At 39.5% G+C, this 576,716-nt stretch overlaps 4 protein-coding genes and 2 long non-coding RNA genes across 8 annotated transcripts; 2 read left to right on the top strand and 4 right to left on the bottom strand.

Moving 5' to 3' along the window:
• Nucleotides 1–138,975: 138,975 nt before the first annotated feature.
• On the bottom strand, nt 138,976–155,936 carry LOC310917108. The gene is made up of 3 exons (XR_014591394.1): nt 155,767–155,936; nt 150,084–150,173; nt 138,976–139,030 (listed from the first exon to the last, which is right to left on the bottom strand). It is a non-coding gene; the product is annotated as an uncharacterized lncRNA (long non-coding RNA).
• Nucleotides 155,937–173,175: 17,239 nt separating this feature from the next.
• On the bottom strand, nt 173,176–187,760 carry LOC310917103. The gene is made up of 3 exons (XR_014591393.1): nt 187,721–187,760; nt 177,480–177,609; nt 173,176–173,342 (listed from the first exon to the last, which is right to left on the bottom strand). It is a non-coding gene; the product is annotated as an uncharacterized lncRNA (long non-coding RNA).
• Nucleotides 187,761–188,042: 282 nt separating this feature from the next.
• CTNNB1 (catenin beta 1) lies at nt 188,043–209,760 on the top strand. Its single transcript, XM_083875083.1, has 16 exons — nt 188,043–188,246; nt 201,402–201,462; nt 201,849–202,076; nt 202,215–202,468; nt 202,559–202,797; nt 202,882–203,083; nt 203,427–203,571; nt 204,034–204,137; nt 204,222–204,560; nt 204,818–204,976; nt 205,874–205,993; nt 206,145–206,295; nt 206,385–206,506; nt 207,664–207,724; nt 208,476–208,696; nt 208,987–209,760. Exons 2-15 carry the CDS (start codon nt 201,450–201,452, stop codon nt 208,682–208,684), a joined length of 2,346 nt encoding a protein of 781 aa, XP_083731209.1. The 5' UTR covers nt 188,043–188,246; nt 201,402–201,449; the 3' UTR covers nt 208,685–208,696; nt 208,987–209,760.
• Nucleotides 209,761–211,347: 1,587 nt separating this feature from the next.
• ULK4 (unc-51 like kinase 4) lies at nt 211,348–424,730 on the bottom strand. Its single transcript, XM_083863372.1, has 37 exons — nt 423,846–424,730; nt 422,251–422,448; nt 419,911–420,010; nt 416,936–417,075; nt 414,969–415,128; nt 413,322–413,423; nt 412,418–412,501; nt 411,729–411,804; nt 410,990–411,085; nt 409,119–409,243; nt 408,930–408,999; nt 406,929–407,028; nt 406,376–406,480; nt 404,229–404,289; nt 402,208–402,389; nt 400,754–400,800; nt 399,864–399,942; nt 389,118–389,225; nt 384,416–384,499; nt 376,475–376,636; nt 369,542–369,724; nt 364,662–364,789; nt 357,647–357,780; nt 354,695–354,816; nt 354,323–354,379; nt 351,282–351,333; nt 351,097–351,191; nt 342,015–342,066; nt 341,773–341,917; nt 336,595–336,687; nt 326,872–326,920; nt 298,287–298,392; nt 277,069–277,235; nt 273,667–273,765; nt 265,431–265,616; nt 214,564–214,652; nt 211,348–211,656 (listed from the first exon to the last, which is right to left on the bottom strand). Exons 2-37 carry the CDS (start codon nt 422,386–422,388, stop codon nt 211,572–211,574), a joined length of 3,861 nt encoding a protein of 1,286 aa, XP_083719498.1. The 5' UTR covers nt 422,389–422,448; nt 423,846–424,730; the 3' UTR covers nt 211,348–211,571.
• An 8,795-nt stretch (nt 424,731–433,525) lies between these two features.
• On the top strand, nt 433,526–558,789 carry TRAK1 (trafficking kinesin protein 1). Of its 3 annotated transcripts, none has more exons than XM_083859906.1 (17): nt 433,526–433,569; nt 478,301–478,593; nt 493,242–493,436; nt 519,003–519,083; nt 522,290–522,402; nt 527,987–528,087; nt 528,888–528,996; nt 530,785–530,863; nt 531,256–531,386; nt 531,918–531,992; nt 533,235–533,372; nt 534,961–535,037; nt 537,055–537,291; nt 538,252–538,568; nt 542,793–543,122; nt 551,767–551,869; nt 555,811–558,789. In XM_083859906.1, exons 4-17 carry the CDS (start codon nt 519,029–519,031, stop codon nt 556,607–556,609), a joined length of 2,664 nt encoding a protein of 887 aa, XP_083716032.1. In that variant the 5' UTR covers nt 433,526–433,569; nt 478,301–478,593; nt 493,242–493,436; nt 519,003–519,028; the 3' UTR covers nt 556,610–558,789. The 3 variants fall into 3 exon arrangements, with proteins under 3 accessions (XP_083716032.1, XP_083716030.1, XP_083716031.1); XM_083859904.1 differs by lacking the exon at nt 433,526–433,569 and adding an exon at nt 457,320–457,445; XM_083859905.1 differs by lacking the exon at nt 433,526–433,569 and adding an exon at nt 457,321–457,445 and having other exon boundaries at nt 542,793–543,008.
• A 5,050-nt stretch (nt 558,790–563,839) lies between these two features.
• Nucleotides 563,840–570,124, bottom strand: CCK (cholecystokinin). Its single transcript, XM_083873094.1, has 3 exons — nt 570,060–570,124; nt 568,189–568,443; nt 563,840–564,170 (listed from the first exon to the last, which is right to left on the bottom strand). Exons 2-3 carry the CDS (start codon nt 568,439–568,441, stop codon nt 564,034–564,036), a joined length of 390 nt encoding a protein of 129 aa, XP_083729220.1. The 5' UTR covers nt 568,442–568,443; nt 570,060–570,124; the 3' UTR covers nt 563,840–564,033.
• Between the last annotated feature and the right edge of the window lie 6,592 nt (nt 570,125–576,716).

The raw sequence follows: 576,716 nt of genomic DNA, 5'->3' as shown, positions 1-576,716 counted from the left end.
GAGTGGTTACTCATTTTGGTCATTACACCAGGAACTGGCTGGTGGTGGACACAGGAGAGCACTTCTCTGTGTTTAAGGTGCAGTGCTTTGAGTAAGTTTGGGATCCCCTCTCTGCTGAAAACACCTGCGTGGTGGTGTATCATTTCTGTTTGGATGACAGGTTCAAATGAAAAGAGGTTAGAGGGACTTACCCACCCAAAAAAGGTTTTCCCCATCCTAAATTTCTACAACAGTGACCCTAGTCTTCCATTATAGTCAGGATACACAAAAATAACATAGTCTTGGGACTTTCCCTTCTTGTCCTCAACCCTAAACTGTGTTGTTCTTCCCCTTTTTTATAAATAGAGATGGGATGAGCAGCTTAGCAACAGATTTTTCATTGCAATGTGAGTAGTGAGAGAGTCCTATTTGCTCCCATTGGGATAGGTTTTATAAGACTGGGGGCCATCCCTGGCCTTTGTAGCAGCCTTCCTCTGACAGTCTTACCAGCACTTACTGGTCCTGCTGTTACTGTCTGAAAAAGAAGCACAAGTAGAGTGCTTTCTGGCCTCCTAACAGAGAGAATCAGGCCCTGTGCTCTTCAAACTGGCTATTGGAGCTGTAGCAAATTTCTCCAAAGCCTGCTAGAGCCTCATTGCAGCATCCTCAAATTCCTAATTGCACCCCTTACTCCTCCTGGGAGCCACACTGCTCATAGCTGCTTCTTTGCTCTTCCTTCCCACTCACATCTCTGTTTGGATGGGGAGAGTGGAGAAATAGTGACAACCTTCATAATTATCAGCACAGTGGATGACCTAACATGAGCCTTTTCTCCTCTTATCGCTGCCTTGAAGCTCACAAGAATCTGAAGAGTCTGTCATTTGGCAAACCTGGCTGAGCCTGACCAGCCAATCCAGAAGTTGTCTGGGGAATTGCTCTGCAAATCTCGTTTCTTCAGGAAACCATCCTTTATTTAAAACTCCTCTTCATTAGAACAGAAATCTTTCCTCTCCTTTGGATACTTCTTGCTTTTAAAAGGTCCTTCGGACTGGAAGAAAAAGCATATAATGCCATCCATAAAGGGTTTAACATCTGTTTAAAAGCCCCTAAAACTTGAAAAAGTAGTCTGCTTCCACTCCTCTTGCTGCTCTCACCTAGGTATGTCAACATAAGACATCAAGCATAGGAACCAGAAGTCAAAGACCCAGATGAGCCTTTTACAGTCTGTGTTGGCATAAAAGGAGAGAGAAAGGATAGAAAAAGGAGGAGGGGATAGAATAGGATGGAGAGAAAAAACACTCACATTAAGATGAATTCTAGATGTATTTTTTCTAGTAATTTTTCATGCTGAGGTGGCTTCTGATCGTTGTACATGGTAATTCAGCCAGACCTGTTAAAGCAAAAGCCCACTGTGCAGCACAATTTAATTACAAAAAACCATTGTAGGATTCCCAAACCTCCCACCACCTCTGCAGTGTGGGAAGTTGTGCAAAACTGGGGGCTGGACTGTCTGCTGTCACACAGCACCTGCATCCCTGGAGTCCACAGTGCCTCTTTTAGTCATCATATAATTTTTCTTTGCTGTGCACCTCACCTCTCCTAAGGCTTTGTTGCCTCATGCGTAGGCAGTGCCTGGTGTTTTTATGGTTGGGTTCAAGCTGTAGGAATCAGGGAGGGGATGAATGAGAGGGCTGGGCACGCTCCAGCAGTTTGCCCCTGGCACCACATTAATGTGCTGATTTGGGGACCATCTGGCCGTGTGCTGCCGTTCCCTTCTGCACTGGCATTTAGTGCTGGAAGATGTGTGGGTCAAAGCACAATCTCACATTGTTCTGAGAGAACCTTTTAGGTTTTTTTGCCAGCCAACAAAGTGACCCTGCCATCGAGTTGGTAAAATGCCACTCCACTGTTTGAGAAAGGAGGAAAATTCCCATTACCAACTGTAATGAATTTATTCCTGGGTTTACACCTGTGTAAACATGAGGACAAAGAGGCCAGGCTTGGCATGACAGAGGCAGAAGAAGATTTGTAGCTGAGAGAAAACTTTAAAAAGATGGTGTTGAGAATAGTATTCTGCCTCTGCAGCCAGGATCATTATCTCTTATTGCTGTAACTTTGGTGTAGGCTGCTTGTGTCTGTGTAGCTGTTTACCTTCCAGATGGCCTAAAGGTGCTATACAGAATCAGCATTAAAGTCTGTTTGCATAAGGTATTAGGGAGGGAACATTCTCTTGAAAAACAAACCCCAGCTTCTCAAAATGCATAAATAGTCTGTTGTGTCATGTTATTAAAATGCAGAGATTGGTCAGTGGATATTTTTGAGCCAGAATCTAGATTTTCAAATGCTTTTTTGCTTAAGAAGGGGGATAGGCTTTAAGAAGATGACCCTTCTTGCCTGGTTTGTAATATCAGAACAAGGTCTGCACCAATACCAGGTGTTTGGCATCATGCAGGGAGCTGCTCAAGGCTAGAATTTCTGCTTTGCAGAAGGCAGTGGATAATTTTGAAGTCTGATGTCTTCTGAAAACATGTCTGGGTTGTTCTTCAGTGAGGTACAAAGACCTGAGGATGTCACTGGAATGCCTGGGGAAGGCTCTTTCCTCAGCCCAGCTTCTCCTCTCTGGGCTGCAACTTTGGAGGCTCTCCCCATGTTTCTTCTCCACCCAGGTAAGTGAGGATATTTTTGCCAGGCTCTCAGTCCTGGGCTGTGTTTTGGATTTCTGGAGTGGATTTCTGCTGACAACACTGCAGTTTCTCTTCAGTACTTAAGACTTTGCTGGGGGTACGTATTTTTTTCCAGAAGTCCTGTCGAAACCATTTTCTTCTATCTGTCAACTTCTTGGGAGTGTGGTTAGGCTGCATGTACCTGCTGTGTTTCTAAGTGAGCACAGCACAGGATTTGTCTTCCACCTCCTCTGGCTTTAGTGTCCACTGAACACATTTGAACACCCAATAGATGAGAGACCCTGCCCTGGAAGCCAGCAGCACTCATTCACACAGGCTACGATAACTCAGCAGAGCACTTTCCTTCCTGACAAAGCCACTTGGCTTCACCTTGTTTCTTCAAAGATCTCTGATGCAGTACCATAAATCATCATGGTCAGAAAATACCCTTTTGAATCCCACAGCATAATTTTAAAGCTCTGGACGGTATGTGGTCTTCTGGCAAATACCAAATGTATGCTTAGAAATTGAAGGGCATTTTTCCCCCTGACTGTGGTCTGGAAAGGAGCAGATTGTCCTTGGACTGTTTGCAGAAGCTGAAGTTCAGCAGCTGTCATTTCTCCCAGCCTTCTCCCAGGCTTCTCCCAGCCTCCAGGACTAATATCCTTGAAGGCAGGAGTGAGGTATGGTTTGGAGGAGGTAGGGCAAGTGGAACAAGGTTTTGAAATTGCTAGCATTTTAATACTTTCACATCCAAACTATCTCTCTTCTCTCACCTCTTGAATGTATTGTGCCCATTTACTATTTTCTTTGACCAGAGGCCAACAAGCAGCAAGCAACACATATACATTTTGCAGAACAAAATTAAGAAGTGGTTTCTGGTAATAAGACTTGAAGAATTATCAAGGTGTCTGTGTTCACGCTGCATGATAGAATGGGGGGAATCAATGCTGCAATTGCTACTCATAAACAACCCAAAAAAGCACAAAACTTCCACCCTTTAAAAAGGAACGTGAAAAGGATTCTGAGCAATTTTAAATTTGGTTAACATCTTGGAAGATTTGAAACAAATGACTACAGGAAGCTCAGAATGGAGCAAACTGTGGTTCACTACGGAGAGATTTTTGTAAAAGACTGAAATTCGGTGAACTTTGTGCTCCTGAATGTGTTAAAAGATTAAGAACCCTTATCATATGCTACTTGAAGACAATGGAGTTTTTGACTTGGTCAAGCAAGGGTCAGACCTAAATAAAGGACTTAGGTTTTCAACAAAGCAGACGTAATGTCTTGCAAATTGTGGACAAAACACCTCTGGCTAATCAAGCAGATCCTGTTGGCCTGGCAAGAGGCCAAAGCTCATTTCTTCAGGGAATGCCTTTTTCTTGCCATAGGAGAGCAGTCTCCAACCGCAGCTGCCCAGAAGAATATCCGATTGCAGAAGGCATGGAAGTCAGTATCTACTGCAACCATCCCACCACAGTAAATCCACATTCTATTTCTACCTAATTCATCTGCTACACACCCTTTTAAACAAATCAAGGGGGCTACAAAATTTGCTCTTGCACAGACAGCCCTTTGCCCTTGCTCGTACAGCACGGTGAGAAGCTCAGAGAATCTGGGCAGGGAACAACCTAGCTCCCTGCCTTTTCCAAAAAGGAGCAAATTCCTTTTCTTTGATATTCCATGCTGGACCCTCATGTTAGTGGGCTATTAATAGCAGCAGATCAATCCAGGAGAATGAATGAGGAGGGTGATAGGTATAGCACACAGGTTTGCATGTTGAGGGATGCAGCAGTTGGTTCCCAGCATCTGGGTCTCTCTTTCTGCTCTCACAAGATTTGTCTGTATGAATCTATACACTTGGAATAGTCTGTACCAGCATTTTCAGTCACTTTGGGGCTTCAACTTCAAGTTGTGCAAAACTGCAGGCCTGATTGGTGCAAAACTGTCTTTAGCTATTTGTTAAACCAGGAAGAGAAAAAGCAAGATGTGTCACCATCCTGACATCTAGCCTAGTACCTGAGCTTGTCCTGAAGGCAGCCATATATATGTTTGTCTCTATATCAGAGAATCTAAGTTAATTTAGTTGTTGGGGTATTTCTTATGCCAAAGATAATAAGCCAAAGGGCTGCACACCCAGCAGTGATTTTGTAGAGTGGTGTAATGAATGTGGATCAAGTTTACAGAAACTGATTTTTATTGTGCTTATCCTTTTTTTGGTAATATCTAGATTAACGATACAGGCCATACAATCCATAAAAGCAAATTCTACATCACCATAGTCTCACCAAAATTAAACTCCCCTGTATAATGGTAGAGTGGCATAGACATGTATTAGAAGTGAATGTATCTTTCTGACAGTTAAAAAACAAAGCCCTCCCTCACCTCTCTTTTAATAGCAGTGGCTCTGAAAAAGGCATTAGTTTTACTGCTGTCCTTCAGGCTAAAAGGAGAGCACATGTGACTCTATGGTCTTTCAAATAAAATGAACTTTATTGCAAAATGTTTGTTCTTTCATTGTCTTGCCAGTTGGGTGGCTTCAAGAGTTTGCATAATACATGGACAGCATTGTACAGCAATTGTTCTCCATCCTCAAAAATTCACAGGTTATGAATTCATAGATTTTTTAATGCAGCTGACTGTGGCTATGAGTTTCTCCATAGCTAGGAAAGACTGAAACCAGTGCAGACTGCATGTGTGCGGCGTCATTGAATCCAGATTTCATATTTATCCTTAGCCTGAGTTAGTGAAAAATACATCAACTTCAAGTGTAGTACAACAGGTACCTCAGGGTGGCAGGGTGTGAAGCCCAGATTTATCCTGGGTACCCTTAAATAAAGGGAAATCTAATTGAGGTGCCTGGTTCAGGAATATCACCAGAGCTACAATACCTACAGCCAGTGTAAGTAAGTCCACTCCAGAGGGCAATGAGATCGGGGTGCATCACCCTACAGGACCTCTTTATCTATCTAGTGAGAAGTAAAATGGAGCCCTTAGGTAACCAGTCAATAAAGCAAAGTACAGGTAATGTGTTGAGTTGACATGTACCAGGGCCTGTGTGTCTGAAAGTGTTTGGATCCTGCCAGAGAGGACTGTCAGATTAGCTGCTGTTATATTCCTAGGACTGCTGAGACCTAGGCAGGAGAATGACCTTGCAGCTGGAGGTGGGAAGGAAAAAGGGAAAACAGTAAGATAAAGACAGAGGAGCAATTAGGAATAAGAAATGTGAGAAAAAGAAGCAGAAAATGCAAGGAAAGCTAGAAAAAAGAAGTTGAAAAGGACTCAACACCATGGTAAGAGCACTTTATAGTGGTGTATATATCTACAAACCTGCTCTGAGCAGTGTGTTTGTTCTTCTCTCAGCAGAATGCACGGGTGCTTCAGTTCCTCACCACTGAGCATCTCTAATGAATGCTCTTTTGTAGCCTCCTGAACACCTCCCATGGCTAATGCAGGGTATGCTAACATATTTGTAAAGGTTTGCTTAGCAATGAATAGATCTGCCCTAACTTCAAAATACATCAGTGGCATGTAGCCTCAGGACCCCCTGTATCTTAAACACGTCCCCGGTGGCAAGCCAGATTTAACTGCACACAGAGCAATGCTGCTTTCCTTCTTTAGGACACTGCCTCCACGTTCAGGCAGAGGAGCTGCAGCCATGCACAGCACATTGCCCTGACGTGAACCCACAGGGAACAGAGGCGTTCTCCTCATAGGTGAATTTGTCCCCATGCACCGCATTGTGGGCACAGGCATCAGCTTCAGCACTGAAAAGGTTTATATGTGACTGCTCTTCTTTTAAAAGAATGTCACCCTCAGAGAGAATTTCAGTGCCTGGGGGCAAAAGGGAAGGATTGTTTTGGTTGTTTTGAATTGAGTGTTGGCTCTTTGCATGTCAGGGTACTCTGCTTAGGTTTCCTACTTGTGGGCTCTCTGTGCACATGCTGGAGTCTTTCAGCAGACCTCCCTGGTAGCAGGGCAATAGTGGAGTGGGTTAGTGACAACTTTGAGAGGGTTTGTAACAGAGCATTTCTGTCTCTGAAACAATGAAGTTATGCCTGCAGGGAGGTCCTGAAGACCTGGCAGGTATTCTTGGTACAAGAATTGGAGAGAAGTCTCAATCCTACATCTCATCCCACCATATAAACACAAGTTCTCCATGGAGGATTCCTTTAGGATGGATGCTGTTCATGAAGAAGTAGATTTTGCCAGGTGAGATTGACCTCTGCTGCCTCTGAGCACTGTGGATGAATGAGGTGGGAGAGGGAATGGTACTGGGGGAGCTGCAGCCTGTCTGTTCTAGTTGCTGCCTCTGGAGTATAACTTGGAGCAACCTTATAATAACATCTTGAGCAAGGGGATATGAGAATCTCCTCTTCAGTTTCTTCATTTCTCTAGTACTGAGATCTGAATCCCAGAGGTCTGAGGATTTGAAGAAACCATCGCCCATTCCCAGCTTCACAAATCCACAAGGTTACTGAACTTGGAAAAACTGCTGATGAATATCTGTAAAAGGAGGCGGTGGCTTTAGAGTGAGGATTTGCTTAAGCAGAGTGGCTAAAAAAAACTTAATCTGAATTAACAAAATATGTGAATTGAAAGTGGATTATCAATGCCATATAAATGGATGAATTCCTTAAATTCTTCTCTTCAGAATTAAAATTATCCTAATTTGTTTCAGTATAATTATGAAAAGGAATGTTATAGAGGTCTTTAATGAGATATAACTTACTGACCGTAAAACTTAGCCTGGGTTAATTTTTTTGTGTCTCCCAGTAGGGGTGAGATTGGAATACAATCTTGGATTTTCTTTTTTTAGTAGGAAGCTTGTATTGTCTTTACTGGGGATTTTAGTAACTGATTCTGGTAAAGTAAGAATTGGTTTTTATTATGATTATTCTATTTATACATTAGGATATGAAATCTCTGAAAGAGCAATTAATTAATCCTCACCATGTCCCTGTGAGATTGGTAAAGGCTTTGTGGCAACATCTCTGTTCATTTCTCTGCTATGTCTGCTTTGTAGCATGGAATACAGCAAGGCAAAGCAGTGCTATGAGATATGGCAGGGAAGATGAGAATCAAATCTTATTGGACACATGGGAGGAATTAAACAAGAAAAAGTGTTACTGCCCAGCTTAGAGTTTGGTCAAGCCACTGCGAAAAAATGTCGGGGGAGTTTTAGCAGTCAGGGTGCCTGCTTTATGTCTAACCAAATCCACACATGAGGGTGCCACACACACAGTGCACTCTGGTGAGGACCAGCTTAATAACAGGGTAAATACTGTAAAAATAATTGTAAAGATGTAAAAATAATTTATCTCGTTACCCTCTGTTTGAAAAGAGTATTTAAAATAAATTCCTTTTTAAAAATTAAAATAAAGAGGGAAAAACCCCTCTGAAAAGATGACTGCTTTCTGAAGGCTTAAAGGCTTATTCTCTGTTGTCGTAACTTGCTCCATCAGTGTTGCAATGCAAAGTTGTACTCCTCACTGTCCCTTCTCTGTACAGGCAGCTTCTCCTTTTCTTCACAAGACAGTTTATTTTCTACCCAATGCTAAATCTCATGTTTGTCTTACTTCTTTGAATGAGCACAAGCACTGTGCTTTTGTTCTTTTCATGTTCCAGTGCGTATTTGCTGATCTTCTCTGCATGTATCTGAAAGGTCAGCAAAACAAATCAATATGGAAAAGGACCTCCTGCCCCTTTTAACCTAAACTGTAGGAGGTAGGGAAGGGAAATGGCCACTTACGTGAAAGGGAGCTTTAAATATACTTGAAAAAAGCACTGTGGGAGTGAGAGTTTGGAAGGACAGGTGTTGACAAGACCATTCTCTGCAGCTCACAGGGTGCCTTTATGAACTCATGGTCTCCTCCTCCACAGTAGTGTATACAGACTGATCTGGAGAGCTGAAGCATGTCCCAAGAAAGAGGCACTCAAGCAGGGAATGGCTCTCTCATTTCAGCATCACTGACCATGAAGGTCAGGCACAGGGAGCTGAACTGGGACTCACCACGTACTTTGAGGGCTACCAAATGCTGACCTCTGTCTTCTACTGCCTGGGTTTTCTTCAGTACTTTCTGGTTATCGCTCTCTTATTTTCATTCCTCAAGGTCACCAGCTCCTTCTTCTGCACATAACTCCCCATGCACATTCCAGAGCATCAGAGAGTCTCCACATCTGCATAGCAACTAGATTCCTGCTGCACCATCACTGGTGCAGTGAGGCCTATAATTGAGTTCTTGTCTAATCTCTAGCCTGAATACAACAGACAAATTTACTTATCATGGCCTCTGTTGCCAACTTGCAGCCTTAAACATTCCTCTCAGAGGGTATTCCTAGCACTCCTGGACCCTCCTTGGCAGTCAGTGAAGAGGAGGGAGCTATCCCTTTACTTTCCAATGATGAATACTTCTTGATTGCTCATATGTGATCTTCATACAAATGTCTTATGATAGCTGCTAACAATTCAGGCCTTAATCTCTGAAATTATTTTAGTCTTTAAATACCAGTCTTTGAATTTAGCCTTTATTGATCTATCAGGTGCAAGACTCTTGAACACCCTGCTAAGGTACCTTCTTTTCCCTTCAGCCCCATCCCAGGTGTTTTTTAAAAGAACAGCTGTTCACTTGCTGCTTATTTGGCTTGCTTATTTTGAGAAGTACGGGTGTGGAAAAGTGGCTAATTGCTCTGCTCTCCTTCCAGCATCAAGCTTAGAAAACAGAGAAATGCAGAGAGAAAAGGGAGCCCCTCTTTTAGAGCATGGAATTGGGTTTTTGAAGCGCAGGCATCCAGCCTGGATAAACAGCAACATTTTGCACAGGTATCAGTGGGTTCTGCAGCCCACACTACCTATCTGCTTCATTTGTGGTCTCTCTTTTGTGTTGCATTTGTCTTACCAAATCAGCAGTAGCAAACAAACTCTTCCTTTTTGCATATATATACACATATAGCCCTCTTGCAGGGGAAAACAACAGTACCCACATGTCTCAGAAAGCTTAGCATTTGTGCTGCTGAGTGCAGGATGGTGGTGCTCCTTCTGCACACTGGTGGTGTCAGTCACCAGAGCAGAGAGACAGAAGCAGGGGAAGGGTGGTGTAAATGTATTTTACCTCTTCCTGGTGTCATCTGTTGTGCTACTGAAACTGCTTTTTAAAAATACCTTTAAAAGCTAAAAGCTTTTTAAGAATACCTTTGCAGCAAAAGCCTTTTGCAAAAAAAGCAGCTGTTGGAAAAAGAGCATTCTTTTGCAGATGATAAAAGCAGAAGTCCACAAGGTAGATGTTTTTCAGTCTTCACTTTCCTTCCTCATTTGTGTCCTGCATCAAGCCAAGCTACTTTGGGCCCATTCTGGCCCTACAACTGTCTGCACAATTCTGAGGGCAGAGCCAGGTTGAAGACAGATAATGCTGGTGTGCTGCACCTTCCATTTTGAAATGTCTCATGTGGGTAAGCTGCTGACATCTGTTCTAAGTTTGCTGTGCCTCTTGAGACACTGCTTTCACACTAAGATTGAATGATAGGACTGCAGAAGAAGAGACCAAGTGAGGAAACCATTCAGGCTCTTGAGCTTGTTGAGTGGAATTTCTTACACTGAAATGTCCAGTGTTGTCAGAAAAGGGAGCCTAAGATTTATGCCCTCAGAAATGGAAACTGAAATTGGTGCATTTGAGTGAGCAGAGAGCAACTTGCAGATGCCTTTACTCTAAATGAGAGCACAGACATTTCACTAGGCAGAATCAATAGACTTTGAGATAAGATGGGACCATGAATTTGGCTTCCTGTGCAGCTCCAGGCGGCTCTGGTCTTCTTTCAGGTCTCTGAAATGCTTCAAAAAGCTGATACTAAAGAATTACTAACAAGAAGGTCCCTTACTTTGCTGGATCACAGACACCTTAATAAGCCCTCCCTATGGAGGGGGGCCAGGTTTTGATCCCAGTGGTGTAAACCTGGAGTTGTGGATTTTAGTGAATTTCAGTGGGATTCCTCTGGAAAAATCAATGTATAATGAAAATGAAACATTTTTAAAGCAATACATTTTAATACTGCTTAGCTGCCCCATCCTTCAACCTTAATTTTTTTTTTTTTTGATTCTCGTGTTGGTTTGATATTGAAGGGCAAGAAGATATCTAATTAATCACTATTCACACTCTTGCAAGAATTTCCTTCTTGCAGTCCGCTGTACCTCAGAAAATGACACTGAACAGCTCAGAATCTCTCTGAGGTGATGGTATGGTCACCCATCTGTATCTTGCCTGGAAGCGTTTTGCAGACCTTTTGAGGCTTAGCTGCTCAAAACATCATAAAATTGTGTTTTGCCTGAACTTCTGCACATCTTTATCTCTCAGTGGATACGGCAGTAGCAAAGCAGTAATCCCCCCTGGGACTCCTTACCTAATGCACGCTCTAAGTGATCAAGACATGCTGCCTACCTGCTCATCCACAGAAAGAGAAGTGTGTGGCTTACTAAGACTTGAGCGATGAAAGTCAGAGCAAAAGGCTGTAATGAAGCAGACTGATGACAGTAAAAACAGATAATTAACACGTAAAAGTTAATTGTTGAAGGCATTACATGTGGACTGAGCCATTTTATGCAGACACAAGCTTGGCTGTTTGCTGGGATATAGCAGGGTACACTGAGCACCATGGGCTTAGACAGCGTCTTCACACCACAGCTTTGTGTTTATCCTGATGATCAGATAACTCTGCTGGCAGTTACTGCCATCACTCCATGAAGTTTAACTTGTACCATGTGCTGAAATGCCTGTGCTATGGCACAGCCCTGAGGCCAAGACCTCAAATCCTATGTTCAGTTTTGAGCCCCTCACTACAAGAAAGACACTGAGGTGCTAGAGCGTGTCCAGAGATGGGCAATGAAGCTGGGAAAGGGTCTACAGCACAAGTCTGATGAAGAGTGGCTGAGGGAGTTGGGATTATTTAGCCTGGAGAAAAGGAGGCTCAGGGAAGGTCTTGTCACTCTCTACAGGAGATTGTAGTCAGGAGGGAGTTGGCCTCTTCTCCCAAGTACCAAGCAATGGGACAAGAGGAAATAGCATCAGGTTGCACCAGGGGATGTTTAAATCAGATATTTGGAAAAAATTCTTCATTGAAAAGGTTGTAAAGCATTGGAACAGGCTGCTCAGGGAAGTGAATGAGTCATCATCCCTGCAGGTATTTAAAAGATGCATAGATGGGGACATGATGGACCTGACAGGGTTAGGTTAATGGCTGGACTCAATCTTAGAGGTCTTTTCCAAATAAAATGATTCTATGATTCATCTTTCCTCTCCTGCTATTTTAACTCAGACTGCTGAAAATTTGGCACCATGTTGCAGAAGCTAATCAAGCCCTTGTCTACTCTACTTTGCTCACTATTTTCGTTTAGAGAAATGCTATGAAGAGCAACCCACCAGGGAAAATGTTATAAAATTATGCTGAAATCCCATGCAATGTGAGCCTGAAGAATTGAGATCTAGATACCTCTGATGGTTTTGATTAAAGACTTTACCTTAAACCACCAGCAGTATATTCTGTGTCTATGCATAACACAATAGGGTTTTTACTGCAGACAGATTCATATGTACAATGAGACAGAGCAAGCTGTCTGTAAATTTGGATTCAGGAAACAGATGTGCCTGTATCTTGAGATGTCCTCAGATCTCTAAAGGAGATAAACTGCAAAGATCAAGAAGATAAATTACTTTAAAAGTGGATCTCTGTTATTCCTGAAGAGGGCAGGAACAAATAGTAGACATTTGCTCTGAAAATGTACATGGTGGTTTCTAATCTGCAATATAATAGCACTTGCTTATGTCATAACAGAGGATCCTGAAAATTTTAGACCTAGTAAGTGAACCTCAGCCATCTTCTTCTTTGAAATCCTTGAAAAGGTGAGACCCATGTGGCATGGCTTGGGGTCAGACTCCTTCATGGAAAAGAACTGACAAAGCTCTGGGCAGCTTCTTGGAGGGTGTGGAAAAGGCCTTTTATGGTTGACTGGACTTTTAAATTCCTAAAACCACCAGAGATTTCTGCAACAAATCTAGACATTGTTGATACACTTGTCCATGTATTTGCTTACATTGGAGAGGTAAACTAGGACCTTTTTGAGAGGTAAACTAAGACCTCTTTTTGGAGTCCTCTTTCCCTGGCAGATTGTTGGGATACAGATATGATCAGATCTGGATTTGAGTAATCTATGGTTTGAGGTTTAATTTTGCAAAATGTGACTCTCCCACTTGAACTTTCCCAAGAGCATCTTCCAATGTTATCACGTCTTATTTTCCCTTGTGTTGGCAGGAGTGAAAGCATCCAAAGTGATGCTGAATTTTCATTTTGGCCAAGCTAGTGCCCTTGGAAAACACAAAAATCTCAAAAAGTAGTGCACAACAGCACTTAGCTTCTTTAATATGTGAGCAGTGTTGGGTACCACCTTCATTCTCACTCTGCATTAATAGCAGTAGTAGTAATAAGAGCAACACTAACAGCAACAGCAACAACAATAATAACAATAGTAATAATAAATATAATGCTCTGAAAACCTAGTTGGTGTCCTTCATTGTGAGCTAGATCTACAATAAGCGACATCTGGGTTTTGTGTTTTTCCTGTTCTGGGTTTCCAAGAGCTGTTTGCAAGCCTTATTAGGGCAATAGCCTGAATCCTTGAGAGAAGAATTTGTCTTTCCTTGTTCTGAAGCAACCTCTCTAACTAATCCAAGGCCTCACCTAAAGTAGCCCTTGGGGTGTCTCCTGGATGGTGGAGAGCTGGTAAAAGGTAGTGAGAAGTGGAGGAGTCTCTGAAAAAGTAACCTGCTTCAGACTCATCACTGTGAGTGGTTTCATGTGGTCTAGGGGTTTATCCCTCAATCAGGTGCAGAGCCTGACAGTGGAGAGGTTGTGTCACTACAAATTACACCATGCTTCTGCTGTCATTACTGCCTGTAATTTGTGTCACAGCACAGCCTTATTGTTAATTTTTCCTCCTCCTTTTATGATATAGTCCTCTTTTTGTCTGTAGGCACATCAGGCAGTGAGCTTTTCAGTGATGACAGCAGGCCGCAGTATTTACTGGAGGCAACACAATTGTTGGTTTGGGGACACATGGGAAGGGAAGGCTGAAGGAAAAAGGAGGCCAGTCCCACTCTGTGCCTCAGCTTCACTCAGGTTGGAGTCTTGGAGGTCTGAGTGAGTCCTAGGGACTCTGAAGAAAGCAGGCATGAAGAAATCTAGAAGGGCTAAAAAGTAAGTCTGTGTATGATCACTCAGCAGTATTAGGGTTGTGTCACTCCAGGTATTGAGGCAAATGCGTGGGAATGAAGTGCCAGTGTGATTGAATTTGGGTTGGCAAAAGCTAGCCAACACTGACAGGAGGAGCCATAGAAAAAACCAGCAGGGTCCTGCTGCACAGGATGTCCATGGCAGGGCAGCCTAGCACCGCTGCCAGCAAGAGGCATCACCACCAGAGCTGTGGATCCAGCACAGCCTGGTCTCTAGAGGAGAGTTCACTTCCACCGGTGACCCAGGAGTGCTCAGTCACCGGCAGTCTGTCCGAAGCTGTGAAGGATAGGGAGCTGGATACATGTGGAGCAATTTGAAGCATCTGGAATGCTTCTCTGGGTTCTTCAGAAGAGAAAACACCACTGCTAAAGTCAGCGTTGGGTCCATAGATAACCTAGCTTTGGAAGAAATCCCAGCAGTTTTGCTGGTCGATCATTTCTTCAGGGCTGGGAGAAAAGCATGAATTAGGCTTAGAGGTTTCATTTTCTAACTATAATTTTGATTTGCTCTGACTTCATATGGACAACAAAATCTGTTAAATGTCATATCTTATAACCTACTTACTTGGTGGAGAGTCAGACAAACATTGCCATACAAAGTTTGAGGATAGAAATGATTGATTTTTAAATGAAACTGCTTTGATGACCTGGTTATTATACACTTTACTTGATTTTGGTATCCCCCTCCTTGAAACCTGAACACATGCTTTGAAATAATGGCAGAGATTCTGTCTTTTAAAACACCTACTCTGAGCTTTATTGACAACACAAATTCCCCAGTCTCAGTCAAATTCAGATTTTGGCAGTTGCTTTTTATTTGCACCGGCAAATGCAGGAGCAGAATGGAAGCCTGATAATTAAAATCTCTGTAAGGCATTCCTTACCCTCCATAACTTAAGGGAAGAGGCTGTAAACACTGCATCCTAAACTCCTTGTTATGCTGGCTCAGAAAGTGTGGGCTGTGAAACGATTAATTTTCTGCTGTGGCACTAAGAACTAAATTTTACTCTGACACTGGAAAAACGGTGCAACTCTGGATTTACATGAGTGAGGTTATGTTCTGTCTGAGACCTTTGTAGTTGAATAAATTGGGGAAGATGTGGCAAGAACTACTTTTAAGTGGAAGAGGATCAGCTTACCTTAATTCTGAAAAGTGGGCTGAGGCTGAAAGGTACAGTGATCAATTCCTAGTACTGCAGAATAATCTAGGAAGAGGAGGCATCCTCCTCATTTCTGTACTACATAGAAAAGAAACAAATAAAGGCAGCTCCAAAGAACACTACTTTTTGCCTGAACTTTAAATCCCTTAAAAAAAAAAGAGTAGGATGAGTTGACAAATACAAAGCAAAATTCTTTGGGAAAGAGGAAAGAACTGGAGTTATTGACACTGTTTTCCAGCTTTTGGATGTAGTCAGGTTGAGGTTCCTGGAACCCTTGTGTTGTGGTATTTCAGCAATCAAGTAATATCATCACAATGACGTGGCATGACGGGTGTCTTATCACACACAAGCTGTGTGTGTTGTCTGCAGAAACAGGCTTATCTTGTGTCTCACAATAGATGCTGGCACAGGGGTGCCAGGTTCTCTGTCCTTAGTGGTAAAGCAATATTAATCCCACAAAAGGCCTTACATGAACCCTACGAGTCAGTCAAAACTGGTTTTGCATGGAGTAGCTGCTACTTGTTTTGATTTGTTTGGTTTTGTTTTTAATTCGTATTCCTGTTCCAACATGACTTGCAGAAGTTGCCTAGAAACCATCTCGCGTCAGCTCACTCATCCAGGACACACAGCTCCCCATATGCAGGCAAAGAGATAAGCTGAACTTCCTTATTTTTTAATGAAATGCAATTAACTCCCCTCTTCCTCCTCCCATGGATGTGATATCTGAGAACTTGGTTAAAAAACTCCCAACATCACTGAGGCAGAGAAGTCTGGCACATGTTACATGGGGAGTGGAGAAATTGTCTTGAGGGGGTGACAGAGTCAGAGCCACGTTTGTCCCCACTAGAGGGTCCAGCAGGCTTCTAGGGGATCCTTCACTGCTTCTGGTGACACAAAACAGCCATAGTTTGACACTTTCACACTTTTGCCTCCTGGCATGTAAAAATGCCAGTTATTTCCACTGCTCTGTATTCTGTCCAAAATATCCCCTTGGCTCTCCCGACATCCTACTCGTGACCCACTGCTCTTGTGAGGCCAGTACATGTTAGGGAGCCAGAAGACTCACGGAGTTTCTTGTGTTCTTCCAGGATAAAATACTTTATATGTGATAAATCCAGAGGAGCTGATAGCACTAAGCACAAATGTGGTGGTGAAAACATCCTGTGCAAATAGAGCCTGGAAAATAAAGGGCTTGTCTGGGCACCAGCTGGCCTAAAAGAATTTGGGTCTTGAATCAAATCCCAAAGGTTTTATTAGGTTCTCTGGGAAAATACAAAACCAGAAAAATAATTTTGGGTTGACCTGTAGCACTTTATTTGGAAAATATTTATTTTGAGGTGCCTAGCCTTTTCGCTTGTAACTTGGGACACTTTTCAAATGAAAAATATCATTTCAGAAAAAAGTGTTGAAAGGAATTAAATACTTTTTAAGTTGAAAATTAATGTTTCAACACTGGGAAAAAAAAAGAGCACATTTTGTGGGACTTGAAACAATTAAATTTGGATTGAATTTCCCAATGCTTCTTGTCTTCCCAAAACTGCACTTTCTGGCGAGATTTGCTATGACTTGGCTGTGTTTAATGTGTATGCAGATAGAAGTAGAGGTTTTAAGGACAAGTGTGAACACCTGCAAAATAGGAGGGCCTGTATTCCAACTTCCAAATGCAATTCACTGCCAATTCTAACCTGTACCCCCTCACTCCTTCCTCTCTCTCTTACTGCCTCTCTCCTGCTGCTCTTGCTGTTTTGATGGAGTGTTTTAACCTGTTCCCCATGCAATGAGCTTTCCCACCAGTACCTGCTGGGGCTGATAGAGGTGGCTTGTGCTCCCACACCTTTAAGCTCTGGGGGCCACACCAGGATGTGGTTTGTATAAAGGAGTCTAGTACAGAAAAAAACTAAAACTGTGCTGCCCTTGTGGTGTAGTGGAGAGGGGCAGGGATGAAGGCCTGAGCTCCCCAGGGTCAGAGCTTGGGGGAAAGAAGGGGAGAGCCCCTCAGTCACCAGTCAGGCATGTTGACAGAAGCTGGACAGCATGTTCAAAGTAGCAAATGGTTTAAAAAAAAGTGTAAATGGCTATTGACCAACTAACTGACTGGCCTTCAGGTTTTAAGCCAGCTTCTCTGCTTGCCAGGCAGTAGTCTGGGTCAATTAGCACCAGGATGGCATGCAAAGCTTTCATTTAGAGATGCTGGCTGAGATGGCGTGGCTGAGGATTTCTGAAAGCCTTGGCAGCTTGAGTGATCTGCAATATAAGGGTGAGTGCTTGGTTATGGTTTGGATTGTTTATCTGAGCTCTGATCCTATTTCCTGAGCATTTTATCTGGTGTTAGAGTTGGGAGGAATGGGGACTATGATAGCTTTAATTGTTAGATCTTAGTGTTTGTCTGCAACTCAGAAACCACGGGTAGATTTTGATCACTGCAGGGTAACAGTGTTCACTTGGTTCTCCAGGTGCACCCAAAATGCAAGACTGGCTCTCACCTGTTCCAGAGCTCGTGGGCAGCCCTTCAGGAGGATGGTAGAGAAAGTCTTTCTTGATCAATGCTTTAGGGAGCACATTGTCCTGGACTCTGAAATGTAAGGGACCATCTGTTTATACCTTCCTCTCCTTTAAGAGTGATAATGAGCTATATGAGTACATGACTGAGGCTTTTGAGCTTTCATTTGTGGCTACTGATTTTTGGTAACACGTGAGCTCTGGAGAGACACATGGGATTTACATGCATGGTAGAGGTCAGAAAGCAAGACATTGCTGTTTGGAAGAGGGATGCTAAATCTCCTTACAGATTTAAATTCACACATTGCTCCTGGAAAGCCATTCCATAAGTCTTGAATACTGAAACTAAGGAAATAATTATAATAAAGCAGATAATTTCCTGGAAATAAGGGCACATTATGGACTTTTGTCTGAAATTATGCAGAATATCATTGTTCTGATGATCTCATATACTGAAGACAACTTCTAATTGCAGTGCCAATGGCACTGCTACCACTGAATAAAAGCTCAGCTCCTCTGAGCTCAATAAATCTAGAGTTATTTAAAATGGAGTGTTTATTTCAGCAATTCAAAGATGAAAAGCATTCTAGGGAACACTTGAAAGAAATCTTTGTATGTTGCTGCAAAAATGATACAGATTAAATCTATTGAAAAAATCCTAACTTTACCCTGAAAAAAATTTCTATATTTTTAAGTAAAAAAAACTGATCTGGAGCAATAAGTGATCAAGTCCTCTCTTGTATGGTTGTGTGGCTTTGACATAAACATATGGTGTCATGTTCTCCCTCGATTGCTGCTGGAGAAAACTTTGGAAGCTAATTTAGACTAGGTGCAAGGGGAGCTAATAATCCACAAGGAGTCTGAGTGCTCTTGGGTTGCCACAATGCTCTGACCACAGGCCATGGCACGTTACCATCTAGTGTTGCCAAGACAGCATTACTGCTGGTAGCTGGGCACAGACTCTCAGGCAGCTGTGGAAATGACTGATCACCCTGCCAGCAATCTATAACCTTATACAGATTTATGTAAACTTTTATAAATCATTACCAGCTTATCTTTGTTACAAATTAATGCCTTCAAATACATTCTGGGAACACAAGGGTTTCCTTTTTAACTGTACAGGAATGTTGAACAGAGGACTGGCAGAAGGTTAAGCATCATAGAGACCAAGACTTTATTTTTAACACAAAGTGTTGTCGTAAATCTCCTGAAAATTCACTTGACACTCAACGTGCTGCAGGTTTTCAGAAGTGTGAATGCATTAATCATGGGTAAGGAGATGGAGTTGCAGTTTGCAGCAGAAGTAGGGAAGTTGTATCTGAAGATCAAGGCGTGGCTGGTGCTCCCCCAGTACAAACAGCAGTCCCTTATGGCTGTTTTCTCTGTGGTTTCAGTTCCCTTCCAGTTATATCCCTCTATGTGTCCTTGGTTATACAGGCTATATGTATATAAAGAGTCTCCTACAGAAATTAATCAAGTTTACAAGGCATAGTTGAACACTGGTTAAACGAGTTTTCCTTGACAAGAGCCAATGAATGGAAGAGCCACAAAACTAAGTTGGGAAGCTAAATGCAGTCCCTGGAATTTGCCATCTGCTTTTTATAGAAGGAAAACGTATTATATTCCAGAAATGTAGTAAAACAAGTGCTGATTTGGCTTGATAGTGCTGTGGTATATTTGTATATCCAAACCAGGTCTTTGCTACTGAATCTCTGAATGCTGGGGCTAATAGGTCATGCTGTTAATAGTTTCTAAATAAGCAAACAGCTAATTAAGTTCTTTGGTGAAAATTCACGTATGCCTTTTGCTGTGTCTCACAGCTTCCCCTACACCAGTAGTTAAAAGTTTTAGTTGCTTTTTTCTCTTGTTTTGTTTGCAAGGAGCACTCTGGTTACTATCAAAGGAGCAAAGTTCAGAACGATCACAGTGCAAAACTCCAGAGCTAAAAATAAAGAACAGGTTAAATGCTCAACACAAAATTGGGCACAATAACCACTGAAGTCAAATGCAACTCAGCTCCAGTTCTTGCCCATGTCTCTCTGCAGGAACTCTTGTATCAGGTTTGGTGGCCATAAATTGTACAGTCAAATTTGAATTTAATAAACCTTCAGGAATATATTTCACAAAACTCTGACTAAACACATCCTCCCATGCTGTTTTGGCAGCTGCTTCCTGTGTCTCCCAACCCTACAAAAGCAACCTGAGTAAGGTGTCTGGTTGCTTGGACTCAGCAAACTGGCCATAAATCCCTAGCTGTCATTCCTGTGCTGAAAGCTGTCAAGGGACTGCTAGAGGAAAAATTATCCCTAGCTTCAGCCTTGCTTTCAGTCTAGACATATTCTCCTTACCTGGCATGCTGTGGAAGTGAGAAGGTATTCTGGAGTGTTCACTGATGCTCCATCTGGGAATCATGATAAATAGAAAATATTTGAGAACTGAAACTCAGCTCACAGCCCCTAAGTGCACCAGAGCAGCTCAGCACCTGCAGCCTCAGAAGCTGGGCTGGAAGATAAGTCAATTTTTTCGTACACTCTGTAAGGTTGTTAGCAGCCTCCTCATTATGTGAGATAGTTTAGGTAGTGAAATAAAATTCAGGAATCCAGGCTCTAATGAACAGTGCAACAGATCCGTGGATGGGATAAACTGGGGTGGATAAATTGTAGCTACAGCATCTGGGAGCAGAGGAGGAAATAGCAAATGTACAGCCATGGACTGAAGTGAGGTCTGTACTTAGATGAAACATATTCCTTAGCAATATCAGGGCTGCTGTTGTGGACTCTAAATGGGTTCCTGTGATGAGCCCGATCTTTGATGGTATTGGATTAACATCACTGCTCATTCCAGCTTATTATGTGTCCTGCAGTACCTGTCATGTCTCTGCCATCTACTGCAAGTAATGACTCCAGCAATTATGAAGGCTTTGTATGCCTGCAGATCAGAAATACTATCTCACAAAGGGCAGACTTTCCTCATCTCAGCACTGCAGATTCTTCCTCCACATAGTGATTTGGCCCTTTTCGTCTCCCTTTTCCTCTGCACCCGCTAGTTTGTGAAACAGCAGAAGCTTTACAGAAAAGGAAAAAAAAAAAAAATAGAGACAGCTTCATCTCCTATACTTCCCACTTTTCTACCCAACCCTCCTCTTTCTCTCTGGAGACAGAAGAGTTTGGTATCAAACATGCAAGTTCTGCCTCACCCAGGGTCTGATCAAAAGTGCACTAAAATCAATGGAAAAATTCCTGCGGATTTGGCTGTTCTCTAGATTATTTCCAGCCCCCCTCTGGCTATGGCCTTTTGACTGTACGGGCATGCAGGGTGGCTGTGGGAGCTCAGAGGGGAGGATTTTCAGCAAAGCAGCCCACAAAAGGGAGTCTTGTCTCCTTTTGCAAAGCATGAGGCTCTTGAGGTTTCCACTTGGTCCAAATCTGCAATTCATCTGCTTTCCCATGCTCCACTCACACTGTAACACACCACCAGCCAGGCACTGTGCTGAGAGTGAGGCAAAGTTTTTCCTTGCTGCCGTTTTTTCCTCTCATCTTTGGTTGTTGCTTCCTGGTCCCCCTCAACCCTCGTTTCCTCAAGTCTGTCCATCCCAGAGCAGGAGTGATCCACTGCCCCACCTCCAGCACATCCTCCATCTCTGCTGACGTCTGAGATGGATGTTGGGTTACTGCTCCCTAATGTGATTGTGAACTCCAAATCAGAGCTTGCTTTGCCATCCTGTCCAGCTGCACCTCCCATTGTCCCTGAAGCAGTGCCACTTTTTTGACTGCATCTTCACAAAATGATCTTGAAACCAGACATGGAGACAGAACAACAGGGGCACATTGTCTGCTCAGAAAGAAAGTATTGGAGGTAATTCTTCGCATTTGACACAGATGGCTGCAGCATGGGAGCTTTGGTTTGGCAAAAATATGGAAATAATAATAGCATTTTTGATCTTCAAAGGGCTCTTCATTCACTAACTACGGAGTGTAATGTTAGGCTTTAAAAATTGGTCATACTCTGAAAATACATTTGGTAGCAAAGACAAAGGGTCAAACTTTCTGCTACTGTAATGCCTTTGAAATGTCAGTGCCAATTTCGTGGTGTGAAAATTAAGGACCAAGGTCCGTTGTAAGGGTACAACGTCCTGTTTAGTCAATGGGAATTTCATGCCTGTTAATGAGAGCAGAATCAGATCCTAATTAATTTCAGGCTTCACACATATATTCTTCCATTTTAATACATAATTATTTGCAACATCTGCCCTCACATGTGAACAGATTTGAGCTTTGAAAAATATGAATTGGATATTTGTCTTAATATGAGATTTAATATTTCTCATGGTTTTGCTGGCCATGTCTCCAGTCATTCCAACCAGGATTGTAAGAGGAAGGGCCCCACCCTAAACACAGTGGGGAAAGGGCAGGGGCTTTCTCCAGGAGCAAGACGCAAGTCCCAGCCTTGCAAGCTAAATATGAAGCAATGTAGTTTTAAAGTAAAAAAAATTATTCAGGATTGAATAATTCAGCTCTGCAAAGCACAACTTCCCTGCTTGGAATCATCAGAGCAAGGTAAAGGCTGGCTCATGGCAAGCAGGCCTAGATTGGCTGCATTTAAAAGCTGCAGACACTGATTCCCAATTCTCTTGGGTGAGAGAGAGATCAGCGTTGTGTTTGTGTTTTCAAGATTAAATATCTCAAATCATAAATGTCAATAGAATTATGAAGTACCTTGAAAGCTTCCAAGTTCTTTAAAATTAAATAATAACCCTGTAATGCAGCCAAGCCGAGTATTGCTCAGATCCATTCGACCCTTACAGGAGGCAAAGGAGGCTTTCAATTTCTTTGCTCAATCACTTCATTAAATTCCAATTCCTCTTAAAAGCTTGGCAGTCTTAATTCTCTCCCACTTACTTCTGATACAAGTCCCCTTTGTCTGCACTCAGATTTCTCATGCCTTCTATGCTTATCCACCTTCCTATATGCCCAAGCCGCCCCGAGCCTCAAGGCAGTGCTCTAGTAAGGACAGTTAAAGGCATTTTTGCTAGAGATTTACTTGTCCTGGTAGCTACTGCATTAGGCTGTGACGTGTCCATGTGCAAGCAAGAGAAACTCTGCTCCAGCTTTTTGTGGGATTTGTGATGGGAGGTGTGCTGCATCCCCCAGCAATGCCTTTGAATGAGATGGAAGTGTATTGGCCAGCCCTTGTCCTCAGCAATATGCTCCCCTTAATGTGGAAAGAACTTGGACTGAGGGTCAGGGCAGTCATGTCAGTGGAGTTACATGATAAAGATAAAAGTTGTGACCTCAAGAACATCATTATTGCACAAGAGGCAGAGCAGGGCTGAGCCAAGAAATGGCCTGTAAAACCCCAGCACTGCTACCTGGCAAATGTCCCTGCCACCCTGGTCAGGCACCTGTAATGTGGTTTTTGCCTGTGAGAAACGCCACTGCAAGTGTCCATGGGCTCTCCAGTACCAGGATGTAGCTCTAGCCCATGGCAGGCACATTTTTTCCTGTATGTTTCCCTCTGTAGAAAGGATTGGTGTTAGCATACTCAGTGGTAATGGGGAAATACAACCAACAGGCTGCAGCTCAGTCTGAGCTTGTACTTTCGTGCATAGGGTTCATTAGCTTTCCTTTCCCAGGTACGCAGGGACAGGCAACAGCAGAAGAATAGAGCCACAAGAAATAAACCACAAGTCCCAAAGGATGCCATTTTTCTCTTTCTAAAAGAAATTCTATTCACAGCTGAAGTCGCTTTACACTTTGACTTGCACTTAGAGCAGCCTGAAGAAGTAGTGGGCTTTACAGCCTCTGATGTTTTCTCATTTCTACTGGGCCATCCCACCATCACAACTGTGGTGCCTGGGCTTATTTTCTTTTATAATCTCTTTCTAGGCTCTTGCTGAGATTTCCTGTCTTGGGGGATCTTGCTTAGGCTGGATGGATTACTCAAATGTTCTTGGTCCAGCTCCAATTTCGGCTTTAATTTATCTCTAGCTGTTAGGGTTTCTGACTGGAAAAAGCTACCCTATAGATTAGTGAGTTCTTACTGAATGCAGCCCAGGAGCTGACATGCAGCAAATGAGTTGGGATCCCTATGGGCAAGGCTCACCATTAATGCTATTGCAGAAAGAGCTTGCCCACGGTATCTGCCTGAAGGGCTCTTGCCACCAGCAGGGCTGGTCCTCCCAGGAACAAGGAGACCCATTCAGCCCACTCCCTGAAGCAAGCAAGAGGGTCTAAGTTGTACGGCTCCCTCCCCATGGGCTTCCACAGCACCATACCCCATCTTCATGGGGAAGAAAGGGTCAGTGTTGCACCTTGCTTTGGACACTGTTAATGAAGAAAAATCAGATGTAGAGAGAGGAAGTTTTCAAACCCTCACCATGTAAGGTGAGGGAAGATCTCATGTCTGCAGTAACAGGGAGTTTTCAGGCCTGCTGCTGGATGCACACATCTTATGCCAATCCCTGTTGATTCAGTTCAGGGTACAATTCCTAGGCAAAGCCATATGTGAAGGGTCTGCAGAAATTGGCATGGGAGGATATATACTATTTTCCTACAGAAATCACAACACAAATTATGGTTTGTGATTTTGTGATTTGTGCTGAGCTTACAGGTCTCTCAGTTAAGACAGGCATTACTAATGGCTTAGGACAGCAGTTTTGCAATGGCCAGTGAACTCAGATACCTTGGTAAGGCTGGACATGAGGCTGACTTGGCAAACTGCTCCCAGTACCAGTGCTTGAGGCATGGGCTTTGTTCAGTTTATGTCTCGACATGGTACCTGACTTTCAGTAGTTCAGTGCAAGATGCAGATCACTCAAAGTTTGTCTATGCAAATCCCAAATGTTTTTCAAAAACTAAAGCTTCATGACTTGCACACAGACTGAGATAACCTGTGGTTCCTACCAAACCTTTTGCCTCTCCTTATCTGCCCTCACATCTGTGATAATTAAGTTTAAATGTTTGCCAGTGCCAGACGTAAGTTAAATAGGACATCAAGGGCTCAACATACTCCTGATACTCCTAAAACTCTATTCCACCATGCTATAGGAAAACATATTTTGTTTATTATGTGTGGCCAACAACATACATTTCAGTAGCCTAAATTTACCCAGCAGGGGCCAATAATATATGTAAATCTACCGGAGTCACTGCAAGATTTCTGAGAGGTGATGCTTTAGCTCTCTTAGCACGTCTAGGAAAAGACCTTGTGATTCCCCTCCAGGGAGATTGTGTACAAGCCATACTAACTGCTGAAAGAAGTGGTCCCAGGACTGTTCCAACTGGCTGATCTAGTGACATGAAAGTGTTGTCGTTTACACACTCTGGAGAGCTTCAGGATATAGGGAAGATGGATGGTTATTCTTCTTGTGCCCGCCTAAACAATATATTTGATCCTGTCACCTGCCCTGTGTGAACTGCCTTCTTTAGAAGTCAGTATTAATGATGCAGATCAAATCTAGATGCTGTCACTTATCCAACTTGCTCCAACAGCCTTTGTTAAAAGAAAAAACTAGTCTTTTTGACCTTAAAAAGTGGAGGAAATGTTACTTTTGTAAAACTCTTAGGAGAGGTTCTAAGGACTAGAAAAGTGTTTCTTTGGAAGCATGTATTAACAAATGCTACTTGATCACAGGGACACTTGTATCCTTGGGAGGAGACATAGAAAACAGACTTGTCATCAGCTTATATTCCTCACACATTGGCATCACTTGTTCTCACAGTGAATCTTGCTCTGTGGTCTCTCAAGACCCTTAAATAAGCACTGCTTGACTATGCAATGAGTGTATGTGTAACAGGTAGTGCTCAAGGTCCATTACCACCTTCCTCCTCTGCATCCCACAGTCTTGCCCTACATCATTACTACCCAAATGAATCGTCTCTTCATCACTTTCTCAGCTGGAACTGACACAAGGATTTGAATTAAGCATCCATCTCCTCAGGTGTGTAGGCTGCCCACCACATCTGTTTAGCCAGGTGTCAAGTATCTCTCTAGTGCCAGACCAAGCAGCTGCTTAGTGCTGAGTCCTGCTTCCACCAGTGGCCAGATGTGGCTGCCTGAGGAAGTCTTTGAGCATGTCAAGCATGCATTTCCTGAGGGTGCTCCTGGCCTTCAACTATCTTCAGGGATTTCCTCAATCAAACATGCTTTCTATGTATTAGTAACACCCAAGGTATTTCTCTTCCATGAACTTGCCCACTCTCTTCTTAAATCCCTGTTTCAGCTGTTGACCTTGATGACTTATTTCAGCTGTTGCTCTAATTCTTTTCTCCTCTCCTCTCCTCTCCTCTCCTCTCCTCTCCTCTCCTCTCCTCTCCTCTCCTCTCCTCTCCTCTCCTTTTTCACCACATCCTTGTCATCAGCTGTTATTGCTGTGTAACTTTACAATACCTGTGTAGCTTTGAATTGTGCAGTGATTAAAGATCCAGCAATTTTTTTTTTAAATTAATAATGATATGTTCTGTCTTTTATTATTATTTTATTTTAATTTTTTTTTTTTGTAATTATTATTATTAAGCTGGAGAGTTTACAGGTTTGAGTTTGGAAGTAATCAAACAATCTGCTTAAAGTGGATAGAAAAGGTCAATCTGATAATTTCCCTTAGGGTGGGGAAATGCTGGGACAGTGAATTGTGCTTGGGAGTGGTAACCTTTTCATCTCAGCAGCAACTGGAACAGTTTGCTCTCAGTCTGCCTGGCTTGCTAAATATTCAAATACTCCATGAAGAGTGGAGTTGCCTGAATTTACAAATAGCTTTGGCTACCCTGAAACAGCAGTTTTTATTTATTTATTTTTTAATATTCAGCAAATAAATTATTTTCCTGCCAAAAATACCAGAAGCATCTATCACAACACAACCAGTGTCTCCTGGGCGTCTTGGAGTTTACAGCAGACCTGGTAGTCTTACAGTGGAGGAGGTGGTGGATAAGTACATTTGTCCAGGTGTGGCGTACTTCCTACCAGAACACTGCTGATGGAGGCCGGGCTGCCTCCTGCTGCTTAGACCAGAGGGAATTAACTCTTCCTTTTCATGCAGATACTTAGACTCCACTGCTCTCCACAGAACTAATAATAGCAAATGGACACAGTGTGCAAACAATTAGGAGGCTGAAATTTGTTTGCCTGGAGTACTTGATAGGAGAGGTTAGCTAAGAACAGGGAAGAGGTCTGTATAAAAAAGAGCCTTGCTTGCAAACAAACTGTCAATGTTGAAGGCTGAAATATCTAAAATTATTTGTAACAAATAACTTTGTCAGTTCTGTGAGCCTCTGTCTGACTCTTGCACAGAGGGGAGTCACTCCTTTCCAGAGTAAACAGAGCAGCCCAGTGTACTCTGGGGTTACCAGGCTGGAAGAATGCAGTGCATTTTCTGTGAGTATTTGCTCTGACTTAAAAGCATGCTTGTCTTATCTGTGCTGACACCTCTCCTTCGTTCATGAGCTGTGAAGACTCAAAACAGTCAAGATCTACTCCTCTGAATATCTATCGAAAGCAAAATTAAACCTCATTGTTTGCAAATGGAATAATAGTTTTTAACATAGAATCCTGTTTCCAGGAAGCCCTGCCAGGTCTCTGGAACAAAGGCTAAGAAGTGAGCCAGACATGGGTGTGCCAGCCTTTTGTAAATAAAAACATGCATGTACATAAGTGCGTCTAACAAGTACTCAGACAGAATTAACTGTAAGATCCATATCTTGCCAACAAATCTGTTGAGCAGATTAAGTTTGGCTTTTTTTTTTTTTTTTTTTTTTTTTTCTGTAGCAATGCCTCGGGCAAAAGTCTGTGTGGCCCAGAGAGGAAAATCTGAAAATGGTCTATGCAAAACTTTTAGTCAGGCTTATCTGCCCCCTGTTCCTAAGCAGCAGAAGCCACCAAAGGTCCTTTTGCAAAACCTTCTCCTAATTATTAAATTTGTGCTCATCCAGGCAGGAAACTAATGCTGCCATAGGACTTGGGTGGCCTGTTGCTGCCAGAGAGGACATTTGCAAAAAACTGGTTGGCAGTCCTTCTCTAAAAGCAGAAAAAATACCTGTATCTTCATATAAATCTGGGAGGCTGCAATCTGCCAGAGGCTGATGTGTGATGAGTGCCCAGTCTTGTCAGGTAACATGTTTCTGGACAATGTTACACACTCTTTAAGCATGCAGAGCAGGGGGGGAAGCTCATTCCTTCATTGGCTGTTAATTCAGTGCGGTGATTGAGAGGACATATCTACTGGTTGGTGGAGAGATAGCTCACCCAAACCATTTGGAAAGGGTTAGAAGGATGGCAGCAGTAACTGTTGCTGCATACTTTTATCCAGTATAATTCTGCTGCCTCTTCCCAAACCTCCCAGAAGCCTCACCAGAGCAAAAACATTGATATTGTTGCTTGGGTACCCTGCCTCCATGACTCAGATGATGAGTATAGTGCTGTTCTGCCTGGGAGATGTATTTTCTCTCTGCTCTGTAGTTGGCTGTCTGGCTTGCACAACCTATGTGGCCTCCCTGCTCCCAACAGAGCTCTGCACACTGGTGGTAGACTGGTGTGTGTCTGTGTACGTGTCTGGATCAACATCCTGACACATACAAACTGGAAAAGAGGGCTCCTGCAGTTATAGAGTCCATTGATCAGAAGTCAGGAAGTGCTGTAAATGGCTGTTCACATCTAGGTTCTGCTCACATTTACCTCCATCTTGGGCTAAAAATCAGGCTGTGGAAAAATACAGAATTTCATTGCATGTGTGTATGTAGAAGAAAAAGTGTTGAGGAAAAATTGATGTTTCTCAAGTCTCAAGTGTTCATAACCTTCTTGACATTCCTGCAAGGGAAGTTTTCTTGTGTGCAGTTTCCCAATGGCAAACAACATCCCTCAAGCCAGGCCCAAGAGTAGCTGCCATGACAAAGTCCTTGTTTCTAAGTTTCTGTCCTTTACTTTGTTTTCCTCTCCCTTGCTTTTCTCTTCCCTCAGTGCCCAGCATCTGCAGTGCAGTATGCAGCACCAGTGTTCAAGCAGCGTGGGATCCCAACATCTCTAAAAGAAGGCACTGGTTTGCTCTGGGGTGTTTTGGCTCAGTGCTAGAAGGTTTCTGTGGCAAACTCAAGTGAGCAGGGGGAAGAAAAGTAAGGAAGGGAGTGAGGGGGAGCAAAAGTTATTCATTTTTAATGCTTTATCTGCAGACAAAATTGGGATAGCAGTTCACAAGTCTAGGAAAAGGCATGGCTTTAGCCTGAGGGCTCTTACCTGCTGCACTTGAGATCTGCTGAAAATAATAGTCATCTGAAGCATTTCAGGAAACTTTCAGCCTTTGTTTATCATGCAAAATGTTAGGCAGGCAAAACACAGGAGTAACAGCCTGAATGATCATGCCTCAAACCGCTTTTTATGCCTGTTTCTGAACCAGTGTTTACGTGCTCCGAGCAAGTGTTGTCCTCCCCCGCTTTACTCTGGCTGGCTTATCAGCATTTGGGGATCCTACCTGCTACTTGCACACCACAGAAAACTCCTAATTTGGTGGTCCCAATGATATGTATCCGTGTTTCCTGTTCCATGGAATCGCAAGGTAAGATAGGTATCAGGGCAGGAAGTTTTTTGAAAGTCAGTGCTGGCTTGGCATGACTGAGGATCATGGTAGTAATGGAAACCTGCTGACTAAAAAGGGTCTTGGGTGCCACTGCCTGTCTCCAGCTGGGTGAGTTGGAAAGGTCAGCACCAGTGATGATCTGTGAACCACCTCAAGGAGATGAGAGGATGCATAAAATAGGGTGGTTGGCCTAGTGCAGGAGGGCTGGGAAGCTGTTCTGTAGGAGCTTGGGAGCTGGACAAATTCTTTTTTGTTCATTGGTAGATGGTATCAGGAAAAGGTGTTTGCAGAACCTAAAAGAGAGCCTGGGGACACAGAGAGATGAAGTAAACAAAGCACATGGGTGGCTGTTGTCCCAAGCCAGACCAACATCTGGACCTCCTCCTTCCGTCACTCTGTCTCATCTCAGAGCATCCACTGCTCCTTGTCCATAAATTGTGTCCTTTTCCACCGGGTGGTCCACAGCAGCCTCCATTAGCACCCAAATGCATCCTTTTGATTGTAGTTCTTCTTTTAAAGGCTGTACCCAGGAACGCCTGTGAAAATGCCTTATCACAAGGATGCAGGTAGCACATATCTGTGCAGAAAGGGGATATGGGTGAGAAGAAACTCCAACGTGAGACATCAGAAGATCAAGGCTGTCAGAAAAAATAGTAGCATGGAAATTACTGTATTAAGGGAGTCTGGTGTCCTCTCCAGCCCAGTGTTTTGTTTGATGTGAAATGCTCATAGAAACAAATGAAAAGCCCTGGCAAAAGGTAAACAGGGCCTCTTCTACATGTCCATTATATGCATCAGTGTAATCATGGGACATGGGCTTTTGTTCCACCTGAAACTCTTTTGGTCTTTAGTTGTGCATATGAAGATTTTGTGATATGAGCCATGGGAAATATTTCCCACCCTACTGTTTCTTCAGAGAAAAAGCCCCAAACACATTCATCATTTCCCAGTATTTCATAGAATCATTTAGGTAGGAAAGACCTCCAAGATCATAGAGTCCATCCATTTCTGAGGGGTTTTGCATAGATGGAAATGAATGCTGCACAGGAAGCTAGATTGCCACTCTGTCCTAATGCTCTGTGTCATCCTTTTCATGATCCCTAGGAGGGGTTAGTCCTCACAACTAAGCACTCTGTGAGGTGACAAGCACTGGATCCCCTCACCTGAATACTTTACACTGGTGGCTCTCAGCTAAACCATGGATTTGGCTCACAGTTACCAACTTCCAAAAGCTGACTTTGGGATTACTGCAGTCAAATGAGCACAATCACACCAGTTCCTCCAGGTCCTAGGAGCAAGAATGTGGGCTTGGGCAAGAGCAGTGAGTGCTTAAGCATGCCTTAGAGCTTGACCTGTGTGCATATGTGACTGCAGGCATCAAATGGAAATAGTGAGTCTGGAGCTGAGAAGATGTTTAGGGTGAGTTCAGGTGTATGCTGTGTGCAGATGAATGCAACACACATGATCTAGGGCAGAGCATCAAACCTTTATTTCCACATTCATTCTGCCTGCCAAATCCCCCTAGAAGCAGACCTTAGCTCTTGTATTAATGCTCCATAGCCTGTGAACCACAGTAAACCCCTCCTTGCTCTTCTCAAGACATGGTTCATGTCCATTTTGAGCCATGTGGGATTCCAGCTTATTTCTAGACATATGGTCTCATCCTATTATATCTATTTTTTTCCATCTTTCCACTGACAGACAGTCCTCACTTTTACATCTTGAATTCCAGCTGTCTGGAAAACAATCAGCAAATAAACCTTGGAAGAAATATTAGGGGAAAAAAACCCCAACCTGTGTCTAGCAATTGGGCTTGCTGCCTCCCTCCCGACAGGTGCAGGCTGCATGTGAACAGCAGCAATTCACACAGCAGTGCTTTTGAAAGCAAGGAGCTGATGGCACTGGGAAGGCTGAGTGATGTGACGGGTCTGGGGCCAGGGAAGCATTGTGTGTGTGTGCCAAGTAGATGGCTGAATTTTAGATGCTGCTAATTTTAGTTCACTGTGATTTGCTTCACTGAGCTCTCCTGGTGCTTTGAATGCTGTCATTCAGGCTAATCATAATTCTTTACAAGGCTTAGAACTCCTTAGAATACCCAAAAATCTGATCTGAGCTTTTCTTTTTCCTTAAGATGCTGTTTTCCTGTGTGTTTTGACTTTATCAAGAATGCATGTTAGACCAATACCAGCAATCATGAACCTGCTGTTCCATATTCTCTCCTCCTCGTGGTATTCTTTAACCTATTTTACATGTAAAGCATTTCATAATATGCAGCCAAGTGTTTAAGCATTCAATTCCCTTCCTTCACCGGCCCCTCCTGTTCCTGCAGTTGGTTGCAGATCACTGCCTGGAAGTGAGCAGAGAGAGCAGGCAGCAAGGTGAGTTTTGTTCCTGTGAGAATAACCTCTTTCAAGGAATTCTTTTTCCAAGGTGACCAGTGTGCACTGATACCATATCTCAGCGGAAAGCATGGCAATTTCTGACAGTGCAGACATCTGACCCTACCCTCAAGCAAAGCTGGGCTCTGGTCCCCAGGCAGGATTTCTGCAGAGAGAGGGACAAGCACAAATCCTCTTTAAATCTTGTAACTTTTCCCTGTGTTAGTCTGCTGGGCTCATCTTCCCATATATTTGCAGCAGGGAGATGGTCTGCATAAAAATGGCTCAGGTGTAAAAATGAGAGGATGGTTAAAACATGATTCAAAAATAGACCCAGGCTAATAGAGTTTCATTTAATCACCCGGTTGCCATTCAAGTTCAAGTTTGTGTAGGTTATGATGAAATGTGGTTTTCAACAGACAAGTTTTCAGTGCTTTGCATAATGAAAATTGGCACTTTGCAGCAATTTCTAAACAGGTGCAACTGCAGCTGCCATGGGAAGGCTGAGGCCATCTGTTCCTCCCAGAAGATGCTGGCCTCTTCCCATGGCCCTCCTCATCTCCAGCCCCACTGAATGCTTCTGGAAGTATCCATGGGCATAGGGCAGGCAGTGAGGAGGTTCATCACACAGCAGTGGTCAGAGGCAGAAATGGTTTTAGAAACCCGGGGCTGTGGTTGCATGATTCCCATGTATTCCTGGGATTTCTTACTTAAAAATCCTATGTTTTAAGTAGGAGTTGATGTACAACAGCAGCAGGAAATCCATGTCCTTGCCAGTCTTCTCTGCTTGCCCTGTGTCCATTCAAAGCTGACTACTTTGCCTTGTGTTTCTGGATTCAGACTATCAGGCTCCACAGGCTTTCCTCGATTCAGATTTACATCAGAGCCATACCTAGAGAAGTTGTATTAATTTTTTTTTGTTTTCGTCTAGCAATACCTACTCAGTAATCAGGGTGTCAGGAATGCTGGACCCCTCAGGACAGGAAAGACTTGGACCTGTTGGAATGAATCCAGAAGAGAGCAATGGGAATGATCAGAGGGCTGGAGCACATCTCCTGTGAGGACAAGCTGACAGAGTTGGGATTGTTCAGTCTGGACAAGAGAAGGACCTGGGGAGATCTTTTAGCAGCCCTCCAGTATTTGAAGGGGTGCTTTCCTATAAGAAAGATGGAGATAAACTTTTTCACTTGGGCCAGTAGCAATAGAACAAGGAGTGATGGTTTTAATCTAAAGGAAGGTAGATTCAGACTAGATATAAGGAAGAGTTTATTACAGAGAGGGTGGTAAAAGAGTGGCACAGATTACCCAGAGAAGTGGAGGATCCCTACCCCTGGAAACATGCAAGGTCAGGTTGAACAGGATTTGATTCTCCTTGTAGATATATTCCTAGCTTGTATTACCATCTAAGTTTTAAGTAAAATTTCCTGGAGATCAGGTGCACAAAGCTGGTACAATTTTCATGCAAATATGAGCTGTAGCCATCAAACTTTAACAACTATAGATCTATAGATTTCAAGACTAGCTCATTTATTAAAAAAAAAAAAAAAAGAAAAAAAAAAGAAAAAAAAAAAAAAAAAGAAAAAAAAGAAAAAGTGCTTTGTAGTAGCATTCTCCCTTTACTTATGAATCTCCACATGATGCAAATTTGTCTTTCAACCTGCACAGAATCACTGCTTGTGTCAGCTGGGCTCCTGCCCATGTGGGGGTAGGGAGAGAGGAAGGTGAGGAGCCACCATACAGTGCAGCAAGCAGAGGTTTAGTGTAATGCCTTTGTTAATGGTGTTTCTGGGAGTTGGTCCAGGGCCTTTTCATAGCATCAGTATAATTTTACTGTTTTTTCTCAGGTTGAATTTTGATCCATGGGGCTTTATCTTTGGAAACAACCATCTCCCAGAACAGTGTCCCCATCCTCATGATGAAAGGCTCTGCAGCACATCCTTTGGTTCTCTAAAACATGACACTCTTCACACCTAAAGCATTTCCTAGCTGATTGATGGCAACTCATTTAATGCAGCGTGTAGGTGTAAAACGATGAATACATCAAGCTGCGGAACAATATCTTTTTTTTCTCCTCGGGTGTGCTTATCGTGCATTGTTTTTACCTAAAATGGAGGGTGCAAACACATTTTATCACCTGTTTGCGAAAACTCATTACTAGAGGCTAAAAAATTTACAGGCAGAACACCCGAAATCTGATGTCTTGACACACAGTATTTTTATTGTTTGCTTTATAGCCCTGAGAGAGGCACAGGGAAAGCAGAGTCCTCTCTGGCCAGGCAAAGGTGTGCTGTCAAGAAAATAAATCAGTGCGAACTGCGGGTAGGTTGGCAGCTCCAGAGCACCTGCCTGTCTGCATCCTGCCACCAATGCCACACAGGAGGCTGATGATCACTTTTTAATGAAAGGATGGTAGAAGAAGACGGTCAGAGACAGGCTGCATGATCCAAAGATGATTGTGGCAGACAGCAGATGGGAAAGGTTACCAGAGGAGATGTGAGTGTGCATTGAGAGGAGGTATAGCTTTAGTGCTGACCCTGGCTCTGTCCAAGGATGGATCCTTTGTCTTGCAAGCTAAGAAAATTACTCCTTAATTGCTCTTCAACAGTTTGTGGGCCAAATGTATATCTGGAGTAATCAGCTTTGGCTTCTTGGGTGTAAAATTGAAAGAGGTTTCAAGCATTTTGTCTCTTCTGTCATACACTTGTAAGAATAACCACAGATTTGGATCCTCACGATTGTGGAGTCTGAAGGAATGAAGTTAGTATTGTCTGGCTAATCCAGGGCTCCTTTTAAACACCACACATCTCAAAAGTTGAATTTTATTTATGTTCGTAGTAGCCTGGGCTGGGCTCAGCTTGCAACCTCCTGGGTTAAGTGTCAGTATTTTTGATAAAAACTTGACTGAGTAGCTGAGAGCTTTTTAACTTGTCAGGATTTGCAACAAATAAATTACTAATAGACATATATAAGAGGGGGTGAATCCTTCAAATTTCAATATGCACTCATAGCTAACATCTTGGTTTATACTAAACACATACTGCATTATTAGCAAATAGCAATGATCTACACAGTGACTGAAGGGTTCTGTGCATCTGAGGATGTTGCACATTCTTACCAGTGTTTAGGGAATGAAAATAAGCAAACAGATCAGTATGTAGTTTTCAAGCAGCCATCCCCCAGAAATTACTCTCCCAACAGATTAGGCCTCAGCACTGTGCTCGGGTTATATTTTCAAAGAGATCCCCGAGCCTATGGCTGCCTGTGTTAAATACACACCACTCTTATGCACAGAGGCTCAGTTCCAGCTCCTGCGGCCACTTTGCTGAACGTTTGCATTTCCTTTGCTCTCTGTGACCGTAACCATAGAATTACTACAACACTTGGAAAAATATAATCTTTGGCATTTTGTACAATTTCTCCACCCATATGCATGTGCACTTTTGAAGAAGCAAACAGAAAATCCACGTAACTCTGGTGTCTATGGCCAAGAAAGTTATGACTGGGGAGAATTAAAAAAAAAAGTACCATTTATTGAGGGGAAAGGCATTAATTTGGGGAGTTACAGCCCCGCGTGCTGTGCTCTGCCAAGTTGTGTTGTGCCATTCTGGCAGCACAGAAAGGCTGCTATGGCAGAAATGGTTTAGGGGGTTGTGCCCTGCATCAAGGTGCTCAAAGCACCAGCCAAGTGGGGTTTTGACACTGCACAGGACTTGTACTGGCCATTATGGAAGGGATGAGTTTTAATGGAAAGGAACATAAATAGCTACTATGAATGGCCCCAGGCTAAATGCCCAGGTTATTTTGGCAAATACTTAGGAATGAAAAATGTATCCATCCATCAGGGCTGGCTCAGCAAATAGACTGGATTAATGATAATGATTTCAGTGAATAATTCAGCTGGATCTACTGGACTGAGAATGAATTGCAGGGACAGAGAAAATAAGGAAAATCAGATGGATTTCTTGGGTTTTGGATGGCAGGTAAAGAAAAAGAAGGAGGCAAGAAAAAGTATTGAACAGCTGAGGCACTCAGCTTGGGATGCAAGACACAGATCTACCATATTCCTGTTGGAGCTGGGCAGAGCAGTGTTCAAACTGTGAAGCTGCTCCAATGTTTTTCCTGGCTAAAAAATGCAGAGGAGAACAATAAAGACAAGTCAGTCAAGACCAGGTCCAGACAAGAACCTTAGGAAATTTTTCTATACATGGATGCATTTCCAGTTTTTTTGAGTCAGGGTTTTCAAAAGTCAAGCCATTTTCTTCAAAGGCACTTGCCCAGCAGTTCAACTCCATCACTTTTGCATTTCATTAAGTCCTTATAGTTGGTACCCTTATACCATTTGAATGGGCACGACCTCAGCTGCACTTTGGCAAATGTTTCCACACCTATTTCCTCTTCCTTTCCCTTCCCAGCCTCTCCATCTCTTCTGACCATGACCTGTTCCCTGACCAGCCCCAGGAGGGCCACTGAGATCAAAAGGGTTTTGCCTGGGAGTGGTGATCTGCTCACGCAGAGAATGTTGAAGAATTTAGGGCTGAGCTTGTTAACACAGTCCTGGGAGTGAGAAGAAGGGGTCAAAGCTGCCAGCATGCTCCTAAAGCTGCTCTTTGCAACAGATTTAGCATTGGCAGCACATCCCTTTTCACTCCATCCCTCTCTCCAGGCTATAGGGCTAATTCATGCACCAGTCTGGAAAAAGTCCTCCTTTCAGCTTCATCTTTTACTGTGGCACAAGGAGCTTTTATACTCATTTTGGTTAATCAGGCCCTTGTGCTGCTGCTTCTAGAGGACTAAAATGTAAAGGACTCACAAAAAGACATGTAGGTCATCACCCATGGTTTCTGCTCTTTCTTCTGGCATCACATTTTTGGGGATCCCCATGTTGTGTGGCTGTGTAGGGTCTCTTTTAAATGTTTTCTGCCTGGAGAGGAGCAGCTCTCTTTTGCTTATAGACACCTTCCTGGTGGGAACTGCCAGCTAATTGGGACAGATAATGAGGCTGGCAGAATGGATTTATAAATGGCCAGGTTACTGGTAAGGTTACTTTAACCACAGATCCTAGCCTTGCGTGGAGAATGGGAGCTTGGCTCTTCAGTGTGGACTACTGCAGGCTCTAAAGATGAAGAGGGCAAACCATGCTCATTCCCATGAGAGAAAAAGGAACAGGAATGGGTTGGGGCAGCAAGCTGCTCTTCTCCACACACGGCTGCAGGTCCTGTATCTTCTGATGCTCTCCACCAGGATGCTAGTTCTGAGTAGGGGTAGTTGGGGTGCTTTTACTGTTTCCCTGAAACATCAAGGAAGGAATCAATGCTGCTCAGACCAGCTTTTGAAGGATTGCTCCCCCAAACTCCTGTACCAGGATGTTGCCCAGGATGCTTCAATTTTTCTCCAGTGGAACCCAGGAGAGGCAGTTCAGCGATCCTGGAGAGCATATGGGTCCCAGTTTTTGTTTATCTCTTCTTGCTTGGTGAGGACAGGGACAGAGTGAGATGGGGTCCAACTCTAGGACATGTGGTGTGAGTCCTGGAAAGGGCTGTGTCCCTGGCACAGGGACAGCCAGTGCACAGAGCAATGCCTGTGTGCAGCTTAGGGGAACTATGAATGAACTCTTGCACTAATAATAATAATAATAATAATAAATAAAATGCCTCGGCCTGTATTTCATATTTCTCTCTGCCCTTCCAGCAACCCTTCCTTGAAAAGTTTATGTCTATATTACAAGAAGCAGTTGCATTCTGAGGCAGCCAAGTCCTCTCCCTGATGTTTTCCATAGCTGGGCTGGCCTTTGCACAGCCTCAGCAGTCGGGTGCCTCTCACGGACAGAGCTGTGTTTGTCTCGGAGGCATGTTGAACTTGGCAGGTGCCGTAAGTTTAAGTCCAATTTAAACTACCATCTTTCCGAAGAAAAAGGCTCTGCAGTATGCAACAGCAGCCACCACAAGGAAAATCTGCTAGCCCGGCTGGAAAACCCAAGCAGGGTCATAAACAGCAGTCTCTCTATCTTTTCACACAAATTTACTCCACAATCTCGTAGACACTGAGCTAGCTGCCTTTTGCTTCCAAGTATAAGAGGCTAAACCAGGACAGCTTGATTGCCAGCAACACAAATAGACTAATATTTGCTAAACCAGGCAGAAATACAACCTTAAAAAACACAGAGCAGGCTGGCCCCTTCCCCCTGAAAATATCTGTGGTGCATGTGGATCTGAAATCAAGCCTGCAGTGCTCCTTAGCAGCCTAATTCATTCCTGTGGGTTCATCACTTCCCCTGAGCCGCAGCAGAGTCAGTGGTGTGTTTCTTTGGAGCTCTGCCTAGGGGATTGTTCCCTCTTTCCCTAGGAGAAATCACAACCTTGTGACACAGCCCTGGAAAAAGGATGGTGGGTCTCCAGAGGTGGCAGGTCCTGTCCCAGTTAGCTTGCTGGTGGAAAAGTGGAAAGCTGGTCATCCTGCACGGGAAAGAAATATTTCTCCTTGGAGGAGCAGCTTTGACGAGGAGCAGCCCTGCTCAGAAATCTCCTTGGGGCACACACCGTGTCTGGGGGCAGAGAGGAAGACAGCTGAGTCTGAGCACTGAAGGCTGCATGTGCCCCACTGAGGAGTATGATTGTTTTCCATCGCGGTTCCCGCCTCCTCATTAAGCTTGCCATCAATAATACAGTATTTCTCATGCAGCTGAGAGTGGAGAGGGCGGTCTCACGGGAGCTGACTCACTCTGACTCACATCTCCTGGGAACACGGGGTCATTTGGGTTAATCTCAGCCTGCTGCTCGCCTAGAGACCCCCCGGGAGAGCGAGGGCATCCCCTCTCTGCTCGCTGCCTGCGTGTCTTTATGTGACCTGCAAAGCCAGCTCCTCCTGGAGAAAGGAAAACTCCCTTCTGAGGACGGGGATGCAGAAATGGATGAGGGAGCCTGGTCTGTGACACCATTTTTCCCAGTCCTCCTCCATCAGTTGCCTCCATTAGGAGTGCCGGGAGCAGCACTGGGATGGGAGTGCTGTGGATACCCTGGGTCAGGCAGACTGCCCTGGGTACTCTGGGGCAGCATCTACACCAGAGAAATGCAGCTGAGCTCACTGTGCTGTTTTTTCTACTTTTTTGAGCTTGCCCTTTTGGGAACAGCAGAGAGACAGGGCAGTACAAGCTCCCAGGGAACAAAGTTTAATTTCCTACACTTTATCATTTAATGGTGTGAATCCCGAGGTTGATCTCTGCTCAGACAGAGCAGAAATTTATTATACTCAATTTCTTAGGAGAGGAGGGTTTGGGGGAAGGGAGAGCACAGGACAGCCTGTGTGGCTGCTGGAGCAGTGAGTGTGCTGTAGTGCTGCTGTTTGCCCAGGCTCTGGACTCCAGGTGCAGCCTGGGCTGAGGGCAGCAGTCACAGAAAGTCACTGCTGGTCTTTATGTGACTCCTGAGATAGCACCTCAGGTTGCAGAGATTCTCATGTTCATTTTTCTCTTTACTTTTGTTTCTCTCCCCAAACCAGAGGGCTGATTGAGCAGAAATGTGAAAGATCAAACCTAACCTGTATTAACCATCTTTTCTGGCAGGTGCCATGATGCAGAGCCCATCAAATAGGCACAGCTGGGGTTAGGGAAGGATCAGGAAGGAAAAAGGAGTGCTTTCTGAAATGCTTGTCTCCAGGCAGTCTAGACCAAAATCCAAATTTTCTAGTTAAAAAAACACCCTGGCAGTCTGCCTAAACATGTTTTCTTTTACAGGAACTGCTAAGTTTTGGAACAGGACAGCAACTGTGATGGAGCAATAAAAAAATGTTGAAGTAAATGAGAATGATTGAGACTGTGGTTGTACACTGGTGATGCCTTCCAGATCCAGTTACATTTTCCTGTTAGTGGCATGATTCTCCCTCACTCTCTCCCTTTTTTGCCTGCCCACTTCCTATTTTTTATTTGCCCTCTTTCCAATCTATTCCTTCTGCCACTGCTTTGAACCTTCGTCCATACCAACTTTTCATGTAGCCCAAAGGTCGTGGTAGTTCAACCAGTGCAAACACTGCTTTTCTAAGCCTCTGAGAGGTTTTCATGCCCTTCTCTGAGGCTGTGAGGTTTTTTTCCCTCAGTTCACTCTGCAGACAGGAGACCACCACAATTCCAAAGCACAACTGGATGCAGCAATCTAGGTCCAGTCCAGGTTTAGCAGTGCTCAGGTGCCATCACTGGCAGTGTAGTCATTTTAAGTCAGAGCTCAAGGAGGGCTGCACCCTGTTAGCAGTGTGAGCTAATTCTTTGACAGGTTAAGGTGATTGCAGCCTACCAGAGCCCTTTGGCTCTCAGCATGCTGCCCAAAAGATAACCAGGCTGCACCTCTGCAGCCTGGTTGATAGGAATAGATTTACCTGCTGGTCCCCTCATTAGTTAGTGAATGTTTGGTTATTACTCTCTATTGTCCCACCCCACTAACTTCAAGCAGCAGTGTTGAGCCTAGGGCAAGGAGGGGCCACAAACCCACATGGCAGAGCAGAAGCACAGCAGTGGTAACAGCTCTCCAGTGAGAAGAGTGAAGCCTCTATCTCCCTCAGCTCATTAGGATGCCTTGCATGGCACCCTGGAGAAATGTTGCTCACACCAGCCTTTGTGTGTTGTTGCCTTGGATGTGTAGCAAGACCCTGTTATAAAGGTCTCCTCTTCTAGATGGTAACAAGGGCTCTGATGCACAAAATTAAAAATCCAGTGGCAGTTGACTTCTCATCAGGGGAAAAAGCCGCGAAACCAATATACCCTTTGAATTAGCCTGTTGTATTAATAATAATATATGGCTTGTCCTCTCTCTCATCCCTGTCTCAGTCTCTTTTTATGCTGTTTCCCTGCACTTTTGATTTCATGTGCCACAGCTGAAAATCCTGTGTTACTTTTTTTCCTCACGTGCAGCCGGTGCCAAAGTGCTGTGGCAAAGCTTCTGTAGGGAGGGAGGGAGGCAGGATATCCCAGAAGCCAGGCTCTTCTCACTGCAGGGATGAGGGGGCAGCTTTGGGCTAGGCACTGTGAGGAGTCCAGTTCTCCTGAAGTGATGAGCCCTTCCATATGTGAGAGTGTTGAAAGTCATAGGGTCACACTCAGCTTCGAAGGTCACACTGAAGGATCTACCTACTATATGCTTTCAAATCCAAGGTGATAAATCATGTTTTCATTTACTTTCTAGTTCTTGAGCTTATTGTCCCAGCACTTTTAAACCTTTCTCTGAAACTGAGAGGAAAAACCATGATTTTCTCTATAGAGAGCTGAGCTTGTTCTGTAAAGGTCTGCAGAGTCAGGGCTTTGAGGGAAACACAAGTGTTGTCATACTTGCAGTGTAGCTGTGGCACCCCACAACATTTGCCTCATTTGTGTCCTGGTTTTCTCAGCAGCCTCTTCCAAACTTAGGGAGACTGATGAGAGTTAGTTCAGCTTTTAAAAAGAAGCACTATGTGTTTCAGCTAGAAACTGTAAAACTTAAGTGTCCAAACTACTTCATTAAGTTTTCGCAGCAGAAGCTGGATTCAGTATCAACTGAATTGTTCCCTAAAAGTCATTCCTCTGCCACAGCATATAGGTATATTTCTGCTTTCAGAGAGTAAATATTGCTCCATAGTGCTGCATTCTGTGCTCCTGGGGAGGTTGGCACTAATGCAAATATGCTGTGAAGCTCTGTGCTTCCTGCTCACTCTGAGTATCAAATTATTCCCGCCTTGAAAAAGCTGGATTTGTTGTTATTTACAGAGCTGGTCTCATCAGCAATGTACTTCCCTGGAAACAAAGTTTCTTCCAAGAGTTAAAAATATGCATAACCCCATAAAGAGTTTTAAATATATCCTAGTACCATTCAGTGAAAGTGCTAATTGGTACTCCCACACAGTGCTTTGCAATTAATCGTGATGCTGCTGTTTAGAAAAAATAGGGGAGAGTCTCAAAGTCAGAATACAAAAGACAATAACATCCTGTCTGAAAAGATGGCACACAACTACAGATTCTGTCAGATATCTTTCATCACCATGTCTCCTGATCATGATAAGACCTACTCTTCTCCCAGCCTACTCTGTGTGTGTGGGGTGCCTTGTTCTAAAGGGGAGTCTGGGGGCTGTACAGATGAACTGCAGCATGTGCTCCTCTTCCCTGCTGTCTTCCAGGTCTTCCTTGCTGTACCATTTCACTGGGCACCTGCTCAAAGGCTCCTGAAACTGAAGATGCTGCTTTGGGCGGAGTGGGGGAGAGGACTGGCTGATGCAGAATCCCTGAGTCATGTCCCAAATTCCCCTCTGCAGCAAGGCTGCGGGCTAACCTTGAGCTGTGCTCCTCTCAGCACTGAAGGTACAGCAGGATGCAGCCCTGAACTTCTGCATGGGAACACCTGCATGATGACCTCCTCCAATGCTCCTCAGCTCAGGACTAGCGAAAATCCAGCCAGTGAAAAGCCAACTTCATAATGCATTGAGAAAGAGCATCCTTCATTAAATCACAGAGGAACACTGCTGCACAGAAGGACCTATCCTGTAGGCAATAAGGGCTTCCTCCCTCCCTAGTCCTCTAGATTTCTCTTGTGTTCAGGTCTGCTTCTCCTCACTGACCTTTGTGAAGTTTGCTTGGGATACGGATATTGAGGGTCAGTGCAAGTGAGAGCCAATAGCACCTTTATTTGTCTTCTTCACGCATAACTGGTGACCTGAAAAAACAAAGATCACAGTCATGTGGAATTATTAAACATTATGAAGGGAGGGGCCATTTGACACCAGTCATGCTATCCAGCAACCGTATGATCTTAGGCTTTGGTGCTGCTATTTTGCAGGGCATATGGGAGGAGGAAGTCCAGGGGCACCTGGGCTTTGCCTTGTTTGCCCCAAACCCTCCCCTAGATTAGAAAAGCAAAGAAACCCTAAACCCAAGGACAGGAATGTCCTCCTTGTCTAGATCAGACAGGCTGAGCAATGCCCAGGGGCTTTCAGGAAGCTAACCACAAATTTACTGTTGAGGTTCACCGTCTGAGAGCAGCATGGGTAGAAACTACTCCCCTCTGATGCCGGACCTTAATCAATTTTGTTTTCAGTGTATCTGTCCTCGTTGCCATGGCTGTTGCAGCTTGCAAAGGTGAAGTGGTGAGTTAGTGCCAAGAGAGACTGGAAGCAGCCTGTTTCTTCCTCCTGCCTCCTGAAGCTGCACCCCACCCACCGCCTGTCCACACCGAGGTCTGACCGTGGGGAGCTGCACTCAGTTTGCACCAAAACATCCCCACCACATGCAGCCGTGCATAGCCCCCCATCGCCAGGGCACGGGGACAGCCTGTGTCCCCACCACCTGTCCCTGCAAGCCTAGTAAGAGTCTCACAAGCCAGCCAAGCCCTTTGTGCAGCTCTCGGGAAGGCAGTGTGTGCAGGGCTGGTGAGGATCAAAGGCCGGCTGTGAGTCACTTCACATCCAGTGAGTGATCATTGGCTGGGGAAGAGGTAATTAGGCTGGCTTCAGTATCTTGCTCTTATGCTCAGGAGAGTAACGGGGTGGTGTTGCTGCCATTGAAAAAACTTTATTTGTTAGGAGTGACTCATTGCATATGAGTCACAGATTACACATGGGAAAAACTACCCGTGCTCTCTGCTGGGAGTTAAAAGTCCAGTGCAATGTGCTGGTACGATCCTGGCAGCCGGCTGATAATGATAGCATCACCTGGCGAGCATTCTCTTCCTTTCATCTCACCCAGGGAGAATCAGTCAAAGCCAGGTCTGCTCTTGCTTCTGCTAACTGCATGGGCTATGTGCCTGCCCCACTGCAGAAGGTGAGGGGGAAATGACTTTAGACAAAACCAGCAGAGAACGAGAAGAACCAGATGCAGACCCCTGGTATCTCAGGCTGCCAAGATCCCTCAAGGACTTTGTAGTCCTTGAAAAGGAATTTACCTGCTGATCCAGGTCAGAACTTCATGATCGCTCTGTTTTGGTAATAAGATGCAGCAAACTTTGACATTTACAGTATCCAAAATCTGTCCTCAGATCTGAATTTTGCAGTAGAATTGGGCCGTCTTTTGTTTTTTAAAACAGATTGGGTCAACTTTTATTCTGATTTTACTGATTTTTATTGTGGGGACTTGCAATCTTCAGTTGAACTGTGTCTTCTTAATAAACACAATAAGTTTTTAAAAGATATGTTTCCTATTATTTCTGCTTCCAGAACAACCTGAGGTTTAGAAAGACAGAGGCAATCAACAATAAATGAGATAAAATAATTGCTTGGATCTTTACTTTTTTTTTTTTTTTTAAACAAAAACACTCTAATTTTAGATCTCAGCTGAGGCTTAGGGTTTGTTCTTAATTTGCCCAAACTGTTTTTCTTTCTTGCAGTAGAATAAACCCAGTCAAATTGTGTTTGCCCTTCAAAACTTAGGTCTGAGAAGTGCCCAGTGCAGTTACTCAGTGTAATGAATGCAAACACTGGGAAGATTACTTATTTCCTTTGTACATGTTCTTTTGAGATGGAATTTGATTGCATCACTTGGAGAATATCCTCTTACTGTATAAAAAAACAAGTATGGAGATCTGATCCTCAGCCTCACTTCAGAGGATGAGTAATGCAAAGGTGTGTGTCTGTAAAGCAGGCATGTCATGTCTTCTGCGGGGATGCTGTGCTCTTTTGGGATCACTCTGTGGTGTCTGCCTTGAGATGGTGGACCCCAGTCCAGATATTTCTGCTTTTTCATGAGAACAGCCTTTGCATAATCTCAGACACCCTGAGTGGCTGTCAAAGGACTTGGCCCTGAAAAGATGTAGCTGCAGCACAGCCAGAAGGTGGATGAACCTCTCTGCTGCCCACGCTGGTGACCCCAAAGCAGAACCCCTTTTTCTGTGAAGGTGCTCCTCACCTCCTTTCTTTGCCCCCTGCCTAACCTGCAGCCATTGTTTTCCTGTGCAGGAACACCCAGAGGGGATCTGTAGGTGTCTGCACTGAGGCAGCATCCAGCCCAGCAATACCCAGCTGGTCCCCTGCAGATGTGTTGCTGCAAGCCATTCACATCCACTGCAGCTGTCGGGAGTGCCTGGCAATTGCAGCCTCTGCCATGATTGATATGGAAATAGGTGAATTAAAGCTATCTGTTTGCTGAACACATGCAAACACATCTCTCTCTCAGACACACTCCCACATGCAAAGCTAGATAAAGAAAGAGCCAGAAGTGCAGAGTGTCATGTCCTGAAAATCCACTGGGGAAAGCTCAAATGCCTGATCTGCCAAAATTCCTCAATTTTCATCTCAATGTCCAAGAAAGAGACTGGTGAAACCAAGAGGTCATTTTTCCAGGAGTCTTGGGAAGAAGGGAGATGTTGCCTTGGTTGCAGGCTGGTAAGACACTTGGGAAAAACATGGCATGCCCTGCAAGATATGTGCTGCGTTTTGGTAAACCCTGTTATATTTTCCAGCCTCAGAGTTTCTCTGGTTTTAATTACTCACTGAAGCACAGACCCCACTCCCAGCTACTAGAGAAGCTGCAGCCCATAGGGTGTGCCTGGCAGACACTGCCTTGGCCAGGCTGGAATAGCTGTTGGTAAGCTCTCCAGGGCACCAATAGCCTTGCACCAGGGACTGGGCACTGTGCAGACACACCATAACTCTGATCTCTGCTGGTTAGAGCCTCTGGGCATTTTCATAACTCAGTGAGGAATCCTGTTCTGTTTTCTATCTGTCTCCAGAGTGATAGCTCATTTTGCTTGCCCTTCCCCCAGCAGCATGGGTGGCTTTGTTTAGAAGAAATTATAAAACTGAGTAAGAGCCAGTATGAAAGGCCAGATCTTGAATGGATCCATGGGCACGACTGCACCGTGATGTGAGGACAGGCATATCTCTGTGAGGCTGATCTGCTGAGCACAGAAAACAATAGGAGGGCAGATGTAGCCGTGGGGCTGCAGAGTGAGCTGTCAGAGGGACACCCAGAACCAGGGATACATGTTGTGTTTTCCTGCTGGTGGGAAGCTCGTGCTGTGCTGCTGGTATCTCTGCTGATGAAGCCACGTCTCGGCCAGATGTCCCTTATTTTGCTGTGAAGATCTCTCTCCTGTGGAAGAAACTCTCTTCTCCCCTCCTGTTTCTTTCACTGCTTTCACTAAACCACCTCTGTATCACCTGTTGGTGACATTGCTCCTTTCTGAATTCATACCAACAGTAAATCAGGAAATCAGGATGGATGGAAGCTAATTCTAAGTAAGGAGGAGCATTCACATCTGCACATCAAAGCAGAGGCATGCAGGCACATACCCAGAGCTTGCACTGACTGCTGCTCCTATGGGGCCACTGCTGCCAAGGGCAGGGTGGATTGCCCTGGTCACTGTCCTGCATGGGACACAGAGCAAAGGCAGCCTCTTGGGTGGAAGGGGAGGGAAGGAGAGATCAGATGCTGCTGTGAGTTTTTGCTAACATGTTGCTGAAAGCTGCAGCAGATGTTGGAGTTTAAATTGCATCTTCACACTCTTTCATTTTTGTGGTCAGTTTTGCCAGAATTTCTGTGAAGCCACAAAAGGCAGTTAAGAAAGGCAGAACTAGATCCTGAGCTGGGTATGGCTGTTACACCAGATTGCCCTCACCAATTTTCTGGCATGCAGTTTTCAGTCATGCTAAAAGTGCAGCAGACACAAAGTCTGAGTATGCAGAAGGGGACATTGTAGATCTCCAGCAAAATATGTGTAAATCTTCCTGTCAGAACTAGGGACAGGATTTCACAGAACTTACTCAAAAGACAAAGATGACAGGGAGAAATTGTGTTAACCTACATCTTCTTGCATTTTCAAGACTGAAAATTTTGTCTTCTTCTAATCCTTTCTGAAGATTTTTTTATTTGATGTTTCTTTTGCCCTGGCACTAAGCTGCTGCTGCCATCTGCCAAGGGACTGTCAGTCTGTCCCACACATTAGCCAGGCCTTGCATAGTTCCTCTGTTGGGAAGAAAGGAATGGTGATGGGGAGCAGCCTGATAACAAGTCATCCATGATCCTTTCCTATGGGCTGTCCAAAGCATACTCACTGGCAGACACATATACTTCATCTTTTGGATATCCTGAAGCCTCAGTGAGCCAGGGTTAAACATCCCCTCTCCCTGCTTCTTTATTCTCCACAGAACAGAGAAGCAAGTGGGGTCCATTCTGCCTTGAAATATTAAAAGTTTCAGGTGGATTTCAGTAAGGGAGGTCCACAGCAGAGTTGCATCTCACAGAGATACAGGATATTTATTGTAGTCCAGTTTTCTTTTCTTGCCAACTGCAGACTTTTGCATTGATACAAAAGGAAAACAATTTTTAAAAGCCTGGTAAATTTGACACCAATTATTATATCATTATCATGATGCTAAATGATTCTAAAGTACATAAAGGATCTAGAAAATAAGGTTTTATTTTTTATCAACGTGTTTTTTTTAAATAGAGTTTATTTGATGCTAACTAGGCACTGCCTGACATACCACATTATTTTTAATAAGCCAAAAATCTTCCCCAGGATTGTTGTGGCTGAAGAATTAATAAGATAATGTTTCCATTTTAGGAAATCCCCTGAAAACCAAATATAAGAAAGCATAAAAGCCACTAGTCTGATTTTCAGTGATCCTTATTGCTCAGGGCTCCCATCAGTCTCAAGCTGGAGGCAGCACAGCTTCTCCCAGATGTCAGCTCTACAGTGCTGAAGGGTTTTACTGGTGTGGATTGAATGAGAGACTGATTCATGAAATGAGGCAGAGTTTACCCCCAAAATTCCCATTTCTGTATTAGTTCTGCCCCGATGAGATGTCTCTCAGTCTGCCTGGCTCCCTGGTGATGGAATGCCCATGGGGTGCATAAATGAGCCTCTCCAGTTGTTTTGCCTAGACTTGATGCTAGAAAAGCTTCTCTGAAGAGGCAGCAGTGGAGACCTGAACCCTCAGTGAATGGGAGGGGAATTTATTAAAAACAAAGGAAGACTGCAGGTGTAAAATGTTTGTCATACTAACACCTGAACAAACATATTGGGTGCCCTTGCTTATCTCCTTCCCACTCACTGCCTTTATTGAGTCCTGTGCCCTGCTAACTGCAGAGATATTAATCAGGTAGCTTGATTAGAGCAAAGTCACTGCCTCTGGATTGTCTTATCTAGACCACATAAATGTGTCATTATATAGATCAGGGCCGGGCCAGAGTGTTTTTTTTATACTTTTATGTTGACCAAACTTCTCACTGTTTCCTGTTTACATGAATTCCCTGTGCCTCAGAGGGAAAGCCAGCCTTCTCAGGGACTGCAACAAAGTCCTCTGTTGCCCCATTTCTAAAAAATAGATACAAATACATGGTATTTTTCTCCTATTTCACCTTTATTTCATCACTTGCATTCCTTTCCCCATGAGTGTCCATTTTCTTCTCAAGAAAATAGTTTGATGAAGCAAGGTCTGCTTTTGACCCCACACATTTTGCAGCCTGTAGTTGCATTGGTGTTTTGCAAACATCTCTCAGTGATTTCTGCTGTCCTGCACTTGTTAGACCCTGATTTGTTATTGGCTGTCCCTTTCTTTCCCCACTCCCCAGTTGTGCTATGTACCGGAATGAAACTATCCCAGCTGCACAGGGAATGGTTTGCCCAAGGTGGCATCAGGACAGGGTGGAGGAGGAAAGAAGGGAAGGCAGCTGGTGCAGGCAGTATCACTTTACCCTCACCATGGGACTGCATGGTGTGAATGCCTCCTTTCTGCTTGTCTTCCCTCCTCTGCCACTGCAGGCAGAAGCTTGGTGGCTGTGAGCTCAGTTTTGTTCTTTCTCTCAAATCCTGGGCTTACCCTCTAAGGCAAGGTTGGACTAGATAGTCTTGGAGGTCTTTTCCAACCTTAATGATTCTGTGATTCTATCCACTGGATTTGTCTACTTAGCCCACAGCCCTGGAAGTAGTGCCAGTTTCTCCCATCATGAACAAAGCATGAAACTGATTTTGCATATACTGAAATCCCCAAATCTCTTCCTTTTCCTGTCCCCTTTTTACATTTTTGATGACAGTAGATAAAAACCGTATGCATACAAGCACTTTGAGAGTGTCACTGCCTTCATCATGTGCTAAAGGCACATCCAAGATGGGTATTTGACACACAAAATGCTTCTATGCTAAAATGAGTTTTTTGTGCTAAAATGAGTTGCAGGCACCACAGCAGCAGCATACTGCTATGGTTTAGCTGGGTTTCCTAGTCCCCAGCCATCAGAGAACCTCTGGATAAGCTGACCTGGTTTTCAATCACCTTTTTCCGTTCCTTGTTCCGTTTCTGGTTCATTAAAATTAGAGGTGGATTAAAGGTATATCCTGGGAACTGAGAGTCCTCATGCTTTGGAAATCTCTGAGTCACAGCTGAATGCAGGAGATGAGTAAGGGGGTCATGGCTGAGTAAAGGGGATGAGGTCACAAATCAATGAAGCAATTTTATTATTTTTTATAAACAGCCAAGAAAAACACAGCAAAATCCTCACCGCTTACTGCATGGATTAGTACTCATGTACAACGTACATGGTTATGATATTCATAATCAAAATAAATATGTTTACCAGTTCTGTAAATCTCCATAAATTCCTCTTCCTCTTCTGCACGTAATGTAATTCTCCAAAGACTTGAAAATGTGCATGGTGAGTCTCTAATGCACATTTTATTTGCTGATTTCCCGTGGCTCTGTACAGACATTTTAACTTCAACAGAACATCTCAGCAGGAACTTTCTTATCAGGATTTCTGAGACTCACAACTGTATTCAGAACATCCAGTAAAAAGATTCCTATGTCTCTGGAGACATTCCCGCTTAAAACCATATTTGCTTTCCTGGCAGTTTCCTCTGAGAGCCTTTGAATACGGGGAACAGTGCCATGAGTGTTAAGCTTTTCTCTCCCCATTGCTACAACTCCAGCAGGCGTCGAGTCTCATGCGCTTGTACTAGCCATGCTGCCGGGGAATCTGGTGTGCTGCGAAAATGACTGAGATTATTATGACAAAAGGTTCCCTCCACCTTTTGTACCAGGAACCTTTTTTGCCCTAGGAAATGTCTATGTTTCTGAAAAAGGCTTAGCAGTAATCTTGCTGCAAATTGTTCTCTTAAAGGAGCCTCTCCTGTTCACAGCACCCTGCGCTGTCAGAGGGAGTGCACGGGAACGGATCCATCGTTCCTGGGGAATTTTGAGGTGCTGATTTCTACCACAACAGTAGTTTTCTTTGAAGGCTTTTCTGGGATAAAATAGAATGAGAATATCCAACATAACCTGCTAAATATAAAGGGAAGAATTGTCCTTTGTGCAGATACCGTGTGGTCCCCTTGCTCCTTTCTGTTTCCATTTCGTTCTCCGTATGTGGCAATCTGATGGCCCCTCAGTGTTGTGGGTGACATTACAGGCAGTCCACGAAGGCTACAGGTCTACACAGGACCTTGCATTGGAGGTATTTCATATAGCTCCCAAATGAGTGGAGTGCCTGAATGTGCTTGAGAACTGCTATTGGCTACATAAACTTTGAGGACATAACTTTGAGTGCCTGTTAAGTGACAAGGAGGTCCCCAGAGTGATTTTGGTCATGTATTCCTTCCAATGCAATGTGTGCTATTTTTGGCTTGTTTGCATAATAAATGTCCCTCATAGGTTTTTGCCTTTTAAGTTTCCCCCCTCCCAGTGGCATTTATGAAGAGTGAGACTGTCTCTGTCCCTGAGAAGCCTGTGAAAGGGTGATGCTGCCACTACTTCAGTAATGGTTGTGCACTGAAAGCAGGTTTTAATGCCTTCAGAGAGAAGTTCTTTTTGTAAGCAGGACACCATGTAGCCTCCATGATACTAAGGCAGGCAAGTCTTAGCTTTTTCTGCAGTGGAGCCAGAGGAGTAGAGGGAAACCCTGCATCAGTTTCAGGACAGAGTCAAGCACCAACACCCAGCCCTTGCAGGTATCTGTGAAGCAGAACTCAGGTTTCTGAACCCAAAGCCTCCATCTCTCAGGCAGGAAATCATTCCCTTCAGGCAGGTGTCATCTTGAGCTTTCAACTCTACTATTTGCATTAAATGATCTCATCCTGCTGTCAAAACAGCCAAGTCCTCACAATTTGTACTCCATCACAAACTAGTAAATATGAAATGTATTCAAATGCAGAAGGCATTCTGTTACCTCCTTGCAGAAGCTGATCAATATCTTCTCTCTCAGCTAAACTGCTGCTTCAGTTAGCAGCAGACAAGCTGTTGGATTTAGGCTTCCTGGACTGACTTTATTTTTAGCTGGGAGTGGCATTTTTCCTCTGGAAGCTTTCCCTGTCTCACATCACGCAGTGAAAGCTTCTCGCTGGCATGACACTTTCCCCTCCTTGCTACTACATTCCCTCTGCTGACGTTGTAGCCTTCAAAACATCAGTTTGCTTATTAGATTACCATGCTGCCTGCAGTGAGGGAGAAAAAAGCCCTAGAGCACAGCTTGGGCTGAGCATCATGCTGGGCACCTGCATGCAAAGGGGCTGGCTGGCACTGAGGACATGGCAGGATGAGGCAGGCACTGGGGACAGGCAGGACAGCAGCTGCAAGGGGCTGGCACAGCAGCTTGGCAATGCTCTTGACCCCACCAGCACCCAGGACCCTGCCCTGTACTGGGTCAGAAATCTTCCTGTTCACATCTGCTGGAGGGAGGTCATGGTGTGCTATGCATGGGTGCAAACAAATTATTTTTGTTGGAATTCACAGGGGAAAAAAGTTTTGTCACTCATCTAAGGATTTTGAGGGGCAACACAGTCAGCTGTGATGAGAACTCAGGTTGGTCCTGACAAAAGCAATGTGAGGATGTGCTGTGAGAGACCCCCCACAGCAGCTACCGCGTGTCTGGGATTTTGGCCAAAGACCTCAGTGGGAGGAGCAGACCCCACAGCCTGAGCTGATGGAGACAGGAGAGAATAATGGCATTGTCTCATGCATGTGGTTTGCTCTCCGTGTTGAGACCACGTGCATTCCCCAGCAGGGTCATGCTGGTTTCTGTTACCCCTCTGATAGAGTTTCCACCAGCTCCACCTCTTGCAATGAGTCATAGTTCAAAAAGCACACTTCTATTAAAGAAGAAAACAAAAAACAATGGGGGAAAACAAGAAGTCATCACAGCTACAAAGAAATATTTAACTCCATTTCAACATCAAATAAATCTTTAGAGCGTGCTGAATATCTATGGGAGGTGGATGAAGTCACCTCCATCTCTTAAATCTAATGACAGTTTATGGTGAAATGATTTGTGCGCTTATCTATCTGTTCCAAAATATCTGTCCTTCAATCTCAAAACTCCTCCCTGCCCTTAAAAGCTGTGTCTCCAAATATTCCCTGCACAGATGCTGGTGTGTCCAGTGTCCACTGCTGTGATACAATTATGCACAGTAAATATTAGCACTGAGGAGTACTGAATACCCAGGTGCTGGGCAGAATTAATGCAGTTCGTGCCTCCTCTGTAGTCCAGGCATGCTTCCTAAGAGAGCAATGATATCCTGAGCAGGCAGGTAATAGCAGGCTTTGTACTGAAAAGATGCACAGATGATCCTTTGTCCCCACCTCTAAACCCCACCAAATCAGATGCACAAAACTGGCTGCTGCTGCTGCCTTCTGGAGGAGCATGCTGCAAAAGCCAGAGTCTTGGCAAGCAGAGTATAAATCATCTGTGATATTCGAGCCTGTTTGAACTTTGCACTTTCTTTTCCTCACTAGATAACGTTATTGAAATCCTAGTGTTAAAGACCCACAAGGTCATAATGCAAAACTGAAAGGAAATAATTCTGCACATCCCTGACAGTCTCTTCTGCCAGGAGGATCTGCAGCTTGGGTCTGTGAACACATGAGCCTGTGTGCCTGTGTGTTTTAAAATCTCTGCATTGTTGTAGCTGGATATGCTTCTAGGTCCATATAGTTTTCTGCTCCTACCATAGTCCCTAAATGCAAATTCAGGGGTTTCTTTATTATTTGTTTATATGAAATAAGCCCCCTTGAGCCTGAGCTTTGTTTCCAGCTCAGGTCTTCTGAGAGGAGCCTTTACTCCTGTTATTCCCCCCTAAGACTCTCCTCCTTTAGTATTTAGGGCAGTAAGAACTGCCTCCTCTGTCACATGGGATGAACTGATGTAATGCTTCTTCATCTCTGTGTAGGGGGGCAAGTACTCATCCATGGTGGTCAAATGGCAGCCACCACACATGTGAGACACGGTGTGTTTGGCTACAATTGTGTTTTAGCATCTCAGAAAACAAATGCTGCAGGCCAATAAACTCTGTGGCTTGGACATTTGACTCAGAAAGGACCACTAGAGTGGAAAATGTATTTCCTTTTGTGGTTTTCACCAGCTCACACTTAATTTCTCTTTGTCTCGGTGTCACTGATACTCTTGTCACTTCCCATGTCACTGATATTCCCAGAGTATTCTGAGAAACACATGATATTGTGCAAGCACATGCTCCTGCTTACTTAGAGCCAGCCGTGCTGATTAGCCAGACTGTGGGCAGCACAGAATATCCAGCCTGCTGCTGTTTGCTGTATTGCCCCAGAGGGGAGAAAAAAAGCGGTACTAGAGCCCCCAAATCCTGCTGGATCCTTCCTCCAAAAAAACCTCAAAACAAAAATTAAAATTATATTAATTAGTAATATGTTAATTAAAATAATATTAATTTAACAGTACACTCCATTAGGAGTAAATTTAGGTTCTTAGAGGGCTCCATGATGAAATTTAAATGCCTTATTAATATTGGATATATCAACCTGGGAGCAGAAGCAAAGTCAGAGAGAATAGTGACTGGCAATACAATGGGTCCACCAGACCCCACGCAGAGACGTTTCCTTTCGTTGCTCAGCTTGCATTCAGATACAGCCTGCTCTCCAAAGACACCATCTGTGCAGACTTCCAGCACCTGTGTTGTACCTCTGCAGCACAGCCCTGGCTGGATTCCTCTGGCTTTTCAGGGCTTTTTGACCAGGGAAAGAACTGTGGGCAGGCTGAGTACAAGTCAGACCCCAGCTGACCTTGACGCTGTGTCCCACAAGCTGTAAGTACTGCTTTCTCTCGGGATGCTGTGGGAAGAGTTGTCCTGTAAGAAACAGCAATTCCTTGGTCTTCTCAGCTCTCCAGCCCTTGTGATCTCCAGAAGTAACTGCTGGGAAATCTGTAATACCCTGCTCTGAGCCAAGCCTGGCAAGTGGACTGTGGCTCTTTCATGGCAGCACAGAGCTGAGGTAACTCACCCATCTCAGTGCTGCTGTTTAATGGCTTCTTTTCCAAAGAAAAGTAGGAGGTTTCTGGAGAGGCAAAGATGGATGAAGGTCACAAACTGGGGGTGGCTCCAGTGAGCACTGAGAGGGGTACAAACTCATGGAGGGAGCAGAGGGGGATAGACCTTACAAGAACAATCCTTGCTCCCTTCTGGCTCTTCCTGGGTAGTAGGGAGCAGAGAATTTCTCTGTCTTCTCCAGGGGTTGTCTACTGGAGGTGACTTCACCTGGTATTTCTTTTGGAAGGACTCAGGTGGTGGCAATGGAGGAAATACCCAGATATTAGTTGCTGTTTTCAAAATCTCTTTCCTTCCAACTCCTGGAGAAAGACTTCAAACAAGTAATATTTCTTTCTTGGGCTCAATTCAAACGTGTGCACTTCAGCTTCCTCTGCTCTGGCATCTTTGAGTTCCTTAGAGTGCTCTGTGCTGAATGAAGCATCTGTGACCACTTAATTCTGTTTCTCTCTACACACCTGGATCCTTCAGGAGGAAGAATTAGTGGGAATCTCCTTCAGTATGGATAGATGATGATGCATCTTCACTGAGTCATTCCTGTTCCTAGAGAGGGCACAGATGCATGGCTTGCTCAAGGGTAACCATGTTAAATTTGGAACATCTGGCCCACACCTGTGATCATCTCCCATACAACTGGTGATGGTTTATGTGGGTGTTCACAGAGCCTGGATGTCACAAATGTCAGTAGGGCTTTCCCAGTGATGTGGGGGGTCTGTCCTGCCCAAGCTGTGGGCAGTCCTGTTTTCTGCCACTGGTGAGCTCTTCCTGGACATTGACACTGCGCTTGGCCATGGTCCTCCCCTGCATAAAGCCCTTGTAGCAAGGCCTCTGAGGAGGAATCTCTCTCTATTCCTTGCAAGATAATTCCCTTATGAATATGTAACAGGTTACATTACCTTCTTGGATCTGATATGCTTAGCATAACTAAACTTCTGTTGTATATAATGGGAAAGTTTCAGTGGAAAATAGCATTGCTGATGTCTAACATCCTTCTCTAATTAACAAAGATAATTTTCTGCAATGTATGTGCACCTAATTACCATTCCGCATGATCATTAAGATGTACACACAGTTAGCAGGAGCCTTGCTGCTCACTCATCTGGAAAAACCTTATACCCCAGAGAGGGAAACAAGGGTAGAGGAAAGTGCCTGGAAGTCCAGTATTGTGCTCTGAATGTGCTCCCATCCATTAATGATGCTTTGCCCTACCAGAGGGAAACGGCCATGAGTGGTCTTGGGGCGCACCTAATAAACCAAGATACACATTACCAAGTCAGTGATGACTGTAAGCACTCTCAGTGTTTTTTGCTGAGGTGTTTATGTACCTCTCACTCTATTTTCACTGAGGCTTAGCATGATGTCCATCCTCTCCCACATTCCTCATGAAGCTGGAAACTTCTATTACCAGGCACACAACAACTCAGGCACAGTCTGTTCCTTCCTCTGCTGAGCTGACTGCTATCTGATTGTCTTGCAATCTCCCCTCTTATTAATTCAGCTCTGGCAGGCAACTAAGTACTTCTTACTCTTGCTGAGGTGCTAAGTCTGGGAGAGGGAATGCATCATGTTAATTGTTGCCATATCTGACCCATGTCTGGTTTCCATAAGGTGACGGGGTGCGTGAGAAGGTGACTGCTATGCTCAGAAACGTGGGAAGCATTTGTGGGGAGGAGTGAAACCATGCCAAGATAATAACTGGGAATGACTTTATTTCCAGAAGCCTGTAGCGGGTCACAGCACAAATATATAAGGTTAGTTTTTTCCAGGTACACTGCGTTGGAGTGACAGCACCTTGTAAATGCTGACTGATGTAACACCACAGCCTCAGTGGGAGGAGAGATTTTAAGGTGCCAGCCAGCACCATGTCTGAGTGTGACCCTGAGACCACACATGGCATCTCAATCCCTGGCCCGCAGAGCAGCTGGCAGCTCACTCCTGCCCCATTCACCACGTTTTAACTAGATCTCTGCCGTGAGTTGGGAATGGTGAGCTGCGGGGGTTAAAGATGAAGAGCACATTTATTCAGATTCCCACAAAGCAAAATTTTTCAATTTTGCAGATGACTTGTTATGGCAAGCACCTTTTTTGCTGGAGGGACAGAGTGAGCTAAGTCAAGGAAGGAGATGCTTTTGCCATACTCATTAGTTCAGAAACTCTGGAGGACTGAGAGTAACTCCAAGAGCACATGGGAAAAGCAGATTTGCTGACAAGTAAAGACCAGATGCCATTAGTAATTTTCCAAAGCAAAAGAGACAAATGAACATTCAAGGCTTGTTCCAAATCATGGTGAAGTCCAAAAGAATATTTTCTCTAGAGTCAGTGGGTACTGGAGCAGGCTGCCCATAGAGTCCAAGAATGAGCTCATCTCAGTTCCTCTTTGTCAGCTTATTTATTTGTTTATTTTTGCTCAGGAGTTGCAGAGGACTTTCTGCTGATAACGAGTGCACAGCTGACACATCTCACACTGTGCCTGAGAGCCACAGTGAGTGACTTGTGAGGGTTTTCAGCCACCTCCGCCCTCACGAACGCGGCTGCAAACCCCTGAGGGAGCTGCTGGGAGAGGCACTTGTTTCACCGCTGTCTCTCCCTCCTCCTCTTCAGCAACACACAGACTGAAAATCCCACCCTCGGTGATTCAGATCAACAGACGGCCCTGTTATTTCTCAGACTGAGAACTCCTAACATTTCCTGCTGACAGCTATTTTGGGAATATTAAGCCTGAATGTTTTGGTGGAAAGAGAATTCAAAGGGCCACAAGAGCAGGGGAATGAGTGAATGAACCCAAGCAACTCAACAACACAAAAAATTTTGTAACGCTTTTTTTTAAACACAGAGGGAGCTTTGATAGCTCACATGGCAACAAAGACTTTTGTCATGCAGGCTTCTTGGAGTTAATATGAAAGCATCTCCATTGTGCCAGCCTTCCCTTGCAGGAAGCAAAGCTTGTAGTGGAGCGTGAGATAAAAATATTTGTAAGGCTCATCACTTTTTGACATCTCCATTCCAGCACTTCCTCCCCAAAGCGGTGTGTGCAGACAGCTCTGCCGTGACTGCTACTTCTGATCTTCAGCCTCACCCAGCAAACACGCTTGGAGCACATGTGCTGATGCAAGCCCTGCAAGGAGGTGGAGGAACTTACAGTGACAGCCTGAAACCAATGGGGATAGCTCATCTGCTCAAGGTGAGATCCGGCCTCCAGCGAGCAGTCATTATTCCTCACGCTGGAGCACAAAGGAGCTGAATCTGTCTATGAAATTACATTATTCTACAGCAGTGGAAAAAAAATTGATGTCCTGTGGTCACAATTACACAGGTGCTGGAAACCACTACATGGTTTTGTTTTGATTTTTAAAAAGCAGCTGAGTGTTCAAGTCATTCAGTAAAACTCAGCTGAGGTAGTGCAGGCACTGGATTAAGATCTGTGTGACTAAATTCAAAAGTGTTGCTCTTTTGGAAGAAAAGTACTATGCTTTTTATTTCTCCCTTTTTGCTACCTTCTGCCTCAAGATCTCAAGGCAGAGGAACATTTGTACAAATTACTAACCAAGAACATACAATATTTATCCACAATAAGTGCTTTTACTTCAAGAGTTCTTTAGAGTAAAATTGTGCATAAAAATTTGCATTTTAGGAGAAGATTCAGCCTTTTTGGGTGTGTGCAGTGAAGACCCTGCCCTGCTAAATATTTCCCTGTAGCTAAAAAAGCCTTTAGTATCATCCTGGTGCCTGGTCATCGTGAGCTTGGGTAGATGACATTGTTCACAGGGGAATGTTTGAAATGCAGTGTGCAGTACAGTTACAGGGAATATAAAGGAAGGTTTCAGGGCTTGCTACTGCCTAAGAGTGCAGAGTATACGTCTTAAACATTTGGAAAGCCACAGGTTTCCCAAGCTCATTTTCAACCTCCAGGTCTGTATTTTTGCACATACCACATGGTAGGACATGTCCATCCTCATAGTAGATAGTGTGGCTTGTGTAGGTAAGCCAGAGACTGACTTTCAGGTGGACAGACCACAGTTCGTTGACATGCCTGGACAGTCTGGAATTTGGAAAAAAGAGAGAAAGATTCATGAGACTATTCTGGACTTGCAGTTGCTGTGTGTAGTACTTTCTTGCTACTCTGCAGAGTGGACTGAGTAGGAAAATGAAAAAAAAAAGTATGTAATAATTTGAATTTGAAAGTGAATTTTGATTTGATTGAGTTCAGCAGTCCTTCTGTGTTTGACTTCTGCATTTATTTGTATATTCAAGCTATACAAGATTGGGGGCTTGCTGAGAGAATTTTAAACAGACATGTTTATGTACTGACCATCAGTGAAGTCTGAATAATTTGTTATTATATTCTTGTAAAGTTTACACTGTTCTGTTTTGTTACCTGACTCCCCTTACCAGGGAATAGAAAGGGAAATAGATGGCTATAGCAAATATTGCATATTATAATTTATAATGGACTGCTCTACAGGGAAGACATTATTTGCTGATGTTACTATTGAACCTAAATAATGAATAAATTAGAGAATGTTACAATCTGTTTATAGAGAGTTGTCAGACAAAGGTGAAATTCATCCAAAAAAAATTAGTTGCAAATGGCTTGCTGAGCTTTAGTTCTTACTCCTGTGTCTCTGAGGCACCTTGACTATGCACAGGCCAATAACCTTCAGTTCCAGCACGGCAGGCTATAAACTCCTCTACCTGACTCAGAGAATCAGAAGAATTTTAATTAAAATATTTGTGAATATTCATGCCCTCCTTCAGCACCAAAGTGACCTCAAAGCAGAAGGGGGCTTTGGTTGTCAAGGTAAATTGGTCATCCTCCTTTCACCTCTCTTGACGCTGAATCTCGTGTGAAAATTAATTTTGCATTATGTCAGAGTAACAGCAAGGGGCTTAGTCCTACAGGTCCTACATTTCGGGTGCTGAAGCTCATTTGTGCCTCTCGACTCTCAGTACAGCCTGGGTGGAGTGAAAATAACAGGCTAATGTCATGTCTAATGTAGAGTAGTGGTCGTTGCCACCTGGAAAAGGGAGACTTAGATCAGTGATCACTCAGCCAGGGTAGAAGGCTGCAATCTCATGTCAGTGCTGATGGGCTTGCTTGTGTTAACCGGCTGCTGTCAGCATAACTTCCTTTGAGAAAAGTCATTTGGATACAGGACATCTCTGCTGTGTCAGAGGCTTACAGAAAAAAAAAAAAAAAAAGCCATTTTGCCCAGATACTTTAGGTTTTAAAGCACTAGTGTAAGTCCTTAACTTCCTGTCATTTTTCCTCATTATGTTTGTGACATCTAATTATCACATGGATATGAATTCTGAAGCGGCCCATGCCCTCTCCCTGCCTATTCCTATTTCAATAAAATAAAGATTATAATGTCTACTGATCTCACAGGGGTGCTGTGAGGGACCATTTTATGGCCTTTTGTCTTAGAAGAGAAGCTATAAAAGTTCATAATGTCTTATTAGTGATGCAGATCAGTTTGGAGTGTCCATAAAGGTTTTTCAAGACATTTTGTATGAAGTGTTTTGAACCAATGAGGGCCCCCCATACTTTGTAGTCCTGCAGGTCAATGGGGTTCATCCTACCTCAAGCACCCTGGGATGGGAGACATAGATTACATTTATCTTCACAGACATGCATGGAGAAATGGGGGAAACTGTCTGTCGGAAGAAACAAATCAGGCCACTCATTCTTCCCACCCAGTTACCCTAAACCTGCTTGTCTCCCTGTTCTTATCAAGGCTTGCATTTTATTTTATTTTATTTTATTTTATTTTATTTTATTTTATTTTATTTTATTTTTAAAATCCCCCTCTCTGTGAACAGTCTCTAAGGGAGGCACTGGGTTATTGTCCTTTTGGCTTTCCCATTTGAGATTGAGCTGAGATTAGTCGGGGCATAACTCCTGCCTTGGTTGCAGTGCCTTTACTTTGATGCAAATATTTCGACTTTAAAGTCATCATCTCTCCCCAGCAGCTGCAACCACACCCCCACCCTCACAGGCTGTTGTGTCCTGAGATTCACATGGGCAGAATAAATAGACATTTGCTCAAGTTTCTCACATACAGGTTTGGCAAAACCAACCCCACCCTTCCATACCCTCTTTGGTCTGGTTCGCTTTCTCTCTGCCCGACTGTTCTCCTGTAGGAGCCTGTTGTGACTTCCTCAAGTGAATCCTTTTGGGAGAGTCACTGGAGGACAGTGCCATAATTGAAACAGCATACCAGAGCCGAGCGAACATTATAAAAAGCTCTTCTCCAACCTGGGGCCTAAAAGAAGCACAAAAACAAAATCTGAGGGGGGGCAGGGGTTGCTGTTATGTTATAGAGATTGATTTCCCTTGCTGTGTTTTGCCACTATCTTGTTTTTCACTTTCCACCTCTGCTCTGTATGAGATTACAAGACTTCAAAAGCATTTAGCTATTATCCAGAATATAAAATCTCAGCATGACCTGCTGGTAAAATCATAATCCACTATGATACAATATGTGCCATCTCTTCTCTAGGTTAAATCTAACCAGGAAAGAGGAGCCTGTAGCATTTCCTCATCCATCCTGCGAACACCAGCCTGGTGGGAACAACCAGGACCACTGCTGTGAGCATCCTACTGCCCATGTCTGAACAGGATGTGTGGGAGAGGTGTGATCTAGTACAAACAGCTGAAGTTCTGGTGTGAAGGAGAAAGCAGCCCTGTCTCCTGCTGTTTGCTGTATTTTTCTTGCCCTACTGCTCTCAACAGCACCATGGAATGCTGCTGTCTAGTGGCCCATTGTAAACACTGGGAATGCAGTTTTGTGTTGTGAGAATCATTAGGGAGGTGGGGAGCAAGCCTTTGCTCCCACCACAGTGTAATGCTGTGTGGCCTGGATCTAGCTCCTGGCCCTGCTCAACCAAGATAATGCTCACCTTCTTTGAGGAGGTTTTTTCCTTTCCCCAAAAGCCAGTTCCAAAAAGGAAAACTGTTCCATCTTTAGTTCTAGCCAGTGTGAAAGCCTGTTTATAAATCAACAACCTACACAGCATTATGAGGGATCAAACCTTATTCTTTCAAGGTCACTGGAACTGGCTTATTGTAGTGCTGGGTCTTGTGGTGTGCAGTCACAGCCCATTTTTAAATATTCAGATACTGTCTCTCAGAGCAAGTTTGTGTCTGGCTGTGTGGATGAAATGCCCTGCATGAGCTTTCAGTGGGCATCCCATTGGCAGCATCTGCTACATGTTCCCACACATAGGCCAACCACAGGAACAACTCATCCCATCACAAACAGAAGGCTGGAATCAGGCCTTGGTGTGGTCTGCACAAAAGCTTCTGCCCCTCTCCCAGGGTTTGCCAGAGCACAGTGACAGCAAGGGGCTCACCCTTTGCAGGTGGAGATGGGGTCAGCCCCAAGGATGCAAGTGCAGCTGCTGAGGGGAGGAAGGTGAGGAAGGATTTATCTTCTGCAATCAGTGAAGGGGCTTTTGCTTTAGAAAGGTTTACTACTTTGGAGGGTACAGGTACTGAGAGCTGGCAAGGAGCATGGAGGTGGAGTCAGTGAGCCATGAGTAAAATACAGGCTCTTGGGTCCATAGTATATGTGGTTCAGCACCACTAGTCACAGAACAGGTTTGTTTTCTTCCTTGTCACACTTCCACAGTATATTGCATCCAAATACCACTAAAGAAATGACATGACACAGTATCAGAACATTTTTCCCTCCTCATAGCAAGAATATATAATAATCTCTCTGGAAAGTACATCTCAGACTATTTCCAAGAACAGTAGATGCTTGTAAGGCATCCAGTGAAGTCAGAATAGCTGGAGGCTGCAAGTCACATAATAACTTTTTGTGCTTGCATAGTGTTTCATTTTCAGACTGATCTGAGTAGGAGTCAGGAAATAAACAGATTGTATTTTTTTTTAATGACTACTTTTCAAGTGGTGATTTTTTTTTTTTTTGAAAACCAGGACTTGCCATCTTAATTATCACACTGGTAAAAACAGGATCATGCCACAGAAACAAGGCTCCTCTGTGGATGCTCCTGCTCTTCAGAGGAGACCGTGGGAGCAGAAGGAGAGTACTGGGAGTTTGGAAGAGGATTTATACGGCACCACACATTGTGTAAGATGGAAGCAGGTCTCTGAAGTGGTCTGAGTGGTACCCAGCTCATGCTGGGAGTGAAGCCTCCAGCAGATGTGGGCTGTAAAGGTGCTCTCTCCTTAAACGTTGCATGATCATTTCTAGTGCTAGAGAAAAAGAAATAAAAGATCATCACAGAAACTCATGGGACCTGATTATTCTTTATTATGACTTGATAAAGTCAGGGAAAGGAAGGTCCTAATATTTAATATCCATTTTGCTACCTATCTATGACAGAAAATCCAGGTTTCACTTAGCCTGGCTTGGGAAATGAGATGATGTTACTAGACACCCTTCAGGCTGGGATTAGGTCTCTAGTGTTCTTTTCAATGGTGTGGAAAAAATCACAACAGGCTCTAAATCAGTGCTATTATATATTGCTGCTAATTAAGGTTGCATAGACTTGGATTTGAGGAGGATTTTGAAGAGACTGAGAGCTTATTTGTGTTTGCTTTTTCTGCTGAAAACCATTAAAAAAATTTCATTAAGCTATAGAAAACCAGATCATAATGTACAAAATCATATTTGCTGGAGAGGGTTTTCAGCACTCCCTAGGAAGAAGTCATTTATGATAATCTGAATTACCAGGATTTGGCAGGAGGAGGAAGAAATGGGGGAATTAGTACAATTCCAGGCCCTGTTTTCTGACTGTACCACTGTCACCCATACTCTGGGCAGCTGCCTTGTACTACCAGGCAGAGTAAAGTGGGTGCAACAAGACACTGCTTTGAACAGAGGCCAGGTAGCCAGAGTTAAGGCACTTTAATCACTTTTCCTTTACATGATTTTCAACAGAAGCTGGGTATCTATGTATGTGCTTGGGCACAGGGGCATGGTGCTGTATTCTACATGGCTGGTGTTTAATAATATTTATTTGAAATATACAGTATCTTCTAGACTCAGAAAATACTTCTATCAGCAAGTCATTCATTTCAGTGTCAGCACAGGAAAAACAGTTCAGCAAATATTTTCAGGAAATACGAAAACATGGAAAGCAGATGAATTGAATGGGCTTGGTAGTAGTATTTTCATCCCAGAGACTTTCTTTGTGCAGTTTCTGTGACTTGACAATTGGAGTATTTATTGGTAAAGAAATCCACTTTTACCTCCTTCTTCCCTCTCCCCTCCAATACATCCTTACATATATCTCTACATACATACTTGCCATCCAAGTGTGAGGAGACACATTAGGGATAGGGGAACGCTGAGCTCCAGGCCCTTCTCTGTCTGATTTGGAGTTTTGAAAGGAAACTTTACTATTGAGCTTAGGATACTGATTGTCTTTTCTGTTGAAATTCTTTCACTCAAGTTAAAAATACTTGAATATGCAGATCCAAACATACTTGAATATTTGGACCAAAACCTGACACTCAGCTACCCTTGCTGGAAAAGCACCCAGTCCTTTTCACCTTGTCTGAGCCAATGTGTATTTACCCATTTCAGTCTCACTCCACTTTTTGATGTTTGAAATTTCCCCTTTTTCTGTCCCTCCACCACAATCAATTTATAGCCCACTGACAAAAACTAGGCCCGCTCTTGTGTTTCAGATCATCTCGTGTCCACTCCACCCTCTGTTGTCCACAGAGTAACCCCACATTTCCCATCTACCTCTCTGGAGCCTGACCCTGTGCCAAGGTTCTTCCTCAAGTGCTAACCCACACCTAAACCCCTTCCTGAAGCTTTTCTTCACATGGCTTTTAATCATGCCCTGGGTCAAAAATCAGGCACCCAAGGATGCCTGTTCTCTGGATCACATCTCCATGGTGGTAATGGCCTGTTCCCCTGTGCATCTTTTCACAGAAGTTACAGCACCTGGCAAAAAGAGTGGATGGGGCTTTTCATGCATCTCCAGCTCGTTGTCCTTGCTGTCGGGGTGGTTCAGTATCCATCCATCCCTACTGCAGGGAGGGACTCATCCACAGACCTTTGGAGGTGAAAAGGAGCAGCCTTCTGACCACCTGCATCCTCCTCAGTATGGGGAATAACCCTGGAGCCCAGATAGGAAACTGGCCCTACACTGACCTTTTCTTTTCCCTTGCTGAAAAAAGAGGGGAAGAGAGATTTTGGATAATTCAAATGGTATTTTTTGTTTTATTTTGTTCTGGTCATCTTACTGAAAATATCAATTATTTCCACAGCCACAGGCACTCTGCCAAACTCCTGCTCTTCATGACTAGCACTCCAGTGGAACTTTATAGATTTATTATCACAGAAGATTCAGCCTTGGCTTTTTGGTTTCTATAAACAACATTTTACTCTTCTTTATGGCTACTCACACCTCTTCAGAACTCAGTGATAATAGTACTGCTCCATGTACATCTGCACGTCTGCTACCTGAGGTTCAAAGCTCTTGACCCAGTCATGACCCAGCCACTCCTCTTCTGTTGGAGCTGTGCCATTCTCAGCTTTTGTGCTTGTGTTTTGTGTAGTCCAAGGTGTAATTCAGCTGTTGCCACCATTCCCCAAACACCTACACTGCTTTTATTTCTTACAGCTGACACAGAGGCCAAAATACTTCACTCTAGTAACCAATTCTGTGTTTAGCTTACTAGGTTGTAGGACTACCTTGCCATTAAGGCTACCTTTCCAGGAAAGGGCACAGCTGGAGTGTCCTTGGCTCTGCCTCCCTGTGTGCAAAACTGGAGTGGAATAGCTGGGATTAAACGTGTCACACCTTGTGGTAAATTCCGATGTGTTGGCAAACCCTCCTGTCCAGTTTGCTGCCAGTAGGAAAGGCATGACCGGCTACCAAGTGAGAGAACATAACATGGATGTGGGACACCATCCTCAAAGGCTCCAACAACAGATGGAACTTTCAAGGCTTAAAAGATGACCTCTTTCCTTGAGAGATGAAGGTATGTATTTTTAACAAAATTCCTCTAAAGTGCTATAAAGGGAAGAGCAAAGCCGTCAGGGAGGTCCCAGAATTTGGGGGCTCCCCAGAGCATATACTATGTGAATTTTGTGCTCACAGCTGGATGAATGCACAATTCTTTCCTTCCAGAGCAGGGGTGGCCTGGCATCTTTAAACCTGGACTTGGTGTTTTGGTCAGTTTGTGCTATTTTTGATCTCTATATCTTTGGATTACGTATGAACCACCCAGGATTTGGGAATGGCATTCCTCAAACAAAACCAAGGGTCTGGAGCATGATATCCTGATGAAAAAAAATTATGTGTTCCCTGATTGGCACATGCTTATTTATGGAATTAATTTCTTCTGTTGTTTAGAAGTCTAGTTGAAGTTTGACTGCAAACTCAGTAGTTGGTTGGTGACACATCATCTGTGCTGCAGAAGTCAATAAAAATACCATTTCTCCCACAAAAATTCATCATGAAGCAATGTACGTTTTCCAGCGCTTTTGTTCATACTACACTTTAATGCATAATGCAGGGGTTTTTTATTCATTAGATAATAGATACTTCAGGTAATGAAAATTCATTCTGTGTAGCAGAAATACCAAGAAGAAGTGGATTCTTATAGCTGTTCAAGGGCTCAAAAGTGGATACTTGTATGCTTTCATGTTTGATTCTTGTTCCACATCACTTCAGAAGCATAATTTTTGTTGACAGAAAATTGGCCAGGCTTAATAAAACAAGGTATTTCTATATCAGCTTCTGAGTTCTTTCTAATGTGTTGTCATTTTAGGAGCTAATTGACTTCATAGGCAAGTTACATTGGGACCAAATTTTCAAAGGCTTATGGCTCTGTGGAAAGATAATCCATAGGAAAAATTTTACAATAATACTAGCAAGGATTAATCTGTTTTATTTCCCAGGTTTGCAGGATGAAGAACACCAGTGAATGTTATTTTAGGGAAAGAAAACACATAGTTAAACTCCCAGCTCGTGTGATTCTCCTGGCTGTCACACATGGGTGGTGCAGGGGCCATTTTGTCACTGTCTGGAGGAGTGGAGCTTCTCAAAGCACCTTTTGGTTGGTGCAACAGGAAGCTGGAGAATTGACCCACTGGATGTAATTCCAGATCCCTTTAGAAGTTTACTGCCTCCATCTCCCATTGGCACATTTTCTGAACTTGCTACCTCCAGAGGAACCTGAGCTCCAAGAGCTGAAGTGGTTCCGTTCAAGGGAAATAGATACACTCGTTCCCTTCGATGTTACTGTCTCCCATTTTGTTTTGCAAAGAGAAGCAAATCACCCAAGAAGACTTCAGAGTCAGCTTGTCAGAAGATATTATGCAAATTACCAAATCACATGGGCTCATATTTAGAGCAGGCAAGTGAAAAAGAGAGAAGTGTTTAGCTGTAACATAGTCTGAATTAACTGCCTGACTTTGAGGCACAAGATTGTCAAGTGACTTGCTCACTCAGACATGTAAGGTTGGAGGAAACCAATCATGTATCAGAACTGAACTTTCCAGTATAAGCAATTGTATGTTCTACACACATACGTATGCTTAAAGAAATTAGGACATACACACACACAAAACCACATACATATACTGCTCAATTGTACCCTCTTGTAAAGTCATTCTGATTGAAATTATCATGTAGTTCACAAAGTCAGGGATTATTTCCATTTTAAAAACTCTCATGCAATCCCTCCTGTCTCATGACATTCAAACCTGTGGGCCTCAAGAGCAATCCAGCAAAGCTTTGGAATGGGAATTGGCTAAATGTGCTATTGTTTCTACTTCCAGCAGGAGACCCCTTAGGCCCCCTGTTTTACAGATTTGTGCAACTCATGTTTTGGATTACATTTCTTGCTAAATGTCAGAGGCAGCACGAGGATGATTATTGAAAGGGCAGTCACTCCTCCCTGGCGAGCCCTTCCTCCTTCAGACAAGAAGACCACTGCAAATTCTCAAGGTTTGCAGGTAAAAAGCAGAAGTGCAAAATGCATAGTGCATAGCCTCTAATTTGAGATTCTCCATGGCTCTTCCCTGACTTGCTCAGCAGCTCTGGAAACATGTTTGGACAGAATGGGAAGCCATTTCTGCTCAACCCCTGCTCAGCACTGGCTACCCAGACAAGCACATTCCTTTGTTTATCATAAACAAAAGTCCTATCTCCCACACACTGCAGTGCCTCTGTGAAATGTGAAAGAACAGGACTGAAGAGAAGCAGCCTGAGGTCCCGAGAGATCAGGCTGAGGTGCAGGAAGAAAAGCCACAACAGCAATTGCCACTATGGTGCAGCAGTTTGGGGTCCTGCTGAACTACTGATCAAAACCACCCCATAAACAGGGGCAACTTCTTCTTGCTCTGTGAGTATGAGAAAGCAGCTCAGGCTGGGCAGGGGATCCTGAGCTTAGTGGACCCTCATCCAAAGGGCTCTCCTCTCCTGGACAGTCACACAATTACTGGCTGTTGTGGCCACAGAGCTGGGAACCCTGCTTGTGGTCCTGCACACTTGGTCACATCTTGAAGCTGTTGCCTTCTAATGGCTGATACAGAAACAGGATCAAGTCCAAGAGGGAAGGTAGGTGGGCATGTTTCCTTGAAGCCAGAGTTCCACAGGTTCACAGAATAGTAATACTAATAATATTGCTAATAAAAGTGTGCTGGAATTACTGAATTTTGCATATCAGATTTTCCCAAAGAATTCCATACATATGTTACAGTGAATTACAGCTTATTTATCTATTCTGTAAGTACTCAAGTTCACGGGCAGGCCTTGACTTCCTGTGAATGATATCAGGTTCCCCACACTCCCAGTGCAATCTCTGAAACAGTTTGTCAGTGTCCTCAAATGAAAATATGGCAAATACTCCCAAAACTCCCATCAGGGACTGTATTGTCCTTCCTGTGCTGCAGTCAGGTAGCAAAGACTCCTCAAATGGGTGGAGGAAAATCTCCTTACACAGGCATTGCACATACTGGCTTTGGTCTGTCACTTCCTGACACCATCATATCCCCACCTCCCACCCCCCACTGCTCTCTGTAACCTGGAGTTAAGAAAGCAGTTCATCTGATAACTCCAGGAAAGGTCATAGCATTTGGTTTAGCATTTTACTGAAAGAATAAGCAGCCTGATTCTCTGGAGTGCCAGGAATGATGATCTAGTGGCCTGTGCACAGGACCAGGAGTTATAAATTCCTAAATCTTAATCCCAGCACTGACAATTACTTCTCTGGCAACCTTGAGCAAATTGTTTAACCTTTCTGCTTCTGCCTCTTTCCACTGAAAATTTGTGAATTCTGCCTTACCAGGTTTTTTGAGAGTTAATTTTTTAATATTTTTAATATGTGTGTTTGTCTGTCTTCTGATGTTGGTTGTGCTCTGTATGTTTGTCTGTGTCTAACACAGTTGATATCTGCTTTGTGTGGATGTTCAGAGCCTGATGGAGAAACCTCAGACAGAAGTTTTGCCTCACAAAGAGGTCTTCCAGGAAGCTTGGGACAGGAAGAAGGAATGATTACAGGAGGCAACAGGAGACCATTGAGCTGTCAGATTGCCTTTCCTGTAGGAAACTTTCTTGGTTATTTCAGCGTGGGGGGAGGGGGGTATGGGCATCACTGTCTGTTGATGCTTCAGACCATAAGGATCTCTACCTAATTGCCTGCTGCAGAAAGTGGGGCTGTGGCTTGGAAGAGGAATGATGCTATAGATGAGCAACACGATATATACGCTGTAGATCTGCTGTCAAAACGTAACTCAAAAAATTTAACTTTTAAGAAGTATGAAATTAGGCCCTTTGTGACAGTTGCACTCTGAAAAGAGGATGAGTGAGGCAGCAGTGTATGCTCTGACAGTTTCACTTCTCTCCACACTCACCTATCAGTGTTACTTCATGTGCCATTAATTAAACTTAATAGTCTATACTTTATCTCCCTTGTCATAACAAATCAAGTGTGACAAAAAAAAAAGCACTCAAGTGATCTCAGTATTAACAAGCTCAGTTTTCCTGACAATCTGAATTCATCAGAGTGCTCCAGCACCTTCTTCAAGTTCAGCATGTGCTTAGGTGTTCTGTAGGCTGAGATAGTACCAAGGGAAGGGCAAACCTCCAAGGTTAGGTTGCTCAACCTTCCAAATTGATGTTAGTAGTTCTGCCCTGGGCAAGTTATTGTCTCCATTCCAGTGGCATTGTTTGCCTAAACAAATAGACGATGTGTGCCTTTCATTTGTCACTGATCTTCAGCTTAAGGGCAAGTCACTCATTTGGAACCCAAATTTTCCAGCTCAGTGGCTACATTTTTGCTTCCAATCTGGCTGCTTATATATGAATTTTTAGTTAGGCAGGAAATCAGCTCTGAAAACTTTGGCTCCAGGCAGCAACTGCATTTCAAATAAGCTAGTTTGAGCATACATCACAGAAATGTGCTACACTCAGAGCTGGGGATGGGGAAAGCTCTCAGAGATGCTACCCAACTATTTTTGGTTCCATCTTGGGTCATTATATACTCACTTTCACATTCTCAAACTTGAAGGACATGAGCCATGAAAATTGAAAACCTAGAAGACAGAAGTGTCACCTCCATTCAGCCAACAGTTCCCCAGATCTTACTGAAAGCTCTTAACACCTTGATGGGTCAAAATTGTATGCTATAAAAATATCGTCTGGAGCTTTAAAATATTTTGGCTTCCAATCCTGGCCCAAATATGGAAGAGCGAATGAATTCAAAACAGGAAGGAAAAGATCCCAAACCAAAGTGTTCACATTTTCACTGGATCTTGTGGGGTTTGTCTTGAATTTTGTTGGAGGGAAATTGTTCAGCTGCACTTCTGTTTTTATTCAAAGTGTCTTCGTGCACTCCAAAATGAGCACTAATACAAGAAGTAGCACGGCAGAAAATTATCTAAGTTTATGCCTTCAGAACAAAGCCCAGGAATGTGTGCTGCCGTAAAGATTCCTGCTGTGCTGAGAATCTTTATTGGCAAACTCCTGCAGGAACAAAGAGCACGCAAAGGCATGACTTGAACCAAGTTGCTTCTCACTGATGCAATGAGAAGTCAGTCCCTGCTGCTGCCAATTAGAGGGCTAATTGAGAAGTGGATCCTGAACCCTTGGAGAATTGCTGTCTCAAGGATATTTCCTGCTGCTGTCAATGGTGCTGTGATACAGAGCCAGGCAAAGGCTGAGCTAACAGTTGCTGGGATAAACATTTGTGAGGGAAAGTGCTGTTTGGGAAGAAAAGTATGAACCTTCATTATTTATGCAAGGTCTAAAGAGTATATGAGAGTTGGAAGAAAACAAGAATGCAGGCTTGCTTTCTTGCGATTCAGGGGCTCATGTCTCAAAGACTAGCAGCAGGTTATGTCTGAAATTGCTGGGTATTTGTCATTAAAAATTTCCTGAAATGTGGCATGCTGGACTTTTCCCATGGCCAGAGCATTTCAGGCTTTTTCCTGGTGAGGCCTAAGATAATGTTATTTGTTTATAAATTCTTCCAGAGTGTCTATTTTGTATTAACCACTGACCTTTGTCAACTTCCCTCTCTATCTAGGGTCTCACCTCAAAAGCCAGCTGAGCTGATTAATTGTTAAGAGCTAACACAAATTCAGGACTCTCATGTGAAATCAGAAGATTAAATCTAGATTAAATCTGATTGCCCACTGGTGCAACCTCACAGAAATTGTTTAAGCTTAAACTAGGGATGAATTTGTCTCAGAGTCATTAATTGCTTTGGGTACTTGCATTTCTTTGCCTGAAAGACATTTAATACTCATTTATTTGTTGCAAAAAGGTTTTACATCACAGTCAGTATCTGGCATAGAAGGAAAGATAAGCAAACTATCCCAAATTTCCAGGAAGCTATAATCCTCAGGGAATTTTCTCCTATCTAAATTGGAACTACCTCAGTAACAGAAGGTTACTGAGGGATACTTTAATAGACAGGAGTGAAACAGATCTTCCATTATGATTGGCCATGCAAGTTCTCTCTGTTCTTGGTAGAAGTAGGGCTGAATCTCAACACAGGAATATATCTGCATCACCACCCAACCCTGTACCATCATTTTGCCTTTCAGAAGGGTTCATTTTTTTTCCCTAGATGCTTTTCCAAGTTCCTTTGCCAGGCTTTGCACTTTAAACCTATGACTGGCAACAGATTCACAGCAAACCAGTATGAAGAAAGAGGATTTTCTCCTAGGATTCCTGACCTGAGCAGAAATAAGCAGTACTGGAAATAGTGCAAAACCCATCTCCTTGAAAACTTTCCAGCCCATTTTTGCAGACTGTAGACATTTGGGCAGTACAGATGAACTCTGGATAACCACCCAAATTTTTGGGTTTACTCATCGCTAAAAATATCACAGACTGGAGGGCACTGTCCTGAACTGAGTCTCCAGGCATTTTGAAATTCACCCAGCCCTGGCTGAAGTGATCATTAAATTCTGGCAAGGAAAGCAATCTGGATTCCAAACTGTAGCTATTTTTAAAATCATCTTGCCAAAGCCCTGTTGGAGCCTGAAAAGAAAACCATTTTAGCTGAAAAGGGTGATCAGTAATTTCTTACTCTTGATGTAGCATTTGTTTGTAAGAAGCATATAACTCTAGGTAAATGGCATACATCTTATCAACTGTTAAGATTTGTAATCTTGCTGTAGAGTCCAAAATAATAGTAATAATGTTTTAAAAAGCCTCCAAACTCTGATACAAATTTTAGTTACCACCTACTCATGGCCTCCCACACGCTCCAGGAAACCAGCTAGATTTCCCAGCTGCTCTGCAGCAAGCTCTTTGCCAGCACCAGCACAATTATACTCCAAACAAGGCTGGAGGTTTCCCTTACAGATGACTTTACTATCTTTTCTCACAGTAGAATAGGCCAGGGATGTCAAGCCATATGGTGGGCACATGCACCTGCGTGGTCAGGTGAAACAACAGTAAAGAAGTCTGGTTGCATTTAATGCATTTGGGAATTCCCTCCCCAAATAAGCTTGTTATTCCTGAAAAGAGACAAAATAAAATGTTCAAGGCCAGGTTGGATGGGGCTTTGAGAAACCTGGTCTAGTGGAAGATTTCCCAGTGCATGGGGGGGTGGGGTTGAAATGGAATAATCTTTGAAGTCCCTCCCAACCCAAATAAATCTGTGATTCTGTGAAAAGCGCCATTAAAGAGCAGCTTGCAAAGGTGGTAGTGGATAGGCTGTTGTCAGCAATACCCATCCTGGGAAAGTCGTTTGTGTAAAGAGTGGGAGAGAGCAAGGGTGATAGGAGATCATGATCAATGCAAAGAGGAGCCTAAACAGAAATAAATGAGCAGGGTGTGAAATCCAGAGAAAGGACACTGTGAGCCATAGTACAATGATTGAGAGTTGAAGATAACAGCAGTATCACCTGTTTTTAAGTGTGTGAAAGGAGGGACTCGAAGATAGGGGTGGATTGCTGGCAAATCTTGTACTGTTTTTAACTTCTATCTGCATGAAACAACAATGGATTAATTTAATAGGAATTTATGACCCAATGAGTGATATTTAAAAGACTCAATGATGCATTTAATAACCAAACATTCTTCCTGATTAATCCTCATTTGATCTCTTGAGGATAGTGCTCCATCTGATTGAAATTTTTTAAAAATGCCTTTGTCTCCCTATAGGTCATGCCAAAGTCCAGGGAAGCTACAGACCTCACAAATATCTGGGGAATTAACTTTCTTAGAATGTATGAATTATATACTTTATACTTGGTTGTTCTCTCTCTCTCTCATAGCATCCTTTTAGAAGGATGCAGAAGTTGGAAGGAAGAAATCCTGCTGATTCTTCATTAAAGTTGTTTTTTCCTTTCTTTGTCAGATTTATGAAGACTCTTGGAGCATTAATGCAAATTCTTAGCCATTTGCAAAGGTGAACAAAATTGATCTCAAGTAATCTGCATGAACTCAGTAATTTAAATAAAACTGAAAAGGAATGAACTTGTGCCATTTGGCAGAGGCTGTGTTTCTCCTCTTTTCTGAGTCACATTTTCAAAAATATGCTAGCTTGGATTCTCAGCTCTCCATGTGAGAGGCAAAGAAGAATCAGAGGTATAGACAATGGGAAAATAACCACTATTTTTGACATTGAAAATTCACTTCTAGAGAGACTACTCCTTGTCTAATACTTCAAATCCTGAAGATAATCAGGAACATGCAGTATCCTAGGAGAAATGGATTGCTGTGTGTCTCTGGTCACATCTCTTCTTTGATATCTTTTATGCTTTTTGGGATTTCCACAAAAGAGAAGAAATCAGCCTTCCCCTTAATCTTGCAAAGGTTTCTCTTTTCCACTCTAAACCCCTCAAACCCATTTAAATTGGTTTCAGGGAAAGGGGCAGGAGTATACCCTGGTCACCCATCCCACTGCTGGCCTGAACTTATGGGCAAACACAAAATGTCTGCTGCAGTCCAGGCAGTGCCTCATTTTTAACCTTCTGCTGTAGGAACTCTGAAAGCAGGATTTGTATCCAGAAGCCACCAGCTGATGAATGGTGGCTGTTTCCTTCTCGTTTACTCTGTGACTACCTTCCAAAGTTAATCACCATTCGACAGACATGGACAAACAAACCTTAGCCCATCTCAACAGCCTTGTGTTCTCCTTTAGCATAGGTTACTGTGACTCAGCAGGTGAGGGAAAACACTGAAGTACTTCTTTAGGTTTTCCTACAAATCACCCCATCACAGAGAAGGATTTAAACACCCACAGCGGAATAGGAGTTGGTTCCCTTTGCAGAAGCCCCTTGTCTGCATGCTGGCTTTGCTGCCTTTAGCTGAACTTCTCGAAGAAGAGTTGCATAGGCAAGTACATCAATACCAACCAGATCGGCCTTAATTTAATAACCATTCTTCCACAGTAAGGAGAAAATGCTATCTCCCTGAATTCCCCATGCCTGCTCCTGCCATCTCAGGGACTCCCTCCACCTCCCATGAAAACCTTCTGGCTGCAGCAGCGCAGGAGCTTTCACCCATTTTATTTAGCACAGACCAGCCTCCACCACCCGCCTTTGCTTTATTTCCTCATAAGAGTCACAAAACTTCTGATGACCTTCCCTTTTGCTCCTGAAAAAAGGTTAACAGCCCTTGGGGCTTTTTGTTTTTCCTTCCCCTTCAAAAGTCAGCTTAGTTTTAATGAAAAAATAAACAATACCATTGAAATGTCCCCATGGATCCAAGCCTAGTTTAACTCAGCAGAAGGGCACTTCTCCTCCTTTCTTTTGTCCATTAGGCCTGTCACTGAAACCTGTACATGAATTTCAATGCTTTTTTCATATGGGCATGATATATCTCCAACTTTATCCTGCCAAGTTTGTTTTTCAAGCTCATTCTTTATGGCATCACAATAAAAGCATTATACAAATCATGGCTCTCTAGAAAAAAGTTTCTCAGACCAGTTAACACGAGAAGACATTCATGAATTTAGCAAAAAATACTTGTACTTTCTGTGTATATGCAGTTTGTAGACTGTGTTATTCTAATGACCTATAAATAAAAAGCTGTATATTTGTCCACAGCTCGATCTAGAATAGTAATGCCCATTCACAGAACCAGCCCTGTCCAGTGTGTGACAGGTTGACACATACAGAAATTCATTCTTATTTGAAATACCAAAATAAAAGTGCCTTCTGTACTTTCTACAGAAAATTCTACCTTGAAATGGGTCCAGATAGTTTCACTGTAGATGCAGATGAATTTTCTGCCATTCGTATCACTGCTTAAATGTATTATTCATTCAGGATGATTGATTTGGTGTTCTGTCCACGTTGCTAAAATGCTACTGTCTGTTCCTCTGTCTGTTAATCTGTTTTGGCATCTTACAGAGACAGACCTATAGAAAACACTTTTTGTTTCTGTTGAAGTAATGACAAAAAAAAAAAAAAATCCTAAAAAAGGAACTGTTTGATCTTTGAATCCATATGCATTAAAAAATATATAAAAAAATCTATACCACTGAGATGAGTGAATAGCCAAAAGGACAGATTTTCATATTCTGCCAGTGGTGTGCTAGAAGCACGGTGCATTTGTTTCTGCCTGATTAGTCAGATGCTGGGGCTGGGGAGCCAGGAGGAGGCATCACAGCAGAGGAAGGAGACGCTTTCCGTAAGATCATGACCTCCATTCCAGTGTCATTTCACACCTCAGGCAGTGATCTTGTTACATCTCATAAGCTAAGCAAGGTCAGCCCTGGTCAGGCTAAACGCTTGAATAGGAAACTTCTAAGGAAAAACTTAGGCACTGTGGAAAGCAGGGCTGGTGGCTGGGTAGGTGACATTATTCTCTTGGAGTTGGTACAAAAGATGTGCTCTTCTAAGAAGCCTCTGTGCATCTGCTGCAGCTCTGCTCCGGCAGCTAAAGGCACTGCCTCTCAGGTGAGCCAGACCCAGAGGCTGCAGCAGCTGAAGTTATTAACAGCATTTCTTCCTGTTTCCCCGTAGAGCAGAGGTGCTAACCCCACTGGCTGCCCAAGCTCCACGCTGGGTGATTACAAGTGTCCCCAGAGCTCCCCGCTGCAGTTCCCATATCAGAGGTCACACTTCGCTCTGTGGCTTTGGCAAGCTGGCCCAGGCAGCACTGCTGGCAGACTCTATCCCCAAGCGACCCGCAGCTCAGGAGGAGGCAAACTGAACATATGTGCTGGGAAAGAAAACTCTGCTGTTTTGGAAGAGTGCTTACGCATGAAAGGGAAATAATGAAAAGCCAAGAAATGCTCACGTGAAAATCAACTTGGTGCCACCAGCTTTCCTGATCTCTTCCCTCGTGTTCCCAGTCATAGTCTGTCTTCTCTTCTGAGAAGTCTTGACTCATCTGAGACACAAGCCCCTCTGATGTCCACTGTCTGCTGCAAGAAACAGTGTTACACCCCTCACATCCTGGCAGGAAGCTCCTTCTGCTGTTATGGGGTTAATGTATCCTGTTGCTGCAGTTTTTGACAGTAACATCAGGATTCTGGAAAGACAGGAGGGCAACTGTGGTGTGCTTTGCTCATTGAATGAGATGCAGGACACGCTGCAGGAGAAACCAGATGAGAAAAAACTCTCCCCAAACCCACAATTCTAATGCCAACTACACTTGGAAGTGTGCAGCTACATGGTAACATGTTTAAAGAGATGACTAATGTGGGTATTTAATGAAGACATAAAAACCCTCTTAGCTTTATTAGAGTGGTCTACATTTTAATGCTGCATTTCATGCCTTAAAGTACTCTCCTCAAGATTTCAATTGTGAATTTTCTGAAGTGGAAGGTGTTTCCTAACGCCACTTTCCATCTCTCAGTTACAAAACGAGAGATGAGGTGAACACATAGTCAAAGTCCTAAAAATAAAGGAGTTTTGGGCTAGCAAAATCAGCCAAAATATTTTGCTTGGTCTTCAGATTTAAGGCTTGTTAGCTTTGGTCAGTGCAAAGAAGTTTTTCAGAAGACAAAGGCTCATTGCTGTCTCTGCCCTGTTGGTGTGGGCACTGCCCTGCCAGTTTGCCCCATAACTAAATGTGCTCCTGTCTGAGCAGTCGTGCACAGTCATGGGTGCCTCTGGGCTGCAGGCACAGCACAGGTGGCAATGGTGCTATTATGGACCTAAAGTCTGAAATTTTTTACTTCATGAGCATTTCAGACATAGCACAGGCTCCCTGGATGGTGTCTGGAGTGGTTCTTCACAGTCCCACCGCTGGCACAACAAACAAACAGTCAGAAACAATCGAAAATTCTTCTTGAGGGTCTTTAAAAATACTCCTTTTATTTGATGTCCGCCTTCCAGGTCATCTATAACATGCCATGCCCCAAAATGGCATTAGGTGAACAATAGTCATTTTCTGTGATAGACATTTTCTCAAATCCCCTACATTTGTGTTTGTTGCTGTTGTGATTCTTCACCTGCTGCCCTTTATCTAGCAAAGAAAGCTGAGTTCAAAGACTGCTCTGGAGGTCTGTTATGGTTTTAATGATGAGGTGAAGTTGGAAGGTCTTGTGTATGATGAACTTAATAGGGCATTCTTCTCATTTATGCTGACATCCTTTACATGGAGTTGTGAAAAGGAAAAAGCAAGGACAACTGATCACAAGCAATTGATTTATTAAGAAATAGCTGCCCCTTAGCAGTAAGTGAAGGTCCAGTAAGGGAAACAAATGTTTAATAAGCCCATATAATCCCACTGGAGTCACAATGGCATTATGTCCCCATTGTCTTCTCCCACTTGCTTTACTTTACTGTATGAAGCCATCAGATAAGAAACAATGATGAGAATAAATAACAGAGCTGTGTGAATAACTGAGATTTTTATTTTTCCTGGCTATGATGAGAAATCATGAGAAAAATTCATTTGCAGATGTCCTGCAATGACATCTTTCCAACATTTTTTGGCAATCAATTTAAGTTAACTGTAGCATTTTCTTCAGCCTCAGATTATTTTTTTTTTCCTCTGACTTAAGCATCTACAAGATTTTTAATTACAAAATAAATTGAAAGAAGTATCAGAAGTGGCAGAAATTAGTGGAACAGAAGTGGCACTAATTTTTTCTCAATACCAGAATGAAAGCTTTAGATTTTACTGAATTTTGTTTTACAGCAGCACAAATCCACTGAAAATTTCAAGCTATTTTATTTTCACCAAATCACTTGTTTTCTCTGAGGAAAAGATATTGCTGTGAAGGGATTTGCCACTTACTACTTGCATTCCCAATGTTAATGGTGTAGCTGTTTATTCCAAGCACCCCATGCTCCTGTAGCAAACCCAGAGTGATATGCATGAGACTGATATAGATACACAGCCAGGAATTTTATTATGGAAAATTTTGAAGAGGTATGGCTCTTTCTTTTGGGGTTTTGGGGTAAATCTGTAGAGATAAAAGTGATCCCTGAAGGACTAAAACCACCCAATTTTTCTTTTGATGAACTTTTTGTGGTTTTGCGATTAAAGTACCACACAAGTTTCATCATGGATATTTTCTGCAACAATTCCAAAAAGCTAAACACTTTTCAGACAGAGGTATAAATCCATCTGTGCCTGCTTTCACAGAGACCAGGACAGGCTATTTTAAGATTGTGGTAGAAGGCAGACAATGCATAGGGGTTGGTCAGGAAACAGAGTCAAACCTAGAGCTCCAGTTAGCATTGCCAGACAAAAATAAGTAGCTGAGTAGCTAAAAGTTACAGAGGAAACAGTGTAATACATTCATTTTGTTCCAGGAAGTGATGTCCAGCTATTGTGAATGGGAAGTGGTGAAACCCAATGGGGAATGCAATAGAGGGAAGTCTGTAAGGGTTTGTACCACCTCCCCAGTGCCTTCTGGATGAACTTGGCTGCTCACCTCCCCTCTGCTTCCACCCTCCCCTATTTATTACCACAACACCGTGTCATGTGTGAACCTGAGACACTGAGAAGCAAAACAACTTCATGAAAGTCATGCTGAAAACCTGGAGTACAGCTGTCCCCTGGGCTCTCTCGTCATAGGCTGGCATGCAACCAGGAGACCTGTTCTTTTCAGCAAGATTTTGGGTCTGCCACACTGAATAAATAAGATTGTTTTGGACTGCTTGCTTATTTATCCTTTTACAAACCAGTAGGGAAGAAAAGAAACAAACAAACAAACAACAGCAGTTTGCCTTTTTCTTTTCAGGTGCTTCCTGCAATAAAAGCCACCAGATCTTTGTCTTCACTTACATATGCTTACTTGTAGTAGGTAGGCTGCCCCACAATTTTGGTAAAGTAAATGTCAAGTTGAGGAAAGGCAAACAGACAGGCAAGTTAATTGAAGGGTTAGTGCCTGAACAGCTGTTTGATAACATTAATGCATCATGACTGCAATAGAGTAACCTCTGAAGAGGGTCATCAGGAGCTCAGCCATGTAGGAAAATACACAGCTAGACTTGGTATACCATACCAATTAATCTGGAAATGTCTGAAACAGCAGCTACCAAATGAGAAGGGGGAGGCAGTGGAAGAATGGGGCTGCTTCTGTAGGGAAAATTCCAGCAGCTCTCCTGGAGTAAGAGCTGAGCCAATCCAGGGCTAAGCAGCCACCCATGCAAGGAGAACAGCCATGATAAATTTGTCAAATTTTGTCACAAAATCAGCAAATTTGCAAGAAGTATGTCTGTCTCCTCATGGTCACCAGACTCCAACAGAAAGAGATGTTTCTGAGCCTGAGGAAGAAGCAGAGCCCTGTGACAAAGTGATGCAGAGCCATGAAGAGAGTATTCTCTTTCCCTATGGATACGTTTCTAGATGCATTACTGGGCAAGGAAACCTGGCAGCCGGGCAGGCACTGAAATTTGCTGTAACTTTGTTCACAGTGGGACACACACTTGTGCTGACCAGCAGCCGATGGATCCACCTCTTGGTGTGCCTGAAACAGAGCTTTTCATGTTCAAAGAGGACAGAAGGTTTGAAGGTTTGGGAGCTGGCGCAGGGTATGAAGGTGCCTGCCTCTGATCTTCATATGCCTCAGTTCTTCCAGGAAAACCCAAGCCAATTCCTGCTTTAAAAGGCTATTTAATTTTAAAACCTCCCCCATAGCCATTACTAAGTCAGCGTGATTTTCAGCACAGAGAAGGTTTGTGCCATGTGAAAAGAGAGTGAGGAAACGTGAGGCAGGCCCTTGCATGTACTAAAAATAGTGTGTGGGGGGACACAGCCAAGGAAGTCACTTCACAGGAGATAGGGATTGAGTGGCTTCCACTCTATGAGGCTTTGCCGAGCCCAACTAATTAATGTTTGCAAAGCACTTTGAAGATGAAAAGCACCAATTTATCGCTAAGTTTAATTATTTGGATCAAGTTACTTAAGACTTTCTCTAGCTACCTTCAAACACCACCAAACTCTTCCCTCTAAATCGTGAGCAAGCTCAAGGCAGAGTTTTGGAAGTCAAAGCCACAGCAGTACCTTGCAATGACGGCTCTTGTGGGTGGAGGTTTGGCTGAATATATACACCTTGACAGTGACTTTACTGTCACTGGGACCTGGGGTTCTCAGAGACACTTAAAGAAAGATTCTTGTTGAGTTCCTAATTAATTTCAGCTGCCTTTAAATTTACAGTGAATAATTAGGGCTTTTTAAGGCTGTCAATTAGAAGGAAACCAATTTTTGATAGAATCACATTTACACTGCACAATCAAGTTTCTAATACATGTGATTAGCACCAGTGATAGAACATGAACTCTTGATAATAGTGTTCATGCTAGTTGGCAGTCCTGTTAGGTAATAGATATTAAACACATGAATACAAACACAGACGTAGATACACCAGCTGGAGGAAATGCAAGGAAAATAATCACTTAAACAGCATATTCCACTCTTTGGAAGAGATGGGCTTTAAGCAGACAGGAATGAAATCTTTGGATAGCTCATCAGGTGAGATAAATGAGCATGATGCCTTAGACTGTAAATTTTATTTTGAGATGGACCAATATTGTTCATGCTCATATTGCTAATACTCTCTCTTTTCCAGATGAAGTAGTTAAAAGATTCCTCATCACTTTACTACACCTGTCTTTGCAAGTGAGGCATTTTTCTTTTTCAAATAGCATCCCCAGGGGACATTTAATTCTGAATGATTTTCTCATTAAAAATATGGTTCTACTTATGAGAAAAAGAATGTTCTAGTAAAATAGGGCATGTCAGGGCCAGAGATTTATGGGCTCAACACCAGGATTGAAATCTTGATTCCTGAACAGAAGTATCTACAGAATTAACGATGATTTTGGGATCTCCACTCATCTCAGTAGGATGCTGCTCATCATTTTCTGATGATTAAATAGGAAAGTGTTCCTCATCACTTGTAAACTCTAATCACAAACACAACATTAGCTCTAAGGATGAAAAAACATCATCAAACATAGATAACTCTGGGGTTTGCCCAAACTGAACTTGGAATTAGTTCAGGAAACACTTTTGCTGCATCACCTCTGCACCTTCTAGTTTTGCTGTAGACTGGAAAGCTGAAACATGGAGGGCTTCTCTATATCTATCATTTTCTCAGGAATTTCCTGGGAGACTTTGCAAGATTTCCAAGCTAGCATTTAGCTCAGCGAGGTTTGCACACACACAGAAGCTCTGGAAATTATGGGCCTGTTCTCCTGCCATTTGCAAGAGACAGCACCCAGCGATATTTGCCTTGAAAGCGCTTTTAGGGTAGAAGCTGCTTGCACCCACAGCATTCACCTGGGAGCAGCTGCTCACTGACAATTGACAGTCAGATCTGACCTTCTGCTTTTAGGAGGAGATTCAAAGGGGCTGACAGGGAAGCCTCCCTGAAACAAAGAAGAAAATTGGTGCACAGGGGCCAATATTTGTTCTTTTCCTTCTTTAAGGAAGACTCTCGTCTGTAACACCATGGAGAAGGTTCCAGTTAGGGAACTGAGACTGGATCTTTCTTTTAATGCATTTAGATTTTGACTGGGGTCCACTCCAGTGGTGATGGCCTTCTGCCATGGACAATAGATCCATAGATGTGGATTTTTTTACCTCCTTTTTATCTGCAGTGCAGTTCCATTACACATTCTGCACTTGTTTCATACACACACACAATTTCTGTAGAAATCAATGGAAGTCCTATGTGCAGAAAAGCCACAGAAAGTGCAACAGAGATTTGCACCATGGATTAAGAGATTTTCAGTGCTGATCAAAGAAGAATTTTGTCCGAGGTTTGTAAAGCACTTTTGAATCCTTCTTGATGAAAGGCGCTATAAAAATGTAAAGCTGCTGTTGTTGTTAATGTTCCCTTGGCACACAACAGGAGGAAAGATGCTGAAATTAAAGTCACATATATTAATATTGATTAAGAAATGAGGAAATTCTTTTAGAATTTCATCTGCCTTTCATTATGTGCACTTGATCTTCCATTTTCAAACAGGGCATAGTTATGTCCTGGAAAATCACAGCCTTGAACTCCACCAAATCAGAACTACAGATTATATATTATTATATATAATTTTGGAAATCTGTCTGGAATACACCATAAAGCAGGAATAAAAGAAAAACTGTAAGGACATTTGTATTTGTCAGTGTCTCCCCAGACAGAGCCCCGAGGATATGATATTCTTAGAATAAAGCTTTCATTTCACAGTGCATCAGTGGGAAAATTAACAAGCTCTCCTCGTGCTGTTCCATAATTCATTTTCTTTGTTTTAGATATTGAGCTGAGCTGGTACAGTAACTTAAATAGATAGGGGAGATTTTAAGCACAGATTTGGATTCTGGCTGGTTTGGGTTGTTTAGTTTTGTTATGCCTTTTTCCTTCTTTATCCTGCAACTTCCTGGTATCTAAATAAGAAGTTGCTTCAATTTATTTTAGCACTTGCCTTTTAAATGGAAAGTGCCAAATGCTGCTATAATAATTTAAAATACATCAGAGCAGGCTCCCTTCAGTTAGTTTAAGGGGTGTAAGCTGCATCTCCTGCAGCACCAGAAGCAGTGTTCAATCCTCAGAGAAAGTCTGCTCTTCTCCACCAGTGGCAATAGCAGACTAAGATACCACAAAGCTCAGAGACATATTCCTTGGGGTGAGATCAACCATCACTTGCTCCAGCTGAACCTCAATTAACAACAGGCGATTACCTTGAGAGACAGCAATTTTTGCTGTTGTTTTCTGGAAATGCATAGTTACATTTTTGCAGAAAATCACACAAATGCTTCTGAAGTAAAAGTGGTATTCCTGACTGTGTTTTCTACCAAGAAACTCCTTCTGTCCTTAGAAGTCCTGTGACTGCAGAAACCAAAAGGGGAGGCCAAAGAAAAGCTAACTTTTCTCACTGAGAAAACTTCTTGAACAGAAAAACATCAAAGATTTTGAGAAAAAAGTCCTCCAGTTCTACTTATTCAGGTATTGAGGAAAAAGAAACACTCCAGCAGATAACTCCAGTTTGAATGTTTCAATATGTGCTGATAATAACAGGAAGGGTGGAGAAGGTGCTGTGGTCCCCAAAATTCCAATATTGCTTCAGTAACATCACTCCTTGCAAGCCCCCCTGCCTGCACAGGAGCAGAGATCAGCGTGTGGCTTCTCTCAAACATCCCTGGCCAAGTGCTTGCCCACTTGCCAATGAAAACTCTTCTTGTCATTTTAGGAAAAGATTACCTACATCCTTGCCCCTCAGCCAAGAAAAAGTAAATTCTGGGGTAAAGTGTGATGTGCCTGGTACACAGTAGGCTGCTCGGGACTCATACAACTTTGGCTTACTTCTGGCTTTGTTCCTTGGTTCTGCCTGTACAACCTTTCAGAAAATTCAATCCTCTAAAAAAAAAAAAAAAAATCTGTCCTGCTCAGCCACAAACAGCAACTGAGCTAGAAGGACATAGTCTGAGGTGCTACCTGTCATAAATTGAGTCCCAAACAGAATTATCACTTCAATGGTCTGGTAGCTGAAGGGAGACACTAACCTTAATGCCTTAGCACCCTTATGCAAAATTTTGATAGTAGTTAGTGAAAACTGTGGCCAAGTGCATAGAAAATATCCTTGTAATGAACAAAATGTTGAGTTGCAGCTCAGATAGCTGACAAAATTAAATACTTTCTTAGGGCATCTGTACTAGGAAAGCCATCCCTGTTCCCCACAGATAACCTCAAAGACTTCTTTGCTGCATCCCCTTTTCCAGCTGCTTGCTGTTGGTAGTACATCCCAATGTCAGGCTGCTGGGTTTATAAGATGGCAATCTAAAACTGGATGAAGCTCATGTCACTCTGATGTGAGAAAATTCATTCAGCTGGTAGTTTTCAATAAGAAGTGATGCTATCTGGTCCAGAGAGATCTCTTTGCTTTTGCCCATCTGTACAGTGCCCAGCACACTGTGGCATTACTGCAACACAAATAATAGTGGAGGCAGTGCACAGTGAAAATGTATCTTCCTTAGAATGAGCTTCCTCCTTATCACAGCTAGTAATACAACTGTATTATTCTGGCTTTTGGAAGTGATAAGCCTGTTCTTGCAAAAGAGCAACTGCCCTCAGTTCCCAATGGCTTCTGGCATCAGCTGGCGTTGTTCAGTGCTCTGTAAGAGTGAAGCTCTGTGGGAGCTCTACCAAGGGAGGATGAAGATGCTCTGAGCATGGTAACCCCCCAGGGTATCTGGCTGCAGTACTGCTCATCCAAAGGGTTATTACCACAACTGTGACCCCAGTCTGTGGTGAGGTTTGCTGTGTGCTGGAAGATCTGGTTCTTCCCCATCCTGCTGACAATCAATAAGGAGCCTTGCCTCAGTCTGTAGTGCACATTTCTTACTCCACAGCCATGTTGAGGACAGACAATACCCCCTACTGTCTGATACCTGTGCTTATATAACTGTGCATACTTTGAGTGTTTGCATAAATGTTTCAGCACCCCATTAAATTATTAAAAACAAACAGGCTCCAAAAGTTAGGGAAAGATGAAGAAAAAATACTGTACTGCCATTTTCAAGTTCAATGAATCTGCTTTATGCCACAATCACAACTAACCAGTCATAACCCCAGTATTCCCTTTGATGCTTATAAAATGTATTTTTGATTTCAGTAGGCTGCTGCTCACTCTTATTTGAAAGTATATTTGAAAGAATATCTGGGAATTACGAGATTTCCTAGTTTTACTACCTCTGTCATGTCACCTCTTAATTTTCTTTTGTGTAAAATACAGTCTGAGCCTCCTGAATCATTCCTTGTAGAGAGCTTTCCTTGTCTCTGAACATTATCACCACCTTCTAGACATCTCTCTGACAATCTGCTTCTTTTACAGTGCAGGAATGAGTGTAGCCAGACGTTAACAATAGTACTGAAACCAGCATCTCCCTACATTTACAAATAACATTATAAGGTTTCTGATTACAAAATATTTATTGCAACCTCTACTACAAAGCCATGTCTCTGCCTGTACTGGCAAAGCTTCATGCTCTACCAGCAGCCTTATTTAAACAGGGGCTATTGGGACTGCCAGTTATTTTTGAGCAGAAGAGATGACAGCACCACAAAGCATCCGTGAGCTGATTGCTGGAATATCTCCTGTTAGTGAGTGGATCTTCTCTGGTGCTCCTTCTCACTCAGAGCTTTGTGCTCCCCTCACCAGATGGATGTTGGCAGATGGCAACACTGTTTTGCTGTTTAATTATTTAAAATGCTGCATACAAATCTACCTTTGGCATTCAACAATAGAACTGGGTGTTCGTTGTCCATATCCTGTCTTTGATAGGCTGTTTCCTATTTCCCTCTTTATAAGACTGTGGAGATGATTCTGGTTTGGGTCCTTACACACGTACCCTGTTCTGGTGGGTCTCCCATGCAGGGGGTTGCACACTTGCTGTTGTGGACTGAGGCTACCTGAGACACAGCACCTGGCTATAAACCAAAAGGATAGTCCATAATCTTCACTTGCACAGTCACAGAATCCTGCAGGATGGAAAAGACCTCTGAGATCATCGAGTCGAACCTTTGACCAAACACCATCTTGTGAACCAGACCATGGCACTGAGTGACACGTCCAGTCTTTCCTTAAACAGCTCCAGAGACAGTGACTCCACTGTCTCCCTGGGCAGCCCATTCCAAAGTCTAGTCACCCTTCTCTGAAGAAATTCTTCCTGATGTCCATCTTGAATTTCCCCTAGCACAGCTTGAGGCTTCATGCTCCTGTTGCTGGTTGCCTGGGAGAAGATGCCAACTCCCACCTGGACACATCCTCCTTTCAGGGAGTTGTAGAGAGTGATGAGGTCACCCCTGAGCATCCTTTTCTCCAGGCTATACACCCCCTCAGCTGTTCCTCATGTAACTCTCTGGGCACTTCACCACCTTTGTTTCCCTCTCCTGCACTTGCTCTAGCACCTCTCTGTCTTTCTTGAAGTGGGGGCCCAGAAGAGGGTGAAGTATGAGAAGTGTGTGGCTGAGTACAAAGTGCTGAGTAGAAAGGGAAAATATGTTTTTGTGTTCATCTGAAAGGTCCCTTTGACTTCAGTCATCAAGGGACAGAAGTTTGTCTTTTCAAGAAAAGCAAGAAACAATTTTTGGTAGTAAAGGTTATTAAAAATTGTTGACATTTAAAGCTACTGGAAGAGTTGAAAATGATGCCAGCTTGTCACTGGCATTGGACTGGGGATTGTCCATCCTGGCTCTCAGGACCACCTTCAGTAGAACTGGAGGCACGAGTCTGGACCGTAATCTCTAGCAGGAGGGAAGGAGTTTGTCATCAACACTAGAAGTGATGTACTTTGATTTTCTCAAAGCTTTGAATCAAGTCATCATTTTTAAAAAATTCTGAGTTTCCTTCATCTCCATCTAATCACCAGCCACTAGCATTAAAAAATTTCTATAAGCTTCTTGTTTGTGTGGCTTGAGGGTCTTGTGAGACTGCAGAATGTCAAGAGTCCATGAAACTTCAGGTCCCAAATTGTTCTCCTATTTACAACAGTACACAGGGTCACCACCTATTCTGAATCACACCTTGATTTCATGTAGCCCCTAAACTGCCAACTGCATGATCCGAGTCAGGTGTGTCCCATTGCCTGTGCTGTTGGCTGCGTGATGAGCCACTCCCAGGATTCAGGTCCTGGCACACTGCTCTGTGCACATGCAGCCTTGCATGAAAGGGCTCAGATCCTTGGGGTGAAGGACCTGTTGTACTCAGGATGTTTTGGTTCAGGGAAGGAAGAATGATTGGGAAAATGGAAGGGGAGGAGCATTTTGAAACACCACATCCAGCTAATTGGCCAGAGGTCCAGCGAGGAGTAAGAAGGGAAGAAATTATTATGTGCTGCTGTGAGGAATTAGTGCTGGGGAAAGAACCCCTTGGAACAGCTTTTATGGCAAAACCCCACAGGTTAAGTAGCAGAACTCCAGTTATCCTGTAGATTATTTTCAAAGGAAAAGCAACAACAACAAACACATTAATAAAACTTAGTGAGATAATAGCTACCCCAAGCTGCACTGATTGGAAACAATTGGCAGAGCCTGGAATATAAGGAATCACTTCCTGCAGCAATTTCCTTTTATTAAAAAAGCATTTAGAGTATTTACAAGCTTTTCATTTCTCAAGGAGCTATTTTTAACTCTGTGTTCTCCTTAAAGGCACAGTTCAGTCCAGCTGAATGCATAGCTGGGCTAGGTGGAATTTTCTAAGAACAGAGATGTTTGCCATCCCAGCATCCCTACAGAGGCTTTCACCCAGAAGATGTTACTGAAATCTTCTTAAAGCAAGAAAATTTAGATAAACCCCCCTGCTTTCCAGCCTAGGCACAGAATCGCAGAATTACAGAATGAGTAAAGCTGGAAGGGACCACAGTGGGTCATCTGGTCCAAACTCTCTGCCCAAGCAGGGTCATCCTAGAGCAATTCAGGTGGAACTCTTGTGGTACAATTTCTGCCCATATCTGCACAACAAGGTCAATTCAAACATGTAGGTATGAAGTACAGTCCTTCAAAAAGGCAGCTACTTAAATGTTGCATCCTCATTTCCAACACAATTGGAAATAGTTAAATCTTCAAGATCCATAGAACTTCAAAACATCACTGAAATAAAAGTCATAACCACCTCAACTGAAGGCCTACTATTCATTCTCTGTTGGGGCTATCAACAGCAATTGTGAGTTTGCTTATTTTCATTTGTTAATTTAATAGTTCCTTGGTCCAACACAGGGATTTAAAAAAAGATTTGTTGAAATACTTGAAATGAATTTTCATTTCTGTTTTGTTTTCTCATGTGAGAAAAATAGAAAAAAAAGTAATTTGGGTCAAAATTTGGGTCAACTAAAAATAAAACATTTTCATTGTAGAAACAGTAGGCTACATATATTTTGATTTAAGTAGTCTTCCAGCCTAAGCATGAGTTTGAAACAAAAATAAATTGGACATCCTCTTTGACTAATATGGAGAGTATTTGTTCTGGTGTCCCCCCTTTTGTTTTGAAGAGGGACAAACTGAAGCACTCTTGATGTGTGACACAGTTGCACAAATGTTTCTGCCCAAACTTTGATTTTTTGTTATGAAGAGAAACATTTGCCCAGCTCTGGCTTCAAGACTTTAAAGAACAGAGCTCTGTTCTCTGTCTTTCCTGCATGGATCATCTCCTGTGGCTTATCTCTCTAAAAAAGCAAGCCTTTGGATATCAGCAGCAGGCAGGATGGGGTGAGTTGTGCATTCTTCTGCAAAGGGACCCCTTTCTACACTTCCACCTGTCCCCAGAAGCATCCCCATGCCAGCTGGGCAGAGACAGGGCTGCCAGAACAAGGTGGAAGTGCTCAGAGGGGACAGAGGAATGTCCTGTGGAGCACCTGTATAACCCAGTGTTCCATGGCCCTACTAGAGCAGCATCACACCCTCTGCCTCTTCCATAGTGGGGCTGAATGGGGTTCCATCAAGACTGCACTGGTGAGGAATGAGTGCCATCAGCCAGCAGGACCTTCCCCTGCCACAGCTGGGACTCTTCTCCACTTGCATCTGTGTCTTCATCTGTGGAGGTCCTGAACCTCCTCTCTTATTCTCTCCCAAGAGAGAGCAGAGGCCAAAGTACAGCTTAGGTAGGAGAGGCCCAGCAACATGCACTGAGTAATTTTCCAGCTATCCTATGAACTATCACAGAAACCAGCTCTGCTGTGAGGATGGAAAGAGGAATCAGAGACCACAAAGCACACAAACACAGCACCTGGATATTGCTGGAATAGCATTGCTAAGTCACTCTTTTAGGGTGTGTGCTACTCCAAAGAAAAGTTTTTTTTTCTAGTCAAAGATGACCTTTCCTTTGTGTAAAGTATTGTTGTAACTTTAAAATAGTTGATTTGGTATCTTGAAAAAAAGTTGATCTGATAGGTATTAGGACAGACAATTTTTAGCTACCCTACTTTAGCTCAAACTGCCTCTCCTACCTCTCAAATCAGTGTCATTTAGAGGGAAATTATCCAAGTGGTGAAGAAAGGAATGAGAAGTCCAGTAACATGTTAATTTTATTGGCAACAGCACAAGACTGTTCCCCTCTTTGCAGTCATAACTGGTGTTATGTTTCCAGTGTGTGTGCCCAATTATAACTTGCAAGAAGCCATGTATCTCATAAAGAATTCAGTAAATTTTCAATATTTTCTAAAGTCCTGTAAATGAACAATGCACTTTTTTCAGGTCTTTCATCAAGGAGTTAATAACCAGATGAAGGTTCTTTTTTCATCAGTTTCTAAGTGATGCTCCATTTGATTGAAGAAGATCAAAAATTATGATCAGAAAATAAAAAGGAAGTTTTAAAGGCAGCCTTTGTACAACACTTTAACTGTCTCATTCCTGTTATTTCAGAAGTATCACTGGGTTTCTTTTAGGCTTAAAAAAAAATTAAAATTCTTGTGATGTGCCAATACTTGCCACCTTCTTACTTTAATTTTAGAAGCACTTGTGTTAATGGTGGGCAACACACCTCTGCCAGATAGTAGCCCAGGCCTAAGTGAAAGCAACACCAAGGATAGAAAAATTATTAAGATTCTGCCATTGTCTACTACAACACCTGTGGTCCTAATCTTACATCCTATCCCGTGCTAGCCTGCAGGGTGCTGTCCCACAGTGACCCTGACCCATCTCACTGGCACTCCATCAGCTGCTCTGTCTCTGGGGACTGGGGTGCAGGTGCCTTCTGGTGCTCTGCAGACCAAAGGAGGTGGGGAGGGAGGACAGCCCTCATACAGAAGTTCCTTTATCTTTAGCACAGGAGAAGAATATTGTCCTTCTGCATTTAGCTTTACCTGAAAATTCTGTCTTTTCTTCAATGGCCTCCTGAAAGCCCTCTCCATAAGTATCCCTGGCTCATTTTGCCTTTTCCCATTTGCTAAGCTCTGATTTACTGCTTTTAATTAGAAATAGGTAAATTTCCTGCGAAGATGTGAGATGCTGCTTCCCTGAACCCTGAACAGCTCAAACATGTACCTGCTTTGCTGAGCTCTTTGCAGCACAGCTTCACCTTTTTGTCTCCTCTGCCCCTGTCCCCTTTCTGTCAGGGGAGCCAGGCACCTCATGCATTCACTCCCATCCTTCCATCTAACCATGGTTCACTCCCTTTCTGCATCCTACTCTGACTGCAGCATCCATATCCAAACCAAGTATAATCCTCCTGTTACTGCCAAAAGAAGCTCCCTCTCTGAAATTTCCTGCAGTAGTTAAATGTTGGCCCCTTGTCCCCTGGCAGGGATTTGCTTCCTAGTGGGTCATTAATCTGTGGCAGTTAATAATGAGTGTTTGATGCAAGCTGGCACAACTAATTGAGACACTGGATGCTGTCATCCAAACATCCAAATTATAATTTCTGTACAGCCAGAGATGTAGCCCTGCCTCTCCCTTGCAGAGAGGGAAAATGTGGCAGAACACGACCAAAGACATGTTGCCATCTTGAGCATATTCCGTCCTGTGGTTTGAATTGTTCCCCTGAAGTGAGTGCTGGCATTTAAGGGAGGTTTCAATACAGGAGTAATTTGGGTTTCCAGAACTCAGTATTTCATAGCTTGTAATCATCCTACATAGTGAAGCCTGCAGAGAATCAGAAAATGATGCATTTAATTTTAGACCAAGTTTTTCGAAGCAGTGGTCTTTAAGAGAAGCACTATACTTTTGGGCAAACTCAGAACACAAAAGAAAGAGATATTGTAGTGCAGGTGCTTTGCACACTTCCTTTGTCAAGATCAAATATAATGGAAAAGGGGCTAGCTAAACACAAATTGAGACCACCACACATTTTACAAGATGCTTGATCCCACTGCTCCGTTATCTCAAGATCTGATTCTTAAAATCAGCTATCTTTTCAGCAGGATGTATAAATAGACCAGCAGAAGAGCCAGCTAATGACTCACTGTTGTAAATTAAATGGAATTTGTTATGAATGTGATTCATTGAAACTTTCCTAACAAATCAATTTGTTCCAATCATACTGTAATTCAATAATAATATTTAGCATTTGTATGGTGCTTTCAACACCTCATGAACTTTACAAGCATTAATTGTCTGCATTTCACAATGATATTGTGAGCTGCTAAGTTGGGTTGTCTCTCCTTTATAGGTGAGAACAGTGACACTCAAAGAGCTTAAGGAAATGTTTTAGCTTCTTTGAAAGTGTTGAAACTGAAATTACTGTTTTACCTTTTTTGGTATCTGTCCTCAGACATGGTGCACAGGGGTGGCTCAGAGTCCTGAGCATCCATGGTGGTTTTGGCCTATCATGGTAAAGCTGGCATTTAAAAATCACATCCTTCTGTTGCAGAACTTGATATCCCCTCTTTGGAAGCTTTGCTCACCACCGTGGTGCTTGTCTAACATGATTCTTCTTTCTGCCTTCCCTCCATTTAAAGGCTGAGCTCTGGTGTCACTGTGTCTGCACTCAGGGACAGTCCCCCTTGCTGCACCCCACAGACAGATCCTGCTCTGGCCCTAACCTGCCCTCTTTGTCCCCTCTTCAATGATCAGTTCACATATTCCTTTGGCAGCTCACACCTGTCCAACTGCTGTGAACATCAGCTTGAGATGCTCATCAAATGAATCCTACAGAAAAATGAAGCTTTGCATGCTGCATACAAGGAGACCAGAATAAGGGCTTAGCTTTCAGGTACTCTTTGCCTATAAAATGGACATGGATGTCATATAGGGTTTTTTGAAAGCACAGAAGAAGAAAATTTACCTGATTGTTACTCATTTCTGGTTCAGAAATCTGAAAATACCACAAGGGCTTCTCTTGGACCTATGAAACTTTGCTTCAATCAAGATGATATAAGGTGACCTACTTCTGGATGTAAAGGCAGAATTAAGACAAGCTTTGTCCCACACCCATCTCCTGTGTTCACCTATGAGATGATGTATGAGTGGTGGCTACTTGACTGCTGGTTGTGGATCCCTGTATCTGACAGCACCATATGAAGAGGAACACATGAAGCTGGTTATGTACACAACTGTAGGAATCTGTCACTGTCTACTACTGTGTAGCACTGTATGCCTAGAAGACCTGCAGTGCTCCAAAACCATATCACAACTGTGCCCATTCTCATCTCTTCTTTGAAATCAGGATGTGGCTTTTCACAGAGCACACTATTAAATTATGGAACTCACAGTGCTGTGGAGGCCAAAAGCAAAATCATGTCCACAATCTGTTAAAAAAAAAATCATGGAAGAAATGGTCACCAAGGGCCACAACGATGAGGACAGGTTCTTGTAGCTCAGGGACTCACTAAATGACAGACTTCCAGAAGCTGGGTCTTGCTAGTGGGAAAAGGTCTTTTTGTATATGCCCGTTTACTAATTACATTCTTCAGGTGCTTGCCAGAGGTTGCTGTCACTGACAGAATGCTGAGGCAGACATACCTCAGGTCTGGCCCTGAACAGCTAATTTTATGTTATGTTTTCCATAAGGATTTGGGTGGAATCCTAGCTAAAATGGGACTATGACTCTAAGGACCTGATGGTCATGATGTCTGTGGAGTTGGTCATGATGTCTGTGGAGTAGAGAAAGAAAAGCTGTCAGTGTGGAAATAATAATTTATGAATCATCATTCACTGTGTCACATGAGAGGGAAAAAAATGGGGCTTTATTGCCTGGTTTGATTTCTTTTTTAAGAAATCCCTTAGTCCCACCTCCCTAATTTTTTGCCGACACATATGGTCATCTTCAGTCAATAAAGTTCGGTGTTTCTATATACAAGTAAGGCTCTACCTGGAAGCACCTAAGGAGTAAAACTCACATAGAAATCTTGATTCCTGTGTTTACCCCCCTATCCTGTATCTACCATTTTGAATTGCAGATGTACAGCATTTCTGGCTGCCCTTGGTTTCTTGTCTTCTTGCTTGTGTCCTCTGTGCTGAACACAGTGTCACTTAGAGTAGAAAAACATGTTTGGCTCCCTGCTTATGGCAAAACACTGAACTGATGTCTGGTGCTCCCCACTGAGACCTTTTCACTATAAACTTCATAGTCAAATAAGTCACCTTGATGCCAATATTTGTCCCTGTTCCCTGATGCAATGCATAAATCATTTTGCTGTTCCTTATCAGCTTGTAGCGCTTGCTTAATGGGTAGCTCTGCTGCTTCAGCAGGGAATTAGCTAGAACAACATTACAGTGATAAAGTAAGGAGAGCAAGCATCCATCAGTGGGTCAATTAGTAATGTTAAAAAGGAAGCTCTGAAATAACTCAAACAGTAAAACATTGGTTCTTGTGCACATGTTCAAAACTGTTGGTCGGTGAGTGTGAAATGAAGGAAGGAACAAATAATCAGGGATATGTTCTTTTTTAGATACATGCCAAAACCTCCCTTTAATAACAGTATCTCTCATGGCCTTAGCAGCTTTTATCTCTAAACTCTTTAGATGATATCTACAGTCGCTCTCAGTGAAGCTGGATTTGAAGCCAACTCTCAGTTCTTATCAACCATGGACAAAGCTTGGCGAGCCGACACCAAATAGGCAAACCTTTGAGTTCAAACCCCCACCCGTAAATCACTCCTCACATGCTCACCAAAGAGAAGTCAGACTCCATTTGCATTCCTTGAAGTGGCAAGAGGCTTCCCAGGCAGTGGGGCTTGGCAGGGCCACGGCAGGGCAGCCAGGGACAGCTCTTTGCAGAGCTCTTGAGAGCCTGTCAGGCCCCAGTGAGCTGCAAACTGGCTGGAGTTCAAAGCCCAGAAAACAACCCCAGCTCCTATTTCACACAAATCCAGCTAGAGAGCTCTAAAATATGCCCAAAATAGTGTTTTTATAGTCACTGACAAGAATTTCTCTTATATTGAACCTTCATCATTTTGTTAGAATGATTCAGAGTGACACTTTTGTTCCAAGGATACAGGTGACAGCATGCTCTGTCAGTCAGTATCGTGATGCTGGAAGGCAAGGGAATGGTCAGCCAAGAACAGCAACATCCCCTGGAAATGCCCTGCTCCCCCCCTGCCTCGCTGCAAAAGCAATGGACATCACTGACATCAGTGAGCAGCTCAGCCTGTGTGTGTCAGCAGATGTGGGGAGGAGGAGATCAGTGACATAGTTGGGTTGCAATAACCTTCTGGGGAAAAAGAGGTGACTTAATTAATTTTAAAACAAAGAAAGTCAGCTGTCACACTGTCAGAGATACAGATCTGTACACAGAGGTACAGATAAGCAGGGGGCTCCCTAAACTTTCTCCAGCACCAAAACCATTGGCATTGTCCCCTTGCTGAACAGTTATTTTCCACAACATTGTTCATTAATGTTCAGAACTCTCTACACTCCCAGACCCTTTAAGTGTACAAATTACCTGAAATTTAATTGCTAAGCTAGTAGATGATAAGAATAAAATCAGGAGTTTAATTTCCAAGCTACCCCATGGTTATTGTTCATTGCCCAAAAACATCATTAACACAGCATCAAGACTGACACAGCAATGCCATGTACACTCCCAAAACATCAAATACACTTACATTTAAATGGCTGAAAATGAGGAAAGAAAAAGTTATGGCAAAAATCAATGCATACTCTGGAAATTAGCTAGATCCACAACTGCTATAAACTAGCATGGCTGCAGTGACCATAATAGAGTCACCACAGTGTGTGCCAGCTGAGGACCTGGTGTCTGTTTTTCCATTTCTGGGCATCTGTATAAAATGAAAAATACTGGAAACACTACAGTCTCTAAATGTCTAGCAGCTTCAAAATCTAATGAATCAAATTGTTGGTTATGCCATAGTGGCAATTACACTGGGTGGTTGGGATCAAGTCTTTGTCAGCAATAGTGAAAACAGGCAAACAAAACCATTGAGTGCACCTATAAATAGCTTCAGAAAAAATAATACAGTATACTTGTTGAAACATCAACCTTTGAAATACTTACGAATTGTCAATATTGCTTCTAAAGATGCAAGATGTGCCAGAGATGGAGTCAAGCATCACAACTCTACTAGAAAAAAAATCAAATTGGAAACTAACCTGAGAAAACCTGGGCAGTGTCTCTGCAAATACAGTGCACAATATGTATCACTGCTTGCTGCAGAAGAAAAATTAAATAGGCAATTATTACTGAGAGGTTCAAGTAAAAATACATTTAACCAGACATTCTGGACACATAGGCAACAATTTCAGGCATGTCTACTGTTGTGGTTTGAAAGCAAAACGAGTGAGAGGCTCCAAGTCAAAGATACAATTTAATAAGAAGAAAGGTAAAAATAAAATAAATGCAATAACACAAAGGACCACTGACAGAGTCAGAATACAACCTGAGCAGGATGGTGGAAACAATCCAGACGAGGTGGTCGTCCTGAAGCAGTGATCCTGTAGAAAGGTCTGGTAGCTCTGATCCTCTGGGAATCCAGTAGGTAAGGGCTGCTTGTGCTGTTCCAAATCCCAGCTTATATCCAGGTGAGAATGCTTGGCTCCTCCCCCTGGGCGGAGCATCTCACAATGGGATGATGAGTTGTGAAGTGGGTCCTTGATGGCCCATTAAACAGAGATAACTCCTGGAGGGAGTTACCTGTGACTCATGGGCAAGGTGTTGATGGGCCATTAGCAGAAGACAGCCCAACACTAGAGCACTGCCCCACTTGGTTTCAACAGTTCATGAAGATGGTGATAGAATAAATACTTTGTGTACATCCTACACTGCAACCCAGGACATCTACCTAGTGAATTACTTGAGCAGGACTGTGAAGATCCAGGTTATCCTCACGGATCTCCCCTGGTAGCAGGACTATCATGGTCACTAACCTTGCAGATACATCAGCATGCTACCAGCACCAACCACCAGTCCATGAAGACATGCAAACTAGTCCTTTCAGAAGCTCAGGGAGTTCATCAAAAAACCTGCTAATTTCCACATGCTCAAAAACACCTTAGCATTATCAGATATTTTTAATTAATTTTCTTAATAAAATTGCAGGTGGTTTGCTGCAGCACAGGGCTTGAGGAATGTTTCCTAACAAAGTCAGAGGAAATGATAGGGAAACCATACTTTCTTCCTTGTTTGGAATACATGCATTCATTTTATTGCAAAACTTCCTGCTATGGTTTCAGAGCTGCTCTTTGAGTGGCAGTTTTTGGCCCTATCAGCATTTTCCTCTCCTGTTTTCCTTTTGTCTCTGCTGAGACAAGCACTTTAAAGTCAAGGGCCAGGTTTGGGCAGAGACTGTGAGGATGCACAAGAGGCTGGGGAGGACCCTGGGAGCCCTGAGGAGCTGGGTTCATAGGTTGCAAGTGCTCTGTTCACTCCTGGCTTGCTCTGGGGCAAGCTAGGCAACTCCTAGTCATCAAAGATATGATGAAGAAATTGTCCTTTCTCCTTCTACAGCCTCTCTTAATTTCTTTTTTTCTCCTTTCATTTAAATAGCTGTTTTCTACAGTTTCCTTTTGGTGTGTCTTTAATCTTAATTTTAAATGCCAGCTTTTTTTTTTTTTTTTCCCTGTAACTCCTCACTTTATAGCCTTCCCAAGTCAGTAGCAGTCTAAATTTAATGAATTCCTGAAGGTCAGATGGGCATTTGCAGACCTATAGTTTGTGATGTAAAGCGAGGACTGGGGAATAGCTTCCACGCTACCCCTGCCGCTGCAGTTGGCAGTAATCAGCAAACATCTAATCAATGGGAACAGTAGCACATTCATGGGCAAAAGATATTATCTTGGCATATAAATAATGAAAGCCTCTAAAGTACTCCCAGATGTTGGAAACAAGATTCCTTCTGGGCATGTGAAGAATTTGCTTAGAGGAAAACAGAGCAGCCACACAGAAGTAGAGGGCTGTTTCAGTCTGATGAAGTTCTGTTTATGAGAAAGTACTGCTAAAAAAAGAGGAAAGAAATAGCTATATGGCTTGAATCAGCCAAAGCTGACCTCTCATCTGCCAGATACCTGTAAAGCAGACAATTGGTTTTATCTGGGGTAGATCTGCTAGATTGTCTTTCAAACAAAAGAGGCCCTGCTTTCTTACTATTGCCAAATATTCAGTTTACAATTGGGTTTTCAATAAGTCCTGGAATCCAGGCTTCCCTGAGAAAAATGAGCTTTTTGATGTCTTATAATGACAACATATTCCATGAGATAAGGCTACAAGAAAAGGAGAAAGAACAATTAACAATTAATTATTTCTCGTGAGAAAAATGCTTTAATTCACAGCTGAAGCAAGTAAAAATTTTTAACTCTAATAACTAATGTTTTGACTTTTTAAAGAAAATCAAAATCCACAGAAGAGTTGCCGAGTTGTGGCAAGTTTCCCTAGCCTTTTGGCTATCAGGATATAGTTCATTTACACAGCTCTCTTTTTTCCTTGCTAGGGACACTAGCCTTGCTGATCCAGTCCAGCTACTCACTGGAGTATATTACTCATGGCAGAATGGACCAACAGCTTCTGAGTGGTCTGACCACAAGTGATCCTTGCAAAGGCAATCCTTATGTTGCCAGCCAAACAGTTTTAGCAGATCTTATTTAATCTGAAAATGTAGAAATTGCTATCAGTGCAAACTCAGCTTAAGGTATCAGTGAGAAAATATGAAATATTGTTTAACCTTTTTGTACAACATAAAAATAAAAACCAGCCAGGGATGTCTCTCTGGGCCCTAATGGATAGAGTCTGCCTCAAAGACCTTGCCAAGTCAATTATCATTTTACCAAGACCTGCTCAGTGTCATGTGCCAGGATGGGCACAATCCTCAAAAGATAAGATTTAGCTTTAAAAGCCTCTTCATGTTTATCTCTCAACAAAACCACCATAATCTTCATAAATACAGTGGCAGGGGTTTATTAAAGCACAACCTTTGTTTCTGTAAATGAAAACATTGCTATACAGCACTGAATATCTAAAGTTGTTGATTTTTGTCAGTCTGTTTCCATGCTGTAGGACAATGGAACAATGGGAGCTGCCTCTTTTTCTCCCAAAGCCATAAAGGAAGGGTTCATCTGCCAGATGAAATAGCAGAACTTGCAACAGAAAACAAGCTCACAGAGCAGTGAGGATGGGAAGGAGCAGGACTCAAGCTGGCAAAGTCCAGTGCCTAACATGACAGGGACAAGACCCCTGATGGATACCAGATCCATGTGGTAACTAGGCACTGTTACCACAATGAACATGATCCTAATGCTGCATTTGAGAGAACTGGCTGGAGTCTTTGCAGTTTTTGGAGGTCACTGTGGTTCTTGTACTTCCAGTACTTGGGGCGTTACAAGGCACACCCTCAAACAGGGACTGTGAACAGACCCTGCAGGGATGTATGCATGTACTTTGTCTCCTCTGGAAATTTCAATAGCTCCAACAAGCCAGACTTGGAATTCTGAAAGACTTCTGGATTGGGGTTTGATTTAGTGTGGCAGCTCCTTTTTGTCACCTCCTAGGATCACCCTCTCATACATTTCATAGCAACTAAGGAATCACTTGTGACTTCCAAATCTTTGCTTTCTTCCAAGCAGCAGATACCTAAAGTAACAGAAAAATTACATTTCTGTCAAATATAAATAAATCCCCAAAATTCAAGCCATTGTGAACAGACGATTCCAGCACAGGGATAATTTCTATGGTAACATCTGGTAGTGCCCTCCTGTAGGGCTCTTGGCAAGTTACTTAAACCTCTCTGTCCTTGTTTTTTGACTTCCATAGTCACAATACTTGTCTCATAAAAGAGGCATGTGCTCTAAACAGTATTTAGAAAGTGCCAGGAGGCTCTCTGAAGGAACGTAATTGTGAATTAATGAGTGTATTGTCAGCACCTTCTTCAAAATTCCCTGGATCTAAGTCAAGCTTTATATACCCCATTACAGGAGCCTCAATGCACGCTGCCCCGTGGAAGAAATGACTGTCATCGGTACACTGCCAATTATCTGACATGCAGAAGAATAAATACTAGGTAATGGTGTAATGCTTGGGAATGTGTCATGAGCATATTTCCTTTGCTGGAATAATCTGTAGGTGGCAAGAGGGCCTCAAAAATAGTTCAAAGACACTCAGGCACAAGACTTGGGTTGTGGTTTGTATTTTTCCCAGCCTGAACTCTCATGACCTGGAGTGCAGAGGACAACCTCTGACAGCAACATGTGGAGTGCCTGACCCTGAGGCTACTCACAGCAGACGTGAGGGGATTAGATACTGCCTCTGTTTGTGCTTCAGCCTCCATTGGCTCACCTGGGGCTCCTCTCTGGCTTCGGGGTGCACAGCCAAGCCCTACCCTTGCCATATATCACTCTGAGTTTGGGATTTGCCTTAACCATCCTTGTTGCAGTGGAAAAGAAAGGCAGGAGATGTGCTTCCTTTCCAAGGGACTTTCATCCTGGCAACAGGACCCCCTGGCCAGCCTGGCAAGCCAATGAAATATTCCTCAATTCCTTGTCTAATGCTGAAACAACAGCACTTCACTACCACACAGAAAAACAACAATAACAGCAACAAAAACAAACTTAAAAGCTCAGCAGATTGATTTAGTTGTATCAGCCAGTAATTTATTCAGTAGAGAAACTGCTGTTTGCCATACTGCAAATGAACTTTGGCTTAGGTAGAATAATTTCATTGTACAGCTGTACTAGAAGTCCTTTTCCCACACCTGTGTAGACACAGACATTTTGTGCAGCTGGGAACATGTTATGGATCTGAACTGAAAGGACACCAGAACTGTGGTTCTGAATGTAGTTTTGACATAAAAATTGGTCATTTTGAAGGAATTTTCTCTGAAGAGATTGTTCAGTCTATCTCTGCCCCCCACCCAGCACATTGTGCTTGTAAGGAGAAGATACGGGTGAAGCCATTTCAGAAAAAAAGCCCTGACTTTTGTGTACTTCCATTTCTTTTATATTGCTGGATAATTTGATGTGACACATGGAAAAAAATATAGTGTTTTATCAGGTCTGTGTTCATGCAGGTGGTGCTGTATTTTGTATAAAGGACAGTGCTTAATTTAAGATTTCTACCATAGCAGCAATTCTAAATGACAGCATTTGTATTAAAAGAGCAGCTCTTCCCAGCAGCACTGTTATAAAAATACTGAAACACTAGTGATATTATTATAGATCTGCTCCAGTAACAAAAGTTCTACTGTAAGAAAATCTCTGATTTAGAAAAATTCTTGCCACCTTTTGTCAGTGATAAATGTTCCCTTGGTTTCCATACCGGCGCAATTTAATCCTCATGATTTGAAGAGCTCGCAGGAAAGCAGCTGTGTACAGTAAAAGCCCAACATGTTGTAAAAGCTCCAGTGAGAGCAAAGGTGACAAAATGGGTCCAGGAGCAGTATTCAGGGTGATAGTTCGGGGAAACCAGCTGGGAGCCAGGATGTGCTTTCCAAAAGCCCTTTGTGCACTGTGTGTGAGGACATATGTGTATGTGTGTGTGTGCAGTGGCAGGACAGACATCCTCCCATTTCTCCCCAGCCCCCAGGCAGAGGATGTAGTGCCCCTCTGCAGGGCAGGTCCCTTTTGCCTGGGGGAAGAGTTTAATTCACTGCTTGCATGAATCAGAGGAACACAAACATGCTATTAGTCTGCCCCTGAAGCCAACAGCTTTCCCATCACCAGTGATTCAGCAGTAAGGACTGGTGTGGCTTCATCCCTTCTCCCCCCCATCCACTCCACTCTGCCGGTGGCAGGGTCAAGGACAGGGCTGATACTGACCTCTCTCCAGTGAGATGGCTTGAGAGGTCCTTTGCCCACAGACTGCATGGGAATGCATTTCAGAAAACCATCTAAGACGAGAGATGACTGACCTCTGTCCTGTTCTATCGATGTGACATAGTGCAATCGGAAGCCGCAGCAAAGTCATTCATGCTCTGCTGGGTGTTGCAGTAGGACTTAGAGTGGTTCGAACCAAAGTGACTCTGTGAGTCCAAGCACGTTTCTGGTGGGCTGGACGAGGGGCTGGGAGAGGCATTTTGTGCCAAAGTTCATTCATCCTTTCTCCTTGTAGTGCATCTAAGTGATTTTTTAATTACACTAATGTTTTTCTCTCATGACATTGTCTCACAGGTCACCTTGCTTTCCAATTACTGCTCATGTAAGGAAGTGCTTCTTGACACTGCCCTCAATTTTTTTTTCACTTTATTTCTATTTGTACTTAGCTGCAATGGAATGAAAGTATGATCTACAGCTGAAATTAACTTAGTGTTATTTTTAAAAAACCCATCTCTCTCTCTCCCTTTATTTTTTAAAATTTTTTCATTTGGATCCCTATATAACAAATTCTTTTTTACCCTCACAAGCTTCATGTCTTAGTTTTCAAATTACCATTCCCAATTATGTCCTGAATCTCTCTGGTGCCATACTATTTTCCTTATAATATGGTGATCAGGAATCGATGGGTAAATTGTTTCATCTTCCTCTGACGATATTTTGGGCACCAGTCTGTACAGGAAACAGTCTTTCTTTTGAATTAAATGCTGCTGGTGGCCTACCTGAGATCTTCCGTGGCTGAGAGCTAAGTTTAGACACACACTGAAGGGTGGTGAGGAGAAAATTTAAACAAAGGCTGCATGACCAGACTCAGAAGCGGGTGCAGGGCACCACAGGTTGCTCCGCTCTTCTCACCTTGCTCAGTGTTCACCTGGTGCTTGAGAGGGACTTAACAGGGGTAAGAATCAAAATGAATCATGCAAAGTTTATCCCTATGGATATTTCATACCTGCCCTATCCTAGAAAGTTTATGTTCTGTATTGCCTGGTTACCCTCAAGTTCACATGGGAAGGCAGCTCTGAAGGATATGAGGGTCAGGGCAGGCTGCAGAAGTGGTTGCCATTCATAGGTATGATTTTGACCTTTCTTTTCCTCACCTCCAGACAAGAGGACAGGGAGAAAGGAGTAGGACTCTCCATCTCATCTCAGGTCACCTGGGCTTGCTCCGAGAAGGGCAGTCTGATCATCAATTCATCAAATGACAACCCAAGGAGTTCTCTTATCCTCTTGCTGACTCCTGAGCTGCAGAGCAGGTTAGACTTGCTCCAGCATGGAGGAAAATTGGCCAACAGTAATTAAAAATGAGTGTCAGCTCACAGAGAAGCTTCACATTATTAGTTTAAATGAAGATACTTTCCATGGACAGCCTTGCATACTGTAGTACAAACTACTGCATACAATTAGCTTGCAGAAAAACCCGTGACATGCCAAAGGAAATCTCAGGCAGGAAAACACCAGCGTCCGTGCCCTTCCTCAATAGGAAGAGGTGTGTCCCATGAGCCAAGCTGCCTTTCTGCTGACACAGGAATTGTACACACAAGCTGGGAAAGCTCCGAGCTCAGGTCAGCCCAGATGTACATGATGGATATGTGTAATCCTGTCTCACCACCCAGAACCTCTCTTCTTGCTGAAAACCTGAAACCACAGCCTTCTTCTTATAAACGGCCTGGCTCCTTCCCAGGTGAATAGCCAAGTTCACTTGTAGTCAATCTGGTGTCCTCAAGGCCGGGTTAGCTGTGTCCATGTCATTTCTGATGCATGTTTGTCTGAGCTGCTTGTAAGCATCTTCCACACTACAGACTGCAGCCTATGCCCAGACAATCCACTCCCACACCTACAGCAGCCCTGTTATAACAAACTGCTTTCTAATACCTAGATTAAACTCTCCTTGCTGCAATTTAAAGCCATTTCTTCTTGTTCTACCTGCCATGGCAGGGGAGCACAATGTTTTTTCTCAGCTTTTCAGCACAAGTCATGTTTTTCAAGACCACTAATTATTAAGACTGTCCTCTTTCTCCATTTTTTCATGTTTTTTCTTGAAGTGCCATGCTCAAACCTGGACATGGCATTTCATTAGTACTAAGGAGAAGTGAACTTTACACTTACTTAATCTAATTTACTGCCCGTGTTTTGATTTTGGGAAATGTCTTATTTGTGATTTTTTAAACCTTCACTGGATAGCACTAATTGCATGGTTAAAAAGAGCACAAGAGTCTGTGAAGAAGAGGCAAGACCTGGGAAGAACAAAATCACACCCCATCCCCCCATTACCATGCATCTTCTGCAAAGATCAGTTTCCACCTTCAACTTAGTGAACCCGAAGGATGCTCCTTCCTGCAGAGACAACAAGTCATGCCAAGGCAGTAAGAAGCAAGCCATAGTTTGAGAATTACCTAAAGCAAATTGATGCTGTGAGGCCTAAACAAGTAGTATTTAACCCACACCACTGCCTATGCTGTACAAGGGATGTACTGTGTAGCTATTGCAGCTTCCCACATGATATGTAGGTACACAGAAATGGTAGCAAAGGGAGGTGTATGAACACCTCCCATTCAGCCAAAGGCTGCCTCCAAGATCATCTCTAGGTGCAGGGTACTGCTAGAGAGAGTCCTCAAAGAGAAGACAAATGTCAATTCCAGTTCTGTGCCAGGCTCCTACATGCATGTTCTCATTCCAACATATTATACCCTTCTTGATATCAAAAGATATTTCTCCTCCAGTTCACAGACTACTGACTGCCAGTTTATGAATGTCTGATCTGGGATGTATCTGACTCAGAATGTTTTCAGAGAACTTCCCTACTTTAATATCCAATGTCCAATCTCACTGTGCATACAACAACACAGGTTCCTTAGGTGGAACACGTTACAGGTGACACATACCAAATACCTACCCATTCTTATATCATGAAGCAGACACCCAGGATTTTCTCTTAAGTGAAACTGCATAAAAATGCAAATAAGTCCATGATGCTTCAAAAAACAAAACAAAACAAAACAAAAAACCCACCCAAAACACCGCCCTGAAAACAAAACAAAACAAACCCCAACAAACAAACAAGCAAACAAAACCCACAAAAAAACCCTGAACACCAAAAGCCAACAGGACAAAACAGTGAAGACAATAGTATTAAGGCCTTTATGTCTTTTTTCTCTGTTTTACGTGCAAGTACAACCTGAAGACATAGTCTACAGCAATTACTAAGGGCATTAGAACAGCTGCTTTATAGCAGTGGGTTGTTTATGAGTACTTGTGCAGAGCACTGCAGATAAAATGAGTATGCTACTAGACTTGCAGATTACCCCCACACCTGGTTAGAGCAAGGTGACCCATGCAGGTTACCGTGATCAATATAGAAGTCTTATGGCAAAGTTATATATGTACAGCAGCTCCCACATAAAACAAATTCTTCCCATGTTGCCCATGTAATTCAGCTGCCTTTAATTCTAAATTGCCACTTACATGAACAAAATGGAACAGCATTTCTGTGGGCAGTGGATGTCTTTCTGCTTTTCATCACAAATACAACAACAGGCCACAATTTTTGCTGAGTGAGCTGTTTCCTTGCATAGCCAAGTCTCCATGTTTTCATTGGCAGGGCTACACTGCAGATTTTAGGAGCCACAAGGAGCAAATCATGCTTTAGACTCTGTAACATAAGCGTTAAATAGTTCTGTGCTGAAACACACTGTGGGTGCAATTAGATGTCTTTGCCATGCCCCAAAGAAGTAAACACAGATCTTGGCTGTTCACCTAAGCCCATGAACAAGCCTGCACAGATTGGGGTTATTCATGTGGGGCAGCCCTGGAGCACAAGCCAAGCCAGGAGCAATTCAGGGTCTCGCACAAATTTGGCAGGGCAGTAGATGGGTCAGCCCTGCTCCACACCCTCTCAACAACAGGATCAGGAATGGCTTGTGGCCTCATTTCCCAGCCTGAGGAAGGGCTCTTCTTGGCTGGACTGGTGCAAACCCTCATGCTGGTGCAGAACACTAGACAACAGCTCCTGGAGTTCCAATGACAACATGGGAAATTTGCAGTGATGTGTAGCGGTGGCACCTGCAAATTAAATGTATGACAGACTGTGGATGTCCTTGCTATCACTTCAGTAAACCTTCTCTGCTTACTTGCAGGCACCTCACATGGTTTGATGAATTTGTTTCTTAGCCTATTACAAAAGCAGCTCAGATGGGAATTATAAAAATTTTCTGAAATGTGCTCATTCAGAGACAGTATTTCATGAACTTTAAATTACTGCCACTGAAATCAGAGTTGCTTGTAATCTCAAAATGCAAATTCATGTTTTGAGGATCCTCAGGTTCTTGTGTCCCTGAAACAGTCCTGTTTTCCAGAGGTTTGAACTTCCACGCACCTGAAAGGAGCCTTGCTGCTCCTTGGCAATCCAAAGTTTTCAGGCATCTTAAAGTTTTTAGCTATTTTAGCAGCAATATTGATTTTTCTGGGAAGGCTACAAGGATTTTCCCTCAACCCCCCCTCCCCCATTCAGGCACTGCCTTCTTTTTTTGTATGCCTCGTTTTAGAATGAAGCATTCAACAAATGTTTTAGGTGTGTTGTCATAGTTATTCTTATCTTCTTCCTCAGCAGAGGGAAATCACATATAAACATTTCCAGCCTCACTCCCCTTTGCTTAGATTAACGAAGTGACCAGTACGTCACTGGTCTTGGTGATAAGCTTTGCTTCAGTTCAGGGCAGAGTAAAACACTCCTTCCATGAGAGCATTATCAGACCAAGAGCCTGGTGGTGTATTACACAGTTCCTTTGTCTGACTGTAATGCTGTTTCGACATGAGTCAGTTTCTGGCACTGAGTCACCTACAAGCGATGGAGACTCCTACCAATAAAACCACATGTATTTCACTTAACACTGAAGCTATGCCATTGGCTCTTTGGATTTTGTCCCCAGCCTCACATGGTCTGGGTTGGTTTCAGATTTTTTTGAAAAGGACATCCCAATTATCCCGATTTCTTTTCTTTGGAGCTCATGACATTTCACCAGTCCAAATAGGCTGTCACATTCTGTTGCTTCTAAGGAGGTGGAAAAGACCTTTTGCTGGAGGGCCTGCCTGCTGTGCTACTGCAAGCTGTGTACAAACAATACTGTCCATGGTAGAGAAGCTGGGCATCACCCTCCATCCCATGGACACCATGTCTCTTGCTTCCCTATCATCGTTAGAGGGGTCTGCCTCACTCTCCTCTTCCACTTCTCTCTTTCCTTTAATTTTGCGGCATGAATTCAGACTTTGGGCTGTCAGACAAACTGTGCATTCAGGAGTGTTGGTTATCATTGTCCACAGAAGAATGTTCTGCCCAAGAAAAGTTCAAAATGGAACAGAAATAGGAGCTGAAATCTCTCATTCAAGATTATAATACAGGACTTTTTTTCTGTCATTGATGTTCAGCTCTTCAGCCAGTTATCTACCATCCCCAGCCTACAGCAACCTTCGACCTATGTTCAGGACTTCATTGAATGCTTCCCCTTTCATGTCATTCCCATATTTACAGACTTATCTCTTTGCACATTCCATGGCCATCACCTCATTGAGCCAGGCAGCAGTTTGGCCGGTGGGAATACCCAGCAGTTGCTGGGCAGCCATAAGGGAAGTGGGACACATGTGAATCTCATCGAAGCTGTTGGCTATACTCCTGTAGAGTCATTCATTATCCTTTTCCTCATGTTTCTAAAAAAGACATTTGGATAGTGTCACATATTTCTCATGACTGTTCAATTTCCTCAGCATGGGTGCCCAGGTGTGTTTCCATAGGACCCACTTCCTCAGGTGAGGAGATCTCCCCATGCATTCAGTATCCCAGCCTCATTCTAACAAGACCTCTTTGAACAACTAACCTTTCTCCCACCCTCACCTGAGACTTTCAGTGTGAACTATGGGTGTTGAGCCCAGACCTCAACCTTATCCCACAGGGCTGGGACAAAGCCCATGGCTTTCATCACATCCAAGTGAGAGCCACAGCCTGCAGAAGCCCAGGGATCAGCATCAACATGGTGAAGATGGTGTGCAAAGATTATCTCACATCTTACAGGCACTGCCATCTGGCACGGATGCACATGTGGGAGATTAAACATGTAAAAGCTAGCAGCAGCAGCAACAACAACAACCATTTCCATAATAGTTCCTTTTTTTTTTTTTTTTTAAGGAAAATGCATTGGCCGTCTAATTTGGATTCATAAAGGAAACCTATTAATGAAAGGCTTCAAAGAACTGTCTCAGAACTTTTAATCAGTAGTTGCGTTTTAGCATGGAAAAAAAAAAAGCAGAGGGGGCTGGGTGGTGGGCTGTTTTGTTGTTGTTGGTTTTGTAGTTTTTTGTTTAAAGCATCAGACTATTTGAAAGCAGGCTGGATGAGGGAGCCCAGCAGGGAGCCTCTTCTCGCCCACCTGGAGAAGAGGCCCCCTGAATGCTTGTTTTCATTAGCATGGGCCTCTCTGGCTCTTCAAAACCCTTTCCACCCGTTGCCAAGGCAACCCGGAGCCGTATTGCAGCACATGGGTGTTGTGCATCAACTGGTGTGTTGCACTTAACTGAAATAAATAACCAAATAAACATGGAAAATGGCCACAGGCCAAATAAGGGCACTGTCTTTTATCATGGACATCTAACATTTATAGGGATTTCAAACACTCTACTGGGCGTATCGGCAGAAAGGTAGTTGATCAAAAAAGGAAAATGCATGTGCACGCACAGACAGTTCGTTTCATCATTTCATTTTAATGGGTCTTCTTTCTTGAATAAGGTGAAAGGAATCAGGTCTAGAGTGTGCAATCCCACTTGTGAGCCCTCAGTTACATTTTCATGCCATTTGATGGCTCTCAGCTGGGCCTGGCCTTTCCGCAGAGCTTGGCTCCTGCTGCAGCATCAGCATCACCATCAGTAGTTGTTTTCCCATCAAGCCTTGACACACAGGCTACAGCAGGAGCTTCTGAGCACTGCAAAGACAACCTCCACAGCAGGGGCTGTAAGTGTGGCTTTCAGGATCCAGCTGCTCCTGGATCCCCACCTGTGTCGTTTATACTGCCGTGTTACCCACCACAGCTGTGGCTATGTAAGTGAAAACCATGGGCTTTGGTTTCCAACCAACTTTGTGGAGAAGGATGGTGGCTGCGGAGATCCCACAGACTGCATTTGTGATTGAGGATCAGCCCCCAAAGTCGTGCTAGTGAGAGGGCATGAGGTGAGTGGATTTCACCACTCCCTGCATGAGGTCCCTGGCATTGAGGGGTAACAGCTGCAACACCCCTACAGAATATCCCAGAACAGCCAAGGAAAAACAGTATCCCTGGGAATATCTGTAGCTAGTCCTGCTAAGTACGGCTGCAAAAATAGTTTTCATTTAGACTCAGGAAGGGAGGTGCTGGCTGCAACTTCTCTCAGGGGAACAGGGAAGGGGGTGGGATGGAAAGCTCTGAAAGGAACAGCATCTATTGCCCTGTTCCACTCTGTACCTTGCCATACTGTGCTTTGCCATGCTGTGCTAGCAGTTGTCAGAGCAGCAGGAGCTTTGCAGAGGCAAGGCAGTGAGCTATGTGCAGATCCCAAATGCTGGTAGGTGCAGGTGTGAGTCAGGGCAAGCCAGTAGTGAGGAGATATGAGGGCTGTCACTCCTCAGAGGAGGCCAGAGTGGACTCCAGTAGTTTCCCATTGGAAGGAGAACAACTCAGCTCATGCTTCTCAGCTTGTGTTCGTGTCTGAGAGGTAAAGAACTGCGACTTTTGTGAGGATTTATTGAATGACTTCTGAACATGATCCTGGTGACTGAACATAGACCCAGAGCCAGACGCTTTGCATGTCCAGAGTCAGTGCTCAGTCAAGCCCTGTCTTTAGCTAACGCCTTCTGCCTCACAGTTTTGAAACAAAACAGAGGACATGGTGTGATGCCACACCAGCCATTCTCCTTCTTCTTGCTTCACCTTTTAAGACCTGCTTGCAGCTTCCCCAGGGTGAGCCCCTCTTTGCCAGCACACAGCCCCTTCAACAGGACCCAGATACCTGTGGTTGCCCTTTCTCCTGAGCACCCTCTGTCCTTTAGCTCCCTTGGGAACCTTATGGTGCCAAATGCAGCGTGCAAGCTGTTTCTCCCACCCAGGATCTGCATTTTAAGCATGTGCACAGGCCATACTATCAAACTGAGGAAATTTTGACTCTGCCTGTGAGTCTGGTGTTTGCCCAACAGCTACAGTGTCCCAGGGTGTCACCCTTCAGCACTTCCCATGCATCCTGTGGTGAATGGCAACGTACATCAAAAGGCTTCCTCCAGCCCCTCACCCCTCAGCACAGCTCATGGTTTTCCCTGCTGCTCTTGCAGCTCCTTTTCTGAGAGGACTTGCAGTGCTAGCAGCTCCCCTGGCATGCAACAGCATGGCAGCTCTGTTATTTTAAGCTCCCAAGTATTATTACAACACAGACCTTCCAGATGCAAGGCTTCAAAAGTATTGTGGTACTGAACGCAGGGACATGGATGGACTTGCATGTCTGTGCTTGCACATGTATGAATAGACAGGTGTGTATGCATTTTATATGTTGCATTTAATGTTTTTCTGTTCAATAGATATGGGTATATTTATATTTGTTTTACATGTTTATGCTCGGTGCACAAAATACCTTTAAAATGTATATGTACCTATCAGACATACAAAACATGCCAAGTATTTGTTAAGGAGTAAGTATTCAGATTATTTTACTCTAGTTTATATTTTCATTTATTTTATTTCTTAAGTGAGCTGTAACCTGTTTATTTAGGACTTTTAAATATGTAGCTATATATAACTATGGTTGCTGAAGTAAATGTAAGCATCATTAAAAAATGTATCTTCTTCTGCAAGCTGTGTAACTGTCACAGTCATAAATAAACAGATGGAAATGATGATCAATCATGGGTGTATTGCAAAAAAATATTTACTTATACAGCTATGAGACACTGTCTTGGTGTTCAGATGCACCTGAATCTGATCCTGGTAAATAGCATCTCATGTAAGCCAAAGACTGAAAAATACTTTTCCAATGAGGACTCTGACATTTTTCATCTTCTGACAAAGCTTTCATCATGTTTGAAACCTAGGCACTCAAAAAGAAAAGGAGCAGAAGGAAAGTGCTGTGGAAGGAACAACAGCATGCACCCTATTTGGCGTCCATGTTGGGTTTGGTTTGGGTACTGGTGTTTTACCCACATCCCCTGAATTAGTCCAAAACCATGTTAGGAAAAATAGGAAAAACCTCCTTCTGACATGTATGATAAGACTTATTTGGGATTGATACCACAGCCACACATTTGTGGTACACTTCTGCTGTAGCGCCCATTACTGAGTGGAAAAGTTGTGCTGTAGTCTCTCATACAGCCTGATTTTCAGGACTTGGCACTGATTTGCTGAGGATTTCCCAGTTCATGCCTAAGGACCTGGTGCAGCCTGCAGCCAGGCTGTATCCTGAGAGGTAGAGATGTAGACCTGATCCCACATAGGAAGTGGAGTTTGGGTCACAGGAGCTTGTGGGCCCACAGGCAGAGCAGAGAATTAAACCCCACAGGTGTTGTTAAAAACAAAAGACTAAAACTTCTGAGCTACCGCAAGAAGCAGGATTGCCCAGATCCTCAAATGGTGAAAACTGTTGCAAAACTCATTAACTGCACCTGAGTTTCACTGATCTGCACCAGCAGGTACATGGTGCAGAGGAAGAGAATAGACTTATAATATATGTAATGGGGTACACCTCATCCTTTTCCCCAGCTAACATCTATCAGGTTTATAAGGCTGTGGTGATACATATTAGAGGGTGTCCAGCATGATCTATGGAGTAGTTTAAATTGCATCAGACTTAAGGTGGCCTCTCACATTGCTCTCAATGGGGGAACTCAATAATTCTGAGCTGCTGTGGCTCTGAAAAATTGTGCCCATAAATCTCTTTCTCATATGGCTTATGGCGTATCCAAGGATGATCACGGCACAGCTGCATTGAATATGCACCCTACAAAGTGTGTGTGGTTCAAAGGAGCAGACTTTGTGTTTTACACACAGCAGAGAAGCTTTTCAGCTCACCTTTAGGAACAAGCTCCATCTCACCAATCTGTTTTTCTGGTAGTACATCTGTTAGGAAGGAAAAGGCATATGGGTCTGCTCTGAGGAAAAGCAGTCTCCTCTTGGTGAGCTCAGGTCCTGGAGCCTGAGAGCACCAGTTCTTTCCCACATGAGATGAAACCTAGTTCAGCAGCAAGGAGAGCAGAAGTCCTATGTGCCACTTCAGCCCTATTTAAACTTGGGTACGGGAACAGGCAGGGGGAAGAGGAGGAAACCATATGTCAGCTGTCTGTGAAAGTATCAAATTAAGCTGATAAGTAATCTTTGCTCCATGAGGAGTGTGTTGTTGGTCTAATTAAGCCTCATTTTGAGATTAGGCACATGAGTGAAGAATTGCAGGGCTTGGCAGTTTATTTGCTGATCGCTCCCTGGCTGTGTTTTCCAGGCATTTTATAGAGGGTAGGATGAGTATTCTCCATTTCACATGACTGAGGTAGTATTTCCATGGAATGAGAAAATTACCCTCAAAATCTAATTAATCTCTATTAGAAGGGAAAAAAATCTGTTAAAAACCCAAACCCACTAAACCAAATCCAAACCACAGCCTTTGTGGCTCTGAGGAGGGTCCAAAGGGTTAAAAAAAAAAGCTTCTTGTGATTTCAGCAAGCCAAGGTTGCAGTCCTGCTTTCCTCACCCTCTGGACATCACCCTGTGATGAAATCAATGACAAGTTTAAGATCAAGACACTCTGACCAGCAATGTACTTAAATACTTGAAAATCCAAACAATCCCTTTTAATTCAATGACATCACTCATGGAGTTAAAAATAAGCATGCTGTTAAGTGCCTTCATCACATCAAGGTCCAACCATTTACTCTATGTGACTAGTTCCAGAGGAGCTCCTGTCTTTGCTGTTGGGGTTGCTAAACTTAAGAAAAATAGCCTACAATTCCAATTTATATAGCAGCAAAATAAAGTTCTCTTAAAATCTTTTTGTGCAATAAAACCTATGTCAAACAGATTAAAATAAAATGACAAAGACAAATTTCCTAAAAGAAAATAAATCTTCTATAGACAAAGAAATTTTGACAGAGACCTTATGGATGATTTCAACAAATATTTTTAGACAAGTCTTGTCTTTTGTGGACTTTGATTTGCAATGTATTTTTGAAAATCTGTTGCTACTGCTGGATGGGTTTCATATGGTGTGTCAATGACGGGGAAGCAAAAATGAATACAAAATGAAACGCAGAGTCTCCACATTAATTTCTGAATATTTCTTCTGTCATTTCAGGAAAATTTGTCCCCATGCATAAAGTTCTCCAAAGCATTCTGCTGCATATTATGTCCCTAATTTAATTGTAATTATTTAATGCATGCTTTAAGGATTACAATGCTTTTGTACCCCTCATTACATCTGGTCACCTCTGGCCCAAACTGGCACAGGAGTGAAAAATCTCATCTGAACAAGTGCGTTAAAATGCTTCTTTGAGTGTTGAGATCAAGATTCCCGAATTTGGTTCTGACTGAAAGTTTTCCAATATCTTTTGTAGCCGGCGAAATCTTGGGTGAAAACCCTCAGGAGAAGGTTCAGAGGAACCTTCAGAGGAACCTCAGAGGAAGGATCAAGCTCCTCCAAGAACCCCAGTACTGCTTGCTTCTGGTTGAATTAGAAATGCTGTGAGGACAGGGTCTTACCTAATGAACAATGCTTTCAGTAATGGCCCCAAGCATGTGCCTGAAAGGGAAGGGTGGGGCAAGAGTGAAATATCTTTAAAAGTTAATGAAATCTTTCATTTAAGTCACTGAGATGAGTGTTTGATTTATGTTTGGTTCTTTCTTGGCTGGAGGGTTTCAACCAAAGCCAGTTTATCCCATCCTCCCATGTCAGGGCCAGGATTCCTCTCACAGCACACCAGGCACTTGGTTTGCAACAGCTGGGGTGAAACACAGGCTCTCCTGAGGGTGATTCACATCACAGGTGGGCTGAGGTGCCCTCAGGATGTGCCTGCCTTATCTATAATGGGAACCAAGGGCTGACAGCACTCCAAACTTAGCCACCTCAGCTATGTGCCTACAGCACAATAGGACAAATCTGGGCTTATACATATATTTTCCTCCCTTCAGGTAAAATTTCACTTTGCATTGACCTTCTGCACTGTTCCTCTCTCAAAAGCAGTCTCCAGGGCAGCATCAGGGCTCACAGAGCAAACAGACACTGCGTTGACCCTGCGGACTTTTGCCATTCATGCCCCTCCCTTGTGGGCTTCAGAGGTGTCTTCCAGAGTTTGCATCCTTTCCTTGAGATGCTAGCACTATTAATATTCCTGATCATAAACTCCAGAGAAACACAAATAAAGCTCCCACACTCCGAGAATAGCTCCAGTGCTAAATATAGGGGATTTTTACGAATCTATTTGGCGCTTCCATTAGTCAGGGCAGAAATACATTATTGTAAGATGTCTGAGCATTTTGTCATTGCTCACTGGCTGTATCAAAACCTAGTCTAAGCAGTTATCACTGTATTTCTGATTAATATTATAACAACCACCAGCTAATCACAGAGTCAGCAGTGAAAACTGCTGTAATCGTTATCTTTCTGGCTAAGTAACTTCCCCGTTATTTGTTGTGTACTGCAGATTTTGGTGCGTGGGGGGTTCTTTTTTCTTCTAATGTTAAATGTGAGATTTTATCCTCAAAGGAGTGATTATCTCAGAGCAAAATTGGCAAGGTTAAACACTATCTATAAAAAAACATTCAGCAGTGTGCCATGAAATGAATTACACAATATATCACTCATCTACCTGGCTTTTGAAAAAGTGTGAATATTGTGTTTGTTCAGTCTGGGTGAGTATTTTATATTAGGCTTCTTTTTCATGAAGGTAAAAATGACCTTGGTCATTAGAAAGCGAAGATATATTGAACCGGATAGAATCAACACAGTTCCATTTCATTTAGTCCCCTCTAAAATTGAAAGAAGAGAAATACAGATTGAATTTATTTTACTATATATTGCCTCATTTGAACTTTAGTAAAGCACTAGCCACTAAGGAAAGCCCTTTTCCCACCTCCCTTCCATAATCTCTCACAGATGGCATGTTAAGGAAATTGCCTTGACTTTATTGATTCCTTGCTATAAGGTTCAACTAACAGCTGGTGTGTTACTGGGGAAATATATGCTGTTCTATAGTTACAGCAAGGTAGCTCTTTGACCTGGAAGCTCTATGTACAAAAAAAAAAAAAACCAAAACCAAAACCAAAAACAAAAACACAAAAACAAAAACAAAAACAAAAACAAAAACAACAAAAAAAACCCCAACCCCTTGACACTTTAAAATTCCAAGTTGGTATATTTTTTCCCTCCTAGACATTAGAAGATCTTATTTTTAGGGCCCTATTTTAAAAAGCAGTATCATACCAATCAGAGTATTTTACAGAATGAAGGAAAACAGTATCCTGCCAAGATGGAAGGGCACAGGCAGAAAAGTAGCTGCTACATTCTGTTATTCTGTCAAGTCACCATAATTTTCCATTTGTTTCTTTCCAGAAATATTTGTTTTGCGGGTATTATAAAAAGGCTAGTGTGTGATGCTACACGCTACTGGCCTCTCACAGCTTAGTAATTCATCAGCTGGAGCTTCAGAGATGTCCAAATTTAAATTTCCTGTTCAAGTGAAGGGGTCAATCTGCACTCTTTCTTCTCTGTATTGTGGTTTTAGGATTAATTGGTGACTTAAAAAATCTGGGAAGTAGTTTCATCTGGCATGAACCACTCTAGTTCTAGTGGAGCCCAGAGTCCACCAATTTCTACCAGCTTAGCAGCTGGCCCTCTGAATGTGAAAATCTACATTATCACCTGTTTTATAGGTGATAATTGCTGCCTAAGTACTGCAAGAGCAGGATATTAGCACTAGTTCTGAGAAACTTCACAGCCAGTCAAATCCATCCCTTCACCGAGGAGCTGGTGGCACATCTTCCAAGCCATTTAATCTCCCAAGCTTTTCCTCAATCCCATGACTCCCCTCCATTCTTTGTCTCTTCACCATAATGGTCCTTTTCCTGCTTCCTGAGTGGCTTCACGTTGCATTGCAGAAATGAAAACCTGACTGGGAAGCTGTTGGTGAAACTGGAAGAAAGCATGAAGCACTCAACCTCCAACTCCCACAAGACATTTGAAAATCAGTGTAAATTGTATGTCTCTTTTGGCCCAAATATTTCAGAGGTGGTGGTTTTTATTTGTTTGTTTGCTTTTTTAAGTTGTGAGAAGTATAGAGTTGCCTACAATGTAATATAGCCTTAAAATACTTCTTGTTCTCATGATCCTACTTTGTCTCCCACAATATTTGCTGGTGTTACCCTGGAATCACTCCATCATGGATATATCTGCTCCAGTTTTAAAAAATACATCATTATATTTCCCCACTAGAGGGTTCAAAGGTTGATATCTCTAAACTTCCAGGTTGTTTCTGCCTCTCTGTGACACATTACCTTTTAAATTTAATTCATCTTCTTGCTGGTGCTTGTTTCAGCTCACAGTTTTTTGTCACTTTGGCTAAATTTTCAGAAGAATACTTAACAGGTATTGATGCAATGCATGGAGTTTGTAGTGAGATGGGCTGTAGGACTAGGAAGGAACAGACAATGTGAGCCATACTCCTATGTGTCAGTAGCTTGGTATTTGTCATAGGCTACTTTGGAGTCTGAACCCACTCCCTGGGAGGATTTCAGTGGGATGGATTACAGTTCAACACAGCATAGGTATACTTATATTTGACCTGTCACCACAAAATAAATATAATATATTAGTGGCATAAAGCCTCCTAAAGGCCTGATGTGAAATTCTTCCATTCATCAGTCAAATTGTGTCGCTAGTACGAAGTGTGGCTGACCTAGCCTACTGTCAGAGCCAAATTCAAAGGCAGTATATACAGCAGTGTAATTCAGATGTCTTGGCCTCATTCCTCACCTCTGCTGCAGAGCTCAACACTGCAGAGCTCACTAGCACCAGCAGGGAGAGGCTTCCCATTTTGGATATGAAGCCATTTTCACCCCCATTAATTCCCTCTACCATGCATTAAGTCTAGGCCGAGGAAAAGTTTTGCAGCCATTTGATCAGGTGCTCCCTTGCTGTTCCAAGGCAAATCTTGGGTAGTTCCCAAGAACGATCTGTACTCTGACCTTCAGCCATACCTGAAGTTCAAGTTGAGAACTTTTGTTGGCTCTGCTGATTTCACTAGCAAAATCCAAGATGAGAAAGAAAACCTTCAAGGTCAGCATGTGTCTCTTTTCACTCAACGACTTCCTTTCCTTCTACCCAGATTCCATCTTTGTCCTCCCCAATTGCTCTAGGGCTTGAGTGCCTCACACTGGTACAGCTTTCTCTTTATCCCTTCCCACAGAGCAAAATGTTATTGCTTTAATTCTGCTGGTTGAGTAACTGATCTACAGTGAGATTAAACAACCCCCTGCAAGCCCTATAATAAGTCAGTAGCAGAGCAGGTCCCAGACTCAGCTCCCATGCTGTCCCTTCCTCACAGCCTTCTCTATAGACCAGCTGCATACAGCCCTACCAGGTTGCTCCACCACAGCTTCATCTCACTGAAATCTCTGCATATGAGGGCGTACCCCAATTAGTTTCTTTTTTCTTCTGCCAGCACCAGTGGAAGTCTCTCCATACCATTATAAAGGGAAGGATTCTTTTGAAACACCTTTTAAAGCTGCCTCAGCCTGGAGATAGGAGAAGGATTCACAATTTGGTCACCCCATGGGCCCAGACACCCAGGCTGTTGTGGCACCCTCATGTCACCTTATTGCAAGACCTCTGGGGTCCCTCTCCCAGCAGAGTAAATGCCAAATAGTAGGAGGCTGGCTGGTTAAGGTTATATTATATTGTAGGCAACTCTACACTTCTCTCAGCTTAAAAACCCCCATTTTGCTATCCACTTTTACTTTGTCACTGCCTATTTGTGATGTTTAAATGACATATGACATTGCACCAAAATTCTGCCAGCGTGGCTTTGTTCCCCTCCTTCCACAAACCCCGGCAGACTTTGAAGAACAAGGAACCCAACTCCGAGAGCTGGGCCTGCTGCAGGCTGTGATATTCATGTGGCATTAGATCATGTTAACGTTAGGTATAATCCAGTACAAATCCTCTTAGTGTCACTGGCACTGTAAGGGCTGTTATAATTGCTCATAGCTTAAAACAATTTTGCAGCTTTTCTTCACCTCCGCGAGTCGGTTCCAATTAGAGGAAGGGAACTTTCCGAACCTGCAGAGTTTCTATTTAGGACACAGCCCTGTCCTGGCAGCACGCTGTCAGCCCTGCCGAGCAGACAGGAAAATGTCCACTGTATTACAGAGACGTGACAAAAACAGAAGGAGAAGAGGAACATGTGTGCTCCAGTTTCTTTCAAAGTCTCTCGGAAGTAGCTCCTCAGGAGTTTTTATTTTGCCTGACATGGTGTTCGCGGGACTGCGTGGCCTTCTTCTGCACCTCCTGTTTTTCAAATAATGTTCCTATTTCAGAAAGTTGGAGGAAAGAGAGAGGAGAGAAAGGAGAGCAAATCAAGTGGCAGCAAGGCTGTAAAAATGCCTTAGACTGGAGGGGAGGCAGGGTTTTGACCAGTGTGAGCAAGCCCCACTGCAAGAGGAGCATGGTATGGAGGAGATGGTGCCCAGCCACAATGACCTTGTGCTCCCCCACTCAGCAGGGGGATGTGGGGTCACCCTAAGGGGAGCCAGCACCAGGACTGTGGCCACAAAGGTGGTCATGTGTGGGATGCACACACTGGTCAGCAAACCCACTGCTACAAGGACAAAGACTTGGCCCCTCTGCCCTGTTGGCAACAATATCCCTCCATCCCACCTCTCCTGTCCCTAGTGCTCACAGAAGCATGTGCCCCATATCCATGGGGGAGCAGCAGCAGGAGCAGGATGGTTCACCTGCTCCAGGCTTGCCAGATACTGGCTGCCTGAGGACTGTAAGCAAAACAATGTTTCTTACCGGGCTGTTTAGCCGCCAGGGTCACTGATGCCATCAGTGTTTTTCCTAGGAGTGAGCAGATACAAGCATTGGCTTTATGTGAAGCATCAGACAGCTAGAGAGAGCACCTGCCATATCTGGGTCTGCCTCCAGGATAACAAGGGAAACCTTATGTTGCACATCCTTGTTTTCCAAGGGGCTCATCATAACAGCCTCTCATGCTCTCAAAAGAGTTGGCAGAAGGAATGACCATAAACATGACCCCATCACTGGCCAAATACAGTCTTTCAGAGAGTTCAATTTGAGGCCAGCTTTGCAGTAGTAAGCTTGAAGTACATGGGAGCTGAAGCTTTGTTCTAGGCTGAAGGGGTGGTGTTTGAAATGGATGTGCCTCCTGAGAGCCTGGAAAACAACAGTGTGCCAAGATATCAGCTGGATAAGTTATGCACAAGAGTGGGAACCAATATAGCAAAATATAATAGGAAAACTCTGTCCTCCAACGGTTCCCCCCCCACCTTCTTGCTGCAAGCATCTACTATCTCTCTTTCTTTCTCTGTCCCTCTCTCTACTTTGCCTGAAATAGCTCTGCACCAATTTGGTTTGTTAACCCAGAGAAAGGAGACTTCTGCCAAGGTGAGCTGATTCAGTTTGGTGAAAGATCCAGTGATGGGGGTGACAGAGGAGCTCATGCACCTGGCAGCAGGAATAGAAAGAGTGAGGAAATGGAGTGGGAGACAGTAGGGCAAAACTCCCCATCCAACAGAAACAAGGGCTTAGAATGGATCAGCCAGAACACTTACATAGGACAAGAAATGCACAAGTGAACAGGTACAAAGTAAATAAATAAAGACTCAGGGGTGTGAGATCCAAGAATAAACCAATGATTTTTGCTTTCTTTTCTTCCTTCCTCCCTCCCTATCCACCCACCCATAGTAACAGAAACACATAAGAGGAAATGAATTTCAGGAACCAGGTCTGGAGAGGAAGACACACTCCTCGCTGCCTCCTGTTATGCTTGGCTCGAGTTGGACGGACACACCTGGCCTTCCAAGCAGGCACTATTTATACATCTCCTTCCCCACAGTGGTGTGTTCCTCTCCCCACTTCTCCCCCCACCTTGTCTGTTGGCAGCCTGCCGGGGCAGGGTGGAGAAGAGACCCCAGTGCTGTGTGGAGCAGGCAGTGGCTGGCCCCAGGGAGGCCACTCTGCTGCTAACACATGAGGCAGTCAATCCATCATCTCCCAGCACTGGCTGAGCCTTTCCTTCTGCAGTCCTCCTGTTGCACAGATGTGGCTGCTGTAACTGAGCTGCACCTTCTTTCCCTCTCTCAGCTGCCCTGGGAGCATCAGAAGGGGACCTGATTTGTTGCTGCCCTTATTTCCCTGGTGCTGGAGCTTGTCCCCAGCCCACGGTACCTTTCACCCTCAGGTATCTTATAGCAAAAGTAAAACTCTCTAGAGGAGAGATTGGAATTTGGATACCCAGATTGAGGGTATCATTCTGGTTTCAATGCTGTACAGCAAAAATGGAGCAGGTAACTCCATGTGGAATAAAAGAAGTTTCCATTTTGCTGGAAATACTAGCAAAATGTGGCCTGTGGGACAGGAGCAGAAGAGAAGCAAGTCAATAGGCATGGTCAGCTTCATTTCTCCTAGCAAAAGAAACTGCCCAAGTGGAAGTAAAATCTAGTTTACCTATACCACTATATCTATTTTCCTGATGGTAACAGAAGCCAGGTTTAGAGGTTTTTCATGCTCAGCAACTGCAGTGGAGACTTTCATCAAGAAATGGAGCCAGTCCTTCACGTTGAGTTTGTGTCCCATGCCCAGCTTCCCTAAGACTTCAGAACAAAGTTGGCTAAAGCTGTTTCAGCCTCTGCATTGCAGCTGGTCTGGTATCAGGACCTTGCTGGTGGATCTGCAAATCCTGCTTGATACAGCAACCAGGAAAATTACCATGGGGGAAATTAGAGTGTAAACCTGCCGAGCCAGCAGCTAGTCAGCAGTATGTGCCTATTCCTACCCTATAGTACCGGCAGGGTGACCTCTCCATCAGTGGAGGAGAGCAGTTCAGTTTAATAAACCAAACTGGATGTTTCAATCACCTTGCCTTCCTTAGCAGTGATAGCTAGCACTAAAATGAGAGTATAAAGAATAAGCTAGTAAATTAAAATGACCCAGCTCTATGGTGTTGAGAAAATCTGCAGTGGAGCTCTGACTTGCTGACATGCAGAGCATCCTCAGCTCCCAGTAGCCTCTCTAGGTGTCTGAAAGCATGCCATGATAGACAACAAATTACTGGCTTCTTTCTGCACATCTCTGGAGATTTCCCAAGAATTCCTGCAGGACTTTGTTGACTTTGCAACAGAAAAGTTCACTGTTCAGGAAACCAGTGATTCGTTCTGGCAAGAGTTTGCTTCCATAAGATTTGTTAGTGAGGGGGAAGGAAGGCTGAAGATGGCCATGTAGGGAGATAGTTACTTGTGTTTGAAACATGTCTGTTTACATGAGCAGGCAGAGTGCCAAGCAAGGATGTCCTCATATTCTCCTGTAATTGAATCTTTTTCTTGTGAAATGCATCCTCCCCTCCCAGCTCCCAGGACATCCTCAGCCATTGGGTATGAGACAATGTTAGCCCAGAGGATGCTCCCTCCCCTGGTTTCTCACAATCTCAGCTCCATCCTCAGCTCCTTTCAAAATATTTTACACAAGGGAAAGTCATACATTAAAACCATTTTTTTTAAGCAGCTCTGTCATTTATACCAAAACAGACATGCTGATAAATGAGGAATGATCCTTTCCCTGTGATGTCACGGCAGCATGCATTTGAATTCATTAGATAGAAACAAATATGCTTAAACTTTTGCAAATGAGAGAAAGCTGCCTCTGAAATTATTTCCATTTTCAAGGTCAGTAAGCAGAGACGGTCCATGTTCCTTGGAGACAGCCTCCAATCAGAGAAACGGTTCCCCTGTCAGCCAGCTGTTATCTGCATAGTCCTTCTCTGCTATTTGATGTGCCACGGGCTTCTTGTCACTTGACTGTGAGATATTTTCATCATTCCTCTAGCTGACACCCTTCGCATTCCCTCTTCCCTGGTGCAGAAATCCCAACATCTAATAGCAGGAGGGGATTAGGATGCATCTAAACCAGCTCAGGCTCTTTCTTGTACTGTTACCACAATACTATTTTCCCAGAACATATTTCCTATATATCTTACTACCTCTTTAGCGCTTTTGGCTGCAAATAAATACTTTGATTGTAATAGCCACTTGAATTTGACCCAGAGGGGAACGATTAGGTTCTTAATGAGCTATGCAGGGCACATTCTCTATTGGTTAAATCTTGAGATGCTTACTCAGGCAAATCACCACAGAGGCTGAGGCTGTGCAAAACACTTCCAGATGTGGCCCCTTCAAATTAACTAGAAGACTAAGCATCATTCATTTCAGCACCAAGAAAGGAAAACCATCCTAGCTCACCGGCTGATTTGCAGACTCTGATCTCTCTTTCCTGATGCTTCCTGCCCTAATTGTGAAGGGAAAGTTGAGGAAGCACAGACAGATATTCTAGCATGATGTCCCCCCAGCTGTCAGTGTCTGTCCCTCAGCTTAACTCCTTGCAGGCTTGAAGGTGATGTGAAGCAGTTTCAAGAAGGGAAACTCCTCCCCGTGCATCCATTGGAAAATCCCAGAGTGAGCAGGGTGCCCACACCAGCCTGTGTGGCAGAGCAGCTATTTAGCTGGGAATAAAAAGCTGCATGAACACCCTGGCCCTGCTGTGGAGAAGTGTGTGTACATGTCTGTGTGTAGGTTAGCATGTGGATCCCATAGGAATGAGACTATAACTTCCTGGGTTACTGGAACAGGCTGTCCAGGGAAGCAGGTGAGTCAACATCCCTGGAGAACATGGGCCTGTTTTCTCCACGAAAAGAGAAGGCAGGATTACAGGGTGGCTCTTATACTTTCCAGGGTATGATTACACCACACATTTTCAGTGCATTAGGGGCCACTCCCTGATGTGCACATTTGGCCCTGGGTCCCCTGCCAGTTTCCATGTTGTCAGAATCATCTCCAAACCCCCCAACACCGTGAAATTACTCACTGAAGGCATCTATCTTCCTTCAGATCAGAGAAACTTTATGATATTGCAATGGACTCTCTCCCTTGTGTATCTGTCTCAAGAAAAAATGGGAAAGGCACCTTCTTATATTTACAGGCCTGGAAACATATGTAAATATGGAAACAGACTGAAATATCTCAGTTCTCTTACAGAGCTGTTTTAATTATTGATGAATACTAGGGAGAAAATATTTCTCTTAAGTTAGATCACACAGTATTTCTATTAATATCATAACATATTTCTATATTATCTATGGCTGAATAACTATAGCTAAATAGCTTGCATGTAGAGCAGAAGTAAACTCTCTGTATATCACAATTCTGCACATGATATAAACATGAGAAATGTACTATAATGCAGTATAAATCCATTTAACACCATGTATAGCCTGTGCCTGATTGTCATATATAGCAAAGTGTGATCTTCACAGCTAACACAAGAAGTGTCATGAGAAAGAACAGTGTGAATCAAGATGACAATTGTAATGTGGCCATGGGACATTCAATACAATTGCCTTTCTGAGGGTTCCTAACAGTGACAACCACTGCTGATTGAGCCTCAGCATTCCTTGAAGCCAGTGGGGCTGCTCAAAGCAACCTTAACATTGGGACAGTCTCAGAAATGCACAGGAAACTAGAAGAGATATCAATATATTGTAATGCAACCAGAGAGACACAAGCATTACTGTAGTAGCAGTGATCTTCACAATAATAGTATTATCCCAAAGAGAAAAAAGGGAGAGAAAGCTCTCTCCTGTCTGTTTCTTTTGGTGAACAGAAAGTAATAGCTGCTCTGAAAAGTGATGATGAGAATGGTTTCTCTTACTTTTTTCTTGCATGTTGCAATTTCCAAAGAGTGGCTGCTAAGCCAGCCTATGCTTTGCAATTTGTTGTATGAAAAGAGCAGCTGTTTCCTCATGTACTTACCTTCCTCTGTTATTTGACCAGTTCAACCAAATCCTGCATTACTGAAAATTCAGATGAGTTCTGGTCAAATAATAAAAACAAATAAATGAGTATATAAATACTATTGTGAGTAAAGGAGCTAAATTTGTCTCTCTTAGACTTCTAGGAAGTCACATTTATTACTGGTTTTGAATACTCAGAAACCTGTTAGCATTGATGGGAATGTTGATTTTTGCAGGATTGTGGGTCGTGTTTGGTGAATAAACACATTATGGAAATGCTCAGTCAAGCATCCAGTGCCAGAAACAGGACTCTGTGACTTGCATGCTCACTTGTGGGCTAAGAGGGCCATATTTTAGCTCAGCTGTTGAAGGCTTGGTGCAAGTGCTCTGTTGACACCTTGATGCATATCCTTACATGCAATAATAATCTTGTCTTTCTTTGTTTTGGTGCAACATCAGTTGATTGATGACTGATGTAATCAACGTAGTCAATGTAATCAATGGCAATTCAAACAAGTGGAGGAATTAATCCAGTGTGTCCCACGACTGAAATCATGACTGGCTCACAAATGATTTGTGTGTCAAAACGGAAAAATCCACTCTCTCTTAACTAAAAAAATCCCAGCATTGCTAGAATTCAAAATTAGTTCCTTCTCTTCAGACCCCAGCAATAAATAAGCCCCCTTCTCCCACCTCAGAAAGATATATCTTTCTCCATTGTTCTTGATTTTAGAGAGTTTGACTCATGAGCTAATGTGACTTCAGGATAAAGATGGAGGATATTTAGCTATTCTTTTTTTTCTCTAGAAAAATTTTCTGTGGGTCATTGCAGCTTTAATTCAGAATAGTATTGACTGATTTCTTTCTGCATCCTAAGGAGTTGCTAAGCAACATGGATTCTCTCTCACCATGCATTTGTCAAGATAGAGAAAAGTGGGAAGAAATAGGAAAAGATTCACCTCCTCTAATATATCTATCAGGCCAGAGAGTATCACTTACTTCAGTATCACCCAGACTTATACTATTGATATATTATTCAATTCCTCAGTGCTGTAGCAGGTTCTAGAGTCTCAGTTCAAAACCAATGAAAGTCTGATTTTTGTTCTCATTGATAAGAATGATGACTTTCACCCATGAGAGCATCCTTAGCCTATGGCTCACAAATCTGTTCATAAATTAGAAATAGGCAGTGGTCTATCATGCCAAATTCTTAGGTTGTTCTTCTCATGGGGAGCAAAGGGTTGGGAAATGAAGGATTGGCTGTACTCAGTCCAAAGCTCTCTGAGGTCTTCAGAAAAAGCAAGTCATTCCAGGCAGTCAGCACAGCCAGAATGCTACAGTTTGGCCTTCCAGACTCTTCTCTTATGGCTTGTGAGCCAGGGTAATAACATGATCAGTCAGAGAGGGTATGGTAATGCTGTGGTGATCACCATGCATTGTACCCTATATATTCAACAGAGGCACACTATGGTTCCATGGCCATGCTGCTTAAAAGGCCAGTCAGAAGCCTTCATGTGGTCACCAAACATACTGAAAACAACTCCCCATATATTCCATTTTGACATCCCCAAGACAGTGGTCACCAAATCTTACTGATGTCCTTATTTTCCTTGCTCTTTGGCAAAATGATTATTTGCTGAGTGGTTCTTCGCTACACTGCATGTTTCATGTCTACCTCACCTCAGAAAGGAGAGTTGGTATTTACCACCTAGTTCTCTTGCTCTTTCAGAGTTGTACTGCAAATAGATCTGTACAAGCAATAAAGATACAGTTTTGTTGTGGTTGCTGAAAGATTCAGACATAACTTGGAATATAGATATGACTTGGAATGCAGAGAAGTGAAGCCAAATTTTGCAATACACCTCACTAAGGAGAAATGGGGAAAAATCTCTTGACATAATGTCTTGATGCTATGTATAGTCAATGGAGAAAATCCTTATTCACTGAGAACAGAATTTGTGTCTCTTTGCTGTGCTTGAAAGCCAGATTTTTTTCCCTCAGAAACATCTATTTTTTCCCTCAGAAACAACTATCTATTCAGTTGACAACACATATCTGAGGGCTCTCAAAAAGTGGGCAGCAGATAAGTGTTATTGATTTACTTTACCCCTGTTGTTTGTTATATAGTAAGCTTGTCCTCTCCTAAATACCTTTTGAGGGGCAAGACCAGCAACTCCATTTCCTTATTCTGAAATTAAGATCACAGTAATGTTTGGAATACTGTGATGAAAAGTTGTAAAAATCTGCTCACATTTCAGAAACTTTGTCAAATGCCAGATGTGGCTCACTCGGTTTTATGGGACACTTTAACTGCAAGATTGAGAGTATGGCTTCAGAAATGCATTTTTATTGTTAAATTAGTTTAATTTGAATGTATTTATAGCTCTTAAGGTCCATCTCCTGTTTCTATTCCCACATTTACTGTCAGACATAGGAGTAAAAACCATTAAGTTATAAACTGCAGGTTTTAATTATATCCTGGGAGATGATGGTGTATATAGATGTATAATCACAAATGTGTACATTGAATCCCTAACTATAGAAATTAACCTAAAGCAAATCAGGAAAAGGAAGAATTACATACAACCCCATGTGTAGATTCAAAAGAACTTGAAGTGCATCTGCTAGCCCACCCCACGGCATGAAGGATAAGACAGAGATCCATATTTCTTTGGTCAATTCATTGTGGATTTCCAAATTCTCTGGAATTCTTCAAGGTGCAGAAAACTCCACCAAACTTGTCAATCTCAGTTGAAGGACTGTAGACAGATTGAATAGGTCTGTAGTACAAATGCAATGACTGCACACTGGGAAATTCCTGTCAATCAATAAATAACAAAATTTTCAGGTCTGAAAATCTGAATACAATTTCTACAATCCCAGTCCCTATTCTTATCTTGAAAAATCAATATGATATGCAACTCCAAACAGTGATGAATATACAATTCAATTTACAGGTCTGGTGGAAATTCCTATGCTTATGAGCCGCTCTATTCTCCATAGGTTTGAATACTCATATGAACAAGCCCTGCAAAAGTGATTTTGGGATTAAGCTGTATTTATTAAAAATTATGAACTCTCATAATTTCCTTATTTTTTCAACTGTACTGTCTTGGGCTGTAGTGTGCTGGTAATGTGTCTGAGTCACAGTCTCTGTCTATGTATGTGTATTTATATATGGCTTGCTGTATTTATAGCTGTGAATCTTGAGTCTGCTACAGCAACACAGTGAACAAAGCAAATTGGAAAAGCACTTTTCTTAAGCAATAAGAAGACATGCTATCAGTGCCTTTCTGCACAATTACTGCCTGCCCCAGGCACTGCTCTAAGGCACAGAGTCAAAGGTTGGCTTTCTCAACCACTCAATAAATACATTAAATCTCATTCTTATTGCTACTTTGACATGAAAAAGGGAGGGGAGGGGGTAGAATTAATAAGTACGAATTCATTAGAAGTTGTCACTGAAATTCTTTACCTGCTACCATCCTACATTTGGGAACCTCAGAGATCTTTACAAACACTATCAAATCATGTCTCACCACACCCATGAGATTTATAAGCCTGATCTTAGAGCCAACACTTGTCTTTCCATGAATGTGCCTGGACTTTGGCTCAGCCACTCATTTTTAAAAGCATCTGCATTTTTACAGACAAAAAAATTAGTAGGAAGGCTAATTGACTTAGCCAGGTTCACACAGAAAGTTGTATCAGCTGGGAAGAATTGTCTCCTGACTTCTGGTCTGGAATTCATGGCTGGGTTGATATTTGCCACCTCTCCTAGGGAAACAGACTAGGAAAATAATCTGGTTCAAAAATCATACTAAAAGTCCCTCTTCCCCAAACTAATTCTTTGAGACCCCCTATCTGCTAATGTATTTGAAGACAACCAATTTTCTGTACTGCAGTTTCAACACATTAAACTGTGGAGATATCTGCTCTATTTCCTGAGACACAAGTCAGTCTTACGAGGAGCTGTTGCCAGCCAGTAAGAACAATGCTGTCTTCAGTCATCCTGTGGCAAATGTGAAAGCTGAAGGAATTTTACCAATACCTAAAAACAAACAAAAGGAGCCAAATTTGGTCAACACGGGATGGAAGATTTCAACGTCAAATGATGTGAAAGAAATGGATGAAACTGTTACCTTTGACAACAAAACAGGGAAAGAGAAAGTGCTTTGCAACATTATTGATAATATCCAGTAGCAATTGCACACTAGGAACAGCGCACCACAATGAAAAAAAAAATTCATTAAAACTTTTAACATGCCCTAGTCTTTGCACATCATGCTCGTGTCTTTTTCCCTCTCTTCATGAATTCCAGAATGTACAATAATGCAATGATCATATCTCATTCCTTATGGATGCAGACCTAAACACCAACCTCATATTTTCCCCCAAGCAGAACAATGCTGCATAAAGTCTCCTGGAGCACAGCTATATCCCAGGCAAATGCTTTGAGTACACCATGGTTTTACATCAGTGAGAAAGAGTGGCTATTATTTAATATTTGTTTCTTTTTCTGCTTCCCAATGACCAAAGTGCCCTCTGATAGTTCCCTAAAAACTCAGAGAACTTTCTATCCTGAAAAGAAATAGATTGGTATATTAAAAAAAAATCTATTCCATTTTGGTTCTTCAGAATGCTAAGCCAAATTTCTCAGTATAAAACCTTCTATGGAGCCTTAGTAGACTCAGAATGAACATATCTCCCAGTTCAGTCCACTATAATTCTTCCCTTGAAAACCTTTCAAAATCACAGATGTGTGTGTAGCTGATGAATGTGTACTTTTTGCTTTTTGCAGAGGGGCTTGCAGCATTTTTAGGATGCAGTGCCCTTCACTGTCATGAAGTAAGGAGCTTTCCTGTATGGAGTATATCCTCTAAGCTGAGTTATAGCCAAATCCAGAGGTAAGGGCCCCAAAGCAGCCCCTTTTCTGGACAGCAGAGTCTCCAGCAGCAGTTGGCATGTGGTGGCATGTGACTCCACAGCTTTCTGTGCTGCTGGCACAGGGGCAGGGCCTGCCTTTGAGTCTCCAGCTCGCTGTGAGGCTCCTCACTGTCTCTGCACCAGGTTGTCATTGCACCAGCTTCTCTGAGCAATGCCACTATGGAAACCTTATTATGAAGATCCTTCACAAGCTGCCTTAGACCCCTATTTTGGTTATATGAATCTCATGATTTACATAATAGGCTGCTTTAAATGCACCAAGACATACATACAGGTGTGTACATTTCTCTGCATGTGTGTATCTGAAAATACAACATCTGCACCCACAAGGGTAAGTATTTTGGGATGCAGTCTGAGTTGAAATGCATTAGCCATGTGTCTCTACTGTCTTTTACTTGTGCCTGCAGCTGCAGCTGAGTGCAAGGGTTGCTTTGGTTGCTTCAGTATGCCTAGTGTATGACCACTGAGTGAGGCTGGATCCAAAGTCTGTTGAAGTCAGTGGGAATATTTTCATGGAAGCTGCTGGTCTTTGGGTTTGCTTGATGTGGCTTTGTGATCAGAACTGACATGGAAAAGGGGAGGGCCACACTACTGCCACCAGGGTGAATGTCACCTCAAACCACGGTCAACAGCACAAGGATACTGAAGGAATGATTGCCATGGAAATTTCCCAAGAGGCAGAGTGGGTTTTTCCAAAGTTTTGGGCTCAAGGATTTACTGTAACAACAACCAGGGGAAAAAAAAAATAAAATAGTTCCTGCATTTGTGAAAAAGGAAAAAAGCTGAGGAAAGAAATGCTGGCTCCTCTTCATCTCTCTCTGTAGTGGAAATAACCTCTGATTTTGCTCTGTGACCTTCCCATGAACTTCCTTTGAAATCATAATTCACCTGATAGCTACAGCAACTGCTGCCTTCCACCTCCGGCCTCTCAGGAGGGGGAAGATGTCAAAATTTTCCTCTCTCTTGGTCTATAGAGATGCATCAATCTTTTTAAAGACTGTGGGTGCTCCTCACCCAACATTTCTGTGCAGCTGGAACACCTGATGGAAAGGGTGGGAGAAGACATTTGGTGTCCAGTCACCCTGCAAGCTGAGCCACCTCCCCAGAACTCCTCCTCTGCAGGGAACACCAGGAAATTACTGGCAAAAATCAGTGCAGGTGGTCCTTGGATTTGTCAGTATACAATCTACAGTTCTTCTGTCAGTGCTGGAGAACAGAGTCTGCAGACTGTAAAAGCACATTGTTATCACAGGTACTTTTTGTTTAAATTACTGCCTTTTTGTATGGCCAGAGAGCTGCTAGTGCCCAGTGGCAGTGGAAGAGATAGAGGAGAAAACACTTCCCCTCTAACTATGGGAATTTCCCTTTGTTATTATCCAAAATTGTTGTAATAAATTGGAAGGTGGAGCGAGGTGGATTCTCACCTCATGCAAAATTGCCTCGTCCTTTGCCTTCATTGAAGTGGCAGGAGTTCACATCTGCTGAGGATGCTGACGGAGCTTGGCTGATCCTGTGGCCAGATCCCCTGGCACAGCAGGTGACAGAGCCTCTTTGAATGGCTGTTGTGGGTGAGCTGCCATGCCTCGCCATCTGGGCACGAGCTACAGATGGGGATGTCCGTGCCCTTCCCCTCTGACATCAGGAAACCAGGCAAGGATCATGTGCAGTAAAAATTTGCTCTACAAATGCGTTTCTCTTGGCTTATTACACTGATAAGTTACGCTTGTGATTTGCTGCAAAACCTGCACTGTTTGCTCTCAGATTGCCTTTAAATGCTTCAGGCTTCTAATTAACAACAGCAGCAACAAAATGTTGTCAACATTGGTGGCATTCAGCTGCCACTCTAATGCCAGCTGCTGTGTGCTGATTTCAGTGAGAACACGGTGTTCTGGGCACCTCAGCTTCCCTGAGAAAGGGGTTGGTATATCATGATAGATGATATGTCACAATGTTGTGATAGGTGACAGTAGCAGCCACACTGCCTACTGTCAGTGTCAATGCAAGGGGCAGCAATGATGAGGATAAGCTGTTTCCTCAGGAGAAGTTTGGGCATCAGGAATGTAACCTGGCAAGTCTTTAGTTAGGTGCATAAGCTAAGGTCATGGTAGAAGAGTGAAATATTTCAGAAAATAAGAAAAAAAAACTGATAGGAGACTTCCCCCAGCTGCTTCCTTGGCACTTTTAGGAAGCTGTAGAATTTCCATCTGCCCCTATCTGCCCTCACAGGATGCAACAGGGTCTTACAATAAAAACACGTACAGACTGATCAACATAGTCCTCTGTATTTTCACTCTCTATAGCCTTGTTCTCTTTTAACTCTGCTATGTTTCTGATTTAACAATGGATCCAGAGAATCACTTTTATAACTCCCACCACTTCCTTGCCCTGGTTTTCAGTTTGCCCCAATAGCTCTGCCAATCATTCTGAAGAAAAGGGGTACCTGTGCAGCACTGAAGGTCCCAGGGGGGCACATTCTCCTGGATCTGCTCCTGTGGTCAGTCCTCACTCATGCTGAGAGTTTCACCAGTGTGCTCACTCCCATGACTAACTGCAGTTCACTCCATAACGATTTAGCCTTGTCACCAAATTTACTCCAATTCTGGAGGGCAAATGACTGAGACAATTGTTTTGTTTTGTGGGAGGCTTCAATAATGCCTTGTACTGACTGCAGAGACTCTGGCTTTTAGGTGCTGGCCCTACCTGGTTTGTAATGGTTGGGTGGAAGAGACAGTGAGCTAACTCACTTCCAGAGTGCATTTAGTGCATCACAGCACATTATCTCCCATTTTCAGCCATTTGTTGTTGAAACCTTTTCTCAGGTAGTTCATTAAATATTAATGTGAAAGGTCCCAGAAATCTCTCTTATTCTTCTTTGCTGAAAGAAAGAAATAAAATAAAATTATTAAAGTGCTTCTCTTCAACTACTGCTTTCTTTTGTAAGAGAAATATTTTATCTAGCCACTGAGACAATAATTTCTGCTTTCAAAAACAGGAAGAAAAGTATAAACAATGTGCAGCCAGAACAAATAATAGAGGGGGTTTGCCAATTGCATTCCCAAATGCACATACACAGTGTCTGTGAACAAAACTGCTACAGCTCCTGATTCCTGACATTCAGGACTGTCACACCGTTTATTTTAGGCTTAAGATTTATGAAAGATTAGTGGTGATAAAGACCTACTGCTAGTTCCAAGCAGTCTCGGGATCTCCTGCAATTTGGGAGCTGTCCCCAGTGTTTATTGCATAACAGAAGTCAGAGTGATGGACATGGTACATGTGGAAACAAAACTCTCCTTTATATCCTTGCAGACCTTTACCACACTTCCCACTGCTAGGAGTAGAACTTCTGCACATGCAGTGCAGTGCAGAGTCTGCAGTGGAAAAAGACAGAAGGATTTCCCTACAGGAAAGCACTCCAGGACTCTGGTGCACAGGCTTTAGCAGATCCTGATGCTGGGGTGTGGGATGTCTCAGCCATTGGCTGTCCCCAGCCCTCTGCAAGGAGGTACCAGCCCCACAACAACATCTGCATATCAGCCCCTGTGCCTGCATTGCAGACACCCAGGGTCAGCCCTAGCTTATAAGAGCAAACTCCAGAGGAGGGTGAGTTTGTGGAGCTGAGAGTGAGAGCAACAGTGGGACTGGAGTTAACTGTGTGAGGGCAGTGGTACTGGCAGAGGGGCAGGCACAGGTGGCAGGGTTGCAAACAGTCTCGTCACTGCATGACAGTTCAGACCCTCATGCACTCTTCCTTCTGCTGAATTTGGCTGTAGCACAAGTTTTCTATTCAGATAGGGCTGCTTACATTTTCTGGGGCATGGCTCACTCTTAGATTTATGGAAATGGCCAAATGCAGGAGGATAGGCTGGTATGAAAAGCCAGTGATGTATAAATCAGGTGCTTGCTGTCCAGTTTCACCAGTGGCACATGTTGTAGCCTCTAAGAACCCTCTCTGTTCACATTAAACTTCTTTAGGTGATGTGCCCTCTCTGGCCCTTCCTTGTGCCCTATATGTGAGGTTTGTATCATATTTGTAGCAACATTGGCTTGAATCTTTCTAACCTGCGATGGGGCTTGGCACCATCAGGGCATCCCAGTAGTGCTGGCATTGGTGAGACCCAGCCATAAAAGAAAATCACATCTCCACACAAAATGGCCAAGTGCAAAATGGTGTGATAATTTGGGCTAAGAACATATTCTCATCTCTTCAGTGGATAATTATCTTCTTCATTTCTGCTTACCTGTCCCAGGTATACTCATAGGCTGTCCCAGCAAACCCTGGTCCCACTGGAACACTGCCTGTGTGCTGCAGAGCACTTCAGTGCCTGCTGCCACCACACAACGTGCAGCCTGTCACCCAGGGTGTGTCTGCCCTGCCACTGAGTGGGGACATCTCTTGTGGAGCTTCCTGTCAGGCAGTACTCACGGTGGCATTGCCATTAGCTCCTGAGAAGGAGATGGAGGGGTGACCATCAGAGGCTATTCAGTGGTCACAGCTCAGGGGAAAAATTAATTTGAGACAAAGAGGTTTTGGTTTCGTTTAAATGACTGAGAAGGAAAGAGGATATTTGGAAGTAACTAAGAATTAAAAAATAAAAGTGAGGAAAAAGCCCTCATCAGATTATTGTTTAAAGCTGAATTGATCCTGGAGGCATGAAAACTATGAAAAGGTGAGTGAGCACTCCTCCCATGCTCACTGGAAAATCGATCCTTGTTCTCAGCTATCAATTATGTATCCATAAGAAATATTGACTCATGCACTACCTCAGGACTTACATAAGTGCTCCAAACATGTCTGTTTGCAGACATTATGATCTGTGTCTTTAACTCTCTGTACCAGTCTCATTATAAATGATGAGCCAATAAATACTCTTGGAAAAGTTTTTACGATGTTTCAGTTGACATTTGGGAGCTTCAAAGAATCACATAAGGCTGCCTTCAATCTATATGCACTGTTCTTCATTGATTAGGTGAGCTCATTGATTTTGAGCAAGATCAAAGGTAGAAGACAACTACTGGAGAGGTTAAATATGGAGAAGACCTACTAAACCCATTTGCAGGTTACTTGCTATAGTAGAAGTTGCTTTTCCCGTACAGCAGCCAAAAAAATATCACTTCTACTTTTACGGGATTCCAGAAATGGTCTGAACATGTAATGACAGGGTTTCTTCCTCCAGCCCTGGCTGCTCCCAGCATTAAAAATTTTCTTTTGCACTTTGTTCTACTACTGGCCACAGATTACTTCATCCCTGCAGGAAACAGGGATGTTCACAGGGAAATAAAAGCAGTCCTATTGGACTAAACCAGAAGGATCTTATGAGAGTATTCTTAACAATGGCCAGCCTCAGATGAATTGAAGAAGCACATGGAAAGGGTAAATAAAATAAAAAAAATAAGAGCCTTTCCTGATGGCATCTGGCAGGCTGTAGGCACCTCCTGACCTGGTGCTCATGTCAGGAACTTTGAATATGAAAGCCTTTGATGGACCTTTTACCTGTGAGTCTGTCTGCTTTTTGAAATAATTTGTATTAATTGTTCACCCAAATAGGTGAGATACATTTTGCATTTACATTGCACTCCAGGCTCCTTTCCAGTCTGTAGCCACTCAGTATCCAAAATTTTTTGAGCACCATTGCTGAGTGGGGTTTTTTTAGCTAACATCTGCATTTGGGGCTATTTTCTTCAGCTCTATTAACTAGCATTTTTTGAAATGAACATCCTTAATTGGATCAATTTGAAAGGATATTAATCTTCTGTCCATTTATTCAATCTCCCATTCTCCCCACTGGGGTTCACAACCCCTCTGAATCTGAGTGCTGTCAATGAATACAAATAATATAGAGCATGCATATGATCTCAGATCATTAGTGAGAATGTTAAATAAGATCGGGTCTAATACTGATCTCTGGAGCACCTAACTTTCCAACTATTCCCCATCTAACCACACTGATGACTAACGATGCCTTCTACAGCTAGGCAAATGAGGTTTTGGCTTACTGCCAATCCCAAAAAAATCAGGAGAAAGCCAGAGAGGAGCTGGTTTCAGTGCTGAAAAGGAAAAAAAAAAAATCAACACTTTCTGGTGAGTCAAAAAACCACCTATATTCAATTTGGATCAGATAGGTTTTTTTCTTACTTGATTGACATTGTGGTTTCACTTTTGTTTAAAACATTATCAAGTGTTTTAAAACTTGCTTAGCAGCACATTAAGGGGAAGATTCAAAACAAAAAATAATTTTGAATGAGAAAATATAAAAGCTATTTCCCAAGTAGTCAGATATCAGATTTTTTAAATGTGGTTACTTTTGCAAGACCAAACAGTTTTGGACATCTCAGTCAGTAAGTACAACCTGTAACTTTGTAACTAAGAAATCTAAATTTTTCACCCTGTCTAATCATGGCCTGCTAGAAAAAGAAAAATTCGAGTTTAAAAATGTCATCCGTTTCTGATCATCTTACATCAGATTTTAATTTCTTCTCAGTTTTAATGTTTGTGGCATGTTAATGGGACAGCTAACTACAGTGATTTTTCCACATTGTGAAGCATTATTTATTGATTGCTGTTACAATTAATAGCATTTACTGTAGAAATGCCTGAGAGCCCTTATCTGTGGACCCAGGACCCTTTGGCTCTGGGCTCAGAAGAAGTACAGGAGAGTGGGCAGATGCTTCCACCAAGAGAATGAAGCTTGGACACAGGCTGCAGCAGGCTGCAAAAACAAAAAGTTGACCACTTGGTACTTTTTACTACCTCATACTTTGTTTCCATTGGATATAGTTAGTAGGGATGAAGTAGTTGAAAAAAGGTAAAGAATAAAGGATAGCTAGAGCGTCTGTGTCAAGGCAGAGGCTGCTGAGAGATGCAGGTATAAACTGAAGATGAGCTCAAAAACCTTGAGGTACCCTGAGTCTCTGCTCATTTTTGTTTTCATGTCTAGTGATACACAAATATGCTATATCATTACTGTTTTTGTATGAATATGTACCACATATTTTGTATGAATCATATAATTAAGATTTAAAAAATATAAAGCTGATGATATTTTCTCACTTCCTGCCCAATCTGTGAATTGATTTTGACTGTATCTTTAGGCTAATGTCCTCTTCTGGTCTGGTGTTAGACAGCTTTATTTTAGCTCTGAGCTTTTGGCCCTCTGGTCCCTGTTCTTAGTGAGAGCCTGAGGATCAGAGCTAAATGAGCTTTCCTCAGTGTGGGAGTTGGCTGTGGGATAGAGAAATCAGCAGTGGCTGTAGAGCAGCACTGTGCTCCTTATTATACAGCACTGCCAAGTGCTCCAGGCTGCTCTTTCCCCTCTGGGGCACCAAGTGGCCCTGAGCCCCTCCAAGATGAGATGTAGGCTGAGCTGCTTCCTCCTCCCACCCTCCTCGTCCTGCTGAAGTCCCCTTTCTGCCAGGAGTGCAGGACAGCCCTCCTGCACAGGTAAGGCAGCTTACAGACTTGCAGTCTCAGAGCAAACAAAATCTAGGGCACCTGTGTCTTTGTGTAAACTCATTCCTCCCTCAGCGGATGTGAGCGAACCCACTCTTCCCAATTACTCATCCCTTCCCATTATCCCTGCCCTCTCTGTAAAGTTTCCTCCTTGTTTTTTCTCTGATGCCCCAGTTAAGACGTAATGGGGTATAAAGCTCCAGGCAGAAAAAAAGGAGAAAGGATGCTGGAGCTCTGTCCCAAATGGCAGACCAGAGCCTGCTGATTATACCCAGCCCGAGAGCCCTCGGTACATGCGTGTGGAGGAAGGGGAGAGAAGGGAGATGCTTATTAGACCGAATGGGAGTTGTGTGCGCGGATGAGGAGCGCTCTGCGGCCCCCAGGATGTAAGGAAGATTTGCTAACTTTGCTTTATAGTATTCATGCAGATAAGGAAGACTCTCAGTCTCCAATCATAAATCGGTATTATACAGTATACTCCCAAAGGCCATAATTACTTCCAGAAGCAGAAATTTGAATGACCCAGATAATTAGTTCAGTGCAGCTGGTCCAAAAATTATTTACATAAAAGCCAGTTTTACTTGAGGGGGAAGAAAAACAACCTTGCTACCAAAAGCAAATGACCCAGTTAGCTTCATGAAATGAGTCTGAGGAGACAGAGCATGAGTGGAAACACAGTGGCCTGTGCCATCTCTTCTTCCTTCTTGTTTTCAGAGGACAAACACTGTCACAGTGAGCCTCTCTATAGACAAACATGCAGGAAGGCAGTGAAGAAACAGGAAAACTGCACAAATTTGACCTAACGCTTCCTGTGAGAGTCAGTCTCAGGTAAATGTGAAATTCCGTGGCATCCAGAGGAAAACATTTCACTTGCAAGATGCAGGCACCTAGGGAACAAGAAGCAAGGAGCAGCACAGCTCTGCTCCAGGCACTGGGGCAGCTGGCATCAGTCCTTCCAGCAGGGTACTGATGCAACTGGAAACTAGTCACTGTGGTTATCTGGATTAATTTTTAACCAAAACCAGTTTCTCTCTCCAGCTCAGCATGTAGCTGGGCAGCACCAGGGGTGTCTAGGAAGGGAAAGCCCAGCAGCAATGTGGTTGGCTTCTCCAGGGGGCCAGTACTGATATTTCAGAGGTTTCCCTCTAAACTGCTGGGTTAAAAAGCAAAGAAAGGGTATGCTTTTAGAAAGGGTTTCATTTTAAAAGCATTTGAGTGATTCAACCCATTGCTGGTGACTGTGAGCACTTTTAGCATGCACTAATGGGCACACAAACCACTGCCGGGTTTACCACTGCTGTTTATTTACAGTTGTGTCCTGTGTGGAGAACACTGAGTCTCAGCTCTGCAGTGCTCTGACCCCATTCCCTGGGCCAAATTCTTTGTCCCTGCCAGCACTTTAACCCTGCAGGCAATGAGGATGGTGGATAACTCCTTCACAGCTGTCCTCTTACCACACTGTGGGGGTCATCCCCACATGCACTTTGGAGATGAGCTGGTTCTCATTGATGGGGACATTGACAGGGACATCCTCTCCCCTGCTCACCAGTGAATCAGCATGTGCTGTGCTAGCATAGCAGGACACAGAGGTGCAGGTAAGTGTGAAGAAGAAGGAAACCTGGGCTGTAAATTCCCATTTATTGTGTCCTTGCATCTTTGCCATCTTTTCAATCAAGCTGTGGCCACCACAGAATCCGACTGTTGCTCTGCAACAAAAATATGCCAGGAAAGGTGTCTGCTGTCCTCACTGTGACACAGGCAATCAATTGGCATCACCACTTCTTAGCACTCTCTCAAGGCCTAAGTGGTCTTATGCTGGTGGTTCTCAGAAAGTTTGCTCACCTTCAGAACAGAGCTCTTATCCCCCAAAAGGAACTAGAAGACAAGCAAAATCTGTGAAACGGAATGGGATGACAATTGTCTTTTGTATTCAAGAGAGAGCACAAACATGGTTACTTAAAAAACCCCTAAATTGTTCTCCTAAAATGTAGAATGTACAAATAATAACAGTAAATTGCTGTACATCTCACCTGCACCCCATTGTTGTTTGGTATTGCCATGGATAGCACTTGTTACTTAACAGCATAGTAAATAATCAGATAACATCCTCATATCACCACTGGATCCAATTCACCTTCCACTTACACAGCTTTTATGCTAGTATGTGCCCATTGCCTTAATGGGGTTAATCTTGATTTACAGTGTAAATTGAAAGGTGAATTAGACACCACAGAAGGCATGTTGGAGAGTATATGATTTGCTGCAGGCTGCATCCTGATTGCAGCAACACTCACTGGGGGTGGCAGGATATGTCCACCAAGCTTAAGAGCCTCAGCATTGCCAGGGTAGAGGCAAAAGAAATTCAGGCCCTGCCATTCTTTGTTTACAATGAATGTGCACTTCTTCCACAGCACAATGTGCCAGCAGGTTCCTGTCCCCCTTCCCTCACCCCACCCTCTCTCCATTTGTCTCAGGGACAGAGAGAGCATTCCTCTTACATAGCCCAAACTTGTGGAGGTCTTTCATTCTGCCCCTTGCTTAAAGACAGTGCACACAAAGTTTTGGAGAAACATATTGCAGCACAAAATCCTATGAGGTGGACATGAGCTGACCTTTTGAGGTGGGCATTCAGAAAAGAGTTCACTTGAAGGTTGGCGTAAACCCTGATGCATTCCTTTTTACCTGTGTTGCAAAGTCCAGCAGAAATCCATCAAACTGGAGCTTGCTCTGGTTCATGGCTCTCATTCTCCTGACCCCAAAAGGCTGAGCTCAGGTCACCAGTATGGGCACCTTGCACCTCATATAAAGGCTTGGGATCAGCAGATGGCAGACTCCGGAGGAAAAATATTAGTGAACAGAACGTAGGGTAGCTTCTGGCAGTATCAGGAAATGGATGAGGAAGAGGTCTTCAGGAGCATTTGGGTGAGCAAGCAGTGCCATTCTCCCCAAGCTATACCGATTTTCCACTTGCTGTTTGAGGCTTTATTTGTGGAGATCTGCTGGAGTGTGTATATTTGCATCTGTCTCTCTTTCAACACCTGACAACCAACTAGCTTTTCAGATGCTATCAGGCAACAGCAACTGAGCTCAGCAGAAGCACAGCAGTCCCCACCAGCAGCAGAGCTGGTCCTCTAGGATGATAGGAGAAATAGCACAGCTTGGTCTTTGGGAAGCAGCACTGTTGGTAAATATGCCCTTGTTTTCATTTCTGATACATGAGGGGAATGTTTCCTCTCCTGGCTCCTCCTCATCCCATGCAGTAGGCATGCTTGCAGCAGAAGAGGGGACGGGATGCAGGATGCTCCCGTCCCACGGTCCCAGCCCTCCCACCACACCCTTGCCCTGTGCCGTGGCTGCTGATGGAAAATGCTTCTCTCAGTCTCTCAGTGGGCTAAGCTGGCTCCCAGTCAGGGCAGCAATTCCACTGCTGTAACAAGTATTCCCAAAATTGGTTGGTCAGTCTGAATTGCATGTTGAGCAAGTCCTGAAAGTCAGGGCAGGTCTGGTGACTGCTGTGTGCCAGGATCCCCACTGTGGGCTGGTGAATGCAAGGGGCACCCAGAGAGATGTGAGGAGCAGATCTGGACCCTGTCTTCACTCCGATGCAGAGATACAGAGCAGTGGGTGCTTTGGGGCAGCTGCTTCCCTGATAAAACTCCTCCTGTCATGCAGCAGAAACAAATTTGCCCCTCTGGGCCAGCTGGTCCCCAGCGTGGAAAGTTCAGGAACCTCCCTGAGGTACAAACAGACATTTCCAGCCGCAACAAAATATACATAAGCATTTTAAAAGACCACTTTAAAATTCTAGCTCTTCCCCTCAGCTGCTTGCCACCATCCGATTTCTAAATGAGCAGGATTTCTCCTGTGTTCAGCTTCATACATATATATATACACACACATAAGCATTCCCACCTCGTACACAAAGTACTCCCCTCTTCAAGTCAGTCTCAGCTGAGTTCAGAATTAGATCCTGACTCCACTTCATAAACTTGCCCTCTTTGTTAGATTATATAAAGTCATTTCAACCCTGAAGGAGCTGGATTCTCACATTCCTGCCTTCTGAATGTACAGAGCAGAGGAGTAAGGAACAAAATAGTGGGGGTGAGAGGGGATGTTCTGATTCTGCTCAGTAACATGAAACATCATGGAGTTAAATACCAACAAAATATTCAGTGTTAATGTTTAATATTACTGGGAACTTGTCACCTCCACTTACTGTCTTGGAGCTGCCATTCTCTCACAGACTCCCACGTCTGAGCTCTGGGCCTAATATGCTTTCACATTATGCACTAGAAAGGGGGAAAAAAAAGAAAAGCCAAGAAGTAGGAAGAGTCATTACTCTGTTGCAGCTACAAAGCTGGGTAGGGATTTTTTTCCTTTTTCTGTTTGCAGGAATAAAATGACTCCCATGGCAGAGCTCCTGAACTGCTCATTTTCTGGGGTCACCTCTTTTATTCACCCCTATTATAACGTCTGTGAGATGCTCTTGGATATACGCAGATTTGCTTTGCTGTGCTGGGACCAGTCTCATCCCCACTCTTATCCACCATTACCAGCTAGAACCTACACAGCTGTTCTGCAGACTCAGGAGCACAGAAATCGGGTGATCTGGGGACAGAACAGCTCCTAAAATAACATGAATTAAGACTTTGCCTGCCACACTTTAAAAACGACTTGAGGCTGATTTGCCTTGTGAGGGTCCTCTTGAAAAATCCATGGTTGCTGTTTCATAGAGCTCGTTTCTAACCGAGGGAGTATTTCTTGGTGCAGCTTGATGTCATCCCAAATGTCTCTCTTTCACCACTGGAAACTCAGGCACCACAAAAACAAGAAGTCAAACCTCTTCGTGATCAGTGGAAACACTCTGCATCACACTGTAAACAGAATCAGGCCATTGTGCCTGTCTGTCTGGTTTCTGTAAAATAACTTATTATCCCTCTAGGCTGAGCGGTTAATGAAAATTCAAACTCTTCTAGTTTATTCCAGTTAGGAGGACAGATGAGTGATACAATCAGGTATCTCTGCTGCAGTTGTGTTTATTTGGAAGGCTGTACAAAACCCTGCTTCTTTAAGCACAGGAGGAGCCAAAATAACAGCAAAAAATTTACTATTTTCTCAACCTCCTTTTGTCACAACCTCCACCCAAAACTGATGCCAATATTCTGCCAAAACCATCAGACTCTGTTCAAACTTTCTTCTGCTTTTTTTTGAGCTCTGTTATTCCCTCAACACCTTTAGTTTTTTTTCCCTACAGCAACAAGCATGTTCACCACACCCCTGAAACAACACTCGACCAAGACACGGCTGTGCAGAGCTGACAAATCCCTAAAAAACACCCGGGCTGCCTTTTGCAGGGAGCTGGAGAGGGGGAGGTGAGACATGCTTAATGCCTCTTACAGCTGTGTTAAATGAAAGATGCCTCTAGACTGTCTTTCTCACAAAGGCTTAACCCAGCTGTAACAACACTCCCCACATTTGTGTAATTCTTGCAGCCAAAACTTTTGGTTAAAAAGCAAACAAGCAAACAAAACCAGGTAAATTTAGATTTTTGTGGCATTTGGCAACCAGGTCCATTAGGTTTATAACACTCACTCGGGGATGTGCTGTCATCCCTCTGAGCCTGCAAACAAGCCATGGCTGCGGGAGGATTGTAAACTGCCTCTGCTTTTTCCATGCCTTTCGGCATCACTTTTGTTTTGAGCACGATCCAAGTGCCACTTCACTACTGATCATTTGGATACAAACCTGCAAAACATCCAGAGGGGTCAGACCAAATCACCCAGAAAGCTGTCTCTGGCAGCCAGTGAGAGCAGATGCTTGAGGAAATGTGCAAGAAAAGGGCAAAATTCAGATTCATCCTTCCTCTGCCACAGGCTTCCAGCTTCTGACAAGCTGAACTGAAGGATGTCTTTGTATTGTTGTATTTAACATTCCTCAAGAGTCTTTTCTGATCTCAATCTGTCCAATCGCTTTTTGATTGCATTTTGATTTTGGCCTCCATGGCATCCTCTAGCAATCAGCTTCATGGTTTAATTATGTGTGTTTGTTAGAAATTTGCTGCCTGGTCACCCAAAAACAAACCCACCCTGAGCTATTGGACACCAAATAAAATGCTGGGAAATAGTAAATACTCATTCTTTGTTCATGTTCTCTCTGACAGAAATAGTTGCATTTCTGTTGATCATGTTTAATCAATCTTACCCCCTCAAATTTATGCAATAAACTTTCAAACCTGTTTATACTTTTGCCATCTAAATATCCCGTGGCAATGAGTTCCCAGCGTAATGCTCTGCTGGTGATTTCTTTCAATTCGTTTTAAATTCACTCTTTGATTAATTCACTGGGTAACCCATTTGCACTGCCAAGAATAGTAAATAATCCTTCTGTTTATGCCTTCTCCAGGCATTTGTGCCTTTACAGAAGCATGCTGTTATAGTCCACCTTGGCCCCAAACACCTCTCTCTAGACTGAAGTGTCCTGGTCTCTTCAATAATAGATTGCTGCTAAACTTAACCATTGCTGCTGGAAGAAGTGGTGAGTATAAAGGCAGCTTCTGTGGCTGTTCTCAGGGTTTCATTTTCCTGCCTAGTTGACCTTAGACATAATGTCTTTTGGGAGGGTATTTAGGACATAGGAATGTGAGATAGAGGAAAAAATGGGAAAGCCTATGTAAAGAAAACATTTTCTAAAACATTTTGGGAAGGGAAGGAAGTGAACTTTGCTTGCAACTTTAAGAAACAAGATGTGAGAAGTGTATTCTTAAATTACATTCAGAAGTAGCACATACAAGGTTTTGTCAGGCACTCATATGAAATAATCACCAATCATTTTTTTATTAATGAACTTGGATCAGAGATGGAGCCATACTATACTTAAGGGAGCTGCTGATTGCTCTTCTGTTTACATATCTTTAAAGCAAGAGAAAAGAAAAAATGGGAAGTATCAATACCACTGACTTGCAAACAAAAAAGAAGGTCAAGATGTTTGCACAGAAAGGTACAGAGAGTATAGAGTGCAGATGCAGAAGCCATTCATGTTTCCAGGTAGATAGAGAGACTACATATCAAATATTACACCGTGACTCAAAATATTTTTATATTTATCTGAACTAATTTAGAAGAAAAATCACATAATCCTATCACTTTTGAAATCTAAATACTTCCATGGAAGTATTTACGGAAAACTCTTTCTGAAAGGATAAGCTGCACCAAGAGCATTTTGAATGGAATTCCAAGACTATTTCACTCTTCATTCCTAGAAAGAGTATTTCACTGCAACTTCTTTTCAATTTTTGCCAAAATTTCCAGTGTGTATGCATTCGGTTTTGAGATAAAATGTAGAGAAATCTTATTCTAACAATTTTTGGGAGTCATCTAGGCTAATACATCCTAATTTGTGCTAACACACGAGGGAAACTGATGGTGTTTATGGCTGTTTCTGAATCAGTTGTGACTAAAACTTTAAGGTTGTACATAGGAGTTTGAATGAGCAAGGAAATTTCTTTCTTGCTGTAGCCCTATAACTCAGTTACAACTGATCTGTGATTGACACAAGATTGCCTTGAATTCCTTGGTTTGTAGTTGCCAATTTCACAGTTTTGATGAATATCCATGGGTTCGTGTTTTCTTCATGAGCTGCTCAGAGCCATATTCTCTGGAGTATTTGATCATTCAATATTTAGGGCCTGAATTCCTGTGCGACACTGGGTATAGTTTCCTGGCTGTGTGATGCAATTTTTAGCCAAAGAAATCGAGGCTTGAAGAAACCACCTAAGCTCCCTCAGCAAAGAGAAAGAGATCTCCAACAGCCACTATATCCCAATTTAAACCACATACCTGTGGGAGGTGGCTTAAAGTGCTGCGAGGCTTTGCTTCTCTCAGCTCACTGCAGCTGTGGACACTATTTAGCTCAGGGAAAACTACCCCATCATTTCACACATGGGATGTGAAGGAGATTTCTCACGTAGATACTCCCCAAGGGTACGGGGTTAAGCAGATTTATTTAAAACAGTGCAAAGGGCTGAATGCTTCCCATTTACTTAGGCTCGTTAATTTAGGATGACTGGGACTTGACTTACAGTCATGATTCTCCTACTTCAGTTCAAGGGCAGAGAGGCATAGCTGATGGTCCCAAAACAAAGCATATTCATGGAAGAGGTTTAAGCAGATGTCTTTTGTCTGGCATTTGTATTGGTCCATACTGGTTACTACAACTGGGCTGGCACAGAAAAACTTGGCCGTGAGCCTGATGGTTGGGTGGGTTGGGCTAAAGGAAAATACACCAATCTTCCACCTGAGCAGCAAAGTTTGTCCTCAGATATGTCAGTGCTGATGTGACACCACTGGTGGGAATAGAAGCACAGATCAGGCTGTAAAACTGTTATCTATGCTGTGCATACTTTCTTATTTCAAACTGGGACCCGCTCATTTCATCTTAGCTCTGGCCCCTACATTTTCTATCCCCCCTGAGAAATGGTGAATATTGCCTATGAGAGGCAAACATTTTGGGTTTTTGAGATCTGCATGTATTTGATAGCCTATTTTCTGAAAAAAGAAAAAAAAAAATATAGAACAACTCTAATTGGAAGTCTGAAGAGAAAGCTAAAAGAGATTTTAAAAAGGCCTTACTGACCATTAATGCTGTGCAGGAGGCACACTCATGGCACACTCATGTTGGTGGGCAGTGACAATCCCTATCTGTCAATCCTAACACCCCATGAGGAGAGAAATGTGTCCCTTTACAAATCATAGTGCATCAGTGATGTATTTGAAACATACTCATCACCAGAGGACTCAAGTATGAGAAGCATTTTGTTTTGCAGCCACAAATAAGATAAAACATAGCAAAAGGCTGCCAACAAAGCAAGCTCTGTGGTGAACCGTTGCTGCTCCATGGAAGATCTGGGAAAAATATGGAAACTCTTAAAATAGGAACTAAAGGGGGAAAACCTCTGCTAGAAGGGATTACCATTAATTTGGGAATTACTGCAGCACTCAGGAGGAGGATGAGGAAGGGGTTAGTGAGGCCACTGAATGAGCAGAGGGAACAGCGTAATGAGGGGAAGATGGGCTGGAGATCCATGATTTTGGCTCTCCTGTCAGCCACAGGATGTCCTTGAGGGGGCCAGAGGCACCTTTCCACAAACCAGGAAATGTGCTGCTGCACTTTGGGAATAGGATGGGGTAAGTGCATGCCGTGGCAGCCCTCTTCTTCCTTCTCCTCTAGGGTGTGCTACAGTTGCTCTTGCACACAAGGTTCAAGGATTATGGATTCACTTTTAGGATGCTTTCCTTCACAAATTAGGCTCACATAGCCTGCCTGAGTGCCCATCCACAAGTTTTCCCTGGTAACTCTCAAAACCTTTTGTTTTCAGGCACATTGACAGAGAGGTGAGTTTTCAGAAATATCTCTTCCCTACGGATTTTGTGAAAATAAAGGACTAAGTAGAGAAGAGAGACCCTCTTCGCTTATCCTCTGCAGGACTGACTACAAGAGCTTGGCTGTTATTAGGCATCAGAAACCCACACGGATGAGTCCCTTCCTGGGCTTCATTGCTTCTGCTCCACAGGAACTCACTCACGTATTAAGTGAATTTTCTCGTCCTTCCCTTTATAAAGGTAGTGCTCCACTGTAACAGGGATAATGACATGTTTCGCCTGAAATGCAATGCTTATCAGAGCCTAGTTTGAAATAAAGATTATAAAAATGGAATGTCTAGCAATTGTAATATCATCCATGGAATGGAAGAGAAAGAGACAAACAGATATATGGGCAGGCAGACAGATAGATTTCTTAATTGAACTCTCTGCTTGGCTGTATTTCCTTTAGGCAAGAACCACAGGTGACTAACAATAAAGGACCATAAGGAAGAAGATGTAGGTTTTTTAACAAATTTAACTTATCACAGACAGGCTTTTACACTTGCATCAGCCTATACTGAAAATCCCTAAATAATTCAAAGCATTCAAACGGTCTCACATTAGCAAAGTAGTATTCTCCTCACAGGTGCTTAAAAGTAGAAAACAAGGTGGCAATATTGTCCACTTTTAAAATACTAATAATATTTCATTCCTCTTCTCCAGAGCACTTAATATCCTATATAAATCAATACCTACCTCATTATCTATCAATAAATGAATAATTACATTTCTGCCTATTCCCAGATGCTCCGAAACCATTTATTCTAGTCATTTAATCACAAAGCTGTTATTGCAGGGGAAATTCAGGCAGACGTGAATACATAAAGCCAAAAATAGAGAGCTAAGCTGAGAACTTCACCATAATAGCAGTCTCTTCCAAAGCAAGCTGCTGCTCACTTTCCCAGGAGATGTAGTAGGTATCTCTTCACTTTTCAAAACAATAACTGGCACTGTAAAGCTCAGTCAGGCGAAACAAAACTTCACTCATTTTGCTCTTCCACAGTCAACATTTGAATGCAACAGGGAGTGCTGCTGGTCTGATCAGGAACCCTCTCTTTCCCTGTCAAAGGACCTGGGGTCTCAAAATGTCCTCACACTGGAGCCTCCATCTGAAAGAGAATTGTGTATAACAAGACCCATCTGTCTCTAAAGAAAAATTCATTCATCTCAAATCAGTGCTTTTCTTTTGTGCTTTTTTTGAATGACTGTACATCTGGGAAAACTGAAAATATTCATCTTCACCTCATGGAAGTTTTGGTTTACCCACAACAACAGTATCACTCGTCCCAGTTTGTTCACTATCCTTTTGATGCCATGTGCCTGCTGTTAGGAGACCAGAGATATGTGTGTTAGTGGTGGGGGGTGTGGGGGGAAGTTACACATACAGACAACATATAAGATTCAGAGAAAGAGCCTAGACTTGATGTGAGAGTGGTGGTTTCTCATTCACTGACATTAGCACAGTCTTCCTCCAATACCTTGGTGAAAACCTTGGAGATGACTAAATTAGGCCACGTCCAAGTCAAAACACTTAACAAGTATTGACTATATAAACCACCCTCCCACCTCAATTAAAATACATGCTTTCTGTCTGTGAGAAGCATCAGACGACTTGCCAGAGTTCAGAAAGCACCGTATGTTCCCCCAGCTCCCCATCCTATGCAAACCTGTTCTTCCTTCCAGACAGGCTGGGTATGTTTACCATGTCTCTACCTTTGTTTTTGCTCACCTTCCATCCCTACAGGGAGCCCTCGAGCATGTATTTATTTGCACTTTGAACCTGTGCTTGCTTGCACGGCTGTGCTTTAGCCCAAGCTGGGACCTGATTGCTTTAGGGGAGCCAGGGATGAGATTGCCTGAGCGTCAGTAAAGCTTCAGTGCCCTTGCCCACAACTCCCCCACTCACCCCAGCACACCAGGTTCTCCTGCAGTTGATATCAACGGGAGGAAAAGAACCCTCCAGCAGTTCAGAGCAAAGGGTGTGCAGCACAGACACCCACGGGCAAGTGCAAAACAGTGTGATCAGGTTAATGTGGACTGAACATAGCTTTCAACAGCAGAAAGAGCAAAAGCTTTGATAATGCATATCCTAATGTGCACCATGAATGTTTCTGAATGTATAGATGGCTAGTGTGCCAAATTTAGCTTTGGGAGGTGTCTTGCATTCTATAAATGCTAGGTTACAAAAAACCTTGACAGATGTATGTATGTATTTGTGTAAATACAGATGTCTGGGTCTTTGTGAAAAATGACAGCCTAGGATGGCTGGATAGATAGCTAACTAACTAGCTAGCTGTACACATCCTTGAACTGTAAAGAAAAAAAAAAAAAAAAAAAAAAAAAAAAAAAAAAAAGCCTTTAAGCTACACTCATCTTTTAACATCAGCTTGACTTGTAGACCCCTAAGTATGCTGGGAGGGCTGCAGCCATCTCAGGTTCCATCAGATTTCCTTTTCACCATGCTCGTGGCCCCAGATCCTGCTCTGCAGGTCTCAACTCTCCCAGCAGAACAAGGGGAGTTTGGTCCTCCATTATTTGTCTTTAACCTGAGCAGCAACAGCAAAGCTTTGGTGGATATGCTTTGAATGATAGCCAAGTAAAGAGAAAGTAATAATGCAAAAGCCAGTTTCCTGGTTTGGTAATGTCTTTTTCCAGTCTCTGTGGTATCCACACTAGCACATATTTTTCAAGGATGAACCTGAACACATCCTGTTCCTGTCACTCAGTATCCAGTCTTTGCCCTCCACAGCTCACAGGCAGGTCAGCAACTGCCCTTGCACCCCCACAAAGACATGATATCACTCTGAAGACAGAACTGGACAAGAAAGTCCTTTCTGACCTAAGCTACTCACCAGTGCTAAGTTCAAATGAGTGGATATTTGTGGCACTTCTCAATCCCAACGTGGAATGTGCCCTGCTAATATTGAGTCATGGCAGGATACTCGTGACTCAGCAGAGAACATCCAACTTGCAAGGAAGTTGCAAAAAGACACCTATCACAAGTATTTACTTGTGATATGAGGAGACTCCTGAAACACCTCAGGCCAACTCTCTTCACTGCCATAAATGTCCACATGGATGGAAACAGAATAAAGAAAATTTGGGGCACAGCTGAAGCTTCACTACTCCTCCTCGGGAGCATGTGGCAGCTCCCATCTGTGCTGAGTCCAGGCTATGAGACCAGGAGAGCCACTATGGCTTTGTGAGGCCACAGTGCTGCTCCAGCTGCAGAGGGCAGTTTGGCAGGGGAGACACACCTGGCCTGTTGTCAGGAGCTGGGAGTTGATCCCAGTCCAAATCCACTGTTGAGACAGAAGATCAAGACTAACCCTACTCAGAAATCACCATGCTGCACAGATCTGTCTGCTTCTGGGATTTGTGCTAGCTTGATGAAAGGGTTGGCTCCTATCCTCAGCTGAACTCTCATGGTTCAAAGTTGTGCTGGCTTTTTTCTGTATCCTTTGGGGTGAAAAATGTCTTGCAGCTGGTGCTTATAATTCTCTCCCCAATGTTTCAACATTCTCCAGATGAATGTCACCCGAAGCAGTGCTCCAAGATACTGCAGTCATGATTGCCAATAGCCAACATCCAAACTAAAAATAAAAAGCCACAGCATGGGACTGAGACACAAGCAATACATCCTCTGGAAAAAACACCAATAGCTGGAAAGAAGAGGACTCTCCTCTCCAGTCCTATCTTCTGTATGCCTAAAGAAGCTTCCACCTTTAACCATCCTCTTCTGACGCCATCAAGAAATCAAGATGGCTTGTAGAAAGCACTAGGTGAGCTGACCTTTCCTCTTGCCAAGTGTTCGTGTTTAAGATCCATGAAATTTTTGGCTGGTCAGTAAATACAGTGGAGGGAAAGACAAGATTTTTCAGTGAAACATGTATTTGCCCCTTGGAGGAACCTGGGTGACTATTACAAAATACTTATTTTTGGGCCCAGAGTTAACATACTATCCTTTTTTTGTTTCCCCTGCCATGCTTTCAACAGCCACCTTTTGTGGTGGTTCATTAGACTGAAAAGATCCCACTACAGAAAGGAAGGAAACCTAAGGAAAATATTTTCTGGGAGAGAGCCACAGTTCCTGCCTCACTTCCTCCTGACAGCCACAGCCCAGAAGGGAGGAAGAAGTGCCGATGACAATGTCTGCAGGAGTACCGGTGTGGGGATGAGGAAGGGGGCAGGAAGCAGAGCCCTAGGGCTGCTTTTTCCCTGTGGAGGTGCTCAGTGCAGTGGGCGTTCTGGGGGGCACAGCAGAGCCGTGCTGCAGGGAAGGGACTGACTGGCTGCACACCTCAGTACCAGGGAACAGCAGCCCCAAGTCTTCAGGTTGCTCTGCCTTATCCCACGTGTGCCACATTGCCAGCCTGGCAGAAAGAGAGCACGACAAGCTTGCAAGGCTTCTCAAATAGCTCTGCACTACAGCTCAGGAACTGAGGCCTCAGGGTTTTGCCTAGTGTATTAAATTTTGCGTATCATGCATGAGATGGGCTGTAATATTTATTTCCCTTCTTTCTGATTAGTATTTAACACACAAGGAGAATCTGTTCATTTGTCAGGCTGACCTTGCTCAGAATGGAATCTAGAGACCAATATTTTACATGCTGCCAGTAGCACTATACTTGGGCTAAGTAAAAGTGTTTTGTGGCAGCTGATCCACCAGTTCACTGCAGTGTTAGGGCTGATCTTAGCCTTGAATTTTGTAAACAGTACCCTCAAAAGAAAAAAAAAGACACTCTAAAAAATAACTTGACACTCTTACCCTTGTGAAAATAAATAAAAGGCCACATCTTTGAACAGCAGTGGTGAGATGTTTTGTTTGTACTCATTTACCCCATGCCTGGGAGACATGAATTCTCAATCACTATTGCTACACAGTCTTAAATGTAAAATAAAGTGCTTCATGTGAATAATAATAATAATTGTTTCAAACCAGACACTAAACCCCCAGTCGAGAAAGGATAGAAAACTGCCTTTGAAACAAAACAAAAAAATGGCTCAAGAGGGAAGGAGAAAGATTCTAGCTCTTGTTTTCCATTTTCACAAGTCTCCCGAGCTCTCCATCCCAGTCTGGGCAGTCCTGGGCAGATCGTTATCCTGACGTCTTGCTCCTTAGGGAAACCACAAATCCTGGCACATTCTCATTCAATTGAAAGGATCCCCAGTTAAAACTCTAACACCAGGGCTGGTTTGATAACTTGTGGCCCACTGTTTTTTTAGAGGTTGCAGAGCTAGAAATATGTTGTTTCAGGGGAGGACTTTACTGCCAAGAGCAAGCAGCTGATAAAATATTATTTGATTCAAGACTAGAAAGAATAGAGTCTAGACATTCCCTTATTAAAAAATCAGAAGTTTTGCTTAACATTTCCTCTCTGAACTGTGAAGTGATAAGTAAGAGAAATAAGTGCCTAATATCTCAAGTCAAGACTCAGTCTCACCTTCAGCCTTCTGCTCCCTCAGAGGTTTACAGAGGTCCATGCGTTTGAAGACATGCCTCCTGGGAAAAAACTAAAGATAATATTTACAAAGTCTGTAACTGCTTTACAAGGGGCTCCCTTTTCACTTGTGATAAGACAATGGGATTTCAGGCACTAGAGGGAGAAGAAAAAGGTTTCAGATCTGAGCTGGGAAAGGAGCAGAAAAACTTTTATTTTGCTGATGTAGTGAAAGCACCTCTTTTCCTTGGTCATTGATGCACAGTACCCACAAAGAGCTTTCCTGCATTTACTGCTGAAGAGAAGCACTGAGATTACAAGTTTGCAGGTCAGTGAGGCCCATGTGAGCCATAGGAAACCAAACTTCTGGTTAAAAAAAATCGTGGTCATTTTCTTGAAGGTGTGGGAATTTCCATTAACTTTGCTGGCCAGATCAACACCATTGCAAGGAGGTAGAAGGGAAAGGCTGAGTCCTTCCTCACCTGTTCCCACTGGAGGCAGTATCTGAAAAATCCTTCCCTCCCAAGCACAGCACACGCAGGATTTGAGAAGATTCCATTTCCAAAGAAATCCTAGGAGAAAGAAATGAAAATCAATAAAAAGCAAAAGAAACAATATCCGAGATGCACATCTGACAGGTATTGCATGCTCAGACCCAACAGAGCATTTAGACTTTTATCTCTTATTTGTGCTCATAGGCTGATACAAGCAGAAAGAAATAAAAGCCTCTCTGAACCAAAACCACACAGAACAAACTCACAAGAAACAAAATGGTTTTTATTGTCTCTAGGCCTGCTTATTTAGTGACACTGTAGGCACACATATGATTAGATCAACCCCCATGAACACAGCACCTGTGCCTATGGCCCTGCTAAGCCTGCCCCTACCCTCACAAAACAGCCTCACACTGGTGTTCCATTGACCCAACCACCCCTGCTGAAATTTCAGGCAAAAACCCTTGGATGGACCATCCTATGAGGCAAGGAAATATCTCCCACATCTAATGTGAATTTTGGCAGACTGTTCAGCTTGGCCTATTCTGATGGGAATCAGAGAATAACACATTCTAAAAAATCTGATTTGGGTGCTGCATGGTTTTCACAACCAAGAGGATGTTGCTCCACAAAAATAGTTTACTATGTATAAATACTCCAAAAGTAAGTGTCTGATCAAGATATGACTGCTGCTAATATTTTAGGCACAATGGCTATGTCCAAATTCACACTTGCCAGACTACACGATTATCAAATCTTAAAGCAACCAGTGCTTCTAGTCATATTTTGTCCTAGAACATGGTTATCAGCTCATATCTATGCCTTATTTACACTAGAATTTGAAATCATATTTGCAAACATATGCTAAACTGCTTGGCTAAAAACCAGGCGTCAGCATACATTAAAACACCTTCATCCTGTCTGGAATATTCTGCAGCAGTTTAATTGTGCAAAAGCCACAGCAGCTTCTGGCCTGAGAGAGCTGAATGCTGAAGCAGCTCAGGTGAGATGTGTTTCACACAACTGCTGCAGGTTTCCCCAGAGATCACCACAGCACATCTTCCAGGCTTCTTTCTCTCACAAAGGTACAATGGAGGGGAGAGGTTCTGCTTGTGCCCACTTTCAGCAGGCCAGGTTAAGTGCAGAGATTCTACTGGCAAGAGGAGGAGCAGCCAGAGTAGCAGGAAATTCCACTTTTCCAAGTGTCTCCTAATTAGCACCATTTCTGGAGGCAGAGAACCTAATCCCAGGGTGCAGGAGTGAACTGATTATTGCAGGAAGACACTGTCTAGTCCTGGTTGGCCACGCTTTTCCCTGCTCTGGAATATGCCTGTTACACACTGGCATAATCAGCCTCTGTATTTCTCACTCAGAAACGAACCAGCTGGGGCTCAGAGCAGCACTCCTGCCCAGATGTTGTTTGATGGGGCATCCTTGCACAAATATCAGTGGTTTCATATAAACACAAATACAGGTGCCACAGGGGAGCAGTGCTCTGCTTAGGAAACACATCCCTATGAGTCTCGTGGTGTGTCTGCAGCCAGCAGTGCGGCCAGGCTGAATACATCTTAATGCTTGTCAGACAGCATGATTATCACACCGCAGAGATCACGTTTGCCTCTCTAGGCCAGGGATTATCAACCCAGCGAGCCCGTCATTCCCACACTTTTTAGGGGACTATTCCCTTTTCTCAAAGCTCTCTCCTTGTCTCTCCATGAAGTCTGGGCCTGCAGGTGGGGCAGCGGGAGGAGCCTGCAAACGTAACCAAAGCAGGCTGTGCACATCTTATCTGGGATGCCAGAATGTCGCCTTTATGAGCGGAGCCCAGCATTATCAGAAAAGAGGCTATTTTGGGCTCCTTAGCTCACCCTCTGGAGCAGCGGGTGACCGGTGCTGCAGGAGCTCATTTAGGAGTCATGAGATAGAGAGGCACAGAAAAGCAGCCAGGGATTTCTGGGAATGCGGGGTCAGCCTGTATCCGCCTCTCTGCGCGCTTCCAGCAGGGCACAACAGGTGCCCTGGAACCAGGCAGGTGCCATTAAATTGCCATAATTTAAAGCCTTTTTTTGCCTAACCTGTCCAGCTACTATTTTTTTGTTCCTCCCTGCACCAGAGAAGAGAGGGATAAATAGACATAGAAGATATTATTTTTAATACCACTATTATTTTACCAAATTAAATTTTGTTCAAAAAAGTTAAATAATTTACCTTGTTTCTATGCATAGTGCACTAATAAACACACTGTCATAGAATTTTTGACAACAGGAAACAGCTGATAAAAGAAAACCTCTTTTGTTTTGGGCTTACAGACCATTTCCCATGTGTTATGTTTGCTTTGGCTGTCTCTCTGGTATCCGCTGGTAGAGATGAGAATGAGAGGAAAGCAAGGGTGTTGCTCAAAACACAGGACCCTCAAACGTTTTTGCTCCTCTTATCCCCTTCGTAAGTGCAGCAAAGATCTTTCTAAACACTTTTCCTTTTTCCATTTTTAAGGTAACTGTGTGAGGCAGCTGTCCTAACAGAGCTCCAGAAACTCTCTGGAAATGCATCACAAATTTCCCAGGAACACACAGGCTAGGAAGTCCATATTTTGGAGACAGAGGAGCAAAAAATAGAGAATAGCCTAAATAAACCAATATGCAATTGCTCCCATGTGATACTATGCAACCCTTTTGTGCTTGGCTGGTGACTTTATATCCTGAAGGAAGCACTCCTCTGTGACTGTCACACTTGTGTCACTGCCTGTCTAACCTCCCTTTCCCCACCTGAAGAGTGAACTTCCATGCATTTTGGGTTGTGCACATCCCTGCTTTGCTGCATGGCTGGAGGGGCCTTGCAGATGCCCCTTCACAGCACCTCGGGTAAGAAACCACTTGCTGTGTGCTGAGGTTGTACCTCTGCCCTCTGCTCCAGCATTGGGCAAACAAGGCAGCCCAGCGCCTGACGAGCCTGCAGTCCATCATCTCAGACAGGGCTCATGAAGGCAAGGAAGAAGGATTTCTTGTGTTCTCTTAATTATGAGCAAAGAGGCTTTGAGAGTAGTTCCTGTGTCCTTCTTACCTGAGGAACAGCAGGACTGCTAAGCCTTGCAGTGTTTTTTTGTGTTCTTTCTTTTCCTCTAGAGAGCCTTCCAGAGGTCTCAGAGATGGGAAAAAGCAGGATATTGAATCTTCTCTGCCCAATAATCCTTAGAGCCTGAAAGAAGGGCTTGTGTACCCTAAGCTTTTCTATGCTTCCTGGCCCTCAAGAAGGTCCTGCAAAAGCTTTGACCTTCCCATGAAGGCAGGAACCACCAAAAGGTGCTGTCAAAACACTGTTGTTCACCGGGCTTTAGGGATTTTGAATATTGTGATGCAGTGATAAAGTAACTGCACCATGTATTTAAAATTGTCTGAGATTTCCACTGTAGACCTTAAACACGGTGCTAAATAGGGCAAGCAAAAATAGCTGTTACTTTGACAAGTGCTTATTTAAAGCTTGTTTTGTCAGCATTGCTGCCCTGGTTATGACAGGGAAGTTGTCTAGAAATTGCATAATTACCAATATTAAAGGAAAAGCAAAACAGCACCACACAATTCAATAACAGAGCAGGTCACGTTTGCCATGGCTGTTGCAGTGTCTATTAAGGCTACACCAGCTCCGTCTCAGTCCATGGCCTCAGGAAAATGCTGTGCTGCTGCTGCTGCTCCTTGTCTGCTCTCAGTCCAGCAGATTGCTCTCTTTTGGGCACTCAGATAGGCATAAGGGAGAGTCAATAAGGACCCTATTTTCTTGCTCATCCTCATGCTGTTGAGAGAAAGCAGCATTATTGTCTTTGCTGCTCATTCTCCAAGTGTCCAGCACCTGTCACCAGAATCTCAGTGGACTCCAATATAATAGGACCGGGGACTGGAGACTGAGGAGAGAAAGAGCCCAAAAAGATTAGGTGCTCCTTTTTGCACATAAGAAAATTTGAGACAAGTTCAGCATCTGATCTTCTGCGGAACAAATAAAATATTCGGTGTTCTTTCCCTCCATCCCCTTCCTCTTGCTTTGTCTTTCCTCATAGTGGAAAAGAGGTGAGAGAAGATGATCAGCTCGGAGATGTTTTTTAGAGGCTTGATTTCAGACTTTTTGTTGCTTACATAGCACTGATAGTCCTTCTGACCTCCAGGGGCATTTTCAGAGGGCTTTTCCTTCTATTTTCTATGAGCTCAGCAGGTCAATCGAAGGGCCTATCCTTGCGATCAGTGTATCAGTGCAAGAGTGGAAGGAAACTTTGCAGCAAGGTCCACATCACCTTTTCTCCACCTCCTTCCCTCTCAAGGTTTATTGCATGTTCCAGAGCAGGTTTCTCCCCACCAAAGCTTGTTACACGTGTCCCACTTATCTGAATGTGAGCTTAGTATCGACGTGCCCTGCACTTTGGTCCTGCTCATTCGCTTTCAGGAAAAAAACATGGGGAAACTGAGCACTGAGCTCTGCCCTGCTGGAGAGGATCCTCTCTCCCAGTGCTGCCTGCCCAGTGTCTTGCCTGGGGAGTGCAAAAGTAGGCACCCTGGAAGTGACAGCTTTGCATTTAACATCCACCAGTGAAAAACCTGCTTTAAGCGACTTAGCACCACATTCAGATGCAGCAGCAAGAGCAAATGTGCCATCCCATAGTCAGCCTCCTAAGACACCATGTAATCCTTTCCCTCTTGTAACCTGCTGCCTCATGGGCTGCACGTTTTTGTTTTCCAGCTGCAGGAGCACTTGGGGTGAGGACCCTACAGCCAAGGACTTTCTTTACCATACAGTCTTCATTAATTTTAACAGCACAGACACCCTCTGCACTACATGAGCATGGGGACTTAGGGAAAAAAAATTAACCTCATCATTTAATTAAAGATGGATCATAATAATAAAATCTTCTCAAAGGGACTGGTGTGGGATCATGAAGAAAACCTTTATTATGAAATTCTTCCTATTTGACTTTGAGTCTGATTTTTCAACAGCAATGCAATCGTTTTAACAATTTTGGCATGTAATTTCCTGTTTAAAAATATTTATGAAAGGCTGCAGTGTTATCTTCAGCTTCACTGACACCTATATGTGCCATCAGCAGTTGGAATCTCTTCTATTCAAGACTCTTCTCACTTGACCTAAAGGATTAACTGGGTGCAATGACAGGTCACATTCTAGCCTGCTCATTGCAGGGCAAATATCAGGCGAGTTTGACTAAAATACTCTCCTCTGTGGTGAGCATGTGTGCACTAGCAAGTGCTAGAAATCAAATTTTAGTAAATTTAAAGTAAACTTTCTTTCACTGACAATATAATGGTGCCAGACTTTCATCTTCAAATGAGAGACATTGCCAATGCTTTCTAAAGATAAAATTTCCAGCCTTTTCTTTTCCCATGGGTGAAAATCCCTTTCTTTCATTATGTTTGGGCGAGCTGAAACGTTTCTGCTGAAACTACCAATGTAAAAAAAACCAAAAAAAATGCCCAAACAAACAAACAAACCCCAACAACAATAAAACAAATAAAAAACCAGAACCAAAGGCTACAGCCAACAAACCATGCTTCAGAGCACATGCTGAACAGTCAAAGCTTAACAAAAGTTACACAAAACTGAAAACAGCACCTTCTCATCCAAAACACTGTATGCCTTAATAATCCACAGTGATCCCTGGTTGCTGTTGGTGTACCTTGGCAGGCAGAGGATCATCATCCTCACTTCTTTCAGCAAAGCCTTTTAGACCTCCTGGTGGAAATGAACAGTCATCATCACCAGTCCCACTGACAGTGATCATTCATACCGTCTGGAAGAAAAGCAGGGCTTTGTTCACACACAGGATTTCCTAGCAATGAACCTGTGTACGACATCCCATACGTAAGAGCAGAGCTTCCCCTTTCTCCTGGGCCATCGGCCACGTTGCAGAGCAGGCTCTGCCCCACAGGCAGCCCTTGCTGGGCAGCTGAAGGTGCTGTAAAAGGCACTTCAGCTCTGGTGAGCCAGGCATGTAGGCAGGGCTCTGCCCTCCTACTGCCAGGTGCTCTGAGCACCCCTTCGCTGCTGGGTGCAGGCAGAAGGAGACCAGGTCCCTCTGCCTCTGCCTCTCCTGGCATCCTACAAATGGATACCAGTGAAGACCTAAAATGCTGCCACTTGCACTTCTCTTGTAACGAAGCATAAAAGCAGGTGCAAATAATACTCTATTTTTTGGCACAAAGCACCTGGAGAGCAAACAGTCGTTTGCCTGTAAATTATTAACAAGCATGTTTGCAACCAAGGTGAATCAAGTATTTTTATTTTTGTGGCTACACAGATCCCTAGTTTTCTTTACAGTGCTTTTAAATTCAACAAAACAGAGGAAAGCTGCTCAAGTTCAAAGTTCTTGACGTTATTGTCAGTTTATTTCCACGAGGCTGAATGCTGAATATTATGAAACAGCTCAGGAATGCTGGACATAAAGGGAGATTTCCTTTTTTCCCCTTTCAGCTGAAATATCTTTTGGCAATAAATCCCTGCCGGAAATGTGCTTTCCCTGATTCCCCGGCTTAATTAGCTCAAACAATGTAAGATATGTAACAGTGACCACCATGGGAAACCTGATAACAAAGAGCAGTGATACAATACAAGCCTCTCAAACAGATGCAGCCAGTACCCTGCTAAGACAAAAGTGGATTCAGTGTGGTGTCAAGCCTTTTCTTCCTTCTCTGCTGCAGGAGACACCAGCACTACGGTGAGACAAGTTAATCTTTGCCATGTTTTTCCCCAGCAATGATCTAAAATTGCCAATTCCTCCGTAGTATGCAGGTCACACATTAGTATTTTCATCAAGAAAGAGACAGCAACTAATGCTGCAGCTCCTTGGCACTCAGGATGCATTTGCTGTTATTGCCATAGGGAAAATGATGAGAAAACTGACCCCAAAACTGGCTCCTCATGTGGAAATGAGCAGCACTCCTGGTTGGCGTGACTGTGTGCCCTTATATGCCCCTCTCTGAGAGAGCTGAGGCTGCAGCTTCCTCTAGATTTCTTTGCTGGGCTGTATCCTCAGCAGCCCTGCCCCCCTGTCCTTGCTGAGCACTCATTCCTACCCCTTCAGCATCCTTCAGCAATGGTTTGTGCAATGTACAGTAAGCAAGAAGGATGTGCTGACTCAGGCTGTGAATATCCTTCTTCCTTGTGCTTTTCCTCACTGCTTTACTGCTAATGGAGTGAGTTCTCCAGATTCAACCCCTGCCCAGTGCTAGGGACTGCAGTTGTTGCAAAGCTGAAGGAAAAGTGGAAGATCAGGAGCATGAACAGTGGGTGAGAAAAGATGATGGCACTAGAAATAGAAATACAGCCTCTCCTGCAGACAGGCAGAACTGGCACCCCACCTCGGTCAGAACAAAACTGATGTACAGTTGGGGTCTGGATTGGTGCCCACAGCATGGATGGTACCAGCATGTGGTAAAACTGGTCTCCCCTGGTATTGCTGAAGATGCCAGAGGAGAAAAATTGCAATAGGCTTTTGCTTATTTTTCCATTTATAGTTTTTAAATTTTGATTTCAGACTTATTTATAGATTTCCTTTTGCGTATACTTGCATTAGAACTTCTGCTCCCCAAAATACTCAGTGAACACCAGAGAACTGGCAGTATTTTATTGTCACAGAGACACATGTAGGCAAGTGCAGCAAACATAGGAATGGGGATTTCTTAATCAGAGTGTTTATATTTGCTGCTTTTTTTGGTTTTGTCATTAGCTATGTAACTCAGGCCAGGTCCACCCAGCAGAGCTCCATTGATTCAGCAATGTCCATCAGGGACATGAAACTGGTCAGAAAGCCAGCCTCCATCCATGCTTGATGCTCCAGGGCCAGACATGCCAGCAGGGCTGTGCTTTGCTGGCCCAACTTGTTTCACTTGTGCACAGGTCCAGGACTGCACTGCTGCTGAATGTGTGTGCCCTACTGAGGAAGCCTTTCCCATACACACCTAGCTCTTCTGAACGGCTGAGAAACACTAAATCCAGAATTCCTTCAGGAGAGCTTCTAGACAAAACAGATAAACAGCAAATCCAACCAGCACAGGGCCTAATGGCTTGGATGTTCCTAGTATAATATCAAATGGAGTTAAGAAAGCCCAACAGCCACCTCTTGATCTTCTTTGTTTGTTGTGAAGAACCAAAGGTCACAGGCTCACTTTTCTTCTGTGGGTTGCCTTTGAAGTGCGGGTGTCATCAGTGCTCTGCAGGGCCCCACGTAGAAGGTCCCATTTGATCCAAGTCCGTAGGTGGCTGATTCTTTTTGGCCTCTCTGGTTATCACCTTTGTTTCACAAGGCCAGTTGCAGATCTGACTGATCTGTTAAACAAATTAGATTCATCCCTCTGGCTCTGCTAAAACTCAAGTGTAGCCCTCAGCTGGGTAAAGCACAGACACTCCAGCTTTATTTATATTAATGTAATTATAGATAGACCTATATTGTAATGGCCAACTTGCACTGTAGGCAGAATAAACAAATGCCTCTTTGGTGATCAGTACATCATGGAGTCTTTTTAATTATAGCCTGCATGCTCACTCCAGACCATACCTAGAAAATGTGGCACTCTTAATTGTCAGAGACGGTAAATGTTGCTCATTTTCCAATATATCAAAGCAAGAGAGTCTACAGAGTATGAAATTATTTTATACACCAGGCATGAAAATATTTCATGCAGCTATTATTAAATCTCAGTCCCACAAAAGTCATTGGCAAAATTGCCAGTAACCAGGAGAGACAGCACTTTGGTCTAGGAGGCTATGTTTGCATATGTAGTGAACAAATGGGAGAAGCCTAAGGCAAGGAAAAGAAAAATATCAGGAATGTACAGGAGATCACAAAATCTACCATGTCAATAGTGACTGCTGGGCAGCCACACATGGCCTGCATCTTGTTCTCTAAATGAATCCCATACATGAATGCAGCATCACTTACAAAAAGATCCCACTTCATGGAGCCTTATTAAATACTGTTTACTAGGCACAGCTGTTCTTAATTTCTGCCTATATGGCCCTTGGTTTCAGCAGAGATTTTGAAGATGTTCCCATTATCACCACAACTCTGGAAACAAAACTTACATGAGAAAGCAAAGATGCAGAGCTCTTTCTTCATCAACTTTTCCAGGCAGGCAACCGACTACACTGGCTGTAGAATAACACCAAAACTCTGTTTTTATGCAGAAGGGCTGGTGTGAACATTTTCTTTGGTTTGCCTCCAGAGGGGATGACAGTCTTCCTGGGATTTGGGCCTGATTGTTCACTGTTTTCTCAAAAAGAGCTCCCCCAGGGCTCTGGCAGAGTTTGGTTTGTAACTTCTGAGGCTCTGCCCCTGGAGATCTGCCAAGCCTCTGCGTTTAGGCGATACACGCTCCCATTTAATGAAAATCTACTGCTCTTGTCCCAAACACGCACTCAGATTCAGGGAGGGGGTACTACTCTTGGAAAATTTCTTCTCCACAGGCACACAGCTGTTGTGTCTGAGCAGTCACAGGGCTGTGGGATGCATTGGCTCCACCGGGCACGTGGCACATGCCTGGGTGGCTCTTGCTCAGCAGAACCTCTGCATCCTATTGCTCACATACAGGGTGGCTCTGAACCTCAGGGCCAGTGAGCTCATCTGGGCCCAGCCTGTCTGGAGCTGGTGAAGCAGCCAAGCCTCCAAACCACTGCACAGCACTCTGTCAGTGTCACCAGGCTTCCCGTGCGCTTGGCATGATGACTCAATTAAACCAAGGTTTTCAGTCTGTTGCCTGGTGTTTCGTTGGCTCAGGTTCACTTAAACAGACGTCTCCATAAGGTCAGCTCAGGGAGGGAATGAAACACGAGCCAGAAAAAGAAGAGTGGTTGCTTAGGGCACTTTTGCCAACCTAGTAGAAATGTGCACAGGGTAACTTCACCCCTGCCTGCTTCAGCTGATTGCATAAAGTGGAAAAATGTCAAGGAAGATTTTGGATACCTGTAGATAATATGGTTAAAAAAAAAAAAAGCAAGAAATAGGTTCCTAATCTAATAAACACATATCAGTATTTAGCCGCTAAATTACATGAAGTGATTTTGCATCCAGAGGAATATCAATTGTTTTCTTCTTGAAGCCTGCAGCTGGTTAAAGCAAGACAAACACATTGAATCATTTTAGCTGACGTGTGTTATTGGGGAAAATAGAGTATTTCAGTACTTCAGTACTTCAGCACTTAAATTTACAGAGGCTAGTCAAGATGAAGATCTGTTGCAGGCTTACAAATAATCTTTCTGGAAATAGACACATCTTTACCTGGTATACTTCCAATCTTTATTTACCATGCAGCCAGAAAAAAACCACTTTGCTTGCTGAAAAAGTGCAGGGAGCACTAAACTTGCACAAAAACTTCTTCTCCAGTGGCACTACCATGGCACTGGCACTGGAGGAGGCAGTGGCTGGTGTAGTTAGTGGCTGGTGGTGGAAAGAAGGCCTCTCTAAACCAATTTGCTTATCTGAATTTTTTCTTTCTCTCTGATTCCTTCCAAATGAATTCCTGAGGTTTCATGAGAGCTATGCCTGTAGATATAAAATAGCTTGGCTTCTCCATGAGCAGAAAGCCTCATCCTGTCCCTGTAAGTTTATGCTCTATCCCTAAGTATTCACTGGGCCTAAATTCAGGAGATACCAAACAGGACTAACACAACATCAAGGAATAGTCTCCACTGATATGTGAAGGAGTCAGTCCAAAGTCTTTGGGTTGAACATCCCAATCTTTCCAAACATCAGGCTACAAATTATGTGGCTCATGGCTGTGCTATATATACATATATGCATGTATAGGAATTTTCTGTTACTGCCACCTTCCATGCATTTTAATAACAAAATCTTCCACTCTGAAGGGCAATCAATTGTCACAGAAATTATTTTCAATGCATTCAATATGTTTGTACCTGTCTCTGGGTTAACCCCAGGACTCTGTTCATACTGCTACCACTGTATTTTCAAAATTAAGTCTTTTCTCATGAATGTGGCAGAAAGACAAAATCAATCTGCCTCCCATCACACAGTGTGAATTAAAGCTGAGGTTGTAGAACGATGCCAAAGTGTGTATTTGCAGCAACATTTAAGCATTTTCTCAGCTCCCTTGGACTGTCTTGAAATTCGAGCACGTGCTTAAAACCCTTTGCACTATTGCATTTTTCAAGGTCAAAGTATTGACAGGGAAAGTGGCCAGAGAGCTGTACTCATCTAACAGGTCTTATACACAACTCTAAAAATTTTGGTAGATCAAAAAGCCTTTCACTAATTTGTTTCAACTGATGAACTAAATCCTGGTATTCCCTTTTGTCAGCTGACATTTTGAGTAACTCATGACCCCAAGATAGATGGTGTGATGATAAAAATGAAGAATGCAGTTGATGAGATTCAGTGCCCTCAACATGTTAAGTTGCTCCATGCAAGCAATATGTTAAACCCAACTGAAATGATATTTCAGTATGGACTGTGCAAGCTCCTCTTACCCAGATCAGGTCTGAAACCAACGCAGGATTCACTGCCTTATGGCATTTTATTGACGCCAGCAGAGAGTAACCCTAAATAAAATAGGGTTCTCATTCTCATTCATTGAGTAAATGTTGTTATTACCTTCCAGCTGTTTGTTACCACCCATCTGCCAGGCTACCATCTCCTGACAACAAAGTCGACAGGAACTGGTGTCTGAGCCTCAGCCATTGTAATTTAGCCACTGCACAGTCTGGCACCTTAGCACGAACCCTCCCTGCTTGGTGGTTTGAACTGAATAGACAATGAGGCACAGCCTGGTGTGGCTGAGGGGTGGGTACAGGCTACCCACTATTACTTCTGTCCCAGAGGGGTAAATGATGCCAAAGCCCCGTTCCTATGTAGGGGAACAAATACGTGTAAAAGGTAGAGTTCAATGCTATACTCCCAGCCACTGCCACTCAGATAAATACAACTGTGATTGTGGGCCCTACTGCAGCACACAGAAAATAAACCCCCACTCCTCCCATCTGGGCACTCAGCCCAGCCCACACCAGTGGAACATGCACCTGTGGGATCGCAGTAGAGCTCTGCTACCAGCCACAGCACCAGCTGCTGAAGGCACACTTGCACCAGCAGAGGAGACTGCACCCAGAGGCTGCTATCCCTATTCTGCAAGGTGGCACCCACTGCTGCTGTTTTACACCAAATCCCTCCATTCCAGATGCGTCAGTTCCCATCAGGCATTTCTCCCATGCTCACCCATCCACGATGGTAGCACTCACCCATGTTTCCAAGCCCAAGACTTGCCCTTTAAGGAGACTTCTGCCAAATGCTTTAGAAAATACAAACTCACAGCTCTACAGAGTTTTGGATGCTGCCATACTTCCTGGAGCCAGTACTAAAGAGTGGCATAGAAGATTCTTATTACAGATCCCACATTTGGATTTTAAATGTTCTTTCCATTTTCCCAGCTCAAGTTCGGAGTTCTATTATGAAAGTTTTATTATTGTAATGTATTTTTTAATTATTCTTGTTCATTATTACTTAGCTGTATTGGTTACTAGGTTCATCACTGCTTGGAAACTTCTGTGTTAGATCTGGTCTGGATAATTATCAAAAGGTTTGGATACTTTTCCAAAAGTTTTGAATATGCAAAATAGTCTATATTCCTGGAAAGGAATGGAAGTTAGCATATAAAAGAGGAAGAATCAGACAAAGCAGAGCAAATTAAAGGACAGACTCTAGTACCTCCCATCTCTGGGAGAATTTCCTTGAAACTGAGACACAGCATCCTAGTGATTCTGTTCCTGCATAGCTTGTGTTAATTTAAAGTGTGTTGTGTCATTACCCTTTGTTATCAGGCTTTCTGTAGTGGTCAGTGTTACACGTTTCATGCCATGTGAGCTAAGTCAGGAACTGCAATTTTTGGAGCAGTATCGTTATCATCATTTCAGACTCTGGCTGTGCTTACAGAAAAAGAAAACCAAATTCACTTTTGAAACTGGGCCTGGTTTAAGTCTTCACCCAGACATCTGTGCTAGGCATCCTCAACAGAAAGACCTGGGGAAGGAGGAAGACCTTTGGTGGGAATCTTAGAATAAAGTACCTGTTGATGGTCAATGCTTTTCAGCACATCTCAAAGCAACTCCTCTGGAAGAAAGCTAAATGACAGTGTCAAAAGTGTAACAGCCACTTGTGTGTCCCTCCCTGGCCAGTGAGGTGCCTCCATCCCCACCGTGGTGGTCCCCAATGCAGTTGCACAGGACACTTGCCCAGGGTAGGTGGGGCAAAGGAACAACTCTCCCCTCACCATGCCACTTGGGCCTGGAATGGATTTGAGTTTGAATTTAAATGGATTTTGTTGTGCTAAGGTCACACCAGTCCTCTCCAACAAAACACTGTCATGGTAGAGTGGACCCCAGCAGATCACTTGCCTGAGAATACAGGGATAGCCCATGAAATGCTGAAGATTCTTAAAAAAAAAAACTAAGTTTGAGAAAATCTTACACATTTTGTCTTACACTTTTTGTCTTACAAAATCTTTTATCTTACAAGCTTTTGTTCAGATGGAGTGTGAGATGAGCTGGATCAAACCAGAAAGTAGATTTATCTGGAACAGGGAAAACTCTTACAACCAAATCTCTCTGTCTGGGGAATACCAACTTTAGCAACAGCTGAAGAAGAAAGGGATGAGTCCTCATGTCATGGAGATGGAGTGGCTCTCTGGAGATCCACTGTAACAGCTGATTTCAATTTTTCAATTTCTGAAGTTACACAGAACTGTTTTGAGAAAATTTGCGCCCAATTCTGTCCATTCACTATGGCTATAGAAGAACATTTGGACTTGAATCAACCTTTTGGAGAGCCACTTTTGGAAGCATTCAGGTATTGTATCAGTTCTGCTTTTTGTACAAGGAAAAGACCCATGAAGACTGGCAGTTTAAAATCATTTCACACAAACCCACACACTTTGGCGAAAAAGTTTGCACCAAAAATTTACCAAGGTCTAGCATGATCTAAGTGTAACTGTGCAATTTCCTTGTAAATTCTGGATTTATTTTAGTTATTTCTGTGTAGAAATGCCAAGCAATTAACAGCACCATCCACTAAAGTATAAATGTTTATTTCACAAAATGCTCAAGCAGAACTGACATCGATTAACCATTTCAAATATCACCTAGCTTTTCTAGCTTTTTTTTCCTGCCATGCACACATATTTGATTCTTAATGCTGGGAAATGCTCCCTACTGAGCAATGTGCACGCAGAGATTATAAACAGTCACGGTGTGGTTTGCCTGCTGATACACAGTTAATTTTGTAGCCTCTTTCAAGTGAATTTACACCCTTCCATCTTCATGTAATGCGTTTGCCTGGGAACTTGGGACACGTATCAGTTTGATTACATTAGAAAATGCAATCCAATCTGATGAATTAATCTGAAGTAGAGGAAATTTTGATGCCAGGAACTCCTCTGCCTTCTAAAACGGAGCTGATGAAACGTGGATTATTTGTGTTTCACTATATCCAGGCAAAGCAACAAACTGTGTTCAACTTCACAAGGACAACTTTAATGAATTTTCCCTCTAGGTACAACTGAGTGGAGAATTTTTCCATGTGTAACAGACACTTTGTTTTTCTGAAGCACTTTTGCGACTGACAGCATCTTTGTATGTTTTTTTGACTTTTTCAAGAACAAGACAAAATTGTTTCACCCATTAGAGAATGTATAGTTCAATTGGATCAATTTTTCAGTTTACATCAGTGGCAAAATTAGTTTAAAATAATTTACATATAACATAGCCAAATATAGCAGTCTGAGTTGAGAATGAATTGTAATTACTAAATTACAGTTTTCTCCCAGTCAATCTTACACCCATCTTAAAGAGTACTCCCATACTTGTTTTCCTTGAGACTTAATTATTGTACAGCCTAAATATGCCATCTTCTAATTCTCATTTGGCTATGAATAAAAGTTTAAAGTATTTACTTTCTGGATTACTAAGGAGAAGATTTTCAATTTCTCAGCTGTATATTTGTGAAAATATTTGATCTGAAATAACATATTATTCATTAAGCTGTAATGAATTAAATTGCAATTATTCCTGCTGATGATGAGAGAGGTGGAATTTAAATTCAGACATGTTGGTAATTTCAAATTCCTTTCTCCCTCTTGAAAATCAATGAAAATGAAATACATAACTTATAATCCACATTTAGAATTGTACTTAATAGCTGATGACATATGATATGACCTATGGGAAGAAATAACAGAAGGACTCTCAACTTGAAGAAATTTGAGTGTAGACATCTAGGGAAAATAATCCAAAACTCAGTTATTCCTCAGAAGGGAAAATGAGGAAAGTAATGCTAGAAGAAGCCTGAGGGTGATAGTAGAGAGTGTATTAAATGTGACTGAGCAAAAAAAAAAGAGAAAGGGAAATTTTTGGCTGCAAATTCAAAGACATCACCTCCTAGAAAAGGGAAGAAAAGATCCACTCCATATGGCTTTGGTGTGACCACACTAGGAATACTAAATTCACTCCTGGGTACCTTATTAGCATCTAAAAGGGCAGGTTCAGTGGAGAGCAACAATAGTGTCTAAGGGATTGTCTGGGCTGACTTTATGGAAAGATTAAAATAGTTTAGGGGTGGATTGGGGCACCTTTTATTCCCGTGGAGTAGCACTTTAATTTTTATTCCATTCTGTTCCCCTACATTTTAACAGGCCTACTTACAAAGCAAAATATTATGGGCAAGTGTGTAAAAGTCTGGCCCTAAAGGTGTAAGTATTGGCTAAGCAATGAACGGAGGAAGTTCCAATAGACATCTGTGTGTGTCAGAAGGGTTAGTAACACCAGTGGGCATAACTTGCAACAGGATGATATTTGTAATGACAAAAATGAAAAAAGAATGAAAATTTATTGACGGGTCTTTTAGGGTATTGATTACTCTCACAAATTAAATGGTGCATCTCTTGATACATTTAAAACTATGCTTGCAGAGCACAAGTGATTGCACTCAAGAGAGCAATCCTGCTCTGGACAGGAGATGGACTGGATGGCTTAGTGGGTCTGTTTCTTTCCACTTGCACTGACTTAGAAACCTTAACAAGAGATAGGGTGTTACAAGACACTTAGTAATAAATATGCCCCACTGTCTAATGTAGTATTTGGCCAAAGCCCAGATAATTCCTGAAGTACACCTCAGGGCCTCATAATGACTCCAGTGCTAAATACCTTACAGTCTCACGTCTGCCTGGCTGGAGCACTGAAACATTACACAGTGTAAACAAGAAATCAGTCAGTATTCCTAAGCTGCAGTCTCCAATTGTAGTGTTGGGGAGACTATTTGGATCTGCTAAAAATGATGTTTAAATCAGTTTTGTGCAGGGTTTAAGTCTACTAAAGCCTGGAATTGTTGCCTTCAGAGAGCTTCCCTGCCACACCCTCTTCATGCAGCATCTTCCCCTTCCTCCTTATCCAGGCCCAGGACTACCATCAGGACGTGGATCATCACCACTTCAGTCAGGAAAAAAAACTTCAGATCCTCTGGCAGACAGACCTGCCACCCTCTGACAGCTGCAGAGACCCAGCAGTGACTGTAGGGGTTGGTCAAAGAGGGGTCCTGCACTGAGCCCTGGCAGCCCCAGTGTACCCACTGCAAGATGCTCATCACCTCTCCCAGAAAGCCCTCTCTCCTCCAGCACTCAGAAGGCTTTGTTAGCACCTTCTGCTTTTTGGCAGAATGGTTTATTTTACCTTCATAGATCATTAAATCTCTATTGATTTCAAGCAATTGGTTCTCCACGCTGTGCAGACTTTGTTATAAATTGCTGATTGGGGATGTGAGTTGCTTTGGCTCCCATCTGGTGTATTTAGCAGCAATTTTCAGTGTACACTTTTCCCATACCTCCTGTCCAGCCCTCACTCAGCAGCAGAGCTAACAAGGCAGAGGTGAGCTTTCACTCTGATCCATTGGCGGGGGAAGGAGGTGCAGTTGCCATGTTGCAGGTGGCAACAGATCTCTTGTTATCTTGGATATTAGGCTCTCATAGAAGCTCTTGCCCCGTGCAACGGTCTGATCTTGAAAAAGAAAAGAGCTTTTCCCTGGAGCTCCCTGGACAGCTGATCACCCTTTCAGAGAGGCCCAGTGGGATTTTTCATCACTATTTAGAAACCAAAATTATGCAGACTGGACCTTAGTTTAATATTGTATTAGGTAAGTGCATTGTCATCCTCCTGTGACAAACATTACATCATCTTTTTAGCTAGCAATATTTTAATGTATATATTTTGCTAGGCAACAGACTGATAAAGTATTTGGCCTTTTAAAGTCACACAAAATATTTACCAGCTTTGCTATCTGAGCCATACAAAGGCAGTCAGCCCCATGAACATGAAATGGTTCACATTCAGCTCAAGTGGTGTTCTGTGTGTCCATTACACACACACACACATAGCCACACATATATATGGGTATATACAGAAAATTACATACAAAGGCCTCCTAAAGAGAGGGACTGTATATGTATAAAATCATTATAAGTACTTGTCTCTCACACAGTCCTCAGTGTGTGTGAGTGCCAGAAACTAGACATGACATTCCAGACTGGGATGATGCAAGGAAGAAATATATTGCATTTATGGAAATCATTCATTTTCCTTGTCTGGGAACCTCTTGAATATAAATAATATTTTCATTTATAAATTTCAAAGTGCTGTCCTAAGAATGGGTAAGAATCATTATCTTCATTTGACAGCTGGAGAAACAAAGAGCAGACTGTTTTAAGCAGCAATCTAAGGTCACATGGAGTAAATGAAGTCAAACCTCATCTCCAGAGCCTGACTTTCCCTTGAGAGAGCACACCAGAGAGCACACCACTCACAACTTTATCAGCTGAAACTCTTCAGCGGGTATGCTAATAGTATTGGCAACCCTGAGCCTTCACAGATCATGACTGAGTTTTCAAATGATCAGGAAATTTGCTTTAAATGCATAAGATTAAAACCTCCAAATAAAAAACCCCTTGTGTTTCTTATATTTGTCTTTTGTTATCTGAGCCTTTGGAGTGTGCTGAGGAAATAGTTTCCAGGTATTTCTACCACCAGAAGATCCAGACTTCTTTCCTTAGAAAAAGATACAGGGGTGGGGAGGACAGGAGGAGGAAGGGCAGTAGTATGCAAACAGCTCTTAATACAGTAGATAAAATCTGGAGAGTTGTCAAAACAATGCAGAGATCATACCTATTTCTGGCACATGCTGAAGGCTGCTCCCTTTATTAAGTGATCTCCCCACTCTACTCTAACCTAAAAGGAGATCTTGCTTTCAGTTCCCAGTAATGACTCCAGAGAAGGATAAACATCCATCACCACCTCAGTCTGGATCCTCCAGATCTTTTTGAAAGTGCAACAGATTGGGGTAGAGCAATTCAGAAAGACCCACAGCTCCTGTGGCAGCAGACTGTGCCACAGGAGCTGTGGGTCTTTCTGAATTGTTTTAACCCAAGAGCTGATGTGGCCAGAGCACAGCAACTCAGAGCAGGGCACGTCCCAGCTTTCTTCTGCAATCAGAACCATTCTTCTTGTCCAGTACAAGACAATTCATCATATTCAGATTGGTAATGTGGGACCAAAGCTGCCACACAGAATGTTGGTCCAGGCTGAGCTCATTCCTCCTGCTGAAATTTGCTGGTGGGTTAACTCCATGCTGTGAAACTTTACATCAAATACTATTTATCTGCACCCTTCTTAATTCATGCCAGATGAAATTCACAACTCTGAAGCAGTGATGTTCAGTTTAAGGGTTTTTTTTCCCTCTTAAGACCTGTCTTTTTCAAATGTCTCCAAATTAGACAATCGCTAGGGGCACTGATAGTTGTTTTCCTTTTAAGTCAGAGGCACTATTTGCTTTTTCAGTTCCTCAGTTGTTTTATCTCTTATTATGTTGAATCATTTTGAAAGCTATATCTTCCATTTAAAAGTCATATCCCATTATCTAGGAGGGAATTTGAAAAGGTCGGTGTTAAAAGAAAACACAAGCTAAAACAACCCCAACACTCAAGCCTTCAACACTAACTAACCCATACGATATTGAAGGTTAATTAGACTTTAAGAAAATGCGCAGGCAATACATGTGGCACGCTACTGATAAAATGACATTGCTTATAATGAATTAAATTATTGTAGAACCTCAGTGAGGCACTAAGCATGGGCAAACCACTGGAAAAATTTTAATGTTTCTTCAGGCTGAAATCTCTTTTAGCTAATAAACAAAACAATGCAATGTACTCTTGTGTGTGGTCTTCAACAATTTCAGTTCAGTTTTACTCAGTCTTAATGCACTTGCATATATGTTGCACAAAATAACAGCTGTATTATATGACAGCCCTGGAGATACTGGGTGGTCTTTGAAGAGTGTGAATTAGCAGTATGTTGTGGGGATTTTTATGGGGAGCACAAGATATCCCAACTGTTTCTCCATGTCTGACAGCATTTAGGTATTGAAACAGACACAATAAGTACTGGGTAGAAGCACATATGAACACTTGAAAAATTAAAATCAAGCTTAACATGTTATTCAGCTTTCATTCCTCTTTCAAAGTCTTAAAATTACATGCTGGTGCACACTTGCTGGAGCATGAAAAATAGAGTGTATGTTGTGAGTGGATCTCATTTTAGCAGAAAAGGTCTAAGTGTGTGCCCTGTATATAATATGGACATATAATGTGCTCTGCTAATAAATAAATCAACCTGATCTGAGAACCCAGTCCTTGTTTTTCAGATAACTTGTTGACAGACTCTGGTAAATGCAATTGCTCAAATTTCTTCATGCTGTAACCCTTGAAAATGTTACAAACACCTTTACTACAGCAAGTCTGAAGACACAGCAGCACACAGAATCCATATTGCTAACACATGAATGGCCTTTACCATATGCAGAGCCTTCAATCAACTCCATTATGTTCCTCTCAAAGACAGACACAAAATGCATTTGACATTTTCACTGTTTCATTACCTAAAATTTCACCATGTGATCTCTGAGGCAACTCTCACCTTTAGAGGAAAATGCAGACCTTATCTATTTGACTTTGCTGTTTCTGAGAATTCAGAAATCCAGACAAATGAAAATCTTATATTTGAAAGAAGTGGGAGGAGAAGGACTCAGGGAAAAAAAGAATAATTAGTTCTACAAACTTTGGTTTGATGGCACTTGGATACACTAAGACATATGCTTCTTGAGAACCTGCTGGGGAGCAAAAGTCACAGATACTCGCAGATGTGTAATCACAACATGAACACAGTTCTGCAAAATGTTTAATCAAAAGGAGAAGGCAACATGGAGTCATCACAACCTTAATTTAAACTCTTGAAGATAAGGCATTAAAATGCCTTAAACCAGATAATGTTGCCTCCCATTTCAGTTGATCATTAAACTTATTCCATCTGTTTGGGGTTGCAGCCCTGACTGACTCCCTCTGAATAGAAATTGATGCATGAAAGCATCACAGAGGCAGTTCTGTCTGTACCATGATTAAAACACACAGAGAGATATCTGTTCGGACTGATACACAAAATAAAAACACATTTTCTTCCTTTTGCATACCTTCAAAACACATCCCTCTTTTAACCCAAACTCTTAAAAGGGTGTCCTTGTCACTGCAAAACTGAAGAAAACACTGGAAGCTGGAGCACATCTTTTAACAGTTTCCAGGCAGTCTGTTTCAGCCCAGAGCAAAGAAGGGTCTGGTAAGCTGTCTTCCATCTTCTCAACTATTCTTATCTCTAGTTCTGTTTCTAAGGTCAGTAAAAAACATACAGAAGTGATTATGCAGGAACTAGCTCTGAGGGATTGCACTATTTGTCAAAGTAGTAACAGTGAATTCAATATGCGTAAATCTCTTCTCCCTGTGCAGTAGAGCTGTGCTCTGGAATACCAGTGGGATACTGATAGGAGTCATTTCCTAGGCAGTTTACCTTTGGGGGAAGTTTGTGGTTGATATAATAAGAAACCCATTTTTTAAGAACCCACAAGTTGCAAGGGAGAGTCCCATGGGCCCTTTCTGCCAACAAAAACAGCTGATTTACTTTGCATTATTATCAGTGATCCAGAAAAAAAAAAGAAATCTTTGCTAAGAAATTTGGCAGATGACACAAAGACTGGGGGTGAAGAAAGCAGAGAGGTCACTGATGCAGGCCAAGCTATTAGTAAGCAAACAGCACATTTTCTAATCCACCCCAATACAAAGATGCAAAGCAGCTGTGACTGTAGTGGGTCATTATAGAATATGACTCTGTCCTGGAAAGCAAAGACAGCCTGATCACGGAGAATACCCAATCCCTGAGGAGTTGTGGTGGACAAAAGACCACACAAAAGACCTCTTACACACAGGTGAGAGAACTTTGGGATATGAACGTTGTCTCCTGGGATGTCCAAGGGCACTTAAGGGCTGCCAGAATACAGGCTCTCAGTGAGGAACTGGTACCAGCCTTCCATGCTGTGGTGTCCCAGAGGCTGCCATGGGGATATATGAGTCTGGTCAATAAGCCAAACAGCTTTAGCCCACCACACCACCTGGTAAGAATTTCAGGCATGGTCTACATGCAGCCAGTTCATCCCATCCTGGTGTATGTGGGCTAGAAGGGTGTTTATAAGCTGTAAAACAGAGTAGGTGCAGAAAATTTGCCTCATGTAGTAAAAGGCTGACACATCATCACCAGGAAAATGAAGGGTTGGATTTGATTAGCCTGTGAGAACAGAACTTCCTTCTGGGCTGTGTGGTACAGAAGATGGAGGTGTAACACCACCCAGAAGGCACAAGTTGAAACTGGGCAAGTTCAGACTAGACTTTAGAAGTGCTGATGTTTAACTACTAGAAGAACCTCCCAAAGGTTTTGCTGGGTTCCCTGGCCCTAGTGATGTTTAAATTTGAGATCAGATCCCTTTTAGAAGAGCACCAGATATGCTAAGCACAGCAATAGCTTTGGCTTTTGAGTCCACAATTGGATGAAGCCTTCTCTGATTTTTCCTTTCTCTTCCTCCATCCCAGAAAACTCGATTTAGAGGGGGCACCCCCTAGGAGCATCAGAGATGTTTTTGTTAACTTTCTTTCCAAGTGGATGTTTCAGAAGACAGTCATAGGCTACACTAGGTGAGGTGACAAAGGAATTCAACTCCCATGAGATACTGTATTACTGGGCATGATAAGGATTTCAGGCAGGCCTGACTGGAGAAATCAAGCCAGCTTTCTTCCTTCATACAAACCAGGATTAAATCTGGCCCTTCACACTTGAACAAAGATAGGTATTTTGCAAATACTTTTTGAATGACAGCAAGAGTGCAAACGTGCAACTATCTGAGGGCCCCTCTAGAATGGGAAGTGTCATTTGGGGCTGGGGATCCAACAGAGGCTCACCTAATAAAATCAGCTGGGGATGTCAGCATATACAGGAATTTAGTTGTCCATATATGAGTATGTGAGGCTATAAATAGGCTTTTGGAAAGCTTGGAAGCTTACATAGTTATTGCTTGTTATTTTAAAATGTTAGTGTGGGTTTCAAGCTCATGAGAGAAATGCAATTGCTGGTGAAGACCTGTCTAGCCACACGAAGGAGGAGCAAGAAATTCAGGTTCTTCCATCCCACTCAGCCTTGCCATGGAGGAAAGACCAGCTCCTGGTAAGTTATGGTTTTTATGAACAATTTAGCCCTCAGGGCCCTCCAATGGTTTGAGCCAACTTGGATGCCTCCTCTGTGATACAGATATATGTTACCAGCCACTCGTTTATTTTTCCTTATTTTCCTTCTTATTCTTTAAAAAAAAAGTGCTGTAATGCAGGGTTTGTCTGAGATTGTCTAATGCTCCCAGGACATTTACAGGACCTTCCACCACACCTGTAGTTACTGTATCTCAAGGGAGATACTTTGGCAAAATATGTCTCTTCAAATGTGCCTCTATGCATTGAATGGCGAGATCATCACTTCATGGCTGGTGGTTTCTAAAGACTTTGACTTGTGACTCCTGTCAGGTTCACTCACTGTTTGAGTGTCCCCTCCCAGCAGCACATAACTAGAGCCCAAATGGTTTCAGCCTGGCTCTTTGCAGTTTCTGTGTCTTACTGTGAAATTTTTGCACATTAATTTCAGCTAACAGGAAAAAAAATCAAGACATTCAGGAAAACATGCTTTATTTTATCTTTTACTTTAGCTTTTATCATTAGAAAAGGGCCTAAGTTGGGTCCTGGCCTGGATGAGTTAGATGGAGCTGATGACCAGTAGTACTGCATTAAAACACTGAAGTAAAAAAAAAAAAAAAATTAACAACTTCTTGTAAACATCTAGTTTAAAAAAAACCCTACACACCAGTGGTTAGAAGCTGACAGAAATTATTAGCAATAAGCTCTTTTGCATAGAAATAGGTTTTATTACCATCTTTTCCAACCTAAACAGTTCTATGATTCTATGCACTTACAGCAGCTGGCATGAGCCCAGCACGGCGTCAGCAAAGACCACCTCTCCACCTGATCCTAGGAAAAATACCAGCAATCCAGGGTGTATTCTCTTCTCAATCCTTGCATAACATACTCCCTTTGAGCCCTGCAGGAGTTTTGTGCATGTGCATGTGTGAAAAGTATGGTCCAAAAAATGAAAACTAGTGAATTTTGCCTTTTCAGTTGGGATGGGGCTGCCTTTAAAAGACTGGGGCAGAAGGGCTGTATTTTGCTACATCACTGAAAGCTAATAGAGGCTACCCAACAGGGAAAGAATAAACTAATCACAAGTCACAGCCATATGAAATTCTTATGTTAAATCAGATTTGTTAAAGAGTGTAGAGGTTTCTTCTGGGTTTTGTTTGTTTGTTTGTTTAAAATCAACAGAAACTTGCCCTCTGCATGATTGAGCATTGTCTGCTCCTGAGTCTGCCCACACTCAGATTTCAAAGCACATTTGTGGCTTGTTGAGCCCTAGTGTTGTTTGGTTGCTTTTTTTGGTCAAGGACCTTTCCGTATGATTACACTCTAAAAGTGTGCCATAGATTACATGGTCCATAACCAGGTTACAAGGAGAGAACACAAGTCTGCATTTAGGAAAATATCTTTAATCCCAATAGGAGCAGCTTCAAACATTCAGCCTCCAAACTTTTGCATTATTGATTTGGTTAAATGTAGGGACAATTCCTGCAAATGTCAGAGATATTCACAGGGGGACAAAATTGCTCAAAATTAAATTTAAAAGTGAAGCAAAAGAACCTGAAACAGAACCTGAAAGTTTGCAAGATTGGGCTTCAGGTATGGAAAGCAGAATGTTAAAAACTTGGTGTAACAAAAATCTAGTAATTTTTGCATTTATCCTAAAAGACCAAATCATGTCAGATTTTGTTAACACTTTAATTAAAAGGGGGTGAAAAATACTGACTATAAAGGAGGTGAATTAAATAGCCTGCGAGGCCTTATAGGTAACGCAAAAATCACTATTGAAACAATGATCCCCTCACAGTTGAAAATATTGACCTTTGCTGAAGAAATTCACAAGTCCTGAACACAGTGTTTGCTGCTTAGTCCAATTTCAAGTCAATTGAAGGAAGCAAAATACAAAGAGAAAGGTCATATTGACTTAGTATAACAATCTTAATGAATATTGGCCCTCTGTTTTGCACTTCCAGTGGAAATACAAACCCAGTGGCTCATTCCCTTCCTCTCTGTGCTGATTTCAAAAACACACGTAGAAGGAAAAAGCTTTTGCTCAGTGTGATTCCCAACAGCACCATGTCTCTGTTTAAACAGAGCCTAAAACACAGCCTCCTTATTTTTTAGAAAAATATTTACCAAAAGGAGCTGTTGTTGACAAGAAAAGTCACACATATTTGAATATTAAACATTTCTAGCACTGTAAGTATTAGGGGAAAAGTAAGTAATTCGAGATTTGCAATCAATAAGGAAGAGACTGTGAAGGGTTTCTCTACAGAGAATATTTCGCTGTCTCCCAATAGCATTTGTTCTGTGCTAAACCTAAGTATTTTTTGGGACTTCTGTTGCTTATAGGTGTACCAGTCACGGACCAGCACTCAGCTGAGTAAGGCACCCACAGTACAAATGCAGAACAGAAAGACAAATCTAAGCCAAGAGCTCAGAGAAGGATGCAGACAGACAGCTGGGGGAATAGAAGGAAACAGTGACATTATAATATTTGAGTCCTTATTTTAGATAAACCGTGACAGACACAATGTCAATTTTTTTTGCATTTTTTAAAAGCTGCTGCTTCCTCTGTCAGCCCCAACCCTGCCATCCCCCAAGCCTAAATGAAATAAATCAGTCTGTTAATAATGACTGAGCTGCACTGGCAGCCAAGGTCGGAAGTCTAGTGAAAGACAAATGGTTAAAGTTTACTAAGCAGTTACAAACCACCAAAAACAGGTCTTAAAATGGGAAGTGTCAGGCAAACCCTTAATAACAGGTAATACTACCAGCCCCACCCATAATTATGGTACTCGTCTCCCCACCCTCTGAATGTCACTTGTTTCCATCAATTGCAGGCTTTTCGGAACACAGACAGTGCCTTGGCAATGTCTGCACACTGCCTTGCAAAAATGGGGTGATGATTTTTATCTCAGCTTCTGAGAAGCTGCTGCAATAAATGTATTAAATAATAACAGCACAAATAATAGCAATAATAACAAAACAGGAGTATCAGCTCTGTGCACATCCAGCTATGCCGATGCTATCATATCCCCTGTACCGTTTCAGGCAGCCTTGAGAGACTGTGTAGATGTATTGAAAGGAATACATTTACAGAACATCACATAGCCCCCATTAGGAGATTTTTATGATCACATTACTATGTGCTTTGTCTTCAAACGGAGACTTCACTGGCTTTTCCACCCATAAGCAAGAAAAAATACTTGCCACACTCATTATCAGTCTCTTGGTTCAGATTTTCTCTCTGATGTACAGCTGCTTCATTTTGTTTCTCAGTTCCAACAAGATGTATTATTGTCACCTTTCCCGTAACAATTTCCTTATACTTCTGAAAATAGGCGACAGTCAAGGATAGTACTATGAGCCTGGAACAGGTACATACTAAGAAATGTTTTAGATGTGAAGAGATGGGTAAATATTTTTGTTTAGTCATTATTTTACACATTTACTACAATTTGGGGAGACCGTTTTTTTTTAAATTACATCAGATAATTATACTATCTTACTCACAAGCCTTGTAATCTGTTTGCTCTGTTTAGGGGGATGTAATGAATGTGCAAATCACATGGAAACTTCTATACTTACTGACTTGATACAGGGTGCTTTTTAAACATCTGACTTGATGTTCGAGAAAGAATAAAAAAAAATATGGGGTGAAATTTCAAATAAATAGGGGTTTGTGAAGCAAATTAGGGAAGATTTTGAGAGACTTAGTGCCTCAGTGAACAAGTTCCTGTGTATTCGTAATGACATAACTCACAAATCACAGTAAATCAAGTGTGGTTTTTGATTTGTAAAAATATGCAAGAATATCCTTTTAACTATCTGATCAGCTCCATACCGAGCCCTCACACTACCAAAAGGTCAGAATCCAAAAGGGTTAAATATTGACTGACAAGAGGATGAAAGGGAAAGCAACAGAATGTAGGTGTATAAAGGTCTTGAGGGACATTCCTAAAAGTCAGTATCAGTTTTTACACTTCTTGCACAGGACCAGATATGAATTTCAAATAATGAATAGATTCAGATCATCTGTACTTTTCAAAAACGTGAAACTCATATTTATCTGTGCCCATGCCAAAAAACTTCTCTTCTTTTTTATTGCTCAAGTCTTCATTATTTTGAAAATTCATGCCAAAAATCATTATTTTTACTCTTTTTCACCCGTTTTGACATGTTTAGAACATCATACCCTCTCCTGTATTTGACCATATGATTTGTCCAGTCACTTACTGAATTATGCAACCCAAGAGTTTACAAAACAACACAGGGGTGAAATTTGCTAGTCATTTTGTGTGAGAAATTGTTAGAAAGAAATGGGTTTGAAAGCAAAAAAATCCTCGGGTGCTGGCTATTTCCAGCACCACCAAAAAATGCTTTGGATCCTAAATGCAACAAGCAGATTAGTGAGTTACACAAATGGGGAATGTGCCCCTGCCCCTCAGTCCAGCTACAGCAGAGCCTTAAAAGGAACAATTGCCCTGTTAAAGGACCTTCCATGGTGGCAGTGGCAGGATGAGAGACTCAGAGGGTGAGGGGTTGACTACGAAAGGCCCTTGGTGATTTGTGTTCCACTTTCCTTTTCCTAGGGGAAGGATGTTTCGGCAACAGAGAGTTTGCTGGCAACCTGATCCTCCCCAGAGTTACAGAGATCTACAAAGGAGATGTGCCGGATGTCTCCCCTCCCCCTGTTGCGTTTTTCCCATTCACACCATGCATCTCTCCCACAACAGACCTCCTCATCAGCTCCTTCTTCTTTCCACAGCACAAGCTCAGCCATATTCGAGTGTCTTAGTAGCACACAACACATCAGGAAGCCTCACCATGTTGTTTATGTGGCTCCACCGTGCAGTGATATGAACCAGCTTCAAAAAAAAAAAAAAAATTTGAGAAGTTGTGTGGCTTCTAAATGGGAGCAAGAACTTGATGGTTGAGAAAGGCAATGGCAAACAGAGTAAGAGTGGGAAGACAAAGGAAAAAGCTTATGAGGAGGAAATAGCTACTAAGCCAGCCTTTAGACTTAGGGCTTCCCAGAAACCATAGAACCTTTGTCCCACAGAATTTCACATGCACCAGGGATAAATAAATCTGTTGGCAAAGTTGGCAGAGCCCTTTCCCCATTCCTGCTCTAGAGGTGCCCAGAGCTAAAAGCTTCACCCAAAGACACTTTCCAAGCTATGCCTCTATACTGGAGGAAATCTGATGCAAAGAAACAGAGCCTAACTTGTCCAGCCCTGCAGAAGAGTGAAAGAAGAGCTCAGAAACTGTAAAACCATGTCCCAGCTCAAACCCCACCAGCCATACAGCACCCATAGCCTGAGATGTGGCACAGCCCTCTCTGGACTGGTGAGTGATGTGCTGCAAGGACCCCTGGGCACACACAGCAGTACCTCCACACGTTGTCTCCCCTCCAACCCTGTGGTTGCTGCCTGAGAAATTATAGCCAGTGATGCTGCTGTAAATGGCAATATCTCTGGGAATGGCTTCATTCAAATCACACTTCTCTGGCAGTGCACAGGAGGAAAGGTGGGTGGAAGAAAAAAGGTAGACCCAGCTCAGTAGCAAATATTGACATAAAACAATAACAAAACATTATTGTACAAACCCAAACAGTGAACAGGTGAATTCAGGAATGAATATAGCCCAGGAAAGAGCTTCAGACTCATGCATTCATGTTCACATTTCTAGTGCTAAAGAATATGCTTCAGAAATGGAACCTGCATAAGCACAGGTTGCAGAAACTTAGAGGAAGTAAATAAAAAAAAAAAAAAGTAATTTATAATTATGCAGGAGGGCAGATATTACCGGATATAATAAAGCACTAATGCAACTGCTCAGTTTGGGGCTTGTTTATTTGTTAGTTTTTAATGAGGATACTCCGGCTGGCATCCCTTAACTCTCAAAAAATGCTCTCCTGATTGGGTGCTCAACTCCAGCAAGGATTAGGCTCACACTCAACATCCACAGTAAAGCTTAATCTTCAGTAACATTAGCTCATGAACAAAAAATAATCTCTACTTTGTTACAGTCATATATACAGCAATACAGAGTTGATGGTCGCACTACCTGCCTTGCACAGGTTGTCCTACGCTTAACTACCTGCATTTCTCCTCTTCATTTTTATTCTTTGCTGAGGGAGGAGTGGTTTATGATGGCAAATAAACAGCTTGTTCTACCTTCTCTCCTCCTCCATTCAATTCATCAGGTTGTTTGTGCTTTCTTAATGAAGTCAGCCATGATTTCCACTATGTAGTGTTTTGTTGTGCTAAGTCACTGTTCTCCAACACTTGCATTTCTGCTGGGTAGGCCTAGGTCAGCCACAGTTTCTGAGCTTTCCTACTGAATGCCAAGCAAGGCATTTTACTTGGCAGTGAGCAAATTTGCAAAAGCACCTGCTAGTGGGAGCGAGGGAGGGTATGGGGTACTCCACTAGCTACCTAAATAACCCGAAAACCAGTCCCTCAGTCCTGCTTCAGATCTTCAGTTTTGATTTTTATTTTCCTGCCCTGTGTGATGTGGTCTCAGCCAGGCAGTGCTTGGGTTCTGCCAGTAGCACGAAGCAGTTAGACGGATGCACAAGTTATGAAATACTGATCCAATTCCCCCACTGAAATCACTTAGCAGCAAAATACAGATATCCTTTGAGAACATGAATAGCACCCTGACTCTTAAAAGCAAAATACCAGGAATCTGAGGGAAAGAGCCTAAAGCACCACGCATTTGTGGCACCAGCTTTACCTAGGAGAAAGGAGAAACTGACTGGGCTGTGGAAATACCTGCAAGGAAGTTTGCGAAAGCACATTTTCACCCTGTGCTTCATATGCAGAAATGCTATACTATTTACTTACTTGGATGATGACTGGGAGACACATTAGCATGAACTATTATAGAGATGAATGCCTCAATTTTAGGAATTCATATCCCAGTTGTTACTCTGAGAAAATTGTTATGGACATAGATGGAAGCTGAGCCCAACTAATAACTTAAAAATCAGATCTCTGGAGTAGACACGAAGAAGCTGCAGAAAGCAGCCTTAAAACCAGAACCATTTTCACTAGTGTGGTATATACATCTTTGCTTAACTGATTATACGTTTTCTTCATTGGGCAAAAGGGATTTGAGACATGCAAATTCTAGCTTAGGGATGAGTTGTGTAACGTCACACTCGCTCATGAGTAATCCCATTGACCTCCCCAGGCCGCCTCATGCGAGCAGGCGCTCCTCATCACCGCTGCGGGCTTTCAGTGCATTTCTGCATCTGCAGCACCCTCCGCCTGCCCTGCTCCGGCACCGGGGCTTCGGCCGGCTCCTCTGAGCCCCAACGCCGCGCCCAAGCGCAGGGCACAAGTGTCCTGGGAGAGGCATTAGTCTGATTAGTTCTCTTAGGATACACACCATACTTTTTTTTTTTTTTTTTTTTTTTTTTTTTTTTTTTTTTTTTTTTTTTTTTCACCAACGTAGAAAGAACGTTTCAAGGTTAGTCTGTGAGAATAATCAATCTTTTAAAACACACGAGTTCTCTAATTACATTTGAAAAGAAAACAGAAAAAAAAAAAAAGGCGGCGCGTGTGCTGTGGCAATGAAAAAGACTAGTAAAGTCAGCACAGCTGAGCCCCTAATTTTGTCTTTTCACCCAGTTTCAGACAATTAGATCTGTGAACAGTAAAAAAAAAAAAAAAAAGGCAGGGGGTAAAAAAAAGAAAAAAAGAAATAAGCACGTGGTTAATTTTTATAGCACAGAGTCCAAATGAAAAGAGACCACTTGGCTTCATCAAACTTCCCATCTTCATAGTCTGAAGAATGCTGCAACTCTCTACTGGTACATGCCTGTAAGGTAACTAGTAACTGGCTTCCATAAACACTACATTTACCAGAAGAAAATAAAATAAAAAAAAAATAGTAAAAATCCCTGCTTAGTTCACTGCTCATTATACAAGCCAAATTGCAAAGAGATTGGTTTTTTTCTCTGCAATGAAGTAAATGGAAGAGCCAACACACACAAATATGCATCTGTTACTAATGAGATGTTTACAGCCCCTGCCTTGCCAATTGCACGTATGTAATACCTCGCTGCGTCCTTACCTATAGAGCTCTGGTTAAGAGACAATAGGTGCAAATTAATGTCCAAACAGACATTATCTCTTCAAGCCTGGACATGACTTGAAGCCTTGTTAAATATTTTTAAATGCCACAGCTTTCTACTAAGGTTTTAAAACCCTTTCTTCCACTCTTTGCTGATGGTAAAAATGTTCGGGGGACAGGACAAGATATTCATAATAACAGGACATTTTGCTCTGCACTTTGTTTTAGCATGTGGGGGGAATAATAATTGTATTCAGACTTGAAATGGCTTGGGTTACGCAGTTCAGAGCACAAGCACCTGCAGCAAATTAATTTGTTGTAGCACATTTATTATCTCATAGCTTCTATTTAGGCTGCAGCTGTTGCTATTATGTTAATAATGTTTTTTATCACCACTGTATACAACAGGTTATGGTAATAGAGAAATTTTGGGGCGTGGGGTGTTGGTTTGAGTTTTTTTAAATTTTATTTCTCAGAAAGAAAAAAGATGGGGAGAATATAACACATAAGCATTGACCAGGCATTTAGCCTTCTGTTTATTAGCCGATTTGAAAGAGAATGGGCAAGAGAAATTAGAAAAGAGTAACAATAGACAAAGATGGCGCGTGCAGAATTTGTGAAAGCAAAAAAGAAGAAGAGATGGAAAAAAAGAAAGAAAGAAAGAAAGACCGAACACCGCAGTGCTGGGGTGGTGAGTGTTCGGGTGGGGGCGGGGAAAATGCTGCAGTTTTCGTGAAATAATAAGGTGGAAAAAAAGGCATACAAAGAGTAGGTTTTTCATTGTCTGTAAAATATAAACACAGATGAATTCTGTCTTTGGTTTGTTCATGCTTTTCACTCTGCACAGCAGGGATGTTCTTAAGAAGTTGCCCTCTGCGAAATTTCACTAAATGGAAACCGTGGACCCTGCATGATGCGATTATAATCACACCAGCCATTCTTTTTACATAATTTTTTGTTTAAAATCCAGTAATGCTTCTTGTTTTTAAAACATATATCTATATCTATACATGCATCTAAAACAGTGCTGGTTTATGTCCCCCCAGCAAAGTGCAAGCTGAAGCTATAACTGGCTGTATCCCATCCGCAAATCTCCATGGACTCAAAAACAATATGAAAATTTTTAGCTGACAAGAACATGTCTGCTGCCTGCAGTCACTGCAATAGCTCACCATGTTGCCTACTAACCAAAAGATCAAAAATTATCGATTTCATGGCGCTGCGTGCTTGGGATAGAAAAGCTACTTTAAAATTTGCATTATTTAAGAAATGAATTAAGAGAAAAGACTCATGTTTTAGGGCACTTTGGAACGTAAAAATGGCTTTATGTTTTAATCTTATCAATGATTTACTATAATTCTATTATTTTTAGCAGCTGGGGTCTGGAAATGATTTTTTTTTGCCGATGAATTTAGGATTTTGCCGCAGTATACATCTGCAGTCCCAGAATCCTCTGGTAAGATAATCCCTCCTGCGATGGGGAAACGCCTTTAACCTTTTCGTGAATGAAAAATATGCAACCATTTTGAAATAAAAAGGGGGATAGAATGATGATTTCTAAGAGCTGGAATGAAATTTACTGTGAATTGAAAGAACAAGGAAAGGAAAACGTACTGTAATCGTGTTGTGGCGTTGGAGTTTCTAGCTGTTGTCTCCATCGCTCCTACCCTTTCTCCAACGGTGTCCGTAAATATGCCTGGAGTATGGTGTCACCCATATCTCACGCGGGTGGGAAATCGAGAACCAAGGTGTTCGGAAACGCAGCGCTTCCTTGCCACAACTGCACAATTGCTACAACCACCACAACCTCCACGCTGCAGGCTTTAAGGAAAATTTTGATCACCGGTCACTGAAATTCATTTGACCAGTGGATTCGTAAGATGACCAGGCTGCATTAGGGGAGCCAAGCCTCTAGAAAACATGAGGTGTTTACAGCTGCTTGGGGCTTTTAGCTAGAAAGGGAGAGGGAATTTTTATGCGGCATAAGAAAATTCTGAAGCCCTAATCCATGCACAGCCTCGTTCAAATGAAACTAAAACTCTGATAGTCTCATATTTTCAGACAGCACGGTAATTAAGAAAGAGTGGTCTGAACAGAAAAATCGTGTCTTAATGATTTACTATCTTGTGTTTTAAGATTATATATTAGAGCCAATTACTCGGAATAAAGAAACTTGGCCTAAAGCTATTGAAAAAAAAAGCAAAATTATAGATCAGCTACCTTCTTAAAGATAGCTTCCTATATGAGTATAGCTATATATTTAGAGCATTGACAATTAAAGGGTTACAACTCTCGGAAAAGAGGGGTTTCATGTGGACAGAGTTTGATTAGGGAAGGAGGAGGTCGGTGTCACACCTCTGCAACTGGTATTGTTTTTTCCTGTATTTTTGGACATCTTTTCTGCCAGGGTGCCTCAACACCACCATTGCAATTGTTTTAAATGAGGAGTGTGAGACCCATAACCATTATGAGACAGGCACACAGAAATTTTAAAGGAAAACTTAAGTGCCGCCATAGATGTGATGATGACAACGTTTTGATCGGTATTGTGGATTTTTGCTCACATGATCATGCATTAAACTTTGAATATAAGACCATCTCAATATTTGTTTGGCTAGTAGTAATTAAAATATACATATTGGGAGATGCGATGTTTCATGTTTAGTCTGTTCCATTGCTTAAATATGCCGGTAATCAGATATTCTGATGAGTAATGCCTCAGCTACTAAATCAGCTGGAGACTTTAATCTTAGTTTCTGAAACATACCTGATAAATAAACTGTTGTAGGAATTCATGTGTACTGAATTAAAGAAGGAAGCAGTAAGGCATATTGCATTTCTCCAAAATGAACACAAGGAAAAGGAGAAACTTTTTTTAAAAAAATCAAACTGACGGACAATGACAATTCTATTTCTGATGCTTGCAACATTTATAGACTACTCCAATTTATGTCATTTGAACCAGTTAACAAGATTTTTTGATCATTATCTTCTGTACTAATTTAGTACTAATTCGTAGGGTCTTTCATTCCTTCAAAATCACCCGGATACACACATACATTTTTTTAAATAATTTTGGAGAAAAGTAAAATTTAACAATTATTTTTATCTTGAATAATTCTATTTTTCTTTGTCGATAAAGAACAATTTTTTTTCCACTGAAACTGAGCCTGAATGGCATAGCTATTTACTTTAGCAGAGTAAAGACCTTAATGTGTATTAATAAAATGTAGGTCTCAAGTATGAGCCAGAAGTTACATTGATTAGTCCTGTGTCTCAAAGAGTGCTTAAATACCACAAGCATCCCCCTCTTTTCCCCTTCGCTCCCGTATGAAAGTGAGACTATGTGACTTTTTAATACACTATAACCTTTGCTGGAAGTAGATTCCTTTTCTTTTTTTCTTTCCAGTTAAGAGGATCAGAATGATGTATCTTTTTGCTGACAAGTGAATATATATTTAGTCAGTGTCTGAAAAAAGATTTTGTAGTTGATTCTTGAATACGTTGCTAGAGCATGCACAGTTAGAAGCCAATTATGCATACATTTTTAAGATCCATATGGGAAATCAAAGATTCAGGCCCAGAGCCCTAGATATTTCTGTAATTGATAATTTTGCTTTGTCCTCATATTAGGACCATGGCTACTCATTTGTTACTATGTTCCTTACAAAAACAGTTTTAACACCAGGATTTCAGAAGGAAAGGTGACCATAAGTTTACATTTAACTGTTTCTTATTTTTAATTAATGGGCTTCCTACTTTTTACCATACTAAAAGTTGACTTTCCAAAAGCAGTGCGAAGGATGGAAAAAAAAAAGAGTTAACAAAAAGATTTAAATCATTATCTTTTAAAATTTAAAACCATGAAGCTCTCCTTTGCACTGAGGATTTCTTACTGCAAGGATACACAATGGACATGTTAGGAGACTGCTTGACCTTTTGAAAAAAAATATGTCTGCAGCATATTCTTCAGTAAACTGCCACCAAAACAAACCTATTAAAGTATAAAAGAGCTCAGAGGAAACTTTTGAAGCTGCATAGACACACTCAGTGCTTCTTGGGGAGGAAAGGAAAAAAAAAAAAGTAGAAGAGGAAGAATAACCGCACTGTTCATGAATTCACTGATGAAGCCCCGCACTGTAATATCCCACAGAACATTTACTCTTCTTGTTTTGATAGTGGAACTTGACACACTGTATTTTAGAAAAATTAGGAATATAAAATGTATTTTAGAAAGATTTTTATAATATAGAGAACACCGACAAGTTAATCATAATTGCAATTCGACTATTAAGATACTTGTTTTCCTGGAGTAGGGGTTTGGGGATTTTTTTTAAGGTACAATTTTAGAAAATGTTTAGCTACCTAATAGCTAAAAATTGCAAAGCTGATACAAACCAAATTTCTATAAGCAATGTGTCTAGATGCAAAAGTATCCTAACCACTTTGCAGTGAAACAAATAGAGATTAAAATTACAACAACCCATGCAGAAGTAAAGCATCCAAAAATCAACAAGAGTTAATAATTAGGTACTAAAGGCCTTACGAAATTTATATATATATATATAAGTTGTATGTTTTAAACCTGTTTTTAAAAGGTCTAGTTCCAGTTGTCCTCGTCAGGTCAAAAAGAAAAGCGGTCCACAGTTCAGGGGCCAGAAGCAAAGACATGGACTGTACCCCTCCTGCTCCTGCAAAATCCAGGCTCCAAAAGCCCCATCCCTGCAGACCTCAGGGGGTGGGATGGCACACAAAGAGGCTCTGAAAGGTATCTGGAACCATGCAATGCATCAAGGGCGTTTGACTGATTCTACTGTTGTTATCAAGTACCCAATGGAATTGCTTATAGTGAATTTGGCAATAATGCCCTATAGAAACAGCACTTTGAACTTATATAGTACCTTTGATCCAGGGATCTAAAAGGAGGGGTTTGTCAGTATTACTATTCCCATTTTACACAGAGTGAAACCGAAGCAGAGCAGATTTTCTCAAGGTTGCAGGAGAAGGCAGCTGAGAAAGGAAGGTGGACAAAGAAATTAACTCTTCCCCCCACACCCTTTTCTCTTTTTTTATTGCTCAAACCAGTCTTCAGGAATACTTTCTTTGGCTCTTGTCTTAAATTGGAATCAAATTTCTGGTGTTAAGAACAAGGTCCTTCTGCTCATAGCTGCACCAAATAACTCCCCAGGAAGGTGATGAACACTCACAGTCCACGGGCCTGATCTGGCAGAATTTTCTTTGCCAGCTTATGCCAACAGCTGCCCTCATTCTTATGCTTCTTTCGACCAGCATTGTCTAAATGGGCAGCACGAGAAAAACAGCACAACAAGGAAAGCTGCATTTCTCAATTCTCCAACTTCAGGGTTGTCCAGGTGGCATTTCTTTTCCTTACCAGAGGGCACCAGAGGTTGCCCACAGCAGAGGGAGGCTCGTGGGTGGATGATTGCTATACCCTGCAGTGGCAGGGGTAGTGGGGAGGAAAACAGGATTTTTTAAAATCATTTTTTTACCATTGCCTTTCTAAGGTCGTATGAGTCGTGACAGCTAACCCAGCCTTGGAACCCCTCTCCAGCACTTGCCTCACTGGACTGTCCCTCTGTCACCCATCGCCAGTTCCACACCTCGTCTCTTGTATGCAGCAAGAGACTTACTTTATCCTCCCAACAAACCCCCAGCCCAGGAGAAATGCCCTGTTTTAAGAAGCTCCAAATTCAAAAGAAAGCAGCTTATAAGAAAATCAAGCAGCACTGTGAAAGAAGTTCCTTTACTCTACGTGTGACTGAATAAATCAACGGGAAAAAACCAAATCTTTAAGTGCAACTTCCTAAGTAGAAACTGTTTAAAACAGGATCATCAGTGGAAAAAAACAGGCAAAAAAGTAGCCCCTCTGTGAACCGCGGATCTCCCCGCTGCAAGAACTGCAGAAACTGGAGGTTTGTGAGGGATAAGAGGGGCTGCAAGAAACAAAACAAGAATTTAATCTCCCACATCAGCTCGTGTCAAAGCAAATTTATACTGAGGGGGGAACAGAACGGATGTTTGCCATAAGAACGTTGGTATATACAGTCCTTGTTTCATGTGGAAGGAGGTGTGAATGTATTTTTCCCTCCTGGTTTGTTAAACACTGACTTGGCCAGTGCAAGACGGCGCACGCAAAAAGTCTGTAAAACATTCTGTGTGCAAGCCCGAGCACGCCGAGAAGAGGCCGCCACGGACGTGCCTTCACACGCCGCGAAAAAAACCCTTGTGCAATTCCTACTTTCCTGCTTTTTACGACTCGCTAAAGAAACGAGGGGCGGGCGGGGAGGAGGAGGAGGTGTTGGAGGGGGGGGCGGGTGAGAGGGAAGTTCTCTTCTCCCATTAAAAAAAAAAAAAAAAAAAAAAAAAAAAAAATTGCATAACGAGATACTTTCTTTGGCAACTGCTTCCTGACAAATATTTACAAGGGCAGAGCGGGAAAGCGTTTCCGCCGACGTGAGCGGGGCCCGCCGCCACCTTGCCGGGCTCCCCCCGGGCCGGGCCAGCCTCGGGCCCCCCTCAGGGCCGGGGCCCGTCTCCCTCAGCGGCCCCAGCGCCTCCCGGACTTGGCGACGCGGCCCTTCGAGGAGACGGAGTTTCGCTACACTTGGTGCCGTGCATTAAAATAAATAAATAAATGAATTAAAAAAAATAAAAAAAGCAATAAAAGTCCAGATTAAACGGGGAGGGGAGTAGCAGAGAGAGAGCCACAATCGCCTTTTGCCCCCCCCCAGCCCCGACCCCCGCTCCCCTTCCCGAAGCGGGACTCCGGGCTGATCCCCTCAGTCGCATCCCCTCCCTCGCCGCCTCTACACCCCTCAGGGCAGCAGCAGCAACTTGGTTCCCAAGCCAGGAGCGGCGATCCTTCTTTCCCACCTCCGGAACAAGGTGTCTCGGCCGCACTCCCCCTGCCCCGTCCAGCCCAGCCCATCCCAGCCCTGCCCTGCCCAACCCGGCCCGGCCTTCCCCCATCCCGGCCGCTTCCCCGCTCCGTGTCTCCCTCCGCCCTGGGAGCCGGGCACTATTTCTCCTCCTCCCCCAGCCTGCCCTGAGCGCCGGGCGCCTATGGAATGCCGCGCGCGGGGCCCGGCCGCGGCGGCAGGATACACAGCCGGGCCCGCCGCTGCTATAAGAACCTCCTTGTGAGCGACGCCATTTTAAGGCTCTCGCTCGGTTCGGCGCTGGGAGCAGCGGCGGCGGCGGCGCTCGGGGGACACAAACACCGCCGCCCCGTACGGTCGCCACCCGGGAGCCAGCGGCGGGGGCACCGCCGTCAGCGAGGACGAGGAGGCGGCGGAGGCGGGGGGACAAGGAAGGAAAGACGGACCTGGACCGGGATCGCCCGGGCAGCAGCAGCCGCCGCCGCCGGAGCCCGGGAGGACCCTGCGCTCTCCCTTCCGACGTTAGTGCCGCTTTCTCCGCCGGGAGCTCGGCGCTGGCCCGGGCCGGGCCCCCCCGCCGCCGTGAGGGGCTCCAGGGTGTGCCCGGCGGGAAGGACGGGGCTGGGGGAGGGGGAGCGGGGGTGGGAGAGGGCTGGGGGGGCAGGAAAGGAAGGGAGAAGAGGGCTCTTGTTTTTGGGAGGTCCGGACAGCTGCGTGGCCGCAGGAGCGGCAGCTGCGGCTCCCGAGGTGTCTCTTGGGAAGCCCGTCCTGGGGCGAGGGGGCGGCTGCCCCGCTCTGCGGGAGAAGGCCAGTCCCGGCTCTCCTTTGCAGCACAGCCCGGAGTACTTTAATGACCCTTTTTCATTATTATTTTAAAGGTTTTCCCCCCCCGCCTTTTTAGGGGAGTAGTGAGTCGCCGCCGGTGGGTTGCAGATCCCCTCTGGCGATAGAAGGGGAAAGAGAGCAGGGTACGGGTTTATTTGTGCCGAATATAATTAATCACGGTCACTGCAGTCAGCGGGAGATAACTAATCTGTTGCCTTGTGGGGTTTCGGTCTTAGTGGCATTGCATATTTGCTGGGGAGCTTATGCTGCTGCTGCTCTTGGGTGTCACCGAAAGGAAGCTTTCCCGGAGCTGGGAGCAATGAAATGAAGTTTTTTAACACGCACCGTGCCAGGGTGTTGCAGGGAATGGCTCGGGCGGTGTTGGGGCTCGCACGGTGCCGGGGAAGCGCCCGCTCCTCCCGTGGCCGCCTGGGCTGGGCTGGGCTGGGCTGGGGACCACGGCGGCTCCAGCTCCCAAAGTGCCGCCTTCCCGAGGAGCGGGGATCGACTCCTTACTCCCAAAACTACCTAGGGCTCTTGTTTCTCTAGGAGCAGGGTCGGCAGCTCCAGCCTCCCAAAGTGCCGCCTTTCCCCAGGAGTAGGGATCAACTCGCCCTCACTCCCAAAACTACCTAGGGCTCTTGTTTCTCTAGGAGCAGGGTCTACAGATGTGTTGTTTTTAACAAAGCTTAATTAATCTCTATTGTGCGTGATTAGCTGCTCCTAGAGCAGCAAGCTTTCTTAAATTTAGCAAAACCTTGAGTTTTTTCCCTAGTTAAAACTCCGTGTAGGACGTTGGGTAGTTTCTTTTTGTATCTCTTCCCAAAAAACCACCTTTGAAGATTATCCTTTCTGGAAAGAAAGGACAGACTCTGTGAAAGTACCACGGGCAACTTCCTTGTGACTTGAGAAGTAGCAGTGTTGATCTTTGTAATCAGCTACTTCTTGATCTCTTTCTCATGGAGCAGCCATTGTTCTGACACTCTGTATATTCCAGACATCTGTGGTCCTCCCATCCCCCAAGTATGCAAGTGGTGAATGGAGAGAGGCTGGGCTGGTATGCTGAGGTCGGCGGACGGAAATCAAGGAGGGGTTTTAGTAAAACAGGATCTTTATGTGCCGAGACTACAGTAAAGGCGAAGAGGAGAAAACTAGCTGAAAGAGTGGCGGGGTTTTCTTGGTCCTAAGTTCAGGCACGCCAGACAGCAACTTCCCAGTTACGATTTTGCTTCTGAATGACAAAAAGATACTACTGCAAAGCTCAAAAAAAAAAAAAAAAAAAAAAGCTTAAGGAACAAAACTTACTGGTGTGCGTTGGCCCAAGTTAAAATGTGAATTTAAGTACCTAACAGTCCAGGAACCTAATGTTGATCTTGCACTTCTGATAAAAAGGTGCTGACAGCTGCAGGTATGTGATTGCTGTGTGGTTTGTCTAATGGCTGGTACTGTTGCAAATGAGGCTGCTTAGGCATTCAGGCAAGAGTTGGAGGCTCTCTAAATTCAGCTGTTCAGTACAAAATCATACTGAGTGTCTCAGTGTTCTGGAGTTGTTCTAAAGAAATGTTGTATTTGCTCATGTTAGTTCAGATATTTTCTGTTCAGGTATAACCTGATATCCAGGGGAATGTTCACTTTGGTCTGTGTGGCTGATTGTTTCACAAGGTCTAGGGGAGAAATAAGTAAATACATCATGTTGGAAAGGACAGCATGAGACCTTCTAGGAGCAAGGATTTTGTACAAAGTAAAGCTTGATTGGAAAAATCACTTCAAATACTGTGTTACAGTCTTATCAGCCTAAGCCTCCTTTTTCTTGCCTAAGCTATAAATAAACTGGGCTCTTTGCATGGTGTATGTCTGCTCTGGCCACCACCAGCATTTTGCTCTGACTGTGATGTGTCAGTAACTGGCTCGATAAACCTTGGCTGTGGAACCTGGTTGCCCTTCAGACATAATGATTTTTTTTTCTGAAACATACGTCCATCTGTTGTGACTTTACATCTGAGTTAGCATCCTGAAATACTGTGTTCTGCAGAGTTAAGCTTGAGGTTTTGGGGATGTTAAGGCAAGAGGTTATTACTGGTGGTGTTCTGATTTTGCAGTGTTTCCAGGGGTAGAAAGGGAAGTGAAAAGAATGGAGCAGGAAATGTGGCTGTCAGAGGCTTCTGTCTCAGAAAATGAAGTCTGAATGTGCTGTCTGAAACTCCAGGATAAGGATGTTTCTGCAGAGTATTGTCTAGTAGGCAGACTAGTGTGCAAATACAGCAGTAATCAAAATCACCTCCATTATTTGTGGTTAAACTGGTAATGCAGGGGTTGTGGTGATCGTGCAGTTGCCTGCAGCAAAACTCGTTCTGTGGCTGTGGTAGCCTGCATACCATGGCAGGAAAATCAGGACTGGCCTTACTTATCTTGAACATCATACTTGAGAAAGCCTGATAGAACCTGGGAGAAACTGTGCAGGCAGCTGTGAGTTACTCCTGGCTCCTCAGAAGGTGCACTTGCAAGCTCTGAGCCCAGTGCCTTGCTGGCTGACTGGGGGGAACCTAGAAATGGCAAACTCCTTGGCAGTAAGTTTTGTGTGTGACTCTTCTTGTCTCTTTAGCTAAAATTATTTTCCTGGCAGGGCAATATTTCTGATTTTCCAGTTAAGCACCTATTGAATTGGCTTGCCAACATAAGGCAACCTGACAGTGTTTAACTTTTAATATCCATTTCTGGCACTTGATTCCGAGGTAGAACTTGCTGTAGTCTGCGATCAGGCTTTAGCCCAGGAGAGTGATGTGTTAAACTGTGCTGGCACTATGTAGTCTGTGCTGCCTCTCATGAGAAGGAGGAGCCAGAAAAGTTGTTTCAGTTTTTGGGGTTTTGTGTTTTTCTTTTTTCACTGACAGGTAACTTCAAGTTCAAGGGAGAGAACTAGTGGAAGTCTGGTTCTGGCATTTCTGTCTGTGTGGAACATCAAGTGGATGAGGTGACCATGTGAAACATAACTGTAGCTCAGCCTGATCTCATGAGTCTGTTAACTCTGATGTTAAAGCAAATTCATCCTGTGTTTTCCTTGCCTGAGGAAGTATGGGTGCAAGTGTTACTTTACAGCAGAACTTTTTGTTCTTGTTCCAAGTCGACTTTAGGAAACAATTGTGGAGTCTTGTTTGAGGAATGATGTGGAAAGGTGAAAGAGTTAATGTGGTATTCTATGTTGCTGCATTTAAAAAAACAGTATGAGCTAGCTGGATTTTGCTGGAGTTGGCAAATGCACCGTGTGCACTGTACGTGTATTTGCTGGAACCAGCATTTCTGGGCTGACTTACTGCACTAAATAGACTTGTATAAATTGGAGAAGTTTGCCAACTCTGCAGCAACTGTAGCAAGTAGTTCTGTATTGTCCTGGCAACAATTCAGGTGCCCTCCAGTGGCCAGAAATCTTAACATCCTAAAGGTGCTACTAAATGCAGCTGCCTTGTTAGTTTGTATTAATAAAGAGTGAGTTGAAGAAACATCTTTTAGTGTCAGGCGTCAGTAGCATGTTTGTTGTTTAAACGGTCCTTTTTGGAGTGTTGGTGTGCCTTATTGTGAGTAGAGTTATTCTGACAGACAAGCAAAGACAGCCACTTTCAGATTCATAAGTATTTTGTCAGTGTAATTATGACTAATCACTCTGGTTTCTTAAACCGTGGAGATTAATGTTTAATCCATCAGAGTTCAGGGCTGACTGTGGCGTTGCAGTCCAAGAAGAAACTGGATTGTGGGTGACACTTCCTCGTTTGGAGGAGAGATGGTTTGCTGAGTTGTTCCTGTATTGGTGTGGAAATGAGTGTTTCAAGTTATGCACAAACAGCCAGAAAGGTATTTCTGTAACTGTGTCTGTTGTTAGTGATGCACACGATTGTGTTAAATGACTGCAGAACCATTGTTGGTTTTGATACACAAAGCTGTGTGGGTAGGGAAACATGAGGCCTGGCAATAGTTTTGTTCCTGTGAGTGTTAAATGAAATGTGGTAGAATATTTATCAGAATTATCATAAGTTGCCTCTAAATGGTCACAATGGCAACTTTTATTTTGTGTGTGACTAGGTAAGACTAAAGAATGAATTTTGATCCTGTCTGCTGCCAGCTCTCTACTACAGTCATCTTACCCAGGAATCAGTACAGGCACACGGACCAAAAGCTGTAAATCTCTGTATATTTATTACATCAGTCCTGCTGGCAGACTAAACCTTGGATAGAAACACTGTCTCATCCCTAATTAAGATGGGAGTATACATAATGTAGATATCTGAGTTCTGCAAGTAAAAGGAAGGAACTGTCTGAGCTGTGATAATAAAACTGCTCTCAATGTTGTGACCAGCCATGAGGATACTCAAACTTAGTGATGCTGCACAAAGCCCTAGTGGGAAATGTGTGCCAGTGACCCAAAGATCCCAAATCCATTGCTGAACAGAAGTGACTTAGTAACTGTTTTGAGTTTACTTGTACGTGGTGCTGGTGCTTAGTTGGTCAAAATAATTAAAACATGAGAGTAATTGGGTTGATAATCTTGTTATGACTTAATGCAAGTTCATAAACTTGAAACTGTAATGCCAGTCCTCTAATACTGAGCTACAAACGGCTGTCAGGGGATTGATACGTGAGGAAGTTCATTACTTTTGTTCTCAAGTTGGATGTGTAACACCACAGTTGTATTTGAAGCAGATTCCACACCATAACATTTAAGATTATCATCAGCTCCCATCCTGGACAGTCAGGAGGATACTTTGGTGTTGAGGTCTGTGCTGCCAACTAACAAAGTGAAAGTTTTTGCTGGTGCTGTGGTGTACTGGCTGATGAAAAGCTCTCTTAAATCATTACTTTCAAACATGATCTGATGATTTGTCAACTTGAACACAGCTGCTGCCTATAGCTCTGAGAAACAACCAGAAGTTTCTAGAAAGAACAAATAAATACTTAGGACAAGAGTGTTTTGTTTGCAGATCCTGTTAGAAGCTGCTGGTATAGTTGCCCATCATTTTGAATATAAAGGATTGGGTTGACAGGCCCCTTGTATCTCCTGAATGTTCTCTAGGTAAAAGGCAAAATAACTGTGCTGTGGATCCAAACGCTTAATTTCTGAAGTTACAGGATCCACTGCTGTGAAATTTCAGCTCCTGCAGTATAAGTATGATTTAAGTAAGTGTGTGACTATGTAAAAAGTGCTTTCCTTACATTGCACAGGATGCCCAGCCATGGGCCTCTGGCCAGCATCAAGCAAAATTATGTAGGGGACTGCTGATAAGAAATTATGGCGGTAGGTAACTGCTGTCAAGTCCATTTAGACATATCTCTGTGTCCCATCAGTCTGTAATTCTACCCAAGTTTCTCTGGAATGTCAGTCCTAAGGAGTGAAGTACTGTGCATCTCCTTTCTTCCAAAAGGAGAACCTTTATATGATATTGACGGCTTTATGTTTGGGGGGGCTTCCTAGCAGGTTCTGCAGTTTCAAAGTTCGTCTTCTAGAATGATAGTGCACATTGGTGCCAGAATGAACTTTCACTTCCTTTTTAGTAACTTTCCTGATGTGCTTTTTCTGACTTCTCTTTTGGGTTCTCATCATTTTGTACATTAGTTATCTGAGGTATTTGTTGGTTGGCAGTGTCTGTCAGACCCCCTTTAGCTCTTGCTTTATTGGGAGTTTTAATGGGTTGTTTTTAAAAGGGTACTTAAACCTTAGTACCTGTGAAGGCCCTGAGGAATTGCACAAGCTGTCAGTGCCTTCATGTTGTTGGTTGCTCAGAGAGCAACACGGGCAGGGCTGCAGCTGGAAGAGCCCCATCTGCCAGTGAAATCTCTGACCTCCACTTCAGACCTTTTGTTACCTGAGCTGTCAGTCCGTGCAGAGTTGATCTTCAGTTACTGACTAAAGCTACCCACATCCTGGGAGGCTTTCTGTACTTCAGGTGAGCAAGGTGAGATGTGGCTCTTGCTACACTTATGTCATAGTCTCAAGTGAGCTTGAAACTCGGGAATTGTTGAACATTGCAAGCTGGGTAGGAGATAGGATCCTTTACTAGCCTGCTTTCTCTTTTAGGAGGAAGGGAGAGGTAAAGCCAGGTGAGTGTCTTGCCATGTCAGAACACTCTCTAGTGCTCCAGAGGTGAAGTGTGGCAGACTGGAACTTTACAGCTGTTGTAAAGTTCTTGTGACCCCTTTCTCTCCTTTGTCACATTTGCTTAAGACTGTATTGACTCCAGAACAAGCCTTGAGTGTTTTGGAACTTGTAAAACCTCAGTATTTCTTCACTAGACATTTTTTGAGGAATATGTTCTCTTTTTAAGTACAGCTAACCCAGTGTTAAAGTCTAGTCAAGGCTACCAGACTGCCTGCATTTCTGTTCCACCAAGCAGTTGTAATCAACATGGAAAAGTCTAGCAAGAAAGAAATATTTACATGTTGTTTGCTTTAGCCAATGGGCATGTGAATAGAATCTCTCTTCAGTACTCTTGGTCTTAAATTGCTGACATAACTGAAAATAGAGAGGCAACATGTTATTTTGTGTGTGGTATAAAGTGAACTCTTACTAAGAAAAAAAGCCCTTACAAAAGCTAGTGTGGGGAGGTTTTTCTGCCTTTGTTACAGAAAGGAATTTTTAGATAATTTCTAAGGCTGAGAAGCCAGAACAATTGATGTAATAGCAATCTGGGATGCCTGAAGGAAAAAGGAAATAAAGAATTGGAAATGAAGCAGCAAAGAGTGGTTGAAATAGAGGTGACTTGCAGTGAGCTTTGGCAGATCTGCACCCCTCTCCAACTTTAAATCTGTGGATTATCTGAGCTGGTTTGTTGCTTCTTCCAGCATGTCTTAAGGATGTTGAAAGCTTGGAAACTTTTTAACCATTGAGGTCGGTGTAGCAGATATTCAGATTTCTTGATTTCCTGAAGTTTGTTAGGAAATACAAACCTTCCCCTTTCAGTCTTAATAATAAAAGAATTTAAAGACCATTTTAACACTGTTATATATTCTGGGTTCAGAGTCATATTTTTTATGATCTGGTTAGCTAAATCTAAGATAGAAGATGCCTTGCAAACAGCAATATATTCTAACTTTCTGCAGGCATCAGTAGAATTTGTCTGAAGTATTCCTGCCTGGATAAATTTGAGCTGGGTGGATTACACAGGATACAGGGTTTATCACTGGAGAGAAGAGAAATACTTCACTAAGCCAGAATAGTGTGGTGGGAGAGAAGGATGCAAACTAACAAATGTTGCTTGGAGAAACAACCAGAGTAATTTTGCCACAAGGTAAAGTTTATAAATGAGTTTGTTCAGTTGCAGTCCAGGATCAGTGAGATGGATTTCAGAGTGGGCACATGGCTGTGACATTCAGGTCAAGATTACCGGTAGCTCTTAGTTTTCAGTGGAACTTCTGAAATTGTTCAAGTTGTTGCTACATCTTGGCACAACACTTAAATATAGTAATACTGCTTCATCTCTTGCCATGGCACTTCTTCTGAAGTAGTAGTAAAGGCTATAGATGAATGTTTCTACCATGTAACTCAAAAAAACCAAAAAAAAAAAAGGTAGAAAAGCTTTAAAGCTGTGAAAGCCTATAGGCTTTTTTTTTCCCCTTTAGAGGAAAAAGACTGCATGGTTTGACTTGTTTCCTTTGCTATTACATACTGTCTAAGTTTCTTCCACTAGGTTAAGGTGTCTTGTCATAAGCCACCTGAAGATGTTTTTACATAGTATTAAAAATCACCCTGTTAAAAGCAGAAGGCAGCCTGATATTAATATAAAATATATTAAGTTATATATTCAGTTTCCTAGTACTGATAATAAGATAAACCTTAATTTTTCTGTCTCTAAAAATATCCAAGTGGTTCGTTGCTTCTTTTAATGTGGTAATTTACAGACCATACCTATTATTCAAGAGCCACTTTGCAGTGAGTTTCATGGCGGTTTTTGTCATTCAAGTCCTTACAGCAGTGGTGTGCAGATGTCAATATTGATGGGTGACTAATTTTCCAATAGTCAAGGCCTTCTAATACATATAACTAACTTCAAAATAATCTACACTCACTGCATGTGGCTATTTCTTTTAGAGGTGACAAGGTGACTGGGAATTGCAAATGCTATTATTCAAGACAGAATATGGGAATGCTCTTCAGTATTTGTTTACTGCATATAGAGATGTATTTCAGGAAAACTGTTGTAATCCTGTGGTATCTTTGTACAAGAAAAATAATTTTTTTTTAAAAATGCAGTTTTCAGGGTGAAATTCAAGCACACTCTGTACCTGTTTTCAAATAAAGTATCTTCTCTTCATTTATTACAAAAAAATTGTAAACTCCAGCTGTCATTCCTACCACAAGCTTCTAACATTCCTTAAAACACACAACACCAAAACTGTCCTTCCAGGACTTCTTACCAATCTCACAGAAGCATCTGGTACATGAAGGACCTCCAAAATTACCTACAAAGGTACTTTTACCAGAGCTCAATAAAGCCAGATAAAATTTCTCAGTTTTCTTTAGGACCTGCAGGTGGATATGGGAGGAGAGAACTTTATCCACATTTGAATAAAGATTCATTAGTTTTATGAAGACAGGTCTGCCTGTTGCAAGAGTCTTTGTATCTGGGGCTTAGGTTATACCAAAAAGTGCTTAGAGACAGTTCAGCCACTCCTGCTAAAGTGCCTTTATACTGTGGAAGCTTTTTTCCTGATGTTTCCTCTGTCAGTATTGTCTTACTTGGATGATTCCTCCTCCCCCACATTTTGTTTTCTAGAAAACAGGCTAACAACTTCCAGAGGAAGATTAAAAAGGGTTGTTTTGTTGTGATTTGTTTTTTAATTCCTTAATTGGATGTATTTTTCAAATGCCCAACTTGAAAACTAAGGTTAATTAGGAAGCTTCTGCTACATTAAGAACTGAAATACAAGGACCTGGGTCATAGAAATGAGTGCCTCTGGTGTTACTAGCTGTGGAATTGCTGTTGCTTGTATATTTTGGCTATGGATTTTTATAAAGCAGATACACAGGTACTATGATTGGCAAGCAGCTAAGACCAGTTATAAAATCAGACCCGGAGGATGCTTTCAGTAACACCTTGGGAATAGTTGCAATGACTTCAGAGCTCTTGGAGAAAAACTTTTCAGTATCAGTTTTTCAGTACCAGTACTTCTCTTCCCCTGTGTGTAGAGGATACACATTTTAACTGCTGTGACTGTCACGAGATGATCTGCTTGTTCTGTGTAAGCAAATGGATCACTCAGAACTGGTGGGTGGTTTAAAGATGCAGTTGCCTGGTCAGCCCCAGATGAGACAAAGAACAGGGTAACGTGGTCAGGAGAGGTGTCTGTGTGCAGCAGTTCATGGTGTTTGGATAGATCAGTCTGGATTTCTTGTGCAAGGTTTAGTAAAATACTTCTCTCAAATAAAGGATTTATGGCAGAATTGCGGACTTTGACTTGCTTTATAAAAGTGGCAGGGGTGGGGAGGGAACTGCTTATCACTCCGGTGTCATTTGAGTCAGTCTTAAAGAAAATAATTGTTCAGATTTCAGAACTGCTGTAGGCTTGTTGACTTTCTTGGCATATGCCTAACTATTCTCCAGAGTCAGAAATCAGTATCTAATAAAAACACCGATCAGAAGTAATACCTAATACTACTTTCATTCCTTTTAAAAATCAAGAAAATTGATTTGTCTTCTGTAGTAATTTGAAATTATTAGCTCATGCCTTCTAAGCTTACAGATCCCATGTAATAGAGCCTAGTGCAAGGTCTTGAATTGCTCTTCCCGTGAGTTAATATGTAGTCTGAAAAACTCCAGCCTTCATTTAAACCCCAAGCTGATGATGCTTGCTAAGCAAGTGGATAGTCTCATGGGGCAGGAGGAGCTTTTTGAGAAGAGTCCAGTCCTAAAGCTCCTAGCAGTACATTCATGTGAGCTGTATAACGTAATATTTATCAGAATTCCCGTTTCTGAGTACCTGCTAGCCTTCAGAAATTGCAAAGATTGCAGAGGCTTGCAGCAATGCTGAAGTGTGTTTGTAAAGTACACTGAGGCGTTGTCTCTTCCTGATGGTTGAGATGTGTTTGGCTGACCTTGTACTGGTCCTGTTTGTACTGGTCCAGTCAAGAAATGTGCAGGAGAAATGTTTGTACCCAGCCTGGTGGTGTCGCTCCCTTTGTGTGTTGGGTCACCTTGAGAGTGACAAACAGGAAGACAAAGTCAGCAGCTTGCCTGGACTCAGTTTACCCCTTTGTAAAATTAGAAAAGAATGTGAAGGAAAAGATGAGAAAACTTCTGTTTAAGTGCAGAAAACCTAAAACCAAACCCTGGCTACTTTTATTTGGCAGTTAGTTTGAACTTCTAGGATTAAATTCCCCATCTAAATAATTTTAAAAAGCTACCAGGGGTTGCTGGGGGGCTACAGGTGTATGAAAGGCAGATCAGTGTTGGAACTTGTAGATGCAACTCGCAGACTGATCAAGGGTCAGCATTCCAAAGACTGAATGTCTGACTGGTAATGCATTTCTGAGCACTTAGTTTCTTCATTGCTCTGTTGTAGGTGCTTGTCAGTGTTGTTTTAGAACAGTGCTGCTGTTCAGTGGCTACTCTGACCTGCTGGATTTTACCTAATGGTAGAGCTACTCTTCTGATCTCTTCAGGCTGCTGAAATTGAAACAGTAACGTCAGAGTGCAGGTGCTATGAGCCAGTTGCCTCCATTGATGCAGAATTCAACAGTGGAGAAAATTATAAATATTCTTCCCAAGCCCCTTATTGCATATAGAAATCTCAGGTGGTAGTAAACGTCTTGAAACCTAGTCACTGCTCTTAACATACTGGTAGATGAACCAGTCAACTTCACAACCAGTTTAGTGATAAATTTTTTAGCATAGCCCTGATGGGAGGAGATGGAGAAGTTTATAGTAGAAATAAATCTTTTTTGTGCTAAGCATATTGCAGATTTCATATAGCAGCTAGAACATGCCAAATTTTTTATTGGAAGTGTCACATCTGACTTAGAGTGAGGACTACAGGGAGCAAAGATACAAATTTGACTGTTACTGCTATTCCCTTTTTGTGTGAAAGGTGTTAATGGAACTCAAAGTAATGCAGAAGACCTGCAAAGAGCTATCAAGCTTTTGTATAGGCACTTCCTCAATTTAGCTACTCATTAGAATTTTTTAATCAATGGTGGAATGACAGTGTGAGTTAAGGTTTTCTTTCCCCATTAATACTCAAACTCCTAACAGCATGTTGGAAGAATCCATGGGTGAGGGACTGGAATAAGTGTCTGTATTTTCAGCACATCCTCCGTGCCCATTGCCAAGAACAGACTCTGAGTTGGACAGTCTCTCCCAGGCTGTGGAGTTTCCCAGTTCAGAGTTTCCAGCTGCACAGCAGGAAGCTTATTGTATGTTGTGTAATGTCTTATATCAGCTTAATGGTGTTTATCCGCTGCAGTTGCAGATCTACTGTCCATTTTAAAAGTGCCAGAGAAGGGTTGCTGCCAGAAGTTGTGGGAGTGCAGAGTCAGGACAAACAGCACTGGCATTTGTACAGCCAAGCAACAAGATTGCTCAGGAGCTGCTGGAGTATGTTGCAGCTGGCTCAGAGTCAGTGAAGTACAAGCTTGTCCCACCTATCCAGTGAGACTTTTAGAACTGCAGGCCTGGCCTCTCTTTAATTATGATTTTCAAAAAGGTGCTCCTGAAGGAAACTCTTAAACTGGGAAATCTGTCTTTACACAAATCCAGTGCCAGGTGGGCTTTGTTCTCCTGATACAGCACTGCAGACCTGTCCTTTCAGGGTTACTTCATTGCACAGCTCCAACACCTAACAGCACAGTGAAAGCTGATTGCTGCAAGAGATGGTCTTGCTCCCTGCACAAGCTACCACTACAAATGTTTCTGCTTGGCTGGCTCCCAGAATAGGCTGTCACCAGCTCAGTATCTGTGCTGGAAACAGTATGGAACTGGGAGGAAGGGAGCTAAGTAAAATAAAAGTGACCTGTTGTGGAGCTGTAGCCTCAAACCTCTCTCTCTGGGTTAGTGAAGAGGCAGGTACAGATTTATGGTACAAACACTTCCAAACTGCTTGATGATATTGAATGGAGGTGCATACTGAAAATTTAGGTAGGGCATTTGATCATATTTCAGCCTCCTTGCCCCCAGCTATCTTGGCTTTCTGTACAAAAAATAAAAGTGAGTTTGGTGACTCAGTGTGTGTGCAACTGAAGGACAGCTTTTTTCTTTTTTTAATAAGGCTGGTTCAATTTTTAGTTTTAACTTCAAGCAAGATTTTCTTTTAGGAAGAAACCTTTATTCTTTTGGCATAGGAAGGGAAAAAAGGAGGAGGTGCAGTTATAACCCTTCAGGTAGTCTTTGTGCAGTTTGCCTTGCATGGCCATTTCAGCTTTCCCCATGAGAATTCATGTTGTAGCCCTGTATCAGACAGTTTTTCTAGTATCTTCTAAGTAGTTTATCCTTGAGGGAAATGAGGAAGTCTGACATTTAGGCGTTGTCTTTGTGGCATTTCCATTTTCTGGAATTTAATGTCTGGACTTCATCTTATGCAAAGATAGGAGGAGTAAAAAATAGCTCTATCGTGGTCAGTCTTCAATTCTTGTTCTCTTGCAGCTCTAAGAGAATACCTTACACATAACCTGACAGAAGAAGTCTGGGTGATACATGGTGTTCTTTTGCATGTCTGTCTGTGGGGGTTTGCTAATTAGCATTTCAGTATACTCACTGTAGTAATGAAATGGCAAGATATGCCAAGTCTTAGTTTGCAATTCCAGTGTTCTGATGAAATCCTGTCTTACGAGCTCTGATTAGTGTTTAATAAGTTCTAACCTTGCTCTTTTTTAGGATCTCTGAAAGGGTGCAAGAAAGAGTTCTGGGAGCATAACGACGAACATGGCAACTCAAGGTACATAATGCATTACAATTTCTGTTACTAGAATTTAGAAGACTCCTTATCCCTCTCTTTTTAACTTTTCAAAGTCACTTAGATTGAATAATATCTGCTCTATTACAGTAATTAATACCTTACACTGGAAATCAAACCTTCAGACAAATTTATTCTAAGGTCAGGACAGCCACAATAGCAATGATTGTTCTGCCTATTCCTCAGGTTTACATGTCTGCACTGGTTCAACATAAAGTCTCAGTTTAAAGTTGTTGCTCACTTGCAGTGAGTGCTGAGGAAGTTTATAACAGCTTATTTTAATTTAAAATCTCTGTCATCTCTTGTAGGATTAATACATGCTGGAGTAATTGAACTAAGCTTAATTGTTCACCAATGATTTCTTACAGCTGACTTGATGGAGCTGGATATGGCAATGGAGCCAGACAGAAAAGCAGCAGTCAGTCACTGGCAGCAGCAATCATATCTGGACTCTGGTATCCATTCTGGTGCCACAACAACTGCTCCCTCCTTGAGTGGCAAGGGAAATCCTGAAGAAGAAGATGTGGACACAACACAAGTGCTGTACGAGTGGGAGCAGGGATTCTCCCAGTCCTTCACCCAGGAGCAAGTTGCGGGTAAGGCCTTTTCTATTACACCCGTTTGCTTGCACTTGCAGTTTAACCACACAGAAACCTAATACTCAGTTACTGCCAATCTGGATGATGAGCTTTTTATTCCTAGTTTGAGGTTATTATGACTTGTCTTATTTTCAGATATTGATGGCCAGTATGCAATGACTAGAGCTCAGAGGGTGCGTGCAGCTATGTTCCCTGAAACCCTGGATGAAGGAATGCAAATCCCATCCACACAGTTTGATGCAGCTCATCCAACTAATGTGCAACGCCTGGCTGAGCCATCCCAGATGCTAAAACATGCTGTTGTTAATTTGATAAACTACCAAGATGATGCTGAACTTGCGACTCGTGCAATCCCAGAACTGACCAAACTGTTGAATGATGAGGACCAGGTAAATATTTTCTTTGTCTGGGTAAAGCTTGCTTTTGGAGCACCTTCAGTGACCTTAAAACTAAAAGCTTTATTCAAACATTTGTGTTAGGTGGTGGTGAACAAGGCTGCAGTTATGGTTCATCAGCTGTCCAAAAAGGAAGCGTCTCGCCACGCCATTATGAGATCTCCTCAGATGGTGTCTGCCATCGTCCGTACCATGCAGAACACAAACGACGTGGAGACAGCGCGGTGTACTGCAGGGACCCTACACAACCTCTCACATCACCGTGAGGGCTTGTTGGCAATCTTCAAATCAGGAGGCATCCCTGCTTTGGTTAAAATGCTGGGGTATGTGCACTGCTGAGGCACTACTTGTGTTTTGCAGTTGGGTTTGCTAGGAGCAGGTACTCATGAGGATTTTCCTTTCTTTAGGTCCCCAGTGGACTCTGTGCTGTTCTATGCCATTACAACTCTTCACAATCTCCTGTTACATCAGGAAGGAGCCAAGATGGCTGTCCGTCTCGCTGGTGGGCTGCAGAAAATGGTGGCCTTGCTCAACAAGACAAACGTCAAATTCTTGGCCATCACAACAGACTGCCTTCAGATTTTAGCATATGGCAATCAAGAAAGTAAGGTAGGTGCCTCTGGTGCTGAAGTAGTTAAAATGAGCAAGCTTGTGATGAATGACCTGACAGTTCTTGTGTACTGACCTCCTGACTCTGAATCTTCAGGCACTGGCTTTCGCCAGTCAGTCCTGACCTTGCAAGAGGGGCGGGATACAGGAATTCTCTTTCAGAAATGCTGCTGTGCTTATAGTGAGACTGCAAAACTTACATTCCACATAAGCAGATGGAATTCCCAGATGGGAGTGGTTTTTTTAGGGAACTGTAACCATGAGGGGTGTAAGCCAGCAAGGTTTACTACCTGCTGACATGTGTAGGAAGTGACAGACAAATATTATTTTTGCTGTCTTTCAGCTGATTATTCTGGCAAGTGGCGGGCCCCAGGCTTTAGTAAACATAATGAGGACCTATACATACGAGAAACTATTGTGGACCACAAGTAGGGTGCTGAAGGTGTTGTCAGTCTGCTCCAGCAACAAACCTGCTATTGTTGAAGCTGGTAAGTACACTGTACTTAATGCTAACTTAAAACCCTGCATAGTGCTTTGGGATCAGTTCATTCCACCAAGAACAGGAACTGCGAGCATCAAAAAATCAGCAATGATCCTTAAGTCCATAACGGGGTTTGGAGGCCTTTAGTATACAGAAGTATGAAAGGGTGGCTGTTTTTAATAACTCCACTGTGTTGTTAACTGTGTGGTGTTAGTGGCTGAATGTTGTCAGGATGCATCCCTGAGAATATGCACACATTTAAAAGGCCCAGCATCACACAGGGAATTTCGGGGGGTTGTTATTTTCCTATGTGAAGAAGAGCTATGGCCCAGCCATCTTGTAATTTTAACGACAAGAAGGATCCAAAAACTTGTGAGATTTTTGCACTCAGATGTCAAGGAAGAGAAGGTGAGCATCACAGTATAGTGTCAAATCTGAGTAACAGTGTCAAATCTGTACCATCTTCCAGGTGGGATGCAAGCTTTGGGGCTCCACCTCACAGATCCAAGCCAGCGTCTTGTCCAGAACTGTCTCTGGACTCTGAGAAATCTGTCAGATGCTGCAACAAAGCAGGTAAAGGGCTTGTCTAAGGGATCAAGAACAAAAGTCAATGTAGTGGAAAAGAAGACTTAACTTTTTCTTCCCCTTTTTCTGCAGGAGGGCATGGAAGGCCTTCTAGGAACTCTAGTTCAGCTTTTAGGATCAGATGATATTAATGTTGTGACTTGTGCCGCTGGCATCCTTTCCAACCTTACCTGCAACAATTACAAGAACAAGATGATGGTGTGCCAGGTTGGCGGCATTGAGGCTCTGGTGCGCACAGTTCTCCGGGCTGGAGACAGGGAGGACATCACGGAACCTGCGATTTGTGCGCTCCGTCACCTCACCAGCAGACACCAAGAGGCGGAGATGGCTCAAAATGCTGTTCGTCTCCATTATGGACTCCCAGTGGTGGTAAAGCTGTTGCACCCACCCTCACACTGGCCTTTGATCAAGGTAAATAATGGTGAAAAGCTACCAGAGCTGAAACTGAAAACCGTTGCTTTTTAAAATGTAACTTTAAAGTGAAAAATACTTAGTTTCCAAGGTTTTGGGGAGGCAGTTTGTCTGATGGAGAAGTTGCTTCAGTTGAGCAACTTAGTGCTTTCTCTTAGAGATTTAAACATTTGAGATGAACTGATCAAAAAAAGAAGTCACTAACAGCAAGCACACTCCTCCTGCTGTTTTATTCACCACTTGTTCCTTACCTGCAGGCTACTGTTGGCTTGATCCGCAACCTGGCTCTGTGTCCTGCAAACCACGCCCCGCTGCGTGAACAAGGTGCTATTCCAAGGCTAGTGCAGTTGCTGGTTAGAGCACACCAGGATACCCAGCGACGCACTTCCATGGGTGGGACACAACAGCAGTTCGTGGTGAGTGCCCTCCCCTGACGCTGCAGCTCCTTGTTTGTCGGTGCACCTCAGCCCTGTAGTGCTTGGGCTAAAGTACTGTTGTCTTAGTTGTTCTAGTTCACATTATTCACTGTGTGCTGACAGCTCTGTCTTGGAAGACCTGAGATTTTTCTTAAATTATAATGCCAAAGCCTTTGTTTTTATTTTAATAACCTCTTAAGCATTTAATTCTTAATGTTAGAGCTCATATAAATTCTGGTACTGCCTACTCTGGCAAGGCAAGTAATTGTCTACCAAAAAACCGGAGGTCCCTCCTCCTTCTCAGAAAAACGGGTTTAAGAATGCTGTCACAGCTTATTGCGTATTTGCAATGGTGCTTAGAGCTGTAAAAGTACTGAGAAGTTGTGCAGGCTCCGTACTTGTTAGCTCTTTGGGTTCCAGGTCGGTGTGACAAGATCAGTCTCAATTTGATTATTTTTATCATGCTAAACACATTAACAAAAGGGGGGTTTGCTTAGTATAGCAAGTGGAAGCAACATCTACCAGTACAGGAGTGTAGGTATTTCGTGCAGAGGCAGGAAGGGACCTCTTTGTTACTGGTAACTGCTGTTTCCAGCTTAGTGACTGCCAGGCTAATCCAGGTTGTAAAAAAGAGGTGGTGTTATCAGAGCGGAAGTTCATAATAAAAGCCTGAGGCGTTCCACTGGAATGCTTCACGTCCTGAATTTGGGTGTGTAAACTGGGTTGACTCATAGCAGCAATGCTAAGTTTGAAGGCAGCACTTAGGGGAAACAGGTAAGTGCAGGGGATGAGTTTGGTTGATTAGTGGAAACTGCTGATAAGCTTTTTGACAGTCATTTAAGAAGAGAGCATACACTATCTCAAATTCAAAAATGCCTTTTCTCTCCCCCCAACTAGGAGGGTGTGCGTATGGAAGAAATTGTCGAGGGCTGCACTGGAGCCCTGCACATTCTTGCACGTGATGTTCATAATCGAATCGTAATCAGGGGTCTAAATACCATTCCACTATTTGTGCAGGTAAGTAAGAGCTTAAGACAGCACTATAGTACATATTAGGAGAAGAAGTAAAATAGTTCTTGCACTTTCTGGGTAGAACTGCAAAGTCAGAGTGCGCTGAAGAGCTCGTTTCAAGTGGAAGAGCTAAAGAACCCTTGTGTTTTGGTTGCAGTTGTTGTACTCTCCCATCGAGAATATCCAGAGAGTAGCTGCTGGTGTACTGTGTGAACTGGCTCAAGACAAGGAGGCAGCTGAAGCAATCGAAGCTGAAGGTGCAACTGCGCCTTTAACAGAACTGCTTCATTCTAGGAATGAGGGTGTTGGTAAGTGAACTTAGGGCTGGTTTTATACTTGTGTTAGAAGAGTTGATAGAAGTCTTGACCTCTACTAAAATCACTCTTCCTTTTGGCAGCAACCTACGCAGCTGCAGTGCTGTTCAGAATGTCAGAGGACAAACCACAGGACTATAAGAAGCGACTTTCAGTTGAGTTGACAAGCTCCCTGTTCCGGACCGAGCCAATGGCCTGGAACGAGGTGAGTTCTGTGGTCTGTGTTAACAATTCCCTGGGGAGAGCTCACTTATATGTTCTTCCTCCTTCCACCAGTGAAGTGTAGATGCCATCAGTGATACAGGCCCACCTTTAGTCATCTGTGTGGTGGCTGTACCTCCTTTACTCTCTCTCTCTCCATGTTCAGGAGCAGCTGCTTTTTCCCTGGCAGACAGGAAGAGTCTGTTCTCTGCTGGTGCTGCTGAAGTGTGTCATGTTCATTATGCTTGCTAGTGTGCAAAGCTGTATACAAGAACTTTGTATTTTTCTGTGTTGCTTGTCAAAACCTAATGAACTCTGGATGCAAAAATAGAAACATGAGTGATATGAGGGAAGCATAAATATAAAACATATCCTGTGAGGCTTTCATTAAGCCTACAGTGCAGGAATAGTAATCTTGGCTTGGGAATGCAACTTGTCCTGAGAACTTAGATTTCAGACCTGAATATGTTTGTAGGGTCATTATCACACATGGCTTTTTTTCATTTTTAATGGACTAGACAGTAAATTGAGACTGAAGTCAATCTGTTTGCATGGGATATGAGGAATGCTTCACTCATTCTTTGTCTTCCCACAAATTCTTAAGATTCAGGAGCCTAGCTTGTCTTGTATGGGTCTACTACATAAGGGAGAGTAGCCTTTAATTTGTACTATTTCAGTGCTTACTTTTCTGTTTTCCTAAAATTGGTATTTACTACAAGAATGCATAGGAGGAAAAGCTAAAATGGAATATCTCTTTGAGACTGAAGTTAGGTAGTTGCTCTGCAGGCAGGCAATTACTTCTATAATTGAACAAATGGGAGAGGTTCCTTCAGAACTCTTAAAAGCTCTGTTGCTGGCTTGGGAATATCTGACTTGCAGGATATGGACAGGTGTACCTGAGGAGTGTTCCTAGACCTACCCCATCTTTTTCATTCCCAGACAGAACCTTCCTTCCAGTGATCTGTGGATTCCTAAATCTGGATATTACATGCTGGATGCAGATACTTAGCTCAAACGGCATTTCATGTTGACAGCAGTGCTGCAGTGCTCACTGCAGAGTTGTTCAGAGGGAATTGGGGCAACTTTTTAAACTCAGAATTAGTGGTGCTGGCCGAAAGACCTGATGTTAAAACTGTTCTGTAATTCTTTGTGTACACACAGACAGCGGATCTCGGACTGGATATTGGTGCCCAGGGAGAGCCTCTTGGATACCGCCCAGACGGTACGTATCTTCCGTTCCCCTTGACTAAACCTTCCATTGGATGAAGTCAAGTCATAGATTTTAAAGGAGAACTGCAAATGAGTGAAGAGTGAATTTACTCTTCAGCAAGGTATTGCAAACTGACAGGCAGATGGGGAACTGCCAGTTCAAATAACCAGTTTCTGCAACACCCCTGGCGGCGCTGAAATGGGCACCATATGAACGTGCAAAACCAGTGTCTCCTGTCTGAGTCCTGTGGGAACACCTCCTGCTGAGCTGTTGTTTCCAGAAATCTTTTCCATTCCTTAAAAATGGACTTGACAATTCCAATAGTGCAGTTTTTCTTTAAAACAACAAAGCTGGTATTGAATGCGTTAGTCTGTGTCTATAGATTTGAATGCTAGCCTATCCCTGAGGATTCTGAGCTATTTTTGACTAGTCTTTCAGAAGCAAGTCCACAGTCTTGGAGCCTGGTTTTGCTGCAGTATTGTTGAGTTTTAGTACTGTTGATTGTGCAGACTAATGGCTTGGCTGGAATCTGCTCATGCTTCTGACTGCAGTGTGCTTTGTCTGCAGACTCCTACTGGAAGGCTTTTCCGAACAATGGAATAGCCGTTAAGGGCAGGCACCAGATTGTGTTGAACTTGGCTGAACTAGAAAACAATTAGATGGCTACACGATCTCCTCACACACTGATACTTGCAGCTTCTGATGCATCTAACATCTGTTAACATTATGCTTTTTTTCCCTCTGCCACCTTTAACTTTCTTAGATCCTAGCTACCGTTCTTTCCACTCTGGCGGATACGGTCAGGATGCCTTGGGTATGGACCCTATGATGGAACATGAAATGGGTGGCCACCACCCTGGTGCTGACTACCCAGTTGATGGTCTGCCAGATCTTGGCCATGCCCAGGACCTTATGGATGGGCTGCCTCCAGGTGACAGTAATCAGTTGGCCTGGTTCGATACTGACCTGTAAATCATCCTTTAGGTAAGAAGCTCCAACCTTGAATTTAAAAACAAAACAAAAAGAGAAAAACAGCTGACTGGACTGAGGACTTGGTTGGCAGGGAGGGATTGGCTCAATTGGGTCCCAGTGTGCCAGAATAAAGAATAAATGCTCTGAAACACACAATGAGCACACTCCAAACTGACTTCTGCCGTGAAGTGTGGAAGTAATTAACTGTAATGTCTTGTGCACTGGCTTCATGCAGTCTTTATGTGTTACAACAGCCCTTTGCAACCCGGGAGTCCTGACACCTGTGTTTTTTCTCTTTGCAGCTGTATCATCTGAGTGAACTTGCATTGATTGGCCTGTAGAGTTGCTGAGAGGGCTCGAGGGGTGGGCTAGTATCTCAGAAAGTGCCTGACACACTAACCAAGCTGAGTTTCCTATGGGAACAATTGAAGTAAACTTTTTGTTCTGGTCCTTTTTGGTCGAGGAGTAATAATACAAATGGATTTTGGGAGTGATTCAAGAAACGAAGAATGCACAAGAAGGAATTGCAAGATGGAATTTATCAAACCCTAGCCTTGCTTGTTAAAAATTTATTATTTTTTTTAAATCTCTGTAATGGTACTGACCTTGCTTGCTTTGGAAGTAGCTTTTCTTTTTGCAGTAATTGTTGTTAGTTTTTTTTAAAGTCTCTTGTAGTATTAAGTTATAGTGAATATGCTACAGCAGTTTCTAATTTTTAAGGATTGAGTAAAGGTGTAGAACACTAATTCATAATCGCTCTAACTGTATTCTGAATAAAGTGTAACATTGTGTAGCCTTTTTGTATAAAAAACTAGACAAATAGAAATGGTCCAATTAGTTTCCTTTTTAATATGCTTAAAATAAGCAGGTGGATCTATTTCATGTTTTTGATCAAAAACTTTATCTGGGATATGTCTGGGTAGGGGCCAGTAAGAACTGTTTATTTGGAACCTTGTATTGGACAGTTTACCAGTTGCCTTTTATCCCAAAGTTATTGTAGCCTGCTGTGATACAGATGCTTCATGAGAAAAATGCAGTTATAAAATGGTTCAAAATTAAAGTAAACTTTTAATTCATTCTGTGTCAAATTATTTCAGATCACGAAGTATATTTGTGTGTTAAGAAATAGTCCTGGACTTGCACAATCACTTTAGTGGAGAGAGCCAAGAGTAATTTACCTCTTTGATCCCACTCTGGCATAGTTACCCTTCATAGCCTGGGGGTTTCCTGCTGCCGTGCTCTGAGGCACCAGTCTGCCCCTGCTTTGCTTTGGCAGGTTCCTCAGCATGGGGCAGGTCTAGCCAGATGTGAGGCAACTCCACTGTGTGCCAGGCCTGCCAGCCCCACATCTCACTGGGCTTCACAAAGGACACAGCCTTGCCTCGGTTCCCCTCAGCGATGGCCCAGCAATAAGTTAATGAAAAATCTTTTGCCCACAGGCTCTCAGCTGGTTCACAGCCCTTTTCGGTGTCCTCAGTGTTCAGCTGCTGTGCGGGACAAGACCTGTGTGTAACTGGCTTCCCTTGAGGCAGCACCTGTGTGGCTGCAAGGGGACACAGGGCTGAGACTGCCGGCTCAGCACAGACTGCACCTGTGCACCGTGCAGCTGTCACCAGCTCTGTGGGAGCAGCACTCCCACTGCAGGCAGCAGTTTGCCTGCAGGAGATCAGAGCAGGCCCTGGCTGCAGAGGCTCCTTGCTCAAGATGCTGAGAGCTGAAGGGAGCCACAGCAGCCTGCTTCCCCTTCTGCTGCAGAGGGAGAGAGAGGGCTCACACAAGGATTTCAGCTTTGTTCCTCCCAGCCACACTTGGCTCTACTCGACTTTTACTGTAAAACACTACACCAAATAATAGCCAGCACTTAACTCTTCCCTGTTTCTAGTAACTCCAGCTGTTCAGCTATGAAATACAGTGGTATTTGAAGTAATGTAAGAAAACAATTCCTGTAAGACAAACAAGGTGAAATCTGTTTACCTGGGGCTGTTTGCTTGCATCCACATAATCTGGGTAATGGGGCTTTGAGAGCAGGGTACGTGTAGCAGCAGCTCTCACAGGCACCTGTGCTTGGTGGGTGCACTGACAGAAAGACAATCATTAACCACAGCACACATGAAAAAGAATTTAACTCTTCACACACTCTGGGTCCTCTGCAAGCTCTAGAGGACCTTTTCTAGGGTACCACGTTTTACTGGGGTTTTGACAAACTGCCAGGGCTGTTATCACACCTGTTCTCAAAGAACTGCAGCCAAGACCGTTGACAACTGAGCACAACACCCCACCCATGTAGCTTAAGCTGTGCAGTGCTGGGCACAGGAGGGGCACACAAAAGGCTGCTGAATAGAAACCTGGGTAACCTCTATCACCCTTACATGCCACACACACAGCCTCTGTATGATCACAGTAGTTGGTTCTGGTTGCTTGAGGTGAACAATATTGTCTGTCTTGATAAAAAAGTATTTTCTAGTGCCAGTCACAAGCATGAGGTGACCCCTTAGGATGAACAGCGAAGGCAGTCAGTCACCTGGTCCAAAAGATAAATGCGCATTTCTAACAGCAGCTTGAAATAGTGAAACACTTTATACTAGGAAGTAACTCTACTATTTATTTAACTTACACTTTCAGACTATCAGATACTTGAACTGCATCATGTAATACCAGCAAGGCAAAGTAGTAACCAAGAATTCATCCTTACAGGAGTTTAACAAACCACCACCCCTCCCCACCCCTGAACCAGCTTCCCTCCCTTCCTGAGCCAGCCCAAATTCTGCATAGCTCAGATGGCTAAATGAGTTACATCTGCTCAGCTCATCGGAAGGTGTTCCTGCAGGATGGAGGTGCTGAGCAGGGTACACAACCTGCACATTTCAGAAGGCTGGTCAGACACTGTTCACTTGGGAGTCTTGATATTTTCACATCCCACCGTTCTCAGAATTTCAAATGCCAAGGAAGCAACAGCAATGTCAGCATGAGAGCTAGGAATCAAAAACAGTAACATTTATTAGACATCCTCAGGAGAAAAAAATGTTCTGTTCAAATTCCACATTTGCCTTTATCTATGCTGGAAGATTCTGAGTAGCCATTAACTGCACTCTCTGCCCGCCTTGCTGCTAAGCAGTAACATGTTACCGGTGATGCTGCCTTGTAGCAAATCTTGAGTAGAAATGAATTTCAACTCAAACCCCCAGTAACTGCTACCTCACTCGACCTCCTCTGTAAAAACAAGCAGACAGAATTTATCATACATCCTGTGACTCCTGACACACACTTCCAGCTTGACAGAAGGATGCATTTTTGCACACACACACAGCCCTCTGCCTGCAGTGCTGCTCTGCCCAGGCAGACACTTCACTCCAGGTGTTGCCCACCTCCTGCAAGGAGGAGCAACTGCCCTTTCAACCACAGTGCTGCACTGGGGGCCTCTGCTTCCTCACCTAAGGTTTTATTATATATATTTTGCCTTTTTTTTTCTTCTGGAAACACCTTTTTTTTTCTAGCATTGGAACAGAGGCTCTAACACATTACTCGTAGTCCACAGAATCAAGTCTTTTTAGTTTTTTTATGGACTTCCATCCCTCATCTGTGGCTTAGAAAGGACATCAGCTGATCAATCTGCAACTTCCTTGATTGCTGCTAATGACAATATCTACCATTTCTCTGGTAGATACATTTTGGGAATACAGAGCTAACCAGAAAATCCAAATGATCAGTTCACACAGTATAAACCAATATCTTAATAAGCAGCTGTTTAAATCAGAAAATTCAGTTATCTGAAACAAATTCATCTTAGCAACTGCCTTCACTGAAAAATAAATGTCCATGATCCCATATTTTAAAGCATGGATTTGATTCCAGGTGGTTAGTAAGCAAAATGGGTGGGGCATGTCATTCTTAAAACTGCCTGTTCCAGCCAGCTCATTACTGAGAGTTTGGCAATCCACAGCTGCTACATGGTGGCAGAGGAGCACTGAAAGCAGCTTTCAATCCAACTAGTGCCCTTCTCTTGGAATGTGACTGCTTGGTTGGAATCCCCCTTCTGACACACAGGAAGAGGGAGAGATTAGAAACCTGTTTGTAAGAAATGACCAAAGCAAAAACATTCCTCAAGCAACTCAAACCAGTGGTAAAATGTGGGTTGAAGGGCCTGGGAGTTTAGACTACCCTGAGGATGGCTTAGATCCAGGATCTCAGCTGTAGCTGCCTTTAAAACACTTCCAGTTCTGCAGGAGATACAGAGAGGCTCCTTAACCAGGTTCAAAGCACAGGTGAGGAGACCAAGTTTATCAGGTCACAAGGAATATTTTGGGAAAAATGCCACATAAGGAAATCTGAGGAGAAAGCAGAATATCTGCAGCATCTATAAATAAATGTCCATTCAGCTAAGTCTGATAAAGCTTCCTAACTCCAGCTTCCTCTGCCTGCCTGTTGCAAATTTATGCATGTCTGAGTCCATTACAGCCCCAAGAACCAGGTGAATCCCTCTCAGGCTCCTCTGGAGGCAAATGGATAGGGACATGTGTTCCCTAAAGAAAGGGAGGAGGGAAGATGAAATCCATGAGTTCTCAGGCTCCCTTGTTTCTGTTACAGTGCAGGAGCTTGGCATAGCACTGGCTCACCTTAATGTATCAGAACAGTCCTCAATGGCATCAGCTGGAATTTGATCTACTGAGCATCTTGTGTTAAATTAGAGTGAGTGCTGTTTATTTGGGCTCTGTAGATTGTGTTTTTATGCATACAGTAATGTACAGACTGTAACAAACTACTGAGAAAGCCAGAAAAGCAGAACTCAAAGACAATGACTTGGCTGTCTGGTGCATCTAATGCTGAAATGCTACAAACAGAGTGAAAGTTGTTTCTAACAGAGGAAAACCCTGTATTCTCCCACTCTCATTTTCAGTGGTGGTGCCTGTATCTCCCTTGGGGAGAGCTGACATTTTATTTTAGTGAGATAATTTAATGTGTCATACAAAACCCTGTGAGTCAGCAGCTGAGTGTGTGAGAGGGATGCTGACTGCTCTCAACAGGTTTGGTTAGTCCTGGGTGTGCATCACCTTGTACTCGCCACATCCCAACATTTCCTCACAGTGTCTGCCCACACCCCTCCTTCCTTCCAACACATGGTACTCTGCTATAATGCTGAGGACCCAGTTTTCCCAAAAGCCTGCATTTGGGAGGACAAAGAGCATTGTAAAGATTATCTTAGTGTTTCAAAAACTGACATCAGAACTACAATTTATCTATGAATTTTAGTTCAACCAGGAGTGAAATGAAGCCCAACAGCCCACAGCAGAAGCATAAAATTTGTTTTGAGAGGCAGAGAACAGCCATTTATTCATTCATTCATATGTCCAAGGGGGATTAGATAAGGGAAAGTCTATTGGAGATGAGCTGAGCTTTGGCCAGTTTGTTGGGACTAGCACCTCCATTCTTGCAGAGAAGGCCATGGCATTCCCCTAAGTCTTGTGCCTCCTGCAGAAGCCACAGGTATTCTTAAACAAAAGCAGTTCTGTTCTTAAGGCGAACATTTGAAAGGAATCAGCTTGAAAGTGCATCAACCACAGCTACCTTAACATGGGGCACAAATGTTGCATTGTGCATGCAGCCCACTCGGCCAAGAACCCCTGACAGAGGGAACAAGGTTTGGAATAAAATAATAAATTTAAAAAAAAAAAAAAATCCCCAGAATCGACACACACACAGAGCCGGACTGTGCAGCAGCTGGAGATCAAAGCGTGCCGCAGGCTCTGACAGAGAGGACTTTGGAGGAGAGCAGTTCAGGGAGGGGGGCCAGGGACAGAAACCTGAGAAGCTCTCACTGCACAGAATTACAGAAGACAATTGCTCTCAGCCCTGGAAATTCCTGAAAGCCTGAGGGAACTCACCTGGCAGTTTGGGTTAGGCTCTCTAGAGCCTGGATAAGAGCATCACCATCATTCTTCAGGCTCTCTGAGTGCTTCTTGTTTGAAGTTATCTGGAAGAAAAAGAAAGAACCTTTACTAAAGGCTTAATTCTTCTCTGTCATTTTTGTGGGATAAGAGAGAAGGAAACAAGTTACAGCATTTATTACAATTAAATGGAATGTGACATTGAAGAGACCCATGAGAAAGTCCCTTTTACTGAAATTTAGGCAGAGACCATCTAAAATGTCTTGCCTTAGTTAACAATATTCACCCATATTCTGAGTCCCTGTATGTGTGCAAATTCACATATCACAGTCTGCCAATCCTGATTTCATCCTTAGTATCAATGCAAATACAAGCCCCATTTAGTCAGAATCCCAGGGATATCTTGGGGAGATAGTTATTTTCATTTCTCACTTCAGGAAAAAAGTAACCAAGCTTCTACCAGCCTTCAGATCAGGATGTGTGGGGTTTCTCTGAGAGAAACCAGATTAAAATCACTGCAAAGTTGCGAACTGCATATGGAATTTTTTCTTGGCCCTTATCAGTCATTACTCATCCTGTGTGTTACTTGCACAGGACTGTCACCTACAGAGCAGGGTGCTAAGTGACCAAAGCTATTTGCTCTTTTGTGTCAAATGAATCCTGATAATAGCTGATTTTGCTGCTGGTGTGGTTTATTACATGAATCTGCAATGACTAGTTTATTGTTTCTCCAGCCTTAAGTAGTACAACTACCCAACTCCAGACCAAATTTCCTGATGGCTAAGCAGGTGAACAGGAAGGTCATGGGGAACATGACATGAAGCCTCATGCACTGTAGCTCGAACAGACACTCAATACTTGGCAGCTTGCTGAAAACCTCTTGTATCTCAAAAAAATTATTAAAAAACTTGGTTTGCATGTCAGTTCCTGCTTGCAAAGGTAAATAAATCTTGGCTGAAAAGAAAGGAAAAGGGAAGGACCAGACCAGCTGATTATTTTGATACCGGAGGAGTTGTTGCTTGAAACGATGACTTCTAATCCCAAAATCTGGCAAGGACTTGTAAGCTTTAGCATGCTGTGGCTGGCCCTATTCACCATTGATCAAGCATCTGGGCAACACGCCTTCACATCTCCCTCTTAAATCACCACAGAAGCTGTATTTACAGCTGCCATCCCACCGTAATTTATCAGCAGTGATTCTGCAATAACAGTGTCACTACATCTATAATCGTAACATCCTGTCGTTTAGCACTTACAGGAAACAACGACCTGCCTGAAGTAAACCAAAACACATCCTGTGTGTTGGAAAAAACCCACTGATACCATTACCTAAGCACAAATCATTGGTAAATCCTGATTACAGATGGTTAAACCATTTTACTCTGTCGAGGTTTATATCTTATTCTCTCACTTTATATTTCAGAAATCCAGTCTTCTCTATTTGATACCTGATAGACACAGAAAATATTTTGGCATCTGGGTTCTGAATGTGAGAACACCACCATGTATAATAGGAGCAATACAGGGAGAAAAGTACTTTCACCACAAGACATTGCTTAGCGTTCCTAAAGAGTGGTCATGGTCTACCAGCCATTTCCCTGCAACTCCTGCAGCTCACCAGCCACTTCCACATTCCTTGCACTTTCCACATTTCTGCCCCTTGTTCATCCTGCACACTTTAAAAAGCCAAGAGGTCACAGGGAAGGAAGGTCACTAGGACTGAATCTTCCTCCATAAAACTACCAGGTCAAATAAAGGTTACATATATCTCTCATCCTACTACAGCCTAACTTTTGGGTGCTGACATTTGTACAACCCTCATGGTCTCTTCAAAAAATAGCCAATGGCATCATACTGAGAACATTCAAAATATGCTCAACTATAAAATCTGGTACAAAGAAAAAGGTTTAGTTCCAAAATAATCTATTTCAAACAATAACTTAATCCAACTGAGTCATGGGGTCTGACTATAAGCCTGCCCATGCTGCAGCATGCCTTGTGCCACTATTAAGAACACATTTCTGTGCATACAATGCATTTGAATAGAAAGGATTAAAATGGCTTTATATCCACAGAAATTGTAGAACACTGAAACGGCAACACCCACGAGATCATCTCACCACCTCCCTGTTAGACTTCACTGTGCAGAGCAGCTTTCAGCCACAAGCAATGAGCTCCCATGGTATCCACCCACAGGGGCTACTCCCTGGGCTAACAAAAGGCTTCAATAAGATTCTTTCAGCAGTAAAAGTGGTAGCACGAGGAGGGAAAGGATCAGTATGAGCCACCTCCAGTCCATTTCTATTAAGTATAACCCAAATTTAGAACACATTTTCTTGAGAGTGCCAACTACCAGCTTCATCCAAGCCAAGGGGCGTTGGTGAAGCACCAACCTGTCCAGTTGGCAGTGCCAGCTGTCCCCAAAGAGAACTCACCCAGACCAAACAGGGTTGCACAGATTTATGTGGGTGGCTGGGGCTTCCCCACCAGCTCTTCATCATCAGTGTCCAGAAAAATGCATCCCATCCACCACCAGGCACCCACTCCATGGGCCTGGGAGGAGACCAACTGTGCTAGCAGGAAAACTGCAGGTTGAATATACGGTGAGTTGCCAGCACCCAGGAGCCAGCTCAGCCACAGCTGCCTATGGCTTTTGTCAGCACTCCCATGCTCTGATCACTGGCTCTTATTTGCTCTTTATCTCAGTCTGAGTAGATCTGATTGCTCCCTGAGCAATTTGAGGGTCTCTTGCCCACGACAGATTACATCCTGCTTCACAGGGGCTTGTGAGAAATATTATCTGAATCACTGTTCACTTTCAAGATGAAACTTTACTCATATTTTTTATTTAGAAACTGTGTCAGTGTAATCTTCCTTTTGTTCCATAGATTACAATAAATTATGCTAGGACATAAACCCACCATTCACCAAAATTTGAGAAATTAATATATTTTTCACTTTATCTTTTCCTTCTACCCACCATTGCTGTGCCTTTTATCCACACCAGTTCTAGTTCTCATTCATTTTGAATTTTAACAACTAGTTTAATGATCTCTTGTAATATTGCTGTTTGTTAGGGCTGGCTGCAACACAGATTCAATGACAAAATCGATAGTTATTCCTTTAATTAAAAATGCAATTAAATCTCAGTTTAGTTGTACACTCACTGCAATTGAACAAGAATTTCAAAATTACTTTTCTTTATTAAGCCCACAACCATTCAGCAGCTCTCCTCTTTTCAATCCTGTTTAACAAGGGTGAGCCATAAGGAATACCTTAATACAATAATAGTTGATACGTAATGATCAGTATTTCCAAAAATTCAAGAAAACTATTCAGATATTATGGTGCTGCTAAAAATGAGTGCAGGAAAAGTTATAATATAAAACATTTCCATTGGCATATCTGCTTTGCTAATAAACCAAGAAGTCTTGCATTCTTACTCTAAGAAGGGATTTTTGAAATTCAAATTTGAAGAAAGCATAGAAACTTAAGGGGAAATTACTTCTATTAAGGTTGGTTTCATAATGCTGAACTGCTTTCTCTGATTACTTTTAAGTCACATTTTTTAATTTACAATGGAAAGAAATGACCTAAGCAGTAAACTACTCTCTCACCATTTTTAAGAGAAAGAAACTTTTCTTTGTTGAGATTTCAAGTGAACCATAAACTTGATGTCTGTGAAATAAACTGGAAAATAATGCAAAAATAAAGAGCTTTTTATTTGAAACTTTTTCTTGGTTGAAGAAAGGTCTTGGGAGCATATTCAGCTCCAAGTATTATCTTCTCAAATAGAGAACTGCTAGGGATGTTCACCATTTGCATGCTCAACAGATGCTTTTCTACAAGCTACTACTTGCCTATATACACAGATACAAGCAAGATACCTCTAAATGTACCTGTTTCTCACAAACTGTTTCTTTCTCCTTCCCAAACACACATATTTTAACCTCATAAAGCAATGCTTCCTTACATTCTCATCAAAATTTAATATAGTTAACCTAATTACAGCCACTCAGTTCTTGCTCAACTTTACTGGCACAGGCTGAGAGCAGCCATATGGGTAAGGCAGAAGCTGCTGTGGGTTGATTTATCAAAACTACCAGATAATCACAGGTCCAATGTTGCATCACCTGAATATTGAATGGTGTGAATAAAGTATCACTTATCCCTTGTTGGAAGCTTTCCCGTGAATGGAACTCATACCTTCAGCTAATACTGCAGGAAAAACAGTACATTTACAAATACATTTTTTCTGTGGACTAACTGGAACCTTATGTAGGACATTAAATATAATACTAAAAGTTAAGTTTCCAGACTAAAACCAGTAAAGAATTGAGAACACTCCTATTGCCCTCTAGACACTCTTTCAAATAATGTCTTCATAGTAAGTGCTGTTCCTGCAATTTTAAATATGCATCTCAGACTTCTCATTCCTACTTCCATCTTTGACTGTCTGAAGGCACTGTCAGTAGGACACAGAGCCTTTCATCCCCAACCAAAGCTACTGTTTCAAATGTCACCCAGGCTGGTGGTGACTGAAAGTTGATGGCTATTCACAGCTGCTTAGTGTGACCTTATTCCCATTTTTTAAGGAACAAATGTCAAGAAATATAGTGGTGTTAAAAACATTGCTATAGCTGATGTGACAGCCCAGCAAATAAGTCAATGGGATAGTAACTTCAGAAATGAGGCACAATGCCTGGGCTGGAGGGGAAAGCCTTCTAGTGTTGTGACCCATCTTATGCCTATCCCAGGGCATTTAATGGTACTTTTCCTCCCAGGCTGTCAATGCTGAACTATTCACAAGCAGTGCAATAATCAAATAAATCATGTCACTTGGTTTGTCATTCACAACTCACAATGACATGGCCAGAAATATGCAGCCATTCCTTCTCAACAGAGGAGCACAATAACCAAGCAAATACTGCAACCAGGGACTCACTCAGGTGAACTAAAACTAACAGATTACTTGGCTGTGGACTTACTAAATATAAGCATTTATTTCATTATAAATTGCTCTCCAAACATATACACTAAGTTGGCAGTGCCCAGAGGAATTATAATAAATAAACTCATAATTTCCCATGACGGATCAGGTGAATCTCTCACTTCTGTAGGCTTGCACACTCTTACAAAGTAATGTAGCCCTACCTTTGTGTACTGAAGTGCCAGACCAAATAAAGCATTTGGAGCCTATAAAGTAGAGGCTGTGATGATGACATTTAATTATCAGCTCCCAAAGAGGAATCCCAAGCAGGGACTGAGATACCTGCACACTGCATGGGGAGTGCTGCTGCTGCTGAAGGGCATGGAAACCTCCTGTTGAGAGTGAAGTTACCCAAAGTCACTCTCCTCTCTGGAGCTCAGGTTGCTAACACAGCCAGTGAAAGCTCATGGTCCAGACAGCACAGACCACAGTGCTTTTTCCCAGTGCCTCCTCAGCAAGCTATGGGCTCCTGGGCATTCCTATAGTCCTCTCCCCTTTTCTAGGCAAGTGCGGGTCACATTTTGTTGGTGCAGCAGGGTTTCCACTGGATGGGGAGAGGCAAGGAGGTTTGGATGGTTCCCATACAGGGAGTGAATAACATGGGGACTTGGCAGGGAAGCAATTGGCAGCATGGCTCTCCAGGTAGGAGAAGTTAAACATGAACTCCCATTTACCAGGGAAGCACGCGAGCTATTAGGGCAATTTTACATCTATGGCAGCAATTTTCTAAAATACAAAAGCAAAACAACTAAAACTAGCAACAAAAATCCCAGATATATACACTGGTCTTTTGTGAGGTGTTTAATCTGACATTAGTTACACATGCTCTCAGCAGGTCTGTGGGATAGGACCCTCTAAAGCACTACGGTGCAGCCAATTTACAGGTTGTTTAATGAAAATAATGGTAACTCTTGTCAGTCTGTGCTGGTGTAGCAGAGGAGCATCCAAGGGCAGTGTGCTTATAGGGATATTGTATGCTCACTAGGATGGCCACAAGTTATTTTTGCTCTCCATAGTGTAGGAGGGCTCATTCTAAAAGGGTAAAAACCTTCACAGCATTGCTTCCTTGCTACTCTTCTCTCTACACATGGTTCCAGCTGGAGAGAGACACAGAATGTGTGTGTGGGAAGAACAAATCAAGTTGGACAAGTTATATTTATGTTACTAATTGCCAAGTCATTTGAACAGGCCTGAGCAATGTTGCTGGACCATAAAAACAAGAAATGAAACTTACAAAAGCATGAGTGTTCCAGGTGTGCTTTGGCAAGCATATTGCAGTCAGGGATTGCAGACACACAATTACAAAGAGTTTGTGGCCTTCAAATCCTGCAAATACATGTGAAAACAAGCAGGTATCTGTGACCAAAGAAAAACCCCAACCCCACACTACATCAGACAGCTTAGCTCTGATTTTAGAGTTCAAGAATCTTTTTTTTCTCTTTATGGATAAAATTCTTGTTCCACTGAAGTCAACAAACACCTTTTGATTTTGATAAGGCCAAGATTTCATTCCAGGTGTTTTGTTTTCTTCTAATTCGTGTATGTGTGTGGAGGTTTATTCTAAGTTCAAAGCCATTCCTACGGGTAACTTGGAACTGTCCCAGTTTCCCAGCAGTCTGAGCACCACACTGGCTCGAGGACTATTCACAGACAGACAAGGCTTGTCCTCTGCACGATGGATAATTGTTAATTGATTTTGGATATTTCTTGACACCTATTCACTCTGAGGCTATTCTCTGCCCTTCAGCATATACATTTTGCACACAGAGGCATGCTCTGATTGTTGTAAAATTGTAAAATTATCAACTCTAAGGGGCATTGTCTGAACATAAGAGAAGATTTGTAAAACTGCAGGGTAATTATTGAGTAGAAGGTACTTTCTGTCTGGTTTGATTTTATTGCAAGTGGTGTTCTCAGATCACTTCCAGAAATGTCTCTATGATCCAGAAAATATCCATTATTGCAGTTTCCACTCTCTTTAATGAGTGAGTTCAAAATATTTGACTTAACAGAACTGGATAGGGCAACCTCCTTACCATCCATTATATAACCAGCTGACCACAACAGCTTTATTAGCAAAAGTAAACTGCAGTTCTGTCTGGCAAAATATGGCTCAAAGGTACTACAGGAGACTTCCACACAGGGCTATAGTGCTGACAAGTTATGCATGCTCAGAAGCCAGCCCAACATCTATATGACATTGGAAATAAGCACTTGCCATCCTGTTGCTGGTGATCTCATCTGCAAACACAAGTTAATCTGTCACCTACATGCCAACGACTCCCTGAGGTACTACTTCAGACCAGTTTCACTCTGTCTAAGCAATGAACCCAGCTGTCCCCAAATATCAGCTTTAGCCAAATTGGGCCACATACTAAGCTTACACAAAACTTGCAAGCCCTTGATCCCTCTTCCTGCAGCTTCCAAGCAGCTGCCTGTCCTCACCTTGCTGGAACTGGTGAGACCACCACCCTCCAGCTACCCCTCACCCTTGGGTAGTCTCTTGTAACTTTGTCCTTATGAAAGAAACAGGGAAATCCATTGAAAGACTTTTTTTATTACCACAGTTCAGATTCTACATTTATGTTCCTTTAGGAGCTGTTATAGAGGCTCCTGGTTGTTGCAATGCAAAGCAAACTAAAAATAGTTATGAACAAACACTAAAACAACACACAGATTCACTGCACATGTAGATTTGCCCTCAAGTTCATCATTCTCTGAATCTCTCAAATATCAAATTTCAATTTGATTCATTCATTCAAATATCCTTCATAGTCTTTCTCAAGTAAGATTTTCTCCTAAAAGAGCTTCTGACAAGTAACTCCCAATACTTCTTAAATGTTGACCCATAACTCTTTTTCCAGTGATACTGTCTTTTATGGCCTCATCATTCAATCTGTGAATAAGGTCCTTGAATTTCAATATCTGTCAATCCTTATGTCTCCCTGTAAAACCACAAAATAGTCTATCTGCAAAGGGTTTTTTTGGAGTTATATCAAACTTTCATTGATGTGCTCCATGGGTTAGGGATGATCTTCTTTACTTTCATGTACATGTTCTTTTCATGTTCATCTAGTACAGCTAAATTGAGATCTTGCACTCACACATTAGTGTGCATGCAAACCTTCACTTCTGCTTTAGTGAACTGCCTTATCCCAAACTATGACTGGTTTCCCATCTTATTTTCTCTCCCCTGGGAGAGAAAAGCTGGGGAGTGATAAAGCAGCATAGTGGGCACCTGGCAACCAACCAAGGTCAGCCCATCACACATGCTTTGACAATTCAAATAATTTCAAGCATTTACACACTTGTAAGGGTAAGAATCATTACCACAGATAACTCATCTTCTCATTATTAGGAGAGCCAGTGACACCCAGAACATACTGGAAAGTGCTGACCTTTAAATAGCAATTACCATACAGAAGAAACATGTAAGCAACCAAGCAATTACCAATTTAATAAATGCTGTTATGTCTAAGGACACAAACCCTTGAACAGCCATGCAGCAATGCTCAGGTGAACTAGGCAAACCCCTAGGAACAGGCAAGAAGTGTCAGTTAACTGAGGAATTTGAAGTTTAATGTATACACCTTCCAAAAATTGATACCTACAGCCTGACATAGTTCCTGGTCTTGCTTTAAAATGCTCCTCATAAAGATAAAAGATTACTATGCCATGATGAAGGCAGAGTGAACAGAGCTGTCCAAGTTGTCTGTGCAATTCAAGTCTGAGCTAGTATGCAAAATCCCTAACTGTCCCTGAACAGAACCTCTATATAGCATTGATCAACTTCCATGGAGGATGAAGCTAAATTGAGACGGCTCATGCTCACATTTGTCGTAATCTGGACTTGAACACAAGACTCTAAAATTACATATCTCTACAACTTGGCTTGATGAGTTAGATTTACTATACTATATACTATATACTATATGAGTTAAACTAAGAATTAACACAGATTATGAAAGACTCGTTTCTAAAGAATAAAAAGAGTAGCCATGTCTTGTTAGAAAAACCATTGAACGGTGATTTTGAGCTAAATATTAAAGCATCAAACATTAGTTCCTTTCTAGGCCCTCCAGACTGATTTCCAGGGACACATAAAACTCAGACACCTTGAGGTTTTCCTTAAGTACCAAACATGGATAGTCTTGCATGTACAGGAGAAAAATAAAACCACCCCTCCTCCTGCCAAAATCCAGAAAAATGCTCCAAAGATTTTTGTTATTACGGGGAAAAAAAGGAACAGTGTATTCATGTTTCATGTAAAATGCAACTAGGAATGTAAATGACTGAACAGGGATATAAGTCTATAAAACACCAATTTCTGAGGAAAATTATGCTTTATATAATGGTTCAATTTCCATAAAATTGTAAAAACTGTCATAAAAACAAATGGACTTCTGAAATCGATGCTTGCTTATTGTCATGTGACAGATGGCTCTGGCTGTCTGGGAGAGAGCAAACAGCTACCTCATTGGTTCTCACTGACCTTGGAGAGAATCATTTTAGTCTGTTTTTCATTTAACAAGTCCAGTTGCATTTATGTATCTTTACAGCAGCAAGTCAGTCATCCATGTGTAATTACACAGAGGAGGTCAAAAGGAAGTAATAGTGATGAGCCCAACAGATGACACAGCTTGGCAATCTCAATAGTATTGCACTACGTAAAATTACAGTGCGCTGAAACACCAAATGAGTCCAGCAATACTTTTGTGCCCACAGAAACAATGAATTAGGACTCCATAACGAAAACAACAGTGATAGTCATTGGAAATTACACTGGCCTCGAATTAGGAATTGAATAAACAGGTTGCAGGTTTCAGAACTGCCAGTTTCACTACACAACCCCAAGCCAAACAGCTGCCAGTGTGAAAAGAGCCTATTTCTCATTGCTAACCATGGCAGTACTGCTTTTTAGACAACTCCTCTATCTATTCATAACCATACTGGGCTCCCAGTATCCAAATACCAGCACAGTGATAATCGCTGGGGAGTATCTCAGAAAGCAAACATGTCCCGAACAAATGAGTAAGTAGCTTCACCCAGGAACTTAACTGTGCAATATGCCAGCCACTGGAATAAAGACTTCTCATTCTTAGTGCTCTCCAAAATTAAGAACAGATCCCACTTTTGATTTTCCCATCCCCATCAGTGTCATTAAAGAGCAGCTGTTGCAGATTGACTGAGAAATGTCAGTTGTGAAAATAACCATCAACCAAAATACTAGTCCAAATATGCACTTAACACAGACACACATATACTTACAGAGTTACACTACTTATTCCAAATAAACATAATAATACTTAACCCAGAATGAATGGTTCAGAAGGCCAAATTGTGAGTAAGCATTCACAGCTATTTCAGAGGTCATCCTCCCTCACTGCACCTCACACTGCAGATAACCACAAGTCAGTCAGTACATTCAGATTTTGGGTTCTGTCAACACTTGCCTGTCCATTAAGTTGTGTTTGGACTTCACACACTTCACAGCTTATGAATCCTGCTGTTTTAGTCACATCAAGAAACAACTGATTTGATGAGTTCATATCAATTTTCTTTTCTGCCTCAATTTACACTTGACTGACTATCAGTTTCATCAAGGACTGGCAGGAAAAGGTTCCTGGGGGAGCTTTCTTAAGCTTTTCTCAATTTGTTGAGTTTTAGCTTCTGCGCATAAGAGAATTCTTGAAGATATCTCCAACATAATACCATCCTATTGTCCTTTATAATTATATTGCAAAATACAGGTGAATATAAACACTGTAGTTTCTTTGCTGTGACTGCAAAAACGAATGGGCTTCAAGACAAGGTTAAATGATATCCAGCAGAAACTTGCAAAGAGAAGTCACCCTTTTCTTTCAACACAGTGCTGTGCAGTCACCTTCATCTTTTCTTATCAACTGCCATTTCCACACATGTATAAAGTGCTCTTATGCTAGGATCATAATCTTTAACCTGGCAGTCTTCTATCAGCAATAGAAGAAAAAGATACAAAACCTGTGAGTCCAACACGATATCTCCAACTAGTGGCATGAATGGCAACATATTGCTTTACTGATAATTATAGAAGTCAGGGAAGACCAACACTCATTTTATTTAAGGATAAAACTTAAGTAGCTGGTAATTCATCCCTGGCAGTGTAAGAAGGGGGTTATGCATGACAATTCTGCATAATAATTGACAGTAGATGGAACTAGGGGAACAAGACTGGCTGTCTGTGCAGCCCATAGCTATGGCAAGGACAATTTTGTCCCAATGTGAATGCCCAGTTGTGATTGCCAAAGTGGGACAAGGCAAGGAGGCATAAATCACAGTGTCCAGAAATGAGTGTAGAGGTTATAAAATATCTGTTTAAATTGTTTATCCTCTCCACATAGAAAGCTCTATCTGGCACTATTACCACAGATACTCCAGTTTATCTCCTCCATTGTGTAGTTAAACAAATTTTAGCTAAATTAAAATAATGCAATTAAGTAAAGAGTCAAGCATGTGAAACTAGGTATATATGCACTCACTTGTGGCAGTGTTAAGTGGGCTGGCTTGAACCACATCTGTTGGTGATTTACAGTGATCTATTTTAGCCTGTGCTGTAAAAGATGGGGGGAGCCCATATAGGTGGCTGTGTTATCTTAGCAAACCTAGCATGATTTTCCTACTGAGCAAGCAACAACTTCTTCAATTCCTTTGCCTTGATGGCACCATGATGGATAATTTTTTAATGCATCCTTATTTTTATAAAACATATTTTAATTGAGTTTAGTTATATCATCAGTTACACTGTCCAAAGGGGTTTTGTTTGGTTTAGTTGCTACAGTTAAATATATATATATATCCCTGTTCCAACTGCCTGCCCTATTTTTTTTTTTTTTTTTTTTTTTTTTTTTTTTTTTGCCAGTGGTTCCTGTCCCCAAAGTAGGAAGGGGAGAATAAGATCCCTGTTTTAATCTCACTTGCTCTGGTTCCCAATTTAGCTGGAACAACCAGTGAAGGTGTGACTGCACAAATGCTGACCTGAGAGAGGTTTCCAGGTCTGTGGAGTAGGGACAGCCAGAGGCAGGACAGTGCAGCAGAGGCAGTGGTGGACCATGCCAGGCAAACTCCACTGCTGCCACCATCTCAGAGCCTTAAGCATGAACTCACAGACTTTGTCATTAAAAGGTGGAGATAAAGAGGTAGAAAGATGAGAAGAAAACTTTCAGCAAAGTACAAAGCAAAGGCAAAGTCAGTCCTGCAAACACAGAATCTGCTGAATTTCCAAAAAAACCCCTTATCCTATAGGAAGTAATTTAATTTTGATTCGAGGGCATTCTCTGGAAGACAAACTGACCCTTTCTCTTTGTGACTCTCTAATACAGCAGAGATTGACCTTTGCATTCTCATTTTGATGCTTATCTTGAACAAACAGCCTAGAAGTCAATGTCTACTGAGAAAAAGTTACTTTCCTCTAGAAGTGCAGAGCAAGTCCTAGGGAGAAAAAATAATAAATATGAGGCCAGCAGCTGTGGCTGAATGTTAACCAGCTTTGTGATGCTGTGTTTATTTTGCCATGAAATGCTTGCTGAGACAAGTTAAACTTCAATCTTGAATTACATGATTAAGTCTTTCAGAGAGAAAGCTTTTGTTATCTCAAAATAAGTTGTATTTCAGTACGAGCAGAGGAACAAGCATTTTCTTACTTTATACATTTTCACTTTTATCTCGTGGGTGAATGCAGCGCTCAAGGAATGGATAGCACTGACCAAAGGCAGCCCGACTGAATGCAAAGGTTCTGACAAACTTTGCCCACCTGGATCCAGCAGTGAATCTCACACCTGGCTTACAGCACTGTCACTTTTGCAGTCTTGGCTTTGGCTGAAGAGACAGCCCTATCAAACTGTGTGAAAACCAGCTACCCCCAACCCAGCTTTCAGCTATGATCTAATCAGACTGTGAACTGGGTATTTTCCCCTCTCATTCTCACTTTGACTATGGAAAAAAATCATAAAGCATTAATATCACACAAAGGCATTCATAATAAATATGCACAGGTTACAAATAAAGGATTTTTAACTTCATAAAGCAATTTGTTTTCTTTTGGAGGTTTCAAGTGAAAATTCCTCACACATTTTTTTGCTGATGTGCAGCTAATTACACCAGTGTTTTCCATTTGCCCTGGCACAACTACCATTAACAAGGTGTGCCTTAAAATTAGATGTTGCAGCCCTTACACTTAACCTGATTAGGTCAATAATTTAAATATTAACAGTTACAGAAATGCAGGCAGAGAGATTCTTGTTAAACAAGAAGTCATTACATACTCTTACACTGTATTATTTTAAAAACATAATGGTTTCAGATGCAGAATGAACACCTGGATGTCTGCCACAAAATCCTGCCTTTTGCTCCTATGCCTACCAATCTTACAGCTTTGTCCTTCAGGACAAGGTAACTGAGTCACACTGCAAACTTAATCACGTCACAACACAAAGCTGATGTGATGATCTCATTACTGTTCCAGGAAAAGGAATAAACTCAATTCCCGTTGACACCAGCATATACAGCTTTCAGCAAAGACCCACAGAGGGCCTGACCACGTAACAGAGAGAACAAGTAACAACAGTGGCATTCTATTAAGGAAATTATTATCGTAAGCAAGACAGTGTCAATGAGACTTTTAAAGAAAGTCTCAATGCTTTGCCAGAGGATTTTTGAATTTTAAAGGAGATTGTGAAGAATAGTTGATTCAATTAAGTCTATGATCCCTTTTTTGGTAAGTTTAAGGTACCTGGAAATTGCCTTTATGCCAGGATAAAAATAATTTTGTACATTAAAGAATAGATTCATTGCACTATTTCAAGCACTCAAGCCAATCTAAATTGGCTAAGAGGTTCATTTTGAAGCTCTTTACCCCTTTTTTAATACTATATTTGGATTACTCCCTAGCATAAGACATGTAGAAACAAAATCTAAAATGACTAAATATGACTTAAAAAGAATACCTGTTTGATCAAAGCCCCTAGCTCACCTGTGTTGCTTTTTTCACTTCTGGGGTTTTTTTTGGTAAAACTAACTAGCAGGAAGTCTTATCTTCTGAGAGTTGCACTTAAAACTGATTGCTTCTAAAGATTTGAAGAATGATTGGGGTTATCATTCTAAAACAGCACCCAGGGGAACTGGGTGGATCAAGGGATTGCTAATGAGATATTGAGTCTTTCACATCTCAACTGCTGATTTAAATTCAACCCAACACAAAGTTCCCCTAACTGGTGGACATCTGATGATCTGTAAAAAATGAGGTGATGTTCTCACTCTATTCTTAGAAAATACATGCTGAACTGCCAGGAAAACTATCACTCTTTGCAGTAAAACCAAGAAGCAAATTGACAATGAAACACTTTAAATTATTTTTAATAATTTATTTTTATTAATTATTATTCCTCAATACAGTAATATAAAACAGGCTATGGCTTTCTGCATCAAGTTTACTTTCCCCAACCTGCTCAAAATAAGTTTCAGCCTCTAAGACTACTACAGTAAAATCAAATAAAATATTTTAGTACAGTAAAAAATATTATTAAAGTTCCAGAGTAGCTATATTGGGCTTTAATGACTTATAATTTACAGAAAGGGCAGTGGTAGATGTTAATGAGTGACTCAGACGACTTTCTAGCATGCTTTTCTGCAGAAGCAGTCATTATCACATGTCAGTTGCTCAGAACATAGCACTCTCTAGTCTTCCCTCTCATTTAATAAAAGCCAATTAATCATTTCCAATCATTTACGTACTCAGTGAATTTAGAATCTAGTTTCACTCATAAATTACAGTAAATCTATCATTTTAATTAACTAACTAGTCATAGCTGTTCTACAGACATTTTGTTTGTGTGAACACACTTTGGCCTATGAACTATTTGCAACTCTCATTACTGTGATTTTTGGTTTACTAATGGGATTTGTGACAGATCAGCTGTATGACATATTACTTTTTCTCTGTGCTGACTGCTGGGTCAGGTTGAGAGTCCACCTCCTAGGTCTTAAGCTCTTTCCTCTTGGTACATGACAGGACTATCAATCTCAAATGGCTACCGTGCAAACCAAGCCCACAGCCCGCACAGGCACATGGACTGATCTTACCTGCATATGAATCAGTGGGTTGGGCACACATTAATTGATACAACATGACCAGAACCTGTTCCACTCATACTTCCCTCTTTCCTTCCTCACCAAAATTGCTCTTTCCCCCCCATAATCCAAGCCCCTTCTCTCTGCAAGAACTTCCCTCACCACCCACAGGCACAAGGGAAACCAGTTAACAGAGCAAGACCCAGCCATGTGCTGGTGGTATTACATGGAATGGGGAAGAGTAGGTAAGTTCTTTGCTGTGTTTTTCAAATAATCCCTCTATAAAGTTCTTGTCTAATCAAGGAAAACAGCTTCTTCCTGTGCTAGGTCTCAGGACAAATCTGTAGAGATTGTCCCTTGGACCAGGAAGAAGGAATGTGGTCCTTTTAAATAATGGAAGTAGCTGACTATCCATAGATGTTTCCCTCCACAGTACCATCAAAAAGCTCCAGTAGGTTCTAAGGTGCTGCTTACAGCACGTATGCTTACTGTTGGCCAAAGCCACTAAACACAAGAAATGTTCCTTAGCAGGGATAAAGATGGACATATCTTGAGAGAAGATACCATTTCCGTTCCTGCTAATCCTCTTCTACTTTATTCCCCTTGTGCACTGCCTTATGCATCCTGATCATTCGACACCCAGTTTTCCCAGCCATCCCTCCACAGACACCCATGAGCAGGTGCTGGAAATTTGTCCTAGGGAACAAAATCAGGAAACTTAATTCATGACAGGGGCAGGTCCCTTCACATCATCACAGGAGGTCACTGCTGTACTCATCACCTATGTGTAGGAACAGTGATATAAAAAGGTAACAACCACCAACACAAGCACTCTTGAGTCCTTGAGAAAGCCCTAGATATGGTCCTCTGGAATACAGCTGGTGAGAAGGAAGAGACCACCTTAGAAGATACCAGAAAAAAATCCATTCTAAAGATAGAAGTACTTGGCTACCATCTTCCCATAAGATCAGTCTTGGGTCTGTTTTCTGTCATCTGAGGAAGGAAAGACTCCCTGCCTTCCAATTAGGTCTTCACCTAAATGCTGAAACAACACCAGCACTCGGTGTTATCTTCCCTGCCTAAACCTTCTCTTACACCTCCAGCTATTCCCAGTCACTATTTGTGGTAAATCCCACAAGGCTTGGCAAGAGCCAAGAGAAATCCAGAGAGAAAAGGTGTACATAGAGAGAGCCCTTTCTTCTTGCATTTCCTGTGGATCTGTTAGAGGGGTGTAATTCTCTGCCAGGAGGCTGCAAACAAGCTTCCTGATACCCTTATTACTTTTTCAAGAAGTAGATGTACACACAATCCAATCTCCTCCCAAAGAAGTTGGATGTGTGATCCAACAGCCCAGTGGTCTGGACCCAGACTACACTCCCCTATCACTCAAGGATGTATAAAGCAAGGGTCTCTACACTCCTAGATGACAACTTTAGGCACTGGATGACAACTTGCCAGAGGCCTCTACCAGCTGGCCCCTTTCCTGCTGCTGCAGCACAAGAACTGGCACACACCTTCTCTATGTGCCAGCACATGCACTAAGAAGAAAAGATATTTCCTTCCTATCAAGCTTGAACTTCCAAAAAGTCTCTAGAAAGCCTATTTCATCTGATTGGCTATTGTAATAATGGCCAAAGGCTGACCTTAGCCAAAATTAGAAGCTTGTGCCCATTACACAGTCCACAAAAGGGCCTGACCAGCCACAGGGGAGCTCCTTACTCATTTCTGGCTTCATGGACATTTTTCTTGAATCAATCTTCAGCAAGCCTCAAGGCCTGTATAAGAGTTAGGAAGATTTTTCTCTATATAGATTATTCAGTATTTATCATTGCCGAATGTTACCACAATTGTCACCCATTCAATCAAGATTTTGATTGTCTGCAACTCTTCACCATCAGCCTTAGCTCTGAATAATTCTGTATCATCAAAAAATCTTTGTCATATCATTCTACATCTCCTTTTCCAGGTAATTGGTGAATGCATTGCAGAGCCAAGATCCTGGTGGCCTTATAAAAATAACCTACATTTATGGTGCAATACTAGCCATTTATTATTTTCTACCATTTAAGCTATTAATCTGTGAGAAGAATTTCTCCGTCTCATGGCCTCTCACAGCTGCTTTTGAAAGTTCTACTGAGAACCCTTAAGAAATGCCTTTTCAAACTCCCAGTCCACTATGTCAAACGGGTTACAATTCTTCACACACTATTGATTCACTTGGAAGAACTGGATAAATATGACTTCCCTCCACAGACATTATATTGTCTTATGTATTCCGCTGTATTTATCTTTCTGTTTACCCATCCCTTCCCTATCATCATGCCTAATAGTTCAGTCTTACAGAAGACAGAGTTAATTGCCAGAATGATCCCTGGAGCCCTTTAAAAATGTTAGTTTATATAATGGTTTACCTGATAGGCTGCATATCAGAGCTACAGGCTGAACAATTTCTTGGACAATTACCATTCAGACCAACTGACCTGTTATTACTCATTTGGTCAAATTGTTCTAAAATATCTTTTTGTAACACCTTAATTTTTTTTAGACAATTCTATATACTGAAAAACCAGATCGAGATGATCAAACTGTGTGACAGGCAAAAATCAGAAGTCTGATCTTTGTAGTATAAGTCCAAGACTTCCCCTCTTCTTCAGAAGAATACTTCATGAGTCAGTCTAGAAAGTGAATTCTTATGCAAACTTAGAGTAATTTCTCAAAATCTTTGCCAATAGTGATGAATTACTACCTCCACTGCAGATGATGTATGTCCATTTGGTGAATATTTGAGCTATTAAGGAGAACTACCCCTAAACAAGAAGAGTGGCATCTTTGTCTCTTATGAGACAAGATTTGAGAAGTACACACCTCAGAGTATATTCTGGATGACTGACTTTGCTAAATAACACATACTAATCAACTTGGTAGAACAACAAAAACAATAATCTAAGCTATCATAATGCATTTTCAATAATATTTTTTTAGCACCTCAATATTTACAGACATAAACATTCTAAGACAGATAGAAGATTGCAGACAACAGGAAGTCTTCTGATGGACACCTCATATGAAAAAAGGCTATTTCATCAGCTTGAAATTATTCCTTATAATTCCCCTTGAAAAATTTCCTGGATAAAGCTCCTGGAGATGAGACGCCTTCTAATTGTGTCCCTCCTTTATCACGTTTCCATCCAAAAATTTCATACATCAGAGGGACTCTCCTCAAAAGTGACACTCAGAGTAAATATCTTATATGGTGCTATTTCTGAATTTGCTCAGGGAAACAGAAATCAGAGAAGTTTTTGAAGACCATGTTACCATGTATTTGTAGCATATATATGACAAGGACACAAATACATCAGAACAGCATATCTAGCTTTTGACTCTGAGAACAAATTATGGGTGTATTTGCTCTTGTTTAATGTGAGCACCACTAGGAAGCACTTTTTGAAAGGATAGTAAGTCAGTGGAAAGGACTAAGATACACAGAACTATGAGAAGAGGATAATTTTGCAATGGGTATATACTGTGTCAGTCCTCTGAACAGATACTCAGAGCCAAGAAAAGCAGAACCTTCCTTCATTTTCTAAATGAAATAAAAAATTCTAATAAAAACAACAGGTTGAAGAATATTATTGCCATAGGACATGCCAGTACAGTAAAAGTAGGGTATGCTGGCTTTTCAATGAAAATCAGAAATCACAGGTTTAGAGTTGAGAGAATAATAAAATATAGGAAGTTAAAATTATAAAATGTTGCAAACACATCTGAGAACATAACCAAAATAGTCTTGAGTACAGTGTGCTTACCAGATTAGTGGAGGAAAATTTGCATAATTAAAAGGCATTGACAATTAATGTAATGCAAGTGAAGGAGAAAGAACCTCATTGCATTGTAATTAGGAGAACTATTTGTCAGTCTCGTTTTAAATTTCACTCAGAAATTTCAGACACATCAGTGGCATTTATACGAGTAAAAGTTGCTGGAATTACCATATTTAAAACATATTAGGGCCACTAACTTGTAGTTTATCAGATAACCAAAGACTTGTTAAGTATATCACCAACCAACATTGGGGGAAAAAATGAGGGTAAGTTCTCTAGACAGTCTTAAAGGCTGTGGTACAGAAAACACTAAATTAGGGGAAATGTCAAAGAGTGGTTAGGGTATGGAAATAGACAGCTGATGGGTACATAACAAATAGTGCAAATATCAGATTGCTAAGAAGGAAGACTCCTGGGTGAGACTGCCATAAGAACAAGCTGGAAGCTGGCAACTGGGGAGGGCACAGAGAGAGAAGCAAATGGAGGTTATGGCCTTTGTCTTCCTAGATCACAGGAGAGGATTTAATTAGTGGTTAGGGTTATCCACAGAGCAGCTTCTCCCATGGAGAGCAGGGGGATTTGAAAATAGGACAGTGGCATTTCAGTAGGGCACAACAGCTGAGAAAGGATTCTCCAGTGAATAAGGAGCACTGGTTCACAGCTTCTCCCCTCCCTCCTTATTCTGAATGAACTCAGATCTTGGAAACTGAGCTGCTGCCTGTGTTCAAGTTTGTTTGCGTGGCAGACTGACAGGAGATAGTATTTCTTTACATCTCTCTTTACAGAAGCCTGCAGCAACAGATGGATTTTGCAGCATAATCTAAAGGTCAACAACTTCTGACCAGCAAAGTAATGGAGAACAGACCAGGCTGCAGCAAGTTCAGCACAGGGGAAACCTAATTAAAAATTATGTTCATATTTAACCAGGATTTCAGAATTGCAAAATCACAGAGGGATTACCTGAGGCACCTAGTATGTGCTCAAATCAATAAATGTTTTTCCTAGAAAGGAAAGCTTTGCATAAATGTAAATGACATGCCAAATTCACTAGTGGGTTTTATAGTGGTGAGTCAGAAATGACTGAAAATTATTTTTACGAGTTATAGATTTGGAAGAAAACCCCCAAACCAAATCCAAAGCCCCCTCAAAAACCCCCAAACAAACAAAACACTGTTAACACTGACATTCAGAAGGCCTTAAGATTAATTGAGACTCGCATGCCATAAACTTGAAATGTTCTACTTCTCTTCAAATGAGAAAACTGATTCAACCCTGCCATACTGCTCAGCTGCCCTCACTTTCACCAAAATTTCTTCAACTGCCCAAGGTTGCATCCCTCAGCTCCTGAATATCTGTCAAGCTTGAGCACTAAACAAATACGAGCTATGCTTAACAGTAACTCATACAACCACAGCATCCCATCTGGAATAACTGAAAGATCAGTTAGATACCATATTTTTACAGCCTTTCAGTAGGAAATCAGTTTTTAAGACTGATTAAAACATTAAGCAAAGTTTTCAGCTAAAGACTTCTAAACTGAGCACAGAAAATACACATGTAAGAAATGAAGTGAACATTTTAAAGAGCTAAAATATAGACTTTGCTCCTGTTGTTGCTTTGATTCCATGCCACCATGAAGAAGACCAACCAGTGGGAATTCAAACATTATATCACAATAAATCAACAGACATGAAAACATTAGCTCAGGCATTAAATTTACATTTTCCAGACCATTGGCTCTTGTGACCCAGAACATAGTGGGAAATTTGAAGTTCTACTGTCAGTTCTGTAGCTCTGTTTCACTTTAGCCCAAAGCAAGAATCATGAAGTGCAGGTTCTTGCTTCACTCCCGTGCCCCATACTGGAACATACTTATTTTTAGGTATGGCATACTGACAATCTTACTACACTGAGGAGTGGGGAAGATAAGGTGCAGGCTCAGGCTGGGATGATGCATGCAGTGTTTAAATGGAAGTAGCAGCTGTGGGGGACTGTACAACCAGCTGCTTACTGCAAGAAGCTTTAGCATACTCGGGGAGAACAGAATTTCCAGATACTTGTTTCTAATATGGAAGAAATCTTTAATGAGCATGTAAGAAGCTGCCACTTTTTTTAAAGAGTTTCAGGCTTTTAAAAACATTTCAAATAGGGAAAGATTTCAAGGGATGGCAAACCCATAGTGTTGAAATAGAAGTCAAATTCTTGCCACAGGCATTGAACTCTCAGAAAAGCAGAGTTAAACAAAAGCCACTAGAATTTTTAAAACTACAACCAGATATTAATAACCACATAATACCTCTTTGATTTCTTCCAGAAAACTGAAAATTTCATCAAGAATAGCTTACGAAAGTTTCAAACTGAGGACAACACCTATTACGAAAAATCACAGATAAAGCATCCTAAAATTACAGATGACTGTTATACAACAGAAAAAGTCAGAAAACTCCAATAATAAGCAACTACACATGCCATATTAATCCCTATGTCACAAGTCAAAATAAAAAATTATTATTTTCCTGTCTTTTGGCTAACATGCTTTTTTAAGCATGCTCTGTCTCACTAGCATCACCACAATGTTTCTCCCAAGCATTGTGCTGCTGTAAAGACTTCCCAGAACAGCTGTTTGTCTTCCCTGTCTCCCTATTCTTCCAGAAATCAAACTAGAATAAGACTGATGACAGATGTTTAAATACGTTTGTTGCTACCACAATTTCAATAGCAGTATACAAAGGCTGTAAAGCACCTCCTGCCTGCTACTATTCAGCCTACTCACCAGCACTGAGCAGACCCAATGGACACACCCAGGAATGTTCTCCTTTTTCTATTCCACTTGAACAATGGTTCTCCTGGACTTCTAACTTTACTTCCTTTGTAGGAAATTCAGATAAATAAAAAACAACATAATTTGCAAGGTTGTGATGGCAGTATTGCACAAGTACACTGTTTCATACTCTCAAGCAATATTGAATCAGTTATGGAATACTTGTAGTAATACAAACAGAACACAATAAAAATACAGATTCTACATTTTCTCATCATAAATCCCCAACTATATGTGATCCAACATCTCTAATGCAAAAATATTCTACAGATACAGTCTCAAACCCACTCACACACACCTCCTCACTTCAACTTTCCATCATGAGCCTGTGCTGATTTGATTTGCTGATATAATGCTACTGAGAGTTAAGAGTTTTTCTGTTGTAGCCTCACCTTAGCTGGGACTAAGGAGCAGAAGAGTTTGTCACTGACTCACTCCATGAGTGGCTATCCCACACCTATCTGTCCAAGCAAAACCCAGATGTATGAGGTTTGGTCTTCACAAATTTCTCAAATAAAATTATTTTCCTTTGGATCAAGTTACTCATGTTGTTAATAGCTGGTTCATTGAAGTAATTTTAAACAAAAAGTAATTACTACAATTATTGAGATATTAGATAACTTCTAAGGTGGTGGAATGAGCTGGAATGAATACAGAAACTTTCTGTAGGAGATTTACTTATTTTTAGAAATAAAATTAAAACCACAGGGATCTCATCAAGTCAATACAAATGATTTTTTTTTTCTCTGAAATCATATCCATTAATACTACTGTCACATACAGGAGAACTGATTAAGATATGTAATAACTTTGGTTGAGGATTCACACCTACACTGGGCAGGAAAAATATACCCATGTCAGTGGCTTGTTCTATACTATGTAAATTACCTTAATGATAGCAAGCAATGTTTTTAGTCATGTCACTAGAGGACACAAAAGAACCACATTCACCTTCAAGTCGAGAAGTGAGAAGAGAAAGTTTATTATAATTTGGGGTTTAAATAAATTTAGAATTTGTTCAGGAATTTGGAGATGAGAGTAACACCTCTCTGACCCCAATGGTCAACTTAGAAGTCCATCAATTTGTCCTTCCCCCCTGGAAAGAATGTGTTGTTTACAAAATATCAGTCTTTGTTTCTGTTACAAGTGTGAGAAAGCTCCAGTAGAAATGTGAAACCATCAGAAGGCTGAAAAATCAGGGCAACATAGTCATTCATTCTTCTACACACCAGCTTTCCAGCCTATCAAGATAAATGAAGGAGCTGAACTACAATTCATAGGGGAAAATTTATAAACCTATTTTAAGTAAGTTTTGATTTTGAACCACAGTGCCATACCACACAGATAATGGCATTCTGCACCATGGTTAAATGAGCTCCAATTAACAAAGGCTGTAATTTATTTTCCAATTCTAAAGCTGCAGAAGTAGATGCTAACTACTCCTCTTTTATATCTGCTTACAGTAATTTTGCCATGACTGAAGATAAATAATTAAGATAACTTTCCACCTTCTGTCACTGGAATAGTTTCTGTGACTTTACCACAATGGATTGCTTCTAATATTGCTATCAAGTTGCTTAGGGAAATTATTCATTCATTGGATGTTAAGTTTTTATTTTTTGTCCTGTTAAAGACTCTTAACTAAGGATGACAGATCATAAAAGAGAACATTCTGAAAGATATAATTTTCTTTAACTGTGGTTTCCAGGAAGACTTCTAAACCACCAAACACCTTCACATATTACAACCTCCAGTTGTAAGGTGACATTTTCTAAAGCATCACATTCACAATAAGAAAACAGCTTACCTATTATCGTACTTAAGGCAACTGGGAAAGAAAAAAAAAATTATGTAACCAAACCAGCTAAATACTGCATTAGGAGAAGCAGAAACTGGGCAGATGCTTAGGGTTATGGTTTACTGGTCGAATTGGTGGTCTTGGGCTAATGGTTGGACTTGATTGTCGCAATGTTTTTTTTCCAACCAAATGACGCTACGATTCACAGATATAAGTCACTTATATTATTTATTTGAACTCTGAACAGTGGTCAAAGGTCAGGCTTACAAGAATTACGAACTAAGCCAAAGCATGCAAGGCCAAGTATAAGTCTGGCAAGTTCTGTAGAACTTAGACAAGGCCCAAGGTATGGAGGGAAAAAACCAAACTGAACCAACCAACTATGGAGAGGAGAAGCAAAATGTTAGGTTAACTGTATCAAAACAGCACAGTAATTAGGCTAAGAACATATTCAAATTGTCAACTGCACAGGTAAACTAAGGGCAATTAAACATTGTGCTTTGCGTGAAACTTCCTTTGTTTTTGTGCAGAGGCATATCGTTACCACACAAGGCACAATACCTGATTGCACCCAGGCACTTTTACTGGAAAAGTATATTCCTGACTGTCCTGGACATCAGCTTTGACATCAGCAGAATAATTCTTAGTTTTCTCTAGTCAAAAGAGGGACAAAGTCTATATAATAATATGTTTCAAGGTTTCGCCAGCAATTTGTTTTAATAAATAGGTAAATAAAATTTTGGAAGAACTTTTAGAGTGATTTTGGGGGAATGGAAGGTTACTGTTTAGGTTATTTAATTTCTAAGACAATATTAATAGAGGAATTAATGTAACCCAGCATCCTTGATACGTTGGGTGAACTAACAGATGTAATGTTCTGTAAACAGCCACAGAACTGGGTGGCTAACAGATAGTGATTATTTTAGCATCAGGTCGACAGTGAATGTCCAATAGGTGTTCTTTGAGCCAAAAAAAATCCCCAGTTTCAGAGTTGAAGGAAAGCAGGTGTTTGTGTAAGATCATCAGCATTAGCTTTAAGAACTAAAATCCTTAAAATGCAAGAGGACTTAAAATGCAAAACTCAACAAACTCAGTACTTTTTAAAATAGCAAATAACAAGTTCATTCTTGCTCAGAGAAGGAAACATTGCAGAGATGGAAACTGGATGCTGGCCATAGGCATATTGAAAAATACAGTGCAGAAACATCTGAGATAAAAGTGCAGCTTCCCAAGAAGCTGAGAGCCCTAACCCCAGCAGAATTGTGGCACTTTCTGTGCATCTGTGTAATTCAGTTTATACCTCTCCTTCAATGAAGTGAAAATGGCTGATCACTAAGACCTGATCTAGCTCCTAGCAAAATCACCTGCACATCATGCAGGGAACTACTAATTCAATTTAAAATTAACTGATCATTCTGAAATTTCAAGGTCCAAATATGAAGGCAAAAATTTTTCTTTCCTAAGACACATGGAAAAGACCTAAGAAAAATTGATATTAGATGGAATATACAAGAAATGAGTTTCCATGAACCTTTTCCCCATATATATAGGTTGCAGTTTTAGAGCTAAGACTCAGACCAGGACAACTTCACCAAGATTAATGGCAGCATCTGAGGGAGTAATGGCTGAGTAAACATGGACCAGCTGTTTCCACAGCCCAATCAACCACAACCCCTGGCTTCTACCTGTGAGGAAGACACACAAAAAGGGAAGTTTCAAAGGTAGAAGTAGCCCTGCAGTTTCGGTTACTTCTTTGAGATGTTTTTGTTCACTTCCAGTTACGCACTGGGTTGATTCTTCATAATTCAGATTCTAATTTACTTTTAAAATTTTCCCTTCAGTGTATTTAATAAGCACAGTAACACTACAAAATGTGGATTAGTCAGCTAATACACCCACACCCTGGGTGTGTTATAGCCCTCAGCAACACTGCTGCCCCAGTACATCCAAGATGTGTGCGCACTGCCTGACTAAAACACACCTTGTTGTGTGTTATTGCTTACATAAGACAGGACTTAGCATATGTAACTGTACCTTAATGACACACCTTGATACATTGTTAAACTGGAAACTATGGTTGTGCTCCATCAGAGGCTTAGGTGTGTGCCGTATTACACGGAGCAAAATTAATTAAGAAACGCTGCATTCCTGGGGGCAGTAGCTGTAGAGATACGGTGGGAACAGGAGACCGCACTCCTCAGTGACCTACATGGAGCCAGAGCCAAGCACCGAATGCCTCCGGACAGAATCTCTGTCCTGAAATGTGCTACAATGATATGACTCATTTAGAATAATAATTAAAAAAAAAAAAAAAAAATCCCCACCCCCCGCCTCAGCCTGTGCGCTCTCCATCGCTGTAGAACAGCCCGAGCCGGAGCTGCAGCTGAAGGGCCTCTCTCTCCTCCGCCTCCCAGCCAACCTCCCCAGTGCCAGCTCTGGCATTTGTGCAATCAGATGGTGAGAAATCAGGGATGCGATCTGGCCAACCCCTCCCATGCTTTTTTCCCTGGGTTAGTTTTACAGTTTACCACTCACGCTCACACTGGCACCAGAGAGGCGGCAGAAACACATGGCTGGGACCTCCCTTTTTGACGCCAGCCCACACACAGGCTGCCTTAAAGCAATCGTGAAACTGTATCATTAACAATGTTGGCAACAACTTTCCCACAGACACAGTTATCCCTATAAAAAGTCGCCTTGCCCCAGTGACTATTTTCATTTGAATATGGACTTGAGGCGGCTCTCTGCTGTGGAGCTGAGGAGGAGGCTCCCCAATGAGCTCTGCTGGCAAACCCTCCAGCCTGCAGTGCAGCACTACTGACTCCAGCAAACACACGCCGAGTGACAGCAGCACTGATCCAGCCGCTGGTATTTTAATACTGATTTTTATTCATTGCTCCATTTCAATATCTTATACCTTCTCTTTTCAGGACATTAACCAAGCTGTTTCTTTACGATTCCCCGCCCCCCTCCTCCTTCATGCTGCAAGCTTACACGCCAAGAAAGTTTTGCCTCCAGCTGCTACAGCTCCATCAACTCTTCTACCAACCCATTTGAAAGAAGAGTAAGGTGTTAATTAGGGTGTTAATGGCTACAGAAACACCTCTTTCCCCCCCTTCCATTTCAAGGAAGAAACAAAGGGAAACTCAACATTCCTTGCAGAAGTGTTAGACTGCATAAAAAAATTTAGCATACAAAAATTCCTTTACTCGGCATACATGTAGATAGTCTGTGGCTCCCAACATCTCCAAACCACAATTCTATTTATTCTCTTTCACCTTCACCTTTGATTTGGGACCATCTCATTGAGGGGGGGTGGGGGGGTGGGATGCATATATTCTTTTAGTATCTTTGAATGACAGATTTTTTTTTTTTTAATCTTCAAAATGAATTCCATACCAGAGTGCATCTTCACAACGAGAAGACAGTTGTGTTACTGTGTGGTTTCACAAGCCAGCTGAGCCAGCCTTGCATTCCTCTGCTGCTGAAAGAGGTTTCCCTCCTCTCCTCTTCCCCGCTGAGTCTACCCAGTGCCAGTCCACAGCCATGCTGGCTCTGGCACTTGTCTGATACCTCCCAGTTCAGTTCACTGAACTGACATAAAGCTGTTCACGCTTTTGCTGGGTTCATTTTCTGCCAGTTCAGTGAGCTGAGCCAGCTGAAAAAGGGGGCAGCACCAAACACAGGGAAAGCAATAGGAAATGTGTATCTGGGGTATTCTTCTTTTTGACAGCAGCAAGCTGCAAAAACGGCTCAGGCGTCCTGTGAAACCTCACCCTAAGGGCATAGCTTTACTAAATCGCTTGATACAAATTATGACTTTGCTATTACAAAAAGAGATGGGTTCTAGTAGTCACCCAATTTCACATGAAATTAAATCAGCTTGCTAAAGTGGCAGAAAACTACCTAGGGTGGCAGATGTTCTATGCCAGGTCAGCAAGTGGAACAGGCACATCTTCTGGTCCATGAGCACAGAAGCTGATGCAAGGCAAAGAGAACTGTGTGGCAGAGGCAGAAAGGAAGAGAAGAGCCAGAGAGAAGAGTCAGCCCACTCCCTTTCAGCTGCTGTGATAGCTGAGATCTTGTGAAATCACACCCTGGTTTACGAAAACTCCTAGCATTAAAAAACCTCTTATTTCTCCACTTCTGTTAACAGATAACTGTGAAGCAACTGTTCCCTCAAAGCCTTTATATAAACTTGTTGACTTGTGTAGAAGCTAAAAATTGTGTTTCTTTTTAAATCAAAATTTTAATTTCATGTAATATTCAGTCTAACAGTCACTGCAAAAATAGATGCAGTGATTTGAGATACTGCTGTATACCAGACTGTGTGTTACCGTTCTCCCAGCCTGATGATTTAATCATGACTGTTCTTCATTCACTGCAGTACAAAATCAGCACAGCAAGTTCAAATTAGCCTCAAAAGCAAGCTATATTAAGCAGAGGAAGAAATTCTGGTTGTAATACGAAAAATAATTCTTGGAGATGTCAGATGGATAGGAAACCTTTACTTCCAACTCTGCAGATATGTCCCCTCAAAGTCATGGCAACACACCAATATTCTGCTAGCTATAGAGCACCGTTTGTCTCTTTAAGCCAGCATTTTTCTAAATGCTGATTTGTTTTTAACTTCCACTAGCTCCTGTTTCAAAACATTTGTCTCTCTTGGGTGGGACTTCTGGGATTTGGTTGTTTGCTTGTTTTTCAATGGAGCAGGTATTTGGATCCTTATGCTTTATGTTACAGCTAGACTGAGATAAGAGTTCATTTGTCAGGTGGCTTATGTCACTCAGAAATTTGAGGCAGCTGCTACCTTTGCCAACAAAAACAGGTTTTTCTCTCAGCATATGCTACATCAGTACTTGGGAGGTTTGCACCACAACTCTGCCAATCCAGTTACAGTGGCACATTTGTAAGTGTGGCATGACAAGATCTCAGAGTAGTGATTTTTATACACTGCTCTGACATGAAATATGCTTGGGGGACAGAAGGACATTTTCCCATTACTTCTATTCCAACACACTCATATCTTTGGCTCTTGGTTACTCATAACTATTTTTTTTATCTGTTCTGATAAAAGCCTGTTAGAAAAGACCTTATGTAGAAACTTCAGATCCAATTTGTAGAAATATTTGCAATGATAAACACCGGAGTTCATGAAATCTGATTGATTACAAATACAAACTTGTGACCTGTTTCTGGTTCTGGCAGATGACTTCTCCTAGGAAAAACTGTCAAAATTCTGAGTATTTACATCTGAATCCCACTCCAAATGTAATTTAAACTTCAGCTTTAATAAATCTGGATCATTGCCTCATTATTACTTTTAACTACTAATAGCAAGTAACTTTATGGATTGCTACACCTGACAAATTGTTAAATATTTCAGCTATTTTCCAAGTGAAATTAAACCTACATGTATTTCCTTAGTCCCCATCTCCTTTCAGAGAAATAAATACATTTCCCTGTACTACTCTTACTTTCATTAAATAACCCGATAGCTCATCCTTTCTTATCTTCTCAGGATACAAAATAAATCAATATGGTCTCTTAGTCTACTCTTTCCTAAGGAATACAGTTCTCATAGATTCAATTCTTTTGAGTAACTAAAATCCTTGAGTCTGAATCATTCTGGCTTCATAATGCTTCTCTGTAATAACAAAACCAGGATGCAGGCACTACCTCCCCTAATTCACATTCTGACACTTGTATTGGAGCAGGAAAGCCGGCAGTACTGTATTTGGACTGGACTGTTCACACACATGCAAGTATTTCCCTTCTGAAATTACAGTATTGTTATCTTGCTTACAAAAACATTGTTCACTGAAGCACCAAGTTAAGAAAAAATACTGAAGGGAAAGGAATTAAAAAAAAAAATTTCTCCAAAGAAGGTAATTACATAGCTAAGCATTATCTTTGGAGAGAAAGAAAATCCTAAGTACCAACAGGGCTTGTCAGAGTTACTTCCATGTGCTGGACTTCTTACAAACACTAACCTACAATTTCCTGACATCTTTAATGACATGTTTCTGAGAAGAGTACAGTTTGCCTACAGTGTGTCATACATATAAAATCTTTGCTGACTGAACAAAAGGACATACTTAATGCTATTATGGCAGGCTGGAAAAAATCCTTACTAAAAAAGTCCTCTAAAAAAAAAAAAAACAACCCCGAAGTTAACTTTCTGGTCAAAAGGAAGTACTTGGCACAATCTCAGATTCAAACTTAGTTCCCAATCCCCTTATTACTCCACCAGAAAGGCCTAAATAATCAGTTAAAAAAAAAAAAAAAGGGCAAGAGCAGGGGAAAACCTTTTGGATGTCAGAGGCCTGCATAAGATCCAACTGCAATCCTAGAGGATGGAAAATAACCAAACCAAATATTTTGACCAGAATTAAAAAATACCAGGATTAAGTATTAATGTTTTGGCAGCTTCCAGAAAGAACTATGACTAAATGGAGTTAAAAAACAAATATTAGAGAAGGAAAATAGTTTTCAAGTTATTATGCAAACCAGACATTTTCTATGCAAATTCAGGCACTGAACTTGTATAATCTGAATTGTAAAACATAGGTTGATGTCTTGATTGTAAATGGTGTTTGTTTTTTCTTTCTGAATGTCATGTTAAATTACTGTGTGCATATGCAGGGTGTGTGGGTGGAAGGGACTGACACAAGGAAGAATTAATTCTTCTAAAAAAAAAGTTTTCGTTTTTCTAAGAGCATGGTTGAGAAGAATATTTCACTTTCAATAAAAATGGAACTAACCAATGTTTGTAAACACATCACTGTGCAAATGAAGAAACATTGCTTCTTAAGCACTGACAATATTTGATTCAGCGCATGCATATCCCAGCCAGCTGGTCTCCCTGGCCTCAGTCCCAACCTTCTCACCTCTCTAAGTGGTTATATTCCCTCCATGGGGGTAGCAGGGGTCCTCACAAGTCAATATGGGCAATCTTCAGATTGGTCTTCTGAACACATCTCTGCCAATGTAATCCATTATTAGAGTGCAACTTAGATATATTGACCAAAATGTTTGGGTTCTGTAATTCCTGTTTGCCTTATCACCCACAGTAGTGCAATGGCTGTTAAAAGCCTTTTATATTTAAAATGTTGTAGACCTACTGCATATTTTCAATTTACAAATCTATAACAAAGACAAATGAGAAGTAGATGGAAAGTCACAACACACTTATAAACACAGCCAACTCTACTGGCACCTCTATATTTGCAGCCAGAGCTTTCTTTCATTATTACAAAGTAGCAGTTGGTCTGTAGGTCTGAAAATAAGTAGATCTGAAAAACACTGAACTTGTGGGCCTCATCAGGCAAGGCAGTAACAAAGCTCAAAATCTACTAACTTCAGTGGGATGTAGAAGTTCCCCACTGCTGGAATTTTTTGACTAATATAGCAGAACCTTTTAGCTTGTACAAGCTGGGGCAGCTCTGCTGTGTTACTGTTTATACAGTTCAGCCTTTCTTGATCTAGTAAACGTGAAAAGTACTTAAATAAATAAGAAAGCCTATTTCATCCAGCGTCTGTGCCTTGGAAGATTACTAAGTGGTTAATTGTACAAAAAAGCCAACAGACCTGTGCTACCAAAAAAAAAGAGATGAACAAGTTTCTCATATTCAAGCAACAACCTCTCAAAATACAAATTAATCTCCAGTTTGCATCTCAATTGTCAGACTAAGATGAAGGTATCTCAGCATGAAGCCTGTTTGTAAGAGATACAATACTATTGTTCTGTAGTGCACATAATTTGATGAATGCCTTCTCTGGAATGGCTTTTAAATCTTCATCCATCAGAATATGCATTAAAATCTTTTCCCTGTAACATTCATACCATTCTGCAAAATGGTAAAAACATAAGAGAATATGGAGTTAATATTTGCTGATCTTTTCAGCTTTATTCAATTTATTCAATTTTGCTTGAGATAATGGCACTTTGGATCAATATGTGTGTTGATCTCGATTATTTGTAATTCTCTATTGAAAGCACACAAATATTTAGTTTTGCTAACTTTCATCTTCTTGCATGCCAATTCTTCCAATAATTGAATGGAGAACACTTACTGTCCAACAGCATCTGTAAAGATTAGTACTTTATATTCACAAGTTTAACACCAGTTTTATATGCCTTTCCCCAACCCTTATCTAAATTGCTCTAAATTTGTTTTTAATATAGCATTATTTTCTGTGGTCACAATATAGGACTAAGATTCAGGAATTTAATTTCTGATTCTATCAACAGTCATCTTGGCTAACACAACCAAAAATGAAAGAGTAAAAAATTCTGACACTATCAAAACAATTGACAGAATCCTCAGTTTGAAGTATTAGTTTAAATAATTTTGTTGCTTGGAATTTGTGGTGTCTTTTGAAAAACAAAAGCTCCAAAAGTAGGGATAAAGAAAAAAAAAACTTGGAAGTGAGATAAACAGCAACCAAACTAGTTTCACTTTTCTGAGTGGAAAATTGAGCAGGTTAAAGTAATCAAGAACAAAAATAACCTTTCAGATTAGTATGTTTTCACTAGACAAGACCGAATGGTTCCAGCAAAGAAGAATGTGTCCTTAGGTGGGTTAGAAGTCAATGTTGGTTTGGGATTTACCCAATCTGAAATCTTACTAATAAAAATCCAAAATCTTGAATAAGACTCCAAATGTCACCCAAAAGCAAAACCGGATGAATCAGCAGGCAATCATTTTCTGTCCTCTCCATACACTAATCAAGCTGCCTCACTCTGCACCAGTGACAACCCAACACTATGGCATTGGGAACCCAAGCATCTGGATTGGAGTATTTTCTTAGGACTGAGGTCAGATTCGGAATTGTACAAGTAGTCTCAGTATTGAAAATAAGAAGCCTAAGGAAAAGCTGCCCAACTGAAGGTGAGTTTTCTCATGTGTACATGTAGAATGAGCAATGGGACACTGATATATACAATTCAACCCCTCTGTTCCCAAGAATGTGCTCTTTTCACAGCCTGAGTTTGCAGGCGGAGACTAAAACTGGCTTACATATTCCCACTACAGTTGTCTTGACCAAGTCCAGAAAAGTTCCTTTTTCTTCCTTCAAGGATGACACAATGTAGTATTTGCCATAAAGTGCAGTTTCTGCTCTGGCCAAATTAACTCCTCTAAAATTTAATGCAGCAAATACCCAAGTTGCAGCAGTCTGAAAAAAAAAAGATTTGCAGCAACTGCAGCCCAGCTGTGACCCACAGACAGCTTGAAGGCATCACTTCACCAAGAAACATGTGGAAGCTGATGGTTTTAGAGGAGGCCTGATGCCCATTCCACAATGAACCTTGCATCGCCCTCTATTGTTCAGATTAGTCAGCTATTAGGCAGGAGCTGGAAGAGGCTTAAGGCCACAATAAATACTTCAGTATCTTATATTAAAAGACAAAAAGAAACCTTCTTTACTGATGTACAAAAAGGTGAAATAGCTAAATGATCAGACAGGTAGTTTCAAATGGTTACCTCAATTAAAAACAGATATTTTACAGAGATGATTCTCTGATATTTTTACAGATGAATGGTTTTCATGGGCAAACCACTGTTTGGTTTCCATGGAGGAAATTGTTTTTCATCCTATTAGAAAACCAATGACTTTCTACAGTTTCTACTTGTAGTAATATCCACACATACATAATAATACATTTTGCTTAGAATCCACTAGTTCAAGGGCCAAAAATGGTCATACAGAAACAAGTAGCCCTTCATTTCACTGATGATAGAAAAAGGAGTTTGAAGGTTATTCAAGATCCATCCAAATATTAACACGGATCCATATAATTGTTAGCATAGATTAATTGGTAAAATGTGCTACCTCCTTGATATAAGAACCACAATAATATTAATGGAACAAAACCCAGCTTTGAACATCTCAAAGTCATTTGCACTGCAATCTATGAGATGTCTTAGCATACCAATTATAAAAATAATTTTTGTTTAAAAGTTGACTGAATTTCATAAAGGACAAGTGTTTAAAATAAATATAAAAATGAAACAAAGGATTTCATTTAGGAGTAAAACTTTCCCTTTTCTGCTAAAACTTTTTCCCTCTGGTGATGTTTCATTTGGCTTGATCCCCTTCCCTTCCCAGTCCTTCTCCTCAATCAATAAACCAATGCTGGTTAAACATGCATAAAAATCAGGGTCAGAAAGGCAAACTTCCTAAATTCAAATATGTACACTAAATATTTCCTTCCCAAAAAGTTGTGTTCAGCTTTACAGCTATGTTAAGGTTGAAAACTTCTGAGGTGAAGTACCTATATTAGGTATGTAAGGGAATATATTTTGTCTTAAATATTTTTGAAGTACTACAACTGCTGTTCTGCCATTCAAAATTAAAAAGAAAATGAATTGCTAAAAATATTAGCTTTCACAAACCCATTCATTTCCCTTCTTGAAACTTTTCTTACTTGCATGAAAACATTCTGCCTAACGGACATCAGCTTCAGTAAAAGGAACACTGTTTTATTAATGGCCATTGCAAAGATTAATTTGACTCGCATTGCCTATCAATATTCACCACTGTTTCCACAAGCACTGCAAGAAAATGAACATTGGCTTTGAGTTTTGTTACCAGGTCCTAAGTTTTAACCAAAGTCTACTTATCTGCATCTTCAATAAGCCAAAACGTTTTACGATAACATCTGAACTTTTGCACTCATATAAGTGTTCATCCAGATTGAAAAAGTAAGAAATCAAAAGGATCAAAACTGTGAGACTCCCTCCTCAGTGACACTGCAAACATGCACATAAGTGAAGGATGCATTTCTTGAGAGATGTACATGAAACCTCTCATAACACTCTCTTATCACATTGCTCTCTTATCTGCATTTCTGGGACACTTGAATGGAAGCATACTAATCAATACCAGCCATATTTAAGAGCAGGAGTGCACATTGAGGAGTTAAGAAAAATAAAAATCCCAGTGACAGAATAAAAATATGAAAGAAAAAATATTAATTCAGCTGAGGAGTAAAAGGTAGTAGGTCACATTTTAATTAACACTATTTAAAATTCAGGCTTACAAGAACTGTGTCTAATTCTTCCAGGGTTCAACAACACTATCAAATCCATTTTCTGTTTTGAAAACTGCAGAATGTGAGTGCACTTTTTGGGTACCATACCTATCTCATTAATGTATGCAGAAGGGATAGTACAAATCCCTACCAATAAATTCTGCTATTCATGGTTAAGCTCAGATGCTTTTATACAGAGATATTTCTACCTGTCTTCTATCTTGTCCCTTGTCTTCCTTCCTTCTTTGCTTTAGATCACAGTCAGTTTTAAATCTATGATTAAACTTTGACGAGTGGGTGATTTCTACGATGTTAAAACTATGGGGGTTTTAAACCTCAGTTTTCAAACATAAGAACATTAAAATATTTGTGGATTTTTTACTCTGGGACTTCACAGGAGTGTGTAATGATGAGTATGAGATGCTCTAAAATTAATAACCAGATTTGAGCTAAAGCTGCAATGGTAAAAAAATCATCAGAGGACAAACCACTAATGTGTCACACAGAAGAGTCTGTCCACATACTTAGCTCAATGGTTTTGAGATTAGAATTAGGAGACTACTGTAAGGAGATGATTATGTGGGATGTGGTATAGTTCTAGAAAATTACTGACATCTCTAATTAATTAACTAGAAGCACCATAATAAGATATTCTTCCATAAATTATTTTATGTAAACGAAACAATAATTTATAAGAACAAAATCCATCAAAATCAATGTCAATGATATTACATTTAGATAAAAAGAAATAGCAGAAATATGACATTAAAAACAGAAGTGAATCTAGACCACAGTTGTAAATGCTGCTTGGCATTTAAACTGAATTTAAAAGTTCATATAGGGCAGTGAGACTTCATGAGACCTTGGAAACTTTTCTCCAAAGAAAACCACAGCAGAAATAACAGAAAGGAAAGATACATTGCTTTCCTTAGAAACTCTCCTCAAAAATACTGGTAATTGAAGCAGTGCATTTTGAAGCAGCAGGAAGCATTCAATTGCTGAACATGCTGGGTTGGCTACTATCATAACTCTAGCAGTATCTGAACACTTCCCAAACAAGTAAGAGTTTGCTACCTCTCCATTTGAAGCAAAAGTAACAAATGAGGTGGTAAGGATGCAAAGAAACTTTTAAAAGACGCTAACAAGCTGAAGATAGGAAATTTGTTCCTTTAAGGAAAGTCAGAAGAAAATACTTAAACACAGTTCTCTCTGTTCACATTAATGAACTTGATGTATATGCTTGAAGTCTTAATTTTGTTAGTGACCAAAGTGTTTACTCATTTCACTCATCCTGCTTTTGCTCCAGAAGATTCTGGTGAAAGTCAAAGACTAAGACTTTGTGTCTACACACAGTCCCAAGCATGAGAAATAAAACCCTCTAAACAGAAATAACATTGACAGCTATAAAAGACATGGAGCAAGCATGAAAGCTGAGCAAGTTGATATTGATCTTCTCAGAAAGTTCATAAAGCAGCTAGACTTGCACATAGTGACAAAAAAGAAAACAGTGAAATTAATAGGACCAATATTTTCTTTGACTGGAGAACAGTATAAACCATTCCAGCACAAGTTAATAATACTGGTGTGTCAGCCCCTAGGTGCAGTGAAGACATGATAAACCTATTTTGCTCCCAAAAGCACTTTCAGTGTAGAAAGGTTCATGGAACTTTCTTTGAAAACTTCTTATTGGGACTTGCTAATAGGTCCTCTATGCTTGACCACATCTTCTCCAGGCCAGACAGAAATAAGTATCTTGCTTTTCTTTCCTTCAGGATGTTGTGTATCAGTAGGACACTAATGACAGACAAAAATTTTGCTTTCCATTTTGTAGACTCTGAAATACCATGCATCCAGTTGCAGGAGCTGGAAAAGTGTCTTTTGCTGTGACCTCCCACTATGGTTTATCTATGCCAAGGAATTTAATGCTGAAACTCCCAATACGGGGACTACAAATCCCAAAGATCCTTAAATACATAAACTAATACTAACTGTTATACTGCAGAAATCACTCTGTATAATGACAGAATTAGGAAAAAATGTGTCTGCTTTTTTTCTGACAGGTTTCAAGTTGTTTATTTGCAGATGCACTGAAGTTTTGGAAATAAACTAGCAAAATAATCTACATAAATCACCCTAGGTGCTATGTATAAACAACACTTACTGAAAGGAATAAATTTTAAAAAAACAAACCCAAACAAACCCAAAACAATAAAGAGATGAAACAAGAATCTAGGTTTTTTTTCCTGTTGGTATATAATCTTACTTCCAAATCTAATTCTTTAACAAAGATTATATCAGATATATTTTTGCTTTGTATGTTGTGTAATCAAACTGGTTTAGACATCTCCAGTAATGAACATGTTGCTATTACTATAAAGTCATATAAAAGTAGGTGAGCAGCTGTAGCCTAATAAACACACAGCTGAACAAAGGAAACTGCTGACAAGCTGCAATCTTGTTTTAATGTAAATTCTCATGTGTTCACATCATATTTTAATTGTACACAACAATAAATAAGCTTCTGTCACTAGCAGTTTCTCATAAATGGGCTAATGCTAATTATCCCTCTATTTTCAATCACATAATTTTAGTGAAAAGATTAATGTCAGGGAAATAACACAAAAATAATGAGCTTTGCAAGCCATTTGAGTAGCAGAAAATATTATATTTCTCTTGATTTGATTTTTCTATTTTTATATGAAAGCTGTGATGAGTCTCTCATAAAGCACCTCAATATTTCAAACATTATATCCAGCAATATATTAATTATGGAAGAAATATATAACCTGTTTCCCTGAATTTTTCTTCATGTTTGTTGTAGTGGTGAACTGAAAGCCAAAATGTGCAACTCCAGCACCACCACTGAATTTAAGGGCAGGTCTTTCTTATATCTGGAATTATATAACTAAGTACGGACAAGTTTCCCTTCTCTCTTGGCCATTGTTCTGCATTTGGCATTAGAAAATCTGTTTAGTCTGAAATAATTTTTACTAATCCGACAATTTATTTTAGCTCTGACTAATGGTAAGAATACAGCATCAAAAGAGAATGGTTGTCCAGGGAACAATTAAGAAGAAAAAGCCCTTTGAGCCAAACAAGTGATACAAACTCACTTTTTTAATCAGATTGATCCTTCTAGTTACACGTCTTAAGTTTCCAGACAAAACCAAGACCACAGCTTGAGACACAAAGGTGATGCTTGCATTATGCAGTGGTCCCTAGACCAGACACACATAATTTCTGTACTGCAAGTTGGTCTCAGGTCTCTCTGGAGCATGGAGGAACCAGGATGCTGGAGCACACTGCACGGTGAATGTGTCTGCAATAGCAGCCTTGCAGAGGAGTTGGGCTCATAGAAGACTGGAGGATGCAGAGGCCTCTGCACCTGCAGCTGCTTTATTAGCATGGGACCAACAGCTGTCCAGCTGTTTCATGTACATTGGTTGGTTTTCTGTTTGAAGCAGCAACATTCCTTTTGCTTTCCTTAAAACAAATTGATGGGCTATAGCATTTCTGTCCCACATGACATTAGCACAATACCACTAAATATTGTATTACTGAGTCTTTTGGATCAGGGTTCAAGTAACTTGCTATTCTCACTATTAATGTGATTGTGGCTAGAAAACATCCCTAGAAGACCTCATCCAATGATGACACTATAATTCATGGTGGTTTTGATGCCCTTTCTCATTCCCTACAGCACTTCTGAATACACACTGCTTCACTGAAGTGCACTCCCCACTTTGGACGCTATAACATAGAAGTCCACCTCTGATCCATTTTCTTTGCAGCAGAGTGGGAGATACATCCCTGTCCACCAGAGGGGAGAAAAAAAAAGCTACACGAGAAGTACTACAGCCTCCAACCTCTTTTCTACCTTTCTTCTGGAACAGAAAGACTGCAAGCTGAACCCCAGTAGGTTGGGTGGGGAGCTGGATCAAAGCTGCACTGCAGAGAGGACAGGCTGTACAGAGCAGGACATGAGATTCTTATCACACTAAAATAATTATATTCAGCAGTCGCAAAATCTAATGTATTCCATACTGTTTGGGAATCACATTCAGAACTGCAGTGCTACCAAGATATTAAGAGACTGTTCATCACTCCTCTGTATTTCTCACCTCTACCCCTTTCAAGACATCATTATTTTTCTTTCTCACATACAGGTGTTAAGCAGTAGTCAATGCTGCTCCTTTCACATTCCAATCCACATCCTGCCGCTGTTCTCTGCACCTGGCCTTACTCCAGGGTCACTAAATCATTGTCAGAGTGACTACACTTGTACTCAACTTTCTCATCCAAGTTCAAGTAGAAGTATCATAATTTTTAAAGTTCTTGAAATACTCTACAAGGTATTAGGCAAAAGTCAAATAAAACAATCTTGGCAGATTGATGGTTGGCTACTTTTATTTTCTAGTAGGGATAGACAAATCTGGTTCACCTCATTTCAAATCCATTTGAACTTCATCTGTCCAAAGCTTGATTACATTGTTACTGGGTTCATCTCCCATTTAAAACGATTTGCTAAAAGGGATGTGAGGAAAAAGACAGATACAAGCTTCACAACCCAAAAGCTGACTGATTCTAGTTTTGTTTCTAGGAAGACGATCAGGCTTCCCCCATAACTTAGTCTCATATCACAGCATCCTAGGTCATTATATTTCATCTTCTTGAAATGTTCGACTGAGGGAACTTCAATATAATGAAAATTTTTACACAAAATACTACATATCTCATGGAATTTCTGTTTCCTCATCAGTTCTTTGGGCTCTTCTTTCAATCTGTTTTATAAGAGAAATAAAGGAGTACGACTTAAAATACCAAATTATTTTGGCAGCCAAATCAGAAAAACTTTTGTAAGTGTGACATTCATGAGTAAGTAATTAGTACTTCTGGGAAATTAAATTTCCTTAGGAATCTCTGTAACTAAATTTGGAAATTAAGCTATTTTAAATCCTTGACATTTTTAAAACCTTTCAGCCATAATGTAGATGGAAATACTAAAAAACAGGATAAATTATAATTTAATGAGAAAATTTTAAAGGATTACAGAAGAGTATATAAGCCTAATAGGTGCACACACACAAGCCCATAACAGTATGTTAATGGAATTATGTGCTCTCAAGATCATAAATAGCTATTCAAAACTGAAGTATGAAGCTGCAAGTGGGAAAATAAGATTTTGTTGAAATCTTCAGTGGTCAAAATAAGTGGTAAGATGAGAAAAGGTATTTTTACATTTTTAGTCCTCCAATCTCCAACATCAATTGCTTTCAGCTTCACTGGGAAAAAAAAAAAAGTTTCAAGAAAAAAACCAGGAGCATCTGGAACAGAGGAATGGAGTGAAGAATCAAAACCATATAACTAGAGGTGGAAATACAGAATAAGACATGTCAAGAAAAAGATCCTATCAAATACAATAGTGACATAGAGACTAGAAGAGACTATAAAATCAATCATGATTAAATAACATCACTTTCAAAATGTAATATATATTTCATCTTGAAACTACAATTACATGAATAAATTGCATGAGCATCTCTCTGATGCCATTGGAGCTCCTGAGAGGAGCAGCAGTCCACTCCAGCAATTCTGAGGACATATCATTTAGGTCTTTCAATGACACCCATAATTTCTTTTTCAGCAATAAGAATTTTCCTCACCAAACGAAAAGAAATATTGCTATATTAGCAGAGTCAAGGTCTCACATAACTGACTGATATGTGTTGCACAAACTACTCCTAGCTGTCTTAGAGTTATGGACTTTGAAAATAAATATTACGTGCCATTTTGTGAATACAACCCCATTTATATTGCAAATAATAAACTGTACTAATGGCTTAAAATTACAAGAAGGCCCTGATTTTTTTAAACCACAATTCCTTTTATGCTTTATGCACACATGCTGTTTTATCACATATGCTAAAAATTACCTTTTACAGTATTTAAATACTGGTAATAAAACTATCAGTATGAGGATGTGTTAATGTACTCATTTCCATGGGAATTTTTTGATTGTAAAAGATTAATGTGACATTGATTTTAACTCTAACTTGCTTTGTGCAGACTGTTGCTCTAAGGAAAATAAGCAACATAAAGTTATTCAGTAAGGACTCTTACTTAAAATTTTACAGCTGACAAAATGCTGCTTTACTAGTAAGCTCTGCTGGAGCTTTTCTGCTCCAGCACTCAGGACAAGCAGCACTGTGCTCAAGCTCCCTTGGGAAATTCTGCCTTTCTATTTCCCCAAGCCCACTGCAGGGAAAACCTCTGCCCAGAGGACACAGAGAGAGCCGTGTACTGGCACTTCCCTGGAAACACTGGCTTCTTGCATGAAAAGCCACAAAGAAAGCACTCAGTCAGAATGAGCAAAGAGTACTCTACCTTGACTCTTCTATTTTTAAGTGATGAAATGAAACAATAGTAAATTGCAGTTACAAATAATGGGGGTTTTTTTGGTATAAATTATTAGTCTGGTAGATTCCACTGTTTAACATACCTCCCTCACATCACATATATATGCATAACATCCTATATACAGATTTTTATATGTGCATTTTATTTAGCACAGACAGGACAGGTTTTGCTTTAAATTATCTTTTTCTGATGTGATTCTAATATGCAGTAACTCTATACATTGTAATTTCCAAGGATTTACAGCACATAAATCAGATTTTCATTCAGGAGGCAAAATATGCACTATAGAGCATACAATTTTGACTTTTCAATGTATACTGGGGTTATGCTCTACAGCAGTTCTCTTGCAATTAAGTACACCAATATAATTCCTTCAAAAATTATTTTAAATCATTGGAGCTATTGGATGACATGAAATGACATGCATCTGTTGATTCATTACTAATGAACACTACATATTTCTGGAAGAAGTACTCTTGTACTGATATTAAAGAATTTAAGTAATCACAAGCTTTTGACAAGACTGAGAATTGTGTGTCAACTTCAACACTCTTAAAATGCCCCCTGAGTGGTCTAAAAAAGCAAGCTGTATAAGCAGAGTAGAGCTGGAATGCAAATAGTGAGATATTCTTATGCTGCATCATATGAACTCATCAACGAGGCGCTGCATCCCAGAGAAAGCATCTGCTGTGTGAAATTTAGGACAGTAATTCACAGCCCATAGAACACTGCATCACCACAAATTATGTTTATTATAAATTTATAATGATGTTCATATAAAAATATTGCATTTTAATAGTTTAAAGAAATGACAGCACTGGGCACTTTATAAATGTTTAACTAGTAGAGTCTTCATAATTTAAAATGTTGATGTTACATCACTGAAGATGCTGGGTTGAAACACTTTGAACTTGGAGAGGAGGGTCAGTTACTATAGAAATTTACTGAAAATCTAACCTCAATGCACACAGATGCTATTTTTAAACATAACCTTGTTTCAAAACACTTACATGGACCACAGTCATCTGAAATTGTGCAGCATCATGTTCATAAAGCACAGATACAATTATCATTGCCAGGGATTAGCCTGTGAGCATGGGCTCTCTTGTTGGGGATCCTTAAAAGTAGGTACTTGTTAACAAACGTGTTAACCAACCTTAGATACATGAGATATCCAAGAAAAAAAATTAAGTATTTTGCTTTCTTCCACTGTACTTATGTTTTGACTGACGCTTCTAAAGTAATTTTCATCTTTGATCTTTGCAACAATCTCTAACTTCTTAAACAGTGCCTTCATTTTGTTCTAAATGGTCATATTGCTTCGTCTCATCACCACGACCAGCATACCTTTGTTGTACATCTATGTTTTTACTCACAGTTTCCATCAGAGAGACAACCTATATCTGAAATTCCCTGTCAGGCTTTTTGTCTCCTTTGCCTAATTTATGTGCCTCAGAGTCCCCTATCTTCACAGCCTGATGGCCAAGGACTGTGTCCTTCTCCAATAAAAGCACTCCAACTGTATTCCTTGTTTATCTGCATCCACACACTGCTTTTAAAATCAAGCTCTGTATGACCTGCAAATTTGCTCATGGTAAGATTTTGGAAAACACCATCTTTTCAGCAATGCTCCAGCCTTATAAGATGAAGAGAGCAAAGATACGGACAAGTGAAGCACAGCTAATGTTTGTTGGATACTGTGTTAAAGTGCATTAGTTGAAATATATTTTAAACATCAATAGGTTTTTCAATAGTTTTAATGTTTCAATAGAAAGAAACATTGACAAGAAAAATAAGGGAGTAATGAGGATTAACAAAGAGATTATGTCAAGACTTTTTACTCTTAGTAGTGATTGTCCACTACTAAATTATTTAGAAGTCAAAGGAAGGAGCACTCCTCTTCAGTAGGGAATCTAATTCCTACATTAGATTTCATCCTGGTACACTGTAGTTAAATTTTTCCTGACAGAATGAAACATAACAGACTATTTCACCTTTAGTAAACTTGTCAGCAAGAAGATTGAGTAAGAGAATGGATGTAAAGAAAAAGTGAGGTCTTGTTGAAGGGTCTCCAATATAAGTTTGCAAAAAGTAACAGTAAACCATTTTACATGTAACTATCTCATCTTCAACACTGGTAATCAAAATCTTCCAAAGCTCTTTTAGTTTCTGGTAACAACTTCACATGAAGACTTTGGATTTTAAAATACTCCTGTGACCATAAAAATTTAAATTTTTAATAAAATGAAGATTCTTTTATATTAATAATCAACTAGTCAAACATTCATATCTGCTTGCACAGAACTGATCATTGCTCACTGATCTGTTTTGCCCATAATGGTAATTTTGAGTCAAAATATTTCCTATTAAGGAGTGTCACTTTCAGGCCACTCCTTGATCCTATTTTGAGTACAGGAAACAAGTTGGATTGTTCTCTGGAGCAAGAAATTATTTTTTACTATGCTTGGATTGAGCTAATCACAATGAGGTTCTGGTCTACAGACTAACAAAATCCAGTTATAATAACAATAATGAAAGCAGCACCTACAGCTCATATGCTCCCTTTAATGCTACTGAACATGGAAATACATGCAACTTGGTATTAAAGTTCAAGCAGAGAGAAGATTTTTAATAATTCAGTCCTATTTGATTGGTGTTGATGGATTCTCTTAAGCAAAATTTTATCTGAGGACCATGACTTTAGCACAGGTTCCATGAAGCCTAGAATTTTTTGATACAACAGGCTTTGGGGCTCCAATATTCAGCAGTAAACCCCCCCCAAACTCTCACCTTAGATCCAATTAAAATATAATTTTGATTTTAACAGTTGCTAAAAATTTCTTGACACTTTGAGTTAAGAGCATCCCAAGACACACACAAAAACGAACATACACTGTGTTTGTAGTTACAGATACACAGGGATATAAACCATATCACCTAAAGTGAATTAGTCGCCTTACCATTCACCATCCCAGCCTTCTCAGCTACAAAAATGATATTATTCTACATCTCATTTGATACAGCAAATGCAGTCAGAGACATACTAAATTAACACAGCAGAACAGGATTCTGATGTAGGCAGAAATAAGTGACCCCATAACCCTGGAGGATCTTATCAAAATTTAAATATTTGCTTTTTCTATGAGAAAAAAAAAAAAAAAAGAAAAAAAAAAAAGAAAAAAAAAAAAAAAAAAAAAAAGAGAGAGAGAGAGAGAAACAAAAAAAAAAAAAAAAAAAAAAAATAAGCAGAGCATTCCTGTACCATCTAGTGCTGCTTTGGGTAAAAAATTAGGGAAGTTTTCTCTAATGTGGTATCAGCTACAGAGCTTCTGGACAGGATCCAAAGTGACAAGATGGAGGCAGATACAAATTCCAGGGACCACATCAGTCACTGAGACTTACTCATAGATATTAATTCTGTTTCATTTCATAAGAGAGGAAGATAAACACTTGAATAAACCCCATCAGCATTTAACTTTAGAAAGCTGTGCTTAAGAATTCTAGCCAACCAAAAGAAGGTTATTGTAAAAATCAAAAAGGTAAATTAAAAGGAAGGCCATCAGAAATGGAAAAGGCCTATTAAAATTCAATCAGTGCTCTAACCAAGTGTGTAAACCTAAAAATCAAACTATTCTTTCCCTCTCCTCTAGTAGAAAGCATAGAATGCAAATATCAAAAAAAGAGTAAGTCAAGGACACTGCTAACATATTGTCCTACTACTCAGATCCCGGAAACACTCCATGAGTTTCTCAAAGTATGAGCTGAATTTAGCCCTTCACAAACTCCATAAGTCTGTCACACAGATGAAACATGTACATGCCCCTAAGGTGAAACAGTATCTAATAATTTCAGATTAAAAATGAAAATTCTTAACAGACTTACAGTGAAAAACTGTGTCTAGGACTTCAATACTCAGAATCTAAATTAACCACACAGATAAAATTAACCACGTATAGTACTATAAAGAATGCCATGGGATCTTGAATGTAAATCAACTTCAGCATCCCTCTCACATCTGGGTATCCTAACTACTATTAGACACACAAATAACATTTTCACACAGAATTTTAAAAAGTGTTTTCTGAAAAGCTATATTATCCTTAATAGCAAGTAAATTATTATAGATTAAATAATACATATCTTAGGACCTGGTATTGCTTGTAGAATGCATGACAACAAACTGGAACATTATTAAGTTTTGATTATACAAAAATCACACTGATTAATTGTTTTCCTTCCCAGCTACTGAAAATGCTTAACTAAGTTTAAAAAAAAAATCTTCTATCAGGTTTTAATGGTGGAAGTACAATATTCCATTTCCATGAGCATTTGGTAGAGCCCGTATGACATTACAAACAGAACAAAAAGTTCAAAGCTTCAGTAAGACTAACACAAAATCCAAATTACTCAGATAAATTAATCAATATTGGCTCAATTTTCATTCTGGTAAACAATGAAGTGCTGCATAGGGGCTCTGCCACAAAAGAACCATGCCTGACCAACAATGATTTCTTTATATTACACTAGTTATACTCATTCTATTTAAATAATGGGGGGGTTTTGGGTTAAATTGTATTAGAGTAGTTGTGATTATCTGCATTAATCTTCTGAGTAATTTCAACCAAATTTTCTTAAACCTTTGCTGCAAAATTGAACGTACTGATTCCTGAGCAATGGCAATGGCCTGGCCCAGCAATCTAACTCACAAATACTTCTTCAGACTGTTCATATTCATCAGGAACATTGTAACATTGAATTTTTTTTTATTAAAAAAGTGTCATTAGATTGTATTTCAGTCAAACCATAGGCAAAACTCAAAAAGCAATACTTAGAAGCTTACTCTGCAACTAGATGAAATCTCAGTGGAGGAGGAGAGGAGAACAGTCTCACTTGCCCCTGGAGACAGGGCAATTTCACCACCCTGCTTGCTGCCCCTGTGTCAGGGTACGGCAAAGCCTGCAAGTGCCATGGCAGAAGGCTGCCAAGTCCCAGTGGGGGCTAGAGGCCTCCTCATCTCTCATCTCTGGAGATTACCTCCAATTTCATTTAAATTATTTAAAAAACCCTGCCTGAATGGTCAAACAGAGGGAGCTTTGCCACACAGTGCAAAGGGTGAAGGTGCATTTTCCTTCTCCTGTATTTATTTCAAAGGATTTTGAGCAACACATCCTGTTATGATCTGTATAATGTATCCTAATGCTGATTAGCTTCTTCCTACTTGGGAGGATCTAAGTTGTTTGTATCTAATGAAATGCTCTCTTTTAACATATATACAAAGGTAATGTCTCAAGGACATTACTCTTGTAGACTGAAGCCACCAAAAGATGGTCTATAAAGAACAGATGCAGACTTGGTAACAACTTGAAAATAAGATTTACACTAATGAAGGACAGAAATTGTTCCAAAATTAAAAAATACATATCATTTCAGGAAAACTTGTTTGTTTATAGTGAATATACCTATACACGTCAGCAACACACAAGTGAGTATTGTGTTCACAGTCTAACAAACGTAGCTGTCATAAAATTATTCCTTAGAGCAATGGAATATTATGGATTATTTTAGCAACTAATGAAATTAATTACAGGCCACTTAAAAGATTCAGATCAGGAGTAAGATGCATAAAAAATTTTCTCCAGCTAATTTGAGATTATTTGAGTGCTGTGTTCCCTCAGCAGGAGATACGCCAACAGCGTTCCGCAGCATTTTAAGACCATGGGAAAACAGACACCTCTGGGAATTGCTGCACAAGCACCCCATTCTGGCACTGAGTCCTTGGAGCTGAAGCTGCAGAAAGGATGCTATCTGAGGAACTCTTGGGATTTTGCTTCACCTTGTTTGAGGGAAGTTCCCTATAGATGTACTAGTGGGAATCTACTGGGGAGCAAACCTCCAGCAAGAAGTTCAACTTATCGAGGGATTGCAGAACTGCTACTCTAAATCAAACATTTGTGTACTTGGATTGTGTATCTCTCCAAGCTCTAAATGTCTGCATAATGGATGATCAGGGATTAATATAATAAGGATCTAATCTGAGACCTATTGCAGTAAAAATATACACATATATTTTCATATAAAAACACTAAGCTGTCTATTCAAGAGAAGCGAGTGAAGCAGATCTTAATATAAAACTGAGAATGATATTGCTAATCTACACGACAGAAACACTTAAGAACCCTATGATTTGAATGACATCTTAGACGTAGTGATCAGTGGTTCCCCAGACTTTGGTAGATGTGAAACAGGGTAGTAAATTTGCCTGCAGGTACATAGTGATGCTCTTGCTGTGGCTCAAATTGGCAGAGAAAACAGATTAGAGTTCAATAGTTCGACAATGAAGTTAATGAATGTTATGGAATTTTGCCACACTTCATGTATTATCATTCTAGCCTTAATATCTTTACTAGACAGCCTAAAATTATTTGAGAAATCCTTATACATATGCCCATGGGGTACAAGACATGCAGATGACATCCTAAATGTCTTAGCTGCTAACAAAAAAAAAAGAGATGAACAACTTTTTGATGTGTATGAAATACGAATTAGTGAAAATGAGATTCTAGAAAGATGATCAGGAGAAAAAGGTGTGATTTAGGTAGAACTCAATATCCTTTCTGACTAGTATATAGGGAAAAGTCAGGAAACAAAAGTTCCCTCTTCACTGTGAGTGCAAAAAACCTAATATTTACTCATTTTTCTCAGATGACTTTTTCCTTATTACTACATGGAAGTAAAAAAGTATTCTCTTGTTCTGAAAGCTTAAATAATTATTTGTGAGTACTGAGCTGTAATCCCAAAATGATTATATGTCCAGTAGAAAGATATTGCTTAGTTCTATAAAAAATGCCTTTACATTACATACTAGATGATAAATTGGGATGGCAGGGATTTTTTTCGTCTGGGGAAAAAAAGAAATTAAAAACTTCTCAGTAAAGCAGGCAAATATCAACTACTTGCTTCCCAAATTAAAATTTCTTCTGCATCATTAAAAAAAAATATTTTGATTTAGGATTTACTGGACACATAATAAGATGCACTATATCTTCACAAAAGAGATGGAATGATGAGATAGTCATTTCCATGACAAGTGGCAGGAGAGGCTTCCAGAACTAAAAAAGCAAGAGACCACTCTTCCGATGTCATCAATTAATTACAAAAATGCTTCTAAAAAGATGAAATATACCTGAATAGCAGCATTGTCTAAGCCAAGATGAAGCAATCAGAACAAGAGAGTTAGTGCAAAGGCTGAAGCAAAGAAACCTCCAAATCCTGTTCCTCAACTCAAAAATTTTACTCAATTTCTGTTCATTGTATCAGTGGCAGTGAGAGCATGCTTGTAAAAAAACAGGTTAACCTGTGCTTGACAGAGCCCAATGCTTTGAAAGCTAAGAGGCAATTATAAAGAAAACAGAAAGAAGACAGTCAATGCTGCCTCTCTAAAGCTTTTAGATGATCTTTACTTACACAGTTACAGAAGTTAGCTCAAAGCATATTTTCTCTCCTAATGGTTCCTTTTTACAGCAAAATAAAGCTTACAAAAAGGTATGCTCATAGTGATTTCAGAATTAAGCCTGTACAAAGTCTGGCCTATATCTTTACTTCTGTTTCAGAAATGTATGCAACAAAATTTTAGGAAAATAATTAGTGAAGAAAGTGCTACAAGAAATTTATATTGCCCTGCAATCAATTTGCTGGTCAAATTTGACAATAATCATTAAAAACCTGAATGAAACTAAACAACAATCTCAAATCTCCAATTTTTTTTAAGAAACCCTCTACCTACTGGAGAGAAAACACAGTGGTTTAATGAACAACAAACGGATATCAGATTCCATTTCATCAAGGTAAGGTCATCTTGTACATCAACAAACCCTCTGATACACCTTAAACTGAAAACTCTGAAATAGATGTATCTGCCTCCAGTAGCTCACTGTAGCCATGTAAAACACTTGGATAAAGGTTAGGTAGTCACACTGCTATGCTTTTCCATATTTCCAGCAATACAGGGTGAAAAAGGCGTCTGTAACATAACACATGGAGCTCTTTTTGTATATCCCTCTTTCACATAAGCAATACCTGTGCCTGTACCAGCAAAGTCAATGTAACCACAAATTGAAAAGTTGCTCTGTGTAAGCATTGATTGGCAACAATGAAAACTGGTGCATATACTGATCCTTCTATTAAAATATTGCTCAGATATTAAAAAGAAAAACACTGCTCCAGGCTTCAAAATTCAACTGATGTGGGCTGAATCATTCCTAAATAGACATGATTTCAATGTCTTTTGTGATTATGACAATTTTGACAAGATAATAATCTCCTCTGAACAAGACTTTTTAAGGTTTAGAGAAATAACATATGATTTATTAAATAATCTGTCAAATTATCTATGAACCCTGCTTTCAAAAGAAATTGTATGATCTCATTAAAATAATTGCAGAAAATCTATGCCTGATGTTATAAATAACAAGTACCAGGTATACAAAGGAGAGAACTGGAACTTGCAAGGTTCAAAACGTGACAGCATAGCTTTGTACTCTTAAAATAGTCAACAGAAGTTTCCATTTTAAGTATTCTGCACACTAGACCAACTTTTGAACCCCAGGCTTCAAAATGGAGAGAAATAAACAAGTCTGGAGCTATGCTAAAATGAAATAATCTAGATACGTATATTACAGCTTCATTTCTCTTTTCTTCCCTCACACTTGGTTGCCTTTTTACTCATATTGCTTTTGGAGAAAAGCAAAAGCCAGTTCTACACATCACAACAATTATTCAGAAAGAGAAGCAGAGGTACAAGCTGAAATCAATAGGAAGTATCGTTAGAATTTTAAACATCCTATCAACTTTAATTTTATATATTCATACTTCTTTCAGTGCAAGATAGGGCTGGGCAAAACAAGGAAGGAGGGTATGGTGTTTACTTTCCTGTGATGTTAGTAGAGTAGGCAGGAGAAAGAGGACAAGATCTCTGAAATCTCTACAAGGGAGTTGCTTCTTTTTAATTTCTGCTGCCATGGATTATGGTTGTACTCTGGTAGTCAGCACTGCACTTGCAAAATTGAAGGATCTCCTGCCTCTTACACTGGGGCAGTTACCTTCTTTTAACCAAAAGCTCCTGCTTTTGGAGAGTGAAGGATGGAGTAATCAAACAATACAAGGCTGTTGACAATGCAGGCAAAGCTTCTCATTATCATACTTCAAGATAAAAACCTATAGTGTTATCTGAGAGAATACTACAGATACCAAAAAATTTCCTTCCTAAGATACCTGAAAGACATAAGATGCTGTCATTCCACTGTGTTGGAGCAGGACAGAAGTGAACCTCCTACCAGACAATAACATCACCAGAATAAGCCCCTGCATGATTCCCTCTGCCTGGCTCTCTACATTACAGCCACTCCAGCACAAGTGGTCCCCATAGCTCCGTGAGAATGAGGACTCAACAGCCCATGCACAAACCTATTCCAAGTATAAAATAGCCTTCTATTCACTGTGAAATAAATCACTGTGTGTCTGAACAGATATTTAACGCTACAAGGTTCTTTCGGAAAGCATTCAGAAAATGGTTTCAATACCTTTTAGAGCTGAATTACTAAACAAATATAAAAATAGCATGAGTTATTTAAACAGCTGAATGGTTAACTGAAATAGGAGAATTCCGACAATCATTTTTGTAAGAGGCTTTAAGTGTAGAAAGCTATCTTCTCCAGAAAAGTGAAATTTAAAGACATGATATTCGACTTAGCATATTTTGTTTTTAAAATTATTTTAAAATATTTTTCCTTTAAGGGGGAAAATACAGCCCAAAAAATTATCAAATTATATTAAAAAAACATACAGACTTTGAAAAAGGTTAGATGTTAACTCACCAGTCTCTTTATAATTTTCAACAAAAGCTTAAGTTCTCGTGGATCTTTTTTGGACTTCAGTACTTCAGCAAAGCTGCCCATGTTTTCTGGAGACATGCTCTCCTGATTGTTCCCTCCATACAGCTGAACCAGCAATAATAAGCACTGTGAGGCACTCAAAAATATTTCAGTATCTTCACTGGGAAGCTAAAAATGAATAAACAAAAGTCAAATTCCAATTTCAGAAAAGTTGAATTGCACTGGGGATTTGGAAGAGTATTAACATTTGCATTGTGACAGGAAAGAATAATTTCTAGTTGATTGACTCAAAATTCCACTAAAATAAGCTTAACAAAGTGATGAAAGTATAATTAAAATATATCTACTCTTAGGCAGCAGTATAACAATATCTGCAGTCTGATTCTGTTAAGTGGTCTATGTAGAGTGATATCATAACAGCACCAGAAATGTTGCTCCCAACTATGTGATTTTATTCTACTTTAAACAGAAGCAGTAATAGAAGAAAGTATCATTATAGCCATGATGTCTAATCTTCTACATCATGCATACCATAAAATTTCATTTAATTATTACTAAATCAAGCCTCTTGAGGTAGACCACAGGCTATCGAGTTATTTAATGGATTTTAAGTAGTCACATCAGGAGGTACATTTTGAAGATTTTAAATATTTTCTTGAATTCTAACTTTTCTGCACTCCTTTGAAGATCAGACACTGCAGCAGTGTTCTAGCATTAGGAAGCAAAATTCCTTCCTGGGAAGCAAAATTACAAAAAATATTTAAGCACATGACTAGAGATCATCTTTAAATGAGCTTCTGATAATATGACATCACTATCAAAATGATTTATATATTTTCTGAAAGTACAATCTGGAAATAACAGGCAGAGATATTGTATTAGGCCTGTATTTGGCACTGACAATGATATTTTGGAATGAAAACAGGAATGCAATGCCTAGTGTCAGCACAGAGAGTTCACAAGTGCTAGTTGAAAAAAAATTGTAGAGGTTTCTTGGGAACAGGCAAGAGGACGACAGATTGGAAAATGTAATAGTCAAGGACTGAAGTAATTCAGTGCCTATAGCATATCAGAGGGAGGGTTAAAGCGGACTTGATCATATCCTCTCAGTCATATGTGGGAAACAGCAGGCTGAGGAGAGGTTAATTCCTTTACCTGAAAAAGGACTGATAAGCTCAAAAGTACATGATAGTTCAAAACTTTAGACAAAGCAATTCAGATTAGAAGAAAGATAATACTTGGATTTCCTTTTTTTCCTTTCTCTCTTTAATAAGAACAATTAACTGCTGAAATAACTTTCTTAGACCTGAGACAGATTCTCCATCAAAGGCAATTCAAATATCACAAAAACATTTTTTTCTAAAAAATAACAAAACCATTTACTCTAATGAGGAATTAATTTAGGAAAATCCTGTCTATATATAACCCTCGACTAAATCATTGCAATAGTTTTTTCTCACCTTTTAATCTATGACCTGAACAAAACGTCAGTAGTAGTCTTAACCAAGTAGGTATAAAAGCGCAAAAACACCTCATCATGCCCATTCATTTCTTTAATTCCAAAAGTATTATTTACACCAAAGAAAGCATATTAAAGTACAGTAAACAGACAATCCTTAGAGATAATAAAAGGAAACACTTTATATAATTTGTCCAACCACTTACGTCATATGCCAAATAATTTAAATAACGATTACTTATTTAATCTGCAGTATGAAATTCCTATTTTTTTCATTTTGAGGAAAACCTATACAGTTATTTTAAAGCAATCTGAACAAATCATCAGATATACATCTCTCAAATATTCAAGCAGCAATTCCCAAGGGATCTGCATGCAAATACAATCCTGTTTTCTACTAGCTTCATAGAGTTGCTGTTTAGAACAGACTGAACTGAGATGTAATCTCTGAATATATAGCCCCAAGACATATCACATTCTATTTGACCTAATACTATGCAAGTGACAGGAGCACAACAGCTATTTCTTCCTCAGTTTTGCTATACGTTTTTTCTTCATTCCAGTCTAAATGCCACTTATTTGATTATTTCCTTTCCATCATCCAGGCTTCTCTAATAACATCATCAATGAAATTAGCAACACTAAAAAGCAGGAAAAGCTAGAAATAGTAACAAGCTTTATAGTACCATTTATATCTTTAATCCTTAACAAATTGAAGAAAAATATCTGTTGATTTCACTTGGGGCTTTGAGACAACTTTTACTTCCTTCATTGAAATAAAATGCCATTAGTGAAAGGAAGGATAACGACTTTTATGTATGTCTCTCACACCTTCTAAAAGCAGCATTCCAAGTTAGTTTGTTACTAGATCAGTGTAGGCAGCAGTGTAGGGCATCAACCACCCCCTGAAGAAAATCACAGAAAAAAATTATATTCAATTTTCAAATGTTTGTTGGCTAAACAAGGGTAAAAAAATGAAAAATCAGTGAAATTTTTGGCCAAATATATCCTTGTCATATATTATTGCAGTGGAGGCTAATTCCCTGGGCTCCACAGGCACAAAAATCCCATGTTTAGTCAGTATCACAACAGCTATACATGGAAATCAGACTGATACCAAGGGTTTTTCTCAAGATATTCACTAAATATCAGAGGAGTGGAAAGGTGTCAGTCTCCATAGAGCACTGCTCCCACAACAAACCTGTGTGAAGAAGTCCATAAAGCACCAAAACCCACAGCGGTTCTTTCCAACACAATGAGTATCAAGGAAGCAAATAAGCAAGTCCAATTGGTTAGCATTATTCCCAAGGGAGGCTGATTGCAGCAGGAACACCCAGTTAGTGAGGCAGTGGAACACTTTGCCCTAGGTGAGGAGGAGCTGTGCTTGGGCCAATGGCCTTGCCTGGGCCTTGATTCTCTCCTCCTGCCATGCCCAACCTTTTATCATTGCTGTTGTTCTTTGTTCCCCAACAAGAGAAAGGAAAACCCTTTTCAATCCAGAGAAAGGAAACTTTCCATCCAATCTGTCTTGGCATCATATAGTCTTGCTCCTCACAGGCTTGACCCTCACAGGAGTGACCATGCTCCAAGTACCACTCCACAGTTCCCAACACCTGACAGTTATGACATCACATTACTCAATGATCAATGCCAATGAAGTCTTTTCATCCCCTGTTGCATTTCAGGCTCTTCTGCTCCTCTGCTTCCCAGAGACCCTTTGAGCTTTGGTGTTAACTAGACTTTGGGGATCAAGTTGTGTCACCTTGGGAAAATTCTTGGGCAAAAAAATAGCTAGACAGTTACTGTATGAAGAGAAAAATAAGTGTGGGATAGCAAAGGCCATATTTACTCTGGAGAGAATGAGAATCATTGGCCTACAGTCTAAGTCATCAATAATTAAGGTGGAAGAGGAACCCTCAGCAATGTCCCTATTTAAGTATGCCCACATCAGCATTTTTCTCTGTAACTCTCACCATTTTGCCGTTTCACTTCTGACAAGTAGTGATTTAGATGTCAAAAGTTGTAAGCTGGTAACCTGAAATTTAGCACTGGCTGCCAGTCAGTGTTAGTACTGGTTATAAAGAGTAGGGGATCTGAAGAACATTAGCCATATAAAACAAAATCAATGGCTGAAAATATAATAAATATCTGTAAATACAGAAAACCAAGAATGAAAATTCAGTTTTCAAGTAAATAATATTTCATGTTTAATAAGAACAGGAAGAACATAATCATGTTATTCAACAATGAATATAGAGAGATGGGTCATCTCTTAATTAGATGGAACAGCATTCTGATTATTTTTCTAATCAGGACACTTCAATTTGGTATGAAGTACATTTACTTGAAATGCATGTATAGATTTTGTTCTTTCAGGAGAGCAGAAACCCATGAAGAAACTAATTCTAACACTTTAAAAGAGTATCTGCCCCTTAATATTTCATAATTACATGAAGTTTCATTTTCCTTTATCAGTCTTAGAAGGGATTATAGATTCAGCCCTTCAGCAAGGTAGAAAAGTTAGCAGTACTTCTCCTTGCAGCTGTTAATATTCTTAGCTAGTGTATAGCTTGAAGACAATCCAGCAACTTAAAATAAATTACTGAAGAGCTAAAGTCATAAATTCTGCTGTTCTCTAACTGAAAACTGTAGATTTATTTTTCCCTTATTTTAAAGTAACACCTTATGACAAGACTTCTATGCAAGGAAAACAGTGTTTGCTTAATTTTTATGGCCATATTGTAACTTCCTGTAAACAAGCTTATACACAAAATTCTATTCTCTTTTCCTTTCTAGATGGAACCTGCTCTGTGTATTTTAGAATTAATGTGGTGAAGAACAGGAAGTTTATTTTTATTGCACATCTATATTTCTGCAGTCTATTCTCAAAAATTCCATATTTTTAAACTGAATTGCAGTGTGTTCATGAATTGCAAACCACTGCAAGAAACGTGTGATCATTTGAGCTGAAGTGGCAGTTTTCACACCGTTGGAATTGTTACAGCATCTAATTTTAGAGCTACAATGAAACTGCCTGGATTACCCGGAGGGGACACTATTTCGGTGCATTAATGAGGTTATACACATAGAGAGTTTATTATGATAAGAGATAGATATTCATTAGATCACTAATGTGATTACAGAATGTGCTATAAAGGAAGCACCATAGGGATCTACAGGGAAGATGATTTTGCAAATATTGTACAAAATATAAAAGCAAAACATCACTATTAATCTGATAGCTTTGCTATGCTATTCTTATTAGTATATATGCACAGTTTTAAATTAAAAAATAAAATACTATATTTTTACTTAGGGCCATTCTCCTACCTAAGGGAAAAATATATATGTATTCACTTCATTTTTATCTAGGCTAATTGTTAAGAAACTAAATCCCCATTCTGGAATTCTGTCCATGGAACATTTTCTTCTTTCCTCTGTTGTGTGTGTTTGGAGATTCTTGTTTTTAGGATAGCTCTGTGTAAGAGAATACTTCAAATATAGGATATAAACACAGGTCTCTCAACCCTGACCACCAAACAGTCTGTATCCCTAGAGAAAGAAATGTGAAATAAAATTCTACAGTTATCATTCTTCTGCAGTCATTTTCATTATTCATTAGCAAATAACTTCACGTATTCTGAAAACAAAGTCTGGGCACAGCCTTAGAGTCAGTGCAATATAGAGACAAAAAATGCCTAGAAAAGACCATCTCATTCATCCATGTGCACTGAGGCTTCATATTTGTCCTCTTCATGTTTGGACATGACTAACTGGACTTTCTACAGTAACATATGGAGCACAGTAATCAAGTGCAAATATTCCCAATAATATTATAATGAGGAAGCCTCCCACCAGAAGTCAAGAAAAGTTCTCTCCTGGCTGTCTAGTAGGCTCCATAAATGACTGGAAGATCTACACCTAGGACCTGAATCTAGGACCTACAGAAAACAAAATTCGTATTTATAGGTACCAGCATGGCATCTGAAAATTTGTCAAAATCCACACTAAAGTGATTTCAAAAGTTTGGGGTTTTTTTCAATATAATTGGTACATCAAAAATTGGAAGGTGTTTTGTACGTTTTGCTGCAGGTTTCAGAATAATATTCAAACTACATTTATGTTAAGTAAAGAAATATTACCCAACAAAGGTAAGTGTAATTAACTTTTAAACACAAAACCACCAAGAAGAAGACTAAATGCTCAGTTTTTTTCCTCTTATTGATCAGTTATGGTCATAATGATCCTGGGATTAAATACTGAATTCTCCATATTTGCAGTGTTTCCTGCAGGAAAAAGTTTGTAATTATTTCTCCTTTTTCACTGTTAAGTCTCTGAAGTTTCATTTAAATGCAATCTATGTTTCCAAAACTTGCTTTGCTATGCCTTTAGTGACAGACTAAATCACAAGTACAGAAGGGAAAAATTGATTCAAAGTTTTCAACATTTTGAAGTTTAACTCACATTGATTTTTGAGAGATTATTGAGAGAGAAAAACATATAGAACTTGAGCAAAATAAAAAGACAAATAAATGAGACATGGAATAATAATCTACTTGATGGGTATACATTTCAATGAGGGAAAACAATTACTTAATGTGACTAGGAAACTAGGAACTAGGAAACAATGTGATTAGGAAACCGTGTAAGAGACTATAAGAAACTACAAATATGCTAAGACAGGCAGAAATAGCAAAGCAAAGAAAATTATTTTAACTCAGTATTTTAAAGCAATGATTAGTTCAAAATTTAAGACTTCCATTATCTCTAGAAAATAAAGTTCACAAAGAACTGAATGCCACAAAACAGCAATAAGGGGTTATGTAGCCACCCAGTCCAATGAATACAGAGAACACTGGTAGCTTCACAGAATTTCTGTTTAGGTAGGCCTGAGGCATTTTGAGGAGTAGGGAACACATACATCTTGAGACATGCTCTAGATTTCACAGAGAATCTATTTCTTTTTAAAGAGATTAGAGCATAAACCATTTTAAACAAGTGGTTCCTAAATGCTAAAATGACTGTTCCATTGCTCAAACTCTTCCAAGCTTAACAGGAAATGTTTAATACAGCAGTGGGGAAAAAAAAAATTGAAAAATATTTGAAAAATCAAATTTAACAAACCTAGCTGAAATAACTTTCACAGACCCAAAGTAGAGAAAATCCCTCACTCACAGAATCTTTCCAAAACTGAAAACATAACAAAATAATACGTATGTATGTATGTATGCATCTGTCTGTCTGTCTATCTAAAGAAGTGGCACTGGTTCTCTTTATCTTTTGCCTGTATGTTAAAATCAGAAGATTTAGAATAAGAATTTTAAACAAAATGGAATCTGCAGAAGTACAGAATGAAGCAAAACCTACTGGTAATTTACAGCCATACTTCTGAAATACAAGGGCAAGTCACAATCTAATCAGTACATACTAAGTATACAATTATCCTAGCCTTTAATTAAAAACTTATAAAAGACTTCCAGGTGGTATAGGCTGAGTTAAAGTTTGGCCTCTAATTTTCTGTTCTTTAAAAAGTTAATATAATTTAAATTTATGACCAGTTTCATTTTAAAGGAACATTTGCATCTCTTCATGTCATACTATTTATCATATATAGCAATTTTAAAAAATCAGTAAAAAATAAATTTAAAAAATTATAGAGATGAAATATTAAATAGTTGAAATTCATTCACTTTGTTTTAGGTCATTCAGAGAACGTTTCCATAAAGCCTTTGTCAATAGCTGGTTTAAATAAATCCATCAAAGGAGGACTTAGCACCAAGTATAATGCCAAAAATTAATAAAAAAGGAATCACACATTTCTCTAAAATAGATGACAGACAGTGCTAAAGATAATAGAAGGATCACAGTACTGATATCACAAAAAACCTGAAAACCTCTATTTAAATGGGAAAAAAAAAGGGTCTGGAAGAGAACACAGCAAATCTAAAATGTCTTTAAGTGAAATAACCAAGAAAGGATACTGTGATACACTGAAATTCTCACATAGCATTTTAATGACTTTATGTTGACTAAAAGGCCAGTGCAGCCCCTAAAAGCACTGTCCAGCTCAAGAAGCATTTTTCCACTACAAACCATTACACACAGAGTAAATTTAGATCTCTGTATGACAGAGGCTGAGCTGATGGGATGCATTAGGGACACAATGCAGCACTCTGGAGATTTCAATGCAGTGCTGTGACATCCAGTAAACCCTGGAAAAGGCTGCCTTTAAACAGACACACTTCAAAGATGCTTACACATCACCAAGGATCACTCCCATTCATAAATCCCTCAGGATCATGTTGAAATAAAACAAAACCCTTGAGAAAACTCAGAAGGCTCAAACCCCAGAAAATAATATTAAAATGCATCACTTGCTACAAACTAATTTTGCATTTACTAACTTTTCTAAAGGAAGCAGGATTATTAGTTTCAAAATTTGAATGCCATCCTCTCTGTATGCAGTGGTGACAGGTCTATTCTGAAGGACTAAATATTTGCTATACATATGTATCCCAACTGAGAAGCTGCAGTCTGCCCCTCATCCCAGTTCTATGTTCTGGACAAACAAACTTACTCTGACATCACTGGTAACCTGCAAGTCACTGTGACCTGTAGCTTCTTAGGAAGTGTTACAGTACTAGGTGGGAGCTTATAAACAATTAAAAACTAGTAAATAGAGCTCTAATATGTCCAATTCAGTTGCATAATTCCAACTTCAGCAACATCCCATAAGGTTACAAACAAGCAAACTCTCACCAGTTGAATAAGCCGGCTAATCAGGTCCGTCAGGGGTTTATTGATAAGCAGAAGGTCTTCGGCAGCCTGTGTGTCCCCTCCTGCACCAGATTTCTGTGCCTTAACAAGAGAAAAAAGAAATCAAAAACAATCTTGGTGATTGTTCTGTTATGAGGAACAAATTATGTCCATTAAGTGGTTGAAGTGTGAATGGTAGTTTGAAGGAGATTCATGCACTCTTTTCTAGTGAAGTATTCCTGGGCTCCCAATGAGCAGTTTTGCTCCCTCTGTGACAATAAGCACAAAGCAAAGGGACCCATGCTGTTGTGCCATTCTGTACAGGCTGAACATACTGACCTGCATGACATATCTTCTGCAAAATGCAATAAAAATGTATGTGCAAAAGATACCTCAAACCGAGATGATCAAGGTGAAAAATTTAGAATTCTCAGCAATATTGCCCAATTTTGCCTGTCTGCTTTATTCTGTATCCTGAAATATTCACAGTATATTATAATTTAAATTGTTTCTGAAATAGGAATAATAAAATTTTCAAGTAATAAGATCAGTTTCTACTTGTAATTCTGACCACTGTCATCACTCCATCATCAAGACATACTACTATCCTAGGCAGTGCTATTTATGACTGATCCCTGCCCCAGGGCTCCTGAAAGGTCAGCTTGCAGGATTTTTCATTTAACGTCATTATCTTGCACCAGCTTTGGACCATGACCCTATACAGTCAACCTGCTAGAGGGAAAAAAGTAAACATTTTCTCTAAAGAACACATTTAAAAAAATTTGTATTGTGTTTCATTTATGGCTCAATCCTAAAAATCACTGTCCAAGTGTAATACCTGGAGGTTTTCACTTGGTTAAGTGAACAGGGGAGCAAGTTCCCTGAGACAGGTGCCACTACTGCTCAAACTCCACTGTTAATACTTATGAGTTGAAAGTATAATGCCTTTCTTCTGGAAAGAATTTCTAAATAAAAGAGAACTGAAGAGCTGTTTCTCCAGGCAATAAGTCACATTAGTATGTCCCTCTCTGAGACTCACCACAATGACCTGGAATGCCAAAGTTCAGGAAGGACAAAAAGTGCAGAGAAAACAAAAAATAGAATGTTATATTAATGAAGAAAGGGAAGTAAGCAACCTTCACTTTAGCAAAATTTAAACCAGCTTTTTCTCGTTAGTACACAGACGAGAAGACCTTCCATCAGGAATCTTTGACTACTTTCTTTAACTTGTATATTAGTGTCTTTGGAAAGAGAATGAATTATAGCACTAAATAAATTATATATGTACATGAAGCATATACATTATACCATTGTTAAACCTACATTAAGTTGTATAATCATATAATCACAGAGTGTTAAGGTGTTGGAATGGACCTTAAAGATTGTCTAGCCACACCCGCACGGCCACTTTCCCCCAGGCAAGGACACATCCCACTAAACCAAATTGTTCACGGTCTTATCCAACCCAGCTTTGAACAGCTGTGCCAGAGTTGGGGCATCCACAGCCTCTAAGGGCAACCTGTGCCAGACTCACAAAATAGAGTCCATATGTCAAATTGAAATTGCAAATTCTTTTCAGCTAATGTGGATCGTCTCTGGGACATATGAAAAAACTTCTCCAAAACAGACATGCAAATTAATCTGAAAGTATTTGGACCACAAAGAGCAAACTCTTCTGCTGAACCTGGATACAATTATCAGCACCACCCAGCATGAAGTACTTAAATGCAACGGAAAAGTGGTGACATGCATTGCCTATGCAGTTGGATAAGGTTATCACTACACATAAAATATTTAAATAAAAAGGATTCAAGTGAAGATTCTACCATCTGTAAAAGACAACTTAAGCCTCAGAAATGGACAATACAAGAAGATTTGATTCTGTTTTGCAAGTTCTGATTTAAATGGTATCTTATTCAAAACACCTCTATAAAAACAGTCCAAGAATAATATTTATGATGCATTTATTGACACGTAGATAGTGGAATACTATTAGTAGTCTATATGTATATGGAATACTACATTTAGTCAATACCTAATGGCCACCATTCAATAGGGTATGTGCACTGATGTAAAACACTCAGGGATTTTGTGATGAGTATTGTCAAGACACATAAACCAAGACAAGTAACACCACTGGAAAACTAATATTATATGGGCACAGAATAGACCTATGCTTCAAAACTCAGTTTTCCAGCTGCTCCTTGTTACTCATTAGCCTTTAAGAGCAAAGCAGATTACTTTGACAAGAGATAAACAAAACTGGAGCTGGAGTTTCAGAGCATCAATCAACTGTTGTATTCAAGTAAAGCCAGAACAGAATTTGGCTTTGAACAAATAGATTTAATTGTAAATCTAAATAAAACCCATCAATTTACTATTACCAATCCATGTGCAAGATACTCTCTCCTCATGTGTCCTCCAGAATAATTTGCCTCATCACTGCTGTATGGAGCATAAGTTTAGAATTCAGCTATGATTACAAGCAGTGATGCCAAAAATATGATAACAAGCAATTAGTCTACAAAATTTGACCTATGAAGTGATTCTTAGATGAAAATATCATTACAGAACCTGCTAACAGAGAGGTTAAAGACAAGGTATTGCACCATCACACATCTAAACCAAACCAAAAACCTCGCAGTGAAATATGGCTGATAACACAGCTGCTTGTGTAAATCAGTGTAGAAAAAAGAAAAAAGCTCAATTTTCAACACCAACTTCTTATGTTAAGCCTACTTAAAAAAAATTCCCCAAAAGAACCAAAAAGCCAATCTTCTCCCTCTCCCCAAAAACCCTGCAAACCAAAAAACACAGAACCAAAACAAAAAAACAACCAATCCACAGAGGAGGGCTCTGGGGACTTAAGAAGCCATGTCGTTAAAGATATTACAACCTATCTGCATTCTTTTGAATCTCTGTCCTTTAGATATATTTCATCTAAAAAATATCTGTTCTTCAGTGAATAATCCCAAGAACATAAACCTAACATGAAGAGTATGTGCTGTTGTTTGCAGAGCAAATACAAGTCACTTCCACTTCACTAACTTAAAAATTTGGCAGATCATCTAAAAAGAAAAGCAATATTTGCTAGATTTACATCATGTCTAAAAAATGAGGAATGTTTTTCCTTCATATGTTACTAAGAGGGTTATGTGAAATTTCTTTGAATTGTATCTTTTTGTGCTCCATTTTTAAGGAGGACGATGTCTTTTTTGGAGGAGGAAGTCCCACTGATGCCATGACTTGCAGTGGTTCAAACAGAAACTTGGATGACAAATTGAGTATTCATCACACTAAAAGTTCCATAAAATCAGAATAGTGGGAGTTTCATTATTAAGGATAATAGGAAGTTATCTAAAAAATTGTTTAAGACAGTAAAGACCCCATTAATAAATCCCATACCTGCAAAGTCTGGCGCACAATGTTTGCTGTATACGTCAGCATGTGTTGCAAAATGTCAAGTAAGGATAGAAGCAGCACATTTGCTGTCTTGGTGCTCCCTTTATCATCTGCCTCCAAGTACAGGGCCACAGCTTCCGTTAGGAGACTACAGACGTGATGAGCCAGTCCTACATAGAAAGTGAGACAACAAAAAGAAAAACAAATAGGCTATCAGGAAAAGGACAGTGTGGAAGGAGACCCAGATAAAAAAAAAGATTATTATAAAAACAAATTTTACATACTTCATGAGCATTAAATTTCCTCTTTTTCTCCATTACTATAATCATCTCCTCTCTTATTCTGTTTGGACCCTCACAAAGGCAGTTAAACGGATACAATCAAACTTGCTAATTGCATGTATTCATTAAATTAAAACCTACTTTGAATCCCATACCTTTCCATAGCATGGTCACCAGTCTCTTTTACAACACTCCTAGTCATAAGAATTTAGCAATTTCTCCAGGCTGTTACAAAGTGACACTTCAAGGTGGAACCTAGAGATTCTTAACTGAGCCTAAAGTTTCTTAACAGGTCTGACAATTAGAACCTTACCCACATGCTTTAATTATAGAATCAAACATTGCTATGCTTAAATATATTCAGAAGAGCATTAAATAGGAAATATTGCAAACTACATTAAAATGTTATTAAGATTTGTTTTACTGATGGTAGTAAAAACTTTCCTGAAAATATCTTCTTGTTTTGAAGGGTTTTTTAAAGCTTTCAGTATTTAATAACATCAGCCCCTGTAGCTTGCCTAACCGCAAATCAATTGACATATATAAAAATATATTCCAGTTCAAGGCAATATCGATTCAATTCAGAATCTTTCTTACTTTCGAAGACAAAGTGATTGAGCTCATTATATTTGATCTTAATCTATTTCTTTGAGATTTTCATAAGGGATGAAACATACTTAGTTTCTTAACAAAACCATAATATTTTTGCAAACCATCTTTTAAACTTGCAATTCGCTATGCAGTCACTTGGCTGCCCATATGTAGTAACAATGCAGTTCATCAGCATATTAGTTTCTAGTCCCCATGACTGTCAAAAAATTACTTAAGTATTTCACTGATTTCAATTAAGTAAAAAAAGTGTTCTTTTATAAATTTTCTTTTTTAAAGTTGCATATATTTCCACAAACATCAATACACGATTAATATGAGACACTGTAGAATATATTATGTGCTTACACCATTCAGCTTTTGAGAACAGTCAACCTTTGGGGATTTGAACTATTTTAGCTTTGAAAGATATTCCATCCATTAATTAAACTTCCTACAAAATATCTTCTTCTCCTATTCCTCACTGTTAATACTTTCCTCAGGAAATTAAATGCATTTCATTTAGAATACAGTTATGGTTTGGGATCATTAAGACTCTTATCCTGCTTCTATCTCACATCTTCTGTGGTTTTATGATTACTAGCATTATTTTTCCGCGACAGTTTATTGATGGATGACAGCTCAGGACAAGCTTTGAATTTCCTGGAATTTTGTCTAAATAAAACAAGCTCTCAAAATGAAATAATACCTATCTCACACATTTAATTTCCTTCTCCTTTTTTAGACTGAAATTTCTGCCGCAGTTCTGAACACTTCACACAAAAATCAGATAGCATGCATCTGACAGTGACACATTTAAGTGATATCACTAATACCCACCAAGAGGAAAAAAGACAGACTTAACTGCATGTCTACCCAATACAAAACTTGTGGTTAGTCTATGACTATTTTCAGCAGACTAAATGAGAGTAAATCTAAGGAAATAGTGCAGTAAGACCTCATCCCTATCAAAGTGAAGTCTGAAAAATTGCCTGCAGGGACATGACCAAGTACACATTGTTCCTCTGAATATGGCCACAAAACCTACAGCCACATCAAAATGAATGAGTCATCCCATTTTTTCCAGATGGCTTACAAATAACCCTTAGGACAGTGACTTGAAGATGAATGCTGAGAGGGTCACTTTCATAAGCAGGCATTGCATTGCATGGGTCGTCGAGAATTTTTTAGGCTGTAGTCACAACACTAAGAAGGGTTGAGTAGGGAGTGAACAATGGGGAACCACTATTAGTGAACAAAACACCAGGATCCATGACGGTGATCTGCAATCCTTTCACTTTTAGTTTGGAACAGAAACATTTGCTCATTCCCTTGGCTGTACCAGTCTGAGTCTCAGAACTCATTTCTTTTGTTTGGTGTATAAGGTGAACCAAACACTCAGCCTTCTCCCCATGAACTGAGACATGAATAATATAATCACATAGATTTTATTTTCTTGAAGTGCTTACATCCTAAGGGTATGTGTATTAGCATCCCTGCCTCCAAATACCTGAGATATTCATGTTTACTAATTAGCTAAAACATCAGAATGAACAAATTTCATTTAGGTAGATACATGGTCACACAGAGCTATATGTAAAAAGATATGGAGGCCAAATTTGAAAATTTAGTGGGGAAAAAAAAATCTTGGACTTAAAATACTTTTGGAAAATTTAGCACATCCAATCTTTATTATAAAGATGTCTAGAATAAAACACTGGTGCACCTAATGCGCTGCATGATTCATACAGAAACCTGACAAAACATTTGGTTCCACAGATAAAAGCAACAGACTGACCTCTTGGCCAAGTAAATAAAGTTCCAGACATCCTTTTTAAAATACTTCATTATGTCACAACAAAATGAAAATTGGAGGCCACAGTTGTAGACATGTAAATATACTCCTTGCTTACATCACAAGACAAAGTACATGCACTTTGTGCTCAGAAGAGAAATTTGGGACACTGGTGTAATCTGCAGTGACCATGACAAAACTCCATAGAACTCTAATGGCCTTGACCACTGGCACTGTAAAGGTTTACTGTAACTGTAAACCTTTAACTTTGCTCAAAAGGCAGCTATAAAGATCAAGACTGACATGTTTCAGCATTCAAAAAATTGAATTAAAAAATAGATAGTTTGGGAAAAAAGTACACAATTTTATAAAAAGGAAATTGAATTCATAATTCAATAAATCAGAATACAAAAGTCACATATGGATCTCAGAAGATACCTTGACGGTTTTCTCCCAGACTTTACAACAGATTAAAGAACAACAATTTAATTTCCTAAATAAAGCCTAAAACAATATGTATCTTTAAAAATTCCAGATACTATATTTCAGAGTCATATATAACAGACATAGGTTTCTTATATATAAATTCTCAACTCTTGATTGGAAAGTGAAATAGGCTCTGATTGAAAAGGCGCACACTTCATGCACTCCTGAACTTTGCAAGTGATGGATCTGAATACAAAATCTGTACCGTAGAGGAGATGTAAACCAAATCCAACTGAAGAAGGTTGCTCTACTTGGACAAGCAACCTACAGTCAAGTATTCTGGTGCTTCCAAGTATGTTGGCAATAGTTCACCCTCTCAAGAGAAAGCTGTTAGTAACTGTTTACATGAATGAAAGTAATGCACCATAATTTCTTTCAGCTAGGTACTTCCTAGAAAGAGAATTAACTAAAACCTTATAATTAAACCTATTACAGAGTTTTTTAGTTACTCTATTAATTTGCATTTTTCTGAAAACAAAATACATTACACCATACAGTTTGTAGCTTTAGTTATAGTCTGAATTTAGTACAAGGCTTAATAGGGCATTAATCATGCCTTGTATTTATCTGTAAAAGCAGGACATTCAAACTATCAAGCTTCGCTGCAGTTCTCTGCTATTCAAATTTTGCTAACAAATAAGGCAAAAGTTGCATTTCGAATTAGAACTATCGTGTTTATAAATTAACATAACTGGAACTAAACAAAGAACCTTTTCTAATTGTGGTCCAAGATTTATAATATGTAGTAAAAGGATTGTATCCAAAATTTCTAGCCATGGATTTACAGCACTTGACAAACCTAGTGTTCACAGCAGAGTATTTCTCTGGCCCAGAGACCCCTGCAACGAACTGAACATGTAGCTAATAGTGTTTCATGAATGTGGAGTGTGATGACTATGCTTGTGTTTTACACACCTTTCAAAAGATAAAAGGAGTCTTTTGGCCCATGATACAGCTAATCAGACTGAATATGCCATGATACCTTCTGGAATGAAAGCTGAGAGGAGATTTTTTATTCTCACCTACTAGTAAAATGGATAAAGGAAAAGAAATCTTCACTTCCAAATCATACAAAACATCAAAGGACAGCCTAGGAAGCAATCTTCTAGGCAATCCTTTCATGCCTACCAACAATTAGAGCATTCAACAAACCTGTCTGCTTCCAGCTGAAGAAAATGTTAGAGCAGGTGCACTTCCTCCGAACAATGCTACCGTGCAGCCAAGCAGCCAGCAGCAAAACCCTCAGTCCGATGAAAAGCTTCTCTTTGTTCCTCTCTGCACATTGCTCTCTGGAGAGCCATTTTTCCCATTAGTACCACACCTACACAACTGACTCCCCAGGGATATTACCAAATGTACATGCATTAGACTTTTCTTCCTTCTTTTACTTACAGAGTGGACCAACAATACTGCCAGATTAAATAGAAACCATATTTTATAATCTTTTAAATTTTAATGCTGAAACTCAAAAATATTCCTAAGAAGAAACACAGGACTGTACAAATTCTTACACACAGGAATGAGTGAATGTACCTGAGCACTTAAGATACTCTACAGTGACAGAAAGATTCTTCATAAAACCTTATTTACTTACAGAAATCTGGGAGTCAATTTGCATTCTCTACATCACAGCATTACTACTTAAGTTTTCCTGTTTAGAAGAACTGAAAATAGGTGACATAAAGCAAATGGTATCTTTAGGGCATTTTACAAAGGGCTCATTGCTTTTAATGTTATTTTTGTTCTGTATTTGTTATTGTTTATGTTTTAGGGACTATTTGTGTTAGTGCTGTAACAATATTGAGGTAAGAATAAACTAGGAGAGAAAATTAGATCACCAATGTTTTCAAAATTTGGTGAGTTATGAATGTTACATCAAGTGGAAAAGCAATGATTTGGCTGTTGAGCAAATCAATTGCATGACTCCTGCCCTGAAAATTATTTTGTATTCTAATCTTAAAAATTAATAGCATCTAAAGAAGAAAATTTTGCGAATATTGGCAAGTCCATTCCTAGCACTGGTAGAATGACTGGACATTTTATGATTGAAGAAAGAATCACTAGGTTTAAGGGACGAAAATCTCATTTGAATTTGTAATATTGAAGTGGTGGTCAAGGCTCTCCAGAGCTTCCCTTTGTGGGAAGAGTGGCTCAGCTTTTCCTACACACATGGAATGTAGGGCACTCACCAATGGCAGCCAAGCAGGCAGTCCTTCCCTCACACACAAGAAAATGGATGTGGAAGGGATTATGACAGCCAGGGAAGAAAAGCCAGTTATCACCTTCACTACAGCCAGACTGAAGGTAGACTGGGAAGTTCTATGTTTTCTTGAGTGTGACTGCCTGAGAGGAATAAAGATCTGACATTCTCAGAAAGAATATGGTTCTGCTTTGAGTCAAAGCATGACATAACTCTACTTTACTTTCTCTTGGACTGGCAGTGTTTAGCTGTTATTGTTCGGAGGCAGTTTAGAGATGGCAAGTTTCTCTTGTGAAAAAAGACTGCACAATTGGAGACTCCCCATGGAGTCAAATTCTTCTGAAGCTAACAGAATCCCGCCAACACTGAAATCTGCTTTTTTTCTATCATTTAATCTATGGATCAAACATGTAGTTGGTTAAGACCAGCAGGTGGATAGATTAGCCAACTAAAAGACAGAAAACCAGGTGGATTCTCTTATAAGAAAAGGTATCTGAGTGTAATAAAGGATAGTAAAAATGCAACTAGAACAATTTAGAAATAATAAAATCAGGTACTGTTGAATATGCTTGACTAGTCAATATAAAAATAATAGAATATAACAAATTAGTTCAGCTGGGCTAGGCTGTGGTTGTTCTCTGTGAAAAGAAATGGTTAGAATGACTTACACAGAGGAAGAGTATTTCTGAAAGTATAACCACTGATACCTTGAGAGTTCCTGATTTGATGCTGCTTTTGAAAATGAAAAAATAATAAAAAAGAAAAAGAAAAAAGGAGTCTCCCATCTGTGACAAAATTTTAACTGATTTCAGGTTTTTGTGTCAAATTGACTCAACTATTCTATAATTCATTCAGAAAAGACATCCAAGATGTTTGAAACTCAGTTCACAGCACATACGGGTACATAGCCTCAAAGTTCTGAAGGTGGGGGGTTTTGTTCCAGTCAAGACTTACCAAGACAGTCCTCATTCCTAGGAGTATAATTCATTGAACATGAATGTGAACTTGTTCAACAGAGATGGAATGAAATATCAGAAAGTACCTTCCCTTGGAAAATAATTATAAGTTAGTTACAAGAACATTGAAATGCTTTCTACTTATATAAGAACTAATATAATTTTTTTCTACAATTTTGTATGAATACTACATAACTATGGACAGTAATAATATTCAGGGGATCTATTCACAGAGTTGATAGGACATTAAGAGTGTCCTATGTGAACAGCCAATTTTGATTTGTTTGGATACCATGCTGCTGCCACCCTGGTTTGCCTGAAGCAGGATCACACACTCAAATGACCCTTTTAGTTGGAAAACCTGGGGAGGAATAGAGATGGAGGTAATACAGTGGCTTCCCAGGGTATACATTCAAAATACTTCTGTCACCAACTGTGCATATATTAAACACCTAACCTGCATTCTTTTCATGTTGATTTAAGCTCTTTTTTGCTACAGTTTTTTGATTTGTCAATTGTGCAGTATTTGCAAGCACAACCTTGCATCATAAAATACTAAAAATTAAATAAACCAAGACTGCAATAAGATAAAATCATGTTGTTTGGATTAAGTATCATTGCTATTATCAAGCAAACTCTTTTCAGTTAGATGTCTCCCCACATGTCAGAGATACATTAGAGCTTGTGGTTCATTTTATAAAGCAGAATAAAAATTCTACAGCATGCTATACTTCAAGTCAAAACCCAATACACCCTAATTCAGTCTTACAAGGTGTCAACTAAAATAAGGTCCCTTGATTTTGTCAGACAGAAGGTGTATGATGCTTAGAGGATTTTCCAAACAGCAGGTTTTAATGATCTGCATGAGGAATGAGAATATCTAACAGGACACTTTGCTCTTTGAGACACAACAGCCTTTAAAGCCTTTAAAGCCAGTCTGAGATATCAGCAGTTGCAGCTTCACAGCTACATGGAAGAACTTCTGCTTGCACATTGTGAGTTAGTGCATATTGTTTAGAAAAACAAAGACTTCATGAGGTCCTCAAATTAATGGCAAAAGCTAGGCAAAGTTCTTCACTAAATTAAATCTGCTACTCGCGTAAAATTAGGAATGCTGTGTATTCAGCGAATTTTCAGTAAAGACTTTTGACTTACTGCTCTGAAAGATCATGTCTGCAACAATTACCATATGATAAAATACAGAGGAATTTATATCCCAGGCTTAATTTAGAACTAGAAATTCTTCCAAAGAGATTTCTATTTTAATAATAGACTTTCTGTCACACAAGATTAAACCCTGTTTATCTCCTTCAAATATCTTAACATGCTTCTGCTTTGACATCAACTTTCCCTTCTACTAAAATCCTTGAGAGACCATACTTAAACTTAGAGAGCTGTCTTTTTAACAAAACCCATACAGACCAGATGTGAACAGCCTCAGAATGCAGATACAGCCCTAAACTGTTGTCATAAACTGACGGCACTCAACAGCTTTGAATGACATCACCAGCACTAATTACTCCAACTAGGCCTTCAAGAGTCCCTGGGCTGGGAGTGGTAAGGACCAATGAACCTTGGCTTCAGAAAATTCTCTGAAGTTTTCAGTTTTAAATCGCAGAAATAAACCATGATCGAATACTGTTCCCATACATACTCAGCAAAGGATAAGGGTAAAACTCTATACATTTCTCAACTGCAAAGTCATGCTCTATAAGAAAAGATATTAAATATTTATTCCTATTGGTCTATTTGCATCAGTCTGCCATAAGATGAAAACAGAGTAGAAATACTTGGATTTTTAAGCGAGTCTTTTACTATTGTTACAACTGCAGCAAAGAACAAGAGCAAAGGCTAGAGTATTCCCTAAGTGGAATTTGCTGCCGGTTATTACAACAGAATTGAATCTATGCCACCATTTCCTATAACATCCTGTGTTATTCATCAATTACAATAGAAATGAAAGCAGACAACTAGTAACTGCAACTGTCCAAGGTGGCCTTTGTGTATTTGCACTTAAATGATCAAAGGGCCTAAAGAGAGGTCAGGATGTTACATGATAACAAATCTGGTTTAGCCCTTATGACCAGATTTTATAGACACAAATTACATTTGCCTTAAACCTACTCTGTTACAGCAACTGTTTCCCAAATAAGTGCTGGGATAACTTTGACCAGCAGACCCCCTTATTTGCTATTACATGACCAGGTTGGAGGTGTACAGAACTTGGGAGGGGACACAGCTGACCAAAGTGATACTCCACACCATATGGCATCATGCTCAGGGACAGAACTGAGGAGGAGAGGTAGGTAGGGCGGATGGACACTGCTCCTGGATTGTGTGGGCATTGTTTAGTTGGTGCTGAACAGTTGTTTTCATTTGTATCATTTGTTCTTGTGTTTATTTTTCTCTCTCCCTGGTTTGTTTGTTTGGGTTTTTCTCTCCCTTTTCCCTAGAATTTTTAAAATTCTTCTTATGATATCCTTTTAATTATTAAACTACTTTTATGTCAACCCACAAGTTTTTTCTCACTTTTTTATGCCTACAATTCTGTCCCCACACTGGGGGAGAGCTGAATTTGTGGCTATGTGGTAATCAGTGACCAGCCATGGTTAAACCATGACAGTACCTTTTCCTTTTTTCTCTACCTTGTCTGCTCTGCTGGGCACAGGTGTTTTTTAGGCCTTAAAGTATTACAGGATCACATTAGGTTTACCAACTTGCTTCAATACAAGGAGCCTTCACCATCCTGCCCCAGGCTGTGCTTCATGTGTCACTTCTTATGTGCCCTGGGCAGTGCCATTACGCACCTACATCTCACTGCACACCTATATTTCTCCTTCAGCCTGCTTATGCCCAGAGTAGTGATTCTAGAAAGCAAGCAGGTTCATGCAAAAAAAAAAAAAAAAGCAAGCTTGACAAGATAACGGGGGTGGGGAGAAAAAGGGAGTTTGCAATGAAGGACTCGTGTTACTTTGTTCCTCCCCACCATGTTATCCCAAGTGAAGAGACAAACATTAAGGATGATAAAATTTAACAGCAGCTTGAAAGAATGAAGTATTTTCATTGTTTCATCAAAAGCACTTTCTAAGACAATATACTCTGCAACAAATTCAACACAGATCACTACTTCCACCTAGGATTCAGGATTGTAATAGATATCCTAGAGAACAGTGGTATCATGGCACGTTTAATGTAGTTTACGTGAAGAAAGACTTCGGCTTCAGAGAGACAGTTAGCATATCAAACAAATTTAGGGATGCCCAATGTGTCTCATTACAAGAAAGCACACTTTTCCAGATGGAACCAATCTGCAATTCCTAGCAGTAAAAAGATGAGACATGCTCAAAATTTTCACTCTCCTTTGTTTAAACTAGCTTGTACTTTGCCTTGGTTCATCAACATTTTTAGAAAGAGAGAACTGACTAGCTTTAATGAAGACTGTGCTTTTAGGGAGAGGGACTTTGGAAGTAGGCTAGAAAAAGTGAAGCCTAGACCTAGTGAATCTGGATCTATGTTAAGTAAATGCAGCTCTGTTGGGAAAGCTGGAGGACTCTGGAGCTGGACTGTCAACAAATTATTTAAGAATTGGAAAGTAGCTGCAGCAAGTAAATATCAGAAATGAGAGGCACATGTAGTTAAATTTTCAAGATAAGCAAATTCAGGGCATGTAGAGTTCAAACATTTTGCACAATTTGGCCTGCCAGAATACTGGGAAAGTGACCTACAGTTCAGCCTGGGATTCTGGATGTCACAGAGACCACCCACACTGGCCAGGTCCACGGAACCAAATTAGGAAGTTACTGCCAGGAGTTGTCATTTTAAGCCTTCTGGATGTGTTACTGTAGCACTGCATGTAGTGCAGTACTGCATGCACATCTTTCATGAACACAGGTTTTCTTCCAGGGGGCACAATAGAGTCCCTCAGTCAGTTCTTGCACTCAGCCCAAGGTATCTCTGCATCCACACTGATCCCATAGTGCACAGACTTGATTGCAGTGACTGCCTGAGCCATAGCCTTGGCAAGCAAAATCCTGTAAGCAATGCTGCTCTTCCCATGTCTTCTGTCAAAACCTGTAAACATGCCTTGATAATCTGTTCCACTGGGTATTTTATCTGCCTTTTCTTTATCTTGTTTATGACTTTTCCTCACAGTATAGACAAAATGCTACCTCTAAATTAATCTTCTAGTGTTGCTGTTTGAACCACATGCTCTCTTAACAACATTCAATGTAATTTCTGAGGAAAATACACAGCAAGTAACAGTTTGAGGGTTTTTCTTCTAGTAAGATAAATAACGGCATAAACCCACAATTCATGGCATTCTGGGTTGAATGATGGGATCAAAATACATGATATCTCTATGTGCTTATTCAGCAAAAATATGTATTGGAAAGTCTGTTCAGCCATCATGGATAATTTTACTGTTTTTTAAATCTTTATATAATACATATAATAGCATTAGTTTTGCTGTCATCCAGGGAAATAAGTTGCATTTCATGGCTGCACCATTGGCTGAAAACTTTCTGTCACAATATGGACATGTTAGCTAGGAAATATGACCTTTTAAGTGTGAATAAATGTATTAACAACACTTTACTGGATTTTTTTCCAAGACTCAGTTGAACAGGGATTAGAGGTTTTTGAGTAAGCAATCTTAAATACGATAAGTAAGGAAAGAATAGCCCTCAGGAAAGACTAGACAAGTAGACAAGTTGAAACTGAATGGATGCAGGTGAAGAAGTTTCTTCTCCTTATCTTTTTCAAAGGTGGGTGGTAGAGGGGAAAAAAATCTTCCCAGTTTTTCCATTCTCTTAGAAGACATGACAGCTTCAGACTTTATATAAATATCCTATTTCTTCTCCCATTAATCTGAAAAACTCAAAGGGAAGCACATGAAGAAACAACTAGCTGATGCAATATCTTCTAACAACACGGAGACATCTATGGAAACATTTAAACCCTATTTATGAAACAAAACCCCCCAACATTTATCAAGCTACGGTCTCTTTAAAGGAAACTAAAACTGATTTGCTTAAAGTTCAGATTGGAAACCCATGACATGTCTTCAAACACCTCTTTGCTGACAGATTTGTCTTCATAAACCCATCTTACATAAATACCATATTGGTTGAATTAGGAAAAAACTTAAGATAAAATGAGATAACTTTTTTCAAAGCATGGATAGACAAGCTTGGATTACATTTATGAAATGTGTTTTCTTAAAAAAATAAACAACATCATCAGGTAGACAGCTCCACTTTTGTCACAGCAGTTTAAATAGCCACTGTCCCTCAGCTGGAGGTTTCAACTGCACCTCAAACAGGTTCCCCCATCAGCTGACTTACAAAAACTGACTACATGCAGACACATTGCTATAAAATGTAAATTACAACGTGTACAACTATAGAAAAATCAGTTACCTTATCAGATCTACAAGGCATTGATCGAATGCCACAGGAAAAGCCTACCAGCTGAGGAGTGGTAACTTGTCTAAATAACTTGTATGAAAGCACACTCACCTGAATATATACTGCCTTAAGATGGTGGAAAATCCATATGTAAAGACTTCAAAATAAATTTAACTGTAGAAATGAGTTATTGAATATGAAATGCAAATTAAAATGAACTTAAGTTGCTTGGAAAACCTAAGCTAAACATTATAAAATTAGATCCTGAATTGCAAAAGAAAACATCACCCTAAAAAGACTACATCTAAATGTTATTTTAGGCAAAAGTCTGAAAAATAAAAAATATTTAGGTGGAAGAGGAAAAACATCACAGCAAAAGTCTCAAGTAATATAGACTTCTGCTTTATTTTTGTGCATAAATTGGGAATTTCAAAAGACTTTACAAAATGTAAATAACTTCAGTTTCTCCATTATGATGCAATTCCCTTTCTACTATAAAGAGGAAATTATTTTCAAGTCTAATTGTCCACAAATGGTTTAAACATATCTATTCAGCACACAGTTTTCCTGAAAATAACTTAGAAGACAAAAACATCTGGCTGCATGGGACCTATGACAACTATTGAAGACATTTAAAACAAAACAAACAGAAAACCCCAACCATTCTTCAAAGCAGTGAAAAACCTCAGATTTCATTTATCTGTCCACTAGATAGATCTGGTTCTGCCAAAACCAGAACTGACAAAACGAACTTCTTTCAGTAGGATCATACAAGTGCATCTGAAGAAACCTTTCCTTATGACAGAATGATTGATGTAGTTTAATTTTGTGTACTTTATACTTTTGTGACTTTACACGTACCTCAAATTGGCATGGTACATTGGTTTCATACCAAGACTATTCTAACTGCTAGAATAGAACATATGTGATAGCTCTACAACCTATGGCTGTAGTAATACAGTAACTGTATTTAAAATGTCTCTTTTCAAATATACAGTTACATTTTTAATTTAATCTTCTAAAATGACTTCTCAGCTTACTATTTATATCTGACAAGATACACAGGGATAATCATCATAATTAGATTTAATTTATTATCTGTAACAAATAGTTTGCATTGTCAATATTTAACCTGCGAATATTATAGATGCATGGTTACCTAGTTACTCATTTTTCCTCAAACTGACCAAATAGACTAGTACTAATACATATTATTTGAACTGCAGTTCATGGGAATACTAGCATAATGTCAGATGAAAATGAATCAAACTGCAGGAAAAGGGGAACCTAGAGTAAATGCAAAGAATACAGTCTCTAGAGAGGAGGAAAAAAAAAAAAAACATTTCCATGACTAAGTGGGTGAGAAGGAGCATAAGGCTTTGAAGACTGAAGATGGTCCTGAGTTTGTCATCAGGAAACCTTTGGATACCCACAACCTCAACCTGATTGGAAATCTATGCTTTCATTTTAACAAAAAATTTTACTTTTTCAGTTTAGGTTTCTGCCTCCAAGCAGTATCAATCAGAGCATTCACTCCATTGAAACCTTAAGTCTGGAATTTGTCTAGGTATCAGAAAGGTACAGAAAACGTCTATTATGGTTGGCATCTTAAAAATTTAAGGACAATCTAGGTTTTGAAATTGCTATATTTATTGAACTAACCTCCCACCATTAAACTAAGCTGATCAGATGTCTTCATAAAGCCTCTCAGACTAGAATATAATGGAACAGCAAGGCTTTGAATATTTTTGTTATTATTCTATTTTTTTCCATCAATTAGGTGTTAAAATGAGACATCTTAAGTTGTTCAAGCAGCCAGCCTACACTGCAAGATGATCTGCTTGGCTGGCCACAAGGATAGATAGCATCAGGACACCAACTCCAGCCACAGGAATGCCAGTTCTCTTTTACAGTACAGCACTAGAGAGACAAGATGTAACAACCTGATTCACTTATTTTATCCTTTGAAGTTCTAGCAAGCATGCTGTGATATTTTGTGCCTTATGGGTAAACAACAGGCTTGGTTCTACTTGAATGGCATAACTGTTCCTCACAGCAATTACCATTTCTATTTTCATCCTTTTCAGATGGCTGCATTGATGAATATCATAGGATGACACAGGTTATTTTTTCCTCAAAGACTTCACTACTACCATGCTATTTTGACATGATTTCCACATATCTTTTATGATACTAGGCTTCTAAGTTTACCCATGTGATGTTACACACTTCCACCTCAGTGACTGGCATTTTGGGTCAGAAAAGTATGTCTTAATACTGCTAAAAAGCATTCTGAGCTTCGTAACATCCCAGAAGAAACTTCTTCAGGCTCAATCACCATTGACTTCTCTTACAAACTGTAAATCAAATGAACACAAGACACACAGCATAGGACTGCTATCATGCTATCAGAGACATTTCTGTGCTCAAGGGCTGAACTAACTACTACAGTACTGGGAAGGAGCTGTGAAAGGCTTACATCCTGCATGGCAGAGGCCACAAGGTGTACCCCTAAGCAAGGGACTGTCTCTCTCACATCCAGTTGATAAAGAAACAACATCTGGAACTACTCAGGCAAAATGATAAATTTAATTTTTTTATTTTAAAAATATTTCTTATTTTACATTGATTTAATTAAGAGTATTTTGTTTCTAAACACTGATTAAACACAGAAAAAATGTTTCAGGTTCTTTCCCTGATTTATTCTCCCTGTCAATCTCTCTATTCAGAATCACAATAAATTGCATATGAACTAAGTTTTAAGTAAGCATATATAAAGCACTGCTATAAAACACCTTTTCTATCTTCAGTCACTAACGAAATACTTCTATATTGTATCCTGTAAAACTTCCACAGGAGACTCCTAGGAAAAAACAAACTAGTAAGGAATGAGTAAAATTACTTCAGAACCAGTCTGAATGTGTATCTGAATTCTTCACAGACTAAGTCTGTGGGTTTTATTTGTTGTTGCCTTTTTTTTTAAAGGGCATATTAATTTAAGCAATGTATTCTATAGAATTTTATAAGTACTGCCTTTCCCCTGCAAGCAGACTCCTGTATGACTAATCCATGTTCCTCTTCTTGATCGCCATCTTAAGAGATAGGTAAATTCTCCCACTTTGTAAAGATCTGTGTATTTGAAAGATTTTTTTTTTCCAGGAAAAAGGTTGAAGTTGGATATTGGTCTCACGAGTGTCATTTTTAGGATATGCAGCATTTAACAGATTTTAACAATACAACGCACAAAGACATTTGAAATCTAATTAATCTCTTGACATTTGACTAAAAGTCAAAGCAGTGGACCACAAGATGAATAAGGATACTTCAACTATGAAAGCTGAGCTTTCTTTCATGAGGTGCAAATGAGTTATGATCATCTGACTACAAACTTTATTGCATATCTGTTCTTTTTAATAACTGTCTCTGCTTTTAGCACCTAGCATGCTTTCTTCTGAATATTCTGACTGTTGTAGCTGGCATTCTACACTTCCACCAAAGGTCCTTCCTTAGCAAATTCAGGTTTTACACAAACTGCTTAAAGTACCACACACTACTAATAGTGGTCACATTTTCACACAACTCAAAGACTATTTTTATTGTTCTAAACCCCACAATTCCCTTTTCGCTTTAGCTTCTGAGATTCAACATCATTAAGACATAAAGTTTAAGATTTGCTCTACCATATAATGGAAACTTTTTAACATTCAGACAAACATCTCTGCTTATACTGCTAGCGGTAGTTATTTCAGTATGGTAGCCAAACACAAGACCATAGCAGTACAGTCTGGGAAAGGTAATTCAATTCAACATGACTGTATTTAACTTTATATTTAAATCATCTCCTTACATGATCATCATCAAAAAAACTTGGTGACTGATTTATGGAGTATAATGGGATTCAGAAAAGCTAAAAATGTAAACTCATTCATAAGCAATACTGGGCTGAAAACAGTTTACTAGATCAGCTTTGAATAACAGTGGAAATTTGGAATTACTTTTCAAACATGCTGAAAATATCTTTTTATATAAACATAATAAATTTGACGCATTATCAGGAATAAATAGCTGCAGTCAGACTATCAGAAGTTATCCACTGCAGTCTATAAGATCTATTTTCCAACAAGATGTGTTGTTCATGTCTTCAGAATGGAGATCCTTGTGAAGCAATTAAAGTATTTGAAAGACATTTCTCTACAATCTAATATGATATACCCTGTCGCCCCTGATTTTCTTGCTTTCAAGTGTTTGAATCTTTGCAGCCTGACTCTCACACTGCTTTCATGTAAACTATATGTATTTTTAGAATTTATCTTGTGTTTTGCATAGTTGTTCTCTGATGGTCACAGTGGCCAATGGAGTCAGGAGGTTGTAACCTCCTTGGGCCAATCCTGGCCTTCTGTAAAAAGTGTATATAAGTAATGGAGTCAGAGAAATAAAGAAGCTTTCCATGTTTGACCCTGCTGCTGCCTGTTTGTCCTCTGTGAGGGTCCACATCCACATTGCAACGTGTGACCCCTCTGAGGGGTGACAACACCCAAACTCTTCCTATTAACAAAATATTGCAACAGTTAGAATGAAGACATTTCTTGCCTTTGAATATTACCCATGGACAAACCACACTCAGAGTTGGAAAGCACTACTAACTAGACAATGATTCAACTTCTTCGGGTTTTAATTTGTACAAACAATGTGAAAAACAAACCAAACCCCCTCCCCCCAAGGAAAAGATAAGTAAAGAAAGAAAAGCAAGAGACTGAACCGAAGGCAAAATAAAAGGTTTATATATCTGTGAATTGTACTTGAGTACAAGAATTTCACTACATTAAGTGTTGTGGTGCACTTGGCTATTTATTAATCATCACATCCACATAATGAAGCAGCCTTGCACATTCACATCACTCACGTATCAATCAGCCAACCCTGACTTCATGGTTTGTTTTATTCTAAATTTGTCAGTATGTCAGTGCTTGCCACTAGACACTTATCTAAGAGAGACACAATGTCTTTTCAGTAGACCGCTCTAGCACCCGTCTATAGAAACAAATTAATAACCACTGTAGTCATACAGCACCTGCTTAGGAACTCATAATTTTAGCATCTAGAACAGGGTTTTCATTTTAGAGTCAACAAATGTCAACCCTTTTAATATGACAGGCACAAAGTAATGTATAGCTGTCTGTTTCATGACCCGTAGAACTAAACAAAACCCATTTTTGTACAGATCTGCATCCTGTATCTTTGCCTATCTCCATGGCAGTTAAGTCACCATCCTCCTCATTATGACTCCCTGCCCCTATTTCTGAAACCTTGATGCTGGCTTTGTCCTGTGTCACCCAGCTATAAGCATGCCCTCCAGTGTGCATTGCTCCCATACACTGACCGAGCCTGTGGGATCATTTCATAGGTACCCCCCTCAGGAACTGAACAACACATCATTAAACTCAGTGTTTACAAACCTAAAACAGAGACTGCAGGCATCCTAGAAAGAAAATCGGAAGCAAATACTGAAAAGGCAACAGGGATGTATTAATTAATAGATCTTTACACTATGTAATGTATAAGTAGATATCTATATTTTGTACATGTCATGTATAGCACTATTCTATTTGCTGTACACTAGTGAAGAATATTTAATTGATAAGCCTTTTGTCTTTCCCTAAATTATGGCATTAACTTGGGTCTCTGTCATCAGATACTACTTATTACCGACTGAATACATATTTTGTATATTTGGACCTCTGTGCTCTCTCAAGTGAACTTAAAATTGTCCGATATCAAAATATGAGGAAAGGGAAGAAAGAAAGACTGGCAGCCAGAAGCCAAGACAGAAGAAGAGAGGGTAAGTGCCATTCTCTTAGAAGACCATGCTGAAAATGACCACAATTGTCTTGACTTTTTAATATCTTTCCTTAACTATTCACAAGGGACCCTATATTAATCCTAGTCTCCTTATTGAATTCCAGTCTCAGTAATTAAACTGAACCATATTATTCCTCTCTGATTATTAAGTGGAAATTGTCATTAATGTTAACAGAACAAATGTTTAATAGCTGATAACACAAGTACAGGCCATTTAAAATTCCTCTGTGACTTCAGTTGCATATGTTATTCTCCATTTAACCTTTAACATTTTAAGTGGTTATCAGTACATGTCTGATGTATTGTAACACAAAAGGACACAGTTCAGGGAAGAGAGAAATTAATATTAGGCAATCCACCTTCTATGAATGTTGCTGAAATACACAACCATATCATTTTTAATAACAGGAAATCACAGAAGTAGTAATGCAGAAAGTGCCATCATGCAAGATTTTCTTGAAAAAGGGGAAAGTTCAACAGGTAAGCTACAGCCCTTTAAAAAAAAATCTATAACCTCATACAACTCCTTTGTGAACTTGAGAGTTCTGAAGGCTAACAGGTACAAAAAGAAACAATAACATGAGTCTCTAAATGATCTGTCTGCAAAAATAGAGCCTCTTGGCAGTTGAAGAAAGGCATGCACAAAATCAGAAAGAAATCTTCATTGCTAATGTCTTGACTCTTAAATACAAAAATCTTGACAGGAATGACCACCTAAGCTGAGGTCCTTCTAATGTTCAGCAGGTATCTATGGTTTTTAATTTCTAAAGCTCCATATATACATGAATAAATTATCACACTGTAACTAGGAAATAAGAGAAATTGATGACCCATAATACTCTGTCTTCAGCCTTTTTTTTTTTAACACAGGAGAATAGCTCATGAATGTTGAATACCTTCATTAACAGCACAGACACAGTGTTAATAGGATGTATTAACATGCATGTTCAGCAAGTTTACAGATGACATTGAAATGAAGAAAGCAGCTGATGTGATGAAGGATTGATGGATTCAGAAAGAGCTCAAGAACCTGAAGAGCTCAAAAAAAGGGCTGCCAGAAACTTTGAAGTTTAACAAAGGCAAATACAAAGCTCTGCACTTGGGAAGGAATACATTCATATAATAGTACAGGCAGAGGCTGAAAATACACACATCATGTGGTCTACTCTCCTAAACATCTTAGCTGTCCTTCTCTGGACTTGCTCCTGCTTGTCAATGTTTTTCTTACAGTTTGGAGCTCAAAACTAGACACTAAAATGAATGGAAGCGAATTATCACTTTCTTCAACTTTCCAGTTTTTCTTTCTCATTGCAGCCCTCTTTTGCCTTGATGGCTGCAAATGCACACTGCTGACTGATGTTCAGCTTTTCTACTTGGACTCCAGGGTATTTTTCTGCAAGTGGAAGCTCAGTTTTCATTTTACTAGATTGCATTCTTCTCCATCACACAAAAGTCATTTAAAAATTAGAAATTAAATGCCAAAGATATGGCAGCAGAAGTTTAAGGTATTTTCCTGATGGGAATACTATATATTTACATATGGTTATGCAAAGGATATAAAGCCCTCCAGTTTGTACAGAATAACTTCTCTCTCCTTTCAATTCAAAGAAAATCTAACAGTCTGCAATTACAGGATCAATACTCTCAAAACATCCTTGGCAAATCAAATTTTAGAAGTTCTTTACTTGACAATTAGGACCTAAATCAATAAAGCACTGGCCAAAGTCCAGTTTTCCAGCACACTGAAGATTAGCCAGTGGGGAAAAGGGATAAGAGAAGATGGGGACACTTGACTTGAGATAAATTATTACTTGAGATAAATGTGCTGCTTTCTCTAGTGTAGTTGCTGAAGTTCAGTGAGCCCAAGTTAGGGTTATCTAATCAGTATTAGTCTGAAAATATTACTGGAGTCATTATGACATAGCACAAGAAAAAGTTTTTAATATTATTGCTATTCTGCTTCCTTAAATTGGAAACTAGCATGACTGAAGAAATGTGTTTTATTTTTGGAGCAGATGAGAAGTGAAAGAGTACAGACATACTGCCAGCAGCATAAAAAGCACACAGGAGTTTGCTCTGTAGGACAATAAAGAGGAGATATTTAGGGAATGGAGGCATTTCTGCCATGCTGTTAAACAGTTTTGCACCTAATTTGCCATACAGAAAGGCAGAGTGTATTACCTTAAGTAAGGCATGCCAATTATGTGGTTACAGTGCTTGTGGGACTTGAACAAACTTCTTTGCATTGTGCAGTTTTAACAAGTTACCCTGCTGCAACTCAGGTCAATGCTGACTTAGGATTTTGCCTGACAGAGAGCAGGTGTGCCTAAAGATAGTAGACTAAAAGACTAAAAAGATAGTAAAAGTAGCACATACATCTAAATCTCAAGAAACTACAAGCAGTTCTAAGTGTGATAGACAGTTTGGTGAGAAATAACCAAAGAATCAGAATCCTATGAACCAGCCCTTTCCAAATTAGTCATACTATTCTATTCTTTTTTTTTTCCCTGCCTCTGTTCTTCTGTAATACACCACTAACTTCAGAGTGGATCTGCTTGCAACAGAGGAGAGGAACATGTTATTAGCAACAATGCCAAGTTCCAGTTTGTCTCCTGAATAATGGCATTGCCCTTTCAATTCCTTAAGACTAAAAAGGTTCAGGAATTCAGCTCTCTTGCTTTCTGGGTCAGTGTTTTAACTACTATGGTAATTATGAAAATGAGGACATGATCGCTGCTATCCATCTTGATGGATTCATAGGCTGGCACATGTACCAACAAATAGTACAAATGGTAGCCTAGACCTGTATTGCTAGATGGCATTCATCCATTCATGATAAACAGAAGAAATGCTATCAAAATGTATATATCTAAACAAGTTTGTAATTTATATAGATTTCCAATAACTGAAACCTTTTCTTCAGAACCAATTTCTAAATAAAAGGAGCTTAGATAATAAAACACAGTGAAACAAATAATGGAATCATAGAACAGTCTGGGTTGGAAAGGACCTTTAAAGGTCATCTAAGTTGAAAACTTGTAATGAGCAGAGATATCTTCAGCTAGATCAGTTTGCTCAGAGCCCCATCCAACCTGACCTTGAACACTCTCAAAGATGAGGCATCCAACCATTCTCTAGGCTACTTGTGCCAGTGTTTTATTACCCAATTTAGGTGGTAAACATTTCATGAAGACATGCAATGGTTTGTTGACTAAGTCTTCACAGTCTTAGTCTACATCATTGGACTGGAACTGAAGCTATTTTTTGAAAGTGCGCACAAATACTGTACAATTTATCCTTTCACAGGTTTAACCAGCGAGAAAAGCAAGAATTTGCAGAAGTCTCTCTACACTCTGCACTGTTATGGTCAGAACTCTAGCCCATGCCTTTCTCCCCAAGCCATTCTTCACGGGTATAATGTAATGTTCAGCTTGTTATTCTTCTGTATGCATATTTTCTTGGAAGAATAACTTTCTAAAAGTTAAATTTGTAATCAAATCGGTAAGGAAGGAAGAGGAAGTGATGAGGAGGACATCAGTTGCAATGTGATTATCTAACTACCACTACAAAATCTAAATAGACAGAGGTTTAGTTTCACACAGTGCCAGATACTATAGACTGGGAAACATCTGAATAAAGATGACGTACCTTCTTCAAAGAGTATCATCATGTTCATACTTTTGTTAGCAACAATATTATTCAGTAAGGCAATCACAGTTTGCATTGTATTCCCAAGTATACTGTTCTGGTATCTCTGCAAAAACAAAACAAAACAGTAAAAAACCCCCTAGTACTCCTCTTGCAAGGAATACATTAAAAATGTGGTAATACAAAAGCAGCACTTTCTCAATACCTTAAAATTTGACACTTGAAATACTGCAAAACCAGTCAAATATCTTAGTATATAACATCAGTTCCAGGGACCCTGATCTACAACCTTAATCCAAAACTCCTCCCATGTTCTTTTAAACTAAAAGAATTCTAATCTAGGTCTAAAATGTTAGAACCTTTTAAAATGGCATAGAATTTTATCAAGCTAATCACTATATATTCAGAACCAGAAATATTTCCCTTTGTATGATGTTTCTTTTATTAATGGCGTTATTGTTACTCTTCTCAGTCTCAGGTTGATAACCCACCATAAGTATACTTGTTATTTTTCTTTGTATACATTCATAATTTCACAGACACCTTAAAGACCTATGACTATATTGAACTGCATTGCTTTTTAAACGTCTTTCATATGTTTGATGATTGCTTCAGTGATTTTTCACAATTGTTGAGACTACATTGAGAAGAGGAAGGCACAAAAGTTGATAAAGAAATTTATTTTTTATTTATTTCTTTTGTTATATTCACTACACTTGCACACTCAGGCTGAAAAGGATGGATAAGGCAATGCAACCAATACGTATTTATATGCACACTAGGGACAGTAATAACTCAGACAACTTCCAAGAAGTCAAAATAGGACAAACTTTGACAAATCTAAATTTAGATGTAAATATAAGCCTGAGTACTTTTCAAATCTCCCTAGAAGGTTCAGGAAATATTTTTCTTCAATTTTGAGAGTCAAAGCCAAATAGAAACATGCACCCAAAGTGAAAATAACAACTAAAAAAATTGTCACATTTTCATGCATCACAGGTTTCTCACATGCACTTAGGTAACTTCCACATGTCCTTTTCCCATCAAATCTCTCAGTATATTGGTATTGCTCAACTACTTCATTGCCACAGAGTACATGATTTATTAAGGTCCATCTCCTGTCTGACAGTAGGCAATTGAAAAAAATTTAAAGTTGAACATAATGAAACTTTTCTGAAGTTAAGCATTTCAGATGGCAAAAATCACTTCAGATCTTGAATACAGTCAAAGGAACACTTTCTATTTCTGCACTAAAAATAAAATGCATTATTTCCTACAAATACCATGAAATACATATGTTAAGGTATAATACATTAACAGAAAGTTAAATACATAAACATACACAGCCTCCTATTCAACTCCACGTTAAATGAATCTTCTTTTCACAATAAAGTGCTCTAAAATAGATCATAAGAAGAGACAAGGAAGAGCCTCACAGCCTTTTGAAGGACTGTACTTTGCTACCCAAGCCTTAAAAATATGTATCTAAGAACTCTTAAATTCTATTTACTTTATATAGCATTTTGAGATGTTATTTATGATTTCCATAAAGAACACAATAAATATCTGTTCCTCTAAAGGTTTAAAATACAGCTGGATAAATTCAAGAGCAAAGTTGGAAAGTATAAACACCAGATTCCTCAAAGGTAAAGTAACCAATACAGAAAACAGACACCATGAAGCCATTGTACTAAAAATAAATTTGAAGTTATTTTCCTACAGATAGCTGAAGGATAAGAAAAACATTATTTTCAAAAGATAAACAATGTGTTTATCTGGTGGTCTATCATCACAGTACTTTCTTAATTCTCCTAAAGAACAGCTAGAAAACAATACATTAAATAGCAAGAATGACTATTTCCACTACTGAGGATAATGATATATACGCTGAGAACATAAAATTAACAAATGTAAAAAAAAAAAAAAATCCTCAAATGTCAAAATGAGAGCTGACTCAAATACTTTCTTTGCAAGTACAATATTTCTATTACTGCTTAATATATTTGAAGTAAACACCTTCTAGTAAAATTCCCCTTTCAGATATGCAATTAGAAGAGAAGCTGTTAGTTGTCCATGATAACAATCTTTTACATAAACCAGGTTAGTAACATTTCAGTGAAGCCATTTTTGCTTTTAATAGACATCAATTGTGCTTTGCAGGCCTCTGTTGAAGGACCAGCACTGATGTTTTTACTTATATCAAAGCATAAATAACAAAACTTATCTTACCCTAAATACATATAAATTAGAATTCAAGACGCAATGTAGACATCTTGAGGAAGGAAAATGGTATCTTAATGAATTAAATAATCACACAAATGGTATACTCAACTGTACTACTAGTGATTTAACATATGTTCCATGATGGACTTTGACAAGATATCAGGCTCCAAGAAGCTACAGGTATGCTTTACTTATCTAAGCCATCACTGATTGCTGTTAGACTCAATTTTAGAGGTTTATATAAAAATATTTAACTTCATAATCTATCAAGGAGTAAAGCTGATCTAATTTGTGTGCACAGCACCACTGACTGTGGACATTTAATGAACAGTGCACTTGACAGCTTTAATAAAACATAGCATTTGCCAGCAGAGATAATTAGAATTGAAGCAGTAAAATTCTAGTGTTTGGCAACACAGATGAAACAACTTCATTAAAATGTACAGCTTCGGCGAATGAAAGGCAGGAAAGCACTGGACCCTGAAGAATCAGCCTTCTCAAAACTAATTGCTTCAGTGCTTAAAAAGGACAGCTATGAAATACCAAGGGCATAACAAGGAAATACTAGTATTAAAAAAAAGAAACCACAGAAGATAAATCAAGCTTTTCAAATAGGACTGAACTGTATTTAGGCCATTAAACTTTTCATTCTAATTTTGAAGGGTTGTACTTTCACAAAAGAAATCACTTGAAGTATTTTTAGGTAAAAGGGTGTGAATTAACAAAGAGGGAGTAGGAATCTTGGCAAGATACTACGGCTAAAGCTGCGTTTTCTCTTCTTTTAAGAGGATTAGAACTTTGTACTAGGCAAACTACAGTATTTTAATTACATTTTAGATAACAAAAGAGATTGCAGTTGAAATAAGAGGTTTGCAATTTGGGAGACTTCACATATGTCTCTACTTATGTATCTAAGAACCCAGAAGAGAAAGCCCTAAACGCTATGTTTACAGATATGCTGTGATTAAACCTTACACTGCATACCACAGTACTCCTGCTCATTCAATATAATCAGTGATTAAACTTCACACTCTCCTTCTTAAGCTTACATATGATCTATGAACATAAGTTACGCAAATATGGGGACATAAGAAGATAGAGACTTGAGTTTTCACACACTAAATCCATTGAAAGAATAAAATAATAGAAATTAACCATATTCGAATTATAATTATTAAAATATGCCATTCTTATGTGATGAATCTTTGTCGCAGTATAGCTGAGATGAAATAAACCAGAACATTGATGCTAACAAGGACCTCTTTGCAGGAACATAGTTTACGATTGTATTCAACCTAGCTTATTGTGATTTGCTATTACTTTATTTATGAAACAGAGAATCAGAATCTTTTCTACTTGGTTAATTTAGTCTTTTACATTTTGTGGGTTTGATTCATAAGACCAGTTATGCACGAACTGAAAGCATCTAAATATGGATCTCTAACATTAAGTTAATAATATTTTCCTTAATAATTATCTAAATCAGAAGTAAGCAGAATCATATCTCTTGCTACTCTGCTTTTCAAAAATCAGATGTTTTCAAAACTACAGTTCTACCAGAACTAATATTACCAAATATTTCTCTCTAGGTATGGTCACACAAAAAGGAGCAACTATTAAAAAGGAGTAACTACTAATCTGACAACCAATTTCTAGAATGACCATGCTTTTCAGATGTATTGCAACAGTAACATATTCAGTTCACACATGAAGATCTTAAGTCTTGCAACTCTCATAGAAATTCCTGCTGAAATATTGAAAAATAAAGAGCATCTTTGTTCTTGGTCAATATGTGCTTAGGCAAAGTTAATTGAGCATAGGGGAAAGGTGATTTTGAAGGATTAACTAAGGAGAAAAGAAACCATTAATAAAAAAACCTAGAATGTCAAGCATCAACTAACAGAAAGCAGTAGAATTAGTCTTAGATTTTGTTCTTCTATCCACTGCAGCAGGCAATGCAAAATTTCAGAATTTTGCATTCACTGTTACAGATGAATTGCAAAGCAATTCAGCAGCAGCTCTTAAAACAGAGTAACGTTCCGTCTTTCTACATAATTGCACCTAAATGTCTAGCAGTGATGAAACCTCAAAGCTTAGTCTTTTACACCTAAAAACCTTAGTGAAAGAACTCCACTCTCACAGAAAATTTTCTTCACTGTCAACAGAGGGAGCCTGAGTAGGCTCCTCTCTCTCAGGCTCCTTCACAGAGAGGACATTCAGAAGTAATTTCATATAGAAACAAATTTCCCCACTACCAAGAAAAAAAAGTAGTGAAAAAAATTAGCTCCCTGAGGATTAAAATTATTCTTTGTGAATAGCACTGAAGTTTCCTAAAAAGAAAAATTTGCACACAACTGAACAGACAGTATGGAAAAAAATCTATACAGGTATCTCACTCTGGAGAATTAAACTCCCTGATATCAATGAAGATCCAGTATTCTGGAAGAATTCATGCTAGTATGCTCTGAAGCAATGAAACTCTACAAGTAATAGATACCACCACAGCAGTAACTTCATCTTTAGACTCATAAATCTGTAGATGCTTTGGAGAGTCTCAATTAGCAGTAAAGCATTTGAACTGCAAAGTCACTTGGGAGCTGCAATCAAACATTATGCCAAAAATTACCATACCAAAATATTCACCTATCAGACTTGCATTTCCAGCATTCATTAAAAGCTACTTCCTAAAGAACTCAAAATGACAGATAACAATCAGGGGACATCTTTTTTTCTAGATGGATTTTGCTTTGATGCAAAAGATACTTTGCCACCACAAGGAAAGAAGTCCTCTATTCTGTGTTAATTAATCCTTCATCAGCTGCTAAGGAATGGGTCTCTGTCTCTTCTCCCTCAGAACCTACTCCTATATCCAGAGCTAATTAGTTGCTAAAGCAGCATTTAAAAGCAAAATCTGATATTAACTCAGTTTTCACTACCTACTTAGGTGTGCAAGACCAGGATTGAAAAGCCTTTCCTGACATTCTCCATAACTGAAAAAAAAAATATTCTGACAAAAAACCCAACAGAGCAAAAGCTATGGTCTTACAAGAAATTTAAAAGGATAGAAAAAAATATCCATTGTCCCCCTTAATCTCATATTGAATGTTTTATTCTTTGTACTAGCAGACTTCTTAAAATTCAGGAAGGTGTGGGTGAAAAAGATGTTGAATGAGAAGCCACGGGCTGACAAAGAAGTACAGGGAAATTGAACCCGTCTGAATGAGGAAAGAATGCTTTTCTCTACCACAATGTAGTTGGGTTGAGAGATATATTCAAGCTGGCAGAATTGGTAGGAAAAACACATCTACATGTTTAATATTTTTGACTTTACTCCTTGCTTTATGCCTTCTACCCTCAAAATACTATTTAGTTCGAAAAGCATTGTTTTTCCCACACATTCAAATTTAATCTATAATTGCAACAGAGAAGTTGATAACTAATTTATTCAAGTTACACTAAACTTGAAAACAGTGAAGAGCTATGAAATTTACAAAAAAGAGTCTGCTAAATCTTCTGTTGCCAGAATCATGGTATAGTCTGATTACATTTTGCACTTTCAAAATACATCATTCCTCAATTTTTATTATGATTTATTTAAGGAATTATTTAAGTAGCTGATTACTAGTCTGAAAGATATTAGGAAAATCTCTATATATTTTGTATCTTTTTTTTTTAAGTCAGTCTGTACATCTCATTTGTGGACACCTGTTCATAGAGATTTTGCATGTTCCCAAGAGACACGCATTTAGCAAACAAGCATACTCAACAACCAGGCTCTACCAGCTATCAATCTGCTCAGCTCAAAATACACATACTACTGTGCATGGATGTCCTAGGAAACTCATCTTCCAGCCTTTTTCCGCTCAAGCTACTCCTAGAGCAGCTACATCTGTTAGTTGATACCAAGGCACCAAACTACATGGCAGGAAACGGGAGCACTAACAATATTCCTCAGTGAACAGACTGGCAGAAATACGAGAAAGTAACACAACCAGCATTATTATCCCATGAGAGAGAGGGCATTTCTTTCATGTTTCTCTACTGGGCTTAGACAGACAAGTAATTATGCTCTAAGCAAACTATATTCCTAGGACACTAAGCAGTCAAGGCAAGAGAAATTATGAACTGATTGCTACAAATGAAAACTCTACATTGCAAAACACTGTATTTCTTAGGTGTAAAAATTATTAAATAAATCTATTAATTACTACAGTGGTTTTTTTTGTGGTGTTATACTCAATAAATATTATCTCTTAAACAATACAGTTGTTTGCTCAGTAGTGAAATTCATGTGTACTCTAAAAAAACATAGGGAGATTTTATTTGGCATGATTTTTCTGATTTTTCCATGGTCAGGATGAGACAATTCATGATTGATTCAACAATTAAATTACAACAACTTCCAAATCACTAGTCTTGTCCCTTCCTTCTGACATCACAGAAAATTACAGAATTGGGTATCTCCTCCATTTTAGTATTTTTGTTTCCAGATGTCTAAACACTGAAAAAAAGTAGAATGCATAGTAGACTAATGTATGTGTTGGGTTTGTTGGTTTGGGTTTTTTTTGATCACTTAATCAAGGGCCATGGACATGAGCAAACCTTTACCATAATCACATTATTAAATACTTACAAACTCAGAAAACAAAAAAAAAATTTAGTATGTTACAGTATCTTTGTGAACTACAGGAATGGAGTTTACAGGTAAACTATCTCTATAAAGTTTCTTCTTCCATAAATTAGTGGTACATAATCTTTATTCTCAATTCTATCTCAAGTTAATGTTCCCGATAAACAGTATTTGTATTACACAAACACACTTTCATACCCCATGCATCACAGTGTTATCTTGGCACTTATTCAAGAACTTGAAGATGAATGTATTTTCTTCTTATGCCAGGCTGTGGATATGAATTCCAAGAATAAAAGGAGCTGAGGTGCATTCAATGGTCTAAACAGAACTGAAATATGATAGTGGAGCAAGGTTAGAATTCAGAGCAGTCCCAGCTCTCTGTGTGCACTCTTACATATAGGTAAAACCTTACAAAAGAAAGGCCTTGTAAAACATGCTTCAGGCCTTGTTGCTTTGGCTAAGCTAGCCTGATAAGTTCCTGTGAGAAAAGAATTCTAACAGTGAAAATCAGATTGCATAACAATCTATTCTTTCGAGAAGACAGTTTACACCTGTGAAAACTATCCTGGATCGTTGGAAGAAAAATGTAAACATCTATGGAGAAGGAGAGCCTTAGCAGGTATGCACATGAGCACCTACTCACCAATGAACTGTATGGCAAGAATGTTACTAACCAACTAGAATTAAACATGATACTTTTGAAAACTGTATAAAAATAGGCTGTAACATTAAAGTGGAGCTTTTGCCACTTGACTTTAAAAGTGTCGTGTCCGTCTTTGTCTGACCTCACAGCGACAGCACTACAGTGATTAAAACTCTCCTGAGAGTAAGTGGATTTGATACACATATTTAAGCTAAATAAGACTTGAAGCATTTGCTACCTCTCAATGTCAGTTTACAAACGGAAGTATTTTTAAATCTAGGCCTAAAAAATACAGTGTTGATATAGCCACCAAAAGCTTCATTGCTTTCAGAGGAAAAAGGAAATGAGTCTGGTATTAAGAGCCATGTTTGGATACATTTGGAAGGAGCAGTTTGTATTCACAGCCAGAGAGCTTCTCAACTGGAACAAATAATAATAATACAAAAAAGATAGCAAAAGGAAGTACAGTTTCTTATTCCATGTAGATACTAGAAACACTCTTTTTCTTGTAGACACAACAGGAAGGAAATTTACTTTTATCCAAAAATCTCCCATAGACATACAAACCACTGATCACCTTAACTGTGTGTCCAACAACAAGCCACCAACCCCATTCCCTAATTAAATTCTGTGCAAGATTAAAATAATTTTGCTTTATTATTGTTTACCAGAAGAAACAGGATGTAGTCAAGACAAAAAAAATTAAAAAGAACAAGTAAATAAATCTAGAGACTAGAAAGAGAGAATTTCAAGGTTAAATGGCCATTGCTTCTCCTTACTTAAATTTTTCCAGGATATTGCTGCAGTTTCCAGACTCTATAGAGTTTGCTTTTCTATTAGCTATGCCTTTGGAACCAGAACTAAGGACAGTGTATGTATCTTGGTTATGTTGGTCTGTGACAGAAATAGCATTTTTTCATTACACTGTAATTTTTATTCATTTTCTTCCTGCTTTACATTTAATTCTTATTTTGTCTGTACCTGTGACCCTAGAAAAAGTGAACACAAAGTTCACTTTAGTAGGTCATATTTCAGGTACATACATTTCAGAAACATACTTATGAAATGACAGCCCCATTTTAGCTCTATAAAACAGCATGAGTGCAATGTCAGTCACAGGAATTATATCTTCCAACTACTACAATTCACTGATATTGAAAGACAAGTGTTTCCTTAGCCAGCAACAGTCTGATGATGTTAGGCCACAGAACAGCATCTGAAAGAGAACTGATGAGAAAGAAGTAAAATGAAGTAAGAAATGACAGCTAACAAGAATAGCAATAATAGTAATTATTATTACTCTAAACATACTTACAATCTGAGTTCTATAATAAATGTTTATGTGCTAATAGATTATTATTCTTGTGAATTTAAGATGGGAACTAAGTAAAAGAGAATAGATATAGATTGCATGTATGGAAGAAATTATTTGCAACAAGGGTGCTGAGACACTGGCACAGGTTTCCTAGAAAAGTAATGGATACCCCATCCCCCTAACTGCTCCAGGCCTGGCTGGACAGGGCTTTGAGCAAACTGGTCTAGTGAATGACACCCCTGCCCAGGGCAGGAGGGTTGGAACTAGATGACAGTTAAAGTTTCCTTCCAACCCAAACTATTCTATGATTCTTTGACTTAGTTCTCATCACTCAGAATATTAAACTAAGAAGAAAAGACAAAAAATAGTAATTGCTCCATTGAGTATATAAACAAGAATATAGCAAAACAAATCTTGGACTAGCCTGAGCCTTGCACCCATGGTGGTAATCTCAATAGCGCCAGGCAATAGACAGCTTGAAAAATTTGCAGTCACTCAGCATTACCTGATACCCCACTGACACTCCCTGAAGCACTCTGTGCACTTCCCTGGCACAAACCAAGCACCACTTCCAAAACCTTTTACTCTCACCTGTTCTAAAGTCAATTCTTACATTGCAAAGAAGAGCCATGGCCGAACTTAAAATTTAAAAGCTCAACTGACATCTACAAGAAAACAAGGAAAGGAAACCAACTTGGCTTCTCATAAGCATTTGCAAAAGAGTATCAGATGCTATTACTTGAAAAAAAGTATAATGCTTGCTGCTAAATATGATATCATATTTAACTTATTCCATTTTCATCAGAGATTAATGGATGGTTCAAAGACAGAATCAGAAATGGCTAAGTTCAGCAAAATAGGAGGCACTTCTAAGCAAGTCCTACTTCTTGCTCAAAGACAGAGGAAGTTATACTGCATTTTGTTATTACTACTATTAAGAATATATTGAACAGAATTTTTCTTTTTGCACATCTTTCCAGGGTAATCTCCAAATACTTTATTACAGTTTTCTTCTTAGTCTCAACCCATCTCTTTCCCCAAGCCATTTCTATTTAAATACCTACATACTGATTCAAGAAATTAACTTTAAGAATACAGGTTTGAAAATTCCTATAGTTTATGAAAATAAATTCCACTTAATTACAGAGATACATTTCAGTCATCGATATGTAAGGCATAAGTTCACTTAAAATTTTCCTGATTTTCATCACTGCTAAGGCAGTTATTGCCTGGAAACACAGGAGATTCCAGTGTCTTCAGAGTGTAACGAAGTTCCTTCAACCCCCTAAATAGTGGGGGGTTTCTGTCCTTCATATAGCTGATTTCAGTAGTAAACAGGCACAAAATGATTATACGAGAACTTACATCTATGGCTTTATAAGGAGGACAGGATCCACTAAATATGTTACACATGAATATACATATATATAGGTTTTCTCATAAAGTATTTCAACTATGACATAAAAATTCAAATGAAACTGTTCTAGCAGTGCTGAAAAATCGATGACTTGAGACTCTAAGCTGTTTCAGAATGGAGCCAGACTTTCAATTTCCTTAAATGTTTAAGACTTCAAACAAGCATTCCCAGTGTGCACTGACACACTGGCTAGGTTATCACACTGCCTGTATCCCACAGTGGTTCGCTATCTTACAAGAAATGCAGAGGACTTAGTTCTTTCATTTCTCCTCATTTTTAGTGGAAGTCCAGATCATCAGTAGGCTCTGTGACAAGGAAAATTTAGTATATACAAACTGAAGCAACTTCAGTAGGAGATAGTGAGAGATGTTAGTAAAACATCTTGCTTAGTAGTCAAAATATTTATTTTGAGCTTCAGAAACCTAGAGTCAGTCGTTTCCTCTAGGGTGATTTTGAACTTGGATCTGCATGTCGGCCCTTCCCCTAAAGCATTCCTGATTGACATGACCACTGGCTACCCTGAGATCTGCCTTTCTCCTCTACCTCCCATACAACTGTGGGCAGAAAATTAATCCTGAACAAAAGAAGCCCTTCTTAGTGAAACATGCATCCAACTTGGAATAACATAATGAACACCGAAATAACCCCTATACTTCCTCCCCCAAACAAGAGACTGGAATCCTGAAAACAAATGGAGCCATGACCACAGAATCACAGAACATTCTGAGCTGGGAAGGACCCAGAAGGATCATTGAGTCCAGCTCTAAACTGAATAGCCCATACAGGGTTCAACCCCACAACCTTGGTGCTCTGGCCAACTGAGCTGATCAGCTAGGTTCTGCTGCTCTACCCAAGTTGTCCACCAGCAAAGAGCAGCTTTATTCTCATTTGAATTCATAGCCTGAAAAGGAGTTGGATATTTTTAGATCAAAGTAACATTTTAATGCTAAGAGAGGCATAATATATCGAGAACTAAATTTAATAACACTAGAGGCCAGACAGAAATTTTAGCCCATATGTGGTGGCACACAATGTGTCATTGCACCATAAAATGAAAGAATAAAGAAAAATAATAAAAAAGAAACCAAAACCCAATTAAAAATCCCCCCCAAAACCAAACCAAAAAAGCCCAAAAAATCCAAAGAATTGTACCACTGGATAAGACAGCATAGAAACATATTTTTATATGAAGAAATCAAAACATAAGCTTTGTTAGAACACAGAATCCTAGTAATAACTGAATTAACAAATTTTAATTACTCATAATAAGCCACCTCACAATTTTTAGGTAGCTATATTAATCTTTTACTTCATTTCACTCAATTTATACTCCCTGAACAGTTATTCATACTGAAAAATGTGCACAATAGATGTGAGAGAATAAAAGGATCAAAGAGGAAAACAGCTAAAATATATCTGAAAAGCTGGTAACAGAAATTTTACAAAAGCCAGGGAGAGGAGACTAGAGTATCATTAGCCATTTTTATATCCTAATGGAACATGCAAGTTTCAGTCTGTTACTAAGAGTGGGTCCATGGCAAAGAGCCCAAATGAGGTCTGAGAAAGCATAATGTACCTTTAATGATTGAAATAGCAAGAAAATTAAATCTAATCATGTTTCATTAAACATACTTTAGCTCCTATTTTTACTAAATTATTCTATTATGATTTCCCAACTGTCTGTTGAAATAACCTTTTACAGCAATCTAATTCACCATCATAAACAAGTCTCATTTCTCACAATGAAGCCCCCTGGGATTAGTGAGAGGAGATGGAAAATCTAAACCTTGCCAATCCTGCAGCCACTAAGGTAACCACTCAGGGAGACAAAGATTTTTGTTTTCCTATTTGTGGCTGAGATCATTAAGATATAATTAGAAACTTATTCATGAGTATCAGAGCGTCTGTTATGGAGATACCATTTGCCCAACAAGCATCCTCTATACTAGTCTTTAATAAGCACAGGAGCAGGCATAATCCCCACTTCACTCTCTGGAGAGTTCTGCATTAAATGGACTGCATTACACATCCCTCTCACTCCCTGATTTTTAATGGAATCTTATACATGCATTCAGTATTTTCTGAGACTCCATTGTTACCATCAGAACTGCTAGTCTGTTTGCTTTCAGCAATATGCTCCTGCAGTGCCATCCAGATGTGAGCCCTAAAGATAGCTACGTGAAGGGAATTTAAATCCTGCTCCAGAATTTGACACAGGGCAAGCAAATGTAGAACTTGAGAATATACAGTAAGTAATGGATTGTTTACAGAATAATCCTTGGTTCTCTGCAGCAGTGAAAGGAGCTATCAACCCTCATACACATCCTTTCTGCTTTAGTCAAATGAATGAAATATGCACCAAGGAGAAATATTGCACTTTACTCCAATAGGTAACTGAAAGAAATTTGGCTTTCCTCTGTAAAGATCTTAATTATTGCTAAACTCCATATCAAATAAAATGACAGCAACAGAAAATTAAAAGCAATATCACTCACCAAACAGTGCTTAAGTATCTGCCACGGGAATCAATTTGAGGCCTTCAGTTAAACTGCAGAGTAAACTGTCAGTCATTGCATTTAGCATCACAATGTTTGAACAGGTTATTATCTTATTTGGTAGTCAGGAGTTTGAAAGGAACTGAGTATATAAAATGGCACAACTTTGCTTCCTGTATCCCTGTGATCAGTAAAGAAATACTTGATCAAAACATCCAATGGGCAGAAACGGAACCATGTAATATAAACAGAGAACCCGAAATAGAAAGTTAAGAGGAAAGAAAAATTACCAAAATTTCAGCCAAGTCTTTGAGATGATGCTCTATTATAATTGTAATTAGAAAGTTACAATGGGTAAACTAAGATTGTGTCATGGTAGGCTTAATCTTTTTGCATACATATGGCTAATGAATCTACCTTAGCAAAGGAATGATTTTTAAGCTTGCCTATAAAAACATTTTACAGAAGAAAATATATCTGAAAAGTAAACATTTACTATAATGAGTAAATGACTACAGTTAAAAACAGGAAGTAAAAAGTAGAATATTAAGATTTAAATTGTTTTGCTTTGTAGAAGACTGACATTCTAAAATCTAATTATCACCCTGCAATACAAACTCTTCAGGAAGACATTAACACAAGGAGTGCATAAAGAATACATGACTGAAGCCAAACCAGACAAATTTCTAGATAAATTATCAGAGTTCAGATGCATAATGTGGAAACCTCTGCCAGCCAGAAACCATTCACGGACATTCAATATTCTTTTACAAACTCTATTGTGAAGCACACAATAGCTCAGTACCTTAGTCATCAGAATGCAGCTGCTCAATAAAGGTACAGTCAGCAACTGCTGCATTCCTATGCCAATATTTATTTAGATGAGATTAAGAGATGTACCTCAGCTGTTTGACAGAACAGTGATAATGTCATAGTAAACTTCTGGTCACAAGATCAATGAATCTTTCTCCAAAAAACATGCATCCCAGATTTACTTCAATATATGTTTTCCCTTAAATGCTTTCTCTTTGTCTTGACATTTATATTAGCAGGAACAGTAAATTAGTGATTTGCTCTTAATCAGCCTGACAAACATGAAGTGTGGAAGAAGTGAGATTTTGCATTAATATTGCTTCTACAGCAAAAATAAATTAATTTTTAAATGTAGGAATTAATCACCTTGAGTGAACATTGATGGTGATTCCTTTCTGTATTACCCATATAAAATTCAAAGAAACTCTGGTAAGGTCATGATTTCTCCCTATAACTTGATAGTTAAAGGTCATAGAGGACACACTTTGGTACTAGACTTGTGAAGTCTTATATTAGAAATAGTCTTTTTGCAGCACCTGCCTTTCCTGCATCATGATGCTACAGCCCCTCCATAGGTCTCCACGTGCTCCTCAGCTCCAGCTGTGACCCAGGGAGTAGGGTGGGACTGAGGGAATGCTGCAGGGCTGCACTCCAGCCAGTGCTTACAGACAGAAGTAGCCCTGCCGGCTTCACCAAGCTGTTCTCCCACTCCCTCTTCTGCTGCTCACAATCAACTGCCACAGAACTCTTGGCACCAGGCACATTTCTTCTTTTTTCACATCACACGATACAGTATGACAAGTTCACACAGACTTCAAGATTGTCACACACATGTACATATATGGGCATATTTTATATATTACATACATGCACACACATATATATGAATATTACAATCTGACTATGGGAAAAGAACTAAATAAACAAAATGAAATGTGTCCAAGGTGTGGGCACTGCAAGACTGTGACAATAGGAAAAAAGCTTAAAGAATGGGAGGTGAGATTTATCAGTTACTGATAAAAGTGGGGGAGGATGAACGACGAAAGATAAAGAATTCAATTTGTTTAATCTTATTCACAGCAGAACCAGTTACCAGTCTAGAAGATTAACTACTTTAGTTACATTGCTTAAATTAAAAGGTAGGAGAAAGGCAGTAAATGCTACAAACTTTTGGAGGAAAGGGGTGTGACAGAAGTAAGATGGACTCTGAAGATGATGATGCCAGTTGAATCTCTAATTTAAAAAGAGCACAATTATCTCTTCACCCATCCCAAATCACCTCCCAAATATTTTTTCCCTAAGTGGGAAAATTCTCTAATTATAATGACTGAGTGATGCTTTGATGTAATAAAAATTCTGCAAAAATGTGCTATGTTAAGCATTGACAACTCTAAAACTTGTTCATAAACAGTGGCTAAATACTAATTCTTAAAGAACATCCAAACTTCTTTATGAATTCCCCAAATTACTGTTAATTTTTAACTCCACAGCCAGCCAAATAAAGAGCACAGACTGAAAATTAACCTTATAACTCAGAGCTGTGTATTTTTAACTAGTTAATTTCTCTAAGAAACAACTTGCTTCAGAAAACAAGTCAATCTGTTTAAGTTATAAAAAATCAAATTGGTTTCTCGTATAAAAATGGGAGATGCAAGACAAATTTTTGCAGTTAGTAACTAAAATCTCACAATACAGAAAGATTCCCATGGATTCATTTTTAGTATGCAAAGCAGAATCCGACTCTGTTCAAATAGGTCTACCTACCCTAACAACATATCTTAAACACTTGACAAGAGGAGAAGCCCCCCATGACAGGTATACTGAACACTTTCCTCAGTCTCCAGGAATTCACAGCCCAAGGACTTTGAGCCAGAAGCAGACTTTATACACATAATAGCTCTCAATGGATTTTTGTTCCATTAATTTGTCCAGTTTATTTTTTAATTCAAGTAAACTGAGGATGCCATGGAGCACAGCTGAAAGCTGAACATAACCCTACAGAAAAAAGAAATTGACCTTTTGCCAATTTTTCAGACCCCAACTGCAAGTTTTCTTTAGTTCTTATAATGCAGATCTTGTGTGAATAGAGACACTGAGCAGTAATACTGTTCCCTATTCACCTGACTATGGTAAGTATATGTAAAGACCACATTTGCCTCTCAACTACCACCTTCCAGATGAAAGCATACAGAGGAATAATCTCTTTCATAGTGGCCATTCCCAACCTTTGAGTATCTCAGGTTGTTTTTTTTCTTTACACTATTTGCAGTTCTACTGTAAACATTTTTGAGATGTGGAAACCAAAATCCACACAAGGAGTAACACGCACAATGATTCTCTGCCTGCCATTGCAATACTACTTCTTACAATGAGTAATATTCAGTGTTTTTTCCAGACCAGGACAAATTATTAAACCAATGTTTTTATTAGACCATGTTTTTATCTAACCACAATTCCTGAGTGATAATGACAACACATCTTACATCTCTGCATATGTAGAGCTGCAACCACAGACAGCAGTCTCACATTGTGCAATACTTCAGAACACATACAGGTTTCATATCTGCTTTGAAAAGGGGTGCAAATTAAACTGAAAGTGAATAGTATTAGGTGTCAAAAAAACTTGAGAGGATTTTAATTACATGAATAATCACAAGATCCTGAAGGTTAGCCACAAAACTTCTATCAAAAAAGGCTCAAATCAAGCGTGATGAAAGAATATGTGAATGCTGAACAGCTTTATGACTACAAAAAAACCTAAACCAAAACCAACCCAACGAAATACTGTTTAAGGGGGGGAACCTTGCATTAGAACCTCTGCACTGTGAACTTCATAAGATCTTAAAAGAACTGCGTTTGCTGAAAAAGTGAGAGGGAGAGAATATGAGCACCAATTGTGTTTCTATCCAAGCCTTAAGGCTGTCTGTGGTGATGGTCAGTCCAGATCTCTCACTCCTGCTGTTGGTGAAATCCATCACTAAGAAACACAAGCTCAATACCCTTCTGCTTTAAGTTCCCAAGACTGACACACTGATCTGTCATCTAAAATGAAATTCCTGATAAAAGGTTCAGTCAGCATGAAAAAAGGTTATAAACTCTTCCTTCAGGCTGGACTGGGGGAACAGTAACAGAATCATTTTGATAGAAGGGGCTAGACAGAACACAGTAGTATAAAATTAAGTACTGAAGAATTTTTATTAAAGTTTTCTATCAATATAAAGTGACAAATAAAAGAAAAATTATTTTCTTATCAGGGCAAAAAGTCATGCATTTTCCATACTTCTAAAAGTTTTTTACAGATGATTCTTCACCTAAATACTATAAAATTCTTCTTTCTACATATTTCAAATATTCTACAAATCCTAACTGACCGAAAGCTCATAGAGTTAAAAAAAAAGGTCTTAGTTAACACTTAACTAAACATGTCTTCCAAGAAATAAAATCTACTAGCATCACCTTTATCTGTTGTGGAAAGTGGAAGTTAGCATGTTCCCTTAAGGGTCAGAGCTGCACAGCTTGTAAGTAAAAATATAATCATTAGGAAAAATTCTCCACAATAATATTCAAATTACTCAATCCCAAAAGAAAAAAACCCAACTGTTTAGAACACTGTTAAAAACCCACAAGACATATTTCAGGTAACCTTGCACAAACGTCCAAGCATATTGAGAGAGAAACCAAGTTGGCAGAAACACTCAGTGGCTTTATACACCCATCCATTCAACCCTGACCTACAATCTGCCTTGGACTTGGTTCATAAAACACCACCCTCATGCAGTGTAAAATGCAGACGGCTCAGATAAAGAAGAAATGGGAGTGGAGCCAAGCCAGCTGAGTAAGCATTGCCATTTCAGTCCATCCACTTAGCTTACTTAAAGGTCAACACATACAAGTTATTAGGAAGCAGGAAAAAGATGAAGAGCTCAGAAATCCAAACTCACCTGAAAGACTACTGACTTGGATCCTAGTCTAAAGGAGTTAATATATCTAAGTACAGATAGGGCTCAGTGTATGGTGGCTACCATGCTAGGAGATAACCTGTGGGGTAATTTTTGTTCAGTTGGTTGATTTTTAGGAAGATGGACTGGACTGGGAAAATCAAATCACAGAATAACATATGGTTGAAGGTGCCTCTGGAGCTCTCCAGTCTAGCTGGCTGCTTGGCTCAGGCTGCTTTGAGTCTCCAAACATGGAGATGTTACAACCTCTCTCACCTCTCATTCCAGTGTTTGACCACACTCTTCACAGCAAAAAGTTTTTTTCTATATCAAAGCTGGATTTTCCCATCTACCAGCTTATATTCATCCTGTCATCTCTCCATTGTGCACTGCTGAGTCAAGTCTGGCTTCATCTTCTCTGTACTGTCCCATGAGGCAGCTACAGGCAGGAAATAGATGCCCCCAAGATTTTTTGGCAAAGGTTGTATGAAACTTGTTTTCTCATCCTCTCTATGTGTGTCATGTGCTTCAGACCCCCTGATCATCAGGGTGGGCTTGCTCCAAGATGTCAAAGTTCAGGATAAGCACAATTACATGTTTTACAATATATTTTAATCTTTTCTCTGAACACAATATTTGAAAACTGTGGAGGTCCCTGGAACCCCTTGGGACAATTCCCAGAGTCTGGCCCTGGAAGGATAGACCACAGGGTCTTCCCTGCCTAGCCTGAAAGAGAGCATCTTCCCCATGGTGCTTTGCACACTGTGGCCTGCCCCAGTCTCTTCTCCCCGCATGCCCCTGGTTCTCGTGGTTTCTCCTTTCCCTGTTCCCCTATTGGTGGTGGTATTCCAGGTGGCCAGCCCTGTTTTCCCTATAGGTCACTGACCTCTGCCCTGCCCCTTGTACTGCCCCTGTGCCCTGAGGTCATTGGCTGCTGACCCCATACTTGAGTCTGGGCACAGCACATGACCTGGTCTTTGTCCCTCATCTTCCTATGGCACCTGAAATAAACCTTGCTGGAACTGATTTCATACAAAGGCCCTCCTTCCCTCTCATTGCTGAGCTTAGCTGTGGCATGTGTGGATGTGTGAGCTTGGCTGCTTTTCCTGAATCCTCCCCCAAGCAGCTTTTCCACAGGAGATGCTTATTGGGGTATAGGTAGTTACTCATTAATTGCTTTGAACAGAGACTAAACTGCATCATCACCATGCATCCCTGCAGCACTCAGTTTGTCCCAATCAATGGAAGATGCAAAAGACCAGAGGTCCCAGCTGGGCTCTAGGTCCCTTTGGAGCAACACTGTGAAATGTTCTTGGGATGGTCAGAGCAATGATGTGATAAATACACGGGATCTGCCATGCAAGGAACAACAGTGATTATTACTTCATAACAACTTTTTCTTTGAAATTGTGAATATATTTTCTTTCAAAAGACAACTTGTAAGATATTACATCATAATACACAAAAGAACTATCCACTCTGGACTACTGTAGAAACATTTATTTAAAAAATCACCTTCACAAAACCAGTATGTCTGCCTGCTTAATGAAGACCAGTAATATATAACATGACAAGTGAGATCAAAGTAATGGAAAACAATCACAACATCATAAAACTCAGAAATGTATTCTAATATCAGGAGTAAACATGGTCAATATTTTTGCAAAGTACAAATACCTATGCACTTCACTACGTTTGCGATTTTCTTACACAGTATGTTAGAGCTAGCTTTAAAATCTTGCTACAGTCTTTTATATTCATATTTATTATCTGTACAATTTTCAACTTTTAGGACAGGATAAATAAATAACTACTAACAAACACATAAGAATATTGTTTATACATGGGTTTTCTTATGTCCCTTAGCACTGCATATAAAATAGAAAAAAAAAATAGCTGGGTAGCATACACACTAAAATATTAGTGTCTAGCATTAGAAAGCAATTCCTTTAAGATGTAAATAGCTGAATTTTCTTCCTGTACAAGAACATAATGTTGTCACAAGTGCTATGGACTCAATTTTTCTCTCAGAAGTGGAGCTCCAGGTGATTTAGTAAATAATTTTATTCCCTCCCTTAACAGGAGCACTGGTTCAAAGTAATTTTCCAGATAAGAAGGAGAGTGATAGAAGGATATGCTTTAGCAGTACTTCTCTTTTTTTTAAAGCCCATTTTATTATGCAGAATATCAATTTATGCTATTAAAATTATTTAGAGGATGACTTTGCTTCCTTTCACTTCTTTCTCCATCAGCAATCCTACTGGGGATAGATCTACTCAGACATACAGTCATAAAATAGGCTGCCCATATTTACTTAGTGTTTCTCATAACAAAATCTGAATACTTTCTAAATATTAATGAATTCATCTTCCCTTGTGATATTACCTTACCATAAGAAAAAAATCATTAAAGAATTTTTTTAATAAGGTCTAGTTGGGACCTTAAACAGGCTTAGTTTCAGAATGATGAGAACCAATTGCTGAGTTTTCTCAGAGTAAAGGCGCTCATTGGACACCCAAAGAACAGAAGCACAACAAGCACATGGTGAAAAAGAGGGCTTATATAATTTTCCCAAGGTCAAGAATAAATGTGGATCAGCAGCAGGAATAGGAAGCAGTTTTCTCAATTCTCTCACTACTCTATCAACAAGCCCATTCATTCCACAAATCATGTACTTCAAGTTTTCATTTTTTTCATTAACCTGTTCTAAAATATTTGTAACAAATACACATTTAACTACTTCAAAAAGAAACTTGAATTAAAAACAGCCAAAATTATTTGACTCAAGCAACTCTTCAAGAAAGATTAAAAATCATCTATTAATACCATTCAAAAAAATCAACATCAAACTCCTAATAACAATAATTTTCTCAATGTGATGGATGGAAAATAAATAATTCTAGCTCTGTTTAAAGCTGGCAGCTGTTAGCTCAGAGTTAGGTGGAAACATCTTCATGAATTGCTGCCACACACTGCCTGCAGCACAGACAACTCTTCAGCTCTGTGGTAGTAGCAAACAGGCTGAAAGTCTAGCATAAATCAAAACGATATTAAAAAAAAAAAAAGTTTCTTCCACGGTTAGCAGGAAAATGCCTCTGCAAAAGGAACTTTAATGAACTTATCACCAGGGAACAACAAGCTGGAGACCAGTGTTATGGAAAGGGAGCTGGGGTCCTGGTTGATGGCAAGTTGAATGTGAGTCAGCAGTGCCCTGGCAGCCAGGAGGGCCAAGTGTGTTCTGGGGGGCATCAGGGACAGCATCGCCAGCCAGGCAAGGGAGGGGATTGTTCCACTCTGCTCTGGACCGGGGCAGCCTCACCTCAAGTGCTGGGGGCAGCTGGGAGCAGGTTTGGGCACTACAATGTAAGAGGACACCTAACTATTAGAGCACGTCCAGAGAAGGGTGAAAAGGATGGCATAAGGTCTCAAGAACAAGAGCTACAAGGAGCAGATGACGTGACTTAGCTTGTTCAGGTTGGAAAAGAAAAGGCTCAGAGGAGACCTCATCACAGTCTATGACTTCCTTAGGTGAGGCAGCAGAGGTGAGATGCTGATCTCTCTCTGGTCACCATCAATAAGACTCAAGGAAATGGAATGGAGCTGTATCAGGGGAAGTTCAGATTGGACATTAGGAAAAGACTCTTCACTGAGTAGGTGGGCTGGGCACTGGAAGTGGCTCCCCAGAAAAGTGGTTGCAGCACAATGCCTGATAGATTACAAGGAATATCCAGACAATACTCTTAGTTATATGATGACTAAGGTAACTCTGAAGGAAGCAAGAGTTGGACACTACGATCCTTACTAGTCCCTTGTGCAGACAATCTATGGTTCAGCCATTGCTTTATCCGTATGCAAAACCACTGCACATCACATGACAACATCTGGGGAAATAAATCAAATGTCATGGGTTCCTGTTATTAATCACAATCAGAGATTGTTTTTATATCAAGCAGTTTGGCTTCTAATAATATTATTGTCATCTGTTAAGAACACAATAGTCACACATGAATAACTGTTAAGAATTCATTCCATGTACAGCATTAATAATTGGAGAGATCAGTTGACCATAAGAGATTAACAACCCAATTTAGCACTAATCAAACATTTATGTGTATAAACCCATTCTCAGAAACTCCTGACTAAAAGATCACTAAAACAAAAGAAAAAGAAAGTTTCTGAAAATAATACTTTCTATAAGCAGGATTCTTTTTCCTGCTAAAAAAATCTCAGGAGAGTTCCACTTAGACATGTTTATTTCCAGAAGTACAAATTTAGATGTGCAAGCTTATCCCTTTTAAGTATACACTGCTTTCAAGTCAGCAATTTAAGAGAGATAAGTAGTCTCAGGAATCCCATCCTTAAACTGAAAGTGCTTAAGAAAGTTAACACAGTAATGAAAAATCCTAACATTCCTACCAGAGGAGCCATATTTTATTCCTGGAAAATTGGAAATTAACACACTGTACCCTACTGCCTTTTACAATGTCTTCTTTGGTCTATAGAAACTCTCCTATTAATTTGATTTTGCATTAAAAAGAGAATAAATAGAATACCTTACTGAATGTTGACACAAGACTTCAATGCATTGGTAAGAAATTTGTCAGTTTGGAAAGGATTTAAACCATTCTCACTGGCAAAGCGTCCTACTCGTAGTAAATTTTACATCTGCATTACACTCATCTTCTTTAAGTGACATCGTGTATTTTTTCCTCATGCCAAATACATAAATTCTAAGATAATTCAACACTTTTTCACTAGTTTTTCCTAAACCCATCTTTGGATATTAAATGTCTTTCAAAACCAGCAATTATTTTGCTTTATAAACTACCCACTAAAATAGGGTTTTGGCATTTTCACTTTCAGAAATCCTCATAGATTACATTCCTAATCTGTCACAGCAGTTTTAAATATGCTGTCACAGCATACAATTTGACTATTAAATACAGTAGATTTGAGGAAATGTGCATACTTCAGAGAAAGAAAAAAAGTAGAGATATTCATTATGGATACACTTAAGGTTTCTACTTATAACAAACGTCCATCCTGTAGAAGCCATAAAAATCACTCCTAGAATCCAATTTCAGACACCTTAAAAATGCAGGTTCTCCCCAACAGCAGTAATGAACTGGTGAAATACACCAGAAAGAGCCATTGCATTGAATGCTTTTGTAACAGCATTGAAAATACAGAGAGGAACAGAAATACCACACACAAAGATATTCAAATGAATAGTATTTCCTGTTCTTTAAAACACATGTAGACTAAGCATTCCCAGATACCTTTGTGTTGACTTTTCTACTAGAGAGCTGATTCTAAATTAAGGATATAGTATGACTACAGACTGGAGCAAGATGTCCAGAGCAATCAATCAGCATCAATCTTCTCATGGAAGCGAAGAGCTGAAAGCTTTCACTTTAAGTCAAAACTCATTTACAGCACAGAAGATCAAGGGCCCATTCACACTAGATGCTAGAGCTTTTATTATTTGCAAAACTTACTAACCTAATTTTCTCCAGTAGATGAGTTCTGCAGCATAAACTTGTACTCTTTACAGAATATAAGAGAGACTCTCCTAGTCTTTTGTTTCAAGTACTCATCCTGGATCTCTTATGAGTACTTGCAAGAGTTAGAAACATTCCTCTCATTCTTTCAGACAATCAACAAGATGTGCACCATGCTGGACTAGGAGGTGTTTTCTTTAACAGACACAATTAAACAAATGCCTCAAATGCTGCAATAATCTCTGATCCATGTTCTCTATACTTATCATCCATGTGGCTGCTAGACAGCAAAATATCTCTACCTCTTCCATTAAATGATGTATGACTGTAATCTCTCACTAGAAAGTAGAAACCAAGCAAAAGAAGAATGATGAGGCTCTTTTTGCTCTCCAGTGTTCTTTTTCTCCATTTTTATAATATTTTCACAGGTAAGACTGGCCATAAAACAACAATTATTTTTAAAACATCCTAAGTGGATGGCTTCATTACTTTAACTGAGTCACAAGAAGCAGCATCTCAGGCTATAACCATTTCCTGTGGCTTTTTCCTCCTATTAAAATTTAAAATGAAATACAGAATCCAACCACTGCTTCCATTTGGTTGCTACACAACTTCTTTTTCACAACTTTTCTTTTTAACTGAAGTACTTCAGTTAGAATTATTTTTAATTTAAAAAAGAAAGCAACCTAACCATACCAAAGGAATCTAGTTATACATGGCTATGTACCCTCTAGTTAGACAAAATTTCCACAAAATGGTTAGCTTTCTTGAAAAGAAGTTGTTACACAAGAAAGCTAGCATGGCTGGTTTCTTCTTTTAAAGTGCATGTTTATCTATTTTTTAATGTAACTATTACAATTTTTATTTTAATTACACTTAGCTCATATTCTCTCCCTTAGTGATAAATGTAATGTTTATATTGACTCTATTTTCAACTGCAATTTCAACAAAATGAGCAAAGCACACCTTCTAAAAGGACCAGTGACTGCCACCATAACAATGATTTTGAAGCATTTTTTGAGCGCTCAAGCACAGGTTGACTGCAGTCTATCAAAAACATGAGTAGTATATAATCCTCTAACTTAAGATGTCCAATACAGCCATCCCACAATACACACGGACAGTATAAAATTTCAAACCAATACATAACTAGGAAAAATAATTTAAAAATATATGAACAGGACTGCAAAGGGAAATCTATTTTGTATTTTCATACTAAGAGCTTTCCACTGTATTTAAAGGAAAATAATTTAAAATATGTAATTTTAAAATTAATTTTAATTATTTCACAAATGTAGACAGAAGAGATGGACTCGCTTGTGTAAAGAATAGAATGACAGTATAAATAAAACAACCACTGTATCTGAATCTTTAAAATGGACTGTGCACAGTTTAGATATGAATACACTGTCTACTACTGATACTATTTAATAATAAGATACCATTTTTAAACACAGCAATATTCAATGTTACTATAAAGTAATTTTTATTGAAAAAAACATACCTTAAACTTTAACTGGCTGTTAAGATACAGAAATTTGCCAAAAAAATTTACAGCAAAAACTGATGTCTGTGACAATATGCTGGTGTGACTAAAAGTTACATCAGAAATTTTAATAGGATAAGCACAGAATTGACAACTGAGCTTTAAAAACAGGGCAGCACTGAGCTCCTAATAATAAGCATCATTAACTTAAGTTTTAAAACTTAGCAGCAGAAAAACAGAATTTCCTCAACTACACAGAAATTCTTTACTGTGCAACAGCTTGAATTCAGGTAACACTAAATGAAGACCAGGTAATATTTATGATTTTGCCCTTTTAAAAGTAACATAACACAGAAAATAACATTTATGTCAACTTCATTGCTTGCTGCTCAGCAAAATCTTGGTAGCAATGTAAAATACAAATAGCCATAATTTACAAAAATGGCAGTAAAACACTTCCAAATCCTTTACCAACCTCATTCCAGCATTATAACACAACAATCAAAATCAGTTTTGTAGATCATAAACTGATATTGAAGGCAGACAGCACAGGTTTGACATTGCAAAATATATTAGAAATAGAATACTAAGGATGTAGCAGTAAAAGGCAGCAAGAAAGTAAAACATGAAATATATCCCACAGTAACTTACCCTGCTCCAACCCCTTCTTCATCAACACCAGCATTTCATATTTATACCTTATATCAACCCAACTTTTGGCATTATTTACATAATCATGGAATTTGGCTCATTATATTTAATTTTGCTACCAAGGGGAGTTGACACCTTTTAATTTTTTCACATTATGATGTCAGCTTTCCTCTTGGTTTTCAATCCCTTATGGTCCTGAAAATACTCATAAACTGCCAATATGTCTCCATTTTTTCATAGATACACATGACTACATTTTTACTGATCACATTAGACACTATTGCAAGATTGATGTGTGCTAATATTGCAGTCATACCTTCATATTGCTTTGTAGGACTACTTATAATCTACGTAACCACTAGCACCAGGCTCTGGGATCATGGCACTGATAAAATTAATCTGCATTCAGGTAAACCATGAAATTCACCTCTGAAGTTCTGTAATGAAGAACTGTATTCAGGTTTTTCACATACAAACCACATCATTAGTGTGCATTTCCTAAATGCAACTGAGTGTTGAGAGATGAATCAGTGCAGAGGGTTTCCAGGGGAACTGGAACTCTATTTAAAGCCTCTTACTAATTAGCTCAGTGACTAAACCCTAGTTCAGGTGAAGATAATTTATGGCTATTCTCTTAGAACAAATTTTTAGGTAGATAGTAACAGATCTTTTTCACTGAACCAGTTCTTTTTGATTGGGAACTATAACATTTACAAAATTGCAGTCATAAGTGACATGAAAAGATACTTTTCATATGCTTTGACTGAAATCAGAAATCTAACTAGTCAAGGGAGACGATAGAGGATAAAGAAATTTGCCAAATCTCAGTGTTACTGCTTAGACAACAACATTGGGTAGTGTGCAGTATAAGAGGTAGTATAACTCTACACTGATGAGCAGTGAAAAGCAGTCATATTAAAACTTATTTCTTGTGAACTGCTCAGTATCTGCAAGCCATCATATCCTCGCTACTGTGCTAGCTAGATTAAAGCTAGTACATTCAATCCCATTGGATTGTAGCACAGCCTAGAAACAAAGACTGCTCTTGGAAATGTTTTTCAATTTTGAGCCCACAGTATTTCCCTTCAGAGTCCAACAGAGTCAAGATCCATCAGCTGCATTGCAGGAAATACTGTGAACTATATTTAATGATACATAAAAAAACCACATTGGATATTAAGTCTTGGCATAGAAATTATTCAGTACTAGTAATAAACCATCGACTAGATAGTAACAGCTCTACACTATATTACTGTCAATATAAAATAGAGTATTGACTCTGAAGCATAATTCAATAGTTTAGGGTCTGGTAAAGGTCTAGGTATAATAATACAGAGCCCAACATTACTATTTGTGCTGATCCTTGAAACCGATAAAAGTATAAACCTAGACAGAGACTAGTTTATGGAGAATAATGGAAATCAAATAATATGCAACTCCCTTTACCCATATGACTGAAAATTATTTCAGAAACCTGTAATGAAGGAGTTTGTTAATCTGTCCTGTTCAATACACTCTATTCAAAAGAAAAACAGCCTAATGATTAATCCTTCCAGTCTGATTTAGTCCTGGCTCCTGAGTTTTCCCAAGTGCCCAACGCTCCTTTGCTGAGCTCAGTTTTCTGTAGGGAAAACAGAGGAGCAGGTTGCCACCCTTCTCTGCTGTTTCTGGTGTTACATCTCACATCCCTTGATCCAAACAAGACCATAGCTCACAGCCAGTGTACTGTTAAAGCTCAAATGCTGTATATGGCCACTGAAGCAATTACAGGTGTCCTCTCTGAACAAATCGTGTTGAAAGGGGATTTTTTTTTTTCCTCCCTAAAAGTTACACAATTTTCCCCCAACTCGAACCATAAACTCAAACACAGCCATAGAGGTTTTCAAGAGAGCTGTGAAACCTTGAGAGACCACTAGTCATGGAGGCAATTTTGAGCTAAACTGCTTCACTCCCTAAGAAAATACTGAATTATTTCTAGAACTCATGAGGTCAAACTGCCAGTGGGGAGGTCAGGAGGGAGCATTTATAACTGACTATGACTTGTCCTACTTACATGGTATAACATAAACACATTTTAAATTCCATGACTACACATACATTACACAAAATTTTTCAATATCTGGGAATATTTTGAGAGATCATAACCATGTCCAAACACTCATAGCTATAGACTTACATATATATATATATATATATATATATACATATATATATAATTAAATTTCAAGATTCTAGCACCTGATGACATTTCAAACATTAACTAAATATTTAAGGATATTAACATTTGACTTCCATATTTACTGAGTTCTTCTTTTGTTGCTACCTAAAATTAGTACTCCTCCTAGGTCAAAACTATTTATGAATTACAATAAAACATATGGGTTTATTCTCAATACTTATCACAAAAAAAGATTTGTACATATACGAACACAAAATATCATAAAGCCTGTGTTCTGTATGCTGCTGGAAAAATCTATCATCACTAACAAGGTTACTTTAATAAAAAATGGCTTATCTGGGTATGCAGTATTTAAGAGATTCAAAATGATAGGCAGTAAAATAAATCACTGCAAAGGAAGAGTGAAGATTAAAATACTGAAACTTAAGTAAGGAATATCAAAGTTGATTCAGAATCCCATTTATGAACCTCATCTACCCTGAATAACACCGAATTTCAAGAATGATACAAAAGCAAGTATGCAATCTGCCTGCACTACATAAATTATGTGCATTTACTTATATTGCATATTTAGTATTCATCAGGAACATGCCTACAAGACAGGGCACTTACCTCATACAACTTCATGAACTTAGAAATTAAAAAAATTAACAAGAGACTGGAATTTAACAATGAGAAGGTTAATGGATAGCACAGTACCCAGCTTCCAAACTAGCCTAAAGATCTCTCTTCTTCATTAATATAATTATTTTGCAACATTTCATAGAAACAAAACCAACAGCTTTCATGACCTTTGTAAGTGGCTGTTTCTATTTAGGGATGGAAGTACTGCATATGACTATCCCAAAATCATGTCCTTAATACTTTATATTGAATGAAATTCTAAAAGCAAATAGTGGCACTTGAGACTACCATGCCAACAGTATCAAACTTGTACTTGATGCTATAAAATAAAATGCAACTTCCTCAGCATTTCTTGAATGAATTTGGCAAATATATAGTTCCATAATTAAGAATCAAGCTCATTAATTTTATTTTTCAGATTTTTTTTGTTTCAAGAAAGAAAAAAGTACTTATCTTGAAGAACCTTCTTATAAAGGTGGACTAGTTAGTGAGAACCTCCTAAATTTCTGCTTACTCTAGATTTGTTTGTTTTGTTAGGCTGTTTCATTTGATTTTACCATCTTATTATTTTATCAGCATTCCTAATGAAACGTACTAGTTAGACATGATTTGAGAGATAGGATATCTATCTATTAGAATATATATCTGTATTAAAAATTATTCTTACCAAGATGACTTGAAAAATAACTGGAAAAAGATGGATTTCTTCCATGAGGCTGTAAAAACATATTTTGAGATTAATTTTAAAACAGAGGAAGTGAATTCTTATTTAACACACTAAACTCACAGGAGGAACAGAGCAGTAAAATAGCTGTTGCCAAGATCCATGACCCAGAACCTTAGCCTTTGACTAGCTCTCAACAAAAATGACCTCCATTTCAGATATTAAACAGAAACAGCAACATTACACTGCTTTGGAAATTACTTCTAGGTCTGCTTCACAGATGCAATTCAAGTGGGTAGAACAGTAATTAATTTAGCATTTTTTAATGGCAGTAATTAATAAAATACTGCAACTATAGCACTATACATACTATGAAACAGAGTGCATCATTAACTGTTTGAATTAATAGACTCAGCATACATAATGCAATTATAAATATGCTGTATTTTTTAAAAGACTTCCATGACTTTAAAAGACTAACTTCTTCAGTTTAATATATTTATATATGATACTTTTGTCAGATACTTGACAATGCTGAGCAGTAGTGGCCCAAAAGAAGTCACCTATATTCTCCTGCATTTCAAAATCAGATAAAACCTAGCATATATACACTTAAAGAAAGAATATTCTCAAAAATCAGTAATACTTTACATTAATGCAGTGTTTTCTATTCTTAGAGAACAAAACACTGCATTAGTAAAGCATGTGTCTCACACACTATGATGACATATGAATCACATGATTACATGCTTTTTACTGCATTGTATTCTCTAATTGGAAGAATGATTGTCACCTTTTCTTATACACTATACTAAATCCCTATTCACCAAACACCTCAGAGAACACCCAACTGTGTGTTTCAAAAAATTTTTCTTGTGTCACCATAATGCCACTGAAGTGCTTCATAAACAATTGGTAGGTTTAGCTTTGTGACACAGCAAAGATAAGACTGCATTAAGAAGTCCATGTAAAAAATGCAGAACTCAAACACAGAGAGCATGTCTAGGATCTCAGTGTACAACACTCTACAAAACTGAGTTGCCAGTAGTATGTCAGCTAAAAGCTCCATGCTATATTACACAGTTCACTGTGAATAAACAGGAGTTATATTTGATAAAATAAGGATCTAATTTCATGTTTGAAGCTTTACTGTGTAAAATTCTATATTGGCTTCTGGTAAAACAATAATCAGATTAATTCTGTTTGGCAAACTATTTGTTAAAAAGAACTCATATACACCTAAAATCACATAGTTCCATTTAAGAGTTTTTATTCATGTCCAATAAGAAAAGACAAGAAGGTGTTATGGATAGTTATGGATAGTTATGGAAGGTTTATGGATAATATATGCTAAAATACTAGACTGTGAACTGAAACAGCTAAAAGAAATTTTACATTCTTCTCTATGAACTTAATGCAAAAAAATCAGAGAGGGCTAGAACAGACTTCCAAAGGTTACAAAAGAAATGCTTCATTTAGATTAATATCATCTGTAAGAGCCCTGGTTGTTCATATTTGCTAGAATCATGTCTTGCAAAGGAAATATAATGAGGAGTGAAAGCCATGCTAAGAGAACAACAATATCTATGAATAACTCAGAAGTACTTCTAAGTAATGCAGATATATGCATTTTATATGAATAATGGTAAACTTTTTCATACTGTTTTTCTGTTTCTCTGATCCTTGCCTTCACCTAAATGTAATATATATGAGTTAAGGGTGGGAATAAGAAGACCTATTGCATTGTACAGCACTAGAGAAAAATAAAACACATCCACTAAATTGTTCAAAACATAAAAAACCAATATAATTTTATGCACCCACATATAGATATTTAACAAAATTAAGTAACAGCCTTGTTCAAAAACAGTGTTCATTTTTTCTTGCATACAGAAATATTACACTCAACAGAGGGAAAAGAGTTTAGGTAGGGAAAGAAATTCATTATTTCTAAGTTTAGATAAGGACAATTTATCTTCCTATTAAATTGAGGGAATTTTTTTCTATATGCAATGGAAACAAGCTACTTTCATAGGTCAGGAGAACATGAAGGATAATCTCCTCTGGGCCATCTAATAACCCTTAAATAGACAGTTATGGCAGCTTGGACACAGGTCATAAGAGAGTCCCAGGATTACAGATAGGAGGACTTATTATATTTGAGGTTCATTTCCAGAGCCAAATCTACTAGTTCAATTAGAAGCTTAGTCCATGCCTGCAAAACAGAATTTTGCTGATGTAGATATAACAATACTGAATGTAAAGAAAGTAATTTAAATACCACAGAATCCCAAAAAGAGCAGCTACTGTAATAGCAATCATACTGACAAAATTAAGTTTTGCCAGCACAAGCCTAGTTTTGCTTAGGGTTTATTGGAATTACTTACTCCAGCAAAAGCTGCTCACTTTGCTACATAAGCAGCATGTGAACTGTAAGAAACTGTGAACACATTAGCAATAAAACACAATCAAATAGCAAGAATAGCTAAGCAATCCTAGTTTAGGCAGAATTTTAAAAAAATGCTTTTGTGGTAGAGGGTAAATTATGAAACAATTGTTTTCAAACACTGGAAGCAGTCCTGATTGTTACAGGATTACAAAGTCAGCTATACTTTCTGCTGAGATAAGTTCAGATAAAACTGGAGCCAATATGTCTGTTCTTAAAGGTCACCTGCCAACCTTTATGATTGAAACAATAAAAAGCTGCAGCCTTGAAAGAAAATTATACAAATAACTTAGCTAAAGCATAAAATCACATCAAGCATTGCATTAAGACAAAGCTTAAAGCTGATTTATCCCCAATTTTGCATATATGTGCTCAAGCAAGAGTGTGACTTTATCACACTCTTCATTGCTATCTTACATAGTTTTACGAAGGAATTGTCTTAAAGCTGGTGAAAGAGGAGTTTAGCTATGGGATTTATTACATAGACTGTTCATATTCTAAACCAAAAGTATTTTGGTTATTCACAGACTGTTACATAATTTATATTAAATTAGGTCCTACGCTGTCTGGAAAACATACAGAATCATCATGATATACATGCATCATGATATACAAGCAAATCATAATACTAAAGAACAATACTATTTCCATCTCATTTAAATCTATATATAAATAAACAATGCTGGCTTAAAATAATTGGTGATCTGATTTTAAAAGACTTGCTATCAGTATAATCTGAATTTTTAATATACTAACAATTTTCAGAATGAGATTGTGCCTCCAATTTTGCTTTCCAACCATATACAAGACTGGTTTTTCTAAGAAATCCAAAATTACTTTCTTGCAAAACAAATGCCTACTGAAGGACACTAAACACTAAAGGTTTTTTGTTACAGGTTTGATACCTTAAAAATTTAAAAGACAGAAAATGTGATGTTATCAGAGACACTTTAGAGAAAAGTTGGATAGGAGAGTTTGGAAATCTGGGTATTATAGACATTCTAAGCTGAATAAATGAGTAGAAATTATTCTGAAGAACAGAACTGGTGGACATGCACAAAGCAAGAACCAAGACATTCATTTTAAAGAAATGAAATGTCAAATCCATGACAGATTCTTTGAACCCTACTAAGGGCTCTTAAAAAACAGGCATGACTGTTCAGATTGAAAAGGTTGGGAGAGACAGCTAAAGGAGAAAATATTCCAGAAATTTATGCAGTAGTGTGCTTCTTTTTAAGATGAGCAAGATGATGGCATAAAATTAAGTGGCAAGAGATCAGATCAGACAATGAAATACAAAGAAAATACCTGAAGATGATAAATCTTTATATACATGTGGTTATGTTATAGACTAACTATTTATACTGAAAGTGACTTGTGAAATCTCTCTTTCAGTCCACATAAATGAAATGAAGGTCACTCCTCAATAGCTACCATCCACAGAAAACCACATCATTTTATATGGGTTCTGAAAAAAAAAATCTCATAAGTGCCTGAGAAAGCCTCCAGAAAGTATTCCCACACACTTGACTCCTGCCTGTAGTCTTCTCTGGGCACCTACTATTGAAGAGAAGGGAGAGGACTGGACAGTGGTTTAAATTTGTTTCATGCTGAACAGACGATTCATGACAGAAATTAATCCACTCAATTCTGCAGCTCCAGCTGCAGCAACCCAACCAGCTGACTCTTCCTCATTTGCTACTTATATTCACAAAGCCAAAATTTCACTATTGAAAGTAAAAATATCCAAGAATGAATGGTATTTGCTCCTTTTTAATGTTTTACCTTATTTGAACCTTCCAACATGACTCTTTTCAAAAATTCACTTAACAGTAACATCAAATATTTGTCTCACATTTTTACAAGCTAGATATTCAGTAACTGATCAGCAGCAACACGAAAGAGGAAACAAAATTACAGGTTTAAGGTTAATAGCTTATTTCTTTACTAAAGCAGAGCTAAAGCTTTTATAAAATGTAACACTAAGGAGTTGTGTTTTACATTAAAAATGGTGATTAGTATTACATTCTGTACATGACTAGACTATGAGAACTCTCTTGCAATGATGAACTCTGACCACTGCTTTTGATATGAATTACAATGATGTGCAACTTGACAACACTGTTATTAGCTGACACAAAACTTAACATTTTAAGAGTGTTTCTGGGGAAGTCTTCCTGCCTGACGTTTTTCCATAAGGCACGATATATATAAACATTACACCAAACAATAGGAACAACAAGATCATAAAAATTCTCTGCTGTTTTATATTATCATTACTTCTCTAAAAGAAAAATCAGGGGTTTTACAACTCAATTTCCATAGATGTGAAACTAGCATAATCAAAATCAGGTTCTAAATCTACATAAACATTCCCTAAAGTTCTAATAAAACAGTTTCATCCTCTGGCAATCTCTCTCAATCCATCTGGATTGTGATTTTCTCACTAATGTTGTACACCTCTAACACGTAATTCTGCTCCTCAGTTTAGCTGGACTAGGCCCTAAGGCTTATCTGTTATCAGAACTATTCCATTTTATTTTATTCATATTCATTATAGAAAATAAAACAACACAAAAAACCAGAGAAGTAATTTAGAAGCAAATAGACCTACTTTTTAAAGTGAGCATTTCAACCTTAAACTAGGAAGTTAAAATGACTAATGAGAAGAGCAAAGTGTTTTTAAAGCAATTAATATAAGCCCACATTAATCAAGGAAAGCACTAAAGCACTAGTCCTCTAGTATAATGGCAAAGAAACTACAGCAGGTTTGAAGACAACCTATGCACAACACCAGCAAATGAACTGAATCAGGCAATTAATCTAGCAATTAAAAACATCACACTGAACTCCAAAGAGTTTGGTTTTGGTTTGGGGTTTGTTTGGGGATTTTTACTCCTTATTTTTTGAAATCAAGGGTAAAGGTTTTAGACAATTTCAGAATACAGTGGAATGTAACTAAACACTGATGTAGATCACAACAGTGATCTGAATATGAAAAGATGATCAAATTATTACTAACACAGACCCTAAAATGTGCCTTTAATGGTCTTTAATACATAATGCATAGGTACAAAAAGCACAAATGAAGTTTGAAAATCAGACAATTCTTGGATGACTCCAAAGATACTATGACAGTTACTTTGATTAGTCAAGACAATATGCTGCAACATACAAGGATAATCCATCTATCATCTTCACAGGTACTAGATCTGTGGCATTTAGAAGCAGTAGATTTTTTTGTTGTTGCTCTTCAGCACCTTCATGTTTTGGTTTCTAATGCATTTTCCCCTTTTTAATTAGTTTTTAGCTAGCTGTTTCTCCCTCAGGAAATGACCTTAATAGAATACTGGAATTCAGAATACTCTCCCACTTCCATGATCATTATCTGATACAATACCTGAAATTTCCTACACTTCTTTTCTATTGCCTTTACTGTCTCCCTTTCTTGAAACCAAAATTGTCTGTTTTATCAATCTGTAAAATTCAGACTCCATAGTTTAGAAGGTTTAGCTTTCAGATAGATATATTATTGTCAGCAAATGCTATGTATTTCTCCCTAAAGGTAGGCCAAGTAGCTGCCTAAGAGAGCACACAGTTACATTTTGTAAGGTTCTCTGTAAGGCCAAAAGGCAGCTTAATAATCATGATCCAGTAAAAGTTTCCTGGAGTGGCACAGTATAGATTCTTTCACAGCAGTCAAAATATTTAAGAGCAGCTAATTGGTATATCATATAGGTATAATAGTTTTAAGAGAAATTAAGAAATTCACATAAACTCCTCACTACTAGAAAAAACCTAGCAATCTGAACATTATAGACCACAGCAAAGAGCATAAAAGACTCAAAGCAGGAACTAAAAAAAAAAACCCAGCCCTTTCTAGGTAATGTCTGGTACAATTCACCAAGAACAATTAATGCAAAGAGAAAAAAAAAAAAAACCTAATGCAGACTTACGGTAGTCTAGAAATTAATCATTAACTGAAGCTACAACTTTCCTTAATATCAGTGATTTGTTTTGAAATCAGCAGTCTCAATACAGCTAAATATAACTCTGCTATTAATTCTCACACTGATTTTCATATTCACAATCTTTCTTATCACAAAACACTAAAAATTCTTGAAGAAGACAAGGAAATAGGTATTTAGGAGAGCCACAACAGGATATTACTAAAACATTTAAAGCTAGACTATTTGCTTTGAGCCAAGTATAAAACAGGTAACTGATGGACAAATTCGGTTCAAAGCTCACTCTTCCAATATCAGCTATTTTCTTAGTAAACAAACTCTAAGTGAGGTTGTATCAGACAGGAATTGCTGTGTGATGTAAAAGCAGTACAAAAGGGTACTTGATTCAATTATACTCTAACCCATTCAGGTCAGAACAGACAAGAAAACACTCATCCTTTTCTGAAAATGAATTTTCTTCCTGTGGATGCTCATATGATCAGATGCCCAAATAATTAAAAGTGTCCACAGAAACACATTAAAGTTGGGGATTTTTTCAGCTACCATCTTACACAAGAGAGAACTTATGTTGGTGAGAGATCTAATTCTGCAACACACTAATGGGATATCACTAGAGTTTTTCACTGCTAAATTGAAAAGCAATGGAGTGGAAGAGCTCTCACAACAGAGAATGTTAAAAATTACCTCAACAGTGGAGCAATGGCAAAGAGTACAAAGTTGTTTTTTTTAATTCTTATTAAATGCTAATTAAAGGAATTCAAAACATGCATTTTACCTATAGTATTTTTATCATAAGCTATATTTTGATGTTAAAAAACATCAAAAATTTAATTTTATTTGAATATCTGTGTCTATGCCATATATAACCAACGACCTGTAATAGAAAACAGAAATGTCCACAAATAGTAGGAGTAAGATGGAATGCCTTTCCTCTGATATCACAATTTAGCTAATTTACAGTATCAGTTATGAAAAAAAAGAAAACAAAGAAATGGAGTGCATCTGTCTGCCTTCAAGTGCTAAAATAAGAACTGCTCAAATGCAGATGCCTCTATCAGAGAGCACAGGTAAAAACCTGAGCTGATGGTAAGATGAGTGAGATTCTAGAAAATTGGTAGAATTAATAAAGAGAGAGCAAGAAAGCAAGAATCTGTTAGGTGAATACATTTGAGAACAAGCTTTCATGGAACAAACAAAATAAAAGCACACCTTGTCCTCCCCCCAATTCACTTTCTACTTTAAAATATTACTAATAACTATTTTCAAAAGACATTGCAACAGCAAGGTAAATACTAATTTAACATTTTTTCATTTTACAATCTTTTTGCTAGTACCACTTTTATTTATTCAAAATTACAGGAGAAAGCATCCATCCTTGAAAGCCAGGCATTGCGGATAAAATGTAAGCTTGAAGAAGCCACAGCGACTCAGTGCAGTGACTCACATCACTCTCATCAGTACTGAAATGCAGTAGAGTTTTTCCACAAAGACCAAATTAAATCCCACAGGATTTGTGTCCAGTGTTATTTATTTACTCCCCATCACAATTTTTGATTTCATCTGTCTAATGAAAAGAGCAAGAGAGAGCTTATGCCTTGAGTAATTTTGAGCTTCATGAATACTGATTAATTACTCATTGAACCAAACCAGAACCAATTGTGATACAGTGTTCACTATAGCCTGTACCTGGTTTCCATTTTGCTCACCAGCAATTTGTATGAATATAAATATATTAGTCTCCTCTCTCATGTTTTCGAAGCATTGACTACTTCCTGCAAAATTTATTGGGAAGCCAAAGAATAAGGAAAAAGATAGACCAAGAGAATTGCCTAAACTGTGCTCCTTTAGAAACCCAGCCAAACGAACAATTTAGTGAAAGTAAGAGAGGACTTGTAAATTATGTGAGAAATACAACAGTTACAGATGGGTTAGAATCTCGAATCTGACAGCCAGTCATTAAGTAAGAGTGCTGGACACACTGGTATTTCAAATTATTAATAGTTCATTGAATATCCACAGCTGCACTAGCTGTACAGCTTTTTAAAGAAAAACTTGTGTGATGCCAGATGACCATGAGGATGAGTGTGCATCCACAAGCTACCTATATTGGTAGATTGTGCCATACATAATGGCAAATATGTATGATTTCTCAATTAAAGCAAATTCAGTAGGGAGAGGAAATGTGCTGCCAATATAGCCAGCATTCTAGTTACAAAAATATTCTGCATAACTCTTAAAAGTACAAAGTACTATAATATCTGTGGGTTAAATCTAAACATGGAAAGCTGTTCTATTTGTTTCTAGAATATATAAAAACCTACAGTAGCATAAACAGCTTCTTTACAATGAAAACTGTTTTATACAATTCAAAACATTTAAAATCTCAAGCCACCCTTTTTCTTAGTTAATTTGTAGTCTACTTAGTATGTTAAAGCACCATTCCCAGTAGCATAATAAAAGATTAAAAGAGGATGTTTTGTAATAAAAAGTGGGAAAACAAATTAAATTTCCTTATGGTTTTGTTTTGTTTTGGTTTGGTTTGGTTTTTTGTTTGTTTTTCATTATTGTTGTGCTCATTTCAATCAATCAAAGCAGAAGGTACAATGCTCAGCAACCTCTGAGCCATAACGCTATCAGACACTACAAATAGACAATGGCCAATGACATGCAAAACCACATTTTTGCGCATATCCAGGAAGATAGAGAAATCCTTCTTTATTGCTATCAACTCACACAGTTTAAGTTGTATGACACAGTTTTTAAATTTTTTTCTGTATATCACAGTCTAAATTTTGGAACAAGAAGGAAGAGATATTAAGATACTTCTAAACATACTGAGTCTACCTATACCAAAAATTAAAATCCGTATTTAGGAATTTTAAGGGTAGATATATTTGCAGGAGAAATTACCAGCTTTCAAGTGAATTGACTGGTGTAAACAGCAAACATCTAACAAACACACTACCTTTGTCCTAGCCACAAATATGGTTAGCTGAACAACAATTTTTATAAGGTTTTAGGTTTGGTATAGATTTTTTACATTTTTAAAAATAATTCTAATGTTAAAATTCTTATGATTTTGTCTCTAGTGTTCCATTAGCTAAATCCTCATTAAAATGATCAGGATTCATTTAAATTGACACAAAAGATGTAAGATATGTTCTATAACAAACACTCTCCAATGATTTCTCTATATCAGAATGCTAGTCAAAGTAATACAATAGTGAGGTCTGTTATTGCTAATCCCTAATAGGAAAGAAGAAATTGAAACAGAAGGAACCCAGAGCAACAGAGAATGCATAGTTGTATCACCTCACGGAAGCAGGGCTGTGCTCACTCAGGGCCACCAGCAGTTTCAGAGCATACATTGGTACCGGGTCTGGAGCCAGCAGAATGTGCTCATACCTGAAAGGCAAGGTGGGGAAGGGGCAGAAAGAATGGGGGGAAAAAAGTCAAGAGATACACATCAAAAGTTGTTATTAAAAATTCATCATTTCCCATTTCTAAACTTTGTAACTACAATGGAAATATGAGATTGCTTCAAATTGTACAAAAAAAATAAATGAGACTCACTTAGAAGCAGCATTTTAAAATCAGCATCAGATTAAATTTAAAACCAGCATTATTAAGAGAATTTTTAGAGATTTTTAGACACTTTTAGAGAGATAATTATAAAATATATAATAATACACATGCTTCTCTGCATATATGTACATATACAGGTTTGCAGGTTATATATATAAAACATGCATGTTTTATAACTATAAATTATAGCAAAATATATTTATAAAACATTCATCTTGTCTACATACACAAGATTTATTTGCTGATCTATATTATTTTATACATTAAAAAATCTATTATTTAAGAGACAAATAGTAAATGAGCCTCAAAATATCAGGTAGAAGATTTATTGAGTGCTTAGCAAGATGATCAATCAAATTATATATAATTAAGTTCTATATTTCATATACATAGTCATTTTTTCTCAAAATTGAGAGAAACTCAAATTGAGGTTTATATTTTATCTCTAATTTTAAAAAAATATGGCTTTCACTGCAGCATACTTTCATTCTCCAAGTCATATAGACCAAAAGAATATAAAAATACTCAATGTTTATCGAGAGCTGTGGCAGAAAACACACCAAGAAAAACCTCCTTGAAACATTTCCAAGTATCACCTCATGGAAATCTCAGTAAGGGAAAACAAGCTGCTGAAAAACAAAATGGACCTTGCTGTTGCTACTAACATTCTAATGATACCCACTCAACACACAGGGCTAATTTTACTGTATTTAAACAAAAATGTACGTGGATGGCAGTAGAATACAATGACAGAAGTGAGAAAGATGTAAGCATAGAAAACCACAAATCAACTATCTCAAAACACAGTCTTTGATTTCAACTAGTCCTACTCCAAATAAGTAGAACTAATAGAACAAGAAGTGCAAATTTCTTCATTTGCAAAAAAACCCATGAAGAATTAATGAAGAACAAATAAAAGGAGGAATTGTAGGAAAACACAGTGGGTTATCATGTTATGAGCAACAAAATGCTTCCACAAAAAGAAAAAACTTGTGTTCTGGTAGAGGGAGGGGGAATCACGCAAGTAATCGCAAATTTTACTTCACATCTTGAGATCCCTAGTGCTGTCTGAAGTGAGGAATCTGGATCACTTCCACCACCCTCATGTTAGCACGTACCCTAATGTGTGTTAGCTCTTCCCCTCTCTGTAGGCACCTCAGCACTCTGACTGGTGCAGGAAGGAAATCTAGGAGATGCTTTGCATGGCTATGACGAGGAGGGACAAACACACTAGCCATGTAGTCTTGAGGTAGCCTGTGGGAGTTCCCTCATAAGGGCTAACACTCCTACACAAGCACACAGCCTATGGGCAATGTGTCATGGCTATTACATACTTGAATGTGCCTCTATAGGGCTGAAAAGCACATTAGAGTATCTCTAGAATTATCTGTTAGAAGTCAGTGTTGGCTACAGGTCTTTAGCAATTAAACTCTCTCTTTTACAAAGAACAGATTCCAATTCCCCAAACAATTTCTTACTGATCAATAAAAAAATCTCTTAATACATTAGTAGACACTGATTCCAAGAGCCCTACATATGAGTAATACATACTCCTACCAAACATAATGGAACTTGCAACTTTATTTTTTTTCAGAGTCCACAACTAAATCTTCTGAGGCAATCAAAGATGCTATCACGTGGCTCAGATGCCAGAAGTTATCTTTCACTGCATAAGACATGGATTTAAGTCTCCAAAACTGTTATTCCTAACAGTAGTAACAAATGAATGAGCCATGCTAGCTTAAAAATCTGACACTTGGCAACATACTCATTTATATAAACACATCAGTATGATCCCTAAACAGGGTCCACCTTAACAATTTTAAGCTTTCTATGTATTACACTTGAGAGACACTATTATTTAATAACTTAGCACATTTGGCATCCTAATTTCTTGAGGTTCAATAAAAAAAGTCTCACTTCACTTCCTTTTCCTTGAAACCCTCTTCTCCCCTCCCCCGAGGTAATATTAGGAAGGGATATTTCTAAGGGAAGATGTGGTGATCCATCAAACCAAATACCACATGAGAAAACGCAGATTACAAGAGTCAATGCCTCAGCAATTAATATAAACACATTGCCTGAATAAAGGCCATTAGGAGCTATGAATATATGAATCTTCTCAGAAGGGAAAATAAGCCATGCTTGAGATACTTTATTAAATGAATGAGTCATCAAATGATTTCACTGCCACTTCATAACACAGAACAGTTTAGTAACAGTAGCTGTAGAGAGTATTTTATAAGAGTTTTGTGAACTCCAGGTACTACATTGTAAGGAGTTATTTTGTCAGTCTTTTCTATGAACACCCTTAACTAAGGGAACTAAAGATTTAGGGATGCAGACTCTCTTAAGCTCTTAAAAAAAGAATATTATGTCAAGTATCTTGGATTTCATACTTGTAGAACTGGCTTGGTAGTCTACTGAGAACGAGCTACATAAACCTTCAAATAAAATAAAATTTTATTTACACATTTCTCTCTTTTTGCTGATTCTCGCTCTATTTTTAATGATATATAATGACAAATATTAAGAATTAAAATGAAATTGAGCTGATATTTCAATTTTTGATTAAAAAATCTGGATATAAAGCATTTGCGATGTGTTCACTGTCTATAGCTGCAGGTTTCATTTTGGTTATGAAACATTCAGGAAAATAGTATTTCAATGAACTGAAATTTAATGACACTGTTTCATTCAATTCAATCAAAACCCTATGAGGAAGCTAACTTTGTGATCTATAAATGCACAAATATTTAATGGAATTACTATTTTATTGATGATGCAGAAGATGAGAAAAAAGTAATCACAGCACTCCTGCATTTATCTTAAAATGAAACCAATTTACATTTTATACATAGTGACCCACATTCTATTTCAGGGGTCTATTTCAAGCTTTACATTTAAATGAATTAATTTGAGAAGGATATTTATAGGAATAAAATATACACACAAATGTATAAGATTACAGTCTTCCCTAAAAAAAAAAATCCCATATCAAAACCAGATGTTACTCTCTTCCATATTCAACAGCTCTCAGTTCTCAGATTCAAAAGGGGTGGAAATATCTACTTCCCTCCATAGAGTGCCCATGAACAAATGGCCATCACACACCTCCCCCTCTTTTGACTGTCCTCCAGCTGAGTCAGATTCTGTGCCATCCCTTACCAAGCAACAGAAAGACTAAAGAGTATCAGCAAAAAGCTCTTCAGCCTCCAATGTTCTACCTCAGTTTTAAGAGATCTTGAGTTTTCAAGTAACCCATATTTCTCAAGATAGAGCTTTACACTTTCTTTACAAGTAGATTATGCTGACTCTTAGAACCCCTTCCTTCTCATCTCTGCTAATGAGATGAGGAAACTGATTCAGGAATTAATTAAATTCTGGATCCAAGATTCTGAGCTGCTGAAAGATCCTTTTTCATACATTTGCCACAAGCACATGCTAAGATGGCACAAGTGAAGTCCCCAGCATAGAATCATATTTCGTCTCAGGACGAAAAGCTCTTCCACTCAACTGAGCTAGTAATCTTGGAGACAAAAGTCTGTTGGCTGTTTTCCTTCTAATCCTAGTTTCCTTCCTTTCCTAGTTTTTAATTAGCATGACATATCCCTCCGAACACACATCCTCCAGTTCAATGAGAAATGTTGTATAAGATGGACATGTCTACAAAAAGCAAGTTTCAGAGCAAGGACAGAACTCTGTCTCCTTTGACTCCAGGTCTCTTCACCTATCTGAAGAAAATTATCTGACAGTTTTTAATAATGCATATACTCTATTTTAAAAATAGTATTCCCAACTGCCATTTTAACTTGTACTGATACATTCTACATTTCCCAGAGGAAAAAAACGTGAAGAAAGGTGTTGGAAGTAAGTTTCTATACAACTGTAAGATTTCAATTCAATTCTCTGTCACAGAGAAAAGTTTACGCACCATGCATGAATAAAATTTTGGTCCTCAAGCTGGAAGAACATTATTCAATTAGCAGAGAAAGTCTCATATTTGGAAAAAGACACTGGGTTTCTGATCATAATCCAGCATCCATTCCTCCAGCCTTCTTCCATTTATTTAATGTAGGGGTGGAGAACAATTTTCTCACTTAGGGCAGCTAAGTATTGGCCATTTTTAACTTTTGAGGACCACATAGGAAAATACACTGTAGCATTATTAGAATAATGTAAAACACAACTGATGACTCATCACTACTGTACTCATCTCATGTTCCTTCCCTTTACTCACAGATGTTACCAGCTCACAGTCAATGTGTGCATAACACAGAGAGCTCTCTTTATGCTCACCTGCAAGTCAGCATGAGAGGCCTCATTTGACCATAAACCATGAAAATGAAGTTCCAGAGCACATCTGGCCTACAGGCTGTAGTTTCATCTACTCTGCTGTAGGGTTTTTCTGCTGCTTGGGGCAGCAGGAAAGCACAGCAATTTAGGGGCGATAACTTCTGGGTGAATCATTAAGGATTAATCCATGATTTTAAAAAAATTATATATGTCGTTCCATATGTTTTCAGAACATCTTAAATAAAGCTACAATATCCAAAATGCACAAAAAGATGTTGTAGTTATAATGTTCTGACTTTATTAGAAGAACAAAGGGGAGAATTTAAATCACATCCCACAGGCTAGAGGGAATCCTGTTTTGATCCAAGAGTAGCCAGAGGCACAGTATCAGAAATGAGCATCAGACAGGAGTTGTGTTTGTGTTGCATATGACAAAATACTAAATAAACCTAGGAGGAGATGTTAGGCAAAGAACTCTGGCAGCAGTTAATTGCAATTCCCCTTCTGACTTAGTCATTTAAACATAGAAAGGATGGCTAAAACAAATACACTGTCAAAACTGTTTGCCTATCAAGTTATTTCCCATTACAGGAGCAATATTATACTTACTGAGGCAGCAGTAAATCTCTAATGAGAGACAGAAGCTTGTTGTTTGAGTTGAGGCTCTCCCCTTTCTTCTCAGCCATGACTTCATGGCTTAAAAGCAGTGATGTGGTTTCTGAGAGCAACTGCAAGCTGAAGAGTCTCCATTCCACTTGAAAATAAAGGTGCCAAGGATGTGACCACACTGAAATATAACTAAAACAAACTGGATTTCATGGAAACTGTAGCTGACGTGTCTGCATACTTACCATTCTGACTGTGGACCAAAGAAACAAGTGGTGGGAGGATAGAGTCTTCAACCTAAAACAGAGAATTAGAAAGACGTAGCTTAGATCATTCACAGAGGAAAAAGATCTAAGAGATATACTATCATCTAAGTTTAGTTTGCTGCTAAAGCCCTCAATCAAAAGTTGAATAATCATGAAAATTCAGCCATAATCACTCTTATAAAGCCACCAAGTTCATTTTTCTCTGATAAACTGCCACAAATTTACAGACATTAATGTACTTTTATATAGAAAACAACAGTAACTTTGGTATCATTCACTGACAGGGACTTTTAATTTAAAGTACAAAACTCAGTGCAGATGTAAGATATTAAGAAAAAAATAGTATTGAGCATCTTAATCTTGATGCTTTAATCCATAAACTAATCACTGAATAGAGTCCAGATGAAAAATAGAATGGCATAGAATTAAAATACATCAGAAAAGATGTACTACTTCTAATGAAATATCCCTAAGCTTAATACAAAGTCTTGAAAATATTTTAACTTCTTCCCTTCTGATAATACAGAGTCTTCCACTAAAATGTAAATTTACATTACTAAAGATTTGCATTATGAAAAAATACAATTCGGTCAACTTTTTATTGTCCATGAGGATATTGTTACAAATCTATCACCTGTCACAGGACTAGTTAGCTTAGCTCCATTTGAAATCAACTGATGATAAACTAGGCTATGGCTAAGTTAGAAAAATAGTGTATTATTAGTCTTCTCTACAAGAGAGTTCCTAATTCTTAAATCACTCTTAAAATGTAATTTATTTAGACAGGTCATGCTTGGGTTTTGAGGAGAGGATGGATGGACAATCCTGCAATTTTTAGGCATGCAACATGGATGCACACCTTGTCCTAACATTTACTTATACAAATAAAATTGCTGTGTACGTTCTCACTGCACTGTGGACAGGATTTGGCATAACAAGACTATGCTATAATCCCCTATGTGTTTTGTTTCAGTAATTAATATGAGAAGATAAAATTTCCCTAGTTATATGCAGCTACTAATAAGAAACATCTATAGAAGTTGAAAGCATGTATGAAAAGGGTCACTAATCAAAGTTAGTCTCTAGTCAGCAACAACTGCAGTTAGCAACTATTTCACTGCTAGTTGGTGTACTCTGTTAAATCAATCTCTGACATTACAGGACTCATTTACTTTAGCTTTTTTCATTTCTGAAAAATACTACTACCAAATTCTTTTGTTACAGACTTTCAACAGAAGTAGTAAAAGGATTCTGCTTGAGGTGTGGAAGCCAAACTACTCTTGCAAGTACAAATAGCCTTTATACCTATATAGATAATCCTATATATCAGAGATACAGTGACTTTTATAACATTTCATAATTTTGAAATATTTCATTGCCTTTTTGGTTAAATAATAAAACTATGCTGCATTCCAACAACTCCATTAGTGCAGGTTTCTAAAGCTGTTCTACAAATGGTAATGTATCAGTTATAACATACTGGTGAGGTAGGAAAAAAAATGTATGTACTTAAGATCTTCCAGTTCAAGAAACCTGTTCAAATCCTGCAAAGCTTCTCAAATGAAGAAGTATATATAAGTGGTAAATTAAAGGTGTGAAACAGAAAAGAGGAAAAGAAGCAGCTCTCAATTATCTGAACTAGCCTAGAGTCCCTGGATATTATGAATCACTCAACAGCAGGAGCATTGACTCAGACTTACACCAATTAAGATGACAGTACACAACAGTAAAATGCAACTTAAATTTCTAAACCTTGAAATCTTCTTTCACTTTAATCTAGCATTAACAGCAGTCTTTCCACATTAGTGAATGTAGTTAAGCCAGTCATAAGTATTTTCTAAGATAAATATATTTTCAACTGTCATTGTAAAGATAGTTCTTTAGGTCTTAAAAGACTGTAGTAGCTTATTCTGAACTTTTTATAACACAAACCTCAATTTTAGTAAACAAACTGTTTAGAAAGAATCTCCATAGATGTTTGCCTCATATCAGTTCAGTGTGGTGGGAAAACCAACTACATGAAGCACTAATCCTATGGAAAATTATTTTGTTATTCAAAAGCATATCAGAATGCATATACTGAAGGGGAAGCATATATTAAATTTTATATGAAACTTAAATCAGATACTTCCTAACTCCTCAACCCTAATATTCTCTCAATGCTATTTGGGTCACTGTTTTTCACTGCTGTGTACATAAATTTGTAAACAAGGCACGAACTTTGCATGTGATTATTAGGGTGAAATAAACTGAAGAGCAACAGTACATAAAATATGTTTAACAAATTCACCAGTAAATTGCAAATGTGCCTGTCATTTATGTATAGAGAAGAACGGTCTAAGTATTTTTGCACTGAAATAAATAGAAGAATATTCAAACAAGGAGTTATTTCCTTGTCTTTTGAATGGCTGCTGATATCTGTGTGGAATCAAATCTCCATATATGCAAGAAGATAAATCAGATACAGTTTTTTTTTGTCTCAGTCTTCATCACTAAGACTGCTTAACAAGAAAAGGATTTGTTTTTTTTTTTTAAAGCCCAAACAGACTAAATAGGTTGAATATGATTGTAGCTCTAGATGAGTTCCTACCACCTTTTAAATAGCCTGATACTCAGTTTATTATACATCCCTAGCTGCAGAAAGTCACCACTGTATAATTCTGTAATGATGGCATTCCAAAGCTGTGCTGCCATAACTGTGCTGTTATCAGTACCCTAACAGCAATGAAGTTCTAGAAACTTCCATACACACTACACACTTCCATACACACTCACATCTCCCAACTGTCACATATACGTACAGGACCAAATAAAAAACCAAAAAACAACCATAGCTCAAACCTGGTAATCCTGTTTCTGATAGCTGGAATGGAGTAGAAGAAGAGTATGAGAAATAGACCAAGCATAAATCATAAAACACGCCTCTAGTTTCTAGGAAAGTACCTCTTAAATTAAGAAACTTCCTAAGTTGATGTTGTATCTGTATTTTTGCGTTTTGTCAGTTCTCCGATATATTTGTCCCATCCTATCTTGAATGTATTTATACTTTTAGCATGTGCAATACTTACAGCACTGCATTTTACACTTCAAGTATGCCTTATGAAGACATATCCTTGCTTATTTTAAAGCAGCTAACTTGATACCCACATATTCTCACTTTACAAAAAGCATGAATGATTATTTCCAATTCATCTTTCCTATGCCATTCATAATACTACACTACAGAGCATTTTGTTTCCAAGATGAAGTTCTTTTCTACTCAGACCCTCTTTGCACCATTGAGCTGTACTTTTTCTTGATAAACTTCATTATCTCTGAGAGTGAATTACCACAACTGCATTCAGTATTTGAGACCTGAGTGCATCATGGCACAATATTTTCTGCTTTTCTGTCTGATCATTTACTAGTCATTTCTAATAATCTAGTTGTCTTTCTGAATACTGAGTATAAAGCTATCATTTCCATAGAAAAATAGTGCCAAAAGATTTCCAGAAGTTACAATAGTTTAGAGTTTGACACTGCATATGTAGAGTAGAAATTACTTTCCCATGTCCATTACTTATAATTTATCAGTATTGAACCGCATGCCATTATTTTCCTTTCACTCAAATCTTAAAACCTTCTGCAACTTCTCTGTCAGTTTTAATTTTCACTACTGTGAATAATTTAGTGCCATCAGTCAGTTCTGTCACCTCCCTATTCCCTCCCTTTTCTGGATTAGGAGCACATATTGCAACAAACCTTTGTAAGACACTACTCTTAAAATATCTAAATTTTTACAAACTCTATTCTTTCTGATCTCTATTCTCCACTTAGTAAATTTTAACTAGTTAGAAGCTGATTACCTTGTGGGTAAAAGGGAAGGGCCACTAGTGAATTTGAAGTCTTTGGTGCATGACTTTGTCAAAACGTTTTTGGAAATACAAGTATTCTACCCACAACCAGAACATCTGTCTCCATAATGTTGAGTAATTTCTGCAAGGAAAACTTGACTAGCGAGGAATAAGCATCATTGATAAGAGCCTCTTTACCTCTTTACCCATCCTCTTTACCCTCCTCCCGGTTCCCCTCACTTTAGGTATGTATACTGATTAATGAGGTCTTCTCTCAGTTGTCTTCTCTAGGCTGAAGAGGTCCAACACCCTCAGCCTTTCTTCATGAGAGATATGCTCCAATCCCAAATCATCTTTCTTCCTGCCTTCAAATTTCTCAAATTATTTGTTTGAAGCACAGCATACTTCTCAGTGTTTTAACATCATCAGTAATCTCTCAGAATGTAATAGAAAAAAATATCTAATGCATATTATAATGGGTTGGGAAGAAGGATGACACTTCTCTAATTTTTATTTAAATTTCTTCAAAATCTCTTCTGAGGATTTGGCTTTTTCTTACTTCTGGGAAGAGACAGCACTGATTGACTGACTCAATATGTCAATTAGTAGAGAACTGGTTTCACAAAAAAGTCTCATGTCATCTGGATTAGCTTAATGGACAGAAAGCCACATGCAGTGTAGTATTTTAATCTACTTGAAAAAGGAATGTGATTGAGAAACCTCTGTACAGTATGTTCATATAGTCACATTCTACACTGACAAAATTAAGATGTCAGTGGTTAGATTAGAACAGACTGTGGATGAAGAACACCACTGATGCAGAATCAAGAAAAAAGCACTTGCAGAAGTTTCTAACCCTTGTGTTGTCATTTTTACTGAAACTAATAACTCTTATATTGTCAAACAGTAGGTCTTCCCTGTCATACGACCTTTCCCTTGACTTCCCATCAAGTAACTCATCATGTTCTAGGTGTTTTCATTTTAGTCTGATTTTTAAGAGTAAGTTTTAAAACCTTGAGGGAGAGAATCATTGCTGACAACCTTTGCCTTAACCAGAGAACAACTTTAAGGTTTTGGTTAAAAAATTATATGTGGAGTGCACAGATGATTTTTGGGAGCTAGTTGGAGTATAGAAAGGACTCCCACTGGAACCATCTGCTATCGCGTTCTAAGTGCTCTGAATTTGCATGTCCTTTTTTCAGGCAAATATAGTTAACACAAAAAAGAAAAACACAAATTATACAGTCAGCATGAATTCTTCCAGTTAATTATATCTAAATCTTTACCAAAATTGTAAAATCGATACTATTATAACGCTTAGTATATGAATTTAGTAAGTACATTTACATTTTAGGTAGGTGGAAGAAACAAGTAGTTGGACTTGTGCAAGTTTGAGAAACTGGGGTTAATATTTCACTCCAGTCTATACAGACACCTCTTAACGACCTTCGACATCTTATTTTCATACCTGAAAAGTTAGTTTTGCAAAAATTTGCCAAGTCACACTTACTGTTATTCTTTACTTTATTCTTTTTTCTACTTCTTTACTTATATCTTGTGAAAATGCACACGACTGCACACAAAATGAAATTACTGCTCACTGATGGCTTTCATTTAAGCACTTCCAATTAATTTCCATTGACTTTATCACACTTTGCAAAATCTAATACAGTCAGTCTCCACAGAAATTAATCTCCTCAATAATTGACTTCAGGTTGTTGGTAATCAGAAATTTAACCACAAAACCCCACAATTTATTTTCTTTGTTAGAAGTTTGAATACAAAAGTAAATCAAACATTAACTAAAACCCAGAATGTGGGGGTGCTGGAATGGTATCATAAGTTTCTTGTAGGTTTTATGTGATTTGGACTTTAACCCTAGCCAGGTAAAGTCCCTGTCTTGGATTGTGCTTATCAGAGGTTGATAAGAGTTGCCAAGACAACTCTAATCCTCTGCCCTGGGTTTCGATCATCCTATTGTATTTTCCCCCATCCCATTGTATTTCTCCCCCACATGTCCATCATACCCCCAGACCCCAAAACCTTCAGGAGAGGTGTCTGATAGGGATTGGTGGGTCTCACAAGACCACATCCCAAATTCACCTGATTTGTTAATGTTGTGTATTGCATTTTGACCTTACCCACCTGGCTTTGTGTGATTGGTCTTGTAACTTGTGTCCACCCCTGAGATTTTGGGGGAACAAAAACCCCCTGTAACCGAGGCTGGGGGTCACTCCCCAGAGGCACAGGCCTGGAACCAGGGGCTGCCCCTGAGTTACCCGAATAAAACCTTTTCTCCCTGAGCCTGGAGTGTCCCCTCTTTCGAACCACGGCCGAGACAGCTAAGGCAAAAGCGCTGCGGAGCCAAAAACCCACGCAAAGGTACTGTTGGGCGTATCACAGCTAGCAGGGTGGCCCAGCTGACGCTGAGCTGACCTGAGAGACAGATACGCGAAGCAACACCAGAACAAGTAATTCTTCTCAAAGTGGGAAAGAAACTGAAATGTTGCTCTTAAATTCCTATTAATTTAAACAATTTTTATTTTAGTTAAACTAAAAACAACTCAAATTAAAAACTTCCTGGTTCTGCTTGCTTGATACAGCCCTACTTTTTATTACATTAATTAAACTTTTTTAGAAATGCATTTAATTTCTGATTAGAGACTTTGAAGTGATGTCACAATAAAAGTAGAAAAAATAATTGCATCCTCTCAAGAAGATTTTGGCTTTCACCTAGCCCACTCCCTAAAAATCCTGCTTGTAAACAACTTGGTCTAAATGAGCAATCCAGGCTCATCCTTCTGAGCTCAGCCTAGGATTTCAACTTCTCTCCAGTAAAAGAGAGTCCTATTAACCACTGTTATACTTAAATATTGATCTGGAAGCTTGAACATGTCTTGCTTCAACATTTTAAAAAAGCACGAAGTTCTGTTGTGTGCTGGAATTTATATTCATAGATTCCAGTCATGCTCAGCCAGCAGCAATTAGAAGATATCCCTCGAGCAACAGAAATTCCAAAAATAGTCTGTATGCATCATAGAAGATGAAGTACCACTTTCGTCTAAAGTAATGTATGCTGTACATTCAAGTATAATTAGCACACTAGACTTCGTAAATAGTATTAAACTAATTACTGTTTGCACCACTAGAGGCAGATGTGGTTAGAGATTATTAATTACAATGGACAATTTCTTGAATTTAACATACAAAATGCAAGGCAATTTCTCCACTTTATGTCTGAATGACTATTTGCTGAGTGTCAGGAGGGCTCTTTTAAATTAGCAAGAACTGTTATTTATGAAAATCAGTGAGTGAAGCAATAGATTTTCTAAAAAAAAAAAAAAAAAAAAACCAAAAAAAACCCCCACAAACAAACAAACAAAAAAACCCACCCAACATCCAGCCACAGCCACACCACAACAAAAAGCTGTTCATTGACAAGGATATAATTTTATACCTAAACCAGGGAAACTACAAAAGTGGTATGCATAAGAATTACTGGACAAGCACTGGTCAGGGAGGAAGTTTTATCTCTATCTAGATAACTGATATGTTGAGATGGATTTTAAATAAACATCTAAAACTTTCAACACATGAAATGAAGTAAACTGCTCCCCAGAAACATAGATACTTTAAAACTCTCCTGTGGTGACCCGCGGGTTACTTAACAGAGACTAGGACAGCCACTCCCTGGCTTCAGGAAAACGTTTTCCTAAACGTGGAGATGGGTGCAGGGGAACAAAAGTTATAAAGAGGAATTGTCTCTTCCAGAGAAAATCCCCAGACCATTAAAGTTGAAACAGGTAGAGGAATTTCATTTAATGTGCTGGCACACAGTATCACAATTTCAGTCAGTGCTGACAGACTCCCATAAAAAAATGGTAGAAATATCTGTCAATGTAGGACACACTGATAACTCACAAAAGTAAAGCAATTGTTTTTAAAAATTGAGGTGATTCTAGAAGGACACAGATATAGTGAGAAGCAAGCTGACAGGCATGTTGGGAGATATCAATAGGCATTCATACTTCACCTACACTTAACATTTAATTTCTAGGACATTGTTGCCCTCTTAAAGTAAATTGAACAGTTCTGTACTGTTTCCCCTCTGACTACTAATTGGTTAGATTTTTTTGCATAAGGACCATGTTCTTCAATATCACTCTTGTGAGCATTTATGAAAAAATCCTATTAAACTTATTTAAATTCCAATTCACATTTTGGATTCATTTTACTATTTTCACTTATTTAGACTTTATAATCTAAATACTCAACTAACACACACATCAAATAGGATTCAACTTCTAAAAACATTTGATTTCTCAGATCACCCATTCTTATCTAGCACAATCCTTAACATTCCTCACTCTTATTTATTTGCTGATGTCTTTCTTTATAGAAATGCTATATTGAGTGCGTGCCCTTAACTAAATTCCAATACAAACACCTAGGATTCAATTTGAATCAAACGGTCATCTCAGTATGGTGGATTGTATTTTGGTGAAAGTTCAAGCACAAAAATGCATTGGTGCTGGTTATGATGATTTGTCAAATACTAATTCAACCATTCAGACCCGATTTGCAACATTTCGCAATGTAATTGTTCTGCCTTCAACTAGATTAGCTCACAGTAGAATGTTTTAACCAAGAACTTCAAAGAAAACAAATCTCAGTGATGTAAAAAGCTTAGAGTATGTTTGGTAATTCTAATGAAATTTTTAAATAAGAAATCTGTCAGACTTAAAAAAGCAAGTAAGCAAACAACAACAGAAAAACCCCAACATCATAACTGCTACTGATGATCTCATCAGTAGATATGATATCTACTACCCCTCTCACATGATAGAATGGGATCAATCCTCAGAGGTGGTGCTTCCAAGCCTTGTTGTTGTTAAAAGCATATGCTTATGTAAAAAGCAAAAATAGTGGTGATAATATCACTAATATATAGCAACATACTTGCATTGAAGCTGAAGAAACACAGAATCAAGACCACTATTTCTAGACTCTTAAGTCCTTCTCCATTTTCCCTCTAATTTCTCAACTAAATACAGTAAACTGAATGCCTTTCTGCTTCTTTTTTCTATAAAAAAAAAATATTTTTCCTGTCAATTAGAACCACAATACATGTTAAATCATATTTTAAATCCCTCCTAAATTTTCAAAACTATTGATAAATGGAATTAGGTCTATTAGTCTACAACTATTTAAATTGCTGTCACACTTACAGTCAAGCGATGGGTCATCAGCAAGCTGGGATGTTCTGTTACTGCTTCAAAGGTCAATAAAGTAGTCTTAATCAATTCTTCTGATGCAGCTTGTCCTGTTGGTAAAAGTAATCATATTCCTTCATAAAATTCAATAGTTAGAATATCAGTATCTAAAAGTACTGCAATATCATAGGTTACCCCACCTATTGCTCTATCCAACTTTGTTTCTCCTGAATCTATTGATCTGATGAACTCCTACAAAAGAAGCAGCATTTATGTTAAAACACTTTAGTAAAAAAATTAAAAAGCATAATCACTGAACAATTGCAACAAAAATTATTTGAAAAAAACTGTGTAAATACAAAATATTATTGCACCTACATTAGGATAAACTTTCATAATAATTAACTAAAACTGAAAGTACCAATGATCTAGCTGTTATAATTTTGCAAATCTGTAATACTGTTGGAACCTTAAATGTGGAGCACAGTAAGGATTATTGCTCTGACTAATATCAGAAATTATAACATTCCTAGTTAAATAGATAGTAATTAAATGTCTTCACTGTTAAGAGAAAACTGTAATTTCTTAGAAGACTTTGAACTACCTTGGATGTGGCTATGTCAAAATAACTCACTAAAATGACCAGATTTTGTTATTTGTACCATCTTTTTGATCTCCATGCATACTATACATGCTATGGATGCAGTTACACTTAGGACAACATGCAAAAAGGGATATATAAATTTCTATTTAAAATCACCTAAATTAATCATCATATTAAAGAACAATAAAATTAATAATCTGGATTAAGTTAATATTGTATAATTAGACTCACTGTTCTTTTGCTTTCATTTCTATGCATAGCTGTTTATTTCATCAGTATGTAAATGATGTTATTAAGACTTGCTAAGGAAGGAAAATTCTCAGCAGAATGTGTACTATGCTCTTTTTTACTAATGTACTATTTAGGAAAATGGCATTGTTTTATATTTCACTACCAATTAAATTTTCCTTATTATATTTTACATTGGAAGAAGTTTCTACATGGGTTATCTTTTTCACAATATACAAGAAACATCTGAAGGATTCTTCTCTAATTAAAAATAGAGTTAGAAACCAATTATATATTTCATTATTTAAAAGCACCTCAGAAGGAATCATAAAAAACAAGTGCTTCTATTAAAAAAAAGTTATCTTACTGATCATTTGAAGAAAATTACTAGGTATTATCTAATTAGCTTGATTTGGAAGACAGCAAATTATTTTGTTTGCTCATTTTTAGACAGTTTCACACAACCATAGTCTCAAGACCAATTTGGAAACATCAAAACAGTGCAAAATTGTTCTGGCTACTAATGCTTATTAATTTTATATTAGAAACACAGTGAAAAGATGTGTGATTTAAAGAAATGCAACTATCTGGGGTTTCTCAAGCAATGGAGAGAAATGGTGTACGTGTATTTCACTACAGGTGAGTCTGTGCCATGTGCCTGCTATTAGCTGTGCCTTTGGGGCACGGTGTGTCCTCCATGTATTTTTGTTCACAGCAGAAAACATAAAAGGACTGTCCCGACTCCCTCTCAATTTCTTTGCTCAACACTACTGAAAATTACAGTGATGATGGAAGTAACTTCAAAGCAGCAAGAAAAAAAAAAATCTCAATGAACAACCGTTACAGAAAAATAGCTCTTCTTTTCCGTCCAGATCTCAAGCACACATCTTTCCACTCCGCATAATTTCTTATTGTTAAGAAAAGACTATTGAATAAATCAGGGCAAAAAAAAGAACAAAACAAACAAAAAGACTACCTGACTAAAGTCTTAGGGGCCACAGTTACTGCACAGTATTTTTATAAAGTACAAGGTGATGATCAAATGTCCCTTTTTTGATGTCAGTGGGAATGTTGCTAAATACAAATTTCCAGAGTAGATTGTTGCCTGATAGAATGGATAGTTGCTCTTCCAGATGTAATTATATTAGTCATATCATAACACAGTTACATAAAATGGATAAAAATTTCATATCAATTTTCAGATATACTACAGTCCCTCCTTTTTTCATGTGTAAATTTAAATGGTGTATGTAAGTTCCTGAATTGCCTTTTTCAATGGAGACAGGACAAAAAACAGGAAACATTGAGTAATGAGCTCCTCCTTGATTTGAGAGGAAAGCTGTGCTAGTATAACTACCCTGACGTCCTCAGTCAGTAGTTCAAACAAGCTGGACTAACATCAAAAGAAAACTTTCACTGTACCTGGTCTGCTGTACCTATATTGTTGACAGAGGAATTTCACCTTCTAGAAGGTTGATTGAAAACTACTAATAAATCTACTGCCTAGTTACAAATGCTTCAAAGGGAGAAGTGGCTTTGTAATTCAACATCTACCATTTCAATTTTTTTTTCATCATTCTAATGCCAGTTTTTACACAAATATTTTAGTAGAGCTAAATTAAACCACATTTTCTTGGAATAAAGAGTCAAAGGAGAAAGAGAAGAAAATCTGAAAACATAACTTGAATCTAATTGTTTGTAGGAAACCATTTCTTCATGCTATTTGGAGATAAATACCTAGTTGTCATTTATGAACTCATGCACTTAAAAGTATTAGCTTAACTCTGATATGCAATTTAGAATATTCTTTTTTTCGCATTTATCATAAACAATTGTTATCATATGAGGAAATTATGTTAGAACTGTACTACTTCATTTCTCCTGTACTATCCAACAGTACAGCTAAAAATTAATTTTCTATGGGTAATATCAGAAGTAGGTTGTAAAAGTCAACATGAGTTCAGAATCTTATTGCCATAGATTTCCATCAACTAAACGTAGTTTAGAAGTACTTGCAAGAAAAAGGTGACAAGAAAAAACAATACATTAAATACAGATTAATTATAATTTCTTGTTCATTTCTGCCCATAAAATACTAATATGAAATTCCAGAGAGACTATTCTATGTAATTTAGAGCTAAACTTTTCTATTCAGAAAGAAAGTCCACAGGAAACTCTCAGTTTATCAAATATGTACAGAGTTTCCCTTTGAATAAATAGATTACTACAGAAAATATTTTCTGATTATATATAAAGTTTTGAATACAACCAAAGCTTAAAATATACATTCAGAATAAACTTCTTTTTCCAATTTAGAAATTTATTGTCATTTTATTTCATTAAATAATTTCCAAAATTTTATGCCTAGGTATATCTTGTAAAAATATTTATCTTCTACTTTATACTCACAAGTAAGATTCCATAGTTGAAAAGAAACTCCTTTGTGACTATCTGGGGACGAAATACCTATTTGAAATTAGCCAAAATTGAAAAAAAATTACATTAAATGCATATCTTATGACCAGAAAAAGTGAAACAATTATTTCACTAGTTAAAAAAAAAAAGAGGACAAAATATGCATTTGCTTCTGTCATTAAAGTTCTTATATAACACACATTTATTAAATGCTGCTTCATAGCTGGAATACTCATCAACATATCAATGCCTTAACAAAATCCTCTATTTTATTCATTCTGATGGCGATTGACAGAAATTAGATTTTGAGAAACTGCTAGAGTTTGTGCTCTGTGTAACAAATTTTGGGGGAAGAAAATAATCTACCTGGGATGTCACAAGATGAAGCACTACAGGCATCATAGGAAGGCACATCTTCAGCTGTTTGGCCTGAACTGTTGATGGGTGTTTACGTCCAGAGACATTAGTTAGGGCACTGAGAATGTCACCTACAGAAAATAGCATTTCAGTCTGATCCAACATAAAAACATCACTTAACAAGAACAAATGGCATATAAAACATCTCTGTTCACTCCTGTCTTCTTTGTCTGACAGAAGTAGTATTCATGATGAATCCAGCACTTCCTTTCCTAGCTCAGTCTTCAACCAGGTCAATTCCCTGCTCTTGCTATAGGGACAGGCAAAGGTGACCTCTGGCAAAACAGTCAGGATAGAAGTCTAAGGTGAGTGTTGAAGTAAAGATGAAATTACCCCTCTTGGCAAAGTGAACTTAGACTGGCTTAATTATGTGGATTCAGTTCTATTTCCAGTGAAGTAAAAAGTGAAATTCTCATGACTGTCAGCTAACCAAGAACAAAATGAACCAAGATTAGTGGGTGACACAATGCTGAAGCAGTATGTTTCCTCTGTAGCAAGTTCAACAGGAAAAAAAACCCCAAAGATCCCCTCCAAAAAAAGAGATCATTCCACCAACCATGCACACACATATTCTCATGCACCTATTTAACTGTCACACAAATGACCTAAAGCTACAGGAATTCTCATAAAAGAGAAAGCAACAGATCAATGAGAGAACTTAGTCGCCTCCATGACAAACATCAGACACAATAAGAAGCTAACAAAATTTTAATTGCAATAATGAAAATTATACTTTAGACTCAGAAGATTCATATAAAAATCAAGGAACATTATGCTAAATTTGTGGTACACTTCCTATTGTCAACAAAAAGCAAGACCTCTTCTGCATGGGATAAAGAACAGAAGCCGCATGAGAAAAGTTAGCGCATGAAAAAAATGAAAATTCTGTCCCTATAACCTCAAAATACTAGAAGCCAAATGCTGTCTTGAAAAAGCATCTGTTATATTTTTCCCCCCTAAAAAGCTGCTCAAAACTGTAAAAGGTAATTCACATATATGTTAAGAAAGTAAAGAATGGGACTCCATATTTTATATGATTTTTCAGTCCAGAAAAGGCCTTTCTTTTCAGAGTAAGTCAGAGTTTAATCATGTTGAATAATACCAATGCTTTTCTTCTGTTCCCATGGAGTTCAGTTTTCAATACAAGTAGAAATGACAGAGCCTGGCACTAAAGTCGGCCTTAAAGATTTGACTCATTCACTGCTAAAGAAAAGAAAGTGTTGTTTAAAACTCTTCAAATACATAAAACACAACACTTTTTTAATCAATACATTTTTGTTTTGAATTACACACAATACTATAATTCAACAAGACCTCTCTGTGGTTAGTAACTGATTTACCAAATAATCTCTATATTTTAAAGAACATATAACCATCACATTTGGCAATTTTGCATTTGATAAGTAGATAGATATGGCTGCCTTTAATTTTAGTATGATCTAAACAATTTATATTTACTTCCTAAAAATAGCTGAAATATTTTAAGTGCAGAAATAAAATTACTTAATTTAATAAAATAATTTAATATTAAAGAATTTGATAAAATTCTTATCTACAACAGCCAAAAACTTTTAAATTAACCAAAACCACAGAAGATTAACAATGTATTTCTTCTGTTCAAACGTATCTTTAATGTCAATTTCTACAACCTGTTAATCTATTTGGTTTATAGCTACACCTGGTGGAAGAAGATGGGATCTGTAAGGAGCTTACATGAATGCATATTTAAAAAGCCAGCCAGGATTAATTCTAAATCAACATTTAAACTGCTTTTCACTGTTTCAATTTTCCAATCTGATTATTATTCTTAGGTGCCCATAGCTTTTACAACCTCAAGCAGTACATGCTCCTTCATCATACAGCAGTAAAAAGACTTCTGACAAATATGGACAAAACAGAGAGAAAACTTTAGATTACAGAAAACAATCAACACAAAGATCCAGCCTGGAAAAGATAACAAAGTGTAGAAATTATGCTTGATAACAGTTCTCAAAAATGCATTGAAATTGTAAATCAGTAGTAATTACATGTCTAAGCAATTGATGTACTATGTATTATGATAGGAACTATGTATTTGAAACTTCAAAATTCTGAGGAAATATCAGAGCCTACTATATCAGTTGCATATAGTATATATAAACAGTAGGAGGTGAAATTGTGCTTCAAACAATTATAGTCTGACACTTCCATCCTGATATATGTAAACCTGATATTTAGTTAGAAAAAAAGGATCAGGTGTTTGCAGCAAGACAAAAATTTGCATTAGCAGAGGAAGTTTCTTTAAAATTAGCTGCGTGACATTTAGGTCTACTAACCTTTGCAGTACTACCATTACATTTTCAATATCCTAGTGATAATGTAGAGAAGATGAAAAATACATCAGGCTTCATCTCATCAGAAAATAATTTTATGAAAATAAACCTCATGTGCATGAGCAAATCAGTTTCAGGCATCTAAAACAACTGAAGTATCTAAGCTGAAATTTTCTAGAAAAATTTCCTGTAGCAAACACCTAATATATAAATTTCAACGTAAGCAATTAACATGTACTCAGAGATATGCCCTGTTGCATCTCTCCCAGGCCTCTGCTTTATGGGGCAAATTTGCTCTTAAATTGTACAATGTTTATAGATTTTACAATATCTTTAGAACATTGATAAAATTTCTTGCACCTCTGGGCTTCATTCCTGACTGAGCTGGTGAGGCTTATCATTCCACAAACACAAAACATTAATATAGGAAATCATGCATTCCAATGCAAAATATCTGACCGTGACATATCTAAAGAATTTCAGGAAGCTGATATCATGCAAATTTATGTAATCAGAAAATAGAGGAGATATCTGTTTCTTGACAGAGAACTCAAAGGTAATATCTGTTTGGTTAACAAACTGAATTTACCTAGAATTCCTGGCAGCTCTCTCACAATGTGATAGATGAGAAGATCCAGGCATTTTGACAGGTATTCACTGCCACCTTGCTGCTCTTTTCCTGGCATGGTCTTTCTGCTGTCTCTTTCAATATACATCATGAGTCTACATATAAACAAGTGCAAAACATTAACTCTCATATTGAAGAAAATAACACTATATCTCAAAAAAACTATTGAACCAGACATTTATGGTATCTGTGGTTACAATGAAGACAATACATTAGTGTTGACTCTGCCATTTTGTTGAAATTTTAGACTTTTGTTTTAATCAACTCTAAAACCAACACAAATTACTGAGTCAAGGAAAGAAACTCTTAACTTACTTTAAGTAAGCACAACTCTATAATTTAAATGAATACGTAATGTTAACATAAGGAGTGAATCTTTCTGCAAACTTAGTCAGAGACTAATTTTACAATCCACTTTATTTTGCAATATGTAATCAATATGTGCAATATAAGTGAAAGACTAAAGACACTCGTTTTCTACACATAAGAATTCCAAAAGCAAGGATAATTAAGTCAATTTAATAAGAGATCGATCTTTCAGTCCAGAAAAATAATAGTACATAGACCACACTGCAGCCTATTAAAATGTTAGCACTAGTTGGAATGGCCATACTGAAAGAGATAAAAGCCCAAATTGTCTTATATCCTTTCTTTAGAAATCTGCTGTTCACAATTTCTAAATACAAATCCAACACTTGCATTCCAACTGGCAAGTGCTCTGTGGCTGTGCCATTCTGCAGAATGACATTTCTCACAGTGAAATGGTAACTGATTTATTAGCCACTGGCTAACTTACAAGAGATTGCTTTAATAATACACCTGTAACAGAATGCTTCAGGCAAAATTTTAAAATGCTTATTTGAATAGACAGAAGGGCCAGACTTCCCTTTAGGGCCATACTATTGACATCTTTGTTTCACATTCGAACTCCCTCAGGGTCCTGTGCAAAGAACCATCAATCACTGGTGAGGGAAAACCATGATCTGATTTTAGGTATGTACTTCAGTACTATCTTTTTGAATACCCTTCTGATAATCAATGCTCTTTTACAGAACTATATAAATTACTTATTTACACTGCCTCAAGTGTTCATAACAGTACTACCAGGAAATACATCTTTCCATCAAAAAGATTTACTCAAATAAGTAAAAACTACCAGACAATACATTTTACAGGATTATGTCTCTAAACAATACATGATTTTGATTGAATACTACATTGTTATCCTTCCTAACCTATTCTACAGAGACAAAGAGAGAGAGAGAGAAATTAAAAGACCCATTGAATAACTATTTTTCACTTGTGCAATAGCTGGCCCAGATGCAACACATTCAGGTGCATTTCTTAGAGATCACAATGATATATTTTATTCTTGTAATGTCTGGAAACTGCATTAAATTACAGGAATTTTGATTTGTCTGTTAGAAAAGAACTGAAAAATCTGACATTGTGCTACAAATAGAATTTTACTTTTAAAAGCTTTACACTTTTTTATATGAAAGTTTGAATGTTTTAAATAAAACGGCCTCCTAGCCTTTCCAAACAACCAAGTAATTTTTATTCAAAAAATGTTTAGCTTTAAAAAAGTGATGGAATATCAGACCTTGAATTTTTTTTTTTTTAAGAAAACACTTCCATGAATTAACAATCATCTGATTCTTATGCAAATACACTTAGATCTGTGTGAGTTTTACTTAAAAGGGGCCAAACAGACATCAACATGAGTGGTTTTATTTCTTTGGGAGAAGAAGGCTCTTTTCTTATACAAAAGCAAGTTCCATTACTTAATCACATTTGATAAGGATACAAAGTAGGTTTTATTTATTCTGAGAGAGGAAAGATATGAGATCTCTCCTTTACATTGTTCTTCCATCCACAAAATTGTCTTTTGCATAAAGATTTTCTAAAAATATGCACAATTATTTTTTCCCTGATAGTTCACTTCAACTAAATATTGTCTCAAGAAAACTGTACAGATACAAATTGTGTTGGCACCAAAGCATTAGAATCTCACTTTTCCTTTGACAAATTTCTAGTAATATGTAGAACAATTCATCAGTTACTTTTATTCCCTGATGAATCTCAGTGTTCTCTCTAGTGGGCAAAACCAGGCTTATAGAAATATATTTATTCAATTCATTTAGTGCACGTTTGTCTTGCACTCAACAATACATGAAAAAATATGTAGATTTTAGTATAAATAAGCTAAATATGATGAGGAGTAAATCACTGTCTATGAAGCAAAGGTTTGGTTTCAAAAGAATAAATTCAAGTCTGTGTATTGCAAGATATGTCTATCAGTGAGATTTTACATTAAAAAAGCAAAACAACCCAAGTTTTCTGCAAAAAAAAAAGTGAAAGAGAGGAGCAAAAAAGGGAAAATTCCAGAATTAACAGCCTGGAGTGATAAGAACAGGAATGAAGTCTACTGCTTAAAAGAATAAGAACTATTCTCTTAACAGGATGATCAACATGAAGAAAAGAGACTAAGTTCACAGAGAATGACAACCTTCATGAAACTAAAGAAGGTGATGCATACTCTGAGAAGATACACAGTCCATTTACCCCAAGAAACCAAGGACTGTCTTTTAGTTTTACTATTATTTATTATTATTGTTAGTAGTCAATCTCTGCTAACAGAAAATGATGAAGATTTTTAAAGGCTACTTAATATAGATATATTGTTTATTTTACAGAGATGTAACATCAGATAGGATATCATGCTAATAGGAGGGTGAATCTCTATTTCTTGTCTTCCATCACTTTTTTCTTCTTTTTAATTTGATACCAGTCTGCTGGGTTTTTTTCCTGAAATCACTGACTTATGTCATTGTTCCCTCCTGCCTTCCATTTCCATGTTTTCCTATCCAACTGAGCACCAAGCTTTTCAGGTTTTTTCCTCACCGCTTTTCTAGATCAATCTTAAGATGTATAAGGCAAACAGGCTATGCTAGATGTGAGACTGTAGCAGGTTTCCAGGCAAAGCTTTTCCTTTCAGGGAACTAATAAAATTTGAACAATTAATAAATATGGAAGGTGGGCACACGAAACAAAGATTTCACCCAGAGGTTATGCTGTTATGCATAGTTACATTTCTGCAGTCTGTGATATGTGTCAGGAATACTACCCTATCTTTCCACAAATCTCTGCAGACAGTAGAAAAAAAGAAGTTTGAATAGATTCTTTTCGGAAGAGAAGTTCAATCTCCAAAATCCTTTGGATACAAAAAAAAAAAAAAAAAAAAAAAAAAAAAAAAATTCAGTGAGACTAATCGGAAATTACTGGTAGTTCAGAAAAGGGTGAAATGCAATGTCTCAATGAAACTTCAGGTTGTGTCCCTCCCCTGAAGAACAGGTAGCCTGCCTCTGCCAATCAAGAAGAAAAAGAGACTAGAAAACTCAGCGCCATTAGCAAAAGAAATCAACTTGCATGGTATAAGTAAACAAGTGCTACTTCAGCCTAAAGATCTCATATCTTCTCTAGCTGTATCACATGTGGAAGAACCAAAGGCATGTAATCAACTACCATGGAACAGGTAGGAAAAAAGAGTAACAAGTGAATCGTCTCAATGTTGTGGAACAACGAATTCACTTCAAAACTACATTTCTTATTATATATCAATACTTTTCATCCACAGAACTCAAAATCTGCCCAAGCAAAGCAAAACAAGGAATTCATTCATGACTTCCCACAGGCAGATAGGTGTTTAGCCATCTCCAGGAACAAAGGGCTCCATCACATGCAATGGTTACTTGGGAAGACAAGTGCCATCACTCCTAATGTCTTCCCCACCCTTCCTTTCTTCTTTCCCCCATGAGGCCTTGTGGTATGGAAGATCCCTTTGACCAGTTGGGTTCAGCTGTTTCTCCACTCTTATTTGGAATTATAAAGGTGCTTCCATACACTTTGAGTAAGGAGAGACTTGTGAAAAGAGCTACAAAAAAGAAACTTGCAATCAGATTGTGTAAACTCAGCTAATCAATAGTCATTAGACTGATATGCATGGGGGATTTTGTGTACAAATGCTCAAAAGTCAATGGCAACTGCTGGTATCATGGCCAAAGCCAATAGGGTCTGTAAACAGTAAAAACAAATAGGCAAGTAGCCTTAAGATTACATTCCAGGAACCAAGACTTGCGCACAGGATACTTCTCATGTTTCCAGCCCAGAGGCACCACTGTTGCTTGCAATAAAAAGGGCTTTTAGCAAGTGTCTACTTCTGCTGCCTTATATTTCCTAGTACCTGTGCACGAACAGAAGAAAAACACAAAGAAATCCATTTTGGTAATACCAGCACAGCTAAAATAAGCTTGCCATTACACTTCTCTTTCATTTCCTCTTTTCCTACTTCTTCCATTACTCTTTCACTCCCCTCCTTTCCCTGTCCCATGTCCTTTCCTCTCAATGAGATAAATAATGATGAAACTTATTTTCCTCACATGCCACAGTTTTATCAGCTCCAAAACCACTTCCAAGGACAGATATCACAAAGTTTACCAGTGGGAACAGGATTTTATTGTCAGAACTATCAGTGAAAAAAAAATTCCTGTTATCAAACCTAAATCTCCAATGGCACAACTTAAGACCATTTCCTCTTGTCCTATCACTCATTACCCTGCCTCACTACAGTCTCCTTTCAGGTGGTTACAGAGAGTGATAAGGTCTCCCCTGAGCCTCCTTTCCTCCAGGCTAAACAATCAGTTCTCTCAGCGTCTCCTCATAAGACTTGCACTCCAGACCCTGCCCCAACTTTGCTGCCAAATAAAGGAAGGACTGCTTTCCAGAGCAAGGCCTTTGAGATGCTGGCCCCAAGGCAGTCCCCATGCCCATGAAGCCCAGGGGGCTGTTTTCAGCACTAGCAGCTTCATAGTAGTTGCCATGAAGAAAATGAACACTAACCCAGTGATGGGTTATGTGATGCAGACTGAAAAATTGCCTTATATTGATTATCATTATCATAAACAGATTTTATCATCTAAAACAATATAAATCCTGTTACAGGCTTTAGCTGCAGCTGCTGAAGACAAACCATTAGCCAAGAATTATATACATTTTACTACATGCTCTTTATATTTCTCAAATCAAACACCTCCTGAAGGAGAATTTGAGTCTATTGAATATTTTCAATAGTTATCCAACTGATTTCTGCTTCCTGTGCTAGCAATTTAGAATTTAGGAGTCTTAATTTTGAAGAAACTTTTCTGTCAGACAACTGAAGACATCTAACTAAAATACTCCCATCACAATTCAACAGTATAAGTCAATGAGTATCCAGTATCTCTGCTGGGTTTAAGATTATTCCAGAGCTATATATAGTGATATTATGAAGGCAACTGTCTCCAGAATGGGTCATTTCTCCTCTCTGTAGCTATCTTACTTTCTGGATGTAAGAGAAAGGTTCTAGATGATCTATTCTGATAAGAGATAGGCTGTTAACTAAAGAACAATTACACAGAAAACTCAGTAAATTAAGAAAAACAGTTTATCAGCTCAAAAAACCTCCTATAAGGCTTGCCTATTGTTTTACCTAATGTATTACATTTTGCATTGGTCTCTAGTCAGCCTTATCTGGAGCATCACAATAAAACAGCAGGATAAAGCCAGAAGTCTTAATACAAAAATCATATTCCAAATTCACAACACATTCTCTTCAGAAAGGCAGCTCGTTGAAAAGCATTATAAATAAAGAAAATTGTTGGTAAAATTATTATTCTACTTCACATAATATCTTAGGTATATATAAACAAATAGTAACTGTCTGTGCAGGATTTCTGCCAGACCTTTCTCCAAATACACAGGAGAATATGTGGAATATCAAGCACATGAATAGCAGGAGTTACTAAAAATGTAGCCATTCAAAAAGTCACTTACAAATCGTTAGAGGCATTTTACACTAACCAGAACACGTAATCTGGTAGAACATTTCTGGAAGTGTAAAAAGGTACACATGAAAAAGTCCCTTGGATTCAGTACTTATTCTCTGTGATATTGGGATATCTACAGCTTTGCAAATGGAGGAATATATATAATGCTTGGTATCCTCTTACAGTGGCTTCATGGTGTAACTCATCTGCCCTTTCCTTTAACTCCAATCTATACATCCTAATTCTTCTCAAACAGGAACATAAGATATAATGTTATAGCTTATATATATAACATGCTGTAGATATAGTTAAGATTTACAGCTACCCACACGTCTCATCCTTTTTTGTACTTTCAGTTCCAAACTTGCTCTACTTCAATATTGTAAAAACTATGTTTATACTTCATTTTACTCTTCTTCTTACAGAACGGTAGAAGATTTAAATCTCAACTAAAATTTCTTTCATCTTACTTCTCCAATCACCTCAAAACATGGTGACAATTCACATCTGAACACAGTCTAATTTGCTCCTCTCTGATACAGGAATGCTTCTGTCCCAACAGAAGACAAAAAAAATTCAAATAACAACTCCCTGGTGATTCACTGATTTCTTGCAAAGTTTTCTAAAACATAGAAAAATTAAATACTTCATGGAAAAGTCACAGGAATCTACTGGTCATTATGTAAATCACTCCCACAACACATATAGCCAAAAAATATTATTTTACCTTGAAAGTGACTATCCTGAAGAGACTATAGACTATACCAAACCCTAAGATGAGGAAGGTACATAACAGAATCTTTTATTTTTCTTTCCCACCACAGCAACAACTCACTGTTGCAGTATATCTTTTGCCCTACCTAAAAATGCAAATGCTCACTGGGACTACAAGTTACTTTAAAAGACATTTTCCTTGCAAGACAGTGGCTTCCCCGTGTGAATAACTGTCACCTGATGATCCCAGATAAAATATTCTCATGAATGAAAGAATTACTATTACACACAAAACAATTAATTTCTAAAACATTGGCTCAAAATTACCACACATTTTCAAGCATTTCAGGTACAACTTTAAAGACTGTATCTTTGATTATCTTCCATTATCACCTTACCTTGTTTGACAACTGAGGAGTAACATCTCCCTGTTATTAATTAGAACTTGTAGCAAGACCAGAAAGGCTTTTGCTCGAATAAAAGTTGAAGGACTTTCAAGTAGACGAGTAATTGTTGTCACAAAATCCTTGGTGGAAATAAACACAAATACATTAAGGTTATTCACACTGTATTGTAAGACTGTATACACTTAAAGTTTGCTCATTTTCATGTCACTCATAGGAAAAAAAAAAATCCATAGAACACCAGCAAACAAATTCTGTCCAAGACTGACTGGCCCAGTGTAAAGCTGCTTTGCACATCTTCACAAGTGGTAGAATAAAAAGTAAACACTATTTAATGTACTAAGTTCAAAATAGTATGAAATTAACTACAAAATACGATAAAACTTACATTTTTAAATGACTTACCTTAAGCATAAACATAGGATATTTTAATATATTTGTTTTAAAACAAAGCTGAACTATTTTCAGAATATGTACATATTTAAACACAAATATGATTAAGCTTTTTAGTTATTCATTCCCTTATACGCAGGAATATTAAAATCTACACCTTAGTTGAATACAATCTTGTCTACATCAGACAATTTATACAAATTATACACCAGATGCTCCAAATAGATGGCAAAATTTTTTCTACCTTTTTCGATTGTTCTTATCTAATCTAATTTTATTTTGAGTTTAGAAAGTGAGCAAAAATTTCTTCTTCAAGAAAGAAATAAAATTAGGACTTAAAAAGAAAGAAGGTTATACAAAATCAGAATTAAAAACTGAGTCAGAATTTACAAACTGTGTCAACTAGCTCTATGCAAAAATTGGACTGAGCACAAATGGCCTCATCAAGAGAGCCTGCCTTCAAACAGTTGAGCTGAATTCTCAAGAGAGTGGCACTATAGGATAGACAAGTACTGTATGCATGTTGTATTCAAAGTTAAAAACTCTGCTGTGTGATGCATATTTAACATACATATTACTGTTCAAATTCCTTATTTGCTGACAGAATTACTGCAAATCAACAATGATGGTAATTTATTAGAGATATCCTTTGCAACAATTAACTATACCTCTTTACCAAGAATAGAAAAAGAGCAGGAGTGTAAGAGAGGGTCAAGAAACTATCAGATTTTATTCTGACACCATTTTAAGCCTGTCTTCAAAAGCAGTCATCATTCAGTAACTACAGAAATCCCAGAAAAACAAACTGCTATTAATTGTTCTAGAGCTGGTTTACTGTACTTCAACAATTTATCTGATAAATAGAAGAATTTCTCAGTCTTGGGATTTAAAGATTTACTGATTAAAACACTTGAACAGGTCACAGAGCATGACTTGTAGCTTCTCCAGTATGAACTTGCAGCAGTGAAGTTCTTAAATTACAATCTAATAAATGCAAATGTTGAATCTTAATTAAGCGTAGTTTGGTCTTTCAAGGGGTTTTTTTTCAGTGAAATTACCAAAATAACAACTATAACAATGATTTTACGTTCAGAAATGCCATTAAACCTCAGACATAGTCAAAGAGTATATATAATGCAACACTGACTGTGCTAACATAAATGAACCTGATAAACAAGGACACCATGACAAAGACACGTGCAACTACAAGACAAAGCACATCTATTTTTAGTCCTCATACTCCAGAAAGCACAAATATTTCAATGCTACATATGGGGGTTAACATGGGTTAAGACAAAGTTCGTTACATCAGACTTATCTGGGAACGTTCTAATAATCTGGTTTAAGAAATAAATGTGACCTGTTGGAATTTGCTTTTCTTGCTGGTTTGAGGACTGCAAAACAGCAACAGTATATCCAAAGAAAATCTCAAGCACATCTTTGCTGACCTGCAGGACTTAATGTATCAGAAAAGCCAAAAATCACTCAAATACTGCCAAATACATTATTTATAATTTCTCTGTTATATTGTTCCTTCTTCCCCTGCAAATGTTTGATGTATCCATGGAGACTCTGCAGGATAGGACACTTTTCATTCCAAGTGAACACACTGCAACAAGATTTTGACTTTATATTGGATACACTGAGTAATACTGCAGTGCAAGTTTAAAACAAAAGCAATGATGTTTTTGAATTGGCTGCACAAGAGGAAAACAGCTAGACCACTACCTCACTATACAAGAAGAGAAACTACAATAGCAAACATTTGTTGCATCATTATGTATTTTCAAATTTCCCTCCTATGCTTTGCAAATGCATCCATATTATACGTTCAGAGTCACAAAGATTTTGTTTTAGATATTTTTTATCTTTTTCTTAATTCATACTGGTATTGACAAAAATATCATCTATAGCAGTAGTTACTTGTCCACATTCACGTAAAAGAAAGAATTGAAAACAGTTACTGAAATAAGAGGACAATGCTCATAATGCATTTACAATGCAGTTGTGAAGATATATTGCTGTAAGTATTTGAATTATTTTATTTATGACTAGTGGAGGTAAAAAGAAACCAAATAAACCCCCTGCCCCCTTATCTGACCTCTGAAAGAACCTAACTGCATTCAAAAAGCTGTGACTGATTTTCACTCTTCCAAAGGTGAATTTTGACAGCCAGATGAAAGTAATTGGCTGTGGGGTTCTTTTTTAATTTACTGCTATGATGTGTTCAAGATTCCTGATTTTGAGTTCTTTTTCCACACTTTATTTTAAAAACATCATTTCAACTGTTTTAGTTTCCAAATCAGGAAACTAAAATGGAAACTCTGCATCAGAGAGGGACAAAACATGGTCCCTTTTGGCAATCATAGATTTCTGAAGTCTTGTATTAATGTAGATGATCACAAAACTGCATTCCTGGCTCTTCTTTTGTATGTGGTTTTTACTCCTGTTCTTGAAGTCCTTACAAGCTAAGGGTGTTTCCAGATCACACACACAAAGCTAAATTATCTTGAATTTATATTTTTAGGTATCTTTTAATGTGTTGTTTGTGCCTATATTAAACAAATAGTCACTTTTTTTGTCACTACCTTCTGTATGACACTGAGGTCCTTCTGCCTTGTAAACTGAACTAACATGAGAATTTTAAAGAATGCAAATAATCTGTAGGCCAACACAGCTCATTCTTCCCTTCTCTCATTAAGGCAGACTTGTGCGTCATGAGCAGGAAATATTGAAAAGTGCATGGACTATTAAATTCAATTTTCAGCTCTAAAATAATATCACTCCATGTGATGTGATAGCACCTGGCAGTTCAATACAGGAGCATGTTTGTATTTTTAGATTCTATTCAAGAAAAACAGAAATTTAGTTTCAGCTTCCAAAATCGTACAATCTAATTCCAGATCACAGAACATTCTGAGTTGGAAGGGATCACCAAGTCCAGCTCTTAAGTGAATGGCTCACATGGGGATTGAACCAACAACCTTGGTGTTATTACCACCAGGCTCTAACCAAGTCATTCAAAAAAAACCACTCCATTCTATGAGATTTAAGTTTGTTTGAGCCATAATGCAAGTACAGTTACCAAACGTGGGCACATGCAATAGAACCAGGCCTAATTTATCCATTTATACGGTACAGTGTTATTTACTTACAGCTTTAGGCACTATTCCCACTTCTATCCTATATTAGTTTGATATATGCTGTCAAAGGAATGTCTGTATTTGTCTATATTTCAATTTTCTAATCCGCAAAACTTGATTAGAATTGTTCATAAGAACTGCAGTATCAGAAAGGAAATTCTACCAATTGTCCGTAAGAAATTCAGTATCAATATGGGAGCTCTTTTAGCAATATAAGTCCTATTAAACAAGAAATTCTAGGCAGAAAATGTTATGCTGTAGCCATAGACTATCTGTACATTGCATTCTTTTGCTGAATGTTCAAGTGAATAACTTTTGACCATGCTCCTCTGACTATACCATCAGCTCACATTAATGTGCACTGTTAGTGCAACATTGCAGGACAATATGTCACCTGTTAGTGCTGTTGTTGTGGGATCTGGAAAGTTTAAGGCCAGTTGAAAACACTCAAAAACACACTGGCAATTCTGACATGGTACAGAAAGTAATTTTAGGAAGAGAAAGAGGGATTTCAGGCCACATGGTTGGGATTATTTTTTTAATTTAAATATAATTTTTAAAACAATATGTAGGGAAATAAAACTCTCTCAACTAATGACCAACAGATTATTATAGTCAAGATGATTGTCAAACTACAACATACCTTACAACAGAATACTTGATGAAAACAAGAGCTAGAGTTCCTACTTTCTTTGTGGTTTTTATCCTTTCCAAACAGAGGCAGATTATTACTTTCATTTATGAACTATGCAGATATACTGCCAAAAAATAAACACTTTTTCCTCTAAATACAAAATAATTTGGGGATCAAAATAGAAAACTTTTAACTACTTATACCAAAAAATATATTAGACATAAATCAAAACCAGTTGCTTTACTCATTAAAAAGAAAAACCTAAGGTATTGAAATGCTAATTTCTGCAAGATATAAAGTACAGCTTCAGATTTAATCAGGACACTCCTTATTTTCTCTTTTAAATGTCTAAAAGAACTATGGCAAAGAGCTGTCCTTACTGATTCCTTACTGATTTTCCTGAGGGCCCATTATCAGTTATGGTCCAATCCAATTCTGGATTGATTGAATTCTAGCTGCAGGTACAATTTATACACCCATTAGTACCATTTCTCAAAGATTCATGAGAGAAAGAAAAACTGTACATCTTATCGTTTAGATTTTAATCAAAAAGAAATATAAAAAAACACATCCTCATTTCCTGTATCCAGATATGCAAATGTCACAGGGATGTATTTTGAAAACCCAAACCCACTAGCAGTATCAACTTTAACTTTTCCTTTTGCAAAATTCCATGCCAGTGAAATATTAATCTGAACTCAAACCTTTTCTTGAATTAGCCTCTGTAGATGAATCCCACATGACAACATTGCTGAAAACATGGTGAGCATGTACTGCTGAATTTTGCATATTCCATTTGCCAAGGAATTTAGTACAGCTGTTAATCCCACTTTTTCAATGACACTCTGGAAAGCATTAGGTGAGGAACGAGTAATTCTGCATAAAGCCTACAAGAGTGGAAAAAAAATAAAATTAATGAGACTATTATCTCAAGAACAATAACAGAAAATAAAAGCATCTGGTGAGTTTTTCAGTAGTTTAGGAATATAAGGAATTCATACAGATTCATTCCTAAGACAAATATTAAGGGAAAAAAAGACCACCTATTTAGAGACCTAGAATTCTTCCAAATACATTGCTATACACTCTGCGCAGCTGAAATTCAAATATTTCATACACCAACATCCACATCCAAAAGTCACATTACTCTTTCCCTCTAGGGAACAATAATGATGGAGCATCACAGCCCATGCCTGAGTCTTTTGTCAAGCACAGAATATAAACAGCCATCAGATAACACCGTACTAGAAAGGAGTACAGGGAGAGAAAATACAGACATGGCACAGGCCACAGAAATTATGGGCACCCATAAAGGTGGGCACCTTCTCTCTCCCTGTTCATGGACAATAATGTGATATGCAGTATTTCAGTGTCTAAAGTCTATCCTTAATTCTAGATACTACTTCAGATCTAGGTACTTGATAAGAAGCAATGGTTAGTGTAATAAACTTGTAAACTATTCTCCAAATGGTTGATTTTTCAAATATCAGTGATTAAAATAATTTTAATAGAAAATGTAGATACTGACCATGCTCCAGTGAAGTGAGCACAAACCTTTTCAGTGTCTACTAACTTAGACATTTCCTAGAAAATATTACCAAACAACCTTCAGGGCAGCTTTATCTCCAAATCAATTTCCTTTTGATACCTGTGAAAATACAACCTTCAAGATACTAAACTGCATTTGTTCTCTCCAGATAAAGAAAATAAGACTCTAAATATTAAAAAATTCTTTTTCTTTGGCTTGAATACACTGTTAGCATAGAGGAACAGCTTATGTCAAATATTGGATTCACATGAAAATCTGAATTGGTTTTCAGGAAAAACTTTGAAGGTGACTCCTTTTGTAAAATGTAGGTAATATTTATGATTTCTTTGTTCTCTTCAGACCAGCTATATTTAGAAATTGCTGTTTACTTGGTGTGCACTCAACAGTAAAGTCTCATTTAAGAGAAACTATAGTCAATTACACAGAATACTACCACCAAAGAAAAGCTTCCCATGTAAGAACACCAGAAACTGTCCAGTTCACCAGTGCCCTTAGAAACATTTCTCAAAACAAACTAGAAAAAAAAAAAAAAAAAAAAAAAAAAAAAAAAAAAAAAAAAAAAAAGGGGAAAAAAGGCATAAAAACCAGTAAATCACAAACTTGACAGACATTTTATTGATGCTGTTCATCTACTCTGCTCCTGTTCTTCCTTGTCCTTTCTGGTCCAGGAACTATATCGATTGCAGCCTTTTACTTCTTTTATTATTTTTTTACTCTTTTTCAAAACACAGACACTCAATCTCTGTTTCTTAGTACAGCATGCTCTGTTTCCTCCAGGATACAATCCAGCTCTTCACCTCTATTCAGAGTTTTCAAAATAAGTGGGCAGAAGGTATATGTATTCACTACAAACATCCTTGAGGGTCATTCTACCAATGACCTGCTGGGACCTAGGGATAGGCTGTGCCAAAGCAACATGGAGCTAATTTGGTGTGCTGACACGGTGTGTGCCATTTTCCACTGCCTTAGATCTCTGGTACAGACCTTTCCAAACAAGGGTGACCATAGTCATAGGCCACCAGATTATTTCCAGGCAAACTTCATAGGAAAGACATCATAGGCTGTCTTCTAGGATAATACTGCAGTTTTAGTGGTAGCAGAAAAGCTCCAGCCCACCAATAGCCAAGAGTAGAAGCTTCAAATTCCTATCTGTACATCACAGAATGCTCTGCTGTATGAATGAACCTAACACTTCATTAGAAAAGCAGAAGATGGAATTTAAATGTGGGATAGAGTAGAAAGCACTCTAAATCACTTCAGTAGATCCAATATTGGGAGAGAACAGATGGATAGGTCAAAAGGTGGTGGAGCAGGAATTGGAAACAGATGATGAAATATGTAAGAGTAGAGCTCACACCATCAGCTCTAGGAACATGAAATGTTCTTTGTGAGAGCAAGGCTTCAGCAGAACCTCTTCTGGAGCTGGCTTCTCCACCCCTGCTCTATGCACAGCCTTAAGCAGCACCTTTTCTTTCAGCAGCTCCAGCCTTTGCCTAATGATTCTTTTCGGTCACTTCCAACTTGAGATACTCCAGGATTCTATGATGCCCTATCCTTCTAGTCTTACAGGCTACATGCTACCCAGTGGGTAACATTCACCTTTTCATGATATCTTCCATGACTCTCTCTAGTTTGAGAATGAGTGTTCTAAAGTATCTACAATACATAAGTCTCTGAAAGAAACTGTTCAATACCAATTACTTAAAAAAAATAACAAAAGAAACCAAATGCCTACAAAGACTACATTGAGTCTTCCCAAATTAGTTTCCATTTAAGTGGCTTATGTTTTGATGTTTTGTTACTTTTCTTCCAGCAGAAAAAGTTCTCTTAGAAACAAAATTTTTAGTGGTTTTTTTTTTTTTGTTGTTTGTTTGTTTGTTTGGTTTGGTTGGTTGGTTTTTTCAATTAAAAAACTTTCAGTATACTGGAAAGAAAATATTCTTCCTGCTGCTGAGCTTGTCAGAATATTGGTTTGACATTTTACAGATTTTTTTTTTCTGAGTCTAGCAAAATGATAAAAAGACACAGCTTTCCTACAGGCAAAACTTGTGATATTTACCTGAGGCATATTGGACTCCAAAGTGAGAAAAAAAATACTGAGACACAGTGCCCGTTTGCCACCTCTGACAGGCAGGACAAAGTAAAGTGTCATTTCTTGATTCCAGAGACCAAAGACAGAGACTCTTCTTGATATATTTTTATTATTGATTAAAATAATCATAAGCAAAATTCCATAGTCCCTTACTGCTGATACACTGCAGACAGATTGATAACTCTAGGTAAAGATATGATAGATGCATTTCTTAACAGAAATATATTTCTACATTCCAATATAGATGCCAGTTAAGAATAAAATCTTCAGGATACATTCAAACAAGGCAAGAATGACTGCATAATAAAATGAAATATGACACTGATTATGTCAATTTATGTGGTCATACAGAATAAAAATGCCTACATATCTGTAGCAACAATTTAATGAATGTAGAAATTATACAGTACACTATAGCTGGAGAATACATTAGTATTTTATTTTTTAAATTAGCATACCACTAAAATCTTCATAAACTTTAGCTGGGAAAGATCTTCCTGCACTAGATTTCAATATCAATTGATCATTATCAGATGAAGTTACTATTATATATCTAAATGCCACAGCAGTATACTACATAACCATGATTTATATCAGGCATTGAGTAATAAGTTTATCTACTTCTTACTTTAGTGTCTCACTATAAAGCAGCAAAAGGATTAAAGTACCACCTTAGTGCATCCTACTTTAGAAGCTTCCTTCTTCAATTCACTTAATACCATAAAAGTATTAAACCTCAGTCTTCTGATAAAGGAAACAATCCCCAAAACAGTGGAGGGGAAAACCCAAGAACACTTGTGTAAAATGATCTGTCTGAAAAAAAGGAGACAGATCCAGTAACATAGATAGCAATAATTTTCATGAAGACCAGATAAAGTAGAAGAAAGCAGTTTCACCAAGGATGTAGAACAGTGAACATACCTTACTCCTGTAACTCTCCTCACAGCTGCTTTTTCAAAGCTCTCCAATATGTAACTTTGGAACAAGCCCTACCTCCAGCATGACTGAAACTTCAGCAAGTACACAAGGGAAAAGTACAATCTCCAGTAAGCCTATTGCCTTCACAGGAAACAAACATTAATTGGGAACAGTTATTGTTTTGTTTCTACTGTGGATATGTACATTTATACCACAGATATACACAAAATGTTGAAGAAATTTTTGCCTTAGCAGATCTCAGTGTGCACACTCAACTTGGTCTTTTTAAAATGCTGGCCCAACACCCAAGCACACATTGCTAAGCATCTTTGAGAGAGAAAAGGTAACAGAATGATTTTAAAAAAAAAAAATAAAAAAAAATAAAAAAAAATCTTTCTTACCTAGATTGTCAACTGTCGTTTAAAGGGTACCCCACAAATCAGCTGAGTTTCTCTAGGAAATTCTGGTAATTGAAGCTTTTATGACCTCCTAAAACACACTAACTTCATCCTAAGATGTCATCTCTAAGAAGGCTTCTAGAGTAGCTTCTGACAACAAGTAAGTTTTATAATACAAAGACTTCAAATACAAGAAAAAGAATCAGGAAGTAAGAGCTTGGCAAAACCAATGTCATTCCAAGTCCCAGTGACAACCCATGAGTGCCGGATGATTCAACTTTGACGTGGAGTATAAATATTGCGCTTAACAGGCTTGGCTGAACAAGAAGCCCATAAAGATCAGTTCCTTCGCCTCTTGGTTCCCGTGGGTGTGATACAGCAGTATCTGTCTACTCACTTGGAAGAGGATCACAGAAATACCAGCAATGTCCAACTGCACTGAGCAACTAATAAAACCTCACTGACTAGTATACAGTGGTAGCTATCAATGGACACAAAAAAGAAAAAAAAAGAAAAAAAGAAAAAAAATAGGGAACAAAGTAGGCTACAACAAGCTCTTCAGGTTTTAGTTTCCTCTTACACATTTTTTGCTACCTTCCAGTTTTTCCAGCAGGAAAATTTTCTTCTCATCAGTAGTTCTTAAGAGGCTAGATACCCATATCAAAAACACTACGACAAAGAAAAGGCTTCTTAGTGGTTCACCTGAACTGTACAGCCTTGGGAAGATCCAGTGATACAAAAGGACAAACAACAACCCACTCTTCTCATAGTCTCTTAACACTCATCCAAGGGTCAAGTGAGCAAACTATACAGCATTGATGACAGTAACTTCTCAGCCCACTGCTACAAAAAGCCATAGTGAATCTCCACTGATGACAAGTTTATTCTTGACAATCAGAAGTGTAACTTCTGTGCATTATTGAGCAGAAAAAAGCTTGGCCCTCTTCAAGCATACTATATTGTCCAAGAAGAAATTGGGTTTCCAGGAGAGGGAAAAAAAAAAAAAAAGCCCACTAACAGTTCCTCGGTGATCTTTTTTAGCTTGGTGTCTGGATGCAAAAGGACAGACAGTTTCTCCAGGATATGCTCCTTACTGCAGTACACAAGACAGGCATAACTGGCCAAGTGGCTCCTACAAACAGAGCAGGTCTTGGAAGTCTGCTGTAGGAATCGAGGGAGTGGTAAATGATGAAGCAAAGTTCTCCAAGCAGATGGCAGAGAAAAAAGAGGGAACTTGCAGCATTAGTTGAAAGATATAAAAAAAAATTAAAAAATACTATGACCTAGTAGCAAACAAATAACTACTGCCCAGTCTAATGATTGACAAGAATAGAAAGCACATGATACAAAACAACCCTTATAGCAAAAGCAGTGATAGGAGAGGGGATCGAGCAGGGTACCTTAAAAACTCAGTAAGTAAAGGAAATAATAACTCTTATCTCCAGTCTTTCCCCACACACGCAGCTGCAATCTAAGCATAAAACTCACAGATCAAATGGATGAAGTCTCAAAAAGACCCTTTCTAAAAAAGCAGCCTAATAGCCAGACTCACACATATATACTTTACATAATTATAGAGAGACTATTCTCTACCCATGGAAGTTCTAAGACTGTTTTTGCCACGAATTTAAGATGTTACAGAGTGAAGGTTTTTATAACACTTATTTCACTAAATAGTTTTCCTGTTCTAAAATGTCAAGACTTGTTTCCAATATTCAAGTAGTTTATATTGCAGGCAAGACTCTGCCACAAATACACACTAAGGTAAAAAAATCAATAAATAAATATATATTTTTAATTATAAATTTATTATACCATTTACTTCTTCAGCCACACTTCAAATAAATTTTATTCCTCTCTTTTTTGTTACCTTTATGCTAGATGTGTCTATGTGCATACTGTTGCAGAAGTAACACTACCATTTTCTGTTTGGAAAGGAAGAGTTCCATCCAACCTAGCTGTGAACACTGCCAGGGAATGGGGCAGCCACAACTTTTTTGGGGAACCTCACCACCCTCACAATAAAGAATTTTTTCCCAATATCTAATCTAAATCTTTTTTCTTTTAGTTTGAATCCATTCCCCCATGTCCTGTCACTACATGGTCTTGTAAAAAGCCCAAGAGATATGGTTAAACTCACAGTCCTAAGTATTTTCTACCTCATAAATCCTTTTGTTCCAAACCTTCTGCTTGCATGTCATCAGTCTATTTGTCTCGTTCTCATTCTATATTGCCTTAAAAATTCAAGGCAAAGACTAGGCCCAAAGACAATTTTATAAAAAGAAACATGATCAATTCAACTAAGTCTTCTAAACAAGACTTTGATAAAGAGAATAAACAATTCTCATTTGAAACATCATACAAAAAGAGAAATTGCAATTTTGCAAGAATTTAATAGATTCTTTGAAAGGTTAAACTTTTTAAACATAACTCATTATTACCAGCATAAGGAAATATATGTTCTGGAAAATGATGAATCACAAGAACTATTCATAAGCACTGAACTGTAATAAATGCATTTTTCAATCTTAAAAATTTTTCAAATATATTTTAATGTAGTCTGAAATATAAAAACCACAATCATACACTAAACATGCTCAAATATATTTCAGTTCAAATTCAGAAGGATTTTCAGACTAAATGCCAAAGCATTACACTACCACAAAAGGAAATTTCTTACCGAAATGGGAGTTATCTTCAAAGAATCTCCTGTAGAATGTGTGAAAAGGTACCACAAGACAGGTCCAATTTCTCCGGTAATAAATCCTTGTGCATGACAGGAGCGAGTAGTACAAACATTTTCAATTATCTTTGCTGCTATATGGTTCACTACCCGCTCTTCCTATAGGAAGGAGAGGAAGGAAAACACATTTGCAAATGCTTCTAATTTCTTTGTAACTTACTGTCCATGTCCACATTTTATTCAATGTAGGTTGTCATTCTGGTTTCTTAATTCTTTTTGATACTTGCAAAAGTAAGTTTTCAAGAAACCTCACCTGATGACAAAGTTATGTTCACAGATCCTACTTCCCCCCACTTTCTTGTCTACCGCAAAGACAATTTAATACAAGTATAATTTAATATGAAACTTTTTATCTCCAAATAATCACCCGAAATTAAATGCAGTCATAACAAATGAAATCTTTCGTTATGTAAGAGGTGTTCCATGATCAGTGCTTTATAAATGAATGAATCTGTGTCAACACTTATCACTAAAACACACTCTGAATAGCACAATTATGAGATATTCAGTTACATTAGAAAAAAAAATTACATTAAACGCTCTTTATTCAGAAGAGTCAACAAATCCCGGGATAAAAGCAAAGATTTCTTGCAAATTAAGTAGTTCCATAATTCCCTTCTTTTCTCCTGAAGCAGACAATCCTGACCAATACTTAAGATAAATTATTAGGTTCCATTTACTACAAGAAGTCCCAAATTTCCATATGAGATTCTGAATCCTTCATAGTTTTAGTACTAACCAAATAATTTTCACTTAAAATCAGAGTCTTTAACAGAACTGGAAGATATATTGCTGGTGTTATTTTTGCTGCTCATTGCCCCATCTCATCTCAGTCTTGAACAACAAAAAAAGTGAGTCTTTCAACAGTGTCTTAAATAGCATCTTGAATTCAGCAAGAATGAATTTTAATACCATTTTTATAATTCAATTTGTCCTTATAGTCTGGCTTCACAAATAATATCTAACTGATTTCTTTCTTAATCTGATCTCTATTTTAGCCCACTAAGCTTTGGATTTCTGACAGTTATCTATACAATCAGAACCACCAACACCTGTGAGCAACAATAATGAAACCTTTAAAAAAGTAGTACAAAAGCCTTGCATAAGAGGAGAACTTATCCTTCATTTAAAAAATATTCAATATCCACTTTTCTTCTACTGACTTCGTACATCTAAAATATAGATTTTAGATGCAGAAATATTTGGAAACTCTAGTGTAATGCTGAAAAAAAGAAAAAAAAAAGAAAAAAAAAAAAAAAAAAAAAAGCTGTATTCATCATTTTCATGATAATCCTTCCTGTTCTTCCAAAGAATTGCAGGTCTACTCAAAATATTTCAAAGAAATACCAAAGCCAATTTCCATCTAAAGTGGTTACACTTTTTATATAAAAACTCCACTGAATTCTGTGGTCATCCTTCTTATTTGCAGACATAGAACCAAAAAGAATTTAGGCTTCTATCTTTTTACAGTTTTGATTACTGCAAAATATTGCATTATTTTGACCTATATACACACATACTCATACACATTTACTAAAATTAAAATTCTCAAAACATTTTATAAATAATGTTCAGTTTTAATCTTTTTTCTGTGAGTTATACTTCTGAATTTCAGTCTTTTGGGAGGGGGCACAGTTAGGGGAAAAATACTTGCATTTATCAAATTGACTGATTTGATGCATTTAACAATTGAATCCTTAACTGAAACATAATTGTCAAGTTAAGTCTCTATGGAGTGATTATTAAGACTGCCAACTGGGACTCCACTCCTTATTTAAGCAGGCATAAACACTTAATAAATCAACTATAATACCATTAATTAATCATAATCAAAGCAATATATAGTGGATAATAGCTATTATTAATATTAACAAATTTCCAGATGCAATTACAGGTTTTCTTTGCAAAATTTGGTTCTGAAGATGTGCTTTATTTCCTTTCAGCCACTGATGGGATGAGTTATGCCTTGTTCCAGATTATCCTGCTATTTTGGCTAGATAATGGTCATGCATCATCACTGTGCTCTAAAAGCTCAATGATGTGCCAAAGTAATTCTATTTGCTGCACCTGAGACCTTCCATTTCAGCTCCTCTGATATCTGCTCCTGAACACTATCTAAGCAACAAGACTTGTACCATCTTCTGCTTAATTAATCTCTGTCTGCAAGGAAGCCTGATCTAAACTAATATGTGGCCTCTTAACTAAAGGAGTCATGCAGTGATGTTACCAGGACATAAGCTATTTAAGTGAACAGAAATGGATATTCAAGATATGAGTAAAGCAGTTCCATATATCAGTAACCCTCTGTTCATATCATGAACTGCATGAAATGTAAAACTATGAATGGAACTGCATAAAAAAAGCAGCACGTAATTTATTTTCAATGGGTTTAGATTTCAGCTAGTTTTATAAAGAACACTTAAAGCTCCTAATTTTCAGTTATGTTGAACACTTGCAGATATATCTGTTTCCAGTGAAGTCAGGGATGCTTAATGAAAAAGAGCCCTGAGTGAAAATGCAGATACTGGAAGGATAAAAAGTTGCAAAGTATTGAAAAGAGACTCCTCTTGATCAAGTCTTTCCATTTTAATTGGGGGGTGGGGGACAAATCAACATCATAAAAAAAAAATCAACTTCCATTCTTTTGAAATAACTGAATCTACTGGATATTTTTACTGACTGTTATAAATTTAACAGTGCAGGAAAAACTTTGGAAGCACTGAAGGTACAGTCACTATGATCACTAACAAAATACCAAAAAATAGCATAACTTCATTTTATTAAAAGTTAGGATAAAATATTTTATGATCCTTTTAAAGTACATTTACTGATGAAATTAAGTTGCAAGGATCTGTTGACCTCACTGAAGGCAGAGAGGCCCTGCAGAGAGGCTTCAACAAATTAAGAGGTCTGGGCAATCACCAACTATATGAAATTTAAGAAGGGCAAGTACCAGATTCTGCTCTTAGGTTGGGACAACCCTGGATGTACAGACAGACTGGGGAACAAAAGGCTGGAGAGCAGCCCTGTGTAAAAAGACCTGGGGGTCCTGGTTGATGATGGGTCTAATAAGAGTCAGCAGTGCCCTGGCAGACAGGAGGGCCAGCCTTGGGGTGCATCAGGGACAGCATCACCAGCCAGGCAAGGGATGGGATTGTCCCGCTCTGCTCTGCACTGGGGTGGCCTCACCTTGAGTGCTGGGGGCAGGTTTGGGTACCACAATACAGAAAGTACATTAAGCTGTCAGAGAGCATCCAAAGGAGGACAACGAAGATGGTGAAGGGCCGTGATGGGGAGCTGTATGAGGAGTGGCTGAGGTCACTTGGTCTCTTCACCCTGGAGAAGAAGACTGAGGGGAGATCTCATTGCAGCTAAAACTTCCTCCTAAGGGGAAGTGGAGGGGAAGGCACTGATCTCTTCTCTCTGGTGATCAGTGATAGGAAAAGCATGAAGCTGTGTAAGGAAAAGTTAAGCCTGGATATCAGGAAAAGGTTTTTCACCCCAACAGTGGTCATTGGAACAGGCTACCCAGGGACGTAGTCACAGCACTGAGCCTAATGGAGTTCAAGAAGAGTTTGGACAACACCTTGGGTGCATGGTGTGACTCTTGGGATACCCTGTGTAGGACAGGAGAAGGACTCTGTGGGTCCCCTCTAACTTGGACATTCTTTGATTCTATGATCTTATACTACATACAGATACATACACTTGAGTAACAGCATAATACTGATACAGAAACATTAAAAACTAAAGGATTTAGGAAGTAACACTGCATTCCACATAATTCTTCTAAATTGACTTCTAAAGACCCTTCTTTCTTTAATCTAAGAAGACAAAATGAAAAAAAAACTGCAAATATAACCTAATGAAGTAAAGCTGTATTCTCCAAAGCATTCATGATTCTAAGAATTCAATCTTAGTTTGGCAACAATTTGCAACATAAAGTCTTCAGAGAAAAGAGTAAATATGTGGAAACAAAACTTTTAAATACTTTCATGGGGTTTTTTTAAATTCTGGCAGTAAACTGGAGAATTGATATCTAAAGAAGAAATGAAAGTGGTGATGTATATGACTCAGATAATTACTCTTATCCTATAGGCAGTTCTGCCAGTAGGAAAAAAAATTGATGTCTAAAGAAGAAATAAAAATGAGAATATATATGATTCAAACGGACCCTGCGATACTATAGGCTGTACTATACTTTCTGAGAAAACAGTTGTGATTTTATTCTCCTCTTCCCTTCAAATTCACTATCAAGGAACAAAAGTTCTGGCTAAGAATATACATTATAAAACATACGGCCTTATATATTTGCAATTATTTTGTAGAGATTTCTTTTATTATTAAAATTTCTCATTTGTTCAGAACCAAAGCCCTCAGACTTATATCTTGCTCCTTATAAAGGAAGAAGTCCACATGGAAGAGGGAAATGTGCACTATAAAGCTTTCTGGCAAGATCTCATTTATTAAAAATCTTGCTTACATAGTACCTTGCACATCCAAGAGAGACAGAAAATTATCCTTTGTAAACTCATTCACTATTTCTGACTCAAATATATTCTCCATGTGCCACTCTATAAAATCAGAGAGTTATGCACTTTTTAAAAGCCAGATACAGTTAATAAGTATATATTAATTTATCCACCCAAGTGTACTGCTTGTATATATTTTTTGAGATTCTATGAAGTTTTACTAAAATTGCATGTAATTGTGTATTTTATATTTACATGCCACTTGTGAGCAGAAATGGACAGATACCAAGTTTCTGACCAATTTTTCAATGGTTCAATTCTCAGGAAGACTAAAAAGAAGGCTTGCACAGTTTCAGAATTCCTGTCTAGTTTCAGTGAAAGACCTCATCCAAGCAACATAATCCAGGCCAAATCAGAGAAGAAAAATTATAAAACACATCAAAATGTGGTTTGGATATAGGAAAGATTATCAGTTCTAAGACTAGGGAGGATCTGAAGGAAGGAAGGAAGGGGCAAATTAAAATAAAATCAGAGAAGCAAAAAGGTGAAAGGATTGACTGAATAGAAGCAAATGTAAAACAGAAATTAAAACTAAGATTTCATTTACAGTAGCTTAAAAGTAGGTTGAACCTTAAATATAATGCAGAGAAAAAAATACATGCAGAGTCAATGAAAAGATACAAGTCAGATATAGGATGATCCATTCAGGGTCAAGTACATGAGAGGAACTTCAGCAAAGCAGGTTTGAATAAATGAAGCAAAATGCGTAAAAGGAAAATTTGTCATATTAGCATTAGATACTCAACATTAAATAAGAATATCCTTTCTGAAACAGAAAGTATTTTCCACGACTGGATAACACAGAAACTCTAACACCTACACACTCTAGCAGTAGAAATCAGGACCTTCCTATCTTGGAGATTGCACAGAAACATTTAGAAGTTGAACAAATACAGATGACTGAAACAGGCATTTTGTTTCACTGTTGTAAATAGCTCTTGGAAGAGATTAGCAAACAAATATTGGAATGTTTACTACATGCATTCTGACAGACTGCAACATTATACCTAAAGACATCAAATCAAGCCTATCATCTACTTATTTATGAGTGTACCAATTTCCTTATTTTGACACATAACTGAACTCAACTGTTCGTTGCCTGAGTTGAAAATCAGTTTCTATCTCAAGTTAACAATACTGAAATGCAAGAAAACTGAACTTGTGTTCTGCTACAGATAAAAGACTCTCCCAATCTTCTACTTTCATCACCCTAAAACTCCTTTCAGTGACCCACACACTTTTTTGTCACTGTTAGATGTCCAGGCACGGAAGGTATGTGGAAATGACACTACCTGCATTTTCTGAACATTTTGTTCCTTTATAGGCAAATAAAAGGGACACGTATATATTTCAAACTTCTTCCTGTTCTACTGTTCTGTTTCAGAGGGCAATTCTGCTTTGAAAATGACAAATCTTAAAAAACTTCAGAAGTCCAAGAACATTTCAGAGTAGTTCATAATAAAACTCAAGAACAGTGAACTTAGCTTACAAAACTCAAAACTGTATAAAGTATAGTACTGAATGACACAAACTGGCTTTATTTTCTTGAATTTTTACTAAATACATCAAATAAAGCTTCTTAACTGGTAATAAAATCTAGTAGTGAATATTTGTAAGGCATATAAAATGTACTGTCGTAGTCCAGACCTTATTACAAAAAGTTAGTTTGCCATTTTCATAAATACTGAGACAATAAGCCCATAATCACTTCAGAAAACACCCTGATGTAAAATTACTTAACTCACAACTGAGCTTAGAACAATTACAATTAATTCATTATGCAATTATATATTTTTAAAAAATTATTAATATAAGAATGCAAAGCTTACCCACTTGTAATAAAGAAAAGCTGGTGACAAATGTTTTCAGAGTTGCATAGCCACAGGACAAGAGGCAATGACCAGAAGTGAAAACTCCAATCATAAACAAGTAAAGTTTTTTTCCTATGAAGGAGGTGCAGGCATTGCTCAGGGAGATTGTGCGACCATAGTTATTAGAGATATTCAAGACTTAAACAGACATGTCCCTGAGCAACCTGATATATTTAGACCTACTGTGAACAGGAGGTTGGATTAGATGACCTCCAGAGGGCCATTCCATCCTAAAGTCTTGTATAGTTTTACAGATTCAAACATGTTTTAAAGATATGTATTTCTACATTACAAATGAGCATTCTCACAAATAGAAAGTAGAAGTGCACAGAAGTAATTGGGTAGCCTAGACATAATTTTAAATTTATGCTTAATTAAATTCAATTTACATGGCAAATGTACTTCTATTTTGAGTCATTTTTTTCAAGAAAAAATATATCAAGATAAATTATTAAGAAAAATTTGACATGTTTCAGGACAAAGAAGTGATTTTATTTTATAGGAATAAATTAGTGTCTTATGGATGTCTTGATTTAGTTTCTGTACACTGTATATTCAGAAATAGCAAGTCTTCCATTACTAAATTTATAATTAAATAGCATCTCACTACTGTGCCTTAGAGTGACATCTTACTCTAATTATGAGCTGGAAATTGTCCACAATACAAACTCAGTTCTGTGTTCTTGGTCACGTGAAGGTTTGAAGATAGTAAAATGCATCTAGGCTCTTTCTTTATTAATCACAATCTGTAGGCAATAAAGATCTCAAAAAGGAAGGAAAAAAGGTATTTCCTCTTGCTTTCCACCTTCTAGCAACCTCTGACATGTTTTCTGCCTTGAGCTTTGCCTTGGGCAAAAATAAAGTGGTCTCATACAAACAGAGAATGTAAACCCTCCACTCAATTCTTTTTCATTTTACAAATAGAACTATATGCATATTTTTCTTCCTTTCTTCTAGCACAGCTAAGCCATCACCAAAAACAATGAGGAACACAGTATAGAGCATGTATGAGAATAAACCTAATTACTACTCTTTTTGCCTCGTAAGAATGCTGACAAGCCAGTAGGATAACAATGCAGTTTTAAAAAACTGTGTATCATCCACTTCAAAAAAGAAACTTAAAACTTGCTCAAAGATTTACTAAGATGTATGAAAATCAAATTGCAGGACAGCACAAGCTGCCAGAACATTTCTCAAAAGATGCCTACATCATTAATAAATTTCACATTTATTAACAGCAATTTATATTTACTATCCCATTTCCCCCAACACAAGCAGCAATACATAAATGCTGAATGTACAGAGAACAGCACTGCATTAATCTCCTTCTTAGGTCATGGTCTTATGATTATTTAAATTCAAGAGCAATACTTGGTTGACAAGGTACTGCAATGCTGCAGGCTACAATCCTCACACAATGCCTAAAGGGTTATTACTGTGGAGAAATTCTGCTGAGGACCATGAAAGAGCCTTACCCCTTCCCGAAGACACCTCATTAGTACAGTGTAAGCAGCTGAGGGAACAGCCCAGCATTCCCTGGGGTGCTCCCCTTTTTCCTCCTGAAATGAAGCCAACGGCACAACTGATTAAATCAAAAAATCACAACAATCTCAGTCACATAAAAAATGGGTAACATGTTCTTAATAAGGTTCCTATTATACATGTTTCAAATTAACATATGTAATTAAATTTTTTAAATTTCAGGACATTATTACTATTTAATGTTATTTCATGTGCAGCACAGAGATTGATATTTTATTAGCTTATTTAAGTAGTCTCCAAAATCCGTAACACAGTTTGTCGTAATATTTCTGCATTTCATCAATTCATTCTAAGTCAAACAGACACAAAAAAGTGTCTGTTCTTTCATTCTTCTCAACCATTTTGAGTACTCCAAAGAGTAGAAATGCTTCTTTATAAATGTCATTTAATTATATCAAACAAACAAAATTTTTTTTTTTTGGTAGGTAAAAGAAAAAAAGTAAACTTTCTTTTGAAAAAAATGCTCAAAGTTATACAAAGAGATACCAAGTGTTTAAGAAAATTTACTGTATGGTATAGCCTTCAGTACATATGAAGACTGTTTCAAGATCTTAATGTATATTTCCTTGAAATCACCCTGTTAGGCTAAATCACTACTAGTTGAATAAGGTCTTAATTCTTCCATTAGGAGTGAACTTCACTTCCCCCTGTCTCTGCAATAGTCTATTGTAAAATTTTACATTTAAAAGTGAACACTTGGATATCACTGAGATATAACTGCAACAACTTCCATATCCAGGCTAGTAACACACAGCTAGTAGCAAGTGGAAAAAAAATATAACCTCTTTTGGGAAAGAAAGTGAAAAATAATAGACATTAAATGATGTGAAGATGACAGGCCATGAAATCGTAAGAAATTTGTTTTGTTAAGTAGACAAAGGATGACAATCAGTAATTTCTTCAGAAATTACACAATTCTTGAACTCTACTAATTATATTCTCAAATTATTTTTAGCATTCTAATGAACTGGTTCTAATAAAAGGGATAGGATAGGCAAAGTGGGGGTTAATGACGCAGAAACAAATGATACTTTTTAAATTTGCTGATTTCTGCATGGCTAACAGTAATTCAACATATATGATATGATCATTTCAGGCATTCAATTAAAGCATGGCACATTAGCATGGAAGACTTACTGAATCGTCTAGTAAAATTAATTTTCTTTCATTGAAAACAAAACTTTATTTGCCGCATATATTCATAAAGAAAATAAGTCTGTTAAACACCCTCTTTGTAAGCTTTTTTTTCTGTTAACTTTGTATGAGGATGTATGGGACAACATAAACAGTAATAACAAGAGTGGTATGACATCCAACAGATACATCAGATCCACTTCATTCCACCTCCTCCATCTTATCTGAATAAGAGCATGCTGACAAGTAATCACCACCTTCCAAGGCATTGTGTGTAAGTTTAAAGAAAACACAGCCCAAGTTTCAAGAAAGTAAAGGTAGGTTACTTTCAAACAGGCAAAAGTTGAATCTTGTCTACCTGGAAGAGGCAGGACAACACTAGGAGTCAAAACAGAATTAGAATGACAGTTTATGGTGGAACTGGCATGAGTCTGTTTCTCATTGTATTCACCTAATTAAATCAGAAATTCTTTCAAGTTCTTTTGTAACCATACATATAAAATGTGATATAAAATAAAAAGCCTTAACAAATTGTGCAATCCTAAACCATTAGTAGTCTTTCCATTCTTCAAACTGATAAAAGACTTCCTGCAAGGTTTAATCTCTATCAAGAAATTTTAAAAGGTAAAAGGAGTATGAAACTTAGTACTATTCCTAATTACCTAAACATAACATATAGCATTTGACACAATAAATTTAAATATATCACCAAACACCGGGGAATCTTCCCACTTTTTGCTCACAGCCCATGTTGATTTTGATTAAACTTTAAGTTCTGCACCCTAATACACCCTAATAACACAAATGACACAAAATGCATTAAAATACTACACAGAACTTGAAAGTTTTTCCCCAAGACAATCCACTCAAGAGTATGAGAACATGATCCCTGGATTCTGCTCATGCTACTTGTGAATTGCTCTTGGCTTCTGTTTGAAATAAAAATGCAGAGGTGGAGTGTAAGACCTTACTTATGAGATCTCATAAGCAAATACACACACAATATCAGATTCAGGATTGTGCAGCACCGTTACAATTGTCTGCACATTTCCCAGTATTTTCTAAGCCACAGAAATGCAAGCAGCGATCTTGTCTTTTACCTCATTAATCATCCTGCACCTTAACAGTTGAACTTGATTTTAAGTATTTGATAATTTATGATTTGCCAAATTTTCATATGAAAAAGAAATAATCCTCACCATTATTTAATATTAAAATTGTGGCTGGACCTAGAAACACTTCACAAAACCCCAGTGGGAATAAATGAATAAATAAAATCATCCATGCTCTCAAAAACTTAACAGTTTAAATGAAAATATTTAGCAGTTTGATAAAACAATCAAGCAGGCTAAAGAAAGCACAAAATTGAAGGAAATAAGGAAAACAAGTGTATAGTCCTTTATTTTTCTTTATTAGTTAAGTCATAAGGCTTTACTGTTTAAAGATATAAGCTGGAAATAAATTTTCTGGTTTCATTTATTATATTATATTACTCCTGACTTGTTATATGCTCTTGGCAAGGTCATTCAGCACTACTGTTCAGCAGGTTATTAAGCAACAAAATGCCTATAACACTACAGTATTCTGAAGTTAAATACATACAGAATAGAAAAATGAAAAGTGCTTTTCTTAAAAAATTGAATGGTTAGTATTACCAAGATAAGAATCACACTGATATTTTTTACATTTTACCAAGATACACTGTCTTGAGCTCATATGTGTCCAAATATTTATTCCTACACTCTAATAATTTTTTAGCTATAACATAATGCAGTCAATTAATATTTGTGTGTGTGTGTGTGTGTGTATAACCAACCTTGAAACCTGACAGAATTGCCACTTATATGCAAGTTGTAATGCTTCAAACACTGTGAAATTCATACACACTCTGAAAAATTTGTCACTTCAGAAGTCAGTTCACATTTTCAGAATGAAAAAATCTGTGCAAACCATTTGGGTGTTATACAACCAGTGTTAACAGAATTGCATCAGCTATCAGAGTTTAATTTCAAAATAAAATCTAGCCATGCAAAATATTCCTGCCAAACAAAATTTTCAAGTTGGAGTTTTAAGTTTATTTGTTTGATGACAGCAGGTACAAATCTCTTCTCCTGAGGAAACCGAGCAAGTATTAAAACATACAAACTGTGACTGCATTTTTCAGGACATAATTTCCCATTAAAAGTTCTTTGAGCATGTATTTGACAAATATTTCAGCAATTATCCAACAAAAATAGGATAATGCTTGTTACTCTACAAAAACCAGGGCAACCGCTGCATTGTGTGGAACATGCAAAGAAGCTAGAGGATAAAGAAAATAAAACCTGGAAATTCAGCACAAAGCCATATCTAAAGCCAAAGTAACGATCCATTTGCCACTTCTGCTCCATTACCAACTGACTTGTTAAACTAACGTGTCAGCATTCTGAGCTATTAGATGATGCAGGTAATACAAAGGCTTCAGAGAAGATAAGGTTAGACTTTTTCTGCTTGAAGACCTTTGTTTTTGTAAGTAAAAGAGCATTTAATTCTTAGAATAAGGAAGAAGAAATGTGATGGCTTAAAGGAGCTGTCAACTTCAATTCTTAATATTGACAGTATTTTTTTTCTACAAATAACATCTGATTACTTTCAATGTGAATCTACTATTTCTATACTAAAGGTTTAAATCAGTTTTAATCAGGAGTAAACACAACACAATAAACACATTTGAAATTAGTCAGGAGCATTTAATTTTCTTTTCCACAGTGCTGTGAATCCAACAATGCTACAAGATGATTTAATATGGACTAGATATATAGATATACTAATACATTAATTTATTGATATTATAGGCTGTCCTCATAAGTCCTGTTTAATCAACATCTCTAGCTTTGATGTTTGAACCCTTAGATCTGCCACTTGGAGGCCAGGAGTGTTTATGGTGGTTGATTAAACCCTTTAATGAAGTTAAAATTCTACACTTGAAGAATGCTGTTTAATTAATCTCAGATGAAGAAAATTATTGGACTAGCATGTTTATTAAACTAGAATAAGTATTAGAAAAGACAGAAGGACCATGTTACCCCAGCCTTTAGAGGGGCAACACATTGTGACGTGGGAGTGGAGCCTCACAGAGGACAGCAGGCAGCAGCTTGGTGAATCATGGAAAGCTCTTTATTATCTGACTCCAAAGGCTTATATACATTTTGTACAGAGGGCCAAGATTGGCCCAAGCAGGTTACAACCTCCTGACTCCATTGGTCAATATGACCATCAGTCAAGTTCTCTCTCAGAGAACAAGAATGCAAAACATAGAGATAATTTCTAAGAATACATATTGTTTACATGAAGCAGCGTGAGAAAGCTGCTGCAAAGACTCAAACACTTGAAGGCAAGAAATTCAGGGACGACAGGACCAGAAACTGTAGACCATACAAATGACTTGGTTTTTTCGGTCTACTTCACCACAGGAAATTTTTTCACATTTAACAAATTTGTAAGGATCACTTGCAGTCTTACCTTGCTGGCTATGAGGTAAAGCAGCTCCCCAAGTGCTGGTAAAAAGCATTGCTTCAATTTGCTGTTTCTGAAGTTCTCTCTGATTAGTTCAGTTAAAAGTGTAATTGCCTAAATTTAAAAAAATCAATCAATAGATTAACACATATATTTTGCAAAGCAAAAGGTACTGCTAAAGGTAAAAAGCTTTATCTCAAATGCCATCTCACTGATGCACTTTTCACTTATGCTAAAGAGCCATTTACAAGGGATTTAGTAAGCACGGAAGGAAAGAAAAAAAAATTAACACAAAACATTATATATGCAATATGGAGAAAAATGCAATAAGAAATTAGTCAAGGTAACAGACTATCAGCTATCTGTTCTTCCACTTCCTCAAGACAATAGAAATAGATCTGCCAGGAAAAGAAAAACCTACTTGCTGTTCCTATGTTTCTGTCAGAAGATCTGAAAGTTCTCACCATCACTTTACAAAAACAACAAACAAGAAACCTCTAATGATGTCTTTTGTGTAGATATTGTATCAAAGGATAAGAACTATTTGACTCCTAATCTCTACGTTTACAGTTGACTTGCTGCATAAGAACTGGACATATAATTTTAGGTTTTTGTATTTCATGAACTTCTGTATGCAAAGCATATATATATATATAGGTGTATGATTGCATATACATATAGATGTGTTATTTATAAAGAGGAGGTGGAAGGAAATTAGAAAATTTGATGCATCTTGTGCAGGTGGCCTAGTAAGAAATCACTTTCCCATGCAAAAATATTTGGCAGTAAACCACTTTTTCTTCCTTGGAGCACCAAGGAGGTTTTATCCTCAACTTCTCTTTTGCACTTCACCTTCTGACCTTAGCAGCCTCATAACTCCAATCTTTGTACAGCAAAATCATATCAAAACTGGAAATGAAGTCTTCAAATCAAAGCAAAAAGATCTACTAAACAAACTTTGACCTTCTCACCATTTTTTTAAAGTAGTGCTATGCTCATTAACTGTTTCCTTTAACTGCTTTCAGAGCATTTCTACAAATTTTATTCAGGAACTTTAATTACCCTGCCATTCTAGAGAGAGATTTACTTTCATATTTAAGAAATAAATGTATCAGTAGTTTTTAAAGATTCTAGTATGTCAGCTTGGGAAAGCAGTAATCAAATTTATTCAAGTGCGTTTCTGTACTAAACAATGAACACATAATGACAGCATTTTCTCCTTTATTATATTTCCTTTCTACAGCTATACAGAATTACTTTTGCTTTTGTAATGAAATATATTTTGAGAACTACTCTGTCTGTGGAATCAATACCATTAAAAGTACCTTGTCACTATGGCATTAACAGAGATGACAGTTAACATCCCTCAACTTTGCCTATTTCTAGTGAGGGTGATCCCACCATGAGACAGTATTTAACTTCACAAAATTGATGAACTGTATACTAACACAAGCTGCCGACAATAGTTTCAGCACACTAGCTAGGGACATCAAATCACCATGACACCTAACTTACACTTGTTTGTTTGCAGGCAGAACTTGAAGAAAATACAAATCAATTTGTACATCTCCTTTAAAGGATCAAGGCAGGCTGCTCAAAATTATCAGTTTTAATCATGAATCTCAACCAGCAGAAACCCCTGTATCAATACTTACACTCGTTTGCACCTGCAATACTCATTTTCTTAAAACAAGTTAATATATTAATGGTTAATATATAGGAAAATTTTGATGACACATTATCTAAATACATTTATGTGTAAAGTCCTACAATTCCCTAAATCCTATATTCTATTAAATAAAACCATGAATTAACCTTTGTGTGTAGTAAATTATATATTCACTATATTCACTTGTACTAAGTTCTGTTCGACTTATTTAATGCATTATCACTCAATCGAAGTTCAACATAACAGTCATTAACATTAAATATACTGGGTAGATGGTTCATTTTCTGTGCTTTGGGGTTTATTCGTTCATCATTAAAATGAAGAATATTTTAAATAAATGAAATTTAAACCCAAGAACAACATTTCATATAGGTGAACAGAAATTGTTTCTCACTTTCATTCAATATTCTAGAATTAAATTCAAGTTATTTTTTTTATTCTGAAGAGATTCTAGTTATTTTATTCTAAAGTGATAAGAAAAGGAAGCAATCATAATCCAATTCCTACTCTTTCCTCAAATATGAATGAAAAAAGAGATAAAACTGAATTAACAAAATTGAAATTAAGAATTTCCTTTCTGGTGCACTAAGAAAACCTTGCCAAAAAACTAGTCAACACTGCAATAAATTCAATTTTTTATTTGAAAAAGATCTTTAATTAAACAAGAGGGAAGATGTGTCTGAAGAAATCTGAGCTATTAGTGACTGATTTGGTTAAAATAGTTACAACTTTGTTAAAAAGAAACAAAAGTTGCATGAAATCTATAGTTCTTGTCTTCATATATTATAATAAATTTATCCATTAAGGATTTATTTTAGTAACTGTAAGAAGATCTGTAACAAGAATTAAGTACTATGGCAGAAGGCACTGAACATGAAATAATTACCACACATTACAGATGACACTCATAATCTCTTATATACAAGGCTTTATTTACCACACTCAGATCATGTCCTCATTTTCTCTAGAGTGCACACAGAGCAATCACATTGCCCTGTGATTTCCTTCCCTTCACTGAACACAATTAAATAATCAAATATTATACAAGTGCAGGAAATGAGGTTCACAGAGCATGTCACATACTGAACTGGCAGAGTGTCTGTGCCAACAACCTACTTAAGATCTTCTTGTGTCCTCTGAAATGGAAGCTATGGAACAGAAAGCTGTGATTCATTGTATCATAAGCACATTTATACTGAAACACAAATCTCTTTATAAAATAAATTTAATGTTATATAATATAAAGTGTTCATAATTTCACAAACATATTTTAAGTTATGTAAAAGAAGGAAGACAAACAGTTTCCTGCTCTTGACAGGACACTTCTAATCTTGACAATAGTGATTTGCACAAGATTGAAAATATTTTTTCATCCTTTCATAAGGAAAAAACATAACACTTGGAAAAACAAAATCTGCCTAGACACTTTGATTCAATGTTAAAGGGTGGTATACATTTTAGGTAAAGAAAGTACCACAGTGTGTGTGGGAAAATGCACAACAGAAAAATCAAATTTATTTTAACTACAGACTGACAAAGTCTCCTTCTTACCTATAGTACATTCTTTTTCTTTTCAACCTGCCTACATTTTCCCTTTCATAGAAGTAAATAGTAATGAGCTGCAAGTCCTACACTGTCTAGTAAAAGCATCTTAAATTTAATAAATTACCTACACCTTTTACCCTAGCTGTCAAACTGAGTAGATATAGTACAGTTATAAAAAGAAAAGAACGAAGAAAATTTCATATCCAGACAGTCATTGCCTTAATTTACAACAACAGTGTGTGGAATTGATCTATTACCTGTGGCAGGTTCTCAATCTATTTCGAACTTTATCCAGAAGTTTTCCTGCAGCTTCAAGAGTCCAGAAGTGAAAATTACAGCATATTCAAAAAAAGAAGGTATTTATACCTTTAAGTTGTAGGCTGGTAATGTACAGGTTTACAATTTTACTACATCTTTGATCTGTTAATATGATTGTCTGTAAGTGTCAGTGGAAATTAAAATATCTCTGTAATTCTGCAAACCCTTATAGTGATAAAAGCTGTCTATGCATCAAGCATAATGGAAATTATATTTAGTTCATTTTCTTGTGAGTACAGGCACATCATGTAATGGCAAAGCAAGCTGACTTTCCTCTGAGAAAAGCACTCTCGCCAGGCTGAGAAAGTATGCCATGGTTTTAGTGCCAGTAACTAGAAAAGAATCTAGAGTAATATTCAAGTACTCATCTTTAAAAGGGTATATGGAAAAAAAGCCTACCAGGTTTCTCTGAACACCTCAACTCAAACTGGGTTATGAAGTAAGGAGGACTGAAGAGAAGTCTGCCCACCAGACTACGGATTTGGCATTAATGCTGTCCAGATTGTAGCGGGGGGGGGGGGGGGGGGGGGGGAGGGGCGGGGAGAAAAACATATAGCAACTCCCTTGAAACTCCTCTAGAGAAAAATATAAAATGAAGGTGTCATTCTTCCAGGTGGAATACAACGCAAAACTCACTCATTGCAAAAACTCATATCTTTTTCATAAGAAAAAAATCAACTCTTATCAACTTTTCCATAACTGCTGGAGGAAGAGGTCATTATTTCTACATAGAATACCTCATACTTAAAAAAAAATATAGGGGCTTTTTCACAAATTTTCTTTGAAATTAGCTCCCTTAGAGTACTGCAAATTCCTTCATTCTGCTCAGTGAAGATGCAAACTGAACAAAACAACAGTTCTTCCCTAAAGAATTCTTTTTAAAATATGTTTCAAACTAAAATAACTTTTTTCCCCCCAGATAATAGTGAAAGGTCTGGTATTTAGAAGAAAAGCTAGGACTACAACTAATATACAAGTGATCTTGTCTAAAACTGAGTCTAGTTTGAGTGGGGTTTAGTGCAGTAATCAGAAGACAGCAGGAAATTAGGCCTTTCAGCTACCACCAGTGTGCAATTTCTATCACGAAAACATGCTGTAGCCTAATCGTGTCAATCAAGAGTGTGCTTTAGAGGAAAAGGCTCAATTATTTTCTTCGGTTCCTAGCCTATGATATGATTAATTCACAAGTGCAAGACAAACAGAGGTGGAAGAAGGGCTCTCTTTTAGATTGATTCTTTAAGGTATATACTTAGTTGTAAGAACTAAACAGTTCAGTGTGCAAATTATACAACAACTCGCATAGACTCGAAGTTGGTTGGTGTAAAAGAAAATTAAAACGCCAAAAACGTATTAAAACCAAATTCTCAGCTATGTCAAACTTTATTAGTAATAAAACAAACAAACAAGCCCAAGCCCCAAAACTTACAGCATGCCACAAAGAATTGCAATACTACATAATGTAACTTTGCAATCATCACATAAACAATACCAGAATAATGTCAGGAAATATTTAAGGCCTTATACAGATGTGTCTTCCAAAGCTAAAGGAAAAAATAATTTGTTTCATGTGAGGAAGCTTAGGCACAAATTTTTTTTCCATGTCTCTCTTGCGCTCTTGGTCTCTCTTGCTCATGGACAGAATGCTAAATGCACATTTCTTTTTCTGTACATATTTGATGGTTCTGCTGATACTGTAGCAATGTAAGGAAACCAAATATTTCACATCTTCCGCAGAAAAAAAAAATGTTCCTGCTAAGTTCTTTTAACTACAGAGGAAATACTATTTTATCTAACTCACCCAGCCTTTCACACCCCAAAAGTGTCTCCAGTGTATATGACAAATATGACATATATATGTATCACTTCCAGAGACGATATTTATCTGCTGAAAGAAAGGGTCCTAAAGACAAAGATCTTCATCATCCCAAAAACAACAGAACTTTAGGAAAAAACCTAAAAACAGCATAGTGGTTTTACTATCATAAGAACTAAACTAAAGACTATTACAAACAGATATACTGGCAGCACCACTGATATAATTTTAATGGAAAAATGTATTATTTTGCCTGTCAAAGAAAATAGAGTAAATTTAATGGACTGTGAGAACAGTGTCAATTAAATGTCTTTTAAAATAGTAGAGTCTTTGCTTCAGTCAATTAATTTAATCCTGTAATCAGCAATATGTGTTTTCTCTTTCCTAGTGGAAAATATCCTTGTTTTCAACTACCAGCTTGGTTTGGACTTCAAACATACAGCAAGCCAAATTAATTGGATTGATAAAAATAATTTTTTGAGAGAGGAAAAAGAAAAATCTTCAGTTATGATAAAAGGTCTTAATATTTCTCCATCAATCCAGAATTGGCATGCTTGTTATATTCACTGTTAATTTAATTATATTTCCATTTTCTGTTTATTAATTCAGAAGAACTTTTCTCAAACACACCATGAGTTTCTGCTAATTTACCTGAGAAATGTCAATTTTTCATTTGTTTTCCTGCCACATGCCCCAGGCAAGTATGTAAGTTATAATTCAATGAACCAGGTTGTTGAAAATAAATTGAATAAATTTATCATAGAGGTTGAAAGTTTACTAGAAGTCACTCAAAAAACTTAAATGGAACCTCTCTCACTGTTACCACAGCATTAAGTGACAATCCTGATTATGTCAGAAAAAAGCCTGCAAGGTCTTAAGCAACTTAAAAAATATGTGTGTATAGGAATATGTGTAAATACTCACACGCAGAGTCTCCTACAGACCCTATCTTGTCACTACAGATTGTTTTTTAATTCAGGTGGGTTTTGTTTCAAGTTGTGGTTTTTTCCCACATAAGACATATCAGATCAAAACAAGGAAAGGGCCTTTGGAGAAAACAAGGATACACTAAAATTATGATCATTTTTGAGAAGACTTATAAAGTCATTTTTCCATAAAACAATATTAAAACTAAATAGGTTTGGAATAAACGGCTGAATCAAACCATTTTTATTTGAAACTCTCTATAATATGAGCAGACACAGACAGGCCAAGAAACAGGAGCTATCAGAGAGGTAAGCTAGGAATAGGACTTAAAATTTGTCATTCTGTAGCAATTTGAATGATAATAAACTGTAGACCTATCTTGAACAGTGTAGACACAATTTACAGGTCATAAAACTAAACCTGTAACAATACAGCTGCTTTCCAGCCATGGAAAACAAACACTAAGTTGTACTTTAATAAAAAGTCAGAAATAAAAAGGCTCAAATAGTACAGAGTTTCAGTTTGGATGAAAACAGAAATCTGGATATTTCACCACTTTGACAAAAGAATCAAAGCTCAGTATTGCACAGATATTCTGATATGCTATCACTCTTCATGGGATATTTAGTTTATTAACTTGGCCATGGAATACGTTAAGCCCAAGGCTTTGTAAAGAAGCTCACAGTGTGAAGGCTGCAGCAGGTTCTCTGAACCCTTTAAACACTCAGTAGAGCAGTGGGTCAAGGTCTGTTAAAAAACCAGGCACAACTGCCTAGACCATAGGGTGAGATTGATATTCCCATTTAGCAAATTTGAAAAAGGTAAGGAAAAGGACTGGATTTTGCCACCAAAAAGGCCAGGCAGAGAACAACTCCAGCATGGTCTCCTACCAGACAGAGGACACTACTCCCTGACATGGAGGCAAACTGTTAAGTTGATCCACCATATCTTATTAAAATAATAGACTGAGTCTGAAATGTCACATCAGAGTGGCAGCATCCTAGGTGGCAGAGGGCCCAGTATATTCACAGAAAGGAAAGGACAATAGCTTCTGTTAATAAATACACCAAATTAGAAATACATGGAAACAAGCCTTCTTAACTATGGAAGAAAGTTTTTCCCTATAAGATGAAGAACAGAATCCTGGAAAGAATGGGGCTTTTTCACTGAATTTTAATAACCAGTTTCAAAATCTAAACACAAAAAAAAATTTAAAGTTTAGGTGTTTTCCTAAGATAACTAGCAATAAATAATATTTCAGATTTATAAAGGACAATTCCATGCGGGAAAAAATTATATTAAGTCAGAAAAAATATATGACCTATTAAAATCTTTTATTGCATCTGCACAATAGAAGAAATTGCACATAAAATGTCTTCATATGCAGTTATGCAAGAGATCAATTCCCATATTGTATTCTAAGATCAGTGTAGTCTTTTTCTAATCAATGCAATATACTTCTTAAAAATACTTAATTGGAAATAGATCAACCACAATTGAATTTACAGATATAAATATTCATTTATTCTAATTTTTTCTAGTATGACCTACATACTCAAATACATCAGCAGAATAAAGATAGTACACAGCTCCATACTTGTCTAGTCTGTAAAATAGCAGTTTACTTGCATTTTGTGTTTTAGTGACCTCTGGTGGTTACATTCAAAGGAAAAGGCTGTTCCCCACTTGCCTGAAAAAAAACTTTAAAAAAACCCAGAACGTTAATTTTTCGAAGAAGATTAAAGGCTTTTGGCATGCATTATGTGAAAGTTTACTTTAGCCTGTAAAATGAAGTTGAGGCTTCTTTTCTTTCCTGAAGTTTTTCTGCCTCTTTAGGGATTAATGCTACTACTATTTATAAAACTATTTTAGCAACAACAAAAATGTAATGGTACAGATTCAACCTCAAGGATAGAGGAACTATCCTTAAATAAATGTCTAAGTGGGTAGAAGGCAGTAGGGTAGAAATAAAAGGTCAGCTTTTTAATATGTAAGGGCCAGCAGTGGCAGCCTGCACAAATCTCTACCAGCTCCTGTGCTACTTTAAAAGGAAAAAACAAATCACAAGTAAGTGATGAGAGAATAATGAGGTAACAAAAAAACTGCAAAGGGGCCATGACAGTGAGAACAACTGGAAAGAAAAACTTGATATAAATAGCATGGTACACATATGGAGCAAAAATAATTCCAGAATTGCATGTTCACAAGATCTCAATTGACTTTTCACACTTGGGAACAAATTTTGGAGCTAAAGGAGATTGCTTCTATTTACAGGCAAAAAAAAAGAAAAAAAAAAAAAGAAAAAAAAAAGCTATCAAATATCAAATTAGGAGTTACTAAGAATGGAAAAGAAAACACAATACCCTACCAAGAGACAGACCTCCTTTATCTTCAGACTGTATCACAGAGTGTCATTTTAGATTATGTTGTTCAGCTCAAGAAACAGATTGATTTTGACATTTCCTAAATCACAACAGCCACCAATAAACTTTACCTGAAGCATCAGATGGCTCACATGAGAGGATAAATTACAGCATTATATTTAATTCTGTATATAATGCTGATAGAAAGGTTTGCTTTGAGGTGTTTTTTTCAAGTATCATATAAAATATCTGACAGTTAACAAGAATTTCAACCAACTCCCAGATTCCTCAGAAGAGAGCAGAGGGGAATACAACTTTAGATGAGAAATTCCTAAATTACTCCTTCCTATTTTTCCTATAAAACAACTACTGAGTTTTGTGTACTGCCTACAGTTATTTTACATTACATATGCAAAAATAACTTTGAACACGTGACAATATTAGCATTCAATGTTTTTTTCCTCATTCTAATTTTGTGTAACTAAAATATTTTTTAGTTCAGCGATATTACTCAGAGAGAAAAGAATTTGGAATGAATGTCACTAAATAAAGCACAGTAGATGCATTTTTGACTCAGACTTGTTAATTTAAAAGAAGTCCTTATTTTCTCCAAGAATGGATATAAAAACTTATTTTAATTAACATAAGAATGGGGCCAGAAAGTTAAAATGAAAGTCAATTTTCCTTTCTAGTCCTTCCATTTAAATGCCACTGGTCTTGGACCTAACTTGGTTTTTGAACACTGTGGATACTTCTAAAAATGCTAAATTCCATTTTGAATGGCTTGTATGTTCAAATTAAAAAAAAAAAAAAACTGGAAAATTTTTGAACGAAAAATATTATACTTCAGTGTATAACTACTTCAATCTATTGTTTTTAAATACAAAAGCTGACTAGGATATGTATTTTCTGATGAAAACTGGAAAGATATGGAAACTACTGCTAAAAATATTAGTGCTAACCATCTGAACAAACACCTGAAGCCAAAAGCAATATTAACATCTCAGAATTACTTTTGAGTATTTTAACCTAGGGAAGTTAAATATCAGAAATAAATTCTGCCACATAAGAGAGCATACTTAAATTGGGACCTGGAATTCAATTGTTGTAAAACTGTCAGTGTTGAAAGACTTTGACCAAACTTCAGTGATTGTAACTATAAGGACTTTTGCCTCACTTTGGAACTTTACAAAACAAAAAGCAAACCCTAGGTAATAACAATAATGTTTTGAGTTCAATTTTCACTAGAGAATGGCAGTGTTAAGCAACACAGCAAGATAATCATATTCATTAAGAAGAAATCAGAGGGACCTAAACCAGCAAAAACCTCCTTAGCTGCATTTCCAAGAGTCAGGTATTAACCACTAATTGTATCTTCCTCCACCAGATCTGCACAGCACACAGGCATATTTACAGCTTGTGTTTAGCAGTTGGGTCTTACATTCAAACACCCATTAAACTGAAGTTCTGGCTTCACCTCATGAAGAAGAAATGATGTCACATTCACACTTGAAACAGACATTAAATAGCACATTCTGTCAAGATTTCAGAATCTGTGTGCAGGTGTGACATGCAAGAAAAGGACAGTAAGACCAGTTAATCTAATCAGTCTTCTGCTTAAGTCAACTATTGACCATGTAATATCAAACAAGAATTAAAATACTTTTCTTCTCCAAAGAAAATTGCTTGCCCTTCATTACACACATTCTCCAAGAACTGTGAGAAACCTGAAATTACTCCCATCTCAATAAATTCTTCTTTGAAAAGATCTCTAAGAATCAGCTGTACTATTTTATACTAATTACAATAATTACATTTCAGGATAACCAAATGTGTCAACAGTTTCTTCTTTCATGCACAAAAAAATTGACAGTGACTACTTGATTTTATGAAAAGGAGAGAAAAATGCTAGTTTTATCATTGGTGGCCACAGGTTAATAAAGATAAGAACTACATCTACATAGAATAAGCCCATAAATTGATACATTTAATTAATTGATCATATTACAGTTTCACACATAGAGTTAAAAATAAAGCAGGGTTCAAAACAAAATTAGCTGTGAAAGCTTCTAACATAAATAATAAATCCTACTAAAAAAAAAAAAAAGGAAAGTTACCTCAGAAACAGGTACATTTTCTCCAAGTTCAGACGTGTGTAATGCCAGTAAACCAATCACTCGAGCAACATTAGCACGTCTGTGTATCAAATAAATATTTTGTAGGTGCAGGAAGTATATTTACAAAATACTATAAAAACAATTATATCTTGTTTATGTTCTATAAAGGTTGCTAGGGGCAGAAAAATTTAATATCCTATTTACAGCTCATTTTTTCTTCTTACTTCTATTTTCTTTGTATCAATAAGTTATTTCAGTGTTTCAACCCAATTTAGCAGTAAATATATGCATAAAGATATTTCTTTCGTCTCGCTCTGAAGTGTAAAGTTTCTTTAGCTTGTAAGGATTACTAATAGTCATGCTCATGTTCCATTTTTATATAATACAGAAAAAACCTACAGATAATTTAGACTTTTCAGGGTAGCTGACACAATAGAAATTAAATCTGTATCAGCAAATCAGTTTTCAATGTTTCATCAAAGGAAATAATTGGAATAATAAAATCAACATTTATGAAATAAACAGCAGAGGGCACTATCACATTGAACGATTCGTGACAGGCATCGGGGTGGGGGGGAATTCACCGTTATATTTATTTTACTCTAATGTGGTATGGAGTTATTTTATTCAGTGATTAAGTAACTTTATTTGATAGACTAAGTTCCATATTATCTAGATGAAATTTTAGAGATTTTCTATAAACTTTGGTCTTGTAGAATAGCAATATATTAATTCAACGCTGAAAAAATTCCATTTTATATCATCATATTGCCAGTCAGATACCACAGCAGTCTGGCAGGCTAAAAAATAACCTGTTAACAAATATCTTTAATAAAACTCAGTGGCAAGTCTCTATTTGACCATATTAACTTAAAATAGTTGTTACTTACATATCCCAGTTGGTGGCTGCACGCAACTGCTGTATCAATATAGGAAACTAAAGTTTAAAGAAGATAAATAAATATCAGTGAATTTCAATGATCTGATAGTTCTGAATGATAAACAAGAAATCAAAATATCAGTAACTTCATAAAAATGTATTTGAATAACATTTGCTAAGAGTATTATCACAGACAAATATTGCAGCTATTGTGCAAACACTGATTAAAAAATAAACCCAAAAAAGCCTGAATGGAAAAATATGTGTATTTTTTTTATATTTTTGCCTTAAACTAAACTACTAAACATATATCTGAATATCAGATTTTTTTTCATTCTGAATAATACTACTTGGAGGAAAAAGGTCTGATTCTTTCAAAGCACAGAGATCAGTATATAATATTATAAAACAAACAAATGATTTTGTGAGTCTGTATCAAAATAGTTGGCAAATATCTGAATAATGAATGTTAACATATATAATTAGTCACTTAAGAACCAAACTGCAAAATTACTAATTTCTAAAACATTCTGTTACTTGGCTATTCAGTTACTGGATTATTGTTGCCCTTGCTCCAAATTCTCCTGTGAAAATAGAATACACCTTTCAGCAATTCAGTTCCTGGTTTTCACAAGAGTGCTATGGCATAAGACCTACCACTGCTTCCAACCTAAATGATCTTCACCCAGTTCTCTGGTAATGCAGTTTTGTCTTTAGTATCTTATATCCTACAATGACACATCTGAGCTTTTAACTTAAGTACCTTATTACAAATGTAGGAGAGCAAAGTAGTTCACTAAATATTTATTAAATAAAATGAAAAGTACTCATCTTAGGATAGCCTCTGTGATACCTGTATATAAGGGAGGAGGGGCAAACAGTCTATTTCTCTTCTGTACATGCAAGACTTGAAGAAATATGTTAAACCACTACAGAACATACTAGTAAAATTGTTTGTCTGGTAGAAAATGGTTTTTGAAACATGAAACCCAAACCAGATTCTTCAGAGAGCATGGTCACTCTTTGAAGCCCTGTTTACTGGAAGTTTTACTGCCTGTTCTTTAGAAAGCTCTCTTGCTCCTCTTTGTAGACATATGACCAAATAAACTTAACAATGCATACATGAACTCTTTACAATATTTGCTGCCACTTAATGATTTAGAAAGACTAATTTTTCATCATACATTATTTTACATTCTTTATAAAGGTTAGTTTTTACCCCAACATTTTCCCTAATACAATGAAATTATATGTAAACAAATCTGAAATCTAAGACAAAGAATTAGTTACCCTCAGCGCTTTTAAAAAACCTAACATGGAAATTTTGTTTGTTTTAGTTTAATCAATGTCTTATTTTTGCCAGTACACCATTGATTTTTTTCAAATATAACCAAAAGCAGCTAATTTTTGATACAATGACAAATATGTAAACCATGGTGATTCCACTAAAGCTTTATTACTTACGAGCTGAGAGCTAATTAGCCTGTTTGCAATCTCCTGGTGGACAACCAAAGTGCACAGATAGTACAGTAAGTTCAGTTTAGAACGTGCTGCTCCTGTATTCTTCTCGCTGGAATCAAGCAGGGAACACACTCTTTTCAAGAAGTTATTCCAGTCCACATCTTTCATAGATAACAACTTCTCAACTAACCATAAGAGGAAAACAAAGAATTAATGAAAATGGACCATTGATGTAGCTTTAACACACTACGAAAGTAACATCACCATGAATAAGCAAGTTCCAAAGTCTGAATTTAATTATAATTTTAGGACTTAAAGTTATTAAGAAGCATGTTAGAATTCATGTCTGAAGATTACAGAAATCAAAAATGAAGAAAGGAAATAAAGGATAAAAATTCAGCAACAAAACCCTCAAAACATTTTTGAAAGTGCAAACCTGCTAAGTCCTTCATACTAATTTTTAACAAGTAAGTGCAGTTTCCTGTAAGTAAATTTGAGGCAAAACCTAATGAAAATCAGTGTAATCTGCTCTCAATAAATAAACTGAAAATGTGTACAATCACTCCTACAGGTAGGTATCCACCTAGCTAAACCTTAGCCAGTCAGGACATGGCTGACTTCCAAAGTAGCACAAAGAAATCAAGTCACATGGACAATTAACATATATCCTGTGGCTCAATTCATTGACCACTGCTCATGAATTGAGATTTTTTTCAGACTTCCTTATCAATCTCAACAGTGAATTTCAATCTAGCAGCCATACGTTCATTCAGTTTTGGTAGTTATTTATTAATAACTTATCTGCCATCCTGATATGCTCCAGCATAGACTATTTAAAAGCAGGTTTTCTGTCTTTTATGTCAATTTTACACCACTTAAGTAACAACACCTTCTAATGCAGGCAAATATACATTAGTAGAGGTGAAAACAGGTTTGGCTTTCTGTTATTAGTTTAAATTTTTCCATATTATCTTTAATTACTACTGATGAGCAGCATCAAATTCAGTATCTTCAAAACCAATCAATAAGTTGTCCAGAAGAAAGCTACAACTCAAAGCATTACAACAATTTAAAAACTGCCCCATATTAAATAAATACTGACAACAGTTAAACATAGGAGAACATCAGTGTGATCACCACTTAAATGTCATATGAAGTATAATATTCCCCCTTAGGTGGTGGAATCTGATCATTTTTGGATGAATCAAACTAAAAATATTTTCAGTTACAGTCTTGACTGGGAGACTGAGGGATGTTGTGTTCCTTTTCAAATATAAAATTTCTTCAACAGTTTAACTCTTCAAAATACATACTTTGTAGAAAGAAAAGATGAACTCTTATGCCTAGGAAGAAGTGCTATGTGAATTCTAGAAGGACTACATATCTGGCTGACATCCCTCTTCAAGCACAGTCCAGTATTTCCTTAAGACTAGAGGAAATCTTCCAGGGGGAGAAATGTTACACTCATGACAATGGACTGACTTTAGTTTTCAGAAATATTTCTATTGAAAATTAACAACAACAAAAAGACAAACCCCAAACAACTTCACATTATCTTTTGGGACATGAGTGCTATAACATTTCATGATTAAAGGTGGGACTGGCAAGACTGCCTAGTATTGTGGCGGATCAACACTGCACATTTTAAGATCCTGTTGCCACTTGCTCACATGCATTTTTCAAATTTAAATATATTTGGTTGAATATTTCAGTTTAAATCTCTCAGAAAAAAAAAATATGCTGGTTTTCCCACACTAAACGCTGATGAGTGCCTCATGGCAAAAGTTTTGAGTGCAGGCTTGTAACTCAAGAAAGCAGAAGAGAAAGTTTAAGGTGTTTGTACTTGAAAAGGCCACTCAAAATTGGTCTAGCTAAAAACATTGCATACACAGCTATAGTCTCAGAAAAATGAAGAGTTCTGAAAATGTGACCATGTATAATCTACAAGGGGAGGCAACAGGTCTTACAATAGTGAGTTACAGCAACATGTGCAAAACTTATTAGAATCTTCAGCAGGTCCATACCTGAATGTGCTGGTATATGTAAAGTTTTTGGGTCAAATCTAACTGGTACTTGCTTTATTATCTGGAAAAAAAACCAAACACATTACAACTAGTTTTAACACATTTCTAGAAAACCTCAAGTAGTCGAACATGAGAATACAAAGATGCAAAATTTGTACAGGATGGGCGTACATGCTACAGCTCATTATTGAAGAATTTTCCATTGTTTTCTGGCATGCATTTCTTCCAAGTAAACATCTGAGATTTATATCCATGTATTTTATACAATTATATTACTAGTATTTCCATTTAAGTGATTTTTTAAAATGGGATTACAAAAATCACAGGACATTTTTATCTTGCTTGTATGCAAAAAAACATTTGCATTTGAGTTTCAAAAGCTACTGAAAGGAACTATGCAGGTGACAGCTCAAGCAAAATTTTAGTAATTCATTTCCATACAGTAAATACATAGTAATACATACATAGTAATACATTTCCATACAGTAAACACTTGTATATTACAAGTCATATTATCAACAGCTAATCATTCATAAGGTATAGGGACTTTTTTCTCTGCAAAACCATCATTTTCTTGTAGATCACAAAATTGGATGACTGCTCAGTAACCGAGAATTTGCGGATGGTTTCAGAAAAATAAAGAACTTTAAAAAGGCAAGTGTGTAATGGAATTTAGCCTTTGACAGATGAAGTCTATGCATAAGTAGAGAGCTATTTTCTTAAAAAGGTCCTCAATTCCACACATCTGCAGAACACAAGAAAAATTCACAATTTAAGCTGACATTTCAGCTTTTAAGATTCTGCAAGCATCTAGCAAATCCCTTTGCAGGAGATTAAATTGCAAGCTCTTCAGATTTACCAGGTGTCAGTATCATCCTTTAGTCTGAAAAGCAGACTAAAAAGTCATCACCAAGCAGGCAGTGATCTGATTACATGTCCCTGGAACTTAGTGGGCTATTTTGCATTAATTCTGAGTCTGGCATTGCATGGTAAGGAGATTAGTCAACATGTGCACATCAGTATATGCACCTATTCCTAATCTCATCTCTTGTAGTAAGAGGAGAAGCAGTGAAGGACTAAGGCTTTGTGTCAGAGTCCTGAGACAGAACTGAAAAATTAATAGTGGTAGCATTCAAATATATAATTACCTTTGAAAGTCTCCACCAGGAAGAATGTCTCTCACCCCAAACATATTAAAAGAGTATTAATTGGTAGTTATTCATCTAGTTGTGTAAGACTTTTAGTTTTTGAAAATGTAAAGAAATCCATTAAAGCAAACCAAAGGAATTGTTAATACTAAAGCAATACAACAACTAAAAGCTGTAAGACATTGCTAATGAGTTTAGATGCTCACTTCCAACAAAAAAATCTTGCATTCCCCACATTAGCAATTTACTGAGTCAAGTTGCTAAGACTGCTTACTTTTTCTGGCACAGAAACAAAAGGAAAACTAAAGGGGCTCTTTTGCCTATCATTCTACCAATACATCTGCCTATAAATGCACATTACATTGTCATTGGAGTGCAGAGCACTGATTCTGTTTTGGTTTGCTCTTTAATGTCAAACTTAAGTGTGAATTCCCTACTCAGGAGACTCATTACAAACTGGTAGCACATTAGAATCCATATGACAGAAACAGGATGGACATTTCTTGTAAACTCAGGTGTTCTTTAAGAGAGAATAAATTCATATTGAATAGAAACATTATCACAGTTGAAGGTAATAGAGTAATAAATGTTATTCTGTGAAAGTCTGACTCCTAACCTAGAAGGGTTCATAGATGGCTTTGTTTTGAGTATAACAAACCAAAGTTGGGTGTTCATTTAAGTAACAGATATCAAAGCAAGTTATCAGAAAACAAATCTACAAAAGCACTGAACACAGCATTTAGTAGCTTCTATTTCTTGTAAGATATTATTTAATATTATTATTCAATCCCAAAATAACTCATTCCTCCAAATTAGCAACACAATAGGATTATAAAGACTGCCAAAAAATTGCATGAGAGCTTGCCAGATAACTGGGTGGAACTGTTTTAAAATGAGAACTATCAAATACAGGAAAGGAGTCTCACCCTGATAGAAAAATTATCTGCAAAAATAGCCTCAGCCATAAGTTCCTGAATTTTATATTTTATTTTGCTATACCTTTGGATTGTCAATGATTGGTGTCACGATAAGATCAGATTCAGTGTAAATGAGCTCCTTCAATTTTGACTCCATATCCTGCTGACTTGAGCACATGTTTTCAGCCTAGAACAAGAACAAGGTTTTTTTAAAAACCGTTTTGTACCAAAAAAGAGTTAATTCATGCTTATTCACAAAATATTTCATTTCAACATTATACCAAGCAGTCTGGCCATGGAAACATATTCTAACTTGCTTTTTATTTATGTAATAGCAGATAGGATCAACTAAAAATTACGGTAAGAGAAACATATCAGAAGAAAAAGCATTAGGTCAAAATGTATGTTGAGAAGAAAGAAGATAACTTGTCCTTTATACACTAAGGCGCAAAAAAAAGGAGACTAAGAATCTTTCTTAACTCCTACATATGAAGTTCTGCAAATATTTTTTTTTCAAACAACTTTCACACTTTATTATGGAAGGATGCAAAAGCAAGTTAACTTTGCCACAGATTTCAAGCTAATACTCTAACTGTAGAGATACCATCGTCCTTCAATATAAACTTTTTACTCACTTTTTTCACGCATGAATCTCCTTGGGAAGAATTTCTGATTGGGACAGTAGTAGCATCACGGGCTTCTACTGCAGAGTTAGTCCTGGGTGTGGGACGAGAACTTCAGCAAAAGAAAGAAAGAAAGAATTAAAAACCAATAAAGACTATGAAGTGTCATTGCAAACTACTTTTTTGTTGTGTTGCTCTTTTAAAACTTTTGTGCCATATAGCAAATATTTTCAAACCTGACAAACATAAATTACACTATGTTCTGCCTGATCCATTAACTAAATATAAATTTTCTGTCTTTAAATGTGTTCTGCCAACACATGGGACAATGGTATTTTGTTGGAATTATTGAATGAATGTAATTTGATTATTTTCTCAGCCGTAATGACTCTACAACTTCAAATGAACATATTTTCTTGATTAGCAGAAAGTAATAGACATATTTAGTTGCAAATCTGATTTCTTTATTAGAAAAAACAACTAACCTAAAAATACAAACATCAAACAAAATTAAAGACTCATGAAATCAGTGATCAAATGACTAACATAACTGTTCTCATCTTCCATCTATTTTCAAGAGAAATTTAAATTTAAAGGGCAAAATGAAGGAATGCCAAAATATTACCTCCAAAAAATACATGAAATATCCTAATCCTTATGGTACAAAATTTATATCAGGATGTGCTTAGAATTTTAGTTCCTCAACAAAAAGAAAACCTATGACTTCTAGGTAGGAGGCTGGACAAATGATTCTAAGTTGACCCATGCTTCAAAACTTTTAGATTTGTTAAATATATATTTTTTCAATTAATTCAACTAATTTGTTTTCATATATGTTTGAGATACAGATAATAGTACCTATTTTTTCAGTTCTCAGATGGTTTCTCATTTTAAAACAAGACACGAGATTGCTGAATTTAACTACTTAAAACAAATGAGATCTAATCCATTTGCACAAGTAGAAGAAGCCACTGCTGTTAAAAGCTAATTAACCACTGCAGCAGCTAATTAAATTCTGGTGCTAAGTGCCAGGTAAGCAAGTTCCTTTCACTTCAATGTTTTAATACTTTACTAGAAACCACATACACTGCATTTAGAAGTTATATCACTGCAGCAAAGAGAACTTCAGAACAGATTTTTTTCTAATTGTTTGCATTACATTTCAAATTTTGTACTTAAATTAAGGTACTTATAAATAAATTACGTTGCTAAAATATTATTTGAATTCCATGTTATACCATTTTTGATATCATTGTAGCCTTCCTTTTGAGCAGCTTGCTAAATCAAATGCTATTTGAAATTATTAATAATATATGTTCACCTGTGATGATAAAAGTTAAGTGAAATGAGAAATAATACTTTATTAAAACCAGCTAAAACAACTTTTGTACACAGTATGATGTACAAAAGCCCTATTTCAAGTTATGCAAGAAGCTTAGAGTATCTTCAAATTGGAATATTTCTGCTTGATGTCGCTAAGAAAAGTATTTCACTAGACAATCTTCTTGGTTTGAAAGCTAGTACAAAGTTTCAGAATCAGGCCTCAACTAAAACAAATCACTGTTAAATCAATCACTATTTTTTAATTGAATACCCATGTAGTACTTAATGTACTGTTACCTATACCTTGTGATGAAAAATTGCAGGCAGAATTCATTAACAGATCACACACTGAATGGTTATTCTTATGTATTTAAAGCATCTCCAAGCCTATTCTTATATACATGATGTAAGAAAGAAAGATCTAAACAAATTTTAGATCAGAGCTTTTTGTTTAGACAGTAAAGTAATTAAAAGTTTACTTTCAAAAATGAGAGTAATAAAAAGTCATATAAGCTTTAACTACACACAGTGCTTTCACAGATCTTCAAATATATTTTAATATTTATTAATTGGTAATAGAAAGTTTAAAAGGAGACACAGACACAGTGTTACAGCCATAAAAAATGTTTGAAGAGACAGTGGGGAAAAAACCCAACCCCAAACATACAGGATTACAAGGGGTTTTCATACCTGAGAAGAAATATGGATTCATTTGATTCACCATCAACTACACTTTTGGGGCGCAATTCAGTCTGAGTTTCTACCAAAAAGAGAACATGAACTTGCATTCAGAGGTTAAAATCAAATAAAACATAGCGAGTAAATATGTTCATATGATTGATAAAATACCTTAAAAAATAACATAATGAGCAAAATTACCTATTTTGAAAGAACTGCTTGGTGGTTTAAGATCTGCCCTTGAGGATGACAGGTTATCTAGACTTTTATGAGAATCCACTGACCCTTTGGCACTCCAAGAAACTGATGACTCGGTGTCTTCTCTGCTGTTTCATAAATGATATTAATTACAGATTTTGTTAAAAAAATGGATTATAAAAAAATATTATATCCATTATCTGTTGCAATTGTTAGCATACAGCTTAGCCATCATGCTCTAGAACAATACACTCTTGAAACATGCATTGCACATAATTTTTATATTGGTTATGGCAATGATGAAAAATAAGTTTGCAGCAAATAATTTGGATAATATTAAAAAAATCTATCCAAATTCTAACTTAAATGAAAGACATTAAAACAATAAATTATAACCCCATAATACAACAGATACTAATTAAATACTAAAAGCATTACATTTAAATCTTAACAGGAAAAAGTCACAACAAACCTATGTCCAATAATAAAGTCTGTAACCTAGATTAAAACCATGTTTTTGTGTAATGATTTACATGTCATCCTTGAATGCAATTTTATTGATTTTGGTTGTTTGAGTACTTTTTAACATTTCCTTATATTATTCACATGAAACTTGGTCATAAAACCTTAATGAAAGCTCTCCAGGATATCAAATATTAATCCAACACACACTGTGAAGAAAATAGATCTGTGGGCATCACAGTTGGAAAAGAGTGAGTATTGAGCTTCCTTTACATGTCAAGCCAATGTTTTACATTTGTCAGTTAGTGCATACATCAGCAGATACTTCAGAGACTTTACAAGAACATATGGCTCAATATTTTGTAAGGGATTAAGGTTCCTCTGGTTTCTGAAAATTCCCTAAAATTAGCACTATCAGGATGTTTACATAAGTCTTGTTTAAATCTTGAATAAAATCTTAGTTCACAGTATAAACTTTAAATATTAATTTTTTATTCCAGGTGAAAACAATAAAATTAGAAGACAAAGAGCTGTATCTCAAACTATAAGAAACATTAATAGCAAAAATACTGCAGCACTGGTACCAGAAATAGGTATGAAACAACATGAGAGAAGATTTTAAAGTAGATATAAAAAAACCACTCCACATTCTAAAACTATTTCGATATTAGTTCCTCAGATTGGAACCTGAAGTATCTTTCAAATATTTAGAACAAAGTAACATGAAAAACAATGCTAAATGTCCTAATTCAAACTTAGAAACACAAAAACCAGCAAACCAACAGGAATTTAGAAGAAAACTAACTTATATAAAACTATTTTCACAAAAGGTTTGGGCATTTCTGCATATGTAGCAGTGCAGAGTATTAAAAATTTAGAAAAAAACCCTACTATTAGATTAATGCATCATGTCATAAGCAAAGAATATGGGTCAGCTGCATTTGCAAGATTATAAAGCTGAACCACAGCTAAGATGCTGCACTGATAGGCTTTGTGAGGCTCTAAGCCTAATGCATATAAACAAAAAAAAAACCCTACTAAAGATAAAACTGACCCATATTTATAAGATTCTACAAAAGCTTTAAAAAAAATTAAGTCAGATTCATACAACAATATTATATAATATATAAATAAATAAAAATGAGAGCATTTAGCTCAGAAGTGAATTTTAATACACTCTATAGCCAGCAGAAAGGAGTTTCTTGAAAGTGAATGGACAGTGCAATACACTAATAGGATAGTGCAATTCCTAAACATCCAAACCACACACTGAATGGTGAAAAATGGTGACACTTCATTCATTAATTCATAAAAATTCCAAGAAAAGTTCAAAAGTTATAAAATTTACAGACAATAAAATATTTATCCTTGCTTGCATTTACTAAAAGAAATCTTCCTTGAACATTCAGTACCTCAAGCTTGTGTCCTGTCTGTCTGCAGATTCACCACCACACTGGCTGAGGGATCCTTTCCAGAACGGATGCTGCAATAGGTCTGTCCAATTCAGCCTTTGGAAAAGTAACAAACAAACTGTAAAACCAGTGCCTAAGTACAACTCCACAGAGACATAACAGACTAGTGACACTACAGAGCAGTTAATCCTGTTGTTTGCTTTTATTTGGACAATAAGTAAGCTTTCTTACAAGACAATTTTTTTGCCTTAAGTCAGAATGGAAAACTTACACAATGGAGGTATGAGAATAAGAATGAAGGAAACTGCTGAGTAAATCCCACATGTAAATTATCTGACACACCCTATAACTTATAGCCCTAAATTATTTAGCTATGGAACTGTATCAGATGTAAGTTAAGGCCTAATAAAATACATGTGCATACATAATTGCTCTGGAAAAGCAAAGCTATCCAATTCTAAACTGCCTATCACTCTGTTACAAAGTCATCTATTTAGCACCAGGTACAAATATAATTTAAAAAAAAAGAGATGCACTTAATGAAAATATTAATTCTATATATTTTCATTTAAGAAAAAGCTCTATCAGAGCAAAACTCTTGGTTTGCTCTTTTATATGAGGGATGAACTCTTTTTGGCATTCTTTGTCATCTACAAAATACTATACATACATATATACATAATAATTATTTTCTCCAGAAGTGACAACATAAACAGCTGTCACAGATTAGGCAGCTTACCTTTTCTGAGGATCCTTTTGAAGTAACCCATCAAGCAAACTGATGAACTCAGCAGAAGGTTTGTGGGAAGCAGAACCTGTAAATAGAAGCACTTAAGATCAGTATTGGACAGCAAAAAACAATCATCCTCCAATGTAAACCACACTACTATCTACAGATCATGCTAAAAAACTTCTTTGATAGTAATTTCATCTGAAAACAAATCTCAATGTATAAAGAATCTTAAATATACACTCTTTGCACTTCAAAGAATCCTCAAAAAAACCCACAAAACAAACAAACTACTAAGGCTCAGTCATCAAACCAGTATCTCTTTTTTAAATTTGTAACTTCTTAAAAAAATTAAAAAAAAAAAAAAGCCACCAGGAAGAAATTAGGTAGAGGTAAAATCTGCTTAAATTGAAAGGGAGGCACTAATGTATAAGGATCTCTGTGAATAACACTGACACCCAGAATGACCAAGATCAAAAATTCCACCCCAGTAGGTAGATTTAGTGTTTACAACTATAAATGTCTCTGTCAAAAGAGAAACAAGAATTATTACTGTTAGTGATAATGGCATTGCAAGCATTCATGTTGGACAACTAACTGATTCCTGCAACCAGCCTCAGGAGAAAAAGGGCAAACCAAAGCTTTCACTTTGTAACTATTACTGTGATTTGATCCATGAAAGAATAACAAAACTCTACCCTCTGGTCCTGGTCGCAACGGATCTTCAGACAAAATCTTTTCAATTAATTCAGAACGGCTTTCTGACAAGAATGGTGGTTTTCCTACAAACAAACAGAAGTGTATTCCACAGATTAGGCAAACTTCAAAATGGTTGTAAGGTGCAATGATTTATCATGAGCTCATTTTCCTGAGAAAGCATCCAAAGAAATAAAACAACCTCAATCTGAGCACTATTTATCAAGTTTTCTTGTCAATTTAAATTCCTAATCTTGGATTAAATTTTTTCATCATGAACAGCAAAAGAAACCATGGACAGAAGAGGCACCAAAGATGCCTTGAGGGAAGTGACCATGATAGCCCTGTATGAATCAGAAATGAGACAACATGAAAAGGCAGAAGTCTCCATATCTGTGTTACTATGTTGATCCAAGAGATCAGTGTTTTGCTTAAGGTTTAAGAAGGCTGCAGTGTAATTCTCTTCTGTGATGAAGCTTCCCTCGAGCTGAAGCTAACAGTGCTTTATGTGTAGGGAACCAAATTACTCTAGTTTTACAACAGTGAGGCAGTTTTCTCTTGCAGAGTTTAAAATACTGCACACAGAGTTTAATATCAAAGAGATTAAAACCACTATACTGTTACAACTTGAGGGTTTCCATTATTTTATATAATAGCATTTAAACCCTACACGTTGGTTAGTATTATTGTCAATAGAACCACTTAACAGTATTGTTTCACCTGATTATTGGATAAAGACACTTTTTTTTGTTTTTTAAGCACAGTATGTTCTCCAAGAAATCTTCAAAATCTATCTCAAGTTTTCCTATGTCCTAACTTCCCTAGAAAGTTCACAAGAATTTACTCTGGGACCATGACTTATCTTTCCATTATCATAGATATTAAATAGATACACAAACTTACAACCTGTGAACATTTCATAAAGTAAACATCCCAGGGACCACAGATCACTGGCTCTGCAGAAGTTGTCTCCCTTTATTGCTTCAGGAGCTGTGTACAATGGAAGGCCTACAAAATGCAGAATATATAATGAATGCACTTTGATTATTCATCCCACATTCATCCTTTTCAACATTTCAAACCTTGTCTCCAAACTTCACCAAGTTATAGATTATCTTCACTCAATGTACAGGAAAACTGAAGTAGCAAATGTAAGCAGTTTCAAAGGAACTTCTATACTGTAACTGGATTAAGTGGGATTTTGCTATTTTGTTGCATACATCTCCATCTACATTGTAGATCTGCTACTTTGTTGTTTATTTCACTTCTATTACCAAACTCACTCGTGCTCCACTTTTGAAACACACCGGCTAATGCAAAGAATGTTTTGATTTGCTTTAACAGCTTTCAGAACAAAGCAATTTGAACAGAATGCTAAACCATTCTCATGTGAGTAACAGAAACAATTATGTTACCTTAGATTTGGGATTTGTTTTTTTAAATCTATCCCAAGAAATCAACCTTCACGAACTTAGAAAGCTCTGTCACAAAAAAACAAGGTAGCTAACCAATGGAATCACTGATCTAAACAGTTACAGCTCTTTTCCCACTAAAACACTATGAAAACATCACATATCAAATTATAGCATCTTATTCAAAAATCTCTTTTGTTTAATACAGGAATAAAATATACAGTTCCTATTTCTACAGTAGTTTCCATCAGTTCTCAAAAATCTCAAAACAAAATTATGCTAACTCAGCGAAAGTGCCAATTCCATAGTCCCTTAAAAAGTTTATTTTGGGCTCTTTTCATGTTGGGTTTTATTTTTCTAAGTGACAAAAGGACATTACCATACATTTCAAAACATTTCTGAAGAGCAACAGGAAAGAGATTAGATTTGTATTTCTTCCTGAATAAAGCCCTGATCTTAGTCTTAATATTTCCAGTGTGGATTTCCAGAAGGAGACAGTAAGGAGAACTCTCTTTGTTCTCATTAAATATTACCAAGAATTTCGTTGTTTCTGATAAAAGTAACTGATATATGAGACATCATTATCTTGGAAATAGAAGTCTGTGAGATGTTCCAAGATAATGACTAATAAAAGATTCAGAAGATTAAAAACAAGTTCCTGAATTTTTCCTATTCAATGAAGAAAAAAGCCAGTATTTGCAGTCTACTGCATTTGTGTGGATCTACTTGTTGAAACTGAAGCCACTAACTTTCTCAGACTTTAAAATGAAGTTATCATTCTTTAAGGTAGTGAAGGAGTTAACCTCAAACTAGAAATAACCTAGAGCACATCCATCGAGAAGGACAATGAAAGTACAGCAGTACAGTGTCCAAGGAAAGAAGCAGTAGTTCTGTGTAGTACTTCCCAAATTTTCTATATACTTTTAACACTAACTTAACGGAACTTACTTCCAGACCTTACAGAGAACACCTGCAGTACAAACTTTTTAGAAGTCCATAAATAATTCCATAGCTCAATTTTTTTTTCTGAGACAAAACAGGATTAATTCTAAATCATTTTTCTTTATCATAATCACTAATATTCCAAATTTCATTCTGTCTCTTTGGTGTAAGATAATTCTGGCTAGTAAAAACCTCATACCTTGAACTGTATTTTTAGAGTATCTTTGCAGAGTGCTTTCATTAATATCTTCACCTTCTTCAGCTCCAGCTAAAGCAAAAATTTTGTCTACGTCTTCACCATCTGCTCTAGCCCAGCAAAAACTACTGAATTTCAGAGTGCCAGACCCTTCCAGTAGAATCTATTAGAACAAACACAATTCAATATGCTAGTATCATTTACTAAAACTGAAATTTCCAACATGAAATAATTTATTATAAAAATAATCACAATCTCAAACCATAAAGTACATAGAGATGGTCACTATAACCAAAACCACTGAAGTTTTTAAGTCAATACCAATACATGTTGCAACAGCCCCTTTACTGGAGGGTAAAAATGAGCCAAGGGACAGACTTCTTGTTAAACACAGCATAAAAAGGGTCCTGGTTTATTGCTCTTCATGGCTTAGTCATCTTAACTCCAACTATTCGCTGACTCTGGCTGCAGCAAGTTCCTGCTGTAGGTTTCCCTTGCAGCTTCTGACTGCTGGTTATTTCCTGACAAACTATGACTGCATGTATTGGTTTGCAGACTCTGAATGCAGCTTTTACCTGGCTAGACTCTAACTGCAGACCCAGACTGACCTGGCAGCAGTGATTCTCTCTCCCCAGGATCCTGCTACATGATTCTCTCCTTCGTGCTCACCAAAATTCCTCCTTAATGATGATCCTCCACTTACTGGCTCACCCCCTCTTTTATCTCACTCATCCTTACTGGATATAGCTGTCACTCATCAGAGGTGAGGCTGTATTGGTGAATTAACAGAGCTATTATTTCTCGGGGGTGAGGTCCCCTGTATTCCCTTCTCCTACAAATAGTCTTTTTTCTTATAACTAAAAGAACCCCAATAGAAACCTAAAGAGGTTCAATGTGCACTTTTGTTTACTCCTTAAATCTAAATAGATAATGATGTCACTAGAGAAAATAAAGTTAAAGTAGAGTAAAACTACATAGGAAAACAAAAGTCTAGTAAAACCAAACAGGGCTTCAATTGAGGAAAAGGAATTTTTCTCATTTTACGTAGCAGAAACTTCCACAGATTTTGTCCAATGATGGTGAGAGTTTCTCTGGACAGTCACTGCTTATTCTTGCAACTAAAAACTTCATAATCCCAAAAACCTTGTTTGGAGACATAGCCTGTTCAGCCAGAAGCAGGGGGTGGTGCACAGAAACCTTAACACTTTACTTTCTGTTGAAATGAGCACTTTACAGCAACATCCTTCTTTGGAAATCTACTGAGTCATCTACACTATGCTTTACTCATGTATTTTTAGTGCTTTTGGGTCCACAAATGACAGGAACTGAGTGAAAGGTTTTACCAAAGATTCAGAGAATGGCAACTTGATCACTTACAGATCAAGGTGAAAACCAATTACTGTTAAGCAAAAATGTTTTATCATAATCATATTCTGGTGACTACATGAATTAAAAACAAACACAGACTTTGGCAAACCTCTACATAAATTACACACACATACACAAAATGAGAAACTACATGAAGACTTGTATTTTTTTACAGGAATAAGATGGTCATTTCCATGGTATGTGCAAACAATAGAGAAGGTTATTATTACAGAGAAGTTAACTTCACTCCCTCATTAACATTTTCTATGACTGAAAAATATTCTGGAGCAGTATAGAATAATAACAAATTTATGTGTCCAAGGACAGAGAAGTAAAATCTTCCACTAAATTAAACCAGTACAACAAATCAAACAGAATATATCATGTTACATCAGATACACACCAAGGAAAGAAACCAATTATATCATAAAATATTCAAGCTACAGATTTGTCTCTGATTGTCTTCACATATGTTACAAAACTCAACTGACCTCACAGCTGAGGTAAGCTTCTTCCAAATGGTAAAATACAAATAAATAAAATAAATGCTGATGGCATGAGAAGTAACATCCAGTGTCCCTACAGATAATACCCCTCCTCACCTTTCCAGGCTTCAATTCACAATAGATAATTCCATGCTTATGAATATGATATAAACCAGTAACCAGCTCAACGCCAAATTCTCTCACCACATCTTCTGGTAGACATTCATCCTGAGCAATGACAGATTCTAGAGAACCACCTGGAATACACATAGTCAGGAAGTGAATATAAAGAAAAGGTCACACAAGTAATGCCCAATTGCATAAACTTCTTCAAAAGATGTCAATCAAAAAATAGTATCAGTGGATATTAAAAATATTTCTTGAAATTTAATAGTTACAAAATCTAAGATGTACAAAAAAAATATTTTCAATACGGTGACAAAATCTTAATTCTATCTGGAATAAAACTGACTGCATAACTTCAAAATTACTTCAAGAATATTTTACAAAGGAAATAGAAGGGAAAAAAGAAATCCAGAAACTGTGTCATTTCACAGTGTAATAGTACCCCATGCTTTTATTAAAATTCCTTAACCAGATTCCTGCCGCATGAGTTAAAAGAATAAATAATACCAACACCAGGCTATCAACCTCTGTGAACAATTGCTAAAACTAATGGCAGGCCATTTTCCACTGAATTCAGAGACAACAGAAATAGTAAAACTGTGTTACAGTCTGAGAGGTCAACTATGTCCAAAAGGAAATTATTTCATTGTATTTCACTTTCTAGGTTGCTCACACCAATCCCAGCTTCCTGTACCGTTAAGTCCTAATCACAGCTCTCTGGACTTCTCATCCTAACATGAGACCCTTCTCTGTCCTTCCAAAATCACCACTTCCCTTTTCCATTAAGTTCCAACCAACCCTTTCTTTGCTTCTGATCAGATTACTCTTACAAAGCCTTCCAAATAACCCACACATATATCCTCTATTCTGCATTCTTCACTGGGCTTCACACTCACTCTCTACATTTCTCTCCACTGGCTGTTACTGTTTCTGTATCCTTAAAAACATTTCTCTTCCTCCCCCATCACCTACTTCCTCATTTTGCAGTGATTCTCAGGTATGTCATCAGACTCAACCCATTTGAGTCATTCCCACCCTAAATATTCATAGGACTTAGATTACTTCTAATCTCATTTCCCACAAGTTCATTGCTCATTCTTTCTCTTCCTTCCTGTTCCAATCCCCTATTCTGAGCTCCACATTCCCATCTTGCCCAAAACCCCTTTTCTCAGCCCCATTTGGTCCTTTACCAATCCTGCATCAAATTTGTTTGCCTGAGACCAGTCTGCATGCCATGAGTTATCTATAGGTTTCCTGGGCTATCTGTTGTTTATGTCCTAGCCAAATCATGCTGATTTAAAAAAAACCCAAAAACAAAACAAAACAAAAACAAAACAAAAACAAAACCAAAAACAAAACAAACAACAAAAAAACCACACACACACACACAAAAAAAAAAAAAAAAAAAAAAAAAAAACAAAAAAAAAAAAAAAAAAAAACAAACAAAAAAAACACCACAAATTTAAAACCCTGAATGAAAGAGTGATTAGGAAATCTTTTCATAGAAATGGGTACTAGATCTTTTATTCCATCACACAGTAGATTTTCCTGAACTTTTTTCGCCTATCATTACAATACTCTTCTAATTATTCAGCACTGCTGAATCTTAAAATCATTTTATTTCTAAACTTTTTTATGTTTGTTAGTGAATCAGTCATTCCTTTAAAACCAAGCCCATACTACAGAGCTATAGTAAAGAATTTTCCATGACATTTAATTACTGTTCCTTACAATGTAATTTAGAGGACTATATATAGAATAATTTCATAATATGGCCAAACACACAAAGAAAAAAAGCAGTGAAACCAGCAACACAAATATTTTGCATCTGATAACAGAAACTATCTTTGAGACAAGTGAGAGAAATCTTCCATATTTCAAAAGCATTTTTCAAGTCTCAACAAAATTAAGAAGAAATTCATGTCTTATTCTATGTATAAGTAAGTTAGCTCCAAGACACTCACCTTGCAGCAAACTATAAAACTGCAAGGTAAAACACCTGATATTTTTTCAATAATAAAAGGCTGTCTGTCTAATAACTTAAATATGTATCCTGAAGTTAGACTAAACAAGTAGACCAAAGCCCAGATATGAGCCATTAAAATCACTTTTAATCACTGAAAGAAGGACCTGACTTTTTTTCTCAGAACTTGAAAGTTCTCTTTTTCAGTAATTTTTCAAACAGAATTCTGGACAGATAAAAAGGCTGGGTGTAACATGGACTTTTACTTCTAAACAAACTCCAGATACCAAAATCTTAGCATGCATCATGTGCATATTGGCTTTCCTTTCTTCCCTTTCCATATGGAGGAAAGCATGCTGTCAAAAGTTTAAAACATGCAGTCATCACAATTAAAGAAAGCTTTACAAGATTCCTTTAATAGATTGATAAGAATTTATCAAAACTAAGTGAATCACTTACTGCAGTGCTGGGTTCTCAGAGTTCCCAAATTATGATTTTAATGTGGAAGTCAAAATACTTATACTGAATAGGAAAAAAATTTAAATCATTTACTTTAGCTGCTGAATTGCCCTTTGATTAAAATTTAATTTGAACAATATTAAGTCACTAGTACATTAGAACTTAATTTGGTCCTTGATGTCTTTTAAAAGAGAATGCCAAAACTGCCTGTCCTTAGAAAACTTTTCAAGTAATTTTTACTGAGCTACCTTCTGACTATTCACAATTTGCTTTTATGTTCCCTGACTGGCTTTCTCTTTTCTCAAACAACATTATGTAATTCAACTAACTTTTCAAAGATGCATGCAGTGAAGCAGAGATTTCAATTGATTTCTAAGAATGTTTCCAAGAGCAAAACCACTTTTATATATGAACCAGATTCTCAAGTTAATAATCAGATAATTAATGCTTTTTTCAAAGATCTAAGCATTTGTTGTAAAGAAGCTGTAAGAAATCTCATATAAATACTCATTCTATAAATGCTTACATTTTGAACTTATCTTACCTGTGCATAATTCCACTACAAGCCAGAGACTGTTGCTTGTTTCATACCATTCATAAAATGTCATTATATTCTTATGTGTGAGTCCCCGAGTCAGACGAACCTAGAGTGAAATTTTTAACATACTTAAGTGGGGGAAAGACATATATATATATATATATATATGTATGTATATATATACATGGACTTCAGGCATGGGAATAAGAAATAATACAATCTACTTTAGATTAGGTACTTGTTCTCTTGGCTCTTCTAGTGCACTACCATTATTCTTCAAATATTTTAGTGTTACGTTTATGTTGAGAAAAAATAACTTTCCTCACAGACCCTGCGCAACTCACCTGTTTTTAAAATACAGAACAAAAAAAATATTAAGTTCCCAACTCGAAATTATAAATATTATTTAACCTTCCTGCACCATTAAAACTAACAAACTGGAAATCAGAATTTGGAGTCAAACTTGCACTCCTACTTTTTTTTTTCAATAAGGATACAAATGAGAGATAATACAGCAAGAGGAAGCGAAAATAAACTTTTCTGTCATTCTTAATCTTATCAGACAAGGAAAACCATTCAAGAGGCCCTGAAAATCTGTATTTCTACAACACCTACATGACCTGATCTCTACAGAAGCCTCTGTTTCTTGCTAGAGTGGTATGTAAGGTATCACCAAGAGATTTGTAAGGCATTCCTACATTCCTAAGAACAAAAAGTTTCCCAAGAAACGATCATTGAAACAATGAGAGGGAATATGAAACTATCAGTTTTGCATGGGAAGGTTTTGGTATCCAGGTGGGGAGGTTTACAAGACTGGCTCCTGTGAGAAGCTGCTGGAAGTTTCCTGTGTCTGACAGAGCCAATGCCAGCCAGCTCCAAGACAGACCCACTGCTGGCCAAGGCCCAACCCATCAGTGATGGTGGCAGCACCTCCAGGGTAACATTTAAAAAGGGGGAAAACACTTCTGTGCAACAGCAGCAGAGGAGAGGAGTGAGGACGTGTGACAGAAACAGCCCTGCAGACACCAAGGTTGGTGCAGAATGAGGGACAGCAGGTGATCCCCCTGCAGCTCCTGATAAAGAGCAGTGAGGCAAAGCTGTCCCTCAGCAGCCCATGGAGGTCCATGGCAGAGCACAGATCCACCTGCAGCCTGTGGTGAACCCCACTCTAGAGCAGGTGGGAAGCCAAGGGAGGCTGTGACTCTGGATGAAGTCTGTGCTGGAGCAGACTCCTGGTAGGACCTGCAGACCCATGGAGAGAGGAGCCCATGCTGTTTACTGGCAGGATTTGTAACCCTGTGGGAACTCACCCTATTCCTGAGGGACTGCACCCCATGGAAAGGACCTAGATTGGAGCAGTGCATGAAGAACTGCAGCCTGTGGGAAGGACCAACACTGAAGAAGGTTGTGGAGGACAGTCTCCCATGGGAGGGACCCCACGCTGTAGCAGGGGAAGAACATGACGAGGAAGGAGCAACAGAGACAGCATCTGATGAACTGACCCCAGTCCCCATCTCCCTGCATCTCTGGCAAAAGAGGATGGAGAGAAAATTGGGAGCAAAGCTGAGGCCAGGAAGAAGGAGAGGTGGGAGAAGGGTGTTTTAAGATTTGACTTTATTTCCTATTATCCTACTCTGGCAATAAATTCAATTACTTTCCCTAAATCGAGTCTGTTTTGCCTGTGAAAGCAATTGGTGAGTGATCTCTCCCTGCTCTTATCTTGACCCATTCATTGTATTTTCTAACTCCTGTCCAGTTGAAGAAGGGAGTACTAGAGCAGCTTTGGTGGTAACCTGGCATCCAGCCAAGGTTAATCCACTACAGAAAAAAAATGTACTTACTGGAAAAATAAAATATTTGAACCGTGTAACAGTATCAGTTTTCTTTCCAGAAATTATCATATTTAAAGCTTTGCAGGTTTTACAAACCAGAATTGATTTAGCTTAAATGGTATTCTTTCATTAAAAATAACTTCTTCTTGCCAAGTAAGAAGTTGATTCTTTATTGGAAGTTACTGCTACCACTGGATTTGCACAACTAATAACAAAATAAAGCAAACCACCACACATAACCACTTTTACAAGTTCACTGACACATCACAAAGAACAGTAAGACTGTAAACATGGGTTTATGCATGCGATCTAAAACCCAATAAAATCACATAAATAAATACATTAAAAGAAGACTGTATTATAAGAATAAGAACTTAAAATCTTGAGAAGCTGATCTAAATGTTACAAACTCCATCTAAAGAAACACACAGAACTTTTCTATAACTTACACTACCAGAATTTTGTAGGCTGTATTTTTTCCAGATTTAGCGGAAAAAGAAACCCCATTACTTACCCAGTTTGCTACTCCAGCTCTCTTGGATTTATCACTGCAAACAACAGCAACAAAATTAATTGTCCCCTTTCTCCTTCCTTTATAAACAACTGTCTTGTTTCCTCTTCCAATCTCCTCATACAAAATAAAGTTCTCCATGCTTTAGGATGTTTCACAGGCAACAGAGTGGAAACACGGCATTACCATAAACAAATAAACCTAAAGAAAGGAGGAGAAATGGAAAGCCTTCAAATTTAATGGTCATTCATGTATAGTATTCATCCTCCCAATTATCATGAATAGGGATTCCATACTTCCAGAAAGATTGAAATATAATTACTTTACAGAAGACCTCCTCTCAGAAAATGTGATCAAAATTTTGAACAGGTGGATTTTACACTTCCAAAGATCTTATTCAAAAAGTAATAGATATGCTAGTAGATACAAAATCTAAATAGTATCTCTGTAAAAAAACTCAAGAGGCTACAGGGAAAAGAGAATAGTTCTCTGATTCTCAGGAGTTATGGCTATGCCTTTATTTCAGTACACAAACCAATGGAGCACAGGATCATAAAACCACAGAATGGCTTGGGTTGGAATGGACCTTAAAGATCATCCTGTGGGCAGGAACATTTCCCACTACAACACTGAACTCGATGTCCCATTCAACCAGGCCTTGAACAATGCCAGGGATGGGGCTCCCACAGCTTCCCTGACACACACAACAGACTTTCAGCAGATGGATTTTGACATAAAATAAAAAGAGATCAAATAAACTGACACAAAAAGTGAAAAGATAAGGAAAGCAGGCCGTCATGGAAGCCTCCCAAGCCGCCACCTGTAACGAAGCAGGTGTGAAATCCCACAGAAGGGCCCAAAGCAGCGGCCTGCAGGTGCCGAGGGAACTGATTTGCTCTGGCTGGGTACAGGACCAGCACAACAAGGAGACGTGGTTCCCTTTTTTTACGAGGGAAGAGCCCAAACCACGACCTGCCATCTCCTGCGCTCCCGGCTCGGGCAGAGGGGGGTCAGGCCTGAGGCGCCGCACGGCGGCCCCGGAGACACAGCCGGGCCCCGGCCCGCTTGTGGCACAGCGGAGCGGGCCGAGGGGTCTTAGAGCGCTCCAGCGGGGGGTCCAGCCCCGCCCCGGGTCCGCTCCCGCACTCGGGCCGAGGGACGGCGGCGGAGGGAGCGAGGGGGCGGTGAGGGATTGGGGGGGGGCGGTGAGGGGCTGGGGGGGAGCGGTGAGGGGCTGGGGGGCGGTGAGGGGCCGCTGGGTCCGCGCTCCGCCAGGTAACGGCCGCGAACGCGCGCGGGAAACGGGGAGAGCTACGAGAGCCGCACCTGTGTGCGGGACATGGAGCCGGCGGGAAAGGCTGGGAAGCACAGTGGTAGCGCGGCGGGGATGCACCACGGCCACGCCGCCGCCATCAACCGAACCGGCGGAGCCCCGCCCCCGGCACGGAGTCGCCCATGCCCCGCTAGCAGGGTCCAGACAGGACACTGGTCCCGGCGCGCCACTAAATACAGCAAAGCGGGAAAGGCACCGGCTAAGCAGGCAGGTCGTTTCCGGGAACTGGAGAGGTTTCCCGTCCTTTATCCCAGCTGGAACGCACCGCCAGGTCCCACCGAGCTGCGTCCCCGCACCCCCCGCACGCTGCTCGGATGGTCGCCACCCCAGGCCCGTTTCCAGGAGACGGCGCCGGACGCCGGAAGCAGAGTGGAGCCCCATTGGGCGGAGCGGCGCTTACGTCAGGCCGGGACCACCGGGCGGCCAGCGAGGGGGGAGATCCCGGGTGGTCTGTGGGGAGGCTGGCGCGTCCATGGGGAAAAGTCCGGCGGCCTGTGTTGATTTGGCTGCTCCGGGCAACCTTCGCCGTCAAAACGACAGGCAGCCTCCTCTGCCCTGCCATGGCCTTCTGCAAACGCCTAATTGAGGGACACTTCTCTTGTGACAAAATCTACCCCTTGAAACAATTGTTATGTTCAACAATAAAATGGATTTTTCGGTTGTTTTTTCATCCTATGAGGATCTGGTTTTCTTTTTTTTTTTTTTTTTTTTTTTTTTTTTTTTTTTTTTTTTTTCTTGTCTCGTGTTGTTTTTGTAAAGCCCTTGAAATTTTTTTTTTTTTTTTTAATTTTTTTTTTTTTTTGGGTAGCATCAGGAGCTGTGGTGACAGGGCCTTCAAATGGAAAGAAAGTAGATTTGGATTAGATATTAGGGGGAAAAAGATCTTTGCTGTGAGGGTGGTGAGGCACAGGTTGCCCAAGGAAGCTGTGGATGTCCCATCCCTGGAATTGTTCAAGGCCAGGATGGATGGAGCTTTGAGCAAACTAGTGTAGTGAAAGGTTGGAGATGGCAGGGGACTGGAACTAGAAGATCTATGAGGTCCCTTCCAACTCAAACCATTCTGTGATTCTAACAAAACTTTTAAAAACATTTGAGCAAACTCTAGAACAAGCTGTAAAGAGTTCTGCTTTCTCTCATTGTCTCATCTTTATTTTGACCTCCTAACAGGTTTGAACCCATTAATCCATTTCAACCAATATTGATTGAAGAAGTAATACACTTAGAGGAAGGGACTCGATGTTTCTTCAAGGCAGCATGATAACAGATGGTCAGGTTTTTTACTCCCACTCTCAAGAAGACTTCAGTATGATTTTAAACCCCTGTAATATTAAAAAGGGGGAAAAAAACCCCAAACCCCTCTTTACTCTTGACAAAAAACTCAGTATCAGTGTGGGCTGGCAGCCCAGAAAGCCAGAGGTATCCTGGACTGCATCAAAAGAAGCAAGGCCAGCAGGGTGAGGGAGATAATTCTGTCCCTGTACTCTCTGTTCTTGAGAGACCCTTCCTGGAGTGCTGCATCTAGCTCTGATGCCTCCAAAGTAAGGAGGACATGGAAGTGTTGGAGCAAGTCCAGGGGAGGCCATGCAGTGATAACAGGACTGGAACACCTTGCCTGTGAAGACAGGCTGAGAAAATTGGTGCTCTGTCCCATTTTACAGTGTAAGTTTTCAGTAATTGCAGAGGTGACTTGTAATTATCAGTGAAGCTATGGCTTTGAAGCTGCACAAGTAAGATAATTTTTCCATTCTTTTTTTAATGTAAATGAGTAGTTGACTAGATATAAATAAATCAAAAGCGTAAGTAGACATCACTTTCTATTAATAAGCACAAGAAAAGTATGCTTTGAAGAGGGATTTATTTAGATTTCAGAAAAATGTGTATTTTATCTGTGGTTGCGGTAAGAATGACTGATACAAAGAAGAAGGAAAAGTGTATTAGCTCAGCTGCACACAAGTCCTGGCAGCAGTCCAATGCCACATCTTAGAATAAGTCAATTCCATTGCCCCTGTCCAAGAAGATAAAATTAAGCCACAATAACTATCAAGTTACTGTCTTTTCTTCCAGATTTTTCTTGTTTCATTCTATGTACACTTTCTGTTAAATTAGCCCAGGTTAGGGATTTTTTTTTTATGCAAAGGGGGTAAATACCCCATTTTGGAGGAGTGAGATTGTATGAACTTTAACATTAAAGAAGTCTGTTGAAATCTTCATACACTAGTGGCAATAGCACTACAAGATAGAACAAGAGAAACACACTGAAAAAAAAAAAAAGTTTAGTAACAATTGAACCAGAGAGTTATAGCTTTTGAAATTAAATGTCTCCATGATAAAAAAAATTCAGTATAATTAATGGCAGACATAGGGAGACATGTTGACTTATACCACCTTTTTTCCCAATCTCTCCTCATTAGGAACTATGGGCACTTTTTTACTGTTGATATACGGTCCATTACATGTCTGTATGTTTCTTACAATCTGGGTGCACAGTTTCAATATACTCCAGATGGGGAATTTTCCCTTTGATTTGGTGTAAGAATGTAAGATTCTGTCTTCAAACATGTTGCTTCAGGTATGAGAGTTACCAGAAATAAAGTATTACAGATACAGATCAGGGTTGTAATTATAAGATTCTTATCTTTGGGCATTTAGTTACTGTTTCAGTCTGTTAATCCTTTATCCCGTTACCGAACATGACTTCAAGCATTGTACTCAACTGCAGTGAACTTTTCTGTGGGAATACTTTCAACATTCAAGAACGGAATGCAAAATATTCCCTGTCCTGTTTGCACCATTTCAATACTCCTAGCAATCTGTGCAGCAAACTCAGCCTTGCAATTTGCCTGTCTGTTAGACGGGACAGTCAGATGTAATCAAATTCTTGTTCTCAAATAAATATATGATCTAATTTAAGGCAAACTGAGATCTCGTGATTGTAAGCACATAGTTCAGGCATGCTTAAACACTTCACTGCCCTACCCTCAATGGGTACTGCATAAGCCTCTGACATTTTGCCTGGTTCTCAAAAGTCTGACCAGTAGCCTATAATTTTAAAGTGTGTTTCCATGTTTTGTAAGATGTGTTCTTCAGTGTGCTCTGATGCCTGTTGAAAATGCTATACAGTTCTGTTTTATTTTGCCATATATACTAGCTTTTCTTTTTTGTTGGGTTTTTTTTGTTGTTTTTTTCCAGATAACATGATTACTCATCCTCTATCCCATCTTGTTAGTACATGGTGTTTATTTCTATTCCAGACTGACCCCATTCTCAAGAGAATTTCTATTCTCGGCATCTAGGGTATGATGATTCAGTTGCTCAGATAAAATACTCTTATGTTCCCTTTGCCTTGACAGTACTGTCATTCCTGGGAAATGCATAGAGCCACTTTTCTGGTGTTTTACCTTTTTGGCAGAATAGTGGACATGGGCACATCTTTATCTTGTGCTTTTTATTTTCAGATTATTTTCTAACATCCTCTTGAAACTGACACATAATTTCATTGCTTGAGTGAAACTTTGGTCTTCTTTCTTTTTGTATTTCTGTGATAACATTAATATGTGATGATGATATTATAATTTTGATATGATATTATGATTTTGTCACCTTGGTTTTCTGCCACAATTCTGTACTTACTGGTCCATCTCAAATTCATTGAACAAATTCAAATGCTACTGTTTTAGTATCATTTATTTCTGATATTTGGAAATAGCAATGACTTCTCAAATTCTTAGGTGCTTTCTAGAATTCTTGTTTGAAAATTTGTTATCTGTATCAAAGAGTTGTCTGCTACACTTTTGAAACATTATTGCAAAATAGTTTGTATTTTGTTTCACTGGTGAGGCAAAAAAACTACTAGTGGTTTCTTGTATCATAACAAGGCTCCAAATCTCACCTCACTGGATCAACTTGCAGGGTCACCACTATCACATGGATGCCACACTCGTGTTTCCTCTTCCTCTATTATGGTCTCAATGCTTTGCATATGCCTAAGGTTGGAAAGAGATGTGGTGAGATAAATGAAAATTTTAATACTCTCTGAATTAATACCTTTAAATATTGGCATATTACAAGGTATTTTTATCTTCCCAAAATAGTTTGGTTTCCCTGGGTAATCAGCAACTTCTCTGTGTATGATACTGCTAGTCAGGATCAACATTTGTTTGTTTGTCTGTTTGTATTAATTGCTAAGGAGATGGGGTTAATTTTAATGAATTACCACAGTTTCTGCCGGGCATTTCTCATATCAATTCCTGAGTATAATCAGCTTTGATACTTTTTGTGAGTCTGACTGGCAGAGTTGACACTCTTCTGCTGTAAGGTTCACTGCTAAAAGCATTCTCAACACCTAAGCCTAATTGCTGGCTTTCAAAATATGATGATGACTGTCTTGCTGAGACAGGGAAGCTGAATAGGCCTTGTCAATATTTTGCTTTTTCATTGATTACCATTCTGTTTATGTAATTTTGAGATTATGTAAAATTATTTATTTTTGTGTGTATTTCAATATTCAAACTACTCCTTGTTCTAATGCAATAGATAGTATGTAAAGCCTGTTATGCTGGTTGTATTATTTTCATCTGTTCTAGGTATAACATGGCAGGAGAACATCCCGTTTTCTTCAGTTACATCCAGCAATTTGTACTCACATAAGTCATGCTTCTTTATCACATATACAGATTCACTGTTTCAGCAGCAAGTAGTGGGTTTTATGTTGCATATTCTGAAGATTCAGACTGTATACTCATGATATCTTTTGCTTTCTGATTGAAATTCACAATGTCAGCAGTATTATCATCATTCCATGGTGTAATTTTCATTTGAATTTGCTTGATTACATGTTTTTTTTTTCCTTTTCTTGCAAAATGCATGCCTAGCACGTTTATCATTATCTCACTATTTTGCATTTAATTTCGTCTTTGTTTGTGAACTTGACTTCACTTATAATGCTAATCTGAGCTTTAAAAACTATTTATTCCAAGTTGCATGTCATTAATGGAAATTATGTGCAAAACCCCATCCTCTGAGTCACTGTTTGCCTCCATTTGGTTTTTTTCCTCAAACTGTAAGATCTGGAATAATGCTTCCTTTGCCATAATTATTATTTATGATCCACTATGCAGGAAATTTTTTATAACTTTCCTCCTTAAAATCTTTTCATCTTCATATTATTTCTGTCCCCAACTTGTGTTTATGCTTTTACTGGTCCATAACGTTACTTTATTTTTTATTTATTTATTTTGCCTCTCATTTTCCATGTGTTCTTGCTCAAATTAGCATCAGCTCTCCTTAAGTCACAGTCACAATAAGACTTCAGGCCAATTCCATAATTTGGTACTGCTCCTGAAAGATTTAGCCACTTTACAGGAAAGAAATTTCCAGCAGAGATGCAGTTGAAGAAGGGGAAGGTTTTAGTGCTGCCTGGTGCTAGCTGAAAGAAGCACAGAGCTCTGCACAATAAAAGCCTTTCTGCTGATTTGATTCTTCCAGCAAAGGTAGCATTGCATAATGTCTTCTAAACCAAAACAAATAAATAAACAAAAGCACCACTTCGAAACCAACAAAACCCCTAAACATCAACTGAGAAAAAAATCAGTCAAAAGTACTTAAATTTTTAATTTTCACGTGCTCAGTGAGACAACTTGCAAGAATTTGTGTGTTTTGATATTCATGTAAAAGCAATGACAGCTTTACAAAAATCACTGTTTAAACGAGAAAGGATGTTGTACAGGCAGTGTTATGCAGACACTTCATAGATCTTTTTAAAGGATTTGCAGCATTACTTAGTTCACGTTGATATAAAAGTGTGAGAAACGGGGCCAGTAACACCAGGTACCAGCAAGAAGAACAAAAAGAGAAAGCACTGCAACCCCTTTCTTCTTAACTCCATGACAGCTATTCAGAAATGCGGGGTATGTTTTAGAGATCATTTTTTTTTCTCCAAACGCTCGTTAATGCCCACTGGAATTAGTTTGTTCTCTGAGATTAAAATCGTTTACCCCACAATCACAGCTGCAATTGGAGTCTTCAGCTAGCAAACTAATCAGAGATTTCTTAAACTGCTTTCAAAAAAGCTTTTAAAGCTTTTGTTGTATTCTTTGATTGCTTTAGAGTGCCTACAAAGGAGGTTCTAGGACAGTGAATGCTGAGGAATATGAGAAAAACAACAGCATGCTCACTGAAAAGTACATTTGAAAGGTGCTGCATTTTAGTAGGGTAGAAATAAAGTCTCTTCTAGAGATGTAATCAAGGAAGCAAAATTGAGAATGCATATGAAAATAATATATGATGTTATTATATGTTAATCAAGAAGAGAGAGGAAATGGAAAAGATAACGAAAACAGGAAGAGCAGAGAAATCGAGGAAACTTTTGGCAAGTATTTGGTTACCGTGTCAATTGCCATCTTTGGAATTATTAGGTGGATAATTTGAGCTGGTGATAGAAATGCAGTGGAGTATGCTGTTGTGTACTATAGCACCATGTGACCAAAAAATCATCAGGAAGATTTGGCACAGCACCACCAAACAATTGCTACCATGTCATATGACCAGTGTATAGACACACACCTTGCATGCAAGGGCCTGGCCATCCCATAGCCCCAAAGTCTCTTTTCTACATACTGTGTTTGGGTGTAAATAGTGCATGTCATTGCCTTTCTCCCACTGTGAAGGACTTCTGCTCACTTTAACAAGAGTCTTTTCAGTCACAGCAGTACATCTCAAATCCTTGTTCCTTACAGATGTGACAGGTCAATTGGTTCTTCTCAATAAGAAACCTACAACCATGCACACTTGTTTCTCGCTGTTGCTGGTGTGGATATTCACTTTTCTACTTCCTGATTTTCCCTCTGCCTTGTCTTTTTTTTTTTTTTTTTTTTTTTTTTTTTTCCTCAGCATTTGATTTTCTTCCTGGGCTGGATTCCAAGGTGCTTCTGTTCTGTGTCTTCCTCTGTTTTTCTGGAACTGAAAGCTCTTTTTTTTTTTTTTTTTTTTTTTTTTTTTTTTTTTTTTTTTTTTTTTTTCCCTCTGCTTCTCATTTATAGTATGTAAAGCACAGGGAAAACTCTTGTTCCTCAAAATTACTTCTCCTTCACTGTACAGACCATTAGTCCTCACTGCTGTCTTGGCCTTATATTACACATTATAACAAGTTCCCAGCTGCTGCTTTGGGGCTCCATCCATCTTTTGCAACCTCCCAGCCTTGTTTCCTTTCTTGTGCAACCTCTGTCACTCATCTGACTTCACAGTTAGCTGTTTCAGTATTAATCAGCAAACAACCCTTTTTTAAAGCCTCCTGATTTAGCTTGCTCACTGGCAAGGGTCACGCATATTCAAGACCGGGCACAAAGGGAGCAATGGTAGGACTTGGCTAAGGATGAGAAGTGGAAGACACCCACCTTTTTAGTGATACTGTGGAGTTAGGCTTCTTAGCAGCAACATGAACTTCCCATTTTAAGGAGGATTTAGATAAGACTACTGAGATGATTTAAGACTGCAAGGTTACCAGAGGGGTGGGTCCTTTTCCTCCCAGACTAATGGTTTCAACTCATCTTTTGTGCTTATTCCTAGTATTTCTATGATGTTGGGGTGAATCAGTTCAGTTCACTAACGGGGCAGAAAAACGACAAGGAAAAAATACAGTTAGTTCTGTGTGAGGTTAGTAAACTGAGTCACTCACTGAGGAATCCTAAGCAGCAGAGCCAGCCCTGGGGAAAACCAGGAGTGCCTGGCTCTTCCACAGAAGCGGAGAGCAGCCCGTTCCTTTTGGAAGCAGCACCGAGCTTTTAGCTTGACTCACATGCCCCATTTAAATCACTAGCAGGGGATCTGCTCTGTAGACACGCCTGTTCGGAAGGAAGGCGGCTGCCTGGGAATCCTGTTGCCCTCGCAATAATTCTCTCTTTTCTGTCACCCAAAAGCATACATCCCCATCTGGGATTCTCTTTGTTTGCATCTGTGAAGGGTCGGATCATTTCTTTTTATGGGTTATTCGGGGTCAAGCCCTGAATTCATTTACACTCTCTGGAGGTTATTCCATGCTTTTGGAATCCTGTCACCACCAGCATAACTGCAACCCTTTTTTTTTTTTGTCTTACCAGCTGTAACCTTGAACTCAGCTCTATTCCTCCTTTGCTGGCAGACAAAAACAATCAAACCCTCCTCCAATAAATAGTTCCGTGAGCTGCAGATATATGAAGTCCTGAGTTGCTCTGGATTTCTCACCTTTTTTTTTTTTTTTTTTTTTTTTTTTTTTTTTTTCCTTTAATAATTATTACATTTATCACAGGATAGGTTTGGACAAGAGACCTCTGGATATCATCTTGTCCAATCCCCCTGCCAAGGCAGGGTGAGCTAGAACAGGATACAGAGGAACACATCCAGGAGGGTTTTGAATGTCTCCAGAGAGGGAGACTCCACCACCTCTCTGGGCAGCCTGTTCAGTGCTCTGCCACCCTCAATGTAAAGCTGTTCTTCCTCATATTGAGATGAAACTTCTTGTGATTTAGTCTGTGGCCATTGCCCCTTGTCCTGTCGTGGGGCACTGCCAAAAAGAGTGGAAAAGAATGACTTTTCTCTGCATATGGGACATTCATAGCAAATCTTTTCCTTTGAGGATTTGTTATAAATGCAACGGCAAAAATCAGATTAATAAAGAAACAATTTATTAATAAAACAATCCCAATCACCGATAAAAAGAGAAAACCATAAATAGGACGTGCAGCGCAGCGCTGGGTGGATGGGGGGACCGCACTCTAAGGTATAGATTTCCCAAATCCACACAGAGCAGGTCGCAGCTCGGGGTTTTATAGGGGTTTTCATGTCCCGAGGCGAGGCAGGTGCATGGAATAGTCCAGCAAATAGTCCAAATACATCTTTGGACGGGTTTCTCGGATTTGTCAGACTTTGCAGACCGTATTCTGGGAAGGTCCTTTCACATGCGGATGGAGCTCGCCGATCCATGGTTATTTCAATGTGTATTCCTCGGCGGAGAATTCTCTTTTTGTTCTGAGAGGAATTTCTCTGTCTGGGTATGATACCAATTCTTATCTGGGTTGGCCAGTGTCTTTGTTCCTCCTGATGGCTCCTGTCCTGCTCTTTGTCCTGGGGCTGGGGGATGGCAGCAGCCTGGCTTGGAGGGAATTTTCTACAGACTATACCCTTTCACATTTTATATTAACACCAATCTAACATATATTTCTATATTCTTTTATCACGAACTTTTACCCCAAAGTCACATTTATCACAGATTTTATAGTGTTTAATACATCCTTGTAATCATTCTTACATTCTCTTTTTCCCAAACCCGCCCAGGTCGCTGGTGCGTGTCCCGGGAGCGGTGTGAGCGGTGCCGGCAGGGCACAGACCTCTCCGGCCGCTCCCGAACATCCCCGTTCCCGGGCAGGGGCCGGTTGCCGGGCGACGCTGGGCCCCTCCTCCGCGGCGGGGCCGGGCCATGAGGTAATGGCCTCGGGGGGGCGGGAAAGGCAGCGCCGTGACTGCCGAGCCCGCCGGGGTGTCCGCCGGCGGCGTTCCGGGCCTCCCGCCCCTTCCTGCTGCCTCGCCCCCGGGGTGTCCGCCCCGCCCCGCCTCCCGAGGAGGCTCCGCGCCCGCCTGAGCCCCGGGCCGGGAGCGGCGGCGGAGAGCGCCCGGCAGCCGCCACACGTGCGCTGCCGCCCGGCCGGCCGGAGGGGCCCGCGGCAGAGCGGGGAGCTGGAGCGGCGGCGGCCCGGCGGGAGAGACCCGGGGGGAGGAGCGCACATGAGGCGCCGGCAGGAGGAGGGAGAAGCAGCAGCAGCCGCAGCAGGAGCCGGCCGGCCACTGCAGCAGCCCCCGCGCTCCGCCCGCCCCGCACGCCGCGGCCTGGCAGCGGCGCGGGCAGGGGGCGAGCCGTGAGGGGGGAGCAGCCCGGAGGTGGCCGCCGCCGGCAGAGAGACTCCCCCGGCCCGCGGGGGCGCCTCTGCCCGCGCCCCGCCGCCCGGGGGGCCCGGAGCGGGGTGAGTGCCGCGGGGGGACGGGGAGGGCAGGGAGGGGATGCTCGGCGGGACCGGCTTGGCCGCCCCTGCCCCCGCCGCCCCAGGTGAGAGGGAGGATGCGGGATGCGGGGCGCGGGCGAGGCCTGCAGCGCTGGCCGGGCAGGGGAGCGGGGGCTGAGCAAGGTGCAGCCGCTCTTCCTTCTCCTCGGGCCCCTCGACCTTCACAGCCGGCTGGCCCGGGGGCGGGCGCTGCGCCTGGCCCTGCCGCTCTGCTCTTTTGTCCCTTCTGCCCTCCCAAAGGAAAGAAGCGCACGAGTGGAGTTGCGTACCGAAGGTCAAGAATCGCTCGCGGAATTGTGCCTCTGCGTTATTTACAGCTAAACTGCTGCCGTTCTCCCCTGCCTGCCTGCAGAAGTAGCTTTCTAGCCGTCGCAGAGGGACCTGCAAATACTGGCTCGGTTTTTTTCAGTGGTGGGGATTGTGGATAGCTTTTGGCAGCGTTCCACTGTTTAAAATGACTAAAATATTCCATTATTGGCTTTTAACAAGTTTGAGATCTTGATGCCTCTTGTGGCTTGCATCTGACGGTTTTGAAACTTCATCTATAGGTAAAATTAGGTTTTTCAGGTAAAATTAGGGAAGAGTTAGGAAATTTCCAAAGAAAGGGATCGTCTGCTAAAAAGTGGGAGCCGGCGTTAGTGTTCCCCCTCTGTCCAACTTCAGGAGAAGTCTCCGTGCGGACGCTTTTTTTCTGCCTCAGAATCTGTAACCTTATTTGAACCTTTCAGTCCGCTGAGATTAAGTCGTGGGTGTAATGGTTTTTGCAATCAGGAAAGCAACAGAAAAAAAAAAAAAAAGGCAGACAACAACAAAAAAAGTTAAAACCAAATAACAGTTATGATGACCAGTTTGCCATATGTGCCTCTTCTACTGCTGTGTGTACACAGTTGCATGTGCTGTTTGTAGTGTCCTGGCCTCTGCCTATGCTGGAATTACTCTGGGTTTAAACATCTTTGTCCTAGTAGGGCTCTTTTGGAGTTACCAGAAGGCGGCTGGAGGGAGGGAGTGTTGTCTCCAAGCCCAGGGACTGTATTCACAAAACTGCCTTCTCTGAGGCACTGATAACTTGTTTTAACTGAACCAGAGCAACCTCTGATGACAATAAGAAAATTATATTAAGCCATTAAGCTTCTCTGTTTTTCAGTGAGCATCATTGCAAGGGAGGAAAACCAGGGTGGTAAAAATCCTAACAGAAGGCAAGTTTTCAGCTTTTAATGTGAGCTACTGACTGAGGACCAGACAGCTGTGAACAGATAGTATGGTAGAATTTAAATTTCTGTTGAAGTAAAACAAAAGTTTATGTTGGTTGCATGAATGAACTCCCACTTGCTAGCAGATTGAACTGCATGATGGATGACAGTAGTGGGAAGAAGTAGGATCTCTGGATTTAGTGCACAAAAAAATCCCATATCAGACAAAAATAATCTGTTCATCTTTTGTTCAGTTATGAACAAAAAAGTCCTGCTGGAACTTGGTTCCTATTCTAGAGCACTGGGCAGCACAACAGTATGCCAAGGAAGCGTTAATGTGATTATGCACATGCATTTATATATGTGGTGCCCCGTGTTTGATATGTGGGTGCTTAAAATCCCAGTGAAATACCCAGCTGCTGCAGCAGCCTCTGAGCATCTGACTAGTTCAATCCAGAGTCGTGACTAATGAGGCAGGACCAGGATGTGATGCACAAGTTTTGCCATGGATATTAATGAATGCTAACTTGGCACTTGGTTTGTGGAACACAGGTGAGAGCTGGTGAAAGTAAGTGAGCTTGCATGTACCAGAGAGCAATATCAGATAGGAAGGATTTGCCTGGAACTGGTGGGAACTCCTGTTGTTTTCTCTGCTGCAGCTCATGCCTGAGCTCCTTGCTGCTTCACACATTCAGTCTCCTGTAGCAGATTACCAGCTGCTTTTGTAGAAGTAATTTGATCCTAATCTTTCAGTGTGCTCTGAGGCTTTTATTTATACTCTAGCCAATCTGCTTTGGGATAGAATAATGAGATTAGTATTGCAGAAATTAATGCAGGTTGAATATTTCTGTTTTAAATGTGTAGTTGATCAGTATTATTGTTTCTTACTGTTGTTGCTATAATACTGAAAAACAAAAGCTAAAACTTCCCACTCTGTCTGCTGTGATAGACTGTAAAGTGAATACAAGATACTTTTTTTTTTTAATAGCTCTTTAGAAAGGATTCTTAGCATGAATGCTATTGAGGCAACATCTGCAATGTTGAAAGAAAGGCAAGAGGTTAAAACCAAACCTTTTCCACTTTCTAAAAGCTGTACACATTTTTCTTCATAACAATTTCCTATGTTATTTAAAATTTTCCATGGGAGAGGAGAGATAATTATGCAAAAAGGCAGTGTATGAGTTACATTTGTTTGAAATACATTTCTTTCCTAAGTCTTTAAAATTTTGTTAATTTCCAGAGTTGAGGTGGTGTAGTGCTCCTTCTGGCAGGACCAGAAATAGCATTTGTAGGACATAATTTGTTTTGGGTTGTCTGGATGTTTTATGTTGTGGGTGATATTCAAGTCAAGGTTGGTGGTTTCTTGTTAATTTGCAGAGAATTGTGTGTTCTTTGTTTAAAATGGTGAACCATATAGCTTTCCCTCTGCCTCACTAAAAATGAGTGCCTGCTCTAATAAGTCTCCAATATTAGGCTGGTTACTTAATTGGTGTGTCTTTGAATAACCATGTTTTAATGTTTACAAAGCTGTCATTTGACTTCACACACTACTTATTTCCCAATACTTCCATATTAATGCAAGAACAGCCAGACTAGTAGAACTGGTCTGTATTGTTGAGAATCATGATAACCACAATATGGAAATAGGAGTTGTACTTTTGCCTCTTGGTCAGAAAAATGTTGATAGGTAGACATTTACAACTAGTTCTGTTTTCCTGTTTGAACTATTCCTTTTCTCCAGATATACCTCACAGTTCTGCCACTGTAAGAAGCTTAGTTTTGCCACCAAGACCAACATTAAAGAATAAAAAATGACCAAAGGCATACTGGCATCATCACCTGTGATGCTCATGTTGTTCCTTGATTCTGCTGGGAGTGAAATTGTCACTTGTGTCCTTCAGAAAGGCTGTGAAAGGGAACAGATTCTGGTAGTGACTGCACACCAGGTGGCTTTCAGAGTATTTGTAAAAAGACAGTAAGTAGGAGAACTACCTTCTAGTCACTAAATGTCAGCGATGGCATGTCAGTTGTAGGCAGCTCAGTTACTGTATGAAGCTGTGTAAGGCTGGCACTGTGAAACAGGTATGTGGTCTGCAGTGCCTGTGCTGTGAAGGTATGTTTTTCTGGTCCTGTATGTATCATTAAAACTCCACAGGCAATGCCACTGACACCTTGGAATGCTGCACCTGTATGGAGGGCTCAATTTTGTGTATTCAGTTGTGGGATCAGTGCTACTTGGAGAGATAAAAATCTTGAGAATGAACTTCCTGTTAACATAGGCTTTCCAAGATACCAGTTGGTGTCTGATTCAAAGCCTTCCTGCTTACTCTGTGGTTTGACTGAGATAGCTGTGAGTTTACAAGCACTTTTATTTTACTTTGTAGTGAATAGCATGATGTTTCCTAAAAAAGTTTCAGGAGTTCAGAGATACTGTTCTTTGTCTAAAACTGTCCTCTATTTGAACTTTGAATCATCAATACTTCTGGTTTTATTGGAGCCTATTGATTACGGTGCAAAAAGTCATGCCACATAGTCATCCTGCTTATGGTTGACCAGCTAAGAGGCTTATTGATAGCACAAACAGATTAGCTCAGAGATAATTCTTAGATTCAATTATGTTGGCAGATTTGCTTTAGTTGAATCAGTGAGGGGCCATACTGGAGCTGATTCTTTGCTTTATCTTGTAGCTTCTCTGGACAGGATTGTAAAAACCCAAATGGGACTGCAGTTCTATAACTGTCATATTTTCTTGTGTGCATATTTGGGGTTTTTTAGTAATGATACTGATAGATTAATATGTTAGGGCCCTGTTGGTTTAGCTTGCGTTTATAGCAGAAGTTATGAACAGAGTATTAGAAAGAAGGAAGGAAACGTGGGAAGAGCTTGGTTTGAAAGCCCTTGCAAAGTTTCATTATTGGCATGTTTTGACCTTAGACCACGCTGCTGCCCAGCAGAGCAAATTTTCCCATGGCTGTAGACTCCCTCTTCTATCCCCTTCCATATAATGGTGCTTGGAATCGAGTGCTGGATGCAGGCAAGAGCTGTTCTTAAGGTTAATTTTCAGATTGTCTGTCCTGAGCAACTGAGCAGCTGTTAGCAGGGAGCAAAGGAAGCAATAGTAGTGAGTGGAAGGAACTTTGGTATCAGGAGAGAATAGTCTTCAGGGAACATGAGCTAATTTTCAAACTGCTGCACTCCAAGCTCTGATATAACCAAGACTGATTGTGTGTTAGTAAATGAGATGCTGAGGCTGATAATAACTTGCTGCATATTTTTGTGGTTATGGCATGTTCTTAACTCCAAGCACTTGTATGAACAGAAGAGAGAAATACTGAGCTCTGTAGAAAGGTTGCTTCTTTGGTGGATCACAATGTGGTTAAGATTGGAAGGGATTTCTGGAGGTTGTCAAGTCCAACCTGCCTGCTCAAGCAGGGTCATCCTAGAGCACTTGGCACAGGTCTGTGTCGTGACAGCATCTGAATATCTCCAAGGCTGGAGACTCCATCACCTCCCTGAGCAACCTCAGTCAGTGCCTGGTCATTCTCAAAGGGAAAAAATGTTCTTGCATGTTCAGAGGGAACTGCTGGTGTTTCAGTCTGTGCCCATCACTCTGGTCCTGTCACTGGGAACCACTGAAAGAGCCTGGCTCTGTCTTCCTTCACTGCAGGTATTTATACTCGTTGATGAGATCTCCCTGAACCTTCTCATCTCCAGCTATCAGTCACAGCTCTCTCAGCCTCTCCTCATAGAAGAAAGTGCCCTGGTCTTCTTTCTTTATCTTAGTGGCCAGTCACTATCCTCTCTCCAGTAGGTTCATCTCTTTTCTTGTACTGGAGAACCCAGAACTGGACACAGTACCTCAGGTGTGGCCTGACCAGTGCCAGCTAGAGGGGCGGGATGACCTCTCATCTAGTTTCCCAGTTAAAGGAAAAAATATGTGAACCCCTGCTCTGCTATGTAATAATTCCATGCCTCAGAAGAAACACAGAAAAACTGCTCATCATTCGTTTTCAATGAAGTTTGATGCTGAGTTGACTTGTTCCATTTTTTAATAGAAACCAAAGGTTAGGAAAATGTTCATACAGTGGAAACTTTTATAGCCTAGAGAGGAAGAATGAAAACTATGGATATGTTGAATTAGTTACATGTGCCTCTTTGAAGAGCTTAGTTGACTGTTGCAAATTGAAATCAATCAGTGCATTTTTGCTTTGTATGTTCATGTAAATTCTAAATGTCATCTTTTTTTAACGCAGCTGCTGGTAATGTCATATTGGAATCTAATTTCAAGCAAAGCAGGACCCTCTATGAATTATAGTCTGACAGCAGCCACAATTTGGTGTCCTAGGGAGACTGAAGTGCAGTTTTGTTTCAAGTGAGGAGTATTTTTTAAAAAATCTCATCAATGTCTGCTATAGGAAATGAAGACCTTTACTGTTCTCTTTAATGTTTATGTAAGTGGAGCTTGTGTTACTAACAGCATTGCCTGTTCCAGAAATCCTAATTTCATCATCAGATACTGCACAGTTGCATACTTCACAGGGGAGCAGCAGATACTCCTCTGCAGTAAGCAGAAACCTTGCAGTTCAAATCTGTGCAAACCTATTACCACAGTGAATTCTGTAAAATTAGCAGAATTGGAAGGCATTGGAACAATGTCAAAATCCTTAGACTGACCTTTAAACCTGTTTTAAATGGAATTTCTTTCTCTGCAGCCGTGCCTGCTCATAGTAGCCATTTCTGAGGAACTATTAAACACTGTTGATGCAAAGTGATGAGGTGGAAGTCAGTCTTTCTTTTAGCATTTGTTTTTGCGATAGATCTTCTGCTGTAGTCACAAATCGCAGTGCTGTCAGAAAGAAATTGTGGGCTTCTGTTGGTGTTCAGATAATACTGCAGTAGTGATCACTTCCAGGTATTTATGGGGGGGTGGAGACCAGGATTAACCAAAAATATTACCTTCTTGGAGCCTTTGGTCTTGTAATGAATTCTGCAAACCTGCATGTGTGAAGGCCATATTAAGATCAGTCCTTTATGCCTGTATTTCATGAGGGTCATGTAATGTTGTCAGGTGGTAGATAAGCATGTTATGGCTTGACCCAGTGAGTTGTGATTGACCTGAGAGCCACATGTTTCCAATATAAGGCAATCTCAACTGAAAATTTTCTGATTGTCTGAAATGTTTGTAACCTTGGATTACTCTTGTATTTGCTCACGAGAATTTTATCCTGTAGTGGCTTTCTCAAAAACTGGTTTTACAAGGCATCAAATACCTTGAGAATGAAAAGGCTGAGATAAGTTAAATATTGCATTTATCTGGCTGAGTCCTTTGTCCCAAAGTCCAGAGAGGTGTGTACTGTCAAGCTATTGGATGTATCTTGTGCTATCATTTTTTTTCCTGCAGAGAACATTGATTTCTCCATGACATTCACTTGTTCTGCTTTTAGCTAGTAAATGAGGTTTGGTTTAGGAACTGTTGTACCTCAGGCAAATGTAACTTTCCTAAATACTTTGCCCTTTAACATTGCAAAAGCTACAAAATATTCAATGTGAACTTCTAATGAACCGAGTTTGTTTCAGCATTCACGAATCACAAAAATCAGTCTTCTCTTACTTTGCAATGGATGAAGGGGGGCAGCAAGATCAAAATATTTGAGGTAATTCAGGAGTTCATGCCAGTACTAGAATTAAATACAGTTCTTGTGAATCTCTGTTGAAAGGCTGTCAGTCTCTTAGGGTCAGTGGATTGGCACATTCTGTAGCTATTTAGGGCCTGACAGGGTATGTGAAACAAGCAGCAACCTCAATAGATGTGTGCTGCCCCTGCACCTTTTTCCCCTACATTACCAAGGTTGATAGTGTGCATTACTAATTCTCTTACAAGAGAAAAATTCCAGGTGGCCCAAAAGACTTTTCCTTTCCCTGAGGAGCGTATTACTTGCTCATATAATTTGAGTGCGTTTTACAGAAGTTTTAAGCACGTGTCTGGCAGATGGGTTGTGCAGGATAAGATGATGCTACTTTTGCAGTAGTTATTTTAGTAAAATAAGTGGCCAGTTAAGCTGACAATGGGATATTGCTGTGAAAAAGATCAGTGTTTGAAATGAGAGCCTGGTTTTCACAGGCTGGGAACAGAGCACTTCCAAGATCTACAGTTATCTTGCTTCACTCACTGGTGAATGTTCAAGGTAAGTCAGTTGCAGTTTCTTGAGCCTGACTTACTAACATCCGCCATCCAAGAGTAAACACTGCACCCATTTTGTACTGTTTGTCAGCTTTCAGAGGACACCTGCTGTATGTTGACATAGAGGAAGAAAATTGGGAAGTTTTCCCATTGATGTCCCTCTACTGAATAGCAGGAAAGAGGAGGGAAATACGGTTTTTGACTTGAGAAAAGGACAAAAATATTTTTTGTTTTGTTCATGGGGGTATTACTGTCTTTAAAAAATAAATACAGATAACTTATGGAGTGAGTAATGTCTTACATCTAGAAATGTTTGTATGTAAAGGCAAAGATCATAACCAAGTGTAATTTAAAGACAATAAACATAGAATTAGCACTTCACAGTGGTTACCTAAGTAATGAAGAGCTGCTGAGCCCTGGTAGGAAAGGCATATAGATGTCACTGTATGTTGGGTGTACATCCTGAATAGGAGAATGGATTTCTTAAATACGGTGTGGATGATTTCATTATGATCTTATTTCATTCTTAGAGGAATATTTTGTGTCTTTATTCTTGCTCCCAAGTGGTTGTTGAATAGACCTGATGACAGGAAATTTATCATAATGATAGGACCTTAAATGATACACACAGAAAAGCTCTGGATGCCCTGTTTCTGGAAGTGATCAAGGCCCAGTTGGGTGGGGCTTTGAGCAACCTTGTCTAGTGAAAGACATCCCCACCCATTGCAGGGGTTTGGACCAGTTGACCTTTAAGATCCCTTCCAACCCAAAATATAGCTATGACAGTGAAGTGTGACTATGAATGTTTTAGGTTTTTTATCAAAAAGTTGTGTGAAATGCATTATGTTGATCTCTGAAAATTTACATTACAGAATTAAGAACTGAGATCAGTTTTTTTTTATTTGTTGAAGTAAAGCTGATACTTTCTTTAAAAAACTTCACATGACTTGTTGACTAGTCTTTAGACAGAGGTTTCAATTCAGGTGGACAAAACTATACTTCTAAATACTCCTTATTGTTCATCATAGTTAGCTTTAATCCCAAGATTTTTTAAAGGAAAAAACTGACCTTTATTCCTTTCTACCAACTAAAAATGGATTATTTTTTGATTTTTAAATCTAGCAGAGCTGCTCTTCCAATAGGTGTGAATTCAACAAAAACAAAGATGTTTCTTGGCTCTTCTGTTGCCAGTCAGCTTGTCAGCATCAGTTTCATATGGCTGTGGGATTCATCTGGGCAACCAAACCTCATCTCTCTGTAACTGCACAGGAGGCCTTTGCTGTTAAGTCTCAGGTTGATTGATACTTGTGTAAGATCTGTAAATTCTGGCTCTGCATGCTCACCTGGTGGTGTCCCTCAGCCCTGTGGTGTCATGATTAAGCACACACACCAGTCAGTGCACTGGTGGTTTGAGTCCCACCAGGGATTGCTATTTTTGTGGCAATGAAGCTTGAAAGAATGCATTGCAACACCAGTATTTGAAAACTCACACAGCTGAAGCCAACACGGTGCCTGTGAGTGGTTTGATATCCCCTTGCCTTAGCCTTTCCAGCCTGGTTGTATTCCTCATTACATTGATGTGGGGTGGTAAAAGCACCAATGTCTCTGTGAGGATAAAGGAGCAAAAGGGATCTATGGCTCCAGGGTAAGTGTGCAGTAGGGTGGCAGTGTGCTTTCAGGACAGCCTACACTAATATTAGCTCGAGTTGGCTGGGAAGGGATGTGCCTGAAGGCTCTGCTTCTATAACCAGATGAGCCTGGGCTCACAGTTTTGCCATTTCTGCTGGGGATAGTCCTGCCCTGCCCTACCAGCTGTGTGTTATACCCCTTTGTCCATACATCTTTTGTAATGACTGTTACTCCCTGGGAAATAAGCCAGGGAGGCAAATTGAACAACATAGCTTGAAAATTGGGTTAGGTTTCCTTAGCTTTAGTTTTATTGCTATCTTGAGTTTCCTTGGGAGTTAGATGAATGGTGGATATGGCACAAAGGCGACACAGGAATGTGCAGGCAAGGCCAATTAGTGTTTAGTTTGCTCTAGATGTGTAATACCACACCTTGTATTCAACCTGTGGGCATTAAGTTTTATAGGTCTCTTTAAAATTGAGAGTTAATTAAGTTATGTAGATCTCTTTAAGAATGTGAATTAATGCTATCAAAATGGAATGATTTGTTAGTTACGTGGGAGTTTTTGTTTTGTGGTTTGTTGCAGTATTTTTGTTTTGGATTTTTTTGTTTGTTTGTTTGTTTTCTTTTCTTAGTAAAAGAAAGCCAGCAATATCATTTTAGTACTCTTGGTTAGCAGATTTGCACAGGGAGGATTGAATACTCAGTCCTGTCTCTCTTATCTGTTAAATTAGCACTAATTAGTTTGTCAAGAAGGCTGAGAGGAAATTCCTAAATGCACCTAGGAGCAAGCCTATTGTTGTGATCCTATGACCAGCAGGAATAACTTGAAGATAAAACATGATATAATGTTGCAGCAGGAGAAATGAGTAAGAGGAAATAGGAGGGGCTGCATAGTCAGGAAAATGATCAGTTTATAACATGACTTGTTATAGCAGATGTAATACTGTTTTCTCTGTTGCTCAGACTTCTCCCTGGAAAAGGTAAGAAATCAGTTGTTATAATGTAGGTAATAAAAGTTTTTTTGGGTGGGTTTTTAATTTTTTTTTTTTTTTAATTTAGTGAGCCCTTAAACTGAACAACTCTAAAATACTTAGTTTGATCTTCAGATATTGAGAAACTATGAACGGGGCTTCAGTCTGTCATGGCTCTGATGCAAATCCTACAACATATAATTAATTTCTCTTCTGAGTGGGAACTAGTGGTTCCTGATTGTCCTGATTTCCGACTGGAAACTGTTGTTTGCTTTGTGATAGAAGACCTATAATCCAGCAGTGTGCCAGCCTGGAACTGAGTATATGAGAAGCTAAAGAATAGATCCTGGGAAGGAGTGCTTTGGACATTTGGTTATTTAACACTATAGTCCATTACCACCAGAGAAGTGAGAGGAGTTTGGGATCTCAGCATATTAAGGCATTGGTTTTTCTTTGAGGGCACTGAAGACATTTGCAAGTATCTTTTATGATTTCTTACATTTTGGCTGATCTACTTTTTCTCCCTATTTTCTTTTTTTTTTGACCTGTACTTTTTCTCTGGCTTTGTTTTGTATGTAAAGTGTTACAGAGTTTCCTGTATCTCCTAATTTAAAACAGCTCCAACAGAGAAATTGGCAATCCATTTTTTTTTTTTTTTGCCTTCTTTTTCTTCAAGGTATCTATTATTGGTTTCTTGGAAGTAACAGACTTTTGAAAGAGAAAAATTAGCAAACAAGGTTAAATTGAACTGATAATATTCATATAAATTCTTATTTAAGATTTAGCTCTTAAAAGAAAACCCAAATAACTATTTTACAAATTTTTTTTCTAAATACTTTTTCACAAAAGATACCAAGAAGTTGTTGTGGTGGCCAAAAGAAGTTGTGCTACCTAACTGTATTGCATGTCTAGCAAAAACTTCATGAGGTGCCTGCTAAAACTGACCTAAAACATTTCTGAAGAAGTGGATTAAATAACATTTTGGAGAATAGATTTTCATTAAAGTTGGAAACTGGGATATTTACAGATGTAAATGGCTATCAATTATAAGAAACAGAATATGGCCCTGTACCTTAGGAACGATTCCTTGAGTAAAGTCCAAGTCATGAAGATGTGCATTACTGGTTTTAAAGGGGTTGATTGATTGCTTGCTTTTTCTGTCTTGAGGATTATCTTTGCTCTTTTGGGAAATAATTGCAGAAGACATCAAAGTGAGTGTAGTTTCAGCATAGTTTGCCATTTACACTCTAACACCAAACCCAGACTTGAGTCACAAGGGTTAAACAAGTTGTTACTTGTTTCTTGTTGTGTGAAGATACCTCTTGCCCTGCCTGAAATGAAAAAGGTGGAGGAGAAAAGAATACAGTGATTGGGTAAGTGTGTGTGTTTTGCGGGAGGGGGAGTAGAATTTGGAAGGATCTATTTCATTATAAGGCATGATGTTTGATCCAAAATAGCCAGTGTTTTGGCTTGGAAGTCTATATTTGCCTCTGGGCTTCTTACTTTTTAATTAAAAACAAAACAAAAAAGCCCAAAACACTGTTATTGGATACAGAAGGGTAACCTGGCTGAGTATAGGTATTATATACAGTATGTCAGCTGTGGAGAAAAAAAGAGTCTGGAATCCTTGACGGAGTCTGGAATCTTTGACACCTGAAATATGTATATAAATTACAGTCTCCTGGATCTTGCATGCTGCAGTCTAGGGACCATGTCAAAATGTCAGCAGCTGCTTCCACATTTGTAGTGTTGACAATATGACCTTCAGGTTAAGAGATCTCTGCTGACGTGAGCTGCACCCAGTGTATGTTTGTTTTACTCTGTTTGGAGCTTTTGTAGTTACATACTTCCAAATGACCACAAAGCAAATGAGAGCATGAAATAACTGTCTTTTGCACTTGCAAGAGGCTCTTCTAATACTTAAGCACTGATGCTTCCACTTTTTTATTGTGTCCTGGGGTATAATACTTTGTGGTAAAGCACATGTGCAGCTTAAATGAGAAGAAGGTAGGAAAGGAGCAAAGGTATTTCTTGGCAACGCTGTCTTTGTTCTAGTTAATATTTGTACCTGGAAGGGGGGGCTTGCAAATGGGGGAGTTTGATGGGAGGTGTTTTAAACAGGAGGGCAGATTTAGTCTCTTTATCTGTCTTAGCTCAGTGCTGGTAAATGCAGCTGAGCATAGTGATGCTGCCTTGGGTCTTTTGTCCAGGTTTTGCTTGTTGTATGCAGACTATATTCAAGTCAGTACAAAGTTGTGATAATGTGAGTGTGCTATCCGCTCCTGTTAACTCTTTTTTTTGGATACTTATTCAAGATGGGATAGCAACTGGCACAAGACTCAGACATAGTGGTACGGATAGTTATTGTATGGTGTGTGCTTCAAGGGCTTGTTACTCATTGAACTAAGTTTAGCCAAGTCACTTTTACTGGAGCCTATCACCTCTTTACATATAATGATGGCTGGTGTGAATGTAACTATGAATATTAAGGCTGTTCAAGGTAGGGGTCTATCTCATTAACCAAGTTTACTTGTGGCTTGGAAGGCCTCTAGTCCACTTCATAACTGCACTGTGATTTGATGTTATTTGTGAGCTTTGTGATGAGTTTATCACGTTAGAACAGCTTCACAATTTACCCCTAATTTTGGGCAGACTGTGTGCAGCGTTACTGTCAGAGATATATTTCCAGAGAGATGGGAATCAGGCCAGGCAGGAATTATTACAGGTTGAGGTAATTGTGTCTATCAATGACTGCACTTTGCAGTTATACAGTGTTTGCATTGTGTCTGTCTTTGTGCAATGACAGACTTATTTGTCTTGCACCCCAGCCTGTGGCTTCCTGAATAGAAAAATACAGGTTCTGTCAGGACAGCTGCTTAATAAGGCACATGTTGAAATACTCAGGAAGAGAAAACTGTTTTCTGGGAAAACTGCAAGTTGCTGAGCAGAAGGATATAGCATGCAGATGGGCTAGAAAGCATGCAGGTTATGATTCCTGGCCTTTTTCTGATCTTGTGAGTAAAGCAAGGCTGAGCACCTGGAAACTTTATGCAGATATAATTGTATTGGCTGAAATAGTGCAGATAGCCTGGGTCAGTGTCTTTGAAGTGTGGAAGTACTAACCCACTTATAAGGACTCCTTGTCTCTACCTGCTTTCTGTCACGAACTTACAGCTACAGCATGTAGCACCAGAAATAAAGGGAAAAAAAAATGGGCTTGTAGCAAGTGAGGAACCAAAATCTGGAGACAGCAGTAGGTATGTGCCTGCTCCAAGCCAGCAGTTATGGGCTGGTTTACACAGGAGAACTTCGTTAGTTCTGCAAATTGTTTGTGCCTCTAAGAGATTATGCTTTTTTTTTGTGAACAGTGGCTCTTTCTGCCAAGTTGAAGGACATCATGTGTCTTATATGCAGCTACTGTATCTGTTACACAAGCCGCAGCACAGCAACAGTAGACTTCTTTAATGTGTCTGATGTCAAATTTATTTTTAAAAAGCAGTGTAATTCATTACTGGTGCCAGCCCAGATATTTGCTATGGCCACAGTCAACACTTGTGATACAGCTGTTGCTGCCATTGCACAGTGAGCTTGCCAGTTGGAGTATAGAGTAAAGTTGAAGCAGGTTTTTCTTATTTGCAGTCAGAAGTCTACAGCATAACCACTTAAATACAGCCTTCTGTTGGCGCTTGTGTTGTATAGTTGTTGGAATTAAGAATTTATGGTCTAACTGATATTGTTTGAGGGTGTATCTTTTCTTTCTGTAGGTACACTTCTGCCGCAGGTTTTTGTTTCTGCATTGATGTAGTTTTTGCTGAAATTTAGACTTTGTTTGGAAAGGTAGGACAATTTGCCTAGTTCCTTAAAATCCACTTTACTTCATAGTCAAGTCAGAAATAAGAACATATATGTAGTTTAATGTCTCAACTATGGTCTTGATTTGAAAATACTACCTAGCTCTAAGAGGAGTTACAGGTCAGATAGAGGGTAATAGAAGGAGTAAAGGATATAACTGATGCACGACTGTAAGCATATTTGTCATAGCCAAATTGGTTACTGTAGCTGTGCTGGTCTAGTGTTTTGTCCTTTCTCAGACTTTGGTGCTTTTATATAAAACTAATAAGTAACTTACTTTGCATTTTCTCTTTTCCTTTGTTGTTCAGTGATGTGGTACAAATGAAGAATGATTATCTGCTAAATGTCTCTTCTTTTAAGAGGGCCAATATTGTTGGCCAGTGTGGGAATTTACTAAGTGTTGCCTTTCTCTGCTTTTGGGATTTGTCTCCCCTCTTGCCCTCATGAGAAACAGGAAAGAAAACATTTTCTGGTGACGATATTAGTGTCACATTGGCATTTTAGAGTAGTCAGATTAAATGGGTTGTTCTTGGAATTTGGAATTCTGTCTGTTACTGTGGATACAACAATTTGCTAAAGTAGCCACCTCTTCCTGCTTTGCCAGTGACTAAATGTGCCTTTCATGGGTCCACCTGCACACCTTATGTTAAACTGAACTCGTGCCCATTGACTGCTGGAACCTGCCTACATTTTTTTTATAGATGAAAGAATAAAGGGGGCAGAATGTGGACTGAAAGGAATGAAAATTTCAACACCACCACTGACCAACCCACCCCGCCCCCCCCGTACTGGTTTCTTTGTGACATCCTTTGGGCATGGAAAATCATAGACATTTTCCTAAAAGATCTGGGTGATAAACACCTGTTAGAGCCCAATGCTGACTCAGAGTGAGCTTAAACATTGTTTCGTATTCTGAGTTCTGTGGTCTTATTTTTTTTTCCTTCTTTGGAATATGGGTTTTCTTGTTGATAACCAATGCTTTTGAACATGTTTAAAAGCAAGCTGGTGGTAAGTAAACTAAGTGGACAGGCAAAAAGGCAAAAACCACCTCTGTAGTACAGCTAAATGCAATAAAGCATTTTAGGTTTCTATCCCTGGATCCCCGAGCTTTGCAATTATTTTGTTGAGGAGCTTCATTTTATGGAATAGTGTTAAACTGAAGTTTAAGGAAAGCAGTGTGGGGAAATCATATGGAAATGGTGACTGTTGAACTGCTCAAAATGTAAGGATTTCAACTTGCTTTCTGTGGTGGTTCTTTACTGAAATGCAAATTGAGTTAAGAATGAATGAACATGTCCAACCCTTGAGGGTTTCTGTGCTTTGCCTGGATTGGGGGCCAGGGTCAGGAGTGGCCACATGAGTCTGTGCTGAGATCATTAGGTTGAGGACACCAGCTGTGCTATTATTAGGGGTTTTAAAGTCTATGGCAGATGTTCTTAGGCTCTGTTCCAGCCCCTACTGCACCCCTATATGGTGCAGTAGAATACATGGAAAAAGAAATTCTGACAAGTTGTTTTCCCATTCAACAAACGATTTTATTTTTTTTTCCCTGTGTAGCTGGACAAGATGTTAACTTGAATGTGTTAAAAACCACTTTGGAGTATTGAAACAAGAACAAAAATATTTTAAAAACTTACTCTCATATGAGAGTAAATATAAGCGCTTTCCTTTAAAAGGAGATCTTGGGGGTCTAGCCAGAACTCAAGTTGAGAAGTGCATGTGTTTTGCCATTTAAGTATTTGTTTTCTGTTTTCCTTACCACTGTTATTTAGACAGGACCCTTGTTGGATGTCTTTTTGTGTATATATATAATGGAAAGATGTACCTGCAAAGATTTTGAATGATGGTAATGAGACACAAGAGAACATGTAATATACACAGAGCAAAGAGTTATTAATAATGAGATTAAAGTATTTGAACAGAATTACTGCTTATTATGTTATGATGATGCAGCACATAGCATGAAGAAAAGCATGATTTTCTTTTTGTTGTCATAAGAGTGTCTTGTTTTGAATATGTAATTTATTTTCTCTCTGAACATCACTTAACCTGTTTAAGTACCCTCAAAGTATAAATCACAAGCTGTTCTGTGGAGTTCTATGTTGTACAAAATGCAAAAGGGAGGTATCTGCCAGGAAGATGCAAATCTGAGTTAATGGCAGAAAGTACAGAAGGAGCTGAAGAATGCAAACTATTTATAATAGGTAACAAGTATGTCTCTATATCTCATGTGTCAGGTTTTTTAGCCATGGAAGTCTGTTGTTGCTAAGCAGAACAACAAATGTTTAAACAGTTCCCTGTACATCATCCTTTCCTCTCTGTCATCAAAATACGTGGTGGTTTTTGAGTTAAACCAGCTGAGATGGTGCATGAATTGCCCTGTGTTGAGCACAAAGGGGGGCAAATAGTTGAGAAGTTTATTATTTATGAATTTTTATGTGTCCATCTCTCAGCTTATGAACTCTGAGGCAGCTCTCTTATACAGAGCTTTTTAGTATGATTAAAGAGAAAAGGACCAAAATTAAGCAATCTAACATGCAGTTCTTATTGAGGATCTTTTGCATGCATTTTCTCTGTGCATGTTTCTTGCTGGATATCAGAAGAATAGACCATAACATTGGTCAGAAAATCTGAATACTCGTTCTCTGCATTGATTTGGTTACACCAAGGAAAAAGTATGGGTGACCTAAAGGTTTTTGGGTTTTTTTGTTTTAAAGTCACTGAACTGGGATTTTAATGAAATGTTCTGATGCACTTGTAGGTGTGCATAAGGCTGATAAGGGATATGTCTCTAGATCTAGTCTGAATGTGATTTCTCCTTTTGAGTTCCCTATCCCCAAACTGTTGATCTTCCTACCTTCTGGTGAGGGTGCTATTTTAAACCATTGGAAAGGCAGGCAGTTCTTCAGGCTGTTTCTACAATATGAACTAAAAGAGTTAGGTGCATCCATGTACTGCTCTGTAGGGAGCAATGAGATGTGACAGAAGTCTATGAGTGGGTTGATGTGGGTGGGTGCTGTTCTACAGCTTATACCTGGTCATTTGAGAGTACTGCTCTGTGGTTGCACCCCAGGTAAGCAGGACTGTGTGCTGAAATTTGTGTGTTGATAACTCAAGTTGATAGCAGTGAGTAATCACTTGCTATTTGAGTAAGATTGTGACAGTCCACACAGTCACATAGCTCCTATGAAAAGAACAGTTTCTCCTGTGTTACTGAGATTACAGTGTGGGACCCAGAGAAAATTTAAGAAGATTAGTCATGGCATGTTGCATTAAGCCTGACTGCTTAATCAGAAGGATTTTTTCCTGAAGATTATTTTGTTGGTAAAAGTGGGAAAATTGGGATCTTGATGAGCTCCAGAGGCGTGTTTTGAAGCCTGGAGCAAGCAAAGTCCTAATGTGCTAACATGACTGGTTAGAACATGTTTTTCTCAGGTAAGAGGTGAACTATCAGATCTACATGATGGGAGGAGACTGAGCTAAATGTGCTTGTGGTATTAAGCTTGCCTTCTTAGGTGGCAGGCCTTGTTGGACTGGAATTGGGTATTTATATAGCTTCTTACAGTATCAACTACTTTCTAACTGAAAAATAATTGCCTGGATTAAAGTGGTTGAGTGTTGCACAGCCTTGTACTGAAAGTATTAAGCTTGGGTCAGCTCCCTCCTCTTCCCCCAGTTCTGAACTTTAGCAACCTGAATGAGATGGGAAGAGAGGAGAAGGAAGATTTGTTATAAACACATTCCAGAAATGCATTTTCCTCTTCCAAGGATGTGCTTAGAGGAAGCAGTGATGCTTATTAAATCTTAACTTCCAGGATGCCCTGCAACTCCAGTGATGCCATCAGTGATGTTGGTTCACATACCTCTTTTGGTAGAAAATGCTTCCATGCAATGGGTTTGAGCTGAACAGTTGACAGTTACATTTTAATTTCTCTGTAACTCTAGATTGCTTTTGACATATAAGTTCACATGTGGGTGTGTATCTTTGTGGGTAGATGAAGCAAAACTCATCCTCTCACTAAACATATGTTCTAAGTCTCCTCTGTGAGAATATACAGGAGCCTACTAGTCAGTTTTACTCCTTCAGCCTTAATCAGTATATTGTAAATAAGTGTGGGAACTACCAAGTTAAGGGTACATGTTTATTTGTTTTATGAAAGTTCATTTTGCTAATTGACAGGTTGACTAATGCATGCTCCTTGGGTGTATTGAAAATGGACTGTGGATTTGTTTTTTTACTTGGTGATTTATTTTTTAAGTAGCCCTCCCTTCCACAAGCTTGATATTTCCTTTTTCTTTCTATCTTACAGTACTGAGTACCGAAGTTTCTGCTTCAAGTCAGCAGTAGGAAGAGAAATTTGTGTTCTAAAATGAGTGAAGTTCTGAAGAAGCAGATCTCCCACTCTCTCTCCCTCCTCGTCCTAGTTTAAAATTAGATCTGCTGGCCTAACAGGAAGGGGCTTACATTTCTTGCTCATTTTCCAACTGTCAAGCAGAGCATGTAGTCATGCTGAACAAAGCAGCAGCATTCCTGGATTCTTTTAATGATGTATTCAGAACTCCAGTGCCTCCTGATTTAATGAGTACAGTGAATGTATTCACAACTAACAAGAGCGTGCTCATTAAACAGCAGTAAGTTAACTGTCCTATTCTCTTGTAGCAATCCAGTTCGTAATTAAATGGTGCCATATCTGGATACAACACTGGGCCATCAAATGGAGAGATTAGATGTTCTGTGGATATGTGTGGTTAGATGGGGTTGTTGGAGTATAAGTAATTTAGCTTAGCTTGTCTCACTGGTAAGGATGCTGTTCTTGGTGGAGACTTTGTGTTTACAGCTCCCAACCAACCAAAGAGTTTAAACTTATGCAGTCATAGTGTTAATTTAAATTGACCTTTAGTTGATAACTTTCAGCTCTATATTCTACTCCACTGCACTACTACTGTTGTGTAAATCCAAATTGTCACAGCTATACTAACTGGATTTTCTAGATTGTAACTGAGGGCAGAATCAGACCTTTGGTTGACTTTACTGCTACATAAACTTAGTCTGAACAATCCCAATGGTAAAGTGGTGATATTTGAGAAATGAAGAGATCAGTTTAGTGTTTTGGATTGGCAGATGCAGGCTGAACAAAGGTTAGGCTGCTCAGAGGCATAGAGGAGTTGGTTGGAATTGTCTTCACTGATGTTAAGATAAAAGTAGCAGCTGAGTTCTCACCTAAGTTATCTACCCCATAAAGTGCACTTAGTTTTTGTAGAATTGTGGGTGAAAATGTAAATATTGAATTCTTGTCTTTGCTTTTAATCTAATGTCTATTCTGAAATATTTTGGTTGTAATAGTTACAGCCAGTATTCAATAATGGATTTGGAGGCAGAGGGAATTTGGGCCTGAGGGAGGGACAGCATATGCACTCTGTCTGCTTTTCTACTGAGAGCCTCCTGACACTGTCTTGGGGCCTTTTAGCATAATTGGGATGACACCAAGCCGGTTCTTGTTTCAAACCAGCTGACAGTCTTCCGTTTGTGCCGCCCTCCTTTCTTTAAACTGATTTCTGAAAAAAGCCACACAGTCTTCAGTACCTGTTTGCCATCTGGAAAACAAGGCTCCCACGTGGATAGGGGCAGATGTACTGAATGTTTGATGCAGGCCTCTGCAGCTGCTGCCTCTTACTGCAGGCTGGCTGTACCTGGCTCTGATGTCTGCTCCTCAGCCAGTCCCTGCAGGGCCCTGGCATGGCCTCCTGTGCAAGTCTGTCAAATGGATGCTGAATTCTCTTATAATTCCTCTTTTCTCCAAGAGCCGTTTTTATTCAGATACCCTGTGTAAGCATCACTGCTTGTCTTCTACCCTTTCATGCCAACACTGAATGACAAGGTTCCTTTAAAATGTGAACTTCCTGCTTTGTTCACACTAGTATATGTTGTAAAACCTAGTCAAGACTTGTTTGATGTAATTCAAAGGAAGAAAATTTGCCCACTCCAGAGTAAGGAAAATAAGGAAGAACCTGCTCTTTCCATTTTTAAATAAGAGTGACACGCAGTGGTTGATTCAAACTGGAAACCACTTGTTTACTTGACACATCCCATAGTGACACTCTTGGAGCTATGAGTGTCTGGTGTAGTGTGAGTGTGTGGAGTGAGCACGCTGTGTAGAGAAGGAGGACAGAGGTGTGGAGGAGACCTCAGGGTGTCTTTGGTTTGTTTTACTCCTCAGTAAAACTTTCCTTGCTGGTTATCTGGAACAAGTGAATTCGAGTGGTTGACATTTTTTTGTAACTCACTGATGGAGGCGAGTTGGATACTGCCTTAGGAATACCATACAAAACTGAGGCAAGGAAGGAAAGATCTGCTTTTTGTTTCTGCCCACGAGGGTTTTTTTCTGTCTATATGGTGCAGATTGGTAAAAGGCCTGTGTGTTTTTCTTCAGTTGTGTGTTTGGTGGAGGGGAGTGAGGATGGTGGTTGCTTTGTTTTTCTGGGTGTAGGACTGCCAGGACAGAGAAGGAATATTTGGGGGAAATGCTGCTTTTGTTTTAGTCTTATTTCTGTGATTGGGTTGCTTTTAACTTACTTAGATACCAGACCACAAATGTGCATTAGATGAGGAAGAAAGTGGAGAGTTCCTGTGTTCCTCAAGCCTATTTTTGCAAGGTTTTAAATCTGTCTAATTTAATTCTGAACTTGGTCTGTATTTGGCTTAAATATTTTATAAAAACTCTGAACTTTGTATTTGATTTACAGCTTTCTTACAGTAGCCATATAAATTATTTTATACTTTTAATATTAAGATAGTCTACAATCCTGCGTACTTGCTCAGGGAATCATCTGCTCTTTACTGACTATATCTGGGTGTCTGAAAAGCTGAGACACATTCCAAATGTTCTAGTTCTGAGTAATAATTTATCCTGCCTACATACAGTGTTTTCAGAGAAGCTGCAGGGGGAGGATTTTGGGCTGAACACATACTTGCTTGTGTGGGTATGAAAGGGCAGTGTAGGGGATATCCTTCACCAGAAAAACGATCCACAGTTTTCTCTGTAAACTTTCTTCGTTCATTATTTCTGTTTGGCTCTTAACACTCACTGGGCCCAATACCAGTTACCACAAAGGACAAACTTTAATACCTTGCATTAGTAAAACAGCACTAATTATTAGCACAGGCAAGTGGCTCCTTCCTCCAGTCTCTCTCAATTATTTTTAAAGACAATGATCTTTTCATTCCTTACCACCAGGCTAAGATGGTAGTGAAAGTTATATTGCAAACTAATAAAATAACATAATTTGGAAACATTGAATTGAAATACATTGTAGATAGAAGAAATAAAGATTTTTTTTTGTGCTTTACATGTAGACTTATTATAAAGTTGGTGTTTTTTTTGGTTGAGGTGTTTTTTCCCATAGTAAATGGGCTATCAAAGAATAAATGTGCCAGTCGGCAGATTTAAATTACTTGAAATAACTTTGCTTTACTATCACAAAGCAGACAGTCTTGAGGATGTGCAGTGTGAGTAGATGGATGGTATAGGTCATGCAATGCTGGGTTGGTGCTACTAATGTTGACACAATGTTTTATGGGTAGGCAGGAGACATTGGTTAATGTCTTGAGGCTTTGAAGGTTGTATTGTGTCAGCAAGGTGACCTCATAAAAATCTGTGTGTAAACAGTCTATATCTGTCTATATCTATACAAGATTTAGTTGCCAGTCAACTAGAGTTAAATCCTAATTTATCTCCCTTGATATTTAACAGTGGCACAGTCTGGCAGAGGATAAATAATTTTACTGCCAGTTCATTCTTGATTATAGTGTCAGCAAATGTTCCTGCTATTGAAGATACGTGGGCAAGACAGATGGGAGATGGTAATTACGTGGATTCATTGGGAAACCTAAAAGAAAAGTGTTGGTTGAAAAATTCTTAGTTCTCAGAAAAACTGTTCTGCAATTTAACTTAAAAATTAATGAAAACAAAAACTAGATTTCTACAATATGCTTTATTACCTCCTGTGGTTTTGGGGAAACATCTCTTGAAATCCTGACTTGTACAGAAAGGGTATGAACAGGAAATCTCCTAGTTCTGCATGTTGCTGGAAAGAAATACTTTTCTGTGCAATTTCAGCCTTTAAAAGAGTATTTTATTCCCTTTCTTGACCACTGAGAGTGCTGTATTTGTATATTGCTGCAAATGTTTGTTCTGGGTTGTCTTTAACTGATTGCTGGAGATCTACTGCTGTGTTTCTTTCCTTTCTTTTTTCTTTTTTGCATTCTTTGGGAAGAAAGGAGACTTCAGTTCTGTGTGAAATTTTTTTATTTGTTTTTACTTTAAAACTTGTTGTTTCACTGTCAGGCTCAAATTTAATTTCTTTTACTGCAGGTGTTTCAGTTCATGCTTATGATGAAGTGTAGAAATGCACATGGGAATAGAATTGTATTTGCAAATGTAGATCACCTCATCAAATCCACCATTCACCATATGGTGAATTGCAGCCTGCTGTAATCATAGCCTGATACTTGGAACAGTTCTGCACTTTAGTATGTCAAAACTTGGATTCAGGACTGTTGTGAAGCAGGAAAACAGTGGTGTGAAAAGATGCTAGGAATACCTGGAGCTTCATTGATCAAGTAAATGACACTTCATGTATCTTAAAGGCTGGATGTTATCCAGTCATACAGTTATGCTCAGTTTGGAACTGAGGAATAATCACAGAATCACAATACTTTGGGTTAGAAGGGACTTTGAAAAGGATGTTTTTTATTTGAGTAGAGTTGCCAGCAGCAAAAAGCTTGATGCAGTGGGAAGCCCTGTGAGTAACCAAATGATGTAATTGTGAGTCTTTTGATTAATTACAATTGAAATTTTAAAAATCTATTTAGTTAGATATGATGGGGGAGATGACTTCTAATAATCAAGATCAGATGAGAAATGCCTAAAATTGTGTTATTTGTCCTTATGTCTGAAGGAACATCTGGTTTGGAATACTTTTTTCACGGAGGAAGTTGCATTTCATATCTACAAAGATTCAAAAGTTTATCCTTGGTGCAGGCTTGTCCCTGGAAGACTACGTTTACACATCCTTTGTTTTGACACTGTTTTCAGTTAGATCAGTCCACAAAAGAAAAAAATAGCTGCTCGGAGGAGAGGTGGCTGCAATGGCAAGCTTGTCCTTAGTTTGAGGGAACAAGAGGCTGGCTGAGAAGAACTATTGAGGCTTGTCTTGGAGAAGAAGTTAAGAAAGGAAATTCCTCACAGTTTTCTTGAGGATTAATAAAATATTTCCAAATTCTTAAAAGTCTGGTGAGGTGACAGGTTGTACCCTACATAAATATGTCATTTTGAGAAAGTCAGAGTTTGTGACTGGCTTTATCTTGAAGAGTAAATTCAGGAAAAAGAGATTTAATTTGTTGGAGTACATGTGTGATTGCCAGATGAGCTTGTAGCTCTGTTCTCTCATGAATGTTTCATCACATGCAACAGAAAGCCTTAGTCTTTTGAGGTGTATGCAGTTTTAAAGTATGGCTTTATTTTGCTCTTTGGATAAATCTTATTACTTTTGTGGAGACTCTGGAAACACTGCAGTGTTTTCCTGATGTTTAGAAGGAAAATATTTGCTACCATCTGTTCTGTCCAGAGGACTTTTGTATATGGTTGTCTATATAGCTTTGTTCTCAAATTAAAAGTTTTGGATGTGGTTACAAATGTAGATATTGTAATATGGGTTTAAAAGATCAAGGTTTTAATGTGGCAGACTGGAAAGAGGAGTAGCCTAACCCTTTTTGATTCAGTTTGGTAGTTCATGTAACTGCTCTGCCAAGAGAGGGCGAGGAAACTTGCGCATGAGCCAAAGTTAAAATTGCATTCAAATGACCTTACAGCATCAAGAACTGTTCATGTGGGGGAAGCACAAACAGAAGCAACACTTGCTGGCCAAATGGTGAGATTCTGGTGGGTAAAAGGAGACACAAGAAAGGAAGAATGCTATGCAGATGGTCAGGAGCAAAAGGAGTTGAAAACGAGGTACAGCAGGGGCGGTTATGGAGCCATAATCCCTCAATACTGTTTGTTGCTCTTAGAGCTGAGCTTTGACTGTGGTGTGTATGTAGTGTGTGTGCAGAAGCATCGCTGGCCATGTTTTAAATTAACTCAGACAAAAGAAAGAAACATGGCAAATGCCGCTTTAGTACTTTTCATTTTCCCTTACTCAGCAGTTTAGCTGAATGCTGTTTTTCAGCTGTTGCACTGCATAACACTGCCCGGCATCTTTCTCAAATACTGCTGACCTGAGTGCTGTTGTGTTCTCAGATGCAGCTTTAAACCAGTGGAGCAGGGGTACAGACTTATGCTCTGGTGTTCAAAAGTAGGTTAGTGACAGTGCATTCTGCTTCAGTGGGTCAAGGATCACTGTTTACTGTGCTTGGCTCCCTCCCTGCCTCCATGTCTAATGTTAGTAAACTGGTGTGTTATTTACCACCATGAGATTTTTTGAGAATAAACCAGACGAAATCTGAGCTAATATTTTAAGGTTACAGATAAAACTGCTTTGGGCATCAGGTCTCTTAAGTTGTGGTATTATTGTTAAATATGTGCTATGTTGCACACTTCTGCAGGCTTTCAGCTGCAAAGAAATTGCAGTTATTTGAGGTGCATGTATTGTCCTATATTTGTAGGACAATTAATTTGTCACCAATTTCTGTTGGCAATCCTGGTGTTAATATTTATATGCTATGAGTATTAATCTTTGTATATTCTGATAGGTAATTTGATAGCTCTTAGCCCATTTATTGAAGCATGCCATTATTGATGCCTGTCTAATTGGGATCCTGGACTTCATTCTGTTAAAATAGAAATTTTTACAATATAAGGAACTTAGACATGAGTGTTTCCTTTGAAACATGAGGACTTGGACTAAGGTTGTTGTCATTTTATTAAGCTTATTTTCTGGATATGATTTGAGTTTGCTTTTCTAATTTGTATTTAAATTCAAAACCAGAACTTTGAAACAGAAAGAAAAAGCAAATCAGTTCAAAATTATTCATGAATTAGGAGCAATATGAACTGTTTTCTTTGTAGGACTTTTTTTTAAGAATAGTTTTTAAATCAAATGGCTCTGGAATATTGAAATGCTGTTGGAGAGTTACATTCTTACATTCTGGTGGCTGGAAAGCAGGGAAAGCCCTTTAGATTTTTCCTCCCCAGCTTGATCTTTTTTGCTATAATCAGACAAGGAGCAACTTTTTGTAATTTGCTAGTTCTTTTTGCTGCTGCACAACTTGGCTGTGTCTGAACTCCATGAAAAGATAAGTATGCTTGGTGGATTTGTAAAAAAAAAACAACCCTTGCAACTGCTTCTAATCAAGTTTAACTTCATTTTTTACATGTTCTTTGTTACAAAAACCATTTCAGCTTCCAAAGTAGTTTAAAAGGCCTTTTTGTCTTCGGGAGCTTTTGAGCTTTGGAACAATGCCCATAAATAGCTGTTCCTTGCTCTGTGATTGACTGACTTGAAGGAAGCTGACATTTCTTAATGAAAAGCTTTGCATTTTAAAACTTTATAAATACTTCGGATGTGGACTACCTGTGATACCTAAAGTCCTTAACACACTGAAAAATCTCAGTGCTACAATTGTTTTCAGACTATCGTAGGAAAGCAAAGGGAAGGAAACGAGATGTTTTTGTAGAGCTTTTAGCATCTCTGACATGACGTTGCAAAGATTGTAATTGTAGTTGGGCAGAGATGGAGCTCAGATCAGGAAGAAAGAATACCCGTATTGTTGGTTGTTTTTAATTCCCCTTTCATCCCCACTGGTTCAGGTAGGATTATATTGCAACAGAATTGCACTTAAATTCTAGTAGAAGCCCATATCCTTAGGGAGTAGACTAGAAAAAAGTCTGAAGTGTTCTTGAGTGAAACACATCTGATGGATTGGCTCACTTTTTTCCCCTTTTGTAAATTCACATTTCACCTTCTGATAAAGAACATAAAGGTACAGTGAATACAATGAATTTTTCTCCCCATTTACTTAACTTACCCACATTTGTTTTTTCTTTAAGATAAGTCTACTTCCAGTAAGGTGCTTGTATTCATCACAGAGTGGCTCAGGATTTCTTCCCACTGTTTTTTGTTTATCTCTGAAATACAGAGGAACAGCTGCCTTGCACAGGTGTTGAGCAATTTTCAGTTTGTAGAGAGAGAATCTTTTTGCAGGAACGTTTTAAATATTTTCAACAGACTTCCTTCTTCTCAAACCCTAAACCCCTCCCACAGCCCACTTTGTGTATCCCAGGTGTTGCTGTTAAATGTATGTACTGCTATGAAACGGAGTGCAATTGAAAGAAATGTTTCTTACTGGTTAACTGTACTAGGAAGGAAAGTAGAACACAGATGAAATTTATGTCAAAGTTGCTATAAGAAACAGAATGTCTTGTCCAGAGAGCAGTTTGTTTCTACACACGTGAAGGGAGCTTGGATGAAAGCAAACAGTAGTTCTGTACTAAAACTTGCAGTTTGTACAGACTAGCAAGGAAATAGCATAACTTAAATGTTTAAACAGAACTGAAAGTATTGGGACTGATTTAGAATACATTTACTGGCCTTCCTAACTAGGATTTCTAGTTGGAATTATTCTGAGACAATTCAAATATGAAATTAAGGACTGAGGAGGATGTGTAGCCTTTTAGAGCAGTAGAGTTTGCCTTCAAGTCATCATGAGGCTGCTACAGGAATTACTGGGAGAACCTGAGACTTAGAAGGGATAGGAGTGTATTTCACCTTTTGGGTTCCGTGTTGTTAGATTTTTAAGTACTGAAACTATTTTCTCATCAGCTATGATAATTTTTTTGCCTTTGATCCCACCTCATGCTGAAATCCTTTTGCTTTAAAAGAGATGAAATGTGCTTCTGATGTCCTGTGACTTCTCACACGAGGTTTCATCAGAGAACTGGAACTGAAGGTGAAAAAGGTAGCTGACAAACTTTCAGTAGAGGAGATGCAGAAAGAATAGCTGCCTAGTTAGGCTCTAAAAATCATGTGAACTTTAAGCCACTCAAGTGCTTAATTTAGTGGAAGACTGGCCTGAGAGGCTTAATATAGACAGCTCAGATATCATGTGGAAATTCTAATATAGACATGTATTGATATAAGAGACCTTGAGCTTATTTTTATTTGTTCCTGATCAGATCAGTTTGTTTGCTTCCTTTCCTTAACTGCTCTCATTATTCTCTGGAAATGCAGTAAAATGGCAGCTGTTACTGCACAAACACACCTGACCGTACCAGGGAGAATGAGAGAAAATTGGCCTTTGGATACTTGTTTGTATCCAAACAAACAAATCACTTGTTTTGATTTGCTCAGCTTTCAGTGGAGTCTTCAGTAAACTTTCTTGGTGCTCTTCCTGATAACTTTGAGAATAAGTGAAATAAGTAGTGACTCTGGTCAGGATATCCTGCTGCTGAGAAGCATTAGTGACTTCTGAAAGATGCAAAGTCACTGGGATTTCTATTCTTTTTCCTTTTTCTTTCTCTTTATGTCTTAGAACTAGTTTGTTTGTTTGTCTCCCAATCTTGTGGCTTCAAATTATAGCTATTACATCAACAGCCCAATGATTTTTAACTCTGTTCAGAAAACTCCTTGTTTCTTGCCTGGTCATTAAGAAAACAGCAGTAGGAAGGTCACAGTGTAACTGATGTGACTTGCCCTCTGATGGAAGTGTCATGGGAAAAACAAATGGATGGATGGATTCCCTCTGTGTTTACAGTAGCCATGGAAAGTTGTGCTTTGTTAAAATCTCCATCAGGCTTAGGGAAAAAAAGCCATGCATAGTCTTAAATCATTACTTAAAAAAACCACCACAAACCCACATTTTCAAGTATCGCTCTTACCAGAAATTTATTTGGGATAAAATCATACTGTTGGTTTGGAAGCAGCTGGGGATTTTAACTGTACAAGAAAAAAATGTATCTGGAGTAGGTGGTGTTGATATCACTCTGAGTCTTCCTAAAATTACAGTTTTTAATGCAATCACTATCTATGACATGTAATTGTACTTAGGGATCTGTAATTTCATAACTGGCAAATTTCATTTGAGAAGTAATGTTATGAAAGCAAGAGTGTTGTCCTCCATGTGAACAGCTGAAATACCTCAACATCCTGACAAAACCAGAGTAAATTGGACACCTTCATGTTCAAAAACATTTTAAACTGATGGTGAATGTTCCCCTACTTAAGTTCTCTTTGAATAAAGATAATGTCTATGAACCATATAGAATAAGGAGAGGAATAAGAGTCAGACCAAGGCTTTTAGTGGTTGGTTGCAGAGTTTTTGCTGTTGTGACACAAGGACCATGTTGCTCATCCTTTTTAAATAAGTCACAGTATTCCTCTGTGGTAGCATTGAGTGGTAGAAGTTGCCGAAGTTTGTGATCTTCACAGGGAGGACAGTTTTGTGTATGAATTTTCTAAGTCTTGCTTTTTCTGTGTCTTTCTGAGAAGACGGCAAGTTGCTTTTGGATTAAAAAATCACAAATACAGAGTTTGTAAGATGAACAAGTGACTGAGTGTTTTTGGTACTGAAGTACTCCTTCCATTTCATAAAGTGCCATTAAAATTGTTTTCCCTTCTCAAGGCTTGATGGAAACATGCTTTGCATACCTTTTGGAGACTAACTGGCCTTTGATTCTGTAGCTCAGGGCTTTGGGTAATAAAGGATTTCATGTGCGTTTTTCTGTAGTGATCACTGCAGAAGTGAAGGAGCAAAACCTGCAATGCAGTTATCCATACAGATGTGACCTGGGCAAGTCTTTTAATCCCCTGTCTGTTTTATTACTATTTTATAGCAGGAAAAATAACTGAATGTGGAAAGCTTTCCACTTGCTTATAGAACGTTACGTATGTTATTACATGTTGATTCTGAAGACTTCCAGAGAAACAGTCATGGAAGATGCTGAATTACAAAGCAATATATATTTTAGTGCATTAAGTTCAAATAATCAATATGATTCTAATGTATTTAGATTTTACAGTAAATACTGCTTATAATGCAAAATCCTCAACTTTCTGAGATTGCCTGTAAAATATCTATCACCTGGGAAAAAAAATACATGTTCTGTCTGTAGTGGTCATGGACAGGCATGCAGTAAAGGCTTCTCTACCTCAGCAACCATTCTTCAGTCTGCCTTTTTAGTCTCTCTTGTCATCAGACTGAGCTGTGGAGCTGTTACTAAGTTTGCAGAAATGTTTTCCGCTGATAATGTGCATGTCTTGTAGCTGAGAAGTTATTTTTAGCAGTCTGGTGAGACTCTTAGAGTCACTGAGGGACAGAGCCCTGGCGGAGATCTGGAGAAGGGAGCTGCCTGCCAATGGATTGGAATGGGAGAGGGGAAAATGGTACCTTTCATTCCCAACTATCTTTTTCTATTTTTGACTACATTGTTCTTTCCTGGTAACTTGCAAAGAAAAGGCACATTTCCCAGGTTGCTAAAATTGTGTTTGGCTGGGAATAATCTCTGTGTTACTGAGGCAAAATTGGTAGAATTGCATGAGTGGAAACTTCCATTTTTATTATGATGATGTTCAAGGGCTGCCTGGATCTCAACACAAACCTTTTAACTAGAGTGAATCTAACGTGCTGCTTTTCACTCTGCCATAGTGGAAAGGCTCTGACCTGAGACAGTTTGTATGACATCAGAGTTATATTAATCTGTTCACTGCATTTGCTAATATACCAGATCTTTTCCTGAGTGTGTAGTACCCAAGAAAAGTTAATGCAGACAACAGTGCCACTGAAAAAGCAAATTGTTTTAAATTGTGAAGCCTTTAATTTGACCACAATACTCAGCTACAAGCAGCTTTTGAATGTTTAAAATTTGGTAAAACTCCCATGAGGCTCAATTTGACCATTTGCTCTATTTTATTCATAGAACTATTATGTAAGAAGATTATTGAGGTAGAAAAATAGCAGAAAGCACAAGGGGGTCCACCAGTTACATGTTTATGTGCTGAAAGTAGTTGTTCTTTCCAGATGGCAGAGTAGCTAGTGGGACTCACCTAAGTAAATTGCTGTGCTTTTCCTCTCTTCTAGCTTTTTCTTACTTTTAATGTGTGTTTTGTTTTAGTGCTATAATCAAAGGTCACCCCCAGTCTTTCAGTCTCCACATACATGGCTGAGTGAATGCATTTTTCTTTCATGTTTATCTTTGCATAGAAAATCTGTGGGTGGAGTATTTAAAATGGGATTCAGAGTGGTTTGGGACTTCTCTAAATGACATACCTGGGAATGCTGCCACATAGCAGACACATTTCAGTGATGTGTATTTCACTGCTGTAGGACACAAAAGATGAAGTAAGGTAGGCTGTGACAGTTGCTACTGACAGTGTTCATAAAGTAACACTCCATGCAAGAGAAGGTTTGCAGGCATGCTGAAGAGCATCCTTCTTTCTTATTACTATTTTGGGGTAGGTTTTATATGTTCCACCATACTATTTCTTTATAGTGGAATACTGTCATTTATCTGATATGAAAAAACTTCTCCTTTTCTTACTTGAAAATAACTTTGAAGATATTTGTCTGTTTCCTTGGACCAGTCAGGATGGGTTCATGCTGAATGTCATCTTCTGTTTTGACTGGTAGGTGTTGGTCGTGCCCACAGTATTGTGTGATGGCCAACTTTTGTGCTGTATGTACAGTTGTATGGATTTTTAGTGGATCACTGGCTTCATTCAGTGGTGCATTATAATGTCTATATTGTCTGTATAGGATATTTGTAGGAAAGTTTTGCATGTGGCACTTCAATTTTGTTGAGTTGGATATTTTCTGCCTGCTGTCAGTAGATGTACTCTGGATAATTTGCAAACTTGCTTAGCTGAAGTTCGGTTTTATTTTTACAGCTGTTTGTAATTATTCTGAAGCACACAGGCCATAATGGTTAAAACCTGGTAGTTATGGTGGTGACCCTTGTTTTGCAGCAAAGGGAATTGGTGATGAATGCAAACTGTACTATGTTAGTGAAACAGGAAATATTTGATTTTAAAGACTTTGTGGCATATGTGTCTCTGCTGAAGCTGATGATTGTGCTGAATAACATAAAAATGATGTGGTCAGTGTCCTCTCTAGTTGCATTTAACTTTGACTGTAAATGTTCTGGCAGCACTGTGCAGCTGTATTACCTGCATGGATGTTTGGACCAAGGGTAGAGCATGCTTAAATTCCCTTCCTGCTTTCATCTATAGGAATGTACACTGCCACTGTGCAGTAACCCATATTCTACATTACTTTGATGTGATTTGTAAATAGATGTATAAATTCAAAGAACTAAGCAGAATAGATTCATATATCAGTGACGTAGTTGTGATGCATGACTGCAAAATCAAGCTTCTTATTAAATAAGAATAAACTTGTACAAGGGGAAGGAGGAAAAAATCTGTCAAAATTCAAAAACCTGCACCTAAACACGCTCTGGTAAGTCACAAATGCACTGCAGCATAAAGAACATAGTAGTCATTGTTCTAGCTTGTTTTTGAGGTTTCTGTGGTTTCTTAACTGCAATATAAATTGATATCTCTATATAGGCCCTTTGAAAATGAACAGCTTTGTTCTTAAGTGCATTCAGGTCTGAACACAATGTAAAGATTGAGGAAGAATGGAAATCTATGAAATGGCACTATTATGCAAAAGTTTTTTGAGAACTTGATAAAAAACCAAAAACAACCCACCGAAAAACCCAGAGCGTACTGCCAGTTGTTAAGTGATCTGTTGTCTGTGTCTGGACTTGTTTTATATTGTTCTTTCTTACCTCACTGTAGATTTAGCATGAATTATCAGAAATCAGTGAGACCTGTAAAACGCCCTTCTATTGCATATCAACATGACTGTATGAGCACTAATACAGCAGTAGGATTCTGTGGGAGACCATATGGGTGTATACTGTGGTGTTTGCTTGGAGTTTCATGGTCTCTTCCCTGACCCATCTGGCATTCTGGGCAAGTGATCTTAGCCTAGAAAGTTGTGGATTCAAGTCAAGCTGCTGACCTTTTCCTCCTGCTTATTAATAAACCTTCATGTTTCTCCTGCAGTCAGTATATAGAGCAAGGCTGGAGAAGAGCATTTCAGCAGCATCTCACCGTGCCGAGAACGTGGCAGCGTGCCTTTCTTGGGTTGCACAGAGACACTTTGGGCTGGGGCTGTGCAGGCAGCTGCTCTGGAGTCTGTGCTGAACAGCAGCTTTTGAAGAAAGGGCACAAGTGGTGGAACTGCAAACCTGCCACGGAAATCTGTTATAAGAGGGAGAGGTCAGGGAAGGTTCTGGTGCAGCTTGTCACTGCCAACATATTCACCCCAGAGGGGCTGTGCTAGACTCAGTGCTCCTTGAAAGCTGGCTGCCTTTCTAAACTGCAGGACAGTGGCTTATTTTGGCCTTGACCTGTCAGTTGCTGGTGTTGGTGATGATGGAAGTTTACAAGGGAATTACTGCTAGGCTTGAGTCACGGGAAACTAATCTGTGCTTCCTGTTTTGGCCATGGAGATTCCAGCCTAATGATGAATATCAATAGGGTGTTTTTATTCAGTAATGTAAATGAGGTATATACATTCTGGTTTTTCTTCCTTTTCTGTTTCCATGGTGAGGGACAGGTGTGTGAAAACTGAGTCATGGGACCTCACAGAGATATTAAAGTACACAAAAGAGAAATGCAATATTGTAAAGAGAACGTTTTAAAGTGATGGCAGAATGTTTCACTGAGAAGAAGAAAAAATGGTTCTTGGTGGAAACTGGGGGTCTTGCTGAACCCTGCATTTGGTACAGGTGAATAAGCAGTGTATTTCTGAAAACCACACCTGGATCTGGAACAGCAAGGGACGTAAAGGTGATCTAGTGTAGCCACATATCTACTATGCACTAGGAAAAGTTACAATATTTAATTCCATGTATTCTGGTAGAGGAAATACTGCAGTTTTCTCTTTAGAATGCAGTCTTGTGTTTTGTTTCAACTGCTGCATGAACTGTCTGGACTGCTATGTTCTTCTGACCAAAGGCATGTCCAAAAATTTGTTAAACAAAGCTGAAACTTATTTGCGGGGCAAGTGATAGCTCAAGGATCATTGCCATTATTTGGCATACTTTTTAGTGTTATTTCAGCAATTCTTACTGAAAGTTGTTTGAGCCCAAACCCCCAGGGAGATACACTACAATATTTCACCTTGCTTATGCCTAAAGCATGACTAAATTTAAATCAAAAACTTTTCTATATGAACTGAAACAAGTTAAGTAGATTGATTTAGTTTCAGGGAAGTCAGTGCCTACATAGAATATAAAAGTATTCTTCTAAAATTTCTCTTCTAATTGTATGATATGCTGTCCTTTCTACACAAGTTAATTTTTTCCTTCTGCCACATTAAGTTGCAAGGAATTGCTCTCCAGACCTTCTTCCACAGCAAGGGGAGCTTCATGTTCTCTCTTGACAATAAAAGTGATATGATAAAGCTTTGAGGTTTGCTCTAAGAACATACTGGACAGAGAACTGAAAATTAATGAAGACTTAAATAATGAAATTGAGAGTCTCCAAGCACTTTTTAATGTTACTAGCTTCAGTTGTCAAATCTTGGCTTCTTTTTAACTTTTTAAACTTTTTTAGCTCAAATAGGAGTTCATATATCAAATCAGCAACCTATACAGGGAATTTAAGAGTAAGTAGAGAGATCTGTTCCCTTCCTGCACTTATATTAAGGATTGTACTTGTAGGCCTTGTTTTCCATTTTACCTGTTGCTCTTGAAATCTGAATCTTCCACAACTCTCTTGACAGAAGCTCACTTCTTCATGCACCAACAAAAATATGAGTCTTTCAAAGAGACAGACTATTACTTTGGCTTTAGTGATCCTTTCCTATGATCTCAAAATGTATCATCATCTTCAAATATAACTGTGGGTACTTAAAATCCAGAAGCTGTTCCAGTCTTATTACAGTTATTTTGAGAAAACTGAGTATTGGGAATGATAATTTTCCTTGTACTAGAGTATGTATGAGTCAAAGGAAATGAATTCTAATTGTTGTTCCGAGGCTTATAGGACCATTGCTCTGCCAAGTTAAGTCATGAAAAAACATTTTGAAGGAAGACATTTCTAAGCATCATAATATACTTGTTTTGAGAGAGGCTTTCTTTTAAATTATAGATGGGCAACATTAGTGATTTTTAAAATATTTTTCAACTGAATAAAGAAGTGCTTCAAATGCTGAATTTTCCAACCTTGTAAAGCTACATGTTGTTCTCTGCACTTCTACATTTAGCATGTCTCAGTAATATTTTACTGGATTGATTCAATTCCCAAGAAAGTGTTGCTTTTGATACTGTAGCGAAAAGTTCCACTTTGAGAGAAATTTCAGTCTTGCACACAAAGAACAAAATCCTTAACGTATAGGGAGAAGGTTTGTCTGAGAGCTGCTCTCTCGTGGGAAGCTGGCTGGGTTGCATGCCTGAAGCTGTTGGTAGGCTCTGAATGCTTTCTGGCTGGGTGCTAAGATAGAAATAAGTCATAAGGCACGCTGATAAGTGGTGAACTGAATTGGCTGATGCTAGAGCAGGTCAGCTTGTCTAGTCCACTTAGGGCAGTTTTTGGTCTCAATAGAGATTTCCAATCGAGCAGGAGCTGTCAGGGGCAGTTTGGTCAAGTGGTTTCTTACTGCCCATGCCATCAATCTGCTAAGTGAGCTTCAGTGTCCAGGACTGTCTGTTGTGCATTTTGGAGAACATGTACATGCACACGGGAATTTATCTAAGGACAGCTTCAGAAAACGCCTTGTCTAATGATGATCACAACTATTTTCCAGTCAGTTTCCAAATGGTCTGGAACTATTTGATCCATCTGCACTGAGTGATGAATCCAAACTTCTGTTTCTGTGGTTCTTCGGGGAAAGCCACAATGTGGGATTTCGACTTCAGTCTGTATCTAAGTAAGATAGTCTGCAAATGAAGCAGAAACTGAGCTTGTATTATGTTTAATTTGTATTTATACCTCTAGCTTAAACTCTTGTGTAGTTCTCCCCTGTAAGGAGATCTTTTTTTTTCTATTTTGTTTTATTTGGGGTTGGTGGGTTTTTTGTGTGTGTCAAGACTGTATCACAGCTTTGCTCTTGCCAGCTTCATGTTAATGCCCCTTGAATTCTAAAAAACTCTGTTTTAAAATCTTTGCTTGTATGACTTTGACTTTAATGGCACTAAGCCACGAATAATTGGCTCAGTTTCCTAAAATTCCACAGCCTGTTGTTAAGATAAACATTTCTAGGTTCCCAAGAACACAGACACATGTATATGGTAATATACGGATTATACAGAGCAACCTTTAAACAACAAGTTTTTATTTTCCTATTTTATTCTTGATGTTTACACACAAGCATCAGAAGCAGAAAAATTACTTGACAGAATAATTATGCCAGCCTTTAAACTACATTGTAGCCCTTTGAGAAGGGCTGTGAAATGGCTTTGTTTTGCTCTAGCCATTAGGGGAGCTGGAGGGAAGCAGTCCTGCCTTGGGATGATGTGTGTTGAGATGCACAACATAAACAGTGTATGGATGAAAGCATTGCTCCCATGCACACCTAATCAGAATCAGAGATGGCAAAAGAAAACAGATATGAGGCCCAGGGATATTAACAGCCAGTTAAGAAATTGTAGGATGGGCTTTGAGAAACTCTTGTGCACATTCAGAATTGTAAGGCAACTTTGAAGAATGAAGGAGGCTCTCACTGGATTGTGCCAGGTGCTTGAACCCATGGGGAGGCTCACTGCCAGGGAGTGAGGGCAGTGATGCTGGTGAGCCAAAGCAGATCCACTTTGCATCTTACTCAGAGCAGGAATTGGTGGTCTGACTGTCCTTGGAGGTAAGCTTCCCAAAAGTTGTCTCTGAAATTGCTTCTAGCAGCAACATGATATTTAAATTTCTGGGAGGGGAAAAAAAAATGTTCTTACTCAGCAGATGGGGTTTTAATTTGTTTGTTGCTCTTATTTTTTTTTAATCATCTTTTTATATAATTATTCAGCTTAGTCCAAAGCAATAAACTCAGTCTGAAAATAAGTGGATCAGGACACAGGAGTTATGGTGTGTAGGGTTTGAGTTTTTGAGGTTTGTACTTGTTTTGTTGGGGTTTTTTTAAGGGCAGTTTGGAAAGAATTTTGTTCCTCTTATCCCTGCTCTCATTTACTGTGTGCAATAAAAAACAGTAAAGAAAAGCAGCAGTCTTGTGTTATGATATTTTGTGCAAATATTTTCAGAAGGTCAGCTATTAGAATTTGAAATAATGACACTTTTTTCCAATCCTGTAAATCGGTATTTTTTAAAATTTAAAACCAACTCCATGTAGACTCTTAGAAGTCATTGCAGTGTGAGAAATTCCTCCTGTAACAGAAGAACAATAGTAATGCAAAACAAGATTAAAATTCCCCCCTCTCCCTCAGGTTTTAAACCATGATAAATATTTGGTTTGAGCCAGTCTGTTCTTTGTTTAGAGTTACTTGACTAAAACTCTTGGCCTTAACTTGCTGGCAATTAGGTCTATTGTATTTTTGATTAAACAGTGGTGTAGTGGAGGTGGGAAACCAACATGCTAGCATGGTCTTTTGGCTGTCTTCCCCGCTCTTTAGTGTTGCCCTGAGGAGCAAAGTATGGCTGGGCTTGCTCATCAGGGGTTTAGCTTGGAATGGGAACAGATTTTAATTTGAATATCTTTACTGCCTGCTGTCTTTGGGCCAGCCATTTTTCAGTGAGTTCTTGAGGGGGTTTGTTTTGTTTCCCCTGTACAAGTAGCTAGTTCATGTGTCTGTAGTGCATTTGTGACTCTGCTCTGCTGCTGGGAAGTGCTCTCACTGCTCCTTCCTGTGGATAGAAAGCAAGCTCTGCACTCAAGAGCAGAGACAGTGGTGTTCCCTAAGCTGCTGCAGTTCAGAGGGTTTGTGGTAATCAACAGCTCTCCCCAACTAGCAGAAAAGCTGTACTGAAAACCTTAATTAGAAAGCCTTTGAGGTTTGTGGAGAAGTAAAGAAGTGGGGAGTTCCATTCTCTTGTGGTGTATAAATAAAGAGAACTTTTCATATTTCTGTTATCACTGTTCCCACTCATTATTTCAGGACCTGGTTTGTTGTTGGTGTAGTCATTTTCTCCGTACCTGAACTCTGACAAATCTTTGATACTTGCCTTTTTTGGTAGTACAAGGAAATATGCTGGTAGACATGGTGTCTATGTACCAGAACTGATGCTCTTGTACTCTAGCTTCTGTGTTCACTGTGTTTGAGCCTGGAGTCCATACATACTAAATGTAACAGCAGCCTAATCCAAAATTATTTGGTTAGTTGTTATGTTTTGCTTTTTTTCAGTCATGAAATCTTATCTTCAGCAAGTACTGGTCCATGCCTTTTGGACCTGTCTCATGGTGATCCACCTCAGTGAGCACCTTGCACATGCATGGGTGTGAAAAGAAAGTACACGTTTGCAATGTTTATACTTTGCATTGTCGTACCTCTGAGCTTTGGTTTCTTTCTTCATGAATTCCTTGTTTGCCTGCACATGCAGTTCTCATACACTCTGCACTAGTGGTGGTGGTTGAACAGCTTTCTCTTTCCAAGGCAGGTACACAGCTGGAGATCTTCCAGCCAGGAACACGAGGTGAAAGGGAATGCACCATTTACATTTTCGCAGTTTTATTTGTTCACTGAGAGAGGGGGATGGTGGGGAGGGCATGGGTTTTGGCCTATATTTAATAAAAGGAGAGGGAGCTGTTAAAAACTCCTGGTGTAATGTGAGCCTTACAGAAGGAAGAACTATTTATAGATCTCTGCAATATTTGCCTGAAGGAACTTGAGAGCAGAGTGGGGCAGTGTTACATAAAGCTGGGTGAGAGCACACTTGTGCCCTCACAGCTGCGAAGGTCAAACCCAGGGCTTGCCTTACAGTAGGCTTCCACTCTCCCTTGCCTGGAGGGGAGAAGAGACTGATGGGCTCCTTCTGAAGGCCAAATCCTAGTGGTGAGAAACTTTGGTTTGTGGAGAGCAGTGGTGTGGTTTTTTCATTTAAGAGGATTATTATTTGTGATGTTTTGATTTCATAGGTTTTTTTCATCATGAGAAAACATGACTGTCTTGACTGATGACTTAATGGTCAAATAAAGCTAAACAAGGTCACAGCAGCAGCTTTGGGGACCTTGAGAGTGAGATTTCAAGCTGTATGTGGTTATATTATGGTTTAAGCAGCTTTTTAGTTGTTGCTGCTGCTATTCTGTTGTTTTTTTTTTCTCTAGTGGTGACTTTTTTATTCTAAATGATGTTACCATGCCACTGGCAGTTAACCAGGTATTGTTCTGATTTTGGATGTCTTCATCAGCTTAATTCTTGTTTGTTATGAGGCTTTATTAAAGTGATTTTACAAACCCTTCAGATCTTTAGCTCGAAAACATTTTTTTATAGTTTCATAGGCAGAAGAGCCTTTCTTAGGGAGGCATATACCTTGAGAAGATCCTTCATAGTATGTGGCATTAACACTGAGTGTTGATACTTTTTTGAAAGATTGCATTTGGCTAGGTCAAAGCATTCCTGACCTCACAATGAAGGAGAAAAAATCCAAACCCAGCAAAAAGTATGGGATATTATCTGAATATACTATAAAGCTAGGAAAGTTAGGCAAGAAGTTTGATTAAAATGACCTTGAATAGCTTTAAAATTTTGGATAAGGGTGTAGTCTGGAGTTGTCCAAGATGTTTGTCCCTTTAGTTTTTACTGTAAAATTTTTGGAACTCTCATAACATGAGAAATACAGAATTATGTAAAATGATTGAAGGTAAATAAAGAGCTTCTCGCATTCTATCACTCATCTATGATGCTTAGACTCCTTATATCCCTTGAATTAGAGGTTTTAACTAAGCAGTCAGCATGCTGCATGTTTAAAAGGCAGCTTCTGAGCAGAAGCTAAACTCTATGGTTTATAAGAGGATATATACTAAAGCACACAATTAAAACAACTCAGAAAATTATTTATGATTATACTCAGTCTTTATCTAAAAGTTAAACAGTTAATGTTTATCTGTGTGTATGTGTGAAAGCCAGACTTTCTGCAAATGGTTGTTTCTTCAAGGTTTGACAGTGTATTTAAATGGAAGAAGGCATTTTGCCTGGCTTTTGAACCACCCACTTAGCGAAGAAATTGTTTTTAAATTAATAAAACCCCCAAACTTTTATAGATTCAGAATGTGCATTATGAAAGAAATAAGAAGTTGAATACTTAAAGCAATTTAAAGTTGTTTCAGTCGATTATTTTCCCAAACAAGAAGGGTGAGTGAGCATATTAATCTTTTTACAGATGAGACAGACATATAAAGACATACATGGCTTTGATTTGCTTCATTGTCTAAATGGAGCATTTTACATCTGAAGATTTTTTTTTTTTGGGGGGGAGGTAGATAAAAACTTTGAGGATTCTTTTAAAACAGCATAGTAAAACTTACCAGACTTAGTTTAAAACAGAGGTGTTTAGTAGATTTATAACATGATACAGAAAACAAGGAAGGATGTTTCTGGTGGGACTCTTTCAAGTACATAAAAGGGAGGAATTTGCACATTCTAAAACCCTCAGATGTGTTTAAGCAGCAGTTAGTACTTAGTAAATGAGAATTAGTGAATTAGTAAATGAGAATACAGGATCAGGGCTCTGAAGCTCCAGGCAGATGTGAAGAGTAGAAAGCTCTCTCAATCCCTTGATATCTTGTGGTTCTGTCTAAATTAGCAAATACTTTGGTCAGTAGGGGTGAGTGACTAGATCAAAACACTGAAACTTCCTAAATCTTCATTACTTATTTGAGGGAGTTACTTTAGATTAGATTTAGCTTGTCACCTTGGGCTGAATGTCCCCACTTACCTGTGCAGTTGGAAGCTTCTTGAAGGAGAAAATTTAATAGGTACATGCCGGATGGCTTGTCAGTGATGTAGCCTGTGGGGGTACCTGAAGTTTCATGTCCCTGTGATATAGCAAGCAGCATCTGAAGTGCATCTTGCAGTAGAGTTTTCAGATTCTTACACAAAAGGGAATTGATTGTTCATATGCATCAGAGCTGTTATGCAAAACCAGATAGCTCAAGTAAATGGTTTTGCTTCTGCTCTAAACCAAACAGCATAGTTAAATTACATATGAGAGTATACATAGCAAATGGATGACCTGAAAGATTTTAGTCAGATGTTCTGGAAAGATATTTTTTCCGTCTGTTAAGGAAGTATTTCTTTAAATTGGCAAGGTATTCATAATGTCCCAGTTGCCATTTTAGACTATTGAATAAAAGTAGTGTTTGAATCACAAAATCTGAGCTGGATAATTAAAAATGGTTCAAAGCTCAACAATCACCAAGGGATGCAGCATGTAGCTCTTGGGTAGCACATTAGGAGTTCCAGATTTTTTGTGACTACAGTAGGTTGCTGTTGCTACAATCCAAGATGGTGGCTAAGAATAATGTTTCAAAGTTATGGTTAACTTACTCAGCATTGTTGGACTCCAGGTAAGCACATGGCTGAATATCTCTGTATCATCTTCTGCTTTTGATGGAGGAGGAAGGATTGCATAAAGTCATTTATATGTTTAGATTGAGAGTTAAGTTGAATTTAGCACTGAATGCAGAAAAACTTCATCTCAAATGGCAGTGAAAAAGCAAGTGGTTTATTTTATTTGCTTGTATATGAAATTTGTAATGTATGAGACTTAACCCTTTCCTCACAAAACAAACTGCAAAGAAGAAATGAATAATTTCTTCTCATGTCCAGAATCCAGGAATGGCTAACAATTATAGAGATTTTTTTTTCCCCCGCTACCTCAAAACCATCGCATTTTGGCTGTTGTCTAATGTAAATGTGTCTGTTAGCTTTGAACTGCTTTGCCTAGATAACTGGTAAAGCTGTTTTTTTTAATTTTTTTTTTTTTCTTTTCTTTTTTTTTTTGGTTAGTGGAACACAGTGCTGACTAATCACAGCTCAGTTCTTAACTTGCCTTTTGTAATCTGGGCTGCCACAGGTACGCTGCAGTCAGTACCCAATGTACTACTTCATCAAGTCTTGGTTACATTGCAGTCATGGTCCAATCTATTGTCTGAACGTAGTGATAGATTGCAGAGGTGTTGCCTGTATGTAGAATTTAAGGTCTTGATATAGTGATCATGCCAGTACTCTGTTTTAGACATTTATTGGTTTAGACCAAAATCTGAGCATTCTGCAGAGGTGGTGTGCAGTTGTAAGCCTTTGTGTTTATATGAGCACTCTAACAAAGTGCAAGGTTGGAATGATTGCCTTTCAACAAACAACTGACAAAAAAGTGTTTTTTCGGAGTAGAATGACCTTTGTAAAAAATACATAGATGATGAACTTTAGGGAATTTTGCTCTTTCAGCAAACAGTTTTACACTGAAGAATTTAGTTCAAACATTCCAAACCAAATATTTCTTTAGTCCTGTAACTATCTATTGGCCTCAAACTGTCATTGTATTTAGACTGGGAGAAATAGTACAATACAGCTTTTACCGTATTGAGGCAAAAGCTGAATTATGTCATATTAGGTAGGAGAGGAGTTACTTAAATCCTCTATGCAATCTGCTGTTGACATACACAATAGAAAGAATGAAATGGGTTGGATTTTCATTAAGGAAAGTTATAATCTTATTTACAAAATCTGCACTTGTTTGGATTTCTGATTAAGTAGAAAACTACAATAATGATTTATATCCTCATTTGTATGTCAGAAGGAGTAAATACCAAGGAGGTCAATAACGATTTTTACCATATGAATGTTGTATTTCCTGGTGACACTGACTGAAGAATAATATTAATGTTGTTTATTTCCTGGGAACAGTAGCTACCATATCCATTTATCTTTGTGGCTGTTTTGACAATCTGGTAAATAGTGCTCAGTTGTTTTTATGTTCTGCAATGGGAAGACTTAGAAGTTTAAAGGACAAGTGTGCACTGCCTGGATTAGGTGGTAATATTTGCCTTGCAAGAGAGGCCATGCAAACAGTGCCTCTGTAGATTTTAGAAGAGTGAAAAGCTTTTCTCCCCTGTGTTTATGGAATCTGAGGCTATTTAGTAAGTCTGAAAGGAAGCATTCACACATTTATTCTGACTTTCTTTCCTCCATGATAAAAGGTTTTAAGATCAAGGCAAATTCTCTTCCTTTAACCTGAACTTGACTTTCTCATGTAGATGCTTCATGTGTTTCTGTAGTAGACCAGGCAGTCCGACTGTTGTGAATTTTAGCTTTTGTTCCTTCTCTGTGCTTTCAAGCTTATTTTCTTCTTGTTTCCATAAGTGCAAACAGTGAAACAGTTTGTGTGAAGGAAGAGCATAGATGACATTTGTTTCTGGATGCGTACCTCTATTTACTCTTAACAGAGCCGAGGGCTGATGTGGAGCTTAGAGGAGAGGGGAGAACTGCTTCCATGGTACCTCAGTGGAGTGAATGTTTAGAGGTGAAATTCATTCAACACAAACTTCTAATGCAAATTGGAATGTTATGTTCTGGCCAAAAGCACTTTTGGTCAGAACCATGTGGGAGAGAGTCAGAAATAGTGGTCAGGTATGTCAGATGTTGGATGTCATTTGTTCAGAAAAGTTACAAGATCTTAAATTCCCAGAACTCACTTGAAGGCCACACACAAATCACCCCTTGGTTATCAGTGTTATTTTATTCAGGATTGCTGTTTTCCTACTGGCTTCCTGAGGTTGCTAAGGCAGGGCCTGGGGAGGAGGAGAGAGGAGGGCAAGAGAAGCTGAAAAGTGCTGTTGATGCTTTTAGTTATTTAATCTTGGTCGTGGCCTTGTTCATAATAAGACACTTATCTAACAGTTTCCCAAAACAAATGTAATTCACAGATGTGTGGTAGCAGCTAGGACAAAATTGAGCCTGTCTAATGAATCAGTCTATATATTTCCAGTAGTTTTTCTTGTTTATAGCTTAAACTGTTTCTATCTTCAGTGCAGAGGGGAAAATTAAGGTTTGCGTTTTGATTCCAACTTCATTTGAGCAAATAATTTCTAATATCAGTAATCTCTCTTGTTATTTCTAAAGAGCTACTTGAAAGGGGACCATTTTAAAAGTAATTGGTACAAATAAGCCCATTGTTTTTTTCAGAATGTACTGTGAGAGTGCAGGAATAATGGATGCTCTGCAGGGGAACCATAACACTTTCTGTTAAAGCACTCAAGTGAAACTTTCTCTTCCTGCTGCCACAGTAGAGTATAATTTTTATTAGGGTATAGCATAAATTTATCATTCAGTTTAGTATGTTCCTTTAGCTGTTACAGTCCTTACAAAATGCAGTTTTTGAGTCTCTGAGTATGAGACATACTTCCAGGTTAAACGATACCATGCAGGAATACAAATGTATGTAACTGAGGAAAACTTAATGAAATGCTATTTTGTGTATAAGGGTGGTTTTTCCAAGAGTTGATATTGCCCATCTGTTTTCTAGTTATGATGTTCTGATTTCAGTGCAAATGTATCCTTGCCGAGACCCTCTGAAAGGGGGAGAGAATTTTGCTTTTTCTTGTTCTAATGCCTGTGCTGAAGGGAAAAAATAGGTAGACAAAAACGATGCTGGTGCAGTGTTCCAGCTTTGTTGCAAGACTTTTCTGGAGCTTACTCCCAGAAGATCTGAACACCTGATCTTTGTCTTGACAGTTTAGAGACTGATATTTGAGTCTTGCAGTGAGTTTCTAGAAATACTGTCATGTTCTGGTGGAGCAATAATGTTATTGGCTAGAAATGCCAGAAAACAGGATGCCAAAATAGTGAGTGTAACTTCAGCAGCAAAATATTATTATCTGGACATGTTCCAGGGATTAGAGAGAGCCTTTTCCACATGGAATTCTCAAAAAACCCCTGTTCTGGTTCTCAGTGAAGCACTGAACATAGCATGTTCTGTTGCTGCACTTGCATATGGACTTGCACCCACACCTGCTGCTTGCAAATCAGTGCAATTGTGTTTTCTTGCTGTCTTCCTGTTTTTCCCATGTTGTCTGGGTGTTCCTGTGGGGCTTGTTCTTCAGCTGCTGCTTATGCGTTGTAGCTATTACATATATAAAGTCTTTCAAGTCCTTTCCCAAGTCTGTTTTTCTGCAATCCCACGATAATATTTTTCTTTCCTAGCAGTAGGGAGCATTTGCTTACACTGCTGATAATCAAAAGCTGTGCCATACCACCAGCTTTTGCAGTGCCTTTAGCTCCCTATGCAAAAGGTCTGGTTAAGTTTTGGGAGAAATGCGGTCTTTTTCATTCCTTCTCTGGCCAGTTCCATCTTCCTGGGGACATCAGTATCCAGCCTTGAGGGACCAGCAGTGTGGTCAGTCTTTTAACTCAGAGCACCTTGAGTTTTGTTTTCTATGTTCCCTGTAAAAGGAGCAGAGGCTGGGCTGTACAGTGCAGAGGAAAGTCTAGTACGGTTATAGCATAAACTTCTAATCATTGCTGGTTTTTTTGCTATCAGTTGATTTCAAATTATGGTGTTATTAAAGTGCCAGTAAATCAACCAGGGATGTGCAGCCTGTCTGTATCTCCTGGCTCATAGAGATGCTGAGTTACACATAACTTTGGCCTGGCTGACATGAGAGAAAGTTGGTGAATGAGCCAAGGTGAATGAACTGTGCTTACTGCAAGTTGGGGTAGGCAAAAATATGGATGTTTAATCAGCTGTTGGTAAAAAACACAGTACAAGGACTGGCACTTTGCTACTGTGCAAGGTGCAGAGTGCACATGACTGGGGAAAGTGCAGAGACAGGCAGTTGCTCCACACGTGAAGAGAAATCGTCTCTCCTGATATACACTGTTTGGAATGGCTTGAATTGAATATTTGTTCCTTTTGCGTTCTGCAGACTTCTTGAAGCCAACTCTAGTGAAGAGAAGGAGTTCCATCTGTGCCAGCCAGCCCCAGTCTGCAGTGCTGGTCCCCCTGATGGCCCATTGTACGAGCCTGTGAAACCTGCCAAGCTGGACGCCACAGCTTTGCACGACTGCACTTTGGCCGCCGCCGTGCCTCCCTCGGAGCTGTCGAGCCATGCAGTCCTAGCCCGCGACACAGGCATTCACGAGGAGCACTATGTAAGCGAGGGCGTGGAAGATGATGTGCCAGACTGCAGAGAGTACAGAGATGCCTGCACCATTACTGGTAAGCAGTCAAATCCTTTACCTTGGTGAGCATGTAGAGTTAAGCTTCTGTTCTTAAGTTTGTGGTGGGGTATCTGCTTCATGGATGGTGCTGCTGCTGTTCTGCACTTTTTTTTCTTGTTTAAGAAGTGATTTCACAGGCACCAGGATTTTCAGTGACAGCACTTTGTAATGCTTAAGGTCCTTGCAAATAGGCCAGAACAATGACAGTTGTGAAACCAGGTTACTCTAATAATCTACTAGGGAAGTTGAACCATTTGAAAATTTGTTTGAATGATAACGAAAGTCAGGGATGAGGAGAAAGGGATACTGCACCTTAAAGTTTATGGAATGCTTGTCCTAATGATCAGCATAATTTAGAGTTTTATCTTCATATGAGAATTGTTTTGGGGGAGAAAAGGGATGGGAAAAATAGGATGTAACATTTTTACTGTACATATTTTTGCTTTTTAAAGTAATTTCATTTTCACATTTGTTTTGGAACACTAAAAGTTAAAGTATATGGAGTAGCTTTTTCTGCATGCTTTTATGAAAGGTTGAATACCTTATTATAAATTCATACAAATAAATGGAATATATTTTGAAGTATAGTCTTTTAAATAGAATTAGATTCTTAGTGCTGTGGTCAGCTAACCCATTTTTTTTTGTGTTTGAATAATCATTGTAACTCAGTTTAGTCATGTTTATGGCCAAAAAATGACAGGGAGCTTCCATTCCAAATGCATGGTTTGTTGGCTGAGCTGCATGGCTTCTTTTAGCCTAATGTGACCTTGTGAGTTCCAAGCCCTTTTGGGAATGTTTGAGGAGTCAGCTGAGTTTTTGGAAGGGAGAAATGAGATGTCTGAGAAAAACAGCAATAAGACTAAGGCCATTCTAATTGGCAGCCAGATACTTTTATCCTGAGTTACTTTCAGCCCTTTCTAGAATTGTCATTAAATCAGAGACCTGGCTAGTGGTGACTGTCAGCAGCTGCTTTAGTAGCATGACTTAGCTTAGCTCAGCCCAACAGTGGTGTAGTTACTAAGGGCTCATACTCTGAAAAAAAGAAAATAGAAAGAAGAGCAGAAGTGCTCTCAAGTCCACCCTGATTTCCTTGGGAAGGCAAGCAGCAGGATTAACACTAGAGTCACTTTGTCGGGTATGTGTCTATATAAAATAGATGTCTTGTTTAAACAAACTCACTTGCCGTATTTCCTTCCTTGTTTTCATGGATTTAGAGCTTCTTAACTGGTTAGTTCAAAAATGGTCATCTTTTTGACTTCCATGTTGGTATTTTTGTTGGGTAGACTAGAAACTACACATCACATAAATGCATTCTGGGTAATATAACTCTGTTTTCCAGGCCCCTTGTTGAAGGATCTTGTAATCTGTTCTGTTGGGTGTGGCCTGTCTCCTCTTCAGCCACTCTCCCCCCTCCTTGGTTAAAAGGAATTTAACTTTGTTTTTCTGTTTCTGACTACAAGCCATAACAACCAACTTCTTTCGCGAATCAAGATGCCTTCTTGATTACCCTTTCTTGAAAGACAAGACAAACTCACTTTTTAACATTTAAAAAGTTTTTATTAAATGGAGGCCAGTGCATGTTCTTGCTACTTCACGTTCCTTCAAGCCCAATGTAGTTTCTGAATCTTCCTTCATGTTTTAGCTGTCAGCCAAGTGTTGTTTACAGATTGGTCCTAAATTGCTTTTTCAAATGGATTTGCTATTCTGTGGTGTCAGATTCGTACTGTTTGTGACTTCAGGAAAACATGATGTGACTTGCAGTAGAAATAGCAGTGTTTTTGTTGATTGTTTGGTGGTTCTTTTTGGTGTTGTGGATTTTTGAGCTTCAGCTTTTTGTTGTGCATTTTAAAGGTGTTAGAGGGCATAGGCTGGAAGTAAGGAATTGGTTTTATATTCCCTCTGTAAAATCCTTATCAGTATTCTGTGCAGGTATGCAGTGTATAGCCTTGAAACAATCTAAAAGATAAATACTTGATTGAATTGTGAGGATTATCAGAGCCTTTAACATGGAGACTTTGTTTAGTTCTAATTGACAAGTTAGCACTGTTTGCAGTTTTAAATTGATAAGTGGGAAAAAAATTGCTCATATCAAGTCTACATATACTATACTTTTTCCTCTGATGCCAAGCTTTGACTCATCCTAGAGCTGAAATTCAGCAGTCATGGTAATCTATATTTTTTAAATAGTCTTAAATTAACACCTACAGCCTATTGTACATGTTATCTGCAAAAATTCTTGCAAATAAAGGCTTGAGCACAGTTAAGAAAAGAATGGGAAACTGAGGCAGAGTGTGGTGTGGTGATGCTTTCTGGAATGCAGCAAGCTAATGGCAATTGGAGCTATCTCTGATACAGCTAATAGCAAGTTATGGGGTGCACATTTTGCTATTTAACTTTTCAAGACCATTGATGCTCAAAGAATTTATAATGCTGCTTCCTTTTCTTTTTGTTACTGTTTTTGTTTCCTGTTTTGTTTGCTGGCAATAGAGAGGCACTTTGGCATTCTCTGTCAGCAGCAGCATCTTTCCTGCCTAGGACCCAAGAGCCGATTCAATGTAATTGAGGGCGTAGCATATTCTGATTGTGCTAAGTATGTGTTCTTGGATATAGGGTTGGCTTAAGCATTTCTGGTCCCCAAACCATCTCAGAATTGTGCTTGAACAGATTTCTGTGGGAGTGCAACTAGAGGTATTTTAGGGAACTGGTCTGGATAGAATCCTTGCTGTGCTTTTGTGTCAGAGAGGAGATGAGAGTTACTTTTTAGTTAGGTCACACCTCTGATCAGTCCTCTTGTGTGGCCTAAAAGCAATTCTGTTGGCATAACAGAGGCAATAAGCACTGTAGAGCTGGGCCCAGGTGACACAGACGGTGTGGTGAAAAATTCCTGGAGCCAATGGCTGAGAGAGGGACAGCACTCTAAAAGCACCTTTCCCACTGAGTTTGATACTAAAGCACCATCCAAAGCTCATAGGTGCTGCAAGTGAAGCTTTATGCAGGTAGATGCATATGAATCTGTGCTGACTTCAGCACAGAAGGGCTAATGAAGTAGGGTAGCTGATCCATTGAAAAAAAATTGTAAATGTTTTAAGAGTTATTATGAAAAAGGTGCTGGTGGAGCACATAATTTCTAAACGATAAACCCGGAAATTGACTCAGTAGCAGTTGTAATAGATTTTTTGTTTTGTTATATTTCATTCTAGGTTTTGTTAGCAAGATTTGGGGGGAAAGATCAATGTAGTCTGACTTCAGGTTTTCTATTGCTATTGATTATGGAGCTCCTGCAGGTAAATAGGCAGGAGACTCAAGCCCTGAGGTTGGTGGACAGTGAGGCAGCACTGTATGGAAGTGGCATGGTGCTGCTAGGTATGGGAGGCACCTATCCGTGTCCTAGTTGTTTTTCTTTCCTTTTAACTTTTCTTACTGCTCTCATTCATCCCAGAGTGTAGAGATAGGAATACGGATGTAGCACCATCTAGTGTTCCTTCTGCTAGAAAGGGAGTGGAAATGCTTTTCAAGGTCTGTCTTTTCTGTAATTGCAGTGCAGGCTGGAATACTTTCAGTCAGATGTTGATGAAAACATCAACTGGAGCTGGGGCCTTTCTTCTCCAACACCACCACCACCCCATCCCATTTTTTGTAGAGCAGGAAGAGCTGTAATCTTGACATGAAAAAGCAGGGAATCACCAAATTGTGCAGTAGTCTCAATTTTATGAATTACAAAAGCCTCTTAGTTTGATTGCCTTTTTCTTATCTGTTAGCTGCTGTCAGACAAATCCTGTCTTCCTGGAAATGGGGAGTACAGTGGGGATGGAAGTCTGAAATATCACTGGATATTACTCTTGCGATAGCTGTCTGACTACCAGAATATTTCTGTGAGGCTTCTTGGTTTTGTTTTTTTTCTATTTTTCTCTTTAAATATGCTTAACACAGTATTCTTAGACGTCCTCAGCAAGTTAACTTTGTCTGCTTTTGCATGTCTGAATACTCATTATTTGCACTGATTTTGGTATGGTGTACTTTGTAATTCAAGAGCTAACTGCTTAATATGCCATGTAGGTTTCCTTCATCCCTCTCTGAAAAGGGAGAGAATGAATGGACTGTAATTTAAATTGCCCAGCTCCTTCATTAGTTTGCATGATTCATTTGTTAATTGTACTAGTTACTCTTACTAAATGCATGTAGGAGTGTGTTTTCTGGCTGTTTAGGACAATTTCCTGAGGGCTGTTGAATTATTGGGAAATGCTCTGTGGTAATAACCTGTTCTGTGTCTTACTTTGTTGCAATTAACACAAGTAGGGTGGTTTTTTTTTTTTTTTTTTTTTTTTTTTTTTTTTTTTTTTTAATTTCTAAAAACAAAGCTACATTACAGGAGGGGTGAAACAATGAATTCTTTTTTTCCTCAGCAGAAAGATGTCAGAAGAGTTGGTATTGTTTGACCTTCCTTGCGGGTTGTGTAACTTGCACTTTACTGCAGTGACTGCAGTGGAAGGAGTCATAACATCCAGAGAAACCAACTTTCTCTTGTTGTCAAAGCTCATTCACACAATCTCCTAGCAGTGTTTGGGTGCAGAAAGTTTTCTCTGGGTTTTCATTCTGGCTTTATACTTATTCAGGCTTTAAATATGTTCCCATATGAAACAGACATTCTGTTCTCTTCCACCAAATGACCATTCTTCATGGCAACATCAGCCAATTTTGATAACTGACTGATCCTACAGATGTAGTGGTGTTGTTCTGACCATTTCTTTATGTAATCACTTTATTTTAAAAGATAAAAGATGCTTAGGGCCCACAGAATTTCCATTCCATTGTGTGTGTGATCCCCAAGATGCATATTTTTGTGTTGAAAGGTTGATTTTCTGTTCCTTCTATTTAAGTGTGATAAAGCATGATTACTCAAAATTAACTCCATAGAGATTTAGGTATTACAGGTTGTTGTGAGATTGCTTTACTGCTGTTATGCTGGTGGTGGGGAGGATGCTGTACCTGTGGCTGGTCCTGTGTCCTGTTCTAGGTGTGTGAGTTACCACCAGCAACCATGTGCTTGCTATTCTGAGACTGTTCAACAGACTGCTCTCATTGGTTTTGGTGACTGTTACAGGCCTGCTGTTTGACTTCTAAGTTTTAAATGATTAAAAAGGAATTGATAAAAAATTAACAGTTTTGAATTGTTTCTCATTATTTGAATCTCTCCAAGTTCAGTTGTGGTTACCTTTCTCTTTTAGTGGAGTGTAACTTGCTCCAGCATTTGCTTCTTTTTCTGCTCCTGGTTTGGGGTGGGACTTCCACGCTTTTTTCAGTTTTGTCAATATGAGAGAAGAAATGTAAAAATATTGCTTAGTGAAGTTGGAACTCAAGCAAAGAGCATAAGAAATGCTCTGCTGTATTGGACAAGCTGGCTCAGGACTGTTTCTGACTCCAAAAACCGCAGATACTGGATATGGAGATCATGTACTCAGCCACGCTCAGTAGTTTACTCTCAGCATAAGTAACCCCATCATGCAGAGCTATTTAATGTTGGAACATGTCTGTAGCTTTTTCTTATCTGGATCTGCTGATTGTTTTACCCTGGAAGTTCATGGTTGCTACTCCTGTGTGCAGTGACATCAATCTTGCAGTTTCTGTCAGTATTTGCCCTGATTATCCAGGATTTTGGTGAATATCAGTTGTTCTGTCCCCTTATCAAGTTATCTTAATGATTTTAAGAAACCTTCATAGCTTCTACACCCCTGCCTATTCTTTCAGCTCTCTTAGTCTCTCCTTTGAAGAGAGAATATGAAGCTATGAGAATGTTGGTCCTTTCCTCAACCCATTTACTTTATTCTAAGTTATTGTCAGCAGTCTCATCCTGTAAGCTCGATCTAGTTTTGGTCTCTTCTCCCTCTTTCCCTACACTTCTGTAAGCAGTGATTGCTAAATTCTGAGCAGTCTTCCTTTCTCTAAAGCATTCCGAAAATACCAGTCCTGTTAACATGAGATAGCTCCTTCAGCATGACTGGAACAATTTTATGAGTCTGCCTTTATTTCTGTCTAGCATACTCTGACAAAATGATCTTATTCTCTGTGCCTGCTGCATCATTGCCTCTATTTTGAATTTTCTGTCTGGCTTCTGGTGCATTCTCGGTCAGCTTCATGCAGATTCTCCCCCCCTCACATCCTCCCTGCAGTTGCTTTCCAGCTCTTACCTTTTTCAAGTAACCTGGTGCTTTTTTCTGATTCCTCTCTCATGTCAGGTTGTTACATTACCTCTTAATCTGTATCTTGGGCATATGTTTTTATTTTATCAAGGATTATCTTTTTTGTGGTTGGATGACATTCGGTTGGTTTGTTTTCCCTTAAGCAGAATTCTGCTGTGATCTCTATCTAGCCCTCGTACTTATTACTTCTTAACATGATACATGGTTTTTAGTGTAAACTGTCAATTCTGAAGTCACTATGAAAGCGACTGTTGGAATTACAATTGCAATTGGAGCACAATTACAGTGTGACATTTTTAAAGGCATTCTTCTTAGATTTCCCTTGTTTTGGGAAGCACTTATCATTCCTGAATATGTACTTTATTCAAGGTAGGGATGCATGAAAGCAGTAGGTGTTCCTCTGTGTTCTGAGTTTGTTCTTTGGAGAAAGTACTGAAGGTCAGTGCCTGGTAAATTTTTTGGGGGATTTTTTTTTGGTTTGCATTTTTTGTTTTCATGTTGTGGTGCAGTGAATAGTCCAGGAAGACTGAATAGCTCCATTTGATTACTGGTGCATTTAAATATGCGAAAATAGCTTTCCTTCCGTAATTTAGTTCTATAACACAAGAAGTTCAGCTTTACCCTTCTCCCTCAATGTGTGTGTGTCCATCATGAAACAACACATTTTTCACTTAAAGTAAGCATCTGTAAAGAGCAAGCTACATAAGATTTAATTCTCATGTTTTGCTTGTGATTCTGTGAAAGCTTTGTTGACAGCCATTGTTTAGTGGCTGGCACATTTTGTAGCTGTGCTGAACAACAAGGAAAGGCAGGACAATTGCCTTTCAGGGTTTTCATACTCAGTGATTTATCAATGGGTGTTTGAGACATTTGCAGTCTCTCTTGGCAGCTGGAAGATCCTAATGGTTAATGAATGTGTTTATTCTTACTGCTGCTGAACAGTGCATTGCCAGCATGCCTTTGGTACATGAATAGCTTTTGTTCTTACTCTAAAAGAATAGCCATGGTGGCAAAGTTTCCTTTTATTTTCTGTTTAATGTCAAAATCATGACTATGGATGCATTTATCTACAGGGAGAAACATTTCCATACTTTCATTTAAAGCAAAATTCATTTAAATTTATGGCATAGTGTACTGTAGGGTCCCAATATTTAATGGACTAAATCTGTTTCAGTTTTTATACCTAGCAAGAATGTGTATGTAGGATGGAACCAAAGCAGGGAGACTTCAACCTGGTAAACAATGGCATTCCTCACATTGAAACTGTAATTCCCAGGGGTTTCGTCTGTGTTAGCTTTGACATTCTCAACTTTATCCTAGTCTTGAGCAGGTGTGTTTGGCCAAGCCAAAAAGAGGTTGGCATGGAGTCTTTTGTTTTCCCATGGAAGCTGGAATTTTGTGCATTTTTTTTCCATGTTCAGAGGCAGAAGAACCACTGCTTAAACGATTTTGGTTAAAGGTGTGGCAGGACTTGCAATTTCAAATCATATCATGCCATACCAGTCAAATTAGAGAAGCTGCCATGGCTGTTTGAGGAGTCCGAGTTTTGGAGGTATGAGACAGCTTTCATGTTGAAGGGCTTTTCTTCCAGATGTTTGGCTTTGCAGCCAGCAGTGGGATTTCAGACGTATAAGGATGCTAAGGCTATCTTTCCCTTTGGACAAGTCTGTGAATTGGATTTTTATTTTTTTTCTTTGCTGGAGAATCTAACCACTTGCTTTACATTGAAACGCATCCTGAGTTCAGCAGTATTATTTGAAAGACTTCAGTACAGTTAGGTTAGCCACATTCTGGCCATCCTAGAACTGACATTGAATAGGAATATGGTAAGTTCTAGGGTTTTGCCTATTGCTTTGTACATATGCATGTACTTGTTAAATAATGTAATTGTAGACCTCAGTCAGTACTTAATGACTCTGTCTATGTGGGCCTACAGAACTCAAATAATGGATGACTACAGGCCATGTTTTCCTCTTCAGTAGCATAGGCAGCAGCCTAATTGTGTGGTAGAACTTTTCCCTCTGCTTTTCATTTTTATGTGGATCTGTTTGTAGTGATAATGACAAGATTGTTCAATCACTGTCTAAATGGACAGAAAGCCTGGGGAAGATGAGGCTGTTCCAGGCAGCCAGGAAATATCTGATTTAACAGCATTTTGAGAAAGACTATCCCTCTTGCTTCTGTCATTGGAATCTGGTTAGGCTTCTGAATATGTGGAATATCTGGAATATGTGGATCTTCTGAAAAAGGAGAATCCTAACAGAGTCGTGGCCTCCTGGCTGCTTGTTGATATAGATTAGGTGACTAATCTCAGTGTCATATGGAGCAAAATCAGCAGTCAAAATGTTTTGGTTATTTGGCATGGAATAGCCTCAACTCGATGAACTTCGATTTCTTGTGTTACATGTGGCTGGACTTTAGCCTCCATGCTGTAGCCCTTTTCGGCAGAGAACCTCACTTTTACTTAACTAGTATGGAGCCAGCACTGGGAGTGACCCATTGCAGGTATTGTGTGCTTTTTATTTTTTGGAATTGGTATTTATTGACTGTCTATTCTCAAAGATTTGAAACAGAGGAACTTAAAAAAAAAAAAAAATCTGAGAGAGCTAAGTGTCAAGGGTGAGTGTAATATGTGCATGGGAAATAGGACAGGACTGAAAACCAAGGAGAGGTGTATGTGGTGCCATGAAGTAACGTAGTAGATTTCTTTATTCTTCCAGCTTTCTTCGGAGAGTTTCCTTGTTTCTCTTGTCTTCTTTTTGTTACTGTGCTTGTATCTAATTCTCTTTCCTCAGCTGCCTCAAAAGCTAGTGACAAGTTTTGATGTTTTAGTTCTTTTGCAAGAAATGAAGGATTTGTGTGAGAGTGCTACTGAGGCATGTTTCTGTTTGCTTTTGGGTTTGTTTTAATTTCTTTTCTTTTGTTTGTTTGCTTTGTTTGTGTTTAAGAAGGAGAGAGTATTTAGACTGCCCTTCTCTGGCTGTGGGCTGAGCACCAGTTGCTGGAATTTAATGTGATGGAGTTTCCTGGAAGATGCTCAGGGTGGGCATGTGATACAGCCTGATGACCAAAGCTTGTGTTTTGAAGGTTGCCAAGCAGCCCAACAGTTCCCTATGGCCACACCCAGAGTGGAATTGTTTTGCTGCACACACCACTTCTGTTCAGCAGTCGTTTCCCTTTGCTCAGAGGAGGCACTTTTGGATAGCACAGCCACTTTGTGCTGTTTTCAATATGTTGGCTCCCACCAGGACTATAACTCAGGGGCACTGTGCTCTGGGAGTGATACTGTCCCTGGGTAGTTTTCTTGTGGTCTTTCTTGCGATGACTTGCGTGTTCTGGCATGCCTCTTCTTGAGTAGAGTCCTGACCCTGGCAGGGCTGGATTTATCAGTGATTGTTTTTTTCACTTACAGCAGTGGGCTGAAAGTGGAAAACTGGCTGGCAAAATGTCCTGTGGTATTTGGGGGTTCGGGTACTAAGGCAGTTCTGCCGGCAGGTGGCAGTTTGTACTCTCAGCAGGTTCTGTGTGGACCTGGGAGTCTTAACCGTGGGAGGCAAGCTCTGCTCGCAAGCAAATCCATAAAACAATGAAGATCAGGGATGGTTTGAACCAGAATGCAGACAGGCAGAAACTATGTATTTTATGTTCTTTGTGAGGACTGTACTGATAAGCTGTTTGCATTGTGTTTTAAAAGCTTCTGCAGATAGCAGGTTCTGAGATTTGTATGGTTCATTTTCTCTGCGTGTTTTCTGTATATTTTGGGGTGTTCTTTGTTGACTGCCACACTCCCCATGCCCTTGTCCTTTCTCATTATTCTAGGTTTATTCTCTGAATTTATTGTTAGTTCTAATGTGAAGTTTGTGCTGAAATTGAGTAAGTGCTTCTTCATCAGCCAAGCTAGGTTTTTCTTTCCTACAGTAAGATACATCCATAGCCATAAACATATGAAACCCAAAAGCCTGGTTTAGAGGAACAGAGGGAATAGAGTTTGACAGATGAGATGCTTTTAGGTGACCATGTTAATAGGAATGAGGTACTCAAAGCTGTCTACCTGTGGTTCATGTTGAACTTAGCTGGAGTTGAAGTTAGTTTGACTGAGGCTGAATTGCTTGATTGAGATGCTGGCATAGTTCTCCATCCAAGTAACACTGACAGCTAAGTATGTATGTAACTCTTCATGGGAAATGATCTGATGTATTGCCTGGCTGTGAGTGCAGGATGCAAAGGACAGTTGGATGACCCCCCCCAAAATGCCTTGTGATCTCTGTGTTGTGTGCAGAGGGAGGTAGGCATTCCTTGAGGAGTTGTGCTGTCTCCATACCGTTAGCTCCCATTGTTTTAGGCTTCTCACTCCATTTTCTCTGTGATCAACTCCTTCCTCACTTTTAAGCAGAGGAAAGATGTAAGTGTGCATCTGAAAATAACCAAGGTAACCGGATAACTCTTATCCTCACGTGCACACGGTTGTCCTGCAAATTATTTCTTTATCTGCACGTGGGGAGGAAAAAAAAAAAAAGTGGGGGATGGAAGAAGCCATCCTTCCACCCTCATTTCAGTCTCCACAGTGAAGAGTTAGTTTGCTATATTTAGAGCATTATTTATGGATAGAGATGTGCCTACAAGAAGGGAACCGATGAAATAGTCAAAGGAAGCATAATAAAAATTCCTTTAAGGAAATATAAGCAAGCTGAAATAACCAGTGAAACTTGAGTGGCTGTCTTAAGTTGAGAGGCATGGGGTAGAGAGGTTTAATATGTCCAGCAAGGGAGAAATGCACCAGCCCGTCAAATGCCAACGTATGAAGAGATGCAAAACAAGCTGGTAGGTTATCCATTAATAAGTGGGAATAAATATGCAGAAGAGAGCTCATCTGGAATGTTCTGCCTGTTTTGCAACTTCTTTATGGAAAGAGAAGATTAATTGTTTTAACTTAAGGGTGTTACATTTTTCTCGATAAAATGAAGGTACCACCTAGGAGAGGAGGAAGTGCTTTTATACCTGTTGGATATCAGTTAACCCAGTCATAAATCACAATCACAGATGACGCCTTGGGTGTTCTTAGTAAAGAAGTTACTTGATTGTTTGTCTTTGCAGTTCTAATCAGAAATAATAAAAAGATGTCTGTGGGGACACAATCAAGGTCTTATAAAAAATATACCTGGTGTTTGAGGATGGGGGATGGTATCTGCATATCTTCTCATAATAAATGTGTGCATCTCAGGAAAGGAAGGGGAGGAAAAGTGAAGGGGAAGAGATTGTGTAACTGTAGCACTGAGAATATTGCTGAGATTTAAGTGGTGAACTAATGTTTAGTCATGAACAAGTGTAATTATGGTGTCCTGTTTTTCTAAATAGGCAATTACATCAGAGCCTGTTCGTATTTCCTGCTGGTATACAGATTTTAAAATTGCAGTAGAAGTTAATGACAACAGCATCATAATAGTGTCATAAAAAGTTTCCTTTCCAATTGCTCATTAATATCTTTTCCAGTTATTGGGCCTTTTGAATTGTTTAGAATTACTCAGGATTTATTATATGGCAGAGTAGAAAAATTTTCTTGGTTGACTTGTCTTCCACGATAATTCTTATTTCTTTACTGCCTGCCCTTCACATTCCAGTGGATTTCTTTTCCACAATTAAACTGTATGGTTTTTTTTTTTTTTTCTGTGTGTGCATGGATTAGAGTTTTTTTTTTTCCCTCCTCACATTTTATTGGCCTCTTTCTTTGCATTCATTTTTCACTAGTTTTTGGGATAAAACAAGCCAATTTATTTATCTGTACAACTTTCTCAAGTCATTTATACAGTCTGTTTCTTCTGGATTGCTAATAAGAAAGAGAAAAACACTAAAGATTTGAATTTTTCAAAATTTTTATTTTTTGTTCTCAAGACCATCATCTTGGGCTGTGTAGACTCTTGCATTATTCCAAAGAGGAAAACTAACATTTTGGCCAGAAAAACTCCCCCAAAACAACCCCAATGAAAAAAATCAACTCCATATTCTTGAGATTGAGAGCAATTGGGTAATGCAAAGATAGATGTATAAAAGAAAATTCTTTTATGTGTACGTGTACACAGAAAGGCTTTTGAATGTCTAATGGATATCTGCAGGATTTTTTGAACATCACCTGTCTTTTCTGCACTCACATGGTTGCAGCCACTGAGATGATGCTGTGAGCCATTAAAAAGCTAGCCAGTAAAACAGAGAGTTTGTAGTTACAGGCTGGCTCTTGTCTTTCAAAGCATGGGGAGCAGATCTTGTTTCTCTGTGTAGGCCAGTAGTCCCTCTGAGAAGGTTGCAAGGACCTCTTAAAATGATGTGTGCGAATGATTCTTGCATTGCATGGAGCTCTATGAAAAAACAGATGCACACGTGGGCATCTCACTGCAGGGAGGCTTGGTAGTCACTCGTGTGTACAACACTTAGCAGAACAGTATGGATGAAGGTAGAGGAGAATAGCTCCTGATAGGTAATAGCAGACTCCTCAAACCATAAAGTACAACACAACTTTCCCAAGTGGATTATAGTTCTAGTCATCAGGGTTTTGTAAAGTATGTTGTAGGCAGGAGATTGACAGTATGAGTTCATCTTGGTATTCTCTGTTCTGTTGTCTGGTAGAATAGTAATGTTCTTGCAATTTTTAGTTGGGATGCTTTTGACAATGTAATTCCTGGCTTAGAAAGGTAAAAACCAGGTAATTAATGATGTATAGAGAAGTATGTGTTACTTCCTCATTCTCTCCTTTGACACAAGTGAGTTCTACTAAGTTACAGTGGAATTGCAGGTCTACGTCAATCCAGCAAGAATAAGTTCTTACAAAAATTGGTGCCTTTGTCAGGAAGCAGCAAGAGCAGGGCTGCCTTGTAGGCAGCCGACAGGATGGGAAGGGCACAATCCTTGTTGGCACAGCCCAGTCCCTTTGTTCCCAAGCAGAGCAAAGGTGCTGGCAGCAGTGGTTCACATTGGCTCTCCAGGGGTCGATCATCAGACAAATGCCAGCCACTGAGGAAGCCTGGACCATGAGTCAGTGTCAGCAGGGAGCAGAGCTGAGCACAGGCCTGCTTACAGCACTGCACAGGGCAGGACCAAGGACTGGGGTGTATATGGGGTTCCTGGCAGAAGGAACTGGCTGGGGACCATTACGAGCCTGGTCATGGCAATGTAAAGGTACATGGAGCACTCGGGGCTTCCAGTCTTTGCTGTTTAATCTGGAGTGAGTCTCAGCAAGAGTTGCAAGAGCTATGCCAATGGTTAAAGAGGGAGCTCTGATGCACTGCTCTTCCAAAAAGGCTTGGATAGCTCTTCCTTACTTTGTGTGTGGGGGTAGGGGTTGTGCTGGACCGGGATGTTTTCTCTTTGTACTGGTGCGGAAATGGAAAATGTGCAGATTGATGCACTAAGTATTTACTGAAAACATGCCATGGGTTGCTCAGTTTCTTAATAAATATTTAGTGTGACACTGTATTTAATTGTATATGATAATTAAACATATATTTAGAATTGTGATGACTGTTTTGGGTATTGATACACTCTCAAAATCCTTCATTATAATATACGTTAGAAGGTACCTCAGGAGGGTAATCTGTTCTGACTTCTACTAAAAGCAGGTCTTTCAGAGTAAGTGCTCATGGCATTGTTTACTTGACTTCTAGACTCCCTGTGCCCCTGTTTGACCAACTTCATGGTAAAGAAGTTTCTACCTTGAATTTGGTTTTTTTGTGTTAAAACTTCTCAGCTACCTTTTGGCCTAAATTCAAGGCTAATTTTATTTGTAACATTTTTGCAGTTGTTGTTGGCTGTCAGTATCCATTTTTAGAGCTGTGTGCAAAGCTGATTGATTTGTGAGCGTGAGGGGCTGCAGCACAGAATGCAAGTCAAGATAGTGTCAAAAGGTGCCCTGGAAGTTCCTGTAATCATCTTTACCAGTGTGTCTTAGGTATGAACTGTGACACTGTTTGCTATTGCAGTCCTGGATTTCTGTTTCATTTGAGAAAAATCTGCCAGCAGCAAAGGCAAAAAAATACAGTGGTACTGAATTGTGGTCCAAGACCAAGTTAAGGAGGATATGTAAGTCTTGCAAGCTGAAAATGATCTGTGAAGTAGAACATCAAAAATATCCATTCCTCTGTACATCAATTCTTCATACTCTGTTTGTAACCGTGTCTCTATTCCCTAGCCTAACCCACTTATTCCTCAATAAATGTCCCTGCTTCTAGAGGTGAGGCTTTTTGTCACTAAGAGAGCATGCCCTTGTATTACTAGTAAATATGATATTTGGGGATAATTTGTGCCAGACATATTTTCTAAACTTATTTGTATTTTATCTTCTAAACTTATTTGTATTGAGCTGTTCTTTACATCTTGTTACCAAAACAAACTGAAGTCTTTGAAAGTTTGTATGTACAGTACTCAAGGTAACTAACGGAGATTGTTCCTTTTCCTTTTACAGATGTGTGCAATAGTACCAATCTTCCTGAAGTTGAAATCATCAGTCTCCTGGAAGAGCAGCTGCCTCATTATAAGCTAAGAGCAGATACAATCTACGGTTATGACCACGACGACTGGCTTCACACACCTCTCATTTCCCCTGATGCGAATATTGACTTAACAACTGAGCAAATAGAAGAGACCTTGAAATACTTCCGTAAGTCAAAAATTCAGAATATGTACCGAGAAACAAATAAAATAGTGCTATTTTTGTTACCTTCTTTGAAGTATCTGTGCAATTCTTTGAAAGCTGTGGAGACCAAGAGAACAGTTTGTGATTTATTGCTTTGGTCTCCAAGATTGCAGTAGATAGAAAACAAAGGGAACATTTAATCAAGAACAGCTGTTGCATTTGTGATTTATCTGTGCACCTTTCCACATTATCAAATACCGGAGAAACTGAAGTATTTCTTTTTCCTTGTGATCTCTCTCAAAGAGACTGAAATTTCTGTATCTATGCAGCTAAGAAAGCTTAGACCTCTTTCCATATCCACTTTTTTTGAATGTGTTCTCTGACACATTGCACTGTTTTCTGGTGCCACTATGTGCCAGCATCACAGAAAGACATTAAATCATTTTGCTGCAACTTAAGCTTCTAGAAAACCCTTGTGAAGAACCATTGGTTAAGATGGTTGAGATTGGCTCTCTTCTGTTCATATTCATACTATCAGACAGAAAAATATTTGTGCCTAGGGGGAACATGAGTAGAGTTGTGACCTTTGTGGTTATTCATTCCTTTGTTTGAGCCTATAGATACCTCATCATGGTGAATGGATTCATGTCTCTCTGGTTTCTTCCACTGTGGGTATTGACTTAGGTGTGCAATTAGAGAAGACTTCTGTGATTCATCTCAATAACTGCTATGCCAAAGCAATAGCAGTGGATTTACATGGGTTGTACTAGTAGGTAGGTTGAGGTAGACTTTAGGTAGCACTGTAGAGCTTCAGAAGAGATGAGTTACAGGGCTCAGCACAAACCTGTGCATAGATGGCTTCATTGCATTCTGAAGCACCTGAACAATCTTTTTGTAAGGAGCACAGCTGCTAAAGAAAAGCATGAATAAATACTATGAAAAACTGAGTTCCTGGTGTTCATGCTTCAATAAAAAGGGTATGAAGTATTTTAGTAAATATCTTACATATACTCTCCACCTACCCCCAATCACATAAAAACAGTGGGAAGGGTGGGGAGACAAGCTGAAGCTGATCTGTGGAATCAAGTGTACTACCCCTGGTTTTGTAGCAGCCCATTAGTGCTGTAATAATGATGGCAGAAGCTGGCCTTAATAAATATTTTGAAATGTGAGGTCGATATAATATTTGAAATTCCAAGGTCTTTAGTAACTGATTAGGCCTGTCTTACAAGTAAAATTGTCTGTGTGGGTGGACTGTTGCAATAACCATGGGAGAAATGTTTTGCCAGTGGGACAAGAAGCTCAGAAATCCCCATGGCAGCATCTTTCTGCTTCCAACTGAGATATGATGGTAGGTGTGTGACTGCTGGGGATGGATACAAAACACAACCTGTGTGTAGGATGAACTGATGGCAGCCCTGAGGAAAAGGACTTGGGGGTGTTGATTGACAGCTCAACCTGATCCAGAAATGTGCACTTGTAGAAAAGAAAGCCAAATGTATCCTGAGCTGTATGGAAAGAAATGTAGCCAGCAGGTCCAGGGAGGTCAAGGGAGGTTCTCCCCATCTACTCTGTCCTTGTGAGGCTCCCACCTGGAGTATGTATCCAGCTTTGGGACCTCCAACGTAAGAAGTATGTGAACCTGTTGGAGCGAGTTCAGAGGGACACAAAGATGATCAGAGGGCTGGAGCACCTTTGCTGTGAAGACTGGCCAACAGAGTTGGAGTTGTTCAGCCTGGAGAAGAGAAGGCTTTGGAGAGAATTCAGAGCACCTTTCAGTACCTAAAAGGGGATACAGGAGAGCAAGAGAGGGCCTTTTAAGCAGGCCCTGTAGTGATAGGATAGGGATAATGACTTGAAACTGATCAGTTTAGGCTCAGTTTAGATTAGTTATGTGGAAAAAAATTCTTTACTGTGAGGATGATGAGGCACTGGAACAGCTTGCCCAACAAAGTTGTGGATGTCCCATCCCTAGAAATGATCAAAGTGAGCTTGAATGAGGCTTTGAGCAACCCAGCCTAGTTGAAGGTTCCCTGCCTATGGCAGGATGTTTGGAAATAGATTACTTCTAAAGGTCCCTTCTGACCCAAACCCTTCTATTATTCTCTGAAAATGAAGCTGTGAACAACAGAGAAATTGGATAGCATAGCTGCCTGAAACTGTGAATACTTAACAATTTTGTCTAGCTTTTAGCTTAGAAGCATAATGATTGCAACTTTATCATGTTGCTGTGGTTGTAGATTTTTTTCCAATTGAGTGGCTTGAATGAAAGAAAAAAAAACACCTGAGTGTAATTCCTGCCACAGTGTTTTCTGCTTTTATTAGGAAATGGGTGCTTAAAAAAGAGGAAGCAAGCAAAGAGATCATTGATAAATGTTTATTTCTAACTGCTTAGACAAACACTTGTGTATAGATAGTAGTTCAAAAAGTTTAAACAAAATTGGGTCTAGCCTTAGACTGATACCCTTGAAACTGATATCTCTGACTTTACCCTTGTTCAGCCACTCTAAACAAGTCACAGACTCCATCTATACATGAGAGTGCAAGAGCATAATAAGTTTGCATATTTCAAAATTATTGCATTGATTGCAAAAATTGGTATGGCACAATGAACTATAAAAGTAAAAATACTATTTTAAGTAAGTTGGCAGAAAGATTCTGTGAATTATGCCGCCACCTCTGTGAATTATGCCACCACCACTTTGGAGAGTGTTCCAGGGTGTGACTGCTTGCACAATTTTCAGTGCTGCAATTAAGCTACTCCTCTTTTACCTGTTTAGTTTGTTTCAAAAACCTTGATGAGGGTATGAGCAAATACTGTAGCTTGTCTCTTTGAAAGTTTGATTTTTCAGTGACTTAGGAAAATTTCCTTGCAGTTCTTTGGGTGTTGAGACTGATGGTGGTTTATAACCTGTTGGTGGGAATGTGAGGAGTTTCCCACTTTGTTGATCCATATAGCAGAAGAATCAGCAATGATCCTTGGGCATATTGCTGTGGGTTGTTAGAGCAGATTTTTCTGCCTTCCTGTAACTTTCCTGAGGTCCTCAGATCCAATTCACAAAGGCTTAGAATCTTCTGGGCCACATAACACAAGAGGATGGACTACGGCTCCTTAGCTCTCCTTTTTAATTAATTTTTAGAGATATTGGTATAAAAATGAACAGTCAAATATCCAAGCATTTTAATTTATTCACTGCTTTTTGTGGGGATTTAAGCTATAACACAGGATAGGTAATGTAGAGAATCAATTCTTGAATTTTAGTTTGCCATTGGGTAAAAAGGCAGTTGGGAGGAACTGAATAGTATTAGGTCTACAACTGTTCTTTTACCTTCTGGAACTCCAAAGCGCATCTTTGTTATTATTTCCTTCAGATGGAAGACTGAGACGGTTTTTGCCAAATGAATAAAATTAAACTGATCTTATCCTAAAGCATAATCAAATAAATTCTGTGTCATCTGACCAGTCTCATTAAGCTGTTGAGGCAGAGTGTCTTTTAAGTAAGCCCAAATGAAAGTATGATACAGCAAAATGACATTCTATCTCTCTGCCCCCAGATTAGGGGCAGTCAAGCTCACTTTTAGCAGGGGGCTGTGGGGATGTCTGTGTGAGAGCCAGACCTAGGGCACAGCTCTGAGCACAGCTACCAGGCTGTGAGCAGGCACAACAGTCTGGGTTTTTCCTTGGCAGCTTAGGGAGATGGGGCCCATCTGGGAACTCTCTGAGAAACTGAGGGTGCCCACTGCTGTTTGTAAGGTAAAGGTAAGTTGAACCACAGGAATGTGGGCCTCAGGAAGTCCTAGTGGTTCCTGAGAAGCTGTCAGCTGCTCTTGACCCAAAGATGTCCTTAGCCTTCTATGGAGCTGCTGCTCATTAGGGGTGGTCAGACACAGCCAACAGATGTAGTAGTTTCTCTGGAATGGTGCAAAGATGGGATCCTCATCTGAGTTCAGAATAACCTAAATTTTCAGATGTGGCACTGTGCCACAGGATGCATTCTCCAGGACAGGAGTACCTGTCCCTCAGAGCAGAGACTTCAGCCCAGACAGAGCTTCAGATTGGGAAGGCAGCCCTGCAAGAGCGAGGTTGCTAGAAGTGCCCAGAGCAGCTTCCTATCCTGAGTTAGAGAGAGATGCTTTCTTTTATGCAGGAGGTATGCTGCTGTGGAAAAGCTGTCACCAGCTGGAAAAGCTAAGAGGAAGTCAGCAGGCTGTGCAGCATCAGGGAGGGTGAGACATGGGCAGGATATAGGAGTGGCTGAGACATCAAAGGATTGTGCCCTCATTCAGAGGGACCTTGAGAGGCTTGACCCATGAGTCAAGAGCAGCCTTGTGCTATTCAGCAGAGGAAAGTGCAAAGTCCTGCAGCTGGGAGGAACAGCCCCATGCACCAGTAGATGCTGGGGTCCAGCTGTTGGAATGCAGCCTCTCAGGAAAGGACTTGGGGCACCCTGGTGGATACCAAGGTGGACATGAGCCAGAAATATGCCTCTGCTGAAAAGCAGACTAATGGCATTCTAAGCTGTACTAGGAAGAGTGGTGCCAGCAGTTTTAGGGAGTTGTACTTGACGTTGGCAAGGCCATGCCTGGAGTGCTTGGTCCCGTTCTGGGCTCCCTTATTCTATATTCCTTCAGTGTAATGCATTCCTTTCCTTTCCCAGGAAGCTGCAATTATGTCTCTCAGTGGGTTTTTTGCTTTGTTAGAAAAATAGGTCATAACCATGCAGCTGTAATATTTTTGTCTAGCCAATCAAGCAGGGTATTAAGCTCAACTTCATTTTACAAATGTTTTTGCTGTCTCCATGAAAAATATAACAAATAAAAAGGAGGATATTGTAATGTACATTATTTCCAGCTGGTGAACAGTTTGCAAAATTTGTTTCTTTAAAGCTTTATTGTTGATTTTCTTAATTCTTGATAGGGGTCTATACTATTAAATGTCTGGCTCTTGCTATTATGGTCTTATTTACAGTGTTTAAGTGTGCTCAGTGATACCTTAATTAAACTACACAGCTGGTTTTGCAGGAAGGTTGCTGAAGACATCAATTTTGATTTTATACAAATGCAAAAATAGTGCTCTCTAGTAATTATCTGGGGGAAGGGAGAAATAATCCTTTCATGTGGAAAATAGCTTTTTGTCATTAAGTACTTTAATTTCATCTGACTGTCCCTGTCTCATGTTAAATAATTTTATTTCAGTGGAAGAACAGTTTGACCCTCTTCTGCATTAGAAGAGTCTATTCCTTGTATCAGGTGAGGTCAGTGTGCCCTTAGGGTGTGAAGCCATGAGGTCTGCCCCATCTGTGGGAAACACTTGTACTATTTTGAAGCTGTGGATAGTCATCTCAGTTTGATGAAGAAGAATGAATCAAATCTGAAGCACCCATTTTTCTAAATACCAGTTCTGAAAGCTGCTGGTAATAATGCCCTCAGTGGTCTAGATTTTACTCTGGGTTCTACTCTTTCCAGGTAAAACAAGACTCCTTGCTAAGTAAAATACTACACTGGAAGTGATCACTTTCCTAAGCTGCAAAATTGTTTGCCTTTGCTAAATGTGTAGTCACAGGATGACTCCTATTCAGTGTTCTTTTAGAAGATGAAAACACCAGTAACTCTTCACTTCAGTAAAAGATTCCAGTTTAGAAATAAGTGTGACAGCCCATCCTTGAAAATCTGTTGGGCATTTAAATATGCCTGCTTTGTCAGTTTGCAAAGTATGTCTTGTGCCGATGCTTGACTGTGATCAATATGCATTGTATAGTGGTGGCCTCTACAGCTACTGCTCTGATAAAAAAGGATTCCAGGTGATGTTAATGGGATGGGCAACTTTATCCTGAGCGGCGGTGACTGTACTGGTGACTGTAGAAAATGATGATGCGATATGGTGTTTAATTATCTGAACCTTCCTGAGGCTGTAGCCAAGAGAAGAAATGTGAGCCAGAGGTAATCAAATTGGAAGTAATCCATTGCAGCTGCCATGGAAATACTCCATCCAACTCCAGTGTTGAGTTTCAAAAAGCCTCCTTACAAAATTGTAAAAGGTTTGGAGAAAAAAGCTGAGAATGACTAAGCATGAAAACACAGGATTTATAGTGACATCTACGTAATGACATCCTTTTAAGACTATTTGTCAGCAGAGATGACTTGCTGCTGCTTTGCACCCTGGCAGCACAGTGCACTACCATCTTGAGTGTGCTGCTGGGGTAGATGAAAGTACCTTTGTCAAAAATTCCCTTCAAACAAAAGGAAGGGTTTGTGTGGTTCTATAACCCGGGTAATTAGGCACATCAGTTTAATGTTGACCTACGATATGGATTTATTTCAGCAAAAAGGAAGGAGAGGGCTCTTGAGCTTTTCAAGCCATTTTTTTCTGACTAATGAAACCCCTTTGTAACCACAAACTTAAGGAATGCTTAGTCTACCTGTTCACAATTGGCTACCAGAATTCTTTATCAATCTGTATGTTTTGCCTTGCGGAGAACAGATAAAAAGGGAGGGATTTGCTTACTTAGAAGTAAACATTCAAAAATAGAACACAATTTAGCAACCGAAAGGGAATGCTGAACAAATGTGAATAACTGTATTTAGGTTTGGAATATGAAAATGCAGCTTCCTTATAGTCACAGACCTATTACCCTAAATCTTTTTTTAGCCCCATTGTATATGAACTTGTAGGTAAATAACACAATAATACCCCAACCAAATACAGGGATTGGAATACACAGAGGTTCAAAGTTTGTAGAATCAGTCCTCCTGAAAAATGTACTGTTCTGATAAAGTTACTATAAAATGAATCTGATACACCTCTGTAGGGAGGAAAAGTAGGGCTGCAAAGGTGGAAAGTAGGTTCTGCAAGTGTGCAGCTGCTTTGTCAGCTTGGTCACAAATTCCTGTTCAACTTGACAACCCTTCCAGCTTTGTAGAGGACAATTCCTCATGTAATTGAAGGGATGCTTGTGAGTGGATACCTGGATATATAGTATCCTGTCTGCCCAGGATTTCTGTCTTTGTGCTGGGAAGATAATAATACACTTATTCCATATTTCCAAGTCTCTTGAGAAGTTCTAAAATCGTTTGGCCACACAAGTGATTTTCTTCACAGAAAAATAATGCCTTTCTGAATTACAGCAGTATGCTTCCAATCAGATCTCTGAAAAAATATCAATAAAACAAACAAACAAAAAAGCTCTAAGCCCCTACCTTGAACTATTTTTATTCTGTCTCATTGAAAGGGAGTGTGTATGCTCTGTGGGAAGGACAGTGAGAAGAAAATTCTAGCATGTTGAATATTTCCTTTGTTTAAAATGTCAGCAAATGAAAAAAGAAGATTGTCCCTGCAGCAATTTAGGGTGGTAGCCAGTGTTAATTCTTTTTATTTTAAATGCTTATTTAATAACATTACCAGACTGAAATTACCTTTTGGACAAAAATAATACAAGTGGAACAAATAGATTTTATACAGAGCAATTGAGTTGATGTTGCCATAGGAACCTTTATTTTTTCTCTGGCAGTATTTTAACAGTGTAGCCTTAATTGCATTAAAGAGCATGTACAGTTTTTTCCTTGTGAGTATTTATAACTGAAACTCTGCAAGACTCAAAGTACTGCAGTGATAATTTCTTACACCAGTAGAGCTGAAATACTGATGTGGTCAAGAAACCAAAGCATTTTCCTCTGCATGGCTTGACTATGCATTACCAATTTCTGTTACAGTAAAGCAAAGTGGTACCAGTTGGGGTGTAGAGTAAGTGATAACCGAGAAGAGACATGAGCGAGGGTGAACCTAATAGATATCTGCAAAATCATGAGTGATTGAAAAGGAGAGATGGACTGAGTGTTCAGACTTCCAGAGCTGGAAGCATCAAATTGGTTTGGTAAATGTGAGTTGCAAAGCAAAAGGTAAGTGGTTTGTATATCGTGAGCAGTAGATGTGTGGAACTCCTTGCAAGAAAATGTTGTAGATGCTAAATGTGTATGTGGGCTCAAGAACAGAGAGGGTAAGTCATTCAGAAACTGCTAAAAGTAACAGCAGCTGTATCTGTCTCAGGCTGTCTCTGAAGATGAAGAAATTAGAGGTTAAGAGGGCAGTTGTGGGAAATGTTGGACGGTTCTCTATTGCCTGCTCATGGCTATTCTTGTGGATGGAGTCTTTGGCTAGACAGACACCAGAGACTTCCCTGATCACACCCAATATGGCCTCCTACCTTAATCTACTGGGATAGATTGTCACAATCTATCCTGGTGCTTCTACTGGTATTGGCAAAAAAATAACGTTTCCTAAAAGAGGGGGAGAAATGGGTGAAAGCTATGTGTTGGTTATGAAGAAAATGGGTGTCAGTCCACTTGGTGTCTGTACCTGCACATATTCAGACATGCTTCTTGAATTGCTGTTTGATGATTTAATGCCATCTGTTCCTTAGACAGGTTCTCTCCTAATAGCTTAAACATAATTTTACTGGAGGCTGCAAAAGTATTTTCTTCCATTTCCGAAACACTGAACACAAACATTAAGTTATTCTGGATGATGACCTTCAGCATTTTTAGGAATAGAGCAGTGAAAATTTGGCCTAACCTCTTGTCTTCAGCTATGAAACTTAGATGCATGGGAAAAAAAAAAAGGGAGGGAAGTGGTTCATGGGGAGGGCAAAAAGTAGAAACAGCTTAGCATTTTTTTGCAAGGAGAAGTATATTGCTGCCCTGATTTTGCCGATTCTTTCTTTTTTTGTTTGGCATTTCTCAACAGCAGGATGCAAAAAGGCTTCTATTATATCAGACTAGAATGGTGTAACAAAGCAGTAACATAGTTTCATTTTCCATGGAGAAGACAGGCTTTTATCAAACTGTGTGGAGGAGAGTAGTAATGGACTAGATTTTCATTATTAATGTACCTCATGTCCCCAGTGAATTGCAACAGTGTGATGCTGTTGTTCTGTGAGCAGTAGCGATGAGTAGTATCATCTTTCTTAGAAACGATTTTTGTTTCCAGCATGGAGGACTCCTTCTAGCCTGTAAAGCCAGAAACAGCAAAATGCATTTTCTTCATCTCTGCATCACTTTTGGAGCCAGCTCGTCTCCATGGCAACACATTAGCCTGAAAGAGATGTGGAGACTGGGTAGGAAAGGAATGAGTTAGAGCCAGCCGAGCGGTGGTGTGTGTCCCCAACGTCAGCGCATCAGCCTTTTGATAGGAGGGTTTTGTTAACGCCCATCCAAGGCTCCTGTGCAGAGCTTCTTTATTAGAGGAGCTGCCAGGGCTTCTGCTTCCTTTCTGCATCCTTTTTTTTTTTTTTTTTTTTTCTTTTTTTATTCCAAATACACCCTCCACACCCCCCATTTTATTTTAGTTGCGGCCTCAGTGAAGATGTGCAGCTCATTTTCAGCTTCCCGTGAGCTGCCTTGTGCTCTGGCATTTTGCAAAGGCAGGAAGGCATGGCTGCATTTCACTTGACCTTAGCAGCGAAGTGAAATCTCCTGTATGTCACTGAAGGATACTGACTATGCAGAAATTTATTGAAGCAGATTATTATGAACTGGACTGGTATTATGAAGAATGCACGGATGGTAAATATTTCTTTCTAGTCTCTTCTTGCAGAATTTGGAGCTTGTAAGACTGGAGCATCGCTATTCAATGGTTTTATAAAGGAAATACCCAGAAAAAGGCAACACCCAGGTGTAGCAGAGATGCCTGCACCTGAGTATCTCTTGTGAGTGTGCTGCAAGAGACTCTGCTGTATAGCTTTTTCCTCTCTGAAGGGAGTGGCAGAGCAGCATATGCTCTGTATGAGCTGTCTTTGGGCAGGGGAAAGAATATTAGAAAAGTTAACTATCTATAATGATTGAGGTGAATTTACTGACAGTGAGATTGATTATTGGTTCAAGTTTGAAGTCTGTGGGGGTTTTTTTTGTGTTACCGATATTCTATAATATGTATATGTTTAATATGTTAGTAGGCAGCACATGTTTTCTCTCTGGTTATTTGTCTGTGAAAGACACTAAAAATGTGGATTCTTAAAAGTGAGCAGGTTAGCTTTTTGAATTGGAAGAATTACAGTCTCTGGCAAGCATTATCTTTTGTGCCATTTGCAATTTTTATGTAATGTTTGCTAGGGTGATTATTTCTGTATCAGGACAGAATGTTTCATCAGGCTTCTGATACAATGCACACAAGAAAGGGTAAGGTTTCTCTGCAGCAAGAAAAAAAATCAAGATCCTTTATTAATGCCACTCTGAAGCAAAATGCAGCCTTTGGGAATGCAGAAGTTTTATATGGATTTTATTCTGGTTGGAGAGCTTAGCTTGAACAAGGCAATTCACAGTGAAGCAAAGCACAGAAAGCAGGAAGGAGTGTAGGCCCTGGGGGTAATGTATATATGTAATACACAAAGATATTTCTGTGATAGTGCTCTGATAACAGTACCAGAGGGGATGTGAAATGTAAAGATAAGGGTGACAAAATGTGAATGGTTTTTTATGGTCTTTTGAGTATTGTGTGCCTCCGTTTGTTTCTCAGTACTAGATTTCAGAACTGAATGCAGTTTCAGAAGCTTGTTACACTTGAACTTCTCTTATGTTTAATTGATTATTTCTGTCCAGGTGTTCAAAGAGAGAGGTGCATATTTATTTGAGAGATCTGACCACTTTAAGTTGGATTGAATCCATTATGTAACCTTTATCCTCTAGGTTTAACCCTAGTAAATACTGTAGCATCTGATTAATCTGCATGATGTAACAGCCTGAGTTGGCCTGCTTTTAGAAGCTTAAGAAACAGACCAGTTGTGCAGTCAATAGAAGCTTTCCCCAGGTTAAAGCTCCACAGGTAGCGTTTTGGTTTTTTTCAGTTGTTCATTTTTATGATCCTTTGTCTGTCTGGTCAAAGTGTCATGTGGAAGGATGGTGTGCCTGAATGTCTGAGCTAAGAGCTGATCTGCTCACCCATTTTGTCTTAAGCTGTGTGCTGCACTGGAGAAACTGTGGGAGTTTCATGGTTATGGAATGAGCAACAGGTGTTGGGCAAACATTTAAATACCTTGTTGGGTGAGGGCCTCAGGTGCACAGTAGTGGTTGCTGGGATTCTGAGCTTACAGGTTTTCCTGTCAGTGCTGAGCCCCTGCCTAGAACACTTCTTCCATGAGCTGAGATCTGCAGAGTCAGCTGGAGTATTTGCTGGCTGTGTGCTTGAAGTATTTGGGAAGTTCTTCTCTAAGAGACAGAAGGGTTTAATGTCTTATAGGGAAATATCTCTCCAGCAGGTAAGGTATAATGGGGTTTTTCCATTTTTTATTACTATTATTTTTTAATTAAAGTATTAGTTTTTATATGATGAAGGATAGTGCTGTCAGTCCTGTCTCACCCTCTCAGATGACCAGCAGCCTCAAAGGGTTCATAGAATTTCATGGGATTTAGGTTTCTTTTGCTTCTTTGAGTTCAGGTGTGTGTGAGAGAGGAAGATTTGAGAGATACAGTGGAAGGCACAGTCTTTGGCCTTAGATACTGGAATGTTCATTTGAGTTTAAAATAGTGTTGGCATTTACCCTTGACAGAGAAAGGTTGTCTGATTGTGGTAGCAGATAGAAGGCATCATTATAGTAGATAATAGAGCTTTTCCAAAAACCTGAAGCAGATAATATGTTAAAAGACATGCCTGTCTCTTGATTGTTTATTTTTCTGCCATGTGTTTGTTGATACCAGAATCATTTTCCTGAGATTCTTTTTCCATTCAGCATAGTGAGATAGGCAGTTGCAGCTCAGCTGACCTGTTCTGAATATCTATTTTAAGACAAATTGAAGCACAGTTAGAGCACCAATTTCTCTGCTGTACATGGATTCTCCAGAGCTCAGATGTATGTGTGCATTTATTTATGAATCCCACACAGTTCATCCTTTGTGATAAATATAACATTGGAAAATAGTGGGTGGTACATTAAAACTAATAGGAGTCTTCACAAGATAATATCCCACAGAATTATTTGTCTGATGAAATTGTTCATACATTCTTTGTCAGAGCCTCTGGGACTCAAATTTCCCTTTAAAACATGACTTCATTTGGTTTCCTTTATTTAATGATTATTTTAACAGTATATAGTTTCTTGTTCTTCAAAGAAAAAAAAACTGGTCCAAAATTATATCAGGATATAAGGTTCGAATGTTATTATTTAAGTTAATAGGTAAAGAAGCAATTCACTGTTACCTCAGATGTAATGAATTTCTGTGCTGACTGACAGTAATGTCTTCAACTTGCATTTGGTGGTGGTATTTTTTTAATACCTTGCAAAAGAAAAAATGCTCAAAATTTGCAATTTATGAATCTCGATAAAGACTTTCTAGGTCTGAAATAATTAATTAATTCTTTTACATAAGGTCTCCTTTACAGAGTTTATTTTTGGTAGAAGTAGATGGAAATAGACAATAAAATGTCACTCTGTTTGAATCACTGGTGTTAACTAACATTGCAATAAATTGAAACTTCTATAAATAACTACTACACTGTGCTTTTTACATACTTTTTCAAGTATGAATGACACTTGTCACCTTACTTGGTGTTAACAAAGTATATTGTGTAGGTGGAATGGGGAAAGAGCTGGCGCTGTACTTGAGTAGGAAAGTAGCTATTTTCATAACAGACTTGGACAGAACCAGTGATAAAGAGGAAAAGCTGAAACTTTTCTACTCTTATTATGAAAGATAACAGTATAAAAGTTCAGGTTCATCTAAGTGTTTTTCAATAGAAAAATACACATTCTTAAAATCTCACATGCAACTTGGGTGAAAAAAATTAATAATAAACCCCCACAAACTATCAAACAAGTAAACAAAAATTATGTCTCCATAGAAAATTCTATGAATATGCTTGTTCCCTGCCTCTCTCTTAGTGCAGTATTTTTCTAAAGAATAATGCTTTCTAGAAAAATCCAGACTGAGTTTAGAGCAAATCACTTTTCTTGTGGTTTCTTCCATTACTTATTTCTACCTCTACAGTTTATAACAATACATGAGTTCAGTTGCCTATGATTCCAGATGGCTTTGTGGATGTGCAATTGGATCTTTCCTCCTCTTTTCATTTGCCCTGAGTTTTTGCAATTTCTTATGGAGGAAATGGTGTCTTTTCCTTTCTTCCCCTGCCAGACCCATGGTGTTCCTGGTTTGTTACACATGGTGAACCTTCTGACCACTTTGTTTGCCTGAGCCACTCCATCTTGTTCCAGCATCCCTTCCTGTATTTTCTTCCCACTCAAATTGAAATGTTTTTACCACCTGTTATGTATGCAGTTATTGTTTAGAGCTTTTCTCCTCTATTCTGTTTTCCACTCCAGTGATACAATTATCGGCAAGCTCATTATCTTTCTTTTTAACAATAATAGACAATGTTACTGCTTGTTCTTCTTGATCTCTTACTGGTGATTACTTATTGTTGCCTTGCTTTCGTTAGTGTGGTGACCTATCATCTCCCTCATACATTGGCAAGCCCGTTTTATGTCCATCCCTGTGGACAGAGTAACCTTGGTGTTACCCCAAATCTTAGTGGATGCTGGCACTGGATATACTACTGAAATCTGGGAGAATCTTATGAATGCCCTTAGCATGCAATTTCTGAAACAGCCCTTGCTCTGTGGGTATGCAGCTAAAATGCTCATTCAGGTTGATCTTGTCATGCTCCCATGTCTTTTATCTCTATACATGATAAATGTCTCTATACATGATAAATATAGTTGAACTTTGCTTATATTCACATGATTGTTGATACCATTTTCCTGTTTTTCTGCTTTTTGCCATGTCATGCATTTCTCTTTACTTCTTCATTGACTCCCTGTTCTTTGTCGAGTCACATAAGCCACATAAGGCAACACATTGCAGGATAGAGATATTTTTTAGTTTTATTCTGTTCAACTGCTAAGTATCCAGAGAAGTGTTTTCCCATTCATTCAATTTCTTTCCCTTTCTGCTACAGTAATAACATGCTGTCCTTTTGGTTGAGTGACAGAAGATACTTAGTGTGGGATTTTGAAAGAGTGGGAAACATGAAACCTGTGAAAATTTGAACAAACTAACTTTGCTTGACTGTACATATTAACAGAAAGCACACATTCAATAACCAATTTATCTCCCTCCCTGAAGAGCCCACCCCAAAATACCCACATTTCTTCGTCAGCATGTTTAAATCCAAGTGCTGTCACTTCATCTGCTGTTTTTAGACTTGTTGGCTTAAAGAGAATCTCTTTGTTCTGGATGCAGCATTGTTAGTAACAGTTAATTGTGCAGAAGTTAGATATTTTTATTGATAAGGGAAAATTAAAATGATTTGAATGCATTGGAGTTCCTTGGAAATAATGAGTCAGGATATGAAGGTTTGTTTGTATTATGTCCAGCCTCACCCTTTTTTAAACTAGCTCCTTGTTTGTGTGTTTCCTGTTTCATGGCAGAGCTGGTGAATATAGTCTGTACCTGTCTCAGTGCAGCCATTGTACTGGGAGTGTGCTTGGAACACTTTACCAACCTTCCTGACAGGAGGTGAAAGTCTTCAGCCACTAATTCAGAGTGGGAATTGCTGCAAATACACCAAATTTGCTTCCCAGTGGCAACCCATAAAAAAGCATCTTCATTCTAGTACACTCTTAAAGTCCCTTAGTATGTGTGTACAGGAAATATTAAAAATCTCTTTTGAATCTTTCCAGATTAGATAGTATGTTTTCAGAATGGAATTCAATGTAGCTTTTTTTTTTTTTTTTTTTTTTTTTTTTTTTTTTTTTTTTTCAGGTTTTTTTTTAGGTTTTTTTTTTAGTTTTTATCCATAGTTGCTTATTGTTTGGTGTTTGTTGGAAACCTGGCTCATAGTCTTAGGAAGTAAATGTTCCTGCCACTGCTATGGGGTTGTAATCCAGAATACATGAAAAATGAGTTGATATTGTGAGGGTGGGGCATACATTCCTTCGCCACCCATTATTGCTCCAGCATTTATCATATGCTGATATCAAAATATGAATTGCAACACTTTCTCTTGGCTTTTGAACGTCAGAATCCTCCTATGTGGCAGGAGTTGATATTAGTCAAAGTTCAGAAGCCAGCTTGTGGGAATGTTCAATTATTCACCTTATATTGTCTTGTGTTTTGGACAGCAACATGCCTCCTTTCAGTGTGTCCTTCATAAACTAGATGGTTAGCTGCAGTTGATGGCTTGTCAGGGTTATTAAAACCACAGCATGTTTGGCAGAGGTGGACTTTTCTGTCTCTAGGCTTTAAAAGGTGCTTCCTGCATTCTTTTAATATGACTTACTGTTTTGGTTACTTTCTCAATTTCCATTTTCTAACTATTACTGAAATGTGATAAATGGTCACTGAATGGCAAGTAGGTATTTAAGACCCTTGCTGAGTGACTGTAATTAAAGAGTTGATTCACTGTTACAGGGAAGAACTAAAGACACAAAAGCTCTAAGCTTCAGAAACTAGAAGTAATCTTCATTATTACTAAAATTACATATTTTAATGTAATGATATGGGGAGAAAGAGACAATCCTATTTTTCCCCTGAGTTCTTGAGGTTATTTTTGCTGCTGATTATTGCAGTAAATTTTGGCAGTCACAGATTAAGTTGCTTTGAGTGGCGAAATCTATCTTTATTTGGAAATGAGTGTTTCTTCCCTCAGCAACCACTTACATGTATTTCATATCCTTTGGCTGTTATTTATATAAACATTGCTGCATTGTTTGCATATAAATATCAAGAGTTTAAAATGCAGAGCAGAATCATTCATCATTATCGTGTAAAAGTTGTTACTTCCCATCTCATACTACCCCATTCTTCCTCACCACTAGCGAAATGGTAATAGTGGAATTGTTCCTACATGACCCAAACTGTTACATTCTGCTGGATTGCAATGTAATGTTTGTCTGTCTGTTCTTAGCAGTTGTGTCCCCTCAGAGGATGGTGAGGTGCCTTTGCCTTGCAGTGCCCCCACGTTGCCTGCAAATTCTTTGCCCCGTGACATGGATAGGAATGCTTTAGCAGCAAAGGGCACCTGCTTGCCTGCAAGTAAGGGAGGCAACTTAGCAAACATTAAATATCTATGGCTACAAAAAGTTAAATAAGAAGGTTAGCCTGCCCTTTGTGTGTAGTCAAGATTAGCAAACACAACCTGTTGGAAACCAAGAGGTCTGAGCATAGGAGATTTGTTTCTTATTGAACAAAGAAGAGATACATGCATCCCTGAAAATTCACTTGGGTGCCATATGTGGACTTGTGAGGTATTTCTTTTCCCACAGTAGGCTGAAGAGAAAATTACTGTGGATACAGAATTTGACAGCTAATGGGATATGTAATTTAAGTTATTTGTACCATTCTAATCTCTCCTTTATAGAAGCAATAAAAAAGCTCCTTTCCCCAGCATAATTCTTCACTTAGTGGTTCTAGCATGTGGTGGATGCTGCAGTCAGACTGTACTGCACAACAGCCCTGGGCATCAAGATCTCTCACCTGGGTGGGATTGGCTGTGTGTGCACAGGTTCAGGCTGTTCACAGCTCCAGTGAGGTCTTGTTGCATTGGGCAACATGAGAGGTGATTTATGACTCTGTGCTGGTACACACCCTTCCCCAGGTGTGACAGTCAGAGGCTGGGCCAGACTTCCGTGTTGAGACGCTTGTGGGGAGCTACCACTTCACTCATAAGAGCAGGGGCAGAGGAGAGGGAGCCTTGTTGATGGGAGGAGTGTCAGGGAGGGTCTTTCAGCCCACTGACTTGGTCTGATATATGTTAGTGGGGCTTTTGAGCAAAAACTGGCTACTGTCAGAGCTGCTCTGAGAAGCAACATAAACCTTCTATTAATTATTAGACAGATGGTCTCTTCCCTCCTCCACCCCATCTGTACAACTCAAAGCTGTTGCACTAAGGACAAGTACTCAGTCTCTCCAGAGTTCCCTGGCTGAGCATGTGAGTGAGGAAAGATGGTATCCTGCTTTGTGGAGATCTTCTTCTGCTCTCCCCAAAGAGACAGCCTTCGAGGGAATGACTTCCCATCGCCTGTGAGACTAAGGCATCGTTTTGTGTCCATCTGGGATAACTGCAGAAATGTCCGTAAACGATGAGGAAAGCTATGAATATGACTATGAAAAGGAAAATGAGAGGCAACGCACTTTTAACAGGCACAGCCTTGATATCTTGGAAGAAGGTACTTTCCACCTTTTGGGTTTTTTTAATCGTTCGTGGTGGTAGCACATTGCAACATACAAGTGATTTGAGTGATATTTTTGGATTAAATAGGCAAAATTTTCTCTTTTACATGTGTAGCCAGTACGTTTGGATGAAGTATTTGTCTAATACCTAAATAAGATAAATCTTAATTTATGTATACTTCTTCAAAGAAGAAAGGCATGATCAACAGATGTAGGCTGTGCAATACCTATTTTATAATGAAACAGAAATGGGGAATTTTTCTCTCTCTGGAACTGTAGTGCATTTTTTATATGCACACAATGTGTGTCTTATGAAACTGTATATTTTAGGTTGTCATTCCCAGCAGGTGCTTCTAGAACAGAGCAGCAATTTTGTGCTTATCCATGAATTTGAAAGTGCATAGACAGAAATAATCCAAGTGTAGAGTCTTATGACTTAAATTTTCAATATAAAAACCAACCTAAAAATGTTGTCATACTTTCTGGAAATAATGGGGAACTGGCCTGTTCAGATGGAAATGGGAATGTACATACAGTGAAAATCCTTTTGTGCACCTGCTGTATGGAGAGGGTACCTATTCTAGGGCTGCTTCCAGCCAATCTGGTAATCTTTTTCAGGGTTTCAAGTAGCAAAAGCTGAATGCCCCATTCCTGTTATTTTATGTGCTGTAAGTTTTGCTCTGAAGCAGTAGTTTTATGGTAGAAAATTGTTACGTCTGAATAAACTTTTGTAAAGCTGATGTAAGGATGCTTTGAAGGATTGTTAGCTCAGAAAACGTGATGTGCTGTGAATTAACATCTTTGTTCACCTCATGGTTAACAGTTCCTGTGTCTGGAGTTCTTGGTGAATAAACCATGTTCTTTGAATGCCATTGCATAAGATTTTCCTGTAAAAACTCCCTCACAATCAAATATCCCACCTGGTTTTCAGATTTGTGTGTCTGTCCAAAAGAGAAAGGTGCTGAAGAAAATAATGGTAAAAAGAAAATTTAAAACTGGGGATTGGGATGGAGAGGAAGCTTATCACAAGAGACCAGCTGACTTTTTTTTTTTTATAATTTATTCCTGCATTTTTAGCAATTAAATTATTGCTGAAGCATACATCATGCTGTTCTTATTCTTTCTACTGCCTTTACCTTTCATCCAGATCTAACAGTCTGAAGCTGTTCTTGTTGATTTTTGAGAGAGGGAAAAGAAAAAGTTGAGCTCTATCTGGGATAAATTTAGCCCTGTGTTTCTACAGCGCCTTCCTCTCAAAAGCTCAGTGTGTGTTTGGAATGTCATCTAAAGATGCCTTTTTTCCTCCACGTATGTGATCATGTCACCTACACACTCAATGTAGCAGAGATACAGATACACAAAACCTATATATGGTATTTCTGTGTATCTTTGCACGTGGGAGTGCTTGCAAAGGGTAGTATTTCTCTCGGAGAAGGGGTGAGTCAATCCATTCTGTAAGTAAAGCAGATGGAAACACCAGCATGTAGCCTTTTCATCCTGAACAAAAGAAACATTTTAGCTATATCTGGCTGTAAATCTGGCACCAGAAATGGGAAATCAAAGGATATGCTTCACTTCAACCATTTATAGTTATTGAAAAGAAGAGGATAATTGTTGTATAATTAAGACTCCTTAACTGTTTGGCCTATTCCATGTGCAGGATGTGTGCTCACTTCTTGACTATTATTTCCATAGTCATTGTGATGTAGTGCGGTTTTTCTCTGTCTTGACATTTAGATGCTGTAACTCCCCTCAGTCCTGTTTCTGGAACCTGTCACAGAACTGATGTTGTGCCTGGCAGCATTACAGTCAGCTCTCTTGATGAGAGTGGAAGGCACCTTCATAAGGGTCTGGGCAGAACAGTTCTAGAGTCACTGCATTGCTTTGGGATTGTAAACTTGCCTGACAGCAATATGTTTACTTCTCATTTGCTAAGCTGGCCTCGGGGCTGACTGCAGTGAAACTTAGCTCAGGGATATCTGTTGATAGTGTCTACTCAGATTTTCTTCATAAAGGAACTTGAGCTGTGAAAGGACAACAAGCTTCCTTTGATTAGTGATTTGTTGGGTCAGCTGTTTCTGAAAGGGATCTATGTTTTGATTCTTGCTTTTGTAGCTGGGAGAGGAAAAGACTCTTAGCTACACATGCGTATGCTACATGCCTATGGTGGCAGCCATTTCCATCTACTAATGTAGTTTAAAAGTACGGAGTAAATGCAGGCAAAGATTCTGTCCCAAGCTGAATTAAAAAGAAAAAAATAAGTCGGGGGATCACTATTAAAATCTTAAATCAGGTACTCCAGGGGTCTGACTTTCAGAAAATATAAAATATGATATGATGGAGGCCATTTGGTGCTCTGGAGTCTGTGAATGCTAGAGAAAAAAAAAATGGAGAGGAGTCACTCTTGAAAGCTTTGGCACAACCATTCCCTTCCAAGGAGTTGGAATAGGAAAAGATCACATATTTAAGAAAGGAGACAGCAGACAATGTGTGGCTTACAGGCTTGTAACTTCATTTAGGATTTTCAAAGATGTACAGATCCTGGTTTAAATCTTTCCCCCATGTATTAGTTACATTGACTGCAGTCTAGGCATTTCTCAACAAGAAATGAATGGAAGAGAATGTCAAGACAGTAACTCTGTGGCGAGCAGTAAAAAATCCTGCAAAAAAAGTTTTAACTTTGGAGAGAAGAGCTATCCTGAGCTGTATCTGTAAATGATGTATGTATTAAGACAGTTAAGAGAGTTAAGGTGTTCTCTCCAGAGACTTTTTCTTATTTTCTTAGTTTCATTTTGTGTCTGTATTTTCCAAGTTACCACGTTTGATCTGTTTATGCTAATAGAAGGAACAAGTGTCTGACGCTTTTTTAAAAATTTTTTTTAACCTGATTTTTCGTTCATCACTAGAAAATTTCATGCAGTTCATGTCCTACTTAGAGGAGGTACTTTGAAATTATTCTCTGCCTAAGGTTTCATGCAGAGGCTTTAGAAAATAAGTAAAAGCAGTGGTTTGTTGTTTTTTGGGGTTTTTTTTTGCAAACCTGAGTTTAAGTAATGACAAAGGTTTGTATGTGAGGCTTTAATATTGGATTTGCTAAGGTATTTGAATACCTATGAGAGAAATGGCAGTAAACAAACACTCCTTGAACCATATAGCCTTAAACAGCAAGAAAAAAAAAAATCCTTCTTCCAGAAGAATCAGTACCAGCAGATTAATATTGAAAGATTATTTTGCAAACTGTGCCATTGAAATTACAGTAAGCCATGCTGTAGCATTTGAAGAAGACAAAAACCAAATCTATTGGATTGTCTGTTGAACTTCCTGACTATGTAGCTCTCACATTGTGTTCTTCCAGACTCCTGCAGTGTGACCTGACAGTTGTGAAGCAGTTGGCACTCTGTGACCACTCCTAATCCCTCTAACCAGGCTCAGGCTACAACCTCCCTGACTGCCTGCTCCCTGCTTTGGGAGTGCTGGGGGGGGCTGGGGCAACTGCTGGGCCATTTTGTTAGGATTTGGATTTCTAGCAAGTTGTGACTCAGAAGTGCATTCTTTTTAAGCCCTTTAAATGAGCATATTCTCTTAGGGCTGTCTCAAAAGTGGCAGGCCACAGCAGACCTGAAGCCTCTGCCCCAGTTTAGCCAGGGCTGCCAAAAACACCTCTGCACTGGAGGAGAAGCTACCATGTTTATCTTTAGCTGTGGAAAACCAGTAACAGCTGACAGCACATTTGAGGTACAGTTTCCCTGAATTTATTTGAAAGGTGATATACCTAATATGGCACAATTTCAGAATTCCACATGTGCTTGGCTCAAGTTGATGTAGTGCTTGCAGTAACCTGTGCCAGAGCATAACTATCAGTGGCTCTGGAACTGAAGCTGTAATTTTTAGTGGGTGCTTTATACTTGGAGTGTAAAAATAGCCTTTGAGGAATGAATCCATCGAGAGCTGAGGAGTGAGTCTGCCAGGATCTTTGATGACTAGAGTTTGCCAAGTGGCAACAGGGAGCATGGCTGCAACTTGGAACATGGCAAATCTGACATGTGTGTTCTGTGCGGCTCCATGTGCAACCTTCAGGATGCCATGCCCTTGCCATTGTATCTTTGGTGTTTGGACAGAGCTGTGAGCAGAGGGCAGCAAGACAGAGGCTGATTGTGAGGCAGGGCTTGTCGTGACTGAGCGAGAATATAGCAGGCCTTGCCATAGTAAAAGGCTTTGGGTAGGGAACTGTTATGAAAAAAAGCACTGTCTCCTCCCGCCACCTTGCCAATAAGAAGCATGGGTGCTTACATGGCAAGAGATGTGCTCCATGAGCAGTATTCATTTCCCCCGATGGAGTTTCTGATGAATTCAAATTTTGGTAGTAGGGAAATCTTCATACACTAGAGCCTTCCCTGTTAGACTGTAATTATACAGATCAATATTATCTGCCTCAAAAGTGAAATTTTACAGTGGCATGTTAGCCCTCTTATGCTTCCCAGTAGTTAGAAATAGATGTGAAGAGGAGCAGTGGTAGCTGGGCTTTCCTCTTCAGCACTTGCAGCTCTCTTTTATTTCATTAGTTTATCCTTGGTTGATAGGTCTCAAAAATGAAGAGGGAGTATATGTTGAGGGATGCAGGGAACAGGAGCTGAGGATACCTGTGACTGCTGGCACTGGTGATGTATTTTTTCCTTCCTTCTATTTGAATCCTTTGTTTGGCAGGTGGTGGCTCATTGCAGAAGCTGCCAGTTAGTGGTATTCTTGTTCCTCTTCCCTTCTGTGGCGGTCTCCAGTTCCTGCAAACATCTTATACTCTTAAGTAGCATACTTGTTGAATAGGTGACTTTCAAGGAGCAATCCAGAAAATTGAGTGTGTTCCTCCATGTCCTGGTGCTTCTTCAGCTTGGCAATCAGTGCTCCATTAACTAGATGACAAGAAATAAATGCAGGGTGCAGCCTTTTGAGCTGTACTTTTGGGAAGCACAGGAATGTGGTTACCAGTAAATTTGCAGGCTTTAGGATGGTATAAAGATGTTGCAAGGTCCTTTAAGGCAGAGGAAATGTTTGATCTGTGTAGTGTTTGTCCATTTGTGTGTTTGGCTTTAAAAAAAATCCCCAAATACTTTAAGCTGCAAATGTGTCCCCACTACCGTGTATTTAGTGCTATCATGAGAATAATGTGATGGAAGCTTTCTCTGTTGTTTCCTGTTTGGGATCTGGGACATCAGCTTCAAAGCATGTACCAGAATAGGTGAGTTTTTAAAAATTACTCTTTCTGTATTGTCTGTCAGCCTTCTCCATAAGCTGAGAAGTGCAAAGTATATTTGATTTGGCTGTTTGCATCCGTGCACTTAGACACAGTGCTCACTATCACCCTCAAGCAAAAAACTACTGATGTGTGAGTGAGCAAAAAGAGGTCAGTAATTTGGCACTATAGATTTTGCATTACAAGGCACTGTCCTTCATTTGCTCTTGTTTTATCTTTACAGCAGCATTACCAGGCTCTCATCAGAAACTCCAGCAGGCTAGAAACCTACTATGCAGGATCCATTACATATGTGGCATGTTGGGGGGGATTTTTCCGCTGCATACTGCACTGATCACACCTCTTAATGTTTTTTTTCAAAATAGTCTGTCTTCTTCACTGATAGATATTTTGATCTGAAAAAATCTACTAAAGAAATAAAAACTGCTGTACTAGGAATTGGCCAAATGTTATCTCATAGTCTGTGGAGGCTGAATAAGTAGGTATTTAGACATTTCTTAGGATTTTTTTTCAATGATGCTTCTGAATTCCACTCTCCTCTTATGTTTCACCATCTCTTCCCTGCAAGCATTGATTTCTGAGTAATTGAAAGCAACACCTCTATGCAAGTTTGTCCTCCTTCCAAAAGGAAATCCTTCCTTTTAGTTAGTAGCTCTGTGTTTCCACAGTATTGTATGAAGTAGTATGGACAGTATGTATGGACAGTAGTTGACAGATTTTATTATATGCAGTCTATTGAAAATTATTTCCACTTGGATGAAGAGGATGAATAAAAGGACACTTCTGTTTTGAAACCCTTTTACACTGACAGAGCAGTGTATGAAGATCTCTGTTTTGACAATCACCAACAGAACTTTGATGGAAATTTCTAGATATAAAGGCTTTTGGTAACCAGATTCTACTTTGCTGCTGCTGATAACTGTTGTTATAATGTTGTGGTATTGCTTTACCAGGTTAAAGTTTAAATGGCAGATTCTGAAGGAATAACCAAGGGAGTATCCACATAAATCAGCCTTTATCACTCTCTCAGTGAATGACTTTATTCTGTCTGTGGTAACACCATCCTTTTATCAGCCTGGCTGTTAGGAAGGTTATACATTTACCTGAATTAGGATGGTATGAGGTTGCCACGGTCCTGCTCATTGGTGATTGTTAGTGCTAGGTACAGAGTTGAAATGAGCTTGCTAATGACAATGTCAAATATTATTTTACAGTAGTGATGGAATGTTGTAACCAAGGGAACTATTTAGTGTGCAGTTGTATTGGAAACCTGCTGGCGTCAGGGTTTCTGATAGATATTTTATGGCATGACTTATGAACTTACTATATTTAAAACAAAACTGAGTTTATGGTGATGCCAGGTTTTGTGTGTGTGTATGAATAGTTTTTGAACATTATACCATCTGTCTTTATGTGAAGTTTTTATGGAAAACTTCTGTTAAAGCCCTTTTTAAATCATAGCCAATGCTCTCTGCAAGTTACTGCATTTTTTTTCTGTGGAGCCCTTATTAGTCTGCTTTTGGGAAATATAGCTTGTAGTTTACAGATGTACTGTATTTTTACTTCTGCAGTGGTAGAGTTATTCTTTCTATTGGTATGTTGTGTTTGTCAGGTTATTACTTTGAAGCATCAACTTTTTACTGTTACTTTTCAGACTTATTTGGATAAATGCAATTATATTTTGAATACTTTCGTACAGTATTCTTTGGAGTTCACTGGCACTACTCATGTCAATAAATATTATAAATGTTTTTAAGAGGTGATCTGCAAAAGTAGAATTAGGGAAGTGTGAAAATAAATGAAGAAATTGAATTTCCTGCCATGATTTAAATAATTAAGATAAATAATGTTTAGATAGGGAAAAATATTTTCTAACATTTCAACAGATATCAAAGTATCATTGCATTTGATGTATTACCAATGTGCCTTAGTGATGATCAGCTGTATATTTATATATACGCAGATTGTATATTTATGTATTAGGTAGTCTTGCTTCCTTAGTGTGACAAACTGTCTCGTGCTAATATTACTGTACAGTTCTCCTTTTTTTTCTCCTCACTATATAAATCCTATTAGGTCTGATCTGTCTCTTCCCCTGTCTTAGTGTGCACTAGAACATTAGCTTATCTGCCAGATGGAGCCTTAAGTGACATTGCCAAGGGTAAATCCCCTGAAGAACAGTTCAGGCTACAGCAGCCTGATAACTGATTGTCTATGCCATCTACTGATTAGCAGTCCTTTTTTCCAGAATTACAGGTTTCAAGGAAAAAGCATAGTTGAAAAACAAAAAAGAATAGAAAGGTAGAGCAGAAAGTGCTGTTGTTTCCTGTGACTGTTGGTGAATTGTTTGAAAGCTTGTCTTCTAGATAAGTCAGTGTAGCTTCTTAAAGGATCCCCTATGGTGGTAGACTGAACTTCTGCATACTTTCTTCAGTCCTCTTCAGTTTCTTCAGAAACTCCTGGTTCCACCTTAGTGATAAACAATCTCAACCAGTCTAAGTAAACATTCATTATGGGTGATACTGTGGTCACTGTGGTGTGGCTGGGTATTACAAAAAACATTTCTTGTTTTACATGCATACTTTGCTATCTTGTACTGTAAAACCCAGTTCTTATCAGCTTGATATGACTTAGTCTCTTTCTGATGAACAGTGCCCCAACAGTATTGGAGTTACTTATTCATGGAGTAATGCAACTGCATGTCATACAGTAGGTGACATGATGGAATCCTAATTACATATCCAAGAATGTGTTTTGACTTCCTTATTATTTTTTTAATAAACTCAAGATACTGTTCTTCAGAGAAGGAAGTTTTAACACTTTAAGCTTGTTCTGCCACTGACAAAAGCAACTAATTACAAGAGGAGCATTTGCATTACCAGTATCACATGAATCTTGGATTTTTTTGAGGGCAGATGGGGGGGGGGGGGCAGGGGTAGAGTTTTACTTGTTTGTTGTTTTGTTTGTTTTGGGTTTTTAGCTCTTGATGTGCTCATCCAAAGGTCGGCAAAAACAGTTTTTTAGATGAAAACTTAAACACATCTAAACTTAGAAAGATATTTTTTGCAAAGTATAGCAGTTGAACTTCAGTGAACCTTTTGTGTGTCTTCCAGCTTAGAAGATGCAGTGATCCTCCCCCAATAGTACTGCCTATCTGATTAATGTTTTGCTTTATTTCTTTGCAGTTTTATGTGCTGAAAGAGTGGGCCAGATGACTAAAACATACAATGACATAGATGCTGTAACACGTCTTCTTGAAGAGGCAAGTATTACATCTGTTTAAGGACCCGCACACAGTGTGACAAAGTAGTACTGAAATTACATGGCACCACTACTAAACATTGTTGGTAGATTGTCCTCCATTGTGGATAAATAAAGGCTCTAAGTGTATGTACACTTTATCTCATTGGTAAGGTAAATATTCTTTCTAAATAAAGATAATTTGTTTATCTCAGTCAAATGGATTCATTACTTCTGGTTATTTTTCAGTTGAGGCCATGTAACTTGTTCTTGGCCAAATGTTTACCCTAATGGAAGAGGAGGAGAAATCATCTTAAAATGACACATATTTTTACAGTGCATTTAAAACTAATAGTATCATTATTGATGGATATATTCTTTTCAGACAATAATAAAAAAAGCGCACAGACTCATTTTCATAAAAATTTTCTCAGATATTTTCTGTCCAGAGAAGTACATAGACACAAAATTAGAAAGTATCTAGTACTGTTTGTCTTCTTTCCTTCTTTTTCTTATGTTTGATTGATTTGGTTGTTGTTTGTGGGGTTTTTAATACCATTATTATGAAAATTTGTATTCTTGTAATCCCTAGCACTCAAGAAATGTCAAAAACCAGCTGTCATGGTACTATGCTTATGTTCAATAAATATCATGATAAGTTGACTAAAATTAGATGGTTTTCTGCATTAAACTTGAGCAATTATTTTCCAAAGAATGCTTATGAGTAATTCTTTAGGTGAAAATTGTTACAATTGTATTAGTTTATGGCTGACTGCAATTTAGTCCTTTATAGTCAATTGTTTGCTTATTGCAGTAGCAATGTTGAAAATGGGGTCTTTCCAGCCAGCTGGATCTGTTATTCCTCTAATTCTGCAAGGAAACAAGCATGGGAATGAATGCCTATGTCTCTCACCTGTTCTGGATACCCCTCAATGCAGTGCAGTCGTAAATTTTGTGCTTTGAGCCAAACCTATTCAAATACCTCTGTACAAATTACTTGTTAAAACTGGTGTGTTACCCAAAAGACTTCTGGAATAATTCATCACCTGATAGTAAGTCTGTTAACTTGTTTGTGCCCTGTTCCCTTTGCCTCGTTTGGCTGAGATTTACTGCATTTGATCTGTGACTCCTTCTAGTAATGATGGCAGCATTCTGCCAAACTGTTTCCTCCCTAGGGTCCCTGTAGCCAAATGTCTATAGGTTTGGGATCACACTTGTGGGAGCAATGCTTGAAGGACTTGCTGAGCCAGTGTTTTAAAGCTTCTTGAGTACTTTCCTATCTGGATATTTGGAAGGGAAAAATAAGGGAGTGTATAACATGTCAAACTTTATTAAAACAAATAGTTTCAGTGAGCCTTTTTGTTTTGTATGACCATAATTCTGGATGAAATTACTCTGCTCATAGGGATAGGCATGCTTACAGCACCTTTCTCTGTTCTCCATATGATGGTTGTCATAAGAGATAGTCTCCATTTGCAGATTTTAACTCCTTCTAGTGAGAGTAAAAACAAGTGAGAGTAAAAACAAAAGCTACACCCTTCAGGTGCTTGCATTATGTTAATAGAGTGAAAGGTGCAGCATTTGGGAAGATAGGAGAGAAGATCTTGAAACAACATGTGTGCAGATATTTCAGAAATCAGTGCCTATAGCACTATAGCACTTTGCCTATAAGGAAAGGGAGTGGCACCAGGCCTGCCTGGATTTGTGGTAAAGATTGGAGCAGATTTCTTCATGAATCTGCTTTCTCATCTTTTTCTAATAATAGTGTAAATGTGCCTTGCTTCTCAGTAGTATTTTTTTAATGCATTGCTGTAGTAAATTAGTTCCTTATCATTGTGTGAGTAAGAGGTCTATCCCTAAACTGAGATTTAGAGGTGAATTGCTAAAAATTGTGTAGGAAGACTGGAGGGGTTATTTTAAGAGCCTGGACATGCACTTACATTCCTCAAATTGAAAGTTAAAAAACATTGCTGCTAGACAGCTCCTCCTCAGTAGAGTCAGAACCATAGCAATATATTTTTCCACTCAGTATTTATGGAGTGAGCCAAATTAGAGAACAATAAGTTGGCTTAAAATATATCCAAACGTATTTTGGGTAGCTTTGTGGCACCTATTGTTCTGAAAGATTGTACATAAGATTACATAAAGATTTTATGGCTAGATAATGCCAGTAGCTTTCAATGCAAATATGAGTCTGACCTTCAGAAACCATTTGGAAAAGGCTATTTGCAGATACAGCATGGATCAGTAACCTCTCTTTTTATTTACTGGTTATTATATAACTTTTTTTTTCCCATTATGAAAGCCTCTTCATTCAAATTCATTGACTTCAAATCCGTGTGAACAGTAGCTGTAGGTTTTGTAGGTTTTGTCATTAATGTATTCATGACATAAGGTAGCATTTAGTCATAAAATCTGGGAGGTAGTCAGGGACAGTTAGTAAGCTCCAAACAGTATTTTCAGTGACAGGGAGAAAATTCTTCCTCAAATGGCGTTGAACTAAGTACATTAGGGAGTTAACCACACCACCATTTTACCACTATTTAAAAAAATCTAGTAGTTAAATAAGAAAATGATAAGTAGAAGTGTTTAATGAACAGTGCTAAATTTTTTGCAGTTTATCATCCTCTCCCAGCCAGATTACAGTCCCATGTACCAGCTTCTGCAAGGCTGAGACATCCATATGTACATGTCATCAACAGGATAAGCTTCCAGTTTTTATTGGTACCTGTGGTGAGCTGTCAAGACAGGTGATTTCCAGAACTGTGCACATAGAGGAGGGGGAGGAAAAGGCCAAGCATGACATGAGAGTAACCACTCAATGTAATTTGGGGTATCTGCAAAAAGGAAAGAGTTGGGATTTGTTTTCAAACAAAAGCACTAATGGTTGGCATACACAAAAATAAGAGCTGAACAGTCATTGTGGTGGAACTGGCTTCTACTCCTGCATAGCTTATAGCCTTTTATTTGTAAGTGGAGCAAGTGGAAACTGAAGAATGCTTTGAGAGAGGGTCAGTCTTTTCTGAATAATGCTGTTGTAAGGTATGCAAGATTAGAAAAGGAAAATCCATAAAAACCCCCAAACAAACCCTCACAGAAGGAAAAAAGTCTTTTTATTGTTGAAGTGCTTGTTCCTTTCCTTTCAAGGCAATTTTACCCTCCCTCTGATCCTTTGATGATTAAAAAAATATAAATTGAAATTGGCTTTCTATTCTTAATGCTTCACAGAAAGAACGGGATTTAGAATTAGCTGCTCGGATTGGCCAGTCACTGTTAAAGAAAAATAAATCACTGACAGAAAGAAATGATTTCCTGGAGGAGCAAGTAGAACACATCAGAGAAGAGGTAAGATTTTTATGCCTGAATGCTGTATGCAACAATGGAGGGAATTTTCTTCTAGTTTCACCTTGTCCATTTGTTTGGCTCCTGTGGGAGCAGGTTGCCCTTCACTGCTAAAAATGCCTCCCTTAACTGGTCTAAATCTGCTTTCCTTTACTTTAAAATCATTACCATTTATCCTATCATAACAGACCCTACTGAAAAGTCTATCCTCATCTTCCTTACAAACCTCCTTTAAGTACTTAAATGCTGCAAAATAAGGTCTCCCCAGGGTGTTACTTCTCCCTGCTGAACAACCCCAGCGCTCTCAGCCTTCCCTTACAGGAGGAATATTTTTGTGGCCCTCCTCTGGACCTGCTTGAGCAGGTCCATGTCTGTCTTGTCCTGAGGACTCCAGAGCTGAGTGCTCACTAGAGAACAGTTGAGGAGGAGAATCACCTCCCTCAACCTGTTGGCTACACTTCTTTTGATGCAGCACAGGGTATGGTTGGCATTCTGGGCTGGGACCACACACATTGATGTGATCAATAAAACATACCAGAAAGCTTATATCATTTCAAGTAGCACCTGTGCTTTAATAGAGCTCTTTTTCTGTAAGTACAACTGTTACTATTCTCCAGCTTAATAAATGAGCTAGGAGCCAATGTTGTTTCTCCTATTTTGAGGCAGTGACCTTGCTTTGTGAATCTCACCCATATGTGGTTTTGAGCAAGACAGAGAGCAAGAGAACGATGAACCACAGTGGAATAAAAATTTTAAAAATGGTTCATAATTAACGCTGCTCAGGGGTGTGAGATGTTGCATTATAAACATCACACATAAAGGCTAAAGTGCAGATGGAGTGATGGTTGATGTGCGATAAATGGTGGAGCACACACAATGATAATATGCTTTGGTGTGGCCTGCCCTTTTTGGCATGGGAAGCTAATTCTGTTCTCTCCCAAAGGAGTGCTGTTGCTTGCTGCCCAAATCCTATCCTGAGGCAGACTAATTTCTGTGTTGGTCAATATGACATGTACTAGGTATGTGCAAGGTGACTGGGCAGGACTGTGCATTCATGTCATCCACCCAGAGTGGAAAATTTGATTGAGGAAGGTGGAGGACAGGGACAAACTGCCTCTGTCCACATCTGTTTTTATTTAGTGAGACTGAGGAGCAGCATTAGGGAAAGTGCTGCCAGAAATAAGCCTCTTGCCAGGTGGCTTGGTATGTTGGGCCATATGTTCTGTCAACACCCCTCTTTCACACTGCTATTTTGACTCCTTCAGAAACTGGTGCTTTTGAGGCAGAGCTCATCAGAGTTTAAAGTCTTTTGTGTGTTGAAAATCTGCCTTTCATAGGTTGCAGGTTTTCTATTAAAACTGAATTTTGAATATTTTTTGAACAGAACAGTAACTAAGACAACTGTCTTTAGGGGCAAGAGATAAAAGGATTTATTTGATACTTACAAAATTCTGTAAAAATTGACTAAAAATGGTTTGTCTGGGAGATATGTATTTTCTGTAATACAGGCACAAATTCTTTCTAGTGTGTGGTGTAAAATTAAGGTTTTATTGGTATATGCCTCATGGCATAAATAATTTAGCTTTATGTCTCTTTAACCTTCGTTGTGACAAAACCTTCTGTCCATCACATTAAGCAGACTGAGTGTTTCCTGTGTCCTGGTAACATGCCATGTTGATAGGTACATGTCAAAGTTACAAAGACCTGTGCAAAGTGCATCAGATTCTTGTGTTTGTCTTTTGAGTTTGCATTGTTAGGCGCTAATAGTTTAAGAAGGGGCTATGATCATGTTCAGTAAAAACTGATGTAACTGAGATTTTTGCTGTACTAGAGAACACAAGGTTGAGTGGACTGAAGCAAGCACTTTAGTGTGTGCAAGAGACACTTCAGTCTCAGCTTATTGTTTCACTATTGTATTCTAGAAGCACAAACATTATACTGAAGAAATGTTCTTAATTGTAAAGTGTTTTACTTACAGAGGTTGATGTCTGCCTTTTCAGCAGCAGAGAGTAGTTCCCAGGTACTGTGTCTATCTGCTGGAAGAATGCTGCAGCTCCGTGTTCCTTTTCTCTGTGATGGTGCTGCCTAAATTTTGATATGATCTCCTTTGACATTAGAGCTCAATATCAAAGAAATGTAAACCTTAAATCTGCACAATGTGAATTGTATTTGGAATGGAGTAACTCACTAGGTTTTAGCTTCTCCTAATCTTTCTAAATTTCCCAGTTTCTTATCTTTTTTCTCTACATATTTTGTCTTATGTTTCTGAAGCTAAAATGGCAGCACTCCAATGCAGTGTCAGTCCTCAAATGACACCACCTCAAACCTGTGTTAACTTCTGGGTAATACAGCCCTCTAGACCTGTTATTCAAGTTCCAGGTCACCTGTCAGAGTTTGTGTTTTGATGATAGCAGGTTTCAAAGTCCAGGTTTGATTTTGTTCTGTGTAAAGTGAGAGGAAAGGAAAAAGCTGAAATATAATCTGGAATGGTGGCTTAGAAAAGAGAACTGCTTTTGGTCTATTAAGAGTAGAAAGTAATGTTGGAAAGACAGAAATGCTCTTTGACTTGTTACTTGTATGTGTGCTGTTTATGTACAGTGTAACGGTGTAACTTTTGAGTAATTCTGACCTATTAAGCACTTAGTTGCTGTCAGGAAAACAAATCAGCTCTGCTCTTGAAATAGTTGTTCATGATTCAGTAAAGATTGATCCTGTGAATTTGGTCCCAAGTCTTTAAACTGTTGTTTTCTGTTTGAGGATACTTTTATCTTCTACTTAAATAATTTTAAGATAGGTACAGCTATTTCAAGAGTTAGTTCTGAAGCTGAGTAAAGCTGTCAGGCCAGCAGAGGCAATTAAAAGCCTGGAGAGATGAGTTATCACCATACTTGGTTTGTGGGGTGTCGTGGGCCTTGTCCCATGCGCAGCAAGGGCTCAGTCTCTATTGCTTGGTAACAACACCAAGTTTTGCAACAGTAACACGGCCAGTGTTTGCTCCGGAGGGTGCATGTTGCAACGGCTTGTGAAAATGAAGAACAGGCTATTTCTGTTCATAAAACAAGTCCAGTGTCTTGCAGTGTGAAAACGTGTACTGAGTCTGACTGGGATGCTGATAATATCCTTCACCAGCCTACCTGGTGCTGTGTTTTGGGTTTGGGACTAAATCAGTGTTGATAACAGTGTTTTGGCTATTGCCAAGCAGTGGTTGCACAGCATCCACCGGGCTCTTTTCTTTTTCCCTTATGCCCCTCCCAACCCCTCCCAACCTCCCCAGCCTTTTTTTTTTTTTCTTTTTTCTTTTTTTTTCTTCCCCTCTTCACTCAGTCTACCATCTGCACAAGAGGCTGGGAAGGTGCACAGCTCAGGTAGCTGACTCAAACTGACTAAAGGAATGTTCTATACCATATGTTGTTATGTTCAACAATAGAAGGTCAGGGAAAGGAGGAAGAATCTGAGACATTCATGGTTATGGTGTTTGTCTTCACAAGTGACAGTTCTGTGTGTCAAGGTCCCACTTTCCAGTAAGTGGCTGAACATGCACCTGCTGATAGAAAACAGTGAATAAATTCCTTATTTTGCTTTGCTTGCATGGGAAGCTTTGCTTCACTTATTAAACTGTCTCAGCAAGAAGTTTTTCTTGCTCTTGAGCTTCTGAGTCTCTCCTTCATCCTGTGGGGATTGTGAGGCAGACTGTGTGCTCAGCTGGTGGGTGCTTAGCTGCTCACCAAAGTTAATGCACCACAAAATGCTGCATCAAATGGAGGTGTTGCTGGAAGTTACTGTAGTGAGTGTGTCACAGCCTGATTGAGGTTGAGCTCTGGAGGTCATCTTGTCCAAACCCTCTTCTCAAGCAGGGCCCCCTACAGTCGGTTGCCAAGGACCATGTCCAGACAGTGACTATCTCTCAAGGATGGAGACCCCACAAGCTCTCTGGGCAACCTGTGCCAGTGCTCAGTCACCCTCACAATTAAAAAGTTGCACCCATGTTTCTGTTTGTGCCTATTGTTTCAGGTCCTGTTCCATTAAAAGATCAACCTTTCTGACTGTTCACTCTCTTTTGGAGGATTGGAATGCTCAGAAATAGCAGTAAAAATAGTATCCTCAGTCTTTTTAATTCATAGGAAAAAAAACCAGTAGCAAGAGCTGGAGATGATCTAGCGTCCACCCACAGACAGTATCTGAATTCTTGCTTCTTAAAGAGGCTGAGTTATAATGAGCTGAAGGGAAATAAATTGTTATTTTTGGTTCAGCATTTTCGCTCTTCCTGAAATGGAGAAAATGAGCCTCCAAAAATTAATTGACAAATTTTAATAGTTTTCTAAAATGTGGTTAGATGGGGATGGTTTTTTTCCCCTTGCTATTTAGAACTCATGTCTCAGGAGGACTTGGTGCCTTAGCACTTCTCATTATGCAGGACAGTCTTAGTTAACTAAATGACCTTGTTTGCTTCAAAATCTGAACAATTCAAGTGCTTTTTTGGATTGTGTCTGCTCTTCTGTTCGATGAAAATGGAGTTCAAATCTATGTCATTGACATTCTCTGCTTTTTTTCTAATAATAGCTACAAAGAAAAGTATGCTTACACTATGAAAAGTGGAAGTTTAATAAAAAGAAAATGTGCATTTTTTACATGGGAAAGTGCAAACTGAGGGCCAAGTCTTGCAGTGCAAGTGGAAGGGAATGGCTGTGTCCGATCAGTTATGCTGTCTATAGTTGTGCAAGGCAAATAAAAGTAATCTCCTGCTGCTGCCATCTTAAATCACAGCTGTGAATTGGTGTACATGCTACTATCTAAATGGGCTTTTAACCCTTTTCTTGAAGAATTGCAATATAAAATAACAAATATTATATTTTTGGAGCTCCCAATTGCAGGTAATCTTAATCACCCACTTTTGATGTTTTGTTCGTTTTTGATGTATGTGTGTACTGAGTATGGGAATCCCACAAACTACTTTACCAGAGCCAAAAAAACCCAGAAACTGACTGCAACCTCCACTGTTGGAACAGCCTCAGAACAGCAGCCTCCCACTGTGTGGTGATGTTCTGCAGCTCAACAGGCACTTGAGTCACAATTGTAACCTTACTACACAAGCATTTCAGTAATTTTATGTGAAGTCTCCTGAAGAGGAAGAAATGTCTGTATCTGAGGCCTGCAAGGTTGGCATTTAAGCCAGGAGGTGACAGTCATAGCACAAAATGGATAAAAGCAATGTTTGGCTTGTTTGCACCACATTAATTTCTTGTTGTATCATTGCAATATATTCATTGTGGTGCATGTGAATCTAGACTAATGCAACAGTGAGTCAGGATTGCTCATCTTAAAGAAGGTAAAAAAGAAGCATTCTAATAGCAGTGAATAGTTGCATATTTGGACTTGTAAAAAAACATTTAGTGGCTACTTTAAAAGGTACACTTTCCCTTCTTTGTAAGAAATAAAAGAAACTATTCTACTCTGTTTCAGCGTTGGACTCTTGATTTAGTCCAAGATGATGCCTGGAGGGTCAATAACAAGCTAATTTGTGGTCGGTTTGCTTAAAAATATGTCTGGAAAATCAGCTTACTGATCTGCGAGCTGTTTCTTTGTGTAGGTTTCTCAGTTGCGGCATGAGCTGTCCATGAAAGATGAACTGCTCCAGTTCTATACCAGTGCTGCCGAAGAAAGCGAACCGGAGTCTGTCTGTTCCACCCCGTAAGTCAATCCATCTGCAACGTTGAACCGTCATCTGTTAGACAATTGAATAACTTTTGAAAAGTGGTAAAATTGCCCCTATATTGGCTGGAACTATAAATGGGACTCAGAACTTGGTGTAAGGCTCCAGCTGGAAGGATTTGCACTGAGCCAGCTGGCTGTCCAGGTGCCTACAAGAGCCAGGAGGGGATAGTTCATAGGGAGGCTGCTGACACAATGCTGCAACTTTCACAGGAACTGGGTCACTGTCATGGTGGGGCTGCCATGGGTCTCACTGACAGCAGCCCTGTACACCACATATATTTGCATGTGCTAGGACATGCTACATGAGTGACCTTTGTGCTTGAAAGACCTCTGAAGGCATTATGGAAAAATTCCAAGCTGAGGGAAAGAAATAAAGCATGACTTACAGCGTGGGTTCCAGGCAGTTAGCTGGCTGAACAGCATTGCAGGCTCTGAGGGGCTGTCTGCCCTTGCAGAGTTATTGCTGCATTCTGATGAAGCATGTGCAGCATTAATCAGGAGCTATTGGATTGCTTCCTGTAGTAACATGGTTTCTTTTCTCATAGCCTTGGCTGAATAACTTTTCCGTAGGAAATGTGTGGAATAATAAATAAAAATTTTAAATGGTCTCTTTTGAAATTCACTGCAAATTAATTGCTGCCCAAAAGTGCTGGCATGAATAAGCTGTATTTCATGTGTCTCTGTTTCCTTTTGAGACCAATGTTCAGTCTGTGCTTCTGTGAGATTTGCCATAATACATGTAAAAATCATATTAAATTGTTGCTTTTTCCTACAAGGCTGAAGAGGAATGAATCTTCTTCCTCCGTCCAGAACTACTTTCATTTGGACTCTCTTCAAAAGAAACTCAAGGACCTTGAAGAGGAAAATGTTGTGCTTAGATCTGAGGTGAAATTGCACCCTTTGTTTTGCTTAATGTAGTTCTTCATCTAAATGTCAGAACACAGGTATTGAGAAGCTTGTATTAAAAGCTGAGTCTAACTAAGAGTATAATTCAACATATAACAGATCTCTGTGTAGTTGTTTAATCACCATCCTTTATCTTTTTAAATGAAGGAAAGGTTGAAATGTGGAAGCAACGTGGAATCACAGAATTGTTCTGGTTGGAAAGGACCTCTACGGTCATTAAGGCCAACCTTTGACCAATCAATCAGAACCCTTATCAGCTGGACCAGAGCCCTAAGTGCCATGTCCAGTCCTTTCTTGAACATGTCCTAGGGCAGTGACTCCAGCCTATCCCAATGTCTTATCACCCTTTCTGTGAAGAAATTCTTCCCAAATGAAGCTACATGCAAAGCAGTGTTTGTGCAGCAAGAATGTGTAGAGACTTGGGCACGTTTTGGGGTCCAGGATTGCATTTTGAAACAGGTTTTAAAGGGCTGACCTGGTAGATAGTATGTGACTTGAGCTGCAGATCTCAAGTTTGTAGGCTGGCATGGTCTCTCATACCATTTCAGTGTTTGTCAAAATAATAATTGCTAGCCTAAATTTGCATTACATTTCTTCATTTTGTGTTTCAAGTCAGGCAGTTAATATTTTAAATTGAATGTGCTCTTCTTCTCTTTATTTCTTAAAATATTCTGTTTATTTCACTGATGACAGTTTTTAAAAGTTTAAAAATTGAATATGAAGTGAATAATTTTATATTTTCAATCCAACTTTTAAGCCATGGGAGCATGTTACCACTTTGCAAACATGTAGCAGAGTATAGCAGAAGAGATACTTTCAGTTTAAGAGTGAATATATGAAAACAATGTTATTGTGATTTTCCACTGCACATGCAGGGCCCATGATAAATAGGTAGTGCCACACCTTTGCACAAGACACCAGGTAATGGACATTGCTGTGCTCTTAACTGAGAAGTTGCACAAGGAAGATGAGCAATAGAGAAAGGTCTGAGAATGAAGAGTTTTAAAACTGAGGGAGCCACTGCATCAGGAGCTGGTAGGAGACCCCATGCAGCCTTCCCATCCAGTGAGATGTTGTCTGTGCCAGCAAGGCACAGGATAGAGCCAAATCTGAAACCTGTGATCTGTGCAGTTCTCCACAGATGCAGTCTGTGGGTGTCTCTGCATGCCCCCAGCTTTGGGAATAGATTACAGACCCACCGAGGTGGTGCCAGACAGAACCAGCTGGCTGCAGCCATGCTACTCTTGGCACCCCCAGAGTCAGAGTGGAAAAGACAAAGCAGGGAAGGAGGTAGCACTAAGGGTTTTTTTGGATATATGGTTACAGTGCCAGAGCTTTTCAAATAGGATTAAATAGCATGTTTTTTTAAAATATTTGAATGTTTAATTCAGTTATCTAAACTAAGCATTTATTTAGTTTTTGATGATGCCTAGCTTTGCTGAAGTGACCAGATCAAGTTCTGCATGTTTGTATTTTGTATGTCCAAGCCTTTCTTTTTACTTTTAGTGCAAAATACACGAGTGACATCTAGTGGGGATATGATGATAATAATGCAAGTTTCTCCATACAGTAATGTTTCTGCTGAATGTTCATCTGGCCTCTTTTTCCAGAACACATGGGAGGGGAGGCAAAAACTGTAGCTTCTCACTGTCTTCCTGAAGGAGTGATTAGAATAGCTTGTCTTTCTAAGCAGATGGAAGTGCAACAACAGACTGGCAAAGAACAAATGTGCTAATGTAGCATATTTGATGTGGATTTCTTGAACAGGCCTGTCAGCTGAAGACTGAAACAATTACTTATGAAGAGAAAGAACAACAACTTGTCAATGACTGTGTAAAAGAGCTAAGTATGTCCCTACTTCTTTATACTTTTTTGAGATAGTTCAGTAAAAAAACCAAAACAGATCAGTCAGTCGTGTTTTTCTGTGGTACTTATTTTTCTTTTGTAAATGGTTGTGAGGAGAAAATTTCTGGCTGAAATTTCTCAGCAGAAAATGTTGGCTGAAAGCTAAATCATTGCCATGTAAAAATAGTTTTGCATTGAAAATGTTCAGTCTCCTTTGCAGCATGAGCACTCAATGCCTTTCTAGTTGTGTGTCCTACTGTGTTTTTCAAAAATACCTTACCGTGAATTGGGGATAGGATTCTGCTGAAGCAAGTGATGTTCCAAGAGAACATCTTTATGCTTACTTTTCTGATTTGGGGTTTGTGATGTTAATTGTAATTACTTATCTTAAAGGGGATGCAAACATCCAGATTGCCAATATCTCCGAAGAGTTAGCAAAGAAAACTGAAGATGCTGCCCGGCAGCAAGAAGAAATCACTCATCTTCTCTCTCAGATAGTCGACCTGCAGAAAAAGGCCAAAGCTGTAAGCAATCCACTTGAGAGGCTACTGTTGTTATTTGCTACTGTAAATAGCAAATAGTTTACTGATGTAACTGGAGGACAGATTAAAATCCTGTCTGTACTACAGCCTAAAGGGAATATTCCACCTTCCATATGTAGATGACCTTGTCTGGTGTTTACTATCTGGCATACTTAACTAGAAAGTATCAATTTATGAAAATATGCATATATGGTTTATCAAATGCAATAGTTAAAATTATTTTAAATATTAGGTTCAAAATTCTGCTTTGAGTGATGTCAGGGAGACAGGAGTGTCAGTGCAAGTATTTCAGTGGGCACATACTTGTTTGGAGGTTCATGTAGCAAGGTGCGTTCTAATGCTGTGTATTCCTGTGTTAACATTTTAAGCATTTTTAAACTGATGTGTAGGTTAATATTGCTGCAGAAGAGAAGTGAGAAAAGTTAGAATGGTCCTACTTACCTGTAGTATGGGATACAAATATCACAGGACAAAACATCGCAGTATTTCTAACATTTTTTTGGCGTATTTTAGTGTGCAGTTGAAAATGAGGAACTTGTCCAGCATCTGGGAGCAGCTAAAGATGCCCAGAGACAGCTCACAGCAGAGGTGAGTACATTACTTAGTAATACAATAATTTAGTAGCAGAGCAATGACTGTTCACTTTGCCATGAGAGATTTAGTCTGAGCTGGATCAGAATTATTAAATAGTCTTGCCTGTGTATATGGAATGAAGGAACATTTATGTTCCTGTTAGAGTTCAGCCCCTTTTCTATTCTCTGCTGCTTCAAATGACACACATTTTGAAACACAGAGGCTTATGGGCTGTACAGGAGTGCCTGTAGAGGTTGACTTCTCTAGGCTGGTAATTTCAGCCTATTTTGAGTAGTGACATAACATGGAAGAGCTCATTTGAGCTCTGTTTGGTGTATAAACACAAGGCAGTCCAGTATTTCTCGTTGTCTTATGGGTGCTACATTCACATGAAAAAAATTTGACAAGATGGAATGAATAGAACTTGATCCCTTTAGGATGTGTCTTGCACTTGTACTACTTGGTGATGAAGGTCGGAGTGGCCAGAGAAGCTTTTCCAATGGGTGGACCTTTTGTATCTGTGGAGCTCAACAAAGGTTGGGCTCATGCCTCACTATTGCTTTCTTTGGAAAGAAAATGAACCAGATCTCTATTTATAAACCAAATAGCTGATTTTTATGGAAGTTGTAGGAATGTGGTGTTTCAGACTTCTGCCCCTTTTGCCAAACTTAGTTGAAGTGGCTGGTGAACCCAGAAGTTGTGAGGGTACACAGACATCTGTAGACAGAATGATTACGTAAGATACATTTCCTGAGAAAGCTAAAAAAAAAAGTCATGGTCTTAGGCTGTTGAAAGCTGTATGCGTATATGTATCTATGCATGAAAGTCCTGGCTTTAAAATTCCTCAGTCCTTTGGACCATTGTGGAATGTCTTGTCCTCAGACCGTGGTGTTTACCACTGTGGTCATCATGGCAGTGATCAAGCACTAAACCTGATCAGAAGAAAAACAATTTTTTAGTTCTGTATCTTCCCCTTGACAATGGCTTCATGTAGATATGTTGGGAAGGAAATGGAGCAAACTGTTCCTTCTGCATTGTGACTCTCCCTGCCTGCCTTCCCATTATGAATCCATGTTATTATTGATCCTCCAGTGATACTCGATTGTTGGAGATCGATTCCTTCAAAGTGAGATATTCTTCCCTACACCATTATTGCCTACCAGTATTAAAAGAGTTTGCAGGATTTTTATGATAATAGTGCACCCCTTAAAGAGGTAACCTTTAAGGTTTTCTTAAACTGTTTTCTCTATATTACAGCTGCGAGAGCTGGAGGACAAGTATGCAGAGTGCATGGAAATGCTTCATGAGGCGCAAGAAGAGCTGAAAAACCTTAGGAACAAGACAATGCCAAACGCTATATCACGTCGGTACCACTCCCTTGGTCTCTTCCCTATGGTAAGCAGATTTAAGGAAAAACCTGCACACACCAAGCAAAGGAAGTGTGTTTGCATCTGACTTACAGCTTCAGGGATAGGATGCTAGGTCAGAAGTAAGCATGGGTGAACTGTGTATTTGTATAGTGTCACAGGATACCTGAGGGATCAGTTTTGCATACCTGGTTCTGAAACAGTGGTGCTGTGCAGCTCTGCTGCAGTGTTATATACAACCTGCAGCTGTCTGTGCTTTTATGCTGTGAAACTTGGGTAGCATTAACAGGTTCTATACATCTTTGTTAGGCATCTCCTATACTGTGGTGGCTGGTGTTCATTAGGAACTTCCTGTTTATCTTCAATATCCTTGGAGATGTAGCTTCCTAAGAACATAACAATTGTTTTCAGACACAGCATCTTTCTAGTCATTTATGATATACATTCTAGTTCTTCAGTCTAAACCTTCAAACAGGGTTAAAAGCATAACTTCTTGTTTTATGGTAACTGAAAATTCAGTGGTTCATTAAAAGAATGTTAGTTGCTAATCTGTATTATGGCAACAAATTATGGTGGTTTCACTCGTGTTATCAACTTTCTTTACCTGATTTCATGTGATATTTAAAGCTCAGGAAATATGCAGTATCCTCAATGAAATGAGAAGAAAGAGTGAATGTGTCCAGTGACTTGCTCTGCTTACCTCTTTATCTCTAGAGTAGTTAGATTACTTCTGAAGACAATGGTATCAGCAGCTTCTTTTGAAATACATTAATGTAATCGAGCAGCAAAATATGGCCTGCCTTGTCTTGTCTTACTGCTGAAGAACACATTTTATTTGTGCTCACAAGAAGTAAATTGCCAACAAAGGCTTAGCTTGCCTTTTCGTGCTGCCTTCTGAGACTGAGCACAGGCCAAATGAAAGTGCAGACATTTAACAATACAAGTTGTGCTTGCAAAAATAATACAAATTGCGCTTGCACAAATACAGCTGAAAGCTGTGAAAAGTATGTTTGTGCTGAGATAGGTTTATGTGTTTTGTGTGAAAACGATTTTCAAATGTTGAATCATAAGACAAAAGATCATTTAGGTTTATTAATGTTTGATAGTTAGACCCTGCACCCAGCAGTAAAACTTAGTGACTAGCTACAGAAAATTGATGGCCTGTTACCTCTAACCTTATGGAGAAAGTATATAGTGCTTTATACCAAGAAACATGTAATTTTTGTGGATGGATGGATAATGCTGTGGGGTTTATGTTTATTTTAAATGAGCACATAAAGAGCAAAACTTTATACATGAAAGGTCCGTGTTACTGAGTATGGAATTCAATCTGGGAAGCTGGATCATGTTGTCTATAATGCCTTTTTAAGGTTCTTTGGCAGATATTATGCATCATCAGGTGATCCATACTGCGGGAAAATATTTTGCCATATTTTGTCAGTGCTTTAAATACCTACATTAGTTTTCCAGTGATTTTTCATATTTCAACCTTCCTTTTTTTCTTCTAGAAATACTCTCCATTATTTACTATTCTGTATAAGTAATTTATTATTTTCTGTCATGCCAACCTACTAATACTATGATATTTGTTTCTCTTTTCTGCTTATTTTTAACAGGATTCTTTGGCAGCAGAGATAGAAGGGTCAATGAGGAAAGAACTGCATTTAGATGAACCTGACTCTCCTGACTTGGCGTACGACTGAAAAGAATTGATTCCTCATTGATTGGTTACATCTGAAGTTATTTATTTGATGAGAAAAGAAAAAACAGGAAATAGTTGAGCTAGATATTTAGAAATATTTCTAGCTGGATGTGAATGATAGAGAGAAAGGAAAACAAATTGTCTAGTTTTGGGAGTGTTTTTATTTTCTCCTAAAGCTGCCAAAAGAAAATGCCTATGTATTGGCTTTGCCTTGTCTTGTACACTTTTTTCCTTATTGGTGAGTGCTGAGAAATGAGAAAAGGTTTGTTTTCTTGCATGTTACCATGCTAGATTTCTTCAGTTACCAATTAGGGGAGGAGTTCAAGTTAGTGGGTTTTCTCTTTGTGAGTTTTATAACATAGGTTACCAGGTAACTCTTGATCTAATCCAGTTTGTACAGGAAGAACATCAGGGCAGTGAGGGATTTGGAATGGTTGGGTACTTAATGTGATGCCCATTACACCTGTGCTGAAGTTCTGTTGAATTAAAGAAGAGAATAGTTTGAAACAAGCCAAGTGCTTGTGACAGCCTCAAAGCTATAGATAGACACAGCTTGGCAGAAATGGCCTCACTGATGCCAGTTGCACGTGTACTCCAATAGGTTTATCTCACAGATTTGTACAAAGCGTGGATTGTTTAATTTGAAATAAATTAATCCGGTTTACAGGGTCTGTTACAGAAATGGAGTTTACAAAACAGGACAGTCAGGGAAGGTACAGTAGGCCCTTCCCGGAAACCTTCTAATTGCATTTACAAAATGCCTGATGCATACACTGACCTTTTCTGAGTCTGAGCCAAGAACTGTAAATGAGGCTTTGACAGAGAGAAATGTTGATTAAAAAAATGTAAGATCACAAAGTTGTGAGCATGCTCAAACCCCATTGGTTCCTTTCATCTCTCTAGTATAGTCTGACTTAATGCTAGTTTAACTTCTTTAGAATGTCTTATTTACTTTGCCTGTACCAGAGGAGGATACTTTTTTTTTTTGGTTATGTGACTTAGCTTTATTTATTTGTGTAGTGGTAGTAACTGCAACCTCCATGGGGCTATTTATTGATAAATACTCTTAGATACAGCCTTGTAATGATATACAGCTATAGACCTGCAGCCTCCACACAAAGGGTGCAACTGTTGAGCACTCATGGATAGAAGAAAATAAATTTAAATGACAATAAATAGCCTAAGGCATGCAGTCACTGTTACAACCTGGCTGTGTTACCTTTCAGATGGAAGGAATGTGCTATTCTTGTGTTCAGCCACTGTTGAACTGTAAAACAAAGCAGGAGTGACACATTTGCAGCATGATGTAATTTTATTTTGTCAAGAAACTTCTGCTGAAGTGTCATCTGATATCAGTCTTGAAGCAGGTGAACAGTGTTTGTTATGGTATAAAGACAGTGGTGATAAAGAATGAATGTAGAAGTAGGTGAAAACTATATTTCCAGCCTTTCAGCCTCTCTCTTAAGTCTTGGTCCATTATATTTTTGGGATTTTTTTTTCTTTTTTTTTTTTTAAAGTATTATTTAAGGGGATTGGAAATTGATTTCAAAGAGAAAAGATACAAGACTTGCTTGCACAGAGGTACTCAGGAGAGTAAATTCTAACTCTCTTTTAAAATGGATTAGCCAGTTTATAGTTAAGAGTTGAAGGGAGGTCAGTTCTGGTTTTTAAAAACTCATTTTTACCTAGTGGCTTTATGGCACTTTTAGCTGATGTACTGAAATGCTTTTTCACTTATTTTTTATGAATATTTGAAAGAGTCTATGCACATAATTGTCAAAAGTTCTGTCAAAAATATTCTAGGGCAATAGAAGAATTGTGTTGATGGATTGAATGTAATGGCCAGACTGTAGCTAGTATGGGGCCCTATGCATACTATTTTCCAGAACTAGATATAAAACCAAAGTGTTTGACAGACCTGTGATAGGAAGGGCTGTTACGTGTTTCTCTGTTCCTTTCTCTATGGTAATAAGTTATTGAGTGATTATTAACTGTGTGTGTTTTGCAGCCATCAAAAGCGGGTCTTCGAGACAGTGAGAAATGTCAATCAAGTTGTCAAGCAGAGATCCATGACTCCGTCACCAATGAATATCCCAGGCTCTAACCAGTCCTCTGCTATGAACTCAGTCATTTCCAGCTGTGTCAGTACTCCACGTTCCAGTTTCTATGGGGGAGACATCTCCAACATTATGATAGACAACAAGACCAATAGCATCATCTTAGAGACAGAGTCCTCGGACAATGGGTCAGTACCATAGCACTGGAATTTGCTTTTGCTTTGCTTCTGACATAAAGACAAAGTGTTCCTGCTTTCCATCTTTTGTCTTATATATGTAGTACAGTTATCACAGTGGCATACATCTTTAAAATCTATTTTTTGCTTATAGTTTTTGAGCACTCAAGTTTATTTTAAAAAGAAAGCTTTTAGAAAGTACTGTGTATCAATCAGTGTCAGCAACTCAGACTTGTTCTGAGATGCAACATCACCAGATGATGTAGACCACCCTATGTTTTTGTGGGTCAACATTTAAAAATAATTAAATTTTCACCATTTTACATAAATGTCAGGGAGTTCTGATCCCAGATGCAGCTACATTTAACTTTTTTGATCCTAAAAATAAATGAAATGTGCATCTGTAGGTTGCCTAACATGAAAACTTGTGAATTAATTCCATCAGAACTTTGCTGTTCTAGCTACTTGTCTCTTCCCCCAGTACAGCTCCACACTATGCTGTATGTATTTTTCAGTACAAATGGCTTAATATCTCAAAACATTGTATGTTTGTCTGTCAGTCTAATGTACTCTTGTGATTCACTGTGGTGTTATTAGAGCATTGGCCCTTTAACATGGGGCCTCTTTATGTGAGATTGTATGACTCTGAGAGAGATGCCCAACAAGCAGACAACCCTCACCTTTTTGTAGGAGGAAGTTCTTAAGTGAAGTGCAGGTTTCCAACCAGGAGTTTCCAGGCAGGAACTAGGACTCAAGAATTTTACTATGAAAGAGGAAACACAAGACTGGTGTTTGCCTTTGAGCTCTCCAGATGAGTAGCAAGTTGTTCCCAGACACAGTAATGTAAAGGTATTGGTCAATGTCTCAAAACTGTCATGTGGAAGTCTTAAACATTTCTAAGAATATGTTTTTTCCCCTCCACTCTTTTTTTTTTTTTTTTTTTTTTTTCCTGTGTCCCCCTTTATGTTTTAGAAATGAAGACAGGATGAAGAAACCTGGAACTCCAGGGACTCCAGGTTCCAGTGACCTAGAGACTGCCCTTCGTCGGCTCTCCCTCCGGCGCGAGAATTACCTCTCGGAGCGCAAGTTCTTTGAGGAAGAGCAGGAAAGGAAGTTGCGGGAACTGGCAGAGAAGGGAGAACTCCACAGTGGTTCTGTTACCCCCACAGAGAGCATCATGTCACTGGGAACTCACTCCAGATTTTCAGAATTCACTGGATATTCAGGAATGTCTATCAGCAGTCGCTCCTACCTGCCAGAAAAGCTTCAGATTGTGAAACCACTAGAAGGTGATAACAAAGGGCCTCGGCCTTTATCTGTTGTTATTAGTGACTCTTTGTGGTCTCTAATCCATCATCAGAAAGCAGGGAATCTTTGCAATACATATTCTTTTTATTTTAGAGACAGTACTCCACGCTGTTGGTTTGAGATCTTCTAACTTCTATATTTTTCCACAAGCCTTAAAAGTGTTAGGAAACAATCCCAGCCAAGGCAGTAAAATAAATATTACAGGCCACACGTGTGCAGATTAGCAGTGCAGCTTTACATCTGACCTAAACGTTAACATTTCCTAGTAGGAAAAGACAGGTGGATAAGTCTGTGAAATCTAAACAACAAGAGTTCTGTAAATCAGTATCTGGAAAGGCCTTTCCCTACTTCAGTTGGTCTAATAAGACTGTTATAGTGATTCAAAATTATCTTTGGACTTAATGAGTTGTTTGAGTGGTCACACATGAATCACAATGGCTTTGTGTTTCATGTGTGAAATAGGTGGGGTTTTTAAAGTCAAATTTCCTTCATACATTGTCTCAGAAAAATGCAAGATAGAGATAGATGGTAGTTGGGGCTAGAGCTGTATTTCAAAGTTCATTTCAATAGACTGTTTAAAAAAAGCTGTCAGATCACATATAGTATAGTCTGTGTGGCTTTCTTCAGTTCTTTCAGGTTGTAGCTGGAAGTTAGTTGAGTCAATTCTTCCAGGTTTTAAACCAAATGAAGTTTTCCTGTAGTACTTCATAGATGCACTAGGTCACATCATTTAGCTTTGGCTTCTCTCTCTCTCTCTCTCTCTCTCTCTCCCTCTCTCTCTCTCTCTCTCTCTCTCTTCCTTTAACAGAACTCTTGTATTATATTGCATTGTGTGTGTTTAAATTGCAGAAGTTCCTTTTTTCAATCTTTTTAGAACAAATTTACTTCACCCATAAGGAGCATATAGCATGACAGGTACTTGGAAGCAAAAATAAGTGTTCTTATGTCCTGAAGAAAGGGATGTACTGTCTCTACCTATTCAAATGAAACCACAGCCATAGTGCACAAACCCATACTGTTGAGCAGATTTCAGTAGTTTGTTTTCATGGCTGCTTTTAAATGGTCATAAAAGTTCTTGTACCATGTGAGGGAAAGAATGATCCCACTTTGTTTCAGTTTCCAGTTGCTACCACTGTAATAGATTTCTGTCACCATCCCATTATATCTGCTTTTGTCTTCCAATAAACTCTTAAAGTCTTTATCATCTTTCTATCTGTCTGGTTTTTTTTTTTTTCCACCTGGTTTTGTTCAATGTTTTCAATGGGTCCTTTCTCTCTTGGAATTATTGCACCTTTTAAAATACTTCCCATGTTTGGTTTTAGATCTTATTTGTAGCATGTTTGTGTCTGCCTGTTTCATAAGTTTTGTGTTTGTTAACTTTTATTAACTAAATATCTTTGGTTTTGTTTTTCATTTCAGTTTAGTTTCTTTTCTGAATATTTTTCATGAGCTCTAATTTTTTTTTTTCAACTTCATGGATGCCTTCAGACTACTGGGAAAAACAGTCTGCTGTACCTGCAGACTGCTATAAGTAGTTGTGTCTTTGGTTTTATTACTCTTTTGGGTGCTCATGTCATAAAACATAAGAAATAAACATTAGTTCTATAACAAATTTACTATAGGTTAATGACTTCTGTTCCTTTAAAACAATTTTTTAAATCCTCCGGAAAAAAAAGTGACAGAAGCACTAAGAAATTAATCTTAATTTGCACCTTTAAAAAAAACCACATACTCTCTTTTAGTCAAACAGAAGGATTGCTTGATGTGACTTGTTTTAGTTATAGTCCAGTGGGATCTTTGTTTTGTTTTGTTTTTTAAACTATGCACCTGTGACTTGTTGTGTCATAAGCATGAAATATCACTATCTGTAGGAAAAATAAAAAGTTGGATTGATTATGTCTTCACCCATTTCACTGCAATTGTGCGAGCAATACACTCTGAATTTTTAAGCATTTTCTGATTCACAAAGCCTGTGTGCACTCATGCAGAGATATCAGGAATATAGGAAAAAAATTTACTCTGTTCATATACTTCCTTTGTTCTTAAATTCCTTCTTTCTTCAGTGGCATATCCCACTGTTACGCAGTAATTCCCTCTCGCCAACTATTTCTGATAATTTACAAAACCAGCTGCTAAAAACCTGGGACTGAATGTAGGCCAAAAAAGTATTTTAATTCACTCTTCCTTTGACTTCTGCAGCTTTCTCCTTTTTCTTTTTATTGGGGATTTACAATTGTTGGATTCTTTTGAACATTTGTGTTCATTTTCTGTCTAGGAAAACAAAGCTCCCTTATGTGCATTTTATGAGATTAGGCTCAGATACACCCCTGTTTGTGATGGAGTTTAGGTCATTTTAATTTCTGTAGTTTCAATAGAAACATCAAAGCTCAAAATGCAGATATTTTGGTAAATATATTTTCTATGGAAAAATATGAGATATATATTGAAAATGAAGTATTCTGCCAACTTTAAGTTTTGGTGTGCTTTAAGGTGAAAAAGATTACTTCTTCAGAAGTAAATTAGAAGTTAATTACCTTTTTATACTTGCATGCATTGCAGGAAGAAATTTTGATTCCCTTTGTTCTTTAATTCTTGGAGTAGACTGACAGAAAACCTCTACTCCTAGGTTAAGGCTTGACAGTATCTGTCACTTCTTTACATTCTGGGGTATTTCTTTTATATAAAAGCAAAACACTTGGACTTTGTGACAATTCACATGCAAATACAAATTATAAGGATGTCTCTTCTCTCATTTTGGGGTTGTAATGGTTTCTACTTCTTGAGCCTTGAGGGTTCAAATTTTCTCTAATCCCTCTAGACTTACTTAAAAAAAAATTAGGATCATTAGCCAATCTAGCAGATCCATTTATTCTGAGCTAAAAAATTAAAGATCTTAAAAAGTGAGACAGGCTTAATTAAAATGCTGCTCAGTTCCCAGTTGTTCTAGAGAAAGAGCTTTTCCCTGTTCACTTCCTATTTACAGTAAGCTTCCTCAAGTGCAATACGTGAAATGACAATTTTTCTCATTTCATAGGATTTTTCTCAGATTGAAAATGTATATGAGAGCCACTCCTTCTCTAGTTACTACAGTTGTATATAGGCTTTTACATGCACTGTGCAACTAATTGAGCATTCTTGGTCTTTGAATATGGATGAGACATTTGTGTGCCAGCTTGTTGAATGTGTGGGTCTTCTGCTTTGCAGAGAGGGAACAGGACTAAGACTGCAAAAACTGCTCTGATTTGATCTGGCAGAGGTGAAAAGACAGATGTTTTGTTTGTGTCACAGGACATGTGGGATTTTAAGTCACATTTTCCAACACAGGGATGGTGGGTGCACAGGAAAATGCAGGCCCTTGCAAGCAGTGCTTAGTTGCTAATTGAGGAATCATATAAATCCTCCCCTAATTTCATTGGGCCCATCTTGGTTTATATATCAGTTTTTCCTGATGCATTGTTGTTTCCGACTGTCTCCTATTAAACTTTGAATACTGAATGCTTTTCTCTGTGAAATGCACCTCCTTTTTCAAAACATTTCTCTGCCAAGGATGAAGCTACAGGTACAGTAGCATTTAGTTTTGTAGTAGTTGAATTCCTGTAGCATAGGGCCCACAAAGGTATTTAGACTTGACATGTAGTTCAGAGTTGTGTATCTGCTTACATGTGCCTGAAGTTGATGGGGTTTTCTAATGTACGATACAAAGCTAAAATTGCTGTGCAATCGTGTGACTACTGTCCTCCCGTTAGCCACTGGTAGAAAATTCTGGCATGTTTTCAGCACTTGTCTTAGTTTGAGCTTAATGTGGGAATATGTGGTATATGTTCCTCTTAGAGCTTTCTGTGATGGTGCTCAGATCAACTGTTGCAATGTAAACTCTCTACTTCTGCTTAATCCTGGGAATTGAAGCGGATGAGGACATTTACAGGGAGGGGATGTGCATGTGCACAAGTGTGCTGCTTCTCACCACCAGGCTTTGCATAAGTGCTGATGTGATCAGTTTATTACATGCTGGTGTGGAAATGCTGAAGCGTAGGTAAAGCAGTTTTGTGCTGTAGCATGTGTCTCTACAAACACGAAACCCAGAAACATTAAAGGTTTGGAGCTCCCAAACCTTTGGTCTTCCGGATAAATGAAGTGGGACTTTGTCTTTTAGGTTCTGGATTGCTTACTAATTGATTTTGGTTGTCTTTCTGTTCCCTTTCAAGGTTCTGCCACTTTGCACCACTGGCAGCAGCTGGCTCAGCCTCACTTGGGTGGGATCCTGGACCCGAGGCCCGGGGTTGTCACTAAGGGCTTCAGGACCCTAGACCTGGACCTGGATGAAGTGTACTGCCTTAATGACTATGAGGAAGATGAGACAGGTGACATTTCTTACAAGGGCCTAACTACCTCGACGCCAGTTCAGCACACAGAGACCTCAGGTGAGAGGTCACAAGCACAAGTGACTGTTTCAGAGAACAAGAATAACCCCCGCCAATCTCAGGCTTTCACAGAGGAGATGCAGGAGTCCGCGACTGACGATGATGAGGGGTCTGGTGAGGGAAACTCATTAAGTCCAGTAAAACTGACATCTTTACAGGATTTTGATTACTGGGCCATTCTCACATCTCTTCAGAACAGCATCCATAATATCGCTTTGTGTGTAGCATCTGCACGATAGGGCGTGCAGTGGTTAGAACATAACCATTCTAACATTGGCTCAAAAATCATTTATTTGATAATATTTTAATTTGTTTTTCAGTAACAGCATCTGTGGTCAATATTTTACTCTATTTTGATAAGAGAAGGCTGCTAAAAGGAAGTGGTTCATTCACAAAGCTTTGTGTGGCATGTATTCAACTTACATGTGTGTTTAGTGCACGCTGTTAAGTGTGTAATGTACAGATGACATGTATTTTGTATTACTGTAGTGCAGATACTCTTCTGACAGTTCATAAGAGGTGATGCCATGTTTTAGATTTTTGTACTTTGCGAAAAAAAAAAAGACGACTAAACAATTGGTGCACTAAAGGTGCCTCTACCTTTCCTTTGCTGAAACAATGGAGTGCCTTGAAAATCGCCAAAGAAATTCAGAAAATTTAATTCACTTACCTCAGATCAGTTACTTGTTTTTGAAGTCCTTCTGAGATAAAGAATTAAGAGGATGTTTTTATGCAGTGACTAATAACATTTCCCTTATTCTTCCTCCAGCACACTTTTAAACCCTGTCCGTCCTATTTATACCGTATTAAGACGTAAACATTTTTAAGTGACACAGTACTGCATGAGTTACTAGATACTCTGAACTGACAGTAGCAGTCTATTATTGCACAAGATTACAGATTCTCAAGACTATGGGTGTGTTTTGAATTTGTGTGGTTTCTCTCTTATTCTTGGAATTTGTGGGTTTTTGTTTTAATAAGCTATATAGTCTTCATTAAGATTTGCCTCTGGTAAAGAGTTTTATTTAGTCTAGAATCAGAAAATTGCCAGAACTCCTTTGTTTTTGTATAACTGCTTTAAATGAAGACACTTCCTTCCCTCTCCTTTCCCTAGGATAAATCATAATTTAATATTTGGCTGGTCTTTGGAAGATTAGATTGTCTCAGGGCTAAACAATAATATTTCTGTTATTATCATGATTATACAGAGTGTCTCCAGCTCTCACTGCAATGGCAGTTCAGTGCTTTCAGCTATTGAATATAAGCTGCTTTCTAGAGTCAGTTGTATTAAGGTTAAACTTTGAATCATAGAACCATTAGGGCTGGAAAAGACCTCTAAGATCATTGAGCCCAGGCATTAACCCAGCACTGCCAAGTTCACCACTAAACCATGTCCCTAAGTGCCATATCCACAGATCTTTTCAATACCTCCCAGGGTAGTGACCCAACCACTTCCCTGGGCAGCCTGTTGCAGTGCTTCAACATCCAAACCCTTCAACTTCCCTTTTTGTTGCCAAAAATTGTCCTTTTTCTAGGAAATCCCAGAAAGAATGTTTATATTATGTTTTATATTAATATGAAAATAAATAATGCCTCCTCAGGCAGTTGTGTACCTTTTTAGATATTATCCAGCTTTTTATAATTTTGAGGAGTCTGAGTAACTACAGCAAGAAAAGCTGGAGATATGAGAAACATGGGCTGAAATAATCAAAGACTGAAATTACTGGCATTTTTAGGATCTAGGGAATAAAAGATTCAACAAAAGATATTATTAATTTTAAAATATGTTGCCGTAGAGAGGAAGGGAACATGTAGTTCTTCATGTACTCAGGGTACAGTAAATGTGCAAAAAATGTTGCTTTGGTTGCATTTTTAAGAATTTTCTAATTGTAAGAGAGTGTTCAACACAGGAACAGTCAAAAAAGCAAAAGACTCATTGTCGTGTGCTAAACATAGATAAGGATATAGTTTAGTTCCTTGTTGAGGTATTTTTTTAAAGAACAAATTAGTCATTTCTGGGTAATAATTTGAAAGAGTTCTTTCTTTGGTGTAGAACAATAAATGTAGGCCTTCTCCGCGATTACAAACTGGTAAGAAGATCTAGTATTTCCTTCCATTTTCTGACTCCATTATGATTTGAGTAAAGGTCACTGTTTATGAACATGTTATTTACTGGTTACTGCTGACTTTTCCTGGGAAAAGTCTACTCAGACAGGGTTTTTAAGCAAATGCCCTACCTTATAAATTGACAAAGTAGATAAAAATCAATGAAATTGCTGTAGCAACCTTATTTAACCTTGTATTGTTTGCTGGGTCATTTTAATACATTACAGAAATAAATGGGTCAAAATTAATAACTTTGTGTAGAATGAACAAGTGCACTGAAAACTTTATTTTCCCATTCTTTTGCCCTCTTTCAAATTGTCCTGTTGTGTAGGATTTAGGAGTATCCGTGAGCTACCATATCACTATTGGTTGTGTTGCCTAAATGGAGTAAAGACACTGTATCTGCTTTTTGTTGGAGTAATTTGTCAGGCATTGTACAAGGAGGAGGTGATTGTGGATTTTGTCAGAGTAGGCACTTACTAATGGAGCAGTACTTCTTAGGATCCACAATCTGCCCACTGAAGAATGTCTTTCTGGGGAAGGAGGTGCGTGCTTAGCTTATGAATTTATTTTGTATTTAAATATTGTGCAGCCATTGCTTCTCCTCAGCATTCTTTATTCTAGATTTCTCTGTAGGAGATGCAAGGCAGGTAGGGGTGTGTAGGGACATGTGGCACCTCGTCATGAGCCCATCATGAGGTCAAGGTTATAACATCATTACTTGCATGATTCCAGTTGGGAATTGGTTGCAGTTGGCAACTTTCAGAATAAACCCTTGCTAGAGAATTAAGAAGTAAAACAAAAAAGGGAAGAAAGTCTCTAGCAATAGTTCCTTTGCTTGTAATCCAGGATAGCTTCATTGTGGAAAAATCTCATTCACAAGGTCTGTAAAAACCAGGAGGTATCTTCTTGCAGTTGCTGTTGGCAGGCCATAGAGTGTGCCAGTCTAGAGCTACAGGTCTTCCAGCCTCACTCCAAGAGGTCTTTAGTAATACAGGGCCTATAAGGACCTTCCCAGCAGGTGTAGTCATCCTAGTCTGTTGGGCAGGTTTCTACTTCAGTTGATTGTATGCTCTGAGGTTTGTATCTTGCCTTTTGGGCACTGGATATGCTCTCTGTCACAGTTCTTACAAGTACTACTGATGTTGCATACTACTACATACTACTAATGTTTTGTGTGTGCAGAGTGCTGCTCAAAATGAGCCCAAGAGCTTATTTTAACTTACAGGCTCAGAAGAGCAAACACTGCTGGTGCCAAAAATACCATGTGGGCAAAACAAGTCTATCCAGAACAATTGTGATAGATATTCTATTCTTGGGAGAGCTAGAGTCAGAAATCCCTCTGACTAAAAAAGGAAAAGTTATGTTCCTTGTGTTTTCTTGTCCCTATGTTGAAACCTGTAGTACCCATTCATCTGTGAAAGAGCATCTTCACCTTAAATGCATCTTCTATCCCAAATTATGGCCCTGAACCTCACAGGAGAAGTTAGTACACATGTGCCTTATGGTCTGCAGTTAGTCTGTTGGAGCCACATACTGTGTGTGGGTAGAATCAACTCTATGGAGGATTGTAAATTCCAAAGTTGCAGTTCTAGCCTAATACACAGGAGTAGGTTGAGATTTGTGTGTCACTTGTGTAGACTCCCAGCATAAGTGGAATTGTGGAGAAGTTACAGGACACAGTGTTCTTAAAATCATGTGGAACAAGTAATTTTTGCAGCACAAATTTTTAGTAACCTCAATATATTTTTTTGTTCTGAGAAAGAAATTAGTTTATTATAAAACTGTGCAGAATCTGTTTTGGAGGGAGGGGTTGTTCGGGCTGTTTTTTTGTTTGGTTTCTTGTGGTTTTTTTAAATTCACTGGCTTTCCTGTTTCCCTTAAAGAAACAAATGAAACACCACCCACTCAAAGCACTTAATAATGTTATGAATGTTCTTATTTTGAAGTTGGAAGGGCTACACTTGATGCAGTGTATGTTTAATTACCTGCTAGTATTGGGTGCATAATGTGGTCTTTCAGTAGTTGTGTTTGTTAGTTCCACTGATTGATTGCTTTGGATAGACATGTGCTCAGCATTACGGGATCAGCACTCTTGTACTTCATGCTTAGACCTTAACCATGACATGGAGGGCTTTCCAAATAGGGGCCTAAAATTACAAGAACACATAATGAATGTATTACGTTTGAGTTGCTTTTAGCAGGATTACTATACATGCTTCTAAAAAGTTTTCATTGTACAGAAAAGCAATAAATTTTGTAACTCTTCTTAGAACTGAGGTATTGATGCATGTTTAAATATACCTTATTTTCAAATGGCATGAGTATTTCACAGTAATTATTTCTTTAAGAAAAGTCTGTCAGCAGTTCCTTTCTATGCTGTTAAAATGCTTGAATTTTAATTTGTGGATCCTAGCCTGCATAAACTTCTGTTGAACCACATTAAATACTTTGAAGTCTTTCTACATCTATGCTCAATGGTTATATACATATGAAAAAGTGATCTCAGCCAGAAGAACACTCTGTCCAAAAAATCTGCCTTTGTTCAGTTTTTCCTCTCTTTTCTGTTTCCAAAGGCAAAATAAATGAAAATTTTGGAAAACCAGGTATTCAGAAAATAATTTTGTTGTTTAAGAAGCATAACAAAAGCCACACTCCTGGTGCAGACATATGAATTCTTGGAGGTTTTGAGTATTCACAGTTACGCCTTTAGGAGAGGACCATATTCACATTTTACAGCTGTTGGTTTTTTCATTTATCTCCTTTTTTTTTTTTTTGTAGTGGTTCACCCAGGCATCAGATCTAGCCTACTCTATATTCCCTGTAATCTGTAGCTAGGTATTTTCAGTACAGGTAGCACTGGATATCAGAGCTCTCACCTTTAGCCACCTGAAGAGGATGAACTCTGCTAAATCTAGACACTACATGAAGCCACTGTCTTGTCCTGAGGGTCCTAGTAGGGTTTTGTGACCTAGTTTCCAATAATTTCACCTCACCCAAGAATGGAATTAGTGGCAAAAACTGGCAAAAGTGAAGTAGTGAAGTCCATAGCCTGTATTCTAGATGATCACATAGTAGGAAATAAAAAGTCTCATGGTTCTTTGTTGTCCTGTTTTAAAGTAGGCAGAACTTTTGTATGAGCAATAAACTTCTAATGCTTTAAAACACCCTTGGTTGCTCTAAGGATGCCTCATTCTGATTGTCATTCCATCCCTGTTTCCACAGCCTGTGCTGAAGAGATGCCCTAATTCCAGTGCTCTCCCTGCTCAAATAGCAGGGAACCAGGTTCCCTCCTTTTCTTGAAACATGCCAAAAAAGGGATGGAGCAGAGTGGCTTGCATTAGTTGGACTGAAGTGTTAACTTTGTGCCAGTCTGGATCAAATCATATTCTAAAAATTTCCCAACTTTTTTGAAGTTAATTTCCTGATAAATCTATGTCTTCCAGAATAGGTGTTTGTACAAAATGCAAAGATTTACTGGTCACCTTGAGCTCTCTTCCTCCTCACTGTTATTTCAGCATAACAATGGATTTGAATTTTGATCCAATGGTACAAAAGTTAAGGGTGTTTTAGTATAGCTACGTCTTACAAGTCTTCCTGAAACTAAGTTTGTCTTGACATCTTCTTGTGGGTGGGGCAGGCCACTTGATTACCTCCTGTAACTTTGTACCTTCCTCTGCACAAACTGGTTGAAAATCCAGATAAAATGGCCTTTTGAGAGTTTCCTGGACAGAAGGTCATGTCCTAAACATATCTGTTTTGCTGTTGATACCTAGCAGAATGGCCCACAGGCTTGGAGTCCTGAAGATGGATCTGAGGTATCTCTGAGATACATAAAATCAGCTTGTATTTTGTGAGGAAGGCCCTGTTTGTTTTACCAGAACATGAAGCTCTCTGCACTCAGTTTGACTGGAACTTGCCCTTTTTTTTCCCCTCAGTATTTTAAAAGGTGTTTTTACAGTAGTGTTTGTGTTTACAGAAGAGTCCCTTTCAGCTATGATGGTTTGCGTTTTTCCATAATGCCTGTGAATTGTTTGAGAAAACTTAATAAGTGAAGAATCATTAATTCCTGAGTGCTAAAACATGATACAGCAGAAATCTTAGGTTTAGATTTCATTTTAATTTAGGGGCAAAATGCACTGACAGTTTGCACAGGGTTCCTGACAGATGAAATAACATGATGTTTCTGTAAATTTTGTTAAACACTGAAATATATATAGAGTTTTTTCACACAGTTATGAAGCCTTGTTGTTAAACTACAACTACCTCGGAAAAGAGGGTAAAAGTAAAACATTTGGTTTCAGACATTTACATGGAGCAGGTTCTTATATTCAAGAGAATACTTTGATATATGTAAATGTAACAATAGTCTTTGTTATTAGAAAATTGTATTACTTCCTCATCAACTTACACCAACTCAGAAGATGGCCATTCATATGTAAAATTACTAAGTTAGAAATTAATCATTTTGTTTCTATTTGATAAACTTTGTTCATTTACAGCAACAGGTTCTCACTCTTTTCACTGTGTCCAAAGGATGGAAAATGCTACAGCATTGTGATACAACCCATTGTTGACTGATGAAGGATGAAGCTGGTACAGAACTTTCTTAGTGGTATTTAAGGGTGAAATACATCCTTGGAAATGGATAGATTTTTTTCATAATTTCAGTTTGTCTCCTCTGAATAGAGTTAGTGATTTCTCTACTTTTAGCAGCCTTCTCCTATCTTTGACTCATTAATAGCAATGAGTCTTGCTTTTGCTAATGCAGCTATGTTTCTTCAATGTGCCTGTCTCCAATCTGAGGGGATGCCCAGTGGGTATTACAAATGGGGAAAATGCACTGATTGTATTACAGCTGTGTGCTTTGGGTTGAGCTTGCGATCTTAAACCACATTGCTTTATTCTGTTCTCTATTCATCATCCAGGGATAATTGCTTTGTTTCTAATTGATTTATGTTAAAGTCCTGTGTTTCTCTAAATAACCAACTTTTTCATATCCAGTTATTTGAGTTCTTTCTCCAGATTTTCTAATAACTCTCTACAATATGGAGAGAATCATGATTGCTAGGCTGTGCTCCCTTGTAATAGTTTTTGTAGTGCTCACACTAATCTCTAAAGCAACTGGATTCCTGAAGCATCCTAATTACCATCTCTGGAGGTGAAGTAGAGCTTGTTGTTATGTTCTGGCGTGCTAACATTTGAGTGTGTTAACATGACACTCCAGTGGGTCCTTAGAAATATCCTTCTCTAATGTACAGCCGTACATTCCAGCGCTGACTCGAAGTTACCTCACACTGTGTGCTCAGCCACTTCTGCTTCCACCGTTCACACTGCCCATGCTCTACCCTTCACACACTGCTTCTATGTGTTCTTAAAGGGCTACCTAACCACACACACTGTTTTGGAGCTGTGATACTTTATATGTGAAAAAGGGAACACAGCCACAATTAAGACTTGCCTTGCTTCTGCTGAGCTGCTCTGGGAGTTCAGAATGGTGTCTGGTCTAGCTGGTCGGTCTGTCTGTCTTTTGCAATGTGTTGAATAGTTTGTGTACTGTGGTACTAAAATGTGGCTTAATCAGGGAATGGCTCAGAGGGTTGGGTTAGGAGGGTTGGTAGGTGGGGAGGGAGCTGCACATGGTTTTTATTGTGCATGTCTTTTGAGCACTGCTAAGTTTGGTTACTAAGTAAGAGAACCTATGCAATCATGATATCTTTGATGTAATATTTAACTCTGGGTGTTTTTCAACCAGCTTTTCAGATGCATGGCTCTTAAATTCTGTAGTTATTTTGCAGTGACCGCAGCTGCATTGTATAGCAGATTAATACAGTCAAGAAGTACTTCTACTGAGAAGAAAGGAGTTGGCTTAAGTAATTTTTAAAACTGAGTTATGTTGCTTCTTTCCCAAATCACTGATCTGTCACCAGAGTGGCAGTTTTACATCCATATTTGTTAGGAAAATTGCTTACTGCACTGTCTACAAATATTCAAAAACTGCTATACTATGCAGCTGAGGACATACATTTTTAAAGAACCTAATCACATGCACAAGAGAAATGTTACAGATGTGCAGTAGTGGATCCAAAAAACTACCACTTTCCATATTGTGGATATGAGAAGTCAGAGAAACAGTAATTAATGTGTGTCCCTCTCCTCCCCACCCCAACAGTCTGTATTCCTGTAGTGTTAGCCAGATGGATCCATTACTGAAAAGTAATGGGGATACCTTTTTGTGGATCAATCTAAAAGCTGAAAGGCACAAGCATTGAGAAAATTCTGGTGCTCCTGAGCTGGTACTAGATTTTGCTTGTAATTTCCCACTGATGCAAGTTGCTAGTTTAGATAAGGTCTAGCATTTCAAGCACTGCCTGGCCTAAATTTGATTTGAACAAGACTTAATCTGCAGTGTTTATGATCATGGGCAAGTTTCAGCAGACCTTTTTAGCACTGGCCTTGGAATCCTAGAGGTGGTTTTTTTGGAGAACAAGTGTCTGTAACTTAACACTGTAGTACTTGGGCATTTCACTTTTCTTGCACTGATCCCATCAAGGTGCCTCATCACTTTTTGCATCTGTCTTATCAACGCACAGAAGTTTGGTTTTCCCCTTTTCTGTGTAAAATGCAAAGAATTTGCTTTTTTTTGATTTAGTACCTCATCCTGGGAAGTGCATGTCACAAACCAACTCCACCTTCACCTTCACCACCTGCCGCATTCTGCACCCCTCCGATGAACTCACACGAGTCACGCCAAGGTAAGGGATTCTCATGATGGGAAAGCCTTCAGCTCTATCAGAGTTCCCCCTCTAAGAAAATGTAAAATAATAGCATAAGCATAGGCATTGGCTGCATTGGTGAGTTAGAGCACACCCACCAATTATTCCTCCCATTTTGAGTTACCTCAGCCTGAATTTGGGAGATGTGTGTGATGTTTTAAAAAGCCAATCAAAGTTTCTTAAATTTTATTGTCCCTAGTTAAGATATTGCAGGATCGGACATAACTATATTGGCTTCTGATATCCAAACTTGGCTACTCCTCATCTTAGACTAGTTGTAGTCCTCATAGGTGAATGCATGGGATGTGATCTCTTACCAAAAAAGATGAGAGATTTTCCAGGGAGGAAGTCTTAAATCTTTCCTCTCAGAAGAAAAAGGGATGTGCAGGTAAAGAAATCCAAGATTTAGGTGAAGAATGGAGGAGGATATATGCCTTAATTGGAAACAGGGAGATGTCTACTTTTTTTCTTAGTGTAATTGTTGGAAATCTATTCCTAGTTGCCAGACTGGAAGTAATGAGCTGGTGATGCAGTAGCAATTGGTATAGACACTGTGTGCCAACAGAAGGCGCAGTTCTGTGGCCTATGGAATGTGAAGATCTGAGAACCAGAGCAGGGGTGCGAATTTCATACCTAAAGAGAGAGCTTTCCTCCCTTGTGGATCAGGATTTACAGAATGTTCTTTTCCGTTTATAAGGACAATGTTTCATTGCTTTCTCTGCCCCTTCCAGCTCCTCTATAGGAGTGTGCCACTGTGTAGGTCCCCATGCAGAGGTGTTGTGTCTACACTTGTTTAGACATGAGATAGGCACTGACTGCCTCTGAAGGGCAAGAAAAGTAAGGATATTGAATATGAAAACCTGTCAAGTAGAAATTAAATATATGATGTTTAAATGTAACATTTTTGCTTCCCTTCCTGAACTGAGTTAGTTATTAGTGGCCTGGCTGCTTCTTCTTTACTCTTTTCTATCTTTCCCCTCAACATAATTACTGAAGAGATCCTCTTATATGGCTTCAATTCTACTTTAATTTTCTTGTTATTGTTGAATTGACATCCGTTGTGATCATAATAAACTCTTTGGGTACTAAATCTAACAAATCAGTCAGAAAAGACAGCTAAATTCAGTGCATTTTCAGCTGCCTTAGTTAAATGGCAGTTCATCATTCACTCAGGAGAACAAAGAGCAAAATAAACAAAATGGTGTTTTCAGCAGATCTTTAAGGAGCTCCTCCTTACCAACTATAAATGATTCTTCACAGGTCATGTGAGGAGGACGAGAAACTGCGTTCTGTCTCATTGTGATGAGAGGAGGTGTAGGGCAGACACTGTGACCCAGCGTGGTCGGGGGTGAGCAGCACTGCCAGCAGCATCTGTGTTGGCAGGGTCATGTACAAGGAATGCTAGTGTGTGTGTGGCACCAGCTAACCCAAGGAGGTTTGGCATTTACCTGCCTGGTTGCATTTTAACCTGTGCTACCCCAGGTGTTGCTCTAACCTGACTAAATTTCAGCCAGCTAAATGAAATGCTCATTATTTGTTTGTTTCTTTTCTCAATCTAACTCTGAGACTGTCACTGGGCTGAGTTGCTGAGGCCACTTTGAGTCTGTTTCTGCGGTTTTGTCCAGGGTGCCCTGCGGTGTTGGTCAGTTTGATGAGAAAAATATTTCCCAGTTAAAGCAAAGCCAAAAAGGTCCAATGGGAAAAAAGGCAATGCCTGCAACTGCTTTCTTGCAGGGATGGCTTGTTTTTTTAATTGCACTGTAGTGTATAACTGTGCTGAAAAATTAGTAGAAATACTAATCTACATATCTGTGCAACTGAAATCTGTATCTGGAAAGAGTGAAGCTGTTTGAGTTAATAAACTATTGGAGTGCTATAGTTTTCATCTTGTGCCTAGGATATCTTGGAAGCCTGGCAATTAATACCATATGTCTGGATTTCTGAAATGTATATGGTCATACCTTGTAGAAAGTCAGTTCATGCAGTAACTTCTCTTTCTTTTCTCTCCCTCATGCTTTTCAAGACTTCTGTATTTAGATGTATGGGAGATGCACCACAGTGGCTGTCTTCTCTTTAGTTCCACTGGAATCAGAACTATGAGGGTCCAGCTTTAATCAGTGCTTAAGAGGAGAATTGTGTGTGTGCTGCTGCAGTGGGTGTGTGTGGCCTCCTTAGCTCTGCTGGGAGAGATCTTTCTCCCCTGCTGCTGCCTCAGCCCAGGCAGAAGGAACAGGACATCAGGATGTGCCTTAACACATCTGCCACATGCACTGACAGCCACAGCACACACGGGGGTGCAAGGAGACCGAGTCCAGAGCCACTAAGCAAGGCTGCTGGTTTCCTCAAATAAGTGTTTCACTACAGTATACCAGTATACCCATATACGGTATACAGTACACCCCTACACCATATATATGGGATTCCTCTTGCCGAATCGCAACTGCAATTCAACTTCCTCAATTTCACTTGCTTATGGTAGAGGTTGATGCAGTTCCAAATCACTGTTAGAGTTCAAGTTGGTCAGATCCTATTTAGCCTTGGAAATATGTGACTTGAGATTTCATAGCATCAGGCTAGTATTTTCTTAATTAAGAAGTGCCTTAAAAATATGCTGATTTTTAGGCCATGGCACTAGAGTTTCCAGTGTTATGTGAATTGACATGACCTGCTCACTGTAAACCAAGGATCTAGATGATGAAGTTCTAAGCTCATTGGAAGCTGCAGCTCAAAGCATTCCAGGGTGTCTAACCCGACATGCACAGTAAAGTTGGCTACACAGAGTTCATTAATGTAAGGTGAAATGAGATTGAAAATTCCAGTCAAGACACCATCTCAGCCCTTTTTGTCCATATGGACAAAAAAGATGCAATTTGGTCATTGGCCAGAGTCTTCTTCTGGAAATCCAAGCATGCTGTCTCAAAGTGGCTCTTTGAGATACTTTTCTTGGTGCAGAGAACCCCACTTCAGTTAAGTCACAAGTTATGGCTGAGCCAATCCAACAGCATGGCTCTGCTGAAAAGGGAAAATCCAACTCTCTCCCCTGTTTCTTCCCCTCCCAGCTGCTTATTTTTCCCACTGTCTTGCATTGGCTTTACTTTCTGTCTGACTCTTTGCTGAGTGTCTCCTACTTGCTAACATGGCAAGGTGAGGGAGTAGATTTCCTTGTTTGAACAGTGGTGAGCTCACGTCAGTGAATCCTTTGTTAGCATCAAGTGTTGCGTTGCTCAAGACCCTTTAAATGCCATTAGAGGGGATGAACCCATGCTTAGGAGATATTACTGTGGAATTCTTTTTTATTTTTTTAATTTGTGTGTGTACTTGTGACAAAGACCATAATTTGTGCACGGTTAGAAAAAGTTGGATTGGGTTTTTTTTTTCTGAAGGTGCATGGAGCTTTTAGGATTCTCTCAAACAGACATGAACTTGGAGTGTTATAGATATCCTACATGTCTTGTTTCTGGAATAACTAAATACACCATGCCTTCGTGAATGAGTGTTCAGTTCTGTATGCTCAGAAGTGACACTAAAAAGTAGATGTCCTGCTTATACATTGGTCCAGTCTTCTGTGTTTTCTTGTCTCTTAGAAGCAACTGGGAGTTGTGATAGCAGTAGATTGGGAAGAAAAAGTGAAGATGTTGATCACAGACCTGTCAATAATTTATCAGGAGAAATGTGATGCTGGGTATTGGCAGTGGCATTAATCCTGTGAGACTGGGCTCTGAAGTGTGCAAAATGGAGATGTGTTTTGTAGGATCTGATGGTTTTGCACTTATAATCACATTTGTGGGGGGCTGGGAACTGTCAGTGTCCTGTGCACTCTCCAAATGGATAAAAGGCCCTGCTCAGAGTTAAGAATCTTGCCTGTAGTAAATCTTAATTTTCTAGTGGAGAGAATAATTTGACTGCCTCTTTGCTTTCAGCCTTAACGCAGCACCTACTCCAGCTTGTGGCAGCATTAGCAATTTGAAAGGCACCCCGGTGGCTACTCCCTGCACTCCTCGGCGTCTGAGTTTGGCCGAATCCTTCACCAACCTCCGGGAATCCACGACAACGATGAGCACGTCCCTGGGGCTGGTGTGGCTGCTGAAGGAAAGGGGCATCTCAGCAGCAGTGTACAATCCACAGAGTTGGGACAGAGCCAGCAGGAGCACCCTGCTGAACACGTACTCCCCGAAAATGGCGATCATTCCTTCCACTCCACCAAACTCACCCATGCAGACACCTTCTTCTTCCCCTCCATCTTTTGAGTTCAAGTGCACCAGCCCACCTTATGACAACTTCTTGGCTTCGAAGCCCGCTAGTTCAATCTTGAAGGAGGTGAGGAATAAAAAGAACATCAGGAACAGTGAGAGCCAAACTGACGTGTCTGTTTCCAACCTTAATCTCGTGGACAAAGTCAGGAGGTTTGGTATTGCCAAAGTTGTAAGTTCAGGGCAAACGTCAGCTCCTCCTTTAACTGATGACCAGGGACCTCTTCTCTGTGGGGCACAGGGACCAGTGAGGGCCCTTGTTCCTGGAGGCCTGGCACCTGATGGTCTCCCCTTGGGCTGCCCCACCGTGACCAGTGCCATCGGGGGCATCCAGCTGAACACTGGCATCCGAAGGAATCGGAGCTTCCCCACCATGGTGGGTTCCAGCATGCAGATGAAAGGCCCAACGTCCCTCACTTCGGGGATCCTCATGGGAACCAAGCTCCCGAAGCAGACTAGCTTACGATGAAGAACTTTATTTTTACAGCTAGTCTTTTTAAATGAAAATACTCAGATTCTTTCTCCAATCTCCTTTTCCTTTCCCCACCAGCCCTTCATTGCCTCTTGAGTTTGACAAATCAACTTCGTGCCTAATTGGAGAAATGTGTAAACTTTGTATAAAATGTGTAAATATGTACCAGATCTATTGTAACTAATTGGATTATTTTACTGTTCAATCAAGTGCAAAAGGCTCTATGTTATAATTGCTGTATTAAGGTTAACTTGATAACCTTTTGAAAAGGTTGTTTGTTTTTTTTTTTTTAAATGCACTGAAAAAAAAACAAAAGAGCAAAACCAACAAAAAATAACTTGACTAGAAAAAACATGAATTCCGTAGCTAGCCTAACTTGAGTCAAAGGTGCATGGGAAGCTATTGAATGTGTTATGTGAGACCTCTCATTACATCACTTGAAGCATGGGAGCATTTGTGCTTCATTAAATACTGAAAAAAGCACTCAGTTTAACATGCGCTAGTTTTAATTTTGCCTCTGTAGATGAGTTGAGCTGAATTATTGGAGTGCCTGGCTATTATGCCTGAATGGATGAAACTTTTTTTTTCCCCTGTTCTGTATTTGCCTCCTCCCCATGATTATAAACTTGAACTAATACTGTGTTGAGGTCAGCAGGCCTACTGGGTACCTGGGATATTGACATATTCCTACCACCGCTGTTTCCTTTGGCACACTTACACTTTGTGCAACTTCTTGCTTTGTTGGTTTTTTTTGTTTTGTTTTGTTCTTCAACGCTGCACTGGATTGTGGAAGGGGAAATGCTTTACTATGTGTTGCTGCCACTGAAACACGCTTTGTCAGTGCGCCCAAAGAAAACAGTTTTCACAACTCATGAGGTAAACATGGCAGTGACTTCCTAGAAGTCCAAGTTGCGGAACAGATCGACAGATAAGAATGTTATAAAAGAACATGTAGCAGAACCAGTATTAGGAAAAGGTGAGTCCTTGAAACCTCAGCAGAGAACCACAGAAATCATTTAGTAACAGAATGGTACAGGCAGGAAAAAGCAGCTTGCAACCCTTGTGCTGATCTTTGTGTTTCTTGCATGTCAGAGACCGTGGCCTTGTAATCAGGGTGAGAATATTCTCCACCCATTTCTTGTTTTCAGAGAAACCTTTTGCATCCAAAGTCCGACCCTAGCATAGGTAAAAATAGGGGAAATGCTTTATTTTCTCAGTGTTTTGAAAATGAGGATAATACCTGCCATGCAAACATATAACCCCCTGCTTTGTCAGAAAGGAAACATAAGACCTCACACAAGCTTTAATTGCCAGGCAATCCTAATTATATGGCAATTTTTTTCTCTTTTTCTCCCAACGTTCTGCTGGGTGCTTGTAGAAAGAGTTGAAATACCCTGGAAGTGGAACAGACTCGAGGGAGATTGTTTCTAGAGCGGAGCTGAGACATAAATATTTTTGGAAGAGGGGATGGAGAGGAGCAAAGCAGGGAGGGTTTAGCATCCACTTTCTTTTCCTTGCACTTCTTGTGGCATCTGAAATGAAGCTCCCCATTTGTTACTGTTGTCACGCTACACGTAATTGCTGTGAATTGCCGTTTGTACCAGACTGTTACTGAATTATTAGCACTGATAATTTCTTGTATAAATGAAACTGTCTTTTAGTCTTTGATGAGAGGTAGGTGGGTGGTTTGTTTTTTTTCTGAATGAAGTAGTTATTGCAGTAGTGCCATGGACACTAAGGATATTTTTTTGAGAAAGAAAAAAACCCCACATCGGTCAGTTACAGCATGTGTTTGAAGACTTCTATTTATTCTATGAACTTACAATGTTTTAGTAAAATGCCATCAGCTCTGTTTGCTGTTATATGTGTGCACTTATTGCAAGTAAATTTAAGTATCTTTTTATTTGAATGTATCTTAAACCAGTAGATAGAATAACAATTGATTCTGAAAAAAAAGTCATGGACTTAATGGACCATTTTATGTACCCAGAGGAAGAAAGCAATACTGTAAGAGAACATAAAGTGTAGAAGTTAATCATGCAATCGGGAAGTATTATTTAGCCTTTAAATAAGCTGTAGGAGCTGTCCACCCACCAGAGAAAGCAATTGTAACGCATCAGAATGATGAAATTTAATTTTTTCTTCACTAATATCAATAAAATAACAGAAAAGTTGCATTGTTGTGTGTTATTCAACTTTTCCTGTTCTTTTAAGATGATAAATCTTCCATCTTGATCCCTTGCTCTCATCTCTTAGTTAAAGCAAAATAGGAGGCCATCCTTTGTTTTTTTTATAATTCTTAGACACAGAACTGGTTGAAAAGTTTGCTGAAATCAGTGAAACTTGAATCAAAAAAGAGAAGCAAATGTACCTTTTGATTTTTTTAATCTGAATTGTGAGAATGCAAAATTGGAAGTTGTATGGTTTCTGTATTTTGAGGAGGATAGGAGTTTGCGCTCTCCTGCCTAATACAGTGCAAAATCTGTAATAACAAAATGTGAAAGTACAGAATAAGGAGGAGACATCATGTGTTTTTCAAAAGAGACAGGACTGAGGTCTGCTGTTAGCCAATATCTTTGTTACTGAGAGGGGAACATTACAGTGATGAAACATGAGGTAGTGAGCTCAAAAAACCTGCACATGAGGTGAAAGATAAGTAATGGAAAAAGCTCCCTGCAGGAGGGAATAATGAGGCAGTATGTCACAGAAAGATTAGACAGCCTCATTGAGGAGAAGGGTGTGTGTGTGTGTGTGTGAAGTGGAGAGGGAAAAATTAGCATTTATATCACATATTTACTACAGAGAGAAAATGGGACAGCAGTAATGCCAAAATAAACTCGTGGAGGGCTTGCATTAGTGTGACGCAGTGCCCTACGCCAGCTGCAAGAGAGGTTTGTGCCAGGGGCACTGCCAGGGACTGTTGTGAGTACAGACACTCATCCCTCCTCTCTGCACCTGAGGGAAGCTCGTGGTTGGAAAGTTAAAAGTTAACAGGAGGGATTCAGGGAGGAGAAGCACTGTGCATCCAGCCCTCCCTGCCTGGGAACAGAATGAGTTAAGCAAGTTCCAAACCAGGGAAGGTGGGAGCTGATTCTGGGATGCACAGAAGAGAGGGTGTTGAAATTGTCCTCCACATTTGCAATATTCAAGTATCTCAGAAACTTTTCTGGATGCATCCTCACTTCTGGTAATCCTCCTCTGAAAGCTGGGTGGGAGGAGAGAGGAAGATGAGGTGCTGAGGTTTGTGTCTAAGACTGGAAACAGGATGGTCTTTGGAGAGCTGAGACTGGCTAAAAACATCTTTTGAGACTCTTTTCCCTCTTCCTTTTACATGTATCCTAAGTGTTGGATGGCACCACAACATACTGCTATTGTGCACAGAGGTTTGAGAGTTCCTCCCAATTCCCTGAACACATTTACTGGCAGCTCTCTACATTGAATTGGAAAGTCCAGCAATGCTGGTGAGATGTGTCCTGCCTTCCTTTGGTACAGACAGCACCTGCTGCCTGTGGCTTGTATTCACAGTGAGGAATTAGCCTCCTTCAGCTGTGCTACCACATCTCACTGGGTGCTGTTCAGGACTGCTTTAATTCACTTAACAAACCAACTGAACCACAGGATGGTAAGGAAAAGAAAAAGCCTGAAAGTTACTGGTGCTAAGCAATGTCCCTGGATATAATGTAGGCAGTGGGCTTTCATGTGAGAACTGCGTTCACTTTAGAAGCCAGTAATGTTTGCATTTAAAAGATGACAGAGATTTTTGTCCTGGTGAAATAGGTTTCAAGCTGTGCTGAATCCAATTGCTCTTCAATTGACACAGGTATTTAGAAATTATTAAGGCTTTAACAAGCCCAGAGCCAGTTTTTTCTTTCTCTAAGGGAATTTTAATGAACTTAGGGGATACAAAAATTGAACACACAGACAAGCCTTTCACTGCTCTGTTGAGACATTGAAACGTTCATCTTGTTTGACTTGTAAATTCCTCTGCTCGTGCCTTGGAGAGGGAAGTGCCTGGTCTGCTGTCAGGCTTGCTGAGATGTGCACAGCTGGGCTGCAGCTGGAACATCTGGCTGGGGGATGCTGCCAGCCCACACACAGCAAGGATGGAGCAGCTGGGGATGCATCAAAGCTGGGGAGAGGAGAGCAGAATCCACACACATTCCTGTATGAAATACCAGGGGAGATGAGGCTGTTCAGCGTCAGGTGCACTGGTGCAGCTGAGGCTTTCCTCACATGCTGCCCAGCTCTCAGGGAGAGCTGCCCCCTCCCCAGGCACAGCTGCTCCCTCTCTCTTGCCTGGGTTTCCCTTCATTCCCAGCAGGAGCACTTGCTGTTTGCACCCTTTTCACAGCTGTTGTATGCACAACTCTGCTAAAGCAGAACCACAAGGTTTTCCCAAATAATTTATGTGGAGTTTGCAGCAAGCTGCTCCATTCATGGAGATTTGCCCAGCACCTGTTTTGAAATAAAGCTAGTAAAGCTGGGACAGGACTAATTGAATCAAGCTCATGGGGGAAATAAACTGCAATTATACACAAGAAAGTACTGATTTGCTATTTTGCCAATGTAAATTTAGCACCTATGCACATGCTTTCATAAAGATAAATTTGGATAAAGCTAAATTAAATGTCAAGAGAGTTGGCAGTGCCAGAAATCTCACATCCCAGGTGGCACCAGGGGGCTGTGTCAATGCACTGCTGTGTGTGCTGGAATCTATGGGACACTTCTCAGCCCAAAGCCTTTTCTGGATGCAAGGGGCTCCTACCCAGCTGCAGAGCCTCCATCTCTGAGGCTGTTGTTTCCCTTGGGTTAAAACAGGGCAGTCTGGAGTGTGGCTTCACTAATGCCATGGGATAAGGCAGCTACCAGGGCTGCGTGACTTTCCCAGGATTGCTGGCTCCCCTGTTTAGCTTAAATTAGCACCTCCAGGTCATCTGGGAGCTGAATGGTGTCTCAGCAGCTTTTACAGCCCTTTCCCATCTGAGGAATTTCTTCTGTTCCCAGAGGAGCAGGTGATGGATATTTTTATGACAATGAGGAGAACGTTGCTGAGCTGCCAGTAGCCAACTGCTAACAGCCAGCTCCTCCTTGCCTCGAGGAAAAGCACTGTGTCCCAGAGTCACAGTCCCTCTTCATAACTACTGCAATTGCCCCCATAATTCTTTATTCTTAACACTCACTTGTGTCAGCCAGGTGCTGAAACCATTTCTGTGTCAGGCAGAGATGCCCCTGTCCTGGGGGAGTGACATGTAAAAGCTGCCAAACCCATCCCCTGGCTGCACTGAGGGCTGTGCACTTTCACAGACATCTTCAGAGACCTTCAGAAGAGAGGAATGGGACAGAATATTCTTTGTCTCTACATCCATCTGCCTGTAGGAGACGAAACAAATGAGAAAAAGAAAAGGTTTGATTTTTTCCCAAAGGACAACATTCTGCAGTAGAAAGGCTTGATTTGTAATGTCACCAACTCCCAGCCCCCCTGAAATATTACAATGTTACATCCTTCATCAATATAAGCCAGGAATGCGAACATTTGAAAATACTGCTTGAATGTTCCTGACATTAATTTAGAAGATAACAAAGCAAAACCAGAGTTTTCTCCCAAGTTACTTTTAAAGAAACATCACTTTGGTGGCAAATGTATAAATATATGCATTTTTTGATTTATTTGTATTTTCCTCAGTTTAAAAAAAAATAGATGGTTTTAATCTCTTGTTTGAAAGTTTTGGAAAAAATGGGCATTTGCACTATTTTGCTGTGAGCAGTAACCAAAACCAAGAAGAGAATTCAGGTGATTTAGCACTCATCGTGCTTGGAAAGGAACCTAAAAAAGCCAGGCTAGGTGGCTTGGAAACTGGCAGGAGCTTGAGAGGAAGAAACACAGAAAAGCATTTCCATGTTTTCAGGATGAGATCCACAAAAAAGAAAAAAAAAGATATTTGGTGTTACTAGAGAAGAAAATTGTCTATTACTGTTTGCTGAACTCTCTCTTTCACTGCAGATTCTGCAGTGCTGTTTTTGCTCTCCCAGCTACTGCTGGGAGCGGCTCCTCAAAGTCTTTTTGTGCTCAGCCCTTGGCACAACCATTTTGGTTTGTTTCCTGATGTTGGTTTTAGTAGAATTTTGGTTTAGTGCAAGCATTTTCTATGTATTGTTTTCTACACTTAGTGTTTGCCTGTCAACTGCTGTAGAAATTGCTGCCTCTTTCCTTTGGCAAGCACCTGCTTTCCTGCATGTGACAAGTATCTTCCTTTTTGTCTTAGTGCACGCATTTGGGAGAAACTCTTTGAATTATGCAATGCAAAAATCACCTCCTTTACAATTTAGGGCATTCCTTAGATGTGAGATCCAGCTGCTGAAGGAGACCCAGGAGCTGCAGGGAAGTTGCTTTACTGTAGTGGAGGAGGAGCACGCAGCTAAGACACTTTCTTTTGCAGCCTGCCCATGGGCAGATGGGAATGACTGCAGGAACTGCAGGGTGCTGGTTTTGCACAAGCTGGAATCACTGCCCAGCCCTGAACTTGGGGTCCTCTGCCCTGCTCTGAGCCAGGTAAGAGCTGGGCAGAACATCCCTCCTTCTCTCCACATCGGTGGGCAGTAGCCAGCTCAGCCTCTGTGATACACGGGAGTCTTCTCTTTCCTGTACGGATACTGTGACTAGACTGCTCCAATTCCTCTCCCTCTCAGGATCACCTCCTGCTCTGCTCAGGAACCTGTCCTCACCCCCTCCCAAATGAATGCTTGGCTCACCACACAGCAGGGAATGCTCTGTTTATTCTGTGATTTGCAGCCATCAGCAGAATTTTCACATTGAATTCACAACATAAAACAAATAAGCCAGGACGATGAAACATGTTGGTGTCATTCCTCTTTTTCACTGTTTTAGCACTGTTGGCTGTTCACTGCAAACGTGGGCTCAGTATATAACTCAGTTCTTTGCAACCAGGGTCACCATGAAAATAGCTGGTCTTTTCTCGCAGTATTGTGCTGCTGTGTTTATATTTGGACAAGTTCCCTGGAGTTCAAAGCTATTGGGACTGACAGAAGATTTCTCTGAAAAGTGGATAATCTGACTATTCAACCCATGGAATATCTTTACAGTACCAAAGAAAGGCATTATGCTGCCTCTCTTTATAGTAAGACACCCAGCAACATGCAGTGACAGGACAAGGAGGGATAAGTGAAATAATTTTAATATAGTATCAATGTATGAGAAACCACAAAAGAAAGAAAACATTTTCTGGAAAATTCTGCGTATGTATATATTGCATTGTATAGTTTTACAGATAAACTTACGTCAAATACATGATTTTAAATACTTTAAAACACTGATTTGAAGAGGACAACAAATTGATTTATCTCTTTGTACAGACATGGGAGTGTGATTTCTTTTTTCCCTCGTTGCTATAGTTTGGTGTTCTTCAGGAAGAATACTCGTATTCTTCAGCACTGCGGCGTCCAAAATCCATCCAGCCCATGTAGTCTCTGTCATTTATCCTGTGAGTAGGATCAATGCTCTGTACCCTGTTTCCCATAATTGAGAATCTTCCAGTGGAACCTAAGGAGAAAGCATTTGGGAGAGCAGAGAGTAAGAGGACACATTTTCCAGGTTCACCCGTGTTCTGATCTGGCTTGTGCTCATTAGCAGATGTCTGCGGTAGTTGAAATTGACCTAATACAGGCCATGTAACACCACTTTCATGTCATTGGGAAAACAGCAATAGAAACTTTACAGGTAATATCCTGGAAGTGGCTTGGATTTTTTCAGTGCAAAATAAACAGATCATTTTCTACCTCTAGCTGCCGGAACATTCTGCTCCTGTCTGACAGGAAGGAATATGGATGGAATTTTTTCTTTTTCCTTCGTGTTTTACTAAAGGCGGGGGGGGGGGTCCAAATTATTTCTCTCTATTCCTATAAAGCCCCATGTTTGCTTGCTTATATTGGGAGAGCTGCTCTACATGCCAAATAACTCTTCTTGAGAGCAGGCTCAAGCTTGAGACACTGCAGCCCCATGTTGCTTAAAAAGACATAAACATAAGTACAGGAGCTTTTATGGTGCAAATTCAGTAATAAGCAGGGTAGAGTTATGAATCCTAGGTTTTGTGGAAAAGTGGGAATAGTCCTGAAATGGAGAAAGATGTGTCTAAAATTCACAGTTAGAGATACCTATTGATGGAATTATGCAGGGCTTTTTACTATGTCAGGGATTTTTTTCATTGCTTATCCAAAACCTTCATAATTCTTTTCACAGCAGGGCTGGATGCTGATTTCTGATCTTGCCTTATCCTTTCTGTATGCCTTACTTAAGGCATCAGAGACACAAACCATTTGTAAGGAGAATTTATGCTTTAAAAAAATGGGCTACAATCCTCTGTTTTCACAGCATCACATGATGTAACTAAAAAATACAGGGAAAAGTAAATTACTTTTCTCTGTACTCCCTGAAAACAGACAAAATTGATATATAACAATAATTAGATGGAGTTGAGCTTTGAGTGAGGAAGGGACAGATTTAATATATTAGTGTTCAATGCAGACTGAGGCTTGAGGAATACTTGAATTGATCAAAAAGGAAAAGAAGTCCAAATTAAATCCCATATATCCAAATCTACACAATTGCTTTGCTTTCAGTTTCTTGTGTTTTGAAGAAGACTCTGTGCTTTTATGTTTCGAAGTCTCCGTCATGTAATGCTTTATAACAAACATGACCCAGCAAAACAAAAAGCAACTGCATTGCTTTGTCAGTGGTTGCAGGGAGTTGAAGGTACACACACATATTAAAAAGTCATGTTTAAGACATTTACCTAGAACAAAATGAAAAAAAAAAATCAATTTTCCGTAGAATAGAATATCTATCATTAAATGCTCAAACCCTATGAAGTTCTCATTCATAAGTCAAGAAGTGTGATTAAGGTAATAACAGTGACTCCTTAGCACAATGACCGGGCAGGGCTCAGGCAGTGCAGAACCATCACTCAGACGTTGGTGCTTAAGAGAATTCTGAGCCTGCCATGACCTGAGGGCTGTAAAGGCTCCCCTGGTGCCACTTCTCTCTGGCCAGTCAAGGGCTCCTCAGAGGACATTAAATGTGCCTGTCACTGGCTTGAGAGCTACAACATCTCTTCTACACGGTGCCAGATCTAAGCTGAAAGCCTGCAGATGATGGCAATTGAAAGCCTGGGTCACAAATTTCCTAACAGCACCTTAATTACCTTTCCTCAACCAGCTAGAGGTTGTCATGTTGGTATTGCAGAATCAGTGTATGACAAACGTATTCAAAATTGTAGCAATTCAGCTACATGCCATCAATCCCTAAGCCCTTGAGAGAACTTAGCTCTCTCACATTTTAACTAGAAATACTTTACAAAACCAGCCTTTCTATTAATCATGAGGGCAAACGCCACTACTGGTGACTGCTAACACTAACAAAAGCCCAGACTCTTTCTCCCTAGATGGAATTTTCTGGTGATTATTATGATTTAGACAGGTGACTAATACAATAGATGTGAGTGTTCTGCAGAGATTTCTGAAGTACTGCCCAGAGTCTTCACATTAAATGAGAATATAGTGTTTTGACAGCAACATTGTATGTATGTTATAAATTAAGTAAATACTGTTTTTCCTGTGAATTTTCTCTCCTGTAACCAGCAGTTACATCTACAAACTAGAGTCTAACTAGCCTAGTCATATTACAAGAATCTCATCATCTGCTTCCAGACCCTTTTAAAAGTTAATTATATAGGTCAATAACACATATGCAGGAAATTAGTATTTACAGAAAAAGACTTTTTTTAAAAAAAATCTTTTAAATCCAAAGAGTTTTTTTGCTTTGTCTGGCTAATCTATTTGGAAATATCAGCTACATATTTAAGAGATTATAATGGATACATAAACTAGAAGGAGGATTTCAGTTTCCACGTGGGTGGGCAACAATGACTATGCTGGGGAAAGGTAATGAGGATTCTGCTTTGCAGACTCCTGCAGTAACATTCTTATTCAATAACAGCCTTAAGTGTAGCACTGAATTGTGGAATTTCATATCTGAATTATCTTTCCATTAAATTGCACAAACAGCTAGAAGAAGTTCTGTAATGGATATCGTGCAAATTGCTAACATGAGGTGAAATCTTTCAGGCACTATTGAAAGTGATTCATTTTTCTGTCATTTCTAATTTTGCTGTGTTCTGAGTACACAGAGGAGAGTGTATGGCTGCATATGTAACACACAAAACCAGATGTGGCATCTCTTAATTGCTGACCACCACCACAGACAAGCACAGGACTTTGCCTAGCATAGAGGTCAGCAGGGGAGGGGTTAAATGATCTGCATTACGTGGAGAAAGCTCTTACTTATATAAAGTGAACTTCATCCTAAGCACAGTCTGGGCATGGGTGTGAATTAATTTCTCAATGTCTGTATGTCCAGGTAATCCTAATCCTAATTACTGGCTTCTCTTGAAACCCTCTTTCCTGCTTAGATGTCTTTTCTGTGTAGAACAGGGCAAAGGCTGGAATGAAGCTTTCATAAGTAAACAAAATTTCTCTAGTGGCTCTCACTGAGGCTGGCAGCCCAAAGGCCACAGGCTGCCCATGGTGTTACTCTGTTGAGACACAGAGCAGTACAGAGATGAGACAGCTCAAAAGGGAAAATGTTTTCTTGGGGAAGTCTCAGTGGTCAATGATTCTGAGCCATCATTTTTACCGGTAGCACTGATGGCATGCTTTTCTGCCTATGTAAAATATATTCCGTTAGGTGTCAATGGGGACAGCTTTCCTCTTTCTGTTATGTAACACAATTGTTTCCTCAAGTGACTAATAAATCTCATTGTAAGAATGCCATTGCTCTACTGAGTCCTCATGTCCTTGTTACACAGTGCCGTGGAGGTTTTAAATAAGTGCAAGATTGTGTTCCCAGGCTGCCCGAGAACAAAAACCTACCAAGAATCAGCAATTGTTGAAGCAAATATGTTTTAACTTCTCATTGCTTTTAATTATTGCACTAATAAATAAGAATTCTGTGTTTTGAAAGCTTTCATGCTATTGTAATTTCCTCTGGGAGCAAATATATGAAAAATCCAATACTGAGAATATTTCCCTCGTACAGGGATATCTGACTGAGGTGAGGCTAGCCATTTGGTTTGCATTTATCCTCAGAAAAATTTTCCTGCTCTTTTAACTTTAAAAGAGGGAGGGACGGGGGATTTCAATGAAATGAAAAGCTTTGAAGAAAATGTAGTTGCTTTATCTGAGACACAACATACTGAAAATACCACCAAAATACTACAGCAATGAAAATAGTTAAAAGTAAAAGCTGGACTATAACCTAAGAGGTAGGAGACATTTTCTCTGGTTATCTTTATATGACTGTCAGTCAGAGGCTAGCACAAAGAAATCCTTTTTTTGGGAAGGGTTTGGGAGAGAACATTTGGAATGCTGTGTACTTCAGGGATAACCAGGCAAAATCTAAATCCTCTCTTCTCTAGGAATTCAAGTTAGATGATGATAGGGTTATCTCAACTCCTATGAACCCGTGCAGGAATCCCAGTGGCACAGGAGCAGGCTGTAACCAGTACCTTTTCTGGCTTGCTGGAGGTACTTGGCCAGCAAGGCTCCGATGTTGGCTCTGTGGTCGCCGCTGGCATCCAGCCGTGGCAGGGATTTCAGGGGCCCGGCAGATGGAGCGCGGGAGTGCCGCTGGTGCTCTGTCAGGCTCTGCTCCAGCTCGGCAGGCACAGGATTCCCATCGAGAGAGCCCCGGCTCTGCTGGCCCAAGGAGCTCACCGAGAGCACGGCAAGGAACAGGCAGATGCACAGCCCGCTGTACATTGCTGGGGAGAAAAGGGACAGTGGGCTGTTACATGACCAGATTTACCACATTTTGTGCAGTCCCTAACCCCATCTTCCATTGGGAATGCTGGCTTCTGAGCAAACCAGGCTCGTGTTGGGGTTTTTTTTAGCGCAGGTAACTGCAGGATCTGTCTTAAGTTGGAAAACACTTATGTGAATAGCTAAGCATCCTCGTTAAAGAGGCAGGTACAGGTAATTTTATTTCTTCCAGCCTGGTATGTTCTGTATCTCCCCGATCTGCTCAATTCTTACTTGCTTTTCTTTCTTTTGAAGCTATATTTCATAAAACTTAAGGGACTTGAATCCATCTCTGTGAAAAAACTCATGATTCAAACATTTCAGTATTTTGCTATTACATTAAAACCCTGCTGTTATTACAGATACTCAGTTTTGACAAGTTCTATTAAAAGCCTTTATTCTACCAATAAGTTCTATTAAAAGCCTTTATTCATTGATTTGAACTTTAGTGTTCAGGAGGTTTCATCCCATTGTACACAAAAAAGAAAAAAAGAAACACAGAAACTTGCCCCAGTGAAAGAAAACCCAAAATCTAATACTCCTGCCCCAAAGCATTTGATCTAATAGCTGGAGTGATTAAAGGTGGGTAGTTAAAAGCTGTAAGAAATAAAGTGCAACTTCATATTAAACGGGAAATTTAGATTTCTACTGCTTCCTTAAATGTGTACCAAGCAAAACAATGTTGGTTTACTAAATCGTTTTATCACATAAGCTGAAATGGTAATTTTTCCTGGAGACAGAGAAATTACTCTCAATTCTTAGAAGAAACAAACTACCTAGTACTTCATGCTATGAGGGTAATTTTCACTTATAAATACACATGGATTATCTCAGCTACGTGGGATTTTTTGAACTGCTTCAATTCTTCAAGAGTACACTTAACATAACCTTTAAATTTTAAAAGTGGGATAAAATTAGGTTTATTTGCCCAACACATACACTACATTGCAACAATTCAGAGTATTATTCATTGCAATAATTCAGTATATATACACAGAGTATATATAACATGAGGGCCTTAAAATATTCTCAGGAGATGAATGAAGAGAGTTGCAATGTCACTCTAACGTGGTTATTAGTGATGTGCCCATCTGGGTTCGGGTGCTCAGAAACCGAAGGCGCATTGCACCCTTTCAGCTGTCCTGAATCCTGTATTCTCTACACACATCTATGTAAATATATACATATACATATACATATATATACATATATATAAATACATATTTATAATACATATATATACATACATATATATATACATACATATATATATACACGTACATTCATATATATATATATATATATATATATATATAGTATTGATGTCCTTGCTATGTTCTCCAAAGCCCACATCTCAGCCCTGCTGGCCGGTTCCCATCCCAACTTCCCAGGGTGGGCAGCCCTGCTCCCCGCGCCTGTCGGGAGCGGCCGGAATCCTCCTTCTCCCCCGCCGGGAGCGTTTCCTCCGGCAGGGAGCGGGATGCTCTCCCAGCCGCCGCCCAGGTGAGCGCCCGGCGTCCCCGTTTCCTTTGCCTCCCCGCCCTCAGCAGCGCTGCCGTCGGAAGCCGCGCTCCCTTACCTTTCCGCTACGCTTTTCCGAGGTCCCGCTGGAGCTGGGAGCAGAGAGTCCCGTGTGTGCCCAGGCAGGGAAGTCGGGGGAGACTCGGTCCCGGCGCCTTAAATAGCGGCGGGCAGGGCGGCGGTGTTTGCACATCTCTGACGCAGCGGGGCCCCCGCCCGCGCCTCCCCCCGCCCCGCCCGGCCCGGCCCCGGGCTGTGTGCGCCCCACGGGGGGACCGGGGCTCCTCCCGCCCTCCTGCCCCGCCGCGGGGCCGCTGTGTGGGGAGGAGAGCGGGCCCTGCCCCGACGGGCGCCCCGGCTCCCTGCGAGGGAAGCGCTGGGCTGGGCGCGGAGGGGATGGAAAGCCCGGCTGGGCGATTAAAATGCTCCCGAGCGGGGCTGTGCCCACACCTCCCTGGTGCCCTCAGGCGGGGGGGATCCCCTGGCCGCGCTGCCCGGCGGGGTCCGGGCCATTGGGGTCCATTCCCTGCCGCCTCCCGTGACCTGAGCCCGGCGACACAAACGCCTCCATCCTCCCCTTCCTCTCCCGGGTTCTCCCGAACGTCCACTCGGGAAGACGGGACACACTTTTTACTTAAAAAGCAAAGTAAAGTATAAAGCCATAGACGATCCCCGCAGAAAGCCGTGGATGGAGGGGTTTTCCCTCCCTGAGCACAAACCACCGGAGTGTCCCCGGCCGGGCCGGAGCTGCCCTGAGGCCGCCTCAGTGTCCACAGCAGCCTCGGCCCTCTCCCGCCCTCCCGCCCGCCTCCTGCTTTTCGGGGGATGGAGGGAGCGCCCTCAACTCGGGCTGAGGCCGCAGGGGACGGACAGGGGAACCGAGCGGCGTCACCCGAAACTCTCCGCAGGCTCATCCTCCATCCAGCCTCCCCTCGGACCGAGCGCCGGGCTCAGGCATCACTGTGCCCGATCTGTGCCTTACACTTTACAGTCTGGAGGCGAGCGGGTGGGTGGGGTGCTTTTGCCCGTGTCGGGAAGGGATCCGGGCAGCCCGAGACACCGAGGCTCCCCTGGGGGGGTGGGAGCGCCGGCCGGGCCGTGCCCAAGCGGCACTGAGGGGCTCCAGCCCGCCAGGGCAGGGCAAGGCAGGGCAGGGCAGGGCAGGGCAGGGCAGGGCGGGGCAGGGCAGGGCAGGGCAGGGCAGGGCAGGGCAGGGCGGGGGCGAGGGGGCTCTAAACCCCCCAGCCCAGGGCTCCTCTCCAGGCGGGGAATGCGCTGTTCCCCGTCCTGCCCGCAGGGGGCGCACCGGCCCCGCGCAACCCGGGCGGTCCCGCAGCACAGGGGAAGGAGCTCCGCGGAAAAGTCAGGAATTCCCGCGGCAGGACGGTGAAAAGCCAGCCTGCCGCCGCCTCCTCAGCGCCGGGAGACCTGGCTGCGGCGCCCGGCGCTGCCCGAGCTGAGGCGGCGGCGCTGATGGGGCGGGACGGGGGCAGAGGGATGCCGCGGCTCCCGTGTCCCGTCACTCTGGTGATGCGAGGCTGGGGGTGGCGGGGATGGCGATGGAGCAGCTCCCTCACCGCCCCCCAGCTGCTGGCAGGGGGTTGCCGAGAGGGATACGGGCTGCCTCTCACCTCCCACATCGGCTCTGGCACCGGGCAGAGTCGCTATCCCGAAATGCTTAAAGAAAAGCAAAATCAAAACCCTCTTTTAAAAAGATAAAAGTTAGTAGAAGCAGATTGCCAGGGAAAGGAACAGCCCTGAAATTATTCCAGCAGTACCTGTCCAATGGCTCTCTCTGCCTCTGGAAAAAAAAACCCGGTAAAATTCCAGATAATTCAATTTCACTACTTTGGCTCAGTGGGAAAAATACTCGCTGCTATTAGACAATTAAACAGTCGACTCTGAATTGAACTGTAGGTGTCTGGGAAGAGTATCACAGTCTTTCTGGGAAGGTGCAATAACAATTCTGGTAGAGTCACATCAAGCCCTCGTGAAACCCACTGTAGATAATGAGTTCCCAAGGGACCAGCTCAAAGCTGAACAGGAGAGAGAGAGCACTTGCTAATATATGCTCATGCATAATTCATAACAGACAAATATAAATGCAGGCATTTAAGTCTGACATATTAGCCTGGTTGAACAAACATGCACTACATTTACTTTGAGCTGATTTGGGATATCAGTTCACTTATAAATATATCTGGGGTTGGACAAATGGAGTGTGTATGTGTGTGCATATGTGACAACCAACTCCCTAGTTGTGCTCATGAACAGACAGAAAGGCAATGCCCTATGAAATGGAATAAAGAAAACAGAAATGATGTCAAGTTATTGAAGTCAGACGCATGATCTATAGCCTGGGTAATTGACTTTTGAACACTGGATTTTCTTAATTGAATTCCTTAATACCTGTATCTGTCCTTGGTGATTATTTTCTGACTTAGTCATTTTTTCTTCAGTGAAAGTTTGAAGTTGTAGGAAAGTTTCAGTCCTCGGTAAATATATGTTAATTTAAGGCATTTTAGAATTGTTTTGAGCAGGGATAGAAGACCAGAAAGCCTGTTTGGCATGAGCAAATACGACAGCAGGACTCTGAGGTGAGTTGCCTGCAGAAACTCAGACTATGTATTACTTTACTTATTGATGTGGCACGAAAGGAAAGAATTGGGATTTAATTTGCAGTGACCTCTATGTTCCAGGTCCAGTGCTTTTGTCAGGTGCTGGGCCCAGGCGTGCACCATGGATTGTTGAGTGTCAGCCACAGGAGGGCCTTGTGCCACCATCACAGGTGGGGTGAGACAGAGGCTGCCCTAACACAAGACTTCAGCCTTAGGTCACCAGGAAGGAAAGTGCTTTGACTGCACCAGAGCTTGAGAGATATTGCAGAATCCAAGTATATATGCAAAACAAATTTGAACCTAAAGTAAACGCTGCAATGCAGTAAATGCTAATACAGATACATCCCCAAGGAGGAAGCTGAAAGATGCCATAGTTTAGATACTGCAGGCTTTTAAAAATCTGTTTTCTGGCAAGAGTCTGTTAAAAGATTTGAGTTTCTCTAACCTTTCCCCCGACAATCAAGACACCTCTATCCTCAATTGTTTCTTTATTTATCTGCCAAAGGTTTTCTCCTGTTTAGCTGAGGTGGCAAAAGAGTATGTATGGTTAAGCACACTTTTTGTGCTGTGCCAGCACCAAGCTGGGAGTTCTGGAGCAAGAGGGCAGAATGAGAACAGAGGGATGGAGAGATTTCCTTATGTCTGTCCTGCAGTGGGGATGGCTGGCACCAATAGCTAGAGCACACGCCGTGGTGCTCATGTCCCTGTCCCTCTGCTGAGAGCTGGAGCAGAGCCTGCCTGTGAGTGTCGGAGTGGCAGTGAGCTGGGAGATGCAGCCTTGGAGATGTCCTGTGGGACCAGGTGACTTCATGTCCAAGTGCATGACAAAAAATGCATTCTTTCGTTTCTAAATATTACATTTTTTTCTGATTATCACTATGCAAGGTTTTTTTTACTTCCATCTGGACCCTGACACTTGTAGGTAATATACTGTGCTATGTTCAACCAAACTAATGTTTATGTTTTTCTTGTGTTTTTGTTTTTGTTTTGTTTTGTTTTGTTTTTAATGTAAAGAGGATGGATTGTCACTCTGGAGGATTACAATGAATAATTGGCAGAGGATATCAGGGTAGGGAGTGGTAGAGTTTTCTGGAATTAACAGATGAATTAGTGAACAGATTATTAGGATCAATTGCATGAATTGTAGATGTAAAATAGAGAATCTATTTTAAAACAGCACATTGTTCTGCTATTTCTGTGGGTATTGATTCAGGCATTAATTTTTTGGTATTTTGTTTTTCCAAATATTTTTAATTCAATAATTTTTATGTAAATGCTTTCATGGTAGTCTATTTTCTCCCACTTGAGAGAAACGTAAACTCTGATTAGAGCCAACCCAAAGACAAGTGAGAAATTTTGGTTTGGGGCAAGTGACCAGCAGTAAGGGATCTAGGTCCTCTGCCAGAAGAATTCTGACCTCCTTTCACAGAGCAGTGCCTCAAACTAATATATTAGTCCCTGACTAATATACTTAAAGAGGGATCCTATAGAAGCAGATCAGCAGAGCTGGTGCTGAGGATGTTTGAATACTCACAGACTGCTCTGCAATGGAAACAGAAGATCATCAAGTGGGAATAATCATAGTAAAATAAACTGGCTTGGGTTGGAAGGGAGCTTGAAGATCACCTTGTTCCAACTCCCCTGCTGTGGGCAAGGACACCTCCCACTAAGCCAGGTTGCTCAGAGCCCCATCCAGCCTGGCCTTGAACACCTTCAGGAGTGGGGCAGCCACAGCTTCTCTGGACAACCTGTGCCAGTGCCTCACCACCCTCACAGTAAAGAAGTCTGCTTCAAAAGTGTACTCCTGGTGTGAGCTGTGTGCATTAATGCAAATTCACGGATTGTAATTAGAATTACCCACTATCCTGCAGTTGTGTGAAGAAGGAAAATCAGAGGAAAAAAATCCCTTTTCCAATGAGAAGGATTGGACTTTTTAGAAAATCAGATTTTAACCTGTGTCCCCCATGAAATTCAGGCAGTTGATATGCAAGCTCCCTATAGATCAACTGGAAAACTTACTTGTGTGATGTCTTCAAATTTTGTTCCCTGTTGTTTCCAGAAGACGTGGGAAGGTGGAACAGAAGAAACCCTGCCACTTTCTATGAGTCCACCTAATCCCAGGTCACTTGCTTTTTATATGTTTTTTTGTGTTTGTTTTCCTCTCTGAAAGACCAAACTGATTTTCTGTGGGGACTTGCTGTATGTATCTCCCAAACTGACCACAGTATAGGGGCTTTTGTGCAAGCTGAAATCTGGAAATCAATGTGCTACCTAAAAATAAGAGAGATTTGCAAAGTGCCTGTTGCTGGCAAATCCTCTGTGCTTTCAGCAGTACTTAAAAAGTTATGTTGCAGCTTCTCTTGCTTGTTGTTACCTCAGATATGTACATCTCATCAGGAGAGTCCTTGGCCTTCTTCAGGGAAGTTTTTTACAGACCTTGAGTCCTCTTCCATTCATTCTTGAAGTACCTGCTTCGTCAGATTTTTTTTGAGCAAGAAGCTTTGATAGTGCTATTATCTATGAAACTAGAATACACATTCACAGGTACTGGAATCTGATGGCATTGTTTATGCAATGGTTTAGACAATTATACTTTATTCCATAGTTAATATTTCCTTTTATGATTATGCAGGAGAAGCCAGTGCAGCACATTTCAATATACACATAGGTTAGTTTATTATAAAAATAGGCTACTACAGAAAGGAAATACATTGTACCTTTTGTTCCTTCCAAAATACTTTGTGCTTTTCATATGCACTCTGTACCTCATGTTCTCTCCTGGACCTGGACAAAATTGTCTTTTCCACTGTGTGGCATTAACAGAATGCTGTAGGAGACATTGTTTGCTCCACACTACTCTCCTTGGAAAGGAGAATATTTCACTAATCAAGTTTGTCAAACAATTTAAAACCTAAAAAAGGAACTTCTATAAATAACAAGTACAATGTTTTAACATTTTGTCTTCCAAATATTTGCACATTTTCATCTATGCTAAAACTAGAATCAGGATGTAAGAATAGCAAAATAATTTGACACTGGACAGACTGGACAGCCAATAAGTGCTTTTTAGTGTCTTTCAGAAGAGATAGTGTTTCTGTTTGATGTGTAACTAGATAGGACAGCTAGAGTCTTGTTATTTCACTTCTGCTGTTAAATTATACTTCATAATATGGAAGCAAATTGAGTTAACCTGGATGCAAAATATGAATTGTTATTCTGACAATCCCTATTTAAATAGAAATGCCAGAAACATCCACGGGAGGTGTAAGTGCTACACAGTTGTTTTGATTGCTAGAATGGAATAAAAAAACAACAGTGTTCTTTGGACGCCAACTCTGACTGCCTTGCAGTGAGCTGATGAAAGGAATTTGATATAAGAGTGTTGTAAAGAAGATACTTAGAAGTCCAAGAAATTTCCCGCTTCTAAAAATTGGGCAAAAAATTGGCTTAGAAAAGCCAATATTCCCCACTTTTGACAAGGCTGCTGTAATACTGGTTGCCCAGCAATCTCTTTGGTGTAGTGAGGGAAGGCCACGTGTCATGTGCCGTGTCCAACACTTGGTGTCGTACCAAAGCCCTGGTATTGCCATGTTCAGAAACATCTACCTCTGTGACCACCATATCATAATCATAACCTCCAGGAGGTCAAATTATTTCAACCTGTCCAACATCTTTGAACTCTGAGGAAAAGGAAACAGTTAACTCAGAGCTTTTTAAAAACATCCCTACTGTCCCTTAGTGAGTGAGCCTTCCCTGAGAAAAGCAGATGAAACACTTCTAAATTGAGATTTTTTTTTTTTTAATTATTGTGTATAAATGTATTTTGAAAGCACTGGGGACTAAGAACAAGTACACCTTGATGATCTTAAAGGTCTTTTGCAGCCTTAATGAGCCTATGAATCTACACAGACAAGAATTATCACCGAGACAGAGCAAGTAAAGCCAAGGGGAATGATTCTTTGGAAGCAGACAAACCTTGATATACACTGCTTACTGTTAGGAGCAGCCTGCTGGAATTGAGCTGAGCTAGGGGGTGTCAGGGACCTGCTCCAATTTTGTTTAAGAGGAGCAGACTGGGTGTCCCCTAGAGCAGCCAT

This window comes from Zosterops lateralis (genome assembly GCF_965231275.1).
Source record: "Zosterops lateralis genome assembly, chromosome: 1".
Classification (NCBI taxonomy): domain Eukaryota; kingdom Metazoa; phylum Chordata; class Aves; order Passeriformes; family Zosteropidae; genus Zosterops; species Zosterops lateralis.
The sequence above is the reverse complement of the archived record's forward strand: the minus strand, read 5'-3'. Positions and strand labels throughout refer to the sequence as shown.

Coding starts and splice junctions, on each gene's coding strand:
- TRAK1 (XM_083859904.1), top strand. CDS start 457,360: ATGGTGAGATTCTGGTGGGTAAAAGGAGACACAAGAAAGGAAGAATGC. Junction 457,446..478,300: donor CAAAAGGAGTTGAAAACGAG/GTACAGCAGGGG, acceptor TGCGTTCTGCAG/ACTTCTTGAAGCCAACTCTA. Junction 531,993..533,234: donor AGAGACAGCTCACAGCAGAG/GTGAGTACATTA, acceptor TCTATATTACAG/CTGCGAGAGCTGGAGGACAA.
- ULK4 (XM_083863372.1), bottom strand. CDS start 422,388: ATGGAGAACTTTATTTTGTATGAGGAGATTGGAAGAGGAAACAAGACA. Junction 413,424..414,968: donor CTCTAAAAATACAGTTCAAG/GTATGAGGTTTT, acceptor TGCATTTTGTAG/GCCTTCCATTGTACACAGCT. Junction 273,766..277,068: donor TTGTGCGCCAGACTTTGCAG/GTATGGGATTTA, acceptor TCTCTTGTTAAG/GCACAGAAATCTGGTGCAGG.
- CTNNB1 (XM_083875083.1), top strand. Junction 204,561..204,817: donor CACACTGGCCTTTGATCAAG/GTAAATAATGGT, acceptor CCTTACCTGCAG/GCTACTGTTGGCTTGATCCG. Junction 205,994..206,144: donor CCATTCCACTATTTGTGCAG/GTAAGTAAGAGC, acceptor TTTTGGTTGCAG/TTGTTGTACTCTCCCATCGA.
- CCK (XM_083873094.1), bottom strand. CDS start 568,441: ATGTACAGCGGGCTGTGCATCTGCCTGTTCCTTGCCGTGCTCTCGGTG. Junction 564,171..568,188: donor CCTCCAGCAAGCCAGAAAAG/GTACTGGTTACA, acceptor CTTTCTCCTTAG/GTTCCACTGGAAGATTCTCA.